This window comes from Hemitrygon akajei, chromosome 9, assembly GCF_048418815.1.
Source record: "Hemitrygon akajei chromosome 9, sHemAka1.3, whole genome shotgun sequence".
NCBI classification, from domain to species: domain Eukaryota; kingdom Metazoa; phylum Chordata; class Chondrichthyes; order Myliobatiformes; family Dasyatidae; genus Hemitrygon; species Hemitrygon akajei.
In genome coordinates this window covers 74,582,242-75,080,844 of record NC_133132.1, presented here as the reverse complement: position 1 = coordinate 75,080,844, position 498,603 = coordinate 74,582,242, and the positions used below count along the sequence as shown (strand labels likewise).

Genomic DNA, 498,603 nt, shown 5'->3' with positions numbered 1-498,603 from the left:
TGAGAGACCATATTAGAGCTTATTAGAGAGAGTGAACAGGAGATAGAGAGGAGCTACAGGGAGTTAGTCACCCTGAGGCTGCATTAGTTAGATAAGTGGGTGATGGTGGAGGAGGCAAGGGAAAGAGCTCAAATAGTAGAGAGTGCCCCTGTGGCCATTCACCTCAGTAACCATTATCTCATTTTGGATGCGGTTAAGGGGGATGACCAGACAGAGGACAACAGCGGTGACTGGGTCTCTGGCACTGAGCCTGGTTCCCTGGTGCAGAAGGGAAAGAGGAAGCTGAGGAATGCAGTAGTCATAGAAGATTCCATAGTGAGGGGAGCAGACAGGAGATTCTGACAGCTTGATAAAGATACACACATGGTGTGTTGCTTCCCAGATGCCAGGGTATGGGATGTCTCAGATCAGGCGCAGAGTATTCTGAAGGGAGAGGGTGAACAGCCAGAAGTCTTGGTACACGTCGGTACCAATGACACAGGTAGAAAAAGGGAGGAGGTCCTAAAGAGAGAATTCAGGGAGTTAGGTAGGAAGCCGAAAGGCAGGACGTCTAGGCTAGCAATCTCAGAATTGCTGCCTGTGCCACGTGCTAGCAAGAATTGCATGATTAGGCGTATTAATGTGTGTCTGAGAGACTGGTGTAGGGGGCAGGGATTCAGATTCCTGGATCATTGGGGCCTCTTCTGGGGGAGGTATGACCTATACAGAAAGGATGGGTTACACCTGAACCCAAAGGGGTCTAATATCCTAGTGTGCACATTTAATAGAGCTGTTAGGGAGGGTTTAAACTAATTTGGCAGGGGGATGGGAACTGGAGTGAGAGGGCAGAGGAAGGGTTAAAAAAAACTGAATAAAAGGTGGCGTGCAACAGGGAAGATAGAAAGGACAGGCAGGAGATGAGGCATAAGCACAGCCAGTGGGATGAATTACAGGGCAATAGAGGTGTGGTGCAGTTAATAGAGTTAATAGAGTGTGGTGGCGTGTTGGGGAGGAAGCATTAAGAAGAGGGACGCCTCACGTCTTAATAAGCTGGTAAGGAAGGCGGGCTCTGTCGTGGGCAAAGTGCTGGAGAGTATAACATTGGTAGCTGAGCGAAGGGTGCTGAGTAGGCTACGGTCAATTATGGAAAACCCTGAACATCCTCTACATAGCACCATCCAGAGACAGAGAAGCAGTTTCAGCGACAGGTTACTATCGATGCAATGCTCCTCAGACAGGATGAAGAGGTCAATACTCCCCAATGCCATTAGGCTTTACAATTCAACTGCCAGGAGTAAGATATGTTAAAGTGCCGGGGTTGATTGTATTTAATGTATTTAAGTAAACTACTTAAGAACTTTTTAAAAGCTATTATTAATGCTTTTGGAGAGAGTGATTTAGATGCATACTGAGTTAAGTATTGTATGTAATTAGTTTTGCTACAACAAGTGTATGGGACATTGGAAAAAATGTTGAATTTCCCCATGGGGATGAATAAAGTATCTATCTATCTATCTAACAAATACTGGACTGAAAGTGTTATATTCGAATGCACGCAGCATAAGAAATAAAATGGACAATCTTGAAATTCAGCTACAGATTGGCAAATATGATGTTGTGGCCATCTCTGAAACTTGGCTAAAGGATGTAAAGGATGGCTTCCATTGGGAGCTGAACGCCCAAGGATATAAGGTGTATTGGAAAGATAGGTTAGTAGGCAGGGGGGTGGTGTGGCTCTATGTATAAGAAATAATATTAAACCATTAGAAAGGGATGACATAGGATCAGAAAGTGTAGAGACTCTATGGGTTGAGTTAAGAAATGGCAAGGGTAAAAGGACTCTAATGGCAGTTGTATACGGGCCTTCAAACAGCAGCCGGGATGTGGATTACAAATTACATGCAGGAGATAGAAAAGGCATATCAGAAGGGCAATGTCATGATAATCGTTGGGGATTTTAACATGTAAGTGGTTTGGGAAAAGCAGGTCAGTATTGGACCTCAAGAGAGAGAATTTGTAGAATGTCTAAAGGATGGCTTTTTAGAACAGCTTGTTGTTGAGCCCATTAGGGGATCGGCTGTGCTGGACTGGGTGTTGTGCAATGATCTGGAGGTGATAAGAGAGGTTAAGGTTAAGGAACCCTTAGGGAACACCGATCACAATATGATCCAGTTCACATTGAAATTTGCAAGGGAAAAAATAAAATCCAATGTGTCGGTGTTTCAATGGAAGAAAGGAAATTACAATAGCATGAGAGGGGAATTGACCGAAGTTGATTGGAAAGGGACATTTGCAGGAAAGACAGCAGAGCAGCAAGGCTGGAGTTTCTGCAAAAAATAAGGGAAGTACAAGACAGATATATTCCAAATAAGAAATTTCTAAAGGGAAGAAGGACACTACCATGGCTGCCAAGTGAAGTCAGAGCCAAAGTAAAAGCAAAAGCAAAGTAGAAGGAAGCCAGAGCTAGTGGGAAGATAGAGGATTGGGGAGCTTTTAAAAACTTGCAGAAGGAAACTAGAAAGGTCATTCAGACGGAAAGATGAATTATGAGAGGAAGCTGGCGACTAATATCAAAGAAGATACTAAAAGCTTTTTTAAGTACATAAAGGGTAAAAGAGAGTAGAGGGTAGATTTAGGACCAATACAAAACGATGCTGGAGATGTTGTAATAAGAGATGCAAAGATGGCAGAGGAACTGAATGCGTACCCAGAGCTTATTAATAAATTATCTGGATCGCTGAGTTGATTCACATCTCACTCTCATGGTAATGGTCCAAGTTGGTGCAGTAGTGAAGTTCTGCAACATTACAGGTACAGTCCTTTGGATGAGAAATAAAACAATGGTCATGGACTTGCAAGTAAACATTAAAGACTGTGGTATTGTTCAATAGAACACAGAAGAGTTACCTAGTAAAATAGAAGATATAAGATTCTACAGCACTCATGAAGAGATCTCCCTCTGGTCCTGGGCATTGTTATCCCCAAAATCAGAATTTCCCATAAAAAAAAAATCTGGCTGTTATTACAGTGTTGTTTGAGGGAGATTGTGGAGAATTTACTTTGAACTTTAATGTTCTCATTATTATGAATATTCACTGTTATGCTGTTGTGAACTCAAATATATTCACTGAGTGTAAGCTGGCTTATGATTTTTCCCATGATGGAAATGACTAATACGAGGGGGCAAAGTTTAAGGTGATTGGGAGTAAGTATAAAGTGAATGGAGGTACGATTTTACTCAGAGTGGTATGTATGTGGAGTGCACTGCTAGAGGTGGTGGTAGAGCAGTTACTTTAGGGGGATTTAAGAGATGCTTAGATAGGTATGTAGCCGATAGAAAACAGGAGGGCTATGTGGGAGCTGAAGGCTGAATTTATCTTAGAGAAGGTTAAAGTGTCGGCACAACATCCAGGGCTGGAAGACCTGTACTGTGCTGTAATGTTCTATGTTCTATGATGTCCTCATGCTGTGAAAAGCGCAACTTTTATTTCTTAAACTCTGATTATTTTCTTGACAAAGAATTAGAGATTGTTGGGGCTCTGGCTGAGATTTTTAAATTATCATTGGGCACAAACAAGGAACTAGATGACTGCAGGACAGCAAATGTTCCCCTTTTCAAGAAAGACAGCAATGAAACATCTGGTCACAATAGACTTGTGAACCCAACAACAGAAGTAAGAAAAATACTGGAAAAAAAATCTGAGGAAGAGAGGATTCATGATCACTTGGAGTGAGGCAGCCAACATGGGAGACCCTCTCTGACCAATTTGACAGAAGCTCTAAACCTGTGCACTCACTTTCAAGGACTCTTACCACTCATGTTCTCAATATTATTTATTTGTTTGTTTATCTATCTATCTATTATTTTGTTTTTCTTTTTGTCTTTGGACAATTTGTCATCTTTTGCACATTGGTTGTTTGTCCATCTTTGTAGTTTTTCTATTGTGTTTCTTTGTATCTACTATAAATGCCCGCAAGAAAATGAATCTCACGATAGTATATGGTGACATATATGTACTTTGATTAATAATTTTGAACTCTTTGAAGAGGTAATGAAGAATATTGATGAGGAGTGGGTAATAGATGTGAATTACATGGACTTTAGTGAAGCCATTGATGAGATCCCATGTGGTCAGCTGCTTCAAAATATTAAGGCCCATGTGATACAGGGTAAGTTGGCAAACTGGATCCAAAATTGGCTTGGTGATAGGAAAAAAAGAGTTAGGGTAGAGGTTGTTTAAACAATTGTGTCCCACAAGGATCAGTGCAAGGAACCTTGTTATTTATAACATATGAATGACTTGGCTGGAGAAGCAAGATCAGTAAGTCTATGGAAGACATGAAGATTGGTTGAGTTGTTTGTGGTGTGGAAGGAAGCCTTCCTTAGGCTGTGGAGAGATACCAGTATTTTGGTGAAATGGGCTGAAAAATAGCAGATGGAATTAAATCCAGACATATTTGAGGTGATGTAATTTAGAAGCACTAATGAAGCTAGGAATTACACCATGAATGATAGTACATAAGGGAACATTGATGAACAGGAAGATCTCAGAATATGTCCATTGATCCTTGAAGGAGGCAATATAGGTAGACAAAGTGGTTAGGAAGACATTGGGATACTAGCCTCTATTAGTCAGGACATTGAACATTAGAGCAGGGAGATAATGTTCCAACTTTATAAACCATGGTCAGACTTCAGCTGTGTGCAGTTCTGGTCACCAAGGTAGAGGAATGAGTATGAGGAGAGACTAGAGAAGTCTGCAGTGGAAGGGGCTGAGAAGGCGTGTAAATTGAAGTATACACTCAGTGGCTACTTTATTACGTGAACCTTTATATCTGCTCATTAATGCATATAGCTTTTATTTATTTATTTATTTATTTATTTATTAAATTTTAGAAATTACAAGGAATAAATGTGATAATAAAATAGTAAGAAAAATAATGTTGACCCTCCCCCTCCCCTTAACCCTCCCCCCCTTAACCCTTATCTAAAGAAAAGAAAGAAAAAAAAAAGAAAGAAAGAAGAAAAAGATTGTCTGGATATCGGAGGACCCCCACATGCTCCATGGAGTTCAAAATAATTTTGATATTTATTTTTACTTTCCCCAATTACTATGATTTTATCTTCAAAGGGCCTGTGTATTTAATCCTATCTTTTGTAAGTATGGGAGCCAAATTTTCAAAAATATATCATATTCATTTCTTAGATTATACGTAATTTTTTCAAATGGAATACAACTATGTATTTCATTATTCCAATAATCCATAGTTAAATATAAATCAGATTTCCAACTAACTGTAATAACTTTTTTGGCTACTGCCAATGCAATTTTTATAAATTTTTTCTGATACTTGTTCATTTAAGTTTCGGTATTGTCCCTTCAATGTCTCCTAATAAAAATAATAATGGACTATGTGGGAGTTGTACTCCAATAATTTGTTCCAATAAAAGTCTTAAATTTATCCAAAATGGTTGAATTTTAAAACAGGACCAGGTAGAATGTAAAAAAGTACCAATTTCTTGACTACATCGAAAACATTGGTCAGACATATTTAAATTAAATCTATTTATTTTCTGTGGTGTTATATATAATTGATGTAAAATTTATATATTGTATTAATCTAAGTCGAACATTTATTGTATTTCTCATACTATCAGAACATAATCTTGACCAATTTTTTCCATCAATTTTAACATTCAGATCAGATCAGATTCCCATTTTTGCCTTGATTTATGAATTCCTAACTTAATTGTTTGCTTTTGAATCAAATTATACATACAAGATATAAAATTTTTAATTTTTCCTTTCTGAATTAATATTTCTACTTCACTAGGTTTTGGCATCAACATTGTTTGTCCCAGCTTTTCTCGTAAATAGGCTTTTAATTGAAAATAACAGAAAAGAGAATTATTTGATATTTTATATTTATTTTTTAATTGATCAAACGACATCAATATACCTCCTTCAAAACAATCACCTATATATTTAATCCCCTTTTGGAACCAATTATGTAAAAGTTTATTATCCATTGTAAAAGGAATAAGCCTATTTTGAATTAAAGTTCTTTTTGCTAATAAAGATTTCTTTATCTCATCGTCCATATTTACCTTATTCCATAAATCAATCAAGTGTCTTAATATAGGAGATTCTTTTTTTCCCTGTATCCATTTGGATTCCCATTTATATATAAAATCCTCTGGTATATTTTCTCCTATCTTATCTAATTCTATTTTAATCCATGCCGATTTTTCTTCATCAAAAAAAGACGCAATAAATCTAAGTTGTTTTGCTTTATAATAATTCTTAAAATTTGGAAGTTGTAACCCCCCTAAATCAAATTTACATGTCAATTTTTCCAATGATATTCTTGACATCTTACCTTTCCAAAGAAATTTCCTTACATATTTATTCAGTTCTTGAAAAAACTTCTGAGGTAATTGTATTGGTAAATTTTGAAATAAATATTGCAATCTAGGAAATATATTCATTTTTACAACATGAACTCTACCTATTAATGTTATTGGTAACATCATCCATTTATCAAGATCCTCTTATTTTTTTTAATAATGGCAAATAGTTTTGTTTATATAAATTTTTAACATCGTTATCAACTCTAATACCTAAATATTTTATCCCATTCATTGACCATCGAAATTGAGTTGCTAATCGACATTGATTATAATTTCCTTTGGTGAGGGGCAAAATTTCACTTTTATCCCAGTTTACTTTATAACCTGATACTTTCGCATATTCTTCCAATCTAAAGGATAATCTTTGCAAGGATTGCAATGGGTTTGTTAAATAAATCAAAACATCATCAGCAAATAAATTAATCTTATATTCTTCTTGATTAACTCTAAAGCCCCCAATATCTGAATCTGTTCTAATTAGTTCTGCTAATAGTTCTATTGCCAATACAAATAAAGCAGGTGATAATGGGCAGCCTTGTTTAGTTGACCTCATTAAGCAAAATGGTGTTGAAATCTGACCATTTGTAACTACTTTAGCTTGAGGATTAGTATTTAAAGTTTTAATCCATTGTATAAAAGATTTTCCTAACTCATATTTTTCCAATACCTTAAATAAAAAATCTCATTCCAACCTATCAAATGCTTTTTCTGCATCTAAAGCAACTGCCACACTCATTTCCTCTCTTTTTTTTGCCAAATGAATTATACTAAGTAACCGAGTTATATTATCCATTGATTGTCTATTTTTAATAAAACCTGTTTGATCCATATGTATTAATTTTGGTAAATATTTAGATATTCTATTAGATAAAATTTTTGCTAATATTTTATAATCTGTATTCAACAAAGAAATAGGCCTATATGATGTTGGTTTTAAAGGGTCTCTATCTTTTTTTTGGCAATACAGTTATGATCGCTGTTAAAAAAGATTGTGGAAGTTTATGCATTCTTTCCACTTGGTATATTAATTCCATAAAAGGAGGAATTAATAAATCTTTAAATTTTTTTTATAAAACTCAGGAGAAAAACCATCTTCTCCTGGGGATTTATTACTCTGAAGTGATCCTAAAGCTTCTTCAACCTCTTTTAATGTAAAAGGCGTATCTAATCCTTTCTGTTCTTCCAAATTTAATTTTGGAAGGGTTATTTGTGATAAAAATTTATCTATCTCAGCAATCTTATTTTGTGATTCTGATTGATATAGTTCAGTATAAAAATTTTTTAAAGTTTCATTAATTTCTAAAGGCTTATAAGTAACCTTATTTACACTTGTTCTAATTGCATTTATTGTTTTAGAAACCTGTTCTGTTTTCAACTGCCAAGCAAGAATTTTATGCGATCTTTCACCTAATTCATAATATTTCTGTTTAGTTCTCATAATTACTTTCTCTGTACGATATGTCTGAAGTGTATTATATTGTAGTTTTTTATTAACAAGTTGTCCGTTTTTCTTCTGTCATATGTCTTTGAGATTCTTTTTCTAACTTTATAATATCTTTTTCCAATTGATCTATTTCTGCTGCGTATTCCTTTTTAATTTTAGATGTATAACTTATAATCTGACCCCTTAAATATGCTTTCATCGCTTCCCATAATACAATTTTATCCTCAACTGAATGTAGATTTGTATCCAAAAAAATTGAATTTGTTTTTTCATAAAATCACAAAAATCTTGACGTTTTAATAGAGTTGAATTAAATCTCCATCTGTAAATTGATTCCTCCTTATCCATCATTATCATTGTCATTATCAAGGGGGAATGATCTGACAATATTCTTGCTTTATATTCCATTAGCTGATCACCCAGTCATGTGGGAGCTACTCAATGCATAAAGGCATGCAGACATGGTCAAGAAGTTCAGTTGTTGTTCAGACCAAACTTTGAAAGGGAAAGAAATGTGATCAAAGTGACTTTGATCATGAAATGATTGTTGGTGCCAGACTGGGTGGTTGATTATCCCAGAAACTGCTGATCTCCTGGGATTTTCACATACAGCAGTTTCTAGAGTTTACAGAGAAAGACGCGAAAAATGAAAAAAAAATCCAGTGAGTGACCATTCTGTGGGTGAAAATGCCTTGTTAATGAGAGCAGCCCGTGGAGAATGGCCAGACTAGTTCACGTTGGCAGGAAGGTGACAGTAGCTCAAATAACCACGTGTCACAACGGTGGTGTTCAGAGGAGCATCTCTGAATGCTCATCACATTGAAACTTGAAGTGGATGGTCTACAGCAGCAGAAAATCATGAACATACACTCAGCGTCCACTGTATTAGGTAGAGGTGGTACCTAGTAAAGTGACCACTAAATGTATAAGAGTATAACAGCGAATTATAGCAAGAAGTGTAGGAAACATTACCCTATATCAGAGGTGGATAAGAATAGAGTATATAGAATTAGAGTTGGGGGGTGGGAAGAAACTTAGAGAGGATATGAGTAAGATCTTCTTCACACAGGTATTTGGAATTCACTGCTTGGGAGTGACTTATGTTAGGTCACTGACGGCATTTAATAGGAACACCTAAATTCTTTCAGCTTTGGGGACTACGGACCAAATACTGGGTGGCAGGGTTAATACAGAAGTGCGCCTATTGGGTCAGCAGGAATGAGTTGGGCAGAATGGCCAGTTCCAACGCTGTATGATTTTATAATTTTATCTGTGATTATGGGCAATTTACAAGTTAAATCATGCCAAGTACCACATAAACATGAAATATTCACCCACCTGTGTCTGTAAGACTCCATCTGTCCAAGTGTTACCTTAATGCCTATGGCATGGAAGGTTCTGATTTGGAAATTCGGAAATAGCCTCAGCTAGTTGTGCGCCTATAGGACCTGACTTCTTGACAGCGGCGCCAGAGGTCAGGGCAGACAGGCTGATAGGAATCAACATGAGAAGTAGTGGAGGAGCAGGATAAACACCAGGACGATTGTTATCCTATGAGAAAATGGCAAATGTATTTCCCAAGTCTGGCACATCAGCGATCTGACTTTTAATGTTTAGCTTCTTGTGAGACCCAACAAGCCCCTTTAATGGTCTCCAGAAGACTGATGACAGTAGGCTGAGTCTGTAAGGTTGCTAGCTGAGCTTGGATAAACAATGCAGCACCCAGTTCCCGGATGTTTTCTGCTTCTGTGTAATCAAAGGTGAAAAATCAGCTTCAGCTTTTGGATGATGGTTGGGTCCACAAACCTGATAATTGCTTATTGAATTTTGAAAGGCCTAGATAACATGGACTTGGAGAAGTCTTGGAGAAGTCTTGGGGAGTCTAGGGTCAAAGGGCATAGTCTCAGAATAGGATGTCTCTTTAGAACAGAGATGAGGAGAAATTTCTTTAGCTAGAGAGATGTTGAATCTGTGGATTTCATTGTCACAGGGGGCTGTGGAGGCCAAGGCATTGGGTATATTTAAAGCAGAGGTTGAAAGCTTTTTGATTAGTAGGGGTATCAAAGGTTACAGGGAGAAGGCAGGAGAATGGGGTTGAGAAGGATAATAAATCAGCCATGATGGAATGGTGGGGCAGACTTGACAGTCTGAATGGCCTAATTCTGCTTCTACATTTTATGGTATTAGAATGAAATTACTGCCATTATCATTCTGAAGTTGAGGGCTCCAAGTGATATGCAAAGAACTGTGTAAAGTTGTTACCAGTCTCCTCCATGGACCTCGATGTCACATTTTGGCTTTCTGGCAATAATTCTGCCTATCAATCAATTTTTTCCTTTGAAAATATTATGGTTTACTAAGTTATGCCACAGCATTTCTGCTTTTTTAAACTCTATGCCTGGCTAATAAAGGCACCTCATAAACATTCTTCACCATATTATCTATCAGCGTTACCACCTTCAGGAATCCTCTGTTCCTCAATAGTTCCTAGGACCTTATCATTCATGGTTGTACGTCCTATCCTTAGTAGTCCTACAATGTTTATCACCTAATCCTTCAGGATTAAATTCCATCTGCCATTGCTCTGTCCACCTTGCTAGCTGATCAACCTTATCTTGTGACCCAAGACTATCTTCCTCAGCATTAATTTTAATGCTATCTGCAAACAATCATACCTCCCATAGTTCTCAGCAACAGCACCAGTGCATGACCTTGCTCCAGGGAAGGTGGGGAGTGTGGTTGATATTTGTATCTCCTTACTCTGTCTGCAGTCCAATATGCCAAGTGATGCACCTCGTATCTAATCTAACCTCTACAGCATACAATATGTCAGACCTGGTCATTGCAAGTGTCAAATTTAGAAACTTTCTGTTTTCCTTTTCCTCTTGATCTTCTGTAATTGCCATTGTGTTAGATTACTCCTTTAACTGAAAGCTGGAAAGGTGGTGGAAGGAATGCTGTATGCTTACACTGTCAGAAGTTTATATCAGAGCAAGAGAATGGATGTGGGGAGAAGGATGACTGAATGTGTAAGTATCATCAGCTTCCATGTTCTCAGATCCTACCACGGGCTCTGCACTCTAGGGATGGCAGGCACACTCTCCCTCATGGGGGAGAGGTGATGCTCGTGTGCCTGATCCCGCCTCTTTCCTGCTGCTTGTGTTTGAGCATCATCTCATCCTACAAGAGAAATGAAAGTTAGTCTACGTGAATCTGATATATTGTGTTCGGGTGACATGTTTGTTGTTGGAACACTGGCAGAGTCTGCAAGTTGGGAAACATGAATATGAAGTTTGAAGAAGGGTTTAGTGTCCAGGGGTGCGACGTAGCATGCATTAGATTTCAGTACTGAGATTGTGATTGAATGGTGGAGCAGACCAGATGGGCTGAATGACCTAATTCTGCTTCTACATCTCATGGTCTTTTGAGAAGTGTCTGAAGTCACTGATAAAGTCAGTTGGATTAAAGTGCTATCTGAAGGGTTCAATGCCAGTGAGGTTGTTGAACTGCATTGGTCTTGAGTTCAGTTCTTGGCTTTCTTCTCCACAAAGGTCTTAACCCACTGCCTTTTGAGCAGATCAACATGACCCCCTGTGAACATGGGACATCCTGCTGTCTTCCTACATCCTTCAACAAAGTATGACTTGTGTTTTCTGGGAAGGCCGAACACCACCGGCTGCTGCCAAAATAGATGGCTTCCTTCCAATGGTGTAGGCAAGCTTTATGCAGAGACGCTTAGTCTGCAGCGGTGCTGATCTCTCATGATACTCCTTCCTGCTAATGTGATATGGCAAATAAAGGAATTTCATGCACCATCTGCAGCTTATTGAACTGGCGTGGGTAAAAAATCACGATTCCTCTGTCTTTTCTTCAAGCACTATCCAATTTAACCCCTCAATTGCAATCAGGCACTAGTGACATATATGCCCAGCTCTATTTTTTCATTTACTTCAGTCCTTAACTCATCCTAACTCTCATTTAGGACTTTGTCACTCTGCTGTACATTCCTCTCAAGTCCTCAAACCAAACTAGCCTAAATAAGCTTCAACTCATCCAAAAGCAGCACTCCAATTACAATGTCCATTGAATATGGAATTCACCCCTCAAACCTTCATGCTCCAGTTCATCCTCACCTTCCATCCTGTGCTGTTTTCCTGTTGACAAACTACTGTTACATATCTAAATTAGACATTCCACCACTGAAATAGCTTCTTAATGAAACACACTTTCATGTGTCCCAAAAACTGAGATTGTCTGAATTATTGAAATTAGTTTGCTTTATTCATTTTGAAACACATAAGTATCAAGATTGTTTCTGTACATGTAAATTTAGATAATTCACACTAAATATATTACAAAAAAACCAGGACCATCTGAATTTCCACAAGAGTTGATTTTAATGTTCAGAAAGCACAATCAAAATAAATAAAAAAACATATACAGTATAGTGTTACCACTAAAACATTGCTGTGTGGGCAATACATATTATTCTTTAGCCCCATAGCTAGTATCTGTAGGAACAAAGTTAGACAAATCAGAGTGGTGTGTCAATGTAGTGTGCATCGTCTGAAATCCCCTTTACTAAATCACACACTGAGCTGAGGAGCTACAGCATATTGGCAGAATACCCAGTCTTCATTATGTATAATTTGGTTTTTATTTAGTCAGGAGGGAGATGCTTATGTGATATAAAGGTCAGAATGCTGGTACTTTTATAAACTGTGCAGAAGTTCCATATAAATAGACACAAAATATCAGAAGCCTAAATATCACAGGAGTGTCTCATTGCTACAGAGAAAAGTCAGGTTGTATTCAGAAATTGATAATGTAATACTAGGGAGGCTCAACGACGATGCAACTGAATTATAATAAAAGCAGTTTTATATATTTAGAAAACTTTATTGCTATGTTTTAGTATTTTAATGCAATCCTACTATCCTTTCTTAACATGCTTTATCCCATCTGCCAAAATGCCGTAAAGTACGTAATGCACAACTACATTTATTTCATATAAGAGAAATTTAGTTTAAAGGCTTTATTTATAGGTATGTCTTATGAACCAGGTCTTTAAATACACTGGTAATTGCAAATACTGGTTTAGAAAGCAAATCTCAACAAGGGATGTTGGATAGCTTACTATTTGTAGAATGAATCTGTTGGTGAAAATACAATAAGCCTTTAAACTTGTTCAAAACCCTTGTCAATGCATTCATTCCCTTTTTGTTCTGAAACATCACATGGAGGGAGGGAGACTGGATTAGGATGAAGTTTATATGTAGTCAGTAAGGATGGGGAGTATACTTTTTTAGATTTAAAGAAAATATAAACTTGCATGAAATCAAATAAGTGCCCAAACCAAAATTCTTTAAGAAATTTCCCAGAAATGGTAAAACTAGCATAATGTCAAAAAGTGTCAAGCCGTTTCTTAATGACTAAAATAGATTACCTCACAGTTTAAATTAAAAAGTTTCTCCAGGATATTATTAAGGATTGTAATTTACAATTAAACACTAAAATCCAAGTAAAACACAAAAACTCTCAAATTCTTTAATTTCCTGTTAGACCAACAGCCTGGAACATTGCTTCTCTGCTTATACAACGCAGAAATCTTTTACTTCTGATTCTTTTAATAATTTGGTCATTTCAAAAAAATAATCATCACAAAGAATTTATCTACACATTTGTGGAACAAAAGTTACATTGTAACACACCAACACTGTCTTCTTTTAAGGCACAACACATCATTTATGTATATTCTTCTTGTCAAGCTTTACAAAAAGTGACTATCCTCATGAAAGCAATTATGTTTTTGAATCCAGCTGCTAACTTAGTGTAAGCTCTCACAGTAACTAAGTTACACATACTGCAGGTCTAGATGTGATTGTCAATGTAGCCCAGTGCACTTCTAATGCAGGTTCAGCCTGGATAAGCAGACTAAAGTTTGCTAGAAACACTGCATTATTGAGACAATCCAATGGCAAGGAATGCCGTTGAACAACTTCATGCCGGATGCACTGGAAGCAGCTTCATGTTTCTTAAAAGAACTAGTTCGTTGTATGAGCTGTTCAAGCATCCTGGGCATTGTATAATCACTTGAAGAGTTGTAAAATACACACAACTTGTACTTTATCTATAATGAACAATATTTTCCTAAGACCAACATAGTTCCTTATGCAGAGGTTCAATGTACCAGTCACTGTTCAGCAGTTTGAATTCTCAATAGCCTCACATGACAAAATCAATTCTCTTCATTTCTTAAGACAAACGTGGAAGCCAGAGGTGCTGTAGATCACTGAGGGAAACTTCACATATTCCTAAGGGTTGCTAATAGTTGTTGACTTTGTATCTCTGGCTGTGCTGCACAAGGCAGCTACAAGTATTCAAGTTCCAGTGCTTGGTTCAAAGCCAACAGATCAGAGTGGCTTGATATCCTCCAGAAAGGCATATTGTGCTGCAGGAAGAAGCAGATGAAACAAACTGTTCAGCATTCATAGTCATCGAACTGCATTAATAACATGCTGATCAATTTAACTTATGCACTCTTAGACATGTCTTAGTAAATATTGAGTGTAGATAGTTTTTTGCTGCAACTAATTGTGTTAAAGGAACTGTGCATGAAATTTCAGAATCCGCACCACATTTTTCTCACTATCTTCAAGTTGTCCACACCCTTGCCATATCATTTCAGATGGCTTTTGGAAAGGCATAAGACAATAGAGTGATTTCTTGTAATTTCACACCATGGTCTTAACTTATCAATGTGCCTTTCGCTTTGGTGCATATGCCATGAAACGTGGTGGGAGATCATTCTTTTAAGTGAACCTATGGATGCCTGTGCTCTTTTAGTGTGTCAGAAACAACTACCGAGGGAGGAGGCACGGGAGTGATTGAGTTATAGAGTTGTACTCCATAGAAATGGGCCATTTGGTCCATCATACCCATGCTGACAATCTCCACCCTGTGGGCTAGTACTTACCTGACTCTGGAGATTTATTGCTTTAAAGATCTATTATATCCACCTTCTTGATACTATTGTGTCCCATACGATCAACCTACTCCTCCCTGAACTTGCTACTTGTGTATCCTTGTCTATGGTGAATACAGATGAGAAGCATTCACCAACCATGATTCTCAACCTGGGGCTCCATGGCCCCCTCAGTTAATGGTAGGGGTTCATGGCATAAAAAAGGTTGGGAACCCCTGAATTCTAGGACAGCCACATTCCCTTGCATCATACTTTGATTGCTCTTTTGGTTTCTCTGAAGGGGACCCTACTCTTTCTCTGGCTAACCCTCCAGGGATACTTCATGACTCTTAGTTGCACTTTTAATCCCTTTCTTAAATTATCTCCTACTTTCTATATATTCCTGAAGAATCTCACTTAATTCCAGTTGCCTATACCCATCACATACTTCCCTTTATTTCTTGATCAAACTTTCAATATCTTTTCTCATCCAAGGCACCCTAATCTAGATGGTCAATCACTTGTGACACTCACAATGACTGCAATTAGCTCCTCTTTTAAAGGCTATAAACTCCTGTGTAAACATCACTGATCAAACAAGAAAGGAAGTCAAATTCCATGAATTCAGATAGACCTTTTTCCTCTATCATCTTTAATTTTATGTCCTCTGGTTATGAATAATTGACACAAAATTTATTCAGGGTGAGACAGCAGTTCTCTCACAGCACCAGTGACCCAGGTTCAATACTGACCTCTAGTGGTGACTGTCTGGAGTTTCTACAGTCCCTCTGTGTGAATTTCGTTCAAGTTCCTCCCGCATCCCAAAAAATATGTTGGTTAGTGGGTTTAATGGTCCACTGTGTTGCCCTTGGGGGAGGGGACAGGAAGTGTGAGTTTGATGGGAATGTGGGAAGGATAAAATGGGTCAGGATAGGATTAGTTCTGAAATGGGCAACACGAGTGAATCTGCAGATCTGAAATGGATGGTTAAAGATTGTGTAGACTGTGTAGTCTGAAGGGTCTGTTTCTGTGCCCTATCTCTTTATCACTCGAACATATCATGCGATGTGATCTAAGTTCCCATCAGAAGTCTTCAGGATGAGATCACATGTTAAATCAAGACTCTTCCCATGAATTTGGTGAAATAGAAATCCCATGGCATTTATTGAAGAAAAGTGGTGTCACCTTGATGGAATAAATAAGGGGCAATTATTGTCAGTAGTAGTAAGAGGACTGAAATATAAGGCAATGTCAAAACAACAGGGGTGTGATCAGGAATTTTTTAAGGTGTCAAGTCGTTTTTATATGCTTGAAGGTATGATGCAAGTAGAATGGTGATTTTCAAAATGGAATTGAATGAGTACAGTACTCAAAAGGAGGAAATCCCAGGGATATTGTGAAGGACAGTGATGCAGGGCTAATTGGAGGGCTTTTTCAGAGAGCAGTGGGTGGAATGCCCTCCTCTCATGCCAATTCTCTTATTCAGGCTCACAATTTTCTCTCAACAACATTACCATTAAAAAAAATCATTTTAAGTGATTTGGGATGTTCTGGGATTGCAAAAGGAGCTATGGAAATAAAGTAGGCAAGGGCCAGAATCAAAGGTAATCACACATGCTACAGTTCTAACGGGTACCGGCTGCTGTTGGATTATTTCAGGCTCCAAAAACATGTTGGGAGCCTGACACTCACAATCTAATTTTGTTATTTCTTATTCACTGTGTTACCACAGATCCCACAACAGAAAAGGTTATAGCTATTCTCTCTGATACCTGCTGAAAGTTAGGAGAACATCAGGACTGTGTGGCAGGAGGGGATACTACATGTGGGTTTCAAGCTACCAAGGGATGTCCGTCCGGTCTCTGGCCTTCAGCCTTGTTAATCAATTTACTGAGTGCATTTCAAACTCTGGCCTTCAGCCATGTTATTTAATTTACCAAGTGCAAACAGACTCTGAATGGTAGCTAATTTATATCAGTTGAGAGGAAAAGGGATCTTAATAGCTCCTTACATATTCACCAAAACTGTAGGATTGACAACCAAAGCAAACAATATGTTTGGTTGTGTAAGTCATTATCTTGCCTTTGCACAAGACTCTGGTTAGACTGCATTAGGAATCCTCTGATCTTTTTTATTTTAGAAATATAGCACGAGTCTGCACTGCCCAATTACACACGTGACCAGTTAGCCTACTGACCCATACGTCTTTGGAATGTGGGAGGAAATCGGTGCACCCAGAGGACATCCCATGGTCATGAGGAGAAGGTAAAACTCCTTACAGGCAGTGGCAAGTATTGAACCCAGGTTGCTGGCACAGTAAATGTGCCACCTCTTTCACATAGTGAGCTTTAGAATCCTTAGCTGTGGTTACTCTTTGCAGGAATACCACATTTTGTGATCTATTCATGGATGGATACAATATTGCTACATTATTTTCCTCTTGAGAGGATATTTTAAATAGATTGCTTGGGGAAGATCAGAGGATATTTGTATAATCTGCAAAAGCATAGTTTCTTATTCAATTTTAAATATGAATTTCCTGGAGGAGTGCAGATATCAACCGTTTTCACTGTGAATGTGGAATCTCTCTATGCCTTCAGGGTAACACTGATTGTGATGAAGTTGTACAATGGGCACAGTCTGTAAAACCTGCTGGTCTTTTCAAAGTCATAGTGAGGCACTTTCCTGAACCTTTGCTGGACCTGCTGCTGAATAAGTTCCTACTTGCTGATAGAGACTTACAGGATCTTGACCTAATGAAGATGAAGGATGGGGGATGTATTTTTCAAATCAGGATTTGTGTGAGTTGAAGGGGATCCTGTAGAGGATGGTATTCCTATATGCCTGATTAAATTGTCTTTCAAAATGACAAGGATTTAGATTTGGGATGTGTTTCTGAAGAAGCCTTGATGAGGTGCTATTGTGCATTTTGTGGATTGTACAGACTCAATATTTAGGGTTTTGCCAATTAAATGGGTTGTTAGTATTAATTGCTGTTGTGTAGGAGTGTTATTGGGAAAAGAATCACCTACAAAAGTGAAAAAACAAACCATTTGATTCCTAACACGTGCCTTACAGATGAGACAAAGGCTCTTGAGGACCAGAGAAGCGAGTTCACTAGTGCTCTTCCAACAAATAATGTAATTGGCCAAAAGGAGGATTAAAATGTTGTTACGACAGTGTACACCCAGTAACGTGTGCTAGAACAGGACCTGCATGGTTCCTAATAGGATCATGCTAAATTCAGTACAGTTGCGGTTGACACTTGGCTGTGGAGTCATCATAGAAGGACATCTGCCTTATTGCAGGAAGTGGAACAACATTGTGACTATCATGAAGGGCAGGGTAGAGAAGGCTAAAAGCTCAAGACTTCATATAACACACCAAAGTTCTGATATATGAGGTGGATATCAAGGAAGAGAGATGCCTTGCACCCCGAGAGTTGGGCATGATATCTGGAGGTCCGCTATGCAGTAGGTCACATGCAGCAGCAGCAATTTCATGACCTGACCAAAAATGTCAAAGTGAGCTCTCAACCAATAGAGTAGTAACTGTTCTTTCAAGGTGGTGCCTGCTCATATACACAAATCAATCACACAAGCTGTTACCCTTCACATCTCTCACCTTACTGTATACCATCACTGTCTTCTCTCCTCACCACAGACATTCTGCCCCTTCCCACTACCCGCACTCACCTCAGACCACCAAAACCATCATAATGACTGCCTTTCATCACAACCATTTTGGTAGAAACAGTGGGACTGGGTGAATGAGGACAGCTCCACAGATCGATAGTATTTGCAAGTTCTTGTTCTTCACCAGTAGTGAAGACAACCTGCACCATTTGGGCGGTGGGGATTCAGAGCCCTAAACCACCTCAACTGCAAGTACATTTGGCAACCTCCTAGAAACGTCTGCTGTCAGTATTTCATTGTGATGACCACATCCCCCTCTATTTGATTACTTCATTACCCACATCACCAAAAGGTTTTTCCTGCCCCGGCCTACTAATGAAAGAAGACATGGAACAAGAGAAGCACAGGGAACAAGAAGGGACACTGGAGAAAGAGAGGAAGGGGGAGAGGATGATAAGACCTCGGTGTGCCTTTGGATCAACAGATGAGTGTAGAGAAACGTGTTACAGGGAGATGCACTGGGCACTAGTCTTCTGCAGTCTGGACCACTGATTGGGGATCTGGTACAGTAGTTCAGTAGAGTAGGGGGCGGAGGGTGTCTGTGCATCTTAGTGTGGGGCCAGGATCAATGACTGACATACTGCAGGACTTGCTGGGAGAATCGCCTCACAATCTCACCTAGAGCTAGTGACAGCTGCTTTGAAGGTACCGTCAGAGGTCAGTTACACTCAGCTCTTAGGGCAAGAGATCTACCCTCTGACATCAGGAACAGATCGATGCTCACACTGTTCAGAAAGATGCTGCCTGGGAGCAGATTTGAATGGAGCAGGGTTGCTGTCTGCACGCGGGTCATTGTCGATGACCCACAAACTGATGGTTCCACCTGAGCTGTGGCAGATGCTGCAAATCACAGAATGTGGAACAGTATAGCACAGAAACAGGCCCTTCGGCCCACGATGCCAAGTTAAACCAATCCCTTCTGCCTGCACACGATTTGTATCCCTGCATTCTCTGCATATTCATCAGCCTACCTGAAAGCCTCGTAAAAGCCACTTGTACACAGTAACACACAGAGGGCAACTCAGCAGGGCAGACAGCACCAATGGAAACGAGTAGACAGCTGACGTTTCAGGCTGAGACCCTGTGACAGCACTGAGAAGATGCCAGAATAAAAAGGTGGGGGAGGGGAAGGAAGCTCGCTGGAAGGTGATAGGGGAAGCCAGATGGGCGGGAAAGGTCAAGAGCCGGAGAAGAAGGAATCTGGTAGGAGAGGAGAGTGGACCATAGGAGAGAGGGAAGGAGGAGGGAATCCAGGAGGAAGTAATAGGCAGGTGAGAAGAGGTTAAAGGTCAGAGTAAGGAATAGGGGAAGGGGAGAGGGGTGGAAAATCTGTTTACTGGAAGGAGAAATTGATGTTCATACCATCAGGTTGGAGGCTACCCTACTGAATCAAAGGTTACGGGGAGAAGGCCGAGAGCTGGGGTTGAGGAGGAGAAAAAAAAAGGATCAGCCATGATTGAATGGCAGAGCTGACTCGATGGGCCAGATGGTCTAATTCTGTTCCTATGTCTGAGTGTGGCCAGTACCCACTTCCATTTCCATCCCTAGCAGCGCGGTCTAGGCACCGTCCATTGTCTGTATAAAGAACCTGCCCTACATACTCCCTTTAAACTTTCCCTTCTCACCGTCAAGCTGGGCACTCCAGTATCCACATGTCTACCCTGGGAAAAAGATTCTGGTTGTTTATCCCGTCTTTGCCTCTTACAATTCTACAAGCTTCTATCAGGTCTCTCCTTTGGTGGTGTCAGTACCAAAACCCACAATGGATGAACAGCTTAGCAGATAAATGCTGGAAGGACCATATCCAGTGAATTTTCATGCTTTGTTAATGTAATGTAAATATAATGACTGGCTTGAATTAAAATCTGTGACATAAATGGCTGTGTTATATACATTTACAACTTTATGAATGAAGTATATTTTTTGGAAAGAAATCTTGGTTTTAGATAACCTGGTCTGTGAACTTTGAAAGACACCTAAGCAGTCTGCAGTGAGTTAGCTGCCCAGTTAGAATGCCCTAGAGCCAACAAAATACAACTTCCAATAGAGATGGAAGTGACAAAATAGCAGAGTGTTGTACTGAGAAATGAAGGTTGCAGATTCCTCCTCTGAGCTCTAACTTATGTTGATAAAGGCAGAAATAAACACTGATTTGTGATTTCATAAGGTATCTGCAAGTCCAATGGGGAGAAATATCATTTGGTTTGGGAAATATTTGATGAAAAGATTGATGGGTTGAATGGCCTACTTCTGCTCCTGTATCTTATAGTCCTAAAAGAGAATATCCCAGGGAAATTCAAGGTTCACAAAATCAGAGAGAGATACAGCACGGGAACAAGCCCTTCAGCCCACTAAGTCCATACCTAATATTAAACACCCATTTTCACTAATCCTACATTAATCCCATTTTTAAATTCTCCTCACATTTTCATCAACTCTTTCCAGATTCTACCACTTACCCACACACTAGGGGCAATCTGGAGTGTCCAATTAACATATAGGTCATGGGTTAAGGGTGAAAGCTGAAAAGTTTAAGGGGAACATGAGGGGGAATTTCTTCACTCAGAGGGTCATAAGAGTGTGGAATGAGCTGCCCTCACAAGCGGTGTATGTGAACTTGATTTCAACGTTTAAGAGAAATTTGGATAGGTACATGGATGGCAATGGTCTCGGTGCAGATCGATGGGAGTAGGCAGTTGAAATGGTTTTGGCATGGAATAGATGGCCCAAAGGGCCTGTTTCTGTGCTGTACTTCTCAAAAACCCTATAACAATCAGCCTAACTTTGGGATATGGGAGGAAATTGGAGCAGCTGTTGGAAACCCACATGGTTGCAGGGAATGGGCAAACTCCATATGCACAGCATCACAGTCAGGATTAAATACAGGTCTCCGGCATGCTAGGCTGTGACTTTACCAGCTATACCACTGTGCGGCCCTGAGTAAGTTTTGTGTTTATCATCCTTCATAACCAGAGAACATATGCTAAAGAAGAAACATACTAGAATATGGGTGATTCTAGAACCAGGACATGGTTTCATCAAAAAGGGGGTTGGAGATGAGCAATTTCTATCAGATGCCTGTAAATCAGTGGAATTTTCTATCCCAAGTCTACAACGGCAGATTCAATGAATATATTCTAGCCTTAGCCATATAGATTGCTGCACCACAATGGGATTCCTGGGAAATAGGAAAAAGGCAGGAGAGTGGAGTTGAGGTCAGAATCATATCAAACACGATTTTGTTGAATGACAGAGCAGATTTGAGGTGATGAATGTTCTACTCCTCTTCCTATTTCATATGCCTTATTCCAAGTAAAAAATGCCCAAGTTCAAAATATCTAGCTGTCAGAATGTGATGTGAAGTTATCTTTGAATAATCATCCAATAATCACTCCCTAACATGCCAAAGTCTTTCCCCATTTGCAAGTCACAGAACTGTGATGGAACACTTTCCCTTTGCCTGGATGAGTGCAGATCGACCGATTGTCAAGGTGTTCAATATAATCTGGGACAAAGCAGCCCGCTTGATTCACCCGAAAAAAATCTATTTTCTCCACTGACAATACTTAGTGGCTGCAGTACGTGCCATCAACAAATGTAGAACATTTCTAGACAATAGACAATAGGTGCAGAAGTAGACCATTCGGCCCTTCGAGCCTGCACCACCATTCTGAGATCATGGCTGATCATCTACTATCAGTACCCGGTTCCTGCCTTGTCCCCATATCCCTTGATTCCCCTATCCATAAGATACCTATCTAGCTCCTTCTTGAAAGCATCCAGAGAATTGGCCTCCACTGCCTTCCGAGGCAGTGCATTCCAGACCCCCACAACTCTCTGGGAGAAGAAGTTTTTCCTTAACTCTGTCCTAAATGACCTACCCCTTATTCTCAAACCATGCCCTCTGGTACTGGACTCTCCCAGCATCTGGAACATATTTCCTGCCTCTATCTTGTCCAATCCCTTAATAATCTTATATGTTGCAATCAGATCCCCTCTCAATCTCCTTAATTCCAGCGTGTACAAGCCCAGTCTCTCTAACCTCTCTGCGTAAGACAGTCCGGACATCCCAGGAATTAACCTCATGAATCTACGCTGCACTTCCTCTACAGCCAGGATGTCCTTCCTTAACCCTGGAGACCAAAACTTTACACAATACTCCAGGTGTGGTCTCACCAGGGCCCTGTAAAAATGCAAAAGGATTTCCTTGCTCTTGTACTCAATTCCCTTTGTAATAAAGGCCAACATTCCATTAGCCTTCTTCACTGCCTGCTGCACTTGCTCATTCATCTTCAGTGACTGATGAACAAGGACTCCTAGATCTCTTTGTATTTCTCCTTTACCTAACTCTACACCGTTCAGATAATAATCTGCCTTCCTGTTCTTACTCCCAAAGTGGATAACCTCACACTTATTCACATTAAATGTCATCTGCCAAGTATCTGCCCACTCACTCAGCCTATCCAAGTCACCCTGAATTCTCCTAACATCCTCATCACATGTCACACTGCCACCCAGCTTAGTATCATCAGCAAACTTGCTAATGTTATTCTCAATGCCTTCATCTAAATCGTCGATGTAAATCGTAAACAGCTGTGGTCCCAATACCGAGCCCTGTGGCACCCCACTAGTCACCACCTGCCATTCCGAGAAACACCCATTCACCGCTACCCTTTGCTTTCTATCTGCCAACCAGTTTTCTATCCATGTCAATATCTTCCCCCCAATGCCATGAGCTCTGATTTTACCCACCAATCTCCTATGTGGGACCTTATCAAATGCCTTCTGAAAATCGAGGTACACTACATCCACTGGATCTCCGTTGTCTAACTTCCTGGTTACATCCTCGAAAAACTCCAATAGATTAGTCAAGCATGATTTACCCTTGGTAAATCCATGCTGGCTCGGCCCAATCATATCACTGCTATCTAGATATGCCACTATTTCATCTTTAATAATGGACTCTAGCATCTTCCCCACTACTGATGTTAGGCTGACAGGATGATAGTTCTCTGTTTTCTCCCTCCCTCCTTTCTTAAAAAGTGGGATAACATTAGCCATTCTCCAATCCTCAGGAACTGATCGTGAATCTAAGGAACATTGGAAAATGATTACCAATGCATCCGCAATTTCCAGGGCCACCTCCTTTAGTACCCTAGGATGCAGACCATCTGGACCTGGGGATTTGTCAGCCTTCAGTCCCATCAGTATACTCATCACTGTTTCCTTCCTAATGTCAATCTGTTTCATTTCCTCTGTTACCCTATGTCCTTGGCCCATCCATACATTTGGGAGATTGCTTGTGTCTTCCCTAGTGAAGACAGATCTAAAGTACTTATTAAATTCTTCTGCCATTTCTCTGTTTCCCATAACAATTTCACCCAATTCATTCTTCAAGGGCCCAACATTGTTCTTAACTATCTTCTTTCTCTTCACATACCTAAAAAAGCTTTTGCTATCCTCCTTAGGATACTCTTACTCTTAGAGTGCCTTCTAACTCTGTATCTTCCTGTATCAGTATGGAAAAAAGGTTCAGGTCCATGTGCTGAAACTGGAGAGGGTTCAAAGGAGGTTCATGAAAATGATTCCAGGATTGAATGACTTGTCATATGAAGAGTGTTTAATGGCTCTGAGCCCGTATTCACTAGAATTCAGAAGAATGATGGGTGCCCTCATTGAAACCTACTGAATGGTGAAAGGCCTTGATAAAGTGGAAGTGGAGAAGATGTTTCCTATGGTGGAAGAGTCCAAGACCAGAGGACACAGCCTCAGAATAGAGGGGTGTTCTTTTAGAATGGAGATGAGGAAGAATTTCTTTAGCCAGAGAGTGGTGAATCTGTAGAATTCTTTGCCACAGGCAGCTGTGGAGGCCAGGTCATTATGTATATTTAAGGCAGAGGTTGATAAGTTCTTGATTGGTCAAGGCATGAAGGGATATGGAAGAAGGCAGGAGATTGGCACTAAGAGGAAAATTGGATCAGCCATGATGAAATGGCAGAGCAGACACAATGGGCCAAAAGACCTAATTCTGCTCCTATATCTTACGGTTTTAGGGAATACCACCACCAGTACGTTTCCCTTTGCCACACACTACCCTAATTTGGAAATATATTCTCATTCCTTCATCATTGTTGAGTTAAAATCCTAGAACACACTCACCAACAGCACAGTGGGAGTACTTTCATCAGAAGGAATGCAGTGATTTCAGAAGGTGGAACAATCTCCTCAAGGGCATTTAAATATAGACAAAACCTGCTGGATTTAGCAGTACTGCCAAAATCCCAAAAATAAGTAAATAACAATTTAGGATTATAAATTTAACAACAATAGCTAATCCCCTATATATTGTATCCTGAAGAGTCTTCTGTTCTCATTGCCCACACCCTCAGATTTGGTAGAACAGCAGAACTTGAAAGGTTGCTGCCAAAAGGTAAGGAAAAATAGTTCTGATGAAAGGTTATCCACATGATACATCAACTTTGTTTCTTCCTCCACAGAAGCTGCCTTCATTTTTTTGTTTTTATTTTGAATATCTAGAATCATCAGTTTTAGGATTTCTGGCTCTGTTCCCATCTCCAGCACAACACTGCAGATCAATGCTTCTGGATGTAAGTGCCGCACTGAACCACATCTCCAGCCGACCGGCCTCACTTTCTAAATGCCTAGCTTTTGCCTAACAGGGCCATCTTACTTCCTCCAGCAACTGAGGTCCTTTGGAGTATGCAGGCCTCTCCTTCACATGTTCTTTAGGCATCCATTAGTCTCGTGAGACCATGGATTTGCGCCTTGGGAGGTTTCCAGGGCGCAGGCCTGGGCAGGGTTGTATGGGAGACCAGCAGCTGCCCAAGCTGCAAGCCTTCCCCTCTCCACGCCACCGATGTTGTCCAAGGGAAGGGCACTAGGACCCAAGCAGCTTGGCACTGGTGTCGTTGCAGAGAAATGTGTTGTTAAGTGCCTTGCTCAAGGACACAATGCACTGCCTCAGCTGAGGCTCCAACCAGTGACCTTCAGGCCTGATGACCGTCACTAGACCTGATGCCTTATCCACTAGGCCACGCGCCAACACGTCAGATATTCTACCAGTCTGTTATTACCAATACAATCCTCTATTTGGTTGTGTGTTGGGGCTCAATAAACTGATTAGAAAGCCTGGCTCTGTTATAGGAGTCAAAATGGACACACTGGAGGCTGTGGTAGAACAATGGACCCTATGGAAAATCATGTCAATTCTGGACAATGTTTCTCACCCTCTGTATGACACATTGGCTGAACAGGGGTAATATTAGTAACAGACTAAGACAACTGTGCTGCTCCAAAGAACGTTATACGAGGCCATTCTTATCCTCAGTCATTAGGCTCTATAACGAGTCAACCTATAACTGGGGAAGTAATGACCCCCTCCTGTTATTCTGTTTGAGGTAACTTATTCTTTACTGTTTCTTACTTCTAAGATTTGTAGATCTGTGCACTTGTAATGCTACTGTGACACTGTTATTTCCTTTGTGATCAATAAATTATCTATCTGTCTATCCTGTCCTCTTTCAATCTGATTAGCTCCTTCAGCTTGCTGAATAGTGAGCCAATGAGGCTAACACATGTACTCCTGCCACTATCCATACTTAAATCACATTTTGGTTACTATCCAATATTTAGGCCAATGTAGCAATTGCTTTGTGTAAAATAAGCATTTATTCTTTTTCTATTAAAAGTTTCATCCTCAGAAAATTAATATCTGCACTTGCCACAAATATATGATACTCTAACCAGCATCTAAATTCGTAATAGAAACATTGAGTCCATTGTAAACAATGTTAAAGTATTTAGTTGAGCTTACTGTAAAGTCTGCTATATCTTTTATAGCTCTTATTTAAATTTGCAGCAAATGTTTCTGAATCCTGACTGATTTTATGGGGGATGTTCATGGCAAATGCTACAGAAGATGCAAAGGCTTATTAATTTCCTCTTAGCTGTAGTAGCTTATTTTTGTCAATCAGAGTTTGGGATGATGTGGACGTAGGAGTGGAAATGAAAACTGAACGGAGCTGAGTTCAGATGAGAGAATGTGGGCAGCGAGATGGTCCCTACAGTCCAACTCCTGACAGTACACTGAAACTTTAAGCCAGAATATCCCAGACTGCAGTGAGTCCAGAGTCTAACTGGGACACACCGTCACAAGATTGACCTCCAAAGCTTAATTGAACTATAACTTCACATTATTATTTATTTTAAAATGTATTTTGTTTCCTTGTACCTGATGACGTTCCTCCCAAAGTTACATATTATGATGCCTTCTGCTTCAGTAGGTCTGTTAGCTCTATAATGGCTTTTTCAGGACACAGACACTAATGGTTTATTATGACACATTGTCTGATTTTTCTGATGCTATCACAAAAGAAGTGCTAAAAATGCTGCTAACAATTGTCTTAAAAGTTCTTGTCTTATGCAGACTGTTGTGGACACAAAGTTATTGAAGGGTATCAAATGTGGGCACACATCTTGGACTATTTTTACTGTGCCCATAGTCTGTTTTTATCAATTATGCTATTGTTTGCACTGTTGTAACTATATGTTGTAATTATGTGGTTTTGTGCAGGTCTTGTAGCTTTAGTTTTTGGACTTGTTTTTGTCTGGTGGATTTGGAGCTCCTTTCCGGGTAATGCGCTAGACGGTAGCACAATATTAATATGCAGCAGCCTCTCCGGACTCTAGATTGGGGATTGCCAAACGTTATGTGGATTTTCTGGTGTAGTCTGTTTTGTCATATGCTTTTGTGATAGCATTCTGGGGGAACGTTGTCTCATTTTTTAACTGCATTGCATTTGTGGTTTCTAAATGACAATAAACTGAATCTGAATCTGAATCTGAAATTAAGGACACAAATAATTCCACGTTTGATTATTTTTCTCTCCCTTTGGCTTCCTCCAAGGATACTCATTTTTGATCAGATTCTCAAAATGATTCCATGTTACTGCTTAATTAACTTCCAACAGAAGTTTCTCTCCTGAACAATTATTCACTGGTAATCATTCAGGAAAGTTCAGGAAAGAACAGAAGATTTTTTTTTGCAGATCAGTAAAGTTTTGATCCTAGAGGCTGTTGCATTTCAACATTAATGCTACAGGAGTACTCAGATCCCTTAGCATTACACTCCCAGTTGGCTGATTCATAATCTTGTGTCTGTCAGAGCTCAGACAGTTCAATGAGAGGGGACTTCAGACTATCAATAGGCTTAATGCAGGGAACAATTATTTAGTCTCTTTTGGATCATTAATTTTGTTTCACCTTCTGTAGGAAACCACAATATGTACTGTATATTGTAATTTCTGATTTCATTCCTACAGATGTGGGATGGAGTTTTCTTAAATGGAAATAATGCAAATCTACATGGAAAAAAAACAATGCAAACTGGATGAAGTAGTTTAAAACAATAGCCTTAAACTGTACTTTGCTCCCATTTCAGAAAGCAGACATAAGCCAACAGCTATGTGAAGTCAGGAGTTTCTGCATATTGGTCCCCTAAGGAGTAATGGTGATGACTAATGAGTGGAAAAACAGTTACAGTTTTTAGCTTTGATATTAAGTAATGTCCCTTGCTTTCTCTATAGCATTGGTATGTCTCTAAAGACACACACATTTCTACAGATGTACCATGGAGAGCATTCTAACTGGTTTTCTAACTGGTTGTATCACTGTCTGGTATGGAGGGGCCCCGACACAGGATCGGTAAAAGTTGCAGGAAGTTGTAAACTCCACCAGCTCCATCACAGGTGGTAGCTCCCCTTGCATCCAGGACACCTACAAAAGGTGATGCCTCAAGAAGGTGGCATCCATCAAGGACCCTCATCTCCCAGGACATGCCTCTTCTCATTGGTCATCGCTACCATCAAGGGGGAGGTATAGGAGGCTGAAGATGCACACTCAACATTTCAGTAACAGTTTCTTCCCCTCTGCCATCAAACTTCTGAATGGACAATGAACCAATGATCACTACTTTAGTTTTTTTTCTGTTTTTGCACTACTTATTTAATGTTTTTTTATATATACTACTTATTGTAATCTATAGTTTTTATAATCATGCATTGCAATGTACTGTAGCCACAAAACAACAAACTTCACGACATATGCCAGTGATATTAAACCTGATTCTGATTCTGGTGCTATGGCTGATTTTAAACTCTAAAGATATTCTGCAGTGCATTTACATCATTTGCTGTATTTTGGACAGCAAATTGACATTGATACACTGCATTATACTTTAGTTTAAATTCCTTCTGTGAGGCTTGCTTTTTGAACACATTAATTGCACCCATGATAAGACTTACTTCAAGATCAATTGTGAATTAATTTTCACAAAATCCAATAATTAGTGGGATGGTATCAGAAAAAAAATGACTGCAAAAGGTGCTACGTTGATGAGGAGGCAAACTGGCAGATCTACATATTCTGACTCCTAATCATTACAATAGATTTGACTTTTAATGTTCGTTACATTAATTTAGAAAGATTCCTACTAGTAAAGTAATTCCTGCAGCACGGGCAATAACTATCGTTTTACATTGTGCTTGCTCACATTCTAAGAGAGCTTAAAGATTCCAAAATTTTAAAATTTCTACTCTTGTAGTATTTTTGATGAACCAGTCAATCTTAGAGTGGATCTATTGTTGTATAATAACAAGATTCAAAATTCAAATTTATTTTTCACATGTATATTGAAACATTCCAGTGAAATGTGTCATTTGCACAGGATGTGCTGGGGCAGCTCACAAGTGTTGCCACGCATTCCAGCACCAACATAGTATAACAATCAGCTTTACCTGTAGAATTCAAACTTTTTCCAACTGCTTATACTTTTGAATCACAGAAAGATAAGCTCCTACACCATTATTATTGTGTTTTGTTCCTTATTCCCGATTTCCAGCAGCAAATGTATAGGTTCAGGAAATGACATTAAACAATCTTGAATCAAACTGTTATCAGCCGCATCTGTAATGCTATCAAAATACTCTTGTCCTTGTTGATGTACTTCCACCGACAAGGAGATGATTATTTAGCAGTGAAATAATGAATTAGTATGACGCAAATATGTTTTATTTCCTGCTGCTGCCTAGCATATCCAACACCATATAGACTTCACAATTTTGGAATTCTTTGACATTAACTCCAAGAACTGTATAATCTGATCATACTACAGTTCTGTTTCTCTCCTTACATTTTCCATTTTTCTTCACCCACACTGTTTAAAAGATTGGCAGCAGGAGTGCAATTTATAAATCAAAGTTCCATTCTCTTTTTAGTTCATATTTCTTTCAAAAGGTCCAGGGAATAATTGGTGGGACATATTTTTTGATTTATCTGTAGACTCCAGAAAATACAGCTCTTCTTAAATGAAACAAAGGAATACAACTTCTGCCAGGGTTCCATCATCTAAAACATGTTTTTTCTATAAATTAAAACACACAGATAAAATAGTAGACATCTAAAAAGACAGATGTTCACCTGGGTTTGCTTTCAGACCTAAGTAAAATCTACATCAATGCTACAATTTTGAGGTCAAATGCTGAGTCCATACTTGGCCCCCAACCTCACGCACAGTATAAAATAGGTGCTACATGAGGGGTGATTGATAAGTTCATGGCCTAAGGTAGAAGGAGATGAGTTATACTGCTCTTGTTATATGCATGTGCAGTTCAACTCTTTGAGTGATTATGCAGAAAGTTTGAAGTTAATAACTCATCAGGGTGATTGATAAGTTCGTGGCCTAAGGTAGAAGGAGATGAGTTATTAACTCCAAACATTCTGCATAATCACTCAGAGAGTTGACCTGCATGTGCATGTAACGAGAGCTGTATAACTCATCTCCTTTTACCTTGGTGGTGGCATCCGTCAGTCTCGAGAGACCATGGATCTGCGCCTGGAATTTCCAGGGCGCAGGCCTGGGCAGGGTTGTATGGGAGACCGGCAGTTGCCCAAGCTGCAGGCCTTCCCCTCTCCACGCCACCGACGTTGTCCAAGGGAAGGGCACTAGGACCCATGCAGCTTGGCACCGGTGACGTCGCAGAGCAATGTGTTGTTAAGTGCCTTGCTCAAGGACACAACACGCTGCCTCAGCTGAGGCTCGAACCAGTGACCTTCCGGTTACTAGTCTGATGCCTTGCCCACTAGACCACGCGCCTTAGGCCACAAACCTATCAATCACCCATGCTGTGGACACTTTCTGGAGGTCCAAGATCCGTATGCTCCATGACCACTGGACTACGTGTGTAAATGCAGGAGGGGACTATGTTGAAAAATAAATGTGCTAGGTTTTCTAAAATTGACTCCTTCTACCTTAGGCCACAAACTTATCAATCACCCCTCGTATTGGACTATAATGAAGAAATATCCACAATACTAAATAGGTGCTATATTGTTCTATAATGGAAGGTTGAACAGCTCAGTAAGTGGCCATGGAATAGCCAATAGACTTTAATTCAGGTAAGTGTGTGGTACTGCATTTTGGAAAGTTAATTCAAGGAAGGGCTTCTACAGTGAATGTTAGGGCCTTGGGGAGTGTTGTAGAACAGAGGCACCTTGGACTTCAGGAGTACTTTTGGTCCCACCGAAAGTGGAGTCACAGGTAGACAGGGTGATGAAGAAGAATTTTGGCACACTGTCCTTCATCAGTCAGGACACTGATGATCCACAAACCTTATTGTCTGGGTAGGCCCATTGTCTCTGCCTGCTCCTGCCCCACTGAACTCATCTCCTCATTCCACACTTCCATTCTATCCCCCTTGGTTCAGTCCCTTTCCATCTACATCCACGACACTTCTCAGGCTCTTGATGCCTCCTCTAACTTTCAATTCCCTGGCCCTAACCACCTCATCTTCACCATGGATGTACTGACCCTATACATTTCTATTCCCCCATCAGGAAGGCATGAAAGCTCTCCACTTCTTTCTCAATAAAAGAACCTACCAGTTCCCCTCCACCACTAACCTCCTCTGATTGGCAGAACTGGTTCACACCCTCAACAATTTTTCCTTTGGTTCCTCCCATTTTCTCCAGGCTTGAAGGGTTAGCCATGGGCACCCACATGGGTCTCAACTGTGCCTGCTTTTTGTTAGCTATTGTCGGTACAGCAGTCTGTAGGAATTATGTATCTATTTGCTGTCTGCCTGTATTGTATTTTGTGTTGCGCGTTGCGGTAATTTGACGTCTGGGTTTGTGTGTGGTAGAATGAGTACAGTCATGTATTCACCTTTTGTGCCATTAGCTTAGTTAGAGATAGACTGAGCAGGGGATGGATTTTTTTTGTTGATTGCTAATTCTGTTATCACTTGTTTTGCTTATATTGCTAATTCTGCAAACCATTAATATCACTAATTTCCCTATTGCTTTTTTTGATCGTTTGTCTTTGCTGATTTCATAATCAGGGATAGAATGTGCTTCTTTTCGACTTGGAACTCAGTTATTGGGAAGCCCATCGTACAGTATCAATTCTCTTACTCAGGCTCTCAGTGCTATTGGCTGTTTTACAAGTAGCCATTACATTTTGTCAACAAAAATAATTATACCAAACGAACACCAGTTCACGGCAAAGAATTGCCTTGGACCTGTTGGTGAAACTGGAATTGCAACTGAGAAGCTGGTTAGTCAGCAACAGGAGCAGCTCGCGGCAGGATTATCTGCGATCTTCTGTTGAGTTAAGCTGTGCATTTGTGGTTCTAACACGGTTTTCAATGGTTGGCATTGCCTTTTCATTGCGGATTGGTGTCGTGTTTGCCTGAGGGTTTGTCGCTTTGTTTATTGGTGAACTGAAATATTGTCCTGGTTGCTGACATTTGAATTGAATGCTGTTTGTTTGGTTTGGTTTAAGGGCAATAGATGCATGGACAGTTTGTTTGTTGTTGACATTTATTGAATGGAATATCACCAGTGCATTTTGCGAATGTGCTGTGAGCCAACAAAGAGTTAACTGCAAGTTGCACAATAAGGAGCATGCAACCTGAGTGAATCGAAGCATGGAACTGACACCAGCAACCCTAACATCGGGGCTGGCAAAAGAGCAATTAAACTTACTGCCGATGCTTTGTGGAACAGAAATGTAAGTCTTCAAAAGGAATATAATACAATGGTGAACAAAATCAAAGGTTTAATATCATCAAATGAGGATCTTCTGAAAACTCAGGAAAATGCCTTACAAGTGCAATCTCATCTTGAGAATTTGACTAATCTCGGTGAAGGTGTTGCTGAGCAACATCAAATACTGATTTCTTTGTTTCAAGGAGGAACATGAAAAGCAGAATGAATGTTTCTCAAGCATTGGTATCTATAGCAATGCACTCGAAGAGGATGTGAACCAAAAGTTCACCCAAACATGTTACATTGAAGGTCATGTTGCCGGAATAAGTTAATATATGACACATCTTCCAACAGATGACATTTCTCAAATTCCAAGACATGTTTTGGCTACACGTATAACAGATGACCCACAACATGAAGCTGCAGGAAGAAAACGGTCTGTATCAACTACCTCCTCTGCACGCATTATAACAGAGGCTGATTCATCTGCATTAATGGCATGCCAATGATTATTGAGAACAAGCACGTGCTGGAATAGCAAGAGCTATTTCTCTTGGAACAGCTATGGAAAAGGAGGGAACAGTTTAAGCTGGAGGAAGAAATTGCTGTATATATGGCTGAAGTTAACATGCTCAGTGCTTCAAGTGTGGCAAGTGCTCAAAGTACTCCAGCATGACAGTCCTTTGGTGTAAGTTCCTATACAACAAAGAAAAACATCTACACCCAATGGCAATGCTGATTTATTCATTCCTCAAGCATCTGTGAAACATGAACAGAACCCTCAAGAGGTAGCTCAGGGTATTTACTCTCAGTCTGTACTAATGAGATACTCTGAACTTGTGTCATATCCAACAGCTCAAAGTGCTCATGGGGACGTGTACTAATGCAGACATTCACATATAGCATAGAAATACTCTTGTTTCAGACAATAGGGGTTAAACAGTATTATTGATATTATGATGATGCAAAACCTTATTGGCACAACAATACATTTGCATTCATGAAGGCTTTTGAAAACAGTGTTGAAAGCAAGACTGCCAGCCATAGAGACTGCCTCTATTTCCTCGAACACTACACTAGGGGTCACCCTAGAGAACTTGTCAGAAGTTGCCAGCATGCTGACCCTAAGAAAAGATATGTCAAGGCTAAGGCTTTACTATAGGAACATTTTGATAATGAACAAAAAATTGCCTCTGCCTATATGCAAAATGCTCTTTCCTGGGTACCTATCAAATCTGAAGAGGAAAAAGGTCTTCAAGACTATGGTCCTTTTTCTTTGAGGCTGCTGTAATGCCATGGAAGAAATGCAGTACGTGTGTGAGCTGGACGTGCCTGCCAATAAGTTGATTGTACTAAAGAAACTATCCTATAAGCTTAGGGATAAATGGAGAACGGTGGTCTGTAAACTGCAAGAAAAGCACTAAGACTATTTTTGTTGACATCGTTATTTTATTGAGTGACAAGTAAAGATTATTACAGACCCTGGTGTCTGGGAATATACAAGATGCTGCATCGCTGGCAATAAGCAAAGATGTGAACAAAACTAAGCCACAACTTTTTTCTAAGGCTTTGCCACCATTGTGGCCACTGTGAGAAGTAAAGCTAAAACTAAACCTGGAATAATGGAAGGGGAATGGTCTCATCAGCCAACAGGGTTTGTTTGTTCTGTGAGGGTGAATACACATTAGACATGCCCTTAGCTGGAGAAAAGGGCTTATAGTGAGAAAATTGACTTCCTAGAGGAGAATGGAGTCTGCTTTGGTTGCCTATGTAAAGAACACATCAACAGGGATTGGAGGGAGCATCTTTCATGGAATGTATGCAGTTTTATGCATCCCTGTATACTTCATATTCACTCTAATGAAAAGGATGCAGAATCCAAACAGGCCATGAAAGAATCAGACACGAAGGTTAGTAGTGGCGATCATGATTGTAAGCTTCCCATAACTCCAATGCAAGTGAAGTCTAAGAAGGGGAACAAGGCAGTGGTTACTTATGTTTCTCTAGATCAAGGAAGTACAGCAGTGTTCTGCAGAGCCAAACTGAACCCCACAGGAAAACGCAATTGAGCATCACTCTTGCTCATTCTGACTCGGATGAACAGCAAGAAGGATATTCTTTGGAGAGAAAGATTGAAAAGGTCTGATCGGCCGAGGTTGTCTCTCAGCAGAGGAGCTCAGAAAGGCTGAAATGGAGATCATTGGGTTTTGCCAAAGACAGAGATTTCCAGATGAATCTCAAGTTTGTAAAGGGGAGAAAGTGTGAACAGGAACAGCCATATTTTCACACTCAATCCAGTACTCGAAGACTGTGTCTTGAGAGTTGGTGGACAGCTTAAGGGCAGCTATGCCTAAAGAGTCTAAATATCCTGTTCTACTCTGGATGGGGTCTCTCCAGATCTCAGAAATCCTTCCAAGCATGTACATTAAGAGGTGGGACATGGTGGCCATAACCACATGTTGTCCAGGCTGCACCAAGGATATTGGATTCTCGGTGCTAGTATAGCTGTAAGTATCCTACCTAAGTTTGTTATTTGTTGATGGTTGCACACAGCTCCAGGATGCCAGCACATGGCAGATCTACCTCTGAACAGGGTCTTTCCAGATGAACCTCCATTTACATGTGTAGGAGTGGGCTACTTTGGACCTTTTGTGGTGAAGAGGTATTTAACTGTCTACCTATATGAGCTGTTCACGTTGAAGTGGCATCTTCTTTAGACACATATTCCTTTGAAAATGCACTTTGGCAATTATAGCAAGACAAAGACAGGGTCATGACCTGTGGTCTGATAATGCAACAAACTTTGTTGGAGCTGAGTGTGAATTAAGAGAAGCCATTAAGAAGTGGAACCATTCACAGATCAGTAATGTCCTTCTTCAGAAAGGAATTAAGTGGATTTTAACTCCCCAGCTGGCTCACATAGGAGAGATTAATCAGGACTATGCAAAAGGCTCTCAATTCCACCATGAAGGTGTAGAATCTTGATGAAGAGGGTTTACACACACTCCTTTGTGAAACAGAGGCTATTATCAATTACTAGAAAGCACTAACATCCAACCATCTTGTTTCTGAAGACCTCACTATCCTTACCACCAGGGGAGTTCCAAAAGGAAGACATTTATACTCGTCGTAGATGGAAACTGGTTTAATATATGCCAAACTCGTTTTGGAAAAGACGGGCAATGAATACTTGCCATAGTTACAGGAACATCAGAAATAGACTGGTGTATGGTGCAATTTCCTCCAGAAGACATTGTGCTTTTAGTTGACAAGACAGAGCTTCACAGGTCATGGATCATGGGAAGAGTCATTCAAGTCTTTCCAGACAGAAGAGGATTTGTGCAGCAGGTGCGCATCAAGACCAAGACCAGCTGTCTGGACAGACCTGTAACTAAGACCTGTCTTTTACAGGAGGCAGAGGTTTGAGGAGCTACAGCTCTAGGAGCTTCACTTATTTTGCCTGGACTTATTGACTTGACAGAGAATCACTGTACTGGGCTAAGTGCTGTTAACCTCTGGACTAGATGACTGTTACCTGACTTGGCTTGAAGGAGGAAGAACAAAGAGGACATTTGCATGAATGTTAAGATGTTTATCCTTGAAGATTTCATGCCTCCTATTTTTGCAATATGTAATTATTATAGTGTAATAATTAGGAGCTGGGATGGAGAAGCTATGTACTCTATTTATTTTCTGTCTGTATTGTATTTTTTTCTGACATCTTCCCTTTCTGTTCAAGTCCTGAAGAAGGGTCTTGGCTCAAAATGACAAATGTTTTTTCATTTCTGTAGATGTTGGCTGACCTGCTGAGTTCCTCCAGCATTTTGTGGGTATTGCACTGAGTGTAAAGACTTGGAGCAGTTGTCCAAGATAAAAGCACATCAACACTTGGAGTATTGTATTCAGTTTTTATTGTCTGCTATAGGAATGATGTTTTTAAATGAGAAAGAGTTCAGAAAAAAATGTTGTCAGGACTTCATGAGAGTTTGGCAATCGGGGACTTTATTCCTTAGAGAGTTGGAAACTGAAAGGTGATCATGAGATGATCATAAGTGGAATATACTCAGTTATTCCCCCTCAGGCTGAGGAATCTGGAACTAGAATGCACGGGTTTAAAGTGAGAGACTTTTGAACAAAGAATGTTGTCTATATGGATTGAGTTACCAGAGGAAGGTACAAACTTTTAAGAATCACTAGATTCTGGAGTGATTCTGGAAGACTAGAAGATTGAAAATGTCACTCCACTCTTCAAGAAAGGAGAGAGGCAGAAGAAAGGAAATTATAGTCCAGTTAGTCTGACTTCAGTGGTTGGGAAGATATTGGAGTTGATATTAAGTGAGGTCTCAGGGTACTTGGAGGCACATAATAAAATAGGCCATGGTTTCCTCAAAGGAAAATCTTGCCTGACAAATCTGTTGGAATTCTTTGAAGAACTAACAAGCAGGAAAGAAAAAGGAGAATTGGTTGATGTTGTATACTTGGATTTTCAGAAGGCCTTTGACAAGTTGTCACAGATGAGGCTGCTTAACAAGCTATGAGCCCATGGTATTACAGGAAACACTCTAGCATGGATAAAGCAGAGGCTATCTGACAGGAGGCAAAGACTGGGAATAAATGGAGCCTTTTCTGGCCGGCTGTCAGTGACTGGTTGTGTTCTACAGGGGTGTGTGACGGGACCGATTCTTTTTACGTTATGTATCAATGATTTTGATGATGGAATTGATGGCTTTGTTGCAAAGTTTGCAGATAACATGAAGACAGGTTGAAGGACAGGTAGTTTTGCGGAAGTAGATAAGCTAAGGAATGGCTTGGACAGATTAGGAGAATGGGCAAAGACATGGCAGATGGAATACAGTGTCAGGAAGTGTATGGTCATACACTTTGGTAGAAGAAATGAAAAGGGTGAATATTTTCTAAATGGAGAGAAAATACAAAAAAAACTAAGGTGCAAGGGGATTTGGGTGTCCTTGTTCAGGATTCCCTAAACACTAATTTGCAGGTTGAGTCTGTGGTGAGGAAGGCAAATGCGATGTTAGCATTCATTTCAAGAGGACTAAAATTTAAAAGCAAAGATGTAATATTGAAAGTTTATAAAGCACTGGTGAGGCCTCACTTGGAGTATTGTGAGCAGGTTTGAACTTCTTATCTTGGAAAGAATGTGCTGAAACTGGAGAGAGTTCAAAGGAAGTTCATGGAAATGAATCCAAGATTGAATGACTTGTCTTATGAAGAGCGTCTGATGGCTCTGTGCCTGTATTAACTAGAGTTAGAAGAATTGAAACCTATCGAATGGTGAAAGGCCTTGATAGAGTAAATGAGGAGAGGAGGTTTCCTACAGTGGGAGAGTCTAATACCAGAGGACACAGCTTTAGAATAAAGTGTCGTCCTTTTAGTATGGAGATGAAGAGGAATTTCTTTAGCCAGAGGGTGGTGAATCTGTGGAATTCTTTGCCACAGGAGCAGAGGAGGCCAACTCTTTATGTGTATTTAAGGCAAAGGTTGATAGATTCTTGGTTGGTCAATGCATGAAGGGATAGGGGGAGAAGGCAGGAGATTGGGGCTGAGGGGAAAATTGGATCAGCCATGTTGAAATGGTGAGGCAGACTTGATGGGCCAAATGGCCTAATTCTGTTCCTATATCTATAGGTCTTATGGTCTAATAATGACTTTTAAATGACAATTGGACAGGTCCGTGGATAAGAAAGGTTTAGAAGGTTATGGGCCAAATGTGACTAGCTTGGAAGGAGTATTTTGGTCAGCATGGACCAGTTCAGCTGAAGGGCCTATTTTAATGTTGTAGAACTCTATGACTCTATCTTTCCAGTCAACTTACTCATTTCAAGCAATTGTACACCATGTGCTTTGTTGGCATCTTAGGTTTTGTGGTTAGTGTGCAGAAGAATGCTGTGGAAATGGGAAAAGTGGCTGGAAGTATATAGGATTTGGAGGAGCACTTCAAAAAAATCCTCAAAGCATGCCTGGTGCTGATGAGTTTAGAAGATTCCTTGAATGGAATAACTCCTTATTTCTGCTTTGCCTATTCCCAAGCAAGTTATGCCAATGGGATTGCTTCTGTATAGTCTGGTTTCCGACTGATGTCAGCTTGAAGAACACGTGAAACATGGTATAACCTGGTTCTAGGAAGGACCTTTATCAGATCTCTACTAGGCATCTGAAATTCATTGCTGATTTTGGGCTCCTGTGCTAATTTACCAGCTGTACAGCAGGTAACAACAATCAAATCCTCCTCAATGTTTCATTGTCAGGAACTGAAAATCAACAAAAAAGTAAACGGACACAGTTTAATACTCTTGTTGCTTGAAAATTGTATTTACCTTCATTGTAATGCTTCCTAATTTAAAAATAAGCAAAATCCCATGGTTCATCAAGCAATTCATATTTTTCACCTATAGCTCGCTTGTTACTCATTTGATCATATCTATAATACATAAGCAGTGAATTGACTGGCAACTGGAACCAGGTAAGTTTCCAACTATTAATCTTCAATCCTTAATTGCATGCAAATTAGATGTTTCATTCTTTCTTCTTAGAAAAATCTCTTCTACTATTGGTTCCATGGTTTGTCCAATACAAGATACAACTATTGTTGCTTTTTAATGTATTAAGAAATTCCGGTACCGTTAATTATTTCAATGTAAAAGATTACCCTTGCTATGTTTAAATTCAGCATTTTACAATTACATTCAAAATTTCAATGATTTAATTTTTGAAGAAAGGCACATCACAATCAGTAATAAAAGCATGCAGAAATCTGTTTTGATTCACTTAATTCCTTAAAGACAGACATAACATTTCTTTAAAAAAACATGCGAGAAAGAAAAGAGTTAACCACCACCTTAAAAAGGAAACCAAATCCATTTTTTAATAATGTTAATACCATTAATTCTAGTTCACAAAGCAACTTGTTCAAAGCACTATCTTCATCATGCTCTACAAGCTAATACATTAAGGCACACTTGGAAAAGTCTTTTTCCAACATCACATGAACTCAAACAAAGCAAAGCCCAGAGTAATAAATCTAAATGATGCACCAACAATATTTAGCAGACTTGTTACCTTTTTTGCTGCCTGTTCTTCTTCTACACCATCCCCAATAACAACATATACTACTTTTCTGCCAAACCTTTGCATAATTCGTTCAAAGCAACTTTCTTTGCCTGGAAAAAAACGAGGAAGAGTTCAGGGTGAATTTACCTGAGTAGCAGCATGCTCTTCATCTCGGGCATCTCCAATGACAACATAAGTAACTTTAGTGCCAAATTTGGACACTATACGCTGAAAACAGCTTTCTTTGCCTGAAAAACAATGCATGACTCAGCCTTTCAACAATAAACCATATTATTATAGTGTATTCAGTTTCTCTCAAATTACCTTTGAGAACATGCTCAAATATTTTTGGCCTAAAATATAAGAATGTTATTTGCTGCAAAGTCCTTTGAATTCAGATGAGAAGCGTTAAGTTTCTTCTCCTTCAATCCAATTGTAATGGCTCAAAACCAGCATGGCACCTGTGACTACTTGTTACTTGCCAATGGGATCAACAGATTGGCCTTGTCATTATATTTACTCATGATTTTGCACCTGGAAGTTGACCACAATTTGGAATATGATTGTTCCCAATATCTAAATAGTAGTTTTCCTTTCTCTTTCTCCCTCTTCTTACATGAAGGCACCAACTTATGCTGGACCAGAAGGCTCTACTATATTTAAGGATGCAAATTCACAAAAAAATTGATGGCCAATTGATGTCACTTTCACCTAAAACCAACATACAGGAGGTGAAATTAGCATTTGGTAGTTATTAAAAATGGGCAATAGTGTATCAGTGTCTGACTTGCCAATCCATTGACCTTATAGTGCCCATATACTGCTCCCAAAGCCGTCAATAGAAGTTTCAGGATGTGGTGGTGAATGTCCTGCCCTAAGTTTTACCATTAAAAAGAGAAGATTTTCAACATTTATTACTCACTTTTGGAGTATTAATTATTATGTTTTTGCTGTAATCAAATATCAAGGATTTATTAATATTGTACTCTGCTTCCAAAGTTCCTGCTTTATCCACTGACCACCTTTTGGGAAGGGTGTATTGTACATTTTCAATGATACCCCAATCATTTTGTTGCATTGGGAAGTTTTCTCAGATGATGATTCCCAAAGTAAGGTCTCTTTGCATTTGTTTTATATGCTCCCATGCCTCTAAAATGGGCAATATAGGCTACAGTTTCTAGTGCAAGATGTTGCTTCTTCTGAAGATTCATTTCTCTAGATCTTACCATCTCCTGTATTCTGTGTTAACTTTGGTACATAATTATCTGGTGTACTTGATGATATAAAAACTTAACAATATTATGTTAGTAACACACACAAAATGCGGGAGGAACTCAGCAGGCCAGGCAGCATTTATAGAAAAGAGTAAACGGTCGACATTTCGGGCCGAGACCCTTCATCAGGAATATTATACGAGCTCTTCATATAGTAATCTCTAATGATAATTTCTTTATACAGTGTTGACATAAATCTTAAGTCTTATGTTAAGTCTCATGCAGTATCTCTCCTATTAGCAAATAGTCTCTTGTAGAGTCAGGATTTATAAGCAGGTAGTATTCGTGGTCAGTTAAACATCCCCCCAAATGATAATATGCACTCACAGATTACTACTAACATGAAACCACTCTCTCTTATGTGGATTACTTTTGATAATAGACCATTACAGTAAATAATAAAACAAAGCAAAATAAGTGAAGGCTCATCATAACTCTTTATAAAATTCATGTTATTTTTGAAAATATTCTTGTATAATCATTTGGTGCCCTGCCCAAACACAGCAAACAGTATTGGATGGTGTTGAAATATCATGGGTTAACTCAGTTTAGTCTTCTAATTTGACGGTTAGATCATTTGGCAAAAGGTGAAAGGCAGGGTAAAGCCTCAAACCCATTTGGAAACATTAATATTTAACCATTGACTTGGTGTAGCCCCAGTTTTCCTAGCTTGGTACACAGGGGACTTAGTCTTCTTTCTGTTTCAATAGTAGCAAGTACCCTCAATTGCCTACAAAATGCACAGACAGAAGTTCTATAATAGGGGCTCTGCAGGGATTTGATGATGGAAGTCAATTGTTTTAAAAGACAGGTTCAAATACTTATTATTTATTGAACTACCTTGTGCAAAGTTAGTTTGTTTAAGGTAACCTTTGATTGCATGATTAACCTAGAAGGTCAGAAAAAAAATGCAAGTGACTACAAATGCTGGATTCTGGAGCAACAAACAATTTGCTGGAGGTACTCTGTGTGCTGAGCAGCATCAGTCTAGATGCAGGGGTTTGAACTGAAATGTCCACAACTCTTCCCCCACACCAACAGATGATGCTCGACCCACTGATTTCCAGCTGATAGTTTGTTGCTCTAGGAAAATTGTACACCCAGTTACAACCTGCTCATGGGCTTGGGAAGTAGTGAAATCATTTGGGACCTGGGTATGTTATGGCCATACCTCATGTCTTACAAGCTACTGCATCTGGCCCAAAACTAGCCCGTGGCACTTGGGGGGAGATATGGTTTGTGTAATGAGATGGAAAGAAAGAGAAAGAAGATGTTCTCTCTGTGGTCTCTATTTAGCATCAGTATCACCAAATGACCACGGTTCTTGAATGAATCTGGGGTTCTTGACCTGAATGCATCACAGGTCACAGCACCAGGACAGTAAAACTGATGGCAGGAGTAACTTCCTTAGGTTTCTGATAAAGGGTGTCAACTAGGATGTTAAATGGCTGGTGGCAGAGGCAGATGGTATATGGTTGACTGTTGACATTTTTCTTTATCACCCTCTGTCAGTGCACAGGTTAGATGCACAGTAGGCCTCAGCATGGCCATTGTTACTTTCGTGGGATGCCAAAACTCCAGATGTATTGCAAAGGTCACTTGCATCTACACTTTTGTATTTCTGCTGGATGATTCTGTGAATCCTTTTGATTCAGCATTAAATAAAATTAAACCAAACCAGTAGATTGTCTTTATAAGCACAAGAGATTTTGCAGATGCAAAATGCCGGAGGAACTCAACAAGTTAGACAGCATCTACGGAAATGAAAAAAACAGTTGACGTTTCAGTTCTGTTGAAAGGCCTTGGCCTGAAATGACAACAGTTTATTCCCCTCCGTAGATGCTGCCTGACTTATTAAGTTCCTCCAGCCATTTTTGTGTGATAGCCTTTACAAACTTAATTACTGTAAGTATAGTACTGATAGAATATAATAACCAGATACATATTGTGATAATTGCCCTTATGCTTTGAGATGAACTATATTCACAAAAAATACTTTCAGTGATCATTCAGAAAATATTCTCTAATGAATCCTTACCTATTTTTGTTGCACTGTAAATATTTTCAATGGGAAAAACACCACCTAAGCTGTACAACAGGACTTTGGCAAGTGCTGGTACAAGTTGCGTTGTGGTTACCAAGACATTAATACAGTTACTTCTGCAACAAAGATAGACAAGTATAATCAGCAGCACTCTTTGTTACATTAGTACTGAAAAGTTATTCATGATCAAAAACAGTGAAATTCAGTTTGGTAAGCTGATAAATACTCAAGTCTCAGTTCAGTACACAATCTAAAAGCACACAGTTCACGAGAATAGGCTGCATCTATGGATGGTGCTTTGCACTGAGATCTACCCTCTAGAAAAGTAGGAATATCTAGTACTACAAGCCTGTTCTGAAACTTCAGTTACATTATAGCTATTTTGTGCTCTTTGTCTCTGCATCTGACTATGTCCTAAACCTATTGGACAACAAATCTATTGATAAGTTGATTAACAGGTGACCATCAGCTATACACCTTATCTGGATGCACATTGGTTTGGTATGGCATCTGCTCTGCCTGAGGGCAAGAAAACCACAAAGAGTTGTGGACATTGCTCAGCACATCACAGAAACCAGCCTCACGGACATTCTCTCTTCTCTCAACTCCCACCAGGCAGAAGACACAAAAACCTGAAAACACATACCATCAGGATCAATGACAGCTTCTCTCCTGCTCTAGTAAGATTATTGAACAGACAATAGGGTGGATTCCTGATCAAGCAATTTACCTCGACATAGTCTTGCACCTCATTGTCTGTCTGCACTGCACTTTCTTTGTGACTATAACACTACTCTGAATTCTGGTATTGTTTTCCCTATATGACCTTGATGTACTAATGTAATGAATTAATCTGAAGAGACAGCTTAGTTTTTCACTGTAGTTCAGTACACATGACAATAATAAACTGCCAATTTACCAATGGCAGATTTAAAATTAAGCACCATCATCATTTACCGTAGTCCTTGTCATAGAATAAAGGTGTGGCCTGCGTCCCACAGGCTTTAGCAGCAAACAACAATTATTTTTATCTAGGAACTTCTGTTATTTCTAATGAGAGTTATTTTAAGGTAAATCCTACCTTGAACTGATGATTGAGAGTGATTTAAGTGCATTTGACAGCCAGGAATCTGTCAGAGCCTCAACCTCAGCTCTTAACTGAAGCCAGGCATCTCTTTTTGCTGGACCAAGTAATCCTAAAGTAAAACAGAAGGAAATGTGACTAAGAAATGTACATTGAGAATCTGTTGGCTGAATCTATGCCCTAGTATCCAGTCATGCACCAGGTATACAGTATGTGGAAAATTTTGGACGTAATCCCCATGATTTTCATTTTAATTTTCATTTAAGTACTGAGAAATTTTTGGTGCACAGTAATTTATATTTGGTGCAATTGCCCAATCAGGTTCTCTGCATATGACAGTGAAGTTGGACATTTGAAACCAGTGTAGAGTGGTTTACACACACCAGAATGTGACTTGTGATTTCCAGTGGAAATCAGAAATGGGCTTTCCAACATCTCGGGGTGCAGCAGTCACTCAGAGTTGTTAACACTTAAAGGTACAATCCTGATGCCAGCCAGACAATTGCAACAGTTGTTATGGCTGCCATGGAGAGGAGAGGCTGAGGGAGCAGGGAGATTTTAGCATGTCTGGTGGGAGCTCTTGTGCATCAGCAGTTGGTATGGGAGAGCCATCAGCCTGACTTCCCACAGCATGGAGTAATGCTGAAGGAAGTTTCATGACCTGCCAAGATGGCAGTTATATATAGGCCTCTCAACAGTGGCTGGGATGTGGACCACAGATTACAGCAGGAAAGAGAAAAGGCATGTCAAAAGGGCAATGTTATGAGAGAGTTTAACATGCAGGTCAATTGGGAAAATCAGGTTGGTAATGGATCTCAAGAGAGTGAGTTTGTTGAATGCCTATGAGATGGCTTTTTAGAGCAGTTTGTCATTGAGCCTATGAGGGGATCAGCTATACTGGATTGGGTGTTATGTAATGAACCAGAGGTGATTAGATGCTTAAGGTAAAAGAATCCTTAGGAACCAGTGATCACAATATGACTGAGTTCAACTTGAAATCTGATAGGGAGAAAGTAAGTATGAAGTAACAGTATTTCAGTGGAGTAACGGAAATTACAGTGGTATTAGAGAGGAGTTGGCCAAAGTGAATTGGAAGGAGCTGCTGGCAGGGATGTCAGCAGAGCAGCAATGGCATGCATTTCTGGGAAACACGAGGAAGATGCAGGACATGTGTATTCCAAAAGTGAAGAAATACTCAAATGGCAAAATAGTACAAGCATGGCTTAGAAGGGAAGTCAAAGCTATTGTAAAAGCAAAAGAGAGGGCATTCAACAAAGCAAAAATTAGTTGGAAGATAGAGGATTGGGAAGTTTTTAAAAACCAACAGAGAGTAACTAAAAGAATCATCAGGAGGGAAAAGATGAAATATGAAAACAAGTTAACAAATAACATTAAAGTGAATAGTAAAATCTTTTACAAGTACTTAAAAATAAAAGGGAGATGAGAGTGGATATACGACTGCTAGAAAATGAGGCAGGAGAAATAATAATGGGGGGCAAGGGGATGGCAGATGAACTAATTGAGTATTTTGGACCAGTCTTCACTGTGGAAGACAGTAGCAGTGTGCCAGCTGTTGTAGTGTGTGAAGGAAGAGAAGTAGGTGCAGTTACTATTACAAGGGAGAAGGTGCTCAAAAAGCTGGAAGAACTAGAAGTGCATAAATCACCTGGACCAGAGGAACTGCATCCTAGGGTTCTGAAAGAGGTAGCATTAGAGATTGTGGTGGCATTAGAAATGATCTCTCAAAAATCATTGGACTCTGGCATGGTGCCAGAGGACTGGAAATAGAAAATGTTACTCCACTTTTTAAGAAAGGAGGAAGACAGCAGAAAGGAAATTATAGACAAGTAAGCCTGACTTCAGTGGCTGGGAAGATGTTAGAATCAATTGTTAAGGATGAGGTGATGGAGTACTTGGTGACACAGGACAAAATAGTAAAAAGTCAGCATGGTTTCCTTCAGGGAAAATCCTGCCTGGCGAATCTGCTGGAATTCTTTGAGGAGATTACAAGTAAGGTAGATAAAGGGGATACAGTGGATGTTGTATATTTGGGCTTTCAGAAAGCCTTTGACAAGGTGCCACACATGAGCCCATTTACCAAGCTAAGAGCTGGTGGTATTACAGGAAAGTTACTAAGGTGGATAGAGCATTGGCTGATTGGAAGAAGGCAGCGAGTGGTAATAAAAAGGATCCTTTTCTGGTTGGCTGCCAGTGACTAGTGATGTTCCGCAGGGTCGGTGTTGAACCACTTCTTTTTATGCTATATATAAATGATTTAGATGATGGAATAGATGGCTTTGTTGTCAAGTTTGCAGATGATACAAAGATTGGTGGAGGGGCAGGTAGTGTTGAGGAAACAGGTAGGATTCAGAAGGACTCAGACAGATTAGGAGAATGGCTAAGGAAGTGACAAATGAAATACAATGTTGGAAAATGCATGGTCATGCACTTTGGTAATAGAAATAAATGTGCAGACTATTTTCTAAATGGGGAGAAAATCCAAAAATCTGAGGTGCAAAGGGACTTGGGAGCCCTGGTGCAGAACACCCTAAATATTGACTTGCAGGTTGAGTTGGTGCCATGTTAGCATTCATTTCAAGAGATCTGGAATACAAGAGCAGGGATGTAATACTGAAGCTTTATAAGGCACTGGTGAGGCCTCACCTGGAGTATTGTGTACATTTTTGGGCTCCTTATCTTAGAAGAGATGTGCTGGCATTGGAGAGGGTTCAGAGGAGGTTCACAAGGATGATTCCAGGAATGAAAGGGTTAGCATATGAGGAACATATGATGGTTCTGGGTCTGTACTTGCTGGAGTTTAGAAGGATGATGGGGGGGGGGGGGAATATCTCATTGAAACCTTTCAAATGTTGAAAGGACTAGACAGAGTAGATGTGGAAAGGATGTTTCCCATGGTGGGGAGTCTAGGACAAGAGGGCACAGCCTCAGGACAGAAGGGTGCCCATTCAAAACAGAGATGCGGAGAAATTTCTTTAGCCAGAGGGTGGCGAATTTGTGGAATTTGTTGCCATGTGCAGCTGTGGAGGCCAGGTTGTTGGGTGTATTTAAGGCAGAGATCGATAGGTTCTTGTTTGGACATGGCATCAAAGGTTATGGGGAGAAGCCGGGAAATGGGGTTGAGGAGGAGAAAAACAGATCAGCCATGATTAAATGGCAAAGCAGACTCGATGGGCCAAATGGCCTAATTCTGCTCCTATGTCTTATGGTCTAAGATATGTTGAGGTGACCTGCACATCACTACAAATAACAATCACTTAAGCACGCACGCTTACACACACACAACTCCTTCTCTCCCTCTCATATGTGGGCACACGTGTGTGTGCATACACACACTTTCTACGTCTACAGAACATTCGTCACCCCAACATGCTACCATATACCCTAAGCCAACCCCCACCCCACTCTTCCCTATACAGAGGCTGAACCTCCAAGAGTGGATATTGAAGAGGTGTCTCAATGTCTAACGTCTCCTCTTTTCAGGCTATGGGCGTGGGGAAGAGTGAATATCATCTGGACAGGAAGTGTCCCTTACAAGTTCAGAGCCTCATTGGGTTGGAGGAGACTATCGTCCCTCTTGCAGACAAAATAGTCACTATTCTTTTATTAAAAAAACATAATGCTATAGTTTATTTTAAAATTATGTTTTCCACTGATATTGAAATGCAACTATTATTTTCTGTTTTAGATTCTACCTATAAATTTCTCCTTCTGTGAACAAGATTCTCCCCCCTACTCCTCTATTCCCCACTCTGACCTTTCACTTCTCACCTGCCTATTACTGGGTCCCCTCCTCCTTCCCTTTCTCCTACTGCTCACTCTCCTCTCCTATCAGATTCTTTCTTCTCCAGCCCTTGACCTTTCCCACCCACCTGGTTTACCTATCACTTCCCAGCCAGCCTCATACCCCCACGCACCTTTTAATTCAGGAATCTTCCCCATTCCCCATCAGTACTGATAAGGGTCTCGGCCTGAAACATCGACCGTTTACTTTTTTCCATTGATGTTGCCTGACTTGTTGAGTTCCTCCAGCATTTTGTGTGTGTTGCTTTGTCTAGTATCCACAGATTTTCTGGTGTTTAAAAATTACTGATGTTGCTTTGAGTGGGTAGTAAAGAATCGGATCAAAACGTATAATGTAAAAACTTTGGGAATACAAGAATTTTAGAAATAGGAGCAGGGGATGACCATTCTGCTCCAAATACCCCCCCCCCCGCATCATTCAATAAAACCATGGATGGTGCCTGCCTTAACACAACCTTCAGCTCTTCCCATATTCTTTCATTCTTCTAATTTCCAGAGAACTATTTTGAATGCAATTAATGGCATTAACAAGTAGGTAAGTGCACAGAGTTATCCTCCTTTGAGTGAATAAGTTCCTCTTCATTAGCCAGAAATATCCTCACACTTAATTTGAAGCAAAGCCTCCCTAGTTCTAGACTCTCAGACAAGGAAATCATCCACCTCGTACCTAATCTGATATTTTGTATGTCTGAATGAGGTTACATGTTTTTCTTCCAATTCCTAGCAAGTACACCCAGCCTACTGACACCCTCCTCATATGAGAGACCTACAGAGATGGCTTCACCAATGTTCTGTTGAGCTCTGAAGGCCCACATAATCTCAGCTGGTCCTCCAAGCTGCTTTATGAATAAAGTACCTCTGTTAGCAGCTTAGCTTATCAATTATTTTCAGTAAGTTAGAGGGAGAATAACAGAGACATTGATACATGGTGTCCCAGAAGTGCAGAGTGATCAGCCTATAAAATTTAGACACAGGATTCCTTGCAAAGGAGCAGCCAATATGGTGTGTAAACCAACTGACACCACGTACTATGGAGCAAATAAAACAGGCTGAAGAGCTAGACTTCCAGGTGATAACCTGACTAAAGCATGAAGATAAGAGAGGGAAGAGGTCACTCTGTAAATCGAGTTGACTCTGGCTGATAAACCAGAACATAGGATTTTAAAGATATTACTGTATTTCACTGGTGCCATGGGGAGAGAACTGTACCAAATCCTAAAGCTCTCAAATGAGACCTTGGAAAATGCATTAGATGCACTACAAGCATATTGAAACCCACCAAGAAATGAGCACAGTTAACCTTTAATGGTTGTGTATGAATGGGAGCAGGGAGAATCCTCTGATGCTTTCTTAAGAGAGCTAAAATTGCTAGCATATAACTGCAATTACACAGATTTGAAGAGTTCACTTGTCAAGGACTGTATTATTTGTGGAATTCAGGGATGCAGCCTGAAGGAACGGCAACCACACAAGCAATTAACTTTAGAAAAGTATGTACAGACTACAAAGGAAGATCGCAAACGTTGGATGGCCAAACGGAGGAGATAAATGCAATGAAGGACAAAAAGTAGAGAGGGAAAGGTACAGTTCAGGTAGTTCAAATGTTGCAAATATTTTAGGTCCCAACATGAGTAACAGAGAAGCCCTTGTCCTGGATAACAAATCATTTCAAAAGATTTAAAAAGATTAGCTTTATTTGTCAAGCATATTGAAACGTACAATGAAATGAGTTTGTTTGCATCAACAACCAGCATAGTCCAAGATGTGCTGGGGCAGCCCGCAAGTGTTGCTATGCTACTGGCACCAACTTATCATGTCCACAACTTACTAACCCTAACTTGTACCTCTTTGGAGTGTGGGAGGAAACCAGAGAAAATACACGGGGAGAACGTACAAATGCCTTACATACAGTGGCAGGAATTGAACCCGATCTTAAAGTTTTAAAGTGTTAAGCTGATCGCTACGCTACCATGCTGCTTCATGGTTTCACCATTTCTGCAAATACTGCGTGATGAGGAAGAAACCTTAGGTCCAGCAAGTGAATGTGATGAGCTTTACAGTGATAGAGACAGGGTCTGATACAGTTGAAAACCATATCCCAGTGTCAAGCAAGGTAATTTTTCCCAAGCCCTGGGAAAAAGCCATTAGACACACCTACATCAAGATGCTTATTCAGTGGCAACCAATGAGATTTCAACCTGATTTAAGAGCATAAAACAATGTCTTTTTGAAGTAAGCCATCAATAGTTAAGATAGCACCAAGTGGTGCCTCTTTGAGCTTATCTGTGGAAACAGCATAAATTCCTATCCTTAATGTCTATTTTTTTCCTTTTCAGGTGGCTGGGGTTCTTTTGAAGTCCCTGATATGCAATGGTACTCTAACTGCAGGTTTTTTATGGTGGATATGTTCCTGCTCCTGCAGCTTGCCGGCTGGCAGTTTTTCAGGCATGGCTTGAAAAGGGTGCGGCCCTGTGGATGACTGATTCCAGGCTGGTGTTGCTGACTCAGGCACCACAGGAGAAGGAACAACAGGATTTCGCTGCAGCGATATACAGATGGAGGTCTTTGTAGTCAAGTGATCGCACTCTCTTTCTCTTTCTCTTGACGGTGGGGAGAGTTTGCTGCCGATTCTCAAGTTAGAGAATCTGAGAGTAAAAAGCGAAGTGGCAGACTGTAACACGGTAATAGCGAATGTTGGTCTCCCCTTTCACTGTGAAATGGGTGACATCTCTCTGCCTCTTGTTTGTGAGAGGGAGAGAGAGCGCCTCTGGCATGTTGAATTGTCTGGTAAACACTGGATTTTGTTGCCTGCAGATCGTGGTCTCTCTTTGGGTGCTTTGTTATTGCTTGGTGGGTGGTGGGCGCTGACTTTTTTGCTGAGCCATTTGGGGGTGAGGGGGAAGGTTGATGCACGTGGCTACTTGTGTGGGGGAGGGTGAGAGGGGGCTTTGGGTTTCTAATATTTTTAATGTTGTTTATTCTTTTGGAGTTCTATTTTCATGGATGTCTGTGAAGACCAACTATTTCACAATGTATACTGTATAGATTAGTATAAACATAACCACTTGAATCTCCAGGTAGAGGAGTTGAAACCAACATGCTGACATACACCATGGCCACACTGAAACCCTCTGGAAGTTCTCTCTTAAGGTGGTGAATTCAAATCATCAGGACAGATCATAGAATAGAAATGTACAGTGCAGAAAAGAAGTTAGCTTTCTTGAACTTCGGTTGTTGCATTCACAGAAAACAAATGTCTCCTTCCCCAGATGAACAGAAACAGGGATTAACTTAAAGACCAATTGCAGAAACTAACTAAACCAGCTCTTTGGATGGGCCTGGCCTTGGTGTCAGCACCCAGCATGGAGTATGCGGAGAAATCAATTGGCAAACTGGAAATTTGCTAGAACCACAAGATAATGGATCTCTGAAGAGGAGAGAATTCTATGATGATAGAAAATGCTTTGACGTATCTGAATAGAAGAAACATTTCTTGTGTGTTGAGTATAAAGAATAGGTTCTGACATGTAGAGCTCAGTGAAGATAGTTCATATTTAGCCTCCTTCAATATACCATTCCTAGGAGAGCAGGAAAAGAAATTTGAGAATGAAAAGGAATTTGAAATCATCACAACGTCAGAGAAAATCTAATGAAGATTAGATGTTGCTTCTGAAGATCTCTGTGGTGCAAAGTTCAAAGCAGATGACATCTCTGTCTTCACCGAAGGGTTAACTGTGGATGTTAGGAGACTGGAAGCTGAGTGTCCTGAAGAACAGGCAGAGAGATAAGCAAATTAAGTTGAATGAACAATAAAGTTCAGGCTCAAAATGAAGACTCCTTTCCAGGTCACATAATCACCAGAAATGGTCTGAACCTAGATCCAGGAAAAATCAAAAAAGCAGAGAATGTGCTATGCCAAACAGATATGGCAGGAGTGCAACAATTTCTGGGGTCCTTCACCTATCTCAGCAAGTTCCAGTGAAACCAATGAAGGAAATGGTTAGAGCAGGCGATTTCTTGATGTTGAGCTAAGACCACATGTAGATGCTCCAGAAAAGAGCCATTAGTATTGATCTTGTAGGAGGTTTGCCAGAAGCATGTAGTACAAACAGAGTCTGTTAGACGTCGACAAACTTTACATGTAAAACTAAGTAGGAATTACTTGTTGCAATCTATGGTTTGGAGACATTTCATCAATCACATACAGGAGATTTGCACAGGGAACATAAGTTACTTATCATTATTACTGTTAAGGCCATCAGATGACATTGGTGAGAATGCTTGTGAGGATCTAGGGCATTTAATGTATACTCAGTATGATTCAGTTCTGTCTAGACATAGCCATACACATAGCTGACACACTTAGCCAAAGCTTGTCTTCAGGGCATAAGACATGTTGAGTGCACTGTGCCTGAGTCAACTAACATGTTGAGTAAACTCCAATCTCTAATACTGAACCAGGAGACTGAGGAAGCTTCTAAACAAGATGATAAAAGAAGATGACCTTTATTTGGAACAAGTACGCTAAAACATCGAAACATTGAGTGAAATGCATCATTTGCATCAAATCAAATCAGTGAGGATTGTGCTGGGTAACCTGCAAATGTTGCCACACTTCTGATGCAAACACAGCATGCCCATAACTCACTACCCGTAACCCATACATCTTTGGAATGTGGGAGGAAACTAGAGTACTTGCAGGAAATCGGCAGAGTCATGGGGGAGTTTATAAACTCCTTGCAGACAGCAGTAGGAGATGCACCCCAATCTTAGAGCTGACACACTGTAAAGCATTGCACTACCACACCGTCCTATGATGCGATCCTAATTCAGAGAGGAGACTCAGTCTTCTCAGAGCATTCTCATATGTGAGAGATATGTGAGGCAATAGGGTAAATATTCACAGGATATGAGGGGATAGCATGTTAGAATGTGTTCACGCCTGACTTCTCGAGTGGGCAGTTAGCCTTGTAAAGTGAGAGGAAGTGACAACTAGCCAAGAATGAATGGGGAGATCTGGGACTGTTTGCAGAAACGTGAGATGTGTAGAGCCCTAGTAAACAGCTAACCAAAGGAAACACATCGCCCTTACTATGTCCCAGACAAACCCTGGGCAAAGTTTGTATCAGATACGTTTCATCTAGATGGGAAGTTGTATCGGGTGACAGCTGATTACTTATCAAATTTCCCAGAGACAGACTTAGAAAACCCCCACTTCCTTGACAATCACTCACAAGGCCATTGTACAATTGTCACAAACAGTATCCCTGAAGTACTGATAACAGATAATAGGCTACATTTCACAGTGTGAAGTCGTTAAAGGACTGGAGTCTGACATCAAGACAACAACACCCCGCTTACCACAGAGTAATAAAAAGGGGAAAAAATGTAAAGGTGGCTCAGGAACTGATGACCCCACACAAGGGTCAGTCCTTTGCAGATGCACATGAACAGGAACTCTCAGCCTAAGGCTGCTAGATCCAGGAAAAGTATGAAGGCAATACAAGACAAGCAAAAGAAGACAGACACACTGCTCTAACAGTGATGAAAAGACTTGGCACTGTCAAGAAGTGGTGACATTGGCAGGATGAAGTCCACATCAGACTAACACTATGTGTGGTGGAAGTCAGTATTGGCTTGCCACACTTCATTCTCCATTTCGTGAGGCCATAGCAGAAGGTATGGGAGTGACAGAAATGTTCCATATTGAAGGCACAGGTATCCTCTTAGAAAGACCACTGAGCAGGTTTGTTTGACTGATACCAGATGTGAAGATACCAGATGCATCACTACCCCTGCAGAATGAGAACAGAACAGCCCAACACTGCCCCTAAGTAACTGCAAATCCCAAGGACCAGATCAACAAGTCCAATCTGTCCTACAAGTATCGTGAGTACTTTTTGCCCAAGTAAATCACGTAGACACTGGTCATTTGGATTTTTTCATTTTTGTCTTTCACTATTAAAGAAGCGATTGAACATATGCATCATATATTTAATTCTGTTTCTTTAATGCAGTTAACCCTTGGCTCATGTGTGCCACAGAAATATTTGGTGAGGAAAATTCCAAAAACAGGCTATTAGAAAGACAGTAATTGTGAGGATGCTGGCTTCTTGTGTAAGCTGTTTTATACCTTGCTCATAGCTGAAATTAGTGACTATTTCCAGTAGCTTAGAGGGTGGATAAGGCAGACAATGAGACATGGAGCTTGTAATAATTTTGTATGTGGTATGGTAAATTTGGCAGGAATTCAACTTCAAAGCTGTAAGATAGGTGATAAAAGTGACCACAAGAACATTTTGTACAATAGTAGTGCTGAATTGGATAACAAAACTGCAAGACCATACAACATAGGAACAGAATCAGGTCAATTGGCCTATCGAATCCACTCTGCCATTTGATCATGGCTGATTTATTTTATCTCTTAACCCTAGTCTTCTCCCTGTAACCTTTGATCCCCTTACTAGTCAAGAACCTATCAACCTCTGCTTTAAGTATACTCAATGACTTGGCCTCCGTAGCCATCTGTAACAGTGAATTCCACAGTTTCACCACCCTCTGGTGAAAGAAATACCTCATCACCTCTGTTCTACAGGCATTTCCTTCTATTCTGAAGCTGTGCTCTCTGGTCCATTAATGGAAACACCCTTTCCACATACACTCAATTAAGGCATTTCAATATTTGGTAGTTTTCACTGAGATTCCCCCCTCATTCTTCTAAACTCCAGCAAGTACAGGCCCAGAGCCACTAAACACTCCTCAAATGTTAACTTTTCATTCCTGGGATAATTCTTGTAAACCTCCTCTGGCCCCTCTGAAACACTATCCCATCCTTTGTTAGTTATGGGGCCCAAAAACTGCTCACAATATTCCAATGTCTGACCAATGCTTTATAAAATATCAGCAATACACTCTTGCATTTCTATTCTAGTCCTCTTGAAATGAATGCTAACATGCATTTGCCTCTCTTACTACCAATTCAACCTGGAAATTAACCTTTAGGAAAACTTGTACTAGGGCTCCCAAGTCCTTTTGCACCTCTGATTTCTGAATTTACTCCCCATTTAGAAAATAGTCTACACCTTTACTCCTTCTACCTAAATGCATGGTCAGAGACTTCCCTACACTGTATTCCATCTGCTACATCTTTGTCCATTCCCCTAATGATAAGGAAAACAATACCTTAGAATTTCTGTTGTTTGCTGAATCACCAAGTCTCAGCAAACAGAAGCAGACTCACCTCCTACATTGTTTTTGTAAGTGTTATATAGTTCTTTTACACGCCTGTAACGGAAGGCTAGTTTTCTCATCCAATCGACACCTCCTCTCACACCAGTTGCTAAGCAGAGGTTTGCACTGGTGGCGGCTGCATGGAAACCATCAGTTGCAAAACTGTAGGTACTGCAAATAGAGCAAATAATATGCATTCATCATTCAAGTCTTAAATGGCAATATGAACTTGTGACCGTATAAAATCCTACCTTAAGTCTTGTCCATTGTCATCAGAGGACACATCATCTATATGAACTTGATCACATTCCTGTTGAAAGATGATCAAATGAATAAAACAAAAAAAATCCTCACTCTGTTGAACTAGTTTTGCATGTGATTACTGGTTTAAATCAATGACACTTGATAATGCTATTTCAATCATATTTCACATTACAAAATGCAAGAAGTTTGTTGGAAGATATAATTATGACACAATAAGTCAATACACCTTGTTCAAGTTTCCTACCTTCAATATTTTTTCCTTTTATCATAAAAGTTATTTTAATGATGTTGATTGTTGATTTAAATTGCATTGATTGAGACATAAATAAAACTAGATGCTTTGGTTAGTTAAATTGAAATATTTTCCATTAATACTTATCTATTTAATGCTACATAGGTGAAGAAAGCTAAGAAATACAAAAGTCCACTGGAGAAGGAACCTTCATCGTGTTAGCTTGTTATGAGATTGTAGGTGCTCCATGGTTGGAATGAAACTTGATAAAAGGCATCTCTGGACCACTGTATCACTCAGAAGTCTAACAGGACTTTCCCCAGGAATGAATCATTCTTGCGTTAGACTTCACTTGAGCAACAGATGCACATGATGTGGTATCAACACTTGTGCAATGCTACTGCTGATGAACTGGGGATGAAATTAGTTCATATTATCCTGGGACAAAACAACCTTGTTATATAGGAATGATCATATTTGAACAGTGCAGCACAAAGTGGGAGCTCACTAAATGATTTTGGTGAGATCTCACCTAATGATTTCAACACTCTTATATTTGACCTCATCACTCTGAGGTTTGAGTCCTGACCTGCAGATTGCCTAGCCATCCAACGCACAAAGGCCCAATTCTCCCAAACTCCCTCATCACTCCAAATCTCTGATCTCCCATTGAGGTGACTGAGGAGCCTCTGATGCTTCAGGGCCTCTTTCTACAGACATTCCAATATCCCTGACAGAGACCAACAATCAACACCCTCAGCCCCACAATTATTTAATGGCTGGCCTCAATACCTTGTTCATTCCTGGATATGGCCCCCTGTAGGTCATCCAGGCCATTGGTCCCCCACCCTCAAGCCCTGACAGCCTCTAAGCACTGACCCAGTCCACATCTGGATCTTCTAGAGCAGGCCTACATCCCCCACCATTTTCCTTCATATATTCTGCATCAGTCAAAGAAAAAGTCTAATCCTGGTTCAGTAGCCACCTAAGGCTTTGCAGCAAATCTCTAACATTACCCCAAAATCCCCAGGGGATTCTAAAAATAATGAAAAAAAAATCCTCAAATTTACTGAATTTACAGCTCATCATGTATGTTCTGGACACAAATAGATTTTATTTCCTCACTCTATAGGATCTATAGTTCTGCAAGTTATGCATTTTTTGAGCTTGTGGGAGCAAGGCAGTATTCAACCAGAAGATGGCAGAGTTGTTACACCTTTCACAACCATTGGCTCGTGCAAATTTTAAACATTTGGCAAAAATGATAGTTATTGTTTCATTCATAATCTTATTGTGGAAAGTAAACCATAATTTATAATTGCTTAACGTGTATCATGTTACTATCTTTTAATTTTAACCAGTCAGTAATAGTTAATTGACCACCATACAGCCTACAGAAATATGATTACATAGTGCAAAATTGCACAATCGATTGCTAAATGGCAGGGATCCCATGTTATTGATTGACACTGATTAAAACATTAATATGTCCTTCTGTGATCGGCTTGTGTTCCCAAAACTGTGCATTTTGTATTAAGTATTTCTTTTGATGGAAATATACAATCAGCATGATTCATTTTAAATGCCTAGAGATAATTAATCTCCACATCGATCATGCCAGAGTTTTGCCAATGCATATTTTTTTGTTCATTAACCCACTGTACAGGATGGTTATATGCTTATGAAAGTTATCTTGCAATGACGAAGATGCATTTTCATTGTCTTTTTACATTACCCTTGTCTGTTAATGGAACTTAATACACTGGAATGCCATGAATATTTCTAGTAGAGACTGAACAGAGAACTTGAAGTTCAGAACATTATGCTAATGATGGTTAGTTTTCAGAAGCCTATAATAAATGAGTGTCAGGGATTACGTTCACATCCGTGACTAATAAAGTATCAGCAGTGTGGAACAGTGCACTGCTGTTTGCAAAATAAAATGAGACCATCAACAAATCATTTTAATTTCTCAATCAACCCAAATGCCTGGTACTGTCTGACCGCAAACCTTAAGAGCTATATATCGTTCATACGGACCCAATAATTTACTGCATATGAAACTGACCTCAGCACAGCTGAATCAATGAATGCTCTCCACAAATAAGTGAGTAGAGATCACAGTAACATTCTTGTACCAAAAGCCAAATATGATGAGGTTAAGCAAATATGGTCCCAAGTGTCAAGTAACTTGATGTTTAATATACAAGACTAATGTCTTACTTAATATTTTTTGATGAAATTTATATATAAACATAGAGGAATGAATAAATTGTTCCAACTGCAGTACCCCAGAAATAGAGTTATTGTGAACCTTATGATCAAATATTGTTCGTGACACAACAAATATTAACTCTTCACTGCAACACTCACCACTATTGCTTACAGTATTTCTAACTCTCTCATTAATATGGAAACCAGAGAAAACATTATTGTGTGCTTTCTGTACCATTCTCAGTTGATAGTGTTACGGAGCAGGGATCCGCTGCAGTGAGTTGAAACACCGTGCAGCACATGTGTAAGAGATGACAGAGGTGCAGGAGGAGATTGATGGAGAGAGTTGGATTTCAGGTCATGGTGGGTACATGGAGACCCTGCTAATCCGAAGCACAGGGGAGCTCTGTAAGTGTGCCCTGGTTATTCTTAGTAGCAACTTATAAGTCATGTTGTTTTTTCATGAGGCCATTTTAATAAAGTTTTCTGTACTGCAGTTCATTTTGGCAGTTTGTATTAACAGTGAATGTCTGGCAATATCCAAATCTTTTGCTGTCTGGATTATGCGAGTGTGCACTGTTGCACTGCTGGAGACTTCTTTTTAACAGGCTGTGAGAAAGTCAGAGCTTGTGTCTAAAGCAGGCTCGGCAGTACTTTATTTAGATACTGACACGGTAGGTCAACACAGAAGATTAGTAGTATAGAAAGCTAAAGTGAGTACAGGCAACCCTTGCGTTATGACCGTTCAGGTTACCGTCTTTCGCCCTTACAAAATTTACAAATCACTGTCCAAAAAATTGGGATATGAACTAAAATTTACTCTGTGGAATGTAGGTAAACAAAAGGTAAATAAATGAATAAAATTTATTTTTGTCAATTCACTTTTCTTTTGAGACATGCCTATGGTATGTGTCATGTTCTGAAAAACTGCAATAAAGACTACTGTCTGGGACTACAGGCCTCTATAAAGCAGGATTTGCCTGTAAAGTTAGTTGTGTCTCAGAGTGCCTGAAAGGGAATTGGTTGCAATAATTAAGTAAGTAGCTAAAACATAAATAAATGTTTCATTCTTGTGAATTACACCAATCATGTGATCTCTTAACCTACAGGGATATCTGTTCTGTAATGCTACAGTTCTAACTTACACATCTTTGTTTCCAAATCCTTCTAGGGTCTTCCTCTGATTCTTCTGCCAACTCCTTCCAGCCCTGTCACTGACCTACAGAGCTGTATTCCTTCAACTTTGGCCTTCTGAACTCCCCAGTGTTAAGCACTCAGTCATTGCTATTCATGCATTCAGCTATCAAAGACCCTTTCCCTCTTTCTCTCACATTTGACCTTAAAACTACTTTTAACAAGCTTCTTATTGGTTTGCTTAATATTTATTTGTGATTCTCAAGTTTTGTTCAATAATGCTTCTGCAAAGTTCTTTGGATGCCTTATTAAGTCAAAGGAGGTTAACTACTCTAAGATGCTTCAATTTGATGTTGCTCTAACAAAGACCTGCCAAGTCCCTGAATGATAGCATTTTGAACCCTGATTCTAAGACTCCTGTTGAATGGATCTCATGGTAGAAAGTAGGGGTATATTTTTTACTGATAGTCCTATAGCAATTACTCATACACTCTGCTTGACAAATTATTTTCACTGATTTTCTGGTCAGCTTCAAAGGGGTACGCTCACCATTGACCACGGAGGAAACAATCGTTACGCTCTATGGGATCTGTGCTATGCATTTCCCCTGCTCTACTGGGGTTATTTCCTATTCTGAAGCATTCTGTTTGGGAAAAGCAATATCCAACAACAGTAATGCCCTAAACCCCCAAACAGATTCAGAATTCTGGCAAATGGAAAACAGTAGAATTGGAACTAAACATCTCTATTTAAATAAATTTTAACAGATTTTACAGAAAATGAAATAAACATCCGGTCACAGTTTTGAGAAATCTTGTAAACTAATGCCAGTTACTTCATCATTTTAGAGATTATGGATTTGCTCTATTTGCCATATCAAAGTCAGCTGTCAATGTAGTGAGGACTTTAAGTTTCTCTGAATGTTTCAGACTTTTAAGTGCTTAGAATTTCAGACTCTGGATTTCATTCAGAGTCATGCATTGAAGCAAACTGTCAGCAAGTTTGAAGACTTTCATGCTTGACAGTACATGTATGCATGCCCAAAACTTATGTTTATTTAAGGGACAATGGAAGTAGTTCTACTCTTCCAGGAGTAAAAATCCAGGCTGATTTTTACCTCAAGAATACTACAATAAGAATATTGAATACATTTACTACCTGGAATTACACTGCAAAAAAAAACCCAGCTGGAACTGAATTAATGTGAACAAAAGTTTCACTGTCTATTTGCATAAAATGATGATTTTCATAGTATTACTGACAGTTTAAGAAGAGGGAGAGCTCAAGATATCTTCCAAGGCTGATGATTAAAATCTTAATGAAGTAAAGTTTTCATAAGAAAATGAAAAATATGGGAGGGGAATCTAAAATCCACTTCTGTTGAAACAGATTAGCTTTGGTTCTTTATGCCTTTGAGATCTATGTAGGCTTGGTATGAAAGGCATGGAAAGGACTAGTCTGAAAGAGGGTGAACTGTAAAGATTTCCCAGGGAAGGTGTTGAACAAGGCAACCTCCTTTGGGCAGATGGCAAGTTTAAAAGCATCTGTCCACTCTGCTGCTTGGTGTGTATTTTACAACAAGAGATGTTTGAAATGGCCAGCTGCTGGGTGCAATTTCCAAATGTGTTGGCACACAACTCCCTCCCCGACACAATGTGTCCACCCCCAATCCAATAGCCAGAAATGCTCCACCTTTCCTGAATTCCAAGTACATTCCTGTGGACAAAAAATAATTATAAGGAACAGCATGTAAAATATTGATCCTTTTATAATTTTTAGCTTTATTTCTCCATTTTCATGCACGTTTTTCTAATGTGTATGAACGGATGATAAAGAATGCAGAAAAACTATACTGAAGTTCATCCTGAAGGCAATTGATTACAAGCAAATGCACATCTAATATAGATTTAAAGACTGCTTTCAAAGGTTGTGAAAAGGGAGGTAATCTGTTGAGCAGCAAACTCTGTGTGGCTTCACAGGACTTGAGAAATTAATGCTCTCCACACTTGAGCTGAAAAAGGTAAGGTTGACCGAATACACCTCACTAATGAAAAACCATATGGCATGACAAACAGGCTGGAGAAATGATTGAAAATAAAGTACAATCAAAAGGAATTTTAAAATATCTATAAACAGAACATGATGTATGTCAATGATTTGGCTATGGGATTAATGGATTTGTGGCGGAATTTGCCGATGATACAAAGATAGGTGGAGGAGCGGGTAGTGTTGAGGAAACAGAGAGCCTGCAGAGTGACTTAGATATTTAGGGGAATGGGCAAAGAAGTGGCAAATAAAATACAATGTTGGAAAGTGTATGGTCATGCACTTTGGTGGAAAAAATAAATGGGCAGACTATTATTTAGACGGGGAGAGAATTCAAAATGCAGAGATGCAAAGGGATGTGGGAGTCCTTGTGTAGGATATCCTAAAGGTTAACCTCCAGGTTGAGTCGGTGGTGAAGAAGGCGAATGCAATATTGACATTGATCTCTAGAGGTATAGAATATAAGAGCAGGGATGTGATGTTGAGGCTCTATAAGGCACTCGTGAGACCACACTTGGAGTATTGTGTGCAGTTTTGGGCTCTTTATTTTAGAAAGGATATACTGACATTGGAGAGGGCTCAGAGAAGATTCACGAGAATGATTCCAGGAATGAAAGGGTTACTGTATGAGGAACATCTGGCAGCTCTTGGGCTGTATTCCCTGGAGTTCAGGAGAAAAAGGTGGGGATCTCATAGAAACATTCTGAATGTTAAAAGGCCTGAACAGATTAGGTATGGCAAAGTTATTTCCCATGGTAGGGGAGTCTAGGACAAGAAGACACAACTTCAGGATTGAAGAACGACCATTTAAAACAGAGATGCAAAGAAATTACTTTAGTCAGAGGGTGGTAAATCTGTGGAATTTGTTGCCATGCCATGAGCTGCTGTGGAGGCCAAGTCATTAAGTATATTTAAGACAGAAATAGGTTCTTGATTAGCTAGGGCCTCAAAGGGTATGGGGAGAAGGCAAGGAGTGGGGCTGACTGGAAGAATTGGATCAGCCTATGATTAAATGGCGGAGCAGACTCGATTGACCAAATGGTCTACTTCTGCTCCTATATCTTATGGTCTTATGATTTATAACATATAATTCTTGGTCATAACTACTGAAACAAGTCATAGAAGGGAGTTGGAAAAACCTTTGACTAGAGAAAAATTAAAGAGCATTGTAAATCAAACATGATTAGTATAGAAAACACATGATACAAACTTCATGGTTTCATTGGCATTTTTCCCTTGATGTACATCATTATTTATGATGTAGCTTCTAAAGTTTAATTTATTGGTTCAGCATAAAATATGCAAATACTCAAATTATTTTGTTTTGTGCTAAATGGATGAACTTTAAAAAATCATAAACAGTACAAAAGATTTCAATAAAAAGATTCCAAATAAGGAAAAAATAGTTCACACTATGAATTGTCTATACTAAGATATATTTCCACATTGTCAGTACAATTGATATTTGCATAACACTATAATTAAGCAGAATATGTTGCTAATTTTATTGGGGGTTTAAGATTATTCAATTCATACAGTCCACTGAATAAGACATTGTACTAAAGGTTCTCATCAAGATGGTAATCAAACTCACTTCTCTAATGTTTACTCAAAAGTTTTGTGATTAACATTATTGCAGCAACACTAGTGCAACAAAACATTAGAATAGGCATCTCATAAAAGAAATCTATTTTCAAATTCTGCCTCATTAAGAGTCTGATTTGTCCAGCTGTTGTACTACTTCCACTGAATCAGAACGATGAGGATTTAATTAACACAAACTCTATCAAATATTCTGGTTGAGCACTGAGGGGGCCTATGGATTGCCAGAAGTGCTACCATTTGGATATCAAACTACAGCTTGTTTGCCAGATATCTCAATGTAGAAGAGCTCTTGGGATTGTTAGAAAAGAACATCTTTCCACAGCAATGCAACCAACATTTACACCTCAATCATAATTTTCACTTGCTGGAGACAATTTAGCTGCTGCATTCCCCTTTTAAACAACAGTGACTGCACTTTAAAAGCATCTTTTCAGGGGTGCAAGCATTTTAGGATCTAAAAGGAAATGAAAAATTGCTATATAAATGCAGTTACTTCTTTTTCCTCAGATGCCTAAAAAGTTTACAGGGGAAACCAAAAGTTTACAGGACTATCTTGGCAATGTTATTTAAATGTTGGTATTTTATAAAGTCATAAGAACATAAGAAATAGGAGCAGGAGTAGGCCATTTGGCCCATTGAGCCTACCCCACCATTCAATAAGATCATGGCTGATCTGTCCATAAACTCAGCTCCATCTACCTGCCTTTTCCCCATAACCCTTAATTCCCCTACCACGTAAAAATCTATCTAACTGTATCTTAAATATATTTATTGAAGAAGCCTCAACTGCTTCCCTGGGCAGAGAATTCCACAGATTCACCACTCTCTAAGAAAAACAGTTTATCCTCATTTCCATCCTAAATCTTCTCCCCTGAATCTTGAGGCAATGTCCCCTAGTTCTAATCTCACCTACCAATGGAAACAACTTTCCTACTTCTATCTTATCTATCCCTTTCAAAATTTTGTATGTTTCTATAAGATCCCCTCTCATTCTTCTGAATTCCAGAGAGTACAGACCCAAGTGACTCAATCTCTCCTCATAAATTAATCCCTTCATCTCTGGAATCAACCTGGTGAATCTCCTCTGCACTGCCTCCAGAGCCAGTATATCCTTCCTCAAGTATGGAGACCAGAACTGCACACAGTACTCCAGGTGCGGCCTCACCAGTACCCTGTATAGTTGCAGCATGACCTCCCTGCTCTTGAATTCAATCCCTCTAGCAAAGAAGGCCAATATTCCATTTGCCTTCTTAATAACCTGTTGTACCTTCAAGCCAACTTTTTGCAACTCATGCACAAGCACTCCCAAGTCCGTCTGCACAACAGCATGCTGCAATCTTTCACCATTTAAATAATAATCTGCTCCTCTATTATTCCTTCCAAAGCAGATGATCTCACATTTACCAACGTTGTATTCCATCTGCCAGGCCTTGGCCCACTCACTTAACCTATCTATATCCCTCTGCAGACTCTCCACATTCTCTGTACTATTTTAATTTTCCACTCAGTTTAGTGTCATCAGCAAATTTTGCTACGCTACACTCAGTCCCCTCTTCCAAATCTTCAATGTAAATGGTAAACAGCTGTGGGCCCAGTACCGACCCCTGCGGCACCCCACTCACCACCGACTGCCAACTGGAGAAATACCCATTTATACCAACTCTCTACCTTCTATTGAGTAACCAATCCACTATCCATGCCAATACACTTCCTGACTCCATGCATCCGTATCTTATTTATAAGTCTCTTGTGCGGCACCTTATCAAACGCCTTCTGGAAATCCAAGTATACGACATTCACCTGTTCCCTTCTCTCCACTGCACTCATTATGTCCTCAAAGAACTCCAGTAAGTTTGTCAAATAGGACCTGCCCTTTCTGAATCCATGCTGTGTCTGTCTAATGGAATCACTCCTTTCTCAATGTTTCGCTATTTCTTCCTTAATGAAAGCTTCAAGCATTTTTCTGACTACAGATGTTAAGCTAACTGGCCTATAGTTGCCCGTTTTTCATTCTTTTTAAAAAAGTGGTGTGACATTTGCTGTCTTCCAATCCGCCAGGACCTGCCCAGAGTCTAGCGAGTTTTGGTAAATGATTACCAACGCGTCTTCTATAACCTCCGCCAATTCCCTCAGCACCCTGGGATGCATCCCATCAGGACCAGGGGACTTATCTACCTTTAGGCCCTCTAGTTTTCTCATCACTATCTCTTTAGTGACAGTGATTTTATCGAGGTCCTCACCTCCCATTTCATACATAACATCATTCTTTGGTATATTAGATGTGTCCTCCACCATGAAGACAGACACAAAATAGTCGTTCATTTCCTTATCACTCAATATCAATTTCTCCTTGTCTTCCAAGGGACATACGTTGACTTTAGCCACCCTCTTCTGCTTTATACATTTATAAAAACTTTTGCTATCTGTTTTTATATTTTGTGCTAATTTACTTTCATACTCTATCTTCCCTTTCCTTATTTCTTGTTTAGTTGTTCTCTGTTGCTTTTTAAAAAAGGTACAGCACAGAATCAGATCCTTTGGCCATCTGGTCAGTACTAAACCATTCAAACAGCCTACCCCCACTGAGCTGCACCAGGACCATTCCCCTCCATGTATCTATCCAAACTTCACTTAAACCTTGAAATTAAGCTCACCTACAATCCCTCATAATCAATTTCCATTCCTATCTGCACCCTCAAACACTTAGCACAGCTCCAATTTTGCACAAAGCTCACAGCTTGCATAATGCCATCAGTTAATCAACCATGACAGAAAAAATTATTCCAGCACATGCATGGGATTCAGTGACACATTTCCCTCTCTTTTGGAGGGCAAAGCAATGCACAACCGGAGGCAATGGTAGCAGCAAGCTGCTCAGGGAAATGTTTAACTCGTATGGAAGAGGAAGTGCTCACCATCATTGGACCAGACAAAATCAATAGCCAGCCTTGGCTAGGTGGTGATGGGAGGAGCAAGAACGCAGTGGCTATGAAGGGAGAGTATCATTATATTTAATACTTGCAACCCAAACACCGAAACTGAGTGCCATTTAGAATTTAATTTACAGTTACAAGATGAGAAATGGAGCATGAGTTGCTTCTAGCCAGAGAAATAGTAAAGGAAACTGTAACTGCCGGTGTGGTCGAGAGAGGTTCTGCTGCAAAAGACTCAAATGAAGACTGTAACAGTATTGTTAACACAAAGCTGATGGCTGTACCGAATGAAATAGTTTGGTGCATTGGTTGGACTGTCAGAAAATCTACGCACAGATTCAAACGTTGCAGAAAGTCACACATCTGGGAGCCCAATCTTTCCAGCAATTGGAAACATCCAACCATTATAAGCATCAAGCATTTCAAGGTCAAATCAGCGACTTTGTTGCCGAGATGGAGAATGATCACACTGCCTGTGAGTAGCGCAAAGATATTTTGTAACATGATTCACAGATAGTGGCAAGGAGTACTTATGAGAGCATAAAGCCAGGCTGCTCCATCGCATACTGCAGGCATAGCCCAGGGTAGTCCAAGCTGCAGATTCAGTGCTCGAATATGGCAATGATTTCTTCAGTCACTCTTATGGGCTACACAACAGTGTCAAGAACCACATTGTTAGCGTACAGCCCTTTCCAAAATCATTGTAGTGTTTGTTCAGATGGAGATAACACAGCAGCTGCTGCAGTATGAAGGTAGCAAGGATACTGAGCACTGAAATGCACAATGTGCTGTGCATTAACAATGACAGGGAAAGGAATGCCTTCTGCTTGTGGCCCATCTCCAAGCAGATATCTGATGCCCACAAAGCTGAGTGCATGCGGTTAATGAGCACATGAAAGACTATAATTCTTGTGAAGCCACAGCCTCACTCCATCTGCTGCTCTCTGTAAGTAGCTGACAATTGCTTTACATTGCTATGGAGAAGGAATGTGGAGAAAGTGTTCATCCTGCTATTGAACGTGTGAGGTTAATGCACTAGCTGCAGAGTAGAGGTTCAATCTGGCACTGAAGGCATCAGATCAACACTGCCCTGATGTCATGGTCTGCATTAATGCACTGACAGCCTTACCGATAATCTGGTGGTAGTGTTCACTACTTATTTAGCTGAGTCAGTCATCCCATTGGAACAATTTGGGATCCATAGTTCCTAAACAATAGGGACTCCAGAGCCAGTGGACAATGGGAATGAGAAAAGGGCAGATTGTTATTCCAAAATGCTTTTTGAACCAAAAGCTTACTTTAAGTGCAATGAATTAACATGACATTCCTGTGCACTGCAAGGGTTTAATTTTTACTGGTCTCAGAACTAGTCCTTCCTATGTTTATTCAGTGACAATGGCATAACTATGTAACCTCACATAATACTCAGGCTTGAGGATTCATCTCTGGCATCTGATTTAATCTACTACAGCTGATGCCTAAATTTTCCATTCAATATCACTCAATTCAATTAGCATCTCCGTGGTAGGATTACATTTAATTTGCTGAAAGGATTTCAGTACTATGGCTTGTCATTTGCTCAGTTTCTCAGCTCTCTTTCTTTGCAACAATGGCTTTGACTAATACCCAAAACTCTGTTAAAGTCCTTGATTGTTTACTGTCTGCAGTGCCACTGAGAAATATAACTGATTTATTTTACTGTTGTTCTATTCACTTCATTACAATCACCAATTCTTCGACAGACGTTCATTCCATTGTTGCATAATAAATGCAGAATGCATTATTTACTTGTGTACAGGGGAATACTCTGCTAAGTTAAGTGAAGCTACTGACTAACATGAATACTTAATAGTTATGTTCCCCCTCTGAGCCTCACTCAAACAGGATTGATGTGTAACTGATACTGGATTTCTCAAGTACAAAACATTCAATGCAGAACATACTGTCATTTTTAGCCTAAAATTATTACTCATTTTCTCCTCTGATTAAAACATTTCTCTCCTGCACTCCTTAAAATTGTTCTGCAGCCTGGCTGCTGACAGTCTTCTTTACTTGATCTCGGAGTTGTTATAGGGCAACAACAAGGCGTAGGATGTTTTTTTCAACCAAGCTTCTGCTCTTTCTCTATGAAGCATTAATAAAATGTTCTGGCCGAGAACCGGCACAACAAATCCAATAAGAAGGCAAACTTGAGTGTCAGGCAAAGCTGGAACTTGAACTAATGGCCTCCTGGCTGCAAGTCAAAGGCTTAACTAACTTAGCTATTGGGCAAAGTCTTGCAATTCATTCAGTCTTCCCCTTTTTAAAATCACACATTCACTAACAACTTAACCTAAATCTGATATTTGAATTAAATGGTCAAAATAGATTAATTGTCTACCTCAAATAAAATGAAAAATTTGCTCTTAAATTATTAAAGTTACCATCTGCAAAACAATATCAATTTTAATAATGTTTGTATCAATTTGTACAATATTATTTAAGACAATCAGTAAAAATACATAGGATTCATATTTGTCCTTCAATCGTCAAAAAACCTTTTATTAATTTTGTGAAATATGAAGTTTGGCACAGTTGCTGTAAAAGTGAAGACATATTTTGGAAACTTCTGGACACAAAAATGAATTCTGTAGTTGATAAAATGCTTGTACCTCTAAATCATTGAAAAACAAATGTGTGTCAGCCAGATTGAAAATCATTTCTTCCATCCGAAGTCCAAGTGTAACAGCCATTGGTGGATCCTGAAAAATAAAAGTTGCCATCAGAAACCACCTTGCTTTACAGTTTAGAGAGCTCAATATGTTATGTCTCTAGTTCATATAATTCATGGAGGTGGAGCTATAACTGAACCAGCACTTCAGAGTTTAACATGTACATTTATTGTTAATGCTTTTTTTATAACCAAATACAACTTCTTCATTAAGGAAAAATGTAAAAACTAAAGGAAAGGAATTCCTTTTATCAAATGGTAAGTTTATTTTAACTTGATTATGTCATGAACTCATAGGAACTAGATTCAGTAATGAATTCATAGTAACTATGAACTGTTTAGTTCTTGAAATATCAGATTCATTAGAAATACACATGGCAGATTACTTAATGAGAATGTGTTTACAACAGTACCAAAACTTTCCTGTGAAGCTTCCACTGAAATATTTAATGATTTGTGAAGATCTAGTGTGCTATGTATATACCTCAATACATTTTGCACTTCAGAAATCAAATTGAGATATGTGGGAAACAAGAAGACAGGATTTATTTTGTCTGTCTATTGTGTTTCCTGCTATCAGCTCATTGTAACTTCTCTGTGATTTCAAGGGCCTAGAACTCTGACTGATTCAAAGTGGATGTGAAATTAGAAATAGACTAGCCACTACAGGAAACGTATTTTTTTTTCTCTCTGCAGCCTTGTTACCACTCATCCAACACATTTAAATTTATTCTCAGTAGTACTTGCTTTATATTTTCTTTTTTATGTTTTTTTTTACAGAACTGATATTCATCATTTTAAAAGTTAAACCATTTTCACATGTGGATATTGCTAAACAGATGATTGCCTAATATTGGTGATCAAGTGGCCTGAGGGGATGGTGAAGATAATGTTCTCACCACCATTATTTTGCTCTTGCCATCACCCAGCCAGTGTTTCCTAAGGATGTGATTCCAAGGCTGCTTAAAGACATTCTGTGAAGCCACCTACAGTCAACAGGCTGCAGCCTTTCAGTGTCAACACAGTGTTTGGACCTCTCAGCAAAAACACATGGCATAACATCACAGGGCTAATTGGCTGATGTCTTTAGGAAATATGGCATATTTCTATGTGTAAATTTGGGTTAGAATGATTGTTTTTATTTTTTGCTTTGTGGCCAAGTGGACAGTGTGACTTTCAGTAAGGGGTGGAAGGTTGGTAAATGGGATTTCTTTGTATATATTGCATTTGGGCGAGTCTAACCACAGCAAACATGAGCCCTTGTCTAAAAACAAGTGAGAATCTGCAGATGCTGGAAATCTGAGCAACACACACAAAATGCAGGCCAGGCAGCGTCTATGGAAAAGAGTACAGTCGAAGTTTTGGGCTGAGACCCTTTGGCAGGACTTGTCTAGGTTCTTGTTCCCTTCTCCTACCTAACAGTTGTCCACTGTACAATCTAAACCGTTCTGGAGATAATGTTGCACTGTTTACAGCAGGTCTTGACATCCACTTCATTGAATACCACAGAGTTCCTCCAGTGAGTCAACACAGTGAAACAGTCACAATTTGTAAATGGTTCATCACATTTTGCTTGTTAGCACGGTGTTAGTTGTATGAATGCTGTCCAATTTTGCAAGGGTTGTGCACTGGAGTGATCAACCATGTCACGACAGCTCTTGTTCACCATATCCCACCCCCAGCTTTCTACTGGGGGCTCAAATATATGACCACAGCAGGCTGCAATGGAACTGGCTAGTGTGATGCCTGTTGTTAGCAAACTGTCAGCCAAGCAGTGTTCAGAAAACAACATGTGTGCAGTCAATGGCTTCCCACCCATGAGGAAGAAAGTGATCCTTCCAACTCTAGTCTGCTTTCTGTATCCAGAAAGAGAAAAAGAAATGTAAGAACTTTTCCTAGGCAGAGAGTGTCACTGACTTGCAACAGTGAACGGCTACCCTCAGGTCTTTTCAAGTATTTCCAGCCTGAAAATGCCCTGGTGCATTAGGGCACAAAGCACAGTCACATTAACAGCTATTGGTAAAACAGCCTTTATCTTATTCTAGTGTTTTTGGTATGGCTGGGGCAACTTACAGATTTCAGGAAGGATGTTCTTAAATGAAGTTCCTCTCTGAGGTCTAGGTGAACACCTAAAGTGTACAGGCCTCATCTGATATCCCTTCTACCCTCTCTACCTAGTTGCTTGTCTGGTTCTGTGTACTCATTCTGCATTTTCTCAGTCATGTGTACTTCAGAAGATGGCTGAAGTATTAGGATATTACTGCAGTTTGTTTCAGAAAGTGGATTATACAACAGCACATTTTGTTGCGCTAATTTCTATGGAAAATAAATAGGGACATATCCTGTGGATTATAAAGTCTATGAGCATGTTATTGCAAATATTTTTGACTAAAATTTCTGTTTCATTAATTTTGTGTGCCTCATTTATTTGTGAGTATCAATATAAACTTTTGATGTTGATGCACATAATACAAATTGAAAAAAACAAACTGGGCAAGTTGGAGTTTCTACATGCAGCAAAAAGTTAATCAAGTAACTGTAGTCTTCTTTGACACCTGTCTTGTTCTGTCAAGAAACATTATTTAAGGGTTCAGCATTTTTAAAAATTCTGCAGACCAACTGGCATCAGCTGCAGAAACCATCATCAACTGCAGGTCAGAATAGGTCAAATACCAGTCCTCCTGATTTGTTGTTATGGTAACTAAACTAAAATAAAAATAGATTTACTACCATAAGATTTTTTGTAACTTTACAATGAACATAATAATTTGACATTCTTGTGTATAAATATAGTGAAATATTTATTTCAGTCATTTAATTTTACCTGAGCAAAAAAATTGTTGGAAAAACTGATTTTACTGTACATTGGATGAATACCTTGAAAAATGCCATGAGGACATAACTATGGTTTTTTTTGCCATACTTTTAGTTCAGAACTTTTTACAAAATATCTATTTTAATAATTTTGAACTGAAATGAAAAGTGATCTTTAACAATATATTTTAAATTTGATTGCTGTGACTACATTTCCTACAAAAATAAGACTATGCATTCCGCATGGTTGTAAAAAGAAATACTTATGTTAATTATAGTTCTTCTTCACCCTTCTACCAGCAATTACTCACATTGCCTCAGTTCTATTTACATTTTGGCAAGTTGGCCATTATTTTGACATTGTTTTTCGCAGACTGTCTCATTCTCATTTAATGGCTCAGTAATTCTTCCTGTGTGCATCTAGTAAAGTATTCCAAAGTACTCTTGAAACTGTCACTTCACTGATAAAATACACCACATACCCTACAGTCAATAGCCTTCATCCTCCCACCTATCCTGTTACGGCAATATTAGCTGCAGTTCTCATTCTAACGTAAATCCTGAGGAGTGAACTGTGGATGGTAATAATTAAAAATTTATTGATGTCTAGACAACTGGAAGATTCATTGATACCTTTTGTTCCATGGCCGAGAAAGCAGAGACCAAATTACTCCTGTTATACATACCTAATACGCTGGTTTCCTTATCATTGTGACTTGACATTTAGATTCTTGCAACATATATTTAAAGCAAGCACTTTAAACAGTAATAACTCAATTACATAGACCAGCATGACAAAATAATAGCTACATTCATGACCTTAGTTATTATCTATAATTTCCCTTAACAGTTACTAGATTTTGGTGTCCAGCAGCAGCAGCAGACAAAAACAGTGTATTCTGATGTGTGAAAAACAAACATCCAACCTGACTTCGACCAGGAGTCCAAACATGAAATTCTAAGCAGTTTGATTCACTGGTACCTTTTCTAGGTTAGGTAATTAGCAAACTTAATATGCTTCTTTTTCCTAATTTACAAAATACAGATTTTCCTTAAAATTTAGCAGCAAAACAAATAGTTTTCCAAATATCCTAATTGTAAGGTAGAAGCAATTTTAGTCACCCATTGATAACAAGGATATTTCTGCAAATATGCAATTTTAAAAAAGTTATTGTGAAAACTATCTGATACTAGAAAACCCAGAGCAAAAAATGGAAGCATTTATGTTCCACAGAGGACATGACGATATAAAAATTAAAAACTGAGATTTGTGGATTTATATTCTGCATATAAAGTTTGCAGAATTGGGACAGTTTTACAGCCATTCTCCAAGATGATAACATTTGTGATTGCAACAGTTAACAATTTTATTAATGGTTTAGGATTAAAAATAAAACATTTGTTTATTTTTATCAATATTACAATAAATATTAAGCAGAACAGATGGAATTATTATATTACTCATAATGCTTAATTGTTTATTGCATAACAGATATCAATTGATTAAGCAAATCAAGGTAAATTGATTTCAATAGAGGCAAGTGTGAGGTCATCCAATTTGGATTTTAAAAGAGTGGTACTGAATGGAGAAATTTTAGATTATAGCTGGTGAAGAGTTAGACGTCTGTGCACATAGATCATTGTCATTTCATGAATGTTATAAAACTAAACAAAAAATCTAATTGAACACTAGTCTTTTTATCTCTGGGATATGAGAATGTGGACGTTGCTATTATCCTTCTTTGATTGGCCTTTGGAATGTGATGGTAAGGTGCCTTCATAAACTGTTTGTTCTTCTAGTAAAGGTACTGTACTCCCAAGATTGCCTTTGGGTTTGGGAACCCCAGGGTTTAGATCCGGTGATAATGAAGGAAGGACAATATGCATATTTCATTGAAGCGGTGTGCAGTTTAGAAGAGAACCTGCAGGTGGTGGTGTTCTGTTAGCCAGATGCCCTTGTCCTTGGCTATAGCTTTGGCAGGTGCTGACAGGATAACCTAGGCAAATAAATGCAGTGCATTTTGTTGATGATACATACTGCAGCCACTGGGCTTCTGTAGTAGAAAGAATAAATGTTAAGGTTTGCCAATTGGGTGCCGATCAGGTAGAGTTAGAATGACACAGAGTCGGCCCACTATGTTCACAAGAACTAGTGAGGACCAATCTATATTAAACTCATCTTCCTGCACTTGGATATTTTGTAATTATCAGTAAATTGCTATTTGGGCCCTTTCTGATTTTATTACTGTCACCTGGGATAATAAATAAAGTGCATGCTGGATTCTGGAATCAATATGTTCATACTGATTGGAGCTTTGAAGGACAATGGCTTCCTGTAATTTTCCGCAACACAATTGTGACTCAGTACAGCACAAGTTAACACTCAACCGCTCTATGCTCTGTCATTTGATGACATTTCTGAAGGTCGGCTTATCCTTCGTTAGAAATAAATGAATTTTTATTTAGCTTTTCTTGCAAACAATTCCTATACACTGACAAAAGAAGGAGAACAACCTACATTTCTATAGAGCCTTCAGTTTAGCAACACATCTTAAATACTTTACCGTGGCTCTGAAACAATATCTGAGATAGATCCATCAGAGCAAATATCTATAAGGGGGGAGAGACAGTAAACTCTGGAGTTGAGGCCCAAGATGTTCCTTGGTGGAGTGACTAGATTCAGTGAACACTAAGGAGTCAGAAATAAAGAAGTGTAGGACCGGAAGAGCTTACTGGAATGAGTTTGAAGGTAAGACTTCAGTTAATGGAGAGCCAGATGTGGAAATAATGGGTGAACTGGATGATATGTCATATCTGCTATCTTCCTCTGGATTCCGTGTGATTTAACCTTCCAGACTAGCCTGCCACAAGTGATCTTAACAAGGTGTTCCACAACTTCTGCAAGTGTCTCTCCCCAACTTAGAAGTTATGATGCATAATTAGAAACTTTAAAAAATGTTTACATAATATTTTTTAAGAAATAAAAATATTCAAGCAGGACAATGTGAGCCATGAGCAAAAGCAGCATGTGTTAAGATGTGAAAACCGCACTGCTGTACTTTTCAATGGTCTTGGTGAGAACAATGGAGCCTACATGATCAGTATACCATGTGAAAGAAAACATTTAGCTGTTTTGAATTGCTGTTACTGTTTTGAATTGCAAGACAGACTTTATAGTCTGAATGTGATGCAACCAATTTATTTTAAAAACACCTACAGATCTCTAATGTTGCGAATGTGCTTTTTATTGAACTAATGCATGATTTGAGAAGCATTCAATTAAAAAGAGAATGGAAAAATAAACCTGTAAACAGAGCAGGAAAAGTGTGGATTTAAAGTTATTTTAATTCTTCTGAGATACAAAGTCTGAGTAGTGCATTCTAGTTAACCATAAAAACATAAGACAACAGAGCAGTATTTGGCCATTTGGCCCATTGAGTCTGCTCTGTCATTACATCCTGGCTGATTTATTATCCCTCTCAACTCCATTCTCTTGCCTTCATCCTTGTAACCTTTGACACCTTGACTAATCAAGAACCTATCAACCCCCACTTTAAATATACCCAAAGAGGTGGCTGCTACAGCTGTCTGTGAAAATGGATTCCACAGATACACCACCCGATGGTAAATTAAATTCCTCCTCATCTCTGTTCTAAATGGATGTCCCTGTATTCCAAGGCTGTGCCCCTTGTGAGTACACGCTCAGAACCATCAAACGCAACTCATACATTAACCCTTTCATTCCCAGATTCATTCTTCTGAACCTCCTCTGGACCCGCTCTGATGCCAGCATATCTTTTCATATATAAGGGGCCCAAAACTGCTTACTGCAGTGTGGTCCGATCAATGACATACAAAGGCACAGCTTTGCATCTTTGCTTTTATATTCTCATTGATGCACCATCGATAACTCTTGGAGACGTGAGGCAAGATATAGGCTTTTATTGGCTGGAAGAAAGAACAAGCAGCAATTGACCACCACACTACATCCTGGAGACTGAGACCGGGGCTGTGTCTCCAATCGCCTTTATACCGGGGTCCGTGGGAGGAGCCCCAGGAGCAGTCAGCGGGGGGGGGGGGGGGCCCTGTCCAGACAGGTATATGTAGTTCACCACACTCATCCTCTCAAACTTTAGAGTACTGCCCGATGACTCCCAAGTTGCTTTGTACCTCTGAGTTTTGAAATTTTTTCTCTATTTAGAAAATAGTCTACACCTTTATTCCTTTTACCTAAGTGCATTACTCTACACTTCTCTACACTATATTCATCTGCCATTTCTTTCCAATGCTCTTAATCTATCCAAGTTCTTCTGCAAACTCCCTGCTTCCCCAACACCTGTTCCTCTGCCTATTCTTTTATCATCTGAAAATTTGGGCTCAAAGACGTCAATTTCTTCATCCAGATTGTTGATGTATAATGTGAAAAGAAGCAGTCTCAACACTGACCCCTGTGGAAAAGTACGTCACTGGCAGACAACCAGAACATGCCCGTTTATTCCCACTCTTTGCCTCCTGCCAGTCAGCCAATCTTCTATCTATGCTAGTATCTTTTCTGTAATAATGTGGGTTCTTATTTTGTCAAGCAGCCTCATGTGTGACACCTTGTCAAAGGCCTTTTGAAAATCCAAGTAAACATATCCACTGACTCTCCTTCATTTATCCTGTTTAGGAAACCATGCTGACTTTGTGGTATTTACATGTATCTGCAAGTACCCTAAAATCTCATCCTTAATATGGTCCTGTCTGCTCCTCTAACTATGGAATCTCCTATAACTATTGCACTCCTCTTCTCACCCTTCCCCTTTGAGCCACAGAGCTTGACTAAGTGTCAGAAACCCAGCCACTGAGGTTCCCTCTGGTAGCTCATTCTCCTCCCACCCCCCACAGCACTATCCAAAGTGATATACTTATTATTGAGGGGAATGGCCACAGGGCACCCTGCACTGGCTGCCTATTCTCTTTCCATCAAATTTGCTACCAAATGAGCAGCAGATAATTCATCACTCATGTGGTGTTTCCATAATTGTTCATTTCTCATAATGTGTATATCTCATGGCCAAACGTCAATCGATAGGAAACGCAGAATAGCAATTGGAGCAGTCAGTATCCTCGGTTCCAACATTTCTTTAGGGCTTTTTATGCTCTGCTTCTCTCATACTCAGTATCTTTGCCAACCAGAATCTACCTTTGAAATTTCTTAATTGACCAAGCTTCACAACTTTTCTAGTGGAGTGTTTTCCAAATTTTTATTCCTGTTTGTGGAAGAAGTGATTCCTGTTGAGGTGTGAGTAGAGCGGTGGACGTTAGATTGGGGGCAATCATGGGTACAGCTCCATAACCTAGAAAGGCAATTTACATGATAACATGCCTCTCCAAGCCGGCAAATTTAAAATTCTGTGCATACCCCTGAGTTCTCTAAATCACTTCTCTCTAAATTTAATGCTATACCTTCTTGCTTTACATTCACTTTCTCATTCAAATGCACTAATCACTTTAGCGTGGGTGAAAACATCAAGAATATTGTAATACACCAGAATTACAGTACATCATAATGAATGGAGTGATTTGCAACCTATCAGGCACTAAGGCTGGCCGGAAATTAAGAAAGAAGTGGTTGTGATGTCTATTGCTAATGCTCTTGATATTTTTCTCATGCCAAAATTGTACAGGGTGAAATTAATGTTCCAAACTTGTTTTCCCTGTGCCTTTCCCCTGGCTGCTCTGGTTTCCTTTCACATCCAAAAATGTGCGGATCAGTCAGTTAATTGGCCTCTGCAAATTGCCCCTATTAAATGGTTGAGTCTGGGTGACTTGACAGAATGTAGGGAGAATGGGATTAATGTAGGATTACTGTAATTGTGTGGTTAATAGACTTCATGGGCCAGAGGGGGCTGTTGCTCTGGTATGAGTCTATGACTCTAATGTAACTTTAAGGGCCAATCATACCAAATTTGGCATGCTGGTTGATCGAATGAAAGAGTGTTTGATGGTGCAGGAAGACATCAGTGACTGGTTAATAGGGCACAAAGTGGCAAATGGAATTCAATCTAGATGAGAAGGAAATTGTACACTGAGACAGCACAAAGAAAGCTGGTAAAAAATGGGAGCATTAGTATGAATAGACAACCACAATTTTTTCCCCATGATTAACATGCCTAGTATTTAAGGTGAGAGGGAGATACAAAGGAGTTGTCCAAGGCAAGTTCTTTTCCACAGAGGTTAGTAGGGGCTGGAATGCACTGCCAAGGGTGGTGGCAGAGGCAGTTAGTAGGGGAGATTAAGAGACTCTTAGGTAGGCACATGAATATGCCAAGAAAAGAGGTTAACGTCCGGGGAAGAGGAAATTATTGGTATAATTAGTCTGACAGAACATTGTGGGGTGATGTGCTGTGCCTAGCTGCATCCTATGTTCAAAGACGAGAGTGATCTCGGAATACGAGTGTACAGATACTTGAAGGTAGAAGGACAGGTATATGGTGATTAAGAACACATAAGAAATACCTGTATTTATCATAGAGTATAAGAGCAGAGAAATTATGCTGGAATTGGATGAAACACCAGATATTTCACAGCTGAATTACTCCCCATAGTTTTGGTCACTAGACCAATGAAGGATGTAAAGAGTGGGAGATTTCAATTTCCCTGGTATTGACAAGGACACACAGAGTGTTGAGTGCCTGCACACAGTGGAAATTGTTTGGGAAAGTTTCCTAAGTCAGTATGTAGAGGGCCCTACATGGAGCTCCTGGAGCAGGGACACTAACTAATGTGGCAGTCAGGGCAATTTGGCTCTCATGGCCATAATTCTATCAACTTTCAACTTTTAGATCAGGTCCATGGGTTAAACTGGAACAGGGCTAATTTTGGGAAATTAGGCAGTATCTAGCAGAGGTCAATTGGGTTAAGGGTAACCCGGGCAATGTTTAGGGAATCATGATTGATGAGGGATGTTGAGACTCTGGTGAAGGAAAAGAACGAAGCATACATTGGGGTAAGGAGGTTGTGATCAAGTAAATCCCTAAACGACTATAACAACTTTAAGCAGATATTGCCAGGATTAGGGGGCCTGAGTTATAGGCAGAGGCTGGCCAAGCCAGGGCTTTATTCCTTGGAATATAGGAAAATGAATGGTGTCTGTATAGAACTGTTTAAGATTATGAGAGGCATAGAGAAGGTGGATTGCAATAGCATTTTCCCCATAGCAGGGGAGTCCAACACTAAGGGCCATAGATTTAGGATGAGAGGGGAAAACTTTAAAAGGGGCCTTGAGGGGCAACTATTTCAGAGATGAGGGTGGTGAGTATACGGAATGAGCTGCGAGAGCAATTGGTAGAGGCAGATGCAACAGCATCGATATGAGGTTCTAGGATAGGTACATGGAAGACATGGGCTGAACACAGGATTAGGTGGATGGGCATTGTAGTTGACAGGGATTCATTGGGCCAAAAGATCTGTATCCATGGGGTATTGCTCCGTGACTCTTTGTGATAGCACTTAAAAAGGTATAGCAATCATCTACAGAAGGCTACCTACGGGGAGCAGGGAGAACATTTCCTCTGGCTGAGAGAGAACATTAAGCACAGGACATAGATTTAGGTTAATTGGTGGAAGGTTTACACATTAAAACATGAACGGTAACAGGAGTTTGTCACCATTTGTCACATTGAGTCATGACTGATCTTCCACTTAAACGTCATTTTCCTGTAGTATTTCCACAACTGTGAATCCCTTTAAATCCGGACACCTCATGTACATCTATTGAACGGACTCAGTGACTAGGCCTTCATACTTCTCAGGGCAGAGAATTTTAAAGGTTCTGCCGTCGTCTGCTTGAACAAATTTCTCCTCATCCCTGTCCTAAACAGGCTTTCTCTTATTCTGAGGTCATGCAATATCTAACTATAGAATCATCAGAAAGGGGAAACAGTTTCCCTGTATCTTAGTAATCTTCAATTAGGTTTCTGCTCATTACTCATTCTACAGTATGCAGGCCTAACTTATTCAATTCAGACAGCAAACAGGCCATCATGGATTCAGGCCAGAATAACTTTAAGGCAGAGGGTGGATAAGGTAAAATGCTTTTATCCAATTAGACAAAATTATGAAAATCACTGTTTTACATGGAGGCAAGAACACTTGTCATATTTAAAAGGTACTAGGATGAGCTCTTGAAAAGCTGTAACCTAAAAGGTCATGGAGCGGGAGATGGGAAAGTCAAGTATTTTTGGTAAGCATGGACAAGATGGTCCATGGAGTAGTATTATTATGTAAGTTAACATCTCAGACATAGTATGCTGGTTAATTGCCAAATATGCAGATGATACATAGACTGACAGAGGACCACAGCAGACTGGTCGTTTAAGTACACAAGTGCAGATGGAATTTAATACAGAAAATGAGAATCTTTGTAGAAAGAACAATTTGACAATATTAAAGTGGCTTTATTAAATAAAGATTAAATGCCATAGTTCCAAAAGATGTGCTGGAAAACACGACCTTGGTGTGAATGTGAGATGGGGAAGTCCAATGGATTGTGGTAAGTGAAGTTAATGGTATCCTGGGATTCTTACTTAGACAGATAGATGAACAAACAGAGGTTGCATTCTGTCTTTAGACAACACTCGTTAGGGTCATAATGCCAGTTTGAATCCAGTACTGTCACTATACCTTTGGAAGAACAGAACTGCTGCCTTACGGTGCCAAATATCCACGTCCAGTACTCACTTTGGAGGCTGTCTGTTCTCCCTGTGACCACATGTTTCAGGGTTCACTTTGTGTTCACGCCAATTTCGTCCAGGTGCTTAGCTTTGTTTACCCCCTTCCCAAAGACATGTAGGTTGGGAGATTAATTGGCCAAAGTAAACTGCACTTAGTGGTGGTGGTGGGGGAGGATGGAAATATAAAAAAAATAAAACTTGGAATTCACATAGGAGTAGTGCATTTGGTTGGAGTGGCAAAAACTCACTGTGCTAAATGGGTTGTTCCCCTGCTGCATGTCTCGACAGTATTAAGGATGTGAGTATTCTCGGGAGCATACAGAGGAGATTTACATTAATGGTTCCATGCATGAAGGATTTCAGACACAAGGTTAGATGGGGGAAGCTAGATATGTTCTCATTAAGACTAAAAGTTGAAAGGAAATTTTGATAGAAGTTTATAAGATCATAACATGCAATACAACGATGGGAGGTATCTCATTGGAGGACAGTTCCATTTCTACGTTAAAACTTTGAACAAATAAAAAATCAAGCTGTATACAAAGGAGGGGAGAGTAATATTTTCTGCAGGTACTACCTGTGCTCCAGGGTTCTGATTGCAATGGACACAGTCAGTCAGAGATTTTAAAACAGATTTATACCCATATCATGGGGAGTGTGTGGGAGAATGTGAATCAAGATTGCTCTATTAGGAGCTACCATAGAGTTGATGGGCTGAATGGATTCCTTCTGCGCCACAATAACTTTATGATAAAATCCTGTTCTTGAATGGATGTTTAAAAGTGTAGATAAGTAGGTAGGCTTCAAAATGACATTAGACTATTTAGTGCCATGAAATTGCAGTAAGAATCACTTCGGCTTATTTTATATCACACCACAAATCTGATGGAACATTTATTTCCTGATGTGAATTGTGCTTGTGTGTCTGACAGTGTATCCGTGTCAAACATAGAGTTAACAAAGTCATTATATGGGGCTTTAATATGACACTTTTTGAACAGCTCTAAATAAGTAAATAAATCTCTAAATGAAATCTTTGCTAATTAAGTTGCAAGTGGCGTAAACCAAAGGCCTCTTCTTTAAATATACACATATTACAACTTGGATACAAAACCTGAAAAGCAGTGCACAGATGCATTGTCAGTCTGGGGAAAGGCACATTTCAGGCTTCAGAAGATGTACAGTAACTCTTGCATCAAGTTTGAAGAAAGTGAAATGAATACTTGCTTGTGACTGCAATGCTGTACCCATAGTGCTCATTTTTTGCCTTTGTGTTGTTAAAATAACTTAATAGTATCCTGTCTATACTTGTAAAACTAGAGCAATTTTGACATTGCACTCTATCTAAAAATATTTTGAAACTTTGCTTTCCCTGCTGTGAGATTAATTTTTATACTTTGCTCATTAGACATCTGCAGTCAAATCAAAATGACACAGATGGCCTGAAAAATTGCCAAATACGTAATTTACACAGTGCAGAAAGTTAAAATCAGCAATGTGCCACTTCAATAAATAAGAACATTAAATTTATGTTTTCCTCCAAAAACTGTTAAACTGCAGTCTATTTCATTTTCAACAGAATTTAAAAATGAAAAATTTGAGTTTTTGGGGAATGTTCCTCTTGTGGATAATTTTAGAAGCTGGTGTGAGCTGGTTTCTGTGGAGTTTAATTTCATGGAGTTGGTAAATAAAATAAATGGTTTTTGGTTAGTTTCTTCTTCCCAGAAAGGATTTGTCTATATTTAATTGTCACATTATAATCAATTTTGGAGATGTACTTTCTATGACACAGAACACAGATCAGTAAATCACAGAAACAGGGTCTTTGGCCCATGATATCTGCACTAATCATGATGCCAATTAAATTAATCTCATTTGCCTATGCATGGTCTATATATCCCCTCCCTCCATCCCATACTAATTCATGTACCTGCCAAGTGACTGTTAAAATGTCTTATCAATGTTGCTATCGTATATGCTTGTACTACCTCTTCCGACAGTACATTTCCAGCACCTACAACTTGCTGTGTAAATACCTGCCACTCACATGTCCCTTAATTTTTTCCCCTCTCACCTAGCTATGCCGTCTAATATTTGACTTTACAATCTGGGGGAAAAAAACCTTACTATCTATCTGACCATGACTCTCATAATTTTATATATTTTTTATTGGGTCGCTTCTCAGCCTCTGTCACTCCAGATAAAAAGTTCCAAATTTGTCCAAACATGCCTTATGGCTAATACATTCTAATCCAATCAACGTCCAAGACAGACTCTTCTGAACGCTCTGTGAAAACTCCACATTCCTCCTGTATTGTGATGACCAGAACTGCACACAATAATCCAAATGTATCTAACCAGTTTTATACAGCTGCAACATGACTTCCCAAGTTCTATTCTCAAAGCCCCAACCAATAAAATGAAGTATACCATATTCCTTCTTCACCACCCTATCTACTTGTCATGCCACTTTCATGCAGCTATGGAGCTGTATCCTAATATTCTTCTGAACACCGACACTCCTAAGGCTCCTGCCTTTTACTATATACCTTTCTTGTACATTTGACCTCCCAGAGTACGGCGTCTTATACTTATGCGAACTAAACTCCATCTGCTGTTTTTCTTCCCATATTTCCAACTGATTTGCACTCTATGTATCATTTGGCAAGCATCATAACTATTCACAAGTCCACTAATTGTTGTGCTGTTGGCAAACTTGCAAATCAGCCCACCCACACAAACACATGCACACACAAATACATAGATATATACACACACAAACATTCAGTGGCCACTTCATCACAAACACCTGTACAACTCCTCATTAATGCAAATATCTTTTGGCCAGGAAGGAATTAAAATATGGAAGAAAACATCAAACTCAAATAGGTTAAGGTCAGTGGATGTAGGCAAACCGAATGTCTTCATTCCTGTCTTGTGCTCGAAGGAATGGAGGCTGCCATCTTGAGAAGCTGCTATGTAGCCTCCATTTTGTGAACTGAATTTTGCTCAGAGATAACTTAATCAGAGCAATTGAATGTGGACACAAAGAGTTTTTGCTATTGATCTGCTAGACTTGAGATCAATCTCAGATAGTTCTTTATAGTGTACAATGGCAGGTTTGCAGAAGTAATCTCGTTATCTTGGCCCAGTGTTTGTATTTAACTGGTTTGAACCAGAGTCGACTAGAACAAAAGAAGTATCCTAAAGCATGAAGTTGTGTAACCTTTGGCTACATCCAGTAGGAATCTGACACAGGTCAGTTAGGTAACCTTGAGCCAAGAAGATTCAAGTGCAACATTTGAACTGAAAAGGGAAGACAATAAGAATTAGGGACTTCAAATTCAAAATGGTGAGAGCTCTGGAAACTAAGTATTGCAAAGAAGAATCCCCATGCCAAGGGCTGGGAGAAAAGGGATTGATTGTTTGGCCAATGGGAGATCTTTTACTTCAGTGTTATAAATTGGAGGAGTGGACTGAGTATTGAGTGAGTTATAGAAGCAACAGTGAAATTCATGTCTTAAGTTGTTGGCCTGGGGTTGTTGTTTGTGCAGAGACAATAATGTGCAGGCTTTAGTGAGAGTTGTGTAGTGGCCTAACCTAGATCCACTGATGATAGGTTAACACACACACACAGCCAGCAGTCACTTTATGGGGTACACTGATATACCTGCTCATTAATGCAAATATCTAATCAGCCAATCATGTGCAGCAACTCCATGCATAAGGCATGCAGACATGGTCAAGAGGTTCAGTTGTTGGTCAGATCAAATATCAGAATGGGGAAAACATGTGATCTAAGTGCCTCCGAAAGTGGAATGATTATTAATGCAGGGCAGGGTGGCTTGAGTATTTCAGAAAATGCTGATCTCCTGGGATTTTCATGTACAATGGTCTTCAGAGTTTATAGAGAATTGTGCAAAATACAATAGACATCCAGTGAGTGGCATTTCTGTGGGCAAAAACACCTTGTTAGTAATAGAAGGCAGAGGTGGATGGACAGATTGGTTCAAACTGATAGTACAGTCGGCCCTCCTTATCCGCGGGGGATTGGTTCCGGGACCCCTCACGGATACCAAAATTCGTGGATGCTCAAGTCCCTTATTCAACCTGCCTCAATGCGGTGGACCTTAGGACCCAGCAGAACCCCAGACCTATTTAACCTGTCTCAGGGCGGTGGACATTAGGACCCGGCGGTAGAGCTCTGAATCCACAGTGTTGCAGTTCACGAAAATAATCATGATCACGACTGAAAATAAAGTGGAAATAATAATGCGATCGGAAAGAGGTGAAATGCCATTGGTCATTGGAAAAGTGTTAGGCTACGTCGGTCAACGATCGGAACAATTTTGAAGGATAAAGTGAAAAAGGCTCTGCCCCGATGAAAGCTACAATTATTACTAAGCAACGCAGAGGTTTAATTATTGGGTTTTGGGGTTCTGGGCTTTTGATCCTCCACATCAACCCGGCACGGAGGAGAGCACACTCGAAAGCAGTCTGTCACTGGCTCCCAAGCCCGGCGGTGAAACATACGTTCTTAAGTGTTTTATATGCATAGAGGTAAAATATATATTATATACTAAGACAAACGTTTGACTAACTGATGCTAAATAATACCAGATGTACTTGTTTCGACTTACCTAGTAAGAGAACTCCCGATTTTTTTTCAACCCTGATCCACAATAACCCATGCACATCCTCCTGTATACTTTAAATAATCTCTAGATTACTTATAATACCTAATACAATGTAAATGCTATGTAAAATGGTTGTTATACTGCATTGTTTAGGGAATAATGACAAGAGAAAAAGTCTGTACATGCTCGAACAACAAGTGCTGGAACAGCACTTCCGGGTTTTCACAATTCGCGGTTGGTTGAATTCGCGCATACAGAATTTGCGAATAAGGAGGGCCGACTGTAACTCAAATAAGCACATATTACAATGCTGGCAATAATAATAAAAATTAATAACTTATTTATAGAGCACTCTCCATACAAACAATGTTGTGTGCCTTCAGGCTTTTGTAACTTCCTCCTGATGTTAACAATAAGAAGAGGGCATGTCCTGGGTGATGGGGGTCCTTCATAATGGATGCTGCCTTTCTGAGGCATTGCTCTTTGAAGATGTCTTGGATACTACAGAGGCTAGTGACCAAGATGGAGTTGACTAATTTTACAACTTTCTGTAGCTTCTTTCATCCTGTGCCACAGCACCACCCACCCCCATACCAGACAATGATGCAGCCTATCATAATACATTCCATGGTACATCTCAAAAAGTTTTCAAGTGTTTCATGAATAACCAAAGTCCTAACATCCCTTTGAACCTTACTGGCCACAGACCTCTAGTTAGAATAACAACCCACCACTACAGTCTAGCTTCTGTGCCTAAATCAATTTTGAAGTTGATCTACCAAGTCTTTGTTGGTTCCATGTGCATTAATTTTTGTACCAGTCTGCTATGTGGAATTTTGCCCAATGCTTTATTTAAGTCCATGATGACAAGACCATTTCCCTACTCTCATCAAACTTCTTCACTTCCTCAAAAAATTCAGACCAGTTTGTAAGACATGATATCTCCCACACAAATCCATGCTGACTGTCCCTAATAAGCCAATATGTGAGTAAATACTATCCCTAAGAATCTCCTGCAATAATTTCCCTAGCACTGATGTAAGAATCACCAGCCTATAAATTTACTATTTGCCCCTTCTGCCCTTCTTATGATTTATACCTTTTAGGTATCAGTCTCTTTTCAATTTCTTTTTCTTATGTTCTTTGTTCATTTTGAACTGGTGGTTATTAGGTGACATGACATTGCTGCTGAAGGATTCTTGTACTCTTAACAGTGCCTCTCACAGTTGTGACCATGCCTCACAACAGCAGATTAAACTCAAATGAGGAAGACAGCTTTGTACTTTGTAAGATCCCACTGTGGGCATGGAGACTTTACGCAGATATAAGGTCAGAGCTTGCGAGCTATTGGAGCAAGTTCTAACAAGAGGTCGAAATCTACAGGTACTGATTGAATGGTGTTCCTATCCAATATTACTTTTCACTGCCCTCCATTGCTAATCACAAGCTTCCAGTATTCAATCTAAGTTAAAAATATCACCTAACTGTTATGCTTCCTTCTACATTCCAAAGTAATAGTTGTTATTTCTGCTCTGTAGAGTTTCTCGTTAACTTTTTCCAGTAACATGGCCAAAGACCTTAGGACTTTATAACCAATGGTTCACAGCTTCAAAGAAAATAAGCAAACTTGCAACATGTAAGCTTGTAGACCACTAGATGACAGCCTGGTAATTCTGCTTGCCTTAGGAGTGAGTACTGATGACCGATTCTGCGGCAGTGGTCCAAGTTCCCCCACAATGTTCTAAAATGAACACTGCACGGGGAATTGGTTCATTACATGCACCCCGACTCAGAAATCACTCTCGGCACGCAAAGGTGACTCATGTCTGGAGGCGTTCAGTTGAATTTCTGAAGTGACACAAAACAAGCCAGAAATAGTTGTCATCATATTTCACTCTGGAAAGGAAACATTGATTTTCAATTGCAGAATGTTAAAACTATACAGACATCTAATTTTTCGACAAAGTCCTTTCTTAGTGCGACTTTCAGAACCAATCTGATTGATGTACGTGCAACAAAAGAAGGAAAGATAAAGAAAGAGTTTACTCCCTGTGTATTCGATCAGTTCTTTATCTGAGATCAGTTTTCACAATGAATCATATAGTCATTGTTTTTGCCAAAGCCCAGGCAATTTTATATTGACATCATTCATTTGGTATCATCGTCATTATTTGATTATTGCCAGATTTTATTTTAGACATCTCTGTGGCTTCTTAGTGAGGCATGAGATAATAATGTTAGGATCTAATCGTAATAACTCTGTCAGCTTGGGCAGCTTGAAATAAGTATTTCCCCAGGATCTGTAGGCTGCACTTCAGGCAACCATTGTGACAAAGTAATCAGGCTTTTGTTTAATTCAAACCTCTCATTAACTCATGAGAAGTACCTGCCACCTACATGAGGAGAAAGCTAGAATTCTAACCAGGTGATGGCAGAGAATGGAAATGCTGGAATCTGGAGCAAAATGCAAACTTCTGGAATAACTCAGCAGGTAATGCATCATCTCTGGGGGCAAAGGGATAAGGGATTGGTGGGTTAATTGAGCCAGGTCCAGGAGAGGAGGTGGGAGTGTTGAGACTGGTAGTTGATAGATGAAACTAGATGTGATGATGGGCAGATAGAACTCGGTGTGGGAGGGTGATTATTCTCAGCAATGGTGGGGGGGGCAGAAGGAGGGAACAGGTGAACAAAGGGAGAGAGATTCTGGATGGACTGATGAGTGGGTAAGAAAGAAAGATGTGTGAGTGACATTCAGTTTTCATAGGCTAAGTGGAACATAAGGTGTTGCTCTTTTACTTTGCATTGGGCCTCAGTAGCTGGTGTGAGTCTTACCCCTGTGGTTGGTAAGTTGATGGAGAAGATCCTGAGAGGCAGGATTTATGAACATTTGCGAGGTATAATATGATTAGGAATTGTCAGCATGGCTTTGTCAAGGGCAGGTCGTGCCTTATGAGCCTGATTGAATTTTTTGAGGATGTGACTAAACACATTGATGAAGGAAGAGCCATAGATGTCATGTATATGGATTTCAGCAAGGCATTTGATAAGGTACCCCATGCAAGGCTTATTGAGAAAGTAAGGATGCATGGGGTCCAAGGGGACATTTTGCTTTGTGGATCCAGAACTGGCTTGCGCACAGAAGGCAAAGAGTGGTTGTAGATGGGTCATATTCTGCGTGGAGGTCAGTGACCAGTGGGGTACCTCAGGGATCTGTTCTGGGACCCTTACTCTTCGTGATTTTTATAAGTGATCTGGATGAGGAAGTAGAAGAATGGGTTAATAAGTTTGCTGATGACACAAAGGTTGGAGGTGTTGTGGATAGTGTGGAGGGCTGTCAGAGGTTACAGTGGGACATTGATAGGATGCAAAACTGGGCTGAGAAGTAGCAGATGCAGTTCAACCCAGTTAAGTGTGAAGTGGTTCATTTTGGAGGTCAAATATGATGGCAGAATATAGTATTAATGGTAAGACTCTTGGCAGTGTGGAGGATCAGAGGGATCTTGGGGTCCAAGTCCATAAGACGTTCAAAGCTACTGCGCAGGTTGACTCTGTGGTTAAGAAGGCATACGACGTATTGGCCTTCATCAACCATGGAATTGAATTTAGGAGCCGAGAGGTAGTGTTGCAGCTATAAAGGACCCTGGTCAGACCCCACTTGGAGTATTGTGCTCAATTCTGGTCGCCTCGCTACAGGAAGGATGTGGAAGGCATAGAAAGGGAGCCAAGGAGATTTACAAGGATGTTGCTTGGATTGGGGAGCACAGCTTATGAGAATAGTTTGAGTGAACTTGGCCTTTTCACCTTGGAGTGACAGAGGATGAGAGGTGACCTGATAGAGGTGTATAAGATGATGAGAGGCATTGATAATGTGGATAGTCAGAGGCTTTTTTCCCAGGGCTGAAATGGTTGCCACAAGAGGACATAGGTTTAAGGTGCTGGGGAGCAGGTACAGAGGAGCTGTCAGGGGTAAGTTTTTAACTCAGAGAGTGGTGAGTGTGTGGAATGGGCTGCTGGCAATGGTGGTGGAGGCGGATACGTCAGGGTCTTTTAAGAGACTTTTGGATAGGTACATGGAGCTTAGAAAAATAGAGGACTATAGGTAAGCCTAGGGACACGTTCAGCACAACTTTGTGGGCCGAAGGCCCTGTATTGTGCTGTAGGTTTTCTATGTTTCTATGTTCTATGTTTCACTGTGACAGTGGAGAAGGCTGGGTCAGACTCAGAAGGAGCAGGTGGATTGACATGCACCCAGAAGCTCAAGAAATATGTCTATCTGCCTCACCTGGATGGTGATAAATGGGAGGTGTGGGGGGACGACGACAAGTGTGTGGAGTTGGTAGAAATGGCAAAGGCCACATTGGTTGCAGAAGCTGATGGTTTGAAAAGTGAGTGGACCAATATCTCTATTTTGCCTGGGGAGAGGCGGTTGCTGGTTAGAGTGGAGGTGCGTGAAATTAGTAGACTCCAACCAATATGGTTATTGACCAATTTATGCAGGAATTGTTCTTCTATCAATGAAAAAGAACCCAGAAATTCATGCTTGATTTATAGTTTCTTCATAGACAAAAATTTGGCCAATTTGCTTTCAGCATGGCTTATGGACCAGGCCCTATAGTTGCACTAACTCTTTCAAAATGTGGAACAATATCACAGTTTCGCATTTGCTAACATTACATTTTAATCCATTTGATTATTTCTCACAATATTACAGGTTAATTACTTTGATACACTACAGGGTTTAGTTTTTTGTTGCATATTGCATGGTTTGGGTAAGACAACGTAATCTTCTTCCACCTGTCTTGAATTTTACAGCTGTGGTCTTCGTTCTTCACACTCATTACATTAAAAGCCCATTAACAGCACGAAAAGCCTCACTGATTATGAATGGCAGCTGCTTTTCTGTACAAAGTTACTTCTTGCAGAAAAAAACACTGAGCTATAATACTTTGTATGAGGTTGTCATATTTCTCAAAATTACAATTTTTTTCCCAACTTACTGAGCCTTGGGAACAGTGTACATTTAGAAATATGCAGAACATTTTGGCAGAGCAGTTTTACAATGATCAGCAGAATTTTACTTTTTTATTTCGTCATCTTCCATTGCCTATAAATTTAAACTCATTCAAAACACTGTGGCTTGTATTCAGCTCATATCACCTAGTTTACTCTGACTCTGAGCACAAGAAATTCTAAAGATGCTGGAAATCCAAAGCAACACACATAAAAGGCTGGATGAACTTCCTTGGACTTTAAAGTAACAAATAATCTGGATGGTAGGATGAATGTGAACTGCCTATCAATCAAAGAGGGAAAGCAGGACCTGTTAGGATAGAAATGGAATCCTAACCCCAGTGGTCTGTTCTTTTATTGGAGTGTTCATGCAAAGGTCTGCAGAAAAACCAAGAGGCTACCGTTGGTCACCTTCAAATGACAGAAAGGCGCCACAGTTCCTCCCCAATGAGAATTGGTGGCCATTCAAACTGAGTGGGCCATTATCAGACACACTACTGTCAACTGATCCAAAGATTCTTTTCACCCATTTTGATTATTGCCACTGAATCAAATAACAGTCTAGTTTCAGTCAAGAGAACTGCAGTGTTGGGCAGCAAATGTAATCTGTCATGTAAAGGTAAATATATTTTTCATTTTTAGTCAGTGTAGTTTAATACTTTGTGTAATCCAGCTGTAGCATTGTTAAATAAAGAGATGGGAGGGGTTGATAAAACTACCTTCATTTCAACAAGAGATATCTTTAGCCATGTGATCTGTAACAATACCCAAAATTCTATGCTGTACAGAATATCCATTAACTTGTCTGGTGTAGTGAAATAATGCTATTCCTACTGGGCTAGTAATCCAGAGAAATGAACTAATGATTTGGCAATATGAGTTCAGATCCCCAAGATGAGAGTTAAACAAATCTGGAATGAAAGACTAGCATCAGTAATGGTAACCATTAAACTACTATGTTGTGAAAAACTCTCTGGTTCATTAGTTCCTTTGGGGAAAGAAATCTGATGCATTTTCCCAGTCAGGCCTATATGTAACTTCATAGCCATAGGAATGTAGTTGACTTTTAACACACTGTTGGAGTATCTTCACTACACGGAATACAGTAGTCCAAAGAGGAGGCTGAATGCCACCTCCTGAAGGACTATTAGGAATGGGCAATAGATAATTGTGTTGTCCACGTCCTGCGAATAAATGATAAAAAATCTTTTGTACATAAATTAACTGCTCTATGTCATAGCTGTTTACATCCTGCTTCTGTTCCAGTACTGAATAATGTAGCAATTGCTGATATATAGAAAACTCCCCATTATTGTCACATATAGCTTGGATTTAGAACTTTATTTAAGTACAGAAAGAATTCAAAGAGGTGTTTTGGGAAATCTTAGTAACACTTGATCCCACAAGTTGAGCAAACCAGCGCTTGTTGGTGTCTGAAGGGAGACAGCTCAGGAAGGCAGTGCACAACTCAGGCCATGGGCTGGGTCTGAATGACCTGTCTGCACTTCCTGCCCCTGAAGCCCAACCAGTTCCGTATCTGTTCCAAATAGCTTCCCACCACACTTGCTGCCTCAATGGTAGGGCGGCCAGCAGTCATACTGATACAGAGTGCCAGATTACATGTAAAAACTGACAGAGAATGAGGTACCGAGGGTGTACCCTACAATGGCATCTACTCCTTAAAAGTAGCAACTATGATGTCTCTGGGAGATATGTGGAGATATCTGATGCAGAGCTGCAGAGGCTGCGGTTACAGGGCAGGGGAAGGATTCAACAAACCCATCATTACACTTCACTGTTTGATGAGTGCCCTGGAGTCTACCAAATACAGAGACTGGGTGACTGAACTTCATCTGACATGGAGCTGGGGCTCAGGTTCAATGTTGGCACAGAATCCTGGAGAATAAAATGAAAATGGGCTGTGGACCGAACTGAGTTGTGGACCAAAAACCAGGGCTGGATTAATTGGATCTGTGTAGAGGGGATAAAAAGAGGGACAGGGAAGGGGCAGCCAGGGGGATGAAAAGGGGACAGTGAGAACAGGGGGAGGTAGTGACATAGATAGGAAGGGGCAGCTAATGGAACAGTGAAGCGGCAGTGTGAGGGCCAGTGAGGGGTGGTGACTGAAGGGTGAGTGGCGTTGAATGCAGCAATGCAGAAAAGATGAATGGAGCAGAGGGGGTGGGGGAACTGAGCAGTGAAAAGTCATTGAGGGAGCAGTGAGTCAGTGAGAGTGAATGAAGCAGTGCTAGAAATATCATTATTTGTTTATGTAGGATCATCAATAAAACACTCTGCTTAAGAATGCTTAGGATTCAAATCATGTTGGACCATCTAAGTGTTCAAGTGATTACTGCAGCATGGAACCAGTTTTTAACTTTAACTTTGATGCCTAACAAAGTTTGCAGAAGGATCTGTTGCTTTGCAGAAGTTCCAAAAGCAATACTACCTTTGGGACAGATGTTACAATAATAGCATTTCAAGCCAAAAGAGATTTCTCTCCTTTCAAAGTATTTGTGAAACATATTGAAGTTTTAGTGAATAACATCCACCCCTGTTTATAATTTGGCAATTCTTTGCAGAACTTTGCCAAGTCTTTGACAAAACTTGAAGGGATAAAACATCAATGTTTAGCAATGTCACGTAAACAACCCATTTGAGACATTTATTTTGCCGCCTTCTCTAGGCAGGGAATATATTTTCCCGAATGTGTTTATGCCAAAACGATGCAAGTGAAATAAATCAATGTGGCTTCCAAGATCTTTGTATGGGTTTACAGAGAAGTCTCTAAAAGGACAGTTTTAGTTCACAATTTGCAGACATGTCAAATGGTTTTAGCTACCTAACATCACAAAGCTGCATGTAATTTGTGCCTGAAACCTTTCCAACAGACTTGGAGAACCAGTGCATTGATATCACTTTCATTTATCACTTCCTGCGGTACAACCTCAGCCACTGACAAAACCTGACTTAGAAAGTTCCCCACTGATCCCAGAGTCATAGTTACTACTCTTTCTGCGGGTTGCTAGATGTTAATGTGATCTTGCCAGACCAAACAAAATTACTTCAGAAGCCCTATTTTAAAAAAAACAGGACTTTCACAACATGCTCTAGACAGAAACATTATTACATCTATTTACCTAATTATTGAAAAAACAAATGAAAGGAAAATACTCGAATGTTGGCAAAAGCTTTGCAGAACAAAGTCAGTCTACCAGTAACATTTTTCTATCAGTAATCTCACTACTTTTCTTTAATTGTCTGGTGATCATCAGGAACCATAATCTTGACTGTTTCAGTTTCAATTGTGAAACAGACAGGACTGGAAGAAGATTGCTGTTTTTGTGCCTAAGCAAATATTCTAAAATGTGTGATTTTGAAAGCTGAAGCACGCTTAATTTAAAAGAAAGCACAGATATTTGAGGGAGCATTTGAACATTCCCTGCCAACCAAATAACCCTGCACTTGGATCCTGCAGCCAACCACTTTTAAAATAATGGACATTGTTTTCCACAGCAATGTCAGCTATGTTGCAAGTTCTCAGAACTCCAGGAATACTTCTCATGCTTCCCCTGACAGCAGTTCCTCAATACAGGTGGAAATAGCTCCAGAAATCTGTCCAATATATTTACATAGCTAAATAACTAGGGTGACGGTACTGGCCAGGGCAGGCTGAGAGCAGAGAAGGGAAACTGAAGCAGAAGAATTAGTAGAAACATCTTGCTCATTGCATCTCACTGGAAGGACAGCTTTCAAAGCACTTCAGAGAATCACCCACATAGATAACTACCACTCTGATTGGTTCAATTGATATATAATTCCAAGTGTTCTTTGATGTTACAATGTCACAGGAAGTTTAAGCTAAACATGACAACATTTAAATACTTAGTTAAAGATTAAAATAAGATCATGAGGCATAGGAACCCAATAAGGCCACTTGGCCCATCATGTCTCACATACCATTATGGTTAATTTATTAACCTTCTGCAAAAAACACATCTCCACTGTTGTGTATTTAATAAGTCAGTAATATTGTACATATATTGTTTGATTAAGCATTCTTTGTTTACATAATTCATTAAATGTTATATGTTAAAGTAGGTGAATGGCATATGTCATTACGCCACCTCATCATAACTGTGCCTCGCTACAAGTAAAAATGAAACTAAGACACTTTATTCCCAGCTCTGTGTTTTTCTTTCGATTAGTTTTATGTTTTGGAGTTACAAAATATAACACTGGGAAAGAGGAAGTTTTAAATGAACCCGAGACAACTACTTACCTGCTGAAGTTCAATGAGCTGTTAAGTTAAAAAAAAGCGCAGAGAGACATTTAAGTTAAAAACTGCTCTTCGGGAGGGAAGAGACGATTGAGTTAAAAAAAAGGCAGAAATAGGATGAAATTCATAAACAGTGAGTGCTAGGTGATAATAATAATAAACGATGAGCAGAAATGGATGGTTATATTGGAGTGATGTCTTCAATTACACAAAAGATAACTGGATTTTGCAAACTGAGTTAATTGCGCAGTATTTTGAAGCAAAGGAAATAGCCAATGAAAGGCAAGTGCCAGTTTTGCTGATTCCATTGCATGGAAAGGCATACAATTTGCTAAGAGGTTAGACTGCTCCAACCAAACCAGCCAAAATCAGCTTTGCAGATATTGTGAAAGTAATGCAGGAATATTTAGAACTGAAACCACTGTTGATTGCAGAACGCTTTAGGTTTCATAAGAGGAATCAAAAGGAAGGGAAGTCTGTTTCAGCTCACAGTATGTGGCTGAATTGAAGAAATTGTCAGAGCATGGCCAGTTCAGTAATGGGCTTAATGATGCCCTTGGAGATTGTTTAGTTTGTGGAATCTTACAAGAAAACATTCAAAAACAGCTCCTAACTGAATCATAACTCACATTTAAAAGAGCAGTTGAAATCACTGCATTTATGGAAACAACAGCCAGAGACGCGAGTGAGTTGCAGTCAGGAATGAAAGTGAGCGTGAACAAAATTGCAATGTCTAAACAGAAACCTACCTGGCCAAACAAATACACCAGACAAATGAAGGCAAAAAGGCGAAACTTGCAGAAAATGCAACAAAGTGGGACGCGTACAAAGGGAATGTCAGGCAGACAAAAATAAATGGACTACACAGGGAAAAGATAAAGATTATAAATCAATTCACAGTTTCAAGTAGAGCACAAATCTGCATGCTGCTGATAAAAAATCTGATAATAATGAGAGTGACACAGGACTGGGTAGCCTTGAGGTTTGTATTGTTAAAACTAACAAGAGACAACCAATATGGCTTACACCAGAAGTGAATGGCAAATTAATTAAAATGGAACTTGACACTGATTCAGCTGCTTCCACAAAATTAGTTTGAACAGCATTTCAAAGATAAAGAAGCCTACTGATATCCAAGTAAGAACTTATACTGGAGAAAAGATAACTTCTGTGTGAATGACATTCAAAAACAGTGGGCTTGTATGTGGTAAAAACAGAGGGGCCAGGATTGTGGGGCCCACCATTTACAAGCCAGATCCCCTGTAATAGAGTTAACTGAAAGTGAATTAAGAAAGGTACTGGATGATGCCACAGCAGTGTTCAAGGATAGCTTTGGGAAACTCAAGCATATTAAAGGTAAAATAGTATTAAATGAAAATGCTGGACCCAAGTTTTGCAAAGCCCATCCAGTTCTATGTCATCCATGATATAATAGCTAGTGAGCTAGAGCACATGGAGGCTGAGGGAATTATTTCCTAGGTTGAGTGGAGCCCATGGGCAATGCCGATGGTCCCAATAGCCGAGAAAGATGAGTCTGTCAGAATCTGTGGTGATTTTAAGGTCACCATCAACTCAGTACTGAAAGTAGAGTTCTTGGAGGAAGTAACAAGCAGGGTGGACAAAGGAGAGGCAGTGGAAGTCATTTACTTGGATTTTCAGAAGGCATTTGATAAGGTGCCATCTATGAGGCTGCTTAATAAGATAAAATCCTATAGTGTTAAAGGAAATATACTGGCATGGATAGAGGAATGGCTGACAGGCAGGAGGAGGCAAATGGAAATAAAGGGGGCCTTTTCTGGTTGGCTGCCAGTGATTTAGATAATGGAATTTGTGGCTTTGTGGCAAAGTTTGTGGATGATATGAAGATAGGTGGAGGGGTAGGTTATCCTGAGGAAATAATGTGATTGCAGCAGGACGTAGTCAAATTGGAAGAATGTGGAAAAAAGTGGCAGATGGAATACAGTGTTGGGAAATGTATGATAACGTATTTTGGTTAAAGGAATAATAGTGCAGACTATTATCTAAATGGAGAGAAAGTTCAAACATCAAAGGTGCAGAGGGACTTGGGAGTCCTTGTGCAAGACTCCCAGAGGATTAATTTACAGGTTGTGTCTCTGGTAAAGAAGGCAAATGAAATGTTACCATTTATTTCAAGGGCAATGAAATATAAAAAATCAAGGAGATAATGCTCAGGCTTGATAAGACACTGGTCAGGCAGCATTTGAGGTATTGTCAACAGTTTTGGGCCCCATATCTCAGACAGGATGTGTCATCATTGGAGACAGTCCAAAGGAGGTTCACGAGGATGATTCCAGGAATGAAGGGGTTAACATATGAGGAGCACTTAGGCCTGTACTCACTGGAATTTAGAAAAATGGGGAGGGGGTGGAATCTTGTTGGAACCTACAAAATGTTGAAAGGACTAGATAAGGTGGATGTGGAGAATGTTTCCTATGGTGGGATTATCCAGAGCAAGAGGGCTTAGCCTCAAAATTGAGGGGTGACCTTATAGAACGGAGGTAAGGAGGAATTTTTTTTAGCCAGAGAGTAGTTTATCTGTGGAATGCTCTGCCATAGACGGTGGTGGAGGCCAAGTCTGCAGGTATTTTAAAAGTGGAAGTTGATAGTTTTCTGATTGGTCAGGGAATCAAAGAATATGTGAGAAGGCAGGTGTTCGGGGTTGAGTGGGATCTGGGATCAGCCATGATGGAATGGTGGAGCAGACTCGATGGGCTGAATGGCCTAATTCTACTCCTATGCCTTATAGTCTTATGATATTTTTGCAAACCTTTCTGGAGGAAAACTCTTCAGCAAAATGGACAGCTGAGGCCTACCTATAGATGGAGATGGAAGAAGAGTCCAAAGTGTTTCCCACCATAACACTCACAAAGGGCTTTATCGCTAAAACAGGCTCAGTTTTGGAGTAACACCTGCACTTGCACTCTGGTAGAAAGCTATGGGCCAGGTGCTGCAAGGCTGCCCAGACACTCAGTCTTAAACAATGTTATCAGCAAGGATGATAAGGAACATTTTCAAAATCTCAAGACAATGTTAAAAAGATTAGAAGATTATGGGCTCAGGGCATGTCGCAACAAGTGTGAATTCTTTGAACCAAATTTAAACAATGATGTGACCACTCACTGTGGTCACATCATTGTTGCAGAAGGATTACACAAGTGTGCTGAAAAAATTCAAGCAGTGCTGGATGCCCCAAGACCAAAGGACATGTCAATAGTCATAACACATATTATAAGCGATGGAAGTGAATGTCCCATAGCCTTTGCATCATGCTCCTTTACTGTTACACTCAGATTGAAAGAGAGCCCTTGTGTCTAGTTCGGGGTGTAAAAGGTTTCAACCAGTAATTGAATGTGAGAGATTACTGATCATACTGATCATCAACCACTAGGGTCGATTTTCAATCCACAGAAGGTGTTCCACTAACGGCACCATCACAAATTCAGAAATGGGCTCTGTTTCTTGGAGCACCCAATTACATGGTCAAATTCAAGATGATGACCAGCTTTGGAATTGCTGATGGACTGTCCCATCTGTGCTTGGGAAAAGAAATACGTACGTGAAAAATTTACAAAAGAGGACACTCCTCTTGACATATTCTCCCGAATGCAAATTGAAAGTCTCCCTATTACGGCAGAGATGATCACAAAAGTAACCAGAAAAGACCCCACAGTGTCTCAAGGTCTACATGGCAATGAGAAATGGCTGGGATGTACCCCACTTCCTCCACTTTTCCAGCATCGGGATGAACCTGCCCTTGACTGAGGTTGCCTTATGTGGGGAGTGAGAATTGTTGTATCAGCTAAGCTGAGAGCTAGAGTGTTGGATGAGTTACAGGCTGGTCATCTAGGCATGGTCAAAATTAAGGTGTTGGCTTTAAGTTTTGTCTGGTGGCCTGGGATAGATCAGCAGATCAATCAACCTGCATGCACTGTTTGGAATGCCAACATGTACAGAAAGCGCCAAGAGTAGCGGATCTCCTTCCCTGGGAAAGGCTTGCATTGCCCTAACAGAGGATTCATCTGGATTTTGCTGGATCATTCATGATTATAAATTTCTTGGTAGTAGTGGATGCAGCTACAAAGTAGCCAGAAGTGTTCCCAATAGCCTCCACTCTGGCCTCACACACCATGGATGTGTTGATAAACCTCTTCTCAAGGACTGGTGTCCCAGAACACTTAGTCAGTGAAAATAAACCACAGTTTGTTATGAAACAGTTGGCATATAAAATATAAAAAGCAAGGAGATAATGCTGAGCCTTTATAAGACACTAATCAGGCCATACTTGAGCCCCATATCCCAGAAATGATGTGTTGCCATTGGAGAGTCCAGAAGAGGTTCATGAGGATGATTCCAGGAATGAAGGGGTTAACATTTAGGGAGTGTTTGGTAGCTTTGGGCCTGTACTCACTGCAAGTTAGGAGAATGTGGAGGGAATCTCATTGAAACCTACTGAATGTTGAAAGGATTAGATAAGGTAGATGAGGAGAGGATGTTTCCTATGGTGGGGGTATCCAGAACTAGAGGGTACAGCCTCAAAATTGAGGGGTGACTTTTTAGAACAGAGGTAAAGAGGAATTTTTTTTTTAGCCAGAGAGCAGTGAATCCATGGAATGCTCTGCCACACACTTTGGTGGAAGCCAAGTCTGTGGGTATATTTAAGACAGAAATTGATAGTTTCCTAATTGGTCAGGGCATCAAAGGATATTGTGAGAAGGCAGGTGTATGGGGTTGAGTGGAATCTGGGATCAGCCATGATGGAACTGCGGAGCGGACTCGATAAGCTGAATGGCCTAATTCTGCTCCTATGTCTAATGGTCTTATGGTCTAAGGCATATTATATCTGCACTGTACTACCCAGCTACAAATGGCTTGGAGGAAAGGTTGCCCAGAACCTCAAGAACACCGTGTGAGGAATGTCAGCAGACAACACTACACTGATACTGAATCAGAAGCTCACCAATCTCCTCCTTGTATATCACAATGCAGCATACTCCACAACCAGCAACTCACCAGCCATTGTCACTTGTGCTCACACTTGGATCTGCTCAATCCCATTTGGAGTTTGCAGGACAAACAGCTAGGACATTTTACAGGCTATTGGATGTTTCACTCCTGGACATGCCAAGCAGTCCTGGCAAAGATCTACAGAGGTAATCAAAAACTGGGTACTCGGAAAGATCATAGACACAACTGGCCCACTCTCCTACACAGTGGAGATTGTGTCTGATGTCATCTGGAGATGACCCATCGATCAGCTGAGGACAGCAGCGTCAATTGTTAGAGAAGAAAAGTGTCTCTGAGATAGCATCTTTAACTCATATGTTCTGGTCGTGTCCGCTTTTGGAAAAATATTGGAAAGATATTTTTGATATTATTTCTGCGGTATTGAACATTGATTTACAACCTCATCCTATTACTGCAATTTTTGGTTTACCAATGATGGACTCACTCCATTTATCCTCTTCCGCTTGTTGAATGATTGCATTTCTTACATTAATGGCTAGAAGATCTATTTTGTTGAATTGGAAAGAAATTAATCCTCCTACCGTATTTCATTGGTTTTCTCAAACTATGTTATGTCTAAATTTAGAAAAAATTAGAAGTGCTGTATTTGATACTTCTATTAAATTTGAAAAGATATGGAGACCATTTATTCAATATTTTCATATGATGTAATATGACCCTGTTCCAAGCCTATTTGTTTTTCCAGTTTCGATTTTATATATGTTGAGAGGATCGGAGTTGACGACACTGATGATTTTGTATTTTTGTGAGATATTATAAACAGCCCTTTTTTTCCCCATTTTTTTTCCTCTTTTTTCTTTTTTTGTTTTTTTTCCCCTATTAGTTATTAGATTATTAGATTAGTTTTTTTGCATAACTTTCTTTCTTTTTCTTTTTTCTGTTTTTAAAAAATATATATTATGATATACCTAGGTTTGCCTTGTTTATTTGTATATTGTATCATCCATGATTTGGGAATACTCATTTATACTGTAATCATTGCTTATGTATTCTTTCATGTTCAGTTGAAATGTGTATGTTTGTAATCCCATTATCTATGTATCAATTTTATTTTGTTGATATTAATAACAATAATAAAAAGATTGAAAAAGAAAAGAAAAGAAAAGTGTCCAGATCTGTCAGAACCACTCCTGCAATCCCAGAGTCAATTCCTCGGACCAGCTCAGAGGAAGCCCAGAATCTGAGATTGTTTCACAGCCATGAGTCTAAAGTCTCACCAGCCAAGCAGGGTGACCACCTTGTGAAGAAAGACGTTCTCCCTCAAGAGTAGGAAATCCTCCACAGCAAATCTTTAGGCCTGAATGGACAATTTAAAATTTACTATGCTAGTGGGTGTCTAAATAGTAATTGTTTTATATATATATATATATTATACTACAGCTGCTCAGGTTGGGATTCGAACCCAGGACCATCTGTCTCGAAGTCAAGTGCTGATGCCACTATACCCCCAGCCGGCCCATATACACTGTATAATTCAGTTATATACTATGTATATAACGTGCAGAAGTTTTAGACAAATATACATACAGCTAGGGTGCCAAAGACTTTTGCACAGTACTGTGGTAATTTTATGTGTTGCACTATACAGCTGCGTGAAAAAAAAGTCTTCGTGACATATGTGAGTGATGATAAACCGGATTCTGATATGGGTCTCTATTATTCACTGAGAGTGGGAAGGGGGCAGGGAGAGGGGAATCAAGTTTGGGAAAAGGGAAGGGAGAGACATTCTGTAATGATCAGTAAACCAATTGTTTGGAATCAAATGATCTTGCCTGGTGTCCCAGGGCTTGGTGTGTCTGCATCAGTGCCACCCCCCACCCTGGCACTCCTTCTTTGCCACCTGTCCCACACCCCTCCTGAAGTGATCTACCCTCACCATTCTCAACATCCTTTGCTCCCACCAGATTTACAAACTTGCTCTCTGCTCCATGTTGACAAATACAGTACTGTGCAAAAGCCTTAGGGCACATATATACATGTGTGTGTATGTGTAAGTGTGTAAACAGTACTGTGCAAAACTGTTTGGCAAATATAAAAATTTCTGTAAAATGAAGATGCTTTCAAAAATGATGAAAAGTTTCTACATATTAAAAAAATTACTATAAAGAACAGTAAACAGTAAAAATCTAATCAAATCAATATTTGATGTAACCTTTAAAGTTACATCAATTCTCTTAGGTAATATGTTGAGCAGTTTTATAAGAGAATCAGCTGGTAGATTGTTCTAAGCATCTTGGAGAACTTGCCACAGTTCTTCTGCAGACTTTGTCTTGCTACTTCTGTCTCTCCAGGTAATCCCAGACAGTCCCAGTGACGTTGAGATCATTGCTCTGTGGAGGCTATTGTATCTGTTGAAGCTTTTTATTTTTTTTTTCCACTGAAGATAGTTCTTTATGACCTTGGCCATATGTTTGTGGTCATTGACCTGCTGCAGAATGAAGTTGGGGCTGGTCAGACGCCTCCCTGATGGTATTGCGTGATGGATGACAATATGCTTGTACTTTCAGCATTGAGGATTCCATTCATTCTGACCAGATCACCAACTCCACTTGCAGAAATGCAGCTCCAACCTGCAGGGAATTGCTGCTGTGCTTCACTGTTGGCGGCAGACACTGATTGTCCTGTATCAGACCGCAAAGCACTACAGCGAATGGTGAAAACTGCCCAGCGGATTATCGGCACCCAATTGCCCACCATTGAGAACAACTACCATAAACGCTGCCTGGGCAGGGCGAAAATCATTATCAAGGATGCATCTCATGCTAACCATGGACTTTTTACTCTCCTCCCATCCGGTAGGTGCTACAGGAGCCTCTGCTCCCACACCAGCTGGCACAGAAAGAGCTTCTTCCCTGAGGCTGTGACCGTGCTGAACCTCACATCACAGCGCTAAGCAGTACTGCATCCATATTGTACTGTCTCAGAACTTCTATATTTCTGTGCTGTAGCACTTACTTTTTATTCACAGTTATTTTGTAAATAAAACCATTCTTGGCATTTCTGGTTAGATGCTAACTGCATTTCATTGGCTTTGTATTTGTACTCGGCACAATGACAATAAAGTTGAATCTAATCTAATCCATGTACTGTTCTTCAGCTCTTCAATGGACAACTTGCCTTCCGCCTGAACCAAAAATGTCAAATCTTGACTCATCAGTTCAGAGCACTTGCCGCCATATGCTCTGCTTTTTGAAAAGTTTGATCAATTACTTATAATGATGATGCTGTTTGAAATAATTGGCTGTCAGCTTAATAACTTGTACACTACTGCTGATCAAAAGCCTGTTACTGTTGGTTTGAAGGGGAAAGCTATTGCTGTAATAGCTGGAATATTTTTTGTTTTATTAAATAAATTGGAGAGACAGAGTTAAAAGGTTTAATGCAGACTAAAAGTGCAGGATGTGGTTCTGTGTTAAGATGTCATTAATTCCCTTTTCAAAAACCCATTCTTCAGCGCTCTAGCAACACACACACAATGCTGGAGGAACTTAGCAGTCCTGCTGAAGGATCTCAGTCTGAAACATTGACTGCACTCTTTTCCACAGATGCTGCCTGGCCTGCTGAGTTTTTCCAACATTTTGTGTGTGTTGCTTGGATTTCCAGCATCTGCAGATTTTCTCTTCTTGTCTTCAGCACTCCAGATGGACAGAGTATAAATTTTGCTTGTTACTCATCTGGACAAAACAATATTTGCCAGTTATTTTAGATCAAGCAGGCAGACATTGTTTAAACTTGTCCAGTTTAAACAAGAGAAAAAGAACTTGTACTGCATGCAAAATCTATGTTTAAATGTAACAGGAGACTGCATTATGTAATAAAAACAGCACTTTCTGCATTAATTGACTGAATTAGACTGAAGAACTAGACAATAGGCTTCATTTTATTATTATGAAAATACAAGTCTTGGCAAAATCATTGACACATTGACCCCAATTGACCACTACACAGATTTTCAGTATAAATCAGTAAAAATCTTATTATTCTGTCTGCTGTTCTGACTGCAAAGTTCAAAAGTAGGTCTCAGTACAATAGTTTCTTTCAATATAGATGTTATTGGTTTGGTTTTCTGCTTAATGACAATGCTACAAAAGTAGAATACATGCTGAGTGATGGCTGAAAAGTCTATTTTCCACTTGCCAAAATTAATCCTCTGAAAGTCAGAAACACAGTTCGCTCAAGCAAATGATCAACAAGCAAAAACCTTTTCTCTCTGAATGTAACTGCATATTACATCTAACAAATGATTTTTAAGATTAATATATTCATACCTTTCTAGTGTTCTTTTACTAGCACCCAACCTATTTTGCATTTTTAAAATTCAATAATTAATTTTTGCATTTTGCAGTACTTCAGATGAGATTGGCAATTCAAACTTTTAAAGAATGAGCAGAAGTTACTATTTTAGAATGCATTAAAACAATAAAATGAAAAGGCAACATATCATAAATGTAAATATTTTGGCAATACATAATATTTCCTGTACCTAACATTATTCCCTTTGTACATGCAGTATTTGTACAATTAGGGTCTTTTTAATGATCCCTGAATTTGTGTGATTTTACAGCCTTGTTGGCTTTTTTCCTCAAACATCAGGAAATACTTCTATAAAAGGTATTGTCAATAATTAAATTCATTAATGGTCACATTCATAGCCACTTCAAGAACAGAAAACATTCAACATATGCTTCAGTTTTGTCAAGGACTTTTTCAAAAGCAATGGTTTTTACTTTACTAAAAGCCTACGAAAATACCCAATAGTATTCTAAGAAAATTAGTCTCTATCTGCTGGAGGAAGCAACAAAGTCCCACACGCCAAATGAGCAACGTTACACAACAAATATTCAGCATTATTTTGGAAAATGCCCAATATAAAGTCAACCATTTAGGAGACACAGAAGGAAATCCCAACTTTTCCTATTAATGCTAAAATCTTTGTCATGAATAATGAAAGCAAACTGCACAGTTGGCTTAATTTCTTACCTTACCATACTTTTGTGCATATGATCCTGTGAGCAAAGAATGAAAGATGATGATAGTCTCATCTAGATCCCAGACAAATACTCGCTGTAAATACAAAGATAATCAGTGAAATAATACTTACTTTACATTGAATTGCAAAATATTACCCTTTGGTGGAATCATTTTTAAAGATGCAAATGAATGAACTTGATACTATATATGATACTAATTATATTTCTCACATCAAACAAAATGCCACAGACTACATTAAATAGATTTATGTAAATTTAAAGGTTTGTTCTCATAAATGAAATTGAAATTTTTAGAGATTTAATAGGGGGATGGGGGGAGGGGAAGGAGTACAAGGTAGAAGGAAATTAGGTGAAGCCAGGTGAGGGGGATGGGGGAGAGGGTATGAAGTGAGAAGCTGGGAGGTGATAGGAGGTAACGGTAAAGGGGTGAAGAAGAAGGAATCTGATAGGAGAGGAGAGTGGACCATGGGAGAGTTGGAAAGAGGATGGGTACCAGAGGGAGGTGATAGCAGGTTAGGAGAAGAGAATTGGTAAGAGGGGAATGGAAGAAGGAGGAAGGGGGAGGAAGAAAATTACTGGAAGTTGGAGAAATTGACGTTTATGCTATCAGATTGGAGGCTACCCAGACAGAATATAAGGTGACCTCATCATGTCAGAATGTGAGTGGGGATTGGAATTAAAATGGTTGGCAGCCAGGAAATCCTGCTTGCTGCAGATTGAGCGAAGGTGCTCAGGAATGTAATTGCGCACCTTCACTCCATCTGCAATGCCTAACATTCTATCAGCCTTCCTAATTACTTGCTTTACTTGAATACTTGCCTTTTGCAAATAATATTCTAGTTATTAGAATAGGATACCAGGAATTATCTACATCTCAGTACGATTCAATCTTTCTCTTTTTAGATAAGATGCTTTTTAAAAATACTTTATTGAAATAATGAAATTTTTTAAACATTTCCCAAATTATTTCATATTCTATTTAGCACATCTTTATCCAAATTACTCAAGTCCTCTTTTCACTTTGTAGCCTGATTTTGCCCTTTTCACAATTTCCTTTCCTATCTAATTTTGTTTAATTCCTTGTGCTGTTCTTTCTGTTCCTTTTACCGATGAGTTATACAGTAATTTCCCTTCTAATTTGGAGTATTTTTGAAGTGCTTCTTCCCAGGCTGCTGTAGTTTTTTTGATTGCCCTGATGAGTCCCTCCCTTCCTTCAGCTGACTGTAAAACAGAGCTTCAAGTGACTAATCATTGGTCACACTGATTAGATATCCTGATTACCCTGCCAGCCCAATGGAGATCTCACAGATGAAGTCTGTTGAGAGCTTTGAAAAGATAATTGATTTTGAGGCAGGAGTTCAAATCCCACCATAGCAAATGGGGAATTTTATTTCAAGTAATTAAATAAATCTGGAATAAAAAGTCAGTTTCAATAATAAGTTACCATGATACTACTGGATTTATCAACTGGTTTATTAATATTCTTTAGGAAAGAAAATCTGGTTTTCTCATCAGTGACTTTAGAACTACTAAAGAGGTGATTCTTAACTGCCCTCTGAGATGATCTGGCAAGCATCGAAGTCCAGGGAACTCGCAACACTAGTGCTACCTCCCTCTCCATACTTGCTGCATAACCTGCTGAGTTTTCCTAGCATTCGCTGCATTTATCCAAGATTTCCAATTTCTTCAGATTTCTTTTGCTTTTCAATTAAATTTCAGAAAGAAACCAATACTGCACAATAAATGACAGTCTTGCTGGTGACATCCCAATTCTCTGAATTAATAAACTAAGCAAAAATACCTGCAATAAAGTACTGAGCTTGCGTACTTGCCCTGTGACCCACTTGAATGGTCCTAAAGCTGAATCATCTCCAGTAAAGTGGAGACTTTGCCTTGTGTAAATCAGAAAGGTCAGAAGCAAAGAGTTTAATGTGAAATTACTCCCTGATTCTGGTTTAATTGAATCTTTTCTTCAGAGACTTCTGTCTGTTCTAACCTCAGTGTAAGCTGTACTGTCAAGACTGTATCAAATATGATTACAAAGGACGTTGATGGGCTGCGGCTGCTAAAATAAAGCCCTCCTTGATGACCACCTTTGGAACTTTCAAACCACTAGATAAAGAGATTCTTCTTTCCTTGTCATCACTGTCTCAAACTCCCATTACCACTCCTACCTGGTTATAATGGTTGGATGCTCCTACTGGAAATCAGGTGAGCACTCCTCGGGGAACAAATTGCCAGGCAGGGCATTTAGACCAGCAATTACAACCTAGTCATCTCATGAATCTGCTGTGGGAGGGTTTGTGAGGGAACCTATGTTTACTTCCATGAAACAGAGAGACCTATGTTGCTGAGATATGGAATGATTTCTGGATCTGAGCCCCAACTGGGATAGTTATCTGTGGGTTGAAATGTAAACTTAAGGGGATCAAAATTTTAAGTGCAAACTATGTCCTTAAATGCCCCAGAGGATACAATTCTGAAAGGTAGCACCTCACGTAAATGGCTGCTGTGTTGTGTAAAGACAACTCGGCAGGTATTGAGGCAACTAATGTCTTTCAAGTCAATGGTGACGGAACAAAAAGCTTGGAGAGGTAGCAGATTTACTGCTTGCCGCACTGGCTATAAATTTATTAATACTGCCACAGGACAAATCATGCATTTTAGAGTGAAAGAGGGGGAAGGGGATCAACTCTGAATAACACAGCAGGACTCTTTATTTGAAAATAATTGTACTTACTTAGGAGACATGATGCAAAATCTCCAGTGTTTGTGTGTGAGGTTGAATGGACAATTTTAAATAAAAAGGAAACTAAGCTGCTTCATATCTTTAGACAACAGGCGAGGTAAATCAGTCCAAATTCCAATTAAATTACACTATCCAGTTTTCTTAATACTGTGATAAGTATAAAAAGTCAGCCCTTGTTACAATTGTATCCATTCATGACTTTGAAGTTCATACTTGATTTCTTTCTGAGAAACAATTTTAATTATGTGCACAGTTTCAGTGTTGGCCATATATTTAACTGGAACTTGCTTTCTTAGTATTAAGTGAAAGAGCAACATTCAGAAAAATGCAATGCATAGACATAAGTGCAAAATGCACAGCCCCATTACAACAGTGCACTGAGAATTAGTGAAAAGGTATTTCATTAGACCAGAAAGCAATTTTTTAGTCATGTTCCATAAACATGATGACTCTTGAATAATAGGCTATTATGTTGCAAAATTGCCATTGTGATATATATTTTGTTGCTTTGCTCACTTTACTTCCTTAAGTTGACACCAGCTCCTCTGAAAAGTATGTGACAATCCAAGCTTGTGGTGATAAATAGTTCAGTATAAACAGGCCTTAAATCTGACAGGCTCTTGGTCTTTTGGGATGATGATGATTGTAATGTAATGTAATGATAAGTGTATTTATAAAGCACTTTAACATGTCCAAACACCCTAATGTCTCACATCATTTATTTCTGAGATGCATCATTTCACGTTCTGTTAGTTGACCTAGCTGGGAGAAATATCAGTAGGAACAATTCAAACCAAACATTTTTAACTTGGTAAGTAGAATTTATACTCAGCACAGGTAAAGAATTTTGGAAGTAATCCTATATTGTTATGTATATTGATTTAAAATTTGTAATCGCATCTCTCCTTTCCATATCATGATGCACTGAATACTCCTATAGGAAGTCAATGCCACTGTTGTTAGTGTTGATATTGTGGAAGAGTCATTACACCTGTAGGTGGCGCTGCAGCAGAGGACTGCAGTGCAGTGCAACATTCCTTTCATTCACCCTTCCCCTTTTAGTACATTCACTTCATTTTGTGAATGTGTGTCCAATGACAATGTAGCAGACTGGGCGCATTACTGCGATAATTAAAAAAAAAGTAACTTAACCTTTGCTGCTTGTTTTCAGGATGTAATCCTGAAACACAGACATGAGAAAGTCTGCAGAGGCTGGTAATCCAAAGCAACGTGCACAAAATGCTGGAGGAACTCAGCAGGCCAGGCAACATCTATGGAAAAGAGAAAACAGTCGGTTTCGGCCCAAAATGTCGACTGTTTACTTTTTTTCATAGATGCTGCCTGGCCTGCTGAGTCCCTCCAGCATTTTGTGTTGTTCCCTATACTACATTTGTTTAAGTTGTAAGTTTTTACCACCATTCCATGCCTGCCCTCCTACCTATAATAATGAGTCCTGTCAGGAAGCTTCCACCCAGCATCAAATTCACTTCTTGCCTCAGGAATTCATCCAGCGATTCACATCCTGGCACAGCTGCAAATTCATCTGCTGTTCTTGCTGTGACTGCTGTCCTGCTGCTGTGGTTACAGTCTCCTCATCCTCTTCTTTCCTGACACAATTCTTTATTTTGTCATGAAGTCATCCCATGAATTTAACAAAGGCAGGCAATTTGCCTAATCAAGTCCCAGGATCTGGTCATCCTTTTCTAATTCATCCTTGTCTACCAATGTCATCAACTCCACTCATAGGTCCAATACTGTGATCTCCTTCACCCTTCTATGGTTTCAACTCTAGGACCCAAGACAAGGGCAGTGAATGGTGTCTGCTATCGCATTCTGCACCTGGCTGGCTCTGCACTCTTAGTGCAATCCCACACCTCTCATCAAACTGCTGCATGCAATGAATTAGACTTCCTCTGAACATCAATGAATATTAATCCCCATCCCTTTCCAGCACAACCTCTCCTCTTGGATCTAGTCTTCAGCTAAGGGTAGCATACTACACTGGGTAAGTTAGAACATAGAACATAACAGCACAGTACAGGTCCTTCAGCCCACAATGTTGTGCTAACCTTTTATCCTACTCCCAGAATATTCTATCATTTCCCTCCTACATACCCGTCCATTTTTCTTTTACCTATGTGACCCTCATGTATCTGTCTCCATCACCACCCCGACAGTGCGTTCCACACGTCCTCCACTCTCTGTGTATCTGTCTCCATCACCAACCCTGGCAGAGTGTTCCACACAGCCTCCACTCTCTGTGTATCTGTCTCCATCACCAACCCTGGCAGAGTGTTCCACACAGCCTCCACTCTATGTGTATCTGTCTCCATCACCAACCCTGGCAGTGCTCTCTATGCACTTTCCAGTCTGTGTAAACAGTTACCTCTGACATCCCCTCTCTATTTTTGTCCAATCACCTTTAAATTATACCCCCTGTACTAGCCTTTTCTGCCCTGGGAAATAGGTGCTGGATATCCACTCTTTCGATGCCTCTTATCATCTTTTATACCTCTAACAATTCACCTCTCATCTTCCTTCATTCTAAAGAGAAATGCCCTAGCTCATCCAACTTTTCTGTTAAGACATGCTCTTTAATCCAGGCAGCATCCTGGTGATCTCCTCTGCGCTCTCTTTAAAGCTTCCACATCCGTGCTGTAAAGAGGCAGCCAGAAGTGAGTGCAATACTGCCAAGTGTGGTCTAACTGGAGTTTTATAGCTGCAACATTACATCACGGCTCTTGAACTCAGTCCCTTGACTAATGAAGGCCAACACACCAGATGCTTTCTGAACTACCCTGCCAATTTGCATGGGAACTTTGAGGGATCTATGGATGTGGACCACAAGATCCCTCTGTTTCTCCACACCGCTACAAATCCTGCTGTTACCCCTGTATTCAGCCATCAAGTTCGACCTTCCAAAGTGTATCATTTCATACTCCATCTGCCACCCCTCAGCCCAGCTCTGTATCCTATCAAAGTAACCTATGACAACCTTCTACACTATCCACAACACCAACAACAGAGCTCAATAGCAAGAGTCCTTGCCACTGAATAATAGACATGAGTTCAAATTGAAATTCAAGTGGCTAGAATAAAAAGCCACCATCAGAAATGGTGACTTGTAAATGACTGGATTGCTTTAAAAGCTAACCTGGTTCACCAATACTCTTTCAAGAAAGGAATTCTGTCATTCTACTGGCCTATGTGACGCCTGATCCAACATTTGTTTGGTTAGTTGACTTGTAATTGCTGCCAGAGCAAGTATCTGAGCTCGGAGTGTAATCAGGAAAGAACAATGGATTCTGGGTGTCTTGCTGGTAACATCCACATCCCATGAATAAATAAACAAAGGCTCCTTTTTTTCCCAAGGAGCTTTCATATTGTAACCCTCAAATACAGATTCCATTCACAGCCCTGGTTCCATTTACACCCCATTCAATCAAGTTAAAGTCCCAAACTTGCACTGGCCTCCATTCCAGCGCTGTGTTATTCCTGGATTGACTGAAACAGGAAACACCCTGCTTGCAGGATGAAATTGATGCTTGGAGCAATTCTTTCCACCACTCACTGTGTTTAATCTCCGGGGGTCTGATATAGGGAAATTGAGCTTTGTTGCCATTAGCTTAACCCTCTGGTTTTTCCATTTCACTTTCTGTATCATTCCTTTATTGCAATCTACTTCTCCCGCATGATCTCTCCTTATTTGCCAGTTCCTCTCGTCTATAACCACCTTCCCCATTCTATTTGCAATTCTCCCTACCTTCTATCCACTTACTCCAGCACCATTTAATCCTCTATACAAGTCTGCACTTTGTGACATCTGCCATTGCATAATCGAAAATTGGCACTCAGTTTTTGCATTCTTTTACTGTAGCAAACTATGTCCAAAAGCATTTAAAGAAAATCAAGCCAGAGTCTGAATATATTAAACCCATGTATTAGTAGGTTCTGTAATTTTGCACCTTCCACGTGGGGTATCTGTTATAATATTTCACTAGCAACACCACTTAAGCTTTGTTCCTTATTATCAATTGCTCCATACCTTTGTAGTCCACTCATTCTTACACCATACTCGTATTATTCGAACTGAGGCAGAAAATTATTGTTGCACTTTACTGCATATTGTTTAAAATAACAGATAGCTAGAAAATGAATTTCTGGCCAAACAGGTGCTTCCCTTTCTTAAATTTCACTTGAATACCAATTTGTACCAGATCGATTAGCATGTCACCAGCTCTTTGTTGGTCTTGACTTGTGTGTGTTGGATTCATGCACTAACCCAGAAACATCCAGGGCTCCATTGATTCTGTTGATTTAATTCTGGATAACCAATTAGTTACATTTGCCTAGGAATTAGATTTCACTCGTTTTGGTACAGTAGGCTGGAAATGATCAAAACCTATTTGGTTTCCCTGCAGAAAGTTATGAGGTTGGCCAAAAAGACAAATGTACATTGTTAGAGTAGTTTACACCAGAACTGGGTACTAAAAAGAGCCCTGGCTCATCTCATTCCTGATGGGACCACACTCACATTACTTCCCTAATTTCTAAACAACCATATTTTACTCCCCTAATTTAAATTACAACTATTTACAAGATCAAAGGAGAGGACTGATTGGCTTCGTAATTGTTTAAAATTCTACTTGTTAATTGATTGTTAAAACTAATTGAGATTTCAGAAGTTCACTCAGTGTTATCATTCCTAACATTATGGGGAATTACACGACTCTTGGTGAAACAGTAGTTTTAAAAGAAATGCTGCAAATTTACAATGGTAAATAGTAAAGAGTAAAACATGAAATGTCCATGTTCTGATCTTGAGAAGTGGGACACCTCTTACTTTGGTCCCAAATATCTAAGGAAGGATGTGCTGGCACTAGAGAGGGTCTGGAGGAGGTTTACAGCAATGATCCTGGGAATGAAATGGTTAATGTATGAGAGCATTTGATGGCTCTGAGCTTGTTCTCTTGGAATTTAGAAGAACGGGGTGGTGGGGGAATCTGATTGAAACTTGCTGAATTTTTGAAATGTTTGGATGGACTGGACATGGAGAGGATGTTTCTAGTAGTGGGAGGTCTAGGATCAGGGGACACAGCCACATAATAGAAGGATGTCTGTTTAGAATAGAAATGAGGAAGGATTTCTTTAGCTAGACAGAGGCAAAACTATAGAATTCTTTCCCACAGATGGCTATGGAGGCCAAGTTATTGGGTATAGTTAAAGCAGAGGTTGACAGATTCTTGGTTAATAAGGGTGTGAAATGTTACGGAGAGAAGGCAGAAGAATGGGGTTGAAAGGGAAAATAAACCAGCTATGACCAAATGGCAGAGCAGACTTGATGGGCTGAATGGCCTATTTCTGCTTCTATGTCTTATAGTCTTATTTTTGGAGACTGATTTAAATTTCACACCACAAAACAATTTTAACACTCTCTTTCCTCCTAATGGCCTGTCCAAAATCCCCCCCACCCTTACCACCTCTCCCATCGGAGGCATGATCTCTCTTACATCCATTCCCCCTGATTACTGGTTGCACCAAAACCCTGGCTCCAACTGACCTTTCTTCACATTATTTCAAGTTAAGATTATACAGCAGTTTGGCTACTTACCCACAAGAATTTTGCACAAATAAATTGTCCACAGCCCATGAATAAATTTCCAACACTACACTGAGCATAATTAGGTTGTTTATTTTTGCCTTGTAGTCTCGTCCAATTTTAACATCATGCTTTGTTCACACACAAATCCCTTCTTATAGAGTTCTGCAGGAGCAGTTTTCTAACTTATTACTCATGCACGTTGCAGTCAACTGCTTAGTTCTGAACTCTGTCTTAATTGACAGAAACTAATACATTTCAACCTGGGAAAAGAACCAAAATTCTCCCTTTTTATGGCTCAGTAACGGCAGTAGATAGTTCATTTGATAAGTAATCATCTTTTGGCAGGCAGGCAGGACAGAGGTGCAGGTAAATACGTTATAAAAAATTGATGGAAAACATTTAAACTCAATGCAAAACCATTTTCTGATTGTACTTTGTTTTTATTGCCCCATATATCAGCATCTATCTCTGTGTTGGCAATATGCACTTTAAACTAGGTTGAAATCTTGACAAATCTTAACTTGTAATGCCTGATACTCTAGTACCTTTAGATCTGTATTATGTAAAATAAATGTTTATGTGATCTACAGACTAGCAACAAAATTGCTGGTCATTATATTTGGCAATCAAACCATTTTCAGCAGCTTTTAATTTCATTTCAGTTCTTTTCTCTCCAGAAAGCAAAGAGAGAGAAATACGTCTTCTGAAAACTATGCTTACTGAGCCACTCTGTTATAACTCTCCTGCAGTATGGAATAAAAATCACCTCACAGCAACTTAATGTAACCTTGGTTGAAAACAGTTATTATGAACCAAGCGTTAGGGAAGAATGCTCAGCTTGTAGTCCGCATTAATATAATGATGTCTCCCATTTAGCCTTTATATCAAAATATGTGCAATCTTAAAGTTTTCATCAATTAATGTCAAGGCCTACCTCCAAGTCGTTGTCAGGAGGTGGTGATGGATTATTCTTCCTTCCCCTTCCCCGTGACTTTGACCCCGAACTCCTACACGTTCGCTCATCCAAGTCTTTGATTGGTGTTGATGGTCTCTGCACTGTGTCAAACTCTCCTGTAAAAGCAACCATTCAGATTGCAACCATCACCTTCAGTTTTTCTCCACACGAGGAATGAGTGTCAACCACAAGTTCACACTGCTGCAGGAACAAAGTGATTTCTGACGATTGCACTGTGTTCAGTTTGACAGCCGTTCTGCAGCTGAATAATTATGTATAAAGAAAATATACCAGGCACAGAAAAACAAGCAGCTACACAATTTATTTAACTGTTGCCACAGCCAGAACTATTAAAGTTTTGTGATGTGGAGCCTTCAATTTTTATTCATTTGCTGTATGTATTTATAAGGACTGTCTAAGCATTCAGGAGACAATTGGATTGAATTCAGAATCAGCAATTCCTTTTAGCACAAAGCTTGTATCACAGGGCAGCTGGGAGAAATTTTACCTGAAAATCAGGGTCTTCTGGTATGCTGCTGTAAGTCTGGCAGAGGTCAGTGGAACTGTGAACCATAGCTTACTTGGCAGCACGCTCATCTCCAAATACAAAACTGTGGCTTCAGTCCCATGCCATACACTTAAGCACAAAGTCTAGAGCTGACACATGGGGAACATCATGTTGTCGAAGGTGATATCCTTGAGACAAGATGTCAAGCCAAAACTCTGCTATGCCCTCACAAATGAACATCAATGTTTTCCTGCATTTTTAAAATGGGGATTACATCAGAGATCATATTGGTACTTTTGGTCAATATTTGGTGGATTCCCAGGTGAAGAGTTTCTATGAGCAATGGTAAGACTATGCAAAGAAGTCTTTCAGAGGTGTGGGGGTGGAGGGGGGGGATTGTCAGGCAGAGTTACTGAAGAATTGCAGTTGTATCTCTGGTGGGGGAGGAGAGTAATGAGTAGGTAACCAGCCCAAGGGTTGGCAGACATGGGCATGGAGAGAAACATTCTCACTGAAAGAAACATTTGTCTATTAAAATTAGGTGCACCCCCACCGTAACTTATGTTGAAAAATAACATCTATGGGTGTTCAGCTCTACAGATATATCAAATTTCTGCTTAGGTTTCAACATGGAAGCTCCATTATGTGTAGAAAATGTTTTTAAAAATCCAAGCAGGAATGTATATTATAATTCTACCAGTGAGCTGTTTACTTGTAGTCTGACGGTTTTGTCCTTTATCATATGTCAGATAAAAAACAGAAGACCCCATTGACTTTGTCACCACAATCCACTGCTTTGGGAAAGCAGACAATGTAATCAAGGGCCCCTCTCACCATGGTCATTCTTCCTTCTCCTCTCTCCACTGGACAGAAGAATGTACCATCAGACTCAAGAACAGCTTCTATCCTGCTCTTATCAGAGTCCTGAATGATGAATTCTTGATCTCCCAAACTACCTTGACATAGTCCTTGCACTTGATTTGTTTCCCTGCAGGGCTGTAGCTGCTACAATGCTACATGCTGTATTCTTTTTACTACCTCATTGTACTTATGTATGGGAAGATCTGTCTGGATGGCAGGCAAACAGAAGTTTTTCATTGTGCCTTCGTACATACCACAAAAGAAAACCAACTATTGCAAATGTTTAGAAGGCATTCAGATAGACACATGAACAGGCAGGGAATAGGGGGAATTAGACCATGTATTGACAGGTGTGTAACTTCAATTGGCATCAAGGTTGGCAGGGTTTGTTCCTGAATTGTTATGTGCTCTAGTCTATATTCTAACACCAAGGATAACTTTCTGCTTTGCCTACTCACAATCCTTCGATGTTTTCGTCCCTAAATGACAACAAGACTTGCTTAAATTGGAAGGCTTTCTATTCAGGTGGACCTGCTGTTGCCCTATCCTGCCTTTATACAAAAGTAATGTTGAGAGGGAAGGTTTTTTGATAGCACATAGCTGGATTCCCTGCATGCCAGCATATGAATGTAAATCAAGCAGTCAAGTTCTGCTGAAGTGATTTGATGCGTGAAGCTCTTTAAAGATCTTAGAGTGTCAAGGGTTTTGGTTGGAAGTTGCAGCACAAATGTGTGGCATGAGTGGTAAGCAATGTGTGGATCAGCAGTAAATGTGTGCCAGGCAGCGAACAGCACTTGTGGAATGCTGACTTGCAACATGTGGTACGTGGCACTGCTGCAAAGCTTCGCTGAGCAAACACTTCCTCTCGTTGCAGATTTTGTTGGGAGTTCAATTCCTGCACCAATCACCCGGCTAGATACTCCACTCTTTTAACCTACAGATTCTGACCCGGGACAGTTTCACTGTATTTGCAATCTTCAGAATCTCGTTCAATCTAACTCACCAGCTCTAGCATGCTCAAACATCAGCCGTTCCCAAGACTCAGCCCGTAAACTTTTCATTTGGAATGGTTTGGCACTTAAAGGTGAACACCTATCTTTAAGGACTACCATCACTGCTTCACTGCCACACGTGAAACATTTACACCAGGTTATACAACCTGGCGAAGTGCAGAGAAAATGGTTAAGACATTGTGAGGAATGCAGTTATACTTCATCAGTTGCAGCAAATGCTCTTTCATAGAGCACAGAACACTACAGCATAGGAACAGGGTCTTCGGCCTGTAATATTGCAACAAACTAATTAAACTAGTCACTGGTAGGTCAAATGTAAAGAGACAGTACACTGTTAAGGCAGTGTTGATGAGCAGAGAGATCTTGGGGTCCAAGTTCATACCTCCCTGAACATGGTACACTGGTCAATAGTGTGGTTAAGAAGGCAAATAACATGCTTGCCTTTATTAGTTGAGGCACTGAGTTCAAAAGTCAGGAAGTAATGTTGCAGCTTTATAATACTCTAGTTAGGCTGCATCTGGAGTATTGCTTACAGTTCTGGTCTGATGCACCATCAATAACTCTCGGGGACGTGAGGCAAGATATAGGCTTTTATTGGCTGGAAGAAAGAACAAGCAGCAATTGACCACCATACTACATCCTGAAGACTGAGGGCCAGGCTCAGGCTCCAATCGCCTTTATACCGGGGTCTGTAGGAGGAGCCACAGGAGCAGTCAGCAGGGGGACGTGTCCAGACAGGTATATGTAGTTCACCACATGGTCACCCCATTATAGGAAGGATGTTGAGGCTTTGGAGAGGGTTCAGGAGAGGTTTGCCAGGATGCTGCCTGGTTTAGAGGGCATGTGCTATATTGAGAGGTTGGACAAATTTGGGTTGTTTTCTCCAAAGTGGAAGAGGCAGAGGAGAGATCTGATAGAAATTTATAAGATTATGGAGAGGCACAGGTAGAGTAGACAGACAGTATCTTTTTTCCCCAGGGTTGAAACGTCTAATACTAGAAGGCATGCATTTAAAGTGAGAGGAGGTAATTTCAAAGGAGACGTGAGGGGCAAGGGTATTTACACAGAGAGTGGTGGGTGCCAGGAATCTGCTGTCTGTGATGGTGGTAGCAGCAGATACGCTAGGGACTTCTATGAGACGTTTAGATGGGCACATGAATGTGAGGAAAATGAAAGGATATGGACATTGCGTAGGCAGAAGGGAATTATTTAGTTGTCCTTTTGATTACTAATTTATTTGGTTTGACACAGTATTGTAGGCCAAAGGTCCTATTCATTTGCTGTACTGTTGTACATTGTAAGTTTCTAACTAAATGAATCCCTTCTTTTATCCTTTCACATCTCTTCTTTACTCCTTACAAACCTTTTCTTCTCATTGTTATTTTTTGAATTTTATCCAATTGGCTTTCAACATTCAAAACTAGGTCACCTTTTCAGCCTCTGGAGATTGAAGTGAAACCTACGGAATGCTTTGCACAGTTCTTTCTTTACTGTAAAAATCAACACTGTTTTCATTTACAATTTGTGCCAAATTGTACAATGTGAATCTGCTTGTAACTGAATTGCTGTCAGTAAATATGACTGCAAGAAAACTGTGAGAAAGCAAAATGCATTGTAGCGATAAGAGTGGGTTGTCTTGTTCTGAAGGGAAGAAGTAGAAGACGAAGCATTTTAGGATCTCATCATTTGAATCAAAGTTTAGTTGGACAGAAGTATCATGGGCAATACAAATGTTCTGCTTATTTAATGAATCCATGCATCACATTTTGACATATTTTCATTGGACTTCATTCATAAATAACATCAAAACCCCACTGCAGAATTGTAGACAATATATCACATAGAAAGTCATTTGGCCCATCATGTTTGTGCCAGTTGAACAAAGCTATCGCATTTAATTCCACCTTTCAGCACCAGCTTCATTGCCCTTACACCAGGGCTTTTCATGTAGACATCCAAGTACTGCTTCAAAGTGATGAAGGTTTCTGCTTCTATCACCATTCCAGGGTGTGAATTTCAAATGGATTAGAAAAACCTACCTTCTAATCCTTCTAGCAATTATTTTAAATCTGTATCTTTGATTTTTGCCCACTCTGCTAAAGCAATAAGCTTGTTCTGTGTGGCTTAATTTAGTCCCTCACAATTTATAAACTTCAATTAAAGCCTCCAAATAAAACCTTTAGTATATCCATTTTCTTCAGAGCTACAATTTCAAGTACATGTAATATCTTTGTAAATCCTTCCAGAGCAATTATATCTTGAACTGTGGTGACCAAAGCTGTACTTGGTCTCCAGATATGGCCAAACTCATGTTATTTACATTTCTAATAAACTACACATCCGAACACCAAGTATACCTGCACTAAAATTGATTACATATTTTCTGAGGATCTTCATATATCAACATTGATCAAACTAAATACTAAAATAATTAATAATATTAATTAAAACAGACATATACATTTTAGGAAATATTGCAAGACTTGCAAGTTACATTATTAAAATATGTATTGCATTTCTACTATGCATTTGATTTTGAGTTTGTTGTTCAATCATAACAATTATTAAGGTAGAGAAATCAACTGAAGGCCACACAGACTAAGGGTCCCTCATAATTACCCATGTTTAGTGAGTGCAACTGAAGGGTGTTAGAGAAAAATGTTAACAGGAAACAGAACAGGTTTTAAAGCACTTATTGTTATGTCTCAATAATGAAAAACAGTCTAACTCTTTGGAATGGAAAATGAAAATGTGTGTGATTGAAGAAGAATGATAAGCTTCCTTAATCAAAAACCTGTAAGCTTGCCAAAGACAACTGGGAAAAAAAATAAGACTTTAAATTCAAGAATGTTCCACTTTGTTGAGAAAGCTTTGATATCAGAGTTCAAATGCCCTCAGTTAAAACAGTCAAACTCTGGAATAATAGAGTATGCTGTTTTTACACTGGCATTAATAGAAAGTACTAATCTTGTGTTAAATTTACTATAGATACTTTAAATGATGAAATGCAGCTAGTATGTGTTTAAGATAGCTCTATTTATCATACAATGAATGCAAAAATAAACTTAAAATTAAAACATTGTGAGGAAACCCAAAAATAAACACACCATACTTCTGTTGTCTCTTTCAATCTGTGCTGTGCTTCAGATAGTTTACTGCGTCTATGTGTGTTAGTTATTTACTAAATTGGAAACCTGCTTCTGTTTAACTCAGGCTGGCTGTATTCACTTTATGGCTAAACCTCAACATCACACACCATATAATAAAATGCTGAACCATACAAATCTATCAACAACATTGGTTATTGTCCTCTGTGCTCTGCTTTCCACTTGGACCAAAGGCAATTTGCTGTGTTACACCCACACAACCCAATTGTCATCAGTACATGTGCATGTCTGTGTGTCTGTTGCATTTTACTGTACCAACTGGAACTCATTTAACTAAATATCCAAATCTGAGGCACAAGCTTTCCCTCTGTCAATCTATCTACATAAATACATGTTTCTGCTTTAGAGGAGCAAGTGCAGTAGTCAGCAAAAAAGGGTTTGTTTTGACAAGTGTAAACCAAGCTGCTGGATTTTCTGTTTCTCCCCTACCCCCAATCAACACTTTCAGAGCACTACCTTGGAACTTTTACAACTGCAAAAAGTCCTGACAACAGCAAAAAGATCCAAAAACTATAGGAGAATTAAATTCATCTGAGCTTGGTTGCTTGGATGTTACAATGGTGAAATACAGACTAAAGGTTTATTGCCAGCAGTTTGCAGCATGAGTAGTTAAAAGACAGTTATAATCAAAAATGCAATCTGCTATTGAGCTACTTTCAAACAGTCACTTTATTCTTTGTCAAAATCTTGACAATATTCGATCTTCTAGTAGTTTTGAAAGATTGACTACAGTACAATTAGAAAGGAAGTCATTTACCTCCAGGAAGATCTGTGGCTGGCTGGCCAGGGATATTGGGAGGATCTTGTAACTGGTATGTTGTTGATGTTGAAGAGGTGCCGTCAACAGTATCATTTGAGGTCATATATGTGCCATATGTTGCAGATGGATAATACTGTGCATACTGGTTTTGGCCAAATGCAGTGTAGCCAGGATAATCCTAAAGAAAAACCATCAGTTTAAGTCATTTCTCTTGTAGCGGACCAATCATATGCTCAATGAAACCACACACTTATCAACCTAACCATAATTGAAACACAATGAAAAGAACAAAGTCAAACGAGCAATTGATACATTATCTAAAAGGTAGATCATAAGTAATTGAGGTCATAGTCTGTGTAAGCATGCATGAATTGACAGTGGAGGCAGGTGGGCCTGGGAGGTAGAAGAGCAATTAAATTCAGCTACCTACTGCAGGGCAGAGAGCATAAAGTGGGATAGGCTCTGCATTTTCAATTTCTGCGTCTAGGAGAGTTCCTGGAAATGCATCTGCAAGTACATTGTAATCACCTTAATGATTAGGCAGGCTGTGCTATCATGAGGGATGGTCACTTCAGCAAAGTAACAATGATAAAATGTTTGTGGCATTATCCCATCAGTAAGATCAAGAGGGCAGATCTTTCGAGGACAGAGTCCACACAAGTTCGCTAGCTGCATACTATAGTTGCCTTCGAGCACATCATCCAGCTCCCAGAGGATTGATGAGGATCCGCGCAGCCTCCTGACCAAAAACCACCATCCGGTCCACAGTGACCTAAAGTCCACAAGTTTCCAGTCCTTTATACGTCAATTGTTAGATAAATTGGACCCTTGACTGTCCTTCACACATGGCTGTATTGTTGTCAGTTGACTTCCTGCTAGAAGCATTGCTTTTAAATGCTTACTAAGACTGGTCAGTCTGTAGAGCACTGCAAGATTGTGTGTTGACTGCAATGCCTATGCTGTCATAAGCTCTTTCCTGGTCGAAGACAGTCATTGAGTGACTGCAGCTCCAGGTAAGCTGCTTTCTGAATTCAGGTTAGCCATAATGTCCGCCAGTGCTCCCTCAGTAAGAAATGGCCATTAACTCACTCTTATTTGATTATAGTGGAAGTGGCCATTTGGCCCCTCCTGCACATTCAGGCTTTCAAAAGCTTATCCCTGTCCAATCCACATGCCAGGTTCCTGCATTGACCGTCCCTTACATGTAGGACAATCTTAGTCTCCTTCTTTCTCCTCCCTTATTCTCCATATAGTCCCCACCCTCTTCCCCCCATACGGCTATTTAGTCCACAATCTCAAAACATCCAGGACAATGAGCAAGTATGAGACTGGCCAATCTGGGTCTGATGCTGGAAGGTTCAGATGTGTCTTCTCACGTCGTTTACCAGTCCTGGAGGGTTACGTTTGTTTGCCTTTACTCTGATAAAAACTTCGTTTCAACAAGTAAGTATGGGGGCAACTGTTGGCAAGGCACTGGTCGATATGTTTTTTAGGAAAGGAACAGCACTGAAAATGAATCCCACTCCAGACTGAATGTTACCCGATAATTATAAGACATAAGAGTAGAATAAAGCCATTTGGCTCATTGAGTCTGCTCTGCCATTTCATCATGGCTGATCCAATTTTCCCCTCAGCCCCAATCTCCTGCCTTCTCCCTATATCCCTTCAGGCCCTGACCAATCAAGAATCTATTGATGTTTGTCTTAAATATACATAACAACTTGACCTCCACGGCTGCCTGTGGCAAAGAATTCCACAGATTCACCATTTTCTGGCTAAAGAAATACTTCCTCAACTCCATTCTAAAAGGACGTCCCTCTATTCTGAGACTGTGTCCTCTGGTCTTACACTCTCCCATTATAGGAAACATCCTCTCCACTTCCACTCTATCAAAGCCTTTCACCATTCGATAGGTTTCATTGAGGTCAGACCTCATTCTTCTGAATTCTAGTGAATTCATCAAATGCCATCAAATGTCCTTCATATGACAAGCCATTCAATCCTGGAATAATTTTCGTAAATCTCCTTTGGACCCTCTTCAGTTTCAGCACATCCTTTCTAAGATAAGGGGCCCCAAACTGCTCACAATATTCCAAGTGAGGCCTCAACATTACATCCTTGCTTTTATACTCTAGTTCTCTTGAAATCAATGCTAACATTGCATTTGCCTTCTTCACCACAGACTCAACCTGCAAATTAACCTTTAGGGAACTCTGCACAAGGACTCTGAAGTCCCTTTGCGCCTCAGTTTTCTTTTGCATTTTCTCTCCATTTAGAAAATAGTCAACACTTTCATTTCTTCTACCAAAGTGCATGACCATACACTTCCTGGCATTTGTCACTTCTTTGCCTATTCTCCTAATTTGTCTAAGTCCTTCTGTAGCCTCTCTAATTCCTCAAAACTACCTGCCCCTGCACCTATCTTCATATCCACGAATTCCAGCAGATTTTTCAAGCAAGATTTCCCCTTGAGGAAACCAGGCTGACTACATTTTATCATGTGTCTCCAAGTACCCTGAGACCTCATCCTTAACAATTGACTTCAACATCTTCCCAACCACTGAGGTCAGACATACTGGCCTATAGTTTCCTTTCTTCTGCCTCTCTTCCCTCTTGAAGACTGGAGTAACATTTACAACTTTCCAGTCTTTCAGAACCTTATCAGAATCTGATAGATCATTATTAATCCCTCCACAATCTATTCAACCACCTCTTTCAGAACCCTGGGGTGTATACCGTCTGGTCCAGGTGACCTGTGTACCTTCAGACCTTTCAGTTTCCTAAGAAACTTCTCTCCAGTTATGGTAACCACACACCTCATAACATCCACCAAATTGCTAGTGTCTTCCACAATGAAGGCAGATGCAAAATGCATATTTACTTCATCCACCATTTTCTTGTCCCCCATTACTACCTCTCCAGCATCGTTTTCCAGTGGGTCGATATGCACTCTCATCTCTCTTTTACACTTTATATATCTGAAGAAACTTTTGGTATCCTCTTTAATATTAGTGGCTAGTTTACTTTCATATAACATCTTTACCTTAGTGACTTTTTAGTTGCCTTCTGTTAGCATTTAAAAGCTTCCCAATCCTCTAACTTCCTACCAATTTTTGCTGTACTATATGTCCTCGCTTTGGCTTTCATGTTGGCTTTGATTTCTCTTATTAGCCACATTTGTGTCATCTTGCCTTTAGAATACTTCTTTCTCTTTGGGATGTTTTTGCATTCCGCCTTTCGAATTGCTTCCAGAAATTCCAGCCATTGCTGCTCTGCCTTCACCCCTGCCAGTGCTCTTTTCCAATCAATAATGGCCAACTCCTCTGTCATGCCTCTGTAATTTCCTTTTCTCCACAGTAATATTGATACCATAGAACACTACAGCACAGTACAGGCCCTTCAGCCCTCCATGTTGTGCCGACCCATATAATCCTTAAAAAAGTACTAAACCCACACTACCCCATAACCCCCCATTTTTCTTTAATCTATGTGCCTGTCCAAGAGGCTCTTAAATACTCCTAATGTTTTAGCCTCCACCACCATCCCTGGCAAGTCATTCCAGGCACTCACAACCCTCTGTATAAAAAACTTACCCCTGATGTCTCCCCTAAACTTCCCTCCCTTAATTTTGTGCATATGCCCTCTGGTGTTTGCTATTGGTGCCCTGGGAAGCAGGTACTGACTATCCATCCTATCTATGCCTCTCATAATCTTGTAGACCTCTATTAAATCCCCTCTCATTCTTCTACGCTCCAAAGAGAAAAGTCCCAGCTCTGCTAACCTAGCTTCATATGACTTGTTCCCCAAACCAGGCAACATCCTGGTAAATCTCCTCTGCACCCTCTCCATAGCTTCCACATCCTTCCTATAATGAGGTGACCAGAATTGAACACAATACTCTAAGTGCAGTCTCACCAGAGATTTGCAGAGTTGCAACATGACCTCTCTACTCTTGAACTCAATCCCCCTGTTAATGAAGCCTAGCATCCCATAGGCCTTCTTAACTACCCTATCAACCTGTGCAGTGACCTTGAGGGATGTATGGATTTGAACCCCAAGGTCCCTTTGTTCATCCACACTCTTAAGTAACTGACCATTAATCCTGTACTCAGTCTTCTGGTTTGTCCTTCCAAAATACATCACCTCACACTTACCCAGATTGAACTCCATCTGCCATTTTTCTGCCCAACTCTGCAGCCTGTCTATAACCTTTGACAACCTGCAGCTCCATCCACAACTCCTCCTTCGTGTCATCCGCAAACTTACTCACCCATCCTTCCGCCTCTACATCCAGGTCATTTATAAAAATCACAAATAGCAGGGTTCCCAGGACAGATCCCTGCTGCACTCCACTAGTCACCAACCTCCAGGCAAAATACTTTCCTTCCACAACTACCCTCTGCTTTCTTCCTTTAAGCCAATTTTTTATCCAAACAGCCAAGGTTCCACTTATCCCATGCCTCATGACTTTCTGGATGAGTCTCTCATGAGGGAGGGAGGATACATATAACTTTAGCTTCTCCTTGTCAAATTTTAGGTAAATTTGATCATATTATGATCACTTTCTCCTTAGGGTTCTTTTACCTTAAGCTCTCTAATCAATTTCAGTTCATTGCACAACACCCACTCCAGAATAGCTGACCCCCTTGTGGGATGAACAATGAGCTACTCTAAACAGCCATCTCGAATGCATTCCAGAAATTTCCCTCTTTTGGAATCTAGCATAACCTGATTTTCCCAATCTGTCTGCATATTGAAATCCCCGATGTCTATTGTAACATTGCCATTTTGGTGTTTATTTCTTATCTCCGATTGTAATTTGTAGACCACATCCTTACTACTGTTTGGGGGGGGTCTGAATCCAACTCCCATCAGGGTCTTTTAACCCTTTCAGTTCCTTAGCTCTATCCACAATGATTTAACACCTTCCAACCCTATGTCACCTCTTTTTAATTATTTGATTTCATTTTTTACCATTAGCGCAACGCCGCTCCCTCTGCCTTCCTGCCTGTCCTTTTGATGCTGTGTGTATCCTTGGACATTAAGCTCCCAGCTATAATCTCTCAGCCATGATTCAGTGATGCCTAGAATATCATACATGCTGATCTGTAACTGTGAGATAACTTCATCTACCTTATTCTGCATACCACACAGATTCAAATATAACATCTTTAATCCTGCCTTCACTCTTTTCGATTTTGTCCACCTTTTATATTGCAACTCATCCTGTAATTTTGCCATATCAACAGTATTTCCTCACTACCCAATGCCTCTGTTTGTAAACCAGCTCCTCATCTTTAGCACCATCACTTCAGTTGCCATCGTCCTGCCAAATCAGTTTAAACCCTCTTGAGCAGCCCTAGCAAACCAGTCTGCAAGGATATTGGACCCCTTCGGATTCACATGTAACCCACCTTTTTGAAGTCATTCTTTCCCCAGAGGTGATCCCGTTGATCATAAATCTAAACCCCTGCCTACTGCACTAGTTCCTCAGCCACACATTCACCTGCCAAGTCATTCTATCCCTACCCTCACTGGCACTGGCACAGGCAGCAATCCACAGGTTACTATTCTGGAGGTCTTGTTTCTTAGCTTTCTACCTAGATCCATAAAACCTCTCTTCAGGACCTCCTCACCTTCTGTACCCATGTCATTGGTGCCAATGTGCACCAAGACTTCTGGCTGCTCGCCTTTACCCTTGTGAATGCCATGGACATGATCCGTGACATTCCTGACCCTGACACAAGGAAGGAAACTTTCCATCCAGGTGACTCTATCACACCCACTGAACCTCATCTCTGTTCCTCTGACTAGGGAATCTCCTATCAACACTAAAGACCTCTTTACCTCTCTGCTCTTCTGAAGACCAGACTTAGTGCCAGAGACTTATTCACTGTGGCTCCCCCGATGGTTGTATTAAAAGTTGTACACTTACAATAATGTGTAATAAGAGGGGAATGGCCGAGGGTGTACTCTGCACTGGCTGTGCTTTTCCTCTTCTTCTCCTGACAGTCTAGGGGTGACCACCTCCCTGTAGCTCCTGTCTATTACCTCCTCATTTTCCTATATGAGTTGAAAGTCATTGAGCTGGTATTCCAGTTCTTTAATACATTCTCTCAAGAGCTGCAACTCAGTGGACCTGGAGCAGGTGTGTTTATCTGAGAGACACAAGGACTCCCAGACCTCTCACATCCCACACACAGCACAAAACACTGCCCCTGGAGCAATTCTTACTAAACTACTGTGCCCCAACACTCAAAGAACTAAACTACTATCCCCTAACAGATGAGGATTAACTGAACCATTGATTATGAATGGACACTGTAAATGTGATCTAATTCCCATTATTAGATGTGGCATTCTCAGCTTTAAAATATATTATCGTGCAAAGTATTGAATATTTAACCAATTGTTCCTGAAGAAGCTTTCACAGTCTATGAGCAAGGTGCTTTATAAGCTACTGAATAATTACATGCATGAAGTAGAACACTGGCATTCATCAAATACGGAGTACAGAGAGTCTCTCAATTTTAGAGTATTTTCTTGCCTACTCCAGTAAGTTAATAAATGAAAATTTTATCAATGAGTACTGGTTGGGTTTGTTGTGATCATGCAATATTTTACACAGAATCCCACTGTCTCTAAAGCACAAGCACTGAAAGTATACAAAGACAATTTGCTTGTCTTAGTTATGTGCAATAACTTCAAAATAAGGCTGAATTTATTGACTGTTTATTCTCCTGCAAAGATGTTGTCTGACTTGCTGAGTTCCTCCAGCATTTTGTGTATGTTGCTTTGGACTCATGCTGCCATTTAGGCATGTTTGACAGGTGATCACAGCTTTGGATGGAGTAAAGGGCCAAAATGATATTAAGCAGGTGCGGATGGATTTCTGGGATGGATGAGTGTGGAGGAAGCTTGTCTTATGCGGAGAGGTTAAGCAGAATAAGCCTAGGAGCTCTAGTTCTTCTCAGCTGTAGACGAGCTGAGAAGAATTGGAGGTGACTTCATTGCAAAGTACAACATTCTTAAGGGGCTTAACATGGGTTGTTGCCATGTTGATGTTTTCTCTGGATGGGGTGTCCAGAATAATAAAAAGGTGCAGGTGCAGGCTGTTCACGACTGAGATTTCCTCTTCCAGAGGGCAGTGAATATTTAGGATATTCTAATCAAAAGAGTTGTGGAAGTTCATTTGCTAAGTATTTTCAAGTTGAATTCAATAAACTACTAGATTTTAAGGGATGTAGGGTTGCTACAGGAAAATGACACAACAAAAACAAAATGATTAGCCAAGATCTTACTAAATGATGGAAAAGGCTTGAGGGACTATACAGCACTTTGCTTTTAACTGAAGTTCCAATTTTCCATATTTCCTTATAACATAGAAGAAAATGCTATAAGGAAATATGGAAAATGGAACAAGTATTGGAAGCCTATTGATTCTATACCAGCTGAAATATCATCCATTAATTGTCTCTATCATGCATTCCCTCTACACTTTCATCAACAACTCACCTACAGAATGTGACCGAATTTCAGTGGCCAATTAACCTGCCCATCAGCTTCCTTTGGGATGTGGGAGAAAATATGGAACATTCAGGGGAAATGTGCTCATTAGAAGAATGTGAAAACCCCTCATACAGGACCTCTCTGCAACACCACTGTGTATCTAGGTTCTTATGTTCAAAGTAGTTCGCTTCTCTATGCAGTATCAATACACAGCAAAATTAATCTGGTTTTCAAACTGTTCAAGGAGTTTGGTGAACTCCCTACCAATGTTGTAAGCCTACTTGACCTTAATATAAATGCTTAAATAATGGAGGTTCTGCAATCTTTTTCTATTAAATATTTTAATGCCTAATGTATATGGGTGTGTGTGTGTGTTTGTGAGAGACAGAGAGAGATACAGAGAAAGAGAGAGAAACTGGACCTGAAACTGATAGATCCTGACAAAGAAAAAGAACGCTAGGAGCACTAGGTTGCATCAGTACGTCAGGAAGAGAAGCAGTTGATATTTCATGTTGAGAACCCTTTACCACAACTGGAGCTGACAAACCTGTAAAGTTGGAGAGAGAGCCGGGGAAATGGAGAGGACTCAGGGACTATCTGTGTTAAGATAACAATGAGTTTCAATATAATGGCAATTGGAAACGTGAAAAAAAAACAATTTGATTCAAAGAGGTACAGCCACATCCAAGGTCAGATGGAGAAAAACCAAATGGAATGGTTACTTGAAAATATTAAGTTCAATATTGTTCTGAATAACCGCACGCACACACGCACACATGCACGCGCACACACACACACACACACTTCTGTTGTACGTACTTCTGTTTCACCACCTTTTGTGCTGCTGAGAACAAATATAGGGGTTCCTGGTCCTCACTTTCCATCCCAGTAGCTTCCACACTGAATGGATCATTCTCCATCATTTCACCATCAGTTGCACCTTCCCCACTTTCATCTCTTCCCTTACCATACCCTCCACAAACCAGACAGTCTTTTAAGGTAAAGCAGTGATTCAACTTCACTTCTCCCAGTTTACTGTATTGTAATTCAAGCTCTTAGTAAGAACTCCTTTACAGTGGAGAAACTAAACACAGATTGTACGGCAGCTTTGCAGAACATCACTGTTCAGTCCTCAATGGCAACTCTGAATTCCCAGTAGCCTGCCTCTTTAATTTTCTGTCCCACTCCCACCCTAAATACACTTTCTTCAGTCTACATCACCTGTTTTTCAAAATAATTGTTACCTTGAAAATTTTGTCTGAATCCTACCACAAACATTTGCTCAGTTGTCACCACGCATCTCTCTTAGCAGCTTAACACACTCGTTTTCTCAAAATTCCATTTCTGATGAAAGATCCTCGATCCAAGATGCTGCCTGACCTGCTGAGTGCTTCAACAATTCCTGTTTTAGCTTCAACGTGTATCCAGACCTGTACATTGCTATCCTTAAAGGGGTCACTTAGGTAGGAAATTTGGAACATAAAACAGTACAGAACAGTACAGGCCCTTCAGCCCATGATGTTGTACTAACCTTTTAACCTACTCCCATATCAATCTAACGCTTCCCTCTCACATCGCGCCCCCCCACCCCCCCCCCACTCACTCTTCTACCATCCATGGTAGGGAGGAAATGCTCATCAGGTCCCCACCTGGTCAGCACTGCTGCACTTTCCTTGCACTTCCAAGCATTTTCCTCATTTGACCCTTTCTCTATACAATGAATTTAGATGGCAACTGGACTGGTTGAGTGGGAAACCTGTTCTACTTCTCAAAAGCAAACAGAAAGTGCTGGGGACAGTCAGCAGACCAGGCTGCATTTCAGATTTCCAGAGTCTCCATTTTTTTTTTGTTTCTTTCATTTTAATGCCCTCTCCTTGCATCAAAGCCCAGAAACCACCAAGGAAATGGTGCTGGGACATATGGGGCACAAGTGTCATCCCAGCTGTAAATGTTAGAGGGAGAAACACTTGTCTCCTAAAACCTCATTACTTGTTCTTAGATGGCCTTTGCATGATGTGGGCCTTGTCCAGCAACAGGGATGGGAAATCTATCCTTTTAAATGGCCTCCCCCACTTATGGTTTCTAGTGTGTGGGACTACTAATTTTCATTCCTTCACTCTCTCAGTATTTCTTTGTTGCCTCATGGAAAGTAATTATCATTCATTGGTATGGACCCCCATCACCCAGGACATGCCCTCTTCTCATTGCTACCATCAAGGAGGTGGTACAGGAGCCTGAAGGCACATACTCAACGATTCAGGAACAGCTTCTTCCGCTTGCTGTCTGATTTCTAAATAGACATTGAACCCATCATTACTTTTTTTTGCACTACTTATGTAATGTAACTATTTTATACATATGTAATTGATCGTAATTCACAGTTTTTTATGTATTACAATGCATTCAGCACTTGTACTCTTTTGCTATTTGTTTGGAACTGGAGTCAAGATGAAACATGATCTAAGAAGTATACTACGGAAAAAAGCTTGAAGCTGACATTGAAATCTAGACAATAAAGATTTACTTTAAGTTACAATATCACATTAAGATATTTACATTTGAAATTCTGAAATATAATTCTAAAACACATCAAGATCACAGTTGGAAAATATGCAGGCTCAGACACTGGCAGAAATGGGAACTCTAATGCTGATTTAACACCCTCATTCTGAAGGCACAAGACAGCCAAGTGTCCCACACAATTGTTATCTATGATCCCCTTCTAACACTGTATAACTGTGAGGTTAGGTGAGATAAGATCAGACTGAAAAAGATTAGCCTGGCAAAACACAGATTAGCTACACAGTGACAGTGACCTGAAAGTATGGAAGCCAGTGACATTTATGGAGTATGGTCAGTGAGTCTGCCTCTGAGTTCAGGAAAAGATAGCTAACAAAAGAAAATACCTGATGGGAGCTGTTGAAGCTTGTTGAATTGGAAACGGAGTTGCTGCTTGCGTATATACCCGGGGATGGTGCAAAACTAGAACCTGTGATTAAAAAAAATAGAAATATTACATGTCTTTAAGGATAAGAATATTAATGACAGGCGCAGATGTTAGAAGTGAAGCAAAATAGTGTTGTGAGTACTCTCTATATTTTCAGTCACTCCAATAAATGTAATACCAATGCCGATTCATATTTTCATTCATTTTTTCAGCAGATAGGTGCTGCGGCAGGCCAGTATTTATTATCCATCCCTACCGATGGTCAGCCATCTCTCTGGTGAAGGTACTTCCTCAGTGATGTTGGGTTGAGAGTTCCAGGATTTAAACCCAGTGATCGTGAACGACCAGCAGTAGGATTCTAATTCAGGATGATGTACAACCCAGTCACTTGCTGCTCTCAACCTTTTGGATGGTAGAAAGCATGGATTTGAGAAGTGCAGCCAGGGTAGTCTGGACCAGTAACTGTGGTGCATTTTATGGAGAGATGGCGCACACTGCAGCCACTGTGCGCCCATGGCAGAAGTAATTAGTATGCATGATGGTGAATGGATGGTATTCAATTAGGATTTCTCTTGGCTAGTTCTGTTCCTAGACAGGTTTTAGCCCAGGGCTGGAAACCCCATTTAAAATGACATAAATGCTGTCTTCTGTACTATACATTAATTTCCTCTCTCAATCCCTCTTCTCCCTACTGCAATTAACTCCTAGCTACGACTCCCAATCTTACTCAGCAGTCAAGCCCTGACTGAGACCTAGCAATTGTTTCAGCATGACTTCCCTTCATACAATCTGTACGACCCAATCAGCTAATGGGGAAGATCTATCCATCACACTATTACCTTCGGCCTCAAGTGTTGCACCTGGCAGTACCCCTCTAACTCTCTGTCCCAACACCACTAAATTTCCAAACCAATAGTCAATACACTTCTAACGACAGATGCGAGCAAAAGACAACTACCGGTACTACGAATTCACTGGACTGGAATACAATCATTGTCTTACTGAAAGTAATAGCATTTTATGGGAAGGACATGACTTCCCATTGATCTTCTGCTATGGGGCTTCTACCTTGAACCCTGCTTTGTGTGAAACAAAGACAGTATTATCCCAGGAGATTTAACATTGAGAAGTCACTGGAAGTAGGATCACCAGTACTGTGTTTGAATATAAATATGTTATCCATTCTATCAATTGAAGCTTATACATTTCTGCCATTATATGATTTTCAGTTCTAGTAAGACACAGTGTTGTGAAGATGGAGCAGCGAATAGCCCAGCTCACTAGGGTTTCTCAAGTCACTCTGTCACTTTAGTTGGTTTGTATAAGTGACCTTTAGCAAAGGTTGCAAGTGGATCACCTTGACTTAGTAAAGTATTATCACTGGATTTAAATCCTGGTACTCCCTACCCAACATCACAGTGGTAACACAACCAGTCAAAGGACTGTAGTGGTCCCAGAAGGTGGATTATCATGAGCCTACATTTTGATAATTAGATACAAGTCTGCAAGAGTGGAGAATGAATTGCTCCAAGGAATCTGCAGGGCAAGTTTGTCCATGTTAAAAGTTTCTTTCAACAGTTCTGATGAAAGTTTTTTGATAATGTTTATACCGTTTTTTTCTCTCTACATATGTTGCCCTACCTGGTGGGTATTTTCTGTTTATACATTATACGGGTTTCAAACTCCAGCAAATATTATATAGAGGAAAAGTGCAAATAATATATACTTTTCAAGAAAGGAAATAAGCTAAATACTACCGAATTTAAATGGTAGGGTCTGTCTAACACTTGAGTGGAGTAAGTTCCAGAAAAATTATAACAATGGCCAGAGTTATCAGTCACTTGGAAAATTGTAGCTTGATTTGAGAAAGTCAGCATATGTTTGTTAAATGAAAACAATGTCTAACTGATGTAGTAGAGTTTCATGCTGAAGTAGAAAATTATAATGAAAGAGATGCGTTTGGTGGACTCTTTTTGGGACTTCCAATATGGATACAAAATTGGCTATTTAATAGGAAAATAAAGTAGCAGTGAAAGAAGATTTGAAAATAATGCTGGAAATACTCAGCAGGTCATGCAGTATCTGCGGATAGAAAAGCAGTTATTGTTTCAGCTCAATGACCTTTCATCAGAACAAGAACAAGTTAGAAACCAAGCATGTTTTGTGTTGTGGGGAAGGGGAAGGGGGGAGAGAACAAAGTAAGTGCTTGTGGTGGGGTGGCGTCACATTTACAGATGATACACAAAGTGGACTGTGAAATGGATAGAGCCATAGCGCAACATCGCAGAGAAACAGGTCATTTGGCACCGCTCATCCATGCCCACAAAAGTTAGTCTGATTTTGCCCCTACACCTCTAAACGCTTCCCATCCATGTGCTTATACAAATATCTTTTAAATGTTGTTGTTACATCCATCTCATTTACTTTCACTGGCAGCTTGTTCCATTTGTACCATCATAGACTTGGGCCCTCTAGTTTTTGGTTCCCTTTCCCTGGGAAAATAAAGTCTAGACACATTCACCCTGTCTGTGTCCCTCATGATTTTATGCACCTGTGTAAGATCACCTCTCAGACTCCTGTTTTCCAAGGAATAAAATCAGTGTCTGCCCAACCTCTCTACGTAAGTTAGACCCCCGGGTTCCGGCAATATTCTCATAAGTCTTTGTTGCACTCTTTTCTTTAGCAGGGTAACCAAGACTGTACATGATACTCTAAGTGCAGCTTTGCCAATGTCTTGTACAAAACTGCAACACGATGTCCAAACTCTTGTACCCAGTGGTCTAACTGTGAAGGAGAACATGCCCTGCCTTCTTCATCAGCCTGTCCACTATGAAGCCACTTGCGGTGAAATACTCTCTGTTCCCCTGAGTGCTACCATTCAATATGCATTGAACATAGAACAGTACAACACAGTACAGGTCATTCAGCCCACAATGTTGTGCCCACCTTCTACCCTACTCCAAGATCAATCTAACGTTTCCTTCCTGCATAGCCCTCTTTTCTCAATGTGCCATGATAGGAAGCAGGGATCTTTGATGTTGAGAAATATTAAGTATTACATTTTTTTTGTAGCAAGAATGAGAAGAGGTAATATAAACCAGAGGGCACAATCTAAGTCAGTACTAGATCAAAATATCCATATCCACAGCTTACTGAAAGTGTCAGCTTGAGAAACTGGTTAATAAAGCATATGGAATTTCTGACTTTATAAACAAAGGCACAATATACAAGAGGAAATAAGCCATGATAAACATTTATAAAACATCAGTTCAGCTACAAGTGTAGAATCATTTTAGTGTCAGCTATTGCGATATTGTTGTTGTTCCTTTATGCTCCTTGTGGTGCATCAGGCAGCATTTTTGCCATTTCCATAGTGTTTGCCTGTTTTTTTTATATGAGGCTGAATCGCTAGCTCGATGCTCAGTCCAGCACGGATGGAATTCGAATAAGGGACCATTCACCTCAAAGTCAGGTGCTGATGCCACTATACCCCTGGCTGGCAGGTCTGGCTGAACTATGAGTGGGATATAAAGGCTTTGATAAGGGTGCTGAGATTACTTACTGTGAGGGAGTCTGAAATCCACTGCCCTGGGTAGTAGTGGAAGTGGGTTCAATGGCAGCATTCACAAGAGAAGTGGAAAAGCATCTGAAAAGAAAGAATTTGCCGGGCTATGGGGAGAGGGCAGAGAATGGGGACACTGAGGCAGTATGCAGCTAGGCATAGCTCAAATGGCATCTATAAATTTGCTGATGATACAATCATTGTTGGCAGAAGTACAGATGGTGATGAAAGGGCATATAGGAGCGAGATACACTGGTCAGTGGAGTGGTGTTGCAGCAACAACCTGGCACTCAACGTCAGCAAGACCAAAGAGCTGATTGTGGATTTCAGGAAGGGTAAGATGAGGGAACACAAACCAATCCTCATCAAAGATCAGAAGTGGGGAGAGTGAGCAAGTTCAAGTTCTTGGGTGTCAACATCGGTGAGGACCTAACCTGGATCCAACATATTGATGCAGCTATAAAGAAGGCAAGAATACTGGCTAAATTACATTAGTTTGAGCAGATTTTGTTTGTTAACTAAAACACTCAAATCCTTCTATAAGTGTTCTGTGGAGAGCATTTTGACTGGCTGCATCATCATTTGGTATGGGTGGAGTTGGGGGGGGGGGGTGCTACTGCACAGGATTGAAATAAGCTGTAGAAACTTGTAAAATTAGTCAGCTCTATCATGGGTACCAGCCTCTGTGGTATCCAAGACATCTTCAAGGAGTGGTGCCTCAGGAAGGCGACATCCATCATTAAGGATCGTCACCACCCAGGACAAGCCCTCTTCACACTGTTACTGTCAGGAAGGAGATACAGAAGCCTGAAAGCACACACTCAGTGATTCAGGATCAACTTCTTCCCCTCTGCCATCTGATTTCTAAACAGATATTGAACACTATCTCACTACTTTTTTACTTCAGTTATTTTGCATTACTTATATTAACCATGATATAATCATATACATACTTACTGTAGCTCAGTTTCTTTGCTATTTTTATTTATCGAGTATTTCATTGTGCTGCTGCCGTAAAGTTAACAGATTTCATGACATTTGCCGGTGATATTAAATCTGACTCTGATTCTGATATTCAGTGGCCTCCTTCTGCACTGTGAAGTTCAATGGTTCTGTGAAGTTTTACACGTGCTTGCAAGAACAGCTTCAAGCTGGTTAATCAGCCGAAACAGAATTTCAAGTGCCAGAACTTCTAAATGTACCTGATCCTGAGCATTTCTGGAGCTTACTCTGTAAACCTAAGCCCCTGATCTTTGTCTGATTTATTTGCTGAGATCTCGGCGGGTCTGCTTTGGTGTCAGATTTTGTTGATGAGCCACGATGTGGCTAATGACAGTGCTAACCTCCTGGAGAGCAGCTGCAGGAGGATACTGGTTCCAGAGATTCACCAGGTCACCTGAGAGAAATGTTGTCATTTATCATAGTCATATGGTACAGAAGCATGCCTTTCTACCAACCATGCCCATACTGACAAGCAGCTACACTAATCCCATTTACCACTACTTCAAATACTTCCTACACGCTGGGAGTATGTGCTTCCACCCCCTTCTCAGCCAGATTCCAACCACTCCGGGTGAAAAAAAGTTCTTCATATCCCTTATAAACTTCTTAAAACCTTATCTTAAAACAATACTCTCTGGCATTAGAAGTTTCTGATATAGGGTATTTTTTTAACTGTCTAGTCTCTCTAATTTTATGTACCTCTAGGACAACTGCAAGAATGGAATATGTGTGGTACATCAAGTTACTGAACAACCGTCACCCCTTTACCAAACCAACTTTGAATCCAATTTGCAAACTTGCTTTGGATTTCATGGCCTCTAACCCTTTGGACAAGACTTCCACATCACACCTTAATAAAATAAATTACCTAATAGTTGGGTTGAGTTGTTCTCCATCCTGGCAATTTACTTCCAACCGATTCATCACCATACGAGGAGACATACAATTAACAGTGGGCTGATGATGCCTCCTTGTATGGTGATGAAATGTTTGCAGGTAAATTGCCAAGATCCGAGAACAACTCAACATAACCTTCATGCACCTGCGCTACCCCAATTTCTGAATTATCTCCAACTCACTCAATTCTACATCAACTTTCTGCAGACTACAGTACATCAAACTCAGTTCCCTCCTCAAATATACAGTATTCTATTTCTACTACCTAATCAGTCAGGACCTCCTACTAACAAGCCATGCTGATTATCTTTGGTCACCCCGTGCCTTGCTAAATGAATCAATTTTTCCTTCAGCTTTCAGTGATTTACAGCAACGTATCCATTACTGTCAAGTAAAGGCTCTGTATTTGCAGGTCCAGCTGCTTCATCCCATCACACCCAATTTGCCTACCCCCCTCTCTCTCTCTCATTGGTACTGGAAGATAGACCGATATTTAAATACATAAAGGAATCTACAATGATACATGCAGCATTTCTCTACTCTGTGTCTACTATTGCACAAGGACGCATCTTCTCCCTTAAGATTTTCTGAAATAGTCTAGCCTAAATACTCTTGCAATATATACACAGAGTACAAGTCTTGTAGTGGGAACAAACAACTAGCGGAGTCACATACATTGAACTAATTCCTGATAGAAATCAGAAAAAACTGGGATAGAGCCAGGACAGTGGTACTTCTCCTCACTCTTGCAGCCAGTGACTTCCCAGGACAAAGCTCGTTAAATTAGCAATATAGTTATTTCAGGACATAGGCTAATGCATTAAAGATATGGAATTCTTATATTCACTTTGCAGATGGATTGAAGATATACGATCAAATTTGCAGAATAATTTTAAGAGTGAGATAACTTAATGCCACCGTGCAATTTGCTAATTAATTTATTACCCAGAATAAGAACAGGAAGGACCAGAAATGTCAAAAAGAAATAAGTAGGTAAACAGACAAAGAGGTTTAAAAATAGTAACACACTAACCTTGCATCTGATAGGAATAAGGTGTTTGGCCTGGTTGGGGTGTAGTAAATCCTGGGCTGTAACTAAGGCATCCAGTCTGTATTGCAGATTGTGCTTGTGGTAATCCCCCTTCTGTCTTGATTCCTGACAACAGCATAGCCAAACTGGTTGAAATAATATATTTTCTAATCTGGTTTCTTGAAATGAAATTTTAAATCCTTGGTTTTGCAGGTGACAATCGATTAAACAAATGGCAAAATGGTGTTCAATAACTAACTTATGACTTACCATAAGTAGGCAATCCATAATGCTGGCCTGTTTGAGAATATGCGGCATAAACTGCTGGCTGCTGCATTCCCGAATACTGAGTTTGTCCCGCATAAGCCGTCATTGACTGTGCTGTGGGTGTGGAAAGAATATGTGGGTATGGCCTATGAAGAAGAGACAGAGAGGTGAGGTGCCCACTCCTATGAGAATCAGACATTGTTGCACCTACAACACAGAGACAAATAGTGACATCAAGATTTGTTTGAGCCTCAGGTAAGCTGCTACTTCATTACTTCATGATGTCAGTTTGTTATAAAAAGGATCAATGCTGAACTTATTGTTTCTGATGTAAAATTATCCACTTTCATCTTTTCTGATAACATGACTAGAAATAATACAAAGAAATAAATCAAGTAAGAGTTCAGAAATATTAACATTAAAATTTTGTTTCCTTTTAAAATAAATATGTGAATACATTTCTGGAAATTGTTCACATTGACTTGTGAAAACTTTCTTCTACTCACTTAGAAGGATAAAGCTGTGGTGAATAATGATGTATTCCTCTTGGACTATATCCACTACTTGTTATTACTACAGGAAAAAGGAAAGACAAGTGAAACATTAAATGACAAGCAGAACAAATGAATTTTGGACTTTGTGGCACAAACTCAAGTTAAGCAGGTGTGAGATACGGACTAAATTTAAATTGCCATCAGCAGAAATAAATGTACGGTACTTGGAAAATAAAATTTAACATGATTAAAGGAGTTTCAACAAACTTTGATTATGATTGCTACAAAAATGCTGGTTGGAATATAAAATGCTTATAACCAGAAATGGAATTTCGCCCCTTTTCATGGGCTAAATCTCCGCTGTATACAGTGATTATGACCCATCCAATTTCCTGTGGGGGAAAAAAATGTGAAATTGGCAAAAAAGCCTTTGAGAAATATGTTTCCCAAAGGAAACTCCAAAACTAAAAGTACACTTTCTATCGGGAATGTATACAATTGAGTGCAGCTTCAACTGGGTTCCGCAACATTACGATGAGGGTACCAGCTTCATAGATGCTTCCTTTCGGCAGCAAATATCAGGAACACGCATCATAGCCAGCACAGAGAAGACAAAGACCGCAAGGGTCCGGTACTGCTCCTAGAGTCCCTGATTCAGAAAAATGATCTTGCGTATCCAGGAGACCAGGAGATCAACCTAACCATAGAGCAGGAAGTGGCTGGCTCCAGTTGTCACCTCCAGATGACGAAGTCCTTTTACAATGCAGCAGCACAGAAATAAATTTCCAGATCTCTCTCAATGTGTGAAAGAGTGAGCTGCAGACTGCTGAAAACATTGTTGCAGGCCATTGCACAAATAAAATTGAGAATTCTTTCTTTGATGAGTTGTGATTAGTGTAGATGGTCTTGATAAAGAGGGTATGAGGGATTATAAAGTCTTATCTGGTCTCCCTTGCTTGAAGATTAAAGCATGGATATATTATGTAAGTCTATCTGTAAGGGAGCAGGTAACAGACCATGTTGTCCTCACACTTCTGCTGCTCCTGCACCTCATGACCTTTGGGTTCTGGGTCTCTACTTTCTACCGATGCAGTCACTAGTAATTTTGGAAAACTAAAGATGTTTTTCACAATGGTTCAGATTGTTGTAGAGTGACATGGAACTTTTAATGTGGAACAGCACGGCACAGGAATAGGCCCACTTGGCCCACATGTTGTGCTGAATTAATTTCATTAGCAGTCAATTGCCCAACTAAACTCATTCCAAAATTGATGTGAGCAGCCAGGGATGTGGCCCTCTCGCCTACTAGCAGTTACCTCTCTGTGCAGTGTCGGTCATGGAAAACATCTGGTAGATGAAGACATCGTGCATGCTTCTCAAAAAACACCGCATTGATCATCAAGAAATTTTTCTGATGATTCACGACCAGCTGCACAATGGGGGAGTGTAATTTTTTCCCCATCGAGGAAATTGTTCCAGGTTTTTAAATGGAATTTTAATAGTCCACAAGTACTGTCAATGGCTGCCTGCAAGCAGTGGGTGGATCCCAGTAAGTAGGATGACAACTGTATGTCACGGGATGTCAACGCAATCATTTCTCTGGAAGCCCAGGACCCGAGTGAGGTATCTGATGTACCAGCTGACAGTTGGGAAACATGACAGAGCTCTGTTCCAGCTAATCAGAAAGATCCCAAATGTGAGGTAGATGACACTTATGGAGAGAGCAGCCCAGGCACTGGAGAGGATTAATCATCTCATTGATGATGCCTTGGAAACCAATCTATGAATGCTAGGGACTCCATACAATGTTTGAGGGACTGCTGTCAATTCTGAAATTGTCTGGGCAAGTCTCCTGATTTCAGTGGACATTTAAATAGGTACAGAAGTGGAACCTGGTGTAGCCCAAACATCTTAAGGTTTGACGTGTTGTGCATTCAGATATACTCTTCTGCTCATCACTGTTGTAACACATGGTTATTTGAGTTAATGTCACCTTCTGGTCAGATTGAATCAGTCTGGCCATTTTCCTGTGACCCCTCTCATTAGCAAGGTGTTTTCAAACACAGAACTATCACTAATGGGATTTTTTTTTTGTTTTTCATACCATTCTCTGTAAACTCCAGAGACTGTTGTGCTTGAAAATCCAGGAGATCAGCAGTTTATGAGATACTCAGACCAGTCTGTCTTGCACCCAACAATTATTTCACAATCCAAGTCACTTAGATCACATCTCTTCTCCATTCTGATGTTTGGTCTGAACAGCCAATAAACCTCTTGGCCATGTCTGCATGCTTTTATGCATTAATTTGCTGCCACATGATTGGCTGATTAGACTGTCTCTGTCCCCAATCCCCCTCCACACCAAATAGCATGAAGAGAGAGAGATTTTCTTTCCAGAATCTCAGTCAACTCATTCAACTGAGTCCTGCAGCCTAATATGGCTTGGTATGGTAACTGCTCTGTCCAAGACCGCAAGAACTTAAGGGTGGTATAGTAGTGTAATGTTTAGTGCACAGCCTTACAGCACTAGCTGTAAGATTGGGTTTCAATTTCCTCCACTGTCTGTAAGGAGTTGTACATTCTCCTGTGACCATTTGGATTTCCTTTGGGTGCTCCAGTTTCCTCCCATATTCTATAGACGTATGGGATAGCATTAGTAACTTGTTGACATGCTATGTTGGCGCTGGAAGTGTGAAGATACTTGCAGGCTGCAGACCAGCCCCAGCACATCCCCAATGGACATGATGCATTTCATTATATGTTTCAATGTACATGTGACAAATAAATCTAAGCAACACACACAAAATGCTGGAGGAACTCATCAAGCCAGGCAGCATCAATGGAAAAAAGTAAACAGTTGACATTTCGGGCCGAGAACCTTCAGGATGGGTTTTGGCTCGAAACATCCACTGTTTATTCCTTTCCATAGGCACTGCCTGGCCTACTGAGTTCCTCCAGCATTTTGTGTGTGTTACTTGGATTTACAGCATCTGCAGAATTTCTTGTTTGTGACAAATAAAGTTAATCTTTCTTTCTTTCAGCTTGCAAACAGTCGTGGATACAATTCAGTCCATCCAAAAAACAGCTTCCCCTCCATGGACTCCATCTACAGTCCTTGCTGCCTCAGAAAAGCAGCCAGCACAATTAAAGACCCCTGCAACCAAAATGAAAGGATGCACCATCAGGCTCATGGAGAGCTTCTATTCCACTATTATAAGACCATTGAATGGATCTCTTGAACAGTAAAGCTGATAACTTGACCTAATTTCTATCTCATAATGGCCCTTGTATTTTACTGTCTACCTGCACTGCACTGTCTCTGGAACTGTAATGCTATATTCCACATTCCGTTATTGTTTTTTGCTTGTACAACCTCAAAGTACTTATGCTTTGAAATGATCTGTTTGGATGGCATGTAAAGCAAAGACTTTCACAGTATCTCAGTACATGTGATCATGATAAAACAATTACCAATTAACCTGAAGGGTGCCAATAGTGGATTACATCTAGAAGGCTGAAGAGGGATATGAAATGAAGAGGCGACCTCATGGAAATCTGTAAGAACATTGGTGGTGTAGGACAAGTGCAGGCACTTGAGGAGGGTTAAAAGCCTAGGAGTGGGAGGCTGATGACATACTTAAAAGATCTGCATACATTACGCTGTTCATCACCGTCCCCAGGACTGAATGAAGGAAACTTCCTTTTACTGTGTAGAATCCAAATGGTATTACAGAACCCAGACTGTGCATATGGTTGAGCCCCTTTGATGATTTATAGTACTGTGCAAAAGTCTTAAGCACATATATATAGCTAGGGTGCCTAAGACTTTCGCACCATACTGTAGTAGTTTTATGTGTTGCATTGTACTGTTGCTGCAAAAAAAGCACAAATTTCCAGACATGTATAAGTGATGATAAACTTGATTCTGATATGGGTCTCTATTGTGAACTGAGAGTGGGAAGGGGCAGGGAGAGAGGAATCAAGGTTGGGAAAAGGGGCAGGGAGAAGGGAAGGAGCAGGAGTGTTTGGAATCAAACGACCTTGCCTGGTGTCTCAGGGCTGGGTGTGCATTACCTCCCACTCCACCACCCAGCACTCCTTTTCTGCCACCTGCCCCACACCCCTCCCATGGCGCACCACCCTCACTATTCCCAACATCCTTTGCTCTTGCCAGATTTACAAACTCGCTCTTGACAAATACAGTACTGTGCAAAAGTCATATATACACTTAAGACTTCTGCACAGTACTGTATCAGAATTTCAAAAAATCAAAACACATTTTCTATCCAAACAAAAAAAGTACTGATGTATTCTGGTGAATACTGTAAAATCTGATTTGGTTATATTTTTAATATGGTTACAAACTTGTGATAACTTAAAATCTGTTCAATTTTAGATTTCTACCTTAAATAATTTGAGGGCTGCATAACTTTAGTAAAAGACCCTTTTCAATTATATGATAGTAGACCAATTCAGTAATGTTCTGTAACTGTGTAGATTGAAGAGCTGTGGCATTTATTATGCAATATGGTAATAATAAATGACTGCTAAAGTAGATCCATATGAGTCTTGCTGTAAAGTTTTCCCTATTTGTTCTTTTTAAAATTTAGATAAGGCAAGAACTCACAGGAATGGAATGAACAAGGCCATTGTGGAAATTTCTCCCCTCTCCTTTGTGCAAATATTAGTAAAAATATTACGATATGCTTGAAGCAGTGTGGGCTTTATTTTCAGCTCAGCATCTGACAGAACAGGAAACATTTGGCATTTCCTAGTTCAAAATTCTTGACAGGAATTGTAAATGTTTCATTCCACACACATGAAATAAGGAAATATAAACTTCAAATGTTTCATTTCCTTTGTAGTAATAAGGAAGTTTGCCTAATCAATCCACAAAATGAAAAGTTAATGACAAATGGAAAGACCACTATTGGTATTAAAGGACTTATTTTTATATTCTTCAACATTTGAAAGTCTTTTTTTCTCCATCCTCTCTAAATAAATGCAAGTGGAAGGAGCAAAATTACAGGTGGATTGAGTTGTTAATTTTTAGTTAAAATTGGAATAAACATGACCAAAGTGTGAGATAAAAATAAAAGAATTTAAACAAAATTATGCCTCGTTCAAAACCAATTTCCATGATTTTCTCTGCTGGATTTAAGAAGTATTATGATGGTGACAATCTCTTCTCCAAGTCAAAACTTCATTCAGTCTGATACAGTATTAGCTTCAGACTGAATGAAGTTCTAACACGGGGTTTTCTGCTAACTGTGTCTATTTACTGGTCTTCTCAGAAGCTTCTTACATCAGGCAGCATTTTTATACACGTAAAGGACAACTTTTCAAATCATTTAAATGTTGCTGTTAAAAATACTCAGAAACTGACTAAGGAATCCTGCAGTGTATTTTTAAATGGCATTTCAGTGATTTGAAAATGAGTTGTTCATGGTGGATTGCAACTAAAGAAATACTCATTTAAATAAATAAAAATGTACTAGGTTACCAGTAGAATTAGGTGTTACTGGGCTGGATTGTGGAAGACTTTAGTTCAGCAAAGTGCAAATGAGTTTGAACAGAAATTTGTGCAAAAAATATATATTTTAGAAAACAACTACGATTTTGAAAGAATTTTTGAGACCGGATTCTGGTTACACCAATGCCAAGCGAAAACTTTATCCCAATATTTATGACTATACCACCTCAGGCTATTTACTTTGCAATGAATTACACCTATTTATTGTAAACACATTCCTTAATATTACTTGCACATAAACACATATGCAGTATATTAAATAGTCTTGCCAATCCTTAAAGGGACCACTCATCTTTTCCCAATGGACTCATCAATATTCACTTCCTAACAATATGACTACAATAAGTTGATCTGATCATTATAGATGGCCTTTTGAGGGACCACAAGTTGGCTGTTGTGTTTTCTACAACATAACAGCAAATGCGTTTCATGCCATTTTTATGAATCTTAGGAAGTTCTGCAGTCAGGAAAGGCACTATATTAATGCAAGACTTTTTTGCTTTTTAGAATCCCATAAATGTAATTATCCCATTTATGTAATAAAAACAATATGAAAAGCAGTGTGTCCTAAAAAGAAATCGGGCACATTTGGCTCCTGCCACTTCCTCATTAATTATTACTGGGTTAGGAAAAACATCTTTCTTCAACTGCTTTCTTTTCGTAACTGTTAGGATAGTTGCTCTCGACAGGAGATGAATTTTGAGTTAGTAGTGGAGGATGCTGAATAACATTGACCTCCACTGCAATTTACTTTGTTCTTCTATTACCCTTTGAAAATCTTCCTGAATTTCTACATCTTCATTTTCTAATTTTCAAACTACTGTATGTCCCTAGTTTTGATTCCTTGGACAGTACAAATAATTTGACAATGTGAGCGCACAGCTTGCCAGTTTATCGGAAAATAATTTCTAAAATCTTTCATTATTGAAAAGATTTTCATATGAATTGATCCCAGCTTCAATGGAACATTTATCCATAATTTAACAAGAACTACAGGTACATGTTAAATACATCTTGCTAACAATCAGAACACAGGTCCTATTATAGGTAAGCATCAGAATACCAATATGATATTGGAAGAGGTTGAGCAGGACAATGAAACTGGATTTGTCAGGAGCCATTATTTGAAGAAAGTTTCAAGTCACAATGTTGGAAAACAGGAAGGAGTTTCTTTCATGACATGTCCCCCCATAAGACTAGTGTGTTATTTAAAACCTTTTTCTTTATCCATCAACAGTTCTAGAGCATGGAGGATAAGACAGAATGCTGCATTAGCAGAGAACGGAATGATTGGCATTGTTTAATTACATGCATAGAAAGATTTCGTAACACCAAAAGGTCAGGTTCCTAACACATCGTTTTAGCTCGTAATGTGCACAGTGTACCTCTGTCAATTTGCTTCTGAACCATGCTAAGGTGTCATCATTCAGACCAATCCAAAATCAAAGAAGATCATGTGGAGAAGTGAGGACCATTCCTTAGTGTCTGCTATGCCATTGTCCCACTCTGTTTTTACTGGCAAACCTAATGCTCTGTTTTTTTTAATCAGAGTTTTATTGATATCAACTGATACTATTGGACATAACGGCACTTCTCAAAATGCAGTGACAAATCAGCCATTGTGCAGAAACTGAGCAAACAGTATAAAAGATCATTATCCTGCAGCAACAACCCTAAAGTGGGGGATAAAACGTCCCCAAGAAATCTCACCTCACAATGGACCAGGAAGGGGAAGGCAGGAAAGCACATATCAATCCTTATTCAGAGGTCAGTGGTGGAAAGGGTGGGCAGCTTCAAGTTCCAGTGTGTCAACATCTCAGAGGATCTTTCCTGGGCCCAACACATTTATGCAAACATGAAGAAAGCGTAGAAACATAGAAAACCTACAGCACAATGCAGGCCCTTCGGCCCACAAAGTTGTGCCGAACATGTCCTTACCTTAGAAATTACTAGGCTTACCCATAGCCCTCTATTTTTCTAAGCTCCATGTACTTATCCAAAAGTCTCTTAAAAAACCCTATCGTATCTGCCTCCACCACCTTTGAAGGCAGCCCATTCCACGCACTCATCACTCTCTGAGTAAAAAACTTACCCCTGACATCTCCTCTGTACCTACTCCCCAGCACCTTAAACCTGTGTCTGTCCTCTTGTGGCAACCATTTTAGCCCTGGAAAAAGCCTCTGACTATCCACATGACCAACGCCTCTCATCATCTCTCTGTCAGGTCTATCAAGTCACCTCTCATCCTCTGTCGCTCCAAGGAGAAAAGGCCGAGTCCGCTCAACCTGTAAGTCATGCTCCCCAATCCAGACAACATCCTTGTAAATCTCTTCTGCATCCTTTCTATGGCTTTCACATCCTTCCTGTAGTGAGGCGACCAGAACTGAGCACAGTGGGGTCTGACCACGGTCCTATATAGCTGCAACATTACCTCTCGGCTCCTAAATTCAATTCCACGATTAATGAAGGCCAATAAACCATATGCCTTCTTAACCACAGAGTCAACCTGCGCAGTAGCTTTGAGTGTCCTATGGACTCGGACCCCAAGATCCCTCTGATCCACCAAACTGCTAAGAGTCTTACCATTAATACTATATTCTGCCATCATATTTGACCTCCAAAATGAACCACTTCACACTTATCTGGGTTGAACTCCATCTGCCACTTCTCAGCCCAGTTTTACATCCTATCAATGTCCCGCTGTAACCTCTGACAGCCCTCCACATCCCTCCACTTCCTCATCCAGGTCATTTATAAACATCACAAAGAGTAAGGGTCCCAAAACAGATCCCTGAGGCAAACCACTGGTGATCGACCTCCATGCAGAATATGACCCATCTACAATCACTCTTTGCCTTCTGTGGGCAAGCCAGTTCTGGATCCACAAAGCAATGTTCCCTTGGATCCCATGCCTCCTGACTTTCTCAATAAGCCTTGCATGGGGTACCTTATCAAATGCCTTGCTGAAATCCATATACACTACATCTACTGCTCTTCCTTCATCAAAGTGTTTAGTCACATCCTCAAAAAATTCAATCAGGCTCGTAAGGCAGGACCTGTCCTTGACAAAGCCATGCTGACTATTCCTAATCATATTATGCCTCTCCAAATGTTCATAAATCTTGCCTCTCAGGATCTTCTCCATCAACTTATCAACCACTGAAGCAAGACTCACTGGTCTATAATTTCCTGGGCTATCTATACTCCCTTTCTCGAATAAGGGAACAACATCCGCAACCCTCCAATCCTCTGGAAACTCTCCTGTCCCCATTGATGATGCAAAGATCATCACCAGAGGCTCAGCAATCTCCTCCCTCGCCTCCCACAGTAGCCAGTGGTACATCTCATCCTATCTCGGCGACTTATCCAACTTGATGCTTTCCAAAAGCTCCAGCACATTCTCTTCCTTAATATCTGCATGCTTAAGCTTTTCAGTCCGCTGCAAGTCATCCCTACAATGGCCAAGATCCTTTTCCATAGTGAATACTGAAGTAAAGTATTCATTAAGTACCTCTGCTATTTCCTCCGGTTCCATACTCACTTTCCCACTGTCACAGGCACAGCCTTCCCCAGCATGAAAGGGATCTTTAAGAGGTGATGCTTCAGTTATTAAGGAGCCTTGCCAACCAGGATATTTACTCTTCTCACTACCAGCATTGGGAAGAAGGCACAGGAGCCTGAAGACACACACTCAATGTTGTTCAATGAAACTGCTTCTCTCCCTTTGCCAGCAGATTTCTGATTGGTCTATGAACCCATGAACACTACCTTACTTTAATTTTTTTGAACTTTTTTTTGTAAATTATAGTCATTTTATGTCTTTGCACAGTACTGCTGTCACAATACAACCCATTTCACATCATTTAAGTTAGTGATAAAAAATCTGATTGAGTCTCACCCATTCAGAACCAGAGCAGTTTGGAAATTGCTGGTAGAGTGGTTATTTAGGCCATTGGTTAATTGGGGCAGCTGCTTATTTGGGACAACCCTCAGTTAATTGGGGGCATTAGCTGCTTAATTGGGACAGGAGACTTACTTTGAACTATCAGTAGTTGAATGCACTTGTGTGGCCATAAGACACTGCACTGTGCTTAGAGTGAAAAGTTTTTAGAATAGTGTCAGTTGCACGCGTCCAAAAATTCAGTGATTTTTGTCACTAATAGTTGGCGAGAAATAAGCAGTAAGACAATTCATAACTGTTTTAATCACTGCGGTTTCAAGCATTAGCCTTGGAGATGCCAGAAAGAGCCAGGAGTGAAAATGAAACCATTCACTACTTCAACAAGTCAGGAACTACGAAGAATTTGAAGGTCTTGACAATCATCTTGAATGGTGCAATGCAAATGAAGATTTGGAGGATCTTGTATGAAGGGAGTTCATTATCTGTACTAGGTGTCTGCGCTGATTTCAGCATATACTGGATGGATTCCTCCATTGATATCTATTAGTAACTAAAACACAATTTTATAGTTCTGTAGTGATACTGGTAGTGTCCTATTTTAATCTGCATTTTATTTAAATACATAATTTGTCACTCAGCTAAACAGTAGTTTGTCTTTTTTTATACCTTTATAACTATTTCCATGAAACTTCGGCTAATTGGGACAGCACTTAATTGGGCCAAAATGTACTGGTCCCGATGTGTCCCAATTAAGAGGAATCCATCATACTAAATTTCTCTGGGGAAATTTGCCCCTTCCCTACACCCAGCAGTTTCAAGGGTAACCTATGTATAAATCCTCTACAATTTATCTGCACACAAGTATTAGTGCTGTGCCTTCATCTAGTAGAATTTGCTGGAGACAAGGGAAAAGATAAAAAAGCACCATTCAAGAGTACAATAGGAGGCAAATGGCAGTACCCTATTTTCTTTACATTGAATCTATTATTCATGTTAATTGATTGTAATTCTAACCCCATTAACTATCATCTAGAAAATGACAAAACAGCGCCATTTATTTACTTCAGTAGTTTTCTACATAGCTGGTCAAAATGCTAAAAGGCATAATTAAAGTTTCAAGTAAAACTTCTTGCAAGAAACTCGATGGCTCAAAATCTCTTACATTCTATTTATAATGAAGGATTTACATTGGAGTTGAACCTGTAGCTCTACAAACCTGGGACCATATGTCAAAATAAACAATCTTAAATAATGTTTTGCTTGCAGTGGATAAACTGCTGGAGAAGCTTCAGGAAAACTATAACGCAAAATGAATATTAGCGATGGAAGTGACCCAGCAAGGCAGTACACTGTAAATGGGACAATTCTATTCTTAACTCCAGGAGAAAAACAAAGGGTTGAGATAGAGTAAGGAGGACTGCATTTCAGAACACAAAGAAGGTTCAAACGTGAACCCTCGCTTTGTTGTTAATGCCTGTCCTAGACCAGTCAAACAATCTTTGGGTATTGGACTCACACACTGGGGTAGATCTTCAAAAAAAAGGTTAGTTAGATCTTAATTGGATCAGTTCCAAATGTGAATAGGAGCATTTTTTTTCCAACCACCTGACTTGACTAAGATAGATGTAAAATGCATATAACCTGTACATTACTGAACCAAACTCATCAGAGAAAGAGCAGACTGGGAAAAGACACAGAGTTCCTTTATTATCCCATCTGCTATTCATTCACCATGCTGAAGATTAAAGTGGCACATTATACAACTCAGGAATTACTCTCTCCTAATCCATCATATCTGTACTTCAAAGAACACAATAAAGAATATGGTATTTTACTTCATTATAGTTTTAAGAATATTTTTATAGTATGTGTTTTTGACAGATAACTGCTGTTGTGGAAAGGAATTCCCTTATACAAAGCATACTGTATGAGGTGTATTCAAACCATCCCACCTTAGAAGCTGGATATAATAACTTAGAACTTATTCAATGGGAATTAATTGCCAGTTTGAACAATTTATAACCATTTACGGAATTGCTGCATTTGAACAATAATAAACAATTACCTCGTAGTTCCCCATCACAACCTTCTACTACTAAAATTATTTGTTGGGTACCCAAGATGTTCATTATTCTCCCTTACTTCATTAATAGAAACTAAGATTCAAAATTTGTTAAGCTTTTCATCCTCTGCCCTGTAATAACAAGAAACGATATACATAAATGATACACTTGTTAATTATACAGGCAACCATTAACAGCTAACTGTATGCTGATTGCGTTCAGTTTACGAAGAAAAATATATTTGATTTTAATTTATCCTTGTCTTGCAGAAAGCTGTCGCCATTGGTGATAAGGAGTGGGTTAGTCTGATCCTCAGACTATGATTTTAAACAGAGGATAAAGAACATTTTGCTGAAGCTAATGGAATCCTCTTTATATAGACTTGGGCTGTGGATTTGCACTGTGGATTAGTGGAAGCTTCAACTCCAGGCAAAATTGAAGGATTAAAAAAATCTTCAGTTTGTGGGATGAGAAGCAGGATTGCTCTCTCTGACTTCACAAGTGAAAACTTTCAGCTTTCCTGCCTTGGGTTACTACCACAACTGGAGACCTGGTCCTTATCTCCTTGTTGCAAAGATTGTGCCCTTGAAGGTGATACCTTGCTCTCAAGTTTTAATAAGCCAAACAGTTACTTTCCATTGGGTTCTCAGCTGCTCAGCTGGGAAATCTGAAAGCAGTCAATGAGGCTCTGCTGAGTGAAATCATTATGGCAAGATACAACAGCCTCACAATTGTGCAGGCAGCTTGCGGTTGCATAACTTAAATAAAAGGCAACAATAATTTTACATTTTTTTAGCTTATGTTAGTTTACCTCATCTGGTTTACATAGGAAACCAGTCCCATGTATTGTGGCCAAATCCAAATAACCCTGAGGGTAGTTAGGCATAGATAATAAATATATTTTTCCCATTTTCTTCTCATATCCTAAAAATAATTAAAAGTTTTCAGGATAGAGCTTAGAATGTAGGAATTGTCTGGAGATTAGTTGCATACTGGATTTTGGATGAAAGACTGATATCCCTGGTGATCAAATCAATATAATGAAGTTCCATTGCATGCAATTCTACAGAAGCAAATGGTCCATAATTCAGGATTAATTGACATTATCCTGGCATCCTCAGTGAGAGAAGCCACAAGAATGAATGTCATGGGTAATGGAAATTCCATGGTGGTGTAGTAAGAAGTACATATCTGAACTTTGGACCAGCACACAAACAACAATGTATCTGCAGCTCTAATCAAATGAACACCTGAAATTTCTCTATAATAGCTTACTCTATTTTTGCCATTTTCTGTTTTTACAAGGGATCCAGCAAAATTCTTGGTTACATTATGGCAGAAGAACAGAAGAATCCTATGGTAAATTCAGCTATTATATTTATTATTTTTTATCACTTTTGTAAAAAGCCAACAAATCTTTTCACTGCTAATATTGTGGCATTTTACAGTAACATTTCTGGCCAAGTACGTTTGGGGAGAAAGCCACACATGATCCTATGTGTCAGGCATAAACCTGATGCTGGAGTTTTGCCTATGATCTCATCTGCCTGAACTTGGGAGAAAAATGCCAAGCTGACTTAGACAATGTTTAATCCTTTAGGGTGCATAAGAGAAAGAACAGGCATCTTAAATACACAAATTGGCCTCCATTAGCAGAATACCAAGTTTAAAATTCAATCACAACAGAGGAATATTGTGTCATGCAAATTCTTAGAAGCTGCACCGAGGACACAGCAGCCAGACTATCAGTTGCTCAAGTGAAAAAGCATAAGAAATATTTCTTATTTTTGTTATTTTTCTACATGGTGCCTCCTGTGTCAGTCAAGTGCGATGTGCTAGGTGCTCAAAGCCATTAACTTTGACCTGCTGGCACTGGAACTGGTGGACCTTCAGCCCACTTTGTGCATGAGCTGTGGTGGGGTGCCTGTTTGGCACTCACATCCTGTTGGCAACATGTCAATTGGGCCCAAAGCTGAACTAGGCCTCAAGCTGGTGTGAACAGGAGGAGTCAGTCTGCCAAATTTGCGCCTGTTTTGGGTGTTTCTTGGCCAGCACATCAGTCCACTCTAATGCTACTCTGTGCAAGAAAGCAAAAATAGAGAGCTGCTCAGCTGCAGCACATAAATCAGAACACTTGACAGAGGATTGTGTTTATGAGCACATTCTTTACATTTTACTGTTTGACATAGTCATGTTTTTCTTTAATCGAAACAAAAATTCTCACAAAGGCAACATTAAAAGTTATGCTACCAGTCTAAAACTCTTCGCACATATTGCTTGAGAACGGTTGTTAAATGGGATCATTTTCAACTTTAAGACATTATGAACTGTCTATGAGCACATCTGAGATGAATAAGATGCAGTAACATTATTTCCATCAGCTTAACCCAACTACTGCATATGATGTCTATTAACTTCTGACCTAGTGTACATGGTCCCTTGACAAAACATCCACAACGTGTTACATTTCCCCACAATTTTCTTCTCTGTTGTCTGTTTTCTGTTACTCCCTTCTTTCCTGATGCAACTGCCCTCCATTACATCATCTAAGTGGTCCTGGTAAATCTAGACACCAAGTTTCTACAAAGGCCAATATGAATGAGCCTAATTTTGTCCTCATACAACAACCATTTATTTACTTCTGGAAGAAGTAACATCAGCATTGCAAGAGCATAAAACCCCCGATCCCACTGATCATCACACTGGAATAAGACCAGTTGCAGTCTCATTCCAAACGATGGCTAGCCCCTGATGATATTCAGGATGGATTCACAGTTTAACATGGGACTTCCTAGTGATTGTGGACTAGTGTATTGTTTTATGCATTGTGCCTAATATATCATTCACTAGGCTGTGCTAACACATCATTCATGAATAATTCAGATACAGATTTGATCTTAATGACCTCATTCCCAAAAAATACTACCTAGGCTGAACAGGACACATTAGAAACATAGAAACCCTACAGCACAATACAGGCCCTTCGGCCCACAAAGTTGTGCTGAACATGTCCCTACCTTAGAAATTACTAGGCTTACCCATAACCCTCTATTTTTCTAAGCTCCATGTACCTATTCAAAAATCTCTTAAAAGATCCTATCGTATCTGCCTCCACCACATTGCCAGCAGCCTATTTCACGCACTCACTACTCTCTGAGCAAAAAACTTACCCCTGACATCTCCAATGCACCTACTCCCCAGCATCTTAAACCTGTGTCCTCTTGTGGCAACCGTTTCAGCCCTGGGAAAAAGTCTCTATCCACACGATCAATGCCTCTCATCATCTTATACACCTCTATCAGGTCACCTCTCATCCTCCGTCACTCCAAGGAGAAAAGGTCAAGTTCACTCAACCTGCTTTCATAAGACAATGCTCCTCAATCCAGGCAACATCCTTGTAAATCTCCTCTGCACCCTTTCTATGGCTTCCACATCCTTCCTGTAGTGAGGCGACCAGAACTGAGCACAATACTCCAGGTGGGATCTGACCAGAATCCTTTACTGGTGGAAATCTTTACTAATAAGAATAGCTATTGTTAATAGTAACAAGCATTCTTCAAATTATTTTCCTTTCATTCAGTTATGCAAATGACCATTACTGAGAATTCTATCTCTATATTACTGAAGGAAAATTCTGCTTAGATAAAGCAAGATCCCTTAAGATAATTATACAAAACTTTGGCAGCTATATATTTCTCATATTTCACTTTTGTCTGCTTACTTTCACAGGAAACAATCACTTGGCCTGCCTTCAGTGCCAATGATAACAAAAGCATGCCATTCATTATATGAACTTCTCAGTCCACGTCCATCACTAAACTCCGGATATTCCAGCTAATCTAAACCAACACAGTTACAGAATGTGATCATGTAACATTGTGTGCAAAAGAACCTTCTATCTGTTTATGACTTTCAGAAACACTAAAATTAATTTGTAAAGTCATTTCTCATAAGTTACAAAAGCGTAACATTTCTTAACAAGTGACTTTAGTCAATGAAGTATATGTAATAAAATTTAAATTTATGCTTCCTCAAATTAAATTTTAATTTGGAGATATTAAACTATATATTCTATGTAATATTGTTATAATATGTTCCTGTATCTATTGATCTGGCCTGACTACTTCAGTCTTAACTATCATTTTTGCATTAGCTCTGCTGGGCTATTAAAAAGGAACATAAAGCTGCAAAAGAGCATGAAATCTATTCCTTTGCCTGAAAAAATGCTTATTATGATGGCCCCTGTTTACGAATAAATCTTACAAGTGATTTCCTAATTTAAAAAGTATTAATTATTAATAGAATTTAATTTCTAAAACCACTGGAAACACAAGCCTTCTGTGTTGCTTCAATATTCTTGTGACTGAATGTTCAGATGTACTTACCTTGAAGTAAAGCATGAACAATGGTGCTATCATTGATGCACTTGCTTCTTTCAAATTAAAAAAAAAACACACACATAGCTATTTCACCGCAAACATATTCTTTTGATATTTACACACTAAAAGTTACCTGGCCAGAAAAAGAACATTTCACTCTCTAAAATTATTAGTGCTAGTACAATGGAGCACTAATTGCTAATCTAGCAGTTTGAATTCTGGTTTGTGACTAGCTAACGAGATCCAGACAATCATGCCTGTTCTGTGAGTTGAACTATGTGGCCAGTGCCTTACCTGACCCAGTGTAACTGTCAAGTGATCCATCTCCTGTGGTGGTGGCAGTGTCACTGCTGCTCATTGGTTCTGTTTTGACTGCAAGAAGAGACACTACATAGAAGAATAAGTATAAAAATAATGTAACCCCCTAGTTTGTCATTCTGATTTATATAAATTAATGTAGGCAGACAGTCCCAGTGTTGGTTTTATAATCATATGGTTTATGGTCAGGGTACACCAATACTGGAACTTGGAGCCACTAGGTCAGGTCAAAAAATTAACTAATGTTGAAGAGCAGGACAGTTTCAGAATCAGATGATAATTGTTTTGTTTTGGCATTAAAAAAAAGAGTCCTGATTTTTTGAAGTACGTTTTGAATTATGCATTTTTTTTGGTACACTGATCCAAAATGATTCCTGGTAATTTCATAAAGAAAATTAATATCTTCTCAGAAGTGTTGAAGAGCACTTAAACTTTCTTGGTAATAAGGAGGCATTGCAATTTTTATATTAGAAGTACAATGCAAGCAGCTTGGGCTATATAGAACAAAAAAAAGTATCAGCAAGCAATCTCAAGACTGTAATCTAATCTTGAATCTTAAATGACATTGATAAACCACTTAAGCTCTGTTCTTGTAATATATGATATCACATGACCCTTTGATCAGACTGTAACCTTGTAACTTATGCCCAGGTATCTATTATTGTATATGTATAAATAGAATACAACAGATAGTGATAGTTCCACTAAAAATAAATTACTTGTAACATCGGGCAAGTCAGACCACTCAGTGGTTTACTTTTCGTAAATGGTTGCCCATCACATATCTATTCTTCAGTGCTTCACTGCTTTTAATATTTTATGTCAATTCTGGATTGTAGCAAATTACCAGGTACTAAACTGTGAAGACACCACCGTTAAACTGAACAAATTAAGCATGTATTGAATTAGAGACAGTGCAAACTGAAATTAAATTATTTTCTCTCTGTACAGTATACGGTACAGCACAGTTAACACACACTGAAATCCTGTGAAAACCAAACATTGCTAACTTCTTATGCCAAGAAAACACAGCAAGGCAAACATAAGAAGGTAAAATAAGAAGAGTGCTTCAACACACACACACACACACATGCAATTTGTAAGATTCAGCAGGGAAAAGGGAACAAAACAACTGAATAATGTGCTGTGACATTCCTGGTCTTCATGAGACGTACAATAAAAAAATCATATATTCGAGAGAGACAAAATGGAAGTACCGAAACCTTCTTAAAAATTCAAGTCCATAAATATTGAGGGGATATTTCAGTTAATTAATCTGTTGGCGGGCTACAGTCATGGATCAATGTCTATCTTTTTGGTTGCTGCTGCAATATACTATTTGTCTGATTTCTGAGAAAAAGGCATTTAAATCTCAAATCGTCAAGGGATTTAGAAATATTAACTCAAATCATTACAATCAGAATATGCAATTCTACAAAAAACATACATGAAATATACCATCACACAAAGCTCAAGCTAGTTGATTAAACAAAGGAGCCAGCTCTAATAATGTGAATAATTCTAGAAATAAATACCGGTATATCATCCCTCCACTGCCCATCATGTATGCTCTGATTCATTATTGCAAGCAATAAAAATTATTTGCTTTATGAAATTACAATTTAGTTCAAGGACAGAATACTGACGTGTTAAGTGTTGAATATAATTAAAGCTGTCTGTTGGGAAAGCAGTTTAAGCTCAAATAATTTACACGTGTACGGTTGTGGTTTTTCACTCCAACCTTGCAAATTTCCATTTTAATTTTGCAGTTCTGAATGGAATTGATATCTAAGAAGTACAGAAAGTTAACTCACAACTGTGATAGCTAAACTAGTTGCGTACCAATTTTTGTTGATTTTATTCACCAAAGGTTTAGGCAAATTAAATGTTCTAAGGCCAACCTTGTAATAAATTCAATTCCCCATGCCCAGTAAAACAATTTTCCATTGACAACCCAGGAGTGTTCAAGGCTCTCTGTTTGTATTAGTGATTACATTCTGCTGAGGTAGTTTAAGAATAATTGGAGGTGATTATCAACCTTGCCTATTTAACAACAATAATAAAATTTCTCTCAGCTCTCATCTGGAGATATACAGTAAGAAGGTTGGAATTCCACTTCTGTGAAAATCACAGTAATGCAAGTGACACGTTGGTGAGACATTTTTAAAATCATACCCAATGTGAAGAACAAATCATGTCCGGAATGATTGCCCAGATTTTACCCTGCTTGAATTAATGTTCCTGCCACATGCATTAGATTAAAATTAAGAATTTGACTTCTGTACCAGTTTATGTGTGATAAAATTCAAGTGAAACCCTTAGGGACACATTATCATGGTTACCACTTGAGATAATTCGTGGCCCATCACCTGCCATAGAACCAATCTGATTGTAGTACAAGCTGACTCTTCATAGCTTCACATAAAACTAATATGCAGCAGGAACCAGGGACACAGTACAGAATATATATCTGGTTTCCTTCCTTTCAGCTCTTGGGCTTCACTTACGTGGCATAATTCTAAAATTTTCTGCCACTAAAGGGAGAGATGTCACTTGCTAGTGCGGAATATGTTAAACGCAATGCTAAAGCAAACATCCCCTTTGTAAATGAAACTGTTAGTAATGAATAGAATACAATATTACATCACCATTGGTTCAAACTGAGTTTGAGTCACAGAATGAACACCAACTGTTGTTGCTGTGTAATAACACCAAATCAGCCACATGTGGTAAGTTTCAATCTTTTATTGCTATGTATCACCTGAGATTGGATCAAGAAGGCTTCAGTTTCTGTAGACATATCAGCAATATGAAATTCATTCACAAATAATTAGCTAAATACAGATTTTTCAAAATTCTTTAGCTTTTCACAGTAAGCATATGTTGCAAGTAAGACCTCAATTGTATAAAGTAAACAAAAAACGAACATTATTTTAAACTGGTATGGATTACTTATGATACTTGCTTCAACTTTAATGATGAAAGCATCTCATGACCATTTGAATTGAATGTTTACACTGACTATCATTTGTTCACTATTTACTGTACGTGTTAAGTCAGGGGTGTCAAACTCATTTTAGGTCACGGGCCGGATTGAACAAAATGCAGCTTCATGCGGGCCGGATCAGTCGGACGCGTGCGAACGCAGCTTTCGTTGCCTCCGTTTTTTCAGCCTGCTCTCATGTGTCTCAGTCTCTGCTATAACTACAAAGTGTTTCACTTTACAAATTCCGTTTCTTATGAAGAAGACTGCCGAGCAAGACTGCCGAATAAACACTAAAAACCCTGAAAACCTGGTACCTGAATAAACTCAGCATTAGCCATATCATACGCCATAGGCGCTTCGATTACTGGGGCCAGCTTTAATAGTAATTAGATATTATCTCGCGGGCCAAAGATAATTCCACCGCGGGCCGAATTTGGCCCGCAGGCCTTGAGTTTGACATATATGTGTTAAGTCATTCAAAATAAATTGATAATCTGTGAGATAGCAGTGAGAACACTATTTTAAAGAATTTGATATGAAAACATTAATAATTTGCAAGGTGTTCTTCAAAGGTTTAAAGGAGGAAAAATAATCCCCTTTGTCCTTTATAGCGAAGATTTATTCAGAACCAGACTGTTTGACAGGTTAAGCAATGAGCACTGTTTGTTTGAAACAACGTATTTTATCATCAGCAAGACAAAACTATTCTTCTTTCACTGCATTCTAGGAACAATTCAATGTAGCCCAAATGCAACTTGAGATCTGATCTACAGTTACACTTTCTAGAGAGTTTTGATTGTTCACTAAATCTTTGTAATTAATTCAAAATATAGGTAATGATAACTACAAATAAATATTTCAAAATTTAAACTATTTACTGAAACTCTACTTGACATGGATTTTCCTGAGAGTTGGGTAAGGATAGCATCTCAAGTATAGCTGAAGTAGCCTGATCATAATTCCACAATGAATGTTATATTTGATTTCTATCGCAATTCGAAATGCATGAAGCCTATAGAAACATGTATTAATGTAAACATTTGCATTGGATAAAGTACAGTTTCAATATTCAGGATCTCGATGAAAGATTTTGATTTCATATATCTAAAACATTTTTTTGAATGATTTTTGTCAACAGGAATTTCAAACACCCAATAGTTTGGAATGTGTTTTCTGTACAACATGCATGGCCTGTAATTTCGAAAAAAAAATGTTCGGAAATGTTTGCAAAGTCTTTTCTGTACAATGTACCATATAGGATTAAATTTCATAATTTGTTGAGTCCTTTAAACCCGTGACATTTCAATTCATAGATTGCATTTCTTTTCAACAGGCAAGAATGTAAAGGGCAATAACTTCCCAAACATTTTGTGGATACTTTCTTTTAATTTTCTTGCATTTTTACCTTTTTTTGTTACATCTAAACAGCTAATAGCTTGAACCTTAAAGACCGTGACCACATTATCTAGCTCCACAAAAGTCTTTCGAAATGGAAGTATATGACAGCTAGATAAATTGGGTATTAGATCTAATCTGGAATCAATTTATTGGTACATAAATTTTTGCACCAATTCTAATCCCATGCAGGTTGTGCCTCTGCACAGAAAACATTGGAATTCTTAAACAGTGCACCATTCATTTATACTCTATGATGTATTTCTCAGACAAGTCCATGACAAAAGTGATAGCTAAAACTTCAAACCTGTCATGTTGATGTAGGTACAATGCACTTATATAGACACATTACCTATGACATAGCACAGGAACAGGCCCTTCCACCCACAATGCCTGTGATGTACATCATACTAAATTAAATTAATCCCTTGTGCCTGCCCATGATTTATATCTCTCCAGCCCCTGCATATTCATGTTTCTGTCTAACAGCCTCCTGAATGCCACCATCATATCTGCAATTCAATTCGGATCTGGATTTCAAAATAGCTTTTAAAGGAGCAGATTGGTGGTGTAGCAGCTTGCCTAATGCTACCACAGTGTTGATGATGCAGGTTCAGTTCCGCGGCTGCCGGTAATGAGTTTGTACGTTCTCCCCATGACTGTTTTCCTCCCCCATTCCAAAGGGTTAGTAGGTTAATTGGTCCCATGAGTGTAATTAGGTGACATGTACTCCTTGGGCCAGAAGAGCCTGTAACTGTATTGTATCTCTGAATATAATAAATTATTTAGATTATATTTTTCAATTTTTCATCTCAGAAATAGCAAATGCACATACTTCTGGTTACCTTTACAAACAGTAATTTATATGTTATTTTTATAAATGGCCTGGATGAGGAAGTGGAGGGATGGGTTAGTAAATTTGCTGATGACACAAAGGTTGGGTATGTTGTGGATAGTGTGGAGGGCTGTCAGAGGTTGCAGTGGGATACTGATAGGATGCAAAACTGGGCTGAGAAGTAGCAGGTGGAGTTCAACCCAAGTAAGTGTGAGGAGGTTCACTTTGGTAGGTCAAATATGATGACTGAGTACAATATTAATGGTAAGACTCTTGGCAGTGTGGAGGATCAGAGGGATCTTGGGGTCCGAGTCCATAGGACACTCAAAGCTGCTGTGCAGGTTGACTCTGTGGTTAAGAAAGCATACAGTGCATTGGCCTTTATCAACCATGGGATTGAGTTTAAGAGGTAATGTTGCAGCTATACAGGACCCTGGTCAGACCCCACTTGGAGTACTGTGCTCAGTTCTGGTCGCCTCACTACAGGAAGGATGTGGAAATCATAGAAAGGGTGCAGAGGAAATTTACAAGCTTGTTGACTGGATTGGAGAGTGTGCCTTATGAGAATAAGTTGAGGGAACTCGGCCTTTTCTCCTTGGAGTGACAGAGGATGAGAGGTGACCTGATAGAGGTGTATAAGATGATGAGAGGCATTGATCATGTGGATAGTCAGAGGCTTTTTCCCAGGGCTGAAATGGTTGCCACAAGAGAGCACAGTTTTAAGGTGCTTGGAAGCAGGCACAGAGGAGATGTCATAGGTAAGTTTTTATGCAGAGAGTGGTCAGTGCATGGAATGGGCTGCTGGTGGCAGTGGTGGAGGTGGATATAACAGGGTCTTTTAAGAGACTCCTGGATAGGTACATGGAACTTAGAAAAATAGAGGGCTATGGGCAACCCTTGGTAATTTCTAAGGTAAGGACATGTTTGGCACAGTTTTGTGGGCTGAAGGGCCTGTTTTGTGCTGCAGGTTTTCTATGTTATAGGATTACTGAGTTAATGTCTTGAAAAGGCTTTATGGCCAGACTGTGTGGAAAGAAATGAGCAAAATAGCTGATGTGTTAGGGACGCATTTCCATTAGGTTTCAGGAATGTGCCAATTGACCATCCTAACTCAAATTAAGTGATTGCAGTGCAATTTGGAGTTTGTTGCAAGCTCATTGTAAGATTAAGGAAGTCAAGGGAACAGAATGTCAATTTTACTGTGAAATATATAACTGGTCCAGCTCAGTTCTGAAAAACTGGTACACGTGATCTCACAGAAAACTTCTTTTAATAAAAGTTATTATTAAAATAAGAGAGTGGGAAATGAAGTATTCTCTCTGGCTCAGCTATAATGTCAAAGCCCTATTCAGCTCCCTTCCTCCCACCTAATTGCTACTCCATCCTTTTGCAATATTTACAGCAGAATCTCATTTGATCCCCTCATTTCAGTAAGAAATGGGAACAGAAGTTAGCCATTTCCCTAAATCTGCTCTGCCATTCAAAAGATTATGGCTGATCTTAAACCTCACCAGGACTTTGTTTTACTCAGCCAAACTCTGTTTTTCTCTTATAATCCAAACATCTATCAATCTTCATTTGTCAAAAATTAAAGCCAAGATAATTACTTCAATTCTATGGCAGACTCATAATACAAAGCTTACTTTGATTTCCGAGATATGGATGGAAGAGATTTACAGGAGATGGAAAGTACTCCTTGCAACTAGTAGCAAACATAATCTCATTACTCTGTTTAGCCGTAAGACTTACAGTCTTCTCCTTTTATTGTTAGACTTAGCTGGCAGGAGTGGTTTTTTTATTATATGTGTATGCAAAGGATTTAACTTAAATACATTTAAAGACTTCTTTGTGTTTATATTAAGTTCTGGTGGTAGGGTAAGTGAAAGAAATTGTGAATTTTAAAATGTCTGCATATTTAAGGATGACTGTCATTTGATGACACCAGAGATGCAATAAAATGAATGATATGGAAGATTACATTCTTCACAAAACACTGAATTGGGAATAAATGACAAAACATTGGCTTTTTAATTTATCTTTATTTGCTTTTTTAAGAAGATGGAGGTGACCAAATCCATCCAAATATTATGGAACATGGGATTAAATGGTGCTCTTTCTGGATGCATTTGGCTGCATTCTGAACTTGATCATCTCAATTATTGCTTGTTGGAGAGGTTAGCCTCACTTTGAAACAATATTTTATGATGACCCACAGACTGGGTGATAATACTTTGATGGGTAGACTATTGAAAGGTATTACAGGAAGTCAATGATGAATGCTTGTTTACTAACAGGGGATTAAAACATTTCTACTGAGTCTTTGATCTTGGGTTGGACTGATAGCTGCTTATCAGTTACCTTTGGTCTTCAATATTTACCATAACTATTCTCAGTGTGTGTCTTATTAGAAATTAGGGGAATCGTGTAATTTATTTGCAGTATAGGATCAGGAAAAATTATAAAAGTTGGTTTCATGCAAAAATCTGTTCTTATTAATAAAAAAAATAGCTATTTTAATAACATAAATAGTATGCTTTTTTTGTCTTTGACTGATTTTGTGTATATTGCCTACTGAGCAATTTCAGTGATGCAACCCCCAAGATATATCTGGTCATGAAGAATGATATCGTGTGCCTTACAATACCTGCAAATACTAAATAAAAGCAACTGATTCTCTCTGTTCTTTTTTTGTAGTATTAAAGAAATCTGTTGGTTTTAGTTTGAATGCATTAATAGAGTAGATCTGAGTTAAGGAGACACATAATACACATTGATGGAGATTCAGAGTTGAGTAAAGGAGACTTTAAAGCAAAAATGGCTAAAGATATTGAATTCTCTACCAGAGTTAGTTATTAAAGGAGAGACAACATCTAGGACTAATTTAGAAAGGTGGCTAAAAATAAAAAAAATGTTTTAAAAGATTGGGTACAATACAAGCACGTTGATCAGGATGTTCATGGTAGTGATAAATCCCACAACCTGGTCCTGAGGTGTAATTTCTATTATTTTATTAAGTAGGATTAATGTTTCTGCATCTATTGGTCTAGATTTAGTCATTATAAAGCCAGTAATTGGAAAACGTATGTGGAAATTTACATAACTATGTGAGGAAATTAAGTATAAGGAAGATGCAAAGTGACATACACGAGTGAATAAGAGTTGTTAAGAACAGGGTGGATTTTAAATGGTGAGAATGCAACAAAACTTGATGCACAGAGGATCTTGACAATGTGAAATGTACAGATCAGATGGAGAGAACCAAGCACCCATATTTCTTCGATTGTCCACACCTTTGCTCTCAACCCATGCCCCTCATGAGTTAACAGAGTTATCCACATCTTCCACCCCATGAACCTGCATATCCAACATATCATTCATTCTTTGCAACGTCTGTGATCTCCAATGGTATCCCACCACCGGGTGCATCTTCCCCTCCCTTCCCATCCCCTGTCCATTTTCCAAAGAGATCGATATCTCAGTGACTCGCTTGTCTCTTCCCACCAATGGCCCTCTGGGACTTATCTCTGTAACCATGCTAACTATTATTCCTACCCGACACCTCTGCTCTCATCACCATTCAGGGTTATAAACAATTCCTCCAGGTGAGGAAGCCATTTATTGCATCTGGTGCTCCCTCTTCTAAGTTGGTCAGATCTGACACAGATTGGCTTCCTCAAGCACTTTCACTAAGTCCATTGTGACACTTTGAATCTTCCATTGGTCTGCCATTTTAATTCCAATTCCCATTTCTATACGGACATGTCTGTCCATGGCCTACTCTATTGCAATGTTGAGACTAGATGCAGATCAGAGGAACAGCACCCTGTATTCTGCCTTGGTAGTCTCCAACCTGATGGGATGAACATCAAACTTTCTAACTTCTGATAACCAACCCCTCTGTCCCCCCCTTTTGTTTTTCCTTATCCCACTGACTCCATCACCTCTTCTCTTTCTCCTCCCCTCAATCTGCCTAATACCTACACATTAATCCAGCCGATTCACCTCCTTCCCTTTATTCCAAGGTCCTCTCTATCAGATTCCATCTTCTTCAGCCTTTTATCACTTGCATCTATCACTTCTCAGCTTATTACATCATTCCCACTTTCCATCTCCCCCCCCCCACCTCCCTATTATCCCCCTCTCATCTGGATTCACCCATTACCTGCCACTCTTGCTCCACCCCTCTGCCAACTTTTTATAGTGGCTATCTCCTCTCTTTCTTTTTAGTTCTGCTGAGGAATCTGGATCCAAAACGTTTACAACCCATTTCTCTCCATAGAGGCTGCCTGACCCATAGAGTTTCTCCAGCATTATGTGTATTGTTCCAGATTTCCAGCATCAACAGACTCTCTTGTGATGGCCTTTATTGCAAGGAAGTTGGAATAAAAACAAAGTAAATCTTGGTACATTACACAGGATTTTGGGGCACCATGCACTGTTTTGACAGCTGCAGCTGGAGGATATACCCGCCTTGAAGTCAGTGGGATAAGTGGATTATGCTACTGACTTCAAGACAAGTTTATCCGAGTAGAATTGGCATCACTTCCACACAGAATATGAAATGATGAGAAATGAACACATTTTGACATGTAAGGTTGTGTCGGTTTCAGGGGTAAGCAGCTCCTCCATCCATGATGTTCTGTTGAGATCTATCCCATTCTCAAGAGAAATAGTTGCCATTTAGGACTGAGATGATTAAAAAAAACCTTCATGGAAATTTATTATCAAGGTAGATGAGGCCGAGCATCATCTTTGAATTTTCAAAATGGCAATGAAATTTTTTAGTATTTGCTTCTTTCCTTGTCTGAAGATGTCAATGGAGTATTACTCACATAGGCTTTGCAGAGGAACTTGGAGTGGGAGGAGAAAGATTCAGTTCTCCTACAGATCCTAAAAATAGATTCTAGATTAGTAAGGGCGTCAAAGGTTATGGAGTGAAGGCAGGAGAATGAAGTTGAGAAGAAAAATATTTATCAGCCTTAATCGAATGACAGCACAGGCTCAATGGGCTGAATGGCCTACATCCTGTTTCTACCGTATATCTTATGCACTCATGGACTGTAAGTTTGGTAATCCATAATAATGGTTATCATAACACATGCAAATCATTACTCAATTATCATAAGGAAAAGTATTGCCTTATTAACAATCATTGACTTGGACAAATTGAATTGCCAACCCTTCAAATATCAGAGACCAAGAATCCATATGCAAGTATTGTAACAGGTGAATTTAAACCTGAAGGATGTGGAGTGAAAGCCATTTTAACTAACTGACCTCCTGGACATGAACAACACTGGGAACTTGCCAATTTGTTTGCAGGGCTGGCAACAGCCTGAAATAAACATCAGGACCCATGAACCTATTAATTGCTTGCTAGATTTTACATTTTTAATAACGTGCACTCAAATAGAAAAATTAAATTGAGACTGCCAAACAACACCTGAGTTTTTGATTGTGGATTTCTTTTAACTTCCCTTAATGTGGAGTTGAGCAAGTTCTTTATGTCTCCTCAGCTTTATGGTTGTCACTGCTTTCCTACACAACCCTTATAAAATACCTGAGAGAGTCCCTAAGAGTCTGAAACAACCTGACATCTTTTTTAGCTTCCTAACGATCTGTCTGCAGGTACAAAATGGACATTTGACGGTTACTTATAATAGTTTAATGTTATTTTGGTATTTTGAGCTTTACTGTTCCTCTGTCTGCAGTACTCCCTGTGCCCAATTCACAGGCTTGTAGGGCCACATTTTAAACAATTGCCAACAGGTAACATTGGTACATAAAGTTCAAAATGCAAGCAGATGGAAAACAGAATGATGAGATTCACTCAAACTGCATTGCTTAAGAAAATACTTGAGAAAAATTTGACATGATCAGACAGACATCAGCATCATGAAGCCTGTGTGAAGGTGAGTACGTGTAGAGGGAAAACGTGCCACACGCATCATCTGCTTGAATTTTCAATGATTCACAGTTGCAACATCTTGACTAGAAAATTCTCTGCCTCAGTTTCCAATGGTTCCAAATCACTGCCCTTGCCTGCAAGTGTAATCTTGGTGCAGCCCTGCAGTAATTCTGAGGAGGAGCAGAAGTGTAGTGGTCATGAAGCTAGACAAGGAAACCAGATGTGTGCATCAATAATCTAGACACAAGTTCAAAGACGATAATGGCAGCTGGAGTGTTTCATGAATCCCAGTGATGGGTATCTGCTTTAAGGCCCCTCTAAGAAAGGATTTAGCCTACTTTCCTCTGGCATCCTTCACAATCTTCTGGCGAGAGCCAGTCTCTCCTGAAATCCCCTGAATTACTGGATTCACTCAACATCTCTGCAATGGCAACATGTACAGTTTAAGGAACGGGCTTTCCTTATGTAAGGCATCATTCTGAGTACACAACCTCTTTGACCTCTCTATGCCATTGAATTTTCCTGCATCAAGTCCTTGAATACATACCTGTTGGCCTTCCGTAACCTGCTAACATGCCTTCCAGGGTACGGCCCAAACACTGTTGAAAGTTCTTATGAATATCTGGAAACTATTGGTTAGGTGTGGAGAGAGAGTATCCAGAGACATTGATCAGCCTAACAATTCTCAGACTGCTTCATCATGATCTATGATTACATCTTGCCTCATCAACAGAAGAGACCCATGCTGGAAATGACTCTACTTCATTAGGAGCTTGAGGAGATTTGATATGTTACCAAAAACTCTTGCAAATTTCTCTTACATTTTGACAGGTTGCATCACAGGCTATTATAGAGGCTCCAATGCATAGGACTGCAAGAGGCTGATGAGGTTTTGTAGACTCAGCCAACTTTAACACAGATTCTCCATCATTAAGGTCATAGTCAAGATTCTTCAAGGTATCTCAAGAAGGCAGCATCCATTACTAAGGACCCTCACCATCTCGGACATACCCTATCCTTGTTACTACCATCAGAAGATCCACATTCAATGATTCAGAAACAGCTTCTTCTCCTTTGCCATCAGATTCCTGACTGGGCTATGAACACTACATCATTACTCCCTTATTTGCATTCCTTACTTATTTGCTAATTTATAGTAATTTTACATCTTTGCATTGTACTGCAGCTGCAGCATTAAATTTAATGTCATACAAGACAATGAAAATAAACTTGATTCTGATTTTGACAAATTCTTTAATTGGTCCTAAGAAAACCTATGGCATCATTGTTAGCATAGTTCGATAGAATATAGTCATAGCACAGAATAAATATTTAATTAATTAGTGATGTATTAGACAGGAGAGCAACAGGTTTATTTCCTTTCAAAATATATAGTTATTCTGTCAACATCAAGTTATTTGGCAATTGTTTTTGTTTGTTGCCAGATACTATGAGATATAAAAGCAGAAATTCAGAAAGAAGAAGCACTGCACTCTGAGGACACACTGACACACACATGCACTGTACCATAATCTGTCATACTTGTCGCAGATGAGGGGGTACTACAACCCAGCAACCAGTCTGCAGTGTTTAAAATAGTCATGGTATCTCCTGAAGAGGAAAAGTCAGAATTATATTTAGTTGGAGGCTTTTATATATATATATATATATATATATATTTGATGGTATGCTAATAAATTTATGCAATCATAAACAAAAGATGGTGGAGGGGTTGAATAAATACAGTTTTTAGTAATGTATTGGTTAAACAACAGCTATTTGGTGCTTGAGTTACCTACAGAAAACCAAAAACTGCTAGTAAAACAAGTCTGAAATATTTTACTTGCCAAGCATTTTAATGGTGCCAATATAAGAAGTGTAAGTGACAAACAGACAATTAATGAGATACATTTATAAAGATGGCTGAGTAATTATGGGAAATGAATATGGCTGATATCAAGCATAGCAAACCTATGTCATTGTAAATCCCCTGCAGTCTGCACATTCATTAGTGCAAGAAAGGTTTACATTAGTTAAATAAATAGCTCTGTGTAGTTCAGCAAAGCCACAGAAATTATTTAAACCACATCTAAGTAAGATATCAAAGTAACAGTATGCTTCCCCTTGGAAAGTCAATCACTACAAAATCCTTGCCCTTGGTTTATCTTGGCCAGAGTACATCTGAGTGAATCCAATAAATATGTTTGGAAACAACCTTCTTTTGCCTTTGGCAATTTGGCAAACAACATGACAAAATCTACACGACGAATACGTTGAACAGCAACTCTAGGGACGATCACTTAATAGTCATAAGAAACAAATCATCGAAGCCCTTAGCAAATTCGGATCCTGGCAATTTTGGATAATAGATTGATTTCTTACAAAACTAGATAATTAAAAAAAGACAAATCAGAATTAAATTCAAAAAGGCAGCTGGCCCACAATGCCTCAAATACACCCATGCCTGGGGTAGTCTTCATCCAGTTCACTTCCAGTACTGTTGAAGTAGATTTCAGATGAGCTTTTTTTATCATGCAGTATGAGTAGCTACACCAGGTTTGCCTGAAATAATCTCCAGCTGTATCATGTGCACAATGAAATATCAATATATCTGTGGATGCAACCAGTTAACATTTTCCCCAGTAACAGCACTGATTGGTAGGAATTTATTATCCCATTTATTACAATGTAACAGGAAATTAGAAAGACCCCCAAGGATTAAAGATAAACAAATTTTTAAGAAAAAGGAAAATGTAATTAAAACACATAAATCACAGTTCTATGTCCCATGTCACACCTGCTTCAGTAAATTCTTCTCATTGAGAAACAAAGTAATGGTAATAAGACCAGGAAATGGCAAGAGGATTGAATTACAATGACATGAGAGTTCATATAATTTATAATAGAACTGTCAGATCTGCTGCTTTTCTATTACCAAATCCTGCAGGCAAGAGCACTCATGTTTTCTAAATGAGCAAAACAGAAACGAAAGACCAAAGGGAGAGGGGTTGTGAGGGGGGTGAGAAAGAGAGTGGTTGTGGGGGGGGGGAGAGAGGGGGGAAGAGAGGGGGAGAGAGGGGGAGGGGAGAGAGGGGGGGAGACTGGTGTGACAATGAGGGGGAGAGTGACAGTGGGGGCAAGACTGAGGGGGTGAGTGAGAAGGGAGAGAGAGGGTATGGAGTGTGTGAGAGAGGGGGAACGCGAATAGGGTGTTGAATAAGAGGGAGAGAGTGAGAGGGGAGGTGAGGGAGAGTGAGAGTGAGAGAATGAGAGAGTGAGAGAGATTATTCTGACTGCATGACTCATCAGGGTTAAACAAATATAAGCAAATCTTTGTGACTATCTGTTGTCCAAATCTGTCTTTTGAAAAAACCAGGAATTTTATGGGCTAAGTTTACAAATTTATTTCACAAATAATAGTGAATTATTAAGTGGTAACTAACCAGAGGGTTTGCAGAAATAGCAAATAAACAAACAAGGAAAATAATATAATTGTCAGTTGGATATCAATAATTATGAAAAATTACTGTCTATGTATGATCTGCCTAAACCCCTGTTTTGACAAATCAATTAGCTTTTTGCTCTGTTTATCTTAGGCAAGATTTTGTCTACATTCTCACAGTAAATAATTATATATTGGCTACCGAAGAGATTGGGATTACTGATTTTGAAAGCTGCTATGTCGATGCTCATTTGTTAATTTTCAAAGCATGCTTATATTCATAATGGCAACACTAAGTCTATTTGGGTAATGGACAGCCAAATATTGTCCACATACTGTATGTGCAAGAGTTCAAAAGTTGTCCAAAAAGTGGATGGTTTGGAAGAGGCAAATCCATCTTACTCAAAATATAGTTTTTAAAAAATGGTTAGAGAAATAGGCAATTTGGCTCACTGGGTTATTGTCAGTTAATAAATCTTTGATTTATTCATTCACCTCAGAATGCCATGGGTAGCTTAGTCATTGAGCATAGTCACAATTGAGATGCTGGGCAATCAGCGCAAATACTGGAAAGGAGACTCATGATATAGATCACCATTACTGAAAAATAGAGCAGGTTTAAACTGGACAGTCTAGCCCCGCTTCTTTAACTTGAATTCAGCCTCATTATCTATTATTCTTAAAGAAAGGAAATGCACATTTGTAAATTATGCCCAATGTTGCTTATTGTTCCAGAGCTGTTTACATTCTCTCAGGAAGTAGCATTATATTGTAAATAGACCAGTGAGTTGCATTCAGTGATAGAGTGATCACTACTGCAGGAATTTCCTGACTGACCGTTCTTCATTGGGCTCATTTCAGGAATATGATACACTGTTATTATTTACCTGCCTGCAATGGATGCTTACAGTACTATGTTAAATAATTGTAGGGTGAAAAACAAAATGTGTACATATTGATTGACAATATTAGCATTCTAAAATAATTGTTAACAGTGACAATACTTTTGAACTTATTCCCAAGGGGTTTTATAAAATAAGAATATTGCAATATTTGAAGTAATTTTGATTTCTGCCTGTAAAATCGTAAATAAACAAAAGGCTTTCAACATTAAAATTCCAATTATGTTTGTACTTCAGCTTTTATTTTAAAAAAATCTTAGTGCATTGGTATTTGTTAATAATGTTGTGCTGGGAAACTGCAGGGCACAGTGGAAAACATTTTGCATTAACCAGAATAGATGAGGTGATAATCTCCTCTCTGATGCCTGTGAAGAACTTTAAGTGAAATGTTCAGAGAAACTCATACTCGGAGCCAGTCAGTCAGTCATGCAATATTTGCACACTGGAACAGCAAGGTGTTTGCGGTCTGGTGGACCCATACTCAAAGCATTGCTTCATAAGAACCAGAATAGGGCATTCAGGCACGAACTTTTGAATCATCAGTGAGATTGTGGCTGGTCTTCATCTCAACTCTACTTTTTCCTTGTTCTTAATATACTTGGCTAACAGAAATCTACTGATTTGAAATTATTTGGCATGCATCAACTACTTTTTGTCAGTAATAAACACACATTTCCACCACACTTTGTGAATAATATTCCTAACCTTTCTCCTGAAAGTCCTCGTTTGTCCTAGGCTTCTGAACAATGGAAAACAATTCTCCTAATCTATCCTATCATGCCCTTTCAGATTCTTAAGAGCATTAATTAAATCCCTTTTTAAAAAAAAGTTCCATTAATTACAAGCCAAAGTCATGAAATCACAGCTCATAAGGTACTTCTTACAGCCCTGGCAACACTCTTGTGACTGTACTCACTCTTTTCATGGCCAATGTATCCTTCGTGCACCGCACTGAGAAACAAACATATTTTAGATGTGATCCAACCAGGGCTTAGCACAAACTTGGATTGTTTTTTTCCTCTCTGATTATAGCATTATAGCTCTGATTACTTTTGGTTATTGCTGGACCCCTGCATCGCTTTGTATCTCTACTGTTCAAAGCTTGTTAACATTTAAGTAGTTATTTTTGCTCACGAGTAAATGGTGTCCAATTTATTTTCACAATAGTTAGACATGTTCACATATTAATCACAATTCAAAATTACTTTGCAGGTTGCACAGCACTTTTGGAATATCCTGAAATTATGTAAAGTGTTATATGAATGAATATCTCTGCATCTCCATGTAATTTCTACATCAACTACTGTACTATTAACTTTTAAATCACTGATGGACGGGATTTTTAATTGCTAACTATTACTAGTCCTTGGAGTCATGCGCCCTCACATCTACCTCCAAATGGCTCAACAACATTCTAACTAGATCGATAATACCACGTTAGTTCCCAGTCTTTTTAGTGCAGTCTTATGGAATGCCTTCCAGAAGTTAAATTAAAATACATTTATTACTCCTGTAGAAAATCCAAGTATAGCAGGATTTTCTCTTTACAAATATACGCAGTTTCTTTCTGTCCAGCTCAAATTTCTCTAAGTGCTTAGCCACTCCATCCTCAGTAATTGATTCCAAAAATTTCCCCATAGACATGTTAGACTAAATGGTGTTTAATTTCCTGGTCTCTCTCATTCTTATCTTCGTTCAATTAATGCAGTTGCATATAGAATTATCTAATCTAAAGGGAAAATTCCTGAATTGATGGGAATTTGAAAGTTCTAGTGAAAGCAGCTGTAATTGTCTCAGCTACTTCCTTTAAGTCCATGTCTTGGGAATTTGTGAGAACTTAGGACTATTGTTTTTTCTAATATTGTTTTCTTGCTTATATCATGTTCAGAGAGTTTCAACTCTTGTTCATTCTTTGTTTTCTGGTACAAGTACTTAATCCTTTTGCTCTCTTGTTATGATGGGTAAAGCCCTCCCCACCAGTGAGCACATCTACACAGAGCACTGTTGTAAGAAAGCAGCATCCATCATCAAGGACCCTCACCATCGAGGCCATGCTCTCTTCTCAGTGCTGCCATCAGGAAGAAGGTACAGGAGCCTCAGGACCCACACCACCAGGTTCAGGAACAGTTATTATCCCTCAGCTAACATGCTCTTGAACCTGTGGGGATAACTTCACTCAACTTCACTTGTTCCATCACTGAACAGCTTCCACAGCCTATGGATTTACTTTCAATGACTCTTCATCTCATGTTCTCTATATTAATTGTTTACTTATTTATCTTCTTGTATTTGCACTGTTGGTTGTTTGTCTACCCTGTAGGATGTGGTCTTTCACTGTTCCTAATGTGTTTCTTCTATTTACTGTGAATGCCCACAAGGAAAAGAATCTCAGGGTTGTATATGGTGATGTGTATATGAAAATAAATTTGCATTGAGCTTTGAACTTTAAAAAGTGCTACTAAACAAATTTACTAATTTGTTGCATAACAATTTGTTTTTACTTCAATATTTGCCACACCTGTTTTAAAAGCCCTTCTTTAACAAGTGTAAAAACTTGAGCTCCCTAAGATACCCCACATACTTTCCCTTCTTTATTCTCCCTTTGTGCTCATTGTATTTTCTTCCTTCTTTTGTTCCTTCTGTCTCTCCCACTTTCTGGATTCAAATTATGCATTTCTCCTTTTAAAACTTAATGGTGAATTTGACCATATTATGATCGCTGTTAAGGTCTCGATCAATCATATTATTAGCTAATTCTGGCTCATCAAGTTAACAATTCCAGTTTATCTTGCCCCTTGTTGTTTCAGAATAGTCACTAAGTTCACTGTCTGAAAGACTTTACCTACACTGCTATTCAAATCTAAGGAATCCTCTGTTAAAGCAACCCAGCTTCTGTTACAAAGTTCTCTGGTCTCTGAAAAAATACATTCTACTACTTTGTTCCTGCTTTCAGAATACTTGCGAATGTTTCACAATCCACTTCTAAAACCCATTTCACAATTATAACCATATGTCCCTTATTGAGCAACATGGAGAATAGTATGATTCTCACAGAAGATATTCCCTGTCTAAGGCACCCTTCATCATTCAATGAACTATCAGTAACTTTTAAATATGAATGCAAGAAGATGCTTCAAATGAGAAAATCTAGGTAGTCATCTCTGTCTCCTATTAACATGGATTCCAAAATAAAGAGCCAGCGGGATAAAATTCTCAATGAATAAAAACAAATATTTTAAAAATACACACAGAGTGCTGGAGGAACTCAGCATTCCAGGCAGCATTTATGGAAGGGAATAAACAGTCAAAATTTTGAGATGAGACCCTTCATTGGGTTCCGATGTCCTTCATCAGGATCCTTCACCAGGACTAAATGCATAAACAATATCTATCTTCGGAGATTTTTTGTCTTTGTATGTGTGTGTCTTGGGGTTCCAGCTAATTTACTAGGGCCATTGATTTTGCCTGTGACAATCCTTTCTTGGGAGGACAGTTCAAATACATATTATCTTTCACGCTGCTTCTTGGCAACATCAACCAAAGATCTCAACAGAGTCCACTGCACAGTAATCACTCATTATTTTAATCAATGCCTTCTCTCCAAAGCTGCTTCTACATTTTCACACTGTATACCTTTCATCTCATGTGAGTGACATTTAGTTTTGCCAGATGGTACTGGGCAGACAGAAGCAAGTTCTTTAATACCTCCCTTTAGTGCACATTATCTCATGAAAATTGAGATTATTTGCAAATTTTGCTCAGTCTATAACACTATTGAGTCTGTGTTACAAATCACCTACTTCACCATCTGTTATATTGTCAGTTTTTACTCGACTCATGCCATTTGTATCTAAAATCCTTTGACATGCCCTGGCACATAACTCCAGTAAACTCATGTCCCTCTCAACTTCAGTTCACATGAAATTTAACTGCCTATATCACATCTTATAGTAGTCCTTCTTAACTATAACTTCTGCTTTTACTGAGCTCACAAGGTTCCTAGTTCCAATTGCCTCTGATCAAATTTCTTATTGTGATTGCATACACCATACATAACATTGAATCTCCAAAGCCACACAATGTCTACTTGTCCCAAAGCCTTCTGTAGGACATCTAATTCTCTGAATCCAATGTTTTATGCATTCCCCTCCCTTCTCCCTTCATTGCCTTAGCTTCAACAGTTTTGATCCCATGTTCTGGAAGCTCTCTATCTGCTTTTCCTCAAAGTCCGCCATCATCATTCCTGTTTCTCTTCTTTGGCTTGTTTATTTTGTCTGAATTGGTTTCTTTGAATCATGTCAGGCTGCTTTCCTACATTAAATTTGTGAGTTACACGTAGGCTATGGTAATAATCCTTTCTCTGTGTAGCCAGGTTTATGCAACATTTTGTTCTTTGGGATTTGTATGTATATTTGGTTGCCATTCAGAGCACAAACCAACAATTTATTTTCCTTATCTATTTATAAAATCTTCTTAAAGTCCTGTCTTTACTTCTCTTTCGTTTTGCTTTTCTATAACCATTTGCAAGTTTCGTTCCAAGCCAAATGCGACACCAGCTTTTAAACCCTCTGTATTACCTTCATTATCACTAAGTCTAAATCATGGAATTCCAAAGTCGACAGAAAGTGTGGGGAGTTTTCATTACTAGTACTATATGTTGCATGTAGACTTAAGGATATCCAAAAAATAGTAGCCTTATCAGTGACACTATTGCAGGACCATTTTGTAAACCAAAAACTTCATCCCTCTACTTTGTTGTCATGCACAAAGCTTCTCCTCTCACTTTCATCCATATTTCCAATTAAAAATGCAAAGATTTCATGGACAATGGTCCTACTAAGATTTAGACTATGTGGTCTCCTGCTATGTTGTTTTCTTTAAAATATATAATGTTAATCCCAGACCAAAACTTAAATCTTTTTCTCATTTATTCCTTTAGGATCCCTTTGAATTTAATGTGAAACTCTGCTGCCTCAGTCATATTCCCACTAAACCACTACTTATCAAACTTACCTTACTGGCCATTATGATAGCTGATATTGTTAATGTTATTTCAATAGTTCTTACCACTTCGGGGCAAATGTTGATCCTTTTGTGTTTGCAAATTACTTCTTCATCTTTTCCTGTCCAAAGTCCTTGAATATTATATCCCCCAAAATCTGTGTCCTTCTCCTTGTTACACCACTCACCACAGCCCTGAAACAACTTGATCAGTTACTAATGACATCTTAAGAGATGGGGCAAAGATAAAATGATCCTTTTTCATTCAGTTCTAATGAATGCTCATCAGCCTGAGAGATTAGTTTTGTTTCTCTCTCTGTAGAATCTCCCTGACCTACTGAGTATTTCCAGCTGTTTCTATTTCAGCTTCTTAACTGTATTTTTCCTACTGTAATCTATTCATTCCCTTGATCTGTCTGTGCCTGTGACATGTTTGGTTACACCATTCTTCACCAGTTACTCCACTGTCATTCAGCATACTCAGCTGGTTCTATCCTGGTCATCCCCAGAGCCACTCGTTTGGCTTCTCTACCCTCAGCTGTACCGTTTACTCCAATGTCTCACAAAGACCTATCGTTAACACTTTGTGAAGCAAGCTAATTTCCTTTGACATCTACAGATCACCCTTAGCATTTGGTTCCATTTTTTTCAAGTTAGGGATGATTATCCAGAAGATCAAGTCATGAATCCATTGCAATTTTTGGTGATGTTTTTCCTACCTTCTCTTGTTAAGGAAATGACAAACAGATTTGCTTAGTGCTTACAAGGTATAACAGGAGAAGGTGTGAAAACTTCTCTAAATTAGCTATAGGACTGTAGTAACAAGTGGATAATCTTGATAGCAGAAGGCAGTAAAAGACAATTAAAATTCTTACAGCCAAAGAAAAATTATCAAGAGATATTCTGCCAAACAAAAATAAAAAAAATCTGGGGATGTTTGTCTCACATATGGAAAGTTCAATTCAGAAAATGTATTTCAAAAATAACCTAACTCAAAGCAGTCTTGTTCACCCATTTTGAATATAGAAATGTTACTTTTGTTCTCTTGTTCAAGTAGCCACTGGAAATTATGGATATAGGGTATAAACAGTTTATTGCTAAATAATCTCAACATTTAGTAGCTCTGCCCTTCAGCTGGAGTGCACATATAAGAAAAATAAAATGAAACACCAAGTCTAAAGGAAAACCATTCTAATTGATCCTTGATACTATATTTGATAATACATTCTGTATTATTTTGCAATAAGCTGTTTGGACCCATATTACTCTCATACTTCTCAGTGCCTATTTGGACTCCTTAAACAAGAATGACCATGCCACAAGTGAATGTGTGTTAACAAATACAGTACAAGTGTTCTGTTCTGTGAGGGAGTCCATAATGCATCTCCTTCTCTAAATTTGGGAGGGGGACTGCTTTAATGCCTCTATTTTGCATCAGTGATGTTCTTTAATTTATGTGTTTAGTGGTTGTATTTTTCAATTTTTTAAAAAACTGAACTTAAATTTCAACAGACTTCTCAGTTGAGAAAAATGTCAATGCAAAAAGCAGCAACACCTGTGAAGCACAGTGCAGACAGGATAGTATCGCTATTATTAGCTTGAATTTCCAGATTTCTGGTAAGGGATTATTTCTAAATATGCCACAAGATATGCTTTACATTTCAACAGTTGTACCCATGTTGTTAACTGCCAGGAGATACAGATATTTCTACAACATGTCAACAACATGCAGTTTATCAAAAGGTAGGATGTTTTATTTATAAAATACAAAGGTAATAGACTACAGATACATTTTATAATTATGATCACTTATATGATTGCATTTATTTATTAGCATGTACTGATTTTCACAGTATATGTTTAAAATATTTAAAGCAAGAGGCTGACAGTTCTGCATTTTTGAAAAAGCCACATTCGAAGAACCCCCATATCTCCTCAGAGAAAGTGGAAGACAATTCTTTCTCTTGATCATTGAAAAACAGAAGAAACAATGATAAAGTTTAAAATAACATTGAAGAGTATAAACAAGACTGGGAAGTGTGGAAAAGACATTTGCCACAACTCACCTGCTGTTCCATTTGATATAATTGAAGTGTTACTCAGGCTGGCCTTGTCCAGTTTTGAGCCAGCAGAAGTATCACTACTGTTCACTCGACTGTGCGGACTTGCTAGGTCCTGCATTTCCATAGACCTGCCAGGACATGAACATTTCTTACATCATAGTTGTGAGTAAAATATTCAATATAACAACATACCTCTTAAAAAACATGTTGATAATTACTGTGCAGCAATTAAAGACTGTGAAAGCATAATTGGGATAACTGACTGAGTTTTTAGATCACTGGATTTATTTTGTTCAAGGAAAAGAACAAAGTTATTTGGCAGGTTAATATTTCCTGATGAGTCTAATTGTGGTAGGACCTTGTTAAGAAACCACTGTGTTGGCCACGATACATTTTCTGTTCCTTTTACTGTATCACATTTCATTTATGCAGTGACTGTAAGAGAATTCTGTATTGCAGTGGTTTCAAATGAAAGCATCGATTTCCACTCAAAATTACATCACGCAGATGCCCTTGAAATGCTCTTGAAAAGGGCAGGTTGACTATTAGCAGTCAAAAGAAAGATTTTATTTTACCATGACCAACATCATGAACCAAGATTCATTCAAAATCAGCTCCCGTGTCTGAGATTAAAAAACAGGGGATCTTTTTATTGTTTTCTTTACAAACCTTGAAATGACCACAATCCAGTATGAATGGATTTTACTTTCAAGCCTCTCTAAAACAAAAAACAACATCTCACTGAAAATAACAAACTATGATAGAACTTACAATCTTGGTAGATCTGTCAAGTGTAAAGCCAGGTACATCTGTAGAACCATTAAGGTCAGCACAGTTCAGTCTAGTCTTTACATATGCAGAGTTAAGTGGTCAGGAGGTCGATATGAACCTGCTATTTTTTGCATAATAGGCTTGTTATTAAACGTGGCACAAATGAAGTCTTTTGTCTGGAGAGGCTGGGAAGCTGATACAGGGATTCGCAGTAAAGAGATTACATCAGGTTTTATTTTTTTTATCAATTGCCAAAGGACACAGCCCAAATTACTTCTGCAAGGTCATCTACTATGCAAATTACAAATTAAAGTTTATAGATTGCAATTTATTTCCTAGCCAATAAGTAAATAGCAACAAACCTGCGACCATTTTATGAGTCAATGCCTAATCTCCTCCAGGATACACTGGAAAATAACATCCATGTGGCATATGATTCACAGAATACCAGATCAACAAGTGATGGTACCTCTAACACCTGCATGAAACACTGAATTGAAAATGTCTATTCTTACACCTCCATTCTTTTAGATACCAAAAATATGCAACCAGCTTATGCAGTGGAGGAATTGCAAGAGGAAGTGATGATGAAAATATACCACCACTAAAGTTGACACGCTCAGTCATCACCTCAAACACAGGCACTCCAGAGGGAGGCACTGCACTGAGAACTGGGCAGTCTTGTTTGATTACACATAATTTTTGACTGACTTTACATTTTAATGAACATGACTGACAGATGAAGAATGTGATTTTTATATTGTGGTGGAGCGCTTTTTGTGAGCCAGATGGGAGAGGATGAAAATTCTTTACACATTTGCATGTGTAGTTTGATGACTCAAATTGCTCATCGTTTAGTAAGTACCTCTACCCAGCGTTGAGGCTTATTTATCTTCTGCTCCTTCCTGATTTAAGGATGGGCTGCTTTTCTTTGTTCTTCATCATCATCTTACTAGCTTTAAGGAATATTGAGTATTTCACACAGGAAGGTAGTGTAGAGTACAAGAAAGTAAAATTCATCTGGAAAATTGCTGCATATACTGCACAATGGGCTAAACTTTCCTCGGCAATGGGAAATTGTTCCCTGTTACCCTGCAGTAGAGAAGTACATCTTAGGCTTATTTTGAAGGGAAATTAAGTAGTTCTGAAGTTCAGTCACTTTTGTAATGTGGGAAATGTAGAAGCCAGTTTGCATGGAGCAAGATCCTAAAAGCAACATTGATGTTGGCTGAAGGATACGTATCAGACAGTACCTGCTCCTCTTTGCAATGTTCCCATTAAACTAAGGGGTGCAAGTGAATCTTCATCAATTATCTCATCATGTTGGGCTCTGCCCCTAAAGGCCAGTTCATACTCTCAATATTGGATGTGGACTTGAAGCTGCCACCTTCTGCCTTAGAAACAGCAGTTCTGCCAACTGCGAGGTTCCTGAAGGATCTGTGACCTCAAATGCACATGGTTTGTTTATTATCATATTTGTTGTCTATCTGTGGATATCTTACTGGAATCATAAGCCATCAAGGCTATTATCACAAGATCAATAATTCTGAAAGAAAAAAGCTGGACCAACATAATGATGATGGTGGCCTGGAAACTGGTTCCTCCACCCCTAATTTTATGTGCAGAAGGTAGATTTATTTGGGGTAGTAACCACATCTGCATGAAACCAGATGAAGTTAGAAAAAGTATCCCAGGTGTGATTCACTTTTGCAAGGCTAACATTTGTCCATCATCAATTGCCCACCCAACAATGATAGAGGCTTTACATTTCCTCCACTACTAGCAGAAATTGGATCTTTCATGGCCACTCTACAACCTTCAGTATTTAGAGACAGAAAAACGGGGACATTGGAAATGAGGAAGAATACACATATCAGATCATTTTCCACCCTCACTTGTCAAAGGTCTGCATTATAGATCAATTTATGCCTGCTTTACTGATTAATACCTTTTTGTTTGAACCATTTCTATCTTGCATGCTGAGAGCTTTTGTCCCTTGATCAGTTGCAACCCACAATGGTTTGGGGTCATTGGTGGAAAAGGGGCTGATCAGGCCAAACCATCTTGTGAGGATTACCTCAACACACTGGGGATTACTATGTCCTTCTCCCTTGTGATTTCCTTCACCTCCATCACAGCTTTTTCTGCGGGTATACTGTGGCTTCCATGAGGAGTACCTTTAAGCTCTGACTCATTGTTATGTGATGCAGATAGATGCAGTGGTTTTGAGGTCTTCACAATGTGAACCACACGGGTCCGATTTGGATGGGGAGAGGGGCAGAGTGCTATACTGTACCATTGTACATCCTACTGTGCTGCAAAATGGTCTATGTTTTGGTAGAAATGAACGAGTTAAAGGTAGAAATTCTACTCATTTGCAAAGTTTACAAGCAATTCTGTTCAAAAAATCCACTCGGCACGCAGCACATCATGTCAGTAATAAGCACAAAGGATAGTGATTCAATATGAATCAATCCAAGAGTCACAGAGTCTCATATCAAAATCCAGTGATGCTAAAGTTCCCAGGAGCTATCATGCTAATGATCATTACAGTAGTAGAGGCAGTGACAAGCATACTGAGCATTTGTTTTCTCTTGCTTAGCCAAGCTTTCAGTTTCCTACATCCAGTTTTGCAGTCTGCTAGGATAAAAATTGATATTAGTTTACAGTCAATAATTGTTACCTTTTAAATTACAGTTAAACTACAGCAATGTAAGTAAAATTCAACATGATGCTAGAAAGACCAATTCATTGAATAACATGCGAGGTTTAACAAAGCTGTCGACTTAAAAGTATGTGTGCTGCAGTGGCACTTCACTTAGTCACCCCGAACTATACTGGCAGATGAAGCAGCAAGTCCACACACAGAGTATTTAAATTTTATATTTTATAATCACATCATGAAAGAGAGCAGTAGTATTTCATAGTTATATGCTTTGACCAGCTAGTTTATTGTAGATGGGTGTGGGTTTCCTCCCACATTCCAGAGACATACCAGATAGTAGGTCAATTGGTCATTGTAAACTGTCCTGTGATTAGGCCAGAGTTAAAAAGGTGGATTGCTGAGCAGCAGGGCTTGGTGGGATAGAAGGGCCTGTTCTCCACTGTATCTCTAAATAAATAAATAATGATGCTTAAATCCATTTTGGTTCTGCTTTGTCTCCTGTATAACTTCTTATTCTGAGCCAATATACAGAGACTGAAGACAAAGAAAATTTCCTCTTAAATGCAGTTCTGGTCTGCGACTACCATTATAACACCCTGAGTGGAAATCATAACTTTAGGCGTCTTACTTGGAGTATTTTGTAATGGAGGATAGGTTTCCCACAATTGTTACGTGGCCACGTTACCCAAACTTTGGGCAATGCAGCTGTGAGGCTGTGCTATTCTCTGCAACACTCCCTTATTTTAGCCACTAAATATAAATAAAATTGGTTATTAACATTAAATTTTAAATTTCTGTCATTTGTTGAACCTTCTATACAAAATCTTAAAAAATACGTATACCATATAACACTCCTATTGGTTTGGAGTTAATACAACAAACAAAAACATAAACAATGGTACTCTACAATATAAATGTTCAATGCTGCTGATATCATAATGGTAAAACTTACATTATTGTGTCAGTAGCAAGAAATGAATTAAAATATAACATCTAAACCAAAAGCAAACGTTGAATGGGGTTTATAGTTTGTGGTTTCTATTAATTACATTAAAAATAGCTCTACTGTTATAACAATATTATAAGTTTATTATTGCTTGAAACTGGATGACCAGACTTGGTCATTATTCCTTAGTTTTAGTTAAGTGACATTACATTGCATGCCAGCTACAAGAGAAACAGTATTGCAGACGATCTTGGTTGGCCAGTTTCTCATAATAGTACCGGTTAAATCCTATAATGCAATCTTGCCCTGTGGCAAAACTGGCAATTACTATTACTAATTTTGCAAATAAAGTAACAAAAATAATTGTTAAATTAATATAATGGTTTGTATGAGCGGAAATAAAACAACATTAAAAAATATAATCCCCAGGAGCACTTCATGTGAAAGTGATTTTAAGTGGGTTTGAAGCAGTTCAATGAGCCAGAAGTTTTGTGTTCCGCAGGGATCTGTTCTGAGACCCCTGCTCTTTGTGATTTTTAAAATGACTTAGATCAGGAAGTGGGAGGGTGAGTTAGTAACTTTGAGATGACACAAATGTTGGTGGTGTTGTGGATACTGCAGACAGCAGATTACAATGGGGTTAGAGCTGGGCTGAGGAGTGGCAGATGGTGTTCAGTATGGAAAAGTGTGATGTGATGCACTTTCTAAGGTTGAACTTGAAGGCAGGGTACAAGGTTATTGGGAGGAGTCTTAGCGGTGTGGAGGAACAAAGGGATCTTGGGGTCCAAATCATAGATCCTTCAAATTTGCCATGCAAGTTGACAGGGTGGTTAAGAAGGCACATGGTGGTGTTGGCCCTCATTAGTCAGGGGATTGAGTTCGGGAGCTTTGAAGTAATGTAGTGGCTCCGGTTAAACCACACAGAGTATTGGTTTTCAGTTCTTACTGCCTCATTATAGGAAGTGGAAGGTTTAGAGATGGTGCGGAGGAGGTTTACCAGGTTGCTGCCTAGATTAAAAAAAAGCACATTTTATGAGGAAAGATTGAGTGAGCTAGGCTTCTTTTCTTTGGAGTGAAGGAGGATGAGAGGTGACTTGATAGAGATGTATAAGAGGATAAGAGGCATAGATACAGTGGATGGCCAGCACTTTTTCCCCGGGTGGCAATGGCTAATATGAAAGGGCATAATTTTAAAGTGATTGATTGGCGGGCGGATGTCAGAGGTAATTTTTTTTAAATACAGAAGTAGGTGCATGGAATGCACTGTTGGGGTGGTGGTAGAGGCAGATACAATAGGGAGATTTTAGAGACTCTTAGATAGGTAAGTGGATGCAGAAATAATAAAGGGCCATGAGAGTGGAAAGGGTGGATTAATCCTTTAGTAGGCTAAAACACTCAAAGCTGTTGCACAGGTTGAGTCTGTGGTTAAGAAGGCATACAGTGCATTGGCCTTCATCAACCGTGGGATTGAGTTTAAGAGCTGAGAGGTAATGTTACAGCTATACAGGACCCTGGTCAGACCCCACTTGGAGTACTGTGCTCAGTTCTGGTCACCTCACTCCGGGAAGGATGTGGAAGCTATAGAAAGGGTGCAGACGAGATTTACAAGGATGTTGCCTGGATTGGAGAGCATGCCTTATGAGAATAGGTTGAGTGAATTTGGCCTTTTCTCCTTGGACGGCGGAGGATGAGAGGTGACCTGATAGAGGTTTATAAGATGATAAGAGGCATTGATCGTGTGGATAGTCAGAGGCTTTTTCCGAGGGCTAAAAGGGCTAACATGAGAGGGCACAGTTTTAAGGTGCTTGGAAGTAGGCACAGAGGAGATGTCAGGGGTAGGTCTTTTTACGCAGAGAGTGGTGGGTGCGCAGAATGGGCTTCTGACAACAGTGGTGGAGGCAGATACGATAGGGTCTTTTAAGACACGCCTGGATAGGTACATGGAGCTTAGGAAAATAGAGGGCTATGGGTAACCCTAGGTAATTTCTAAAGTAAATACATGTTTGGCACAACATTGTGGGCTGAAGGGTCTGCATTGTGCTGTGGATTTTCTATGTTTCTATGTTCTAAAACATCGGCACAACATTCTGGGTTGAAGGGCCTGTACTGTTTTATGTTCTATGACTACAGCACATTTTATCAAATATAAACATTTGTCTGCTCATATTAACCAAGTTCACCAGTATTTATTTAGCAATCTGGCAGGCTATTATTTAGATGGGGAGAGAATTCAAAATGCAGAGATGCAAAGAGACTTGGGAGTCCTTGTGCAGGATACCCTAAGGGTTAACCAGCAGATTGAGTCGGTTATGAAGAAAGCGAATGCAATGTTTGCGTTCATTTCTAGAGGTATAGAATATAAGGGCTGGGATGTGATGTTGAGGCTCTATAACGTACTTGTGAGACCACACTTGGGAGTATTGTGTGCTGATTTGGGCTCCTTAGTTTAGAAATTGATATTGGAGAGAGTTCAGAGGAGATTCACAAGAATGATTCCAGGAATGAGAGAATTACCGTATGAGGAACGTCTGGCAGCTCTTGGGCTGTATTCCCTGGAGTTCAGGAGAATGAGGGGGGATCTCATAGAAACATTCTGAATGTTGAAAGGCCTGAACAGATTAAATATGGCAAAGTTATTTTCCATGGTAGAGGATTCTAGGACAAGAGGGCATGACTTCAGGATTGAAGGACATCCTTTTAGAACTGAGATGTGGAGAAATTCCTTTAGTCAGAGGGTGGTAAATCTGTGGAATTTGTTGCCATGAGCAGCTGTGGAGGCCAAGTCATTGGGTGCATTTAAGGCAGAGATAGATAGGTTCTTGATTAGCCAGGGCATCAAAGGGTATGGGGTGAAAGCAGGGGAGTGGGGATGACTGGATGAAGTGGATCAGCCCATGATTGAATGGCGGAACAGACTCGATAGGCTGAATGGCCTACTTCTGCTCCTAAACCTCATTGTCTTATGGTCTTATTTAATCTAAATGCAGACTTTTTGGGCAAAAGGTACTATCAATCATTTGTCTTGTATTTTTTTCTTAACAAAAATATCTTGCTGTATAAATTCTAGATAGTGATCAATTTTTTTTTAACATCTAAGAAGCCAAGTGATATGATGTTACAGTAAAACTAATTTGTATTTTCATTTTGTTGTATGCTTCACTTAATGGATCCGTTTAGGGATTCTTTAGTTCTTTGTGCTCTGGTTTATTGCTGATTATGGTTGGCATTCCAAAGGTTAAAACAGTATGAAAATAACCATCTCACAGAAATGCAATAATCTGCAACACACAGCCCATTAAAATGACCCACTGCATCTTTTCAGTATCTTCATCTATTTTCAAATGCATTTAGGTAACCAGAGAAGGGCTGATATACAGCTGAGGTCTGATAAATGAACGGGTTTGCTTGGATCAGGACTTCTGTAAAGTGCTTAAACAAAAATAGTCAATCAGTAATATTAATACCTCAAAACATTTAGTCACTACCATGCAAGTGAATCCAACTTAAGCAGCTTATTGTGGTACATCTGAAGAGTTAGTAGTGCATAAAAGTAGATTTGAAATATGTTGAGAAGACCATACTGATTAACATGGTGTGATGCAAACCCAAATAACTCAACAATACTTGTACTTAGAGTTATGGAGTCAGAGAGAAACACAGCACAGAAACAAGTCCTTTGGCCCGTGTAGCCCATGCCGAAACCATTTAAAATGCCTACTCCCACTGACCTGCACTTGGACCATTGCCCTCTATATCCCTACCTATCCAAACTTTTCTCAAGTGTTGAAATTGAGCTTACATGGACCACTTGCGCAGGCAGCTCATTACACTCTCTCACAACCCTCTCAGTAAGAAGTTGCCCCTCATGTTCCCCTTAAACTTCTCACCTTTCACCCTTAACCCATGACCTCTGGTTGTAGTTCCATCCAAGCTCGTTGGAAAGATTGCATTTGCCCTCTCTGCGCCCCTCATAATTTTGTATTCTTCCATCAAATCTCCTCTCAATCTTCTATGTTCTAAAGAATACAGACCTAACTTATTCAAGCGTTCCTTTTGACTCGGGTCCTCTAGACCCGACAACATCCTTGTAAATTTTTCTACACTCTTTCAACCTTGTTTACATCGTTTCTGTAGGTAGGTGACCAAAACTTCACACAATACTCCAAATTAGGCCTCACCAAGGTCTTATACAACTTCAACATAACATCCCATCTTCTGTACTGAATACATTTATTTATGAAGGCCAATGTGCCAAAAACTTTCTTTATGATCCTATTTACCTGCGACACCACTTTCAATGAATTATGGACCTGTATTCCTAGATTCCTTTGTTCTACCACACTCCTCAGTGCCCTACCAGTCACTGCGTAAGACCTACCCTGGTAGGTCCTACTGAAGTGCACAACCTTGCACTCGACTGCATTAAATTCCATCTGCCATTTTACAGCCTACTTTTCCAGCTGATGCAGATCCCTCTGCAAGCCATTATAGCCATCCTCACTGCTCACTACACCACCAATCATGGTGCAAATTTGTTGATCCAGTTAACGATATTATCATCCAGATCACTGATATAGATGACAAACAACAAAGGACCTAGCATCGATCCCTGCAGCACACCAATAGTCACAGGCCTCCAATCAGAGACGCAACCTTAATATCACTCTCTGGCTTCTTCCACAAAGCCAATGTTTAATCCAATTTACTACCTCATCCTGAAAGCTGAGCACCTGAACCTTCTTGACCAGCCTCATATGCAGGACCTTGTCAAATGTCCATGTAGACAATATGCACTGCCTTGCCTTCATCCATTTTCTGGGTAACTTCCTCAAAAAACTTTATAAGATTGGTTAGACATGATCTACCACACACAAAACCATGCTATCCTTAATCCGTCCATATCTATCCAAATACTTATATAACCAATTCCTTAGAATACCTTTCAATAACTTTCCCACAATTGATGTCAAACTCACTATCCTATAATTTCCTGGTTTCTGTTTACAGCCTTTTTTAAATAGCAGAACAATATTGGCTGTCCTCCAATCCTCTAGTATTTCTCCTGTCGCAAAGGATGTTTTAAATATCTCTGCTAGGGCCCCAGCAATTTCTGCACTTGCTTCCCATGGGGTTGGAGGGAAAACTTTGCAGGTCTTGGGGATTTATCGACCCTGACTTGCCTCAGGGTAGCAAACACCTCCTCCTCTGTAATCTGGACAGGGTCCATGAAGTTGATGCTGCTTTGCCTCACTTCTATAGACTCTGTAGCTGTCTCCTGAGCAAATACAGAAGCAAAGGATGCATTTAAGATCTCTCCCATCTGTTTTGGATTCACACATGGAATATCATTCTGATCTTCCAGAGGACCAATTTTGTCCCTAGCAATCCTTTTACTCTTAACATTACTGTAGAATCCCTTAGGATCCTCCTTCATCTTGTCTGCTAGAGCAACTTCATGCCTTCTTTTAGACAACTTGATTTTTTTCTTGAGTTCTCTCGCATTCCTTGTACTCCATAAGCACCTCATTTGTCCTGGCTTGCCTATACCTGCTAGGCACCCCCCCCCCCCCACCATCCGACAGCATCCAAAGTGTTGTTGAGGGGGTTGGCCACAGGCTCCTTAACCCCTTTCGCCTTTCTTACAGTCACCCAGTTTCTTGTGTCCTGCACCTTGGGTGTAACAACCTCTCTATATGTCCTACCTATCACCCCCTCAGCCTCCCAAACGATTCGGAATTCACCCATTTCTAGCTCCAACTCCTGAACGTGGATTGACAGTAGCTGCATCTGGATATACTTTTGGCAGGTGTAGTCGTCAGGGACACTGGCAGTCTCCCTGCCTTCCCACATCCTGCAAGAAGAGCATTCCACTATCTTGCCTGGAATCTCTACTGTCCTAGCTGAGCAGATATAAAGAAGAAAACAAAACTTAACTCTGAACATTTCTTTGCTTTCTCTGACTGAAGCCTCTCTTCGCCGAAGCCTCAAACAGTTAAAGCCTCAAGGTTCCCACTCTGACTACGTCCATTCAGACAACAGCCACTGCACTTGCCCTGCCTTCCTTTAATTTACTCTTGCTAATCAACACGGACTGGTCGCTGGTCTAAGCTCTACTTGAAATGGTTTGTTTTATATGATAACCGAATGTTATACATGCATCATGAAATGAATGGATAGTAAATTGTTGCATTGGATGTTATAATTGTAAAGGCTACTTTTGATAAGACGATAAGCAAGGAAGGTTAATGAAGGCAAAAAGACATAGTGTTGACACCATAGGTTCTAACAAAATGTCCTACAACGTCTACAATGACAGACTGCTTAAGAAAGTGAAACCCATCTGATCTCAGGGGAAATGACAAGTTGGATTAAAGAATATACTTATTCATAGAAGCCAAGATTAAAATAGAAAATGGGAGCTTCAGTGACCAGACAGCTGTGATCAATAGAGCTCCCTGAAGTTTAATATCGGGACCCCTGCTTTACTTGTTAAAAATTGTTCTTAAATGTCGGGGCCACAATTAAGACTTTTGTTAATTAGATCAAAACTGGCAAAGTGGTTGAATAAAGATATCAATGAACTGGTTATTAGATGCAAAAGTGACAGATGCAGTTCAATCTGGTAAGGTTACGTATTTGTGAGTGTGAAATTGCAGGGAAGTAAGAGATGAGAATCATATCTCACCACACTCAAGAGGGATGGCCAAGCAAATCCTTCCCTTTATCAATACTATACATCTAGTGGTTCAAACCTGACTCACTGAGTTCAGAAGGCCACTCCTACAAACAAAGTGACAACCTGGCACAAGATTACATGAGCACTTATCAGAGAAAACAGCATGCAAGTGACAGGATCAAACAATGCCACATATGTATATTGGAACAGATCAAATTCAGCTGTTGTGATCAATTAAACAGCTAACTGTAGGAAGAAATTCCAGACCATCCCATCCTCTGCAATACTGAAGCCCATAAAAAGATTTCTGAAAACAAGACTGAAGACCTAGGAGTTGATTATTGACTTCAGGAGGAGGAAACCAGAGGTCCATGAGCCAGTCCTCAACGGAAGATCAGTGGTTGGGGCCAGCGACTTTAAATTCCTTGGTATTATCATTTCAGAGGACCTGTCCTGGGCCCAGCATGTAAGTGCAATAATGAAGAAAGCATGGCAGTGCCTCTACTTCCTTAGGAGTTTGCAAAGATCTGGCATGAAATCTAAACTTTACCAAATTTCTAAAGTTGTGTGGTAGAGAGTATGTTGACTGGTAGCATCACAGCCTGGTATGGAAACATCAATGCCCTTGAACATTGGATCCTAAAATCCTACAAAAAGCAGGGAATACAACCCATTCCATCACGGGTAAAGTCCTCCCCACCACTGAGCACATCTACACAGAGCGTTGTTACAGGAAAGCAGCATCCATCTTCAAGGACACCCACCATCCAGGTCATACTCTCTTCTCACTGCTGCCATCAAGAAGAAGGTACAGGAGCCTCAAGACTCACATTACCAGGTTCAGGAACAGTTATCACCCCTCAACAATCAGGCTCTTAAACCAAATGGGATAACTTCACTTGCCTATCACTGAAATATTCCTACAACTTATGCACTCACTTTCAAGGACTTCTTCATCTCATGTTTTTGATATTTATTGTTTATTTATCATTATTATTTCTTTCTTTTTTGCATTTTCACAATTTGTTGCCTTTTGCATACAAGTTGAAGACTCAGTTGTTGTGGTATTTCATTGATTCTATTATGGTTATTATTCTATTATGGATTTATTGAGTATGCCTGCAAGAAAATAAATCTCAAGGTTGTATATGGTGACATATGTGTATTTTGATAATAAATTTACTTTGAACTATTAAGTATTAGCAACCATTTTCAGCTAGGAGTAGATGACTCATCCTACTGAGGTACCTGCCATCATAGGAAACATGAACAAGGTATGTTCTTCCAGTATGTTTACCACAGACATCTACCTGACAAGGTGGAGAATTACTCAAGAGTGCTCCATCCATAAAAGCAGGATAGATCTAATCCTGCTGATTGCCACTCTTAATCATCAAGAAGGTGATGGAACGTGCTGTTGGCAGTGCTATCAAGTGGCATTTACTTTTCTGTTTAGTGGGTAAATAAGGAGAGGTGAGAGTCACTGTCCATATTTGTCATATCATAGGAGCACTTGATGAAGTGTGGCATCAAGGAGTGACGCTAATGTGGTCAAGAGAACGCCACTGGCTTGCACAAAGAAAAGAAAGTTGTGGTCATTGAAGGTGTATCAGACAAGCTCAGTATATCATTGCAGAAGTTCCCTGGGGCAGTGACTCTGCCTGATAGTCTTCAGCTGCTTCTTTGTGATCTTCCTTCCAACATAAAGTCAGAAGTGGCAAAATTGGTCACTAGCTTCCCAATATTTAATTCTATTGTAACAAATGAAAAAGCTGTACTTAAGTGTTTTTCCAAAGAGCTAGGGAACGTTCTAGCCTTGGCTACTAAGTGGGATGTAACATTAATATCACACAAGTGACAGGCAAAAACTATTTCCAACAAGCAAAAGTTGGATTACCTATCCTTGAGATTCATTCTATGCCATTGCCATCATGAAGTTCTCTATCTTTGGCAGGTTACCATCAACCAGAACTTGAACTTTAGCAGCCACATAAATCTCTGGTTATGAAACAAGTATCCCCAAATAACTGGCTCTACAAAGTTACTCTTTAGTTTAACTTGATTTAGTTTAATGCCACCAGTTAATAGCAATGTTCAGGTTTGCTTCTGATGGGTTGTCCATGAGGCCCAGTCATGAAGAAACCAAACTAAACTTTAGTCAGGGATGGAAGCTATCTTTGCATGAATACTTTTAAAACTGGAAAAGCTTTTGCACACTGCTCAGTAATTAAATAAGGTTGTAATATAGTTGGAAAGGAGCCTTAAACAGCTGGAGACTAACTGCTGTCACCTGTGTTGGTAGCACTTACACATGCGTCTGCTTATGTGCAAACATCCACATAGAAATGGACACATGGATAATTGTTTGTGTATGTGTACACACACACTCACTCACTCACTCAAAGATCGTCTAGTGCATTGCCTCTTTCTAGTTTCCTACTCTATCTGTATTCCTCTTGTACCCTCTCACTCCCATTGCTCCCTCTTCCTAACTTGCTCTCATTTATCTCTTCACCTCTTACCCTATCCACTGACCCTTTCCCTCAAGTCTTATTTGCCACTGCCCTCCATCTTCTACGTTGCACCCTCGTCTCCTCCTTCAATAAATGCAATGGACATCTCCCCTCACTCTCCCCATAGTGCTGGGCTTGAACTGTGGAAATTTAGGGGAGTGTTTTCATCAGATGGTCTGGGCTCACCACCACTTGCACAAAGGGGAATATGGGATGGACAATAAATACTGGCTTTGACAGCATTAATAGCATCTTATAAACAGCTATAAAACATTGAAAGAGAGTTTAAATCACTAGGGGACAGTGACTTAAATAGCTAGAAAGCTTTCTTTACATTGATGAAAAAAATTGACTGGAATATGAAAGTTGCAGTAAGGCAAGAATAGCCTGGGGCAGTTACAGTCCGGGAGACCTTTGAAGTGAGGCTGCCGGAGACACCTCTGCTTACAACTGACCAGACAGACCGTGGCAGTGTGTACTCAAGCCAAAAGAGTGTGGCCTCTGTCATGAGACTTTCCCAGAAAGGTCTTCCTAAAGCATAGCATTCCTTTACACAATAAGGGGTGCCAGAGCTAGACGAGATAACAGAAGAATGGGAAATATACCCAACAACCAAGACTGCATTGTCTTTACTTATTTCAGAATATCATCAGCAGTCTGCTTGAAGTTTCAATTGACTTTTAACACCCCTGTTGTCCTGACTAACCTCAAAATATCATCGGCTCTCTGCTTCAAGTTTCGATTGACTTTAACACCGTTATTGTGAATGGTGATTGATCTTGTGAGGAAAGAATTCAAATATACAGTTTACAATAATCAATATCCATAACTGATAAGCTAATTCTGCATCCAAATAGTCGACTTCTGTTCAGACCGGAACAATGTGGGTGACGGGCTAATAATGAAAAAAGTATGCTTGAGTTGTAGGAGTGTGTGTGTTCTGGGCCCTGTTATTTGAGCTTTTGCTGAAGTTATTTTATTTATGTTATTATTGGCAGCAAGAGTTACTTTGACAGTTACTTGGAGGCTCCATCCAGGTCAGAATCTGAATCAGAATCTATTTAAGAATTGGATGGCAGAGGGGGAAGAAGCTGTTCCTGAATCGCTGAGTGTGTGCCTTCAGGCTTCTGTACCTCCTACCTGATGGTAACAATGAGAAAAGGGCATGCCCTGGGTGCTGGAGGTCCTTAATAATGGACACTGCCTTTCTGAGACACCGCTCCCTAAAGATGTCCTGGGTACTTTGTAGGCTAGTACCCAAGATGGAGCTGACTAGATTTACAACCTTCTGCAGCTTCTTTCAGTCCTGTGCAGTAGCCCCTCCACACCAGACAGTGATGCAGCCTGTTAGAATGCTCTCCACAGTACAACTATAAAAGTTTTTGAGTGTATTTGTTGACATGCCAAATCTCTTCAAACTCCTAATGAAGTATAGCCGCTGTCTTGCCCTCTTTATGACTACATCAATATGCTGGGACCAGGTTAGATCCTCAGAGATCCTGACACCAAGGAACTTGAAGCTGCTCACTCTCTCCATTTCTGATCCCTCTATGAGGATTGGAATGTGTTCCTTCATCTTACCCTTCCTGAAGTCCACAATCAGCTCTTTCGTCTTACTGACGTTGAGCGCCAGGTTGTTGTTGCGACACCATTCCATTAGTTGGCATATCTCACTCACCTTGTCATCACCTGAGATTCTACCAACAATGGTTGTATCATCAGCAAACTTATAGATGGTATTTGAGCTATGCCTAGCCACACAGTCATGTGTATATAGAGAGCAGAGCAGTGGGCTAAGCACACACCCCTGAGATGTGCCAGTGTTGATCATCATCGAGGAGGATATGTTATCACTAATCCACACAGATTGTGGTCTTCTGGTCTCAGTCAGGATTATGGGAATGATGGTATTAAATGCTGAGCTATAGTTGATGAACAGCATCCTGACATAGGTGCTTGTGTTGTCCAGGTGGTCTAAAGCCATGTGGAGAACCGTTGAGATTGCAACTGCCATTGACCTATTGTGGCGATAGGCAAATTGCAATGGGTCCAGATCCTTGCTGAGGCAGGAGTTCCGTCTAGTCATGACCAACCTCTCAAAGCATTTCATCACTGTCAATGTGAGTGCTACCAGGCAATAGTCATTAAGGCAGCCCACATTAATCATCTTAGGCACTGGTATAATTGTTGCCTTTTTGATGGCTATATCCTAGCCTGCTCATATTTGAGCAAGGGATTGAGTCTGCTGCTGGAATACAAATTTACTCCTGTGTGGGTAGACAATGTATGCCACCTTAGTCACCGACACAGGAAAGCTGCAGCATTAAAATAAAAGACATGGTTGCCGAAGCCCAGGTTGGAGTCCCGCAATGAGGTGTTGTCGTGGGCCGGGTTGGAGTCCCGCATGAGGTGTTGTCGTGGGCCGGGTTGGAGTCCCGCATGAGGTGTTGTCGTGGGCCGGGTTGGAGTCCCGCATGAGGTGTTGTCGTGGGCCGGGTTGGAGTCCCGCATGAGGTGTTGTCGTGGGCCGGGTTGGAGTCCCGCATGAGGTGTTGTCGTGGGCCGGGTTGGAGTCCCGCATGAGGTGTTGTCGTGGGCCGGGTTGGAGTCCCGCATGAGGTGTTGTCGTGGGCCGGGTTGGAGTCCCGCATGAGGTGTTGTCGTGGGCCGGGTTGGAGTCCCGCATGAGGTGTTGTCGTGGGCCGGGTTGGAGTCCCGCATGAGGTGTTGTCGTGGGCCGGGTTGGAGTCCCGCATGAGGTGTTGTCGTGGGCCGGGTTGGAGTCCCGCATGAGGTGTTGTCGTGGGCCGGGTTGGAGTCCCGCATGAGGTGTTGTCGAGGGCCGGGTTGGAGTCCCGCATGAGGTGTTGTCGAGGGCCGGGTTGGAGTCCCGCATGAGGTGTTGTCGTGGGCCGGGTTGGAGTCCCGCATGAGGTGATTCTGTGGGCCAAGCTGGAGTCCTGCATGAGGTGTTGCCATGGTTTGGGTTAGAGACCCACATAGAGCACAGGAAAACTGGATGTGTGTGTGTGTGTGTGTGTGTGTGTGTGTGTGTGTGTGTGTGTGTGTGTGTGTGTGTGTGTGTGTGTGTGTGTGTGTGTGTGTGTGTGTGTGTGTGTGTGTGTGTGTGTGTGTGTGTGTGTGTGTATGAGAGAGGGAGAGAGAGAGAGAGAGAATGACGTCTGCTTAAAGGAAAAAAACACAAACAACTTAAACAAATGGTGCCAGAATCTGAAGGTGAATTAAATGACTATAATTATCTGTATCCTCAATTACCATTATCACAGGGGCACCTCCCGATTTTCTGTGACCGGTCAGCACCCACCAGTGCTCTGGTGCTGTCTGAGATTTTGACTACCATTTCAAGAGGTAAAGAACAGCAATGGGGTGTGGGAAGGGGTACTGGTTCACTAGATGAAGGCCCAATGACAGACAGTAATCTGATGACTCTAGTGTACACTATGTGCATGTTTCCAGGAGTGGACAGGTGTCCAGCTGAAATTTACAGACTATGGTCTAGCTCTGAACTATGAATAATGTTGACTCCTGATCATAACGAAGATGTAGACATATTTATCCATATGATGGAAATCCTCTGTAAATGTCATACTCCAAAAGTTGATGAACAGTAATGGATGAGTGATTTGGGATGGTTAAGTGGACCAAATTTGAGAGCATATTGAATGGCCAAGATAGGCCCAAAATGTTGATGTGAACGCGCTGTGGGTTACTCTACCAGTCATTGAGGAAATGTTTCTCTCGCTTTGTAGATTGATGGGACTAGATGAAAATGTTGATGAACACATGGAACGTATGGTGGTGCATTTCAAAAATATTCTGGATTGCCCTCAGAAACGGGGATGCCCACCTTGGTAAATGTTACTGTGAGAGCAGCCCAGGTTAAACGAAATGTTCAATGCAAAAGGTCAGGGTGGTGAGGAGCCAGCTGCTTCAGTGCTCCAAGTGGCAGAACCTGATTTTCGGATGTATGGTTAAGCATCGGGCCAGATTGAAAAGGTCAAGGTTTTGGAGCTTGAGGTGAGATACGGGCTGATTAAGATCACTGCTCCGCAATGTTTCGCTTCACTTCCGTGCTCTGCTATGGGTCCCGGACTCTCTTTGTAGACTTCCATTCAGAAACACTATTTGGTTGAGTTTACTGTTTGTATGATGCTTTTTGATTGCACACTGGGTGTTCAGTGGACTTTCTTATGGGTTATTTCATTCTTTTGTTTTTTATGGGCATGATGTGTTTTACATTGGGTGTTAGATAGTCTTTTTTCATATATATGGGGTTTGCTTTTGGGTTTCTTTGTTTCGTAGCTGCCTGTTAGGAGACAAATTTCAAGGTTGTATAACGTATGCATAGTTGGATAGTAAATGTACTTTGAACTTTGAACCTGTCTGGGATGGAAGGAGGAAGAGTTAAACAAAGTAGTAAATGTTTTACAACATTACCAGAGACAGTTACAATATCAAAAGATTAGAACTGTTAAAGGAAATGAGGATAAAACACTCATAACCACACCGAGGGCCATCTTGCCAGGTTGGGGAGGAGAGGTGGATGTGGCAGAGGGATGGGAAGGAGATGTCCACAGGTGTTGTGTTTTGTTTGTGGGTAGCCTGGCCACTGGGGTCAAAACTGCCTTTGGCATCAAGGTCACCTCGCACTCCACCACCACCTGTGCAGCGGACGAGACAGTTTACTGTAAATACCCCCATTCGGACAATATCTCTAGCCTCCACGATGGCACTGCCACACTCAAACCCTGCCTGTTGTAAAGATTTTTGAGTCTGTTATTCCTTTGACCGCAGATCGACAACAATTAGATTTTTTGATTTATACTGGAGCCACTTTTTCTACAATCCATGCTTCCGAATGGCCACGAGCATCTCTAGGTGATGCATCAGTAAATGTCATGGGACGCACGGGACAGCTTGTTTCTCTACCCCTTCCCCATAAGGTAATTTAATCAGCTTTTTGGACATGAAGGAGAATATCAATTTCTAATAGCACCAGAATCAATGATTATTTATTGGGTCTGGACCTTCTCTGGAAGTTGGGATGTATATTAGTATGCTCCGCAGAAGATGCAACTTGGGGTGCCTGAGACAGTCTACCCAATTGTTTGTGCTTTATTGGAAGACTCCATTCAAAAACGACCAGAGGTCTGGTTGTGGAATTTCACTGATGAATCTTTGTCTGCTAATACATTAACTACAGTTAGGCAATTGTTGGAAACTCTCAGAGGCCTGTACAGTGCTAGAGAAACATCCACACATGACATTTGAGTGGCAGACGACTGTCCACTGAATGGCACCTTATTGCACGGAGGGTCTGGACCACCCATACGAGAAAACAGCAGAACAATTGCCCATAACAGTAAGTCATTCCCTCTTGCTATTTTTTCCCTCTGTGTGGGTCCCGAAGGTGTTGCTGCTGCTGTAAAGACGCTGCCCGATGCTGAACCGTTTTTTAAAATGTTGCCTGATGCGAGCCCACACATTACCCTCAATGTTGAACCATCAAAGCCCTCACGAGATTTGGCACCCATGGTTAATGGTCTGCTGTAAAAGGCATCAAAGATCGGAGGGGGGGGGGGAACTCTTCCAGTATTTTCCGAGGCAATTGTTTTTTTGTGTATAATAACCCTATTTCCTGTTCCACTCAGTTTGAGCATCAAGTCCTCAGGCCCTCTCGGGTAAGGGATGATGTAACAACTGAACGTGTGCTTGCTCAAGTAGCAGAAACACTGTGGGCGAAGGAAGCAATGATGTGGGCTGAGTACTGTCTGCAGAAAGTTTTAAAGTATGATTAGATTTGGCAAAACCCCTCCCACGCAGACCTCAGCATCCCTTGAGCCCAGAGGCAGAGAAAGGCATTAAGCCTGTATTGGAAGCATTCCTACAAAGGGGGATTGTCATTCCAATAGTGAGTCCATGTAACAGGCCTATATTTCCAGTGTGGAAGCAGGGAAAGGACACTTAGCATTCTGTCCAAGATCCGAGGGCTGTTAACGAATCTGTTACCAACCTATCCTATAATTCCAAGCCCAGCTACGATCCTCGGTTGTATTACCACAAATACTAAATACTATACTGTTGTTGACATGCGGGGCATTTTTTTGATCCCAATTCACCCTGATTCCCAAAATTTGTTCGCGTTCACCTACCAAGGCAAGCAATGTACCAGGACCCGCCTCCCACAGGAGAGCCAAACAAGTCTTTTCTCTAACTCTCCAGAAGGACTTGGCAGATGTAATTTTCCCATCTGAATCCACACTGCTGTAATATGTAGAGGATCAGCTTTTATGTTCCCCGGATCAAGAAGCCTCTGAATACAACTCTAGTCCTTCTGTGCGCCCTGGCTAACAAGGGCCACATGGTGTCAGAACAATTGCAGCTTTGTCAATCCAAAGTGCATTATTTGGGCCTCCTCTTGAATGGGGCCTGCTTCCTTCTTTCTGACAAAGGGTGAGGGCCCTTGTCAGTTTGCCTAAACCAGTCCTCAGGAAGCATCTTGTCCACTTCCTGGGTGTGACTGGGTATTGCAGACAGTGGATTCTTTACGATGCTGAGCTTATGTCGTTCCCTTCAAGGCCTGACTTCACTGTCAGCTCCAGATGATTTGAAGTGACCCACTGAAGCTGACAGGTCCTTTAAAAGCTCTCATGTCTGCACCGGCCCTCAGACTCCCGGATTACGGTTAGCTTTTCCATCTGTTTGTACACAAAACCAGAGTTTCTCAAGCAGTACTTACTCAGCGACATGGTGACGGCTATTATCCAGTAGCCTGTGACAATTCTCATCTGGACCCTGTAGCTCAAGGTCTGAAAGCTGAGACTACAGCCTACCATGCAATAAATTCATCTCAAAATCCGACCTTGGGCTACCTAGTTGTGCTACATGTCCCTCATGCTCTCTCTGCTTTACTTAATTATTCAGCACCGAACATTTAACGGCCACCCTAGTGACTCATTACAAGACTGCTTTGCTGTCTGACCCCTCTATTTCTAATGTCTGCTGTACCACACTCTCGCTGACTGAAGATGTTGGGGAACTTTGCAATTGTGAAGCAGTAATCCAAACTACCTCCCTTCCACAACTGGACCTATCAGATATGCCATTACAAAACCCAGATTTAATTTTCTCTATGGGCAGTTCGTCCTCCTGATCTGATACAGCAAGAAATTTTGGTGGATGTGCAGTGTGTGTACCCGAAGCAACAGCTGAGGCAGCACAACTCAAGCAGCTGAACTTTTTGCTTCAATACGAGCTCACATCCTTGCCACTGGTACTATTGTGAATATTAATACAGACTTTCGTTATTCCTTCAGAGTGGCACATAACAATGGAAAATTATGGAAGCTACGCAGTTTTCTCAACTCTTCAGGAACTCCAATAAGGTGGATTGCAAATCTTCTGTCAGCGTTTCACTTACCTTCTGCTATTATGCGTACAGCTCACACTAACGGAAGTGATGAAGTATCTAAAATGAGCTGATTCTACTGCCAGTCAACAACAGCAGATCACCAACGTGTCAGAGAATTAGGAAACTTTTAAAAACCAACAGAAGGCAACTAAAAAAGCAATAAGGCAGGTAAAGATGAAATATGCAGATAGGCCAGCCCCAATAATATCAAATAGGGTATGTTTTTTCGGATACATAAAGAGTCAAAGAGAGGCGAGGGTAGATAGTGGACTGCTGGAAAATGATACTAGAGAGGTAGTAATAGAGGACAAGGAAATGGCAGATGAACTGAATAAATATCTTACATCAGTCTTCATTGTGAAAGACACTAGCAGTATGCAGAAGTTCAAATGTGTCAGGGGGCAGATGTGAATGCAGTTGCTATTACTTGGGAGAAGGTGCCTGGAAAACTGAAAGGTCTGAAGTCACCTGGACCAGATAGGCTACACCCCGGGATTCTGACAGAAGTAGCTGAAGAGATTGTGGAGGCATTAGGAATGATCTTTCAGGAATCACTAGATTCAGGCATGGTTCTGGAGGACTGGAAAATTGCAAATGTCATTCCAATGAATGGAGGGAGGCAGAAGAAGAGAAACTAAAGGCCAGTTAGCCTAATTTCAGTAGTTGGGAAGATGTTGGAGTCAATTGTTAAGGATATGGTTTTGTGATACTTGGAGGCACATGATAAAATAGGCCAAAGTCAGCATGTTTTCCTTAAGTGTAAATCTTGCCTGACAAATCTGTTGAAATTCTTTGGGGAAATAACAAGCAGGATAGACAAAGGAGTATCAGTGGATGTTGTATACTTAGATTTTCAGAAGGCCTTTGACAAGTTGCTGCACATGAGGCCACCATGGTATTACAGGAGAGATACTGGTATAGAAAGAACATTGGCTAATTGGCAGGAGGCAAAGAGTGGGAATAAAGGGAGCCTTTTCTGATTGGCTGCCAGTCATTAGTGGTGTTCTTAAGGGTCAGTGTTGGGACAGCTTCTTCTTATGTTGTATGTCAATAATTTGGATGACAAGAATTAATGGCTTTGTGGCCATGTTTGCAGACAATATGAAGATAGATGGAGGGGTAGATAGGTTGAGGAAGTGGGGGGGGATGACTTAGAATGACTTTGGATAGATTAGGAGAATGGGCAAAGAAATGGCAAATAGAATACAGTGTCAGGGAGTGTATGGTTATGTACTTTGATGGAAGGAATGAAAGTATAGACTATTTTCTAAACTGGGAGAAAGTGCAAGAATCTGAGGTGCAAAGGAATGTGGAAGTCCTCATGCAGTATTCCCTAAAGATTAATTTACAGGTTGAGTCAGCAGTGAAAAAGGCAAGTGCATTGTTAGCATTCATTCTGAGAGAAAAATAATATAAAAACAAGGATGCAGTGCTAAGGCATTATAAGGCACTGGAGGGACCTCACGGAGTATTGTGGCAATTTTGGGTCCCTTATTTAAGAAGGGATGTGCAGACATTGCAGAGAATTCAGAGGAGGTTCATAAGAATGATTCCAGGAATGAGAGGCTTATCGTATGAGGAGCATTTGGTGGCTCTTGGCCTATACTCACTGGAATTTAAAAGAATGAAGGGGGACCTCATTGAAATCTATTGGATGTTGAAAGGCCTTGATAGAGTGGATATGGAGAGGATGTTTCCTATGATGGGAGAGTCTACAACCAGAGGGTGCAGCCACAGAATTCAGTGACGTCCATTTGGAATGGAGATGAAGAAGAATTTCTTTAGCTACAGTGTGGTGAATCTGTGAAATTTGTTGCACTGGCTGCTGTGGAGGCCAAGCCATTGAGAGTATTTAAGGTGGAGGTTGATAGTTTTGTGATTAGTCAGAGTGTGAAAGGTTACGGGGAGAAAGCAGGAGAATTGGGTTGAGAAGGAAATGGATCAGCCATCATGAAATGGCAGAGCAGAATCAATGGGCTGAATGGCCTAATTCTACTTCAATGTCTTATGGTCTTATGATGAGATGGGTTCTAGGCCTCACAATCTACCTCATTATTATCTCACACTTTATTGTTTACCTGTACTGCAATTTTGCAGTGGTGTTTGCACTTTACTCTGCATGGTATTGATTTATCTTATTCTAGCTCAATGCACTGTATAATTATTTTATCTGTATGAACAGTATTTAAGACAAGTTTTCACTCTATCTTGGTACATGTGTCAAAAATAGCAAAAGATAACTAGCTTCCCTGATTGCTTAGGATATTTCATTTGAACATTTGATGAAGTTGTTTCTATCAAAAAAATCTGTTTATTTTTATGAAAAGTTTACATCAACTTAATCATCTACCCTAAAATATTTCCATCAGTTGCTACTGGTGTACAGGTCCAAAGGTGCCTGTAGGTGCCAGCACAGGTAGAAAGGGTGATGAAGAAAGCACATGGAATGCCTGCCTTCATTAGCTGGGTCTTTGAGTGTAAATGCTGGGAAGTCTTGATACAATTTTATAAACCAGGGGTCCCCAACTTTTCTTGCACCGCAGACCGGTTTAATATTGACAATATTCTTGTGGACCAGTTGACCAGTGGGGGTGGGGGTGTGTGTTAATCATGACCGGTATTATAGGTGATAAGTCAACTAAGTCATTTGTAAGTGGCTAATACACTCAATTTCATTTCTAAAAGGGTTTATCTAATGAATTTAATATTAAACACACAGCGCATATTTTCCCCATATGAACATATAAAATCACTGCAACACACCAATATCGCTGAATCAGTGGGAGCCCTGGGCTTGTTTCCCTGCAACAACACAGTCCCATCGAGGGGTGATGGGAGACAGCGATACTCGAAGGGGGTTCCTTGTGCCCAGTCTATTCCGCAATTTAGTTTTCGTTGCATTCATTGCAGAAAAGCCCGCTTCGCAGAGATATGTTGGAAATGGAAGCAATGTTTTCAGTGCTTTCATGGCTATTTCAGGATATTCAGCCTTGACCTTGATCCAGAATGCCGGCAGAGATGTTATGTCAAACATACTTTTCAGCCCACCGGCATTTGCAAGCATGAGCAGTTGATCTTCTTCCTGTGCTGACTTGGATGATGCATGGGTAATGACCTTGTGTGCGTTCAAGTTCCAACAGTGGGCGTGACAGGGAATGAGGAAAGGTGCAGCTGACTCAAATCGTTTTATATCGTCAAATCATATCATTTCCTCGTGGCCCGGTAGCACATGCTTTGCGGCCTGGTAGCACGTGGTTGGGGACCACTGATATAGGACATTATGAAAGACAGCGATAGGGTAGATAGTAGGAAGCCCTTCCCAATGGCAGAGGTGTCTAAGGCCAGAGCCATAGCTTTAAGCTGAGAAATAAAAGGTTTAGAAGGGATCCAAGGAAGAAATTCTTTCACACAGAGGTGATTGCAATCTGGAACCCACTGCACAGGTTCTCTCATGACAGTTAAGAAGCTTTTGAATGAGCAAGTCCAGATCATCAGTGTGGGCATACTAGGCTGAAGGACCTGTTTTTGTGCTGCATGGCTCTAAGACTCACAATCAGTTGTTTTGTTTGATGCAACAAGATACAAATATTACACTATATACACAAGTCCACTTAAAAATGGGAAAGATAACCTAGCTTAGTTTGATTCAAATTTATATACATGCTAAGTGAAGCTACAATGTAAGTAACTTGCAGACTGCATTGTTGGTAAATGGCAGGATCCAGATTTGCCAATTGGAGTGAAATATGCTCCTAATAGTGGAGGAGGGGCTGAATCAAAAGCAAAAATTTTCACTTCAGGAATTCTTCCACCAGAGTGCCTTTAAGTAAGTCTTGCTTCCTTATCGTCTTTTGGCTGTTAAGCTGGAATTCTGTGTTTTACAGTTAGTTAAACAACAGGACAAACTCTCACATCATTAGTCTGCAGTAAGCACAACATAACAACTGCCATTTCTCTACTTAATAATGTGGAAATGTTTGCATTACCTGGAATTCTGAGGCTCTGTAACATCTGAATCTGGCTGCGTTTTCTTTATCTGCAAATATAAACATTTACCATTTACTTAAATCATGAAGTATTTTCAGATTCCTTCAATTACATATGGCTAAGATGATGAAAGAAAAAGCTATATCCATAATTAAGACATATCATTTTGGAAAGTATTTTGCTTGGTAGAGTCTTTCTAAATGGTTCATCAAATTTTCTAGCACCAGCATACAGCAATGTGAAACATTATTTCATTTCAATAATAACCCAGAAGATTGCATGGGGTCCAGGGTAAGCTAGCCAGTGGGGCACAAACTTGGTTTGGTCGAAGGTGTCAGAGGATGTTAGTTGAAGAGTGGAAGGTTGTTTATCAGACTGAAGGTTTGTGACCAGTGGTATACTGCAGGGGTCCATGCTGAGTCCCTGGCTGTTTGTCATACATATTAAAAATATGGATGAGAATGTAAACTGGCATGATTAGTAAGTTTCTATTCGGTACCAAAATTAGCACTGTGATGGACGGTGAAGAAACTTATCCAAAGTTACAATAGGAACCAGATTAACTGAGAAACCAGGCAATGGAAAGGCAGATGGTATTTAACCCAGACAAGTGGTGCCTTTTGGGAAATTAACCTGGACAGGAGTTGCACATTAAATGATATGGCCCTGTGCAATGTTGTAGATCAGAGAGACTCAGGAATACAAGCACAAAGTCCTAGATAGAGTGGACGTGTAGAGGACGTTTCCTGTAGTGACAGAGTTAGGATCTGGGCGCACAGCCTCAGAATAGAACAGAGATTAGGAGGAATTTCTTTAGCCAGAGGGAGATGAACCTGTGGAATTCAATGCCATAGATAGCTGAGGAGAGCAAGATATTGGGAATATTTAAAGCAGAGATTGATAGGCTCTTGAATAGTCAGGGTGTCAAAGATTATGAGGGTTGAGAGGGAGAATAAATCAGTTATGATGGAATGGTGGAGCAGACTCAATGGGCCAAATGGTCTAATTCTGTTCCTATGTCTTATGGTCTTATCAAGTTCTCTGAAGATGGTGACATGGTAGACAAAGGGGCAAAGAAGATATATGGCATGCTTACATTCATCGGATGGAGAATTAAGTATACGATTTGGCACATCAGCTTACAGCTATATAAGATTGCATATTGAATATTAGGTGCAGATCCGACAACATACTATAGTAAGGATGTGATTCAGCTAGAGAGGTGCAGAAAAGATTCACAAGGATGTTGCTGGGACTAAAGAGCATGAGTTCAGAAGAAAGCCTAGACAGACTGGGACTGTTTCCCCTGGAATGAAAGAGGCTGAGGGTGAACTTTATTGAGGTTCATAAAATCATGAGAGGCATAGATAAAGTGGATAGTCATAATCTTTTTTGCTAGGGTATTTAAACAAGACCTGGGAGACAAGATTCTCCATATAGAGTGTGGCGGGTATATCGAACGAGCTGCTAGAGGTAGCTGTGTGCGGTCGGTAAACATTAGCTTTATTTGTCACATGTAAAATATATAATAGTATCCAAACATTTCTCACAACTCATTGGAATGTGAAATTCGTTCTTTTATTGGTTAGGTTCTTAGAAAGGAAGGAGTTAACAAACTGGCTAAAAAGGTCCAGTACTTAAAACGGAAAGTGATACTGCTCACAGTTCACTGGAGCATCAGGTTATGCCTTTCCTTCTAAAAATGCAAAATAGTGAATAAGCTGGACGTGTAAACAGAAAATGTTTCGAACACTCAACAGCTCAGTGTTCAACTGTGGAGACTTATTGTTTCAGGCCAGTAATAATTACTAACAGAGAAACATTTGAGATGTAAAGATTTTACAAAAAGGGAAAGGTGTAGAGGATGTAGAGAGGCAGGAAAAGGTGTGTCGCAATAAACATAAAGAAAGGTCTGCTTTTTCCACAGTGCAGTTCTTTCCTTCCCGCCACCTTTCCCTACCAATTCTACCTTAAAGTCAATTATTTAGCAAACATTTTCCAATTCAGATGAACATTAGTGACCTGAAGCACATTACTCTTTCCACTGACAATACCTGATCAGCTGTGCTTTTCTTCTGATCTGCTCTTACCTGAATATTCACTGTAAAAAACGTATTCTTTGTTGAGTCCATTCAAGTGGAAAGCAAGTACTGAGGTATATCAATTTCTTTTCTCAGGTATCTAGTTATTTCTGTCACTACATCTCATGGTTTTAGTGCACATTCAAACCATAACTTTTTAAACATGAATGGAAATTTGACTTCACACAATTTTTTTTGTACAGATTTAATTTATAACAAATAGAGATAATTTCTTATCCATCCAAACTTTGTATGGAGACTGCTCAGCACACCGGAGGAGTAAGAATATTTTGCATAGTAAGAAACAAAGTTGTGCATTATTTTAAAACTGTCTTTTTGCTCTCCTTTTCCTGGAATCTATTGTAAAGCTAACTTTTCCAGTTCTGATGAAAAGTCAGTGGCCTGAAACACTAACTTTGTTTCTTTTTCTCCTGACAATGCCTGATCTTCCTTTGCTGATTGCTCACTGAAACTACTTGTACTCTGCTGAGTCAATCCAAGCAGAGAAGTAATACTGACTTAATTAATTTCTCTTCTTGTGTGCTAGTAGGCACTTTCAGCAGTACAACTTGCTGCCATTTTTAAAGTCAGACAACACATTGTGTGCATTAAAAAGGCATGTTAGTGTAACAATAGGCATGGCTAACTTTCCAGTGCACTTTCCAGGAGTTTGCTTATTTTGATTCTCCTTGATGGGTTTGGTAGGGGAGTAATCAATGGGAAGAGGGGTGGGGAAATGTTTGATCATGGTGTTATTGTTATTAGAACATGAGGCAGATTGATCAAGTACTTCAGTACCATATGGGTCACTAAGTTGGGATCATACGCATGGTTGATTTTATCTTCTCTGGACCTAGGACACTGAATAAGACGTGGGAGAGTTTGGAGGATGGAGATATACTTTATATTGAAGCTCTTCCCAGAACCTGCAGATGCTGGAATCTGGAGCAACAAACAATCTGTTGCAGTAACTCAGCAGGTGAAGCTGCAGGAGGGGAATTGTTCGGGTCAAAACCTTGCACCGTTGTAAATGCCTGCAACTTCTTTCCTTCCTACAGATGCTGCTCGACTAGCTGAGTTCCTACAGTGGATTTTTTATTGCTCTTTCCCGAACCAATTGAACAGAATTCTCTGCACAACTGAAACTGATTTGCACTGTTAAAAAGTTAGCCTTTTATTAGGAATGTGAAAAAAATGGAATTGCTGCTTCAGAGCTCCAGTAACTTCAGTTCAAATCCGACCTCAGGTACTGTTTGTGTGGAGTTTGCACACTCTCCCTGTGACTGCATGGGATTCCTCCTGGTATTCTGGTTCCCTCGCACATCCTAAAACTGTGTGGGTTGATAAGTTTAATTGAATGCCGTAAATTAATATGTAGGTGAGTGGTTGAATCTGGAGAGAATAAAATTGGTATGGGTAGGATTAATGTAAAAATGTGTGCTTGATAGGATGGTATGGATTTAGTGGGCTGAAGGGCCTGTTTCTGTGCCGTATCTTTCTATGTTTACATGATTCACAGCTGAACAATACATTAACCGAAACACTTAATTAATGATAATACAACTGAATTGGTATGATACTGATTTACTACGGATATATCAAAGTGTGTGTGAATGCAAGTATTGGGTGCATATTTGCATCGCTAGTTGAATGGTGAAAACATGTAGAACTCATGAAAATCATAAATAATAAAAAGCTACAGTTATACATTCTGTAACAGTCTGAGTATTCAGAATGGAAAATCTTGAAATGACATGAAAATAAATGCCCATCAGTTCAGCATATTTGCACAAGTGGCATTTGCCAAGACTGCAGACTGTTCACACTTATAGTACTGTACTTGGTAATATTGGCAGGTAGTCCAGTCTCATGTGTATAATCCGATGTATGAGGGAGCTACTGTAAACATACAATGGTACACATTGGAACTGCTATGAAGTCTGTGCAAATGTCACAAAAACTCTTATTAGCCCAGAAAATATCACACTGTAAATAAAGTGTTTCAGAAACATGTCGTTTGGATATATAATAAAAGATTCTCTCACACCTTGAATCCATTTTGCATGCTGTGGCTATATATTTCATGACACCCGAGGTTATACATATAAACAAGAGCAGAGTGATATAGTACTTCATAAAGAAACAGGAAGCAAATAGACCTAGCTCCACTTTTTGAAACAATGTAGCAATATCCAAAAAAATTGTTTCACATTGGTTAGGTCCTTTAGAATGAATGACTAGGTTGAACTCCTCACGAGGGAGCACTGAGTCTGGATTCGAACAGGAACTGTTCCTCTGTAACTGGAACCTAACTTTCTCATCAGCCCCAATTGGTAACATCTCCTCCTCTCAGACAATCAACATGGGTGCACCTCAAGGATGTGTGCTAAGCTTACTGCTCTACTGTCTCTACACTAATCACAGCTCAGACACCATTTATAAACACAAGGATGTCATCAGTATTACTGGTAAAATCACAGATGGTGCCAAGGAGGCATACAGGAGTGAGATAAGTTGTCTGGTGTCATAACAAGCAACCTTGCATTCAATGTCAACAAGACCAACAGACTGATTGTGGCCTTCAGAAAGGAGAAGTCAGAAGGACAAACACCAGTCCTCATTGAGGGGTCAGCAATGGAAAGGGAGCAGCTTCAGAGCTGTGGGCACCAACCTCTCAGAGGATCCACCCTGGGCACAACACATCGATTAAATCACCAAGAAGGCATGCAAGGTGCTCTACTTTATTAGGAGTTTCAGGAGACTTGGTTCATCTCCAAAGAGTCTGCAGAGAGCCGTAGACCCAGCCAGCTCCACCACAGGCACAACCCTCCTCACTATCGAAGATATCTTCAAGAGGCAGTGCCTCAAATAAGGCGGTAAGGACCCTTACCTTACAGGACAGTCTCACTTTTCATTACTAATGTCAGGGAGGAAATACAAGAGCCAGGACACCCCCACTCACCAATTTAGGAACAGCTTCTTCCCCTCTGCCATCAGATTTATGCACGTCCATGAAACCATAACCATCACCTTATCATCCTATTTTTTTTGCACTATTTATTTACTTATTTTGTAATTTGTACTTATTCTATGTCCTTGCATTGTACTCTTGCTTGCAAACAACAAATTTCACAAATAAACCTTATTCTGCTTCTGAGACCTGAGAACCGTAATGGACCGTAATGTGGAAAGCATGAGTGTGAGAGTGAACTTGAACCACACATTTTCTTATTCTGCTTTGGAAATTACAGCAACGTATCTGGATTTTGCAACCACTAATAATGACAATAAAGCTGACGGCATGGGGATAATATCTAAGTAGGATTTATAACGAAAACTATAAATAGTATATAGCAAATGTCTCCCATGAAAGGGTGGTGGAAGCAGATTGAAGAGTAAACTTCAGAAGAAACTCGATCCCCTCCTTAAAAGGAAATGTTTGCAAGCCCGAGGCAAGTGATCAAGAGAGAGGTAATAATTAAAAAGCTAAAAACTGCAGATGCTGTCTATCTGAAATTAAAACTTGACAGGTCAGGCAGCATCTGTGGAAAGAATTAATGATTCAGAGCAATAAACTGTGGAAGTAATTGGTAGCTCCTTCAGACTGAGGATAATAGGCAGCATTTACGTCGTATTGTGCTTTTTAAAAATGATTCATAGTTAAATCAGATGAAATAAAAATCTGCTATTCCAAACATATATTAAACAAAGCTGCTGTATAAGCAAGTCATTAGAATATTCCTCATCCACAATTCCGTCTTCTTTCTCTTTCTTTGACACCAAAATAAGGCCTTCAGCAGTAAAAAGGTAAAACTTCCTTTGACTTTACCCAAATCTGACAGATCACCTTCTGCCCATTTGTTTAAATATTTAAAACGAACAGACGACCCCACGTGGATTGCAGCCTGAACTATCCCGTGACACTGTGGTCTATTCATGTAGTGCATTACTTGTTTGCACTAAATTAAATGCTGCATAATCATTTGGAGAATATATGTGAACTTATACATAGAAAATATGAATTAATGAATTTTCTCCTAAATATATGTCTCGCCTTTCATTCATTCTTAAATTGTGTAACATGCTAATATTAATATTAATGATAATAATAATATGATATTCATATGTGTATACTCTGTTCTTTGGATAAAGAGCTTAATCAGCAAGAAAGGAAGTTTTGAATAAAAACATCCCTAAGTTTTCATTAGCTCTGTGACTTGATGTAAATAGAGCAATTAATTTGTAGCTCACTAGATCTATCAGCAAGCAAGAACAAAAAAAAAAGCTATGATTTGGAATGTGTTAGCTGTGGAATAAATGTTGGCAGAATATCCTACTCTTGCCTGGGTTGTACAGTTGGAGATCTTTTATATGCCTGTTTAAAATCTCAACTCTGACAATGCATCAAAAAAAAATTGGTGACCTGTTTAAAGTAGATCATCGTGCCAAAGTGTCAGTTTAAACTATCCAATCAAGCTCTGTAAGGCCATTTGACCACAGCCAACTTCAGTCTTTTTTAAAAAAGTCAGATATTCAAGGACATAATATTAAACGATTAGGTAAATTCTTTTCAAAATAAATAAGGAAATAAAAGTAAAAAACAATCAATTAAAATGCATTAAATGTACAGTGATCAATGAAACATTTAATCTAATGTAAAATAATTTAAGAAAAATTTACCACACTCATTCTGTAGGTGAGGTCTGTCTACTGAAAACAATGTTATAGAGGGGTTTGGGAGTGTGGTCTCCCTTTGTTCTCTACAGATTTTTTCCTTCTTAAATTCCTTTTTCCTGTACACTATTGTACAGGAATCATGCCAATTCATTTCAATTGTTTTAATGTTGATTTTCTAATGTTAGGAAATGTATCTAATTGAGTCCTGATGAAAGGTCTTGTCCTGAAAAGCTGACTCTTTATTCCTTTCCATAGATGCTGCCCGATCTGTTGAATTCCTTCAGCATTTTATGTGTGTTACTCTGGATTTCCAGCATCTGCAAAATCTCTTGTGTTCAAGCATCTAATTGATTTCCTGATAGGAATTCCCAGGAGGTGAGGGTTTACCACTGGGAGGTGCTATTCTGAAAACTGTACCTTAACTTTATGTGTCCAGATTATTCAATTAAAAGTAGCTTTCATGCTACATCAGTCAATGTATGCCAGTGAAGGAAATTAGGAAATGGCATTGTATTTTAATACTACTTATTGTGTGGCACAGTGGTACATCAAGTGGTACTTCTGTTACACAGCTCCAGTGACTCAGAAAACAGCCAGACATTAGGTGGTATCTTTGTGGAATTTGCAGATTCTCCCTGAGATTCTCATTATGGAGTTCCCTCCCCATCTGAAACATATGCTGGTCTCGGTAAATTGCTTCCAATTTTGGAGGGTGGCTGGAGAATTAAAGGGAGTTGAGGTGCATGGGAGAGGGAATAGCTTATGTGAGTGGGGCAGTGGGATTGGTGGGTGTGCCTTGAGAGCCAGTATACACTTGATGGGCTTGATAGCCTGCTTGTGTGTTGTAAGAATATATGAGTAACATATAAATACAACATGTGAATAGTATTTAAAAAAGAAATGTTTAGTATCTACAGGAAAAAGAAAGACAATCCTTGTTGTAAGTAGATCAGCAACCTTTTCTAACTTCAATATTTAAGTACAAATGACCATGGATATGGTTCTGCTATGGTAACCAATTATCTAAAACAAAAAGAAATAGCTTTATAAATAAACATAAATAAATGCAAGATTTTGACTCTCCAGGCTTGAGATCTCCCTAAGGAACACGTGCTTAAAAGCAAACAATATTAAATTACTGGCATAAAGATATTGTTCACTAAAATGGAAAAGACTAAGATTTAAAAGCTTTCTTGTATTATAAAGGAACTGAGGAAGGCTTTCTGAGCTGTCTAAATGCTTACATGAGCACTGCAGGAGAGGTTGGGCATAATATGTTGGGATAACTAACCTGCAAAAACTAAGTATCAGTAAGAATAGGTCATTTTTGAAGGCAAATCAGTAACTAGCAGGTGTTACAGGTATCAATGCTGGAACTTCAATGGTTTATAAACTATATTAAGGAATTAATGAAGGGACTAATTGTACTGGGAGTTAGGAAGCTGACAAGAACACCAAAAGCCTACAAAGCTAATTTGTGATTGGGCAAAAAGTCAGCAGACTAAATATAAAAAGAACAAATATGAGGTTATCCACTTTGAGGAAAGAATTTTAAAAAACAAATTATCACTAAGAGTGGGACTGAAAACATGTTATCAAAATGGAACCAAGGGTCCTAACACATAAAACACAGAAAGAAAGCTGAAGTTGCAGCATGTAGTGTGATGAATATTCACTGTCCTAGGCCAGGGCCCCTTTTTGCCAAGCTCAGCTTTCTAAACACAGCAGTTGACATTTCTAAAGCTCAAGGGTTGTCTTTCATTAAGTTAAATTTCTAACCAATATTCTTTGTTCAGCTTCTTGTCTTGTGTGAGCTAGTCTTCAGTTCTTAATATAAATGGCAAACAATAATCAGTCTGAAGCTAAAAGGGTAGCTTTGCAAACACACAGCATTGTCGAACATAGGAAACTGACTCACAGTACCTGGTCTAACTGCTGAAGAGATACAGTGTAGGAAAATGGGATTATATTCATTGGCCTGTATCAAACCAGACAATGCAGGCTAAGTTATTTAGTTCAAGGAAACTTGCAAATGAGATTGATGCTATCACTTAGCACATCAAATAACTGATATATTAATAGGTGGAAGATTTATTTACTCAGAATCAGAATTCACAGCATTAATTGTTAGTGTTAGTGAGCAGTCAAGTTTATTAGGAATGGCCAAAGAACAAGAAGAATGACAGAAACACAGGATGAACTACAATCTATTCTTCTGCCTTCATTTTCTACAATGGACAATTTGTTTGTCTGCAACTTGTTCGTATGTCTTTTTAGCTTATAGGAATTGTACCTGTGTTTTGAAAGTTCTTTATGTGTTAGAAATTGTTTTACTTGTAAATCTTCTGTAAGATAGAAATTCTTTGAGTTTTAGGTTTATTTTAAGAATTTTGTCTAAATTTAAAAGTGTATTATTAAAAATAAATTAACCGTGCTTAAACTACTTTGTTAGCGGTATTTCCTCCTTGGTAGGGAGGGGTGACCTACCACTCAAACAGTGGTTATTGGCAGCTAAACTTGCTGTGGAGGATAAACATGGAATTGAACAAGTTCTTTAAAGATTGGGTAGGGTACTGGTAGCTATCTATATATGATAGGGTTTAACTTCTTTCCTTGAGTTTAGAACTTCATGGTCAGCAAACCTGATGTCATCTCATCCATCAGGAGCATTAACGGAATGTTGACCTTGAAGGTACAAAAGCTTGAGGTGCTGCACCTGGAGCATTACGTATAGTTTGGTTTTCCATATTTACGGAATAATTTACTTGTATGGAACCAGTGTAGTGAACATTCATTGGGTTAATTCTTGGGATGAATGTGATGACATGGCAAGAAAAGCTGAGCAGTTTGGGACTTTTCTCAATGAAGCTTAACAGAATCAGAGTTAATCTTATAATAGAAGCAGAATTGGCAGCACAGATGCTGAGATGATGTTTCTTCTAGTGAGATTATCTAGGGTAGGGGACATAGTTTCATTAGAGGGAGTTTCTTCCCCCAGAAGGTCATGAACCTTTGGAATTTTTACCCCAGAAAGTTGTGGAGAAGGAGCCATTGAATATACTCAAGACAGAAATTAACAATTAACAACCATTTGACCTACAAATGGTTTAGGGAGGTTTGGGGAAGTTTGGGGAAAGAGCATGGAAGTGGTATTGAGGCTAAGATTGGATAACTGAATGGCATAGGAGGCTGAAGGAGCTGAATGACCTACTCTCAATTCTGATTTTTATGTGCTGGAGAAAAAAATCAATACATACTTTCCAAATGCAAATTAAAATCTGACTGCAGTAAGTAAATATGCAATAGATTATTCTTAGTTACTAACCCTTCAGATTGTTAATCTTGTATTACATATACTCAGTGGCCACTTTATTAGCTACACCTACCTGTACACCTGCATGCTAATGCAAATATCAACGTGATTTTGAGACAATGTTTGGTTTATCCAGTCATTTCTCACGAGTTTCATGATTTTAGGATTCAGGGAGTTATTTTCAGTTTTTAAAAATTTTATTATAATTCTTTAAAAAAAATTGAAATAACACCCTGAAACCTAAAATCATGAAACTTGTGAGAAATTATTGGATAAACCAAACTTTGTCCCATTATAATTTTAATGAACAATCTACATTAGTTTTGTAAGAATATAAATCTTTGGATATCCTATTGGAAACTCATAGCTATGTACTTCATTTAGTCAAAACATAAAATATTCATAACTTTTTGCAGCCAGCAAAGGATGACCCATTTGATACCGACCCAAGATACAGTGCTTTGCATGATTAGCTCCCAGAACTTAACTCTGAGACCAACCCTTCAACAATGCTGTGTATTAGTTGCAGTACCTACAAGGTAGGCCAAACTTACATGGACACCATTTCCAAGCCTCACAATGTAATCACAAGAGCAGTGTTATTTCCAAGTTTCTTGTAATGTGCACACTGTCCTCACTTGAATATATGTGGAAAGCCTAGAAAGTAAACACATTTTGTCTTTCAGAGATGAACATGCAATCGCTGTCTGGAGTTGCAGTGGATGGACAGCTTCTACAGCATCAAGGTGGCTTACTATGGAAACAGCACTGGATTATGGGCTGTTGTGCTGTTAACAGGAATCCATAATTTAATTCTAGGATGGCAGATGGTACTGTTTGAAAATTTGGACTGGTACAGGAATGTGCTGCTGTACTTGGAATTCTAGGTAAGGAGAGAAAGATTAGAAGATGGCTGTGCAGGAGATAAGGATGAACTTCAAGACTCCAATGGAGCCAAAAGAGGCATTCTTCCAACTTACAGCTTTAAAGAAAATTCCTTTATGCAGACTCTCTTTACTGATTCTGTTAAGGACTGTTTTAGATCACCATATTAGCCCACTCTTCTTCATGAAAATTGAGTAGAAAATCAATTTTAACCCATTATTTTGTATCAGAAACATGACTTCACAGAGGTATTTAGGTCCTTATGTAGAAACAATTTGAGACACATACCCTGGATGACTTTTCTCACTTGCCTTTAATGATATGACAGGCAGCACACTCTCAGTATGAAACACGTCCATAAATCCTACCTAAGCTATACTATGCACTTACATTCACCGTTTGCATTCTTTAAAGTATGTATGAATTGTGAATTTGATTTTGGTTCATACTTGTTAGAGTGAAGGATAATGTGTCTTCTTTATGACAATATAAGGCATTTTATCAGTCATCAACTGCAATAAATCCAAAGAATTTTACATATTAAAGTTAAGAGTTTCCATGTCTGATGATGAGGATTTAAGTGTGAAAGTGTGCTCCAAAATCAACTCAACAGAAGACAAGTTCCATTAATTTATTGGGTTATGCAAGGAAAAATTACTTCTCTCCTGATTTGTGATATATTCAGTAACATATTTGTTACTGGTAATCGACACAGAGACACAGTGCCAAACTTTAAACTGAGCTGGGAAATCAACACTCCATCATCAGTTGTCTAACTGCAGATTTGTGTGTTCAATCTCAAATTGCATTTTATTGTGTTAATATATTCTTTGTGGTGCAACTAAAGAGAATTCTTCATCTATCTTTGGAAAGCATCTGACTTCCATCCCACAGCGATTAATGATAAAACTTTAACCTATCACCTTATGATTAAACAAGAAATGAATTGTTTGAAGAATGCAAATATGAAACATATGGAGGAACTATGGGTGAAAATTATATGAAATAATATTACGAGAAAGTCACTTACGCTTTAGCTTCCATTAAATTGTCGACTGTAATGCTGTTGAGACCAAATTTTGTTTACTTTTTCTCCGATTCAGATTTATCTGTCACATGAACAGCACATTGAAACATACTGTGAAATGCATCGTTTGTGTTAATACCCAACAAAATCTAGGAATGTGCTAGGGACAGCCTGAAAATGTCACCACATGTTCCAGTGCCAGCACTGCATGCCCACAATGCTTGGCAGAACAACACGAAACAAAACAACAACAGCGAATCAAGCCCACTTCTCACTTACAAAGACGAAGCTGCAACACAGTGAGTCAGAAGCTGCCGGCAATGTTTATTTCTCATTCTAACTCTCCCGTTATATAGTAAGTATGCACTTATTCCATATATGCTTGGTATTCTTCAGCATGAGTGGATTTTTTTTAGCCTCTAATGAAATTTAAACACTAGGATTTACAGATTGCAAGGAAAGTATTTGGTCTAATGGTCTTCAAGTGAAACATTTTCCAAACACTTCCTAAATTAGGAATGCAAACTATTTGACAATAGTTAAAACTTCCTTTAACATAAACAGATATAAAACAAATATTCAGTTTACCATGTGCTATGTCTAGCCTGCAAGGTCAACAAAATTTTGCAGTTGTGTCACATCCAAATGATGGTTCTAGTTGACAATTACTCAAGAAGAGATTAAGCCCAGCATTTAAGTTGAAAAGAAAAGGCCAATGTGCTTCTAATCATTTTACAGTCATAAGTGTGAAGTTGAGTTTGTCTGTTTGTTCTCCTTCTGAGGTTTTCTCTTTCACACTGCCTTCAAACAGTTTGATATTGAGATGAGATCAAGTGAAGCCTCAGGAACTCAGTAACATCCTAGTAACTGTGTTGAGATTTGCTCCATGACTAGTTGTTCCTTTACCAAGCTACTCTAATACTGACACAACACCGGTGTCTACCTATCCAAATGGGTAATAGGCTACATTCACCCTTTCCACAAATTCATTCCAGGTAATTATCACTCCATCAATCAACAGCAAAGCAATGGGTGGTGTTGACAGTGCTATCAAGTTTGGGTTATACCAAACTAGGTTTACAACAGGCTTTGACAAGGTCTTGCACAGTAGGCTGATCCAGAAGGCTAAAGCACATGGGATCCAGGGGACTGTTAACATACTGGATCCAAACTGGCAGACTGTGTGGTGTTGGAGAGTAGTCTTTCTGACTAGGAGTCTGTAACCAGTGGTGTAGTACAAGGTTCGATGCTCAGAATTTTGTAGTTTGTCATATATACAAATGATTGAATGAGAATTTAGGAGGTCTTCTTAGCGAATTTTCTGATGACACTAAAATTGGTGGAGTTGTAAATAGTGAAGGAGGTTGCCTAAGGATATAGAGATACAAATCAGCTGGACATTTGGGTAGAGTGTGGCAGATGGAACTCAATACAGTCAAGGGTGAGGTAATGCTGTTTGAGATGTTGAATTTTGGCAGGACATATAGAACAGATGGCAAGGAGCTTAGGAGTACTGACACAGAGACCTTAGGATCATAGTTCCCTGAAAATTGTAAGTCAAGTACAAGAAGTAGTGAAGGAAATATTTTGCATGCTTGCCTTCCTAGGCACTGAGTATAACAGTTGGGATGGCATGTTGCAATTATACTAAGCTTTGGCTAGGTCACATGGGGAGTATTATGTACAGTTCTGGTTGCCACACTGCAGCAGGTATGTGGTAGCTTTAGAAAGAGTGCAGAGGAGATTCAGAGGAATGGAAGGTTTTAGTTACAAGGAAGGATTGCATCGGCTGAGTTCATTTTCACTGGAGAGTTGGAGCATTGGCCTTACAGATCTTTATATGAGAAGCATAGATAGAGCAGATAGCCAGGGTCTTTTTCCCGGGGTAAGAGAGTCTAAAACTAGGAAGCAAGGGTTAATCATGAGAATGGAGTAACTTAAAGGAGATTTGCAGAGCATGTTTTTCCACTCAGGTGGAGGTGATTATATGGAATGAGTGGGCAGAGTCCGCTGTTAGAGGCTAAAACAATTACATTTAATTTAATTGTCAATTAAATCAGATAGCAAAGGAGTAGAGGGAGATGGGTAAAATGTAGGCAAATAGGATTGGATAGGCTCACTCATGGTATGGACAAGTTGCAGCAAAGGGTCTGTTTTTGTGCTGTAAATCTCTATGACATGATGTCATCAGCTGAATTGAAGGTGGTGATGAATCAGCATATAGAAAGGAGATTGAGTGGCTGAGTGGTGTCATAACACGAACCTCTTACTCAATGTCAGCAAGACCAAGGAGCTGATTATAGACAGAAGGAAACCAGTGATCTATGAGCCAGTCCTTATCAGAGGTGGAGAGGGTTAGCAACTTTAAATTCCTTGGTGCTTGTCATGAAATCTGTTAACTTTGTGGCAGCAGTACAATGAAATACATAATAATAGAAAAACTAAAATATAATGAGTATATCAAGTAGTTAATTAAGTAGTGCAAATATAGAAATAAAAATAGTGAGGTAGTGTTCATGGGTTCAATTCAGAAATCAGATGGCAGAGGGAAAGAAGCAGTTGCTGAATTGCTGAGTATGTGCCTTCACACTTCTGTACTTCCCTCCTAAACACAAAACACACTGCAGATGCTGTGGTCAAATCAACATGTACAACACACTGGAGGAACTCAGCAGGTCGGACAGCACCTGTGGAAACGAGCAGTCAACGTTTCGGGCCGAGACCCTTCGTCAGGACTCAGGACGCAAGGTACCCCATGCAAGGATTGATGGAGGTTGCTCGACTTCTACTTCTGAAACTTTCTGCAGGAGTCCTTTGGGGCAGTGACATAGATCCAAACACATAGAATGCTCTCCACTCGCCTTAGTGAGTGCAATTCTAACAAAATGCAATGAGCTCAACAGCATCCATCTTGTTCAATTCTCACCCAATCCTCCATTGTAGACATTCAGTCTCTTTGCTACTGATGCAGCATTGCTGAAGTATGAACAAAAGGCATTCAAATGTTCATTAAGGGTTCTTTAATAGCATCTCCCAACTCACCAGCTGCCACCTGGAAATTCAGCACATTCATGGGAATGCCACTACCTGAAAATTCCCTTTCAAGTCATGTATTATAATGTTCTGGAAAGATATTGTTATTTTTTATCATTGTTGTTAACAAAAGGTTCCATGTAGTATTGCCTGATTTTCTTCAAGGTGGTAGTGTATGATCTTCTCAGGGGTAATAAGGGAAGGACTATAAATCTTGGTCTTGCCAGTGATGCCCATGCCCAGTAATAATAAAATGTTTACATACTGAATAGCCATGCTTGAGTTCTTTAATAAATAATTGATTGGAAAACATGATGCTACAAAGAGATAGGATGATTAGAAATGCTTCTCAAATGTGATAATAATTATACCAGAGTGCCAACTGTTTATTTACTGATGTCTTGGAGAAGATCATGAATCTATAGCATACTTATCCTGAAATGAGAGTAATATTAGATACATAAGCTGAGACCAAGAAAAATATCACAACACGATTTGAACCTAAAGTGTATAGATATATCTGTTACTAAGATGTCGGATGCTAAGTAATTTCTGAATTAACCACCCAATTAAATTCATGCTCTCTAATCCAGTCACAAATACTCAAAACTTCATCAGTTAACAAACTTTAAAAATGTCTTTCTAATTTTAATATACATGTTACTTAGACATTAATGGCCATCAGAATAAATGCATCAGAATTGTTATTTTAAAGTGTTGTTGACAGTTTTTTAAAATTCTTGTAGTAAAATACTGTTATGTTACAAGATAAATAAAGAGAAGTTGCAAATATAACCAGTACTTCTCTATTAAAAAGGACACTCAATTAAATTTCTGAAAGTCTGAATAGGAATATTTTCTATGCATATTCATGTAAAATGATGCAATGCTCTACAGTGCTTTCCATTATAATCATGTTTAAGATGCTTCCATCTTGTCCTTCCTACAATTCCACTCCTTACAGAAGAAATAGGGACACATATCATTTCTCATCAGATTCTTGCTTCTCCTATCTAGAATCTTGCACATTTCTATAGATGCAAGGTGCAGGCACCAATGCGCAGGATCCCAAAAAGCTGCAGAAGGTTGCTGACACAGCTAGTGCCATCATGGGCCCAACCCTTCCCTTTATTGGGAACATCTTCAAGAGGGAGTGTCTCCAGAAGCAGGCATCCATCACTGAAGACCCTTTCCGCTCAGGACATGTCCTCTTGTTATTACAAGTGGGGTGCAGGTACGGCAGCCTGACAACACACACACAATGAACAGATCCTTCCTCTTTGTCATCAGAACCCATGAACACTACCTCATTATTTCATTTGTTTTGCATTATTCAGTTTGCAAATTGTAGTGACTTTTATGTCTTTGCACTGTACTTTTGCTGCAAAACAAATTTTAATGTCATGTAAATCAGCGATAAACTATTTTGAAGAAGTAGATAAACGGAAACATATATATCTAGGCAGAGACACAAGCAAAACATTTTGCATCTGACTATCAAAATTTATTAAGTTTGGACTAGGAATATCACCATCACATGCAACATTAGAAGCTCCAGTTGTTCTAAGCATTGCAAACTTCTGGCCCTGATATCCACTCTTGAACTGCATTATTGTTTTCTCAGTATTGACCACACCACCCACCCTGCCCCCCCCCCCCACATGACATATGTCCTGAAAGAAACATTAATGAATTTGAGAAGCCATGTTTTAAGAAATTGTTGCAAAACCTTTAAATCATCACAAAAATAACCAGATACAAGATGCATTTTAATATATTCATAAAGTGCTGCTGTGTCACCCCAGTCTCCCTTTAAACTGCGAGTTCTGCAATGCTGCATCGGGGATAATTTACCTCATGGATGTTAGCAAATCCGACAGCTTCTTTAAAACTCAGTTAACAGGATAACAGTGCAAGAAGTCATGATGTACCCTGTTGTTTGCTCGTGTTTGTTCTAAGTAACCAAACTGATATTGGCCATATCAATTTATGGTTCATTTTTATTTCCTTTCCCTTTCTGGACTTTTCTGTCACCATTGTCCATCACATTATTGCATAGTATCTACTCCAAGCCCAAGGACTCCTACATTCATCTTGGCTACACCTTCTCTCACCTGCATTCCATTTACCCAGTTTCTCTGACACTGTCCTCATGACCATACCTTCCACATCAATGAAAAATTGATTTCATGGAATTACTATTGACCCTATGAGAAAAGATTCCAAATATAACACAAATCCCTTGCAGAGTTAGCTTGGATGATCTCAGAATGTGTAGAATATTTCTTTCCCTATTTTTCTTGTCATAAAGCTGAATGCTGTTTATCGGGGACACACAGATAGGAAGTGATAACGTGTCCATTGTGTGGAATATAATGAGATTTCTGCCATGATCATATGCTCCTGGCTTTCTATAACATTAAACAATGCATTTGCATATTGCAAGAGCAGTACTGGATGCAACGTTTTCTACTGCAGCATTTTGTAGTGGATTTGCAGATCCTTTGTTTACATTTAATGATCTGCAAGCACCTTTCTAATTATGTCTGGATATCTGAGATCACCAGACAGATACGCTTTAACCAGAGCTAGCAATTCCTTGGCTTCCACTCAGGTATACATCACTTTCACTAAGTCTGGTTTATTAACAAAAGGCCACTTTAAGCAGTGGACTACCCCTGACCACTCCCAGGAAAATATACTGACTACCTCATAAATTCATCATGCAAAATTAATATTCACTAAAATGTGGTAAAGCCGTCAGACCACAATGCCTTCAGATCAGTGAACAATACATGAAAAATTATATCAGAAACCAGCAATTCCAATGCACATAACTCTGGAGTCATGCACATTAGAAGGACAATTAATGTTCAAAAAGCAATACAGTAGAGTAACATCTCAGAATACTTTTCATTATAACATGTATTATTTGAAGCCAATCCTACACGTATGAGAAACAGCCAAAATTTCAGTCTTCTGTTGAAGATATTAATTCACTTTATTCACTGTAAGCAATTTAATATACTGCAGCAACAGAATGATGTACTCATTGATGTGGTGTAACTTTTGATTTTAGGGGTTGCCAATAACTTACACTATTTGCTGATGTTATGCTTTTAATTACCATCATCTATCAAGATACATTTGACAGCTAAAATGTTATAATGCCAAAGCATGTGTTATTTGATAAATTCTATCTTTTTAACAATGACGATTATGTAGATGTATGGTTTCTCTCATTAAATGGTCCCATTTATATATAAATGGGAATCCAGATGGACACGGGAAAAAAAAGAATCTCCTATATTAAGACACTTGATTGATTTATGGAATAAGGTAAATATGGACGATGAGATAAAGAAATCTTCATTAGCAAAAAGAACTTTAATTAAAAATAGGCTTATTCCTTTTACAATGGATAATAAACTTCTACATAATTGGTTCCAAAAGGGGATTAAATATATAGGTGATTGTTTTGAAGGAGGTATATTGATGTCGTTTGATCAATTAAAAAATAAATATAAAATATCAAACAACACTCTTTTCTGTTATTTTCAATTAAAGGCTTATTTACGAGAAAAGCTGGGTCAAACAATGTTGATGCCAAAACCTAGTGAAATAGAAATATTAATTCAAAAAGGAAAAATTAAAAAAATTTACATCCTGTATGTACAATTTGATTCAAAAACAGACAATTAAATCAGGAATTCATAAATCAAGACAAAAATGGGAATCTGATTTGAATATTAAAATTGATGGAAAAAGCTGGTCAAGATTATGTTCTGATAGTACAATAAATACAATAAATGTTCAACTTAGATTAGTACAATATAATTTTTTACATCAATTATATATAACACCACAGAAAATAAATAGATTAAATTCAAATATGTCTGACCAATGTTTTCGATGTAATCAAGAAATTGGTACTTTTTTACATTCTACTTGGTCTTGTTTTAAAATTCAATCATTTTGGATAAATCTAAGACTTTTATTGGAACAAATTACTGGAGTACAACTCCCACATAGTCCAATATTATTTTTATTAGGAGACATTGAAGGGACAATACCGAAACTTAAATTGAATAAGTATCAGAAAAAATTTATAAAAATTGCATTGGCAGTAGCCAAAAAAGTTATCACAGTTACTTGGAAATCTGATTTATATTTAACTATGGATCGTTGGAATAATGAAATTATAGTTGTATTCCACTTGAAAAAATTACATACAATCTAAGAAATGAATATGATATATTTTTGAAAATTTGGCTCCTGTACCTACAAAAGATAGAATTAAATACATAGGTCCTTTGAAGATAAAATTATAAAGTAATTGGGGAAAGTAAAAATTAAAATTAAAATTATTTTGAACTCCATGGAGCATGTGGGGATCCTCCGATATCCAGGCAATCTTTCTCTTCTTTCTTTCTTTTTTTTCTTTCTTTAGACAAGGGTTAAGGGGAGGGGGAGGGTTAATATTATTTTTTCTCTCTCTTACTATTTTATCATTACATTTATTCTTCGTAATTTTCTAAAAATTTAATAAATAAATAAAAATGGTCCAGGAAAGCATCCGCATGAACAAATATTGGAAAGAATGTTAGTCGGTGACAAGAAACTTTAAGTGGATACAGTACTCGGTTGTGTGTGGGTATCTGAAGAGAAAAGGTCTGTGAATTAGACACCTTAACATCACTGAAATAACACTGTACATAGCAGAAACTTTGCCCACAAGTCGGTAAAAAGTTTGCAATTTTATTTTTAGACACAACTGAATCTTAGTCTCTTTTTCTGGGTTAAAGGTCAGTAAGTATTCGGAGCAAGTTTGTGATTAGATACGCAGTCAATATGGGAGCTGGCTCATGCCCAAGGGAAATGTACCATCGTTGCAATAACAAGAAGAATTACATTAATATTTCCATACTCAATGAAGGATGAGCCAAGGCAGCTCAGCTCAGTTGGAACTACAGAGATGTGAAATGAAGTGAATTTGGCACCATACGGCCTCTGCTTTTATCTAGAGACCTTTCCACTTTCCATATCTTCAGTGTTTCATGCAGCAGGGACAGACGGCAGAGAAATGGCAAAGAAAACCAATAAGTTTCTTGACAACACAGCACTGACATACATTGAAAGAGCAGCCAAGGAGAGTCCTTGATCAGAGTGAGAGAAAAGCAATTAAGATCCCTCAATGAGGCATTGCTGGCCCTTGCCACTGAACTTTACCTTTTACCCAGAGCTGTTTTGCTTAACATTGCAGTGAAATCAGACAAAAGTATAGGTGATTATAGTAATTTTACAGCAAAAATTGTAATTTAGAGAAATAATAACTATCCTTAAGCTGTACTTATTCACTCAAAATTCACAAAATAAATCATTAAAACATTTGCATTCTCTAAACAAATGGGAAAAGAAACCAGTAAGGGAGTGCAAGAGCCATTCTATTAAATTTTGTTTTGTAATAAACCCAGTCATTTAAAATTGGCAGAGATCACAGAATGAACCAAAATTGAACATAAATACTTTCATATTACTTTCAGCTGTCCTTTTCCTTCATTGCTTAGATCAATCCATTGAGTGATAAAAGAAAACTTAAAATAATATAAGAATAGTTCACCCTCCTTAAAAGAAGTCAGTGAACTTCTGGTGACAGGTATTTTCCATCATACAGAGAAGGACTAGAAAATCATGGATGAAAACATTTCTTTAGAGTCCTGGGAGAAGGTGCTTCAAAAGAGGTGGGAATGGCGGAGGATGCTATATTGGATGCAGAAGTTGGTGAGATGGAAGAGGAAGCTGTAACCTGAGGTGTGAAGGTACAGATTATGGGATGTAGTGTTGAATAGATTGGGGGAGACAAGAAAATGTTATTATTTGAGGCAGATTGTAGAAATGATAGGTTAGGAAAGTGGGCATTTACTATCCAGGCCCAAAAGAAGTTCTGGAACATTAATAATCTCCAGATTGCTGCTATTCTCATATTCCTTCGGTTGCTACATTCTGGGCTACATATTCAATTTCAATGGGTGCTAAAATCCTCCAGCAGAAAGCCTCATCTTGAAAATAGATAGAATGGGGACGGAAAAACCAAGAAAAACATTGTTTCCTCAGGAACTCCTGGTAGCCTTGAACAACTGGCAAAGATGAGGGGCAGAGGTCAAGCCTTTGTGACTTTCTAATGATTTTTAAATGCATCTGATATGCAGAGATAACTAAAATTAAATAGAAAATGATAAAAGTACATAAACCATAAATAAAAATATTCAGCTAAAATTATAAAATAGGAGTAAATTTCACATGGCTTCTCCCTTTTCTCTGATGAGAATTCCCATTCAAGTGATTGGATTTTTCAATCCTACAACAGGTCTAACTAAGAGTAAGGTTTTCAAAAGTACTGCTGAAGAAACCCATCACCATTTGGCCTCCATGTGGAGTCCAGCGGCAGAGTGGACTGATAGACCAGTGGCATATGTAGTCATGCATTCCCAAACTAACAGACTGTCTAAGCAAGTCTGGGATTAGCAACTGGGAAAGGCTGTTAATTCTCTTTGGGATCACTGGACACACTCTGTACAAACTGGCCCATGGTTTTGGGTATTGCATATTTTCAAAACAACTTTGTAAGTCCCAAGAGCCAGTTCCCTGTTACATAAATTCTCAACCAGGATTAATAAAACTTTTGGCATATCAGAAAGTTGAAAAGAACATAGCTTCCTACAAGAAATTTCCTAAATAATTTCGATTGTTTCACCAGAAAGTTATGCAGCAACTTTGCAGAGCATAAGAAGAATAATCAGAGAGCTTCAAGAATTCCAATGTGGAGACATATTAGAATTAGTTAAAAGACTTCTGGCTTTGCAATTTTGCCTTATGATCCAAATGAATGTAATATTTTCCTATTTAAATTAGTTATACACAAGTTTCTTTAAAACAAAACATGGATATGTCTATGCTTTTCTCTAAACAGAGGAGAATTATCCTTGTCTTTTCCAATATTTCTTCAAACAAAAGTAAAGACAAAGCCATGAACAAACCATTAGAACGTACACGTGGGCTGATATTATCAGTTCATCCTCTTTACTGAAATACTAAATGGCCTCTTCATCCTCCTTAGAAATAACTTACCACCTAGGGAATAATGGACTTGTATGATGACAGAGAATTTCAGACAGAAGGCAGATGTTTTATTTACTTACTGTCTATTGGAGGATCAAACCTTGACCAATTGTAAACTATACTGAGTTGTCCAGACTGTGGCCCCACTTCATGTAGTCAGCTGTGTGAGCAAACATTTGGGTCATCTGGGCAAGGCAATAATAGACAAAAAAGTCTGCAAAGTTGGGAGGCTGAGGATTTACACAAGTTAGAGGCTGGATGAGGTGGGTGGATGTGGGTAATGAGGTAGAAATGGAGTTAGAGAGTCCATTACCAGCCTGAAAACAGTTTTACCTGGTAAATTCAATGATTCCCATGCATATATCAACTTCAGTTGATTCTAGGGTTGTCAAATTTACATGTAACTTTAATATACCAGAGAATGTTCAAGTAGGCTGGCAGTGAGCACAGAGCAGGCAGCAGGTCAGGTCAGGTCAGGTCAGGTCAGGTCAGCAGGAAAGAAACACAGCTTCTGAAGGATTTAAGATTCGAGAGGGTTTTATCTTATTTCTAGTACGCAAGTGTAAAGGAGAATGAAATGACTGTTACTCCGGATCTGATGCGCATAATAAGATAAAGAACGCAATAAAAAAAACCTCAATGAATACTGTATCAAAACGTAGGATATCTTATATACATAAATTGATTTGTCCATAATGTGGCACTAAACACGGGGGTTGGTGGGTATCTGTAAATAAGATATAATTATGTTACTCTTCTTGGACATAAGAACAATATAAAGACTCTGGAAAAACTCACTTTCCACTGGAATTGTCAGAAAGTATGTATATAATTCCAAAACAGTAGATTAGGACAAATGCAAGCACATGATGATAAAAGACAAACTTTGTACAGTAAAGGACCTGAATCAGTTTTTTTTTTATTTCTGAAAATGACTTGTGTGTACAAGCAATATTAGAATTTATTTTTCTGTCTTGGGTGTTGTCAACAGGGTGAAAGATGGACGTAAGTAAAATGTTTTCGAAATTTAACTGTCTCAACTTCTAAACTGGTTGGCCTTACTGTATGCATCCCTATCAATCAGAGCTTAACAGGTCACTTTTTCTCATGATTGACAGAAATGTTGTCTATGTATTTTGACAGTGGTTTAGAAATGAGAAATTAAAATCAGAGGCAAGTGTGATAAAGGTTTTGCGCTTCTGAGGGATTATCCTTAATGTGTGATGCAAGGAAGTGTGACCTCACGCAGGATCATTGTCCACAAAAACTGACATGGGTATTTTTATATTTTGCAACATGTGATTATGCTGGAGGAGGGTGTAGAGGAGATTAATCAGGATGTGTTCTGGAAAGGAGTGTTCCAGTTATGAGAAAACACTGGAGACTCTGGGTTTGTTTTTCTTGGAGAGGAGGTGGTTCAGAAGGGGATTGCTTGAGATATAAAATATTATGAGGGGTGTAGATAGGGTAAGCTACAGGAAATATTTCCCTTTATCAGAGATAAATAGCAATAGAGATAATAGATTCAGGGTAAAAGGTGGAAGATTTAGGGGGGATGTGAGGGGAACATTTTCCACCCAAGGAGTGGTGAGTATCTGGAATATATTGGCAGAGAAGTATAATTGCTGACAGCTTTTAAGAAACATCTAGATGAGCATTTAGACTCCTAGGCATTGAAAGCTATGGCCAAGTGCTGGAAGATAGGATTAACACTCGTGGGTGCTTACTGGTTGCATGGGTGTTCAAAGTTTCAAAGGTTCACTTATTATCAAAGTATACAACTCTGAAATTCTTCTTCTCCAGATAGCCATGAGACCAAGAAAGAAAAGAAAGGCAGCACGATCATCAGCCCCCAAATCCCTCCTCCCTGCACCAAAAAAAACACAAATGGAACAGGCCAATTGACCCCCAAATCCCCCTCTCCTGCGCAAAACAAAAACAATAAAGGTTGGGCGAAAAACACAGAATACAAAAAAAAACAATAAAACTAAAAAAGGTTCACAGTCCAAAATGCAGAAAACCTGGGCAACATTCTTCCTCTCTGTAGCAGAGTGATATCACCAGTGATGAAAAGGCAGTCTCCCCTCTCCATAGCAGAGCGATTTCACCAGTGATAAAAAGGCAGGCTGAATGTGGTGGGCTGAATGTCCTGTTTCCAAGCTGCATAACTTGATGTCATTTCAGCTCACTAGTACTCCATTTCTACAGAATCTTCTAACTTCTGTTCCATCTATTTCACCCAAACTAATTACAGCAATGTAAGTAAGTAGCTAGAGATGCACAATATTAGCCATACAGCACAGAACAAGGTTGGATCCATCAAGTCCATGCTTACTATCAGGTACTTACCTGTACTAATCCCATTTACCAGCACTTGTGGCTTTCTATGCCTTGACAATTCAAGTGCTTGTCTAAGTACTTTGAATGATTGTGAAGGACCTTTCTCCTCCTGTCACTCAGCCAAGTAAAGAATGTTAGGGTAGGGAGGATTTGTTAAAACACTGATTACACTATAGCTGAAGCAGTGTATACATTTCTGGTTACTACTCTATAGGAAGGATGTAATTACACTGGAGAGGGTGGAGAGGAGATTCACCACGTTGTCACCAGGGATGGATCCTTTCATTTATGGATGTGACCAGGAAGGTATGCTTTCTCAAGTTTGTCAATTTCATTAACATTGCCTCCAACGTCCACACTGTCCTTAAACTTATTTGGTCCATTTCTGATACTTATTTCCCCTTTTTCAATCTCTCTGTCTCCATCTCTGAAGACAATCTGTCTCCCAGCATCTTTTATAAACCTACCAATTCCCATGGCTATCTTTACTCTACCTCTTCCCACCCTGTCTCCTGTAAAAATGCTGTAACTTTTTTCTCAGTTCTTTTGTCTTCGCTACATTTGTTCCTAGGATGAGGCTTTACTTTCTAGAAAATCAGAGATGTCCTCCTTCTTCAAAGGACAAGGTTTCCCTTCCTCTACCTCACCCATATCTCCTCCGTTTCCCAGGCATCCATGTTCACATAGTCTTCCCGCTGCCTTAATAGGGTTGGAGCTTCTCTTGTCCTCACCTACCACTCCAAGAGCCTCTGCATCCTACACATCATTCTCTACAACTTGCACCATCTTCAATGGGATCCTACCACCAAACACGTCTTTACTGACTTTTCACTTTCCAAAGGGATCATTCTCTCTGTGATTCCCTTATCCAATCGTCCATCCCCACTAATCTCCCCCCTTGGTACATTTCTCATCCCTGCAAGCAAGAGAAATGGTACACCTGCTCCCTCACCTCCATTCAGGGTCCCAAACACAGGGTTCCTGTGAATCTGTTGTGTTCATCTATTGTATCTGGGGCTTCCAATGCAGCCTCCTCTACATTGATGAGACCTGACGTAAATTAGGGGACTGCTTTTTAAGCAGCTCCGCTCCATCCATCAAAAGCAGATTCCTGCTGGCCAAATATTTTAATTCCTATCCCCATTCCCTTCCTGATATGTTGGTCCATGGTCTCCTCTTCTGCCTTGATGAGGCTTCTCTCAGGGTGGAGGAGCAACACCTCATATTCTGCCTGGATAGCCTCCAACTTGATGAAATAACATTGATTTCTCCTTCCAGTAATTTTTTCTCCTCTTTTTTTCTTTACCCCTCCTCTTCCCTCTTCTTCCATTCCCCACTCTGACCTTTACCACTTCTCCTCACTTGCCTATCACCTCCCCCTAGTTCCCCTCCTTCTTCCCTTTCTCCCATGGTTCACAAATTCCTTCTTCTCCCCCCCGCCCTTTATCCTAGCAACTCCCCCCTTCCTTTCCAGTCCTGATGAAGGGTTTCGGGTTGAAACATCGACTCTTTATTCACTTTCATAGATGTTGCCTGACTTTCTGAGTTCCTCCAGTGTTGCTCATGCTTTCTTTTCTCTGGAGGATAAGGAAGGACCTGATGGAGGTATAAAAAGTTATGAGTTGCAATGAAATGGTTGCTTGATAGAGGTGTACATTTTGATAAGAGGTAGAGATTAAATGGATAGCCAGAGACTTTTCCCAAGGCAGAAATGACTAATACAAGGGGACATAAATTTAATATGTAAGAAGGAAAGTATGGGGGGGATATCAGAGGCAGGATTTGTTTATTTATTTATTTTTTTACACAGAGAGTGGTAGGTGCATGGAACATGCAGCCAGGATTGGTGAAAAAAAAAATGGAGGGCTATGTAGGGGGGAAAGGTTAAATTAATCTTTGGGTAGGTTAAGAGTTGGCACAACATCTGGGCTGAAGGATCTATGCCTTACATTTTTAGAGACTTCTACTAATAGAGAAAACTTCCTACTGTATACCTTTCCTATGCACCTCATAATTTTGTATACCTCTAGCTCTGTCAGGTTCCTCCTCAGCACCCAAGGCAAAAAAAAGCATACCTTCCCTATCCCACATCAGAAATGAAATGATTCACACCTGGTGAGCGTCTGGGTGAATCTTCTCTCCACCCTCCCCAGTGAAATTATATCCTCCCTACAGTGTGACAACTAGACATATAAACTGCAATTCAACTGTGGTCTAACCAATGTCCCAACATGACATCCCTACTCCCATATATTTTGCCCCAACTAATGATACAAATTTCCCATACACCTCCTGGACTAACTTATCCTGATCGCAGATCTTTGGACTTGTATTCCAAGGTCCCTGTATTCCTTAATATTCCAATGGCACAACCCCTCATTCCCCCTATTCATTTTGTACTGAATACAATACACTGATTAGTTCTTCCAAAGTGCAACACTTTGTACTTAACAAGATCAAATTTCTTAAAAGTTTATATTCTTTGATTTGTGAACATAAAATATGACCAGTCTACTATTAGATATTGTTCTCTGAAATTTCAAGATTAGGTCTGATATTAGGGTTAAAAGAGCACATTTTTGCCAACAATTAATTTTTAATGCCAAGTTTACCCCCCCAAAAAATATTCTGTTTGGAGCTTAGTATTTCTTTCTACTGTGACAGTCTCACTGGCAGTCAGTCATCTTCTGTATGCAGCTGGTCTGGGAGAGGTTCTGTGTTGCTGCTGCGAGTTAATTTCCCCACAAAGTCTGTGTCCAGTACAAGGCTGATGTAACAGCATGGTCAGGGGCAGGTGACCAGCCGTGGATGACCTCTTTTTTATTCTGCGTGTTCCACTCAGGAGACTCGCTACTTGGCCTGAGTAAAACCTTACTGACACATTTTCCCAGACTGTGAAGCATCTAGTAGTTTGGTACTGGTTGGCGGGAAAGCTTGAAGATGTGGAGAGGTGATATACGAGGATGTTGTTGGGTCTTGAGGAATGGCGAAAGGTTTAACAGGTTGGGATTTTTCCTCATGGGAATGTGGAGTGATCTTACAGAGTTGTATGAAATTATGACGGGCCTAGATTGGGTCAATAGGTTTAGCCTTTTCCTCAGTCAGGGAATCAAGAACAAGAATGTATAGGTTTAAGATGAGAAGAGAGATATTCAGCATCATTGACTTGACACCTTGTGCATATGAAATATTTACTTTCTTAAGGACCATTCATCTTAAAACTATTTTAATCTTCTCAAGCAGTTTCCAAGCCAATATCTGTTGGACAGTTGTCTCTTCATCAGAGGAAAATTTACTGATACAAAAGGGCTTTTGTCATGAGGCATAAGCAGCTGCCTGGAGAGACATAACCAATGGATGTTTGGCTTAGCCTGGGTGTTTTAAGAAAGGAAGGGACAGGTGCAGGAGCAAGCCATTCTGTCTCTAAGACAAGCTGTACCTTTTGCTTTGGTCAAGGAGTAATAGCACCTTCTAATCATTCAATATTCAAAATTCCAAAAGGCAATTAAGCAAGCCCTTGGAATACCATGATATCCTGGTTAAACACCATTTTTGACATTTCTGGAGAATGCTAATTTTGGACCTCCTGCCAAACAGCGCTGGAACTGAATGTCAGAGGAGTGGTGTTGACATTGTCCAGTTTGGAAATATTACTTTTCTAAATGTCCATTGGCATCAATCAATTATGACTGGGCAGCTCTGCACCAGGTTTCAAGTACATAGGTTCTGGCCTTGACAGTTATATTGACAGCTCAACAATGAATTTTTAAAAAAAGCTCAAAGTTTAACGAAAATATGGGGTTGAATGCAAGGTCCAAGGACTGCTTTAGATAGCTTGGAATTTGATTGTATTGGCTGGAAGAATCTAATGATTAGGTGATTCTGTTTAGATACCAATTTTTAAGATGAAGGACCTGGCTTTGTTTATGGGAATACCAATTAAGAATATGAAGACTTTATTAGTCTCATAACTTCTGTTTGTTGAATGTTTTTCTACATACTTGAAAAGAGTACTTGTGTTTCATGAAATACTTCCAATTTTTTGTTGTTTCAATTGGACTGTGTTACATCTTAAGTGTGACAGTGTGCATGCACATACTTAGTTCTTTTATAATTAAATGAGTTCAGACAGATAGACATACATACATAAAATGGTACATAAATTGGTTTCAAGACAGTAATCTCATTTCAGAGTTCAGATAATGTTTATAAGTAGCAAGCTTACTGTTTATAGCATCCTCCAGACCACCCACTGAGATTAACACTACTTTCTACAACCATTATTTACCATTTATTTTTTTCAAAGAAAAATTCTATTGTAAGATTTTAGTAGCTAGAAAACAATCTTTTAGCACAAAAAATCCCAAATTATAAAATAATTTGGATTGCTTCTCAACTATGATACACAAATAAAATTTCTCAGGGTATGGATTGTATAAAATCTGGATGAAATTAATTCAGAATTGTTGCCCAGATGGTTACAATTTTACATGCAAGCTTTGCCTAAAATCCTCACGTCAAGGTAAAAAAATGACTGCTCTCTAAAATCTCAATAGCAGCACTTAAATGTTATGACATCATCTGAAATGTGCCAAAGAAGATGTTGATCACTGGAAATATTTGTTTTTCTGCCGAGGGAAATCAGTCAACATTATCCTTTGCTCGTTTATAAGTGGGGAAAAAAGTATTTAGGAAAAGAGAACTTATTTGAACGTTTTTTTTTTGCCTGTGCATTTCACTCCAATGCTTCTATATATCCCCTTCAAGAGATATTGGAATGCGGTGACTGCAGGGTTAGGCAAGATTCTCCATTAACGATGACCTGCCAAACAATATAGGGTCGTGATCCTCAGCAAAGATCCGGCACTTAACTAATCCTAGTTCCTACTGGGATGAAATATCTAAAAAGAATTTGCTAAAGGCTGAGATTTAATGCTTCTTTTGGTTACAGATAAAAGACAACTGCCAATCATGTGCATAAATAATTCAACATTGCAGAACGAGTGAAAAAAATTAGTAAATGAGTACTTAAGGTAATGGGGGAAGGGAGATTTCCTCTTCACATTATATAGAAGAAAATCATTCAGATTCTCTTTCCAAGTGTGCCTATAGTTTCTCTAAGTATGGAGGAAATGGACAAAGTGGGATCATTTCCACACATCATGAAAGCTCAAAAATATACAATTTTCTTACAACGTTATTGTAATTTTTCAATGTACAATGCCTTTAGAAAGAATTCACCCTCCCCCTGGAAGATTTCATGTCTATTGTTTTAGAACATTGAATCACAGTGGATTTAATTTGGCTTTTTTGAACTGATCAATAGAAAAAGACTATCAAGACAATAGAAAACCAATCTCTACAGTGATCTAAATTAATTACAAATATAAAGCACAAAATAATTGATTGCATAAGTATTCACCCCTTTAATGTGACACAACAAATCATCACTGGTGCAGCCCCAATTGGTTTTAAAAGTCACATAATTAGTTAAATGGAGATCACTGTGTGTAGCCAAGGTGTTTCAATTGATTGTAGTAAAAATACACCCGTATCTGGAAGGTCCAGCTGCTGGTCAGTCAGTATCCTAGCAAAAACTACTTCATGAAGACAAAAAAAAAAACACTCTAAGCAACTCCACAAACAGGTTATTGAAAAGCACAGTCGGGAGATGGATACAAGAACATTTCCAAGTCTCTGAATTTCCCTTGGAGTACAGTTAAGTCAACCGTCAGGAGATGGAAAGAATTTGGCACAGCTATAAACCTGCCCAGAGCAGACTATCCTCAGAAACTGAGTTACTGTGCAAGAAGGTGATTAGTGAGGGAGGCCACCAAGAAACCTTTGACAACTCTGGAGTTACACGCTTCAGTGGCTGAGATGGGAGAGACTGCGCACACAACTGTTGCCCGGGTGCTTCACTAGTTGTAGTTTTATGGGAGGGTGGCAAAGAGAACGCCACTGTTGAAAAACCTCAGATGAAATCTTGGCTAGAGTTTGCCAGAAGGTATGTGGGAGACTCTGAAGTCAGCTGGAAGAAGATTCTATAGTCTGATGAAACCAAAATTGAGCTTTTTGGCCATCAGACTAAATGCTATGTTTGGCATAAGCCAAACACTGCACATCATCAAAAACACACCAGCCCTACCAGGAAGCAGGGTGGTGACTGCATCATGCTGTGGCACTGCAGCAGCAGGCCCTGGAAGGCTTGTGAAGGTAGAGGGTAAAATGAACACAGCAAAATACAGGGAAATCCTGGAGGAAAACCTGATGCAGTCTGCAAGAGAACTGTGACTTGGGAGAAGATTTGTTTTCCAGCAAGACAATGACTCCAAGCATAAAGCCAAAGCTACACAGGAATGGCTTAAAAACAACAAAGTTAATGCTCTGGAGTGGCCAAGTCAGAGTCCAGACCTCAATACGATTCAGAATTTGCTGCTGGACTTGAAAAGGACTGTTCACTCACGATCCCATGCAACCTGACAGTGCTTGAACAGTTTTGTAAAGAAGAATGGGGAAAAATTGCAGTGTCCTGATGTGCAAAACTGATAGAGACCTATCCACACAGACTCAAGGCTGTAATTGCTGCCAAAGGTGCATCTACTAAATCCTGATTTGAAGGGGGTGAATACCTATGCAATCAGTTATTTTGTGTTTTATATTTGTAATTAATTTAGATCACTTTTAGAGAATTGTTTTCACTTCGACACAAAAGACTTTTTACTGTTATGTCTAAAAAGGCAAATTAAATCCACTGTGATTCAATGTTGTAAAATAACAAAACATGAAATCTTCCAAGGGGGTAAATACTTTTTTATAGGCATTGTATATGGAAAAAATTCAGATTCTCTTTACAAGTGTGCTTACAGTTTCTCTGCATTAAGTATAAAGGAAATACTTATCCGTGGACAAAGTGGGATCTCGAAACTTCAAAAATATATAATTTCTTACAAAGTTATTGTATTTTTTCTATGTACGATATGTTAAACCAATAACTGGTATGGGACAACACAATTTATGGAATAGTTCTTGTCTTGTATGCTGTACTCCTGAGAAATAATTTTGCTGATAACCTTCTGCGTAAAATGCAAAGCAGAGCAATAAGAACAAAGCAAAAATTAACGAGATAACAATAGGAACTGTTAACATGATGAGACTAATGGACCTGTGCTGTTTCATTTGATTCAATTAAAATATTGATCACAATTTTGTGGTGGGGCTAACTGTGGTGATTTCAGCACACACCATTATTATGCAGTAAGATGGAAAGCATCTTCTGGACTGTGTCTAGGTGTAATTGAATTCCGAATCAGATAGCCCAGCTATGATGTGTTCCGCTCCTCACATGATACATATCAGTATTGTTGAGTGACTTGGTGATACAATGCATGAAGTTGGTAATTGTTACCTACTAGACAAACCAGTCAAAATTAGGTCTTCTCTATTATTGAAAATTTTAACAGGATATACAAAAACACTTGACCCCAAACCACTCTAGCACTGGAAAAGACTGAAAAGACCTTACTTTGGACCTGAATTATTGCTGCAGTTTTTATAAGACTTGTTTTAAAAAAAATCTTTCTAATCATCACATCTTGCTCAGTGAAGTTTACTTTTTATAATATGATTTTACATTTATATTATATACAGTATACTTCCTAACTCTGTAGCTGAATGCCAAATGTTAACCTGCTAAAAGTAAGAGTAGGATCTGAGTAAAGTCAAAACTTGATAAATCTCAAACCGGATTGTTACCAGTTCACTTTTTGGGGTGACCAGAAGTAACACAAGGGGAGGATTCTCAACCCTGCCCTCAGAGATGAGTTTGACATTTAGATATTACAATAAGTCTGGAAGCCTCTGATGAACTGCTAGCAGATTTAACCATACTGACCAGGCTTGCTACGTGCAGGGAAACACAAAGCTGAGGAGAACACGGAGCAAAACAAACACCCGTATGCACCATTTCTGCCTGGCTCACGAACAGCAAGCTGCTGCTTCCCCAGCTCTCAGCCACTCTTTGCCAATTAACCCTTTCCCAATAGATATTCCCATATAAAATCCTGAATCAGAAGTCAGGCTTGAGATATGTACCAGGGATCAGGGTTTGAACATCCCATTTGGGGTTGTGGAGTAGACACCCCTTGGACAGAAGTTCCATCTTATAACTCACTGCCTTCCCTGGTTAAGGACTGTTCAAGTCACAGAAAGTTTCTGCTTTGACCACTCCCTGACCAAATGCAAGCCAAACAGATCAAACAGGAGAAAAGATATATGTTGTGGAGCTAAACCCCCACAGCATTTGGAGATATCCACACCTCCATATTTATTTTCTGGAACTCTGCTGCCACTTACAGTAATCACCCTTATTAATACCAAAGCCTGCTTCAAGTGAGAAATTTCTTCTGCCTGCTCTATTCACACAAGCTACTGATCACCGGTAGAGGGCGATACAATGAAAAAGATCTTCAGAAACTGTTATACAGACATTAGCCATGCAGGCTGCTGTGGGCTGCTATGTTATGAATGACAAATGCCATTCTTTCACCACTGAGTACTAAATCCAGGCTGCTATCTACAAGTACATCATATCCCCATCCACCTGGAGGATGGGTATCAACTTTCCACCACACGGTATTTTTTACTTCATTATCAAGGTGACAGAATTGTATTCATCTTCCAGCAGAATATTACTGAGTCTTTGAGCAGCTGTTTGGGGGTTCCATCATTGGAATGGTAGAGTCTGGAGATGAGTCACAATACCTGATTCACTGATACCTGCTTTCTTTTAGACAATAACACCATAAAGACGCAGGAGCAGAATTGGGCCATCTGGCCCATTGTGTCTGCTCAGCAATTCCAACATGTCTGATTTATCATCCCTCTCAACCCCATTCTTCTGTCTTCTCTCTGTGACCTTTGATACCCTAATCAAGAACCTGTCAACCTCCACTTCAAATATACACAATCACTTTGCCTCCACAACCATCTTAGGCTAAAAACCTCTGGTCTAAATGGACATCTCTCTATTCTGAGTCTGTGCCCTCTGGTCCTAGACCTACTCACTATAGGAATCATACTCTCCACATCTGTTTTGTCTAGGCCTTTAAATATCCAATATGTTTCAAAGGGATTCTAAACTCCAGTGTGTACAGGCCCAGAGCCATCAAACGCTTCTCATACATTAACTCCTTCATTCCTGGAATCATTCCTGTGAACCTCCTCTGGACCCTCTTCAATGACATCTTTTCTTAGCTAAGGGGCCCAAATGTGCTCATAATGCACCAAGTGGCTTCTGACCAATGTCTTATAAAGCCTAAGCGTCACATCCTTGCTTTTTTATTTCAGTCCTCTCAAAATAAATGCTGATATTGCATTTGCCTTCCTCACCACTGCCTCAACCTGCGAGTTAACCTCTAAGGAATCCTGTACAAGGACTCCCAGTCCTTTTGTACTCTGATATTTGAATTTTCTCCATTTGAATTTTCCCCTTGTTTAACTGGCTTTTTATTAGGATTGAGGGAATTCACCTCAAGGAGCCCTTTCAGGTTGCCATTTTATAAATTACATTTTGTCATGATGATGGAAAACAATTAAATTGACCAAGATTACTTCTCTTTAAAAATCTTGAATATTTTTTGTCCTGACGAAGGGTCTCGGCCCGAAACGTCAACAGTGCTTCTCCGTATAGATGCTGCCTGGCCTGCTGTTTTCCACCAGCATTTTGTGTGTGTTGTTGTTTGAATTTCCAGCATCTGCAGATTTCCTCGTGTTTGTATTTTTTGTTATTCGATTTCTCAACGACTTTGCCTTCAATTCAGAAAGCAAGGCAAAGCCATTATAGACCGATGACTTGGTGATAAAGCTAGTCAAACTACATCAGCAACCACTATAGAGTATATTTTTTATTGTGAAATGAACATAGAGTTCTAAATTTTGACTCAAACTTAGAAAATTTAAATTAAAATTCTGGAAAAATAATTTTGCTTGCTGGAAATGCTGATCCAAGATAAAATTAGATGAGAGTGACATCCTGCTTTCTGAATTTGCTTATGTTCCTAGGGATAGGGATGGATTGTGAAGAAAATACAGGAATCATCACATTGATGTAGTAGGAGGTTGAACCATTTGTTGAAGGAAGAATGTGCAGGATCAACTTATTATTTTTTTTCAGTTTGACTTTAAGCTTTAGCTCATTTGAACTATTATGGTTTTTGGTTAAAGGACAAGCGGTTCAAATTGGATTGCATTTTAAATGTGGTTTGGGGATTAACCCATTCCTGGTCTGCCCAGTGCAGGCGGTATGTGGACTTCAGGCTGCTTTCTGACTGACATGTCTGCAGCATCCCGCCAGTGGTGATTGTGCGGTTAAAGTGATTAGTAAACCAGCAGGGAAGACAATTTCAGGAGAGGCCAGCACCAGTTGAAGCCAGCCTGCACTAATTGAAGCCAGCTTCTACTTCATAAAGAAGTGGTTGCATTTAGCTTAATTACTGATAGGTGGGAGAATAGCAGCAAATGCTTCTTGTTAAGGCAGGGACAGCACAATGTGACAAAATTGCTCATCAGAAAGTTTTCTTGGCTGGTACTGAGAAGGCCTTTGTCCTGTCAGGGCTTTCATTTTCAGTCTGAGTGTTGGTGGCACCACATGCTGCAGTAATCCATGTAATAATAATCCAGCTCCTTGTAGAAAGCACATTTAGCAGGAAGATCTGGGACGAGATGCATCTTGAACAGAAGTGTTTCACAGGTCCGTTCCCAGGGACATACACTGGGACAGATAACCACTATTGCAAAAAGATTATCAGAGAAAGGCGACTTCCTTTTGCCCAAAATTCATGGATCTTCCAGAGTGCAAGGTCCGTCATCCATGAACAACTGTTGCAATTTTTCACCGTCCGAGATCCAGAACCACACACTGAGGGGATTGATGAAGGTGGCTGCAGCTACTGCAGTGGCCTCCGTTTAAGGACCTCTTGCCACTGCTGGGATCTGTTATATGTTTAAAATTAGTACATAATAATAATTGAAGTCATAACTCGCATGCTTCAAAATGTTGACTTGAAATGTTTTCCATTATAGAGTAACCTCAATGTAATGTGAGTGTGGGTGGATTTGCATTGACACTAACACTAATCTAATTTCTTCTTGGGCACTTAATAACACCATGGTTATCATGTAGCAAGACCAAGAAACTGATTGTGGTCTTCAGGAAGGGGAAGTCTCAGGAGAAGAGTCTCCTTAGAAGAGTCTGTAGTAGAAAGGGTGAATAGCTTCAAATTCCTGGGTATCAATGACTCAGAGAATCTATCTTGGCCCCAACACACTGAGGCCACTGGCTCTACTTCCTTAGCTGATTGAGGAAATTTGGTATGTCTCTAAAGACTCTTGCAAGTTTTTCCAGATGTATGGTGGTCAGCATGCTGATTGATTGCATCACAGCCTGGTATGGGGCTCCAATGCACAGGATCGCAAGGGGCTGCAGAGGGTTGTAGACTCAGATCCATCACGGGTCCAATTCTCCCTGTTATTGAGGTCATCTTCAAGAGGTGGTACCTCAAGAAGGAAGCATACAACATTAAAGACTCCAGGGCATGACCTCCTCTCATTACTATCATTGGGGTGGAAGTAAAGGAGCCTGAAAAGTCACATTCAATATTTCAAGAACAATGTCTTCACCTCTCCCATCAGATTTCTGAATGGTCCATGAACTCATGGACATCAGCTCACTTCTTTGCTTTTGCACTATATTATTTTGTAATTTATGGTCATTTTTATGTCATTACACTTTATTGCTGCCACAAAACAACAAATTTCATGACATATTTGTATGTCAGTAATTGAAAATATGATCCGAAAACCTCCAAAACCCCAGTATAATGGTTCATGGTCTATTGAAATTACACCGCAGATATTTTATGAATGAAGTATAGATTTAAATAAAAATTATGAGAAAGAGAATGCAGCCTACATTTTTAATGCTGCAGAGAAGGCATTGGAGGAGGAAAGACATCTGCTTTCTGAAGGGAGCAGGAGTCCTTTCCAGGCACACAAAGTGAAGGATATGGGAAAGATCCCATGTGGGCAGAGGCTGGAGTAAAGCACAGTGAAACAAAAAGTTCAACGTCTTCACAGATGAGGATAAGGGAAGTGAACCTTCTTCAAATGTCCTATCTTGCCCAAAGTGGAAGCAATAGACCTACACCCTGCTTGATGTAGACTATATATTTCACAATCCCTATTAACAGGGTTCATATACTTGTAAAATTCACGTTAACCTGTCTGCACCTGCAGATACACATCATGGCTTGCTCACAATGTCTAGTCTTCAACCACCACTGGCACATTATCCACACATGTTCAGATGAAGATGTGGACGGTCCCCAAAGAATGCTGATAGGTAGTGCATAGGAATGCTTGGTGCATTGGCTGGTGAAACCGAAGGCCTGCATATAAATGCATACAATGTGAGAAAGTCCATCACCAAAAACTTCCACAGAGATTAAACATTGAACCCTGCTCCATTAGAGCTAGCCATGAAGGAAAGATACTGGATGTCTCAGTTTCAAATTCAGCGCAAGCAGAAAATGCAATGGAAGGTTATGATGCCGCTTTAAGGTGATTGGAGGAAAGGATAGGAGAAGAGGAAGGTGATTATTTTTCCTTACAGAGACTGGTAGGTGCATGGAACACCAGGGGTGGTGGTAGTGGCAAACACATTTGGGAGATTCATAAAACTCTTAGATAGGCAAATATACTCAGTGTTCACTTTATTAGATACCTCCTGTACCTAATAAAGTGGCCACTGAGTATATGTTTGTGGTTTCCTGCTTCTGTATCCCATCCACTTCAAGGTTCGATGCGTTGTGTGTTCAGAGATGCTTTTCGGCACACCACTGTTGTAACACATGGTTGCTTGAACCAGTCTGGCCATCTTCCTCTGAACTCTCTCATTAACAAGGCACAGAACTGCCATTCACTGAATGTTTTATTGTTGTTTCTTGCACTATTCTCTGTAAACTCTGGAAACTGTTGTGCATGAAAATCCCAGCAGATCAGCAGTTTCTGAGATACTCAAACCACCCCATTTGGCACCAACAATCATTCCACTGTCAAAGTCACTTAGACTACATTTCTTCTCTTTCTGATATTCGGTCTGAACAACACCTGAACCTCTTGACCATGTCTGCATGCTTCTATGTATTGAGTTGCCGCCACATGATTGGCTGATTATATATTTGCATTAACAAGCAGGTTTGCAGGTGTACATAATAAGATGCCGCTGACTGTAGATGATGAAAAACCTGGTTGGCTCTGTATGAGGGAAGAGTAAGATTAGGTTAAAAGTCTGGCACAACATCATGCTGCAACGTACTATGTTCTAGACAGACGGCTTGTATGATGTCGCATCAGTTAACCAATCTATGCATTGAGAGATATATGGTTTGTTGATGCAATAGCCTGGGAGACTGACAAGTTACTTCTCCCAGAATGACAGCATGCTTGATCCCCCACACACAGACCTGCCAGTATATTTGTCATTGCCTGCTAGCCAGTTCGTCCAAATTTCTGGCATTTATGTTAAAAGAGGTCAGCTAAGTCTATAACCCCTACTCCTGAGCTCCTTGAGACTATCCTGCCAGGACATCTGCAGTCTTGTCCACAACCTTAGCATTCTACCATCAGCCACTGGTTCAGATGACTCATGAGTACCTGAAGACACAAGCAGGAATGGAGAAAAGATGCTGTGAGAACTTATGAGGTTGAACAGGTGAAAGTTGCATGGCACTTGGCATGTTTTAATGTGCAAAATTGTGATGGTTTAGAATATTTATCTTTAGTGCCATTTGTTTTAGCATGGGTGGTGAATGGTCAGCGACAGACTTAAGGTCAAACGATAATTATAGATGAATTGGGATTTGTGGTTGCTTTCATTGGTGTCACAATCAGATTTGCTGGTCACATATATCCTGCCAAGGGGCTGACTCTGTGGCCTCCCTCCATCCTCCTACTCTACTTGGTCTTCCTTTCACTGCTCTGCAACAGCTCACCAAAGAACTCGTGGCATGGGTTCATAATAATGAGACTGTGCAGCACCAAGATTCTCAAGTTCCTTTCAATTGCAGCCATGCTCCCAAGTAACCCAGGCAGCAGAAACTTTGCTTGATCACTACAGTGCCCTGTCCTACCAACTTGCAGGTAGCAAGAGTGTGTGTGTGACTGTGTGTGAGTGAGTGAGTGTAAGTGTGTGAGTGTGAGTGTGTGTGTTACGAGCAAGAACACAGAGCAAAGCGATAGCTCTTGTTATCACAGAGCTAAGTCTCTTTGAATGGCGAATTTGAGTATTGATTGCATCTGCTACAATGTTACAGCAATGTGGGTCAATGTCTGGATGTATTGCAGTGATTTGCATGACAGTTTTGTATGATCAAAGACTAAAATGGGCACTGATGGCATGGAACACTAACTTCCAAATTAATTTGTGGTGCCCACATTCTGACCAGAGTGTAGTACTGGCACTTTGTGCCATTGGGAATCCTGTAAATCCAGGTGAAGTAAGGTAGTCAGTTCTTCTGCCCTGATCTCCAGTGCACTTAAAAGCTAATGGCAACATTATCCAGCTCTATGGTTGAAGTTTTAGTTTGAACATGCAGCATTTTTCAATGAGGGCCTCTTAATAAATTGCAGGTACTGCATACGCTTCCCGAAGACAGGAGAATTCCTATAAAATATTGACGGGTGCAACCACTTGCTGAGATAGCTTCTGTTGCTCTTCCTTTTCTTTCAGTGGACGATTCGGCCGTATGTTCATTCTAATCATTTTCCTCGCCATGCTGCATGCTGAGGAGAACGGGCAGTAAAGTTTAGATGCAACGGGTCATTGCAGAAACTTTGAAGTAAAAACAAATCTCTTTAGTTTCTGGCACAGGACTCCCTGCAGTTTTAGCAAACTCTTAAAAATTCTAAAAGCAGCAAACATTCATTGAATCAAAGCAGCACTCAGCAGCAATCAGTCAGCAACTAACCTACAAGTAATTGATGATCCCTTTTAATAGCGCAGGAGGAGATCCTTCCTGCTGCGGAATATGTGTTCAGCTGTGTGAGGTGGAAAGTACTCCTCCAATGCATACACTAAACGCAGAATGTAGTAATTTTGCTTATTGAACTCCACCCCCGAAATTCATGTCTACTTGTTATTTATCATCATAAATCCAGATCTCACCTACTATTTGTTACATGCAGTAGTATTCTTCATAAGCACTCTGCTCAAAAATACGCATAATAAACATATGACAATAAGGGGAACGGCATTTTTACAGAGCCTTTATTGTACCAAAATGACCCAAGGCATTTCACAGGAGCAAACAAATGGGACATTTAACCATGTAAGGAGATGGCAGAACAGGTGACCAACTAACTATTCAGGCCGTGGCAGATTTTAGTGAATGTCTGAAAACAAAAAATAAATAAACCAGAGATGCTTAGGAGAAGAATTCCAAATGTCAGGGCTAACAAATCTGAAAGGGGGGCAGCCATTGTTGAGTCAAAGGAAATTTAGGGATTGGTGATGGAGATTGAAAGATTTCGGGATTGCAACAGGGCATGGCAAGGCCATTAACATTAAGAATTTTGAAATATGCTAGGAGCTATCATCAGAATCTCAGTGTGAGGGGTGAATGTGGGTTTCAATATGTGGGTGTGAGTTAAAATATGTTTTACAAAGAAAATATCTACTTGAAATAATATTGATGTTCAGAATTTTTCCAAAACTGTTACTAATTGATTTCAGATAAAGTCAAGTAGTTTCTTAATTCATTGAAATGTACCAATAAAAGGACAGAAGTTGAAACATTTATAAAATGATATGGAAACAATTGAAAAATGTATTTATTGTTTTCAAATTAAAATTAATATGTGATATATTGTGATTCTTTCCACTGCAACATAAAATCTGGAAGCACCCAACCCAATGTACATTTGGCCATTGTAGGCCATTTCTTCAATCAGCCAGAAAAGGTTGCAAGCATTGTAACACTCCAGAAATGTTAAAGGCAAAGAGGTAAGTAATGAAGAGATATTTTTCATCATTGTGAACAAGTAGTGGTTTTCTGAAAGTCGAGACAGTAATTTTTTTGGAATTTATTGATAATTAAATCATAAAATATAATTCAATTATTTTGGTGTTTACTCAACAATGTCAAAGTAGTTTAAAACATTATTAAAATAGACAGAATATATTAAATATATTAATCCCTGGAGTACTATTAGATACATTAGTGCAGCCAAAGCCAGAGAGGTATGTTTTTAGTTTGATGAGAGATAAGAAACTACATTTCAAAGTTGACTGCGTGCATGGCAATGCAACAATTCCAGCCTTTTGTTCAAATTCAGAGGTTTAGTGGCCAAACAATTGGCCATTGGAGATTGTTCGAAGGTGACCGATCATTCCAGGGGCTTTTCACAGAATATTGAGTTCCAACCCCGATACTGACACTAAGTAATGAGGACCAAATTAAAGTTATGGAGTTAATGTACCTACTCATAAGAGCTGAACATGTGTATTTCTCTGACTTGTGTACCTGGTTCTGTGTGAGCTCTGTGTGAGATAACATTTTTAAAACGTCTTCAATCCAAAAGACTAGAGCTACTAGCAATGTTAAAGAGTTGCACATGAAAAAGAAGGCAAGTCAAAAAGAAAATAGTACTATTATTATAAGTCAACCAAAACAGAAATTGTAAAACTATAGAAAACTATAAATACACTTAATATGTCAGATACACTGATGGTTTTACATAAATTTTAACAAATGTAGTTAGGAATCCTCCAGATGCAAAGATATATATCGTAAAGTACAAGTAAACTGTCTGCAAATCATTTTCCTAGCAATTGAACCGAAATGTGATGTAGTTTTTACCTTGAGTTCGTCAACTTTTCATGACACAATCTTTTATTATAAAAATCTCAGCACCCAATATTAAGCTGTAATATTAAACCTAAGAATTCCCTGTTCCTTATCCTCTAATAAATTGCTTAACCTGGCAGCCTCAGAGTTTACTGTGTGGAGTTATGCCTCATAAATACAGAGATTCATACATATATCAGTTATGTTCACTAACCGAATATATAAACAATCGTGAAGAAATGTAAAAAGAATTAAATGTGTAACAGAAAACTTCAATAAACCTCAGATTTTTTTTAATAGTCTATGTATTAAATATCTTAACAAAATGCATGCAACTAAATGACCGACTTTTAGTACCAAGAAAATAACCTTGAAATGAAAATTACCATTAAAATTCAAATAAACAGGCTTCAAGTTAAACATCAAAGACCATGTATCTTAATATAACATGTTAATCCAAAGTTATAGACAAACTTGTACTCAACTTTAAAACCAAAGTGAGCATAAACTCAGGAAGACTCCCAGTCTGAAAAGATGTTGGCACATACTAAAGATCTCATACTACAGTCTGCTGCAAGTGTGGGAAACTATGAATAATTAGTTTCTGGATAATTATAATTAAATTAACTTTTCCGTTATGCTTTTAAAGCTTTCTGTATTCCTTCAACTTCATTTGAATTCTCTGGTATGACCTTCGATTATTTCAACAAAATAAGTTTATGCAAAGGCTTAAGTAAAATGTTTCCTACAGACCCTTAAATGGCGCTGCTGTTTTCCACTAGCCCACATACTAATCCAAATGTATGGTTCTAAATTAAATTGAGGGGAAATCGTGGCGATAATTTTAAACAGTATTTACAGATATGAAAAGGAAATGTCAAAAAATAACCTCAAATTAATCAGAACACAATACTAAACTTATTTCATACAAGTAAAATACTGGCAGAGTCGCATGTGACAAATTAACTATCACACATAAACAATCGATAAAATCATGAAGAGGGCAACTGAAATGTTTCTGGGTTGTAACATGCAAAATATTCCTAATAACAGAAGCTTTCACAGTAAGTTATAATTACAGAGCGTGGATGGAAATTATTTAGCAAACAAATTGTAAATAAGGAAGCAATTAAAACATGTAAAAAGAATTTTCCCCCTCAGGAATTATCTATACCAAGAGTTTTGAATTATATATATTTGTATACTTTCTAGTTAATTATCTATTATGAAAGAAGCAATCTTCAGTGACTAACTGACATTCTAGAATAAAGATAATCCATTTAACAAAACTCACAAGGAATTCAAAATTATGTAACTATTGGTAAAATTCAAATAACTTTTGGAACATCATATTCAAAAGAAAATGTAGCTAACATTTAGGCTCAAAAATGATATATTTCTACCACTTTGAAGGCTGCAATCCTGATCCGTTTTATATAGCTATTGCCTTATTTAGTAATTCAGGAGTGTAGACAAAGAAAACATTTTTGATAAAATAAGAAGCATTATAAAAATGTTTGCATGCAAAATAAACTTGTATGTACTCATTATTGAACTTTAAAATAAATATGATAAAATTTATTTAAAATGCAATGCCAGCCTAAAGTATTTAAAGTTTAATTGGCACAAGCCACAAAGCAATGTTTTTTTTCTGACAAGTAAAGAAATCAAATTGCAACTAGAGTTGCAGTATTCTACACAAATTAATCAGTTTCTGCACAGTTATTAAAGTTTACTTTCAAGTAAGAGTCAAACAATAACTGCATTTCTCTCAAAGTGTACCTCTGCACTTATTTCGGCAAAATAATCCGTCAATATCCTTTACACACACTGTAACACACTAAGTATATTTTTCACTACAGCTAAACTTTAAGTTACACTCTCATGAAAGAACATATATGGAAGAACCACAACAAGGCAATCCACACAAAATTCTGCTTGCTTTAATCACCAACCGCTGGTTTGTTTCATTGTCTCATAGCATTACCCTATAGAACTAAATGAGACAGGAAGACTTTCTCTTTTACACACTGCCATACCTGTTATTACAATGAAAACAGAAGCCAGGTTTTCAAAACAATCCAAAGCCCTCAAGGAAAAAACCAGATTTCAGACACAGAAGAGCCCAGTCTGTGGTATTCTGTTTCCTCCACAAGCATGATAACGAGACACTCCTGTGGTAACCTCTCTCTGCTTGTGTCCCGTGAATGAAGTAGACTTTCAAGAAGTCAGCAAATGCTTTGCCAACTCATGACATGGGTTCAGATTGTAAGCACCAAAAGTTGCTTTTTAACCTGAAACTTGGTTTTAAGCAGTTTTGAAAGTTGTTACTCCAAACACAAATTATTTTCTTAATGCCTAGGTTTGTTGTAATGTACTGATCAATAAGCAAATTAAAGATGGAACAGTTTGATTGCTTACCAGATTGTCACAAATTATTCCTGTATGTCCCTACAGAAAAAGCTTTAATGTATTTATCTGTATTTTTAATACCTTAACTGGAAATGAAATTACAATTCTATCAAACATTTCAGTTACACTTTCTAGGTTTCTAGGTCTACACTTTGTGTTATCTTTACAAAAAGATATATAACTTAAACCTTCTTCCACATATCTTAACTTCTTTTTAACAAATTGTTATGAGAATCATTATAGATAGGATGAAATACAAATTCAGATTTCTTCCTCATTGGTTTGCACAGGCCTAATACAAGTCTACCTACGGAGCATAAAGCTCAAAATTAAAAAATATTTCTGATCATATTTGTAAGCAATTTAAAAAGTAAAAAATGGAACACTGCAATAGGAGAAACTTGCTGAAGAGTATAATTAATTGAGTTTGATTCTCAATGTGTCAAGTGAAAAAAGTTATTCTACAATGAACTGAAAAATATGTTCTGCAGTTCAATAGTAATAGGACACTCTTGTGTTACAAATACTGTAACCTATCTCTATAACATGAGCTTGCCTTTCACCAACAAACCACATGGATGCATATATCGAAGAACACCAGCAACCTCAAGAATTATTTTTTCCACTTTCCCAAAAATGAATCAGCCAGGTTATAAACAATTTAGCTTCACTCCACTGACTTAACAAAGATACTTTAGAATTACATATACAATATAACATCTACCTTGACGTACAATTCTGAATGGAATAGAGGAAACGATTCTCAGGTAAGCTGTTCAATTATCTAGACGTTGCGCAGAATACGTGAAACAACGGCCTCATTGTTTTACAGGAAACAAAGGGGAAAAATTGAAGGTATGTCTTACCGGAAAAATACACAGCTCTTCAGTTAAAACTCCAAAATGTTCATTTGTTTTCAGCTCTGCAAGGAAGATTTGTTTTCTCTTTAACTTAGGTAATTTGGTCACCAGTTCAATGTTCCAAATATACTGCAAGTTCTGAATTTCCCAAGTGATTATTTTCTTAATAGTATTATTGTTATTTATTCTGTTGGTTTCTTCCCTTTTAAAGCTGTAATCATGTTCCAAGATTCAGTGCTGTTGATTTAAGTTTACCATGAGGATACTCAGCATAGTAAACAAGTTTCAGGCTGACCAATAGCTTTCCACACTCTTCTGTTTATAGCAAGCTGACTTACATTCAGAGGTCACCTCGTCAACAGCTTCTGTCTTTCACTGGATATATAATGTGCTGCATTTATCCCAGGGCTCATTGGTGTAGCCACATCCCCAGCTCTGCTAGCCTGCTGTCATATTGTGACGCATCTGCTCTCTAGAATGTGAAGTTTCATTCACAGTTGGAATTATTTTTTTTCAAGAATGCAATGTGATTTTCCTTGCAGATGTTTAAAAATTAGATAGCTTGCAGGAAATATAAATATTATGTTGAAATGAATTGCTCTTCTTATAATTTATTGACTAGTAGAACCATTTTCATTTTATAGCTCTTTAAAAATTATGAGTACAGTTGAAGAGATCTTACAATACTTTGTGCTCTTTCACAAATTAAATAAAGAAACAACCTTGGAAAACAAAGATCCAGAGATGAATATTGCATGAGACTAGTTGGAGTGTACACAGATGAACTGAACCTGTAAATAATATTTTCAGGAATTCTATGGAAAATAAACCAGTGGTGTAAAAAGTACATTGTTAATTTTTGTTAAAAATTGTTACTCTAAATTGAAAACTTAAGAATACTTACAGAAAGCGTAGGTGGAAAAAGTAAGTGAGATCCATGTGGCAAAATTAAGCAAACATAATTTTTAACAAATTTCTCTAAAACTCAGTTGCATAATTAAACTAAGCACATTTCCTATATTACCTAAACTCACACAGAATTTCTGCAATACTGACTGAAACCGAGAAGGGAAAGGACTGAAGATGGCACCCTTTCTCCATGGTGGACTCCACTGGGAAGCCTGTCACAGCTGTGGTTTGAGTGAAGGTTACACCTGCAGCACATTTCTGGTTCACTTTTGTCACCACTGCAATGTTTAAGTGACGGAAAATGTCCAAGTTCTATTAAGGATAATAACACATGATTGATGTGCTGTGTTAGGAAGTGGTGTCAGTACAGATTAGAACATCTGTGCCATCACTTTGACAACTCAAGCATTTTATTATTAGAAACGAGAGACCAAAAAATTCTCTTAAATGTTATTTTCAGTTCAAAAAATGTGCTGCTTAATGCATAATGAGGTATAAGTAAACTAAAATGGTTTGTAGTGTCAATTAAAAAAGGGCATCCTCTGCTGAGTGAAAAGCACATGTTTAAAAAAATGTATAAAATATTAATTGAACTGAATTCTGCTGAATTTCAGCAGTTTCCCCGAAAGTGATATACCATAAAAAATTTAAGAATAAGGACGTGTGTTAACTTTGCATCTCAGGCAATGTGCACTGTGTTCAAAACCTATTTTAAACTGCATGCGCCGCTCATAAAATGTACAGAATATCTGACTGAGTCACAATCTGTTTTAAACATACTGTCAACTTCTGAACGAATGAGGGCATTGCACGGTAATCTAGTGCGGTCATAGATAGAGCCAAATCACCCTGGCCAGTTTGTGGCACATCAGTAGCATGAAGCCTGTGCTAAAAACAAGAGAGAAATATGGATTATAAAATAAAAAAAAACTAAAAGCACCCAGCGGTACATCACCTGCGAACAAAAGACGAAGTTCAGACACAGCATATGCAATTCAGTTAGTTTTACAGCAAACTACCAGAGTTGGAAGAGAAGGTGTTCAAGCAGATCTGCAGCCAGGATTGCTGGATAAGTCTGCAACTGTGTTGTGGAAACACAGTTCGGCAGTCACCCTGTCTGCAGAAAGAAGCATTTTTGTCTGAAAGCGTCGATCCCTTCAGGAAATACCTAGACTACTAAAAAAAATTAGAATGCTATTAGCTGCAGCCCTTGTCATATTTCTTCAACAGCACACAGGTAAACATCAGCTCTGGCCAAGTACTCAAAGATATTGCCAGAAAGCTAATGGAATACAGGCAAATCAAAGAAATTTAAGGAATTTCCTTGCATTTAGCCAAATGTCTACTTTCATTTCTAGCCATGCTATAGTTGATTTAAGTAACAATCTTTTTTTCCCTCACTAGGAGTTAAACTTTATTTTGTTATCATTGCTCTGATGATATAATGAAGTTGTACTTTTAAAAACATTTAGACATTTGGCTCAGCAGAGAGGCACAAGTTAGTTACTAATGCTTTAAAAATATTTTTTATGCCTTGCAATCGACTTCATAAGTTGCTGAGGTTTAGAAGCAAATCCCAAAGCAACCATTTTCCGGATGTTTGGATTAATAAAAGAAATAAGCTGAATTATCGAGGTAATTCATTTGTGGGCTGGATCTTTCAACCTCTCTTAATTCCATTATGCTAATGTATTTTGCAAGGCTAGTGTTACTTTGAAATAATTAAGTTGATTAATAAACATCTAATGCCTGATTACTATGAAAATTAATGCTAAAAGTACTTAATGAGCTGCACTATGGTATAAAACTACAGAAAATCAAATCAAATAAATACATTCCCGATGGACAAAACTTCCTTGCAACCATTTTCAATCTACTAATGCCAGAAAAGTTTAACAATGTAAAGTGAAACAATAGTTTGAAAAATGTAACAAAATTTAAAATAAACCATGGAGAAGATGCACACTTTATCATGAGCAAGTTAGCAGCTATGTCCTGCAGATGGCGCTGTAAGTACTACTTCATGAGTTTTTACAATTCCACACACTTTTAGGATGTTATTTTTCTGCTTTTCTCCAAAATCCATTTCATGTCACTCTAGTTTTGCAAAACAATTTATTTTTCATGAATAATATACAACATATCACGGGGATGCATATAATACAAAAGTTTGGGAGCTCTGAGTTCTTCAACAAGCCTTGAGATTTTACTTAATCGGCTATTAATAATAAATATTGGCAAATCTTGCAAAGCTTTTTGTATGGATAGTTAATATTATAACTGTTTCTTAGTTCTGATTTTTTTAAAGTTTACAGTGCTACCATGGTTATCTACTTTCAGGCATAGTAACACATTCTCCTGGGAACCCTTCTGCAAGCAAGCAAACTACCTTCCTGACAGGGAGAAATATGATCCACAGCTTGAGTCATGTCCTACTGTATAGAGAAATGTATCACAAGCTTTATTTTATTATTTCGACCTGTTCCTCCATCCTTCCATGCCATCCCCACTCCTCTCCCACGGATCAGGTCTGAAAATACGTTTCTGTAAATTTTCCAATTTCAAAATGAAGACAGAACACTATTTAGTTGGTGAAGTGAGTGCTGCTTTTGGAAGCAGATCAGACAAAATCCTCATTTATTATTAACCAAGTCTTACGCCTGTGTCAGCTCCTGATAAATAATTTAGATTAATCTCATTACAGAAGATTTCATTACCGGATAATTTAATTAAATGATGAATTGGCTCCCAGATGTCACTGTGTGTGCCATCTTTTAAATAATGCTGATGATGACATAGGGAATTGCTAGGTTCCCAATCCAAACTGGAAAAGGGCATTGTCTAACATATTCTGCTCAGAAACTAACAAAAGAAGGTCACCTTTGGTTTACTATAGCCAAAATTATATTTTATGCTAATACGTACTTTCAACCCTCTCTGGAATCACTGAGCTTTGATAAACTCAAACAATAGTCTGGTAGAAGATAAACTTATAACACAATGTACTTAGCATCGTGCCTTAGTTCAACACAGCCAACCAAGTTCCATAAACCATAAAACATAAGAAAATTAAATTATATTTGTAAACTGAATGGACCCAAAATGTTTACCAATTTGCTTGCCATCAAAGCTATGAGCCAGTGCTCTACCATTTTCTTTCACTGTCTGACACACAAACCAGCTTTACATATATGAGCATCCAGGTTCCAATATAACAAGCCTTAATAAATAGTTTTTTTAATGTGAACTTTTTGGGTGGGGGGAGTGAAGAGGTCAGGTTATTGATCATTAAAAGATATTTTTCTTAAATAAATTCAATGTGTTGCTAGCATTTATCGTGATTAAAATTGAGACCTAAAATTGAGGGGGGAAAGACTTCAAAGAGGTTATAGATATTTTCCCCTTAATCTGGGGACAGCACAATTTATTGGGAATACTTCTTTACTAGTGCTTATGGACACAAGTATACAATATATCACAACAGTAAATTCAACTAATGGAAAGAATCTTAAGAGAGAAAAGTCTTTTATCTGAAAATTATTTTAAAGAGAGTTTTAAAGTAGTGAAATAATAAAGTATTTAACCAGTGAATATATTGTATAAGTGGACATTCTAAAGCATTTGTTTTAAAGAAAACGTAATCCATTCATTCATTGATTGGGATGCTGATGTGGCATATTTTCTGAATTTGCAAATGAACCAGATGGTTCTGAATGTGTAGTTTATATTTTATTCTCTTGTGTGTGAAGTTGTGCAGTTACAAAAGATTAAACAATGTCACAGTAAGATTATATCATGTGCTGTCCCCAGATTAAAGGGAAAATATCTACAACCTCTTTAAAGTCTTACCCCCCTCAATTTTAGGTCTCAAGCCATACTCCTAACAAAATGGCAGGCATAAAATTCACCTCCACATGACTACCAAACTTCCTTTACTATCTGTGCCTGTAAATGAAACATTTTATTTATTGCCAGTTCACAGATGACTAGTAGCAAATGAAAAACTATAGCACAAACATTGTGGTTGCAGTTTTCGATGGATGCTCAGAAATAAACAAACACTAAAATACCATCGTGAGATGCTCCTTGACAAATTATCAGAAAATTAAATCTTTTGAATCAGAAATTGTACAATACTCTTTCAGCTGCCGTTGTTAACACAAGCAGTATGTTCTCAGCCTTTCTACTTGATAAAATAACAAGATAAAACAATAATCCAGAACAGATGCAATAACAAAATGGTTGGTGAGAAATCCAATTTCTCTTAATACAGATAGTAGAAAGCAGCAACTTACCTCACAGATACTTTGCATCAAGTGTCTATTGCCTATGGTCTAATATCTTAATTTAGTAATTCCTTTCAGGAACCACGGCCTACACAGAAGCTCATGAAATGTTTATTTGGAAGGATTTCACCCAGTTTAATTTAACATCTAGCCCAAGATAGATTTGAAGGCAGATTTGTCAATTATATTCAATTAAAGCTGTCAAAATGTGCGTATTAAATTTGGTAGTGCTGAAAATGGGTGCAGGGATCGTGAGGGGCAACTAACTCACTGCCATTTCAACCATCAAACGCTGCAAACAATGTCATTAACACCACAAGGTGGTCACAGAGTTATTTTATTTACAGTATATTTTACTTAGCATATGTCCATAGGGCTAACGTAGCTAATGATAGATGGCACTGATCAAAGTCAGAAAATGCTGGAAAAACTCAGCGGGTAGGGCAGTATCTGTGGAAAGTGAAACAATTGATGGGTCAAGTCTGAGGCCTTCAAGAACATTTGTGGCTGTAACCAGAGGTGGAAGTTCTGTGTACTGTTATAGCTGAACACTGAAGAGAGCAAGCAACTGTTTTTCCTGTTCTTAAGGTCTTGTGCTGGACAAGGTGGAGAACAGAAGACACCACATTTCTGCCAGAGAAAGAACATTGCAAACCATTGTCTTAGAACATTACTGCATCGGTGCAGAACATCAAGCAGCCATTCTTTCTCCAGAGGATAACAGTGTACCAAATAAGTCTTCATGGTCAATGCTAGATGATTAATATCATGTTATTAGTTTACTAAATAGAAATTTCCTAGTTGCCATAGCAATAATAGTGTTGATGGGTTTGTTTTTTGTAATGTCTCTGGATCAATAGTCCATGCTATTTCATTCCTCTGTTAAGACCTGCTCACTGCTTGTCCCCTCTCTTTCACTCTGCCTGCCTCCTGCACAGAATTCAAAGCCTGCCACAAATTCTGGTTGCCTCTTCACTCTCCACTCCACTCCCCACGGCTATCTGCTGTAACCAAGGCTTTCATTTACTTTTTGATAGTTGCACCAAAGATCGATGCCAATTATTATTTGATAATGCTTCTGTGACACTGACTTAGAGCCTTTCAATATTTTGCTACGGTATATAAATGCAATGTGATGTTTTTGAACTCAGCTGCATGGTTTGGAAATAAACACACTTTACTACATTATTCCAGGGAAGGAAAATACAAGCTCTCCATATTCAGTCCAATTAAGTACCACGCAGAACTGGGTGAGAACATGTGTATCTGTTGGCTAGATTAATAATCTTGATTGTGATGTCCCCTCTGGTCTAAAATCCATTGGGAAGGATGGGTGGCAAAATATCCATGGAAAAAGTTAAAATAATGGCTCAGGGTTGATGAGAACGGTTGCCTTTAGGACCTCTACTGCCATTGATATTATTCCATAAAATGTTAATATGCATCAGCATGGAATATGCAGAACTAGCTATAAAGAGATACAAGGTGAGAGAAGTGGATCAGACTCCAGTAATAAGATAATAATTGATCAGGTGAGTCAGTGGGAAGATGAGTGAATTTGGCTTGATTAGCATCAATGATCACCCTTGCCCAGCTGACTCTAAGATGGCAATCACAGCACCTACAACCTGAAGAAGTGATAAACATGGCACTGCAAAGATGTATGATCAATCAAAAATAAAAAAAAAATAGGTATCAAAGTCAAAGAGCAAGCTACAAGGCTAGGTAACTAAACTTCTAATCAAAGTGGTTGATAAATAGAATCTTAAATGAAGCCAGGCAATAGAGAGGCAGAAACAATTATGACAACATAGAAAGCTAAAGGAGAAGTCAGAGAATGGGAAGGAAGTAATATAGGGCAGGGTACATGTCAGAAAATATCTTGGGCCAGCGGTTGAGAGAAGATGCTTATGCAGCTTGCTGGAACTTGAATCCATGGCAATCTATTTAGTCCAATCCTGGAATGAATTTCATCCATTCTACTTACTGTAGCTATGGAAAAGCACAATTCAGCTCTGAGTCCTTCTGTAATACAAAGGCTTACTCTGAGAGTCACAGGCTTTATTTAGACTTGGCTTTTTCAAGTCCTTTAGCTGCATCAGTAGAAACCAAAGGTGGGAGGGGGAAGCTTGTAAAATTTAGAGTTTTATAACACTGAAACAAGTTGTCCACGTTGACCAACTAATACCCATTTACCTGTATGTGTTCATCATCTACTATGCTTTGATAATTCAGCTGATCATCTAGATGCTTCTTAAATGTTCAAAGAGTAGCTGCCTCCATCACCCACTCAGGCATTGAATTCCAACTGGATGGAAAAAAAATCCTCCTCAGACACCTCTAAAGTTTGTATTCCTTATCCTAAATCTTTGACCTCTGCCCTTTAATTTTAGTCTTAGCAATTAGTGGTTAATAAGTTACCAATAACATTAGTTTGTAGCTGATTACTTTCACTTGTGTGTATTTTCATAATTGAAATAATTACTGGCAATCTAACACTGGCTTGAATATGCTCCAATATCCCGTCCATCTTATTTGGATTATGAGAAACTGGGAAGGGAATGGCAATCCAGATCTCAGGTAAATGACTAAAGTCAGCTTGCTGCTCCTGGAGGTGGAATGATTATTACTTATTGACCTTGTATTTGGTGCTGTGATAAGGACGCATATCCTCCCATCACCTCCAGTATGACTTCCTTAGGGACTTTTCTTATCCCAGTCTTATCAGAAAATGAAAGAAAAAACTGCAGCCCAAGCCTCCCATTTAAGCAAGAGGACCCACAATGGTATAGGGACTTCTCCAAAAGGGTCAACATCCCTACAGAACTTTCTATTCTTGCGAAAATTTCTTGCTGGTACAATCATATTGTAAGCATATAGAAACACAGGAAACCTACAGCACAATACGGGCCCTTCGGCCCACAAAGTTGTGCTGGCCATGGGTTACCCATAGCCCATATGGTGGAGAGCATTCTGGCTGGTTGTGTCAATGCCTGACATGGAGGCTCCAGTGCACAGGTTCAAAAAAGGCTGCAGAGGGTTGTGGACTCAGACAGCTCCATCGTGGCCACAAGCCTTCCACCATCAATGGCTGTGCCTCAAGAAGGCATCATCTCTCATTGACGACTCTCACCATCTGGAACATGCTCTCTTCTCATTAGGGAGGAGGTACAGGAGCCTGAAAACCTACACTCACCATTTTCGCAACAGTTGCTTCCCCTCTGCCATCAGATTTCTGAATGGTCTCTGAACACTACCTCAAATTCCTGCCAAACTCTGAATCTTCCATCACTCTGATTTTCTGAGCACTCTAGAAGAAGAAAGAGTTATTGCTGGAAATGAAGAACTGGCAAAGAATGAAGTTGTAAATAGCATGTTTTCCTCACATAGATGATAAATTTGCACTCCACTAAAAACACAATGGGCTTACCACTGTGCCACAGTGGGTAGGAAGGTGGAGGTTGTAGAAGAGAGAAGGAAGACATTCAGATACTGATAATCAAAATTCTACAGGAACTGGAGATCTGAATTTGAAAATTAAATACTGTAATCAACAGCCAGGGAGTGCTCAAGGAGAGAGGAACACTTCAGATCTCTGTTTATTCTGGTAACATGTTTCTCAACAATAAATAAAGGAGTGACATTTCACAGGAGCTTTCATAGCCTCTGTAACAGCAGTCAAACTGGGGGCCATTCACAAACTTTTGCTTATCAGATGGTAGATGGACTGAAGGGTGCGCTGCTGAGCTCTAGACACTCACCTTCTATTGGAAGATTGGCCCCAAAGTATCGCACTTACTGGTGTAAACCGAAAAGCTGCCTTTGATATTATAGCAGTTGTATGTGGCATTTAAATGTTTCTGCCAAACCAGTAAATCTTTGCATCATAGATAGTATCTGCCCACTATTCAAGTACAACCCTACAACCTTGTGGTACAGGCTGCTCCTGGGTAATAACCAGGTTCCATTTAAAAAAATGTCCATAAATTGATTTTGTCTATGAGTCGGAGAAAACACAAAAATCACTTAATATGGTAACCCCACCTCCACTATTACAACAAGTGGCATCAAAAGCACACAAGGCCAATCAGAAAGACTAGTAGGAAGTTCTAGAGAGATTGGAAAATAGTTTAATAGGAATGTATGTATTTACATACTTCAGACTTCTGAATTTAATAACATGGGAACTGTTTTGAATGTAGGACATGTCAATAATCAGGCTTATTAACTCGGGGTGGCCTGTACCTGATGGGAAAAAGGAAGGGAAAATAAATCTAATCCTTTGTGATTCAACTCTATTGAAAATGTAATTTTTTGATAAAGGTGGTGGAGTGCAAAGCAAAATCTATTTTGTCTTTCCTTTCCCATTGAAAGGTTAATTTTTCTATTTTGTCTCTATACATCAATCTCAGTATTTTGGTAAAAGACTCCATAGATGTTGGGGGCACCTACTTAAAATCAAATGCAATTTATTTCCACTTCAAAAGAATTAGTTTGCTTTGCATTGGTAACTTTAATTTAATCTTGCTGCAAATAAAAGCTGCTTTCTAATTCTGTCACAGAGTTGTCTGCACCACAGACTGTTGTCCAGATTGGTGAGGGTGATCTTATCAAATCTTAACAGAACAGAAAGTTACAATACAAAAGCTACCCAAGACGTGCATCAGATAAGACAATCTTACTTCGTTGTAGCAGGTTATTCAATGTACTTTTATCAAGACCTGAAACGTTAACTCTTATTGAAGACTTGAAAAGACAGGGCATAAAAAAAATGTTAACTTTGCTTGAACTTAATGTTTTGATTTGGAATACTTTAAAACCATTAGCCAAACCCAATTGTACACAGTTCTGCACTCCAGGCTATGACTAGAAACATGAAATAAAGTACAGCAGACATAAAGTGGGATTTGTATATCCGGTTTCTCGACGGATGCAGGTACAACAAATATCAAATGTTGCTAAACCCTGAAACCTGATACAAAATGTCAACAGGCTGTATGTGTCCTCTTTCTCACTGTAATTCAGAGGATTTACATTGGAATGCACAATGTATTTCCTGAATGATTGCTAACTAAGAACTCTGCAACTTCCATATGGTAAGGAGGCTCACAGGAAATGTACCATATCAAAGTTTTTGAAGTTTGGATCAATGATGAACAATAAGTGAAACAAGCAACAGTGCTCTACAATATATCATGAATCTATCTGAGCCTTTAACTTTATGTTGCAAGTATATTAATTGCAATTCCTGTGTTCAATAACCTTATCTAATTGTTGGTGAGTTAAACAGTATTTGATTTCAGGTCTGCATCTCAGCTAGAAACATATTGTAAGCCTAAAGAATCATATTCCCACTATTTTGGTCCAGAATTATTCTTAATATCCCTGTAGAAGGGGCACCTACCCATTGTGGCAAAACAATTTATTTCCACTTTTTACTCCTGTTGTTTTGGTAACTTCTTTAGATGAGGTTGTGAACATCAGTCCAATTTACATCTTATTGTGGGCAGTTCTATGCTGTAGGCTAATTTATAACAAAGTGGGATAGACAGTTTCATTTAGAACAGTACAGCCTGGAGAAAATGGAAGAAATCCATTGCCACAGCTGTGAATAAAGTCAAATCCAGGTCTCCATGATGAATCAAAAATGTGTCCCTAATGCATTGTTTGCACAGCAAAATCATACCAAATGTTGCAGCCCTCCTATGCTCACATAGGGCTCAATGGTTTAAATTTATGTTCTTTGGGATCTTCTACAGCAATGCTTATTGCACAAGTTTATACTTTCATATTCAGTCCTTGTCATTCATTTCATTAGAACTACTTTACTCCATCAATCACTTCCCAATTCAATGATATTTGGCGTACATGTGAAAATGTTAAGTTACTGATTATTGAAATTGATGAAACTTTAGAGTTAAATATGTTATAATTTTGAATGCTATCATTAATTACAAAGTTAACAAAGTTTCATTGAACAGTAAAGGGGCTGCTCATTTGTATATTTTTGTATTACAACCATACATTGGTAATGTATGGTTATACTTTTCATTTCATGGCTTTCAAACTCAATGACAAGCCTATTATGTGGAATTTTATCAAATAACTCTTGGAAGTCTGTATCCAGTACCTCAACTGAATTTCCCTCATTAACCCTCTCATTTTCTCCACATTCTTCAGTCAATCCTCACTGTCATCATTGTTACCACCAATGCAACTGAGATAACCGTTAAAGCATTTTCAGACTTTGAAAGTATATTTTTAAAAATATTTGTGTAAGAACTTGAGGGTTGCTTTGCTTTGACAGAATATTTTCATCTGGGTGTTCCCTCAGGTACAATATGGTTATGTTGCATTTTAGTGGAATAGTGAGTCAAGAACATTTTAAATATAAATGCTATATTAATATTAACAAGAATAAAGGAACAAAAGAACATATGAGCAGGAACAGGCTACCTGCTCCTTAACCTTACCCGGCCATTCAACACGATCATGTTTGGTCTATGCCACATACCAACTCCTCTTTTTAACCAGCTCTCCATAGCCCACAATTCCCCAAACTTACAAAATATGTGTCTACCTCCACTTTAAATACAGTTAATGACCTGCCCCCACAATACTCTGGACAAGAGAATTCCAGAGATTCATTACTTTCTTCAAGAAGAAATTCCAAAGAATCTCAGTGCAAAAAAGTCATCTGTGCTCACGTTTAAGACAGGACAATCATTTTTTGTTGTTTCTAAAGCTAATCAAGAGAAAGTACATCATATTTTATATTTAATAATTTATTTTCCTTGCTACACCTTTACTTTTCGTTTTTAAACAGATTTATGTTGAGTTGTGACTTGAAAAGAGAATCTTCCAAGAGGTATCATTTGAACACTATTTATATCACGCAGCTGGAAGATGGTGGGGTGAGGGAGGGAGCAAATGATTATGTGTGTGTCTGTGTGCAAGCGCACGCTAAGGGTCAATGATACCATTAAAAAAAGCACAGCCATGGAGATCACAAAAATTTAACCAAGCAAATAAATTGTGAGTATTTTGAAAACCATGATCTTTATCATAAATGTATTGTTAAAATCAATTATAACAAAATTAGTGTTTTAAATAATCAACATATAAAAAACTATAACTTTTTGGAAATTGAGGGCAAAATAAGCACTTTAGGCCACTCTTAACTAAAAAGGAATCTTTCAGAGCCTCAGCAAATGATGGTGTGTTGAAGATTCTGGATGGGCTAAAACCGATAGGGTAAGTTCTGGAAAGGCTAACTACCCTTAAAAAGGACAAATAAGATGATAAAACCATAAGACATAGGAGCAGAATTAGGCCATTCAGCCCATCAAGTCTGCTCCGCCATTCCACCATGGTTGATCATGGATCCCACGCAGTCCCATACACTTGCCTTCTCGCAACCCCATACACCTTTGATGCCCTGACCGATCAGGAAATCACCTACTTCAGATAGAATGCACCCTTGGTTGGTAAGGAAAGGGAAAGAATCAATTAAATAATGTCTGGTCATAACTTTCAAACATCAAAGGTGGTGTTTAAGGACTGATACTTGCAATTTTAGATGCTTCTTAAAAAAAAACATTGCAGGAATAAATCCAGTAAGCTGCAGACCAGTCAGTTTAAGTTAGGTAATAGAAAAGTTCTAGAAATAATGTCATGGACAGAATTAGTGGTTACATTGATGAGAGTGGGGGCTGATGAGGGAAATGCATTGGATATGGACTTCCAAGAATTATTTGACAAAATACCCCATAATAGGCTCTTTGCCTCCTCCCACCACTCCCCCCTCCCCCACTGAACCCAGCTCTAATTTCTGCCAAAACACACGAAATGCTGGAGGAACTCAGCATGCCAGGCATGGGCCCCAACTATGCCAGCCTTCTCGTTAGCTAGATAGAACAGTCCATGTTCCAAGCCTTACCTGGTAATGCTGCTGCATTGATGCTACTTCAGGCACCAATGCCCAGCTTGCCAATTTCATCAACTTTGACTCCAACTTCCACCCTGCCCTTAAACTCACTTGGTCCATTTTTAACACCTCTCTCCCCTTTCTTGATCTCTCCATCTCCATTCTCTGGAGACAAGCTGTCTACCGCATTCTTTTAAAAACCTATCAATTTCCTTAGCTATCTACACTATACCTCTTCCCCCCCACTCCTTCTGTAAAAATGCTCTTCCCTTTTCTCAGTTCCCTTGTTTCCACTGCATCTGTTTCCATGATGAAGCTTTCCTTTCCCGGACATCAGAGATGTCCTCCTTCTTCAAAGAATGGAGTTCCCGTCCCTCCATCATTGATGCTTTCCTTGCCCGCATCTCCTCCATTTCCGAGACACCTGTGCTCACCCATCTTCCTGCCTCCTTAATGGGGATAGACTTCCTCTCATCCTTAACTACTACCCCATGAGACACCACACCCAACACATCATTTCGGCAACTTCTGCCATCTTCAATAGAATCCTACCACCAAACACATCTTTATCTCGCCCACCCCACTTTCTGCTAGGACCACTCCTTCCATGATTCCCTTGCCCGTCTGTCCCTCCCCACTAATCTCTCTCCTGACACACATCCCTGCAAGAGACAAGAATTGATACACCTATCATATCCAGTGTTTCCAATGCAGCCTCCTCGACATAGGTCAGACCCAACCTAAATTGAGGGACTGCTTTCTTAAGCACCTCCACTCCATCCGCCAAAAGTGGAATTTCCCAGCGGTTAACCATTTAAATTCCTATCCCCATTCCTGTTCTGACATATCAGTCCATGGTTCCTCTTTTTCCACAAAGAGGCCACTCTTAGGGTGGAGGAGAAACTCCCCATATTCCGCCTGGGTATCCTCCAACCTGATGGCATGAACATCGAATTCTCTTTCTGGTAATTTTTCCCTCCTTCTTCCCTCTTTTCCTATTCCCGAATCTGGCCTTTTGCGTCTTCTCCTTGCATGCCTATCACAACCCCGTGGTGCCCTCCCTTCTTCTCTTTCTCTCATGGTCTACTCTTCCCTTCTATCAGATTCCTTCTTCTCCAGCTATTTACCTTTCCCACCCACCTGGCTTTACCTATCACCTTCCAGCTAGTCCTCCTTCCCCTGCTCCCACCTTTTGATTCTGGCGTCTTCCTCCTTCCTTTCCAGTTCTAAGGAAGGGTCTTGGCCTGAAATTATGACTGTTTATTCGTTTCCATAGATGCTGCCTGACCTGCTGGGTTCCTTCAGCAAATTTTGTGCATCATTGAGTTTAAAGACCATGAAATAAAAGGGCAGCACTTTATACAGAAGGGAATTTACAGTGCCAGCATAGCTGAAGAAATAAGTAGAGGGCACAGTTGAATTGGAGTAGGTTTGTCTGCTTGAGCATCAGTGCTGAGTCGAAGGGAGAAAGGCTGTATTTCTGTGATGTACAGTTCTGCGATGAATTCTAAAGGCTTTGATTGGGTACAAAAATCAGGTATATGTCCACGGTTCATTGAAAGTGGCAGGAAGGTTGAGAAGGTGGTTAAAATAAGCACAAATTAATAAAAACTTAAAATATAAAGATCAAGAAAAACATGAAGAACCTTGATGGAATTGCTTTGGACACAACTTGTCTATTGTTTCCAGTTTCTCCTGCTGTACATAAGGAAAAGTTTAAAGGTTTTAGAGAAGCTACAGAAGACATTTATTAATATCATCTCGGGATGAGGTACTTAAGTTTGTGGATTGTCTGGTGGAACTGTCAATGTTCTTCTTGGAAGAGCAGTTTGAGAAGGAATTTAATAGGAGTATTTAGAATTATAAAGCATATGGACTGAGTTGATTGGGTTATTATTTTTATAAGGTTATTATTTTTATTAAAATTGCCTCAATAAATGACACCCTTCTTAAATAACCTTCAGTGTCAGCTTTGTGTATACAGGCAAGTACAAGTAAGTGATACTTTGTCCATACTCTGACTGTGTATTTAACAGAATGATTTTTATATTGCAGCACAATTGCTTGTAACACCACAGGCAAATGGGATGCACATTTCCATGTGCAGAATTCGTCTTCTTTGACTTCTCGAAAGCAGTTATAAAGAGCATTCTGTTAAATAGTAACAGTAGAGTAATAGGTTAAAGAACTGAGACATCCAGGGATTTATCAGCCTCAAGAGGAGACTACCGTAGATTCACTCTAATTCTGAATCCAGGACAGTTCCAGTTATAAAAATGCATATTGCTATTTAGAACTATGAGCAAACCTTCTGGGAATTTATAGACTTGGAAAGAATGTTGTATTTTCTTGAAATTTTACATGTGTTCCCTCATTTTGCTCCATCAAAAAGGCTATCTGTTTAGGAGTAGTGAGTGATGCTCGTGCTCATACCAGGTCTAAATTGAGCAGAAGCAATAGGTCTAATATACTAAACCCATCTCTCATGTTTCAGCTTTCTCCTAACATTAAATCAATGAAAAGTAACATACCAATGTCTATCTTCAATAACTGCAGTGCAACCAGAATAAAATCTACTCCAAAATCTATCAGAGAGGATCGCCTTCCTGCATTGGTCTTCAAATCAAAAAGGGCAATCGTAGAATGATGATGTAAAGAGGGCATTCAACTATCATACTGTACCTGTATAACTCTAGCCCAATTAATGTAAATCTACTGCCCTGCTGGTAGAGCTCTGTAAATTCTTTCCTTTCAGATTCTTATCAAGCCCATTTTGAAAACCTGCAGTGAATATAATTCTACTCCCACCCCAAAGTCCATTCCAAATCCTAACCACCTGCTGCATAATAAGATTCTTTTGTCAATCACCTTCATTCTGACCCCAGTAGATCACCTATAGAAACAGATTCATACCCTAATGCAGGCATTTTTTGCGGAGGATGTTTGCAGCATGCTCTGGGTGTAAATGTCATGAGCTGAATGGTGGTATCACTTATAGTACCATGTGGGTGTCTGGTACCACAGACAGAAAGGCCAGGAATTAGTTTTCAACTGCTTATGCTAAACACGCAATAAATAAGCGGAGACTGCATATTCTACTCTTTCTCAAAATTTTATTTGATTGCATTCAGTTTGTTTAGGTTCAGTTAAAAACTGTCTACAGATAAAAGCATTTTATGGGACATACTGACACTAAACATATTTCCGTGGACAAAGATGATCCATTTGTAGAAATCAGCAAAATTTATCTGGGCATGTATTTGATAATATTGTTCTTCATCAAATACGAAATACTGCTATTGCTTGAAATCTCAATAGAAAATGCTGGAAATACCTATATGTAATGTGGTAATGTTTTCTTGTGTAGCTACAGAAAAAAATAAATGTCCATTGTCAGAAATAGTGCCCTTCATTAATTTGCTGTTAAGATCATCTGGCACTTCCCAGTTCTAAACTAAACATCAGATTTTCAGGCATTTCCCTTTCAACCAAGATGTTGTTTAGCTTTATACACTGTTCAAAACACATTTCTTGGTGTTTATTTGTTTCTCAGCATGATTTGTACTGAAGTTATCTACCAGCTTTACTCATGACAAAAACTTTGATGGGTCCAGAATTCCCAATTTTTAGCATTAATTTTCATTTGAAAGTGTGAACTAAAGTTAAACATTTTCTTGAAAAGGCATCTATTTCTGTAATAATGAAGTTTGTATTTTAATGGTGGACAGCCCCTTTCCAGTGTCAGCAGCCAGACAGGTTTTGTTTCTTGATGACATTAACAGACTTGCTGGACTTTTACAACAACCTGATAGTTTCAGGAGCACATTTTACAGATAAGTCACTAGAAAGATAATTCAGATGGCTCGAACTTAAACTACAAAATATTCCTGCAATACAAAACTTGATCTAATTGCAGTTAGATTATGTGCTTCGATCCCGACTGTATTTATCTTCAATATATGAGAAAGCTTTTCTGCTATTTGTGAATTTATTAGCTGCTCTCACAATTTTAACAATTCTTTAAATTCATGAGTTATATTTATTTTTCAGTGTCTTTAGACTCTGTGGCATGGAACATTTTATGGAGTTTTAAAAAGAATATGCTAATCAATCTCATAAAAATAAATTTAAAGACTCAATAACATGTTTTCCAAGTATTCTTGAGGCATTTGAATAAGGGGAAACCCATGTTTCAATTTAATTTAATGTTTTTTTTGAAAAGGTGACTAGCCAGAGCATTAGGTCACCTTTCAATGTTAACTGCCACATGACATGCATTAGTCTCTACAACCAACTGTAAAATTGACCTGAAACACTGTAAAAGTTTAACACTACTTCAGACAATTTAAGTCAAAACAGCTGCTGATTGCTTTCAAAATGAAAGCGATCAGCAACAATACAATACTGTAATAACGTGACCTTGTGACAAAAGGGAGCATGTGACCTATATAAATGTCTGGCAAAGGAAAGCTGGAATCCTTCCATTCTCGTAAACACTGGAATACTAAATTAGTTAAATCTTCTGTACAGCTGTGGGTCCCTCGCCCCAGGCAGCCAGAAGTAAATGAATTGTCCCTATAGAACTGTATATTCAGAAAACAAGAATTTTTGAATTATAAAACTGCAAAATATATCATAGCAAGATAAAAACATAAAGCATGAAGAACAAATCAACAATTAGGCTTATTTTTAAATTGCATCATGTTGCATAGACTCTTTTTTCCTTAAGGGTGAAACTGCTTGCCAGAAATAGATTTTTCTAAAATGAAATCCACTTCCAGACTCAGAGACCCACTTGGATTTACTTGCTTTTTTTATTCAATTACATTTCTGCCCATTATAAATAAACATGAATATCTCAACAATCCTTCAAGTAGAACGTTTCATACCTTGTGCCCAAAAGTACAAAAAAGTTGACTTGTTGCACACCTGAGGATGAACTCAGCTTAAACTAAATTGTTTGGACTTTTAAAAAATATATTTTACAGTTTCTCATAGGGATTTCTGTATCACTTCAGTGTTTGAGCTGAGTGTGAATAGGAACTACATAGGATTTCTCCAATGGAGTAACCTAGCAAGTACTGTGTTCAGCAGTGTTCTGTGTGTGTGGTATAAGGTAACATGGTAAGGTGATGGTTATTTTATTGGACTTGTAACTCAGTGGCCATGAAAGATCATCTACAGTATGAATACCACTGTATCAGCTTGAAAACATGACTATTATGTTTTTTCAATAATCTGCATTATTGTAAAATTGCAAATGGCACATTAATGGAAGGAAACCCGTCCTCATGTGGCACATTGGAAGTATGAGCCCAATCCCTCACCAATGTAGTTGATTGTTTACTAGCCACTGAAGTGCTTGAGCATGCCATCTGCTTGCCCTCTTGGTCATGATATCCATATCCCAAATATGCTTAGTGCTTTATAACCCTTGTTCAGTCAGAGTGAAGAAGAGACCTTCATTCCTTAAAATTTTAAACCTTCAATTGCAATCATTTCTTCTGGCTGGACAATTGTACTTTCATCAAGGTGTAAAGGAGTTGCTTTGCAATGATACTGCACTCATTTTTGCCATGCTGGAGTATGGCTGCATTTGGTAGTAGTGGGCAATCAGGACCCTGCAAAATTACACAGTTGGCCAAAATCAGTTTGAGGCTGTTACGGTAGTTTAGACCTGAAAACCAATGCAAAGCCTCATTCAGTTTCTCCATTGATTCTGATGCTTTGCTGTGCAGCGGCCAGAGAAGGGTGTCAGACTTTAAGGCCACGTTCTCCATGGCCACACACTCGGGATGTACTTAAGGAGAAAGATTCTGCTGACGAGGAGAGAACTGTCGAGGTCACTCTAAGGAGTTTACAGTACATGTACTTGCCAAAAAGCAGTCGTGGGCTCGGGAAGTGTGAGTGGGGAGGAGTGTGGACACATAGAGGGAAGGGTTAGTGGGAGACCAACCAGGCTACCATAAGAAGAGCATTACAGGCTATATTTGTTTCTTCCAGGAGTGGTACTCAAAGCACAATGGAGCAATAACAAAATTCATGCCCTTACAAACATGTCACTGTGATCTGTAGGCCCCTACTTGAACTGGCAGAGTGGTGATCCTTGCAGGAAATGTATTTCATGGCGAGGTCTGTGTTCTTTAAGTGAAGTACTGCAGATGTTGCAGCAAACTGTTAAGTATCTGGAGCAGGGGCCAGCGCAGCAGGACACAAGGGGATTTTATGTGTCAGCTGAGCTGCCACAACTGATTATTTGTGCACCGTGTTAGGGTTACAATTTGGAGTGTGGACAGGGTCCCTTCATTTGCACCAGGGAACATTATTTGGCAGTCTCCTTATGTAAAGCGAATCATTTAAATTCCTCGTGGCCAACATTTGCCTCAGTCTGGAGAAGAGGATGTTGGTGTTAAACAGGGATGTATTTGGTATCTCAGAAGCCACTGCATTCCCCTCCACCTCCCACCCTTCACTCTTGCTGTTGTCTGGGCTCTTCCCCCAGCACCATCTGCTGTCTACAATTGACAAGGTTGTGCAGCATGCCCCGGAATAATGAGTGCTCAATACTTGCAGTGGGCCTGTGGACAAAGACAGAGACTACATTATCTCAACTCCAGAATGTCACTGGGGGGTTTCCACTATGCTTCTGGTACTTTTGTTGCTCTAGTTGTATCTGTGCTTAGCTGCTGTGACTGGTGTGAGGTGTCAAGGAACAGAGGCCAACCCTTGTTCACCAGAATCCATCCCTGCAGGCAATGATGGGTGCTGAACAGTTTGGCAATGCGATATCCCTGAAGGTGAAGGGGTCATATGAGATTCCCAGAAACAATGCATTCACCAGGGGGAGTTCTTCTTATAATCCATAATGAGGAAATAGAAACCCTTCCTGCTCACAGTGGGGCTTCGATTATTAAGTAAAGTCTTATAAGCATTTGAGTATAGCCAACAGCTGCCAGTTTGATACTGATATCAAATGCTGAACACATTTCTTCTTGAACACTTCTCCCATGTGACTTTACTGTTAGGTTAGTGTGCAACAGATTAGTAGACATCGTAAAAACCTATAATGACGATTTAGAAAATGGGAGTCAACGTGCTGTTGACTTCCATGGAGAGAGTGGTCCACACACAAGACGGGCCAGAACCCTTGCTGCAGATATCACAGTAACATCAGGCACTGAAATAATTTGTTCATCAGGGAGATCAAGGCAGGATGTACTGTCTTTCAAGAATTTGAGTGTTGACTTTTGTCAGATGGGTGTTTCTTTGTCTCCTTCCCAAGCACATTGACCCTCTCTGACTGGTCTGTCATGGACACACTTCCAGCAATGGGGTGCTATGATGCCACGACTGAGACAACCATTGAATAACTATTTCACAATCCCCAGTACCGTGATTACCCCATTGACTCTGGAATGTTTTTAAGCACATGAAGTCTCACTGTGTAGTTAATATTACCGCAGTTTCTTTCTATTCCACCTCATTACCATACGTATAGCCCTGAACTGGTCATTGACATCCAGTGTAGTAGCCAGCACCAGAGAGAATGAGGCTAAACAATTCTCTCACATGAAGCAATAGTTCAAGGTGTTATACAAGTGAACTTTTAATGAAGCCCAGTCGCTAAATGTGACTGTGTATTTTGTGCATGCAGGTAGTGCTTATGAAGATTCAGTTCTGATGTAGTGCATGCAGTGCTGTGCAGAAGTCTTGGGCACATATATATATATATAGCTAGAGTGCCTAAGCATTTTGCACAGCACTGTGTTTGTCAACATGGAGCGGACACTGAGTTTCCAAATCTGGCGGGAACAATGGATATTGGGAATGGCAAGGGTGGAGTGCTGTGGGTGGGATGTGGGGCAGGTGGCAGAGAAGGAGTGCCGGGGGTAGGGGATGGAGTGGGTGCAGACACACCCAGCCCTGAGAACCAGGCAATGTTATTTGATTCCAAACAACTAGTTTATTGGTTATTACAGAATGTCACTCTGGAGCTTCCCGCTCCTTACTTGGGCCTCTGCTGGAGAATCTATAGGCACAATTTTCTTTAAGACAATGAAACTCCCCATTCTAACTCACCATTCAGTCAGTTACACTCACTGCTGGTATCACCAAGGTCCCTAGATATTCTCCCAGTATCTCTGGTCTTTTATTTAACCATATGTTCTCTTCTCCAAGACTTTACTCTTTCTCTCCCCAGCCTTTCTTATGTCAGTTCCCATTTACTCAAATCTGCTGTCTGCTCCTCCGATTACATATATTCCTACCCTGTTTGCTTTTTGCCTTAATTGCCATGCAGGTTTGAACATCAGAGGCTCCATCATGGTGCACTTCTTCAGTGAATAAAAGCAACACAGACAAAATGCTGGAGGAACTCGCAGGCCAGTAACGTTGATTATAGTCTTTTCCAGAATGGATTTCTGGCACCTGCAGATTTTCTCTTGTTTGTGATTGATTCCTTGAAAGCAGCAAGGCAGGTCAAGGCACAGCCTACAGAATCAGGGAGCTGGGCAACAGCTGTGGATGCTGGTGGTCACTGTATAACCAGAAAGATATGATTGCCATGGGGACAGGAGGGAACGGATTTATAAAGAAGCTTTTGGGTCTGGAAAATTACTACGATGTGGAAAGACTGGATTAGCTAGTTGTTTTCTTTACAACATGGGAGGCTGAAGGAAGATATGAGGGCACGAAATTGAAGAATCAGGGCTTCCTACTTCCCTCAGCAGAGGCACAGATTCACAGTAATTGATTAAAGGATCAAAGCGGAAGAATTCTAGAGCCCACTGCTTAGAGGGAGCTAAGCGGCAAAAATTTTAATCGCCTTCAGACAGTTCTTCCATGTGTACGTGAAATGCAGGGCCAAGGAAGGTGGGGTAAAAGCTGTAGTGTTCTTTCCCCACTGGCTTGGATATTGGAGGTTGTGGGGGGTGGGGGAAGAGGAGAGGGGGTTCAGAGCTCTCCTTCTCCATTTTGACTATTAGAGCAGAGAATTGAGATTCAAAAGCTTGAGTTTAGCAGGAAAAATATTTAGGAAATGAAAAAAATCCTATTCTGTTGCTCTGAATGCAAACTAATGGTAAAAAACAAGCAGAATAATGCAAGGTGGAATCTCCTTGCTCTCAAGGCAGTGTTGCAGACCTACTTGTCAACTTTAGCAAATAGCTACTCTGGGGATAACAGAGCAGAGAAATCCTATCTTAACATTGGTATAAACCAGCTGCCTTGATAAATACTGTAGCTACTCTGCAAATAACAGACCAGAGAAATCCCATCTTGCTATTGGTATAAACCAGCTGCTAAATGTTGGAAGTTTTCATGCTGAACTGTCAGCATTTGCTCCTGGTAAATGCCAACATGTTTGTGACGTTGGCTCATGCATCCAAACACAGAAGCTCCAACCTTGCTGATAGATTCTAGATGTAAATATAGTCATTCATTTTGCTGTAGTATTTTGCATGGAGTCCAAATGTGGCTCATGGACTTGCTGAGAATCAGCTCACGGATTTGGCACCAGGTTAGATCTGGCACAGGATTTGTGAGCACACTGACTCAAAGGAGGTTTCTTTAGTTGAAAGGAAGAAATGCAAGAGGTTTTCATTGTTTAGCGGAACCTGTGTTTTCTTGAATGTTATGCTTATACTGTTATTAACATTTTTGACTGCATTTTAATTGTCTGAATCAGGTAAGTGTGAGCGCAGGAGAAATCCAAGGGTCAAGTGCAGGGAGTGAGCCTCACTTAGCACTGATCTTTAATAATGATCTTATCCATCAGGTGAGGTCAGCTATACAGTCAGCAGATTGCTGGTGTTCCATTTCCTGACCTGTAGCAAACACCCAGTGAAGTCTGTGCTCTCCTTTAAATGTTGGTTGCTCATCTTGGTCTTCCTACAACACCGTTCTTCTCTATTTGCATCCAGCCTGACACACTTTTGACATTATATACACATACAAATGCAAATTCCTAGGTTACTGATTGGCTCAAACTACACATTCCATCAAACAGCAATTAGAACTGTAAGCATTGGGGAACGTGTGAATCATACACATGCCATCTATTAATGTAGAAAACCCTCTGAAAAGGTGCCATTGAGTGGGAAATTCAGTGCAGATGATGTCACTTTCTTTTCTTACAAAACCATGCAAATACTTTGATTAAAGAAGTTATTTTTGGTAAAAGCAAATAATGACATGAGCAGTTGTGAGCAGCCAAATTGTGGAAAGTACTCAAAGAATTATTTTATATGAAATAAATTAAATACATACTCTAAAATAGCAAAACACTTAATTCTTTTTAAGTCTCCACATTTAACAAACAAGATAATAACAAATTTGAAGGTAAGTGAGAATCTGCAGATGCTGGAAATCCAAGCAACACACACCAAATGCTGGAGGAACTCAGCAGGCCAGGCACAGTCCTGCCGAAGGATCTCGGCCCGAAACGTCGACAGGTTACTCTTTTCCATAGATGCTGCAGGCCTGCAGAGTTCCTCCAGCATTTTGTATGTGTTAACAAATTTGAAAGAAAGCCTTTTAGAAATGCAAGGAAAAGTGGAAATTCAGCAGTCTGGAAAATAATAGAAAGAAATAAAAGGATCGATAATAGTAGGTGCCATAAGGTATTATGAAAGAAACTTGGAAGGGATATTGAAGTTACACTGAAAGCTTTCATGAGTGCATTGACAGAATGGGAGTGGCAGAAGAGAATCTGGGTGGTTAAAGTCAGATGCAGGTGAAACCATCACTGATAACAAGGAAATGGAAATTATTTTATATGAAATATCTGCATCAATTTTCACAGGGCTGTAAAAAGACCAAAATATCAATGACACATAAGACTGACCTTGTCAAAGATCTATTTTATATGATTAAGATTTAGGGGAAAATGATGAGGTACAAATTTAACTTTCTCCTAGTGTATTAAACAGAATGTAAAGAAGTTTCAAATGAATTAACTAAACTTTTACAAAACTCTAAACATACAGAAATTATGCTAAAAAATTATGAATGTTATTCCTGCACATGGACTGGAGGTATCATGATGATCTGGAGCAGTAATTAATTGGGAGATAGCAATCAAGGGGTTGAGATGAAAGATCAGTTTTTCACCATATATATTAAAGACATGGATAAAATGGCCAAGAAACTTGTTGAAACCATTGATGATTTTCGAGTGTTAATTGGTGCCAATGCTCAATATAGTAAATGCCAGGAGAGTGCCAGCTGCCATAATGGTAAACATTCAATGCAATCATCTTGGGGTCAATTGAATTTATATATAAAGGTCCTATATCCCAAATGTGCATTGCATGAATATAAACAAATAAAAGGATAGAGTGAAATACATCTGGCATAAAGATACCTTCATGCTACCTTACTCTTATTTAGGATGTGCTTGGATCCCACACCATAAAATAGTTCTTAGCTGAATGCAAAGCCAAGATTAACACTCCTCCTCCTTCCACTCCCAGCTCTCCAGTAGGTCCAAAGGGGCCCTCCTGATGAAGGGTTTCGGCCCGAAACGTTGTCACTACCTCCTCCCATAGATGCTGTCTGGCCTGCTGAGTTCTGCCAGCATTTTGTGTTTTTTGTTTATTTCCAGCATCTGCAGATTCACTTGTCGTGCCTCCTTTCCTGGTTGGGTTTCCTACTGACTGATCTCTGATCGCTTCTCCACTACTGAACTGACTTCCTGAGATCTGGAAAAATGGCAGATAAACAGGGCAACCATGATCTAACTATTGATCCAGAAAGAGTTGAGAGAACCTTCCTCAAATTCCTATTTCACTAAAGGAATGCAGTGGTAATGAAATAAAATATTCATGTTTGTTAGCATTAAATTAGGATTAGACTTGCTAGCTGTCGTGATGTAGTAGGTGTAAGTTCAGGCAGCTTGGAAGTTTGGAACCTGTTGGTGCTAAGAATTGCTGACTGGTGGAAACAGCATGGGAAAACAGTTCACAACGTTCCTACATTGATACAATAAGAGGTAATAGGAGCCAAATTCAGCTCCCACCATCCCCCACAACCAACTCCTTTTAAAGAGAGTGTGAACCAGATTCAGATACCAACAATTTCCACTTATACAATATTTGAAGCTAGTAGTGTTCCCAGGGTACTCATCAAGTGTGTTACCAATGAAAATATGAAATCAATTCATGACGAAGCTATCAGAGTAGGTGACTTTAGGAGCATCTTAAAAGGAGAAGCCTAGTAGTTTACAGGATTATTCCAGAGTTTATGGGGCCTTTAAACTGAAAGTACTGCCTCATTGTAATTCTGCTGTAGTTTTAGGCAACCTTCTTCTTTACCCACAACACTGCCAATTTCATGTCATCTGCAAACTTACTAATTATACCTCCTACATTCAAAACAAACTCATTAATACAACACATCACAGACGACACTGATCCCAGCACCAGTCCCTGGGGTATACCATTGTTCACATATTTCAAATCTGAAAATCCACCATCCTCTATCTCCTATATTGAACCAATTTTGAATCCAATTAGCCCGCTTAGCTTGGAACCCTTGTGTCCTAATCTAATAGGCCAACCTACTAAGTGGAATCTTGTCAAATGCCTTACTGAAGTCCATATAGACAATGTCTACTGCCTTGCCTTTATTAATCGTAAAGCAATCAGATAGAAATTCACAAGCTGATGAGTGTAGTGACATGGAACCTGAATGTATGAGTTTGAACTTATCTTTAGCTTATCAACTCCTTGTTATAATTATCTGCTTACAATGATGGAAGTCAGGGGTAAGAGCAGGCTTTTCCAGCTTCTAGGCTGCATGGACACCTTTGGTAGATAAAATATCCATCTTCCTAGATATGGTCTTTGGTGTCATTCAAATTACAAAGGCTGTTGTAAATCTAGTTGGTGTAGAAAGGCTGTTGTAAATCTAGTCAAGAGGAAGAGCTTCCGAAAAGTTCAGAAATTTAGGTTTTTTGACAGAGATCTAGAAGATTATAAGGCTAGCAGGAAGGAGGTTAAGAATGAAATTAGGAGAGCCAGAAGGGGCTATGAGAAGGCCTTGGTGGACAGGATTAAGGAAAACCCCAGGCCATTCTATAAGTATGTGAAGAACAAGAGGATTAGACGTGAGAGAATAGGACCAATCAAGTGCAACAGTGGAAAAGTGTGTATGGAACCAGAGGAGATAGCAGAGGTACCTAATGAATACTTTGCTTCATTATTCACTACGGAAATGGATCTTGGTGATTGTAGGGATGACTTACAGTGGACTGAAAAGCTTGAGCATGTAAATATTAAGGAAGAGGATATGCTGGTGCTTTCGGAAAGCATCAAGTTGTTTAAGTCACCGGGACCAGATGAGATGTACCCCAGGTTACTGTGGGAGGCGAGGGTGGAGATTTCTGAGCCTCTGGCAATGATCTTTGCATCATCAATGGGGACAGGAGAGGCTCCGGAGGATTGGAGGGTTGCGGATGTTGTTCCCTTATTTAAGAAAGGGAGTAGAGATAGCCTGGGAAATTATAAACCAGTGTGTCTTACTTCAGTGGTTGGTAAGTTGATGGAGAAGATCCTGAGAGGCAGAACTTATAAACATTTGGAGAGGCATAATATGATTAGGAATAGTCAGCATGGCTTTGTCAAAGGCAAGTTGCGCCTTACGAGCCTGTTTGAATTTCTTGAGGATGTGACTAAACACATTGATGAAGGTAGAGCAGTAGATGTAGTGTATATGGATTTCAACGAGGCATTTGATAAGCCCATGCAAGGCTTATTGAGAAAGTAAGGAGACATGGGATCCAAGGGGACATTGCTTTGTGGATCCAGAACTGGCTTGCCCACAGAAGGCAAAGAGTGGTTGTAGACGGGTCATATTCTGCATGGAGGTTGGTGACCAGTGGTGTGCCTCAGGGATCCTTCTGGGACCCTTACTCTTTGTGATTTTTATAAATGACCTGGATGAGGAAGTGTGGAGATGGGTTAGTAAATTTGCTGATGACACAAAGGTTGGAGGTGTTGTGGATACTGTGGAGGGCTGTCAGAGGTTACAGCGGGACATTGATAGGATGCAAAACTGGGCTGAGACATGGCAGATGGAGTTCAACGCAGATAAGTGTGAGGTAGTTCATTTTGGTAGGTCAAGTATGATGGCAGAATATAGTATTAATGGTAAGACTCTTGGCAGTGTAGAGGATCAGAGGGATCTTGGGATCTGAGTCCATAGACACTCAAAGCTGCTGCACAGGTTGACTCTGTGGTTAAGAAGGCATATGGTGCATTGGCGTTCATCAATTGTGGAATTGAGTTTAGGAGCCGAGAGGTAATGTGCATCTATACAGAACCCTGGTCAGACCCCACTTGGAGAACTGTGCTCAGTTCTGGTCGCCTCACTACAGGAAGGATGTGGAAGGCATAGAAAGGGTGCAGAGGAGATTTACAAGGATGTTGTCTGGATTGGGGAGCATTTCTTATGTGAATAGGTTGAGTGAACTCAGCCTTTTCTCCTTGGAGCAACAGAGGATGAGAGGTGACCTGATAGAGGTGTATAAGATGATGAGAGGCATTGATCATGTGGATAATCAGGCTTTCTCCAAGGGTTGAAATGGCTAGCGAGAGGGCACAGTTTTAAAGTACTTGGAAGCAGGTACAAAGGAGATGTCAGGGTTAAGTTTTTTACTCAGAGAGGGGTGAGTGCATGGAATGGGCTGCTGGTGACGGTGGTGGAGGCAGATACAATAGGGTCTTTTAAGAGACTCCTGGACAGGTACATGGATCTCAGAAAAATAGAGGGCTATGGGTAACCCAAGTTAATTTCTAAGGGAAGGACATGTTTGGCACAGCTTTGTGGGCCGAAGGGCCTGTATTGTGCTGTATGTTTTCTATGTTTCTAAATTAGGAGGCAGAATTTTCCCTGTGTGAAGACTTATTGAATATCTATAAATTCTATCAGTTAGGATTTCTTCCAATAGCTTCCGTACCACAGACATGAAGGTCACAACTCTGCAGTTACCTGGCTTATCCCTTCTGCCCTTCTTAAACAAAGGGACAACATTAGATATTCTCAAGTATTTTGGCACCTCATCCGTGGCCAACAAAGACACAAAAATTTCTGCCCGTGCCCCAGCCATCTCCATTCTTTCTTCCCAGCACAACCTAAGATATCCAGCCTTTGGGATTTATCAATCCTATATCATCTAATAACCTGTATCATAAGAAATGGTGAGCATTTCAATGGAGAAATTCAACTTAAACATTTCCAATCCCCTCCCTACTGCTGGGCAAGATAGAGGAGGTCCTAAGGAAAATACAGTTAAGGTTTAGTGAACCTCTCTAGATAGCCTTGTGTACCTAAGGAAAATGGAAAGTTCTTCTGGATACTTTTAGGAATAGAGGAAAAGGAGCAGCTTCAATTTGATCTGATTGAAACACTCAAGGTCACAAAAGGTACCACAAGGTAGAGATAAATGAAAACCCCATCCAGACTCTGAAAGGTAAATTGAACTCTGCTCCTCCCCTTAATGGAGCAAATGAAATTATAGTAAAGTCACCTCAACTGCAAATGACAGGTAGTCCTCTACCAATGAAGACAGTTTGGTTGCTTGCAGTATAAGTGAAGAAACTGCACCTGACGAAGGGTCTCAGCCCGAAACATCAACTGTACTTCTTCCTATAGATGCTGCCTGGCCTGCTGTGTTCCACCAGCATTTTGTGTGTTGCGTGAAACTGCACTTACAAACTACTTCAGTGAATGTTTGGTGTAAAAGTTCACTGACATGACTTATTCTGTTGACTTCATTCCAGGTCAGGATTCATAAGTGTCTCCTCAAAATACCAGTTTGTCTGATTTGACCCATCTCCTAACACCAGGGACCATATCTAAGGTAGATGGACATTCTACTATTCAGTCACCTTTGTAAACTGGAAACTGAAAGAACTCCAAGCTGAGAAACCCTATTCTTTTATCGGACTTCCATTATTGGGAACAGGTAATAGTTGCTTGAGATCTGCAAGTGGAAGATAAAGGTGTGAAAACGCAGCTCAGACTCGAACAGGTTCTCTGTCAGTACACTCATCAGCCTGTGAGATTCTAGCTGTTCACTTTAGTGGACATTAAGTTACAGACTGGCAAGCACAGACACACAAAATCCCCGCCAAATACTTTTCAGAGGGAATGGTAAATGTCTGGAATTACTACAAAGCCAGCCAGTGGAGTCTAACAATATCAGCAATTTCAAATGGAGTTGACTAGGCACCTGAGAAAAATCTTCCAATTGGTTAGTGAACCACTTGCCCCTCTCTTCTCTTATCAATGTTCTTTACAGCTATGACCAAGCTTTGGCAAACTGTTCTACTGTCTCTTTATATAAGTCACTGTGCATTTCTATTTCATAATCATTCTTGTGAAGTACCTAGGAATGTTTACTTCATTGATGTATTAGATAAACTCAATCTGTTATTGATGTAATATTGCATTTGTAAATATTTCTGAAGTGGATTTAAACATTTGTACCTTTAATTAGACAATAAAATAATTTAGTTTGAAAGGACCACTGTAAGAGGTTTTGTAATAAATGCTAATTGCTCTAGTACACCAGGACATCACATAGTGATTTTCATGGTGCTATCAGTTAAAGCCTTTAAAGATGAATTGTTCGTGGAAGCTGCAAAATATGTTAAATATGTCAGAGGAATCCAGCAAATTTCTGTCAGAGGCACAAGAAACATCACAGATTGATGGCTTAAGCCACCGAATCATGGCTCAGCTCTAGTGATTACAGTTTAACACTGTATTCATCACAAACTAAGTTCCTTAATTCCTACAAAAATAAACTGTGCAGATGTGCTGATTGGAAACTTCAGACTTGTGGTCCAGAAGTCCTCCTTCATGGAAATCAATGCACAGTGCTGTCCATGAAAAACCGGTTGAACTGCTGGTAATTTTTCGGCTCATGCATTTGCCTTCCTCCCATTCAAGCCTCATGGTGGAGTACTGAGGCTGGAAAGAAATTAACTGAGCCAACGACATCAGGTCTGTCCATCTGAAGAACATGGGCAGGAGGAAGATAAATGACACTGTAATATTAAGAAGACCACAAGAGATAAACACTAACTTGCCAAAAAAAAAATCACTCTCAGGGCAGTTTGCCAATAATTGCTATGTCTCAAAAATCGACAGGTTTCAGTCTTGCCAATGTTTGACAGCCTGAGAACATTGACAAACCAGGATCATCAGCAGGACTACAGAAATTTTCACATCCGTAGCACACAAAGCTAATATTTTAATTGCTCTGTTTTAAAATTAGGGTACACTATTGAATGTTCAGTAGTGCCATCTCATATTCTTAAAGTCATAGATTCACACAGACCCTTCAGTCCATCTTGCTCTGCATAAGATTGAGTCTGCCTCATGATCAACTCTTCTCGGCGCACAAATATATCAGTGCTGTCCCAATTCTGCTCACCAGACCTGGAATATCTAGCAGTTATGTGCCATCCTTTTTACCTATCAAGGTGCCTGGGGTCATTTTGGTAGCAGTATACATTCCACCTCAGGCCAATATCAAGCAGGCTCTGGATGATCTGAGCAATGGGATCAACATGCATGAAACAGGGCACCCTAACGCCTTCACCATCGTTTTGAGGGATTTTAAACAGGCCAATCTGAAAAACTCAGAAAGCAATTACCATCAGCAGATCACTTGCAATACTAGAGGAAACAACACACTGGACTATTGTTACACCACCATCAGGTATGCCTACTATGCTATTCCATGCCTTCACTTCAGGAAGTCTGATCACCTGGTTGTACTTCTCTTCCCTGAGTATAGGCAGACACTGAAGGCTGCAGCACCATTAGTGAGGACCAAGACGATATGGACATGGGAAGCACAGGAGCGCTTAAAGGACTATTTTGATTTGGTGGACTGGACTGTATTCAGGAATTCATCTTCAAACCTAAATGAGTATGTTACCAACTTCATTAAAATTTGTGTGAATGAGAGTGCCTACAGAGACTTACTGCACATTCCCAAACCAAAAGCTGTGGATGAACCAGGCTGAAGGCTAGATCTGTGGCATGTAAGGATCCGGGCCAGGCCTGTACCAGAAAACCAGGTATGATTTGCGGAGAGCTATTTCAAGGGTGAAGAGACAATTTTGAACAAGGTTAGAGGTGAAATCGGATATACGACAACTCTGGCAGGGTTTGCAAGACATTACTTCTTACAAAGCGAAAACCAACAGCATGAATGGCAACGATGCTTCACTACCAGATGAACTCAGCACTTTCTATGCCTGCTTTGAAAGGGAGAATATAACTACAGCTGTGAAGATCCCCGCTGCGCCTGATGACCCTGTGATCTCTGTGTCAGAGGCTGATGTGAGGCTGCCTTTAAAGAGAGTGAACCCTTGCAAGATGGAAGGTCCCAATGGAGTACCTGGTAAGGCTCTGAAAACCTGTGCCAATCAACTGGCGGGAGTATTCAAGGACATTTTCAACCTCTCACTGCTATGGGTGGAAATTCCTACTTGCTTTAAAAAGGCATCAATTATACCAGTGCCTAAGAAGAATAACGTGAGCTGCCTTAATGACTATCACCTGGTAGCACTCATATCTACAGTGATGAAATGCTTTGAGAGACTGGTCATGACTAGACTGAACTCCTGCCTCAGCAAGGACCTGGACCCATTGCAATTTGCTTATTGCCACAAAAGGTCAACGGGAGATACAATGTCAATGGCTCTTCACATGGCCTTAGACCACCTGGACAATACAAACACCTATGTCAGGATGCTGTTCATCAACTATAGTTCAGCAATTAATACCATCATTCCCACAATCCTCATTGAGAAGTTACAGAACCTGGGCCTCTGTACCTCTGTCTGCAATTGAGTCTTTGACTTCCTAACTGGAAGACCACAATCTGTGCAGTTTGGTGATAATGTCTCCTCTTCACTGATGATCAACACTGGTGCACCTCAGGGGTGTGTGCTTAGCCCACTGCTCTAAAATTTCTCTATACTCACAAATGTGTGGCAAGACATAGCTCAAATACTATCTATAAATTTGTTGATGATACAACTATTGTTGGTAGATCTCAGATGGTGACAAGAGGGTGTACATGAACGAGGTATGCCAACGAGTGGAGTGGTGTCACAGCAGCTACCTGGCACTCAGTGTCAGTAAGATGAAAGAGCTGACTGTAGACTTCAGGAAGGGTAAGATGAAGAAACACATACCAATACTGACAGAGGGATCAGAAGTGGAGAGAGTGAACAGTTTCATGTTCCTGTATGTCAAGATCTCTGAAGATCTAACCTGGTCCCATCATATCTATGCGGTTATAAAGAAGGCAAGACAATGACTATACTTCATTAGGAGTTTGAAGGGATTTGGTATGTCAACAAATACACTCAAAAACTTCCATAGATGTACAGTGGAGAGCATTCTGACAGGCTGCATCACTGCCTGGTATGGGGGGAGGGGGAGCTACTGCACAGGACCAAAAGAAGCTGCAGAGGGTTGTAAATCTAGTCGGCTCCATCTTGGGGACTAGCCTACAAAGTAACCAGGACATCTTCAAGGAGCGGTGACTCAGAAAGGCAGCGTCCATTATAAAGGATCTCCAGCACCCAGGGCATGCCCTTTTCTGACAGCATCAGGCAGGAGGTACAGAAGCCTGAAGGCACACACTCAGCGATTCAAGAACAGCTTCTTCCCCTTTGCCATCCGATTCCTAAATGGACATTGAGCCCTTGAACACTACCTTGCTTTTAAAATATGTATTATTTCTGTGTTTAGCACAATTTTTAATCTATTCAATATATGTATACTGTAATTGATTTATTTATTTATTTATTTATTATCATTTTTTTCCTATATTATGTATTGCATTGAACTGCTGTTGCTAAGTTAACAAATTTCACATCACATGCTGGTGATAATAAACCTGATTCTGAACTATCTGTATTATTCCAATTTCCAGCATTTCACCACAGCCTTCTTTCCGTCCCATGGCAACTGAAGTGCTCACCTAGGAATCTGTTAACTGTTTGAGAACTTCTGATTTCACCACCTCTTTAGGCAGTGACTTCCAGATTCCTCAGAGTAAAATAAAATCCTTTGATCCCTCTTACCATAAACTTTTATCCTCTGGCACCTTTGCTGTAAAGAGAAGTTTCCTATAACCTGTCCTATCTATCTTCTTCAAAATTTAAAAACCTCACTCAGGTCCTCCTCATTTACATCCATTCCATGGAAACTAACCCTCGCCTATTGAGTCCCTACTCTGACCTGTAAAAAAGTGATTATTTTGGAAAAAGTACCATTTCCTTCAGCTGAAAAGCACTCTGGGATGTACTGAGATCATGAAAGACTAATGTCTTTATTTTCGTATGCAGCCAGAGTCAAATTAGTCTTTTTTTTATAAAGTGGAAGGGAAACATTGTAATTTATCAAAAAGCCTTAAAATAAAAAGAAAACTAGCCTTTCTTCTTTTTTGAGTTTTATGGTTAAAGTTCATTTCTAATTGTTGTGTAATACCACTGAGAACTAGATTCCCAGCTCTAATAGAATATGCAATGGGAACAGAAGAGAGAAAACTAATGTTGACTTGATAGATGGCTACTAAATGTATGTCAGTAAAGTTTAGATGTTCCAAGTTGCTGCATCAGCAGCTACAGTGCTCAGCTGTATAGATTGTTGACCTAATATCCCTAAGAGAGGGAACATTCAGCTTCAAAAGCACACACATATAGGGAACAAGGGAGAAATAAATAGAAAGCACAAATAAATATATCAATGTTCCTAAAATTTGGAATTCTCCATCCAACAATAAAATTTTGCTTTTCCAAATTGTGTTACTCATCATCCTTTAAACTGCAATTCTCTGCACCACCGATACCCAGCCATAAACAAAGGGTCAGAGCCATCTGCACTTCCAGAAATGAGTGCATCGTCAATATGCTAGCCTTGAACCTTAGTTGATAGTGCAGAGGCCAAGATGTACATTGAGGTTTGCCTTTGCTATCTAGCCATGGAAATGTTAATGCAGGGAATGTTAGGTTCAGAGTTTAATAGACTACCAGTAAGATTAAAGATTCAGTACCTCAGGAAGACACTTGCAATGTTACGGCTATTTTCCACATTTTGATGGATAACATTTTTGAAGAATGAAAAGATCCATCTTGGGAATAAATATCCACAACCATACACACACAGTGGCCACTTTATTAGGTACACCTGCTCACTAATCAGTCAATCATGTGGCAGCAACTCAATGCATAAAAGCATGCAGACATGGTCAATAGCCACAGTCGTGTAGCAGTTAGTGTTACAGCTCGGGGTGTCGAAATTCAATTCTGACGTCATTGTGAGGAGTCTGTATGTCCGTCCTGTGGAATGCATGGGTTTCCTCTCCAGTCAAAAGACATACTAGTTGGTAGGTTAATGCGTCTGTGTAAATTGTCCCGTGATTTGGCTGGGGTTATATCAGAGGTCACTGTGTGGTGCAGCTTGAAAGGCCTGCTCTGCACTGTATCTCTAAATAAAACAAATAAATATAATAAAGTTGCTGTTCAGACCAAATGACAGAATGGGAAAGAAATGTGATCTAAATGACTGTGACCATGGAATAATTGTTGGTGCCAGAGATGGGTGGTTTGAATATCTCAGAAACTGTTGATCTCCTGAGATTTTCACATAGAGCAGTCTCATGAGTTTACAGAGAATGATCTGATAAACAAAAAATATCCAGTGAGCAGCAGTTCTGTGGACAAAAATGCCTTGTTAATGAGAGAGGTCAGAGGAGAAGAGCCAGACTGGTTCAAGGAAATAGGAAGGTGACAGTAACTCAAATAACCACAAGTTACCACAGTGGTGTGCAGAAGAACATCTCTGAATGCAAAACACACTGAATCCGAAGTGGATGGGTATAGCAGCAGAAGACCACGAACATACACTCAGGACGTATCTAACGGAGTGGCCACTGAGTGAATATCAATCATATACAGTTCTGAAACAGAAAAGATGGCAGCAGCTTAAGCTGTAATATTCTGGAAAGTTAACCAGATTTGCATGTGATTGAGACAGCTTTGGCAAAATAAATAACTTTCTATGTAATCCTTAACACGGAATGATGTTCTAAGCAATTCAGATGTATTATCATACCAAAATGATACCATGCCATAGAAAAGGAGTGAAAATTTTTTAGATTATATACCACCCCTAGATCCCAAGTAAGCAGAACACCCAGTCAATCATCTGTATATCAATGGCCAAGAAATTTAAACTTGCCCGGAACAGATGCAGGAGGGTTTCCCATAACCCTAATGAGCGACAGCTAGGCTTCAAGTAACCTTTTGTTATCTCCTTCTCCTCAGGACAAGTGCCAATTTCATTAGAACAAAATTAAATTTGTCAACATAGTTATAGCTGACATAGATAGAGGTCATTTAAGGATTTTGAAATAGCAATGAAGCTCTACTTAATTAAGCCAACCCCTAAGTGAGACTTAAGTTTAGCTTACTTGATGGTCTTGCAAACTAGTCACTAAAATTTAAGTCTATAATAGAAACAAGCAAGTTGTCTCCATATCAATTTAGTGTGTGTGATATGTTGCTCTATTGTTTCAAAATGTGTTTCGGCCACCAGGAATGTCAGCGGTGCTTTGATAAGCCTTCCCTAAGCCTATTATTTAATTTTCTTTTCTAGTTAAGCCACTTACAATTAACAATGGAATGTTCTCTAAGTTGTAATTCCCCACATACACTTTTCTGCCATAACATGACTACCACAACCAAAAAAGGGGAAAATTCAAATAATAATGTATAACATCTGTGTATGGTAATAATATTCTTGACAGCTGGTTAGAGTTCTATTGTCAATTCCTTTTTTTCACAATGCAATTGCTTTAAAGAGTAATTGAATTAATTTCAATATTGATATTTTAAAAATGTATTTCACTAAACAGAAAGTTAAAACAACATCAATATTAATTGTGTTGGATTTTCCACTATTGATTTTCTACTCAGAAAGAAGGATTCTGTCATATGACCAGAAACTAGATTCATACACCATTTGTCTAGGTGTAACATGGCCTCTATAATAACAAATTTGTAGGGTCATTCCTTACCCCACTAAATATTTTGTACCTTTAAGGCATTACAGAAAGTATAAATCATGCATTAGGTTCAGCTCCATATATTAATGATGGGGTATGGTATCTGCTTATAGAATTTGGTTACTGAGCAGTTATTGGATCTTCAGTAGCTGCTGTAACCTAATCCAAGGCCACCACTAACAGGTCGTCTTGCATTTTCTTTTAATTAGATACATACATTAAAAAGTTCTTCCAACAATTAATATTCTATCTTTTATACCTAGTTCCTTTAAATTCCAATTCAAGACATGTATAGCAAAAAACGAGTAGCTGCAAGAAGCTTTTTGCTCCAGATTCCAGCATCTGCAGTCTCTTGTGTCTCCCTCTAGAACCATTTTCAAAAGCTTTATCAAACACCAATCATCAACAAGCAATTTATTATGAAGCAAGTTTAATGGATTTTCATCTTCTTCTGTGTCTCTACGTCAATTTTGTAACATGAAGAATGTAATTTAATTACACACTTCATATAATGTGAAGTGTACCAAGAGGTCTAGTCAGATTCAATGAAAAGTTTGACAATAGGTTCTTTACATATTAATTTAATCACTTGAGAAATTAATCCCAGTAGTTTGTTGTTTTAAAATTGGCTTCATTAATTACCTCCAACAATTTGTAGATTGGTGTCCCCCAAGCCTCTTTTCTCTATTATGTCTGAAAAGGTGACCAAGTATTTTTCACAGAAATTAACTTGCCAGTTTTGTACCTATTAAACAAATCTGAATACTATTGAATTATGATAGAGTCCTCTTCACTACAATTGATATTGTTTGCAAATACCAAAATTGTGCTTCATATTTCCAAGAATTTGATTTCTAAGCTTGAATAATCTTCATCTTGATAAACTCTTGAACCACAAAGATTCATCACAAGAAAGTTTAAACTGATAACCTCTACTTTTGCTATCACAATCCTCTTAACAATTCATAACCTTGTTGATTATGTGGTTACCTTAATTAGGGGTAAAAATATTATAAACCACAATTGAGTTAGCTTGGTTAATTATTTACTATATGAAATGCGTCCGCACAGAATGTTCAAATTATCATAGTTGCTCATTATTGATGACATTTACAAGCACCACAAATATTTAATGGCTAATGATTTTTATAATACTTACAGTAAGATTCAGACTGATGAATTTACAAGTCTTACATGTGCAATAATCCATTACAAAACACTCCAGGGTATATTTCTTACAAGGTCATCTGCTAACACCTAGGTAATAAAATACTGAAGCTGCTAAATTCAAATAAACTTTTTGAACAGGGTCAGACTATAATCAATACTGTTGTAATATCAAAAATGTCTGTTACATGATATCAAAATCAATACCTTACTGCACTACTTGACTTGTCCCTTGACTTGAACATTTGACTAGGTGAAAAAAAGCAAACAATCACAAGTATAAAATGTGTTTTTGAATTGCCAAGAACTGACAAGGAACAAACACATGCATTAGAATTGTAGATAATAATATCAAGATGGTTTACATTTGCTTTCTTTCTATATTTGCTCTTTTAAAATAGCATATTAGCAAACATCCCTTAAAATTATTCAAGGGCAAAATTCGTAATAAATTCACGTATACGGATGAGCACTGGAAAAAATGCAATCATACTGCAATCATCAGTAAAGTAGAACCAATAACCCATTGTCTTAATTTAAATTTCTCTTGAAAAGATGTGGTAAACAGATAAACCACTGAGAATTAAACTAATGCCTTTTGAGGGAGCTCCCACAGAACAAGTTCTGAATCAGTCAACATACTGAGTGAAGCTGCACAAGCAGTGGTTCCAGTATCCCTTTACCTTCTATGATGATTCTGGCAACAGTGTCCATACTTCCAGGAGTCAGGTCTCATATTTTGAGGAAGGATCAAATGCTGCTTTCCAAGTATGTTCTAGAAAGCCTGTTTTATTTTCTTTAACTAGAATCCACACTAACATATAATTTAAAGTTGCTTCTTGTCATTATGTAATATAAATAATTTGACATTGCTGTTAATTTCCTACCACAGTGGACAGGAATCATCATTTAATTTCCTGCTGTCAACCCAAATATCAAAAACACCTTCCCCACTCCAACATGCACTGCAAGTAGCTGAAGAATAATATTGCATTGCACCTACAAACAAATTGGTTCTTCAAGCAAGAGAGACATTGGCCACGAAATGGGAATATTGAAACAGTGCTGTGCTTGCTCCTTTGCGATTCTACCATGATGTAAAGTGCAACAGGTTTGTTTTCTCTGTAGTGGTTCCCATTACATGCATTGGCCTCATCTAATGAAATCGGCAATGGAAGTTTGCACAGTTGCTGTCATTCAGCTATTTGGCTGTGACACTTGGGGGGGGGGGCGGGTTCCAGCCCTTAAAGGGACCCAACACAGTCCACTGCTTCCAGTGGCATTACCTAGTGAGTGACCACCCTTGCTCACCTCTTCCTTTTCCATTTCTTTCTCAAAACTCACTGGTGGGTTGGCAGTTACAGGCAGGTCACCATATAACCCCTATGTGTCATGCAGAGTTTGCTAATTCATTGCTTTGTCTCATGGAAATCTGTACTGGTCCGTCTAGTTGGGAAGAGAGCCCTCTTGGGTTCAGATGCTGACTACCATGGAGGAAAGTGCCCTTTATGTTGATGGTTTTTGAGAATGTAGCACTGCAGTGCCCAGGGTTCACAAAGGACACATACCGCCTCTGTGGTGTGCAACTCTCTGATGATCTTGCAGCATCAGTTGTTTCCTGCTAAAATTACCTCCCTGTCTAAAAGATTCTGCACATGTCAAGATGTTTTTCACAAGGCTGTCCTGTTGCCAAGGACTCTCATCAGACCTCTGGAAGTCAGACCATTGGTCAATGTTTGCACTAAGACTGTGATGGGGTCTGAAGCTGAGTGATCCTGGTGAAACCCAAATTGCCCATAGTTGGATTATTTGTGAATAAATGACAGCACAGACCATGGCACCTTCTATCACTTTACTTCTGATGGGGATTAGACCAAGTAGAAGTCAGTCAAATTGGATTTGCCTCGTTTTTGCAAACAAAGCTCAAAGTAAATTTAGTATCAAAGTACATCTATGTCACCATATACAACCTTGAGATTCATTTTCTTGCAGACAGCCTCAATAAATCCAATAACCATAATAGAATCAATGAAAGACTGTACCCACAGGCTCATTCCTCTGTGGTTCAACCTGGTTTGGAGTCCCCCACTCCTGCCTCACTTCCCGACATGGCGATCAACCATCGTCCACTTTAAGGTGCAGTACCTGCTTGCTTGAGATTTAAATCTGTGAAATTTGTAGTTCATTAAGTCGATTGAAAAATATGTTGCTTAATGGGAAATTACAAACTGCAGATTGCAGTGAGAGTAATTCAAAAGATATATTTAGAAGTATTTTATGTAACCTGCAGTACGTTGCCATGGTTCCTTATATATTCAATCAATTTTCCATATTATTAGACAGATACCCTTGTTATAAATATCTAGAACAGCTTGATAAGAAGCACAGCAAGTTCTGGGGTGCTGGTCTTCAGGAAATATCAGTATTTAGATGCTGTCTGGTCTTTTGGCACTTAGCCATTTCTGAATATCACATGGAGTGAATCAAATTGGCTGATGACTGTCTTCTGTGATGGTGGGTATCTAAGGAGGAAGCTGGGATGGATCGTCCAATTGGTGCTTATGGCTGAATGTGGGTGCGAATGCTTCAGCCTTGAGCTTGGCGTTCATCTGCAGGGGCCCATTATTGTTACGGATATGGATGTATATGGAGCCACCTTCTTCAGCTGGCTGTTTAATCACTCACCAACATTCACGATTCAATGTGGGATGACTGCACAGTTCTGATTGGATCCCTTAGTTTTGCAATCACTTTGCCTAACGCACTGCATACCAGCATTGCTGCTTAACAAGAATGAGGCTCTGTGTTACAACTTTGTTAGGTCGGCACCTCATTTTTAGGAATACCAGTGGCGCTCCCAGTATGCCTTTCTGCATTGTACATTGATCCAGGGTTAATCTTCTGGTCTGACAGTAATGGCACACTGAGCTCACAGATTGTGGTAGTCCTGATGCAGGGCTTTCAATTCTCCCTGCACCCTACAGATTCTGCATGAGCCACTGAGTTCCTCCAGCAAACTGTTTTTTGCTCTGGATTCCAGCATCTGCGATCTCTTGTGCTTCCACTTCTCCTGTTGCTGATAGTCCAGAATACCTCATGGATGTCTGGTATAGAGCTGCACATCTGTTCCTAATCCACTTAGTGCAATTGTAATGCTACCCTACACAATGGAAGGTGACATCCAGTGTCTGAATGTGCCATTTTGTCTCCACAAGCACTGTGCAGAGGTCACTTATATTAATGCCCTCATGGAGGATTCATCTGCTGCAGACTCATAAGGAGGATGTGGCTGACCAAAGCTGACTATGAATGAAATCTGATGGTGATCCCATCAATGAATAATTTGGGACTACAACACAGTTACTTTTAAAGCTGGTGCACAGTCTTAACTGACAAAATCAAATTGGTTCACTCACAGGCAGATATGTCCTTTAGGCCTCAACCTACTCAGTCAGTGGTGGTACTGCCAAATAATTCCTGGACATTGAAGTCCCTGACACAGAGTGCATTCTCAATACATTAGAATATTGAGCACTTGAGGTGTTCAAGTTGGTTGTGTAGATTTTGGATGAGTGGATGGAAAGGCAAATGAACATGAATTTTCTTAGTACTTTCTGAAAGATTTTTTGGAGAAAATACATTGTAAGAGAAAAGAAATATTATTGGTAGATGGGTACGCAAAACAAAATCAATATAGTGCATATGTAGAGAAAAAAAATGCCAAATGGGGAATAAAATCAAAAAAGAATTACAGCAGAATGTAGTAAAGACATGGCATGCAATGAGGTTATTATAAACACAATGGAGCTATTCACAAAAAATATTTAAAAATAGAACAAGTGAAAGGAAATACCCAGCACAGCTGGACTATTAAAAAAAACACAGGGGAACTCAGCCTGAGGTGGGTGGGAAATGATATTGGTGAACAAAACAACTGAGACAGCTATGTAGGGTTAAGAATGCCTACCTGGAGGGAACTGGTCTGGAGCTAAGCTTACTGGTTGGTGATGAACTGGGAAGATAAAGCCAGTGTTAATAACATATTGTAATCAATTAAATAAGTTCAACAGTCCACATAAAGTAACTTGTAGGGTTGGCTTAGAGGTGTGCATTAAAATCCTTTTATCATCAAAATCCTGGTTTATAAGCTGCTGCTCTTCACGAATAAATCTATGAATTCCCAGCAAACAGCTAACTCAGGCCTGTGCGTCTGAAAGTGTCTGTGCGTGAACTCAGAGGAGATGTAACACCAAAGCTGGTCGTGATTCTAGTCATGCCCGTAGTTTTAGATCACGTGTGAGAGTGGTCACCTAACTTTAGTATAAATCAATATTATAGTTGTAGAGTAAGGAAATAAAAAAAGAGAAAATTGTAAAAGAGGTGAAGAAGTGATGTTAAAATAAAAATGTCTTTTGTATATTTAGTAATAACCAGGAACACAACAAAGATACCACTTCTCTCCATTTTCACATGAAGACCACTCTCCTGGATTAATTCAGGAACTGGGAATAGTGGATATTAATTACATCACTGGACTAGTAACCCCACACAGGTGCACAAATTATGATGCCCAATAAAACCATATATGTTGAATGATTTGCAGATAGACTATCTGTATTGTACAACATGATCCACCACATTAATGTCTGTGTGCAGACTGCTTATGCCACACTATTCACTGGCTGCTACTCTCAGGACCCTAACTTCCAGAGCAGTGATGCTAGTCAATTTAAAGCTAGCCTATATTCTTTAGTGGGGTGCTACATCTTGCTCCAATCATTTTCTATCCAGTACTGCTGTCCACAATTCCTCCCACATCACTCTTAACGTTTTTGGATGTGGAAGACACAATGCCATTCAATTTAAAATACATGATCACCAGCTTAAAAACTAACATTGTACAACCAAAGGGGTCTATACATGATGAAATGGCAAACAAGTGCCCCAGCATGGAGTAAAAAGTGCTTTTGCCACCACCAGAGTCTGGGGGTCACACAGTGGAAAAGTTGCAGTAAAGGATTTAGGTGCGGACATCAATGAAGCATTCCAATGAAGAATTTTGAATGGCATCCATACTATAATGCATGGTACACTGAAAAGCCTTCCTGGAAATCTGCGTTCAGTGCCAAGGACTGTGCTGGAGGCCAGAGTCATCAAGGTGCAGAGCTTGGCATGGAATTTCAAACCAAGCTTTATTTACATGGAACAGAGCCACTTTCATCAAAAGCAACTTTGCTTCTGATGACTAGATTCTCACTTACTAAACCTGCTTTCACTGACACCAGATTACCACCATAAATGTGCATCCAAATACCTGACAACAAAGAAAGGGGCAACAAGAATGCAGCAACCCAAAGGGAGCCCCACTGAACCGAACACATCTGGAAACAACTGTGTTGCCCTGGAACGTTGAAATAACGATAGTGAAGAATTTCAGTAAAGTCAGACCTATACCTGCAGACAAGCGAAAAATTTAAGATATGGAATGGATCCAAAGTGTGTGCTATTGCAGTGAGCAGTCAGCAGAAATGATCAGTAATTAACCCTTAATTTACAGGACGTTGGCTGAGAGTCTCTCATTAAGCAAGCGCTCACACTAGGTGGGTTAAAAAGCTGCCAGTGTGGATGCCAAAGTTTGGAGTTTCAAAATGGCAGCAAGACTAAGGTATTTTTTTTGGTCATTGGTCAAAATGAAAATTATCATCATCCAAGTTTGTTTAGTGGAACTTGCACTGCAGCAACAATTGGCAAGTCTCCCTTAAAGCTGTTTCAATTCTGATTAATGTGTCATTCAGCAATGTGACAGCCTCATCAAAATGCTGAAAGCATAAGTTTATGAGTTATTACATGGATAAGAAAAAAGAATCCAAGCAGCTAAAAGATCCCTGACAGAGTAGAAATGTTTAATCAAACACAGTAGTATAACAACGTTCAGAATCAGCCTAAAGCAGACCAGACTAGGACAATTTTCCTGTCACGCTTATTTTACATGGCAATCAGCATGTTGGGAGTTGAAGATGTGTAGTGGTGGGTGGGGGTCGGGGGTGGGTGTTGGGGAAGCTTCTGAAATGCAACAACAGGACAGTTTGTGCAATTCACACAGGGCATTCTGAGTTTCACATGCCTGGAGGGAGACCTTTAGTTCCCCAAAATAGTTGTCAGAAAAATGGATGTAATATGAATTGACGAAAGATTGGTGAGTAAATTTTCTAGCCTGTTCTCATCAGCACTGAGGGTCTATACTAAAGATGACTCCAAGGAAAAAGGGTTACAGTCCTACTCCAGTGACATCTTCTATGTATCGAGGGACTGTTTTTATGGTAAAACTATATTTGTGAAATTACATTTACAAAAAAATGCCGACGTGAGGCATGGAGAATAAATTTGTGCTCTAGTAGCTGCTGCTAAAATCATTAGCAGTGTGAGGGGTTGTTTGGACAGCTGTTTCAATTTTGATTACGGAAAAAAAAGTACCTTCTATGAGCAAGAAAAGAAATTCTGAGTCCATTGGATCAAAGGGGTCTCTTTCAGGGGAAATGCTTTACAGTCTTTTAAGTATTGTAGTCAATGCAGCTCTCCATTATTTGAAGGGTGTAACTGTGAAAGATGCTAAATTACAATTCTGTCCCTAAAAGCAACAGTGCCACATCTGCTTGCAACAACATAGCAAACACCTTATAATTTTCCAGCTAGTGTAAATGTTTTTCATCACTGGCATCAATAGCAGTATGTAAAATTAGAAAAGGCTTTGCACTTATGTGATACCATATGTGGAGCTGCATCTAGTTATTTTTGTCTTAACTTGGCTTTGGTTTTGCGCTAAGAGACCCAAAAGCTACATCTCAGGATCTGATTTAAAAGCATTGTGATTCTCCTATCCACACTAGGGAGACCAAGTGCTGACAAAGTTACAAAAAAAAATGTGGTTGCTTGCTGTACCTTAAGAAATATCATGATCAGCTTTACACTGAAATAAAGAGAGTTATTTTGCAGGCAATTATGGTAACCATTTTCAATATGCAGGATCCTACAATGGCAGTGCAGTTTATGAACACAAATTTAGGTGCTACCAGTTAACGGGCACATGTTATTCTCAATCCTCAGAGAATATTCTGATTTTTTTTTCCCAAATAGAGTACGGTAATAGCTTTAATTTCCTGCAAAACTATCAAAACAGAAAATGATGAAGGATCTTCAATCTGAAGTGTTGGCTCTGGTTACTACTCTTTCCAGGGACTCTGCCTGCTCTGTTGAATGTTTCTCGCCATTTGTATTTCCAGCATCTGCAGTTCCTTCATTTTCAAAATAGAAAACGGGGCAGCTTTGCAATTGTTGATACAGCTGATCAAGAAGTACAGTACTGAAAGATAGATTTAAAAAAAATCACACATAGGTGTAAAGCTGGAAAGGCAATGAAGTACAATTTAGATTTTATACAATCAAACTCAAGGGAGTAGCTTGCATCACCAATTTTCTGATTCATAGGTATGAGCGGAACTAAACAACACATGATCACTTCTATTCTGTCCCTGAGAAGCTGCGGGTAGGCCAGTTAGTCAACATTTTCTGTTCATAATTAAGGATTCACCGCAATACTGAAGAGCTTTAAATTAAATTATTGAAAAGTTCATGAGTAGGATTTTATGTCTCAACATGGTTCTGTTACTCTCTCTTCCCACAGTGGCAAACTGCATTCATTTAAATCCAAAGGACATACATGTTACCAAATATAAATGCATTTACTGAATTCAGTTGCAGTGGAAATCAAAAGCAGCCCACCTAGGGGGCTGAAAGGCTGATGAATTATCCATCAGAATCCTAAATAAACTAACATCCAGGTGAAAGAGAAATGGTCAGTTGATAGTATTATGCAGCACAGAAGGGGGCCTTCAACCCATTTGTCTATACCAGATCTTTGAACAAACTGCTCATTTAGCACTCATTCCCAATAGTCCTACAAACAGTTTTGTCCTCTTAAGTATTTACCAGAATTTGTTCCCATCATCATTTTGGGCAGTGCTATTTTGCTCTATTCAACAGTATCTCCTAAGGTCCTCTATTGTTCATTTTCCTGATATCAGCATTTTAGCAGAGGGGCAGCACACTTAATACTAGATGAGAATATAGTATCAAGAGAACCAAAAGTGACTCTGTGGATGCGATATTTGTTAAAACCATTTCAATATTTTCCATATGGATCCCCGCAATCTTCCAACATATCTTCAGTGGAAGCAGTTGATTTCTCAGGGGTTTCTCTTGATGTTTGCTAAGGTTATGGTGAGAGTTTATATGAAATTTGATCTGCTCTAAGTAGTGATTAAAAAGCACATTACACCTTTCAGCAAAAAAATCTATCTAGCTTTCTGATGAATGTGAACACTTGCCAATTATGTCTTTAACAATGGAAATACTTCGAACGTTTTTAAAAGAAAATACTTCATGGGTTTGGGAAAGAAGTAGAAAGAGGAGTTTTTAAACAAGACACACAAAATGCTGGAGGAACTCAGCCGTCCAGGCAGCATCTATGGAAAGGAGTAAATAGTCGACATTTCAGGCTGAGACCCTTCATCAGGACTCCATTTTAAACTACGTACATTTGATAAAGTCTTGTTAGTTTGGTGACTTGAGTATGGAATAAAACCCAAACCAATTACAACATACACTAAGTCACATTCATTGCCCTCAGATTAGCACTGTAGCCCCTAAATGAATTCAATATTTGTACATTATTTATTGCTTTTTCTTGTATTCTCAGGCCCAAGAGAAGTATGAAATGTTTTCAGCCAAAGACTGTGATGTTGCAGTCAGTTTATTTTATTGCACATTTGAGCAAAGTTATTACTTTAACAGCATTAAGTTAAGTCCACCGAGTACCTCAAACAGCAAATATGTTGCCAAAAACTAAAGTAATTTTCTTTTCTTTTTCGTTATGTCAATTGTTAACTGTATGTAGATTTGTTCTGTGGTCTCATATCCTGGGGAAGTAGATTCAGACAGTTCAAATTACATTTCACCAAGAATTATTACAATTCTCAGTGGGGTCAATTTTAATTTATCTCAACTTGTGCAAGTAATACATTAAAATGGTGGTGCAATACCAATCATCATTATTTTTGTTTTATTTCCAGTCACCAATTTCTTTTTAAGAAGGTCTGCATTACATGCCAGTGTCAGGTGACAGATTCTTCTGTCAACGTGGAAGTTGAGATCCTGTTGCATATAAAGAGGGACTTCACAATTGCATCCTGCAGCCAATTTACAATGAAAGTTCTCTCAGTGTGTCACATATAATACTGGACCCTGGGCAACAATTGTTCCTGAGGTGTTGTCACACCATTAAGGTTAGTTCCATGTGGGCAATACTGCAGAAGAATTAGCTGAGAAAAACACCTCTAGAAGGCTTCCTGCCAGCCAGCACTTGTAAGCAGACTGATAAATAAATGTAGCCTTGAAAATAAATAAAAATAGTATAGACGTTGGAAATCTAAAATAGAAGAGAAAGTACTCAGCAGATTAGGCTACAACTTCAGGAAGAGAAACAAAGTTAACGTTTCAGGTCAAAGATCCTTCGTAGTTCTGACTGGTTAAGTATGTCCAGCATTTTATAATAATAAAATGATATCATAAATACACTTGTTTGATAGTATAATATTTCTAGCATCTTAGAGAGAGAAGAAGGAAGATAATGAGATATGATGTCTGAAGGATTAGTTTATAAATTTAGGAAATTTGGATGACATGCCAAAATTGGAAAACCAGATGCTGGGGGTAATCACTTCCTACTGAGGTGAAATGGTAATGCAATAAAAGACCTTTACCTGAAATTCCAGATATACAACTTGCCTCAAGAATAGAGAGAGCAAAAGGGGGGTTTACACTGTGTAACTCAATATCTGAATTTGCTCCCTGCTTAGACCTTTATACCTTCTATGAAAGTTCAAAACTATACTACTCTACACCGTCTTCCAACCTGCTGCAGTCCTGATGAAATCCCCCGTGGAACACCACTGGTTAACACTATGCAGCCAACCAGAATAGACCCCATTTTATTCTTACTCTTTGCCTTGTGCCAGTCAGCCAATCTTCTGTCTCTGCTGGCATCTTTTCTGCAATACCATGGGCTCTTACCTTGTTTAGCAGCCTCATATGAGGCACCTTGAGGTCTACTGAAAATCCCAGTAACAGCATCCTCTAACTCCCCTTTGTCTATCCTGCCTGTTATTTCCTCAAAGAATTCTAAAAGATTCGTCAGGCAAGATTACCCCTTAAGGAAGCCATACTGACCTTGGCCTATTTTATTATGTTCCTCCAAGTATCCAAAACCTCATCCTTAATATTAGACACCAACATCTTTCTAACCACTGAAGTCGGGCTAACTGGTCTATAATTTCCTGTCTTTTGCCCCCACTCTTTGCCCTTCTTAAAGAGTGGAAAAACATATGTAATTTTCCAGTCCACTGAAATTATTCCGGATTCTACTGATTCTTGAAAGATCACTATTAGTGCCTCCATAATCTCTTCAGCTACCTCTTTCAGAACCCTTGGGTGTAGTCCATTTGGTCCAGGTGATTTAGATACCTTCGGACCTTTCAACTTCCAAAGCAGCATCTCCTTATTAATAGTAACAACACTCCTTCTGCCCCCGACATTCTCCAATTTCTTTCATGCTACTGGTATCTTCCACAATGAATAATGAAAGAAAATACTTGATCAGTTCAGCTGCCATTTCATTGTTTCCCAATACAGCCTCTTCAGAATCATTTTCCAGTAGTCCAATATCCACTCTTGCCTCTCTTTTAGCCTTTATATATCTGAAAAAGCATTTGGTATTCTCTTTAATATTATTGGCTAGCCTACCTTCATATTTCATATTTTCTCTCCTCATTTTTTTAGTTGCCTTTTGTTGGTTTTTAAAAGCTACCCATTTCCCTGGCTTCCCATTATTTTTGCTATATTGTATCTCCTCTATTTTGCTTTTATGCTGTCTTTGACTTCCCCTGTCAGTCATGTTTGCCTCATACTCCCTTTTTAATACTTCTTAGTCCTTGAGATGTACAGTATCCATCTTGCTCCTTTTAGATTGCTCTCAGAAACCCCAGTCATTGCTGTTCTGCCAAAATCCCTGCTGGTGTCCCCTTCCAATCAACTTTGGCCAGTTCCTCTCTCATGCCTCTGTAATTCCCCTTACTCCACCGTAATACTGACACATCTGACTTTAACTTCTCACCTTAAAACTGCAAGGTAAATTCTCTCATCTTACAATCATAACTTCCTAAGGGTTCCTTTACCTCTTTGTCTTTCAGATGAACTGATCTTACACCTTCCAAATGACTCCTCTTACTGTATCTTCCGAATGACAGATACTGTCAAATGTTTTGGGTAATAAGCTCTTTTAATATGGAATTAGGATACTCAGACATACAAAGTCTGCAGTATATCAGTATTCAGAGCGACTTGAGAGACCTTGCACACAGCCACTGAAAGTTAAGGTAGAGGTGCACTAAATAATCAGGAAGGGAATTGGTACATTGGCTTTGGATTGATTGTATTAATTATTGCACAAGGATTGATTAAAGGGATAAGAACAACTCACAGACATCAGCCATAATCTTACTAAATGGCAGAGCAGACAATAGGCATCTGCTTCTATATCTTATTATGTTGTTGAAGCAATCTGCATCTAACTTTGTCTACCCACTTACAGTAACATTCCTTTATATTTTAGCTTTTGAATTCATTTTGACTCTCTCAGTTCAAGTCAATCTCTACTCTCCCCTTCAGCATAAGATGTTAATTTCCATATTGCACTTAACAGACAGACATCTTTGCCTCTCTACAGTTCAAATCTGGATGGTTGTTTCAAACTCCTGAGTTTTATATAATGTTGGAATGAATTTCAAAGTACATGTGTAATATACCAATATGACTTTTAGTGCACTGATCACCACTGACTGCAGGGTAAAATTCTCGGTCATGATATTTTAATAATTCGTTAGTCTAATAAAAATTAAAACATATACCAGTGAACGTATTCACATATCCATTGTCACCTGTCGGGTTGGATAAGGATGATGGACGTTTCATCGACTATTCCCTGAGCTAGTACAAAAAGCTATCCCAAAGTCCTCAGGGCTGTCAAGTATGTCCTGTCACCATCTACAAAGGATAATTTCTATCAGTCTCCTTTCTCCTTGAGGTCTCTAGACATCACACCCAATAAGGTCACCTCTCATTCCTCTAAACTCCAATGAGTGTTGTCATAATCTGCTCAAATTTTCTTCAAATGTCAACCCTTTTATACCAGAAATCATCCTAATGAAATTCTTCTATGTTGCCTCTCATATAAGTATTCCTTGAAAATGGAGGACAAAACTATACAAAGTGTTCCAGGTGTAGTCTCACCAATGCACTGTAAAGTTGCATCAACGCATTCCTATTTTGTGTACCAAAAGCCTCTTGTAGATCAGATTTGTTTAAGTAAAAGCTTACATTTCCATCTTCCCTCCAACGTGACTAACCTCAAACTTTCCTGCATTATATTACATCTGCAAACTTCTTGCTCACCCACTTAACCTATCCCTCTCTCTCTGAATGCTCTTTTGTGTAGTCCTCTCAAATTGCTACCCCATTTCTGTTTTATTAGCAGATTTGAATACTTTACCAATTAGACCTTTGGATTTAGATACATTAGCAGATTTGGATACATTACCACAGCCTGTAAATAGAGAGGGCCTCAGCACTTCTGCTGAGGGACTCCAAAAATATATTGACTGCAATTCCCAAAATTAGGATTTTTCTTAGTTGGCTAGTCCCCTATCCATGACAAGTTAATGTCATCAACACATAAAGTAACCTTTTATGAGGTATCTTATTTAAAGTCCTCTGGAAATCTAAATATCCTACATGTTTCTAGTGGTTCCCCTCCAACCTGTTTGTTATATGCTCGAATAAAGCTAGCAAATTTGTCAAACCTGATTTCCCTTTCACAAATCACATTGACCCTGCTTGATTATCTTATGATTTTCTGAATGTCTTACTATTACTTCCTTGATAATGGTTTCCAGCTTTTCCTAATGCCAGATGTTAGGTTAACTATAGTTTACTGTTTTCTCTGTCTTCTACTCCTCTTGAATTGTGGTGTTAACTTTGTGGTTTTCCAATCTGGGAATTCTCCAAAGTCCTGGGGAATGTTGGAAAATTGTAGCCACTGTACATTCTCTGCAGTCACTCCCCTTAAGACTCTAGGAGGCAGGCCATCAGATCGAGTTATGTGTAGTCTTTAGCCCCATTAGTCTGCCTAGTACTTTCCTTCCTTGTGATAGAGATGGTTTTAAGTTCCTCCCTCCCAAGAGGCACTTGATTACAAATTATTATTTTTGAGACTTTTTAAGGTTATTCTTTTCTGAAGACTGATCCAAAATAAATATTTAGAATAAATGGCAAGTCCCTTTTTTCCTATTATTAATACCTCTGCCATTTTCACAGTTAACTTTGGTTACCTTTTTCCCCATTTCATATTCTTGTATAAGCTTTCAGTGCCTATTTTATATCATTTGCTAATTTACTCTCACAGTCCATCTTTTCCCCTTTTATAATATTTTTAGTTATCAGATGCCAGGCCTCTACTAATTTTTGCAGCTCTGCTTACCTTTTCTTCCTTAGTATTGTAATTGCCTTTATTTGGATAGAGAATGCTAGTTACTTGCTTTCAAACTGAATTTGAATTCTTTCAAGCTACGAGCACTCTTTTACCCTAGGGTATCTTCAACTATCTTGTACCTCTCTTGTACAAATGTAGCCGAGAATATCAATCACTCTGGCAATGACAATTCTTGCCTACTCTTTGTACAGGATCATCCCTCCCTACCCAGAAGGAGAATCAACTATCACTAGGAGAAATTCAGTGAATTAACTTCATCACACTTCATAGCCAGCCTGTTGAAGTCCTCTGTAGTCTGAGGGAAAAAAAAACACTGGCATATAGCTGATCAGGTATATTGGGTCATTACCTGCAATTTTAGTAAGTTTGACTAGTCAAAGGAAGCTGCAATGTTTCTACATTCACGTGTTAGTTTTTTGCAAGGTAAGCTGACTTGAACCAAACTAACACTCCAATATTTCTATCCCACATGAGACCCAAGGGACAGGCCATAGATACTTTGTACAAAGACAGGTTTTTCTTCTGCCACCAGGATTGTAGATTGTGAACAAAGCACAAGAGAGAGATTGGTATTTTATGCCCTCACTTTTGCTTTAATGCTGCCTTTGACTTCCCTTGTCAGCCTCAGTCATCTTAACCTCCCTTTAGAATAATTCTTCTTCTTTGGTATGTAATTATTCTGTGCCTTCCCAGAAACTCCAGTCCTTGCTGTTCTGTCAGCATCCCTGCTAGTGCCCCATTCCATTCAACTTTGGCCAGCTACTCTGTCATGTCTCTGTAATTCTCTTTACTCCACAGTAATACTGACACATCTGACTTTAGTTTCTCCCTCACAAAATGCAGGGTGAATTCTATTATATTATGATCACTGTCTCCTAAGGGTTCCTTTACCTTCAGCTTCCTAATCAAATCTGGTTCATTACACAACACTCAATCAAGAATTGCCTTTCCCTGATTGGACTCAACCACAAGATGTTCTAAAAAGCCATCTCATAGTATTTTACAAACTCTCTCACATAGGATCAAGCATCAACTTGATTTTTCCAACTTACCTGCATATTGAAATGCCGTATTGGCAATCACAACATTGCCCTTTTTACATACATTTACTATCTCCCATTTTAATTTGAAACCCACATCCTGGCTGTTGTTCAGAGGCCTGTATAATACTCCCAGCAGGGTTTTCTGCAGTTTCTTAACTCTACCCACAAGGAATCTACATCCTTCGAAGGATTTGATCTCATTTTTTTATCAACAGAGCTGCCCCATCCCTTCTGACTAACTGTCTGTCCTTTTGATACAATGTATATCCTTGGAAGTTAAACTTATAACTATAATCTTTGTTCAGCCACAGCAGAATGATGACCACATCATAACTGCCAACCTCTAAATGTGCTACAAGATCATCTACCCCATGGGTTCCCAATCTTTTTTATGCCATGGACTCCTACCATTAACCAAGATGTCCAAGGGATGCCCTGATCTACTTTAGTTTGAATACAGTGTGCATTCAAATATAACACCTTCAGTCCTGTATCTGTTACCCTTTTCAATTTTGTCCCCCTTTTGCACTGCAACTCATCCCACTGGCTGCAATTTTGCCTTATCATCTGTCTGATCTTCCTCACAGTCTCACTACATAATGCATCAACTTGTATACCAACTACCCCATCCTTAGCTCTATCACTATGGAGATTACTACCTTTGAAGTCCTGCCTTTCTGCTTTCTACTAACTCCATATGTTCTCTCTTCAGGACCTCATCCCTCTTCAGTACCAATATTCACTATGACTTCCAGCTATTCACCAACTCCCCCCCCCCAGTTTAGAATGCTGTGGACCTGATCCAGGACATTCTTGACCTTGGCACCTGGAATGCAACATACGATCCAGGTGTATTTTTCTTGTCCACAGAATCTGACTATGGAATCCCCTATCACTCCTACACCATTCTTCTTCCCCCTTTCCCTTCTGAGCCACAGAGTCAGACTCAGTGCCAGAGAACCAGATGCTGTGGCTTTCTCTTGGTAGATCATCCCCCATCAACAGTATCCAAAGTGGTATACTTACTATTGAGGAGAATGGCCACGGGGTACTCTGCATTGGCTGCCTCTTTCCCTCTCCTGACAGTCACCCAAGGACCTGCCTCCCACAATTTAGGGATGACTACCTCCCTGTAGCTCCTATCACCTCCTCATTCTCCCATTTGAGGCAAAGGTCATCAAGTTGAAGCTCCAGTTCATTAACATGGCCTCTAAGGAGCTGAACTTGGACAGATTAGGATAATACATTGTAGGGAAGTGAATGGCACTTTGGCAGAGGGGTAAAGGCATAGATTATTTTTTAAACTGAACATGAGAATGATCCTGGGAATGAAAGGGTTAATACATGCATTTAACAGCTCTTAGGCTACATCCACACTTGACCGGATAATTTTGAAAACGCTGGTTTCGCGTAAAAACGATAGGCGTCCACACTATGCGTTTTTGAAAATATCTCTATCCACATTGAAACAGAGATTTCGGCGAATCTCCTCCTGCGCATGCATAGGACACATCTACCTAAAACAAGCAACATGTTTGGTGTCGAATCTCGCCGTAGAAGTGCGCGTTTGTGTAGTTACAGACTAGAAAAACTTAAAATGACGGACAGCTGTTGGCTCTCACGCAGGAGAACTTAAAACTAAAAAAAATACTGGAGCGTACGGAGGCAACCGACAGGGAGTTCATGGACAGATTGACCCGGCCGATGACGAACATTGAAAAACTGACTAACTCTGTTGCATTAATAAAGCACCTTGTTAAATGCATAAAACATGTCTGCATCAGTGTTATCTTGTATTTCCATACAATGTTACATTAGGCTGTTACACATCTATTGTCAGAGAAGTACTTGCATAAATAGGTAAACCACCTTCATACGAGCAAGGACAGAAAACAGGGCAAAGTGAGTACAGTATACTTATTTATTCAGTAAGTTATAGGTCAAAGCATTTCTAACTCTTCTGGCTTCAGTCTCGTTGCTGTCTGTTCAGAAATTGTTAGGTTGCATTCAGGAAAACAATGAAATAGTGCGCTGCTGTCTGACAGCGTTTTCAAAAGTCTCCGGTTACCCCATCCACACTGATCTGCCCGAGCAGCGTTTTCAAAAATACCCACCCTGGAAAGCGTTTTTGAAAAAGCTCCGGTTTTAGGAGACGAAAACGCTGTTTTAGTGTGAACGGAAGGTAAAAACAAAGACAAAAGCTTTGGTTACGGATTTATCCGGTGTAGTGTGGATGTAGCCTTAGTCTGTACTTGTTGGAGTTAGGAGAATGAGGAGGGATCTTATTGAAAGGTTTAGGTGGATGGATGTGGAAAGGACATTTTCAATAGTGGGAGAGTCTACAGCCAGAGGGCACAGCCTCAGAAAAGAAGGAAGTCCCTTTATTCTCCCTTTCAAAGCATGCATAAAAGTGTTGAGCTCATCGGAGAGTGAAGCATCACAGTCATTCATAATGTTAGTTTTGGCTTTGTTGAAAGTAATGGTCTGAAAACTCTGCCAGAGCTGATACACATCCAATTCTGTCTCTACCCGCAATCAGAATTGTTTTTCTTGTCCTTAAAATAGCCTTCTCCACATTATACCTGGACTTCTTGTATAGCCCTGGATCACTGATGTTGAATGCCACAGATCCAATCTTCAACAGACTATGGAACTCTTGGTTCATTCACGACTTTTGGTTTGGGTATGTCCGGTATGTTCTTGAAGGCACACGCTCATCTACACAGGTCTTGATGAAGTCAGTGGCAAATGTGGCATATTCATTCAGTCCTGAAGATGAATTCCTGAGTATTGTCCAGTCCACCGACTCAGAACAGTCCTCTAGGTGCTCCTCTGCCTCCCCTTACCATTCCTCCTTGGTCCTCACCACGGGTGCTGCAGTCTTTAGTTTCTACCTATACACTGGGAATAGAAGCTCAGCCAGGTGATTGGACTTTCCAGAAGGTGGGCATTAGATGGCATTGTAAGTATTTTTGATGGTGGTATAACAGTCGTCAAGTGTGTTGGCTCCTCTGGTTCCACAGGTGATAAGTTGCTGGTAGTTGTTCAGAGACTTCTGTGAGCTGGCCGGGATAAAATCTACCACAATGATAGGGACGGCATTAGAGTGTGCAGTTTTGTGTCTACTGATGCTATTGCTCAGTGCCTGCCTGACACTGGCCTGAGGTGGAATGTACATCACTACCAAGATGAAGGCAGAAAATTTCCTCAGCAGGTAAAATGGACAACATTTGACCACCAGATGATCCAGGTTGGGTGAGCAGGATTGAAACAGAACCGCCATGTTTGTGCACTACATGAGTTAATGCTAAAGCATATTCAACCTCCTCTGCTTTTAAAAGACTAAGCTGTTCTGTGTTTGCAGAGAATGATGAAGCCATCAGGTTGTAGCGCTGTGTCAGTGGTTGCGGGTGTGAGCCATGTTTCCATAAAGCAGAGTACACAGCAGTCACTGATGTCCCTCTGATACAGCAATCTTGCTTAGAGGCCTCAATTTTATTTCCCAGAGACTGTACATCCACTAGTAGGATAGTTGGGATTGGAGGTCTAAGGCCTCTGTGTTTCAATTGTATATGTAGGCTGGCATGAAATATCCGCTTCTGTTTTTTAAAGGGGAACTGCACCCAGGAATCAAGTCTGCAGTCCGTGCTTCATCAATTTTGAGTGTTCAGAGATTTTTTTAAAAAACATCTTAAAATAATGCTGCCTACTGAAGTATCAGTGGCCATGACTGCAGATTTCAGCTGCAGTAGTCCTAAATGGGAATATTTGATGATTCCCATTGGAGCTGCATTTGAATACTCCCCACTTGATGGTGCCATTTAACCCAAAGGTCTTGAGGGATAATAAATCAGCCAATGGTGAATGGCAGAGCAGACTTGATGGGCTGAATGGCTTAATTTTACTCCTATATCTTATGGTCTTATGATCACTGATGATCTTACTGACTTTTGCAAAGACGCATTGAAATTTGTCCAACATTGCCTTTTCTCTATGATGCCACTGAGTGTGTTCATATATTGTAATACCATGTTTTCCTCACGTCTTTCCCATTACCTGTGTCAAATTACTTACCTGAATTTATTTTGTCTCCCTTTGAAAGACAAAGGTTACATTAATTTTGTTTGTTTATGAGAATGAATTCTGAGTACAATTTTATTTAAAATACTCACATTGTGCACATAAAGACAGATAGATGTATAGTGCCTGCCTATAGTCTCTTCAGTTATTTTAGGTTTTTAATTCTATGTCAAGTAATAGCTTAAACCACATCACTATTACATTTCATTAATAATATTATTGAACTATAACATTTGATCATCATTAAGTTTGGCATCATCTTCCAAAGTAAACGCTGATGCAAAATATGTAATTAATATTTCCACCATGACTATCCCTCTTAGAAATTTCTCTGAATCTTTACATCCTCTTCCAGTATTTTTCAGCAGATTTTTGTTTATAACTTTCTTTGAGAATATATGTAATTAATGTAATTCTTGCACATGGTTAAATATGTCTTCTGAAAGAAGTAGCAAAGTACTGAATTGTTCTTGTGGCAACTGTGTTTTGTCTAATATTAAAACAGGTTCTAATTTTAATTTTCATGATCCACCCTCTGAAATTTTGAAAAGAGAAGCTTTCATGGCAAAGTAAATTTGATTTTCTGCAAAATGAATGTGCTACTCAAAATAGAACTTAATTGAAAAGGTGAGAAATGGATTACACCAAGGAGTATGATGAGATGGACAGTTCCTTTAAAGAGTCAGCAATTGTATAAAGGTTTAAACATCATCTTCTGTGGCTTATGTACATAATGATTTCAAAATACTTGTTTCTTTAGATTTTTATTAATACTGGAAGGAAACAATTCAGAATTCATCGGTGGTTTAAGGGTACATCTTCCAACTTTTGTATTTGTGTAATCATATGCCATGCTTGCTTGGATAATAAAATGTTTCAAACTGGGATTTCATCCTGCATCAATCAGCACTTATCCAACACCCTCGATTCCAGCTACAATGAAAGGAGAACTGAATTGGAAGCAGCATTTGGACTGAACCCTACCGTAAGGTATTTTTTATAAAGGGTAAATAGCATGCTTTGATTTAGTATCAGCTGTCCAAGATATGCAATCAAATATTCTATTCTTTTAATTATCATTTCGTAGCATAGGTCACGTAACTATATTGGTGCATGGCTTCTCGCTTTATCCACCTGCTTAACAGTTATGCATGGACTCAGGTGATCTTGATTAATATTCAATCAAGTGATTAGGCTTATAGAATATTGCCTTCATCTTTCTGGTAAGTGTTGTTTAAGCACAATTGGATCAGCATCTCAATTTATAGCTACAATAGAAAGAGTGGACACCACACAATTCCGTGCCTATCGTTCTCACAATTTCATGTTCTATCTCCCTAACCAGTTTTCTTCCTTGTGTTAACTTTTTGATATGGTTGACCACACCATCATCCGGCTCAGCAGGACTGCTCTCATTTGCTATCAGTCTTTCCTACTTCCTGTGTAGAACTTCATAAGCAATTCTCTTTATTTCTGCAAATCAATGTGGTAGTCTGTCAGTTCCACAATATCCTTTCCCTAGTATTCTTTTAGCAATAGCATTGATTGAAAGGGTAAGGAGGTTATGGGGTAGGTCTGGGCTTCCAAATGTATGCTGAGGAGGTGCAGTTCTGCTTTCTTGACCATACTTAAATCAGAGGTTCCCAAGCTGGGTCCATGGACAGTATAAAAAAGGCTAGGAAACCCTGCTTTAAAGTAATCCACGGCTGCTATGCCATTGGACTGCTCAAATAAAGGGCAATTTTGTGTGGTTAAAGGATTAAGAATAACATTTCATAGAATCATAAAGGTGCCTAACTCGTCCGTTCTGACAGTGGGCACCTTTCATATTAATTCCATTATCCAGCACTTGGTCCTCAGCTCTCAGTGCCTAACTGTGTGGATTCTGTGCATTAGGAATGCTTCTTCACCCCACCTCATATTAACTGACCTTTTTCATTTCTTTAATACTCACCTCTCCAGTAAAAGAACAACTTTCATTAATATTGAGTGTTTGAGATTCTAAAATACCTTCAAGGCACATCGCACAGTGATATTAAGTCACTGGAGGAAATGTCTGGGCCTAGGATATAAAGGTCTTAAAAAGAAAAAATTGCTGGAGAGAAAATTCCAAAAGTCAGGACTTTTGGCAGCTAAAGCCATGACCATCGCTGGGGAGTGATTAAAGTCAGAGATGCTTAAAAAAAACAGAATTTTGAAATATTTCCTTTCTGATTGGTCGTTCAACTTAGCTGCACAATTCTTACATTAAATGCATAATATAATTTCAAATTATTTTAAAATAAGAAGCATACAATCATGAAGACTAGTGACACTAAATGGAGTAATTTCAGTTCTGTCAACTGAGAGGAATTTATGAAATATTGAAAAGTGATAATCTCATAGTCCTAAGCTATAAATTTATGCATTCCCAAAAATAGCAAGAGAGCTGTGAGCCTTATACCCTCAAGTTAACAAAATATGAGCAGGGTAGCCCCTCCAGTTATAGAAGTAACCTTCTGTGTGCAACAATTAAATCACATTATATAAAACTGTCAATCAAAGTTAAAGGCCCAAGGCCAAATGTTAGTGATTTCACAATGTTGGAGTTACTTTTTAGGGTAAACCAAAAGATGACATTAACTTTACACTCCAGAATCCTAATGCTAATGAATGTTGGAAATGGGCTGTTGGGAATGCAGTCACCCTTCCTATTTAATTTGCTTTCCTCTCTTCTTGTAAGTATTGACTATTTTTTCCCACAAAACTTCAAGGCCATCAGACGCCCTCAGATATTTTCCCCAATGCATGAGCCTTAACAACCGTCTAATTTGTCATTACTCAAAGTTTAGTTTACAACTGCTTGCTTCACCAAAGGAGTCTAATAACATAGATGTCCAGAATGATTTTACCCTTCCTTCCATTCGATCATTATGCAAATTTTAATACTCCTACCACCATTTAACTGGAACAGCTAATGTCTGGTATGACTAAGGAATTAAAACCTATTACTTTACCTGCTCTGTATATTTTAACTACTTATTGTGTTAAATAGTAGAGTCCCTTAGGAACAGCAGTTTAAGGATTATTCACTGCATTGCATGGGTTCATCTTAAACTCAATTTATTGTTGAAGATATTGAATTTGAATTGACCATGCCCAAGCAGTCAAAATCATTTTCTTAAAGCGCTCTCTAACATAACATGAAATTTTGAGATGACTTTTAACTCCAATTACACAGTACTGTTCATCTGTGTTGCAAAAGAGAAATCACTTTCTAATAATGTGTTGAGAGAATAATTATTCCAAATATAAAGTTACATAAAGGATTACATATAGGATTTTGAGTCTAAAGATTACACTGTAATTATTTAACCCTTATTTAGTAATTGTGAACACAACTTCTTTCAGTGGGCAACTTTAATCCCAATATAAGCTCACCATTATTATGTTCTGGGTTGCAAATTATGAAAGTTCCTGATATATTATGAGGTGTAATCTTTAAAAATAAAGCCTCAGCCAGTGAAATCAGATACAAAGGCAAAACATTTTTTTTTGGAGGGTTGTTAGTCTTTGGAGCTCTCTGCCACAAAGGTAGGAGGAAGCAGAATCATGAGCTGATGGATTATTGATAAATAAGGGGTGAAAGGGAATATGACATTTTGTTTGCAATCAGTTGAGCGATATCACAGCAGAGTTGAAGTGCTGAGATACTTACTCTTGCTCCCAATTCATATGGCTACAGTGTTTCAAAGACCACAATTCCCAATTTTTATTGCCTGGAATGGAGTCAGAATCAATTTCATTGCCAGATAGCAGTCCCGTTTCCAACAATGGAGCGGGGACTGGGAAATTCAGGCACTCAGAGAGCAAACTGGAAAGCTCATAAAAACAGGTGCAGAATCACAATACAGAGTTTCCCCACATCTGTTGCTGTCATTGTAGGCTGCAACCCAACTTTTGTGACACCTGCTAATTCATATGATTATAAACATGAGAAAGTCTGCAGATGCTGGAAATCCGGAGCAACACACACAAAATGCTGGAGGAACTCAGCAGGCCAAATAGCATCTATGGAAATGAATAAACAGTCGATGTTTCAGGCCAAGACCCTTCAGGACTGAGAAGAAAGGGAGAAGATGGCAGAATATAAAGTTGGGAGGGAGGGGAACAGGGTAACTAGAAAGTTACAGGTGAAGCCAAGTGGGGAATAGAAGAAAGAAGGGGGAGGGAATTTTTTTTACATATAGGAGAAATTATTGTTCATGCCATCAGGCTGGAAGCTATCCAGACTGAATATGAGGTATTGCTTCTTCACCATGGCACAAGAGGAGGCCAGGGGCCACCATATCAGAACGGGAATGGGAATTAAAATGTTTGCCAACCAGGAAATTTTGCTTTTGGTGGATGGAACGGAGGTGCTCGAAGAAGTGGTCCCCTACTTTACGATGGTCTTACCAACGTAGAGGAGGCTGCATCAGGAACACCAAACACAATAGATAACCCCAACAGAATCACAGGTGAGCTGTTGCTTGGAAAGACCTCTTGTGGCCTTGAATGGGCAGGTGCAGCATTTAAGCTGCTTGCAAGGATAAATGATGGTTGGGAGATGAGAGTGAAGAGACAAATGGACAAGGAAATCATGGAGGGAGCAAGCCAATCCAAGCAGCATCGCCAGTCCTGATCATTTGGATCTGAATTCATATGATTGTTGCACGCAGTGAAGCTGATTGGATCATTGTAGTAGCAAGCTGCACAATATTACTTGAAGCAAGCTTGCACATCTTGAAGAGAAAGTGGAGTGAGACTGCAGCAGCTGCAGAACTGATTACGACTTGGAAAATAGAGACATGATAGAGGAAAGAATAAACTCCCATATTTTCTAACACTGTGATGGGCCAATGAAGCAAGACGTGCTGAAGATGAGGGGTAGTCCATCCACATGGGGACAGGTAAACTCTAAAGGCACTGTGTCCAATTAACTGTGACAATCAATGTCATGAACCTGAAAACAGAATCGGTATAATTTTACTGTCCTTGCATGACTGAATAAAGTCTTTGAATTTTCTTCAAATACCATAATCCTATCAACTGCAAAGCCTATCACAAATACTGTTCAGTGGGATCCATATCATGTACCTACCAATAGCCTCAATCAATCTGACCTAACATTCATATGATTACCTCAGTCTCACATATTTAGCTTTGCCTCATGTATCACACTCAGATCTCCCTCTTTGATCTCATTGACAGCAACTTAAGCAGCACATAACCTTGGCAAGGAGATAATAAAACACATTACATAAAAATTCTGATAATTTAGATCTGAATGTTCAGTAGGCCTGATATTTCAGCAGCCAGCTCACTAAATGAATGTCAACAATGTGAGGTAGGTCCAGCCTGCAGGCCAGCGCTATGAATCTGGAGAATGGCTGGGGCCAGGGCCCATACTGTGGTACAGGGCCATGGTTTCAGACAGGATTTGGATCCAAAACACCAAGATCGTGAGCAAGTTTGCAGTTTGAGCTAGGGTCTGGTGTGATTACTGCTTCCTTTAAGCTCCACTGGAAAATGTTCTACATAATCATTTAAGAACTTAAAAACTGGCATAAGAGTGCTTCTGGGTATTAACAGTAGTAACATCCAATAGTTCAAAAATTCTGCCAGTCCTGATTACAAGTCCCAAGGCTGCCAGCTTATCAGAGTTGTATTGTACATGGTTGCCTGGTACAATTCCATCTCTCTTTGAAGGACAAGGTGATTAATAAGTGGAAGCAGTAGAAGCTGTTAGTGAGGGATAGATATCCTACATGACATTAGCCCCGAGAAGGAGACTTTCTATCATTACAACCACCACTGCTGGGGCTGCAGCCAGAGACAGGGCTAAAGGAATAGCAGATAATGGAAGCTTTATATTTAATCATCCGACTTGCTTCCCACCTCTCCTCCCAGCTCAAAATTAGATTTATAAACTCAAGTTCAAGTTTAAGCCCAGTTTATTGTCATTCGACCATACATGTATACTGGCAAATGAGACAACATTCCTCTGGACCAAGATGCACAGCACAGTACAAATAACACACACACACACATACATAAAGTAATTAACTCTAGATGCTGCGAACATATTTTAATCTTTATTGCAGGCAAATAAGACTGCAGATGCTGGAATCTGGAGCAACAAACAATCTGCTGGAAGAACTCAGCAGGTGAAGCTGCATCTGTGGGAGGAAAGAAATTGACAACATTTCAGGTTGAAACCCCGATGTCAGGTTTTGACCTGAAACAGAGACTTCTTTCCTCTCACAGATGCTGTTTGACACATTGAATTCTCCAGCTGGATGTTTTTTACTCTCTACTGCCGTGTGCTTTTCCTTCCAGTGCGCCAAGAATGGTAAGCTGCAACACCAGAGTTGTTACAGCAGAAACAGGGAAATTTTTACAGTTAAGATTGTTCACTTTCTGTCTGCCTGTGCGTTGCTTAGGGCATATATACGAGGGGTGATTGATAAGTTCGTGGCCTAAGGTAGAATTGCATTTATTTTTCAACATAGTCCCCTCCTACATTTACACACTTAGTCCAGTGGTCGTGGAGCATACAGATCCCTTCTTTGTAGAAGCTGGTGTCTTGGACCTCCAGAAGTAGACCACAACAGGGGTGATTGATGTTAATGGCCTAAAGTAGAAGGAGATGCATTATTAACTTCAAGCTTTCCGCATAATCACTCAAAGAGTTGAACTGTACGTGCATATAACGAGAGTTGTATAACTCATCTCCGTCTACCTTAGGCCACGAACTTATCAATCACCCCTGATGTGGACACTTCTGAAGGTCCAAGACACCGACTTCTACAAAGAAGGGATCCGTATGCTCCATAACTGTTGGACTAAATGTGTAAGTGTAGGAAAAATAAATCTGCTAGGTTTTCTAAAATTGACTCCTACCTTAGGCCACAAACTTATCAATCACTCCTTGTGTTGTGAGCTGGTGTGAGAAGCCACCATGTTTCTGGGTGTGTGTGTGTGTGTGTTGTATGTGGGTCTTGCTGTTTGCATGAACTGAATGCATGAAAGTTATGTTTAGTCACAGCTGAGTAACAAGAAATAAAAGAAAACAAGCTTCATTTAATTTAGCATGAGAATGAATTAGTAGTTTGTATAATAACTGCGCCGCTCCTCCGAGAGAACCAGTGCCTGGAATTTGAGTTGGAAGGAGGTGAGCAGGGCTATTTTTAACTTCAGCAAAGATTCAATGAAACTAATCTGAAACAGCAAGAGCATGCTTAAAGGGAAGAGTGGCCGACTCCTGTTACTAAATTATATGCTCATTTGCAAATGTAGTCGGAGCAGAATGAAACCATGATGACAGCTAACAGGATCCCAAGTATAGATTTACATGATGCACTGTCTATGGTCACACATCAGTTCGAAACTACGAAACGGCAAATTCCTTACAGTTACAACATACATCAGAATTTATATACAGGTCTTACAAAGTGATTTACATATAGCCTACAGCAGCATACAAGATGGAGAATCCTTTAGTCCTTGCAAAGTTGCATTCTTTTTTTGTCTACTGTTGTCTGCCAAAACAGAACAGAAACATAGTCAGGTCTTTCTGAATGGAATATGCCGGTGACCTTCTTTATGTAACAATGGATGGAAAACACCAGCTATTACAATGAGCTCCAGCTTATGGCCAGAAAGAGCAAAGAAGTTCACCTAAATATTCATTGCAAAGCTGTGCTTAATTGTTCAAAGTTTGTAGCTGCATTTGGAAGAGGAGGCTGATTTCACAGAGGTTGTCCTTTCTGAATTTCAGCTATCTGACACTGTTTCTTGTTGAAGTTCAGGTAGGAGAATTATTCCCTGAATAGTCGTGACTTAAATAGCCTCCTGCTGAGAAGCTCTTATCCCCTTTCTCCTCCCTCTTCTAGTAGCATGTCCTGTTCTGCATGCCCTCTGCTCTTTGTCTCAGTTATGCTATATTCCTAGGGGACAACAGAAGCCTTGAAGTAAGGACAAAGTTCTTCAAAATCTGCCAGCACCACTCCCCGTAGACTATAACAACTTTAAAGAATGTCAGAAAGCTATGAACACTTATGCAATCATACCAACAGCCAATGGAAATCAATCAACATCTAAACTGAAAGAAGTTGATGATCTATTTAAATGCCTTTGGTAGGGTTTCTTCCTGTTGCTGAAGAAGTGTTCAGCTAAGTGAGTTCATTAATCACAGAATTGCTGAATGCTTCAGCGTTGGGGGCCATTTGGCCTGATGGGTCTGCACAAGCTCAATGCAAAAGCAATTCAGCTAGTCCCACTCCTCCTGCTCAGTCCCCATACTCCTTTAAAATTCTTTCAGGTACTTATCCAGCTCCCCTTTGAACACCAGTATTCAACCTGCCTCCTTCATTAACCCTCATAGTCTATTCAAACCCTAACCACATTCTGCTTTAAAAAAATCCATGTTTGGGTTGCTTTTTTTGCCAGCCACCCTTTTTCTATGCCTCCTTGTTCTTGATCCCTCTGTCAACCTGAATATTTTTCTCTATCTACTCAGTCTTTACATCTTATGGCAACAACCACAAATTCCCAAATGCACCAGCAAACCAAATTATCATCCTTCAAATCAGTTTAGTAAATGCCTTCTGCACCTCTGTGATGTTGTATATATGCACTATAGTTTATTGCCCAGAATTGGATACAATATTCCACATGTGGTTGTACTTAGTAAAGATTCATCATGACTTTTCTCCTCTGTTCATTAAGCCTAGGCTGCCATGTAGTTTTTAACCTTCTTCTCAACCTGCCCTTACATGAGTAATGTGCATATACTAAGAGTCCCTAGAAAAAGTATTCACACCCACCCCACCCCCAGAAGTTTTCGTGTTTTATTGTTTTACAAAATGAATTGGAAGATGGTGGCAGACTTAGGCCAGAGGCTCTGCTTCCCAACTGAAATCGCGGAAACCAACCTCAGACCAGACCTCGTGCTATGGTCGGCCTCACTCCATCTCATTTACATCATCGAGCTTACAGTGCCCTGGGAGGATGCAGTGGAGGAGGCCTACAAGAGCAAGAAGCTGAGGTACACTGAGCTTGTGGCTGATGTGTAGCAACATGGCTGGACAGCAAGGGTGCGACCGGTCGAAGTAGCTGCAGAGGATTTGTAGCCACATCAACATCAAGGCTTCTCCGGGAGTTGGGAGTGCGAGGGAAGACACGCCGACAAGCCATCAAAGACCGCTCCAGAGCTGCTGAAAATGGTAGTCAGTGGCTCTGGATGAAGAGGAAGGATCCCATCTGGGCCCCCAGGTGAGTGAATGGCATCGAGGGGGTGAGCCCAGGACTCCAGGATTCACTGCTGAACCCTCTGGAGGTGTCGTGGGCCTATCAGTGAAACACTGAGGGAAGAGGAAACCCACTTGATAACCCAGAAGATGCCACCACTCACTTGGCTACCCCGCAGAGTCGAGGCAGCATGTCTCAGGGGTGCAAATAAGGGATATCAACATCTAGTCCTACAGAACATATCACTGATCAACAGAAAGAGACTCTTTTGTGTCAAAGTGAAAACGGATCTCTACAAAGTGATCCAAATTAATTACAAATATAAAAGACAAAATAGTTGATAGCATAACTATTCAACCCCTTTAATATGACGCACCAAATCATCACTGGTGCAGCCACTGGTTTTAGAAGTCACATAAGATTGGTTAAATGGAGATCACCATCTGCGGGCAAGGTGTTTCAACTGATTGTAGTAAAAATACACCTGTATCTGGAAGGTCCAGCTGCTGGTGAGTCAGTGTCCTAGCAAAAACTACACCACGAAGACAAAAAAAACACTACAAGCAACTCTGCAAAAAGGTTGTTGAAAAACACAAGATAGACACAATAAAATTTCCAAGTCACTGAATATCCCTTGGAGTACAGTTAAGTCAATCATCAAGAAATGGAAATAACATGGTACAGCTGTAAATCTGCCTAGAGCAGGCTGTCCTCAAAAGCTGAGTGATTGTACAAGAAGGGGACTAGTGAGTGAGGCCACCAAGAGATCTATGACAACTCTGGAGGAGTTACAAGCTTCGGTGGCTGAGATGGGAGAGACTTCGCATATAACAACTGTTGCCCAGGTGCTTCACCAATCACAGCTTTATGGGAGAGTGGCAAAGAAAAACCCACTGTTAAAAAGAACTCACATGAAATCTTGGTGAAAGTTTTCTAGAAGGCATGTTGGAGACTCTGAAGTCAGCTGGAGGAAAGTTGTGTGGTCTGATGAAACCGAAACTGGGCTTTTTGGCCATCAGACTAAGCACTATGTATGGTGTAAGCCAAACACCACACATTGTCCAAAACACACCATCTATACCATGAAGCAGGGTGGTGGCTGCACCATGCTGTGGGGATGCTTCACTGCAGCAGGACCTGGAAGGCTGCGAAGGTAGAGAGTGGAATGAATGCAGCAAAATACAGAGAAATCCTGGAGGAAAACTGCAACCTGGGAGAAAATTAGTTTTCCAGCAAGACAATGACCCCAAGTATAAAGCCAAAGCTACACAGGAATGGCTTAAAAACAACAAAGTTGATGTCCTAGAGTGGCCAAGTCAGAGTCCAGACCTCAATCCAATTGAGAATTTGTGGCTGGACTTGAAAAGGGCTGTTCACTCACGATCCCCATGCAATCTGACAGAGCTTGAGCAGTTTTGTAAAGACAAATAGGGAAAAATTGCAGTGTCCAGATGTGCAAAGCTGATGTGAAAGCTGATATCCACACAGACTCAAGACTGTAATTGCTGCCAAAGGTACATCCAGTAAATACTGACTGGAAGGGGTGAATACTTATGTAATCAATTATTTTGTGTTTTATATTTGTAATAAATTCAGATCACTGTAGAGAACTGTTTTCACTTTGACATGAAAGAGTCTTTTTCTGTTTATTAGTTTCAAAAAAACCTAAATTATTAAAAAACAATTGTAAAACAATAAAACATGAAACTTCCAGGGTGGAGGTGGTGTTGAGTACTTTTTATAGGCACTGTACATTTGTCTTTGTTTTTCCACCCATTTTAGTCCTCTGTTTATATTGTCTATTCTAAGTGTTCCCTTTAAAACATCTCTTGCATTAAATTTTAAGCTGCCACATATGCACCTATTTCTCCTTTAAATCTGTATTTAATATCCTTACATTTTACTACTTCTCCAAGTTTTGTCACCTAAAGATTTAGAAATTGTACCCGTAGAGACAACTACACAAAGATGGCGCCAGTGAGCAATGCAACCAAAGGTGACGTCCTTCAATCATTTTTACGATACTACTCCTTTTACTTCTTCCTTTTTCAAATGTGATTCTGCTACTATTGGAACCTGCAACTTACATTTTGATGGAGTGTTTTTGGGCCAATTGAGCAATCTGACTCTTTCCTTTCTCCGAGGGAGTTCAGTGAGGTTTGGAGCGGAGTGTGTGGCCTGGAGATCCTGGAGAAGGGGTATAAGCCCATGCTTGACTCCATTTTCTACCAATCTCACTGATTAAAGCACTGAGCAAGACTGAAATCAACGAGGACGAGATCAGGCGGGCGTTCGGCACACTCCTCCTTCTGCTCCCAGAGGAAGGCAGCTGTGTTTGACCAGCCTCTCTCACACTGCTCCTGGAAGAAGGTCATTACGTTCGAACAGTGTCTCTCTCCCTTTCTCTCACTGCTCCCAGAGGAAGGCTATTGTGTGTGACCGGTTTCTCTCTCACTAATCCTGGAAGAAGGTCATTGCATTTGATCAATATCTCTCTCCCTCTTGCTCGATGCTGCCAGAGTCTTATGTCTTAGGAAAGGTTTAATCGATGCGGTTTGTGGATTGGACTTTGTAGTTCACGTTATAACTTTTGGTTACTCCTTTTTTTATTGCTATTTTTGCGATTTTGATCAGGGCAGACTGGCTCAGTGGCCTGTAGTTAATGAACGACACAGAACTAAATTAAACAGAACTGAACATTCCTAGACTGTTTCAATGACTCAGTGGTTTGATATTTTATATTCTATATTTTTTGCTTGTTTATTTGACTTTTGTTCTTTTTTTTGCGTGTTGGATGTTTGATGTTTTCATTGAATGGGTTCCATGATGTTTCTTTTGTTCTGCGGCAGTCTATCTGAAGACAAATCTCAGGGTTGCAAACTGCATGCATACTTTGATAATAAATGTACTTTGAACTTTGCAGTACAAGTCACTAAGAAGTAAAAAGACACATTTTAAGAAAAAATCAGTGACCCTGGGGGACTCCACAGTACACTTTCTTCTCATCAGCAAAACAACATTTTACTAAAATTTTCAGTTTCCTGTGACCTAGACAATGTTCAATCCAAGTTTTACTGTGGACTTCAATCTATTGACAAGATCTTTATGTGGCACTTAATCAAATGCTTCGTGGAAGTTCATATATACTTCAACTGCATATTCTTAATCAATACTCTCTCTGTTACTATGAAATTAGACATCATTTGCTTCTGACAAAACCTTATCTACCTTGGAGCTCTGCTTACTGATTTCTAGTTATCGAATTTATCTATGAATCCTTTAGAACGTGGAACAGTGCAGTACAGGAACACTCTGGCCCCCAGTGTTGTGCTGAACTAATTAAACCCCATTGTCTCCACAATCTTCCTATAATGGGGCAACCAGAAATGAATGCAATACTCCTGATGTAGCCTAACCAGAGTTTTAAAAAGCTGCAATATGACTTGCTGCCTTGAGTAAAAAAGGCAAACATGCTATATACTTTCTTTACCACCTTATTGACTGATGTGGCTACTTTCAGGGAGCTATGAACTTGGACCCCAAGATCCCAAATGTACATCAACACTGTAACTGTGTACTTCTCCTTCATATTTTGCCTGTATTTGCCTCGATTAAATATCACCTGCCCTTTATTTTCAATTGATCCACATTCTGCTGTATCCTTTGGCAACATTCTACACTATCCACAACACTCTCAATTTTGTGTCATCTGTAAACTTAGTATATCACCCACCCATATTTTCATCAAAGTCTCTGTATATCACAAATAGTAGAGGTCCCAGAACAGAACCCTGCAGAACACCATCAGTCATGGACCTTGAGCCAGAATAAGACCCATCAACCTCTACCCTCTGTCTTCTATTTGCAAACCAATTCTGAAACTAAATGGCCAAGTCACCTTGAATTCTATGCATCTTAGTCTTCTAGGTGAGCCTACCATGAAGATGCTTATGAAATGTCTTACTAAAATCTAATATCAGTGCTTACTAAACAGCACACTCTGATGCTTTCCCTATCATTGTGGGTAATTTCAACCAGGCCAGCTTGAAAAATAAACAAGAGAAAATCTGTAGATGTTGGAAATCCAAGCAACACACACAAAATGCTGGAGGAACTCAGCAGGCCAGGCAGCATCTATGGAAAAGAGTACAGTGGATGTTTTGGGCCGAGACCCTTCAGTGTCCTGTCCTGTGCTGAAGGGTCTCGGATGAAAACATCTACTGTACTCTTTTCCATAGATGCTACCTGGCCTGCTGAGTTCCTCCAGTATTTTGCATGTCAGCTTGAAGAACTCCTAGCATACAGGCAGAGACTGAGGACTACAACACCAATGATGTGCACAGCAAACATATGGTCAAGGGAGGAGGCGCAGGATTGCTTTGAAATGGTAGACTGGATAGTATTCAGAGATTATTCTTCAAATCTACTGTAAATGAATATGTCACAGTTGATACCAACTTCATGAAGACCTGCATGGTTGTGTGTGTGCCTTTGAGAACATACCGGACATAACCAAACCAGAAGTCGTGGATGAACAAGGAGATTCACGGATAGCTAGAGGCTAGATCTGTAGCATTCAAGGCCAGTGATCCAGAACTCTACAAGAATTCCAGATATGCCCTATGAAAGGCTATTTCAAGAGTGAAAAATCAATTCTGATCGAAGTTAGAGATGGAATCAGATACACGTCAGCTCTGGCAGGGCTTGCAGGCCATTACTTCCTAAGAGGCAAAACTTAACATCATAAATGGCTGTGATGCTTCACTTCTACATGAGCTTGACATATTTTATGCATGCGTTGAATTGGAAAATATAACTACACCTGTGCAAATCCCTGCAGCGTCTGGGGACTCTGAGGTCTCCATCTCAGAAGTTTATGTCAGAACATCTTTGAAGAGGGTGAACCCTTACAAGGCGAGGGGTCCCAATGGTGTACCTGGTAGGGCACTGAAGACCTGTGCCAACCAACTGGTGGGAGTGCTCAAAGACATCTACACACCACACATCACTAGCAGACATTGGATTATGCATAGCAAGAGAGAGATTCTAGGAGAGCAGGGGCAGTCAGGACATTCTACGCACCACACATCACTAGCAGACATTGGATTATGCATAGCAAGAGAGAGATTCTAGGAGAGCAGGGGCAGTCAGGACATTCTACGCACCACACATCACTAGCAGACATTGGATTATGCATAGCAAGAGAGAGATTCTAGGAGAGCAGGGGCAGTCAGGACATTCTACACACCACACATCACTAGCAGACATTGGATTATGCATAGCAAGAGAGAGATTCTAGGAGAGCAGGGGCAGTCAGGACATTCTACACACCACACATCACTAGGTGATGTTGGATTGTGCATAATTAGGCACTTATCAAGGGACAATAAAAAGAAGTTAGGTTTAAGCAGAGCAACTAAGTGAGTGGGCCAGTATTAGAGTGAGGGGTTGAGGCTCTGACTCATAGAAGCTTCAGCGAGGAGAGGCAGAGGCATCAGTGAGGAGAGGTGGAGACTGTAGGTAGATGTGTACAGTTCTGGTCACCGAATTATAGGAAAGGTATCAATAAATTAGAGAGAGTGCAGAGACGATTTACTAGGATGTTACCTGGGTTTCAGCACTTAAGTTACAGAGAAAGGTTGAACAAGTTAGGTCTCTATTCATTGGAGCGTAGAAGGTTGAGGGGGGATTTGATCGAGGTATTTAAAATGTTGAGAGGGATAGATAGAGTTGACGTGAATAGGCTGTTTCCATTGAGAGTAGGGGAGATTCAAACGAGAGGACATGATTTGAGAGTTAGGGGGCAAAAGTTTAAGGGAAACACGAGGGGGTATTTCTTTACTCAGAGAGTGATAGCTGTGTGGAATGAGCTTCCTGTAGAAGTAGTAGAGGCCAGTTCAGTTGTGTCATTTAAGGTAAAATTGGATAGGTATATGGACAGGAAAGGAGTGGAGGGTTATGGGCTGAGTGCGGGTAGGTGGGACTAGGTGAGATTAAGAGTTCGGCACGGACTAGGAGGGCCGGAATGGCCTGTTTCCGTGCTGTGATTGTTATATGGTGATTGTTATATGGTTATATTTTGATTAATATTCCTTCTTTGTTCCTTTATTTCTTACTGCACAGTTAGGACATTAGAGTTGCTAGACAGGATAATGGAATGCTCCTCTTGCAGGATGTGGGAAGGCAAGGAGACTCCAGGGTTCCCGATGACTGTATCTACAAGAAGTGCATCCAGCTTCAGCTTCCTACAGACCATGTTAAGGAATTAGAGCAGGAGCTGGATGAACTCTGGATCATTTGGGAGGCTGAGAGGTTGATCAACAGGCAATACAGAGAGGTAGTTACACCCAGGATGCTGGACACAGGTAACTGGGTGACTGCTGGGGGGGAAGGAGATAGGTAGTCAGTGCAGATAACTCCTGTGGCCATTCCCCTCAATTACAAGTATAACACTTTGGATACTGCTGGGGTGAGGGGGAAAATGGCCTTGCAGAGGAAAGCCACAACAGTTAGCTCTCTGGCACTGAGTGTGGCTCTGTGTCTCCGAAGGCAAGGGGATGGAGAAAAGAGAAGAGCTGTAGTGAAAAATAGTTCAATAGTTATGGAAACAGACAGGAGGTTCTGTGGATGAGTACTAGGTTCCTGGATGGTATGTTGCCTCCAGGTGCCAAGGTCAGGAACATCTCGTATCGAGTCCACAGAATTCTTAAGTGGGAGGGTGAGCAGCCACAGGTCATAGTCCAAGTCAGTACAGATGGCATAGGTAGGAGGAGTGATGAGGTTCTGCAGAGTACATTCAGGGTGTTAAAGAATAGGACCTCCAAGGCTGTGACCTCAGGATTGCTACCCATGCCATGTGCTTGTGAGGCCAGGAATAGGAGGATAATACAATCGGCCCTCCTTATCCGCGAGTTTCGCATGCGCGAATTCAACCAACCACGATTCGAGAAAACCCGGAAGTGCTCTTTCAGCACTTGTTGTTCGAGCATGTACAGACTTTTTTCTTGTCGTTATTCCCTAAACAATTCAGTCTAACAACTATTTTACATAGCATTTACATTGTATTAGGTATTATAAGTAATCTAGAGATGATTTAAAGTATACGGAAGGATGTGCATAGGTTATCATGGATCGGGATCGAAAAAAAATTGGAAGTTCTCTTACCAAGTAAGTTGGAACAGGTACATCTGGTATTATTTAGCATCAGTTAGTCAAATGCTTGTCTTAGTATATAGCATATATTTTACCTTTCTATACATATAAAACACTTAAGAACATACGTTTCAGTGCCGGGCTCAAGAACGGAAATTCCCGAGTTCGATCCAGTGACAGATCGCTCCCCAGTGCACTCTCCATCTGTGCCTAGTTGATGTGGAGGATCAAAAACCCAAAACCCCAAACCCAATAATTAAACCACTGCGTTGCTTAGTAATAATTGTAGCTTTCATCGGGGCAGGGCCTTTCTCACTTTATCCTTTAAAGTTGTTCCGATCGTTGACTGACTGTAGCCTAATGCTTTTCCAATGACTGATGGCATTTCACCTCTTTCTGATCGCTTTATTATTTCCACTTTATTTTCAATTGTGATCGTGATTATTTACGTGAACAGAAACACTGCGGATTCAGAGCACTACCTTCGGGTCCTAATGTCCACCGCACTGTGACAGGTTAAGTAAGGTCTGGGGTTCCACTGGGTCCTAAGATCCACCACATTGAGACAGGTTGAATAAGGGACTTGAGCATCTGCATTTTTTGGGATCCGCGAGGAGTCCCGGAACCAATCCCTCATGGATAAGGAGGGCCTTAACAGATGATTAAGGAAATGGTGCAGGAGGGAGGGCTTCAGGTTTTTGGATTATTGGGCTCAGTTTCAGGGAAGTTGGGACCTGTACAGAAGGGATGGTTTGCATCTGAACTGGAGGGGGAACTAATATCCTTGCAGGAAGGTTTGCTAATGTTGTACGGTAGTGGGGGGTGGGGGGAATGTTTTAAAGTAAAGTTGCAGGGGATGGGAACCAGAGCAGATAGTGGAGTATTTGTGGGAAAAGCCTTCATACCAACTCAAGAATTGAAAGGTTGAGCATAGTGAGACTAATGTTCTGAGTTTTATACAGTGCCTACAAAAAAGTATTCACCTACTCTCTTAGAAGGTTTCATGTTTTATTGTTTTACAGTGAAGGACAGTAGATTTATAACTTGGCTGTTTCTGACACTGATCAACAGAGAAAGATTCTTTCATGCCAAAGTGAAAACAGATCTCTACAAAGTGATCTAAATTAATTACTTTGTTTCTTTTAATAGGCACTCTATATTTCAATGCAAGGAGTACTGTTGGAAAGGCGGATGAGTTTAAAGCATGGATCACCACATCAGGGTGGGGGGCATTACCAGTCAGGGAAAATGTCAAGGCGGTGTTCAACACGACAGATTGCAGAACCTGTCTACTGAGGCTATATTGGCAGAACTGATGATTAAGAAAGGGACGATCATGTTAATGGGTTTATATTATAGGCCACTCAATAGTCAGCAGTTATAGAGGACCAAATTTGTAGGGAGATTACGTACAGTTTCAAGAAACATAAGGTAGTGATAGTGGGTGATTTTAACTTTTCACATGTTGATGGGACTCCCATAATGTAAAAGGGTTGGATGGAATAGAGTTTGTCATATGTCTTCAAGAAAACTTCTTTAATAAATAGATCTCCTATAAGGGAATGAAATATAACAGGTGACAGAAGTTTGTACAGGGGAATGATCATAATGTCATTAGTTTCAAGATAATTATGGAGAAGAGTAATACTGCTCCTCGGGTTGAGATTTTAAATTGGAGAATGGCCAATTCTGATGGTATCAGAGTGTGCTGCCAAAGTACTGTCAGCATGTCTCCTGTCCCACCATGGCCATCCACACTTTGGTAAATCAGACAGCTAGGCTGAGCTCCTGCTCCCTGCATACAAACAGAAGCTGAAGCAGGAGGATCCAGAACAGAAAGTTATACAATGCTGGTCCAAAGAAATAGATGAGCTTCGAAGGCATCTGCTTTGGGTCAGTAGATCAGCCATGTTCAAAGACTCAGCTAGATGAGTATGTCACTACCATCACAGACTTTATCAGTGAATGTGTTAAGGACTGCGTACGAAAGATGACAACATGGGTGTTCCCAAGCCAAAATGGATGAACCGGGAGATCCACTCCCTCCTGATGTCTAGGACAGTAGTATTCAAATCAGGTGACCCTGACCTTTACAGAAAGTAAACATATAACCTCCTTAAAGCTAATAGAGATGCTAAGAGACAACACCAGTCCAAAATTGAGTCCCAGACCAGCTGTCAGTTGTGGCTCGGCTTACGTCCTACAACAACAAAGTTGGGCAGCATTGCTGGCAACAACACATCCATTCCCGATCATCTGTGCTCTTTTCTATGCATATTTTGAACAGAAGGGGTTTGCTATGCCACTACAAGGTTTTTCATTCATATGCAAATATGGTTATCTTTCCAGAATATTGCAGATTAAATTGACCATAAAACCAGAAGAGATAGGAGCAGAGTTAAGCCATTTGCCCCGTCGAGATCCCTCCACCATTTCATCATGCCTGATCCATTTTCCTTGCTGCTACACCTTCTATTTGATGTTGATATGCACTCAGCGGCCACTTTATTAAGTAATGCCCATACCTAATAAAGTGGCCACTGAGCATCTGTTTATGGTCTTCTGCTGCTGTAGCCATCCATTCAACATCTGACACATTGTTCGCTCAGAGATGCTCTTCTGCAAACCAACAATGTGCACGTGGTTATTTCAATTACTGTCGCCTTCCTGGCAGCTTGAAACAGTCTGGCTACTCTCCTTGGATATCTCTCATTAACAAAGCACTTTTGCCTACAGAACTGCTGCCTCACAGGATTTTTTTCTTGTTTTTTTTGCACCTTTCTCTCAACCCTATTGACTATTCTGCATGAAAGTCCCAGGAGATCAGCAGTTTCTGAGATACTCAAACCACTCCATCTGGAACTAAAATTCCACAATCAAAGTCACGTAGATCACATTTCTTTCCCTGTTTGGTCTGCATAACAACTGAACCTGTTGACCATGTCAGCATGCTTTTATGTATCGAGCAACTGCCACATGATTGGCTGATTAGATATTGCATTAATAGGCAGGTGTACCCAATGAAGTGGTCACTGAGTGCGCATGGTTATGGATATTTATACCTGAGATGGATCTTTTCATTTTTCTCAACTTGTTATTCAGGTGTACTGGTGTACCTAATAAAGTGGCCACTGAGTGTACATGCATACACATCATACAATGTTTTGGAACTAAAATGGTGCATGTAGTGAACCAAAATACAGAATCAAATTTTGCACCTTTTTCACCTGTGAGAGTAACTGCAATCATACCTGGTGACAATTTGGACATTAAGTTGTGATGAAGAATGAAGCATTAATTCTGCTTCATTAATTCTGCATTAATTCTTTTCCACCGATGCCAGCTGACCAGTCGAATCTTTCCAACATCTTCTGTTTCACATCTTCTGTTTGTTCTTTTTAAAGACAACAACTTTCAAGTAAGTTAAAAGATCAGTTTTGGTATGAAGTTCAAGTGTTTCAAACAATAGCTAGAGAAATAAAATGCATGTGTGCTGCTTCTAAAAACATAAATACTGTTTTGTTGGTGAAATGCTATGAAGTAAGCAAAGATTTTCCACTTAACGCTATTAAGTAAGTACACATTGCAGTTTGGTTGAAAGAAAACAGAATGTAGCATTAAACAAAATAATACTATCTTTTATTTGTTTAAAATTTTAAAAAGTATTTTTAATGCAATTTATCTTATAAAATAAATAAATGCTCACACTGAGGGCTCTTTCTGGGGTTCTTAGATTTATATCTGGATGATGCTGTTCTGGAATAATTTAAATATCTTGTGGCATACTTTGTTCTTTGTTAAGGAGAAATTATTTCAAATAAATATTAGTGAAGCATTTTTTTCTGATACGGGTTCAGAGTTGAGATTTTTAATCCTGCCCCAGCATGCAAACCTTTTATCTCTGCAGTGCATTCAGCTTAAGAAGTGCTTGATCAAGCAATGCTACCTCTTCATTCATCACTATACCTATGCTGGTATGGCATTTCATCATTCCACTCTGTCAAAATCACTTCAGAATCCCATCAATCACTCCTGATTTGCACAAGCCCCCACATTTTTATACAAACTCCCTCAATCACATTAGGTCAACCCTGCTTCCTGCTTCCAGGCAAAGCGACAGGGGATTCAGAAAACTACTGAGAAACATTTCCCAAAATAAATTGAGTTCCCTACAATTAAACTCCATGAAAATGGTCTGGCAAGCCATCAAATATAATCATGAGGATAATAAACTGATTAAGGCAAACAGTTAGAATAGTGTTGTAAATTTTAACTGCATCATAATTTAATCTAGTGCAATAGAATCTAATTTTACCTGTAGAGAAATTCAAGTAAGATTACAGAAATCTAACTTTCCATTAATTTTAGTATGGTGATACAACTTCAGCCTTTAAGTGGATTGAATAATAAAAGTTTTCAATACATTAGTACAGAAATAGTAAAATAAAAAAATACCTAATGAAATTGAATTTACTTTATTTCGAGATACACCATGGTATTAGGCCCTTCTAGCCCAATGAGCGCACAGCTCCGAATTACCCATTTACTATCCCATATATTTCACACATGTATTGTGTAGCCTTGAGGTACTAGTATAGTTGTAAATTTAAGACATATTGGGTACACAGTACATGGCTGGGGTGGCATGGTAACGTAGTGGTTAGGGTAACGCTTAACTGTGCAAGAGATCTGGGCTCAATTTGGGATGTGGGAGGAAATGAGAAGACCCTGAGGAAACCCATGCGGTCATGGGGAAAATGTACAAACTCCTTAAGAACAGTAGTGGAAATTGAGCCCAGATCTCTTGCGCAGTTAAGCGTTACCCTAACCACTACGCTACCATGCCACCCCAGCCATGTACTGTGTACCCAATATGTCTTAAATTTACAACTATACTAGTACCTCAAGGCTACACAATACATGTGTGAAATATATCAGAAAATGCAACAACAGGTTGAGTACCCCTATTTCATAAATGCTTTGGACCAAATGGTTTGGATTTTGGATTTTTTCTTATTTTGGAATACATAATGAGATAGCTTGGGATCACTATAACATCTGAATCTGAACTTATGTGTTACCCATAAGCTGTCTTGGTCTTACACTTATTAAGCAGACAGTGTTGCAGGCATCACTGAATCATGACTGAAAGAAGTTTATAGCTGGGACTTTAATGTCCAAGGGTACACATTGTAATGAAAGGACAGACAGGTAGGCAGAGGTGGTGGCATTGCTCTGTTGGAAAAAATGAAACCAAATCATTCAAAAGAGGTGACATAAGGTCAGAAGGTGTTGAATTATTGTGGATAGAACTAAGGAACTGTAAGGGCAAAAAGATCCTGATGAGAGTGGTATACAGATCCCCAAACAGTAGTAAGGATGTGTTCTACAAATTACAACAGGAGATTTAAAAAAATGCATGCTAAAAGAGCCATGTTATAATAGTCATGGGGGATTTCAAAATGCAGGTAGATTGGGAAAATCAGGTTGGTGCTGGATTCCGGGAGGGTGATTTTCTGGAGTGTCTACCAGATAGCTTTTTAGAGCAGCTCATGGTCGAGCCCACAAGGAGATCAGCTATTCTTGATTGGGTGTTGTGCAATCAACTGGAATTGATTAGAGAGCTTAAGGTAAAAGAACTGCGAGGGGTAAGTGATCATAATATCATCAAATTCACCCTGAAATTTGAGAAGAAGAAGCTAAAGTCAGATACATCAGTATTACAGTGGAGTAAAGGGAATTACAGAGGCATGACAGAGGAGCAGGTCAAATTTGATTGGAAAAGAACACTGGTAGGGAAGACGGCTGAGCAGCAATGGCTAGAATTTCTGGAAGCAATTTGGAAGGCACAGGAATATCCACCCCAAAGAGGAAGAAGTATTCTAAAGGAAAGATGACACAACCGTGGCTAACAAGAGAAGTCAAAGCCAACATAAAAGCCAAAGAGAGGGCATATAATAGAGCAAACATTAGTGGGCAGTTAGAGAATTGTTAAGCTTTTAGAAACCAACAGAAGGCAGCTAAAAAAGTCACTAAGAAGGTAAAGATGAAATACTAAAGTAAGCTAGGCAGTAAAATTAAAAAGGATACTTAAAGTTTCTTCAGAAACATAAAATGTAAAAGAGAAGCGAGAGTGGATATCGGACTGCTGGAAATCGATGCTAGAGAGGTAGTTAAGGTGTATAAGAAAATGGCAGATGAACTGAACAAGTATTTTGCATCAGTCTTCACTGTGGAAGACACTAGCAGTATGGTGGAAGTTCCAGATGATGGGGTCACGAGGTGTGTGAAGTTACCGTTATTAGAGAGAAGGTTCTTAGGAAACTGAAGGGTCTGAAAGTAGATGTCACCTGGTTCAGATGATGTACAACCCAGGGTTCTGAAAGAGGTGGCTGAAGAGATTGTGAAGACATTAGTAATGATCTTTCAAGAATCACTATATTCTGGAATAGCTCTGGAGGACTGGTAAATTGCAAATGTCACTCCACTCTTCAAGAAGGGAGAGAAGCAGAAGAAAGGAAACTATAGGCCAGTTAGTCTGTGGTTGGGAAGATGTTGGAGACAACTATTAAGGATGAGGTCTCAGGGTATTTGGAGACACATAATATAGTAGGCCATAGTCAGCCTGGTTTCCTCAAGAGAAAGTCTTGCCTGACAGATCTTGTTGGAATTCTTTGAATAAATAACAAGCTGGATAAACAAAGGATAATCGGTTGATGTTGTGTACTTGGATTTTCAGAAGGCCTTTGAGAAGGTACTACACATAAAGCTGCCTAACAAGCTATGAACTCATGGTATTACAGGAAAGATTCCAGCGTGGATAAATCAGTGGTTGATTGACAGGAGCCAAAGCGTGGGAATAAAGGGAGCCTTTTCTTACTGGCTGCTGGTGACTAGTGGTGTTCCACAGAGGTTTATGTTGGGACCGATTCTTGTTACGTTACATGTCAATGATTTGGATGATGGAATTAATGGCTTTGTTGCAAAGTTGCAAATGATATGAAGATAGGTGGAAGGGCAGGTAGTTTTGAGGAAGTAGAGAGGCTACAGGAGGATTTAGACAGATTAGGAGAATGGGCAAAGAAATGGTAGATGGAATACAGTGTCAGGAAGTGTATAGTCATGCTCTTTGGTGGAAGTGAAAAGGTTGACTATTTTCTAAATGCAGAGAAAATACAAAAACTGAGGCGCAAAGGGAGCCCTTGTGTAAGATTCCCTAAAGGTTAATTTACAAATTGAGTCTGTGGTGAGGAAGGCAAATGCAATGTTAGCATTCACTTCAAGGGGACTAGAATATAAAAGCGAGGATGTAATGTTGAGACTTTATAAAGCATTGATGAAGCCTCATTTGGAGTACTGTGAGCAGTTTTGGGCCCCTTATCTTAAACAGGACATTCAGAAACTGGAAAGGCTGCAAAGAAGTTTCACGAAAATGATTCCAGGTTCGAATGGCTTGTCATATGAAGATCGCTTGATGTCTTCGGGCCTATATTCACTATAATTCAGAAGAATGAGGGGTGACCTTATTGAAACCTGTTGAATGGTGAAAGGCCTTAATAGGGTGGATGTGGAGAGGATGCTTCCTATGATGGGAGAGTCTAAAAACAGAGGATACAGCTCAGAATAGAGGGGTGTCCTTTTAGAACAAAGATGAGGAGGAATTTCTTCAGCCAGAGAGTGGTGAATCTGTGGAATTCTTTGCCACAGGCAGCTGTGGAGGCCAAATCTGTATGTATATTTAAGGCAGATCTGTATGTATATTGATAGATTCTTGATTGGCCAGGGGATAAAGGAATATGGGGAGAGGGCAGGAGACTGGGGCTGAGAGAAAAATTAGATCAGCCATGATGAAATGTTATTCTAGATCTTTGCTTGTTTCATGATCAGCATACTGTTAAGCAGCATATGTTTACTCTAACACTGTCAAATCCACTCTTTCAACACACGATTGAGATATTCACTTTTGGGTTTGGGTTTTGGGTTTTGGGTATTTGATCCTCCACAATATTCTGCATGGGAACTTAAACTGGGGGTGGCAGTGTTTTTTTTTAAGAGGTCGAGTTGCGAGCTCGACATCAACCCAGCTTGAATGCAGAGCGCACTCGGGAGCGGTCTGTCACTAGATCAAACTCAGGAACGTCCGTTCTCGAGCCCAGCACTGATCTCACTGCGCCACCAGCCGACCGTTCTTTTCTCTTTATGCAGTTTCTATTTTCCTTTAACTTCTGTTCATTACATATGTGAGGTTACTTCTCAGAACTAACCATTGCCTGTAACCTTCCCAGCGCCTTGTGGAATTTTCCATTTGTGAAGTCATGTCAACACTCAAAAAAATTAGCATTTCAGAAGTTTTTGGAATTTGGAATTTCAACCTGTAATTTCTGTAAACTCCTTAGTTAATTTTCACATGCAGGGAGAGCAAATAGAGAGCCAACTGAAGTGTGGCAACACAAATTATATGAATCTTTGTAGTATGTATGCACTGAACTTCAAGGTAACGCTATGAAATACCAACATTGTAACATGGAAAACATTTAACAAATCCACAGAACTTTCTTGAGTAGGCTCACCTCACTATGCATTAAACTCAGGCTAAAATAAATTTAGAGTGGAAATCTGCATGGAATCAGTTGAATCCCACAATTTAACCAAAATAAATCCCCTACCATTACAACAGTTAGAGGTTCTCTTCATTATTATTAAAAAATTATCTGGAACATGGGGTCTAACAAATGGAAGTGCTTCCATTGCCTTATATAATGGAGAGCAGACAGATGTTGCCAATAAATACCAACAGCACATCAACTTGGATGCTTTCTGCAAGTAGACCCAATATTGTTGTTCATCTCATGCTAAATCCATATACAGAACAACTGTGCTGTCTGTTATAAAAAGGCTAAGACTGTCCACAGTCAGAGAGACCCTGCAGCCTGTGCCAGATCACTCTCTATAAAAAGCTCTTCTGACAAATGATCAGATTGATTGTGTGTAATGCAGAATATGGTAGCTTCACAGAACCCGAATACAAGTTTTTGGTTGTGATTTTGCTTTTAGCATATTTATCATTCTATACACACACACACACACACACACATACGTATACATATTATGTGTGTGTGTAAAATTGATCAATATATTTACCATTTTGTTTTGGCACCACTGAATATTGGTGGCACAGTACTGTGATAAGGAGCTCTGCTGAGAATTACAAATTGATGATGTTCCCTGTTTCTTTAGATTGCGGGAAACAATCCTGGTAAGTGGTTGGTGTACAACTGGTTATCATACCTTCTGTACCCACAGTGTAGGAAACTGAGGATTGGACATCGAGTCCGGTGCTCAGAGTGTCAGTCTGATGGGTTGTTTAATCCTGAGTGGGATCAAGATCCTCCAGTGATGATGTATTGGTATATTGGTATTGGTTTATTACTGTCACATGTCCCAAGATACAGTCAAAAGCTTGTCTTGTATATAGATCAAAGCATTATGCAGAGCACTGAGCTATAATAAGGTAAAACGTAACAACGCAGAATAAAGTGTGGAAGCGAATAAAAAAGTGCAATGCAGGTAAATAAAGTGCAAGATCATAACAAGGGAGATTCAGAGGCTAAAAGTCCATTTTATTGTAGAACAGATCCATTCAAGAGTTTGATAACAGCGGGATAGAAGCAATCCTTGAGCCTGGTGGTGCATGCTTTCAGGCTTTTGTATCTTCTGCTCAATGGGAAAGTGGGAAAGAGGGAATAGCTGCGGTGGGTGGTGTCTGTGATTATGCCGTCTGCTTTACTGAGGCACCAAGAAATATAGACAGAGTCCATGGGGTGGAGGCTGGTTTCCACGATGTGCTGAGCTGTGACTGCAACTCTTTGCAATTTCATGTGGTCATGTGCACAGCTGTTATACATCCAGAGTGATAGATAGATAGATAGATAGATAGACAGATAGATAGATAGATAGATAGATAGATAGATAGATAGATAGATAGATAGATAGATAGATAGATAGATAGATACTTTATTCATCCCCATGGGGAAATTCAACTTTTTTTCCAATGTCCCATACACTTGTTGTAGCAAAACTAATTAAATACAATACTTAACTCAGTAAAAAATATGATATGCATCTAAATCACTATCTCAAAAAGCATTAATAATAGCTTTTAAAAAGTTCTTAAGTCCTGGCGGTAGAATTGTAAAACATGCATCGTTAGATATTGCTAAGAGTCGATGGGGACATGCTGAAATTTTTTAGTAGAGGCATTGGTGAATGTGGATGTGTACATATTCAACCAGGTATCATATTGCTGACTTGAGGGTTTCTAAAGCAGACAAATTTTGAGAGGCTGAGGCCTGTCAAAAATGTAGAGAAAACTTAAAGGATGTTGCCAGGGCTTAAGGTCCTAAGTTATAGAGAATGGTTAGCACAGGAGAATGATGGGGGCTCTTATCGAAGTACATAAAATTCTGAGCAGTATAGATAGCGTCAATAGATGCAGTCTTTTTCCTCTCACATTGAGTGAGACGAGAACCAGAGATTATAGGTATAGGATGAAAGGTGAAATATTTAAGGGCACTCTGATGGGGATCTTCTTCACTCAGAGGGTGGTGAGAGTGTGGAATCAGCTGATAGAGGAGGTTCAATTGTAACATTTAAGAAAGAACATGGGTGAGATGGGTGCGGAGGGCTAAGGTTCAGGTGCAGGTAGATGAAACAAGGCAGAAAACTGGGCCAGCATAGACTAGATGGGCCAAAAGGCCTTGGTACTGTGCTGTAGTGCTCTATAACTCTATGACCCCTCAACTGAAGAATACCTATCTTTTAGTTAAGGGTTAACTTGGCTGATAATGACAGCTTCAGTACTGGTGATTCTTATGAAAGTCAAGTGAATGGTGGAACTTCCTTTTGTTCAAGGTGGCCACCATGTCAAGTTGAGTTCACTGTCACATGCACAAGTACGGTGAGGTACAGGTGCAGTGAAAAAACTTGCAAAAGCATCACAGGATATAAGTTATACATAAATTATTTAAGACAGTGAAGAAATGGAGAACAAAAGACTATGCAAAAGTTAGACCTTAGTTTAATAAAACAGAGACATTCAGAGACCAGAGGCGCTCCTTTGAGCTTCTTTGCAGATGATCTGGAGGCAGAGCAGAGTAATGATGGTGCTAAATGGTGACTCCTTTGCTTACATCTTCGGAAACAGCTCTATTTCCATCTTTGATATTTTTATTTTTCCCTTTCAGGGTTCTTTTGAAGACCCTGACCTGGAGTTACACGCTGACTTCAATTCTTTGCGGGAATGGGACCCGCTCCCAGGGTTTCAGAACCGGCCGTTGTTTGCCATGCCAAGGGCTCGGCTTAAGAGTCCAGCTCAGATTTGGAAGCCTAGGATCTCAGGGCTCTGGAGAAGGGAAGACTGAGGGAGACCCGTGTGTTGTCGGGGAAGTCGAATTATCTACGGCTGTGTGCCCGGAGACCCGAGATCTTTGAGATCTTCAGGCACAGAGCTTGAAAAAAGTGACATAATGGACTTTTAACATCATAAATCAGTGAGTTGTTTGTTATGTCTCCTTGTTTGCTGGGAAAATGGAGACACCTCCTTCTCCCTTATTAGGGAGAGAGAGAGAGAGAGCCTGTGGTATGTTGTCTACCGGGTGAAACGTGAAGTCTTTGGGGTAACTGCAAGTCTGTGTCTTTGCTATTGCTTTGCTCACACTTGAGTGCTCAGTGGCGGGTGCCAATGCTTTTTTTTTGCTGGTGGGGTGAGGGGGGATTGTTGCTTGCTACCCGCTTATGCACGGGTGGAGTGGAGCTGGTGGGGGGGGGGGGGCTTCGAGCTTTTAAGTGTTGTTCATTCTTTGGAGCACTCCTCAGTTTTTGTGTACGTTTTGCGAAGAAAAAGCATTTCAGGATATATATTGTATACATTTCTCTGACATTAAATGGACCTTTGAACCTTCGATACAGCAAAGCAGCACCTTCTGAACTTGGTGTGTGTGATTTCTGGCTTCTGTACTTCCCACCCACAGCAGTGAGAAGAGGGCCTGATCCACATGGCGTAAAAAAGGGTATTTTTGCATAGAAGGTTATCTGTCATTTGTAAGGTCGGAGAAGGGTTTTAATCATGGTTCTGGGGTAAGATAGCAAACACTGACTTGTTGCAGGATGGAGCTCAACAATGGGTTAATGAAGAAACAGCAAACTATCTCTAGTAGATAGTTTGACCCATCTATAAGAAATTGTATAAGAAATCCTGATATATCTGAAGCTGAATGGACTCAGGACATATCCTGAGGAACTGCTACATTGATTTTCTGTAAGTGTGATTGGTAACTATGAAAAAAGATCTTTCTTGCCATCATGTTGACTCCATTGGTTCAAATGAAAAGTCACCTTTCTGACAGGTGAGCCCTATTTCTATCGCCAGTAACCTGCTGAGTATTTTCAGTTTCTCTCTTTTCATTTTGGATTTTCAGCATCCATAACATTTTGCACCATTGCTGAATCCTCCCTCTGATTGGCATTAATCAATCTGCAGTGGTTCCTCCAATTTGCAATTATGTGAGTGATAACCCTGGGGTTATCTGCCAGTGCATGCCCGAGGGCCGAAAGCATAATTGCAGACTGCTTCTACTGACAACTGAGTCTCCCACTGAAATGTGTTTCCATCTGTTGCCATATAGGGTTAAGGAATCAGCCTTAAAGAATGAAGAATAAATAATGGTAATTTCTTACCCAGGTAAAAAGAGAAGAATCTGGATTGTGATAAGGGCAGAAAGGTTAGTGGTTTCCATTATTTTAGTGAAACTGAAAGCAACTTACACAACAGCGCCATTCAAGCAGAACATAGCATGATTATCACAAAGTTGTCAGTAACTCAGCAGACCGCAACAGGCTGCTTTCTTTTGCCATGTTCTCCAAATGAAGTGATTTGAGAAAGTATTCATGTATATGCAAACTATTTTGTTCTCTAAAATGCCCTGAAAATGCACAAAGCGTGACCGAGTTTTTAATAGTATATTAAGTCATTACTGCTGCATGATAAACTTTCTTGTCCTAGAAGGCTGCTTCAATGTCAATGAACTGGAATTGTCTCAAGTAAATATTCCAAAATATAATGAATTTTAATTCTATATTTATTTATGAATTTTCTCTCTTCATTATACATTCGATAAAATGCTTACAATATTTACCAGATATTATGCTGCTTTCTTCCTGGTTTGGTGCCTGCAAGAATTTTTTTTACTGATGGGGGGCTTTTAAGATCCTCTGGGGTTGGTGCCTGACAGCAGACAACAATGGAAAATGAAACATTGATTTCACACAGTTCACCAGAGACTTCTGAGCATATTTCAAAGTTCGAAGTAAATATATTATCAACATCTGTATATGTCACCATATACTAACCTGAGATTCATTTTCTTGCAGGCATTCACAGTAGAACAAAGAAATGTAACAGAAACAATGAAAATCCTACACACAAGCAATGACAGAGAAGCAATCAATGCAGAAAAGAAGACAAACTGTGAAAATACAAAAACTAGAAAATAAATAAATAGGTAGACAGATAAATAAATAATACTGTGAACATGAGTTGGAGAGTCTTGAAATTAAGTCCATTGGTTGCGCAGTCAGTTCAGCGTTGAGATGAATAAATATCCACACTGTTTCAGGAGCCTGATGGTTGGAGTGTAATAACCTGATGGTGTGAGACGTAATATAATTGTATGTCCTTACTGATAGCAGCAGCAAGAAGAGTGATCTCTTCAGGATCAATGGCTGGTGCTGTTACATTGCCTTGATTGCAGAGTGAAGGACAGGGTACCACAATTTAGCTGTGAACTCTCAGTGAAGAGTCCATCTACTGAAGTGACAAGACTAGACAGTAATTGCCTAGCGTAATCTTGGCCATAATCAACTCTGGCCTGGCTGATGTTTAACTGCTCACTAATGATGTCATAAGATGTTTTACTGATTCTAAATGTCTTTGGTTATCAGTAACAATTAAATAAAGATAAGTAATCTTAAAACTTTAAAATTATTGCAAAAGCAAAATTAAAATCAAATAAGTACATGTATATTTAAGAATAAATGCCTGTGCTGTTAATTAAAGTGCAAATAAATAGAAATGATCAAAAGTGTAAAAAACTCATCTGAATTTACTTCTTATAGGAAGGATATATTTAATGTGCCAGCTACTCTCTTAATGCATAGTTCTGAGTGGGTGTTTTAAAGTCTTCATGCTGGTAACCTTTAGATTTTTTGCTGCCGTTCCAGGACTGCCACAGAGGGCAGAAGAAGGAGTGCAAAGAGAAAAGATCCATGATTTCAAACTCAGAGCACTATCAGTAAAGGAACTTGGAGGGAGCTGAGACTTTCTCTCAGTCACAGGGGCTATAAAGATATCAGGAGCTCTTTAACCAAGCCTTTTCCTTTGAACTGCTGGGCAGCTTTGGGTTTAAGCAAGACTTTGGGGGGGGGGGGCGTGAATATGTGAAAGGACATAGTTTGCCTCTTTTGGTTAATGAAATTGTGTGCTTTGAAGGTGCATAGTCAAAGCAGAGATGGTGGTAGCCTAATTCTTCAGCCTGTTCTATAGGACATTGACATTTGGGACCTTAGCAGAATTTTCTCTGCACTTCCAAGATGGTGCACATAAGCTCAGGCTTTTAAAATAGAGTCATAGAAAGGTACAGCATTGAAGCAGGCCTTTCAGCCCATCTAGTTCACGCCAAAACCATTTAAATGGCCTACTCCCATCAACCTGCATCCAGACCAAAGCCCTCCATATCCCTACTATCCATGTACCTATCCAAACTTTTCCTTAATGTTAAAATTGAGCTTTCATGCACCACTTGTGCTGCCAGCTCATTCCATATCTCACAACCTTCTGAACGAAGAAGTTTCCCCTCATGTTCCCCTTAAACTTTTCACCTTTCACATTGGCCCAAGACCTGTGGTTGTAGTCCTACCCAACCTTAGTGGAAAAAGCCTGCTTAAATTTACCCTATCTATACCACCTCTCACCAGCAACCCCCCCCCCCCAAGGTAATTTTGTATATATCAATCAAATCTCCTCTCAGTCTTCTATGTTCTAAAGAATATAGTCCTAACCTATACAATCTTTCCATACAACTCAGGTCCTCCAGACCCAGCAACATCCTTGTGAATTTTCTCTGTACTTTTTCAACCTTGTTTACATCTTTCCTGTAAGTAAGTGACCAAAACTGCATATAGTACTCCAAATTAGTCCTCACCAATGTGTTATACAACTTCAACATCTCCTGTACCCAATACTTTGATTTATGAAGGCCAATATGCTATCTAACTGGGTGCCACTTGCAATGAATTTTGGACCTGTATACCCATATTGCTGTGTACTACCAAACTCTCAGTGTCCTACTGGTTGCTGTATATGACCTACCCTGGATGGTCCTACTGAAGTGAAAAGTCTCGCACTTGTCTGCATTAAATTCCATCTGCCATTTTTCTGCCCATTTTTCCAGCTGATACAGATCCCTCTACAAGCCATAATAGCATTCCTCACTGCCCACTACACTCCCAATCTTGGTGTCATCTGCAAATTTGCTGATCCAATTAACCACATTATCATCCAGTTCATTGATTTAGATGACAAACAACAAAGAACTCAGCACTGATTTTTGTGGCACAACATTAGTCACAGGCCTTCAGTCAGAGAGGCAACCCTCTACTACCACTCCCTAGCTTCTCCCACAAAGTCAGCGTCTAATCCAATTTATTACCACATCTTAAATGCCGAACAACTGAACCTTCTTGATCAGACTCCTATGCGTGACCTTGTCAAATGCCTTACTAAAGTCCATGTAGACAACATCCACTGCCTTGTCTTCATCAACTTTCCTGCTAACTACCTTGAAAAACTCTATAAATTTGGTTAGACATGATCTACCATGCACACAGCAATGCTGACTATCCTTAAACAGTCCATGTCTATCCAAATATTTATATATCCGGTCTCTTAGCATACCTTCCAATAACTTTCCTACAACTGATGTCAAATTCACTCGGCCTATAATCTCCTGCTTTATGTTTAGAGCCTTTTTTAAACAGCAGAACAACATTGGCTATCCTCCAATCCTCTGGTACTTCTCCTGTTGCTAAGGATCTTTTAAATATCTCTACTAGGGCCCTGGCAATTTCAGCACTTGCCTTCCTTGTCAGACCTTGGTTATTTATCCACCCTAATTTGCCTCAGGGTAGCAAACACCTCCTCCTCTGTAATCTGTACAACGTCCATGAAGTTGATGCCACTTTTCCTTACTTCTATATACTCTGTATACGCCTCCTGAGTAAAAACAGATGCGAAGAATTCATTTAAGACCCCCATCTCTTTTGGCTCCATACATGGACTACCATTCTGGTCTTCCAGAGGACCAATTTTGTCCCTTACAATCCTTTTGCTCTTAACATATCTGAAGAATCTCCTTTGCCTTGTGTGCTAGAGCAGCTTCATGCCTTCTTTTAGCCTACCCGATTTCTTTCTTAAGTGTTCTCTTGAATTTCTTGTACTCCATAAGCACCTCAATTGTTCCTACTCCACCATACCTGCTATGCACCTCCTTTTTTCTCTTAATCAGGGCCTCAATATCTCTTGAAAACAAAGTTTCCCTACACTTACTATCTTTACCTTTTGTTCTGACAAGCACATACAAGCTTTGTATTCTCAAAATTTCATTGAAGGCCTCCCATTTCTCTAGTGCAGCTTTGCCAGAAAACAGCCTGTCCCAATCCATACTTGCCAGATCACTTCTGATACCATTAAAATTGTCCTTTCTCCAATTTAGAATTTCAACCCACAGACCAGACCAACCTTTTTGTATATTTACTTTAGAACTAATGGCATTGTGGTCACTGGATACAAAGAGTTACCCTACACAGAATTCTGTCACCTGCCCTGTCTCATTCCCTATTAGGAGATCTAGTATGGCACACTCTCTGTTTGGGATTTCTATGTATTGCTGATTGAAACTTTCCTGAACACATTTGACAAACTATCACATCTCGTCCTCTTACAGTATGGGATTCCCAGTAAATATGTAGAAAGTAAAAATTGCTATCAGAAAGTTCTTTATCTTCGGGCTAGAGCCTGCTGCTACAGTTGAGGCCTGCTCATCATGCATACTGTGTATTCGCAGTAAAAACATACCCAAGACTGCATCAGTAGTTAGTTGGATTCTGTTTGACACCAACTAGCAGAATGACTGTATTAGATTTAGATTTGTGTTTCACATAGGTTATGCATGCACAGAGTATTTACTGCACTTAAAATACGGATTCGGATGAAATTCCATCACGATGCTCAGAAAACATGAGATGGATTTTCCAGCACTTTATTGTTTATTCTTCTAAACAATAAATGTGAGCTATGTTTACTGAAGAGATATTCTGGATGCTAATTTAATGATTTTAGGGAATATGAAAGTAATCTTTGAAAATTAATGTTCAAGGTTTAATTATATTTGAAATGCAAAGAGTACTAAATATTCCAGCTTAAAGCTTCAAAGCTTAATACCCTAAATAGTGCTGCACTTCAGTTTAATAAAGTTACTTTTAAATAGAGTTATATAAACAGATGAGAGAGGCCTTGCTGTATAAAACTGCTGTATTTATTCTGCATCTGAGTATTCTTTTCCCAAGCCATGTCAGCAATATAATGAGCTACTCCAAAATCTCTCAGTAAATTAATTCAAACTCTCTTTTGCTTTGTTGTCTATAATTGTTTCATCTATCAGGGTAGCATCAAAATAAGGACCACCACCAGCTTATCTGAACTGATGTCTTCAATTTATTTTTTGAAGATTAAGGAAGAAATTGGATGACAACATTTATTGCTGACAAACTGGGAAATTTGTTTTTGTTTAGAACAGATAGATCAGCCTGTGCTACCTCCTTGGGACTCACATACTGGGGATCTCTGGTGTCTCTTAATGATTGTCAGCGTATCTTAACTTGAACAGGCCCTTAAAGTCATCCAGACATTCTGGTGTCATGTTGGAGGGTTTGCTCCGGGCACCAAAGAGGTGGAAGAACATTCTTTTCTACCCAAGGGACTTGGAGTCCTCCCAGCATCGGATCTAGGAGGCAGTGAAAGATGGACATGGTGCACATGAATGTCAGAAGCCTAATCCTTAGGACATAGCTGTAGTGCTCAAAAGAGGTCAAACAAAGTTACCGCATTTTTATTCTCTGCTCACTGATTAACCATTTCAAGCATAGTATTATATAAAATACTCACTTCCTCACTCACCTTCACTTTTCCACTCTCACTGAATCATTTCTCTACACTTTCACATTCATCACTGTCATATCAGATAGAAGCTAATTCCATTTGCCAACATTGGTCCAAAAACATCTAACCGTTCTTATCGATGTACACATCCACTGTCTTTTAAAAGTTATTATTGTACTTGCCTCAATCACTTGCTTTAGTAGTTCATTTCACATACAACACCCTTTGATTTTATTAAAAAGAACACTGTCTCTCAAGTTCTCATTAAATCTTTGCCTTCTCAACTTAAATGTCCTGTATGCTCTCTAATTCTTTATTCCCCATTCCTGGTGAAAAGACTGACTATATTCACCCTATCAATACCCTTCATGATTTTATATACCTCTCAGGCTCCCACACTCCAACAAATAAAGCCGATCTAACATCGACCTATAATTCAGTCTTTCAAGTCCTGGAAATATCCTTGTAAATCTTTTCTGCTCTCTTTCCAGTTTAATAGCATCTCCTCTATAGTAGGATGATCAATACTGAATACAATTCTCTAAATGCAGCCTCTCCAGTGTTCTTTACAACTACACTATGACCTCCTAACTTTATACTCCTGACTTGTGAAAGTCAGTGGGCCAAAAGCCTTTTTCACCACACCGTCTACTTATGATTCCACTTTCAGTGAATGGATACTTGTAACTCAAAGATCTCTCATTTGATGATCATTCAGTAATTTTATCTCTGGCTACTGCTGTGACACTCGCCTTAATCAAAAATGCAATTTCCCCTCTTCTGTCTCCTCTGCCTCTATCTCACCTAAAAAACATGTTCTCTGGAATATTAGGCAGCCAGTCCATTTCCTCTCTTACCACTTTTCTGTTCAAAAATTTTAAAAGTTCAATTGCCATTCAACCATACACACCAATACTGGTAAACAAAACAGCGTTCCTCCAGGGCAAAGGTGCAAAACACAGTCCATACAGTCACACACAGCACACAGCACATAAAGTAACAATATAACATACAGTCACAAGAATAATATTAATACAAATTCTGAAGTGGCATTGCCTGAAGATTGATGGTGCATCGGAGGCACGTTTTTGCAAGAACAAGTACATAACAGTTCCTCATGCCACTTTACCTGTCGTACCTCTTCCACTGAAATAAATTCAATTTATTCCAAATGACTTTCCTGCCATTCTTCTGCCTTTTGTGCCTATTCAATTGCTTTAACTGACTGCTGCATCACATTCCAGCCTCTCATTTGCCTCCTTGATACTTGGGATTCCACACCCCTAAAAACTAGCTTAAACTCAGCTGAGAAGGACTGGGAAATCTGCCTGCCATGATACTGTTTCCCCTTCATTTCAGGGTACATTGCACCTCTGCACCATAAGAGATCCTAAAGGTCCAAAGATCCAAATCTCTGGCCAGTACACCAGAGTCACACATTCATTTGCCATATTCTCTTATTCTTACCCTCACTAGCATGTGGCACAGGAAGTTATCCAGAGAATATTACCAGCAATCTCCACTGATCAATATTGCCAGTAATCTCCACTTATTCATATTTCACATTTTGACAATCTGACTATTAGATATTCCACCACGACAGCACATTTCCTGAATGTATCACAAGAATCCCACTAATATTTTCACATCTTTCCTGATCTCACCAGGAAGATGGCATGTGAGGGCGAAGCACCTTATGTAGAATGTCTCCAATTGCAGTATAGTGGCTGAGCTAGAAAAGTCTTGAATTCAGTCCTGGCTTTGGATGATGTCAAAAGAAGTTTGCACATTCTCCTGGTGATAGCGAGGGCTTCCACTGGGTACTCTGGTTTCTTCTAAAATCCTGAAGATGTGTGGGTTTGTTGGCTAACTGGCCACTAGAAGTTCCATGTAGTGGGTTGTTGGTAGGACCTGGAGGTGCGGTGGGGGGGGGGGGGTGGTTGATGAGAATATGAGATTAATGTAGATAGGATTAGTGTAAGTGGGTGGCTGACGGTTCTCATGAACTACTGAGATGAAGGGCCTGTTTTCATGCTGTGTATAAAACCATAAGATACAAAGGCCTATCCTGAAGATGAAGATTCACGAAATCCATGGTGAGAGCAGAATTAGGCCATTTGGCGCATCAAATAAATAAAGATTAGCTTTATTTATCACACTTAGAAGAATCAGAATCAGGTTTATTATCACTGACATATATTGTGAATTGTATTGCTTTGCAGCGGCAATACCATGCAATACATAAAATATATTAAAAATTGTAATAAGAAACATGAAATATATATAAATCAGATTAAATATGGAGTGTAATAAAAGTACGAAGTACAAGGTAAATTTATTAACAAAATACCTCTAAGTTACCATATACAACCCTGAGATTCATTTTCTTGTGGGCATACTCAGTAAATCTAAGAACCATATTAGAATCAACAAAAGATTGCACCCAGCAGGACAAGCAACCAAAGTGCAAAAAACACCAAACTGCAAATACAAAAGATAAATAATAACAATAATAAATAAATAAGCAATAAATATCTGGAACATGAGATCAAGAGTCCTTGAAAGCCAGTCCATTGATTGTGGGAATAGTCCAGTGATGGTGCAAATGAAGTTGACTGATTCCCCTCTGGTTCAAGAGCCTGATGGATGAAAGGTAATAACTGTTCCTGAACCTGGTGGTGTGAGTCCTGAGACTCCTGTACCTTCTTCCTAATGACAATAGCAAGAAGATAGTGTGGCCTGGGTGGTGGGGTCCCTGATGATGGATGCTGTTTTCCTGCGACAGTGCTCTGTATAAGTGTGTTCCAATGGTGGGGAGAGCTATACCCATAATGGACAGGGCCATACCCACTACATCTTGTAGGATTTTCCATTCAAGGGTAATGATGCTTCCATACCAGTCAATATACTCTCCACTACACATCTATAGAAGTTTATCAAAGTTTTAGATGTCATGCCGAATCTTTGCAAACTTCTAAGGAAGCAGAGGTGCTGCTGAGCTTTCTTCGTAATTGTTCTTGCATGCTGGGGCCAGGATATATTATCTGAAATGATAACAGCAAGGAATTAAAAAATTCTGACCCTCTCCGCCTCTGATCCCGATGAGGACTGGCTCGTGGACATCAGGTTTCCTTCTCCTGAAGTCAATAGCCAGCTCCTTTGTCTTACTGACATTGAGTGAGATGTTGCTGTTATTGCATCACTTTGCTAGATTTTCAATCTCCTTCCTATATGTTGATTTGTTACCACCTTTGATGCAGCCAATGACCATTGTATCATCAGCAAAGTTAAATAAGGCATTGGAACTGTGCTTAGCCACACAATCATAAGTATAAAGTGAGTAGAGCAGAGGGATAAGCATGTACCCTTGTGGTAAATCTGCACTGATGGATTTCGTGGAGGAGATGTTGTTACCAATCTGAACTAACTGGGGTCTGCAAGTGAGGAAATCCAGGATCCAATTGTAAAAGGAGAGCAAAGGTTGTGAGGTGGTGTTTATAGGCACATTATCAACTCATTGTACTTCAAAACATTGAAACTTACAGTGAAATGCATCATTTGCATCAGCAGCAAACACAGTGGGAGAATGTCCTGGTGGAACCCACAAGTTTCACCATGTTTCTGGACCAGTGTTCCTTGTCTACAACTTACTAACTCTAACCCTTGCAGGAAGAAACCAGAGCATCCGAAGGAGACTCGTGCAGTGACGGGGAGAAAGTACTGTTACGAACCCCGTAACTGGGTCACTTACCAGCAAAGATAGAGAGGTCCGTTGAAGCCTGATGATACTATTTTTAACAGTATTTATTGGTAAAAATACACAAAAATAATATCAATGCAAATATACAGATAATATACGTCGTCAATACTAAATCTAAAAGTGTGGGTATAATAATAATCAATAAGAAATAAGCTCTATCGTTGTCTAGGGGATAATGTATTGTCTGATGGAAATATAAAAGTCACTCAGTTCATGCAGACTGCTGCCTTGGGGACCGCTGGGTTTTGCAATGGTTGGAGAGAGAGAGAGATTTTTGAGAAACTTGCCGATTCCTTTTATGATTTCGATCCGTTGGAGTCTCGTTGGTGTGGCCGTTCACTTGTGGCCTCTCCTTTAGCTAAAGCCGTTCTTCCGTGGTGAGGCCGTCAATCCCAGGCAAGGGAAGGACGCACATGAGCTCCCCACCGGCTGTCGCTATTAAACGCTGTCACGGGATTTCTAGCATTTCTCCTGGTGCATCTAAAGGGGTTGTTCCCCAGACCCTCTTTTATCCTTACACACGGGGTCTCAGATGTCAATCAGGTTGGGATGATGCAATCCCTCAACCAGCCCACTCTGGTCGTCCCCTGAGGGCTTCAATGAATAGTACAGTACTCAATACACAATTCCGTCTCCAAGAGACAATAGCCGTTATCAGGGGTTTTTGTTTCGCTGAGGCCAGGACACATTCCAAACCTTGTGGATTCTCTCTCATTTCCTGGGTCCCAGACCCGAATTAATAGCGATCTTGCGATTCTCAAAAAGGAGGGGGCGACTTTGTACCCTTCGGCCTCTCAGAGTTGTGGCACATTCATAACAGTACAAACTCCTTTAGACTCAGTGGTGGGAAATGAACGCAAATCACTGACAGTGTAAGGCATTGTGCGATCCATTACGCTACTGTGCCACCTACAACTTCTCAATGCTCCAAAACCTATTGAAAATGAAATTACTAATGAAAGATTTGTTATAAAATAAAATATTTAGAACCCTTAAAAACTTAAGGGTTTTTATTTAAAAGAACAGTTTTAAGATAATTAAAAGAACAGTATTAAAGTAAGTTTGAATTATTACTAGAAGTGTAATTTAGCTTATCTTTACTATTCCACAGAGACATCCCATAGCCTGCTTCAGGGCCAACAAATGTAAATGCTGGGAATCCCAACCATCTCTTAATCCACCTTGGAGTTGTTGTGGATTGCAGACAGGATATCACCAGCGGAACTCGATGAGTAAGATCAGGGTATCTTTGCTTGCGCTGAACTTTCCAATTTACTGGCACTTATGCTGTATAGGTCATGCAGAACTACCATCAAAATCCAGGACAGACTTTCACTGCCACAACAGTGTATCATGAATTTGAATCCTTGACCTTTTGTAAGTGTGATATACTCAGGTGCTTGTTCCATTTGGTAGATACAGTTAGTTCTAATTATCTGCTATCAAATAATACAGTAGTTTCATTAAAAGTTAAACGGGACTGATGAAACTAAGAACAGATTATTTCAAGTACCTGATTATTAGTCTCCTTCATTTTGTGCAACCCATTTATGTTTTGCATCCTTGCTGGTTCTTATGCCTTTAATTACTAGGTCCCACTGTCTGGAATTCCCACAGTAAACCTCTCTGGCCTTCCACTTCAATCCACTACTTAAAGACAGACTGTAAAACCCACCTATTTGACCAGACTTTTGACCACTCTTCCTAATCTCCCCATCTTGGTTTGGCATGTAGTTTAATTACATGTACCAACATCTTGAACACTAAATTGGGGAAAAGGATGCTGAAGGGGGCTGTCTACCGCATGCATTTGCAGGAGGCAGAGCTTCTTGAAGCTTGCATTGCTGCTGTAAGACACTTCATAAAACCAGGGAGAAGTTTTATTTGAGTCTTAAAATGTGTGAGGAGACAGTTTCTGATGCTTGATCTTATTGTCAGCAATAAGAAGGCAGTAGAGTTAACATGAATACCGCGTCACAGCTGGTCACCAGAAAATATCTTTGGCACAGCATGTTAGAATAAGACAGCTAGTGTTAAGGCCTGACATAATTTTTCTGTTGCAGAAATATTGTACTTTTACCATCTCGCTATCTCAGTGAGATCTGCCAAAACTCTCCAAGTAATGGCATTTGAGGTTAGAATGCAGATTTGTGAGTCAGTGGAAAATTAATCTGCCCAAGTTGCAAATATACATTTTGTGGTTGGATGATCAGTGGTTTTCTGCCAGAGCTACTAGGCCACCCAGTTATAGTAATTTTAATCAAATGCATTTGCTGGAAATAATTTTAAACTTCTTACCATAGCAATCACATTGGACATGTATTAGAAAGTGACTACAGACAATGTGAAGTGTACAATTACTTAAAAGCAGTTTATTAAACTGAAAAAGTAGAATCTAGAACAAAAGTTTCAAGATCTACTGCTTGAAAAGCTACCAATTCTCTGAATACAGCTGTTACATTTTAACTTTTAATAAATCTAAACTGCAAATAGTCTGAATAATGTTAAAAGTGAATATGCTGTCCAAATAAACATATCTAGGGCACAATCAAAATTGTTGTGGTTGACACATTTCCAACTATGAACAGAACCACTGGATTTTGGCCAATCAACATAAACATAACGGCTGGTCATATCAACATTAATATTTAACTTGAATAACAAACTATAGAAACTTTATATACTATAATAGAAATATTTTGTCCACTAAGAAATGAAGAACATCTGAAGAGTTACAAAACGGAAAAATGGTTTAATTTTTTTCTTTCAAAATATGGAAGTATTTCCTTAAAAATAGTAGAGTGTATTACTGCATTTAAAATTCTATCATAATGTGGTCATAAATGCACATTTTAAGTCTAAAATGTCACACCAACAACTTACTTCCAATACATATTAGCAAGTGTTCCAATCTACAGTACTAAATCAGCCAGGCAATAATATTTCAAATGCAGAGAGGATAAGTATTTTTTCTGACAATTAAAAAATTCATTGCATTTACACAGAAATTAGGATTTGGATAAAAATAAGGCTTACATTCAGTAAACAAGTTTCAGTCATTCTATAAACTACCTGGTTATTAATTTTTTCAGCACAACTTACACAGTAATGAATTTAAATGCATTCTTGAAATGCATACAGTTTCATATTGAAAACACTAAAGACAGATGATCATGTTCCTAACCTATTATCTGTGTTAGTGGTACAATTTACTTTTGAAGTGTTAAAGCCCAAAGTGTGAATATAAATCTTCATGAAATATGGAGGATAATTTTGGAATTATTATGAATGACTATTGTCAAAAGCAGATGTAGTGAGAACTCCATAAATGGACCGGTGGGTGTTGAAAGCTTAAGAAACATTGCAGGTAAACCGCCATTTAAAATTCTGGATCTTACAATAAATGCAACATTTGGATTATGGACACCAATATAGCCAAAAATGAATTTACATTTCGATTTGTTAAAACTTTTTTCTTTTGTACAGAGAATTCACCTTACAATATTTGTTTGGAAATATTGTAGCAAAAAAGTGTTCAGGGGCCCTAAACTCATCAAAAACTCAGAGCACAGAAAACAAACATTGTTGCAGCAAACACAAAAGGATCTAAGTCTGATCCAATAATAATTGGATAAGAACTGTCAATCCTTTCACTACTCTGGGAAATCATAGCAACAAACAAAATTCGTGCTATCGCTCAAAAAACTGTAACTTTATTGGTAATCTGGCTTCAAATTAGGAATATTGCATTTATTTTAAACCTTCTATGACATCCAATAGGGTGGCATAGCTAATGAGGAATTTTTATACTACTGAAAATACTGCAAACAATTTAAATGCCAAATAAATTAGCATTTATTTAGTGTTCTTAATGCAGTAAAATATCCCAAAATATATTAAGCTGGTAATAAAACAAAATAGAAAACTTCATAATAAATTTCTGAGTCCCCTATGCTTTTTTAAAACTCACCCAACATAAACAGTTTAGTTAAAAAGGATTTTCCAAAGAAAACAAAACTATTTACAATTCTGTTATCTATGAATGGTCTTGAAATGCATAAAGTTCCACTAAACCATTTGTGGAGATATTGGGCAATTTGGAGTGAACCTTTGGTCTAATTGTAGCATTTCCACCTCTGACTCAGAAGACAAATGCCTAACCAATGAGAGGAGATTACAATAAGATCCCTACTGTGATCCTTGTGTCCAGATGCAGTGGCTGCTGGCTCTCATTCCATGATCTTAAAAGATCTTTTTCTTTCCCCGGCTCTAATGGCCAGGCAGTAATTCAGACACTTATATTGTTTCTCTTTTTATCATAAAGCCTTGTTTTTGATGTTAAGATATATAACCATAATCTATGGAAATAGTAATAAAACATGATCAAATGTTTATAATTTCTATGTGATTTCCTAATCTTACAAAATAACTTTACATCTACAAATAACTTTGAGTGTTATAAAGTAGTCTGGTTGTGGAATACCCAAACTGACTAGCCAATTTGAGTTGGAGATTTCCCAGAGGTGCTCTGTAGCTGGACTCGTAATGTGGAATCTAGCAATGGAAAAGGAGCTTTGTACAATTCCCAATGGTAAATCCAGGGAAACTGGTTAAATCAGGCTCAGGAACTGTTTCCCTTCATTTCAATGGAGATGTTACTGTTGCAAGGAAGGCATGATACAATTCTTGAAATCATTTATAAGTATTTTTAGGTGATTTATGTTCTTAATTAATTTTATAAAAATTGCTAACAGTTACATATTGTTTAAATATTGTTGATTATTATAGAGGCATTAACTAGTAACAATGGGAGAAAGGCTCCAGTCAGTGAAACCTGGGGAAATGTCAATTTCATCTTCACCCATGGTAATATTTTGTGGTACAAATCCTTAATGATTATTTATTGACCACAGATTATAGTCTTAGTGTCATAGCATTGTGCAGCACAGATACATGGTTATTCACACTGTCAATGCCAATCTCTTTTGTTTGCATTAAGGCTACATTCCTGTTCTATCCAGGTACCTGTCTAATTGCTCTTTTATAGCAGCAGTTGTATCTGCCTTATCGCTTCCTCTACTAGCTTGTTCGATATAACCAGTCACCTCTCTCTGTGTGAAAAACTTTCCCTTCAAATCTCCTTTAAATTTCTGTATTCTTTTTAAACCTGTGCCTTCTATTTTTAGACCCCCCCCCCCCCTACCCTCGGAAAAAGATACCTTCTACCCTTACTTACCTTTCAAAATTTCATAAAATTTATAACTTCACAGCACAACCTTATATTTCTGGTAAGAATAATGTAAGTAAATCCCTCCATTACTTTGAAGATAATAAAGTCTACTGTGATCATCAAAGTGAAATATCACACAATGCTAACACTGAATAATGCCACCTTCTGAATATTGGAGGGAACTACAAACCCCATTTCCAGAAAAGTTGGGATATTTTCCAAAATGCAATAAAAACAAAAATCTGTGACATGTTAATTCACGTGAACCTTTATTTAACTGACAAAAGTACAAAGTAAAGATTTTCAATAGTTTTACTGACCAACTTGTATTTTGTAAATGTACACAAATTTAGAATTTGATGGCTGCAACACACTCAACAAAAGTTGGGACAGAGGCATGTTTACCATTGTGTTACATCACCTTTCCTTTTAATAACACTTTTTAATCATTTTGGAACTGAGGATACTAATTGTAGTAGATTTGCAATTGGAAATTTTGTCCATTCTTGCTTGATATAAGACTTCACCTGCTCAACAGTCCGTGGTCTCCGTTGTCTGATTCTCCTCTTCATGATGTGCCATACATTTTCAATAGGAGATAGATCTGGACTGGCAGCAGGCCAGTCAAGCACACGCACTCTGTGTCTACAAAGCCACGCTGTTGTAGCCCGTGCAGAATGTGGTCTGGCATTGTTCTGCTGAAATTAGCATGGACATCCCGGGAAGAGACGTCGCCTTGATGGCAACATATGTCTCTCTAAGATCCTAATATACGCATCAGAGTCAATTATACCTTCACATACATGCAACTCACCCATGCTGTGGGCACTGATGCACCCCCATACCATCGCAGATGCTGGCTTTTGCACCTTTCGCTGATAACAATCAGGATGGTCGTTTACATCTTTGGCATGGAGAACTCGATGCCCGTTTTTTCTGAAAACTAGCTGAAATGTGGACTCATCTGACCACAGCACACGGTTCGACAGTCTTTCAGTCCATCTGGGATGAGCTCGGGCCCAGAGAACTCGCCGGCGTTTCTACATAGAGTTGATGTATGGCTTCCTCCTTGTGTAGTACAGTTTCAAGTTGCATTTCTGGATGTAGCAACGGACTGTGTTAAGTGACAATGATTTTCCGAAGTACTCCCGAGCCCAGGTGGCTATAATTGTCACAGTAGCATGACGGTTTCTTAGGCAGTGCCGCCTGAGGGCTCGAAGATCACGCGCATTCAACTGTGGTTTCCGACCTTGCCCTTTATGCACTGAGATGTCTCTGAATTCTCTGAATCTTTTCACAATATTATGTACTGTAGATGTTGAAAGACCTAAATTCTCTGCAATCTTGCGTTGGGAAATGTTCCTTTTGAACTGACTAACAATTCTCTCATGAATTTTGGCACAAAGAGGTGAGCCACGACCCATCCTTGCTTGTAAAGACTGAGCCTTTGATGGACGCTACTTTTACACCAAGTCATGATACCTCACCTGCTACCAATTAGCCTGTTTAATGTGGAGTCTTCCAAACCGGTGTTACTTGAATATTCTGTGCACTTTTCAATCTTATTTTAACTCTGTCCCAACTTTTGTTGAGTGTGTTGCAGCCATCAAATTCTAAATTTGTGTATATTTACAAAATACAATTAAGTTGGTCAGTAAAACTATTGAAAATCTTTTCTTTGTACTTTTGTCAGTTAAATAAGGGTTCATGTGAATTAACATATCACAGATTTTTGTTTTTATTGCATTTTGGAAAATATCCCAACTTTTCTGGAAATGGGGTTTGTAGAACTCAACTGTAGAAGCTTGTCTTCTGCATTGCTACATCCAAATATGTATGATTCAACTTCTGTTTAAGCAAAAGATGAACCAATTAATTGTACATATTGTGTATCTAATTAGATATAGATATGTTGTTACGCTGTAAAGTTTCACTGTTAATGTAATGGCCTGTCTGTAATGTTCCACTGCTAAGGTAATGGTTTCTCTGTAGCAACAATGTTTGGGTTATGACTAGAGATAATGGGGCATGTTAGCCAATGTTGTTCTTTCTTGTGTGTCTGGGAGAAGCATTTCATTGTCTTTTGCTGGGGAGAGATGAGGAGAGAAGACACGAATGGAGAGAGTTGGTAGATCGCCGGACTAAGTGGACTTGGAGTGAGAGTCCAAAGGTCAGCGACGATCGGAGGAGGTCGATGGTGGATGAACGGCCTTATCAGTGAGCTCCAACATTTACGCATTAGGCTATTTCATGAGAATGGGCCCTTTTCTTTATTTTGTTTCTTTATTAACCATATAGTCAAATTAAGAATTATAAAGCTCAATCGTTTAATTGCATATTGTGTACTGTTTGTTATTTCGTGGTACGGATTTGCAACAGGGACACATTGTGCAGCATCCACCCAAGATAGATTTCTTAAGTTTGACCAGGCCAGGGGGCCATCATTCCCTAGACTAAGCCGCTAGCCGAAGCAAGAAATGATTTTACTTCATTACATGAATTCTACCTGTTAAAAGTCCATAAAGCATTATTTTACTTTTTGCTAGATATTAAGCTTCTGCAGAATCCAGTTTGCCTGAGATCCTTACACCAGCCCTATGACACTAAACCTGTTGCTTTGAAGCTCTTCCTGTTCCAAAGGAAAGCTAAAGTATTTTTCAACCCTATATTGAAACACTGCACATCTCCCAAGGGTCACTGAAAATCCTTTCCGACTTCAGCCGCCTTCTTGAACTCAGTCAAAACATTTGTAACTTCAAAAGCAAGTCTAGCTGGCTCCAATACTGGCCCAGGTTGCTTTGCCCAAAAGAGTTTAGTTTGCTTGGTTGTGTTAATTTTTCTTTTGCAGTCTGTTTGACTTCCATGACAAAATGCAAGTTGACAGGGAAGCTGAAGATTAAATGCATTTCTTAAAAAAAAGTAAGACTAAGTTTCAACATCATATTGTATTTGCTCAAAGTTCTAAAAGGACAGCAGGGTACAAATTAATGAAATTTGTTACCTTAGGGGCTGGTAATCGGTTCATTCTGCTCTTAAACTAATTTTTGGTAAGAGAAAATAAACAAAGAAGATCGTGTTTACAATACAGCTAATAAGTGATATTTTATGAAAATTAAATAAACCAAGGAATATGGTCATACAGTGTCCATTTTCAAACTCAAACATGCCATTAAGCCTCAAACCTGGTAGAAGGAACACATGAATTTTACAAGACCACATACAGATAAAGGCCAATGTATTGCCAAAGGAAATGAAAATTGGGGTCCAAAGGATTTTTGCAAGCTATATTAGAACATATTTGGATGAATAGTTCTCTCTCAGCCACTGGTAAATTCTCTATGGCCACTGATGACTTTGTGGTGCAATTGATTTCATTTCTCCCTTACCAGAAGCATGCAGGTATATTTTGAAGAGGCTCATTTATGAAATCTGGCCAATGGCCCAATATTAGGAATGCCATCAGTTTTGGCATACAGATTTAGAGATCTTCCTCTGTGCCCAATAATTGACCAAAAACTGGTGAACGTGGCATTTCTAGACATATCAAGGAACATTTTACAGAGGCAACATAATGATAAAAGTACCTCTTTATAATAGCCATAGCTCAAAAGAATTAAACATTTTTAGCAATATCTCCCTCTTAATAAACACACCTGAGTTATCCTTACCTGCTATGAACAATTCTAGGTTTAAATCTTAGGCTGAACACAAATAAATCAAATGAACTTAAAGATAAATATATTTTTATTACATAAAAATAAATTTAGACCACTCACTAGACAGACAGAATTACTCTGCCGTACTCTGGTATTTGGTCAGTACAAGCCAAAGAAAATGGTCTCGCTAATGCAATGAGAGCTTTAAACATTAGGATATAAATTCCCACTGATGAGTGGAAAATCTAGACTTTAAAAAGAAAAAGATTTACTGACTGCAAAGCCAGCAAAAAAAACATCAACCATTTCTTGTGTTCAGGGAATTTTGTGACTTTCTTTCACACCACAGAAACAAATGAACTTTGGTATTTTGGTATTTTATATTCAGACAATTTTAATTTCCTTTCTCTTATACTCATATTTTTAAGTAAATTTTGATCTTCTGAATCTTTTCTCAGTCCACTTGGCCGATGCCCTTGCAGTTGAAAGGCTAGGAAGGTGAGATGGAGTGATTCAGTTCTTTAATCAATTTCCATATTTATCCCACAGTTTCAGCTTGGCACCCTGTTCTTCAACCAAGACCTTCAAACTTGTAGCTTTTAGCGTTTCATGGATTCTCAACTATTCTCTCACTGGCTGTAAAAGATTAGAAATCTGGATACATATGCTGTTTTATATTGTGCTACATGTAAGAATTTTCATTTTAGTCAAAGCAATTAGTGACTCCTTGGTCATTCCCAGTCCATGATTCTAACCATGTACTTCAAATTGCAAGTCTAACTTAAGGCGTTGATACATTTTCTGTATCTAATAATATAATATTTCCTATAAGCAACTGAGCAGTTTGACCTGTTGTGGGGACAATTTGGTGGGGCCTGATGAGCAAGTCCCAACCTACACCCCTGACTCCAACTCTGACGGATTCACTTTGACCACTTGCTCCCTTCAGCACACAAGCACTACCCCCCCCCCCCCACCCCACCAGCACCACTCATCGTCCTAAACTCGTAATTCTTGGGTAATTCTCCCCTGATCCCTATTCTTCATCACAACCATAATATTACTATAGGGAGGGAGGTACAAGAGCCTTAGGTCCCATGCCAGCTGGTTCAGGAACAGTTATTACCCTTCAACCATCAGGCTCCTGAACCAGTGTGGACAACTTCACTCACTATAGAGATATAGATACATAGAAAACCTACAGCACAATACAGGCCCTTTAGCCCACAAAGCTGTGCTGAACATGTCCTTACCTTAGAAATTACCTAGGGTTACCCATAGCCCTTTATTTTTCTAAGCTCCATATACCTATCCAGGAGTTTCTTATAAAGACCCTATCATTTCCGCCTCTGTCACTATCACTGACAACTCATTCCACACTCTCACCAGTCTCTGGATAAAAAATTTACCTCAACATCTCCTCTGTACCTGCTTCCAAGCACCTAAAACTGTACCCTGCCCTGGGAAAAAGCCTCCGACTATCCACACGATCAATGCCTCTCATCATCTTATACACCTCTATCAGGTCACCTCTCATCCTCCGTCGCTCCAAAGAGAAAAGGCCGAGTTCACTCAACCAATTCTCATAAGGCATGCTCCCCAATCCAGTCAAAATCATTGTAAATCTCCTCTGCACCCTTTCTATAGTTTCCACATCCTTCCTGTAGTGATCACAACAATGAACTGATCACTGAACACCGTCAAGGACTCTACAACTCCTGCTCACAATTATTTATTTATATTTTTATTTACACAATTCATCTTCATTTGCATACTGGTTGTTTGTCAGTGTTTGATTGAATGCCCGCAAGAAAATGAAGCTCTGTGTAATATTTGGTGACATGTATGTACTTTGATAATAAGTTTACTTTGAACTTTTGAGCTTTAGAATATCTGAATTAGCTTCTGTCAGGCTCTACTGAAAGACCAACTTTGCTACTACAAATCGTAAAATCTGACCACTGCAGCTTGAAATTCTTTACGTGCCACAGTAGTGTAGTGGTTAGCGTGACACTTTTGCAGGTTAGTGTGTTGGTGTTCAACTCTAACAACATCTATAAGAGGTATGTCCATCCTGCCGGTGGAATGCATGGGTTTTCTTCAAGCTTTCTGATTTCCTCCCACAGTCAAAGGCATAGTTGTTAGTAGGCTAATTGGTCATTATAAATTGTCCCGTGATTCATTTAGGGTTAAATCGAGGGTTTGCTGGATGGTACAGCTCTAAGGGCCAAAATGGCCTGTTCTGTACTGTGTGACTAACTAAATAAGTAAGTAAATAAATAAATAAACTCCAGCCCAGATACCTTGACTACCTTCTCCAATCTCCTGACCTAGACCCTGATTCCCCAACTACTGGACCTTTGACCCCGGTTCTTAATCTTACTCTTCAATCAAATATCACCAGGCTTCTGTCTACCACTCCAGATCCTAATTCCACCACTCCGGATGCAACTCCACCAACTCAGTCTTGCTGCAACCATTTAAAGTCTCCATCCAATTACTGCAGGACCTGACGCCCAGATTCATTTGCGATACCATGTGTGAAGGAAGATGTGTAAGGGACATAAAGCATTGAGCACTTTGGGTCCCAGATAATACTGAAATTTTAATCAGCAGGCACACAATCAAATCATGTGTCAGTGTGTTGACTAAGAGCAGATTAGTGCAACCTTGAAGCTGCCGAAGTTCTCTTTATAATACTTGACCTTGTTTTTAAATATTTCTTTTTCCTCTGTTTTTCATTTGGTCCTACAAAATGGAGATGTCCAATCTCTGGACAAATCTGGAACACTTCACCATTTCAGTAGCAGCTCCAGAGGAGAAATACTCCAAATAAAGCCACCTGCAGAAACAGCTGAGCTGTCAGTGAGGAATGGAACAGACAGATGGTGTTAGCCAGCTCTCCCAGTAGGGGTGCAACAGTCTGTCACCTGCCTTCTGCTCCCAACAGTCAGGACCTGACACAAATTCCTGAGGCAGACTGTGCCTTGAGAAAGAAAGACAGTAAAACTGCTGGAAGTAGAAGCAGATGTGGCCTACTCCTTTCCTTCACAGAGACCCAAGCCACAAATAACTTGCATTCCTACCCACGAACTCCACATTAGGGGTCTCAATATTATTTCAAAACTTACATCCTCCTTCCTGTATTACACATTAGAGAGAGTATAGCAAGGATCTATTTAGATGTTTCTGGCATTAGGAAATACAAAGAGTTATAAATTGGTGATTTCTTGAGGATGTTAAAGGGGCTTAGTTATCATGCATGAACGTAGTGGTTATAAGCAACTTACTACTGGCGGGTCTAATGACATGAGAGCAAGTGTGTGTAGTGGGCAAATCTGCAGGATTTGCAGGGGAAACCCAGAGGAGGCTTTGGAAGAACCCAGAGAAGGGAGCAGACAATAACTGGTAAAAATTGCTCTCCAAGAATGTCGAAATAGCTCAGGAATTGGACAATGCAATTCTGCATGATCTGAAACTTATTTTTTTGTCTCTGAAGTGTTTGCAGGAAGAGGCAGTGGCAGGGGAGCTCCAGCTCACAGTTTTGTCTGGCTCAGAAAATTATTTATGCATTTAGAGTTACAATTTGTGGTGCACAAATTCCTGACCAGTGTTCTGATCCCTCTCCTTAGCTACTGCCTAAAGCCAACAGTTACATTTGAGAGGTTGCAACAATGATGCTTGATTCACTTACCACTTCATCACAAAGAACACAGTCTTCTACCTCTGCAATGTCTTCCAAATTTGGCACTGCTTCTGTCAAGTGATGCTGAAACACTCATCCTTTGCCATTTCTCATCTTGAGTTTTCCACAGCTTCCCTGGTGGGTGCTCTCATCTTGCACCCAACCATCCTTCATAAACTTGTAGTTATTCAAAGCAACACACGCAACATGCTGGAGAAACTCAGCTGGACAGGCAGCATCAATAAAAAAAAGTATAGTTGACATTTAGGCTGAAGGGTCTTGGCCCGAAATGGCGACTGTACTTTTTCCATAGATGCGGCCTGGCCTGCTGAGTTCCTCCAGCATTTGGTGTATGTTGTTTGGATTTCCAGCATCTGCAGATTCCCCCTTGTGTGCAATGCCTTCCTAGACCCTTCACATCTCCAATTGGTCTCTAAAGCTTTCCCCAATAAAAAAAAAACTTTTTGATTATCTGTCATTTAACTCTGGTTTTTTGGATTGACATCACTTTTATCTCAAGTTCTTACAATGGTTCTGCAGGTCAAGCATTGCCCAATTTTTGATTTATTATACACTTCAAAAGGTGTGCTTCCAATTTTTATTAATTTTCATCCTCTTGATTCCTGAATTCATGGGTTAATGCTTGCTGTAACAGGGATATGAACTTTACAAATGCTTTGTGAGTTTTAGATTAAGGTGATAGCCCACAAATCACTAACCCATCACATTTCTATAGACAAAAAGACTTAAACCACCATTGCTAAAATTGCAGATTAAAATATTGCACATGAATACATGATCACTCTGAGCAATCTATGAGGTCTCCTGCATTGTTATAATCCTGCCCAACATCAGCTTCAGGAACAACAACTTGTCTTCCATATGGGCACATTGTAGCCTTCCTGTCTCACTGCTGAATTTCCCAACTTCAGCAGTAGCCTTCCTGTCTCACTGCTGAATTTCCCAACTTCAGGTAACTCACTACTGTTATATTCTTCAGAACTGGCCACTCTGCCACAGGTCACACATCCATGACAGTTTCTGTTTTCCTCTCTCCGTTCGCACAGTTTGTTCTATTGGGCATTTCTCATACCCCTGCATTTCATAACTTTTACATTTCTTTGCTTTATTTTGCTAGTTGACTGTCCTCATTTCAAAGATTTTGTTCATTCTCTCCCCCCTTTCTCTCATACACACTCTCATTTCCCCAATTAAATAATTGATCAGATGCCTTCCGCAATTTATCCCCAGTATAACTCTGGCCTCATTGTATCAGAGATTTTCCCATTATCCTATTATTTCCATCCCGTCCCCATCCTCTTTGTAACCTAAAACCACCTGGTTTTCTTGCTCCCCCAGTTCTGACTAATGGTCTTTGAGCTGAAACATTAAGTCTGTTTCTCTTTTCATAGATGCCATTTGCTTCCAAAGTTTTCTATTTTTAATTCAGCATCTCCAATTTTTTTAAATAATTTTGCTTCATGCTTAATACATTTGTAAATAATATGGACATTGTGGCTATATCCATTAAATGTTCAATTTCAACATATCTAATGGGAGGAAATACATATAAATCAAATCATAATGAAATACTTTATATAGTAGATTGTCCCTTGTTTCACTGTGGTTTTATAAAAGCATTTATTGATATCGAATCCTCTACTATTCTACCAATCTTAAACATCCATCTGCATCAGATATACTTCTGGTGAATTCAAAATTATGAAGTCAATATCTACAAAACTTATCAGCCTGTACTTATCATAAGCACAGGAAATTGCAGAAACCAAAAGAGACTGGTTGCTAAAGACAAAAATATGGACTTTACATATCCATTTTTGTGAGTCTTTTATAGCTCTGAAATCTAAAACAGGTAATTTTAAAAAAGATTTCAGCACATGCTTTATCTACATATTTATGTTCTTACAAATAAAACTGTTTTCCAATGATTACAACCAAGACTGTTTTTCAATTAGCCTTAAAAGTTAAGATCTTTAAGATCTTATTTTTAAGTGTTATGAATATATGATCCATTTTATTTGAGAAAAGGATGTCACTGACAAAGTTGGTTTGATAATGCTCACGTGAAGTATCCTGGAAAGTTTTGCTACATTAATGGTAAATTGTTGTTGTGCAGGGTCTGTAATACTTCTAACATGTTTCAACTCTCTGGCTAAGACTATGACTCAGTTCCATAATATTGAAAAAAGCTCAGAAACCATGCTCGTACTTCAGTGAAATGAAAACTTTTGGTTTAGGTTTAAATGAAATAACAGCAATAAGTTAAGAATGTGAACAAATACTCAGTGGGACACATAATGTGATAACCAGCCTTTTCTCTGTGCAGATGTTAACTTAAATGCACCAGGCTTTCGGCATGTTCCGTATCAATTTCTGCGCAATGATTATGCTGATAATAGTTATATACTTTAATGTGTATAGACTAAGATTAAATCTGAACTCGGAAAAAGTAAAAGATCTGTGAGCAGTTGGATAGAGTATTCAACTAATAAATTATGTTAATGTTTATAGCTTGTTTGCAACAGAGGAACATCAGACCACCTATTACTTCCCTCCATTAATGAGGTTTTTGATATAACTTTGTATGAAATCATGAAATCTGCCTGATTTACTTTATCACTGAGACTTAAAGATAAGATCAACTAATATTTCCAAGAATAAAAAGCATTGTGAAATTTCTTCCTAATCCTATGACTAAATTAGCAAAATTTTGACACTTCACTGTAACCATTAATGTGGCAACATTCAATTTAGTGCACTTTCATTCCATTTAATTTTTGGCAATAAAGTACATGAAGTAATGACAGATATTTTAGTAATGATAAACATGGATAACACCACTCTGGTGGGAATTTGATCAATGATAATCTAGGGCAGATTTCAAGGCAAATAAGTAACAGGATAATTAAATTTGAACTCTGCTTAATTAACAAGAATATTAGAGGATTTGGGGGTAATAGAGATGGAGATTCTTATTAAAGTTGGCCATAAACTGTCAATTCCCAAATCATTTAATTGACAACTAAGTATACTAAATACGACTTACAAGTTACATTCAAGAAAGGTATAGCCACAAAACAAAAAGCCCATGAAGTGAAAATTTAACTTCATTATCATGCATGATACATTCAATCAAAATGAGACTACTGATCACTGACAGAGAAATTAACATCCATACGGCAGATGAGCAGATACACTCCTGAATACTAATAACCATGGAAATCCCGGTGATTCACAGATAAAGCCTTCATACAATTTAGATGTTTTAATCAGATGAGGGTAATACATTTTTATTTGAAAAGATTTAGAAAGAAGCTTATGAGGCAAGTGCTCAGGGATTGTGAATTAAATAGTTCCTTCACTTAACCTAAGGTTACCAGTTTACACATGTAATGATATTTGGGAACAATTTAGGATTTATTTTGTCCAGTGTAGAGATACTGAGATTTGAGTGAAAGCAGCAGTGCTGATCACGTTGAAGTAAACTCAATGGTATTGTAAACAAGAGAATATCTGCAGATGCTGGAAGTCTGAGCAATAGACACAAATTGCTGGAGGAACTCAGCAGGCCAGGCCGCATCTATGGGAAAAAGTATAGTTGATATTTACCATGGATGCTGCCGAGCCTGCTGAGCCCCTCCAGCATCTTGTGTGTGTCAATAATATCATAGGTATTTGAAAATAACTCAAAAATGGTCCCCACATTGTATAAAAGTCTTGACCAGATTCAAAAACTGAACATCGGATCTTCTCTGAATTTAAGCATGACGTAACATCCCGTAAACATTGAGCATGAGTAGGCGGAACAACATCTTTCCATTTATGCAAGAGTGCCTTACTAGCTATAAGAGAAGTAGAAGCCAAAATATGCAAATCAGGTGTCTCCAAAATAAAGTCTTTTCCTTCAACAATACGAAACAATGCGAACAAAGGGTTAGGCTTAAAATTTATCTTGAAAAGTACTGAGAAAGTTTGGAATATTTCCTTCCAGTATTTTTCGAGGCTCGAACATGTCCAAAACATGTGAATTAATGTGGCTTCTCCATTATTACATCTATCACAGAAAGGGGACATATCCGAATAAAAATGAGATAGCTTATCTTTAGACATGTGAGCCCTATGAACCACTTTGAATTGTAAAAGGGAATGACGAGCACACAATGATGAAATATTAACCAATTTAAACATTTCATTCCAAGTTTCCTCAGAAATTGAAGTCTGTAAATCTTGTTCCCAATGATTTTTAATTTTGTCTATAGGAACATTTCACATTCCTAACAGCATACCATAAATACTGGATATTGAACCATTATAAAAAGGTTTCAAACTAAAAATTACATTTAATAAGTCCTTATCGAAACTTATAGGAAATGCATATAGTTGAGAATGCAGAAAGTCTCTAATTTGTAAACAATGAAAAATTTAATTTTGGGACTGATTTTATTCAATGGATTAAATTACTGTATCTATCTCCTTCTGCCAGGTTCCTTAGTAATTTTCAGTATTCCAAACCTTTTAAACTTCAATGTGGAACTAGACAAGCTTGTCCCTTGAGCCCTTTGCTCTTTGATTTGGCCTTAGCCATTGCTTTTCGAGAATCTAATGATATTACTGGTATTCTAAGGAGAGGGACTGTTCATAAAGTTTTGCTTAATGCTGATGATCTATTGCTTTTTATTTCTAATGTCGAAACTTCACTACCTCTTGTGCTTTCTCTACTTTCTTGTTTTAGCCAGTTTTCAGGATACAAACTGAATTTACATAAGAGTGAACTTTTTTGTCTGAATAAATTGCCATCAATTAATACTAACCTTCCTTTTAAAATTGTAAAAAATCAATTTACCTATTTGGGTGTAATAATTACCAAGAATTATAAACACCTATTTAATGAAAATTTTCTTACCTTACTGAATTTTGTAAAAAGGGCATTATCAAACTGGTCGCCTTTTTCCTTATACTTGATTAGCCGAATCAATTCTATTAAAATGAACATTTTACCTACATTCATATCATAGGTATTTAAATCTGAAAAAAAATGGGTGGAACTGAATTTACATTTCAGGTCACTGTCTTTTCAAGGGAATTCTGAAATGTTACGTGGAGAAACAAGAGCACGCAGAGGCTGTAATGTGAAACTGCTGGAGGAATTCAACAGGCCAGATCTGTGGAGGAAAATGGACAGTCGTTGCTTTGGGTTGAGACACTTCACCTCAGCTGGACTCCAGCATTTTTCTGGTTCTACAACGTTACCTCTCCACAAGTGCAGGCTGACCTGCTGCATTTTATACTTCTGTTCAGGTTTCCAGTCTTCAAAGCATTTCATTTTTGTAGGGTTGGGGAAGTAGGTGCAATTAAATTCAGAAATGGTACCATAAGGTATGTTAGAAAAATCTCTCACACACACACACACACACACACACACACACACACACACACACACACACACACACACACACACACACACACACACACACACACACACACACACACACACACACACACACACACACACACACACACACACACACCATTTGCCACTTTTTAAGGTTGCTTTTATTTTACTTAGGATTTATGTGCTATCTCCAGTTCTACAGCATGAGTTGCTTGTCTAACTACCTTGTTCATTTTGTATGTCACCAAAGACTTCAGTAAATTTCTACCGATGTACTGTAAAGGGCATTCTGACTGATTGCATCATTCAGCTCCAATGGCAGCTCCAATGCAAAGGATCATAAAAAACAGCTGCAGAGGGTTGTAAACTCCATCACAGACACTAGCTCCCTACCATCGAGGACATCTTCAAAAGGCAATGCTGCAAATAGATGACATCCATCATTATAGACCCTCACTATCCAAGACATGCCCTCTTCTCATTACTAACATAAGACCGTAAGAGATAGGAGCAGAATTAGGCCATTCGGTCTATTGAGTCTGCTCCACCATTTCACCATGACTGATCCCTTTTCCCTGTTTCAAACTGCCTTCTCCCCGTAACCTTGACTCATCAAGAACCTTTCTTCCTCTGCCTTAAATACACCCCTTGACATGGCCTCCACAGCAGCCTCCACAGATTCACTACCCATTGGCTCAAAAATTCTTCCTCATCTCCATTCTATTTTGATGACCCTCTATTCTGACACTGTGCTCTCTGGTCTGAGACTCTCCTACTTTAGGAAACATGCTCTCCACATCCACTCTATATATACCTTTCAACATTTGATCCGTTTCAATGAGATCCCCCTTCATTCTTTGAATTCCAGCAAGTACAGGCCCAGAGCCATCAAATGCTCCTCATATGATAAGCCTTTCATTCCTGCAATCATTTTTGTCAATCTCCTTTGACCTGTCTCCAATGTCAGCATATCCTTTCTTAGATAAGGGACCCAAAACTGCTCACAATACTCCAAATGTGGCCTCACCAGTGCCTTATAAAGCCTCAACATTACATGCTTGCTTGTATATTCTAGTCCTCTCAAAATGAATGCTAACATTGCATTTGCCTTCCTCACCACTGACTCAATCTAATTTGCTCTTTTTACACTTTTTTAAGCTATGTAAATATTCTTATTTTACTTTATAGTAAAGTTTATCTCTTGCACTGTACTGCTAATGCAAAGCAATAAATTTCATGACATATGGCATTGATAAGAAACCTGATTCTGATTCTGATTTTGAATCAAAGGACAGACTTGAAAAAGGCAGATACTCGTCCAGGTTAGGGCAAATGCAATCCATGACAGTGGTTCAGAAGGTTAGGACATATGGAATCCAGGGTGTGTTGGCAAAATGGATACAAATTTGGCTTGATAATTGGAGGTAAAGGGGCGCTTTTCTGACTGGAAGTTTGTGATCAGTCTGACACAAATGCTTGCTTAGTAGTAGATAGTGAAGAAGATTGTGTAATGATACAGAGGCCCATTAGGCAATTGGAAAGCTGGGTGGTGAACGAATTTAATTCAGGCATGTGTGAGATAATGCACTCTGCAAGGATAAAAAAACTAATGGGGCATCTACAGTAAATGGCAGGCCCTTCAGACGTGTTGATATACAGAGGGCCCTTAGGTGAAAGTTCTTGGCTCTCTAAACATGGCAATACGGTGGAAAGGGCAGTGAAAAGGGTATTTGGTATGCTTGGCTTAATGGGCTGAGAGTATTGAGTATAAATGTGGAACATCTTGTCACAGCTGTACAAAATATTGGTTATATTACACATGGAACCTTGTATAGAGTCCTTAGTTAGACCGCACGTGGAGTACTGTGTTCAGTTCTGGTCACCTCTCTACAGGAAGGATGTAGATAATATTGTTACGCCTGTGCCCCAACTCTGAGGGGCCGAAGGGTACAAAGTAGCCCCCTCCTTTTTGAGAATCGCAAGATCGCTATTAATGCGGGTCTGGGACCCAGGAAATGAGAGAGAGACACACAGAATCCACAAGGGGTTTGGAATGTCCTGGCCCCTCAGTGATACAAAGCCACGGAAAACGGCCATTGTCTCTTGGAGACGGAATTGTGTATTGAGTACTGTACTATTTATTTGAAGCCCTCAGGGAATGACCAAAAGTGGGCTGGTTGAGGGGTGGCATCATTCCAACCTGACTGACATCTGAGACCCCGTGAGTAAGGATAAAAGAAGGTCTGGGGAACAACCCCTTTAGACGCACCAGGAGAAACGCTAGAAATCCCGTGACAGCGTTTAATAGCGACAGCCGGTGGAAGGCCCACGTGTGTCCTTTCCCGTTGCCCGGGATTGAGGCCTTACCATGGAAGACGGCTTAGCTAAAGAAGAGATCACCACCGACGACATTTCGAAGGATCGACATCATAAAAAGGAAAACGGGCAAGTTCTAAAAATCCGTCTCTCTCTCCAACCAAAAGCTGCAGCCTGAATGAACTGAAGTGACTTTTATATTTCCATCGGACAGTACATTATCCCCTAGACAACGATAGAGCTATTTCTTATTGATTATTATTATACCCGCACTTTTAGATTTAGTATTGATGACGTATATTATCTGTATGTTTGCAGTGATATTATTTTTGTGTATTTTTATCAATAAATACTGTTAAAAATAGTACCATCAGACTTCAACGGACGTCTCTATCTTTGCTGGTAACTGACCCAGTTACGGGGTACGAAACAATATACAGAGTGCAGAGGAGATTTACAAGGTTGTTGCCTGGATTGGAGAGCGTGCCTTATGAGAATAGGTTGAGTGAACTTGGCTTTTTCTCCTTGGAGTGATGGAGGATGAGAGGTGAATTAATAGAGGTGTACAAGATGATGAGAGACATTGATCGTGTGGATAGCCAGAGGCTTTTCCCCAGGGCTGAAATGGCTAACACCATGGGGATAGTTTTAAGGCAGGGGTGTCAAACTCATTTTAGGTCACAGGCCGGATTGAGCAAAATGCAGCTTCATGCGGGCCGGATCAGTCGGACGCGTGCGAACGCAGCTTTCGTTGCCTCCGTTTTTTCAGCCTGCTCTCATGTGTCTCAGTCTCTGCTATAACTACAAAGTGTTTCACTTTACAAATTCCGTTTCTTATGAAGAAGACTGCCGAATAAACACTAAGAACCCTGAAAACCTGGTACCTGAATAAACTCAGCATTAGCCATATCATACGCCATAGGCACTTCGATTACTGGGGCCAGCTTTAATAGTAATTAGATATTATCTCGCAGGCCAATGATAGTTCCACCGCGGGCCGGATTTGGCCCGTGGGCCTTGAGTTTGACATATATGTTTTAAGGTGCTTGGAAGTCGGTACAAGGGGGATGTCAGAGGTACGTTTTTCACACAGAAAGTTGCGGGAGTGTGGAACGTACTGCCGGTGATGGTGGTGGAGGCGGATACAACAGGATCTCTTAACAGACTCTTGGATAGGTACATGGAACTAAGAAAAATAGAGGGCTATGTGGTAGGGAAATTCTAGGCAGTTTCTAGAGTAGGTTGCATGGTCGGCACAACATTGTGGGCTGAAGGGCCTGTGATGTAGCTTTCTATGTTCTATGTTCACACTACAGGAAGGATGTGGTAGCACTAAAAAGAGTACAGAAAAGTTTCACCAGGGTGATTTTAAAGAAGTTAGTAAATTATGAGGGACACAGATAGCTTAGATCATCAGAATGTGATCATGGCAAATGGATCAGCATGAATAGGCATCGTGCTCATTGAAGGCAATTTGGGCCAAAGGGTTCAGTTTGAATGTTCAGTTTGGCAGAGAATCTCACCTGGTCCCTCAATACCAGCTCCATAGCCAAGAAAGCCCAGCAGCATCTCTACTTTCTGCAAAGGCTGAGAAAAGTCCATCTCCCACTCCCTATCCTCACCACATTCTACAGAGGATGTATTGAGAGCATCCTGAGAAGCTGCATCACTGCCTGGTTCGGGAATTGCACCGTCTCAGATCACAAGACCCTGCAGCAGATAGTGAGGTCAGCTAAGATCATCGGGGTCTCTCTTCCCGCCATTACAGACATTTACACCACACGCTGCACCCACAAAGCTAACAGTATTGTGAAGGACCCCACGCACCCTTCATACAAACTCTTCTCCCTCCTGCCATTTGGCAAAAGGTACCAAAGCATTCGGGCTCTCATGACCAGACCGTGCAACAGTTTCTTCCCCCAAGCCAGCAGACTCCACAATACAGAGTCTAGACTGACATCTACATCATTTATTATTATATTGAAATTTGTCCTCTACTGTGCCTATTGTCTTGTTTATTAATTTTTGTACTGCCCTGCACTGTTTTGTGCACTTTATGTAGTCCTGTGCAGGTCTGTAGTCTAGTGCAGTTTTTATGTTGTTATACGTAGTCTAGTGTAGCCGTGTGTTGTTTCATGTAGCACCAGGGTCCTGGAGGAACATTGTTTCATTTTTACTGTGCACTGTACCAGCAGTTTATGGTCGAAATGACAATATACTTGACTTAACTTACAATATTTCATGACTTTTCAACTGCAACATGTATACAAATAAATCAGCAACAGCCCTGTTACCATTTTGAGACTTCTCGCATTGAGGAAATAATTTACTTAACTTCATACATGAAAATAGGTGGATGCCTCATTAAAATACATATTAACATAAAAGCCAAAATAGCTTTTATGTCTCTTTAAGCAGCTGATATGTTGTGGAGGGACTCACAACTTGCGAAAAGCTATTGCACTATCAACAAGGCACAAGAAAGCAGTGTGAAAGAATATTCTTTAGTTGTCTGGTGATGCAGCACCCTTAAAATACATGAAATAATCTGGGGTAAATCATCTGAAGCATTCACTCCTTCCCCCACCATCTTCAATCTATACAATGCTTTGTTCCCATTCACCAAAGAGCCTTCAACAACATTTATCAAAATTGAATAACCACTGCAAGAAATATATAGGCAGTTTGTTTGTTGGGTTGTTTGCTGAGCCTGGAGGTTAGGTCACAAATATTTCATCACCAGTTGGGGTGACATCATTCGTGTGCAGTTGAGTATTGTTTCTGCTGAGTGCACACGTTTATTCTTTGCCGGCTCGTATACTTGATTATTGGTCGTTGTCTGTGTTGGGCCCAAGCAACCTATAAGCAGTGTTGCTTGGGAAGATCACCAATGCAACTTTCAGTCTAAGTCATAGATCATTGAAAATATATTTCTATTCATTGTTGCTGGGTCAAAGTCACAGAGATCATTACTGAATGACCCTTTGAGTGTAGCTTGATTACATGTACAGCAGTAGATCAAAGTTACCATCTATATACTACTAAAACTCTTATGCTTTGTCTGTCCGTTTGTCGACAAGAGAGAGCCAGTGGATGTAGTGTACCTGGACTTTCAGAAAGCCTTTGATAAGGTCCCACATAGGAGATTAGTGGTCAAAATTAGAGCACATGGTATTGGGGGTAGGGTACTGACATGGATAGAAAATTGGTTGGCAGACAGGAAATAAAGAGTAGGGATTAACGGGTCCTTTTCAGAATGGCAGGCAGTGACTAGTGGGGTACCGCAAGGCTTGGTGCTAGGACCACAGCTATTTATAATATACATTAATGATTAGATGAAGGGATTAAAAGCAACATTAGCAAATTTGCAGATGACACGAAGTTGGGTGGTAGTGTGAAATATGAGGAAGATGTTAGGAGAATGCAGGGTGACTTGGACAGGTTGGGTGAGTGGGCAGATGCATGGCAGATGCAGTTTAATGTGGATAAATGTGAGGTTATCCACTTTGGTGGCAAGAACAGGAAGGCAGATTACTATCTGAATGGTGTCAAGTTAGGAAAAGGGGAAGTACAACAAGATCTAGGTGTCCTTGTTCATCAGTCACTGAAAGTAAGCATGCAGGTACAGCAGGCAGTGAAGAAAGCTAATGGCATGTTGGCCTTCATAACAAGGGGAGTTGAGTATAGGAGCAAAGACGTCCTTCTGCAGTTGTACAGGGCCCTGGTGAGACCACACCTGGAGTATTGTGTTCAATTTATTCTCCAAATTTGAGGAAGGACATTCTTGCTATTGAAGGAGTGCAGCATAGGTTCACGAGATTAATTCCCGGGATGGCGGGACAGTCATATGTTGAAAGATTGGAGTGACTGGGCTTGTACACACTGGAATTTAGATGGATGAGAGGGGATCTGATTGAAACATATAAGATTATTAAGGGATTGGACATACTAGAGGCAGGAAAAATGTTCCCGATGCTGGGGGAGTCCAGAACCAGAGGCCACAGTTTAAGAATAAGGGGTAGGCCATTTAGAACAGAGTTGAGGAAAAACTTTTTCACCCAGAGAGTTGTGGATCTATGGAATGCTCTGCCTCAAAAGGCAGCGGAGGCCAATTCTCTGGATGCTTTCAAGAAAGAGTTAGATAGAGCTCTTAAAGATAGCGGAGTCAAGGGATATGGAGAGAAGGCAGGAACGGGGTACTGATTGTGGATGATCAGCCATGATTACACTGAATGGCGGTGCTGGCTCAAAGGGCTGAATGGCCTATTCCTGCACCTATTGTCTATTGTCTGTTTGTGACCTCTAATTAGTGCAAACGGTGCATTACAGCACCACCTTTTTTGGCTAAATTGACATTAAAATGCACTAACTTACAGAATGCAGGCAAAGTTCAGGGTTATATAAAATTGCACATTTGCCAAAATCAACAGCCCCACTTTCACCTGAGAGCCGGTCCACCATCATGGAAATCGGGACACAACACCATGATGCATGCACACGGCCAGCCTCAGCAGTGACACCAAGCGGAGCAAAAGGGCTGGGCAGCTCTATTTTGATTCTCTCAAAGGGTGCCCCAACGGGTCACCCCGTTGTCTAGTTTGTATCTAAAAGTATGGGTGTGAATCTTGGGTGAGGAGTAAAATAGAGCTCTGAGGAAGATCCCTTTCATTAGAAGATGGTTGGAAACTGCCTGAGTATGTGGTAGATGGAGATACTCTCTCAACACTCAAGTAGTATCTGGACAAACACATGAATGACTAACACATAATAGGCTTTGAACCAGATTCTGGTAAATAGATTATTAAAGATAGGTCTTGATTGTTGCAAAGGTTTGCTTGGCTGAAGAGTCTGTTGGTGTATTGCATGACTTTATGACTCTGTACATGGACAAATAGCCTTAGTTCAGTAGTTGGAAGGATTTTTGAGAACAAGGACATGCATGAAATTTTGATATCTCACTTCAGCAATATTGCATTAAATCCTTGTTTCTCTAAAATTTCTTGAAAATGAGCCAGTTGCCATATGGTTACTGTTAAATATCTAACTGCATATCTTTGGTAAACCCAATTAACCCAATTTTGTCCTCAACTAAATATTACTGCTGTATTTCCACATGATTTCTAAATAATTTCAATGTAGTTAAACATTGCCAGCAACTGTTCCATTTTTAAAGATGCTGAAATTTATCATATTCTTCACAGCTTGTAGTTAACATACTGGAACTACTTGTGGTATGCAGCAGCAGCAGTAGGGCACACAAAGAACAAGGCCACGCATGAACTATGACTCTCAGCAGAAGTGTTACTTATGAATTCCTCAAACTCAGTAGGTAGAAATTTGAACATTGTGATAGAACACCATATCCTTTCCATCTCTGGTGACAGAAGACAAGGTTAAACTGCTGTACTGTTAATATACTATAGTACTATTAGTCTGTAGTTAAAGTACTTTAGACTTTTAGTCATTGCGATATTCATGCACACCAATACTTTGCTTCATACTCTTTGGTTAAACATTGTGAAGAGAAAGTTAGTATTTAAGATATTCATTTGATTATCTGCTGTTATAAATGTATTTCAAAATGTCATCCTGAATTTCATCCTGAAATTGGTACTAAGTTCCAACTTCAGCAGACTTATCAGTGAAAATAGCAAATAAAACAGAAAATAGCAATAGTTTTGAAAGCATAAGCAAATACCTCTTTATGGTATTTAGTGCCAATTTTTATTTGACAACAGGATTTGGATAATTTTCTACATTAAAAGGAGCACTTAAATACCAAGCTGTTATTTCAACAGAGGTTCTGCTGAGATCTCTCTGAAATCTACACAGTAATTACGTCAATTCCTGTAGAAGGCTCACATAACTTGAATCCAATGAAATACATGTAATAAAATGTAATTTGGCCATAATCATAATATTTTAAAATTAAGATATTTGATCTGGTACGAAATATTTTATTTTAATTTCATAGTTTGTTCTAGGGCTCGACAAGTGTTAGAAGATGCTACTGTTGTAACGCTCAGCTATAATGGCTCGTATGCATCTAGGGGAGACCCCCGTCCCCCGCCCAACCCTGTCTCACGGTTGCGTCGGTTGTTGTGCAATGCCACCTGATATGGCCTCAAACATCAATCATCAGCCAGCACACAATGTACATTTTACAAATTACACTTTATAAATCTTACTAGAACTAGGTAATTAATAGCGATACAATATATATGAAAGAAAAGAAAGAAAATGTGCCAAAACTTATCAGAGTTCAGTCAATTCGTGCACAACCATTGGAGCTCAACTATTGAAGTCTTTGGTCCACTATTCGATCTTCTCCGACCTCCTCGACCCGATGCCTGGGACCAACCTCGGTGGTCGACCAGAGCACATCCAGCATGTCCTCCTTCCTCGCGATCTCCTCTCCAACTCCCCAAAAGCTCGCACAACACTAGCTTACAGACCCACAAGAAAGAATAACATCTGTCCCAATCGGTTAACAAATGAATACAATTCTCGCTATCAGTAATTATAACCCAAACAAGCTGCGAGAGAAAGCACTCTCTCACCAGTTACCATAACAAAGAAGCATTCTTACTTTTAACATAACAAAGAAGCAATTTTGATTAACATATGCAGTAACATAAAGAAGAAATTCCTTACACTCGCCCCCCCACCAACAAAAGTCATGCCCTCATGACGTTAACAGAGTTCCCCAATGCTCCTTGCGAGACACAAAACCCAACCCAGGTGCATAAAGCTGTGACATAATTTCCCAGGGCAGTAGAGATCACACTCGGTTCTCCCAGCGCTGCATAGGTCAACTGCTCCTTCTTCTCTGAGACCTCCGTTCCTCCTCTGCCGACCCTTCCGGCTCAGACACCACTGGGGACACCTCAGGTCTACCTGTCGGACCCTCACCCTCTCCCTCACTGGGATCCCTCTTCACCCAAGAGCCCTCTGTCTCGTGTTCAGGTTCCACCCTCTCTCCCCCCAATGCTGGTTGTATCCCAGTCTGCCCCTCAACACCCACCCTCCTCTCACCTAACTCAGTGGGGGAAGGGCCAGGAGCCTCTTCTTCCAGTACTGGGGAATTAGCGAACGGAAACAGGTGCCACACATCTGAATCGTCGTCTTCCGAAGCAGTATCCCTTTCCGGGGTGAGAACTGGTCCTGTCTCTTCCGCAGCGAGCTCTTCCTTTGCCCCTCACCCTTGCAGAGCCCTCGTACTAGGCGTAAGCTTCCACTCAGACTCTTGATCCACATGCATTTCTTGACCCGGGGCAACAGGTGGTTCCGATGGAGTACCTTGACAGTCCCCTTCTCATCCTCTGGTCTCACCCGGTAAACAGGTAGATTCGGCATCTGGCTCTCTACCACATAGGGGGAGGCCGCCCATCGATCTGCCAACTTGTGCTTACCAGGTAGTCTTAAATTCCGTATAAGGACCCGGTCTCCCAGCAATAGTTAGGCGAACTTCACTTTCTGATCGTACCTCCTCTTGTTCCTCTGATTCTGCTTGGTGACCGCTGCCTCAGCCAACTCGTACGCCCTTTTCAACTCTCTCCTCATATCGGACACATACTTCAGATAGTGCTTCGAAGGTAATTCACCCACTGCAGTCCCAAAACACAAGTCAATGGGCAACCTAGCTTCCCGCCCGAACATCAAATAATAAGGCGAGTACCCTGTAGCGTCATTGCGAGTACAATTGTAACAGTGAACCAAATGCCCGATGTGCTGACTCCACTTACTTTTCTGACCAATCTCCAGGGTCCGGTTAAACCTCTTGGGCTGAGGATCACCCTGCGGGTGATAGGGTGCAGTCCTGGATTTCTCAACCCCAAGCATACCCAGTAATTCATGGATAAGCCGGCTCTCGAAGTCCCGTTCCTGATCACTATGGATCCGCCTGGGAAGACCATAATGAAGAAAGTACTTCTCCCATAACACCTTCACCACTGTAGTCGCTTTCTGGTCCTTAGTGGGAAACGCCTGTGCATATCGAGTGTAATGATCCGTGATGACTAAGAGATTCGCAGTGTTGCTGGTGTCTGGCTCAGTAGACAGGAAATCCATACACACCAGGTCCATGGGCCCTGCACTCTGCAAGTGTGACAAAGGAGCAGCCTGCGCAGGCAGGGTCTTCCTCCTGATGCAATGACTGCACTTCTTACAATATTCTTCAACCTCCCCCCTCATCCGGGGCCAGTAAAACCGGTCCTTGAGTAATCCATAGGTCTTTTCCACCCCCAAGTGCCCGGAATCATCATGCAGTGCCTGGAGCACAGTCTTCCGATATTTCTCAGGCATGACCAGCTGCCAACGCCGGGGGTGGTCTGGGGGCGACGTGACCCAGTACAAGACTTGGTTCTTCAAATTTAATCTAGGCCACTCCTTCAGTAGTAAGGGCACGGAGGTGTGCTTCGCCTTCTCTGCCTGGGCCATATCCCCCTTTCTGACCGTGTATCAGATAGTGCCAATGCTCGGGTCGTCACACTGAGCCACCCCCACTTCTTGGGGGCTCACCTCCAGCAGGTGCCTGTTCCTCAGAGCAGTCAAATCACAGTACACAGTGGGTAGTGCGTCTTCATCAGTCTCCAATTGATCCACTGCCCGATCCGGCCCCATCGGAACTCCTGCTTCAGCGTCGCTTGCAAAGTGACACATGGTCTTCACTCCCGGGGCAGGGACACTCTCCCACTCCTCATCCGTGCCCGACCCCTTATGCGCCCGTTGAGATAAAACATCTGCATCGATATTCCGACTTCCCGGCTGGTACTTCAGGCTGAACTCATAGACAGACAAAGCCGCCAACCACTGATGCCCAGTAGCGTCCAGTTTTGCCAAGGTCAGAATATTAGTGAGAGGATTGTTATCCGTTCTCACCTCAAACTTGGCCCCGTATAGATAATCGCTCAACTTGTCCACCACTGCCCATTTCAGTGCCAGGAACTCCAACTTGTGAGTGGGGTAGTTTCTCTCAGATGGAGACAAACTTTGGCTAACAAATGCCACCAGCCTCAATTCGTTGTCCTGTTCCTGGTACAGGACAGCCCCTAGACCCTCTCGGCAGGCATCAGTGGGCAGCACATACGGCTTCCAGGGATTGGTAAAAGCCAACACTGGGGCCTGTGTCAGCGCCCTTTTCAGAGATTGGAACGCTTCCTCACATTCATCATCCCATCTCGATCCAAAAGGCTCCACCGGGTTCCAGTATCCTCCTGCTTCCTGTCCTTGGTCCCCTTTCCTTTTCTTCCCCACAGGTGGATAGCCACACAATAGCTGGTTCAACGGGTGACTCATTAGCGTATCCTTTCACGAATCGCCAGTAATATCCACAGAACTCCAAAAACGAGCGTAGGGCGCTCACCTTCTGGGGTCTCAGCCAGGTGGTCACTGCATCTATCTTAGCCGGATCAGTAGCCACTCCTTCTCATGAAATTATGTGGCCAACATAGCCGACCAACGGCTTACAGAACTGGCATTTGTCCAGGGAAAGTTTCAAGCCTTCCTCTTTCAGCTGGCTTAACACCTTCAGCAGCCTCTCCTCATGTTCCTCCAAAGTAGATCCAAACACTATCAGATCGTGAAGATACACCAACACCTCGAGCAGGTTCATATTCCCCACAGTCCTCTCAGTGAGCCTCTGGAAGGTGGCTGGGGCCCCCGATATGCCTTGCGGCATTCGTTTGAACTGAAAGAATCCCAGTGGGCAGATAAAGACCGTCTTCTCTTTATCGGCCTCACTCATCGGGATCTAGTAATACCCACTCCGCAAATTCAAAACAGTAAACCACTGCGCACCGCTCAGACAGGCCAATGCGTCTTCAACCCTCGGGACCGTATACTGATCGGGGACAGTGTGCCAGTTCAGAGTCCTATACTCCACGCACATGCATACCTTCCAGTTTTTCTTCCTAGCCACGACTATGAGGGACGCATAGGGGCTCCGAGACTCCTTGATAATCCCTGCATCCTTCAACCACCGCAAGTGCTGCCACACGTCTTTCACATCTGCTGGGGCCAACCGCCGCGACCTTTCTCTAAACGGGGTGTCATTTGTCACCCGGATAGAGTGACGAGTACTCTTGGAACAGCCCACATCAAACTCGCCCTGAGAAAAGACATCCCCTAGCTTCAGCATCTTCTCCACTAGCCTGCTCTTATACTCCGACGGTACGGGGGAGTCCTCAAAATTAAAGGCCTCCTCAGTCAGCCGCCCCCAGTTCGCCAATAGTTTTCCTCCAGTGGGCCTCACGGGGGCGCTAGACATCACCTTCACCGGGAACAAGTGCGCGAGAGGCATCCCGCACTTAAAAGCGATCTCTCTCTCCGTTGTGTTCCTTACAATCACCCCCATCCGGCATGCCTGTAGAACTGAGGGCCTCTGCAATTCAGGTCTCACCAGCACCCCAGCCGGGAACCGGGACTCCCCCTCAAGGTCTTCCGGGGCGTCTACTAACAGGGCTTTGCCTGCTGGCACTCCGGGAAATCTGGGGTCCCCATCACTAGTGCCACCTCCCCTAGCCGTATCACTTTAGGCCTCGCCTGAGTACACCACACCATCCCTCGATTACACTCAGGATCCAGCCCTTGGGGGTCACCCACTTCTTCGAACACCGCTAGAAACACTGGGTGTACTGAGAGGGTCTCCAGAAAGTTCTCCCCTGCCTTCTCCTTACAGGCTCCCAGGAGCCGTCGCACAAGAGGGGAGTTAGTCCCCACCAGAAGGGTAATGCCACCTGTTTCCCCGGGTCTGAACAAACCAACACCAATGTCTCAAGAGCTTCAAACACTCCTACATCGCCCTCCGAGAATTCCAATCTCACTGACAGGTACCCATCGTATGGATAATCACCCTCACTTACACCCCAAATCTCCAGTGCATTAAATGGGGTTACTGGCAAGTGCTTGAGATATTTGTTGTAGAATGACCGGTACAATAAGGTAACCTGCGATCCTGTATCGAGAATGGCTTTTGCATGAACTCCCTCTATCCGTAGGCACACACTGGTACGGGGTCCCACCAGCCCATCCGGAATAAAGCCTTGGGCTTTTGGTGGTCCCCTGGCTGATTTCTGGGTACATGTTCCTCCAGAGACTCCAGTCCGTTCTCTCACTGAGTCTCTCCTAAGTTTCCCGACACCTCTCCCTTCTTAGTCGCCCGGGGGCTTGCCCTCCGCAGGACGCCTTGTCTCTCACAATCCCTCCAAAAGTGTCCCTCTTCCCCACAGTTGAAGCACACCCCTGGTCGCTCACATTCCCACTGGAAATGCCCCTCTTTCCCACAGTTATAGCACACGCTACCCGCCGCCCCTCCTCTCCCGGGACGCCCGCCACTCCCAGCCCACTGCATGGGTCGTCCCCCGAAGGGGGTACTCTCCCTGTCCATCCCTTCAAACGGGGGGTCTCTACCCCCCAGGACCCCTTGGGTTTCTCAGTCCTCAACCCGGCCACCACTTCCTGTACTGCTGAGGATCGACCCCGGTGGCCTGAGCCCCTTTTTCAGCCCAATGCGCTCTCTTCCTCCCGCACCTCTCTAATCAGCTACCTGAATGATGGAGGTGGGCTCTTTTTATAGGACTGCTGAAGACTCCAAGCCACCTTGTCCTCCTCCAGGGAACCACTAAATATCTGACTCATCCTCACCCTCGCCACTTCATCTACCTTCACTATGCACCCCCCCCCAGCGCCACAACCCAGTAAGCATCCTTTCCAGCCGAAATAAGTATTTTGAGAGCTTTTCCCCTCTACCCGACCCCATGTGGTGAAACTCCACCAAAAGCTCCCAGGGATCCCCTGACATTCCAAATGCTCCCTCCAAAGCTTCTAAATACTCCGCCAGTGAAGCCGAGGGCTGTTCAGCTTTCAGCTCTCAGACGACTCCGGCCACCCAGCCCCTCAAACTTCCCACCGATTGCTGTCTCTTTTCCTCATCCCAGCCTGGCCACGCCTCTAACAACAGGGACGTGTTTTCGACCTAGGTCTCGTAGTCATCCTCCCCTTCTGGGGTAGGCGTGGCTCCTGAGAAAATTCTCAACTTTGGATGTGGCCTCCCCGGCCCCTCTCACCAGGGAGGTAAGGGCGGCTGCTAGCTCAGAGGTCTCACCTCTAACTGGGGGGCAGGGCCTGGCCAAGCTTTCCCACTCTGAACACCCCCCCCAAACTGGTTACTGGCACCTCCCCAGTGTCTCATCTAGCTCGTCCTCTGGTGTCTCCTCACTTCCGTCCTCCGGGAGGGTGTGGAGGCCCCACGGCCCCGCCTCCTCCAGGACGCTGACTGTCGCTGGCAGTCCCAATGTCATGACATCAGCACTCGTACAAACCAACACCCAGCTAGATTCCACTTCTTTACCGCACCTTCTAGCTACCAGTTCTACCCGCCCCATACCTTTGACCAAACTCAACCCCCACACTAACGCATCTCCCGAAATGCGGAAAGCCACCCCACTTAACACGCACGCATGATTCACCTATACGTCCTCTAACTCACACCAGTTTACAATCTCGATCTCGATCCATCTCCGCACTACTTAACGTGGCAATTTACACAGCTTATCGAAAATTCAATCCCGGACAAGCCCCCACAAATGTAATGCTCAGCTGTTAAATACCAAGCTGTTATTTCAACAGAGGTTCTGCTGAGATCTCTCTGAAATCTACACAGTAATTACGTCAATTCCTGTAGAAGGCTCACATAACTTGAATCCAATGAAATACATGTAATAAAAAGTAATTTGGCCGTAATCGTAATATTTTAAAATTAAGATATTTGATCTGGTACAAAATATTTTATTTTAATTTCATAGTTTGTTCTAGGACTCGACAAGCGTTAGAAGATGTTACTGTTGTAACGCTCAGCTATACTGGTTCGTACGCATCTTGGGGAGACCCCGTCCCCCGCTCAACCTTGTCTCACTGTTGCGTCGGCTGTAGTGCAATGCCACCTGATACAGCCTCAAACATCAATCATCAGCCAGCACACAATGTACATTTTACAAATTACACTTTATAAATCTTACTAGAACTAAGTAATTAATAGTGAATCAATATATATGAAAGAAAAGAAAGAAAATGCACCAAAACTTATCAGAGTTCAGTCAATTCGTGCACAACCGTTGGAGCTCAACTATCGAAGTCTTCGGTCCACTATTTAATCTTCTCCGACCTCCTCGACCCGATGCCCGGGACCAACCTCGTTGGTCGACCAGAGCACATCCAGCACATCCTCCTTCCTCGCGATCTCCCCTCCAACTTCCCAAAAGTCCGCACAACACTAGCTTACAGACCCACAAGAAAGAATATCATCTATCCCAATTGGTTAACAAATGAATACAATTCTCGTTATCAATAATTATAACCCAAACAAGCTGCGAGAGAAAGCACTCTCTCACCAGTTACCATAACAAAGAAGCATTCTTACTTTTAACATAACGAAGAAGCCATTTTGATTAATATACGCAGTAACATAAAGAAGAAACCCCTTACACTGTTTTTTGCAGCCTTTACTGATCCAACAGGTCACCAGATTCAATAATAGAACCCAAATGAAAATTTCTAATGCAAGTATTCTCTTTGACTTAAATCTGTCAATAATAAAAGGATAGATAGCAGGAAATTATCTGTGTTACACTTGGATATTGCAGTGCTAAATTTGGAGGGGTGGAGCTACAATGGCACTTAACAGTGACTCCTCTGAGCTCCTCTGCAGAAATAGCTTAATTTCTACCTTTCATGTCTCTCTTTTTCCTTTTCAAGGTGGATGGGGTTCTATCGGAGAACCTGACCTGGATTTGCACTCAAACTTCAGTTCTTAGCAATGGTGGGACCTGTTCCTGGGTGCCCACGGCTGGCTGCTTTTCAATATCCCAAGGACGCAGCTTGAAGATGAGTGTTCCTTCAGGGTTCTGAGGTTTTGTGGCCCAGTGGATGAGCTAACTCCATGCTGGTGCTGCCAAATGAAACGTCACAGGAGAAAATGGAACATCAGGAACAGTGGATTGGCTTTTGGGGTATCGCATGTGCGCTCTCTCTCAGTGGGGGAAGAGTTTGTTGCTGATTCTCGAGTCAGAGAGCTCGGGAAGAAAAGTGATGTGACAGACTTTATCATCACAAATCAATGAGTTGTTTTGTTATGCCTCCCCTCCTGCTGTGAAAGGATGACAGCTCTATATCCCTTCATGAGAGAGAGGGGGAGAGAGAGAGAGAGAGAGAGAGAGAGAGAGAGAGGAGAGGGGGGGGGGGGAGAGAGAGAGAGAGAGAGAGAGAGAGAGAGAGAGAGAGAGAGAGAGAGAGAGAGAGAGAGAGAGAGAGAGAGAGAGAGAGAGAGAGAGAGGAGAGAGAGATATCATGGTCTTTCTTGGTGCTGCTATTGCTTGCTTGGTGGGTGGAGGGTGTTGATGCATTTTTTTTGCTTAAGTAAGTGGTGGAGAGTGAGAGTCAGTGCTTTGCTGCTGCTTTGCGTGGGGGGTGGAATAGGTGGGGCTGTGAGGTCCTAACGTTTTTACTGTCACTCATTCTTTGCAGCTCTCTTCGTGGATGCTTGTGAACAACAAGAATTTCAGGATGTACTCTGATATTAAATGGAAGTATTGAACTATTGGATCGATCAAGCATTGAAATCCTGGTAGGTTGAGATGATGACGGTATTTGTGAATATCAGAAAAAAGCATTGTTAATCTGAAATTAATAACTAATTATGGTTCACATGGAATACACGATAAAATTATCAACTAGCTTCACTGGATTCATCTTTTAATAACTCTCCTTTTACAGTTTCACACTTGCTTTCCCCTTTGCACCCTATAACCATAAACAGTTTAAGATAATGATGTTGTGTTACTATGTTGGAAGCTTTCACAGCTTGCGTACAAGTTATTTAGACTAATTCTTTAAATTCATTGGGCATGATGGCAACATGCTCTGCTGTGACAGCTGTCAGCTCACTGCTTGCCAAATAATATTCTTCTATTTAAATAGTATTAATCCTATTTTATTTCTTATGTTTTAATCTTGTTTTATGATAATTAAATTCACAAAGTAAGGAAAAAAAGAAACTATTCATCTATGTCTAGTTAATTAGATAACAATCAAATATGAACCTACAAAAAATAATCAGTTAAGTTTCAAAATAAGGAACAAACCTACAATTAGATTTTTTCCCAATTAATTATCATTCTTTATATTGGGTAAATAATGTCTTTGCAAACAAAACAGAAAGATAATGGTCCAAATAACTTGAAACCAGCAAATATATAAAGCAAACAAATAAAGGTGCCTTAAGCAGAACAGTGTGCTGTTAAGATAGGGAGAGCAAGTCATAAAAATAAACAGGATTAAATCTTTTCATGAATCAGTGCAGGTTTAAAGTGAAACTCTATCTTTTGCAATGTTCTATAATACACGAGGGAGTGGAAGTTTTATATTACCCAATATTATAAAAAACATTTTGGTGTTCCAAGTCCTTAACTTTTACTGCAAGATTCAGGAGGTGTATTCATCTATCGATTAATTCAAAGAAAATGTTTCCGTTTTACTCCATGCAAGGAAACATTCTTTATTGGTATATTATTTTTATGCCAAAATAAATGTATATTTAACAAAATAAAATGATTCAAATGAACTGGTCATTTGCTATATAGTAAATATTCCCTATCTGTTTTTGACATTCTAGGAGACAAAATATTTTTGCATTGAACAGTTGTAAAACTTCAGAATCATTACACATTTTTGACAATGCATCTAAGACAATTAGAGAAAATTAGAGAAGAACAAAGTTCAAATTTCAATTTCAAAGTAAATTTATTATAAAAGTACATATCATATAGAACCTGAGATTCATTTTCTTTTGGGCATATTTGGTAAATCCAAGAAACATAATAGAATCAATGAAAGACTGCACCCATCAGGACAACCAAATAAGCAATGTGCAAAAGACAACAAACTGTGTACACAGCTACTACATCTATGTCCTGCTAAGATTGTCTTAACAAGATATTGATACAAATTGTAACTTTGTTTCAGTATACCACTGTTACCTCTGAATAACAGTGCATTAAAATAATTGAAAAATTGTGTTATAGTTGATAGAAATGCATTTAAATATTAAAGTAAAAGCATGTTGGGACTTAAACATAAGGCAGAGCAAAGACCTTTTCTAAGTTACTCTAATGTCCTCCCATACTATAAAATGTAATTAAAATCTAAAACTGGCCTCTATTTACATTGCAATTAATCAAGATAATCCTGCAAAATGAATATTGTTTTGCCCACTTTACAGGTTGCATGGGCCAAATTACATGAGCCATGAATTTCCTGTAAAAGCTACAGGACATTAATTGCCTTTCAACACAAGAAAATACAACTAATTGGACTACAAAGAGACAAACACTTCTTGCTTACTCAAATATAATTAGAGAAGAGCTAGGTGTGTGATTACAAAGAGGAAATGGTGCTTCACCTTTTCTTCTCTATATTAGTTTAATTTCCAACTTTACTGAAGCAGTCTTTTTAGCTAAGAAAATACAATAGCTATCTATTCTTGCAGATAAACTGAATTGCAATCATGTATGTAGTTCCAAAATGACTAGCATGCATTCAGTGGAGTATTCATATAACTGGAAGAAAAATATCCTTTTTAAAACAATATTAGAATAGCAAAATAGAAGTGTATTTGGAGCGAGGACTCGTGAGAAATCTTAAGAGGGGAAGGACAGTTTGAAAAACTGCATGAATGATAGGCTAGTGTGTGTGCCATGCAGTTCCAGGAGACATAAATTGCCATATGTGCCAAATAAACCTATATTTAATCCACATGTGTGGTAAAAGAAACCATCTGAATATTCTCCCAGAAAAATTAAAGATATAAAATAAAATGTACTGAGAAAATTTTGCTAATAATTTATTCTCAATCTTTCATAATTTAAAAGGAATTAGTCACCAATCAATGCCTGTCATGGGTCTGTCATATGTTTAAAAATAATGACCCTTATAAGCAATCCAAATTTGGTATGCTTTCCATGCAAAATATATTATTGCTTTAAAAATCTAACAATATGTATCACACACCCTTTAAACATTATTGGCACCTACAGATGTCTGATTCATTTAATGACAAGGGTAAAATTAGATCCACAGTAGTCCCATAGTACTTTTACGGAACATTAATAATTAGGGGAAATGAAATTTATATTTTGCCAAAAATGAAAAGGAATTATTTTAAACAAAACTGATCTCTATTTCCACTTTAGTTTCTTATATAATTGTTTAAATTGTTGGCTATTTACATTTTAATAGAAGTACACACCAGGGGAAAAGAGTGAGCTAAACTTTAAGAGAAAGGAAAACATTTGAAATTAAAAGTACTGTCAAGTTTGAATGTGCTTAGATTTAAACGTTTATGAAGTCCACTGTGATATTTCACAGTTCAATTACACAGTCTGAGCTTTTCTTATGTGAATTCCTCTTAATAACCAATGGTGAATAACAAATAACCATATAAAGCAGCTTGCTGAAGTTAAAAGATGGGCTCTGCAATCCATAAACAGAAATGCCTTAACAAGCTGTACACGAGTACTTACTTATTCCTTTTATATTCGCCAGTGAGCAAAATTTTAGAGTTAATTGTTGCCTTAAACTTTCCTTCCAAAATTTAAATGGTAATATTTCACAGATTATTTGCAAATGCTCCCCCACTCAATGGCAAGCTTGAGAAAAGAAATGCAGTCTATCAGAGTTTAAAGCTGCTCCACTCTCTGGGATTTTGAGCTCTTTTACTCTATTAAAATGAGTCATGCGCATGAATATTTGACAGCAGAGAATGTTTTATTTTAAACATTATTGGGCTGTTTTAATGCCTAGAATATTAAAATGTTGGTGGGAAGTGTACTGTATATATTTGCATACATGTATGTATGCTGCACACTGCGAAAGTTGATTGTCTATCAAAAGATTATCTCCATTTTGCTACAGAAATAAAGTGCTTAGTGGGCTAAATTCAATACCCTATGAATACGGTCTAGGGATCGCGATATGCTGTTAACCTGCTCCTCTTAAGCAGAAAGCAGGCAGCAGGCCAGTATTGTGCTGCTTGCTAATTATAATGATCGTTGCATCCACCAGTGTTGTGATGTTCACTGACTGGACGTTTCAACAGGCCGCCAGTTTTCTGAGTAACTTGCACCACTGAAAGTTAGCCAGCTCAGCTAATAGCTGCTTAAATAGGAGCTGTGTGTTTTGCAGAAGTGAATCTGACTGGCAAATAGTGAAGAATGGTAGAAGATGTAAGATTTGGACACTGCAGTAGAGGTTTTGGTAGAGGAAGAAGAAAGAAGATGTTTCTTGCATCTACAGGGGCAAAGAAGAGCTCAGTGACACATGACCATTAGGCTGCATCAATAGTTAAAACAAGAGAAATTCTGCAGGGAGCTATCTGAATCATTTCCTCCCTTCCTCATCCTCTGCAACTTTGTTCTGTATATCCTGCTTTTTCTCCTTCTTGGTTGTTCACTCCATAGTTGATAACCAGAGAAGTGAATCATGGAATACTTACAACACATAGGGCCTTTTACTAACTCCTATGCCAGTAATAAAGAGTTCTGTATTCTAATCTGCCTTCCAGCAACAGGTTCATAGCCCTAAAAGTCACAGCTCTTCAACTACCGTTTGAATATATTGGGCTTTCTGCCTTTACCAACGACACTACCAAATCACACCATTAAATCCTGTTGTGCTATGTAAACCAACCAGATTCTTTTATCTCTACAATGACTCTGAAGAGGGCCATGGTAGCTTCCAGGGGAGTAATCCTGTTAATTCCATTTCTTTCATTGTACATCTCTATACTACTCCCTCACACATGCCCGTAATTTCTCCTTTACACCTTATTGGCATTAGTTTATCGTAGGATACTTTACTAAAGCCAATTAAATTTCCACCTCAATTTTGAGGTGTGGCAGGAACCCGGAGGACCCAAAGGAAACACTGAGCATGTGTAACCGCTACACAAACTACAAGGCGGGTCAGGATTGATCCCAGGTTCTTTGTGCAACAAAAAATCAGTGCCATGTTTTGTTGTCCATATTTGGATGCATTTGTATGCATTGGAATTTCTATAGCTATTTCTTTTTTTTAATGCTGTGTTTTGTTATAATATCTATGCTATTATTTGATTATTATTACTATTATTATTATTATTATTATTATTATTATATGGCAACCTCTTTGACATCAGGAGGCTCCACGCAACTACCAAACTCTGTAGAGTACGGGTCCTGGAGCTGCAGTATGCAGACGACTGTGCTCTTGTGGCCCATTATCCGGTGGATCTTCAGACTGTCCTTGCTGTGGTGGTGAGAGTGTACAGCAGGATGGGGCTGACTGTCAATACCACCAAGACAGAAGTGGTTTGCCAATGGAGAACCAGTGTCCCACCCACTCTACCTGCCTTCTGGTGATGAAAAGCTGTCAGTAATGTCATCTTTCAAATATCTGGGGAGAATTCTCTCTGAGGATAGCGGCATTGACAACGACATCCAGAGCTGCATTAAACAGGCTTCAGCTGCCTTTGGGAGACTTCTGCATAGAATCTTTCAGAACAGGAGCTTTCATCCCTCCACAAAGGTCGCCGTATACCAAGCAGTCTGTGTCACCACCCTCCTTTATAGCTGTGAAGCTTGGGTAACCTATAGTCGTCACATCAAGTCCTTGGAACGCTTCCACATAATCTGCCTTCAGAGTATTCTAGGAATTACCTGGCGTGAGCGGGTGCCTCACATCTAAATACTTGTAAAGACCAACTGCAGAAGTATTGAGGCCACGATCACCCAGTGTCAGCTGCAGTGGCTGGGGCACGTGATAAGGATACCCCCATGTCGGCTACCCTGCAGAGTGTTATACAGCCAGCTACATCATGGTTGATGCTTAGCTGGAGGGCCAAAGAAGCACTATAAGGATCAAATGAAGAATGCTTTAAGGAAGTGCATGATCAGACCCAAGGACCTGGAGGATGTTGCTGCTGACCATATGACTTGGCGACAGCTGTGTAGGGATGGGGTTCGTATTCTGGAGATGCAAACAGCAACCAGAAGACAGCAGAAGAGAACCAGGAGAAATGCAGCCATGGTTGCCATCACTACCACCACTACCACATATACATGTCCCACCTGCAATAGAGTTTGTGGGTCCAGGATTTCAATTGACAACTGAACAAGAAGATCTATGCTATTTTTTGTGAATCTTTAAGTTTCAGAAACATAGAAAACTAATGTTACTGCATGCATGCTCTGCCATATTTAATGCAGGTGGACATAAGCAAGGTAGGAAGTTTTTAGTTTGAACTGTAAAACTCCTGGATTCCATATGTTCTACTTAGACACTTCTTTTTGCCAGTCCCACTGTCTTCTAACATTATAAGCCAGCAAAAAAAACCTGACTACAATGTGATGGATATTCATGTCTCATATTTTTCTAAGCTTGCTTTCTAAATAGCAGCTGCCGTTTGAAAGATCATAAACAGATGTAGAATAAGTAAACTTTCAACTATATTGCTTTGTTTAACTTCTAGTCATAAATGGAAGTCAGTTCTTAAAATGTAAATGGAAAACAATAATCAGTTTGAAGTTAAAAGTACTCTTTATAAAATAGCTTTGAAGATGCTCCATCTGTATGAAAGCAGATGCTAGCTCACTACACCTGCTTTGCTGCCACTCAATGTAGAGTATAAGACAATGGGTTATTTAATTTGGGTTGTTTCATACAGACAAGCTGACTCTTAAGTTACTAGTTCAAAGAAGTTTTCAGAAAAGATGGATAATATAATTTCTTATATCAATAACTAATTTGTTTACAGTGAAAGGTTTAAGTCCTGAAGAAAGTTAGCTTTACAGCATTTACATCATTAATTGTGAACTGTGAACATTAAGCAGAGGTCTATGTCTCCAAGATACTTTTAGATCATTTGCCTAATTAATTTCTGAGTGAATATCATGTGTGTGTGAAGTAATCTCTGTGGGAGAAAAAGAGCATAAATGTAGAGAGTGGTTCAGGCTTATTTGTAATTGGGTAAGAAACACAGGCTGAATTGGAATCTATTCCCCCAGCTTCAGTTTCTGTTACGGACTATTCATGTTTCAGCATTGTGGTATGTCTTTTTAGTTCACAGGAATTGTACCTAAGTTTTGGAAGCCCTTTATCCTTTGAGTTTAAGAAATGATCTGTGCTTTATGGTTTGTATTTTAGAAATGTTTAAGATAGAAATTCCCTGTGAGTTTTAAATGTGTTTTAAGAGCATTGTTTGGATTTAAACATATATTACTGTAAATAACGGAACTGTGATTGAAACTACTTTGTTAGTTGGAAGTATCTTCTCCTTAGTAGACAGAGAGGAATCACCATTCGAACAGTGGACATTGGCACTATTGGCTAAACTCACCATAGAGAATAAACAGGGAAGTAAAGTATTACTTGAAGATTGGGTAGTTAGAGTATTATCTCCATTTAGTGAGGGTACTCATGGCTATTTATATCCCATGGTGCTTAATTCTTCATTTGAGTTTAGATCTTTGTGGTCAGCAAACCTAATACCATCACAACAGGGGTGAGGCATGGATATACTGCATCAAGTGGCTTATCTTATTATTTTCCAAGATGAATGTGACTACAATATTCAATAAGCTCGATAACTGGGTTGGAGCAATCTAATTGCTTGGCATTTCTGCAATTTAACTTGAATTAGTCAGTCCAGTAGTGGCACTGTGGCTATAGGTGTGCTCTAACTGATGGAGACTCTGACTCAATTATCAAAATTACTTCTCTGGCACTTCTTAGGACAACTGGAGCTACCATGATAAAGAATGGGCAATAAGATCAAGGGAACAATATTGTTCTCTGAGGCATACATCACCCTGGTTTATTTTATTATTCATACTTGTTACTACATCAAAGTCCTGCATCTCCAATTGAGTGATATTGAGAAGCACTGGCCCACCAGGGCTGCAACATTCCAACTTTTAAGAACATGAGAAAGTCTGCAAATGCAGGAAATCCAGAGCAACACACACAAAATGCTGGAGGAACTCAGCAGCTCAGGCAGCATCTACGGAAATGAATAGACAGTCAACATCTTGGGGTGAGACACTTCTTCAGGACTGAGAAGAAAGGGGTAAGATGCCAGAATGAAAAGGTGGGGGGAGGAAGGAGGCTAGCTGGAAGGTGATAAGTTAAGTCAGGTGGGTGGGAAAACGCAAGGGCTGGAGAAGAAGGAATCTGATAGGAGAGGAAAGTGCTCCATAGGGGAAGAAGGGGAGGAGGGAATCCAGGGGAAGTAATAGGCAGGTGAGAAGAGTAAAAGGTTAGAGTGGGGAATAGATTAGTGGTGGGGTTTACCTAGGAGAAACTGATATTTATGCCATGTGGTTAGAGTCTAGCAGACAGAATATAAGATGTTGCTCCTCCATTCAATGTGACCTCATCTTGGCACAAGAAGAGGCCATATGGACCGACATGTCTGAATGGAAATTGGAATTATAATAGTTGGGCACTGTGAAGTCTCACATTTGGTGGATGGCGTGAAGGTGCTCGAGGAAGCTGTTCCCCAATTTACAACTGGCCTCACCAATGCAGAGAAGACAGCTTCGAGTGCACCAGATATAATAGTTGACCCCAGCAGATTTGCAGATGAAGTGTTGCCTCACCTGGAAGGACAGCCTGTGGCCCTGAATGGCGGTGAGGGAGGAGGTGAATGGGCAGGTGTAGCACTTAGGCCACTTGCAGGGATAAGTGCCAGGAGAGAGATTGGTGGGGAAGGATGAATGGACAAGAGAATCATGGAGGAAGCAATCCCTGTGGAAAGCAGGGGGGTGGGGAAGTTAAAGTATGTTTAGTGATGGGATCCCTTGGAATATGGTGGAATTTGTGGAGGATAATATGTTGGATGTGGAGGCTCATGAGGTGGTAGGTAAGGACAAAAGGAATTCTATCACTGTTAGGACAGCGGGAGGACTGGGTGAGCACAAATGTTCCGGAAATGGAGGAGACACAATGTGAGGGCAGCATCAATAGCGGAGGGAAACCCATCCTTTAAAGAAGAAGGAAATTTCTGATGTCCTGCAATGGAAAGCCACATCCTGGGAACAGAAGCGATGGAGGCGAAGAAACAGAGAGAAAGGAATTGCATTTTTACAGGAGGTAGGGTGGGAAGAAGTATAGTGAAGAATCAGTAGGTTTATAAAAGATGGCAGTCGACAGTTTGTCTCCAGAGATGGGAGACAGTGAGATCGAGAAAGGGGAGGGAGGTTTCAGAGATGGACCAAGTAAATTTAAGGGCAGGGTGGAATTTAGAGGCAAAGTTCATAAAATTGATAAGCTCAGCATGGGTGTATGAAGAGCACCAATGCAATCGTCAGTGGAGGAAGAGTTGGGGAGCATTACTAGGGAAGGCTTCGAACATGGACTGTTCTATATCAAGTTTGTTCACCACATCATTCTGATAGCACTCATTGTGTGTGCACAGAAGTTTGCATAAATCTGTGGCAAGTAATGATGGAAGGGTGGAGGAGACTCAATGGGCTGAGTGGCCTAATCCTACTCCTATCTCTTATGGTCTAAGTCCCTCATGTTTCTCTATATTACCTCCATTGTCCACAGTAAGAGTGCAGAATATGCACTCTTACAAAACTTACAAGTTGGTTACAAGGGTGAATGCTTGACTGTTGGGAAAGACTTCCCTGCAGGTCAAGGTTACCACTAGTTTTGAATTTCCTCTAGTAACTATGGCAGCTGCCAAATCTAGGGATGTCATCCAGCGGGGCAGAGGTAACGTACCCAAGTTGATGCTAGAAAGTGTGGGCACTAGAGAAAATACCAGCCAAGCTCTAGACAGGAGAGGGATATAACACTGTATCCAGCCCTGTATCATTTCACCTATCAACTTCCCAGCTCCTTACTTCACCCCTCCCCCCTCCCAGTTTCATCTATCCCCTTGTGGTTCTTCCTCTCCGCCACCCCCCCCCCCCCACTTTTAACTCTGACTCTTCTTTTTTTTCCCAGTCCTGACCTGAAACATCAACTGTACTCTTGTCCATAGATGCTGCCTGGCCTGCTGAGTTCCTCCAGCACTTTGTATATTTTGTTCAGATTCCCAGCATCGGCAGATTTCCTCTTGTTTGTGATTGGACACAACACTGCTTGAAAGGCTCACGGTTGTTCACTTTGGATCAACTCCAGCAAAGTTCTCAGAAGAAATCGCAGAGGTGTTGCATGGCACGTTATGTGATAGTTTCAGTAATGTGGGGATTATGTTAGTAAGGGCAGTGATAGTTTAGTGAAATTGAGGCCATTATTTCACCATTTATGCAGGGGAAATTGCACCTGTTCATGTGACGTCATCTGTCTTGGCAGCAACAGAAGCAGAAGAGGATAAAGGGGCAGCTCGGACTCAAGCCCTTAGATATATAATCAAGTGTGTAAGCTTTTCAACTTATTTACAGACTCCATGGAAATGTTCTTTACAATAGACGACGTGGAGGAAATTTGTAGTGGTTAGACTGCAGAAAACGTTACCTAGAAACCATAGAAAGCTAAATGAAGTGGGATTCAATACAACAAAATTTTCAGTAACATGGAAAGGAATAGATGTCATGATTGGTGAATAAATATGAAAATAGTCATTTTATAGTGTGATACTAGTCACTTTAATTCTAAATCAATTATAATTTTGCAAGTAGGAATCAGGAATCAGGTAGAATTAAAGGATCCAGCTTAGCATTGCAACTTTGGTATTTCCACGGCCCGCACAATGCATACGTTTATTTGTGACCCAATTCATGAATAAAGTCAATCAAAATTTATTGTCATGGAAGCAATTGTGAAAGCTGAACCTTTGAGCAGGTACCCAAGGACATGAGAAGTGCAAAGACTGTAAGAGTTAAAGGTCTTAAATGGCAAAAAAGGACACATATCTAGCATGGAAGTCCAAAGCTGAGTTAGGGAACTCAAACAATGCCAGTGGTGTGATTTCTTCGGGGGGGGGGGGGTGTTTTTACAGCCCGAGGCCACAGAGAAGAAGTACACACAGTGTTGAGCCAATAAGAAGAATATGCAGAATTAGGCTTATATAGAATTTACTGCACTGACAACAATGGCAATAAGGAGAATACCTTTGAGCTAAATGGTCAGTGCATTGAAGTGTAACAATGTGGCATCTTATTTCATAATTATGGAGAAATACACGTATGTAAATTCAACCCTCACAAAGAACTACAGAGAACTTGAAAACTTATTCAGGCCAGGAAGGAACTTAAGACTTCAAAATGAAATGTTTAGCTTGTTACAATGATCAGCCTTGGTGCTGAGCTGCAGTTTTCAGTAATTATGGAGAAGTATTCAATTATACCACACGTGTATCACAGGTTGTAATGACTGCATTCATATTGAGCTAGGTGAAGAAGGGTTTCAACCCAAAACATCGACTGTTTACTCTTTTCGATAGATGCTGCCTGGCCTGCTGAGTTCCTCCAGTGTCCTGTGTGTGTTACTATGAATTAGTAGTAAGAATAGAATGTTCAGCTCCTCACACTTGTTCAGCTTTTTATTAAGATCATGGCTAATCAGTTTGTAATATAAATATGATATAAGCCTTGACCTGAGGCATATTTGTTGGAGGGTGTGGAGGAAACAGTTAAATAAATTGGAGCTAAATGGAGTTCTAGTGAAAAGAAGCCATGTTAATTCGGCACCATCGATTGTTGTATAGGGTAATGTGGGCAAGCCTCTTCAACTATATGGTGAATACTTTGAACCAAGCAGTTGAAAACAAGTAACACCCATTTACTTATTTCATAGCACTGAGTCGGCAAAAGTCAAAGATTTTACTGGATTATATATGTCACATAAATATTCTCAGGTGAATGCGGATAGGGAGCGTCAGCAATATTTAACAATCAATACACATAAAGGGTCTTTAGCCCTTTACTGAATATCTATCAATCTATTATGAACAAGATACTACATGGTATAGATTATTGTCTTTGCAATCAAGATGATGTACTAATCAGCAGGAATATTGATAAAGAAAATTTTTGTATTTTGGAAGTGCACAAAGAACTATAAGTCAAAAAATGCAAACTTGCAGCTGTACAGAAAAAGTTTATGTTCAGTTAAAGTCAGATGTGAATGAACTGCAAGTAATCAAACAAAAGGAAGAATAAAACGTACAAACACTGGTAAAGGCAGGGAAATCTGCAAGTATTGCATTAATTAGGTTGTTCTGGGACATTATGCTATGTTAGATTTTCAACAGATTTTGAAACACTACTGATGTCATTACATCAATCACTGAAAAAAGGTAAAAGAGAATCATTCAGCAATCAGTCATGTAATAGAAACTGCAATATATATGTTGATGAAGTGTGAAGTACTGAAGAAAAAGGGTGCTCAAATTGAACAAGATATCATTTAGCAAACGTTCTGTACCACACTGCACAACAGATTATACCCATGCTGAAATATTAATCCATAGAAATTGTGGAATGTTTAGGTCAGGTGGATCTTGAAGGGGAGTTCAATAAAGATAACTGAGGCAGAAGTGGAAATATGGATGAAATTATGGAAAGAAATAATTCAGACTAGATGATAGCATTTATGTGTTAACACCACCAAACAAATCTGACATTCAGAAGAGCGGTGTTGGGGTTACAGTTATTTTCTGTGGCGTAAAGATGTATGTCTTGTGCAAACAAACAAAAATAAAAGTGCATGCATAAATCACTTAGTCTTCGCAAGCCACTTACAAGAGTATGTTAATGAATTATGTGATTGCAAGTGGATTCCAGAAGATACAATAAAGAATAGGGAAGAAGCAGCATGATTTAAAATTAAATCAAAAAGAGAGATCTTTCTCAAGGTGAAAATACAATGCTAATGATATTTTTCTAGAAGATTAGTACAACGCAGTAAAACCTTGATTTGCAAAAATCTGTAAATGATGAGAATTGCTAAATAGCTCTTTCAAAAAAGCAGAAAGTAATGAAATATATGGAAAAAACGTACAAACATACAGGTATAATTAAAGAATTGAATAAACTAACTGCACATGTTTAATAACCTCTCCTTATCCCTTATATTTCTCCATATTTCCTGCATTAACCACTGTTGTAGAAAATACACATACAGTACAGGAATCAAAACTTTCTTTGACAAGAAATATGGAGTAGTCAGTACCTTCCACAAAATCTCACTGAAACCTATCGAGTATTGAGAGGTCTAAATAGAGTAGACATGGAGAGGTGGAGTCTAGGACCAGAAGGTAAAGCCTCAGAAAGAAGGATGCCCCTTTAGAACAAAGCTGAGGAGAAACTTCTTTAGCCAGAGGGTGGTGAATCTGTGGAATTCATTGCCACAGATGGCTGTGGAGGCCAAGACATTGGGTATATTGGAAGCAGAGGATGATTAGGCTCTTGATTAGTAGGGATGTCAAAGGTTATGGGGAGAAGGCAGTAGAATATACTGGACCTGATCTTTACCAACATTCCTGGAAACTACAAGGCTGCCTTCTGCCCTCATTTCTGATATTCAGACTACATAACCATTTTGCTAATCCCTGCATACAGACCACTGGTTAAATGAGTCAAACCAATTTACAGGGAGTTCAGGACCTGTCCAGACCACCTCAGTGATGCAGAACTGTTTCGAAAGCACTGACTAGGACATATTCAGGGAGCCGGCTACCTTCGACCATCACATCAACATTGATGAAGTATGCGGGTTTGGTGACTGGCTACATACAGAAATGCATTGAGGATGTTATTGTGATTAAACAGTCCACTGCCAGGGCAAATCAGAAACCATGGCTGACTGCAGACGATCGTGCATTCTTTTGGGATCAGGCTGCTGCCTTCAGTTCGAGGGATAGGAAGAACCACACTCTCATGTACCATTGGGAAGGGAAAGCAAGAATACTCACAGAAAATCTGCAGACACCTTTGTCACATCAGGAACATTTGGCAAGGTATACAAACCATAACAGATTACAAGTTCACCCCACACGCCAATGACATCACTCACAACGATGCTTCCCTTCGTGATAGACTAAATGCTGTTTATGCATGATTTGACAAGTGAATGATGTGACATTGAAGAAAGCGCTTTCTCCTCCTGAGGAACAGGCACCCTGTCTGGCTGTAGCTGAGATGAGGAGGATCCTAGCCAAGGTAAACCCACGCAAAGCTGTGGGGCCAGACAATATACCTGGTTGGGTGCTGAGGGACTCTGCAGCCCAGCTAACAAAAGTCTTAACAGCCATCTTTAATATCACTTTGCAACAGTCTACAGTCGCAGCAGGCTTCAAGGCAGCCAGCATCATTCCAATGCCCAAGAGAGTGATGGTAAATGGCCTAAATGATCAGCGCCCAGTGGCACTAACCTCAACAACCATGAAGTGCTTTGAGCAGTTATTAATGGATCATTTAAAATCCCATCTTCCAGCCCTTTCCGGACCCCTTCCAGGTTGTCAACTGCTCAAACCAATGCACTGATGATGCCATAGCCTCGGTCCTCAACTCCATCCGGTCCCACTGAGAAAACAACGCCTCGCATGCCTCGTTCATCAACAGCCGGTGTTTAGTACGGTCATCCCTCAGAGGGTAGTGGGCTACCAGACCTCACAGGTACTCAGCAACCCCCTCTGTAACTGGATCTTGGACTGCTGGATGGAAAGACCCCTGTCAGTCTGAGTTGGCAGCAGTATCTCAAGCTCCAATCATGCTGAGCACTGGTGCCCTCCAGAGATGTGTGCTCATCTCACTGCTGCTCATGTTGCTGACTCACAACTGCACTGCCAGATCCAGGTCAAGTTCGCTGATGATATCAGTGATTGGCCTCATCAGCAAGAATAATGAGCCAGCATACAGACAGGAGGTAGAGTGGCTTGTCAAATGGTGTGAGAACAACAACCTGATTCTCAAGTGGATACGACAAAAGAGATGATTGTGGACTTCAGAAAGGCACAAGTCGACAACTCTTCATTGGCTCTACCGTGGAGAGTGTGAAGAGCACAATGTTCCTTGGTGTGCCTAAGCTGATGACCTAACCTAGACCCACAACACCTCCTCATTGGTCAAGAAGGCACAACAGTGTCTAGACTTTCTGAGGAGATTGAGGTGTACAAGGCTCCCTGCCCCCATTCTGACAACTTTCTACAGGAACACCACAGAAAGCGTCCTGTCTGGGTATGTCATTGTGTGGTATGGAAATGGCAAAGCATCGGAATAGCATGACCCTACAGAGGACAGTAAAAACTGCCAAGGGGATCACTGGGGATCGGGAGTGTTGTATACAAGGGGCTTGATGCATGGCTGAGAATCCCTACCATCCATCCCACAATCTTTTTGACACAATACTGTCAGGAGGCAGGTACAGGAGCTTCAGGACTAGGGCTGCTAGATTGGGTAACAGCTTCTTTCCTCAGGCAGTGAGACTAATGAACACCCTGCCACCACTGAGGTCTCGGTACTAAGACAGCGAGCTGTTTACCTGTCCTGTGCACTACATACACTGTGAATTATATTTTATTAACTTATTTGTGGCAATATTTTGTTTCATGGACTGTGTGTGTTATATGTTTTATGGGTGCACCGTGGCTCAGAGAAACGTTGTTTTGTTTGGTTGTATGTATGTACGGCCAGATGACAATAAACTTGTATTGGGTTGAGAGGAATAATAAATCACACACGATTGAATGGCAAAACAGACTTGATGGGCCAGACAGCCCAATTCTGCTCCTACATCTTATGGTTGATTTATTCCAGCCTCTTACTCATAAGAGTATGTGACGTAACAACATGTTTTCTCCATTCTGCTGTTTCAGGCTATTAGATTAATATGTGACTGTAAATCAGAACTGATGTTTACAAAACTCTTCAGTGGTCTTAGCATGGTTAAAGGAGTGATTATAGATCTCTCACTTTTGGATGGGAACACATTATGAGAGCAATTGTGTAACATAAATATTTGCTGCTATATATGAGCTCCTGCCACTCAATGTACCAAAGCTTTCCAGACCTATTTTGTAGCAGTGTCCAGTTTTCACTTTGGCGTCATGCCTCTAGTTTCATGGAAGTAGTTTGCTCTAATGAGTAAGAGGGAGTCAGCTTATTAATTTGCAAAGCCCACCTTGACTTAGTCACACATCTGAAGAAATATTCAAAAGCAAGCAGTTGATTTACAAGTTCAATGTCTACCCGAGAACAAGAACAGTACATTGTTTATTTCTATTTAAAAACATCGAGGACTATTCAAGTTAAAGCTAAAGGTCATTTGCGTCTAGCAGAAGAATATCCACAGTGACATCATAAATTATGGTGAAATACTCAGCAGTGCCACATCCTCTCACACACTTTCTCCAATCAATGAACTTTTCGGGCAGAAAGGCGAAACACCATTGTAAATGTTGAGGGTGGTAGGGAGAGGGTGATTAGTGGTGGTGAGGAGCAGCGAGTGAGGTAAATGCAGGATCTTACAGCTGTCATCCGATTCTAAATAAGCATAATCTACACAATACATGTCCCAGAAATCTTCTGGGAATCAATATTTTGCTTCAAGCTGTAAACTAATAGCTAATGAGCAAAAGTGGGAAACTGCATGACAATTCATGCATCCTTGCTATGTGCCATGTACTGTAACTAATGGAAAGGAGATGAACTTTTCCCCTTTCTCAACAGATTAAGCATTGTTCTCATTAGCTTTGTGAGCATTTATAATAATGACTCATATAGGTCAATAAAGGATTAGGTGTAATTAATATCTGTTCACATAAGACACGGGATTTAGCCTCCACAACTGCCTGTTGCAATGGATTCCACAGCTTCACCACTCTCTGGCTAACATGTGGACAAGTGTTTGATGGTGAACACATACGTTTGTACTGTATCTTCTGACACACAAACACACACGCATATGCTCTTAATCAAATTCTTTTTTATAACTCCTTAAACTCAATAGTACTAAGGCCAAATGCAATAATGACACTCTATCTGAATGAAATTTGCTAATATTACCAGTTACATAAATGAGGAGTCCTACCAGCTTAATTTGTATTGTATATGTCTGAGATGTTGCACTCCTTTTGTACATCAAATCACAAGGCACTCTTTTAACATAAATCAAATATGAAGGAAACAAATCTAATTTAATTTTTATACGTTATAGGACAATTTAAATGTTTGATTTATTATGGCTTCATCAACATGGACTTGTAATCACTGATGGAAATTTGTGACACTGATGAAATACCAGAGTTCAGTTTATATGTAAATTGAAAAAAATACTGATGATGTTAAAAGAATCTGAATCACAATGAATAAGTAGAAATAATACAAACTTAAACTGTGTAAGTTAGTATTAGTTATTAGATTACTGAATCCAAGAATCAGGTGATTTAATATTCAGCCAATTAAGTCAATAAATCCATGGTCAGAGCTTTTTCTTCATTTAGTTTTCTATTAAAAAATTCTCGCTCACATGTTCCTTATCTTCTATCAAGCGCTACTCTTGGTATAGTTTGTAATAGTCAATTCACCTATCAACCAGCATGTCTTTTTAATGTGGAAGGAAATCGGAGCACTGGGGAGAAACTGACACAGTCATATAGAGAATATGCAAAGTAGTCATTGTAACCTCTGGATGTGAGGATTAAATCCTGGTTACCAGAGTTGAGAGGCAATAGCTCTCTCATTTGCATATTAACCTATTTATTGCCACTGAATCATCTGATTTAGTTTTCCTGCATTTTTCATTACTTTCTATTGTTTGCTCTTGAAAATGCTCTCTAGCAATTTACCCATTCTGCACACTCTTCACACAATATATTTGCATCAGCTGTTGAACCAGAGAAGACATTGAGGTAGGTCAGATTCCACGGCATCCAATAAAGAGACAAAGGGCTCGCCAGCAGACAAAATACAGAGTGAGAATCCTGAGTGATTTTTATCCAATCCTGTGGCACAGAAACAGTTCTAATAACTCCTGTACCTAGTGGGAAATTACCTCCAGCAGACAGGCCCCAAGTTCAAAAGTGAAACCATTCCATTTCAATAATTTAGAAGTGCACAAATTCCTACTGATTGCCAAATCATTTTTATATGTTTACTAATAATTTTATTAACAAAAGAATCAAAAGCTTTCTTCAATTGATAAAGCTGACCTTGTGAAGTTATTATTTGGAGCTAAGTAATACAATATTTCACAGGTAAATAAAAAAAATTAAAGCCAAGTAAAATTTCACAGGTGAGGCTTTGCTGTGATGAGATAAGAAAAATGACAATACTAATTGAAAAGCAGGCAGTTTCTTGTCACTGATGATAGAAAAAATAAAAGCTTCAATCCATTTCTTACTATATGCTTGAATTAAATTAAATCTCAAGAAATAGCCTTTCTAAAGATTTAATGGATTTGATAAAAGCCTGACAATTACTAATTATTCACAATTCCATCTTAATCAGACTGGAATCTAGTGGAGTTTTTGATGAAAAGGCAAAATAGAATAAACACATATGCTATTCCTGACTGAAGGCTTGAAATAAAGTCTTAAATCATTTGCCATGCTCCAGCTTATATAGGAAATTATACTTCACTGATTTCTCGTTTCAGTCTAAAAAGCTTTTTTTTTACAGTGGGAAGAAATCACTATTTCCAAGGCTATTTCTTTGCCCCTGCAGTAAAATATAAAGTATTTTTCCAGTAAGGTTTGAGTCAAAATTAGAGATCATTCTGGTCTTTAAATACTGCGACAAACTGCCAACATTTAACTAACACTTAGTGTTTTGTATGTCTGAATGTAAACTAAAATAACTTTAATAAGTTGTGACTTCTCACCTGATGTCACAAAACACACCATTAATTTTTCATTTGAAATGTACTGAATTAAAGGTTCTAAGGTAAGTATTGTATATATAACTCTGTGACTGCAAATTAATTACCTCTAGAAAAGTACATTAAATTAGACTTTCATATACTGTTTCATTGCAAGTCTACATTATGAATTTAATTTTACCAGAAGATGGTAAATAGTTCTTAAAAGATTGCAGTTATCAAATCACTAGTTCTAATGACAGAAATGTAATACATAACCACTTTTCCTTTTATATAAACATTACAGATTTCAAATGTTATAGAATTTCTGAAAAATTGGTGATGTTAAATTTAAATCTAGCTCCAACTTGGGCACAATCCTCATTATTGAGGACATCTTCAATAGGCAGTGCCTCAAGATGATTGTATCCATCATTTAGGGGCCTCACTATCTGGAACATGCCCTCTTCTTGTTTCTACCGTTGGGAAGGAGGTGCATGAACCTGAAGCCACACACTCAATGTTTTTATGTACAATTTTTCCCCTCTACCATCAGACATCTGAGCGGTCCATTATTCCTCTTCTGCACTACTTACTTTTGTAACTTTTAGTAATTTTTATGTCTTGCACTGCATTGCTGCTGCAAAACATCTTATTTCACAACATATGCTCATGAATAAGAAAACTGATTCTGAAGTTTATTGTGCATCAGTTGATTTCCTAAATAACCAGAAGAGGTGCTAAACTACCTTCCCCGTGCTCCATCACTCTTATTTCTTTCCTAATTGTAATTTCCTAAAATACTGTTTTGGGAACAGAAGAAAATGAAAGCTTTTGTACAAAATGGTAGTTGGCAAATGACTGGCTACTGCACAGGACCGAGAGAAGCTGCAGAGGGTTGTAAATCTGGTCAGCTCCATCTTGGGTACTAGACTACAAAGTATCCAAGACATCTTCAGGCAGCATCTATTATTGAGGACCTCCAGCACCCAGGTCGTGCCTTTCTCTCACTAGTAGACTGGATACATCAGGTAGGAGGTACAGAAGCCTGAAGGCACACACTCAGTGATTCAGGAACAGCTTCTTCCTCTCTGCCATCCGATTCCTAAATGAACATTGAACCCTTGGACACTACCTCACGTGTTAAATATACAGTATTTCTGCTTTTTGCACAGTTTTCAATCTATTTAATATACATATACTGTAATTGATTTACTTATTTATTATCTTTATTATTTTATTTATTATTATTTTTTACTCTGATAGATTATGTATTCCATTGAACTGCTGTTGCTAAGTTAACAAATTTCACGTTACATGCCAGTGATAATAAACCTGATTCCTATTCTAATTCTGACTTGACAATTTCCTTTACATGCAAAACAAAATGTCAAATATGCAAAAAAAAATACAATGACAAAAAAGTAATCTACTGTGCAAAATGAAACACTATTTTTTTTGTATGACAACAAGTGTAACTCTCCACCTATGGATTTTTGCCACAACACAATGGATTAGCACTTGAATGCACTAGCTGTGAGGGGGTTATCTTAATTTAGAAAGGGTATTATATTTCCTCTCTATCTGTTGGCAAAGTAAGCACTGTTGTCAATATATGTGATACAATTTCATTTGTTGCTTAATTATATGATTCTACCCTGGGTGCCTCCTGCCTCTGATTTTCCAAATACTCCAACCATTAAAAGTATAAAATTGCAAGGTATTACTTCTATTTACTCTATGGAATAAAATGCCTGGTAATACAACCTACAATTCTTATGAACCGAATACTTTGCTCCTGTTACAATTATAATCTCTACCCCTTAAGATTGCTATTTTCCTTTGTTCATTAAATGCCATAACAAGTCACGGTTAAAAAGAATTATAACAAGGTCAATGAGATGATTTTGATCTGATGATCACTGAAGTGACATGAATACAATGTGCTGGGATACCGACAGGAAAATTAGACAGTTTTCATAGTGGAAAGAGTAAACAAGCAATGAGGCTCTTTCACTTGACAGCTAAATCTGTATTTAAAGAGTTGATACTAAGGTAATTTTTTCAAGTAATTAAGCAGAAGCAATGAGAGCACCTCTGTACGTGTTCCCTATAGACCGTTGTTAATACAGAGTAGCGAGGCAGCTGCACTTCGTATTTCTGCTCTAAATATGGGGACTGGCATGCATTAGAAATTGGTTTAGAAAGTGCATCATCTCAATATGACACAGAAGAGTAATATTCATAATAGCCTGAAGACAGAGAGATAAATCTGTAATTACTTTATAAGTGTGTAAAGGAATAATGACATCACTTGTTCTGAATATATATTTTTAATTATCTTTCAATTTACAAACAGTTTAAATTGACTAAATTACAGTTCACATAACCTTCGTATCTGCATGTAAACCAACTATTAATGCAGGCGTTCAAAAAAAAACAGTGGCTGCTGGAACAGATTCCAAGGACTAAATGACCTGCTCCTGTTTCTGTGTTGCTATGGATTTACTTCATTTATCCACGTGAAGTACAACGTGTATGCTTTTGAGTTAAAGCTAGCAAAAACTCAGAATGCAATAAAAACATTTTAAATTAATTATTATGTACTTTAATAAACATTTTCAATCAAGACTAATGTTTTTAGAAGTAATACTGTAATGGCTCAAGTCCATCAAATAAGACCATAAATGTTTAAGAGCATAATTGGTGCTAAATTGGATTAGGCCTTGAAATAAGGTCCAGGGATCACATTGCACTCTTACCCTTTGCCCATTCAATGTAATGCAAGCAGCAAAGCAACTTCATCCTTCACAATCATTATTATGATCTTAACATGTGACCACCACTAACTGGATCAGTCAGTAGTTACATATATCAGCAAGGACTCCAAAACTGTAGCTTAGTCAGCCTGTGTGCGTTGTGTAAAGCTACACAGGATCTGTAAAAGGTCATGTGTTTTGTGAATGGAACAGGTGTTCTGCAAAGGAGGAAAGATAGTCTATGATCACAGGAAAAAGGGGAGAAGAAAGTTAGGAGCAGCTTGCAAAGAGTTGTCATACTCTGGCTTCATCTGAAAATGAAGTGCTTAGAGAGGCTGCTCATGGCACACATCAAATCTGCCTCCCAAGCAACTCTGACCCACTGCAAATTGCCTACCACCAAAACAGAGCCATGACCAGTACCATCTCCCACTCTTCTCATGAACATCTGGATTACACTGACACTTAGTTCAGACTCTTATTTATTGACTACAGCTCTGCCTTCAATACAATAATTCCTAACAATCTCCTCTCCAAATTCTTAGACCTAGGACTCAGCAACTCCCATTGCAAATGAGCCTTAACCACCTGAACAAAAGATCACAACCAATAAGGATTGGCAACAACACCTCTGCCACAATTATCACCAACACTGGTGCCACACAAGGCAGCATCCTCAGCAACCTACCTTACTCCCTATACATTCATGAATATGTGGAAAAATTCTACCCTAGCTCCATCTACAAGTTCACAAAGAACATCAATATAGTAGGTTGAATCTAGAATAATGATGAGACAGAATACAGTATGGAGATAGAGAACCTTGTGGTATGGTATGACAACAACCTTTCCCTCAGTGGCAGAAATACAAAAGAGCTGGACACTGAATTCAGGAAGGGAGGACAGAGCACATGACCCTATAAGTATCAATGGAGCCGAGGCTGAAACAGAACATAGAACAGTCCAGCAATGGGATAGGCCTTTCAACAGGCTTTGAACTAATTAAATTAGTAATCAAAGCTTCGACTAATCCCTTTGGTTGAGATCTTCAAGTTCCTAATGGTAAACATCACTAACAGCATCTCAACTTCCTCAAAAGTCTAAGGAAATTTGGCTTGTTGTCATTAACACTCACCAATTTGTATAGCTGCATCATTAAAGGTATTCTATCCAGATGTATCATAGTTTGGTTTGGCAATTACTCAGCCCAGGAAACAAGAAACTGCAGAGAGTTGTGGACACTGCTCAGCACATCAGGAAAACTGGCCTCCCCTCTTCTACATTGCTTGCTGCTTCAGTAAAGTAGCCAAAATAATCAAAGATCTTTGCTCAACTGGACATTCTCCCTTCTCCCCACTTCCACTGGGCAGAAGATGTAAAAGCTTGAAAACAGACGCTATCAAGTTCCAGGACGGTTTCTATCCCACAGTTTTAAGACACTTAAAGGGACCTCTTATATATTAAAGATGAATTCTTGACCTCACAATCTACATCATCATGCCCCTTGCATCTGCTCTGCACTCTCTCCTGTAACAGTAAAAGTAACTTATGTTCTGCATTGTTACTGTTTTTCCCTTGTACTACCTCAATATACTTATATTTTGAAATGAACTGTTTGGATGACTTACAAGACTAATTTTTCACTGTATCTTGATGAACGGACAACAGTAAACTAATCCCAGTTCTAATTCCAGCTGTAAAGGTCAATGCTGGGAGTTTAGTCTTGAGAACCTAGATAATTTCCAAGGTTCAATGATTTCAAATACAAGATCAAGATCAGTGTTTTTATTGTCAATGATTGTATCCTTCAAAGTATATAATAATGTCAACCATGCAATCTATCACTTATAAGTATAACCAGCTTTAATTTTTGCCTAACTCTCATACCCACAGCACTGCTGCTGCAAACCTTGTGCGGACATCTCAAAGCTTGTAAACACAGTCAGCCATTCAAACATGAATGCCAGAGCTTCCAAAACAAATTACACAGCACTAATTGACAGGTGTTTTCACTTAGAGGAAAAGATGCTGCACAACAGGTGGCAACAGAAACTAGGTGGAGAGAAAGTGTTGAGGCTGTGTGTTCTAGCTCCATAAGGGGCTGAAACTTGCTTTTATCGGTAAAGCCACTGCTGAGGTTGTGGTCAGCATAAAGAACTTTGCATGAAGCCCGTCCCTTCCAGAAAGGAACTACAATTGGGGACATTGACAACTTTGTGGACCCAAGCACGATGTAAAATATCTTTGAGACTTTATTGCAGCTTCTGTCAGGAGTCTGAGTACTGCAATGGAAGCTCAGAATGCAGTTACTTAAGGTTAGCTTGCGACAATGCAAGCTTGGCTGCGAATATCAATATTCAAGGGCACTTGAATGGTCTTGCAGCAGTCTAGTAATCTGCTATCTAGTGTGATTGCTGAACAGTTTCCTGAGGGCAATGCCAGTTAGCCTGCTCTGCTGACCTTCCCTGAGATGACAACATTTGTTGCTCCCCTTCAGCCCCGACTCTGTCAGTGCCCTTCTGGAAGTCATTCATCTCACCAGTCCATACAGCTGCCATCAGGATGGTTTAGTCCAGAGCTGGATCTCCGAAATTCAAAGTTGCTACAGAAAATCATCTGAGGTCATCAGCTGCCCCTTCACTGAAAGCACAGAGCTTTTGAGAAATAATTCCACAATCGGGGGAGGGCACGGAGAGAAAAGAGAAATACAATCCTAACAAATCCATGCATTCCTTCAGACTAATAATCTCTGGCAAAACAGAATGAAAATTAAGTCAGTTCACTTTGGATAGAGAGCACTGGTAATGTTTAGAAGAGTTAGCATACGTAAAGTAGAAGATGTTGCTAGTATCTTTACCATGCTTCAGCGCTGTCATGTTACTTCAGTGCCCAGATCTGAGATTGAAGCTCTGGGTGTAACAAGACCTCCAAATTGATGCACAGATCAGAATCAGATTATTATCAATGACTTAAATGACATGAAATACTGTATGTTGTTTTGCAGTAACAGTACAGAGCAAGGCATAAAAAAGTACTATAACTTACAAAATAATTAAATGGTGCCAAAAAAAGCATAATGAGGTGGAGCTTATGTGTTCGTGGACCATTCAGAATTCTGATGGCAGAGGGGAAGAAGCTGGTTCTGAATTGTTTAGTGTAGGTATTCAGGCTCCTGTGTCTCTGACTTGATTTTAGTAGTGAAAAGAGGGCATGTCCTGGATATTGAGAGTCCTCAGTGATGGATGCTACCATTTCCTCTCGAAGATTATCTCGATGGTGGGGTGGGTTGTTCCTGTGGTGGAGCTGGCTAAGTCTACAATGTTGTGCAGTCTCTTGAGTGGTGTCCTTTGGAAACTCCTTACAGTCTGTGATGTAGCTAGTCAGAATACTCTCCAATGTACACCTATAGAAATTTTTAAGGGACATATTAAACACTGGCCATTGCTAAAGTTCAAGTTGGAAAATTTCTCATTGAATAAGACAAAAGAAGTCTTTATTCCTTCAGCCTCTTCCACTTTCGTGCTCATTTTGTGTTTATGCTTCTCGTTATGCTGGACTCAAAGTATTAGCAATGAAACCATCATTTAGAACAACTGAAGCCTTGATGCCAGCACAAACTGGAAGAATAGCACCTGTCCTACCACCAAGAGCGGCAGATCTTTGAATCTTGAAATGTGTGAAAAGCACCAAACACTTGCACAACTGTTACACAGCCAGAGATCAGCCCGCAATATAACCTGTATTGTAAGTAGTTGATAAATCCTTTAAATATGCTGGTGAAGACATAGAGTACATGTTGATAGTTCATGCTACTCTACGCTAGTTCAACAGCACATTAGCTCAAGTGGAGACCTATAAAGTGACACCACTGGTTAACTTCATTTATTATCCACTTTCTTCAATACATGGATAATGTGGTTGTATCTACATTTTACATCAACCTAACTAATGGAAATATAACAGTTATATTAATATACTGAAAGCAGCTTTGGGTAAAATGTTAACACATGTTCAAAGTATTTAAGATGAAAAACTGAGGCATAATTTCACAAAATTGATCTTTTTTCCCCACACAGAAACAAACCTGAAACAAAAAAAAAATACTATATATAATTTCCCTTGATAGTGAAGACTATTGACCACATAAACAGAAACATGGATACTGTCCTATTTATCTTACCATTGATTGTTGCTATGGCTCTGTGACCTAAATATTTCCAGAACTTATATAGGACTAGTCAAAGGGATGAAATTACATTCTTCCTTAATGAACCTCTATTTGGAAATCTACACCATTGTGCTAAAAGCATTTTTTTCTAACAATGAAAACTTTTCTGTAAACATAGATTATTGATAAATAAAATGCACCAAAGCTGCACATTTGAACCCTTCCTATTCAAATAACTGTCATTTAATGACTTTTTAAAAAAAGTACAGAAAACATAATCCATTCAGTTAAAACTGAAAATGTTGTTATGCATTTTTTTTGTTTCTGTTAAAATCCCAAACCTAAAGTTAGATATTAATTTTTCTTAAAATTACTGTTACCTGAATACAGGTCACAGTCATCTTCATGGAAAACAAATAAATAATTCACAACATTTCAGTTGTTGCATAGCAAGCAAATTTGCCCATTGGATCACTACAGGAGGGATTTTCCCACATTTGATATATTTCCAACTGGAGTAAACATAACTAATGATGTGTGCCTATTACACCAATAGTTCTTTTATAAGGAGACCAGTGTATCATGTTTTTCTTTTACTATTATGTCTGCAGGATCATGTGATTAAAATTAATAGAACTTGTTGTCCAACAGAGAAATACTTCAGTCTTGTTCAGCTGTCACATTTTGGAACTCATGAAGTTGAACCTCTAATTCTGCATTTTGGTTTCAAGTTTCAAATGATGCAATAGAAGTTTAGTCACAGGCAACCTTAATCTAAGATAGCAAATTTTGGGTTAAAAAAAAGCAAACCCACACTATATCATCTTTAAAACATTCATGATTATCTATTGTTGAAATTGCTTAAGTCTCAAGACCTGAAAATATTGTTAACCTTATTAAAATAAAGGCAAAACACAGCCTTTATTGTTTACAAATGAAATGTTCTTTTTCAGTGGGCATATTTTTTCTTTTGTTTGTGCAGAGTTTTCTCATGAATTTGAAGTTCTACAGGTATATTTGAATGTTATTGTATTGTTGAACCACCAATCTAACACAGCCATTATAACATTACACTTGGGATATGATACCCTTTTAGTTTTCATAATAAATGGCTTACTCATCCATGTAATCTGCTGACCTCAATTTCAAGATGCTTTTTTTAAGGAATGGGAAAGCAAGTAATTAATGAAGAGTATTGCCAAAGAAAAGTGCCCAACATAATCTCACCATTCAGAATGAGTCCAGGGCCCTGAGGGTCACAGCTTATCATGTATACACCAAAGACAAGTATGACAAGTGTTTCTGCCACCACCATCAGGCTGTGAGATAGAAACATAGAAACACAGAAAATAGGTGCAGGAGTAGGCCATTCGGCCCTTCGAGCCTGCACCGCCATTCAGTATGATCATGGCTGATCATCCAACTCAGAACCCTGTACCTGCTTTCTCTCCATACCCCCTAATCCCTTTAGCCTAGAACCTCATTATATTTTGAGTCAAAGTTTTTTCTTCCTCTCCCTTTTAATCCTTTTATCAATAACTTAGCATCCATGCCCTTGGTGTATCACCCCTTTACTATGGGAAAAAGGTTCTCACTATTCACTCTTGAGGTGCTCATAGTTCTAAATACCTCAATAAAGTCTCACCTTAGTTTCCTCTGTGCCAATGAAAACAACCATAAGTTATCCAAACTTTCCTCTTAAATTAAGTTTAGCTCTTATGTCAACATCTTGGTAAATCTCCTCTACACATCCTCCAGACCAATCATATTTTTTAACTGTAATGGAGTCATCAGAACTAGCAAGAACAATATATAGTGCTAGCCCTAACTGGAGTTAGTCACAGTTCTGGCATAAACTTGCTGCTCTTATATTTCGTGTCCCCACAAATAAAATAAAGCATCCTCTATGTCTTTTGAATCACCTTTCTTACCTGTCTTGCTTTCTTCAAGGATCTTTGTATGTACATTCCAAACCCCCAAACTACTCAATAACCTACTGTTTTATTCCTTACATATCCACTCTTCTGTCCTCACTAGCTATATACCGATGATACCAAATTGCTAGTATACTGGAGAGTGAAGAAACAAATCAAAGATACAACAGTATAATGATCAACTTGGAAAGCAATCAAGTGAATAACTAATGGAATTTAACTCACACAAGCGCAAAATTATGTATGTTAGCAAGTTAAACCAGACCATGCCAAACACAGTGATGGTGAGGCCTGGGGAGTGCTGTAGAATAGAGAGACTTAGAGGTACAACTACATACTTTCCTGGAAGTTGCAACATAGGGTGTAGCATTGAGTAGAAGAGTTGGGAGGTCACGTTACAGTTGTACAAAAAGTTGGTTAAGATTGTACTTAAAGTGTTTTGTACACTTCTGGTTTCTACTTTACAGGAAGGATAAGATAGCATTAGAAAGAGTACAGAAAATAGTCAAAGGGATCTGGCCTGTACAGTAGAGATTGAATTATAAAGGGAGATTGCTTTGGCTGGTATTTCCTTCACTGGAACTATCGACAATGATATAGAAGAGCACAGATTGGGTAGATAGTCACATTCTGTTCCCCACAGTAGGATATTGGTTTGGATAAACGGAGAAAATGTAAAGGGGATCTTAGGGGGAAGTTTTTGACACAAAGAGTATATGGAAAGAGCTGCCAGTGGAGGTGTTAGAGACAACTACAAATACAACATAAAAAAAAACACATTTGCACAATGTACAGATAGGAAAGATTTTGAGGAATGTAGCCAAACACAGGTAAGTAGGACAGGCATCTTGGTCAGCATCAATGCATTGAAAAACTTGTTCTGCTGCTGTATAACTTTCGATCTATGAATCTATATATCCATCTAGTCTCAAGATTTTCTTCTCACTGTCAGTCACAAGGTCAATTTTTGTACCAGACGTTTCATGCCTGCTACCTTTCACTAAATCATTAATATATAGTAAAAAACAATGGATTGAGTACAGTGTCCTTTGGAACCCTGCTGATAAAAGTCTTTCATCACAAAAATACCAGCCAACCATTACCTAGGTTTCCTGCCACTAAGGAAACTTTGGATCTAATTTACTACTTTGCATTGTGTTCCATAGACTTTACCATTTTGCCACACTCCATATTGAACTTTACCACAAACTATCTGAAAATGTATGGGGACTGCATTAAATGCATTGTATCCACCAAGCCTTCTTGCTACTTCTAAACAAATTCAGTTAGGTTGATCAGACATTATTCACCTTAACAAATTGATGATGACTGACAAAGGGTCTCAGCCCGAAATGTCCACAGCGCTTCTCCCTATAGATGCTGCCTGACCTGCTGCGTTCCACCAGCATTTTGTGTGTGTTGATGACGACTGAACCTGATTAATCTCCTTTCTCAATGCAGGATCGGTGCCTGTAATTCATCCTTAACAATCTCCATTTATAATGTAATGTGAAATGATCAAGAAAAAATGCTACCAGCACTGTATCAAAACTTAAACTCTTCACACATGAATAATCTATTAAGAAATTTGGAAAGTACCATTAACTACACCATTATGGAAAACAAAAGTTTGCTTAATTATCATAAAGAGTGCAAATAGAAGCTCAACAAGGGGTGTTAACACCATATAATTTTTTAAAAAAACTTATGGAGCTGCTTAAGAACAGAAGACAGTGGCATTATTGTTAGGAAACTGAAGACATTATATATGACTGGTATTCAGATAGTGAAGCCAACAAGTGCTTCTATTGGCTTTTGTGGGGACTATAGAATTGAAACATACAGTAGATCAACTGTCATATAAGCAGCTGGTTACAAGACATTAACGCTCATTTGACAACGCAAATCCTTCCTTAGCAAATTGCTGAATGTTTGCAAGCTGTATCATGGAAAGCTTTACAGTGTTATTGGTTCTGAACAAACAGTGGACTGTGGTTTCCAGTGACAATGCTAAGTGAAATATAGCTACAAATGGTTAACTAATCCTGAAAGTATTTTAAAATTATATGAACACATCTGCTTAATCCAATAGTTTAAGTAACAGGCCAGTTTAAATATAGAAGAGAGCTGTATTACTACAGCTGATGTACTATAAACCAAAACAAAAAAAACTAATTCTACATAAAAGATTAACCTGTATATTAAGTTTATATTTTACTTAAGGAATGCATCTCTTAATGTGCAATGGAGGTCTCCGACATCGGTAAAGGACTTAATTTAATATCAAACGCTGCATTAGTTTTCCTTTTTTTTAGTTCATATTACTCTCGCTCTCTCTCTTTAAGAGTACCTGATAAATGAATCTCTGCAAGATTTCCAGTAAGAAAACCTGAGAGATAATTCTGTGATTGAACAGCTAGTCAATTAGGAATGGTGTCAGCCTTATTTATGCAGAGAAGGAATAAATGCTTCGTTAAGTAATTTACAAGCCTTGTAAAAATGTTACCGTATCAATATTGTTATGAACCAACTTAAGGCAAACAAAAATCAGAAATATAACCACAAACAACCACTGAAATTGCACTAAAAATCATGTTTTTCATTTGTTCTTCTCATGTAGAATTGATTTCAACTCATTGAAACAGAAATAAATGATTCAAACTTCTAATCTTTTTATGTTAACCCAAAGAAGATCACATTTTTAAAAAACATTTGCATAACATATAGCAAGATGCACTCATGAATATGTATGTTTATCATCTGGCTAAAACTCATTTTATTTCTTTATTTTCACTACAAAAGGGCAACAGGTTCTTGCACAATATATTCATTATCTTGAAAAAAAATCTAGTGTGGTTAATTAATGAAGAAACGGCACCAAGAACAAATATGAAGGTTTTGTGAAATTGCCAGCATCATTATTTATATCTAAAAAAGTGTATTACATGCTGAAATATTCTATTTACTTCTAGTTACACACGGAGTATTTCACTTCTCTAAGTATAAAATTATTAATAGAAAACAATTTTATAATCCCATCTGCAGAGAACATTTTTGTTTCTTGAAAACAATAAAAATCAACTTGCATATTCAGCTAATATCTCAGCAATAATTCAATTTTTTTTCTCAAGATGAAATAATCATTGCAAAATATTGATTTACATAGTAATTCACTCACCGATTGTTCATTTAAGTCCTGTGGGTCTTCCATGTGGGGGTTCCTTGGCTTCCTTTCTTTTTAGTTTGCAGAAGCTTTTGCTGCCCCTCCAGATTACAGTACAATTGCTGAAAGAAAACCAGACTGCATTTGCTTCTGTGTATTACATACAACTTCATTTTAATCAAAACATTTGTAAGGGACATGAGCTTTTGAGCTATTTATTTTAGTAAAAGAAAGGTGCCGCCTATTATTCTACTAATTGGTGTTGAGACATTTGAAATATAGTTACATTTCATAATATAACTACCCAAAATATGATCAGGGAGTAATTAGTCTGTAAGTGCTTTAAAGTAGATAATGTGAGCAGTTCCAGTAAAGCCAGCATCCAAGCCAACTCCTGAGAAAATAACATTTGTTATGAAGTTTTTCAAATAGTTAGAAAAATACTCAATATGCATTTAGTGGCAATCCCTCCTAACTGCAGTCAGCCTGGTATTCTACCAGAAAGGGTTCTTATCCAATTACCAATGAACAATCCCTTCTCAATGGCACAAAAAAATTCCTTCAGGATTATGTGAAATACACATAATGATAGAGAACAGGCTGTTTCTCGTAACGTGCAAAGTGATAGGCACTAACCTGGTTATGTCAAACTGATTAACTAAGCTGCTTGCTGAGGGACATAGGAAAATGATAGGAACAGCAACCTCAAAAAATGTTCCCATTTAAAGTTGCTAACAGTTTCTTGCTGTATCATTTTATAAAATTGAGAATATAATCTGATGGCCGTCATTTACAACATCATTGAGGTCAGCGAGTAAAGAATTTTTGACTCTCTTTTTCCCCTGCTGTCTTAAAGTGTTCAATTGCAGGCTGATGGTTTCAAATGACAAAACTAACCGACTGTAACCATTGCAGGAGGTCAATTAGCAGCCATCAAGCTGCTTTGACACTACATTTGTGATATAAGGGTGTCTAACAATGTAATTTTATTTCATATATTTGCCTTCTTTCTTCCTTGTTCAAAATAATAACATTTATTATAGGTAAATCTGCATGTGCAAACTGTCCATTTAAACTACTTTGTGCAGCAACCTAATTCCATTAATATATCTGAATAGAAATGAGTAGTTCTTTGTTCTATGGCACTGCCTTGTCCTATGGCACTGATATTGCTGCGGCAATATCAGATATCAAAGACGGAAGCAGAGAGTGCAATCGCACTATCATCTACTTATGCCTTCCTTTAATTACTTAAAAATGTTAATGAATAAACTTAACTTGAACAGCTGCTGGATAAAGCATAAGTTCAAACCTCATAATATAATGCATGCATGATTATTTAATTTTGGCACTATGACAGAAAAAAAAGACAAAGTCAAATAGATTGAAAATACAAACCCCATTTCCAGAAAAGTTGGGATATTTTCCAAAAAGCAATAAAAACAAAAATCTGTGATATGTTAATTCACGTGAACCTTTATTTAACTGACAAAAGTACAAAGAAAAGATTTTCAATAGTTTTACTGACCAACTTAATTATATTTTGTAAATATACACACATTAAAATTTGATGGCTGCAACACATTCAACAAAAGTTGGGACAGAGGCATGTTTACCATTGTGTTACATCACCTTTCCTTTTAATAACACTTTTTAATCGTTTTGGATCTAAGGATACTAATTTTAGTAGATTTGCAATCAGAAATTTTGTCCATTCTTGCTTGATATAAGACTTCAGCTGCTCAACAGTCCGAGGTCTCCGTTGTCTGATTCTCCTCTTCATGATGCGCCATACATTTTCAATAGGAGATAGAGCTGGACTGGCAGCAGGCCAGTCAAGCACACGCACTCTGTGTCTACAAAGCCACGCTGTTGTAGCCCGTGCAGAATGTGGTCTGGCATTGTCCTGCTGAAATAAGCATGGACGTTCCGGGAATTGACGTCGCCTTGATGGCAACATACGTCTCTCTAAAATCCTAATATACACCTCAGAGTCAATGGTACCTTCACATACATGCAACTCATCCATGCCGTGGGCTCTGATGCACCCCCATACCATCACAGATGCTGGCTTTTGCACCTTTCGCTGATAACAATCAGGATGGTCGTTTACATCTTTGGCACGGAGAACTTGACGCCCGTTTTTTCCGAAAACTAGCTGAAATGTGGACTCATCTGACCACATCACACGGTTCCACAGTCTTTCGGTCCATCTGGGATGAGCTCGGGCCCAGAGAATTCGCCGGCGTTTCTGCATAGAGTTGATGTATGGCTTCCTCCTTGCGTAATACAGTTTGAAGTTACATTTCTGGATGCAGCAACAGACTGTGTTAAGTGACAATGGTTTTCCGAAGTACTCCCGAGCCCAGGTGGCTATAATTGTCACAATAGCATGACGGTTTCTTAGGCAGTGCTGAGGGCTCGAAGATCACGCGCATTCAACAGTGGTTTCCGACCTTGCCCTTTACGCACTGAGATGTCTCTGAATACTCTGAATCTTTTCATAATATTATGTACTGTAGATGTTGAAAGACCTAAATTCTCTGCAATCTTGCATTGGGAAATGTTCCTTTTGAACTGACTAGCAATTCTCTCATGAATTTTGGCACACAGGGGTGAGCCACAACCCATCCTTGCTTGCAAAGACTGAGCCTTTGATGGACGCTACTTTTATACCCAGTCATGATACCTCACCTGCTACCAATTAGCCTGTTTAATGTGGAGTCTTCCAAACCGGTGTTACTTGAATATTCTGTGCACTTTTCAATCTTATTTTAACACTGTCCCAACTTTTGTTGTGTGTGTTGCAGCCATCAAATTCTAAATTTGTGTATATTTACAAAATACAATTAAGTTGGTCAGTAAACTATTGAAAATCATTTCTTTGTACTTTTGTCAGTTAAATAAAGGTTCACGTGAATTAACATGTCACAGATTTTTGTTTTTATTGCATTTTGGAAAATATCCCAACTTTTCTGGAAATGGGGTTTGTAGTAATTCACTACGAAACAGTATGCAACACTGACTTCTTGTATTATTGACTTATTTATTAGGATTTGAGCATCACTGCCAAGGCCAACATTTATTCATCATCCATAATGCCCTTGAGAAAGTGATAGTAAGCTACCTTCTTGACAGACACTGTTGGTCTGGTGAGGATACTCCCACTGTGCCATTCAGTAGTGAGTTCTGGGATTTACACCCAGTGCATGAAGTGAACTGAACTGGCTGAGCACTAACTTCTGTGATGGTGAAGATAGATCATCTATTTGCTACGTCTGGCTGAACCTGGTAGTGAATGCTTTAGCCTTGTTGGTATTCAGATGCTGTAGCATGCTATTTCTAAGGATGGGAATTTCCTTGGAAATTAGTGTTTAATTGTCCATCACCATTCACCGGGCCTCAACTACACCTTTGCAGGAAAAAGGTTTGCTGGAAAAATACAAATATTTGAGCACAATCCATTCAAGTCAAAACATTTTTTTTTAAAAATTGAGATGCTTTTATTTAATTTTGCATGGAATAAGCATTCTGAATAACCTATTTTATAGTATTGCAATAAAAACCACATTTCTTTATTCAAACCCTACTATAGACCACAGCACATAATCTGGAAAAGCAGACAGTTTTATTACTGCATTGTCTGAGGTGCCATGTTTTTGACAAGTTGTTAAAGAGAACTCATCTGTCTGTGCAGATTAAAATATTTCAAAGGAAATGAAGTTTCTTAAGAGCCTGCAGCAATAAAGCTGCCTCAAACAACAGCAGAGAAAATAGATTTATCTAGTCATTCATAAATTATTGCTTCTCAGACCTTTCTCTGTGCAAATTAGTTATTGCACTTGCTCGCACTGCAACCGGCAACTGCACTTTAGAAGTAATCTATTGACTGTAAAGTGCTTTGAGACATTAATAAAATGAGCCTGATATCAATGATATTCAATATATCGTACTAACTGTTACTGTTATGGTATCTCCAATTACATTTTCTTCATTCAGTGTGCATCACATGTAAATTAATCTATTGATAGTACAAAAAATCAGTACCTTTTTAAATAAAATGCATTATTGTATTTCTTTTATTCTCAAGATTCATTTGATTATGGAAGCAATACACTTTTAATTACATCACTCAGTTCTGTACTAAATTATGCCTTTAAAATGCTGTTAAAATGGTGAGGGAAATATTTTTGATTTCTTATTTTTCCAGTCTTATAAAATTTCACAAACTTGAGTGTTTAATTGAATATATAATTATATAATTGATGGTGAAGTTAATGTAAATACATTCCAATTGCAGTAACTTTTGACGTTTTGGGTATTGGTTTACTTCCGTTTTCCTGTGAGAGTTACTAATTAGCAACTTAGTTCAATTTATCCCAACCAAGAAATGCGTTAGGGTGCAGCCCATGCTGGAAGTCGCTGAAGTAGGCGGATGATGACATTAATTCCACATGCAAATTTCATTTGATGGAAATGCTGCCAGATTTGGCCTTGGTGGTCCAGCTAATAGCGTGTGTTAAGCATACATGGGGAGCTTAAGGATGAAGTACTTCATTACTCATATTTTTTAAAGAATTCAATAGTTTTCTGCTATCTTGGTGACTGATAGGAAGGCGTGCTAACTGCTTAGTGTGTGGTGTTTACTAGTCATAGACACAGAGAGCCATATAGCATGGAAACAGGTCCTTTCGTCCAACTGTCAATCCCATCGAAGCAAGACTCATTTGCCTGCATTCGGCCCATATCCCTGAAACTTATTTTATTCACGCACCTGTCCAAGTAACTACTAGATGTTTTTAATGTACCAGCCTCACCTCTTCCTCTGGTAGGTCACTCCATATACCAACCACCCCCGGGTGAAAAAGTTGCTCCTCAAATTTATATTAAATCTTTCCCCTCCCACCTTAAACTATGCCCTCTAGTACCTGACTCCCCAGCTCTAGGAAAAAGACTAGGTGCATTCAATTTCTCTGGCAGCTCACTCCATATACTGATAACCCTTTGGGTGAAAATGTTGACCCTCAGGTTTAGTCAAATCCCTCCCCTCTCAAATTAACTTATTCCTTCAAGTTCTTGATTCCCTGGCACTAGGAAAAAGACTGGGCACATTAACCCAAATTTACTATTTACAATGTTTCTAAAATTATTGACGAGTGCTGTAGCTGAGGGGTTAATTCCATCAAATATTACTGTTCATTGTATCTATGCCTGACATAGTTGGTTAGTCGCCATTCCTCTAGAAATTCAACATGACAAGGAAAATGAACAGGAGGTTTACAACCAGCCAGAAGAATGAGGCAAAGGACTGGGTGGATAGACTTTAGCAGGTGGCCCAATCCACAAAATGTGCTGAGGGAGCCGTTCTCTTTTGCACCCCTTATTGAGGAGCAACGCTTGCATTAGCTCTGCTTCATTGAGGAGATGCCTACCTGCCATCTGCTTCATATACAATTCAACCGCAAAGCCAGGTTAGTAATGCCTTGCAAGTTCTGAGGTCATTGTGACCATGAATTTCCTCAGTTTTGGGTCTTTCCAGGAGGGATTATCGGTCTAACTCTTAGAGGGTAATTGTGTCAATTTTGAGCAGGATTGAAATACTACAGGCTTAATTTATACATGTACAGTACATCAGGATTAAATTAAAGGTGTTATTTTCAGGTGTCAATGGATGGAGCACAGTCAATGCTTGCTCATTGATTGAAATAAAAGATACAATGGATCTTAAAGAGGTCATTGTGCCAGGTTTCATATAGAATGGTGACAATGATTTCATGCTATTTTGATAGTAGACTAAGCTTCAGACGTGCTGTCATATTATCTAATATCTCATAGCTATCACAGTTCACCTCTATCCTTTTAAACATTTCATGTTGTCCAATAATGCCAGTGCAGGGGTGTAGTGGATATCTTTCCCATTACCCATCTAATTTTTGCTGCATCTGAACATCACTCCTCATATGTGACAGTCAATGGCTGGGTGATCATACTTCACTGAGCTTTCAAAATGTCAGCAGACTTGCTGAAAAATATTTCAGAGCATTTTGATGAAACGTTGACAATAATATATAATTAACTTAGCATGAGAGAATTTCTGCACAAGCTAGTGGATCCTATCCAATAATTCTACAATTATTTCTTTCAGAAATATAGATGCATTGTTGAATTTAACAAATACGTTTGAATTACAATTAATCCTAGAATCTTAACATTTGCTATCCTTTTCTGAGGATGGAAATGCTAATGTTATATTTTTTATACAACCTAATTATAAGAATTCTCCTTCCAAGATGTTTTGAAGATACAGGTAATTAATCAATACATTTTTATATGAGTTTATATAAAAGACATGGAAAGCTAAACTGAATGTCATTGTCATATAATAAGCTCGCAGATGAGAAACCCTGGCTTTACTAACTACATAGTTGGAGATTTTACTTTTAATTATGTGTTAGAATAGAAATAAAACTCTATTCAGCTTACAGTGTGATCGTATTGTATTTAGGAATGGTCCTCTCCATTTCAAAACAAAACAGAGGACGTCATCATATAAACAACTTTGTGCCACAACAACTTCAAAAAAATTCATGTAAAACCCTGCGGTAAGGATCTAACATTTTCAAATTATCTGAGTGTAGAAAAAAACAATTTAGTAATATAACTAGAATACTCTTCTAATCTGAGTTGTGTCTAGGGAGAACAATTTTGAGTTATGTAGCGTTAATATGAAATACAAGCAACGTACATTGTGGCTATGTTTCCTGGAGATGAATTATGTACTACAACAAAGAATATGGCTTCAGCGCAATTTTTCTAAAAGTATGTTGGCGACCGTATATTACGCATGTTCACTTGCAAACGTATTTTATTGGAAAGAGAAGAAATCTCTTAACTTGACACTTGCAGATAAAGGATCCCAACAATTCAATGTTTTGTTTTAACTAATATTTTCCAGACCTTCCAGGAAAGCCTGGTTATTGTCAATCCCTCCATTTAAACTACCCATTGATTCTCAATTTTCTAAACAAATTTATGATCTGGACGAATGAACAATTGACTGGAAAATTTTGAATATTTGATGCATTTCATAGAATTACATTAAGCAAAGGAAACTGCAATACTTTATTTGGCCCAATACGAATTATGTAACCTAAAATCAAGACTCAATTCTACTGCAGGAGCAGTAGAAATGGACATAAAACCAAGAATCAAGAAAGCTCAGGAGAAATTAAAAGTGAAGAACCAAATTATATTTCAATTAATAGAATCAAATTTCATAGTTACCCAAAATTTTACAAATAGTAAAACCCAACATGACCTGGAAAGCTGCAGGAAAGTAATATATAAAAAAGTAATCAAATGTACAAAAGGGAAATATGGAGATGTAATAAATACATTAAGATAAGAGTAATAAAGCTAAAGCATGCCCAGTAAAGCCAACTCCATATAATTCTATAATAGACAATAATAAAATACAGTTATGCAAAACAAATTAATTTACGCAGAGGAAAAAGAGGACAAACATCAACAGTTACAAAAGAATTTATATAAATGTGAAAGGATAGAGCATTGTAGTTTGGGACAGCATGGTAGTGTAGTGGTTAGCACAGAGCTTTACAGTACAGGTGAACAGGTTTCAATTCCCACCGCTCCCGGTAAGGAGTTTGTATGTTTTCCCCATGACTGTGTGGGTTTCCTCCGGGTGCTCCAGTTTCTTCCCACAGTCCAATGACTTACCAGTTGGTAGGTTAATTGGTCATCATAAACTGTCCTGTGATTAAGCTAGCATTAAATTGGGTGAAGGACTGGAAGGGCCTACTCTCCACTGTATCTCAATAAATGAATAAAGGTGTAATACAACTGAAAATTGCAAGGGAAAAATTAATACAGTTTAAAGTGAATAAACAAAAATGGCTTTATGATTTCCATTCTGGGCATTAGAAATGAATGAGGTAATTGTAGATATAATTACATAATTTTTTAAAGCTTTCTAGATCTTGAACTTTTTTCTTTGAATTGGAAAATTCCAACTGGCATTACATTAATTATGGAAGATTAGAGGAAGAAACTTCCTGTGTAAACTTATCAATCAATGGTCGTATTCAGTATTTGGTCAATATTTGGTTCAGGACAAAACAAGATGTGTGGAGTATGGCCCATGCATAAGTATAAACATTGACTTAAAGGCACATTTATTTATCCCTGGTTAACTAAAGGATGACAAGACTCCATCAGCTTCACCTGTCAGGGAATTGAGTTTAGGAGCTTTTATTATGTTGCAGTTGTGTAAGTCATCAATGAGGCCGCACTTGAAGTTCTGAGTACAGTCTTGATCATCCTATTATAGAAAAGACATGTTTAAACTGGAAAGAGTGCAGAGAAGATTTATAGGAGTTTGCCAGAACTGGATAAGGAAATATGAATGCTGTCCATACAGACTCTCAGACACTCTGCAATAAAAATCCAATCATATCATCGTGTCTGTCCTAATTTCTATACCTTCTCACTCAGTCATGGAATATGGACAGTACTATCACAGTTAGCATTATAGGGAGTTCCTAAGTTACTGATTTTTTTCACAAGGAATTATTGATTTTTATGCAAATTTGCAAAGACATAAGGCTTTGATTCTGTTGATTATCCAGTTTCTCATAAATGCCATTCCTGAAGGAGATACTGTTGTGAATTCATCCCAATAACCAATGTGGTAATGTCTAATAGGATAGTGAAGATTGTCCTCTCTGTGAGAACAGAACTTTGTCTCCACAAAGGTGGTATAGTAGTCAAACAATACTACCACAGACAAATGCATCCACGACACGTGGTACAGTGAATGGCAGGTCAGTTGTTTTTCCTACAGGCTGCTTCTCTTATCCCCTGCCACCCTTGACTCGAAGCCATACCCTTCAATTACTCTGTCCTTGTAGATAGGAGGAGAGTATGGATATTTTGGCTCAACAAGTATTCAGCCAGATATTTTCTTGCCTATGTTTGACCTGACCAGATTCACCAGATTCATAAGGTTCAGAGTGAATATTAAAGGCTCCCAGAGTAAGACAGACAGACATATTGATGCACCATCAATAACTCACTCTGAGATGTAAGAAGCGAGATATCGGCTTTTATTGACTGGAAGAATGAACAACACTACATCCTGGAGAATGAGGCCGGGCTCAGGCCTCAATCGCCTTTATACAGGGGTCTGTGGGAGGAGCCACAGGAGCAGTCCAGACAGGTATATGTAGTTCACCACACATACTTTATTGATCCCGAGGGAAATTGGGTTTCATTACAGTCGCACCAACCAAGGATAGTGTAGAAATATAGCAAAATAAACCCACAAGTAATTAAATAATAAAAAGTAAATTATTCCAAGTGGAAATAAGTCCAGGATCAGCCTGTTGGCTCAGGGTGTCTGACACTCCGAGGGAGGAGTTGTAAAGTTTGATGGCCACAGGCTGGAATGACTTCCTATGACGCTCAGTGTTATATCTCGGTGGAATGAGTCTCTGGCTGAACGTACTCCTGTGACTAACCAGTACATTATGGAGTGGACTCCATTCATAACTCCATTCCATTACATCACTAAATGTACATCATTATCCTATCACTTTTGGTAGATCTGTCCTGTTGGTAGAATAGGAAATACTTGGAAATGGTAATGGAGTTGAAAGGCATGAGCTAAAAAAAGGTCTGACTCTATCAACTTTTCTAACTTAATGTGCTATCACAACTACCCTGTGTTAGTGAGATGAACATTGCAAGGTCAATTGAGCTTTGTCATGACCAATGTCTAATTTGATGCCTAGTGGTTTATCCAGTTCCATTCTTATCAGACCGGAAGGTATCTACTAATTGCAGTTGGGTAGCTTGCTAAGTCTTTCAAAGCACAGAACCCAACCACACTCTCAAGCCCTATAGAACTGTAATTAAAGACAAGACAGAGTCAGGAAGGCATTATGAACATTTTGGATTTTTAATGACAATTCAATAGTTCATGGTCACAATTACTGATATTGCTTTTTATTTCAGGTTTATTTGATTAACTGGATTTAGTTACCCTACTTGCCATGGTGGAATTATAATCTATGTCTCTGGATATTTAGCTGTGGGTAAGCTGTCAATAATTAAAATCATTGCACGTTTCTGTTCACAAAATACACGTGATATTAATCAGAGTTTTCCTGTTTGCTAACAACAATTTTCAAAGTCAATTACTTTTGTCATCATTCTGAGGAAAGAAATAAGGGGGTAGAAGGTCATCCTTAGTCACTTGTCACTTGAATATATACGCTGTACAACCTAGTGACATGCCTGTGTTCATGACCTGCCTCCAAAACTGAAATCAATGGAACTGATCTTTGGAAGTGGAGGAATACATATTGCTATTAGCAGGCAAGAATGAATATCTACCAGACCTCAGATTATATTCAGAAAAGATGCTACCTTTACATCAAACTTGCATTTGTTTTTCTCTTCCTGTCCCATACATTCACACCCACCGTGGTAATGGTCACTTTCATCCCTTGAGCAATGAGGTAATATAAATCATTTCATTCTCATTACCCGGGCACAGAGACAGGTTTTCTCTCCTGTGATATCACCTGGCCACTTACACTTCCACTAAAGCTTTTACTTAAAAAAAAGGATATAAGTGACTTAAAAAAAAGATACTCTATGAGATGACATGCCATTTTGTACTTCCTTTGAGCAGTAAAGAAATCCAAGTAATTTCAGACTCACTACCTGCTTTGACAAAGCCATGCTGTTGATCTCTGATTTGACCCTGCCAGAGGTAATGGGCTAGAGGTTTACAGAGTCTGTAGGGATGTTGCAGTTATTCAAAGAAGCTTTGAGCACACCCTGGATTTTTTTTCTATGTCCATCTGGTAATATCTTCTGAAAACAGAGCTCAGAAGACAGACACAAAATGCTGGTGGAACACAGCAGGCCAGGCAGCATCTATAAGGAGAAGCACTGTCGACGTTCGTCGTGCCAGGTTGATGTTGATGGTCCTGACGAAGGGTCTCGGCCCTTGTGTGTTGTTTGAATTTCCAGCATCTGCAGATTTCCTCGTGTTTGCTCAGAAGACAGTGTCTGTTTAGGGAGCCTGGTGTCACAACACAGTTAAGAGTAGAAAGTGGACGTTCATGGGGAATGCTAACATCACCTGCAAAATGTATCCCTAGTACTCCTGTAGCACATATGGCATTAAAAAGAGCCAGGATGATTTTCTTCAGTGGCTCCCAGCTGAGCAAGTCCCATTCTAAGGGAGCCAAATCCCAAAGAACAATAATATTGCAGCTTGACTTATGTTAAAGTTATTTTCTAATTGTATTGTGATCCCCCGATTTGGGCAGGGAAATTTGATGTCAGACCTAATGCACAGTTCAAGATTTGAATCAAATGGATGCACAAAGGACGATTGAAGAACTTGCTAAACCACTATGGCAAAATGAGGTCAGCCTGAAAATTATACTGTATCTCTAGACCTTTTCCTTTTGATAGTTAGATCATAGAATCATTGAATGTTTACAGGTCAGAAGGAGGACATTCAGTCCATATTGCCCACACCGCCTCTCTGCCAGAGTAATTCTCTTGTTCAACACACTGGCCTTTTCTCTGAAGTGTTGCATATTTTTTCCACCATTTGTCCAATTTCCTCTTAAAGCCCACAGTGAAATCCACCTCTACCTCAGCTGCATGCAGTGCATTCCAGATTCCATTCCTCATGTCTCACATAATTTTCTTCCCCTTTATTTTACTTATGTGACTATTTCTCAATCATTCCACCAATGGAACAACCTTCCATTATAAACTCTGTCCATAATGCTCATCACTTCATATATTTCTATCAAATCTCTCCTTATCCTTCTTTTTTCCAAAGAAAGCAGTTTTAGGCTCACTAATCTGCATTTTTACTCATCCTAGGAACCAGTGTTGCAAATCAACTCCAGATTTTCTCTTTAATGGGGCAACCATAATTGAACACAATGTTAGTTGCCATATTAAAAACAGCCACAATTGTGAGGCTAGACTAGTGTTTTATAAATGGTCAGCATGACTTCCTTGTTTTTATACTCAATGTCTCTATTGGTAAAGTCTAAAACTATGCTTATCTTATGAGCACTTTGTCAACCTGCCCTGACAATTTCAATGATTTGTTTATTTATGTTCAAAGAACCCTCCAGTCTCACACCCCCTTTAGGACGGTATCATTTATTCCATATTGCCTCTCCTCATTCTACATACTAAAACCTCATAGGCCATGCATCTGTCCATTCTCCTGCCAGTTTATCCTGCTAAATGTATCATTATCTTTTTGGAACACGGATCCATGAGCATTTTGAAAACAATCATTAACAGTAAGTTGTGTGCCACTTGGCCAATTTTATATCCATGCAATCAATGCTCCTTTTATATTATGGCATCCAACTTTGCCCAAATGCCTCTTATGTGGCACCTTATCATTAGTCTTCTGGAAGCCAATGGACTCTACATCATCTGCATTATCCTCATCATCTTTTATTTCCAAATCAATCTATAAAGTTGGTTAAACACAATTTATCCTTATCAAGTCTATGCTGGCTTGTGTTAATTAATCCATTCCTTCAGGTAACTATTAATCTCAGATAAATGTTTCTAAAAGCTTTCCCAAGACTGAGGTTAAGCCAACTGGCCTGTAGTTTATGAGCTTATCCTTACTTTCTTTTCTGAACATCACAGGAACATTTGCTGCTGTCCAGTCTTCTGCCAAGTATCTACATGGCATTGGAAAATTATGATCAATGCCCCAACCATTTTCTCATGTGCAGTACTTTCAAAATCCGAGGATGGTTCCCATCCAGTGCTGGTGACTTACCTACTCTGCCAAATTTTCTAATACTTCCACATTGTAAGTTTTCAGTATGTCGTGAGTCTTACCTATCACCTTCCTCATAAATACTTTGGAAGGACTCACTTTTCTTGTAAAGACAGAAGTAAATTATACATTAACAAAGCCTTCAGAATCCAGCTGCATGTTCTTATTTCTCTATGTGCTAAATTTTTTATCTGTTGAGAGAACAATATTGGATTCCCGTTTATGTTGCAGTTAATCTTTTCTTAAATGCTCTTTTTTCCTCTCCTATTTTAATTTTCTCTTCCGCCATGATTCTTTTGTAACCAGTCGGGTTCCCACCAGTATTTACAATCTAACACTAACATATATAGATTGATGTACCACTTACTTCATCCAGGGAACTCTGAATTTATTTATTTATTCTTCCTTTGCAAGTAATTGCAGATTTGCAGCCACTTTACTATTCTGGAACAACATGAAGGAACCATTCTGATTTTCACAGGCAATAATCAGAAACTTCTGTTGAAGCAGAAGTGCTTTTGAAGCACCTTTCATAAAACCCATAGTCAGTTTAAAGCTATATGTGTACTGACTCATAAAAGGCCAGTCATTTGTGAACCTGAAATTATATAACGTGCCTGAACAGGAGGTACGCATTTGGTATGAAAAATTTTACAACTTTGTGGAAAGGAATGTTTGAAAAACACAACTATCAATGCTAAACAGTTAAAATAAAAGGAGAAACAGCAAAATGTACAGCAGATCCATCAGCACCACAAAAGAGAAAACATACATTAAAATTTCTTGCAGAGAGTCATTAGTTCGAACAAGGGTCCTTATGTGTTCAACCATTTGAAAGAACTACTGTCCATTTCTAGAATTGTCTGGTTTTTTTTTCTCTTTCTGTAAAGTAATTCTTTCATAAGATTGAGTATGCATCATGGTATCAGGAAAAAATATTTTCATTTTAATATATGAATAATGAAAAGTTGATAAAATATTCAAATATGCTTCTGATAGATCACAACATGTAAACTTGTAAGCTTATTTTACATTCTTTGAATATTTTTTCAGAATTCTGTGGAAAAGACAAACTCAGATGTACTGTGCTAATATCAATCGATTGGGCACCTTTTAAAAGACATACAAATCCTGAATAAATAATAATCCCAATTCAAGTTATATATTTGATGCTATAGCTCATCAGCACATATTCTGCAAGAAAGATTTTGGAAGTGAAGCTCACCACTGGGGCTAGCAACTTCCAGAATCATCCATTACATCAGTTGACTTTGGTACATCAGTAGAGTCACTTGCCCTGTATGAGAGTGTTCTGACAAAAAGTTCCCATCTAAGTAGCTTTTTTTTGTTCCATTTATACAATCTAGCTGTTTTTACTAAGACCATTTCCCTTAAACTGAACATTTTCCTTGGTTAGTTCAGTGAGCAGATAATAGACAACCACTTTGCTCTGTTCTCAACTGCAAAAAGGCAAGGCAAGCTATGGCAGAAGATTTATTTCCTTGGGGATATTTGTGAACCAGGCAGGTTTTTTCAACAGTTTTACAACATGGTCGCCGTACTAAAACTGACTTTTTATTCTGAATTCATTTTATTCATTAAAGTAAACCAATTGTTTTGGTGGGATTTTAACCCATATTTAGGTAACTGATTCAGATTCATTTATCACACGTACATCGAAACATACAGTGAAATGCACTGTTTGCATTAACAACCAACACAACCTAAGGATATGCTGGGGGCAGCCTGCAAGTGTTGCCACATATTCCAGCATCAACATCGCATCCCTACAATGTTCACAATCTACTGAATAATTTACAGAACTGCTGCACTAACATAACTGATGGGTAAGCTTGCTGTCACTTCACAACTATCTCATCTGCTGATTTGTTTTGTCTTGGGCAAATTTACATCCTTTCCTTGCAGTGATGAAATGCCAACTCTGAAACAGTATCTGTAACAACTTGAAATGTAAGGAGAAAATGACTGTGAAGTGAGCTAGAACAAAAACAGTGAAACTAATTTTTGTGGTAGCAGTAGAGAAGATGTAAAGGAGGTTTGTGACAATGTTATTAAGACTGAAAATGAAGATGAAGGGAGCCTGACTCAGCCAGGATAGTTTTCTGTGGATACGAAACAATTTGCCTTTAATTCTTTTTGCCATTTACCTTCACTAAGGGAATTTACAGAAGTCTCTTAACCTAACTGAAAACCTTTCTGATGTAGGAGAACTTGGAGCATAGGGGAGGGAACTCAGTACAGAGAGAGCATGCAAACTCCACACGGACAGTATCTGAAGTCAAACTGCAGCAGCCATGAGGCAGCAGCACTAACTACTGCACAACCATGTCTCTTCAACTTTGTTGCGTCCCACCCTGCCCACACAGTATCTCTACTTAGGCTAATTTTTATGCAGCATTGTTCATAAGTCATAGACTACAAGATTCAATTTCCAAAGTGAAGAGATCAGGGTTGATCCACAGTTCATTTTGCAGAAAACCATATGTCAGAACTAAAGCTGAATTAAAAGGCTGCTCATGGCAGCAATGTTACAGCCAAGGGAAGATGGCTGAGTAGATCTGGTCATTCAAACAAGTGACTACACTGTCACAGCTGATTTGATGAACTGCACTGTGCTTTGAAGGAATTAAGCAATTAACCACTAATTGGGTAAAGTCTCTGTTTCTCCTCCAAGTCAGTACATTGACAATGTGTTTTTGGGACAATAGACAGTTTGCTTTATGTTATATGCCAATCTACCTTCAACTCCTGGACTGATGGACTATTCGCAATAAAAATCTCTATTAAAGTACATCTGATATTTTAGATAATTTGTTCCTAAATAATGAATTATTGTCTACAATTACCTACTGTGATGAATTAACTGCACAAAACATGATTAGTCTTTGACAAGGTCCTACTTGGGAGGTTGGTCAAGAAGGTTCAGGTGTTTGCGTTCAGGATGAGGTCATAAATTAGATTAGATATTGGCTTCATAGAAGAAGTCATCGAGTGGTAGAAAAAGGCTGCCTTTCTGATTGGAGTCCTGTGACCAGTGGCGTGCCACAGGGATTAGTGCTGAGTCCGTTGTTGTTTGTCATCTATATCAACTATGTAGATGATAACGTAGTAAACTCGGTCGGATTGAGGGTGTAGTATACAGCAAGGAAGGCCATCATAGCTTGTAGCAAGATCTAGACCAGCTGGAAAAATGGACTGAAAATTGGCAGATGGAATTTAATGTAGACAAGGAGGACAAACCAGGGAGGACTTATACAAGTGACAGGGTATTGAGGAATGCAGTAGAAGAGAGGTATATGGGAATACAGGTCCATAATTCCTTGAAAGTGATGTCACAAGTACCGGTAGATAGGGTCATTAAAAGAGCTCCTTGCCTTCATAAATCAAAGTATTGAGTACAGGAGTTGGGATGTTACATTGAAATTGTATTATTTCAACATATCATCCCATGTCCTGTACGAAGGTGAGGCCTAATTTGGAGCATTGTTTGCAGATTTGGTCTACAGGAAAGACATCAATAAGATTGAAGGAATGCAGAGAAAATTTGCAATGATGTTGCCAGGACTTAAGGACCTGAGTTATAAGGAAAAGTTGAATAGTTTAGAACTTTATTCTCCAGAGTGAAGGAAGATGAGGAGAGATTTGTTAGAGGTATATAAAATTATGAGATGCATAGATAGGGGAAAATGGCTCCAAGCAGTCATCTTCCACTGAGATTGGGTGAGACTAGAGATCATGGGTTAAAGGTGAATTATTTAAAGGGAACACGAGGGGGAACTTTTTCTTTCAGAAAGTGATGAGTGTGAAATGCACTGCCAGTGGAATTGTGGATTTGTGTTCAATTTCAATATTTAAGAGAAAATTGGATATGTATATAAATAGGTGATTTATGGGGGGCTATCTGCCAACACAGATGCCTTGTGCAGGAAGGCACAGAGTCGAATGTACTTCCTAAGAAGGTTGGCGTCATTCAATGTCTGTAGTGAGATGCTGAAGATGTTCTATAGGTCAGTTGTGGAGAGCGCCCTCTTCTTTGTGGTGGCGTGTTGGGGAGGAAGCATTAAGAAGAGGGACGCCTCACATCTTAATAAGCTGGTAAGGAAGGCGGGCTCTGTCGTGGGCAAAGTACTGGAGAGTTTAACATCGGTAGCTGAGCGAAGGGCGCTGAGTAGGCTACGGTCAATTATGGATAACTCTGAACATCCTCTACATAGCACCATCCAGAGACAGAGAAGCAGTTTCAGTGACAGGTTACTATCGATGCAATGCTCCTCAGACAGGATGAAGAGGTCAATACTCCCCAATGCCATTAGGCTTTACAATTCTACTGCCAGGACTTAAGAACTTTTTAAAAGCTATTATTAATGCTTTTTGAGACGGTGATTTAGATGCATATCATATTTTTTTTACTGAGTTAAGTATTGTATGTAATTAGTTTTGCTACAACAAGTGTATGGGACATTGGAAAAAAAGTTGAATTTCCCCATGGGGATGAATAAAGTATCTATCTATCTATGGTCCGGGTAAAGGTCAATTGGACTAGGCAGATTAATAGTTCTGCATGGACTAGATGGACTGAAGGACCTGCTTTTGGATTGTCGTGTTCTCCGACTCTATGAATAAAACTACATTCTATCATTGTTGTGACAGCATTGTGATGTAACAATGTACCAAAATAAATATCTTCAATTAATGGCTGATCAAAATGGGTAATATTCATCAAAGTAAAATATAGATAATTTTACCTATCTGGAAATATCTTTGAAGACATCAGCATTAAAAAAATAAACTTTCCTTTTGAAATCATGTACTTTGAATACATTTTGATAAAAATGCATACAGAAATTTCATGTTTGGATAGAGTAAATTTAACCTGTTATTATCATTCATATCTGCAGGTTCTGCACTATGAGATGAAGAGGAATTTCTGAAGCTAGAGGGTGGAGAATCTGTGGAATTCATTGCCACAGATGACTGTGGAGGCCAAGTAACTGGGTATATTTAAAGTGGAGGTTGTTAGTTTCTCATTAGTCAGGGCCTCAAAGGTTACTGGGAGAAAGCAGGAGAATGAAGTTGAGAGGGTTAACATATCAGCCATGATGGAATGGTGGAGCAAACTTGATGGGCTGAATAGCCTAATTCTACTCCCATGTCTATGGTCTAATTGTGGTGAACTACATATACCTGTCTGGACATGCCCCCTGCTGACTGCTCCTGTGGCTCCTCCCACAGACCCCGGTATAAAGGCGATTGAGGCCTGGACCCGACCTCTCAGTCTCCAGGATGTAGTATGGTGGTGAACCACTGCTTGTTCCTTCTTCCAGTCAATAAAAGCCGATATCTCCCCTATACGTCTCAGAGAGAGTTATTGATGGTGCATCACTAGTATTAACAGAGAGTTCACTTAGAGTGAACAATGCACCTTGATTACCGGTTGGTGTTAAAAGCATAACTGATTGCCTGAAATCTACCAAAGTACAATGCACCTAAGTAAAACTATAATTATAAATCAACTTACTTGAATGCACCTTCATGTGTACTTCTCATTCAATTTTCATCATACAGTATAAGGATCAAATTATTTGTCACAATGCTTGCTTATGAATCAGCTACATGACATAACCTTAACTTCTTCAGACTGAGAATGTACAGTGGTCTTTTGACAAAGCTCAGATTTGAGTCTCAAGATACTGCAGATGAGTTTACTGGGTGCCTGGTAATAGACAAGCAAAAACATCGCCCTCTAATGTAGTGAGTGACTGGGGCCTCAAATATTGGGGTTGATTTTGGCCTGGGAGAGAACACTGACATTGGTTTGCTTATCCTTCCAGTGAATTTAATGGCGTTTTATTTGATGACATTGGTGTAATTTTCCAAAGACTTGAAATGCTTGCTGTTGATAGTCCAAGTCTCAAGTGTTAGAGGGTGGGGATCATGAATGGCCATTGTACCATCAGTATGTGCAAGGTCTGGCAACTGATCCTTATATACTCTATTCCTCAATTGATCAAAGGCTGCCTTGTCACATTGATGGCAGTGGTGAATTTTGTCATCAATGCCTGCCTTTTCTGAGATGGGGTTCCCAAGGTAAGGGAAATGGCCAATGTATTCTCATGAACTTCTGTTGATAGAGGGAAGGATGGTGCAGCACAAGCAGATTGGTAGAGGACCTTTCTCTTATGAACATTGAATGTAAGGCTCATCCTTCTTTATGCTTCAGAATATGAGTTGGAAATTGTTACAAAGAGTCAGCGGCACTGCAAAGCAATAATCACCACATAATCTGTGACCATAATTGTGTTATCTTCAACCTGCTTTGGTGATGAACTTCTAGAAGCAACAGTAATTTTCAGTTTATATATTCAAGTTCAAGTTTATTGTTATTCCACTATAAACATGCATATAGCTAAACAACAGAACATTCCTCTGGGATTTATTTCAGTAAAGTTCACAATTTGTAAGACTATAGAGTTGAAATAACATATATCATAACTTTCAGAGACACACAAAATGCTGGTGGAACACAGCAGGCCAGGCAAAATCTATAAGGAGAAGCACTGTCGACGAAGGGTCCTGACGAAAGGTCTCGGCCCCAAACGTCGACAGTGCTTCTCCTTGTAGATGCTGCCTGGCCTGCTGTGCTCCCCCAGCATTTTGTGTGTGTTGTTTGAATTTCCAGCATCTGCAGATTTCCTCGTGCGTCATAACTATCAGAAATAGAAATGATAAAAAACACTAACATTTCTACAGTTTCTAGATATCTTTGTTTTACAATTACTCTAAAAACTCCATTCACCTCTCTATAAAAAAAATGAAACAGTCCATGGCTGCTTGAAACAAGACCCGGGCAACCCTCAGACATGGGCTGATAAACTGTAGGTAACAATTGGAGTGTATTAGTTTCTGATGATGACTATCTTTAGATAGATAGATAGATAGATAGATAGATACTTTATTCATCCCCATGGGGAAATTCAACTTTTTTCCAATGTCCCATACACTTGTTGTAGCAAAACTAATTACATACAATACTTAACTCAGTAAAAAATATGATATGCATCTAAATCACTATCTCAAAAAGCATTAATAATAGCTTTTAAAAAGTTCTTAAGTCCTGGCGGTTGAATTGTAAAGCCTAATGGCATTGGGGAGTATTGACCTCTTCATCCTGTCTGAGGAGCATTGCATCGATAGTAACCTGTCGCTGAAACTGCTTCTCTGTCTCTGGATGGTGCTATGTAGAGGATGTTCAGAGTTTTCCATAATTGACCGTAGCCTACTCAGCGCCCTTCGCTCAGCTACCGATGTTAAACTCTCCAGTACTTTGCCCACGACAGAGCCCGCCTTCCTTACCAGCTTATTAAGAAGTGAGGCGTCCCTCTTCTTAATGCTTCCTCCCCAACACGCCACTACAAAGAAGAGGGCGCTCTCCACAACTGACCTATAGATAGATAGATAGATAGATAGATAGATACTTTATTCATCCCCAAGGGGAAATTCAATGTTCCTCCAGTATGATATCACATAAACACAAGACAGACCAAGACTAACTGACCAAAAAAACCACATAATTATAACATACAGTTACAACAGTGCAAAGCAATACCATAATTTGATAAGAGCAGACCATGGGGAGAAGTTTCGCCAGATGTTCCTCCGTGCTTCACACATCCGTCTCAATCAAATCAGGATTGTGCACGGCCCCTACTTACAGATAACGGATATTCCTTACTGGAGTGGCCGCTGCGCCCTGCGTCGTCGCGCCGCCATCTTGATGAACATCTTCAGCATCTCACTACAGACATTGAATGACGCCAACCTTCTAAGGAAGTACAGTCGACTCTGTGCCTTCCTGCACAAGGCATCTGTGTTGGCAGTCCAGTCTAGCTTCTCGTCTAACTGTACTCCCAGATACTTGTAGGTCTTAACCTGCTCCACACATTCTCCATTAATGATCACTGGCTCCATATGAGGCCTAGATCTCCTAAAGTCCACCACCATCTCCTTGGTCTTGGTGATATTGAGACGCAGGTAGTTTGAGTTGCACCATATCACAAAGTCCTGTATCAGTTTCCTATACTCCTCCTCCTGTCCATTCCTGACACACCCCACTATGGCCGTGTCATCAGCGAACTTCTGCACATGGCAGGACTCCGAGTTATATTGGAAGTCTGATGTGTACAGGGTGAACAGGACCGGAGAGAGTACGGTTCCCTGCGGCGCTCCTGTGCTGCTGACCACCGTGTCAGACCTACAGTCTCCCAACCGCACATACTGAGGTCTCTCTGTCAAGTAGTCCACTATCCAATCCACCATGTGAGAGTCTACTCCCATCTCCGTTAGTTTGTGCCAATAAGACAGAATCTGATCAGCTACCTTTGACATTCGATTGTGCTACTTTTGCTAAGTACCCACTATTTATATCCTAGGGGGAGTCAATGATGACCAGAAAAATAATGGACCCAGTCACAAAAATATTGTAGCTACAAGGTCAGAAGCTTATTGGGCCCTTAACATCTTAAAAACCATAATCAAAATGCCACAAGTCAGGAGTATAATGGTTGACTCTCTCCAGCGTGGTGGTATCATTGGGAAGGTTCTCTTCTCCCCAAATTGGGATGGTCTCCCCCTCCCTGGATGAATGTCATTTCAACAACACTGAACAGCTCAACATAATTAGGGAGAAAGCAGATTACTTAATTATTTAAAAAAACATTCAACCTCTCTGCTGCACAAGTGCCATGGCAACAGGATGTATTAAATGGTCTTGGCTATTTTGACTCCATCTCAAATGCTTCTACAATCTAGAAAGCACATTGAAGCAACACTATCTGTAAGTTCCCTTCTGCATGACAAGATATCCTGACTTGGAAATGTTTCTCCTTCTTTCATCATCACTGGGTCTAAATGCTGAAAATCCTTACCCAATAGCACTTCATCAAGACTGCAGAAGTTCAAAAATGTAGATGAAGGGGAATGTGGTTGAATAACAAATGCTGAAATGCAAGCAATTCCCATATCTCATAAATAAGAAAACTGATAATAAACTTATCATTAAACAAAATGTAATGTATTATGAAATTCTTGCCTTTGCCATCTTATTTTCAATTTCAGATAAATCCAAACTTAAATTAATGATAATTCATTCCGAAGATCGTAAGACCATAAAACACAAGTGCATAATCATGCCATTTGGCTCATTGAGTCTGCTTTGCCATTCAATGATGATATCGAGTTATGGAGACAAACAAGTTAGAAATAACTCTGGCCCACTGAGTCTACACTAACCATTTACACTCTTTCCATATTAACCTTATTTTTTAATTTTCACAACCTTCTCATCCACTTCCTTCAGATTCTGCCACTCACCTACACACCAAGGGCAATTACAATGGCCAATCCACAAGTCCTTGGGCTGGGAGGGGAAACTGAAGCACACAGTCACAGCGAAAACCTATAAACTCCACACAGACAGATGCAGACAGGAATGAACCTCGACTAGCTGTCACCATGCTGCAGCCCCACGACCCCCTCTCCCCAGTCAAAAGCACTAATTTGGCACTACTTTGTCAATCGTAATATACAGCACAATATAATCATTAGAATTTAATGCATATTAAAATCTAGCCTAGCACTGTCAGAGAGCTAACTTTTGAATAAAACATGAGAACAAAGATAGAAGTGTATAAGATCACGAGGAGCATAGACAGGATGAAAGGGTAGTCTTTTTGCTTGGGAGGGGATAATGAAAACAAGAGAGTATATGTTTAAGATCAGGGGTGAGAAATTTAATGGTTCATCAGAGACAGCTTTTTCACACAAAAAGTGATGCGTATTCGGAATGAACTGCCAAAAATAGTGGTTGAGGTGAACACATTAGCAACATTTAAAAGCCATCCAGATAAGCACATGGATAGGAGAGGTTTAGTGGGTTGTGGGTCAACACAGACAGATAGACTGACTTTCTGGGCAACACATGCTATATGACTCTACGCATGGAAGACCACAGCACAGCAACAGCCCCTACACCATGCGTACAGCAACGATAATGTCAATTTAACTAATTCCATATGTTTGCACATGGTCTGTATCCCTCTATTCCCTCCCTGTTCCTGTCTCTGTCTAAATGCCTACTAACCAATGCATGGTATCTGCTTCTACTCCCATCTTTAAAACTATCAACACAAACCTCTCTTTCCTTGTCCTTCATGTGCTTCCCTTTCATAGATACCATTACACCATTTCAAATAAGAACTTAAGTTTATCCCTGGTGCCTTAATCCATTCCTGAATAAGCATATTGGATCTTTTCCTGAGCTAGACTTGATGATTCCCAACTAATGCTTGAATTGAATGATAAATCAGCACCTTTCAATTTTACTGGATGCCTTCTTCTACAAGTGGCAATCCAGCCTCAGGTGCTGGAAACTGGGCCCACCTCCAGCACTATTCTGATGACCTTTGACTGCTTGTCTTTTTTAGTAATGTCTCCTTTATTCAAAACATGTAACAGTATTTTAAATGGCGTTATCTAACTAAAAATAAAACAATTTAAGATAAAATACAATATACTTAATTTTAATTTAATTAATCTACCATTAATTAACATTAAAAAATCAAAAATATTGCCTCAAACTTACTTTTACTCAATGGACGATGACCCCATTCTATCCATGGCTGGCAGAAAGCTAAAAGGCCAAATTCAAAGTATATCCAGCACCTCAGCTCAGTGTTGTTGGAGTAAGTGATAAATCTGGTAGCTGGGCAAGGGTGGGTCATGTGCTTGGCATCTGACATCAATGGCACCTCCAACTTACACGTTGCTGTTTGCAGACGTGGAAATCAAAGATGTGCTGACTGTCAGAGGTGGAAAGGAGCCATTTTCTCTAGAGCTGCCAGTTACACCTGAGATTAATCCATCCCAACATGTTACTATGTTTACTGAAATATAACAGGGAAACATAATTTTTTCAAAAAACTGTAAATGATAATTTCAGCTAATGCTATGTGATAAAGCTATTCCACAGATGTAAAATTAACAACTTCAGCAGAACTACATGCCAGGAATGTGAAAAAAATAAAACAGCTGTATGACTTCTCAATAACAGTGAGTACATAACATGCTAATTTGTCTTAAAATACATTCTCAGCATATGGACATTGCTGGGAAGGTTGGCATTCATTGTCTATCCTACTCCTTTATGACAGTTATCATAAACCTACTTTTTAACTTTGTGTATCTCTCGAGGACACTTTAGAATGCAATTGAGTCAATCGCATTGTTATGGGACTGGAGTCACCTAGAGACTAGATGGTAAGGATTGCATTTTTCCATTCCTAAAAGGACATTAGTAAACTTGCAGCACTTTCATAATGTTCCAATAGTTTCTGTCTCTTTTCTTGATAGCTCTTTATATTGATAAATTTTAAAAAAATGAATCCCAATTTCGCCAATTCCATGTGGGATTTGAACAGATTTTTCTAAATTATTAGTCTAGTTTTATCAGGCTTAATAACTTGCCTATCTTAGGGAATCCAACTCAATGCAACTTATGTCTGCAGTTTCTTAATCAATTATATCAAGTAAAACATTTATTTTACACTTATATCAAATTAATATAAAATTGAAGAAAATATCATATACCCAAATTTTAAAAATATATTTACTTGTACATTTAGATCTGTGTCATCTGACTTCTTCTCTGCTGATTACCATTACTGAAATTTTTTTCTATGGAGTACTGTATTTACAGTTCACACCATGTACCAAACAAACGCCATCATGTTTGATTTTTAGCCAGACTATTTTCTTTCTATTTGTGGCCATATAAGATTATAGTGTGAATTAGACTAGTATAGGCCTGTGTTTTCAATCATTTCTGGGGGCAAAACAATTGAATTTCAACTCTATATATTCGTGATGAACCCACAGACCCAAGGCACAACTACAACAGAGCCTTGCTTACACTACTGTTACCTTTTCGAATTATCAGTTTCTTTTCTTTATTGAGAGATTTTGTAATTTCAACTATTGTATTAATTCACAAAATCCAATGACTTAAAGATAATGGTGTTGACTATATTAATCATTGTGTACTTAATATTACAGATCCTTCTGATCAATATTTTAATGAGTATATAAAACTATTTAATATGCAGAACAATGCTGATTTTAAAAGAATAAACAAAGGTATCCATGTATTAATTTCAAATTACAATCTCTATATGATATTTACTAAACAGACAGACCTACATACCCTAAAGAGGTATAGCAAATGCTAAATGCTTTTCGAATTTTGCATTTTCTATTTCATACTTTAAAGTGATTGAATCACTAAACACAACAATCCTCATTTTACTTCCTGTTCATTTATGATCATGGGCTGTTGAACCATATAAGTACAAATTCTATTCATTTTGCCTAATAAAAGATACATAAACGTTTCAGAGTATCAGAATTATTATACCAATGACATTGCAAAATAGCGGTGAGATCACATGAGTGGAGATGTAAGATTCTATTGCCAGTTTCTTAGCTCTACAAATGTTTTTAGAAAGCATTTGCTAAGAGGCTCAAAGACCGTTAATCTTCGATTTCCAGTTTGTTCACTTCTGTTTCATTAAGGAATAACTTTAAATTTCCTCTGTAAAACTGAGATCAGAGTTTTGATCTATTGATAATTCTCAGTCATTTATTTTCACTAGACGGTAATGTGATCCGGTGAACAGTTTATTAGTAGCAGCTTCTGCTTTATTCAAAATTCTTACCAAAACGTCTTTAGCGTGTATTATATTATTACAGTAAAGTAAAATCATACAAAATTAATATTTATAGTTTAATGCAATTATATTATAAATACTCCATTTAATAAATATGGTCAATAAAAATACGCCAGAAGCTTTTGTTGTATTTTTGTCCACACTTTCGCATCCCGTTTTTACTTTTAAGTACCTTTTCGGAATAAATTTATCCTTGTTGTATTTTCAGATTTTACACTGATTGTTATGCTTTAAAACACTTCAGATTAATTTAAAATGCCTAAATGTCATTGCGTTGATTTATTCTACTAAATGGTCGGGAATTTTCATCTTAATCTACCCTCATTCAGACCCATTAATCGGGTTTAAACGTTGCATTTAGGGTGGTCATAAGACCAAATGCAGGTTTCAATCGCTTTAAAAATGGTTTTCGTTTAAAACTTAAAACGTATTTATGAATTATTTATTGTGGATCAATATTTCGGCTATTGCATGTCCGTTATTTCCTCGTCTGTATTTATCGTCACGAACAAACTCTCAGCACTGACTGCGGGTACCTCGAAACTAATAGTTTAGCAAGCAGCAGTTCGTACAGACGGTACATCTTTTTCTGTTTACAATCCATTAATTGTCGTCCTTGACAGCAGATTCGCGCATATTTTTAAAAATCGTGCTCTAAAGCAGAAATTGCTCGATAAGGTTTTCCTGGTTTGTGATAACACATTCCTTGACTATTGACATGATGACTCGGTGCATGAGGTTACTGCAATGTGAGGTCGTATTGAGGAAAGTGCCTTTCGATTTAAGATATGTAAGTGGAAAATGCGTTGAACAGGGTTTTCGAAGTGAATCAATATCTGCCAATGAGAATACTCAGTCGCTGATTTAAGGTAAGGGCACATTGCGCCAATTATAAAGCATAAAATTCGGAAATCTCTTTCCGCATAAAAGAACAATCCACTACCTCCTTTTGTCTTTGTAATTCCAAACTGTTAGTGAAATGTAGCAACGGCTATAGTTCTAAACTGAAATGCGATCATAGTTTTTCCGCGGCTTAAAAACCTGGCTAAAATACTGCAATCGAAGGCACTGGCAGGCAAAGTTCCGATTTGAGCTTGCAACGTGTTTCATAAAAACAAACTCAGCGAGTTGAAACCGTATCGAAATCTGCACCCTATTTTTTTTTAAAACAGCTTCTGCCATCGAGAAGAAATATTGATTCATCGACCAGAAATATTAATGATCCACACGGGTGGGTGTGTTTGTCAATTTACCGCATGTTCCGCGTCCAACACTAGGTTATAAACGTCAGACCGATCTAATTTTAACCCTTTGCGCTTACAAAACAACACTGAAACTTAGTAGTTCTTTACCACTTAGGAAGAACCTTCCGTTGGGGCGGGGGAGCTAAGATTAGTGAACAAAAATATACAATTTTACTCCGAGGAGCACTATTAAAATATGGATATACTTACAATGTACTTTCTAAATATCTCACACTTTGCCCACAGTTACGACACTTGTTAGTATTTCTTATTCGGCGGAAATACATAATGTCATTCGCATATTTTAAAGTGATGTTACGACACTTTAGTCCGACATATGATTTTTTTCCATGATTTTCCCTGCCTGCCCCGAGATGTAAAGTGGTAAAAACGCGAAGAAGCTTGACAGCTAATCCCGACAAGGATCCAAACGGGAACATTATTATTCTTTGCGGGTGTAATGAAAACATGCTGCCGGGAAAATAACTGTTAAGTACGTGTCGTTAATCTGAAATCCAACCTGTACGTTTACTTAAGTATCGAATTCAAAAGGACTGTAATGACAGCCAGCAAGGAAAAATAATGGACGGCAGCCCATTGGGCTTGGAGAGTGAGACGATGGTGCACCAGCATGTGTGTACGAGAGAGACAGAGAGTGAGAGAGAGAAAGAAAGAGAGAGAGAGAGAGAGAGTGTGTGTGTGTGTGTGTGTGTGTTTGTGTGTGCGCGCGCGGTGTGTGTGTGCTGTAAGAGTATCCTCCTCACATCACGGCAGATATAAACACTAAATGCACGTGGACTTCCACAATACAATAACTGGCCTTCAAACCCGCACACTTAAACATCGCCAGTAAACAGTGCAGGGCGGACATGGCAAGATAGCCTCTGCACTTTGAGCACTGGACCGCCAGCGTACTGGTGATTCTACATTTACGTTTCCGAGAATCTGATCTGAATTGTCTCAGTTGACTTCTTATAAACTCACGCTCCCTTCATCACTCTGCTTTTTTAACGCTTAGCTGACAAAGTGGAAATATATTCTCGCCCACATCAGTGAATGAGACGCAGACCCAATCGTTTGCAGGGCCACATATTTTAAAAAGAAAAAAAAACTTACTTCCTCAATACAATTCCAGTTTCTTTCCCTCAAACCGTCTTGCTGGAAATAGTTGATTTCCAAGGTCTTCTTCGGAGCAGAGACCGAGGGGGCGGGGATGTGAACGGGAGACTGTTTTTGTTTTGCTGCCCCAGTGTCTGCGCAGAACGGGATGTGTGAGTAGCGCTTAGACCCGAGGATCCCTCTGACCCCGGGCTCGCGCTGTCTGCGGGCTCACGCACGGTACCCGGACTCGCACTCAACCCTCGGGCTTGCGCGCTCACACTTCGGGCCCTTTGGTGTGTGTGTGTTTGCGCGCGCGGCGGGGGCAGCGGGCTCGTGCTGATCCTTGCCCGCGCTTCCGCTCACTCCACAGGCTAGCGCTCAGTGTCCGAGGTCGCACGCACTCCGAGGGTTCGTACCCGGTCCTCGGGCTCGCGCTCGCGCTCGATGCTCCCTGGGCGCGTGCTCACTCTGAACCTGGACTGACAACTCTCTAACTCATAGATTCCCGCTCAGCCGAGATACGCGCAACCTGAATCCCACCCCCACCCCCCGCCCGGAACGGGCTCTGTCCTTTCATCCGCACGCGCGCGCTGTTCTTTCTTTCACGGGCACGCGCGGTCCCTGGATTTCACGGACTCGCGCCCTGATCAGTGGCTTCGAGAAGAGTGATCCCGGACACGCGCTTGGCCCTTATGTTTACGCGCAGTGCCCGGGCGCGTGGCAAGTCCTTTTGGTTCCCTAGCTCACTAATATCCTCTTCAGTCTGTTTCTGACTTTATGTTTGCACTCTTGTTTCTGCCTCTCACCCTGAGATGGTGCTTTGTTCCCATTTGTCTGATTGCTCCTACCTATTCATCTATCTTTTTCTTTCTTTCTTTCTCTCTCTCACTCACTGTCTCATAGGCCTTACGTTCTATCCATGTGTGTCTCACTCTATGGATGTCAGCCCCCTCCCCATCTCATGGTTTCTGAATTGTTTCACTGACCCTTCGAGCAGCGCTGCCCAGAAACCCTACAACAACCACAATTTAACCCTAACAATCACAGGTTAAGTTTAATTTACAAATTAACAATTAACCTACCCACATCTTTAGACAGTAGGAAGAAACTGGAGCGCCTGGAGAAAACCTACATATTCCACGGTGAGGATGTATAGAGGATGCTGGGATTGAACTCCAAAATGCAACACCCAGAGCTGTAATGCTAACCACTATATTACTGAGACATGCCAGAAGCTTTCTCTGCTTTTGGATGGTCATTTGTTCCTATCCGTTTCTCTATTATGGGTTTGTTAATTCCTGTCTATCTTCATTTTGTTGCCATCTGTGTCTGTATCTTTGTGTTTGTACTCTTTTGTGATATACCTGTTAGCTTGCCAGGTTGTGCACTGTTCCTAAATGCCTCTCAGCCTCTGGGTCTGCACTCTAAATCTTTGTGCCCCCTTATCAATGCTCTTTTCCTGACTGCTTGCCCTCTTTTCTCTCTGTCCAACTTAGTTTGTACTCTCCCCCTGCCACTGCACTCTGTTCTGTCTCTCTCTAGTTCTATATGCTCTTGCATTCTGTCTGTACAGATTATCAAAGTGGAACTTTCTGCCTGTTTGTAGGTTTGCATTTGTGTTGCTTGTGTTTTTGGGATTACTCGATGTTGTTCTCTGACGCCTTCCAACCCTGCCCCAACCCTTTGTCTATGTTTTGGTCGTTTTGCTGTCTATTTGCATCTGGGTTTGCAGTTTCTATTGGTTTGTCTTTAGATTTTCCCTCTGTTCCAACCTGTCTGACTCTATGTCTATCTATCCATGTTCTGTCCCTATTTTCTGGCTCTAGGTCTGTTTTGTATTTCTTTCTGTCTCTTTGTTTGTGGCTTTGCCTTCCATACCTGTCTGTCTGTCTCCAAGACCAAACTCTAATTTTGTGTGCCTGAAAGCCTCTGAGTGTACCCACTGATCATTTCTGTTCCGTTCATGCCTGATTCCATTTCTGGATCTGTCCTTTCCGTCTGACTTTTAGTCTGTGACTATGTGCCTCTCCTTTCTGTCTCTGGTCCTGTGCTGTGTATTTTTCTATCCCACTGCCCATGAGTTTGTGATTTGCTACGGTTTGTCTTTCTATGAGTTTGGACTGGAATATATTTCATTATTTGTTAATTTTTCTGTGATATTAATTATGTGTAGCATGTGAATTATATGTACTGTGTTGTGCACCAGCTTGCTGTCGATGCCCCTATCTCTAGGTTTCCACTTTTTCTACATTTTATTTTCATTTTTTTTCAATCCCCATGGATTTGCCATCTGTAGTGGTCTATCTTTTTGTCTTTGAATCTGCAATTTCTTCTTCTGGCTTTCTAGCTGTACTCTAATCCAGACCAACTTACTGTTTCTAGGTCCAAACTCTTCCCTTTTCTTTCTTTCTCTCTCTCTTTATATGCTGTTCTTATCTGTTTGACAAAGCATTTGAGCTCTTTTATTATTTTTCTATAGGTTTGCACTCTGTTCTAGTTTTTATCCCTATGTCCTTAGTCAGATCTATGCTCCTTTCCTGTTTCTTGCTATGAATTTGTGTTCTGTCTGTGCTACTCATCTCTCTATCCCCCCCCCCCCCCCCACCGCTCTGACTACCTGCCTCTGGTTTTGTGTTTCCTTTTTTCCTGCTTTCTGATTTTGGGACTGCACTCTGTTTCTTTCTATCTGTCTCTAGGCTTGCACTCTATCTCTGGCTGACTGCATATTCCCAGTTTGTGCTGTCTGAATGTCTTTTTCAGGGTCTGTGTTTGTCTTGTGTCTTGTTCTGCCATGCACAATTTTTTTCCCTGGGCTGGCTATGTGTTTTTACATTCTTACAGGCTAACCAAATTACTGGGGTTAACATGTTTTATTTGGTAAATGGAAAGCAAGTTAAATGTATCAAAAATATACAATTCTATTTATCACCCATAAACAAGATTTTACTGTTTAATGTCAGCTTTAAATTTAAGCATAATCTTAGTTGCAATTTAGTTGTAATCTCTGTTATGTCTTGGAGTTGGAGCCCAGCAGGACAATAAATGTTGAAAATCGGAAAGATGCTCCTTTTCAGCATCAGGAAGCTCCCTTTTGTGCTTACTTATGACCCACTGGACACCATTGTACTTAAGTAAAGGTTGCATCTGGTCTAGTGCAAGGATATATATGAACCACAATATTAAATCTAATCAAGATTTATAACTGTGGTTCAAATATTTCCTATTAGTTTCACCCAGTTGTGTAAAATTGAAAAACAATATCTATTTTTTAAATTAGGAACTATAAATGTTCATTAAAGTTACTTCAGAGGCAGTTAATACTGCACCAGACATCTTTATTCTTTATCATAAGGATTTATTTAGAGAATTTTATAATTAAACACAAATATTTGCATGTAGTTATGTTTTTATAATTTTCTAGAACAATTGATATTACTTTTAAACTTGAAGGACAGTGGACTAGAACTAGATATTTCATAAGTTTAATTCATATATGACCAGTGCAACAGATGGTTACAGAAGCTGTTACATCATAGTTAATGCAAAATACAAAATAAAGTGATTACAACACATTTTTCTTTCATCCTGGCATTGAAGCCTGGTGATCATTATGCACTCTTTTTGAACGATTAGGAATAGAAGGTGTTTGCTTTATTTTGAATTATTCTAGGAGGGGCTTAATTAAGTGTTTTATAAGTACTGCTATTATAGTGTTTTATACTTGAATATATCCAACAATAATATTCATTTTATTGCATGCTTTTTCTTTATGTCAATATATACACAGTTTTTGTTTCTTTACACCGATATAGGCATGTTTCTTTCAAGTCGTTACGTACAGCCAATATCGAAATTCAATAAGACATCGATTGCCATTTTTACATCAAACGAGAGCACAAATATCACATTGTTCGCTTTACTGTCCTGCTTGAAACTTATACTAAGCTCTAAAATGTGTTTGAAATCAAAATGAAATCACGGCAGGAAAATAAAATACTAAATAATGACATTGATGTTTTGACGTGTTGGGCACGTGTAAAAAGCTCACTCAAGCTTAACATTAAATTCTGATGTTATCAGACCTGCAGCCAAGTGGAAAATTTCAAATGCATTACACCGACTCAACTGAAAGTGAACTCAACTTTTTTCAACAAGTGTTTTTTCACTGTATACTGTTTAATCAGCCAAGCACATTTATAATCCACTCAACCTCCGCTTTAACACATACTGCATAATCAGTAGATTTTCAGATGCTATAACCTGAATTCAACTGACTATAGAGACACAAAATATACTGAGTTTATTTACCACTTGATACTCTCATCTTTACAAATGCTGCCTTACATTTTAATTTGATTCTACTTCATTCTGATCCCTTATCACCTCCCCACCCGCCACCACCAGAATGTTGATCTGCTGTTGTGCTTTATTATAAAATATGCAGCGCAAGTTTCTGTTCACAGATCGAAACAATTATCGAAAATGCGTGGAATGTAAAAACGATACGTTTCAGTACATTCTCCTCAGTGCGGGAACTTGCTTGCTGCGGTCCAATCACCGCAACACTGCATTCAGATTGTTGGCATTTTACACTGTAAGCTTAAAATGTCTCGTCCAATTTTCTAACATATGAGGGCGAGCGTTTACCTTCCGTTTGCTACAGCCTTGAATTGAAACAAAATGTGTTTGCCGAACATTATTTGGCAGGAGCTGAGAGGATCATCCGAAATCACTTTCGCGTCAATGCGTTGTTAGTCACGTTGAAGACTATTTTTGGTTAACCTTAGCCACAAATAGTGGCCCCTCAAGATCAATTACACTCAAAGTATTGGAAATCAGGCAAGATAATTAAAGTACCGAGACCAGAAAAGAGTAGGAATTAAGGGTTCATCTTCTGTCTTGGGAGGCTAACTACTGTGGTGGGGCCTTGTAGGGAGTGGTTCAGTTGTTCATAATCCATACGAACGATTTGTATAAATTAATCAAATGTTATATATCCAAGCTTGCTGACGATGAGAGGGTGGCAGGTCAGGAGGAGTAAAGAGGATTCGGGAGGATGATGACCCGCTAAGTGAATGGACGAGGACCTGGCAGTGGCAATATAATGTGGAAAATGTGAAGCCATTCGCTGGTAGAAAAAAAGAAATGAAAGGTGTATAACTTTATAAATGGTGAGGGACTGAAAGATGCTGGTGTTGAGAGGAGATTGGGTACCCTGTTATTCGAAAGTTTACGTGCAGATAAGTCAGCCCATATGTGAACCTTCCATATGTGAAAAGGCATTAAATTCCAATTTTAAAGGGTTTGGTTGAAACCACGCCTGGAACATTGTATCCAGGTCTCCTCCTTACTTAACGAAGGGAATGTTTGTAACAAAAAGAGTACAATGAACGTTAACCATATTGATTCCTTGGATACGGAAGTGGGCGTTGCCCTATGACTGGAGATTAAATAGACCGGGCCTCTAGAGTTTAGAAGAATGACAGGTGATTTCACTGAAACATTTTTTTACAGGTTTTGATAGGGTAGCTCTAAGGAATATGTATCCCTTAGCTCAGATGTCTAGAGCCAGGAGTTACAGAATCAAATTAAGGCGTCAGTTATTCGAGACATATGAACAAAAATCTTTATTCAGAAGCGAAGCCGTAGTGTCGTGGAGCTCATCGCAGAGTACATATAGGACAGAGAGTGATCATTTCTGGATATGAACTTAATAAAGAGAAATGGAGTTACTGAGAAAATATCACCTAAGATTTTACTGAGCACACACGATGGCCCATATAGTCTACGACTGCGCTTAAGTCTTATTTTCCTATCTTATTAAAATGTCAATAGAGGCATCGAATCAAAGAAATTAAACAATATTCAATAGTTCTATGGTGGGAGATTGTCATTCAGCCACGACTACACTGCTGTATTTTTGACCATGGGCACATCATTCCTTAATGGTCACTCAATAGCAATCCAAAAATAAGTTTCGGCGGGATGTTTGATCCAAGGTTGGGGGACCGGGTTTCGAGACCGCAACCCGATGCGGCCTCCCTTACGTCGGTGAGAGCTGAAGTAAAGTGGGAGACCGCTTCGTCGAGCTCCTTCGCTCCGCCCGCCTCAAAAGGCGCGTTTTCCCGGTGGTCGTCCATTTCAATTCGACTTCCCATTCATTTCGATATGTCGGTCCATGGCCCTTTCTACTGCCACGATGAGGCCACTCTCAGGTTGGAGGAGCAACACCTCATATCTCCAATTCAATGGAATGAACATCGATTTATCTAACTTCCGGTAATTTCTCCCCCTCTTCTTTTGTTTCCATTCTGTTTTCCTTCCCATCCATTCTCTTCTCCTCACCTGCCCACCATCACCCTCTGAGGCCTCTCCTCCTTTCCCTTCTTTCATGGTCCTCCTATCAGATTCCTTCCTCAGACCTTTACCTCTTCCTTCCCCTCTTCATTCACCCTGCCTACCTCACGTGGTCTCACCTAACGCTGCCATCGTGTACACCTCTCCCACCTTTTTATTTTGGCTTCTCCTCCCGTCCTTTCTAGTCCTAATGAAAGACCTCGACCCGAAACCTCAGTTGATTATTCCCCTCCATCGATGCCGCCTGACTGTGCGAATGGGTCAAGATGTTCAGCATCTATAGAATCTCTTGTGTTTAAAACTCCTAAATGTTGGTATCCACACTTTTTGTTTAGTGTATCTGAGTACAGTTCCATTAAAACTAGTGTTGCAGTTGAAATAGGGAATATCAGAGGGCTCATCTCAGGTGGCAAAATGGTTTACTGCTTTAGTTTGTATAATCTAAAAGGCAAAGTTTATAGAAGGTGTCATATTTGCATACCGTATATTTTATTTATAACTGTCAGGGTGAGTGAAATTATGTCCTTCAACTGAACAGTGGCTATCTGATGCTTTTGAGATAGGTTCTATAATACAACGGCTAGTCTTACAAAGGGTGTTATCTTTACGTCCTTAGTCATTTATTTACAACACTGATAATAACCCTTGTAAGTTTAATGTATAAGCAGTTAGGAACGGGAAGAAACGAATAATCTCCTGAGCCTAAACATGGGTAAAATGTATGACTTAAGATGTTTATAATTATAACAGCCCTCTCCCCCCGCTGATAATTATTAGTGCCAGTTTCAAGAGATACTTTCAGGTTTGGTTCTATTAATGCCGAACGACGGTGGAAGCTGGAGAAACTAGCACTGTCAGCAGCTGCTATCGGATAAGGAATCTTGATGGGTTGATGTACTGCAACAACTCACCAAGACTCCATGGAGAGCACCTTCCATACCCACGACCTCTACCAGCTAGAGTAGAGGTCGAAAGCTTGGGAGCAAGCCAGACACTGCCTGGGCGGGGAGCAGGAGAGCGCTGTTTTTCGAGGTTTTTTAGAGCACGTGAATTGGTTAATTGCTGTTTAACGAGAATCATTAATCGTTTATTTTCCTTGTTAAGTTTATTTTGATCGGCTCTCGGGACTCCATGTTACTTATATTATTTAAGCGGTTGCTCTGTTAGCATTCTTGTGGGGTCTTCGTTTTGAGATTGTTTAGCTGTATAGTCGAGCCACTGACGGTCTGTTGAAATTCACATTTATGGACTCCAGTAGCCGTCTCTACACGGCAGTCCGTCTTTCCTCCGCACTTGCGTTCCGACATTGCCAGCGCACATCGCGACCTGAAATCGTCATTTCATCGTCCCTGGGTAAAGTTCAGCAACTCCCTGCCTAAAAACATTGTGGGCACATCTACCCTTCAATGACAGTGGTTCAAGAAGGCAGTTCACCACCACAAGGCGAATAAGGATTGGCTCGGCCGCTATCCCTTGATTGGATGTATAAACTGAAGTCCATGTGGCGAAAGGTCAGTACCTACTACAATGCAGGCGTTATGAAACCACTTGCCTGCAGGTCCTTCCGATAGGGTAGGAGTAGGATGGGCCTTATTGATTGCATTGATTTAAACATACTATTTTAAATGTAGTAGAGTTCTACCATTTGGGAACCTGGTTAATTAAGTAAAGGGTTATTTTCTGTCCTAAATATGTCTTTAGTCTGTGGTTAATTTCATCCCTCGCGAAATATGAAGTTTCAGTAACAGTACACTTGGATGGACGCACACAAACGGTGTGTAAACGTTACGCGTCTGTTCCATGCACGCAATCCATGAAGCAGGAGAACTGAAGCAGTTGTCACATCGAATTAATTGCTTTGATTAGCTGGATGAATATTACAGGGGAAAAGAGGCGGGGGGAGTTGGGATGGAATTACGACTACTATGCATATTCGGAAAATAAAATGAGCATTTTGCGATATGTTCTGGCTGCCTTTGTCTAGGAGGGAAATATTTAAAATTGAAAATATCTTTGAATGGTTTTCGGTTTCCATTTAAAATTCTTTTCCACTTTAGGGAATGCGCGCTGTCCCGTCCCGCTACTCGCACTCGCGTTCATAGGTTTGATTTCAGGATGCGCGGATGATCTTGTACGGTGGTGGTTCCGAGCGCCAAATCCTTTCAGCTGTACGCATGGGTGCATTACTAAACCTTGAGGAAGCATTTCCTTTTCATTTTCTTTTATAGAGGGGAAAGAGAAGGAAGGTGATTGAATGTGATTTGACAGTAATTATATCATACGGGAAACAACACTGCGCGTCACTGCTAAAATGGTAGTCAAATGCACGGAGTTTAACATACAAATGATTTAAAAATGATATTAAATATTATCTAGTGTTTTATGTGGGAGCTTGTTGTGTATGTTACGAAGGTAACCAAGTGGTATTAATGTGCTTAAACAATAAATGAAATGTGCCTGTTATTGTTCCCTTTATACTTCCTTCAGATATAATGGGGAATAAGTCCGGCCTGGCAATTCTTAATGAGTGAGAGTAAAAGGAGATGTCTGTGAATTCATTACAAATTTCTTGAATACACATCATTAAAACTTCCATCCATTTAGTCCGATTTGTTATTTGGAACGGAAGCTCACCTAGGAGTTTAAATGCCACCAGGTTTTAAAAGCACCAAGGAAACTGCGTCAACAGTATTTTCTATTAAGCAATGACATATTATCAAACACGAAATATTGCTCGGGGATATACAGGACAATTTGGATTCGTTGAACATACTGGGAGTATTAAATAGAATTAAATATAGAACTGGGAAAAAGTAATAGCCAATTTACTTTGCCATTTTTAGTCCGCAAAATCTCATCAATTCATGGCGAAGTTCCCATTGTCATTTGCGCCCCTCTCCTAAGGTCTAAAAATTTAAATGCCTCGCGTGAACCTGCCCATTGGGCGGTATGGATGATAAGATTTGCTACGTCAATGCAAATAAATCCGGATGTTGCCATTTGCTACCGGTAACCGTTAGCCACTAACAAAACTTTGAAGTATCATTCCAATAATCAATACATTATTTTTAAACAATTTAAAATTAAACATTTCCTATGCAAATCTGTTTATTTCTCTCTTGTACCTACTCTTGTGCTTTTTTTTGTCACTACTTAGTACTTAATTTGGCTTCAATGGATTCAGTTTTCTCTGTGCTCTAAGCCTGCATTTAACAATTGATGTCGCTCTTTATTCCATCTAAGACCCACTGTTGACTTTCATCATCAACCAACATTTCCAGAAGCCTGCCATGCTAAAATTACACATTCAAGTTTGGTAAAATATCCACTTCATAGTGATCATCAAAATATACTCAACTAGAGTTTTTTTGCATTTGGGTGAATGTAATTAATGCAAACTCCCAAACCCAATGTTGGAGGATAATTAGCTTCCAATATAGCTTTGTAAACCCTTTGGTGATTAATGAATCTTATGCAAGATCCTTAGTCTCTGGAAGTGTAGAGCATGCTCACTGGTGATACTTCTTGAATTCAAGACCTTGTTGACCTCTTAAATGAATGTAAAGATCAATGGCATAAATCAGAAGGGTGGGGCAATACTTTGGACAGTCTTGCCAAAATTTGTGGCTTAAAATTTATTGCATCACCAAGACATACCATTTGTACATACAGTACATGTCATAGAAGCAAGGGTATCTACAAATCACAGATACAGTAGTGCTTTCAGTCCTGAAGTTGAAAGGGTGTTTTATTAATATATAGCTAATATTTTTGATACAGATACATCAGTTGAATGAAAAACTTATGAACATAACTAGACAACTGCTATTCAGCTTGTCATTGATCGTTAATGCTCACACTTGAAATATTCCTCACAGCACATAATTTGGAACAAGGTTACAAACTCATCCCAAATTATTCTTGAAGGATTTTCTGAGCTTTGTTAATCCTGTATTAATAGATTTGAAAATCTTAGCCTCTACGTGTTTTCAACTTCAACAGCTTAAATTGATGTAGTGTCTGTAATGTAGATAAGCACTTCAATTTAAATAAATAGGTGCTTAGCCCAAGACAGACATAGTAGGTGTTGAATTTTCAGACCATCAACATAGGAGCAGAATTGGACTATTTGGCCCATTGAGTCTGTTCCGCCATTTGATCATGGCTGATTTATTGACCCTCCCAACCCCATTCTTCTGCCATCCCCATAACCCTTGATGCCTTTACTAATCAGAAACCCATCAAACTCCGTTTTAAGTATACCCAAAGACTTGGCCTCCACAGCTGTCTGTAGTAATGAATTCCACAGATTCACTACCCTCCAGCTCAGAAATTCTTTCTCGTCCCTGTTCTAAAGGGACCTACTTCTATTCTGAGGCCATGCCCTGTAGTCCTAGACAGTCCCACCATTTCCACTAATGGAAGAATCCTCTATAAACTACTTACTCAAAACCATTCAATATTCAGAAGGTTTCAAAACAATATCTCTTCTCTTTCCCCCCCCCCCCCCCCTCTAAATTCCAGTGAGTACAGACCCGGGGCCATCAAATGCCTCTTGTACATTCCACACAAACCTGACATGATTTTAAATTTGCATGTGCAACAGGGTAATCAAAAAGGAAGAAACTGCTAATACAGGAAGGTGGGTTTTAAGGAAAGAGAATTAACGTAATGAAAGAATATTGCTGATCATAAACAAGAGATTCTGCAGATGCTGGAAATCCAGAGTAACACACAAAATGCTGGAGGAACTCAGTGGGTCAGGCAGCATTTATGAGAATGATAAAAAGGTTGATGTTCTGGGCTAAGACCTTCAGGACTGGAATGGAAGGGGAAAGAAATAATCTGACTAGAGTGGAGTATGAGAGAAACAGAAGAAGAAAGGACACCATTAACAGGTTTTTCTTAACACTGTTTTTGAGCTCTTGTTTTTCAAAAATTGGCTATCACAGGTACTGCAGAGGTATAGACAGTGGTTATCCAGAAGGCATCTTTCTTTCTTTCTTCTCCCTTTCCCCAATGTTCTCATTCTCCTTCCCCTAAGGCTTCGAATCCTAAGAGACACATTTCATTGCTGATGGTAAGTGTTGCCTCTCACAATAGTGGGGTAGTGCTACAGGCAATAGACTCTTAGATTCTCACAACTCTGTCCAGCCAGTGGAATTAGGGCCTTGAAGCTTCCACAGAAGAATCAATAATTCCACACAGACCTGACAACTTTTACTTATGTAAATATACGTGAGCTCAAGCTTGTGAAACATTAAGTGAATTTAATGCAGGGATTATATCACCCCTATGAAATTAAGGAGGAGGAAATTAATTCACACCTGCATGTCCTTCTATTGAAAAATGGGAGGCCAATGACCGAACATCACAGAAACATTGTCCATCCCTTTGGTGCCCTCAATTGGATATTCTAGAATATTACACCAGGGGAATTGTAAATGGATGACCAGTCTATCAGCCTCGAACAGGCCCTAAATGTGAAGAGAAGTCATACCACTTACTGAAGGGTTCCCAGTTATAAAATTAGATTTAAAAATGTGTGATTTGAGTAGTATCTTTATTCAACAATATGCATCATGCCCAAAAGTATCCAAACCAACCAGCATATTTTAGTTTGCTTCTCAAGGTTCATATAAATTCTAGAGCCCACAGATAGGCCACCTGAACCTGTCAGCAATCCCCTTCCCTTAAACCACCAGAAAGCTCAATGCGGGTGCTTGTCAACTTCCCACCATTCTAGAAATGGAGAGCTGCAGAAAGGCAACCATTTGTTAGCGATAAGGATATTTAATGATGGCAGTCTTAAATTTGGTCCAGGCTTCATGCTGGTAGCAGCCTCTCTGTGCCCACATTTAAAAGGGTTGTAACAAATATCTGATATGATGCCTTAAATTTATATCCCCATACAAAATTGAAAATGTCCCTCTATTTCATTATGATCATTTACCAAAATATCTACACAATGTTATAAATAGATAAGACGTATTTATTGTCTGATGCATTGGCCGATCTGGTTAACATTAAATATAGAAAGAAGTTGCCAGTTAAAGCATAGGCATGTGTTTGGAAAATGTTTTTTATTAAAAAGTAGTTAGCTTGTGATGATGAAGCAGGATTGTGAGTTCTTCTAAAGAAGGGTTTGCTTAATAAATTGGGTCAACCGATTGGATACAGACAATTAACAAAGCCTCACGGTATGTTTGTTTAAAGATCTCACATTTCGTGGGAAAACGCTGAGATGGATTCCTGTTGAAGACTGCACTTCAATGTAGGGGGTTGCATCTCCCTCTGATGGACATCAACCAGTGCAAACTGAACCCAGGCAGAGAAAAAGTACAGCAGTCAGTGTGCACATAATATAATCACAGACACCAATATAATAAAATATAAGTAATCTATGTTTTGTGATAAATCAATTTTGGCCAGAATGTGAGGAAGAGCTATTTTTTTTTTAGAATAATGCTACTAAACCTATTGCCTCCTGTGTCAGTCCAGAGTGGGGCTGACTGAGGTAAAATGATGATTGAAACGTGATTATTCCTTTAGCAGCTTCTACATCAGATGACTTGAAAGAATCTTCTTGGTTATCAAAGCACAAAATTAGGATCTGAACAGATAATGTGCTTCTTATTACTTCAGCTTTAGCTCTCTGAGAATAATTTCCTTTTAACATCAAAGCTTGTGCTAGAATTTCTATACCCAGTGAAAATAAATGCATTGAGGATATATAAACAATTTGTTGGATGGTGTTGTAAATTTAGAAATGTACTGAAGATCTGTATAATACATGACTTCAGAATGGAATCAGGATTTGAATCATTTATCACTGAGATACATAGTGTTGTCTTGCAACATCAGTGTAATGCAAATGTAATAATTACTATAAATTACAAAAAATAAATAGTGCAAAGAGGAATAGCAAGGTAGTGTTCATGGGTCCGTGTATTATTCATATTTAATACTGACTATATAGAATATTTTTTCCATTATTTTTTAATATAAATATTTCTTCTAAAGAGCAGCAGAAAAGATCTGACTTTGGGAAGCATTATGAAAACACCAACTCCAATACAATGTTGGGAGGTAAATAATTATGTTGAAAATGGCACGGTTTAACAAAAGAATAGCATTGCCAGCAAAGTTAGGATTTATTTATATCTTAAGTAAAGATTTTCTTACTTTTGTGACTGATCTTTGCCACGTTTTCCAAAAAAGTTTTACCACACAGTAGAGATTTAAAATTTCTTATTTTAATTTAACATTATGTTTAATGGCCAATTTGCATTAAAGTATAATGAGATGGATCAACAAATGACAAGACATGCTTGCTTCAAAATGTACTTCATTTCTAAAAATGTAGCCAAGGCAAATACATGCTTGACGGAGCTTTTTAGAAAAGCATATAATTTAGATAATGGTAGTAGAATCATTTCAAGCATGTATAAGGGGTTGTCAAATCTTAAAACACATTTGACTTCATACATTAAAACAAAATGGGAGAAGGAAGGAGGGATAATTATATCTGAGGAAGAATGGACAATAATATAGAGGTATCAATGGAAGTGTACCAGTTCACAGAAATGGAGGGAGTTTGGATGGAAAAACTTGATAAGATATTTTATTACACCCTCTCAGAAATCCCATTATAATAGTAACCTCCCTGTTTGCTGGAGAAATTGTGGAAATCAAAATGCAAATCATTATCATTTTTTGGGACTGCCCCGTTATCAAAAACTATTGGAGGGGGATACACAATGCCCTACAAGACATCTTTAAATGTGAAATACCCTTGGAGAGTAAAACCATATATTTTGGATATATACCTCAAGACTGGTTGAAAAGAGATAAATATTTTATGAATATACTGTTGGTGGCTGGTAAAAAGACTCTTACTAGGAAATGGTTATCACAGGAGAGCCCAACTTTAAATACATGGATGGAAATTACAATGGACATTTGCAAAATGGAGAAGATAACAGCATCTGTTAATCATAAGCTGGAACAATTTGATTCATACTGGGGGAAAAATGGTTTAACCTCATAGGCCTGATTTTATTCTCACAAATCAATGAAACTGTTGTTTTAAAAAAAAATCACTCCCTACTTGTACATAGTTCTTTCCTTTTGCTTGTTTTTTCTTTCCACTCTTTACTATAAGTGTATACCTCAGATAAATACTTCATGGAGATTTTTTGATATATATGATTATGATATATATGTACAATGTCTGAAATACATCTTATGGAAATGTTTGAACTTCAATAAAAAAAAACAAAAAAACAAAATTCAAAAAAATGTACTTCATTTCTATAAACTCGTGGCTTCAGAACATTTCATTAATATAGTCTACAAATATCACTAGGAATAATGTAGAAATATGGAAGCCAATATTTACCATATTATTTTTATAATTTGTCCAAGAAAAATTTTAACATGGCTGGCACATGTTTTCAAATTTTAGAGACACTGGTTATTTTCTACCAGTGAGTTGGTATTGGCGTGGGCAAAGTATGTCAAGAAATAGTCTAAAGTTAAATATTGGCAATGAAGCCAATAGACTGTTCAAGTATCAATTTTAAGTTATTTTTTTCTCCTGATACAAGTTATTTCCTGGAACTGACTTTTGAACACTTCTGCACTCTTTTCCTCAGCTAATAAAGTGACATTTCATCAGACTTGTTGTTTAGAGTTAGATGGTTTTGACCAAGTTTTGTACTAATATTTACAGTGAATCTTTATAGGCCTGTACTTTCAGGTTAATGGTAATCCCTCAATTTCAAAGCACTCAATTTATTTGATATCATACAGCAACCTTAACTTGAAGTAGGAGTCAAGGAGCGGAATGACCCCTGCTTGTACTGATGAGCCCTTCTCTGATACTGACTAGCAGCATCTGGCTGCATTAGTTAACCCTCCCAGCTCCTAGAAAGCTGCTGTTTTCCACCCATTTCTGTTAAGAAATTGAGAACTAACCTCTATTCTAGGAAGCTAAAACTCCTAAGGCTTCAAATCCTGTACTTTGCTATGTGTTAAAATTGATCTCTCACACTTGGTGGCCACTTACCTGATAAGATGATCACTGTGTTTGTGTCTTCTGCTGCTGTAGCCTACTCACTTCAAGCTTCAATGTATTGTACATTCAGAGATGCTCTTCTGCACACCACTGTTGTAATGTGTGGTTATTTGAATTATTGTAGCCTTCTTGTCAGCTTCAACCAGTCATCTCTGCCCTCTCTTGTTAACAAGGTGTTTTTGCCCACAGAACTGTTGTTCACTAGATGTTCATTTTTCATTATCACACTGTTCTCTGTAAATTCTAGAGACTTGTGTGTGTGAAAATCCCAGGAGATCATCAGTTTCTGAGATGCTGAATCTGTCCTGTTGGGCACCAGCAATCATGCCACGGTCAAAGTCTTAGATCACATCTCTTTCCCATTCTGATGTTTGGTCTGAACAAAACTGAACCTCTGGCTGCCACATGATTGGCTGATTAGATATTTGTATGAACAAGCAGGTGTACTGATGTACCTAATAAAATAGCCAATGAGTGTATATTTAATGAAATCACATCATGTAACATCCATTAATATCTATTATTTACAGAGCTAGAAAAGCCAACCTTCAGTATCAATAATCTTTTTGCATAATTACCTTTCATGTTACAAAATGTTAAGTTTTCAAGTCTGCTTTCCATCCTGTAGAGACAGTGTAGGATACAACATCACATTAGTATCAGTTACATGCAGGGCTCTACAAAGCTTCTGGCACGTGCAGTTTAATGTTTGGACTGACAATACATATGAAGCCCTAAACTTGCCTCGAGTTGCAGCACACTAATAAATAATGGTTGCTGAATGAGAGGATCATTGATAAAGGCTGGCTCCTTTTTATTTGAGAAAGATCCAGCTCGGTAACAGGCCCTCTGGTGCAACGAGGCTGCACCACCCGATTACACACGTGACCAATTAACCAACTAACCTGTATGTCTTTCGGACGTGGGAGGAAACCGAGAACCTGGAGGATCATGTGGAGAATGTACAAACTACTTACAGACATCAGTAGAATTGAACCCAGCTTGCTGGCACTGTATTAGCATTTTGCTAACTGCTATGCTACCATATTGTTATCTCTTTGATAACTTGTATTTCACTTTTAGTATTGGTGGTATAGAAAGGTCAGGAATTAGTCTGTGTGTCCGTGGAGAGTGTTCTGACAGGCTGCATTACTGTCTGGTATGGGTGGTGGGGGGAGGTTTGGGGTGGAGCTACTGCACAAGACCGAAAGAAGCTACTGAAAATCGTAAAATTGGTCAGCTCCATCTTGAGTTCTAGCCTCCATAGTCTCCATCTTCAATGAGCAGTGTCGCAGAAAGGTGACGTCCATCATCCCTATCACCCAGGGCATGTCCTCTGTCAGGAAGGAGGTACAGCAGCCGGAAGGCAAACACTCAGCAATTCAGGAACTGCTTATTCCCCTCTGCCATCTGATCCCTAAATGGACACTACCTCACTTTTTTCCCTTTTAAAATATATATTTCTGTTTCTGCACTATTTTTAATCTATTCAACATATACACTGTAATTGATTTTGTTTTCTTTCTATATCATGTTTTGCATTTAACTGCTGCTTCACAACACGTGCCAATGACAATAAACCTGATTCTGCTGTGGGAACAGAAAGTGGATAGAGCCAGAACAACCCGCCCCCCAATACCAGCTGCTGTAGGCACTAGCCTAGACCCTAATTCTAAAGGCTTTCATTATCATTATGGTTGTGGATCTGACCCCATGGTCAATCCTTGGGGTCAGGTGGATTGAAGAAGAGGTGGGGTGATTCTAGACCACCAGTGATCTGTTGTATTGCAATGGAGACGTGAGGAGAACTCTATATTGTAGTAAGCAAATATAAGAAACCTTTATTTGTCTTGACCATCTTTAAGACCTATGGTTTTTCAGAGAAACCATGACAAATGGCCTGATCACTTCAGGCTGAATTTGCCATTAGGTCTTCCCAACCAGCAACTTACAAACAGTAAAATGGATGCAAAAGGAACAGTGGGATTCTTGTGTGGGTTTTTTATGAAGCTACTTTGTACCTATTACACATACTTCCAGCATGAATGATTACCCTGCTGTGCTTTTCAGATCATGGTGGGGTTCGGCTTTAGCAAAGACCAACTGTAGACGCTTACGGTGTAATTGTCCAGCTGTTAGATCTGCTGCCTGGCATTGAGTGCTGCCTGTATGTGTTCCTCCTGGGTGCTTCAGCTTTATCCCAAAGACAAGTTGGTAGGGGAAATTACCCCTTGGTGTACATGAGTAGAAAAAGAACCAAGAAGAGCTGATGGGCTTGAGAGAGAGAATAAGTTACCAGGGAATGAGACAGATAAGGTATGTCTGCTGACGCTGGCATATATCTGAAGGATGAGTAGCCTTGACCTCTCTGATCACATCCCCATAATGATAACGCCAGCATACCAATCACTGCTGAAAATAGAGACACCACTCAAGAGGACCATCACTGTATGACCTAATGAGGCAATCTCTATGCTTCAGGACTGTTCTGAATGTTCTAACTGGCAGATGTTCAGAGGTTGCCACAAATAGAAAAGGCACAGACCTCAAGTTATATGCCACATCTGTCACTGGCTACATCTGTAAGTGTGTAGACAGCATCAAGAACAGTCATCTCACAGCCCATCCAGAAGCCCTAGCTGAATGCAGGTACATTCCCTACTAAAAGCCTGGGACACTGCCTTCCAGTCTAGAGACAGAACAGCCCTCGGAGCAGGCAGGAGAAACCTCATTTTGGGCGTCAAGAGGGCAAAGACTGTCTACGAACAAAAAAAATTCAGCAATTCTTGTCCAATAACAGTCAGTTATTTTCCCCAAGCAGTAAGGCTGATCAACACCTTTACCCACTAACCCATCCCACCGCCACTACCTTATCATTTCCTGTAAGAGTCAACTTATGTACAAACACTCCTATACCTAATGTCACTTTATGTACATTCAATCAATCAATGTATATAATCTACATTATGTATTTATATTTGTTGTGTTTTTATTATTTTCTTTATCTTTTTATGTTTTTTTGTGGTGCATTGGATCCAGAATAACAATTATTTTGTTCCTTTACACCTGTGTACTGGAAATGACATTAAACACACAAACTTAATTCTTGAACTAAAAGGCAAGAAGATCTTCATTATTGATTCATGTTAGACTAGACTCCAGATGAGAATAAAATGCTAATAATTCACTGACTATATCAACCAAAGTAACATTTCAGGCAGCCACTATTATGCATTTTTGAATTTTATTTTCAATACCACTGTATAAATGTTGTTGCCATCACTTTCTTCTTCCTGATAAGTTCATCATTAAAAGAAATTACTGAAAAAAGCACAGTTTTATACTTTGACCATGTTTTTGAGAGAACAGGAACATGGAGGGTGGGACCAAACTATCCAGGGGGTGGTAAAACTAATATACTAAAACAAACTGAAATGACCTGGCAACAAAACCCCTACTTAATTTCTACATGTTTTATGTTAGCCTTTGCGGTGACTTGCTTCCACTGCACTCCTCTCCACAATGACAAACATAACCCAAAAAAAAAATCTAATTCAATTGAAGCTCCAAAATTAGGCAAACAAATGTTCTTTATTTTTTGCAGATTAAATGAATTGCCTTTGATGCAGACCAAAATGCAGGACATATGTAGTGTATGTGGAAATAACGTAGCTGCACTGAAATAATTTTAGATTAAACAATGTCTTTTCATTATCTTAGGCCAAATTTTGAAACTAATGATTTTTTTTCCAGCAATTCAAGACTTTTATATAAGTTACCTTACCTTATGTTGCTGTCAGCAATAGCACATTTCTTCATTGGCTGAAACCTCACAAAATCAATTAAAAGCTGAGCTTTACAACATATGTCACTGAAGAACACCCAATCAAATAATTAGATACATAGACCTAAATAAATATTTAATCATATGTAAATTTATAATTCTTGTTATCTCCATAAGATAAATTTTACATGATTTGTAATTTCATGATAAGAATATTTCAAAATATAAGCACTCTCAAGTGGAAAACAAAGAAATGTTCACTTCAAATGGTTTGTTTGACATTAATCATACATGTACTTACAATTTATATTTGGTTCTTTGTATATTGTTTGATAGTCCATTATTGAGCATTCTTCAACAAATTTGTTCAGCCAAGGTGATGCCAACACAATTGCTATTTGTGCACTACAAGCCATTGGATACAGGAAGGTTCTCAGCATAGATATTGCTAAGTTTTTGCATGGAACTTTTCTTCAGGTCAACAGATATTCTTGAGCTAAATTACTCTTAATTTTAACTTAAGTATTACTAGGTCAGCACTTATGACAAATTCTGGACTGCCTCTGAGTAGGTGGTAGTGAATCAAGTTCTTGAAACACTTCAATTCTTTTGATTTAAATATTTACACAATGGGGTAACAGTCTTAAGACACAGCAACCATGAAAGGACAGAGAAATACCACATATCCCAGTCAGCACAATATGTGCCTTGGAGCAGAACATACAGGTGGTGGTGATATTCCTATGTGCTTGATGCCCTTTTCCTATGTGGTTTGATTATGCAAATCCTTAAACCTCCAGCCACAAAGCTTTTTTATACTTTACAACACAAGTTCAGAAGTTACATATTTTTTGATGTTCTGATACATCTCAAGGACTCACATTCAGCATTAAAAGCAGTGTGTAAGTCAATCTTCAAGGCATATTTAGAGAGGCCATAATGGGGAATGAGCTACTGATGATCCAGTACAAAGTACATGGGTATGTTGGCTGCCAAATCTTCTCAATCTTGGGAAATCAAATAAATTTGAAACAATGAAATCCGAAATGAGAGCACTGACTGCTCTTCCCCTATTGTCATGCAGACCTCTTGCATTGGTACCCTGATTATTTCACCACAAGACATAGAAGCAGAATTAGGCCATTCAGCCCATCGAGTCTGCTCCACTATTCGATTTATATTCCCTCTGAACCCCATTCTCATGTCTTCTCTCTCTAACCTTTAATGCCCATATTGACAAGTACCTATCAGCCTTGTTCTAGTGTCCTCACAGTGCATTGTGTACGAGGCTCGGCAGGGAGTTAAATGCCTTCTCAAAAATCATGGATGCTTTCCACCAAGTTTGCTCCAAGTTGAAATCCAAAGTAACACATGCAGGAAGAGATGTAAAAAATAGATTATGAACAGGAAGTAATGATTTTACAAAATGAACTGCATACAAAATGAACAACACCTCTAGAGGCAGAACATCCATTTTAAATATACCCAATAAATTGGCCTCCACAACCATCTGTGGTATTGAATTCCACAGGTTCACCACCTTCTGGCTAAAGAGATTCCTCATTATCTGTTGTAAACAAATGCCCCTCTATTCTGAGGCTGTGCCCTCTGGTCCTAGACTACTGGACACATCCATTACATGTCTACTCTATTGAGGTCTTTTAATATTTGCTAAGTTTCAATGAGATCCTCTTCATTCTTCTAAATTCCAGAAACATCAAACACTCTTCAAATGTTAATCCTTTCATTCCAGGGATCATTCTCTAAAGCTCCTCTGGACCCTCTCTTAGATGTGGGTCTAAAAACTAGTCACAGTACTCCAAATCTGGTCTGACCAATGCCTTATAAAGCCTCAACATTACATCTTTACTTACATATTCAAGTTCTCTTGAAATGAATGCTAACATTAGACCATAAGACATAGGAATAGAATTAGGTCATTTGGCCTATCGAGTCTGCTCCACCATTTAATCACGGCTCATCTTTTTTTGTCCCTCCTCAGCTTCACTCCATGGCCTTCACCCTGTAACCTTTGATGCTGTGTCAAATCAGTTCTGGTCACCGAATTATAGGAAAGATGTCAACAAAATAGAAAGAGTACAGAGTAGACTTACTAGAATGTTACCTGGGTTTCAGCACCTAAGTTACAGAAAGGTTGAACAAGTTAGGTCTTTATTCTTTGGAGCATGGAAGGTTGAGGGGGGACTTGATAGAGGTATTTAAAATTATGAGGGGGATAGATAGAGTTAACATGGATAGGCTTTTTCCATTGAGAGTAGGGGAGATTCAAACAAGAGGACATGAGTTGAGAGGGGGCAAAAGTTTAGGAGTAACACCAAGGGGAACTTCTTTACTCAGAATGGTAGCTGTGTGGAATGAGCTTCCAGTAGAAGTGGTAGAGACAAGTTTGATATTGTAATTTAAAGTAAAATTGGACAGGTATATGGATGGGAAAGGAATGGAGGGTTATGGGCTGAGTGCAGGTCGGTGGGACTAGGTGAAAGTAAGCGTTCGGCACGGACTAGAAGGGCTGAGATGGCCTGTTTCCGTGCTGTAATTGTTATATGGTTATAAGAACCTATCAAGTTCTGCCTTCAATACACCCAACATTCTGGGCTCCACAGCTGCCTGTGATAATAACTTCGACAGATTCGCCATCGTCTGGCAACAGAAATTTCTCTGCACCTGTGCTTTAAATGGATACCCCTCTATCCTGAGTCTATGTCCTCTTGCTTGAGACTCTCCCACCATGGGAATTATCCCTTTCACATCTACTCTGTCTAGGCCTTTCAACATTTGTAAAGTTTCAATGAGATTGTCCCTCATCCTTCTGAATTCCAGCAAGCACAGACCCAGAGCCATCAAAGGTTCCTTGTATGATAATCCTTTCATTCATGGAATAATCCTTATGAGCCTCCTCTAGACCCTCTCAAATGCCAGAACATCTTTTCTTAGATGAAGGGCCCAGAATTGTTCACAATACACAGGGTAAGGCCTCACCAATGCCTTATGAAACCTTAGCATCACATCCCTGCTCTTGTATTTGAAACCTCTTGCATTAAATGCTAACATTGCATTTGCTTTTCTCACCACCGACTCTGCCTGCAAGATAACCTCTAGGGTGTTCTGCATAAGGACTCCCAGCTCTGTTGTGTCTCAGATTTTTGGATTTTCTCCCATTTAGAAAATAGTCTGTACATTTATTTCTACCAAAGTGCATGATGATGCGTTTTCCAACATAGTATTTCATTTGCCATTTTCTTGCCCAGTCACCTAATCTGTCAGTCCTTCTGCATCCTACCTGTCTCCTCAACACTACCTGCCCCATCACCAATCTTTGTATCATCTGCAAACTTTGCAACAAACCCATCTATTTCATCATCTAAATCATTGGCGTACAGCATAAAAAGAAGCAGTTCCAACACCGACCCCTGCAGAAAACCATTAGTCACTGGCAACCAACCAGAAAAAGATCGTTTTATTCCCACTTGCTGCCTCCTACCAATCAGTCAATGTTGGTAACTTTCCTGTAATACCATGCATGGGCTTTTAACTTGGTAAGCAGTCTCACCTGTGGCACCTTGTCAAAGACCTTCTGAAAATTCAAACATACAACATCCACTGCTTCTCCTTTATCCTACTTGTAATCAACTTAAAGAATTCCAACAAGTTTGTCAGGCAAGATTTTCCCTGAAGGAAACCATGCTGACTTTGTTCTATCTTGTCCAGTGTCAGCAAGTATCCATCACCTCATCCTTAACAATTGACTCCAACATTTTCCCAACCACTGAGATTAGGCTAACTAGTCTACAAATTCTTTCCTGCTGCCTTCCTCCTTTCTTAAAGGTGGAGTGACATTTGCCATTTTCCAGTCCTCTGGCACCATGCCAGGGTCCAATGATTTTTGAAAGATCATTACTAATGCCACCACAATATCTACCACAACCTCTTTCAGAATCCGAAGGTGCAGTTCATCTGGTCTGGGTGACTTATGTACCTTCAGTCTTTTGGCTTTTTGAGCACCTTCTCTCTTGTAATAGTAACTGTACTCACTTCTCTTCCCTCACACCTTTCAACATCTGGCACTCTGCTAGTGTCTTCCACAGTGAAGACTGATGCAAAATACTCATTTAGTTCATCTGCCATCTCCTTGCCGCCACCCCCCCCCGCCCCTTTATTATTTCTCCGGCCTTACTTTCTAGTGGCCATATATCCACTCTCATTTCTCTTTTATTTTTTACATACTTGAAAAATCTTTTACTATCTACTTTAATATTTCTTGCTAGATTGCTTTCATGTTTCATTTTTTTCCCCTCCTAATGATTCTTTTAGTTGCTCGCAGTTGGGTTTTAAAAGCTTCCCAATCCTTGGTTTTTGCTTTGTTGTATGCCCCTTCTTTTGCTTTCATATTAGCATTGACTTCTCTTGTCATCCATTGTTGTACTATTTTGCCATTTGAGTATTTCTTTGCTTTTGGAAAATGTCTATCCTGCATCTTCCTCATTCTTCTCCGGAAACTCTCACTATTGCTGCTCTGCTGTCATCCCTGCCAGCAGCTCCTTCCAATTTACTTTGGCCAACTCCTCTCTCATACCATTGTAATTTTCTTTACTCCACTGAAGTACTGCACTATGTCAGACTTTTCTTCCTCCCTATAAAATTTCAAGTTGAACTCAATCATATTGTGATCATTGCCTCCTCGGGGTTCTTTTATCTTCAGCTCCCTAATTACCCTCAGCTTATTACATAACACCCAATCCAGTATTGCTAATCCCCTGGTAGGTTCAACGACAAATTTCTCTTAAAAAAAAAAACCATCTTGTAGGCATTCAACAAACTCACTCTCTTAAGATCCATTACCAACCCGATTTTTCCAATTGATCCGCGTGCTGAAATCTCCCATGACTAGCAAAATATTGCCCTTTTGATACGCCTTTTCTATTTGCATTTCCATTTGCATTGCATTTGCTTTCCTTACATCTGATTCGATCTGCAAGTTAACCTTTTGGAAATCCTGCACTAGTCCCTTTGCATTTCTGATTTTTGAATTCATTCAAAAGTACAAATTTTAAAGTAAATTAATTATCAAAGTATGTAAGTATCATCATATACCACCTTGAGATTCATTTTGTGATTGAAGATTGTTTAATGCCATTTTCAGTACACAAGTATAAATCAGAATAAGATAGTTACTATTCCGTAACCAATGCAGCATATAAAATACTCATTAAGATAAAGGACACACTAATAAAAAAAACACAATAAATATAAATACATAAGATAGCTTTTATACGTACTGTAGATTAATTATATGTACATAAAGAGACATTCAGTACAGGAGTGTCTGTATATAAGTTGACTTTGACAGCTTATAATTAGACCTTAAGACATAAGAGCAGATTTAGGCTATCTGGCCCATTGAGTCTGCTCCACCATTCAATCATGGCTGATCCGTTTTTTTTAATCTCCTCCTCAACCTCAGTTCCCGGCCTTCTCCCTGAAACCTTTGATGCCATGTCCAATCAAGAATCTATCAATGTCTGCCTTAAATACACCCAACAACCTGGCCTCCCAGCTGCATGTGGCAACAAATTCCACAAATTCACTACCCTTTGGCAAAAGAAATTTCTCCACATCTCTGTTTTGAAAGGGTGCCCTCTATCTTGAGCCTGCGCCCTCTTATCATAGACTCTCCCACTATGAGAAACATGCGAAAGGTTTCAATGAGATCCCCCCTCATCCTTCTAAATTCCAGCGATTACAGACCCAGAGTCATCAAACCTTCCTTGTATGATAAACCTTTCATTCCTGGAATAATCCTTGTGAACCTTCTTTGGACCCTCTCCAATGCCAGCACTGTTTTCCAAGATGAAGGGCCCAAAACTGTTCACAATACTCAAAGTGAGGCCTCACCAGTGCCTTATAAAGCCTCAGCATCATATCCTTGCTCTTGTACTCTAGACCTTTTGAAATGAATGCTAACATTGCATTTGCCTTCCTCACCACCGGCTCAACCTGCAAGTTAACCTTCAGGGAATTCTGTACAAGGACTCCAAAGTCCTTCTGTGTCTCAGATTCTTGGATTTTCTCCCCATTTAGAGTATAGTCCACACATTTATTTCTTCTACTAAAGTGCATGACCATGCATTACCATGCATTTTCTAGCATTGTGTTTCCTTTGCCACTTTATTGCCCATTCTCCTAATCTGTCTAAGTCCTTCTGCATCCAAGATGGCGGCTTGACGCAGCTTGCAGCGGCCACTCCGGAGCTGATTATCTGTTATTTGTGAAGTGGGGTGCCGTGCGTAATCATAATTGATTGAAAACGGACGTGGGAGCACGGAGGAACATCCGGAAATCTCCAGGAAGACCTTCTTCGTTTCTGCCGCTGCTGTGAGGTCCACGTCTCTGCTGGGAAGAACAGGCCCCCAGTCCTCGGGGTCGCGTTGCCGATGGCCGTTGGCGGGGCCGTCTTAATACACTCGGCAGAGGATGGTGCTCGGAGAAGCTGTGCCGGAGGGGATGGTCATCGGCTCGGAGGTTCGCTGGACTCAGAGTCTGCTGCAGTCAGGTTGCTTTTGGTGTGTGCTGCGTCTGCAAGGCTGCGTCGGGCGGCGCGTGGAAGTCCATAGCGAGGGTATTCCCTTCTGCCGCCGGCATGGGATGGCGAGTCTGTCGGGACCCTGGGGACTTGTGGAACTGTGTGGTGATTTCTTTTGAACTTATAGTCTTTTAACATCTTTGGACTATTTTTACTGTGCCCATGGTCTGTTTTTTTTAAAATCAATTATGCTATTGTTTGCACTATTATAACTATATGTTGTAACTATGTGGTTTTGTGCAGGTCTTGTAGCTTTAGTTTTTGGTCTTGTTTTGTCTGGTGGCTTTGGAGCTCCTTTCCGGGGAACGTGCTAAGATGGTAGCGCGATATTAATACGCAGCAGCCTCTCCGGACTGTGGATTGGGGATTGCCAAACGTTATGTGGATTTTCTGGTGTAGTCTGTTTTGTCATATGCTTTTGTGATATCATTCTGGAGGAACATTGTCTCAATTTTTAACTGCATTGCATTTGTGGTTTCTAAATGACAAATAAACAGAATCTGAATCCTACCTGTTTCCTCAATGCTACCTGCCCCTCCACCATTTTTTGTATCATCTACAAACTTGGCAACAAAGCCATCTATTCCATCATCTAAATCATTTATAAACAGCATAAAAAGAAATGGTTCAACACCGACCCCCGCCGAATACCAGTAGTCACTGGCAGCCAACCAGAAAAGGATCCTTTTATTCCCATTCGCTGCCTCCTACCAATCAGTCAATGTTGGTAACTTTCCTGTAATACCATACATGGGCTCTTAACTTGGTTAGCAGCCTCACCTGTGGTGCCTTGTCAAAGACCTTCTGAAAGTCCAGGTACAAAACATCCACTGCATCCCCTTTATCTATCCTACTCGTAATCTCCTCAAAGAATTCCAGTAGGTTCGTCAGGCAGGATTTTCCCTGAAGAAAATCATGCTGACTTTATACTATCTTGTCCTGTGTCACCAAGTACTCCATCATCTCATCCTTAACAATGACTCTAACAACTTCCCAACCACTGAGCTCAGGCTAACTGGTCTATAATTTCTTTTCTGCTCCCTTCCTCCTTTCTTAAAGACTGGAGCGACATTTGCAATTTTCCAGTCCTCTGGCGTTATGCCTGATTCCAATGATTTTTGAAAGATCATTTCTAATGCCACCACAATGTCTGACGCTACCTCTTTCAGAACCCTAGAATGCAGTTCATCTGGTCTGGGTGACTTACATACCTTTAGGTCTTTCAGCTTTTTGAGCACCTTCTCTCCTGTAACAGTAACTGCACCCAATTATCTTCCTTCACACACTACAACATCAGGCACACTGCTACTGTCTTCCACAGTGAAGACTGATGCAAAATAATTTAATTCACCAGCCATCTCCTTGTCCCCTGTTATTATTTCTCCTGCCTCATTTTCTAGCGGTCCTATATCTACTCTCATTTCTCTTTAATTTTTAACATACTTGAAAAAACTTTTACTATCCACTTTGATATTATTTGCAAGCTTGCTTTCATATTTCATATCTTCCCTTCTAATGATTTTTTTAGTTGCTCTCTGTAGGTTTTTAAAAACTTCCCAATCCTATATCTTCCCACTAATTTTTGCTTTTTTGTATGCCCTTTCTTTTGCTTTTACAATAACTTTGACTTCCCTTGTCAGCCGCAGTTGCACTATTTTACCGTTTTAGTATTTCTTCATGTTTGGAATACACATGTCCTGCACCTTCCTTATTTTACCTTGAATTGCAAGCTATTGCTGCTCTGCTGACATCCCTGCCAGCAGCTTGTTCCAATTTACTTTGGCCAATTCCTCTCTCATACCACTGTGATTTCCCTTACTCCACTGAAATACTGCTACATCAGACTTTACTTTCTCACTACCAAATTTCAAGTTGAACACAATCATATTGTTCTCATTCATTCCTAAGAGTTCTTTTACCTTAAGCTCCCTAATCACCTTCAGTTCATTACATAACACCCAATCCAGTACAGCTGATCCCCTAGCAGGCTCAATGACAAACTGCTCCAAAAAGCTATCTCTTCGGTAGTTAACAAACACACTCTCTTGAGATCCATTACCAATCTGATTTTTCCAATTGACCTGCATGTTAAAACCTCCCATGACTACCAGAACATTGCCCTTTTGACACGCCTTTGCTATTTCCTGTTGTAATTTGTGATCCACCTTCCAGCCACTGTTGGGAGGCCTGTATATAACTGCCATCATCGTCCTCTTACCTTTGCAGTTTCTTAACTCAACCCACAAAGATTCAACATCTTCCGATCCTATGTCACATCTTTCTACTGATTTGATGCCATTCATTACCAGTAGAGCCACACCACCCCCTCTGCCTACCTCCCTATCCCTCTGATATAATTAAGTGGTGGTGGGGGTTGTAGTGGGGCGAGTGTCATTTTTGCAGGCATTCACGGTAGAGTAGAGAAATACAATAGTCAATGAAGAACTGCACACAGACTGACAGACAACCACAGTGCAAAAGAAAACAAACTGTACAGATTTTTTAAAATAAATAAATAAATACATACATACATACATATATAAATAAATAATGCTGTGAACATGAGTAGTAGAGTTCTTGAAAGTGCATCCATACCTTGTGGAATCAGTTCAGATTTGAGGTGAGTGAAATTGGTCATGTTGGTTCAGGGGTCTGATAGTTAAAGGGTAATAATTGTTCTCGAACCTGGTGGCTGGGGGACTTAAGACTCCTGTACCTCCTTCCTGGTGGCTCCAGCGAGAAGAGAGCACAGACTAGATGATGATGATGATAGATGCTGCTTCCTTGTGGTAGCGCTCTGTGTAGATGTTCTCAATGGTGGGAAGGGCTTTGCCTGTGATGGACTGGGCTGTATCCATCACTTACCATAGCCTTTTCCATTTATGTGCATTGGTGTTTCCTCACCAGAGGGTGTAATGCAACCAGTCAGGATACTGTCTACTGTACATTTATAGAGGTTTCTTGACATTTTAGGTGACATGCCAAATCTGCACAAATTTCTAAGACAGTAGAGACATTGTAGTACCTTTTTTATGGCACTTATGCTCTGGTGCCTAGGACAAATATTTTGATATGATAATGCAAAGGAATTTAAAGTTGCCAACCCTATGGTGTACAAAGACTCTTGTACATCTAGTCAAAAAGAAAAGCTTACGAAAGGTTTAGAAAAAACTAGGTGATGATAGAGATCTAGAAGATTATAAGGCTAGCAGGATGGAGCGTAGAAATGAAATTAGGAGAACGAGAAGGGGCCATGAGAAGGCCTTAGCACACAGGATTAAGGAAAACCCCAAGCATTTTATAAGTATGTGAAGAGCAAGAGAATAAGATGTGAGAGAATAGGACCAATCAAGTGTGACATTGGTAAAGTGTGTATGGAACCGGAGGAGATAGCAGAGGTACTTAATGAATACTTTGCTTCAGTATTCACTATGAAAAAGGACCTTGGCGATTGTAGGGATGAGTTACTGTGGACTGAAAAGCTTGAGCATATAGATATTAAGAAATAGGATGTGCTGGAGCTTTTGGAAAGCATCAAGTTGGACAAGTCACTGGGACTGGACAAGATGTACCCCAGGCTACTGTGAGAAGCGAGGGAGGATTGCTGAGCCTCTGGTGATGACCTTTGCATCATCAATGAGGACAGTAGAGGTTCTGGAGGATTGGAGGGTTGCGGATGTTGTTCCTTTATTCAAGAAAGGGAGTAGAGATAGCCCAGGAAATTATAGACCAGTGAGTCTTACTTCAGTGGTTGGTAAGTCGATGGAAAAGATCCTGAGAGGCTGGATCTATGAACATTTGGAGTGGCATAATATGATTAGGAATAGTCAGCATGGCTTTGTCAAAAGCAAGTCATGCCTTATGAGCCTGATTGAATTTTTTGAGGATGCGACAAAACACTTTGGAGGTAGAGCAGAGAATGTATTCTATATGGATTTCAGCAAGGCACTTGATAAGGTACCCCATGCAAGGCTTATTGAGAAAGTAAGGAGGCATGGGATCCAAGGGGACATCATTTTGTAGATCCAGAATTGGCTTGCCCACAGAAGGTTGTAGATGGGTCATATTCTGCATGGAGGTTGGTGACCTGTGGTGTGCCTCAGTGATCTGTTCTGGGACCCCTACTCTTCGTGATTTTTATAAATGACCTGGATGAGGAAGTGGAGGGATGGGTTAGTAAATTTGCTGATGACACAAAGGTTGGGTGTGTTGTGGTTAATGTGGAGGGCTATCAGAGGTTACAGTGGGACATTGATAGGATGCAAAACTGGGCTGAGAAGTGGCAGTTGGAGTTCAACCCAAATAAGAGTGAGGTGGTTCATTTTGGTAGGTCAAATATGACGGCAGAATATAGTATTAGTGGTAAGACTCTTGGCAGTGTGGAGGATCAGAGGGATCTTGGGGTCTGAGTCAGGCACTCAAAGCTGCTGCGCAGGTTGACTCTGTGGTCAAGAAGGCATATAGTGCATTGGCCTTCATCAATCATGGGATTGAATTTAAGAGCCGGGAGGTAATGTTGCAGCTATATAGGACCCTGGTCAGACCCCACTTGGAGTACTGTGCTCAGTTCTGGTCGCCTCACTACAGGAAGGAGGTGGAAACCATAGAAAGGGTGCAGAGGAGATTTACAAGGATGTTGCTTGGATTGGGGAGCCTGCATTAAGAGAACAGGTTGAGTGAACTCAGCCTTTTCTCCTTGGAGGGATGGAGGACGAGAGGTGACCTGATAGGGGTGTATAAGATGATGAGAGGCATTGATCATGTGGAGAGTCAGAGGCTTTTTCCCAAGGCTGAAATGGCTAGAATGAGAGGACACAGTTTTAAGTTGCTTGGAAATAGGTACAGAGGAGATGTCAGGGGTAAGTTTTTTTTTAATGCAGAGAGTGGTGAGTGCGTGGAATAGGCTGCCGATGACGGTGGTGGAGGCGGATATGATAGGGTCTTTTAAGAGACTCCTGGATAGGTACATGGAGCTTAGAAAAATAGAGGGCTATGGGTAATCCTAGTAATCTCTAAGGTAGGGACATGTTCAGCACAACTTTGTGGGCCATAGGGCTTGCATTGTGCTGTAGGTTTTCTATGTTTCTATCCACCTCTGGTCCCCTAATGAGGACTGGCTCATGGACCTCTGGTTTCTTCCCCCTGCAGAATAATCAGCTCTTTGGTTTTACTGATAGTCAGTGAGAGGTTGTTGCTATGGTACCATTCAACCAGATTTTCAACATTCCTCCTACATGCACACATTCATTGCACTTGATTTGGCCAGCAACAGCAGTGTCATCAACAGACTTTAATATGGCTTTGGAGCTGTGGTTAACCACAGATTCACACTTCTGACACTTCTCCCTATTCCCATTGACACTCGCCCTCCCACTGTCACCCTGACCTCTCCCTCTGACTCACTGATCTCTCGCACTGTTCCACTTCCCTCCCCCAATGTCACACTGACCTCTCTCACTGTCATGCTGTCCTCTCCCATTGTCATACTGACCTCTCACCAACTACTGCCGTTCACCTTCCCTCACAAACATTCTTGTGGTCACCTTCCCCTCCCACTGCCCTGTACTGGGCTCTGTCCACATGCTGCTCCACTTCTCTTTATTCAGGCTGCAGAGGAAAAAAAATATTTTCCTTAAGTAAAGACCTTGAAAGGGATCATCTTAGTAGGGATCCTGGAGGGAATTACACAAAGCTGTGGCTTATATACCAAAATTTACATTACTTCCTATTTACAGACATATTTTCCTTTCTTGTATAAACACTTGTGTGCAAGTTAAGCTTTCTTTAGTGTGCCTGCTGGGTTATCTCAAGGTGCCACAGAGTAAACTTTGTTCAATCCGATGCCCTCAGAGATGAGACTGTGAAGCATCTACAACATTTTACTTCGGTTTCTTCCCAAACGTTCCCACCTTGAAGAATTTCTACTTCTTTGCTATTTTTTCCCCTTTCTTTCTTTCTCTCTTACCTTGTGAACTGCATCTTTGAGATCTGATGATAGATCGTTGAGCTGAAACATCAAGTCTGTTCCCCTCTCTCTGCAGATGCTGACTGACCTGCCACGTGGCTGCAGCAACATACTTCAGTTTTTGGCACCTGCAGTTTTTCCCTGTGGTTTGGGTGCAGTGACAGGAACCGCACGCACACGCGCGTGTGCCATTCAATGGCACAGCTTCAACGTTGGGTAGCAGAGTGGTACAGTGTATGAAATGTAAATCCAAACAAGGGCGAACTCTTTGAGCAGTTACCATATTAACCTGAGTAAGGGGCAGCTGAGCTTGTTGAAGCATTTTGGAATATGAAATGCAGTACATGGTTAAAAGTTACTGCAAGATTTACTGAATCACAAGAACTCGCTGAACTCTAAAAAATCTGCAGTTGTTGGAAATCAAAAGCACACACAAAATGCTGGAGGAATTCAACAGGTCAGGCAGCATCTGTGGAAACAAGTGAACAAGAGAAACTTGTTTGTGCAAGGGATGAGGTGTCATTTCCCCCTAGGTGAAGTATAACTGGGGCAAACACAGCCACTTCACAACTTACACAAACTTCACCATCGGTCTGTGTCACCAGGAGCTGAAGAGGGAATAAGGGCACTCAATAGTAGGCTTGGGCCGGAGGGCATTAAGTTAGATAAGTATTGTTTTGCATAGGTTCCCTAGAGTACTGAATAAATTAACTAAAGTTTTTGTGCATCCTCTTATTTCTCTCACCACCAGATCCTGAATTGAGTGTCACATACAGAGGCACATCTCCAGCAACCTGGATTCAGTTCTGACCTCTGAGGCTGCCTCTTTGGAGTTTCACATCCTCCCTGTCACTGCCTGAATTTCCTCTATTTTCTCCAGTTTCTTTCCACACCCCAAGTAGATGCAGATAGGTAGGTAGGTTAACTGGCCACTGCAAAATTTCCCTAGTGGGTCACTGACTGGTAGAATGGGCAGGTTGTTAAGTGGAATGTGGGGAGAATAAAATGTGATTGGTGCAGGATTTTATTTAGCTAGATCAGTGTGGGTGGACACACTGGTTTGAAGGACTTTCCTTCTGTGCTTGATGACTCTGAACCTAATGCACCTGAACAGGGCTATTTGGCCTAATTGCACCTTCCAATGCCAGGGCCAGACCCCTGCAGGTTGCAGCCCTTCAAGTGCACATCCAATTACATTGAGGCAATGAGTTCCAGGCTCCTATTATCTTCTGAGTTGGAAGAAAATACTCATTCCCTCCTCAGTGACACTCACATAATGCTGGAGGAACTTAACAGGACAGGCAGCATCTATGGAATAGAATAAAGTGTCAATGTTTCAGTCTGAGACCCTTCATTAGGACTTCATTTGACCAGTTTTTAAATCTATGTCTCTTCTTTTTGATCCCACTGCTAAGGGAAATAGATCCTTCCTATTTTGCCTAACTAGGCCTCTCATAATCTTGTACACTGTGTAATGAGCCCTCCAGGCCTCTGCGGGGAGCTGGAGAGCACTGGGCGCCAAGGTTTTTAAGAGGACCTGAACTGGTTAATTGTTGTTTAATATTTGTCAATAATTGTTTATTTCCTTGTTAAGTTTATTTTGATAGGCTCAGGGATTCCGTGTTACTTGTATTATTTAAGTGAATGCTCGATTAGCACACTTGTGGGGTCCTAGTTTTGCTAATGTTTTGTCTCGCTGTGTTGCTCGGTCAAGTCATCGATGTTCTGTTGATATTCTTATGTATAATCTGTGGCCACCATCTCTTCATGGGATTCTGTCTTTCCTCTGCACTGCCAGCGCTCACCACAACACACTGATTGGATTCTGAATCCTGCTGTATGAAAATATTTCACTTAGACTGCCTGTCCATAGAGATACCTCTAAATGTGCACTCTGACAGTAAGTGTGTCCTTGAACTGTCCTCCCTGACTGATTCTACTTTGTCCCACCTCAACACAGAAAGACACTGGCATCTTTAAGCTGGCTGCTGTTGATTACATTGCTAAATTTGGTCCCTACAGATCACTGGCAAACAGTAGTTCCAGGTTTAGCCTGGTCCACAGTTTATTGTAACTGGATTGAATGGCTTAATTGATGACTCCCCTAAGAAAGACAACAGCTTTTTAGATCAATGAAGAGAAAGTAAAAATGTGTTTATATCCAGAATATATCCTGCTTGGATACACTGCCATTTCTTCATCATTGTTGGGTTTCCTCATCCAACACTAATGTGGGAGCACCCTCCGGAGGGGAGGTGATAAGGAAGTGGCTGAAATAATCAATACAATTAGCAAAGGTAACTTTATGACTGTGCTGGGAAGTCATTACTTTCACCAGGACTACAGCAGCTCAAGGGAAAGTCGACCACCGCTTTCTCAGGGAATTCAGAACTGCACCAGAAATAGTGTATCTCAGCCTAAATTGAAAAGGTGTTCGGACATCTTGCTGCTTTTTCTCTTGTTTCTTTTTAACCTCAGATCTGATGATCCAGGAGCAACATAATTCTAGTCTAAATAATCAATCATTGCCTTGTCCAGACTTTGCATCTATCAGACTTTTGTATAATTGAGTGCTGTTATCTTTCTGTGACAGTGTAGGAGGTACGATCCAACCCTGTTGGTGTGCTGGTAAACTAAGAAAGATTTATTACCAGTTAAACTCACAGTAACTTTTATAAATTCACCTCACCTTTTATTATTGCAGCCTTCAGAGTGTGAATGGTACTGAGTCCTTTTATATGATGAAACTCTAGTGTCGAATCATTAATCGAGTTAAGCACCAAATTGATCCAGGTAATTTATGTTTCATCACCTACTTTGTAATGAAGAGTTTCCTTCCGAGCAACTAAGGGAAATCATTCTGGTGTACGGTGCACCTATTGTATTACATACCATTTATTTTTCTTGAAATGTTTCAAATAAAATTCCTACCTTCAAAAACATTTTCAGAATGAATAGATATGAGCATTAACCATATATACAAAATTAGAAATACTTTAAGCACATGGTTTGAATACTTGAGGTGAACAATCCAGACTCTCAAATTTATATTTGTCAAAAATTTTGGCTTCTTGTTTCAAATAGCACTATTGCCTTGGAAAGATTCAGAAAACTCTAAAACAAAGGATATGAATGGAAAATGTAAGTATACATTGATTGGCTGTGAGTTTGTATCATGTGCTGAATATCTTACAGTTTATCATGATCTTCTGAGTTGTAGCAAGGCATTGTTGAAATAGATTTAACAACAATGTAAACAAAAGGTACATAAAATATAAATAGTTTTTCTTACTATAATTGTAACATAAACTCTTGACTTTCTTTGGTAAATATGTGGTGGAAAATTACTGATTAGATTTGGATGTACCTCATTTCTTATGCAGTCAAGAGTAATTTATTTAACACAAATTAGTTTAAAGTAAGGCAATGAGCCCAGATGAATGCTGGCCTCATTCTGCTTTTTTATCAATTGCTCAACAGATTTAATTTTCCATTTTACCACTTATTTTAATAAACACTGTACTTTGTAAACTTTAAAAGAACTAGAAGTCACATAGCATTTTTTACTCACTACCATGCCATTCACAATAAACTGTAAATAAGTGGTTGACCTTTTGTATGATTTCTTTATGGTTAGCGATTTTTCAGATCATCTGCCTAAGAACTGTACATATGCTGAAACATAACATCACACCCTCACACCCAGTTAGGCTAAAATTGCATATGATATGAACTCTTCTGAACAGCTGTAAAGCATGTACAAAGGAACTTCATAAATAATGTCAGCAAATAGTAAGTCAAGTACTTGTTCCACAGTTAAAGTGATTTCAGTTATTGAGCAGTACAAAGATTATTTCATTTCCTATTTTTAATAAATGGATAAGCTGGAGCTAATTAATATATACACAAATATTGCTTTAACTCAAAATCCAAATCTGTTCTTAGTTGTCTCCAGAAGAGAGGTTTGTCATATGACATTTATAACTCCATGGTCAAGGCATTCACCAACTGTCCTGATGCTTTCATTCCTGCCCCTGTCCTGTTATACCATTCCAGAGGCAAATGCACTGAGTTTGGTAGAGAGGACTTCCTTGACAATTGGCTGACAGCTTTTCCATCCTTCACATTCTATCCTTTTAAACATCACCATAAATACTGGCGTAGACTGGAACTAATTTTTGCTTTAAATTATATAAATCTACTTTTTCAAACGGAAGTACCTGGTGTTCTAAGACTAAATCAGGGACTGTCATAAAATGACTGGCAGCATCATCAAAATAAATTAAAATTTCAAGCTGTGACAAAGCTCAAAATAGATAGCACTGCAGTTGATCCAAAAATTTCTCACAGCACGTTGACACCAGTAACTGGCTTAGAGTTTACAGTGCTGAGAAAAGAACGTAGCGGATGGACCCATGAAAGCAGTTAGACTCTTAATCCAACTGTCAGTCTGGGCATATGAAAAGAGCAAGTATTTCAATTGTTGACTTAAAATTTTCTCCTAATTAGTACAGTCTGATTCCAAAACTTATTGAAAACAGGACCAGATGGGCCTAACTTTGGAGGTCAGCTGTTGTGACAAAAATGTGTTTCCAACTCCTTGCCAAGTCAGACCATGATTCTTAGAGTGAGGGGTGAGTAAATGCCATTCAGCTCAGCAGTATTTAATGCCACGTAAGGAAGTTTAACTGGAAGCTCTGCTGACGATGTTAAACAAGAAGACATTTCCAGAAGTGTCTGTCAAACAAGGTATAAAAATAATCAGAGATGTGTCACATCATTAATGATTTGTTAAATATGATTTTGTCAGTTGAAGAAACTGTAATTCAATTGCAAGTTCAGGTTTAATTTCTGATTAACGCGCTTATTTAAGTAAGTTGAATAGCTGCCAAAATGCAGACAAAAATAAATACACTGCACTGTATAATTTATAATTTTGTAGATTGCTACATTGGAAAAGAGAACAGGAATTCCTTTTTGTTACAGTACACATTTATCTCCAATTATTTTGACAACATTTGTAATATGTTTAATAAAAAACTTTTTTTTGCCAAATAAATGAGATACACTTTCAAATATGTTCTAAATGATTTTGCTAACCTATGTGACTTCTCTTGGCTGAATTTTTTTCAACTAACATTTTTCATTCCTTCATTCCTTTCTCTTTCCTTTGTATTCCCAACGGTCTCTCACTTTTTTGCTATTGAAAAATGACTTTGCTTTTTCGGAGCTAGTATGTAAACCATTAATAGTCTGAAGTTTCAATTTAATCAGAAACAGCATTTGCAAAAATGAAACTTCTGAACATATCTGGAAAACAATGACATTTTTTCCAGATGAAATTCATCAGCTGGAATTGAATTTTACAGGAGAAAAAGATGTTTTAGGGTAAATGGTAAGAGAAGTATATTTAGAGCTTGCAAATTTGAGGGGCATGCTTGTTAAAAACTCCTATAATTCTTGGTGTCCTTCTGTTTTGTGTCATTCTATATTAACATACCTTCACAGAATAGCATTGTTGTTTATGTCACTGTGGTAATTGGGTTTAACTGTAATGGAATGCTCTTCAGAAGATATTTTCAAAACCATACATCCTTAATGGATATCTTTAAAGTAATCAGGATTTACAAGATGATTTATTCACAAAAAGAACCAAGAATGAATATTAGATACAACCTACAAGAAAATTGAGGGTTCTTTTTAAAGGTCAACAAAGCTTTTCCTTTGTTTTTGGTATGTTTAGGATTAGTATTGGAGCATAATGATAATACAAATCAATATTGAATTGCTAGAAGGAAAAAACAATTTAAGGATGAATCCAACAAAGTTTGATTATTTTTACTGATAGGTTCTGCTGAGATTAAAAGCACCTTATGTCATAATAGCACCCATAGATACTCGGCAAAGGCAGTTAATATTGTATATTAAGTAGCGCAGGACAAAACTTGCCTATACAAATTGCCAAGTGTGAAATAATATTTTGAAGACTTCCTGCATTGTGAGTTCTCTCACTGTATGATCGCTTTGATGCTTAACAAAAAACTCAGTCATAAAATAGAATCAGAAGGCATTTCCTAGAGTTTGTTTCTGCATGCTTTTTGTTGGACTGGGCACTTTACATGAAATACCATTTGGTTTCCTTGGGACCCCTGGAAAACCCATTTTGTATCAGGAACGTCACAATTTATTATTGCTGGATCCTGCTGGCAGAAACTTGAAAAATAATCGAGAGTAGCTTTCTTTAAATAAAAAGTAAAAGAAACAAGGGAGTACAAGGCAATGGAAAAGGAGATGGAGATGAAACATTCAAAAGTAGTACTGAAACAGTAAAGGAATTTAAAAAATGGGAAAGAAACAAAAATAAAACAAGCTAAAAGAGTAAACTTTCTTCAAAGAGAAAAAGTGGAAAAGAGGTTATGAAAAAGTATGGGGAAGGGCATGAACTTTGCTGTTTGATTGTAGATTTGTTTCTAAAATATGTTTCTAAGTGAGGAGCATTAAGATAAGCCTGGGAATTGTGCTTCTCTTGCATGGAAAATGTATATAAACAATATACACACTTGTAAGAATCCATAGAATCTAACATTTAATACACTAATATCTGTGTCAAAAATGTATGGAAATTGAATCTTATGTCTTGTACCTCATCAACACAAATGTAATGTACTATTTAAATATCTGACCTATCCACAAATATAGCCTTTCAGACTGCAAAATATATCTCTTTTCTTGCCTGATAAATAGATTTACCAAAGCAAGCTGGTTTGTCATTGGTGACAATTAGTACTGTCAACTATTTTTTTTTCTCACCACAGATACAAAAGCCAGAAAGCATATTCCACCGGGCCCAAAGCTATCTTCTATTTTGCTGTTTTAAGTCCAATGAATGACTCTTAACCAAAAATCTACCTTGTGACGCTGTCCTTTACTGTATACCTACACTGTACTTCCTATGTACTGCAACACTTTATTCTGCATTCTGTTACTTTTTTACCTTGTACTACTTCAATGCACCATTGTAATGAACTGATCTGTATGGATAATACACAAGGAAGGCTTTTCACTGCACCTCAGTACATGTGACAACAATTAACCAATCAACCAATGTAAAAGAATCACTTGTGCTACATGACCAAATTTCAGAATCATTTAGGAAGGAGGCTAATTGTGTGAAGCAGCCCATTCTTGTGCTTAAATGATTCACTGTCAAAGTGAGGTGAAATAAAATGGACCTCTGAGGGCATTGCAAGTTGCATGGTCTGTATTTGGTTCTTTCAGAGTCCTCTGTTCATCTGGCATTTTGGTTACGAGAGATGCTTAAACATGCTTAGTGGAACCAATCAGCTGGAAACTTGTGGCCCTTGCTATCTGTAGCTCTCGTATAGAAACCGCCATTGCAATTGAGGCCTACTTCAGAATTAATAGAATCCGGAGTCCAGATGCCAAATCTCAACCTGCAACTTCGACTGGCCATTTCCCCACACAGATGCTGCCTGACCTGATGAGTTTCTGCAGCTTCTTATTTGCTATATGAGAAATGTCTACAACTGTGAGTAGATCGTGTTTGCAATTCTCTGCCAAAGAGAAAGATCAGTTGGGACAGCAAGTATTCAATATTCTAATAATAAAGGGATATATAGTTTGTACCTAAAAGTGACACTCAGGTAAGAGATCTGCCATGTCTTTATTGAATGGCAGAGCAGGTTGAATGGCCTAGTCCTGTTTCTGCTCCTCCTTGTAAGCTGATATGAGTCATTGGCAGTGTTTAATACACAGGAGTATAAATCTTCCTTAGATTGCCTGTAGTAATGCACATAAATAGCAGCAGCTGTGCATTGTGTTCCACTTCTAAAATTTAGTTCTATTGAAATCAATGAAAATAAATAGGCAACAAAATTTATTGGGAATTATAGGACAAACATTTATGATGATCATCACTGAAATTAGGACAGAAATGAGGAGAATTATCTTAGAATATTGCAAAGAGAAGCAGGAGCAATATTTGATTAAGAAAGAAAGAGTTAAAAGCCTGATGCGAGAGGACTAGACAAGGAGAACAATTTAATATTTTGACTGTGAAATGGGACAGATACAGTTGAACAAACGTCTCTTCGTCTCTCCTGGAATATCTTTGGGTGTTGCTCAGAATTTTCACATTAGTCACCTTCTGATTTTCATCTAGCCAATGCCCCTGATAAGTGCAGTCTGTGCATTCAGCCCTTTTTCACACCCACCCAGCATTGACCTATCTGATTCCAGTAATGAATGAGCAGAAAGTTCTTCTAATTGGAATTGTAAAGACATACTTAATCTTATTTATTTAGAGATACAGCATGGTGACAGGCCCAACAAGCTTGTGCCACACAATTACACCCATGTGGCAAGTTAGCCTAATAACCCATACGTCTTTGGAATATGAGAAGTAACCGGAGCACTGAAGGAAACCTACATAGTCATGGGGAGAGCGTATAAGCTCCTTACAGACAGCAGCAGGAATTAAACCCAGGTCGCTGGCGCTGTAATAGCACTATGCTAACTGCTACACCACCGCCGCTACAGTGTCATCATCATTTAGATTTTGTTTGCTTCATTTTCATCATAACTTCCCCTTGCCTCAGCTCACCCGGCAGCGAAATTTTCATCCATGTCCTTGCTGTGTTTATCCTATTGTAGTCCCAGTCAACCGTCCATGTGTTCTATTTCTACAATGTTGAGGTCATCCAAAAATGTCTCCTACCAAACCCTGTTCAGCTATTATCCTTGTCCTCCTTGAACTACACGAGTTCCTAGTAATGCCTCAATTTTATAATTCTGAATGATTTGCTTGTTTCCTTCAATAGTCTTGACCCTTCTGATCCCAGAAATCATCTTCAGCTTTTACAGCCTACAAGACAACTATGCTTTTCCAAATACAAAGTACAGTTCAGACGCTGTGGTCAAATCAACACGTACAAACAAGCTGGGGGAACTCAGCAGGTCAGGCAGCATCTGTGGAAATGAGCAGTCAATGTTTCAGGCCGAGACTCTTCATCCAATTCTGGCCTTTTGAGCATTCCTGAATTTAGTTCTTTCACTGCTGAAAGCTATGTTTATTTAAACCATTCTTCACTTCTATCTCTCCTTTTAAAACTCTCTGTTTAACCTGTCACTTAGACCATGCTTTCAGTCATCTAGCCCAATATCTCTTCTATGTGGCTTTGGGTTGTAGATATACAAGTTTTAACTAAAAAAAAATTAGACTGGGCACAGCCAAATTAGCATGTTGCCCAGAACTGGCATTTTACTGAAAACTTTACTCACCAAAACAGCTGTTCTCCACATAGCTTCCTTCAGTCCTCTGTACCTTGACTTTGAGCTGTTATGTCAGCCTCCAGCTATTCAATGGATCATATGCCACTTTCTTCAATAGACAACCAGTTGCTAACACCATTCCTGAGTATATTTCCCAAAATGGATCAAAATATTCATTGGTTATTTGATGAATAAAGTTATTTTCCAATGCTTTGTATGGAAGAGATGTTTTTTTTTTCAACATTCCAAATTTTTCAACATTTACTTTTCCTTTAAAACTTTTTAAAAAAATCTCTGGAATCAGTAAACATTAAATGAAGGAGTAAATACATATATAAGGTTTATACATACTGCCAATTATTTCAACCAATGGTGGAAAAATATGATTCAATAAGATTTCTAATGATTAGATGTCCACATCTCTGTCTTCTGTAAAACCATCATCAAAATTCTTATCTTTGGTAAGTCCCATGGTCTTACCTGTTTGTAGCTCCTCTTTAAACTATAAGCAGTTTCATTTCTTGGCAGTTCTTCAGATTCATTCTTTTGAGGAAATTTTCTAATTTAAAGGCCTTATTTTAATGTCTGAAATTTATTTTGATTTATTGTTGGTTTTGGAAATTTCTCTTGACTTTCAAACATTCTATTTGTTATGGTCCATGCTCTTTAATCTATTTTAATCTTGCATTTGTACTTTCTAGTACTGACTCTCTACTCTAAAGCAACACACACAATATGCTGGAAGAACTCAGCAGGTCAGGCAGCATCTATGGAAATGAATAATCATTCGATGTTTTGAGTTGAGACCCTTCATCGGGACTGCAAGGGAAGGGGGGAAGATGCCAAAATATAAAGGTGGAGTGGGAAGGGTAGGAGGCTAGCTAAAATGTATAGCCAAGTGGGTTGGAGAAAAATGAATCTGATAGGAGAGGAGAGTGGACCACAGGAAAAAAAGGTGGAGAAGGGACCCAGAGGAAGTGATAGGCAAGTGAGAAGAGAAAAGAGGCCAGAGTGGGAATAAAAGAAGAGGGGAGGTGGAAAAACAAATTATGGGGGGTTGGAGGCTAACTGGATGGAATATAAAGTGTTGTTCCTCCACCCTGAGGGTGGCCTCATCTTGGCTCAAGAGGAGGCTATGGATCGACATGTCGGAATGGGATGGGAATCGAAGTATAGAGGGGGCTGCATCGGGAGCACTGGATACAATAGACAACCTCAGCAGATTTGCAGGACAGGTGATGCCTCACCTGAAAGGACTGCTTGGGGCTCTGGATGGAAGTAAGGGAAGAGGTAAATGGATGGGTGTAGCACTTTGGTTGCATGCAGGATTAAGTGCCAGGAGGGAGATTAGTGGGTAGGGACAAATGAACAAGGGAGTTGTGGAGGGAACAATCTGTGCAGAAAGTGGGGGGGTGGGGCCAGAGTGTCAGGTAAGGATATGTTTAGTTGTAGGATCCCTTCGGAGAAGGCAGAATATTCTTCTCTAATCATGAGATAACATACTTTTCTGTTCAGAAAGCTGATTTATTGGCTCCTGAAGCAAATATATAATGTTAAGTACATGTCTACCTCATTTCAAAAGTATATTCATTTTTACCAAATGCTCATCTCCTAGGTCCATTCATGTATTATTCACTGAACTAAGCAGTGACAGACAATTGTTGAAGTCAATTCAAACATTACACAGCTTTGAACTAGTTCACAAGAGGATTAAATGCAAAAGAAGTCAATTATCTTAATTCCTTTGTGGATCTTTGAAACAAATGCCTTTCTAGAATGGAATAGACACCTGACTCCTATTGACTGAAGTCTTTCTTAAAGTTATCCATCACTTTGCTCTAACAGCTGTGTTTTGCCTCCATGTGGTGCTTGCTTTAAAAACACCCGCACACTTGAAGAAGCATGGGAAATGAGTTTGATGCCTAAACTCATCAACCTATCAAACCACAGAAATGTTCCCTAATTTGGAAACCAATTTATGAGCCAGAGTACTTTAGGTGCTCTGGATGAGTATCTAATTAGCATTAACTATTTTACATAAATGTATTGGACATCACAGATGTTGGAATGGGGAAGGCTATTCCTTACAGAAGCTAATTAGCTTAAGACCATGATTAGGATTCAATAATTATCCTTAGTTTTGCTGAATATCCTTAGATATCTCAATTATTCTGAAGTAGATTTGATCCCACCTATTTAATATTCTCTGTCTAAAGGAAATTAAATGGGTGGAGGTTAGCTCTACATCAGAGTAATTGACATGGTCCATGAATGAAATAATGTGGAAATGTATGGACTGCAGCCAGATGAACAGTATGAGGATGTGTTAATTGTACATGGCTTTACAGGTCAATTGTAAGTTTTATTTTCATAGGATCAAAATAAGCTACAGAAAGTTGTAAACTCAGTCAGCTCCATCATGGGCACTAGCCACCCTAGCATCCAGGACATCTTCAAGGAGCGATGCCCCAAAAAGGCAGCATCCATCATTAAGCACCCCTATCATTAGAACATGCCCTTTTCTCATTGGGTCCATCAAGGAGGATGTACAGGAGCCTGGAGGCACACACTGAGCAATTCAGGAATAGGTTCTTCCCCTCTGCCATCAACTTCCTGAATGGACAATGAGCCCATGAACACTACTTTTTGTGTTTCTTCTTTAACTGTTTAATATACATATATAATATATTTCTTACTGTAATTCACAGTTTTTATTATGTATTGCCACATACCAAGTTTCACAGCATATGCTGGTGATATTAAACCTGATTCTGATTCCTCTGTTACAAAATTCCAGAGTGCTGCAGGTTTACTAATTTTCCTTGGCACAGTCTACAAAGGAAAGTCCTGTAAGTGCACAGAATGCGCAGAGCCCAAGGAGCACTGCAGAACTACGTGCAAAGTAAAGTAGGCCCGTAATGGGGTTGGTATGTAGGTTGCCTTTCATCGTCGGCATGGGCAGTAAAGTGCTATGTTGTTAGGGATGTGATCGGTTCTTGAAGATTCTGTCTGACAACAGATACTATGATGAATAAATTGTTTTTGGGCTTTCTGCCGGGTACAGGTATCGATTTTAACCGACATTTTGATGACAAACTCTGTCACCTTCAACAGGGTTGATGCCTGGGTCTAGTCTGGTCATCAGGTCTAGCCTGGTGGCATATATAACCCCATCATCCATCCCTCCTGATTGGCTAGTACTCATCCAATCTGGTCTCTGGTTTGCAAGCGAATTCCAGTTCGTACTTAGAGTGAGACATTTAGCTTTGTTAAAATCCTTTTCCCCTAGTTTTATTTCAATGGCTTCTTTCACCAGGTGGTCCCAAAAGCCACTGGCATGGCACAGTAGTTTTGTGCTGTCAGTCAATCCCATGGCCATTATGAATCAATGTTCTGCTACCGCTGATTTTTCTGGGTAACCCAAACGGATACACTTCCTGTGCTGCTGTGCTTAGGACAACTGGTGTTCACAGGATCTCCTGTGAATGGTCAGATATGCTGGAAACCTGCATCAAGGAGCACAGGAGGTGTATCTGTTTGGGTTACCCAAAGAAATCGGTGGCAGCAAAAACTTGCTTTTGCAATGGCCATCGGATTGACTGGCACTACTACTGTGTCACACCAATTGGTTTTGGGGCCACCTGGTGAAGGAAGCCATTAACATAAAACTAGAGGAAAAGAATTTTAACAAAGATGAAAGTCTCGCTCTAAATAAGAACTGGAATTCAATTGTAAATAAAGTGCGATAGTGGAAACCTGATTGGATGAGTACAAACCAATCAGGAGGGATGGACGACGTGTGTATGTATACCACCGGACTAGACATGTCTAGGCATCATCTCTGCTGAAGATGGCAGAATTTGTCACTGAAACATTGGCTAAGATCAATACCCATACCCGGCTGGAAGCCCAAAAAGAGTTTATTCGTTATATACATCAGGGAAGTACTAGATCCTTTTTTAACAAAGAACATAAGGGTAATTTTCAGTTGCCTAGTGGTATCAGTCTTATAAATAATTTGGAGGAAGTGTGGCAAGAGAGGGTTTTATAATCAGTTTGTTTGTTTATTTATACATTGACATACAGTGTGGAGTAGGCCCTTGGATCCACGCTCCCTAGTAATTCCCCCAATTTAACCCTAGCCTAATGCTGGGACAATTTACAATGACCAATTAGCCTACCAAGCAGTAGGTCTTTGGACTGTGGGAGGAAGCTGGAGTACCCTGAGGAAATTCGTATGGTCACAAGGAGAATATACAAACTCTTTCCAGGCAACAGCAGGAAATGAACATGGGTCACTGGTACAGTAAAGCATTGTGCTAACCACCACACTGCCGTGCTGCCCAAACCAATTATTGTTCGGTAGCATTCACATCTACTATGACGAAGTGGTTCGAGAGGCTGGTTATGGCTAGAATCAACTCCTGCCTAAGCAAGGACCTGGACCCACTGCAGTTTGACTATTGCTACAATAGGGCTACAGTGGATGTGATCTCATTGGCTTTTCACGTGGGTTAGAATCACCTGGACAATACTAATACTTACGTCAGGCTGCTGCTTATTGACTACAGCTCAGCATTTAACACAATCATTCCCACAGTTCTGATCATAAAGCTCTAAAATCTGGGCCTCTGTACCTCCCTCTGCAACTGGATTCTCAACTTCCTCATCAGAAGACCACAGTCTATGCAGGTCGGAAATAACATCTCCACCTCACTGACAATCAACACTGGTGCACCTCAAGAATATATGCTTAGCCACTGCTCTACTCTCTCTACACCCGGTGACTGTGTGGCTAGGCACAGCTCAAATGCCATCTATGAATTTGCTGACAACACAACTATTGCTGGCAAAATTTCAGATGGTGACAAGAGGGTGTACAAGAGTGAGATAGATCAGCTGGTTGAGTGGGACAGCATCAACCTTGCACTCAACATCAGTAAGAGCAAAGAATTGATAGTGGACGTCAGAAAGCATATGAGGGAACACACACCTGTCCTCACAGAGAGATCAGAAGTGGAATGAGTGAACAGTTTGATGGTCCTGGGTATCAACATCTCTAAGGATATATGCTGGACATAACATATTGATGCAGTTACAATGAAGGCATGGCAGTGGCTATATTTTATGAGGACTGTTAGGAGATTTGGTATGTCACCAAAGACACTTGCAAATTTCTGAGAATAGACCATGGAGAGCATACTTACTGGCTGTATTACCATCTGGTATGGGTGGGGGCACTGTGCAGGATTGGAATAAGCTGCAGAAGGTTGTAAACTCCAAAGGCTCCATCATGGGCACTAGCCTTCGTAGCATCCTGGACATTTTCAAGGAGTGGTGTGTCAAAAAGGCAGCATCCATCTTTAAGGATTCCCATCACCCAGGACTAACCCTCTTCTCATTGCTACCATTGGGGAGGAGGTACAGGAGCCTGAAGGCACACTCTCAGTAATTCAGGATTAGCTTTTCCCCTCTGCCATCTGATTTCTGAATGAACAATGAACCCATGGACATGCTCTTTGTAATTTTCTCTCTCTTTTTGCACAACTTTAAAAATTTTCTTTTTATTTTCTTTATACTTAGTGTAATTTATAGTGTTTGTTATTGTATTGCAATGTATTGCTTACGCATAACAACAAATTTCACGAATTATGCCAGTGATATTAAACCTGATTCTGATTCTAATGAATATGATTATACTTCTGGGAGCATGAAATTGGAAAAGGATGGAGCTTCTGACAACAGTAAAAGAAGCAGAAAGATAGCAATTCCCATAAAATAGCCTAAGAGAAAGCAGCACTAAAGCTGGTCCAAGAATAATTAAAACTTCCCTTTGCTCAGCTTCATTATTCCAACCCCTTTGGTTTTGTGAAATGTGTACATCATAAGCATAATGTAACTAAATTCAAAAACGAGAAGCTTTCCTAATTAATAAATTGATTAGTTAACTTAATACTCACAAAATGAATCACTTGAGTCTTATGAACTAGTGCAGTTGTGTTTCTGCTGGCAATGGAGAATGAAGTAAAATAAAGTACAAAACCATGTTTCAGAAAAACTGAGGGTTATTTCTAGGGGAAGAAATTTTAAAATGGCATGAAGTTATTTTTGGCTCTAAAGTCATCGCTTCAACTCCACGTGAGCACAGTGCTGCCTGGGAGGAAATCAACACAGTTATAAATTGCTGAATCTAAAAAGCAAACATGATCGAGATGACTGCTGTGAAATGTTCAACAATACTAAAAGGAGTGCAAAGACAAAATTGTTTTTAATAAAGCACAAGTCACGAATATATAGTGGGGGTGGTGGGAATACAGAGGGTAGGAGGAAGTCACAGGTCCTAACAACATAAGTTGCCTTGAAGGTAATTTAGAATGAAAGTCATAGTTAAAGTTGGAGAGATCCAGATTTTGGTAAGTCAAGTCATTTAAAGGTTACTGTATATTTAAAAAAAACACTGGCCCATGTTTCAGAAAAAGAGCTGCTGGACAAATGAGATAGTGTGCAAATTTAACTTTGAGACTGACAGCAACTTCTATGGACCAACAGATTTTTTCTTTTTCCCTTTTTACTTACATTGGGAGACTGAAAATATCCTCTAATATTACAGTAGTGTTATTTGGATCAGGTATAGCTTTATTTTTGTGCTAGTCTTGAAAGTCTAATAAGTTGCTTAAATATCTTAAATTGAAAGCAAAGTTTTAAAAATTATATTTGACAAAATTATTCCTTGAAGATGAATGGGTTGACTTTAATCGTAGTCAGTAGATTGTAAAAGTGTTGCAACACCTGTAGCCCCTTCGCACAAACTCTGGGGCTGTCTTTATTTTGCTTCTAGTTAGGACCCAGTCAGTACAGATACTCACATTTATCAGGCAGCAGCTTTATTTAAATAGTGGTCCCACAATATAGATGGACACCAGGAGTGATTTTGACAGGAATTAGCAGACCACCACTGAGTGAAAGAGAAATACTTGCATTTATGTAGCACCTTTTACGACCTCAGAGCATCCCAAAGCATTTTACTGGCAATGAAATTTTCTTGAAATATAATTTAGTGCAGGAACCCTACGGAAGATTGGCAGCATGGCAGTTTGAAGCAATACTTGAAGAAGTACTCTGAAGAGTTGTTTTGAATCATTGGATCTTGTCAAAAGCTAACCTCCCTTAGTCTGGAGTGCTTGACACTGTGTGAGGCCAGTTTAATTGGCCTTTTTGAAGGATTTAGAGATGAGCTGCTTATGAAACTCTTAAGTCTGATGGGAAGATCAGGAGGAGTGGCACTAACTGGAGCCACACAGCAGAAACTGTTAAGCTGCAGAAAAGGTGGTAGGAATCCTGTGAAAGGTGTAGATGAGCAAGACAGTGACTGCAAACAGTCCTGGCAGAAACTCAATTTACTAAAATCAGACACAATAGCAAATACTGCACCACCACATTACCACTTTCATCTTTACCTTTATACCTAGTGAAACAAGTTAAATCTGACATTTATGTCTTCGTGCACCAATATTCCCCAGTGTCATTTTCCTGATGATCATATTCATAATTGCCTCATTGCATTGGGATTCCTGTAGGCAGATGGTACTGCAAACTTTCTTTTTGTCTTCTAGGATGTTCTGGTTCAACTTTATGTCATCTGCAGAAGCCAGCTCTAGTGTCTGCTATCAGAGGTACCAAACACTGTGATCAAGATTACTGTGGATCCTTTTGTCTTCCTGCTATTCCAGAATGTAGGATGTAGCATGGAGGCTGTCAGATGACAGTGCACGTACTCAGCTGGTAAGTAATACATAGGGGCAAAACATGAAGTTCTCCACGGATCGCGGCTGCCAACCAGAGCAGGTACTTGGCTTTGCAGGGCAGTGTGGGGTTTGTGATTGGCAGTGCTTCTATATGAAGCTGGTGATGATACTGAGCAGGAATCATGCCACATGAGGGAGATTTACTTCCATTCTGATATGATTGATTTATGTCAAGTGGTTGCCTGGCAATTACAGGCTGTGCAGTTAAGCCCACCACATCCAAATATCTCCACTTTCTGAAGCAGCTTTCCAAATGACCACAACAATAACTACAGTTACAACAGCCATTGTTTTATGAGCCACTGCAGACTGAAAATAGATAAGATTGTATACCTGAAGGAGGACGAAGGGAGCTCTTCCTTCTTGAAGGCTTTTACAATAGTTGGCAAATGAGCATTGCTTGTCCCTATCTCAATATAGTGCAAGAGACCTGGGTTCAGTTCCACCACTGTCAATAAGGAGATGTCTACAGGTGCATAGCAGTTAGTGCAATGCCATTACAGCTCGGGGTATTCTGAAGTTTGGAGTTCAATTCTCGTGCCCTTGTGTAAGGTGTGTCTGCACGTCCTCCCCTTGGAATGTGTGGATTTTTCCCAGATGCTCTGGTTTCTTCTCATGGACCAAGGTAGGATAACTGGTCATTGTAAATTGTCCTGTGATTAGGTTAGGGTTATTCGGAATTGTGGGGTTGTTGGGGCACCATGGCTCAAAGGGCCAGAGGGGCCTACTCTGCATGGTGTCACTAAATAAATAAAGTTTGTACATTGTCCCCTTGACTGTGTAAGTTTCTTCCTGGTGCCTTGGCTTTCTCCCATATTGAACAGACATACGGATTAGGGTTAGTAAACTGTGGGCACGCTATGCTGATGCCAGAAGTATGACAACACTTGCGGGCTGCCCCCAGCACATGCTCAGACTGTTTTGGTTGTTGGCACAAACAACGCATTTCATTGTTTGTTTCAATGTTTTGAAATACATCTGATGAATTAAAAATAAATCTAATCTTTAATTCCTCTCCTCCTCCAGGACTTTTGCCAAGGCATTGCTAAGGACACAGCGCCTCTGTTTTTGCAGCTGATGCACCGGGGAAGGAGCAGTCACTTCAGCATGCCCTCATGTTCCTTGTGGCCAAATTATCTTGGTGCAAGAGTTCATGTCATTGAGTTCATACCCAATTTCCTGTGTCAACTACCTTGTAGATCACCGTCCAATGGCTGTTCAGAGGTGAAATTCACTGACTGTGGCAGTGAGGGTGGATTGGGCAGGGTATTTTGGAACCCTGTCAGACAACCTAAGGGAGCACAGCAGTAGAGTCTCTTCTGGTTGAGAACCAGGCCCTTGCCCAGAATAATCCCATTATCAGCCAAACAGCTCACTCCAAGATGTTTCAATTATTTGACCATGGAGCCTGAAAAACTAAGGCAAGTAGAACTCAGTTGCTATGTAAACATTGGACACTGTTTTAGTGCTTCCTCCACCTCAACCCACCCTTCCCCACCTTATAGTCTACTCATCTTTCTGCCAGACTCACCTCGTACCCAATGCAGCTGCATTTGCAGCAACATTTAGGACTGCTATCTTGAAGCCTCGATGCAAAGAAACCAATTTTTCATGGATCTGATTCAAGGCAACAGATCACAACACAGTTGGGCTAATGTTCAGACATTTTGCTAGATCTATAAGTCTGGGTGCTCAACACCCACCCCTTCTGCCCTCAAATGGATTTCAACATAATGAGGAAGGACTAAACTTTGAATTTGTACTGATAATATAATGAGGTAAAGCAAAAATCCTGCTCTGCCATTGAAAATTAAGCCTTATTTTTGAAAATATTAATGCCTTCAAATATAAAATGTTATTAATGAAGCTACAGTGCTTCGGAAGAATTAATTTAACATCTGAAAATAATTGTTTTTGTTGTACTATACTGGCGTTTGCTAAAGCTTATTCCAAGAGTCTGGTAAAACAAATGGAGGAAGATAAAGAAAAGCAGACTGTTTCCATGGTAATTGGTTTAGGTTGAGTCATGTCTCTGAGTGCAGGAGAGAATGCTTTTTGCAGATTTTGTTGGTGGAATTTACCAGAACTTAGACATCCTGCATCCTGAGAAATGGAATGTATCAAAAAATATAAATTCCTTGTCTGGGCTGAGAGACTCCCCAAGATAATCTGTTTTTAGAATGGCATTACTTTCTGGAGGGGGAAGTTGCAGCGTATGAACTGATGACAATTCCTGCAGAAACAAATGAAACACCTATCAGCCGACACTGACCTTATAACAAAATGATAATAAAAATACCAGAAAGTCAAGCCAGTTAAAGTCTTGATTGCTTACTCTGGTTCCTCTGATGTGGCTGAACCACATCAACTATTTTCAGGCCAGCTTCTGTTGCTAGAAATGTTAACAACTTTAAAACTTCAGGTCACATCATATCAGGCAGTAAAGGTTCTTTTCCACACCATCAACCTCTTTCCATTCTCCTCTTCAATACTTTTAGCTCCAACTCTGGCTTTCTCACTGTTCCCTTCCACCTTATGGACAAATCAACCTCCCGCAAGAAGCTCTCCTGTTTTAAAGCTGCATCTTTCTCCGTTTACTCCCCCTCATTCCTTTCTCATCTTCTCCATGCGACCCACTTCTCAAAATCGGTAGACTACTAACTACTAACTATTTCTTCCTTGTCCCACTGCTTGCTGACAGGCACTGTTTAATCTCACTTTCAAAACAGACATCAATAAAACCCATCAAATATCCACAACAATGAATCCTTTGTTATTGTAGGCGGCTGCTCCATGTGCAATATTTATTCCCATTGCCCAACAATAGGCATATAAAATTCTCATCTTTCATTGCTTAACTCAGTTCTGCAACCTGCTCAGCAACCATGGTACTTCTTGAGCCTCCCATTTACTCATCCACCCACCCCCCCATATACACTCAGTGACCACTCTATTAGTTACTTTCTATACCTAATAAAGTAACCAATGAGGGAATCTTTGTGGTCTTCTGCTGCTGCTGTAGCCCATCCCTTCAAGTTTCAATGTGCTTGGCATTTAGAGATGCTCTCTGCACACCGCTGTTGTAATGTGTGGTTATTTGAATTACTGTAACCTTCCTCTCAGTTTGAACCAGTCAGGCCATTCTCCTTGGACCTCTCTCATTAACTAGGCATTTTTGGCCACAGAGCTGCTGCTCACTTGTTTTTGTTTTTCATATCATTCTTAGTGAAATTTGTTTTTTTTCTGCAGCAGCAGTACATTGCAATACATAATAATAAAAACTATAAGTTACACTAAGAAATATATATAGAAAAGAAAATTAAATTAAATAAGTAGTGCAAGACGAGAGGGGAAAATACTGAGGTAGAGTTCATGGGTTCAATGTCCAGTCAGAAATCTGATGGCAGAGGGGAAGAAGCTGTTCCTGAAACATTGAGTGTGTGGCTTCAGGCTCCTGTACCTCCTCCTCGTTGGCAGCAATGAGAAAAGGTCATGTTGTGGGTGATGGAGCGGCCATAATGATGGACCATAATCCCAGGAGATCAGCAGTTTCAGAGATTCTCAAACCTCTCTGTCTGGCACCACTAATCGTTCCATCGTCAAAGTCACCTAGATCACAATTTTTCCCCATTCTGATGTATGTGCTGAACAACAAGTGAACCTCTTGGCCATATCTGCAAGCTTTTTATGCATTGATTTGCTGGCACATGATTGACTGATTAGATATTTGCACTAACAAGCAAGTGTACAGGTGTACATAATAAAGTGGCTCTGAGTATATCTGGCCAAATACATTTCTCCATTTGGTCCATGCCTACGCTCCAACTTCCTCAGCCCTACACTGTGGAATTCCATGCACTAGCCATCCTATATGACCACTATTAATAAAACTGTAAATAAATTAATCAAAGCTCTAAAGTTTAAAGTAAATTTATTATCAAAGTACATATACATCACTATATACAACCCTGAGATACATTTTCTTGTGAGAATTCACAGTAAGTAGAAAGAAACACAAAAGGATCAATGAAAAAACCCACATGACACCCAATGTGCAAAGGACAACAAACTGTGCAAATACAAAAAGAAAAGAAAAATAATAAATAAGCAATAAATATTGGAAAAAAAAATGAGTTGTATGGAATTTGAATAGGTTGTGGAATCAGTTCAGTGTTGGAGTGATTGAAGTTATTCCTCTCTGGTTCAAAAGCCTGATGGTTGAGGGGTAATAACTGTTTGTGAACATGGTGGTGTGGAACCTAAGGATCCTGCACTTCCTTCTTGATGTGAGAAGAGAGCAAGGCCTGGATGGTGGGAGTCCTTGATGATGGATGCTGTTTTCCCACAACAGCTCTCCTTGTTTGTGTGCACTGTGATGGACTGGACTGTATCCACTTCCTTCTGTTATTTTTTTCCATTCAGGTGCATTGGTGTTCCCATACCAGGCCATGATGCAACCATTCAGTATACTCTCCACCATATTTCTAAAGAAATTTGTCAAAGTTTTAGGTGACATTCCAAATTTGCACATGCTCCCTAGAAAGTAAAGGCACTGCTATGCCCTCTTTTATAGGCTGGACCCAGGACAGATCCTCTGAAATGATAAAGTCGAGGAATTTAAAGTTGTTGGCTCTCTCCAGCTCAGATCCCCTGAGGAGGACTGGCTCATGGACCTTTGGTTTTCTCCACATGTAATCAATAATCAGGTCTTTGGTTTTGCTGCCATTAAGTGAGAAGATATTGTTATGGCACCATTCACAAAACCTGCTTTGGGCTCCTTAACCAAATATGTCATTGCTATTGATTATGCTTTTGTGAAGCAACCTTTGATGTTTTATATGTAGAGATGTTATATAAATGTAAATTGCAAAGGATTTATTTTTTATTTTATGTTTTAAAATACTATGTGAGCCAAGTAGAGTAAAACAAATTTATCACAGCTGATTCATAATTTTAATATTTTAAATCATATTTCTTTAGAAGTTAGCTGTTTTTTCTATTCTCCAGAGAGTGGAGCTGTTAAAAATATGACCACCCCGTGGAAAGGCTGAACAAAAAATGGACTCAGACTATTTCCAGAAGGGTTATGTTACAAGACTGTGCTGTTTTTTTTATTAAATAAGCATGTCGCTATACAAAGGCCTTTTCAAGATACACTACGTTAATTGAAATATAGAAAAGAGAGAACCCTTGGAAAGATGGGTAAATGGTTCAGATTAATCAGGGGATTCATCAGCTCTTAGAAAAACATAAAATATGGATCATTAGCAAGACATCTGTTCCTGATGGATGACCACAGGCACATTGAGCCTGTGTGCCTCGGTGTTCTAAAGCTGTAGGTGTTTCCACACACGTGTCCAGAGCCATAGTTTTCTTTCAGTTTATATCACAGTTATTTTAAACTCTGAGATAAAGTCAGACCTGAGTTCACCGAGATAGCTTTATTTGTCACATATATTGAAACATACAATGTAAAACATTGTCTTGATCCAACATGGTCCGAGGATTGTGCTGGAGGCAGCTCACAGGTTTGCCACTCTTCCAGTGCCAACATAGCAGGTCCACATCTCCATAACACGTATGTCTTTAAAATGTGGGACAAAACTGGAGCTTCTGGAGGAAACTCAGACAGTCACAGAGTAAGCATACAAATTCCTTACAGACAGGGACGGGAATTGGCGATGGGTGGTCGCGGGTGCTCTAAAGTAATTGCACTAACCACGACGCTACCATGCCACTATAAATGGGGAGCTACCTGGCAGAGTTAGCCAATGCCGGATGGTTCCGAAATAATAAATAACAATAAATAAACAAATGCCTTAACAAGATAGGTCCCAGCCTGAATAGTTGACTATCCTTTTGTCTCCTGCTGCCTGAGTTGTCGAGTTCCTCCAACGGTTTGTTTTTGCTCCAGATTCCAGCATCTGTAGTCTCCTGTCTGTCCAAGTCCAAACATGACTTGAACAGAGCTTTAAGTACAACTTCCTCAACAAAGCTGGCTCCAGCCTTGTTAGTGACTCATGTTAAGGACCTGGAAAAGCTTCCATCCACGGAAGCGACAAATGATTCTTTGACAGGTTTGCTCCAAGCTTACTATAGCTGACTATCAAATCTGTCAGCTAATTGTCTTGGACAATGAGAACATTAAACAACTATTAAATGCTAATCTTAGTACAATTTTGAAACAGTTATTGGAACATTTTTCTTGAAATACTTGAACACAAGTGAATGTATTTAAGTAAACCCAAGTGGTCAGAAATGTACGAGTCACAGGATTGTACATGTCCAATTCATTGGTATATCTGCTATGCAATTACAGGAAGTTTGTACTCTGCAATGAAATACAAGTGGGAAATTGCTGTTGAATTCCTCGCAGGAAGTTCTACGATCACACATGCTTGCACAAGAGTCCCAGGATTCTTGACACTTATGCAGGGAAAAGCCAACAGTTCCAAAACTGCCAGTATTTTTAGGAAAATCAATCCCATTGTTCACTTTCAGTTTATGTTTAATTATCATATGTAATTCAAATTAACCTCAAGACACCTTTTGATTATTTTTATCTGTCTCTTGAGCTCTTTTGTAAATACTGGTCCTGTGAATAGCATCACCAAAGTTGGCTTTTGATTGGCGTAAAACACTAGCAACTGTGAGCCTACAAAATGGATGAATTAACACCAGATTTTAAATGTGTGAGTTGTGTAAAATATGACTAAGCTTAGTGTAGATTGCTTTAGAGGTAATTTATATGTGAAATCACGTCTTTTGCTAAATTGGATCAGGCAGTTCCATGGTTATTTATGTCTTATGTTTCTCTGGCACTAGACGTAAACCTAATGATATCATTATGTTCATTCAATTCACACAATGTCATCAATACCCTCCCTGATATAAAACACAAAAGGTGCAAACTATGACCTTTGTGAAATAGACTCAGTACAACAATCATTGTTGCTTTTATCACAATTCAAAGGAACAAGTACCAATAATAAGAGATCAGATTGGATAAATTCAAACTCACTGCAGGCTTCTCAAACACTTTCTAATGTTCCTACATTACATTTAGGTGAAGCTAAAACAGAGTGCTCCCACCAGCACTGAGCTGCAGAGATAGTCTTGAATTTAATGGTAACACTCCATTTCCCGAGTTGTTGCTATTGCAATGGCTGGGGTCAGAAAAGTCTTCATCAGTGACTTTAATCCCACATATTCTTCAGAGACATCCCATTCTACCAGTTAGATCCCTCTGAGTGTGTGGTTCTAGAAGCCAATCTTACCATATGTGGAATAAGGTAAATTATTTTATGCAGTGAGGGGGCTGGGCCTTCAATGCAGGTTGGGGTGTAATGGAGACAGAGACAATAGGAGCTGAATAAGTTCCCAAAAGGGAAGTATTTACAGACCTATGGGCAGAGGACAGGGGAGTTGGATTAGGTGTTTGATTATTCTTTCAATGAATCTATGCAGACTAGATGGGATGAATGCCATCTTTCTGTGCTATAGACTTTTTATGATTCTGCTGCTCAGCTGGACTGTAATTTTCTGATCCACAAAATTCCTTACAACTACTGGCCAAAAACTGAAGGCAAAATGACATTTTGGCAACTGTAGTCCCAGTCAGACAGTTTAAGTGTACATTTATGTGTGAATATGATACACAGACCTTGAAGAAATTTGGAGTAAATTTACCTAAATTATATCCTGACTTTGACAGTCAAATTGCAAAGTTGCAAAAGGCTAAAGGTTGGATTTAATAGAAATATTCAAGACATTAAGGGTACATAATAGAAAGTAATAAAGTCTGTGGAGAAAAATACTTAGCAGTAGAGAACATTGTCTAAAAATTAGACCAGTGGTTTCAGCTTAGCTAACCCTTCTAGACACTGAGCTGGTAGGAACTTGGAACTTACTTCCAATAGTGATACTTCATGTTTGGTGAATTAGTCAGAAAAGGTGTTCAGAATTACAACAAAGTAGAGTAAGTGGATATAGGTGACAGTTCAATGAGGATCTTAGTAAGGCTCTCGAATTTTGAAAAGGGCTTTAAATACCAACTTGTCTACTCCAGTGTCTATGTTACCACCTGTTGTTATTGAGCAAATATTTTCAACACTGCATTAGTAGTTGTGAACCTGATTTACAGTGAGTCCAAATGTCTAAATGTCACATCTTCTTAATTTTTACAGGTGAAAGGCAGTAGTCCTGTGATTCAGATCAATCTGAAGTTTTCAGCTCACTCTCTGAATTTTGATATTATATTCAACTTAATTGGTGAACACCATGAACAATAAGTAGCCGAGCCTCAGCTTTTAGAAATGCTACCTCCCTGCTCCAGTGACTTAGGTCTGAACCTGACCTCCAGTGCTGGCTGCAGGGCATTTGCTCATTATTCTTATGAAAATGTTATTTTCCTCTGAATGCTCTAGTTTCCTCCAACAGCCCAATGATATACAGGCTGATGGTTTAATCTACTACTGTAAATTGGTCCTAGTGGTAAATCTGGAAGGAGGGTGTGGTGGTGTTGGTAGGTTGGGGGGAGGAGGGAGGAAAGGAGTTGATAGGGATGAGGGTAGAATAAAATGATATCTGTGTAAGTGGATGATGGTTGGTCAGCTGATGGAGAGTTGGAAAGCCTGTTTCCTTGCTATATGTCTCCATGACTCTATTACTCTAGAAGTCAAGATGCTGAAATGATGATGCAGAACATTTGAAAATACTCTCAACAACATAGAGCCAAGAGTACATGACACATGCGTGGCTCCCTGATGCACCATCAATAACTCTTGGAGACGGGAGGTGAACGATAGGCAAAATGGAGCACGGCATCTCGGAGACTGAGGGGGGAGCAGTGCCTCCAGTCGCCTTTATACAGGGGTCTGTGGGAGGAGCCACAGGAGCAGTCAGCAGAGGGGCGTGTCCAGACAGGTATACATAGTTTACCACACTCCCACAGGTGGAGATGAAGGTGAATCACCCTGGGTCACCACTCCTCAGCCCTTGCTGCAACTTGCAGTTTGATACAGTGCAACTCGCCCTGGCCCTAGGCCAACAGCAAGAGTAAATCCAGATCATACTGATGCACAGGGCAGCAACAATGTTTGCCTGGCACAGGTTCGGGCCTCAGTGAAATGCTGTTTTGGTTCATGGTGAAGCTAATCCCCTTTACATTGGATGGGAGACTGTGGATCACATACAGCTAAAAGTATTGAGTTAGCAGTGAATAGTGTGGTGTCAGAGAGAGGCTTTAAAAGGCAAATTCCACCTGTTGTTTTTCCATGCTAACAGCATTCTTCACTTGGTGTCCTCATGACAAGTGTTTGCAGACACACATTTTGGGCAAAATCTGAATCATTAGTGTTCTCCTGTGGCACTTGCTGCTGCTTGTGGGCCCTCATCCACCTCCATCCACCCACCTCCAACGAGCGGTGTGGAACGGACTCTCCGACCAGCTCCTCAACAGTATGCTGAGTAGTCAAGGCCACCTCACCCAGAAACATGACATTTTGTGAACACTTGATCTGAAAGCACAACACACTTCATTATGTTAGAAGAACAAAGGATTGGTAAGAAACTGGAAACAGGAGAACTTATTTTGGATGATGACAATAATTATTTCAGACTAAAACAAACATAATTAAGTTTAGTTCAATAATAGTATTAATTAAGTTGAAACCAAAATTATAATTTTAACCTTTAATTAACTGTGATTCATTTGATAATTACACAAGAGCCACAGTAATCAAACATTATTGTATGTTGACTTATAATTTTGCAGTTGTCTGCATGGTATAATAGATTGCAAATTTAGAAGACAAATATATAACAAAATATGAACACAAAGGTTCTGCAGATGCTGGACATCCAGAGCAACACACACAAAATTCTGGAGGAACTCAGCAAGTCAGGTAGTGTCTATGGAAAGGAATAAATAGTTGATGTTTCAAGCAAAAACCTTTCATCAGGAACAAGATATGTAACAAGATATGACTGAATGCTTCAACTGATACATGTTACATAGGGTTATTAGTAGTTAGAAAAGGAAAAGACTATTAATGAGTTTCAATCACAGTTAAAACTTATAGGTTAGAATCTCCAAATGATTCTTCTCCTAAAGGCTCATTTGTTTTTGGTTATCTCTTCATTTTTCCAAATCTATTCAGGCAAAATCTAAATTGCATGTTCAAAAATCATCCTCAATTGTTTGCCTAATATATGAGTGACCCTTCATTGCTCTAAAACCCAAGTTCAGTTGCATTGAGTATATAATTGGAATTGGAATTGGTTATTGGTGTCACGTACTGAGATACAATAGACAATAGGTGCAGAAGTAGACCATTCGGCCCTTCGAGCTTGCACCGCCATTTTGAGATCATGGCTGATCATCTACTATCAATACCCGGTTCCTGCCTTGTCCCCATATCCCTTGATTCCCCTATCCATAAGATACTTAACTAGCTCCTTCTTGAAAGCATCCAGAGAATTGGCCTCCACTGCCTTCCGAGGCAGCGCATTCCAGACCCCCACAACTCTCTGGGAGAAGAAGTTTTTCCTTAACTCTGTCCTAAATGACCTACCCCTTATTCTCAAACCATGCCCTCTGGTACTGGACTCTCCCAGCATCTGGAACATATTTCCTGCCTCTATCTTGTCCAATCCCTTAATAATCTTATATGTTGCAATCAGATCTCCTCTCAATCTCCTTAATTCCAGTGTGCACAAGCCCAGTCTCTCTAACCTCTCTGCATAAGACAGTCCTGACATCCCCGGAATTAACCTTGTGAATCTACGCTGCACTTCCTCTACAGCCAGGATGTCCTTCCTCAACCCTGGAGACCAAAACTGTACACAATACTCCAGGTGTGGTCTCACCAGGGCCCTGTACAAATGCAAGAGGATTTCCTTGCTCTTGTACTCAATTCCCTTTGTAATAAAGGCCAACATTCCATTAGCCTTCTTCATTGCCTGCTGCACTTGCTCATTCACCTTCAGTGACTGATGAACAAGGACTCCTAGATCTCTTTGTATTTCTCCCTTATCTAACTTTACACCGTTCAGATAATAATCTGCCTTCCTGTTCTTACTCCCAAAGTGGATAACCTCACACTTATTCACATTAAACGTCATCTGCCAAGTATCTGCCCACTCACCCAGCCTATCCAAGTCACCCTGAATTCTCCTAACATCCTCATCACATGTCACACTGCCACCCAGCTTAGTATCATCAGCAAACTTGCTGATGTTATTCTCAATGCCTTCATCCAAATCATTGACGTAAATCGTAAACAGCTGTAGTCCCAATACCGAGCCCTGTGGCACCCCACTAGTCACCACCTGCCATTCCGAGAAACACCCATTCACCGCTACCCTTTGCTTTCTATCTGCCAACCAGTTTTCTATCCATGCCAATGTCTTCTCCCCAATGCCATGAGTTTTGATTTTACCCACCAATCTCCTATGTGGGACCTTATCAAATGCCTTCTGAAAATCGAGGTACACTACATCCACTGGATCTCCCTTGTCTAACTTCCTGGTTACATCCTCAAAAAACTCCAATAGATTAGTCAAGCATGATTTACCCTTGGTAAATCCATGCTGGCTCGGCCCAATCCTATCACTGCTATCTAGATATGCCACTATTTCATCTTTAGTAATGGACTCTAGCATCTTCCCCACTACTGATGTTAGGCTGACAGGTGGATAGTTCAGTGATAGATACAGTGGAAAGCTTATCTTTCATATTGCTCATACAGATCAAATCATTACACAGTACATTGACGCAAGTAGAAACAGGTTAGATTTTAAGATTCTATCTCAATGAATCATAAAATGGTACCGTGCACAAGGAAACAGTTCAAGCTTTTGTGCCTGTCCCGTTTCATTCACCTGTTTCCACAAACCATCATTGCCTCACAACAGTTTATCAGATATTAGTTCTATGTCCTTTTGGACTGAATAACGCTTATGGTCAACGCTTCTCTTGTAGATATCTTCTGAGGCTATGTATAGTGGAAAGACCACAGCAGTGATAGAAACATAGAAAACCTGCAGCATAATACAGGCCCTTTGGCCCACAATACTGTGTCGAACATGTCCTTGCCTTAGAAATTACCTTGGATTACCCATAGCCCTCTATTTTTCTGAGCTCCATGTACCTGTCCAGGATTCTCTTAAAAGACCCTATCGTATCCATCTACACCACCGTCGCTGGCAGCCCATTCCATGCACTCACCACTCTTTGGTAAAAAGCTTACCCTTGACATCTCCTCTGTGCTTACTTCCAGGCACCTTAAAACCGTGCCTCTCGTGATAGCCATTTCAGCCCTGGGAAAAAGCCTCTGACTATCCACACGATCAATGCCTCTCATCATCTTACACACACACACACACACACACACATATATATATGGAAGAGGGGCAGGCAATTGACTCGAGCAGAACCCTCGACTGCTGACTGTCTGGACTTGTGAATGGCCATCTTGGCCAGACCAGGAGATCCCTCGATCGGTCTGGTCCCTTCACACTGGGTGAACAAAGTTCAGGAGTGAGGGGCTGTAGTGCTGATGAGCAGCCCCTTCAGCTATTCAAACAGAGGTTGCAGCCTCTCACAGCCTCTCACACCGTCTTATCTAGGCTACAAGAATGACAAGCAGCTGGGGAGGCCATAAACCAATTCAGGAATCTGTTACATGGTAATGTTATGTGCAACACTTTCCACCCCAGGTCCGCAGTGTAAAGCAGAAAACTCCGAGGTAAAGAGACCTCCACAGGGGACCTTCGACATTGCATTGCTAATTCAATGTTAAAACAAAGTCAAAATAGTTTTGACATTATCGATGTGAATTTAAGTGGATTTGGGAAGTCTGGACCTGGCTTCCTTTATTCCTTCTGGTCAAAGCAGTTAAAAAATTGGATTTAAATTAAGAATCTAGCTCAGAATACCAAAGGGAGTGAGATTGGAAATACTGGAGTTTGGGAACATGCACTTAAACTGGTTTGATCTGGAGGTGCTTAATGCTGACAGGCTGCAAAAAAATTAAGCAAAATCCATGACTTTCTTAATCTAAGTCAGCTAGAATAACTCATTTAGGTTTTGGAACTGAATTTCAAAAGATAAACTTTGACCATGGCAGAATCATTCATCAAGACCATACCAGTATTAATAATATTTATAGTGTTACAATGCATAAAAGATTTAAAATATAGGATAGGAATTAATCACTTTTCAAAGCTCTATGATCACTCAAAAAAGCAAATTTGCCTCGTTGACAATGAGACAAGGACTTTCTTGCTAAGTTTAAACTTGTAGTTTTGAATGTCTAGACCAAGCAGTGGTAAAAACAGCAAAGATTGGAAACACTCACCAAGTGAAGCAGCCTCTGAAGGAGAACAAAATAGTTAATATTTCAGATCAAAGACCTTTCACCAGAAAGTGAGGAGACAAATTGTTGTAGTTGCAGAGATGTTGGGAGGAGGATGGATATGGTGAGATCATGGTTGTCATAGTTATATGCTGTTTACAAAGCCAGTTGATTGATAGGATAGTGAGAGTCTTCAGCCTGAAGCTTCATCTGTGTACCTTTTTCCAGAGTTACTGCCTGGTGTGCAGACTGTTACCACTTTTTGGCTTCTATTTCAGAATTCTAGATGTTTGAACACTTAAGTGTGTCAGATTGCTTTTATAGAATGATATGAGACAGTATATTTTAAAACATTGATAAAATACATTAGCAGATCAAAAGCCATATTACAGAAGCTCTTGATTGCCACTGTTGACCAGATTTACTTCTGTGTTTTATAATAATGCCTTTAATTAATTTATAGTCTGTAGTATGCAGAAATGTGGATTAAAGCATTTAGCTATAGCCAGTCTGTTAATCAACACTCTGTCTTCATTTCTAGTATGGGGCACAAAGGATCATTCATCAAGACCATATCACTATAAATAATACTTATGGTGATACAATACATAAAAGATTAAATATTTAGGATAAGAGTTAATCACATTTCAAAGCTCCATGATCACTCAAAAAACAAGTGCTGGGTACGTTACAGAATCATACATTTATATAGCATGGAACACGCTGGTCCCGTTTGCCAGCTTTGGACCAATATTCCACTGTCCAGAAATCTGTCCAAATGTCTTCTAAACATTGTATTTGTACCTGCTTCAACCACTTCTGGCAGCTCATTCCATATATCCACCACCTTCTGCGTGAGAAACTTGACTCGGACACTCCCTTTAAACCTTTTCACTCTCACCAGAGACCTATCCCTCTAGTTTTAGACTCTCCTACTCTGGGAAAAATGCTGAGAATCATAAACTTATAAACTTGTATAAGGCCACCCCTCAGTCTCCAACACCAGCCTATCCAGCCTCCCCTTATAACTCAAGCCTTCCATTTCTGACAACATTCATGTGAGTACTTTCTGCGTCCTCTCTGTCTTAATCACATCCTTCCTGTAGTATGGTGATAATATTCCATGTGCATTCTCACCAAATCCCTCTGCAACTCTAACATGATGTCCTAGCTCTTGTGCTCAATGAAGGCAAGGATGCTTTGTCCTTACTTGTGTTGCCATTTTCAGATAGCGAGACGCGTCATTTACACTAACAATCAACATATGCACGAGGATATGCACGAGTGTCAGGGAATAATTTACTGGTATCCCTTGGTCTCTTATTTCTACAACACTGCCCAGGGCCCTGTAGTTCTGCCCTATTTTCTCTTTCCAAAGTGCATCCCTCACATTCGTCTGAATTCAGTACCAGCTGGCAGCTAATTGATGATGGTAGCAACACTTGGAGAACATCACAAATGTAAAGCAATTACTGACTGAGCTAGGAGGTGGCATATTATTTAGGCTGACTGGATGAAACCTGTTTCACCACAACTTCTCACCCTTAAGTTCCAATAAGTTAATTTTATTTATTGAGGTACAGCACAGAATAGGCCCTTCTGGCCTTTCGACTCTTGCTGCCCAGCAGTCCCCTGATTTGATCCTGGCCTAATCACGTGACAACTTACAATGACCAATTAACCTACCAACCAGTACATCTTTGGACTGTGGGAGGAAACCGCAGGAAACCCATGCGGTCATAGGGAGAATGTACTAACTCCTTATAAACAATCAAGGTCATGCCAGCAAGTCCACCTTAAAAGGTTGTGTTATAAACAAAACAGAGATTTTGGTGTCACTGAGGGAGGAGTGTGCTGTCTGCAATGCTGACTTTCTGACAACATGTTAAATTAAGCCCATATCTGCTGTTACATTTGGATAAAAAAGTCTCCAGGCACTTTTAGATAAAAATGATGCATTAATCAACAATTTTTTCCTAACTAGGCGCTATTATAAGAAATCTTGTAGTTTATTTCATTGTGGAATTTTACTGTGCACACACTGGCTGCTGTTTTTTTTTCTAAATAAAACCTCAAACTTCATTTTATTTTCTGTAAAGTGCATTGGAAGGTCTGTAGTGTGTGAAAGACAATATATTAATGCAAGCCCATTCTAACTGGTAATGCTAGGAATACACAAAAGTGATTGTTATGACTTTGAGCAAATCTGTAAAATGGGTAACAGCGAATGACTGCCTGTTTCAGTCTCTCCCTACTTGTTATCCCGTTTTACACTATTGCGCTAAATCAACATTACCCCAATTTCATTTCCTGGAGGCCAATGCTGGCAAATCCAACAGTTTTATCTTTAATTTGCAGCCACCCCATGAGTTAGATACACACTGTTGATAGCACAAGGTAATTTAAAAGAACTACTTGAGCATAAGCTTAAACATTCACAGTTAATTTTCAGTGAAACCAACTCTAAAAACCACAAAATTAACAGAGGGTTTCAACTGCATTCCTGCACAGCACAGAAGTAAAATAGTAGCAGTTAGTACTGCTCCCAGAAAGAAAATCACAAATGGGACTAAAATGGGACTTCTGTAGTGATGCTGTTAAACTAAAGTAAACCTACTGAGTCTCATTAATTCTACTAATAAATAACAAAAGTTTGCATAATGTTACAGTTGACATGAGCAGCCTCAGTGGCTTTCTAATTGCTACACCAGGCTACCAGAGGAGGAACAAAGGAAAAATTTAGCACATCGTAAATTCTTCTGCAGTCCCGCTGAGTTAGTTAAGAGCTGCTTGAGTTCATATTACACGTTTATTGCTATCATCTTGTACAAATTTCTACTTCAGTCATGGAGGTAGGCAAATGACTTGTTTAACTATTTCTGCAAGCTCTGGGACAGTCAGACAGCTTTCCTTCAAGGTACATTTCAGCTCGAAGGATGAATCTCTACATTATTTGGAAACGTTACAAATATCTGCCCGGTGGAGTGGCAAGCTGGTAATTTGGGCACAAATTAGACTCAAAATCTTGCTGATTTTCTGAAGTAATTTTGTTTTATTCATTTTAGTTTCTGAATCACTGGCATAAACTTCACTATGCAATCAGACAACATTCTGGACTACAAAGAATATCACTTTTGCTTTATAAATACTCCTTGACATTTTTAGGAGG

The 498,603-nt window shown here is 39.5% G+C and overlaps 1 protein-coding gene and 1 long non-coding RNA gene across 17 annotated transcripts; one reads left to right on the top strand and one right to left on the bottom strand.

Moving 5' to 3' along the window:
- Positions 1-12,213: 12,213 nt before the first annotated feature.
- Positions 12,214-433,714, bottom strand: eya4 (EYA transcriptional coactivator and phosphatase 4). 15 transcript variants are annotated; one of them, XM_073056352.1, is made up of 20 exons: positions 433,210-433,714; positions 405,203-405,309; positions 200,751-200,800; positions 175,765-175,889; positions 165,881-165,964; positions 153,206-153,298; positions 137,048-137,114; positions 136,545-136,687; positions 136,278-136,400; positions 129,743-129,825; positions 119,325-119,505; positions 112,998-113,134; positions 103,702-103,785; positions 68,160-68,249; positions 55,332-55,390; positions 55,091-55,251; positions 44,026-44,140; positions 42,939-43,060; positions 39,636-39,736; positions 12,214-14,286 (listed from the first exon to the last, which is right to left on the bottom strand). In XM_073056352.1, the coding sequence occupies exons 2-20, from the start codon at positions 405,233-405,235 to the stop codon at positions 14,206-14,208; spliced, it is 1,932 nt and encodes a 643-aa protein (XP_072912453.1). In that variant the 5' UTR covers positions 405,236-405,309; positions 433,210-433,714; the 3' UTR covers positions 12,214-14,205. The 15 variants fall into 15 exon arrangements, with proteins under 15 accessions (XP_072912453.1, XP_072912454.1, XP_072912466.1 ...); XM_073056353.1 differs by lacking the exon at positions 39,636-39,736 and adding an exon at positions 39,774-39,874 and having other exon boundaries at positions 433,210-433,713; XM_073056365.1 differs by lacking the exon at positions 39,636-39,736 and adding an exon at positions 39,774-39,874 and having other exon boundaries at positions 165,896-165,964; positions 433,210-433,713.
- On the top strand, positions 429,272-484,244 carry LOC140733256 (uncharacterized). Of its 2 annotated transcripts, none has more exons than XR_012100250.1 (3): positions 429,272-429,383; positions 481,885-482,053; positions 483,103-484,244. It is a non-coding gene; the product is annotated as an uncharacterized lncRNA (long non-coding RNA). The 2 variants fall into 2 exon arrangements; XR_012100249.1 differs by lacking the exon at positions 429,272-429,383 and adding an exon at positions 469,336-469,729.
- Positions 484,245-498,603: the final 14,359 nt, after the last annotated feature.

Bases quoted from the DNA above. Each gene is read 5' to 3' on its own strand.
- eya4 (XM_073056352.1), bottom strand. From the start codon at position 405,235: ATGGAAGACCCACAGGACTTAAATGAACAATCG. The intron at 136,688-137,047 runs GTGAGTAGAAGA...TCTTCTTCATAG, and splicing joins CCACAGCTTTATCCTTCTAA to GCCATACCCACATATTCTTT. The intron at 113,135-119,324 runs GTAAATGACTTC...TTGCTTTTACAG, and splicing joins AGCCACAGATCTTCCTGGAG to GAGAGTTTGACACAGTGCAG.